Source organism: Amblyomma mixtum, chromosome 8 (genome assembly GCF_055824585.1).
Source record: "Amblyomma mixtum isolate Tamu chromosome 8, ASM5582458v1, whole genome shotgun sequence".
Lineage (NCBI taxonomy): Eukaryota > Metazoa > Arthropoda > Arachnida > Ixodida > Ixodidae > Amblyomma > Amblyomma mixtum.
In genome coordinates, this window is record NC_143019.1 from 120,160,326 (window position 1) to 120,737,041 (window position 576,716).

The 576,716-nt window shown below is 48.9% G+C and overlaps 11 protein-coding genes, 12 non-coding genes and 6 pseudogenes across 24 annotated transcripts; 21 read left to right on the forward strand and 8 right to left on the reverse strand.

Moving 5' to 3' along the window:
* Positions 1–6,784: 6,784 nt before the first annotated feature.
* LOC149334107 (uncharacterized) lies at positions 6,785–7,675 on the reverse strand. Its single transcript, XM_089555023.1, has one exon. The coding sequence runs from the start codon at positions 7,581–7,583 to the stop codon at positions 6,822–6,824; it is 762 nt and encodes a 253-aa protein (XP_089411149.1). The 5' UTR covers positions 7,584–7,675; the 3' UTR covers positions 6,785–6,821.
* Positions 7,676–24,706: 17,031 nt separating this feature from the next.
* On the reverse strand, positions 24,707–219,302 carry LOC149334108 (uncharacterized). The gene is made up of 6 exons (XM_089555021.1): positions 219,063–219,302; positions 33,996–34,294; positions 31,841–31,903; positions 31,493–31,567; positions 25,495–25,599; positions 24,707–25,424 (listed from the first exon to the last, which is right to left on the reverse strand). Exons 3-6 carry the CDS (start codon positions 31,899–31,901, stop codon positions 24,841–24,843), a joined length of 825 nt encoding a protein of 274 aa, XP_089411147.1. The 5' UTR covers positions 31,902–31,903; positions 33,996–34,294; positions 219,063–219,302; the 3' UTR covers positions 24,707–24,840.
* Positions 152,825–154,719, forward strand: LOC149334109 (uncharacterized; annotated as a pseudogene).
* LOC149334110 (uncharacterized) lies at positions 167,141–170,697 on the forward strand (annotated as a pseudogene).
* Positions 194,104–195,011, forward strand: LOC149334111 (uncharacterized). Its single transcript, XM_089557865.1, has one exon. It carries the CDS (start codon positions 194,157–194,159, stop codon positions 195,009–195,011), a length of 855 nt encoding a protein of 284 aa, XP_089413991.1. The 5' UTR covers positions 194,104–194,156.
* LOC149334112 (uncharacterized) lies at positions 207,264–208,310 on the forward strand (annotated as a pseudogene).
* Positions 209,020–209,802, forward strand: LOC149334113 (uncharacterized; annotated as a pseudogene).
* A 4,654-nt stretch (positions 219,303–223,956) lies between the features above and the next one.
* Positions 223,957–250,700, reverse strand: eIF5 (eukaryotic translation initiation factor 5). Of its 2 annotated transcripts, none has more exons than XM_089555026.1 (10): positions 250,558–250,700; positions 250,040–250,164; positions 234,232–234,373; positions 233,705–233,769; positions 231,475–232,075; positions 229,375–229,749; positions 227,274–227,507; positions 226,730–226,900; positions 226,177–226,323; positions 223,957–225,303 (listed from the first exon to the last, which is right to left on the reverse strand). In XM_089555026.1, exons 5-10 carry the CDS (start codon positions 231,547–231,549, stop codon positions 224,911–224,913), a joined length of 1,395 nt encoding a protein of 464 aa, XP_089411152.1. In that variant the 5' UTR covers positions 231,550–232,075; positions 233,705–233,769; positions 234,232–234,373; positions 250,040–250,164; positions 250,558–250,700; the 3' UTR covers positions 223,957–224,910. The 2 variants fall into 2 exon arrangements, with proteins under 2 accessions (XP_089411152.1, XP_089411153.1); XM_089555027.1 differs by lacking the exon at positions 250,558–250,700 and adding an exon at positions 250,385–250,551.
* Positions 250,701–250,961: 261 nt separating this feature from the next.
* LOC149334115 (cytoplasmic 60S subunit biogenesis factor ZNF622) lies at positions 250,962–262,135 on the forward strand. The gene is made up of 4 exons (XM_089555028.1): positions 250,962–251,399; positions 253,382–253,873; positions 257,254–257,459; positions 261,150–262,135. Exons 1-4 carry the CDS (start codon positions 250,977–250,979, stop codon positions 261,379–261,381), a joined length of 1,353 nt encoding a protein of 450 aa, XP_089411154.1. The 5' UTR covers positions 250,962–250,976; the 3' UTR covers positions 261,382–262,135.
* Positions 262,136–269,613: 7,478 nt separating this feature from the next.
* TRNAM-CAU (transfer RNA methionine (anticodon CAU)) lies at positions 269,614–269,686 on the forward strand. Its single transcript has one exon. It is a non-coding gene; the product is annotated as a tRNA-Met (tRNA).
* Positions 269,687–294,285: 24,599 nt separating this feature from the next.
* Positions 294,286–294,448, reverse strand: LOC149334117 (U1 spliceosomal RNA). Its single transcript, XR_016285373.1, has one exon. It is a non-coding gene; the product is annotated as a U1 spliceosomal RNA (small nuclear RNA).
* Positions 294,449–315,549: 21,101 nt separating this feature from the next.
* On the forward strand, positions 315,550–315,622 carry TRNAM-CAU (transfer RNA methionine (anticodon CAU)). Its single transcript has one exon. It is a non-coding gene; the product is annotated as a tRNA-Met (tRNA).
* A 6,716-nt stretch (positions 315,623–322,338) lies between these two features.
* On the forward strand, positions 322,339–324,168 carry LOC149334119 (uncharacterized). Its single transcript, XM_089557866.1, has one exon. It carries the CDS (start codon positions 322,339–322,341, stop codon positions 324,166–324,168), a length of 1,830 nt encoding a protein of 609 aa, XP_089413992.1.
* A 5,371-nt stretch (positions 324,169–329,539) lies between these two features.
* LOC149334120 (U1 spliceosomal RNA) lies at positions 329,540–329,702 on the reverse strand. Its single transcript, XR_016285391.1, has one exon. It is a non-coding gene; the product is annotated as a U1 spliceosomal RNA (small nuclear RNA).
* Positions 329,703–334,449: 4,747 nt separating this feature from the next.
* On the forward strand, positions 334,450–334,522 carry TRNAM-CAU (transfer RNA methionine (anticodon CAU)). The gene has a single exon. It is a non-coding gene; the product is annotated as a tRNA-Met (tRNA).
* A 16,841-nt stretch (positions 334,523–351,363) lies between these two features.
* LOC149334122 (U1 spliceosomal RNA) lies at positions 351,364–351,525 on the forward strand. The gene has a single exon (XR_016285384.1). It is a non-coding gene; the product is annotated as a U1 spliceosomal RNA (small nuclear RNA).
* A 9,719-nt stretch (positions 351,526–361,244) lies between these two features.
* Positions 361,245–361,317, forward strand: TRNAM-CAU (transfer RNA methionine (anticodon CAU)). The gene has a single exon. It is a non-coding gene; the product is annotated as a tRNA-Met (tRNA).
* A 5,044-nt stretch (positions 361,318–366,361) lies between these two features.
* Positions 366,362–367,707, forward strand: LOC149334124 (uncharacterized; annotated as a pseudogene).
* Positions 367,708–394,076: 26,369 nt separating this feature from the next.
* On the forward strand, positions 394,077–394,149 carry TRNAM-CAU (transfer RNA methionine (anticodon CAU)). Its single transcript has one exon. It is a non-coding gene; the product is annotated as a tRNA-Met (tRNA).
* A 2,551-nt stretch (positions 394,150–396,700) lies between these two features.
* LOC149334126 (uncharacterized) lies at positions 396,701–417,741 on the forward strand. The gene is made up of 5 exons (XM_089557868.1): positions 396,701–396,722; positions 397,855–397,967; positions 401,647–401,817; positions 409,844–409,933; positions 417,534–417,741. Exons 1-5 carry the CDS (start codon positions 396,701–396,703, stop codon positions 417,627–417,629), a joined length of 492 nt encoding a protein of 163 aa, XP_089413994.1. The 3' UTR covers positions 417,630–417,741.
* Positions 417,742–433,400: 15,659 nt separating this feature from the next.
* On the reverse strand, positions 433,401–433,564 carry LOC149334127 (U1 spliceosomal RNA). Its single transcript, XR_016285390.1, has one exon. It is a non-coding gene; the product is annotated as a U1 spliceosomal RNA (small nuclear RNA).
* Positions 433,565–448,941: 15,377 nt separating this feature from the next.
* TRNAM-CAU (transfer RNA methionine (anticodon CAU)) lies at positions 448,942–449,014 on the forward strand. Its single transcript has one exon. It is a non-coding gene; the product is annotated as a tRNA-Met (tRNA).
* A 2,370-nt stretch (positions 449,015–451,384) lies between these two features.
* Positions 451,385–456,077, reverse strand: LOC149334129 (uncharacterized; annotated as a pseudogene).
* A 2,013-nt stretch (positions 456,078–458,090) lies between these two features.
* On the forward strand, positions 458,091–458,163 carry TRNAM-CAU (transfer RNA methionine (anticodon CAU)). The gene has a single exon. It is a non-coding gene; the product is annotated as a tRNA-Met (tRNA).
* A 2,840-nt stretch (positions 458,164–461,003) lies between these two features.
* On the forward strand, positions 461,004–471,762 carry LOC149334131 (uncharacterized). The gene is made up of 5 exons (XM_089557869.1): positions 461,004–461,025; positions 462,146–462,258; positions 466,123–466,293; positions 468,293–468,382; positions 471,667–471,762. Exons 1-5 carry the CDS (start codon positions 461,004–461,006, stop codon positions 471,760–471,762), a joined length of 492 nt encoding a protein of 163 aa, XP_089413995.1.
* A 5,291-nt stretch (positions 471,763–477,053) lies between these two features.
* Positions 477,054–477,126, forward strand: TRNAM-CAU (transfer RNA methionine (anticodon CAU)). The gene has a single exon. It is a non-coding gene; the product is annotated as a tRNA-Met (tRNA).
* A 12,676-nt stretch (positions 477,127–489,802) lies between these two features.
* Positions 489,803–492,845, reverse strand: LOC149334133 (uncharacterized). Its single transcript, XM_089556198.1, has one exon. The coding sequence runs from the start codon at positions 492,617–492,619 to the stop codon at positions 489,905–489,907; it is 2,715 nt and encodes a 904-aa protein (XP_089412324.1). The 5' UTR covers positions 492,620–492,845; the 3' UTR covers positions 489,803–489,904.
* Positions 492,846–496,560: 3,715 nt separating this feature from the next.
* On the forward strand, positions 496,561–508,144 carry LOC149334134 (uncharacterized). The gene is made up of 4 exons (XM_089557870.1): positions 496,561–497,490; positions 500,880–500,948; positions 503,943–504,032; positions 508,049–508,144. The coding sequence occupies exons 1-4, from the start codon at positions 496,567–496,569 to the stop codon at positions 508,142–508,144; spliced, it is 1,179 nt and encodes a 392-aa protein (XP_089413996.1). The 5' UTR covers positions 496,561–496,566.
* A 57,065-nt stretch (positions 508,145–565,209) lies between these two features.
* Positions 565,210–575,122, forward strand: LOC149334135 (uncharacterized). Its single transcript, XM_089557871.1, has 4 exons — positions 565,210–566,142; positions 569,683–569,751; positions 573,371–573,460; positions 575,030–575,122. The coding sequence occupies exons 1-4, from the start codon at positions 565,213–565,215 to the stop codon at positions 575,120–575,122; spliced, it is 1,182 nt and encodes a 393-aa protein (XP_089413997.1). The 5' UTR covers positions 565,210–565,212.
* The last annotated feature ends 1,594 nt before the right edge of the window (positions 575,123–576,716 follow it).

The window sequence follows — 576,716 nt, forward strand, 5'->3', positions numbered from 1 at the left end:
ATATTTTAGAACATCGTCTGCCAAGTGTATTAAACAATGAACATTGTATGATACGCTGTGCCTTCCATATAGAGATCTGAATGATCTAACAAAGCATATTAGAAGCTCGTTTGCATAGCTGCAGTACTCATGGCACATAGTAGTGCTTGAGAGGATTGTAATAGCAACATGCAAAATGAGAAAGTGATTGTGTTTCTTGGCAAAATGCCCTGCAATAGAAATGGTCCAAAGTACAGAAGAAAACATCGCAACTATGTTCCCTTCCAGCGATCAATTTCCCTGAGGGAACGTCGCCTTCGAGAAAGTTCGTCGCATTGAAGTTTAGCCAGCCTTAATAACTTGTCAGAAATTCTTTCAATAGAAGACGAAGGCAAACGGCACTGCAAAGGACCTCTCATCCAGAGCAACAACAGTTTTTTTGTCACCCCAGTACACACTAGGTGCATGTAGTCCAGAGGGCAGTGAGATACTAAACCAATTGGCAATGCAAAAAGAGGTGTATCGGCTATGTGGTGTTCACTCTGAACTTTGTTAGCAAAATCCTCATCTGTTCTCAAAGGGGAATCGGTGTCAGGGAAAACTACTCTTCCTTCAACGTATTCTCCCTTCTGCTGACATTTTCCACAACCATAACAGCCAGAATGCAGTTTTGTGCCTAAAATAAAGGCTCCGGCAGGGGCATCGCATACAAATCCTTTAATGGTAACCACAAAGCAAGAATCACCAAAGCACAACCCTGTCTGTAGAAGCTCAAGCAGTTCATCAACCAGTGGGCCCAGGAATTAAGCTGTTCAAGGATGTAGGCTTATGGCTTCCATGGTGCCACGCAACCAATACGCTGCTGCCAGGTATGCTATCCACCCTGGCTAAAATTGGCCAGAACTGGCTTTGTGAGCTTTTGCTCAGTGGTAGGCCATCAATAAAAAACATGAAACCTAAGCTTTCGAGCAGCACAGACAAATCAGACTTCGTCAAAATGCAGTTAATGCTGTTAGAAATACCAAAATACTTGTAGGAACATCTTGAGAGCTCTGAACTTGACCCAAACGAGGTGTCTTAAAAAGTGTTCGGGCATCAGCTGCAAAGCCTGAAAAACATGCGTGCGTTTTCAGGACCTTGAATAGGGAGGACAATGCTGTTTGCGTAATATTATGCTCAGATGCCCAAACCCTGAGCTTAGCAGCTACTTGGTCTGATGAGCTTGCATCTATCTTGGCAGGCTGATCACTGCTGCTATCACTGCTGCTGTCGCTGTCACCTTTCTGGTGCATTAGAAAAAAAACCTGAACTTCCTTCTTCTGGTTTCCCTTGCTCAGGAGCAGAACTTGGTTCCTCTCTTCCATCCAGTGATCCTATCTCTACTTCGTTGTTGCCTCCAGAGGATCTCTCAGTAACTAATTCACAAGCCTTCCAAGTGCAGCAGTATAGTCTTCAGGTGCACATTCAGAAAAAGAACCCTGACTGATAGTGCCGCGCTCGTCGTCTTCCCTTCCCGTTTGGCAAAGCAATGGCTGAATGGCAGCATTAAGTCTACGGTACCTATGGGCCCGTGTTACGGCGTCGATACTCTTTCTTTTTCTTTCCATAGCTTTTATACCTTTAGGCAATCCGACTATATGAAAACAAAGATTTGCAGTCTCGCTCAAAATGAGCCTACACTCGTGCAGGTACGTGTGCCAAGCAGATCACTAGTGGATACTTCACAAGTTAATTTAAGGCGCCACTGTATTTAAAAAAAACGAGGAGGGGATCTGCGTTTATATGAGTGAAGCGCGATTTCACCTGGGCCTAGAAAAAACACGGGGAGAATTTGTGTGTGACATGAAGCGCGATTTCAACTTCATTAGTCTGTACGTGGGCCTCTGTCCAGTGAGAGCAAATCGATCTGACCAGTGCCTGGTTTGGGTTAGACAGCAATAATGTCGTCACGCACGTGCACAAAACTCGCGCCCTGCAGCGCGCATTCACGCGGCTAGGTCACGTCGCGCACACCGAAACCGGAATTGCACAGGGGACTTACCAATTGAAGCTGAACAATTTCATTGACTGACGAAGTGACGGAAACAAAAGCCATCTTAGAAGCGCGGACGTGCTTGCTGAAAAGCCCGCGCTTTCTTTGTCTGGTTTGGTTTGGTTTGGTTTATGGGGTTTAACGTCCCAAAGCGACTGAGGCTATGAGAGACGCCGTAGTGGAGGGCTCCGGAAATTTCGACCACCTGGGGTTCTTTAACGTGCACTGACATCGCACAGTACACGGGCCTCTGGAATTTCTCCTCCAAAGAAATTCTAGCCGCCGCGGCTGGGATGTCGAAATCTTAGAACAAAGAGCACCGGTGCAAAACTCCGAGAAGAGAGAAGGGTGGGGTGAGAGACCGAGTGAGAGGAGGTTATGGTCGAGTCCATGCACGGTGTAAGAATAATATACTTGCACCGTGAGTCCGTGTAGGATGGTCGAGTCAACGTTACTAGACTAGCTTCAGTTGTCAAACTCCGCGGCGCTGCGCGGAACCGCCACCGGCCCGCGCCTTCGTGTCGCTGCAGTCGCACCCAGCTTCACTTCTCAACTAACCGGTTAGGAGAACGGGCTGGACGAAGTACGCGGTGCAGCGTTGGCGTGTTTTGCGGGTGCTCGTTCACGGCGGATTTCAGCAAGCATGCCATCTACGGAGATTTAGTCTTCGCCGCATGTGTTAACATCAGCAAACGATGCCGACGTGCTGCGTTCCGGGCTGCAAAAGCGGCTACCAGAACGATGTTAACAGTTCGGAGAGCCATTTTTTCTGTGCCCCAAGCAATGAGACGCTTCGCTCGGCGTGGAACAGAGCGATTCCTCGTGCCGACCGGGAACTCTCTGCAAAATCCAAGGTGTGTGATTTGCATTTCCATGAGCAGGATATCTTGAAGAGTTATGTGCACGTTATAAACGGACAGACAGTTGAGGTGCCACGAGGCAAGTGGACGCTTGCCGAGGGTGCGGTGCCGAAATTATTCCCGAACCTTCCTTCGTACCTTTCGAAGCCGCCGGAAAAAAAACGAAAACGAAGGGAGCAAAACACTGCACAAGCAGGTCTCACGAGATCACCTTCAAGTGGCGGTCAATGTGAAGACGCAGAAGAAATGCAAATCGTTTGTAGCTCAGGTTCCGGTCTGGAAGCTTTGAAGGAAGTCACTTTAAGTGATATGGAAGGCGTTCGGTTACCGTCGTTGTGGCGGATGCTGAGTCTTGAGGACGCCAATGGCAAATATGTCGTGTTTTTCACTCTGAAAACAAAACAAAGGCTCCCGCAAATTGAAAAATGCGTTGCAGTGGGGACTGACAACAATGCCACGGCAAGTGCTCTCGGCAGTGTGGTCGTGGCATTCAAGAGCGTTAACATCCGCACATTGGATGACCTAGCGGCTCTAATAGAGAGAGTTGACGAGCTCAACGTCTGTCCGGGGCTAAGAGCACTGAAAGTTACAAGCTTTCCACGCAGGTGCAAGGTACTTTCTTCTGAAGCGATGTGCAAGCCATGCCAAAAGAAAATGAAAGAGCTGAAAATGCAGATGCTTCAGAAGCAAAAAAAGGCGTCGCAGACAGAGAAGGATAAAAAATCTTCAAAAAAAAGCACCAAGAGCCGCATCTGCAAGAGTTTCTTTCATGGCCGAGGTGGATAAACTAAAGAAGCAGCTAGCAGGCCAAGAATCTGCGGCGATTGAGGAGGCACTGACCTCACTACCACCAGTCCAGCAACTTGCATTTCGGACGTCACTGCAGCAGGTGAAAGCAAAGGGCCCTCGAGGTGTCCGATACACAAGGATGTGGGTAATGAACTGCCTCCTTCTTCGTATCGCAAGCCCAAAAGCTTACAACCTTCTGCGAAGCACGAAGCTGCTTCCCCTTCCAACGACCAGCCGCCTAAACCAAATTCTTTCTGGTGTACCTTGTGAGTATGGGTACAACGAGGTTGCGCTTGAGTCCATCAAGGCCTTTTTCAAAGATGTACAGGGTCGTCCACTCTAAGTACGAACACGGCGCAGCGTGGCCGCGCTCCGCGGGGCGCGAACGCATCCGGCGCGGCCGCGCATCGAAGCTCTGCGGCGCAGGCGCACACGGGCCTGGAGGCGGTGCTTCGCGTCGTCTGTTACAGCGTGGGTGCGCACAGTGCTTGCTCTGCGGTGAAGCGCACCTAACTTTCTGCATGATTACAGCGCTCGTGTGCACAGAGACAGCACTGCGGGAAAGCGCACTAACTGCAGCGTGTTGTCGCTGGTTGCGCGTACGACGACCCAGCGGCCTCTCGTCTCAGTGCCACGATGTCGGGGATATGCATGTATTGCTGCAAAATTGTCATTTCAGGTTTGAATTGATTGGGTTTATGGGATTTAACGTCCGAAATTGACAGACTACAAGGGACGTTATATTCGAGGGCCCCAGGTTATTGTCGACCACATCGGGGTTTTTAACGTGCGCTGACATCCCACAGCTCATGGGTATCCTTGCGTTACGTCTCCATTGAAACGGGACCACCGTTGCCGGAATCAAACTCTAGTGCCTCGCCTCTGTATTCGGGTGGTCTCCACTGATCCAGCTCGGCGAGCCACTTTGAGGTCTTAAACGCACTCTGAAAGTCGCGTCCGTAATGTATCAAAGCTTTATTTTCTACGCGCAGTGGTTAAGGCTTATGGGATGTTTTACAGCAGTAGCTGCTAAGTTGCGGGACAGAGATTGCGCCGGGCTTGCTTTTCTAGGTCCGAGTGGTCCTATAATCAGCCTAGCGCGAAAGAGTTCGCGGATGGCTTGATGGTGGTTCAAATTTTATTAAAGTACTTATTGGAATAGCCAGAACGTCTTATGAGTTTGAAAAGAAATAGGAATTACGTTTAAACCATCATGCAATTTTGGTTTACACCTCAATCATTTCTTAATTGAGCAGGCTGAGTGAGTGTTTTTTTTTTTTTGTCCGAAGCTCATGCCACCAGCCGCAGGACATTAAGCGTAGCGCTTAAACACTGATAATGGGTCTGGATTTCTTTCTTCATTTCTCGCCCGCCGGTGTCGCTTTCCTCGTCTCCGCTAGCGCTTTTCTGGCGACATTTTTTTTGTTTCGTACGTGGTGGAACGTAACGAAAATGAAAAAGGAACGAAGTAAATAATCACATGAAGAGGGCCAGCTACAAGTACGAATTTTATTGCACGAAGCACATGGGCTGTCGGCTGCGACTCACGAGGTGCTTGATGCCTACGATAGCGATAAAGGAAATGCAGCCGGCACTCTCCCTCTCGGGGAGTTAAAGAATTCCTGAAACTCAATACCTAGCGCCAGAGGCCCCGCTTTGGGAGACAATAGGAACGGAAGAAATAATATGAAGACCCATTCGAGGACAAGTCGGATAGAACTGAAGTCAAAGAAAGCTCAGCCGTATTCAAGATCGGCACATACAATTATTGCAAAACCGAAAATAGTCTGCAGCCAAAACGTTTCTTGGCATTTGATCGAGAAGCAAATTCGAAAGTAAATAATAACTCTACGTAACTTTAAGTACATTTAAGTAAATAATAAATAAAGTTTTTCGATTCCTCTGGGTTCCTTAATATAGTCAAACATTAAAAAGCTGATTTCGTTTATTGTTTTAATTGGTGGGCGTAGTTATATTGGAGGTCGCGCCCATTTTTTACCTCCTGCTCTGAATGTTTAAAATTTTACCCTAATACAGACACCGAATGTGCTGGTTGTCCTCTCCGGGCGTAGCAAGCATGGTGAAATGACAGAACACATTCAAATGTCGACATCGCGGCAACACAGTCATCATCGGAAACGACAGCCGACGGCACTTGCGACCCCCCACAGAACGTGTCACTGCACGGCCGTACAAAAAACAAGGACAAAAGAACAAAGATTTCATTGATTGTGAACGAAGGACGGGACCACTGACTGTCACTATAAGTGGCATGCTTCCGCGAGTTATCTGAGCTCAGTAGCGGGTGAGCTCGCCTCCAGAGTCTATCACAGCCTGCATTCTGTTCTGCAGGCTGCTCTATAGAGGGACCGGCAAATATCCGTGTTAGTTCTAAGCCGCTCCCATTCCTCTTTGACGGCAGTCCATAGCGCGTCCGCTGAGAGGACACGGAGCTCTCGGCGGGCCAAGGCGAACTTCACGTTGCCCCAGATGTTTTCTATTATATGTTGAGGTCCGGCGACTGTGGAGGCCATTCCAGTACTGCCACGTCGCGGAGCTCCAGAAACGCGGCCACCTTCTTTGACGTGTGGATGGGGGAATTATCATGCTGAAAAATGAAATCATTATCAGCGAATGGTCCTCCAGCAAGATATGGGAGCAGCACATCGTCCAGGATGACACAATAAGCATCTCCGTTCAACCGGCTGTCAATTCGAACCAGGGGTCCTAGACCTTCAGCTCTGATTGCTCCCCAAACGCTGACAGCAGAACGGCCGCTGGCTGCAACTCGCTGCATATACTCCGGCATATACCTACAAAAAATGAAAAACTTTTGTTGGGAAGGCTTACACAAGCAGTTGCAACTGCTAAGCTACAAGGAACCAGTATTGAATAATTTCATCCTTAAGCGTTGTCTGATGGGCAGCAGAAATATGCTGATATGAATAATTTGTTTTGCCAAACTTTAGTTGGGTTTTTTTCCTAATGTACGCGATTTGCGAAAAGCCGAAGAGTAGGCCAGTGCTAAAATTACACTTGGCCAGAATTAGCCTAAAAATGTAAAAATGCTCCTTAGTTTGATTATGCCGTTGGGCAGCCAATAACAGTGGACGAAATCTGAGTTCGCACTTTCTAGGATACGATAGCCTATGCAATTATCCTTACCGACAGTTCTCGGGCCGCCAGACTCGCTGCCTCTGGTCCCATCTTGTGGTGAATGCTGACTCGTCCGTAAACACCACCTTCGCCCAATGGTCCTCGGGCCATTGCTGATGCTGCCGGGCAAATTTGAGGCGTTTTTGCCGGTTGGACGCGCTCACAACTGGCTTCTGAGCCGCGGTTCTTGATTTTAACCCTGCCTCGTACAGACGACGCTTCACTGTAGTATTTGAAACACCTAGATGCCCGACGCAGTTCTTAATCTCGCCCGCACTCGCAGTAGGCTTGTCGACCGCTGCCGCAACAATGGCCATGTCGTCCTCCGCGGTGGTGACTCTGGGGCGGGCTTTCCGCGGAGCATCCTTGATTCGTTGCTCTTCCCTGTAGGCTTTAATTATACAGTTGATGGTCGAGAGTGGCCTATTTGTCAACTCGGATATTTTTTTTTGTGAGTACGATTGCAGACTTAAATCTACAATGCGTCTTCTGTCGCATTCCGGTACACGAGACATGGTTAACTTCCCGTGCGCGCAACTAAAAATGCGGTGACCCCACGCTGCCACACCGTTTTTATTGCAGAGGGGCATTGGAAACAAGCGACAAAGTATAAGAGAAGTCGCAAGGATGACTGAAAAAACTGATAGCGTGACGTTATGTCTGCCGATAAAAATATGCTGAGCCAGCAACGTCTGGTGGCTCGAGCTTTCGCACATCATTCGAGAATTGTTCGCTCGGGTAGACACGCCACCTAGCCAGACAATCATTTCAAGCAGCGTATCAGCCTCACTTGCTGATGAAAGATTGGAATGCTCAGCCTAGCATGGAACGACAGCCGATACACCTTGCAAATGACTGAAGTCGGACCTGTACTACTGTTGTACTGCATGCTTTTAATATTGTCACGTTGTAGTGACGGCCGTCCAGCGGTCAGTAGGACACCAACAAGACTTGAAAACGAAACTCTTTATTTTGGCTGACTTGCGCCCGCAAAAGAACTGAATCACTCGGCGGTGGCGTAAGCAACAAACGTGCTCGTCAGTCGTCGAACTACGAATGTCCGATGCTCGCGGCATCGCTCAATTTAAAGCCAGCAAGGAAACTTCCAGATAGCAGGACAAGATCGTCTACAGTAATCTGGAAAAACCTAGATGCAGCCTTTCATGGCTGCGATCAATCGAGATTAGACTGGTCGCTTCTCGCGTCACGAACAAAAATGATAACAGCCCTTTCCTGCAGCCTTGAGCGTGAACGAACAAACACTACAATGATACGTGGCATTACCCCCCATCCAAACAAGCATCGTCTCGATGCTTTAAAATGAAATTAAACACGGAGAATGCTTCGAGAACTTAGAGTCCCTTAGCGTTCCTAATTAGGTGTAAGGGCAGCGGTAAAAGCTTCGGCCGTGTCGTCGTCGTCGTCGTAGTAGTCGTCGTAAGGATCGTCGTCGTCGTAGGGGTCGTCGTCGTCGTAGGGGTCGTCGTCGTCGTAGGGGTCGTCGTCGTCGTAGGGGTCGTCGTCGTCGTAGGGGTCGTCGTCGTCGTAGGGGTCGTCGTCGTCGTAGGGGTCGTCGTCGTCGTAGGGGTCGTCGTCGTCGTAGGGGTCGTCGTCGTCGTAGGGGTCGTCGTCGTTGTAGGGGTCGTCGTCGTCGTAGGGGGCGTGGTCTTCTGTTTTCGTCGATGGAGGGTCTTAGTTCTTGCGCTCTGAAGCAACCTCACCTCCAGAGGCTGCTTTATTTAGTTTAACCTTCGGGGGCTGGGGAAGCGTCCACGCACTGCGTAGCCTCGGCTAGGAGATACTTAGCGCGGTGACGATGGCGACGGAGAACGCGAGAGGCGGCCCGCGGCGATGAGTATCCTTCCCGACGCAAAAAATCCTCGATTTCGGCTGGTCGCTGGCCAGGTCGGCGTCGTTGGGCGTCGTAAGGGCACCCTCGGATGCCCATTCTCCTGTATGGGCAGTACCGGAGAATGTGACCGGCTTCTCCGCAGTGGAAGCATTGTGGGCGGCGCTGGTCCGGTGTTCTCCACTCGACGCATTTCCTCGGCCGTGTACGACGCTCGTAGGACGGGCGAGTTGGGGCGAGAGGGCGGCGCTCCAGCGCAACTGGCTAAGGGCGAAATGGGCTTGGGTCGCGTCGTCGAGGTACAGGAGGGCGCACTGCTGCGGCATAAGTCATGGCTGGAGGCTCGAGAGGCTGCGTGGTAGACTGGAGTCAGATCTTCCGGCGAATAACTCAAAGGGCTGGCGCCACGACTTGCAGGGGTTGTCCGGTACCTGGAAGGCTACCCAGCACCTCCACCAGATGTCACGGTGTAGTGACGGCAGTCCAGCGGGCAGGAAGACAGCAGGAAAAACTTTCAAACGAAGATCTTTATTTTGGCTGACTTGCGCCCGCAAAAGAACTGAATCACTCGGCGGTGGCGTAAGCAACAAACGTGCTCGTCAGTCGTCGAACTACGAATGTCCGATGCTCGCGGCATCGCTCAATTTAAAGCCAGCAAGGAAACTTCCAGATAGCAGGACAAGATCGTCTACAGTAATCTGGAAAAACCTAGATGCAGCCTTTCATGGCTGCGATCAATCGAGATTAGACTGGTCGCTTCTCGCGTCACGAACAAAAATGATAACAGCCCTTTCCTGCAGCCTTGAGCGTGAACGAACAAACACTACAATGATACGTGGCAATATCACATTGACATCTACGGCACTGCATCTGCTCAAGGAAAAATTAATGAACCCCAAGCAGCTCTTAATACCACCCTTTGTTTGTTTATTTGTTTGTTTATTGGGGTTTAACGTCCCAAAGCGACTCTGGCTATGAGGGACGCCGAAAGTGAAGGGTTCCGGAAATTTCGACCACCTGCGGTTCTTTAGCGTGCACTGACATCGCACAGTACGCGAGGCTCTAGAATTTCGCCTCCATCGATATTCAACCACCGCGGCCGGGATCGAAACCGCGTCTTCCGGGTCAGCAACCGAGCGCCGTAACCACTGAGCCACCGTTGCGGGGACCACCGTTTTGTGCAAGACTATGGAATATGTGTTACTCCACTGTGTGCCGCAGAAGAGAGAACATAAACGACAGGACAGGGGCGGAACTTCTAACTTAAATGATGACGCATCAAGCCGGAGAAGCTTTCATAAGCAGTCGAAAAGCAAGTGACGGGCGTCTGACATAGCGAAAGTGGGAACAGTAAAATTTGGGAGATGCTTAAACTCCGCCTTAAAGGATATGACCTTGATTGCGGCGGTCCCGTTTCATGAAACGGACAGATCATGGTGCGCGCTTTCCATGTTCCGGAAGACTATATGCTGTGGGCGGCGTCGGCCGCTCACTTCGAGACAGTGAGCGCGCGCTCGCTTTGTTCATTTAGAATGTGTTCGGGAGCGCCACAATACGGCAGCGCAAAAGCATTGTTGGTTTGTTTCCATATTTCGTGGGCCTGCATTAAATGCTGGAAAAAAGGGCCACGTATATGTTGCAAAAAAAAATGTAACGGTCAATTGTTTCGGAACCTCCTCTACAGCTTAACGATACGCACAGACCCTAGAGTGAATAATAAAAATTTTGCATAGTTAATCTTAGGTAATTAACTGATTAAGTTGAATTCAAAAATACTCTGAGTAGTGGCACACGATGGGAAACACTATGTCCCTGGTGTCACCCAGCTCCGGTGCGCCGCTTTTTTTAGAGAATTGGTTAATTTACTTGAAACACCTCGAACATATTGCTATATTAGGATGAGACAGTTCAGCAATCAATAAAAACCGCACACCAGCAAGCCGAGCAACTGCGAAGTTTCTGAGAAAGCTGTATAGCTTTCCTTTGTAGCCGTATGGCTGCGCTCGGGTGGACGTCAGTGAGTACTCCCAATTATTACAAATCTACTCCACCTTGGGGGATTCCCCTAAACATTTGACCAAGCCGAGCAACTTGAGAAAGCTCGCAAATCTTGTGTAAGGCACATATACGTTGTTCTTGCATCTGAAGCGTCAAGCGTGGAAGACGATTTTGGCTCGATCGAGCAGCCGGCCGTCAAGTTATTGAATGAAGGCCCATTTCTCTCGTTTTTTACGAGACTATTTGTTGAGAAGCGCGCGGTAACGCAAGACCGAACAGCTGGGGAGCAGCCTTGGTAGAACTGACGTGCTCACTGACAGCTGACACAGTTATATGTGCTTCCGCCATCTCCAGCATCGGAAAAATGTGAGCAGTCGGGTGCACCAGCATCCTAATGTTTCTTGAAGTTTGCAAGCGTAGCCTCTCCGGTTGATCATAAATTTAGACCGAAAATATAGTCCACGTCGACAATGTTCACACGATGTCGATTTCAGAAACTTGCGGCGCTGGCCTGTCAAGTAATAAATCATGCAGCCTGCTTCTTTGCATATCCATGATCAAAAACCCTTTCGCACTCCATTTCGCTTTCAACGCAACCGTCAAGCTTTTTTAAGTTTCTCCAGCTTTGTCTCTTGACGTGATTTGAGGTGGAAAACAGCTTGAGAATCAGAAAGCGACAAACTCGCTGCTCGCCTAATTTCCAAGGCAATGAGCCCCGCGGACTTTGTCGTCTGCTCGACACGTCTCTCTGTGACATGTGACACGTTCTGTAGGTTGCGGTTTCGGTTGTGGTTCAGAGTTGCCAGATTATGTTCCCAAAAATCGTTCGGAGGGTAATAAAATGTTAACAATAACCGTGGGTATTTTCAATCTGTTTTGCTTAAATTTCAATATAAATTATCTAGTACACACGCAGTGTTGTTTCCCTGACCCTTTCTCTCAGAGTCGACCCAACGCCAATTTCAGGCGAGAACGCAACGATGGTGGCAGTGGTGGCAACGATGGTGCTAGCCAGTGCAAGCAGCTACTATAAAGCAGCCTAGCGACAGTTGTTGGTGATCCGAATGCAAGATGTATGAGCTGTAGTAAGCTGTAGTAACTGGCTCAGTTTTGTGCACCGTTGTGTTGAAACTACGTTTTCGTTGGTATCTCGGCGGCTTGAAATGTCATCGCTAGAAGTCTAGAACTGCTTTGCTGACCCAAAAGATACGGTTTAGATCCCGGCCGCTGTGGTCGAATTTCGATGGAGGCAAAATTCTAGAGACCCGTGTACTGTGCGATGTCAGTGCATGTTAAAAAACCCCACGTGGTCGAAATGTCCGCAGCCCTTCGGTGCGGCATCTCTCATAGCCTGAGTCACTTTGGGACGTAACTAAACTTTCATAAAAACAAAACAAAAAAATCACGCCCTCAGACATTAAAGAAAGTAACGGTAGCAGTTTTTTCAGAGGTGTGCTTTCACTTCAAACAGTCGCGTGCATACACTGGTTGTCAAGTACCTTGGAAAGTTGGGATTTCCGATCAATTCAATGCAGACAACTGAGTACACAAGAGAATAAGTCATGGCTTACGAGACTCCATGGCAGTACACCAAAATAGTAACTGTTAGATGGATGGCAGTTTTTCCTTTTTTCAATTCCTTGAACATTTGCACGTTTTCTTAATTTGTTCTTGAGTGAGATGTCTTAAAGAGGTTTCTGGAAGACGTCTTGCCAAATCTGAGACGTGTTGGTTTAGCTCAAGCTGAGTGAAGATGAGTGTAGCCGTTTCGAGTCGTTTTTAAGAGGTTTTGTGTTTCGTGGGTAGGAAGTCTCGCCGCCGCTGCAGCGGTCGCGAATCAGGAGTTGAATCCACCGCCACTTTCGTGGCGCCGCATTTCCGCGGAGACGCCGCGGATGTGTGAGTTTTAGATGTCGGCTGACTTTCACTGACATCCATATCCTCCACGGTGGATGTGGAGGATGCTTCTTGGTTGCGATGGCTCGTGGCCTTCGCATTCGTCTTTTTTGTTGGCACCCTGCTACAGCACCAGAGTCTCTTGGACCAGCAGTTGCTTTTTCAGAGGGGTGAGGCAACAGGTCCAGTTCAGCAGAGCTGTTCTGGATGTCGCCGAGGATGCCGCTGCTGAGGGGCCTGAGGGCCTCCGGCGAGGATCGCGTGGTCTTCTCGCGAAATTTTCAGCCCTGTGAACTGTGCCACCGACTTCTGTGGTGGGGACTTGGGTGTCGACGCCAGGTCCATCGGATCGACCTGTGTGCCAACAGAAACAGAACACGGCAGCGGTCCTCGCGTCCCCGCTTCGGAGTATGTCCCTTTCTGCTGGAAAGAGACGTTTTTTTGCCTCAAGGTAGGACAGGTTTTCTGTGGTCTTCAAAGTTATAATTTGTTTTTCTGTTTTCCAGACTGGGCACGACCTGGAGTACGCGCCATGTGCGCCGTTGCAGTTGATGCATTTCGGTGTGCGTTCGCATCTTTCCTCGGTATGTGCGTCTTCTGCGCATGACACAAGTGGGTTTACCCCGGCAAGCCAACATGCTGTGTCCAAAGCGCTGGCATTTGAAACATCGTCTCGGATTTGGTATGTATGGGCGGACTTTACAATGGAGGTATGCGGCGTGGATGGAATCAGGCAGAGTTGTGCTATTGAAAGTTAGGACAATGTGTTTTGTCTTGATTTCAGCATTGTTTCTCTGGATGGTTATTCGTCGGGCTGCTATTACTCCTTGTTCAGCTAGTTCTTCCATTTCAGCATCGGTACTCTGCAGGAGTTCATATTCGGATATGACACCCTTTGACTGGTTCAGGGTACGGTGTGCAGTTACCTGCACACTCATTTGACCAAAATTTTGTAATGACATCAGTTTGGTGCTCTGTCCTTTTGTGTCTATTTCTACAAGGAGATCTCCGGTTCGCTGCTTTTTTGCTTTGTAGTTTCTGCCTACACAGCTCTTTAGAGTGTTGGCGATCACAAATGAAGACAAGTTGGCTACAGGTTCATCTGTATTTGAGTGAACCATGAAAAACTTCGGAAACGTTTCCGGTTTCTGTGGCATCAATTTTTTCACAACGGTGCGACCCTTTTTTGGGGGCCGATCAGATTTTTTTGCAGATTTGTCCATACGGCATGTACTGACTAAGGGTTCCTAATATTCTGTCGCCTCTGATTCACCCTTATACACAGAGGAAGGTCCCGGGACAACCCGCCTGCTAGACAGACGAGGATCCCATTGGCCGAGGACTGACCACTTCCTCGACCGCCACCTTTCATGGTTTCTTCCCTCCACCTCTCAACCTATCGCCACGGTACGGATGACAGCTTCGGTATGGGGGCTAAGGGTCCGTGGTGGCACCAAGCACCAACACCTCGTTACACAAGGTGCCCCTGCGGGCTTTGTGGACAGACTCCATGATTGCACTATATTGGATAAAAGGATCAGCCGCTCAGTGGAAGCCCTTTGTGGCTAACCGAGTTGGAGAAATCCAAGAAAAGACAAGCCCAATCGACTGGAGACACTGCCCTGGAATCCACAACTCAGCAGATTTCCTAACTCGAGGAATTTCTCCAGACGCACTCAAAGGCTGTGAAAAATGGTGAAAAGGACCCAAGTGGCTTACGCAGTCACCGGCAACCTGGCCTGACACACCGGCTGATATCCCTATGGAGACAGTCGACGACGAAAGAAAACACGCAAAGTTAGCGGTCAGCCATGTTGCAGCACAAGCCCCGCCACCATTAATTGAAATCAAGTGCTTCAGTAATTTGAATCGCTTGCAACGAGTCACAGCTTGGGTGCGAAGGTTTGTGCACAACTGCGCTCGGAAAGAACGTATGGGGGGCCCGCTCAGCGCTGACGAAATCAGGCAGGCACAGCATTTCTTGCTCCAGGCAGTTCAAAGAGAAGCTTTTGGCGAAGCGAAAAGCCTAACAGAGAAGAGCAGTCAAGGACGTCCAGAACTGAGGAGTTTAAACGTGTTCCTGGATGACACTGGACTGCTGCGACTGAAGGGGCGTTTGCAACCCTCCAACCTCTACTGAGACCGCTCATCCGGTAGTTCTACCTGCTCGTCACCCTCTCGTCGACCTCCTGATCCAAAGCACTCATCAACGGCTGCTACATGCGGGATGCCTTGACACCTTGACTCAGCTGCGAGAGAGGTTTTGGATAATACGTGGGCGACAAGTCGTAAAGAAAATCCTGAGCCATTGTTTGACCTGCAGAAAAATGAGCCGCAAAAGTGCCACGGAGCCTGTAGCGCCACTGCCACGAGACAGGGTGTCAGAAGCAGGTCCATTTGCGGTCACAGGCCTTGACTTCGCAGGACCACTTTTAGCAAAGACGGAAGGCAAGATCAGAAAGTCGTATATTTTGCTTGTGACCTGCACAGTGACAAGAGCAGTACATCTAGAGATTGTGAGCGATCTCTCAACTGGCAGTTTCCTCATGGCGTTCAGTCGCTTCATAGCAAGACGCGGCACCTGCTGCACGCTGTATTCCGACAATGCTAAGACTTTCCACCCCGCTGTAGCGGAGCTGAAGAAACTTTGGACAACGGCTCGCCATCAAGAAGTACTCGACTATTTGTCCCAGCATGAGATTAAATGGAAATTCAATGTGGAAAGGGCAGCTTGGTGGGGAGGCTTTTGGGAGCGGATAGTGTGCTCGGTGAAAACTGCATTGAAGAAGGTGCTGGGGTGCAGCTACGCGAACTCCGAAAAGCTCTGCACCATTCTGGCGGATATCGAAGCCGTGATAAACTCTCGGCCCCTCATTGCGATCCCCTCTGACGCGGGAGAACCGGAGCCACTGACGCCGGCACACTTTCTTGTCGGAAAGCGCTTGACCGCTTTACCAATCTGCGGTGCACATCCCACGGCTGCCAGCTACAGCGTACTCATTTGTCGTTGGAGGCACAGACAACGCCTACATTACTACATTAGCTACATTATTCGATAGCAAGAGTGTACTATTCTTAACCGATTCACTCTAGGAAAGTACTATTCGCACACCACTAATATTCGTAACTGGTACAGTTTTAAACCGCTGGCCAATACAGCTAAAAAAAATGCACTCTTCTGGAACATTGACATTTCTTCTTAATCAAGTTCAAATGAATCTGTATTAGTTGCAGTAGCAGTTTTTCCCAACTGCGGTATCTCTGTATCAAGGCTCGCAACACCGCAGTGTTTTATGATTCATAATATTGTAGCTGTTACTAACTTGGCTTTGCAAAACCAGTAAGTAATAAATAATGTGATGTGGAAACATTTGGCTTGTCTTTGTCTACTTTCTTATAATTGAAACAGGAAGCAGAGAAGTATCACTAGGCTAAAATGGAATAAGAACAAAATTGTTTGCAGTGTTTTTTTTTGTTTCTGGCTTCTACTTTATGCTCATACTTATAGGTCTACAACTCCCGTTTCCAGGAATACGTAGATGTTGCAGAAGACTACACATTTCGCGATGGGGACACAATAAACCTTGTTGCCAAGGGCAATGGTGCTTCAAGCACGGATGAGGGAAGCTTGCTGCCCGAAACTGAATAAGTAAGGCTGAAACTATTGCATGTGAAGTTTGAGCCAGGAGGCTTACATTCGATTTCTCTATCTTTGTTCTCAGCACATATTATGAAACACAATTTCTGTTGGCTCCTGGATGCCGCCAGTCTAATCAGCAGCAGCATGCTTGTCAAGGGTATGAGCTCCCAGCTATTCCCTAAGACATCAAAGCAGATATTGAAAGCATAAAACTTGGAGAGTTATCAAGCTGTGCAAAAAGTCATATAGTCACCTGGATAACAACATATTTGCAACAGTTGATTTGCAAGTATTGGCTGGTCTTGTTGTGTGCCTGAATTCGAGCAGCTTCACCTGCATTGTGTTAGCAGGTATCCAGGACACCTGTACGAGGCAGCTGCTAAAGCCCTTGTGTTGAAGTATGTGGTCCTCAGAGATACGACTGGCAGTGGATACTAATTGATAAAGTCGTGCTTGCTAGTAGCAAACATTATTATCAATATTCATACACTGGCACCACAATGCACAAGATGTGTGGCTAAGATCTGTTCTCCAGATACTAATCATGTGTCTGAAACTGGAGAAAGACTGCCTTACTCAGAGCTGCACACTTTTAAAATACCAATGCACCCTCCATTACTTTTATGCAATCACCGCATGTTTTCATTGGACAGGGTTTTTAGATTTCTAACTAAAGTGGGTTTTTTACTACAAGGGATCCCTTATTCTAAATGATGCCAGGCTCTCCACATTAGTAAGAAGACTGAGCATAACTTCTAGTTGTCAGATGCCTCACCCTTCTTCCCCAGGCAAGGACTGTCGCTGAGGCATCTTCACCTTTTTGAAGTGTACATGTTCTTTTTTCCCAATTCTAGCACATCCCATTATACACCAGCAATGAATATATACAGCACTGTTGCTTTACCACCTTTTAAAAATTTTGTACTCAGCATATCTTATAACTAACACTCTTTTAACACCTTTTACAGATTCATGCCTAGCACTTTTAATAACCCTGTGTTTGGCACTCTTTGGCATAAGGTGGCCTTGTGGCAATAAACTCCACTATCAACAATGTCATCATTGATGAGAGGGCCCTGAAAGTGTAATAAATGAAACATCCTCCCAGTTAAAGACAGAATGAACGGGGTGTTTTCTGTTGGGTACATCTGAAAATTGCAACAGATAAAAGGATATTTTGTAGTAAAGTGATTTGTGGAAGACTGGGCAGGTAGCATGCAGGTTTGGGGGATACCCTAGTCACAACGCTGTTGCATTTTTCAGTTTTCACATGAAATATATCACGAACCGTCTAGCTATCAGTATTTCATTTATTTCTGTTTTGCCTGTTAGCTCATTTCTTTTATGCAATACAATATCTGGAATGCTTTTGCTCTCACGCAACTTCACTGCTGTGAACACAAATGCACTATACTGCCACATTAATGAGACTTCCATTAGCATCGAGCTTAGCCTTTGCCATTCTTGGGGGGCATCATTCTATTGCGTGTCTTCTACGAACAATGTAATTGTGACCATACAAACTGCAATGCACCAGTTAGGTCCTCTTCTGAGACTTGGCCTTAATCACCAGCATGCTTAATCGCCACCTAAGCGCAATTAATTTCACAAGGACAAAAGAGAGAGCCTGTCCATTGTCTCCTCGTCTGTTTTGTCCTTATGAAATTATTTGCGTCTAGGTGGTTTTTTCCAAGTTTCAAGATGCAAAACCAACTAGCCTGTCAACATGCCTTACTAAACATGTAATCGAGCATAACGCAAGAACGGCCAGAGAAGTGGGCAGAACAGTGACACGACACCACACACATAGCAGGTATCTGGCGGCTTCTGTTCTGCAGCGGAAGCAACCGCTGATCTATAGCTTCGGCAGCCCTGAGAAGAAAGCGGAAAGAGCTTGCAAGGGAGAAGAAGAGGACCGCGCGTGCGTTCATGAGGAGACATGAATTCCGTAGCCGCCACTGAGAAGCTCCTCACACCGCCGGGGGGTAAGGGTATTCTCCCTCGAGCGCCGCACTTTCACAAACATACACACATACACTTTACGCACGTGGTGAGCAGACTCGTCAAGGCTCATCCAGTCTTCATGCCGCTTGTGGTGCAAAATATCCATTGCTCGGGCGATGCTCCTATATCCGCCTCTGCCGCTAGGGCTATTCTACATGACGGTGGCGAAACATAACAGCAGCAAGTTTATGGTTGCACTAGCCTTGTCTTGAAAGAGCACATGACATACACGTTAGTTAGTTAGTTAGTTATATTGATTTTTATGGCGCAAAAGCAACTGAGGCTATGATGCGCCAAACACAAGGTTAGAGTTTTTGTTAATGGTGAAGCTTTTTAAAAATACTTAGAGTTTGTTTAAAACGTTGGCTTCCTTGAGAAACCTAAAAATACATGAAATGTCAACCAGTGCTTGATCACCTAAGAGTAGCATGGGGTGTAATGGGATGCTTTCCCTGTAAAATGTTGTGAAATATTTCTTTCTTAGTTCTTCTAGTTTTATGCATGAAATTAAAATGTGGTTCACTGTGAGTTCAGCACCACACATTTCACAGAGAGGTTTGTTTTGTTTGGCTAGCAGAAAGTTGTGCGTGAGGTGGGTGTGTCCAATGCGGAGCCGACATAAAATAACTTCGGTAAAACGTTCTTGATGTCTACATGATTGCCATTCCCCTAAAATTGGCTTCACAGAATGTAATTTGTTGTTTACGTGATCTTGCCATGCGGCCTGCCACTTATTTCTGAGTTTACTGCTGATAAACTTTAAGCAATCCCTGTGCGATATGTTCACTTGCTTTATTTGGCCATTCCGGGCTTGTGCAGCGCATACATCTGCTTTCTCATTACCTACGATTCCAACATGGCTAGGAACCCAGCAGAATTTAATGTTATGTTTTTGTTTTGTGATTTTAACAATGTTATGTATGATGTTACCTATTATGGGTTCAGCAGCATTTCTGGAGTGCAGTGCTTTGAGCATACTCACGGAATCGGTGTAAATGATGCTATTTTTGATATTCTCTCTTACTATTTTTTCCACAGCTACAAAGATGGCATAACACTCAGCAGTAAAAACCGATGCGCATTCTGGTAGTCGCATTATCTGTTTGTTTTTTCCTTGGATTATTGCACTTCCAACGTGACTTTCTGTTTTTGAGCCATCGGTATAATATTCAATGGAAGTGTCATACTTTTCTTGTAGTGCAAAGAATTCCTGTAATATGTACTCATTTGGCGTTTGCTTTTTATCTAAATGTGTCATTGTGAGGTCACATACTGAAGGCAGGCTGTACCATGGTGGTAAATATTCATTCCTTTGTGCAATATTCGGTAGGGCATCTAGTACTGTTAGCTCTTCACATTTATCTTCAAAGCGCAGCAGTAATGGTCTGATAGAATGTGGTTTGTTGATGAATAACCTTTTAGATGGGCACTTGGTGACAACTGGATGGCAGAGATGTTTCCGAAGAGAACGGATTTTTAAGACATATGAGCATGTAAGGGCAATTCTTCGATCCTCAAGAGCGGCTTCATTAGTTTCGACGTAAAGGCTGGCTACTGGTGATGTTCTGTATGCTCCAGATGATAGGCGCAGACCAAGATTATGAATGGGGTCTAATCTTTTTAAGTAGGATGCTCTTGCCGAACCATATATTATGCACCCGTAGTCCAGCTTGGAGCGCACCAGAGAGCGATATATTTGTAAAAGGCTTGCTCTATCGGACCCCCACCGCTTCCGTGAGAGCACTTTTAAGATATTGAGGGCTTGAGAAGCTTTCTTTTTAAGGTTGTTAATGTGTGGTAGAAATGTGAGTTTCTTGTCGAAAGTTACGCCTAAAATTTGTGTTCTTGTTTAATTGGTAGCGCAGTGTGATTCAAGTATAGATTGGGATCGACCTGTAGCCCTCGTCGCAATGAAAAAAGAACAGCTACTGTTTTTTGAGGAGAAAATTTAAGCCCATTTCTGTCTGCCCAAGCACCTAGTTTATTTAGTGTGATTTGTATTTGTCTCTCACAGGTTGATATGCTAGAGGACGTGCATGCTATTTGTAGGTCATCTACATAAACTGAATACGTTATGGACTTGGGTATTACTTTAGCTAAGGAATTCATTTTTACTATGAAGAGTGTCGTGCTTAGAATGCACCCCTGGGGTACGCCGTTCTCTTGGGTGAAAGTGATGGAGAGAGTTGCTCCTAGGCGGACTCGGAATGTGCGGTTAGCCAGGAAGTCGTTCAAGCAGTTCAACATCCTGCCGCGGATACCTAGCTCTGCTAGGTCACGGAGGATGCCGAACTTCCACGTAGTATCGTAGGCCTTCTCCAAGTCGAAGAAGACCCCAATACAGTGCTGCTTGTGGATGAACGCCTCCCGGATGGTGTTTTCTAGACGGACAAGGTGATCTGTGGTCGAGCATGCTTTTTTGAACCCACATTGGTGTGTATCTAATAGTTGCCGAGATTCAAGTATGAAGGTCAATCTAATGTTTATTACACTTTCGAAAGATTTAGCAATGCAGCTGGTGAGGGCTATTGGTCTGTAACTGCTAGGACTTGTTGGTGGTTTTCCGGGTTTGAGAAAAGGTATTATGACTGCTTTTTTCCACTCGTCAGGTATATTTCCAGTTATACAGATTTTATTAAAGAATTTTAACAGTGCCTCTACAGCAGCCTCGGAGAGATGTGCAAGCATAGCGTAATGCACGTTGTCTGGTCCCGGTGCTGTCTTTTTGCCAGAAGATAGTACCTTATTTAATTCTTGTAGTGTGAGAGGCTGGTTATAATCCTCATGAACACCTGCTCCAGATGGAAATTTTTGTTTTTCAGCTATTGCTTTGTGTTTCTGAAATGTGTTTGTGTAGTTGGATGAGCTTGAGATCTCAGCAAAATGCTCGCCCAGTATGTTGGCCTGTTCTTCTAAAGATGTTTGTGTCCCGGGTGCTGTCAAGAGAGGAAGTGTGAAAGGGGTATGGTCACCAGTAAATTTACGAACTTTTTCCCACATTTTCTTTGATGTTATTGAACTATTTATTGAGGATACATATTTCTTCCAAGAGGTTTTCTCTGCATTTCTTCGCACATACCGTGCTCTGGCTTTTGCCTTCTTAAAGGTGAGTAGGTTCTCTGCAGTGGGATATCGACGCAGAGCGCTCCAGGCTTTGTTTTGTTGTTTTTTTGCTAATGTGCATTCTTTTGTCCACCACACTTTGTGTTTCTTTTGTGCAAGTCCTGTTGTTTGTGGTATAGCGAGTGTTGCGGCCGATATTATGCATTCAGTAAACTTCTCATTAATTTCATCTGTGCTAAGGTCGTCACAAAATTCCTTTTCCAGAGTGGCACTTTTTGTAAAAAGTGACCAGTCGGCAAGCTGAATTTTCCAGCGCCATGGCCTTGTGGGGATGATTGGAGTGGACGATGAGAGCCTGATGACGGTAGGTAAGTGATCGCTGCCCATGGGGTCATTTAAAACATCCCATTTAAAATCGTTAAAAAGTAATGGTGATGCGAAAGCTAAATCGAGAGAGCTCATTTTTGCTGAGCTTGGACAGCAATATGTGGCTTTTCCCGTATTTAAAAGACAGACATTATTCGAAAGTATAAAATCTTCGATTGTTTGGCCTCTAGAGTCACAGCGTTCGCTTCCCCAAAACGGAGAGTGAGCGTTAAAATCGCCAACTACCAGAAATGGCTCCGGCAGTTCATCGATCAGGCCTTCTAGATCTTGGCATGTTAATGTGATGTGTGGGGGAAGATATACAGAACATATTGTTATGGTTTTGTAGCTGATGACGCTAACCGCAACCGCCTCAAGTTTCGTTTTCAGTTTGATTTCTTGAGTCGGGACGCCGCTTTGGATGATGATTGCGACGCCTCCCGAGAGTCTATTTGCATGTTCGCGATCACGCCTAAAAGTTGTATAATGTTTTAAGATATTTGAATGTTGTGGACCAAGATTGGTCTCCTGGAGACATAGGGCTAGAGGCATCACTGACCCTAGAATATGAGTTATATCACTGTAGTTCCTCAACATTCCTCTACAGTTCCATTGTATTATGAAAGCCATCTTAGTTTTGTGTTTGTACTGATTGAAAAGCTAGATCAAGTTGTTTATGGCCCCGTGACTCGGGGCCTGTCTTTTTTTGACCGATCCAGGGAGCTCCGCCGACCATCCGACGTGGACGGTGAGGGGCTGCCCGGGGTCGTGTCCATCGCCTCTGCAGAGGCACTGGACGACCGTGCAGGAGGCACATTGATTTTTGAGTTAGACCTCGACCTGTGGGAAGAGGTCTTTGGGCCTGCCGACCCGGGGGTCTGCGTCCCCTCCTTTGGGGTAGGCGGAGTAGCGTGAGCTACTCCACCAGACGGCGCGGATGGCCCCGCCCCAGGCTCACTACGTGTGACCTGGACAGGTGCCGAAGCCTGGTGTGGTGCGCCGCGCCCACGCACCACATCGGCGAAGTTTGTTTTTGCAGTGAAGGAGAATTTGTTTGTCTGAGCGTATTGCCTTCGTGCTTCTTTGAAAGAAATGTTTTGAGTAGTCTTGAGAGTAATAATTTCTTTTTCTTTTTTCTATGAAGGACAAGCTCTGGAGTAGGCAGCATGGTCGCCTTCACAGTTTGCACACCGTGGGTTAGCAACACATTCTTCGGATTGGTGGTCCTTCGAAGAGCATTTTGCGCAAGTTTTGCGGCCGCGACAACTCTGAGCCGTGGCCAAATCTCTGGCAGTTGAAACATCTGCGTGGGTTGGGAATATACGGGCAATGTGCTCATGTTGAATGTCAAGATCAGGTGTTTGGTGTCCACTTCTTTGCCATCCTTCCGGATCTTGATCCGGTGGACATCTATAACTTCTTGGTCAGTAAGTCCTTCGAGCATTTCCTTTTCAGAAAGGTGGACAAAATCTATTTCAGAGATGACGCCTCGTACAGTATTCAGAGACCGATGTGGGGTCACAGAGACAGGGATGTCCCCAATGGATACAATTGTTGCAACTTTTGAGTGTTGTATGCTGTCGCGCAGTTCAAGAAGTAAGTCGCCACTGGCCATTTTTGACACCTTGTAGCCAAGGCCTAAGGCATCTGTCAAGCGTTTTGAGACTTGGAATGGGGATATTATCCTTGCTTGCGTTTCTTCTGCTTTGCTATGGATGACGTGAAATTTTGGAAATGATACTTTTCTTTTTTGAAAAAAGTCGTCTGCTTCGGTCCGCCCTCTCTTGAGAGAGCGATCAAGTTTTGAAAGGGGGGGAGCCATAAAAAATTGAGGTTTTTCGGTCATGGTGCCAGCCACCCACCATGGAGCCCAACAGGGGGACGCGACAGGAACTTGAAAGCAAGTCCTGCCCACGCCAGCTGTACACCTTAACTATAACCTAATATGACTCAACTCAGGGTAGTTGGTCACACACGGTTAACCCTCGCCGCCAGGAAAGAAGGAAAAAACAAAGAAGAGAGGAGGATACAGGAAAGTTGTAAGAAAGGAAATAGGAAAGTGAAAGATAGAGGGGAGGACAGGAAAAGGCAACTGCCGATTTCCCCCGGTCGGGTCAGGCCGGAGGTGCTGTCTACAGGAAGCTGGGGCCAAAGTGGTGTGTTGCCTACGCCGAGGGGCCACCAGATACCAAACGGTCACAAACTTTCACCTGTCCAGATGCTGGGATTCTCAGGGGTGAAGTTTGGTTTGGTTTACGGGGTTTAACGTCCCAAAGCGACTCAGGCTATGAGAGACGCCGTAGTGAAGGGCTCCGGAAATTTCGACCACCTGGGGTTCTTTAACGTGCACTGACATCGCACAGTACACGGGCCTCGAATTTCTCCTCCAAAGAAATTCAGCCGCCGCGGCCGGGATCGAACCCGCGTCTTTCGGGCCAGCAGCCGAGCGCCGTAACCACTGAGCCACCGCGACGGGGTACAACATCATTGTATTAAAGGGACAATCTAATATCACAAAATGTATAAAAGTATTGCCATATCCCAGTAGATCTCACCAATTGTTTGTACAAACAAGGAGAGAACTTGCTTGTTTAGGTAGGAATTCATATTTAAAGTCTGTCACGAAAGTAGTGCCCAGCTGCCTTATAGGATGTGATTACAATATTGAAAACTGAATTTTGAAACCTTGTGTATCGATGCAATAATCAGGGTATTTATTCTTTAAAAAGGAGTTTCAAATGGCAAAATGGCAAAACAATTCAGTAGACTGTTTCTTAAAATAACTGTCATTGCAAGCATTGTGAAAGTTTGAAATGTGATTTTGCACGATGTAAATTGCGCTCATTATTTTCTTTTTGGATTTGAAAGTACTGCACTATCGTTTTCACTTCCACGGTTCTGTACATGAAATGTGTTACATAATGCCAATAAAGTTAGTGAACTGTCAGCAGCCCACTGGCAACATATAGGTTCACTGCAGTTCTTAACAGCTGGTCATTGTTACTGCGTGAACTTCTGTTCTGCTGTGATGAAGCCACACTGTTCTCTAAACACTAAAATAAGAAGTCATACAGTTGTTCATCTGTCAAGTTTATTTTGGGAGTTGGAAAACTTGCCGCGAATGTCCATTTTTTCCTTGTGCATTTTCCGCCGTTCCTCCCATGCAGCTTCTCGTTCTGCACGTTGCTTGGCCCGACGTTCTTCTTTTTCAGCGTCTTTTGCCGCCTTTCTGTTTGCCTTCTCTTAATGCAGAGCACGCATCTCCGCAAAAGAGCTGCATGTGTTGCATGCGCGTTGAGTTTTTACGGCTGGCCCCAGTTGTCCCTGGCTCCGCCTGCTCGGTGGTGCTGTCCTCCTTGCCCTCTGCCGTTGACGCTGGAGACCCGCACTCGGCTGTGCTGCTCTCGATGTCCGCAGTTGCTGCAGGTGTGGTTGATGACGGGTTTTGCCCTTTGTAGATGGCCCCCAATGCGTCCCTCTGTACCTCGGGCTCAATGCTGTTATCAATGCCCTGGATTTTTCTAATCTCATCGTCAAATGGGACATCACACGGTGATGCACCGGACTTGTTGTTGTTGTCATTTGCGTTCTTGCGCATTCGTATCACCGTTTTGTATCTGTTCTCACACTGTTCAGCTGTTTTTGTGATGCCAAGTACTTCTTCTAAATCTTTTGAAATTTGTTTGAACGCTTGTTTTCTGTTTTTGAATTTTTTAAATGGTCCAATTTGGGGAAAATACTTGTAATAATACTCCAGGAGCAACCTTGTTTGCCCTTCTGTCCACTCGGCAGCTGTAAGAAGAATACGCATGTGAGCCAGGTACCCAGTCAGAACTAATACTTAATTGGTACCAACACTCACCACCACCACCTCTTTTGAAACCTGATGGTCCTGGTGCATGCCGTTCTTCACTGTGGCCTGACGCTTGTGAACAGAGAGCGGTGCTTGTGCCTGCGGTACCATTTCCTGCAAAGTTAGTTAGTTAGTTATATTGATTTTTATGGCGCAAAAGCAACTGAGGCTATGCTGCGCCAACCTCAAGGTTAGAGTTTTTGTTAATGGTGAAGCTTTTTTAAAAATACTTAGAGTTTGTTTAAAACGTTGGCTTCCTTGAGAAACCTAAAAATACATGAAATGTCAACCAGTGCTCGATCACCTAAGAGTAGCATGGGGTGTAATGGGATGCTTTCCCTGTAAAATGTTGTGAAATATTTCTTTCTTAGTTCTTCTAATTTTATGCATGAAATTAAAATGTGGTTCACTGTGAGTTCAGCACCACACATTTCACAGAGAGGTTTGTTTTGTTTGGCTAGCAGAAAGTTGTGCGTGAGGTGGGTGTGTCCAATGCGGAGCCGACATAAAATAACTTCGGTAAAACGTTCTTGATGCCTACATGATTGCCATTCCCCTAAAATTGGTTTCACAGAATGTAATTTGTTGTTTACGTGATCTTGCCATGCGGCCTGCCACTTATTTCTGAGTTTACTGTTGATAAACTTTAAGCAATCCCTGTGCGGTATGCTCACTTGTTTTATTTGGCCATTCCGGGCTTGTGCAGCGCATACATCTGCTTTTTCATTACCTACGATTCCAACATGGCTAGGAACCCAGCAGAATTTAATGTTACGTTTTTGTTTTGTGATTTTAACAATGTTATGTATGATGTTACCTATTATGGGTTCAGCAGCATTTCTGGAGTGCAGTGCTTTGAGCATACTTAGGGAATCGGTGTAAATGATGCTATTTTTGATATTCTCTCTTACTATTTTTTCCACAGCCACAAAGATGGCATAACACTCAGCAGTAAAAACCGATGCGCATTCTGGTAGTCGCATTATCTGTTTGTTTTTTCCTTGGATTACTGCACTTCCAACGTGATTTTCTGTTTTTGAGCCATCGGTATAAAATTCAATGTAAGTGTCATACTTTTCTTGTAGTGCAAAGAATTCCTGTAATATGTACTCATTTGGCGTTTGCTTTTTATCTAAATGTGTCATTGTGAGGTCACATACTGAAGGCAGGCTGTACCATGGTGGTAAATATTCATTCCTTTGTGCAATATTCGGTAGGGCATCTAGTACTGTTAGCTCTTCACATTTGTCTTCAAAGCGCAATAGTAATGGTCTGATAGAATGTGGTTTGTTGATGAATAATCTTTTAGATGGGCACTTGGTGACAACTGGATGGCAGAGATGTTTCGGAAGAGAACGGATTTTTAAGACATATGAGCATGTAAGGGCGATTCTTCGATCCTCAAGAGCGGCTTCATTAGTTTCAACGTAAAGGCTAACTACTGGTGATGTCCTGTATGCTCCAGATGATAGGCGCAGACCAAGATTATGAATGGGGTCTAATCTTTTTAAGTAGGATGCTCTTGCCGAACCATATACTATGCACCCGTAGTCCAGCTTGGAGCGCACCAGAGAGCGATATATTTGTAAAAGGCTTGCTCTATCGGACCCCCACCGCTTCCGTGAGAGAACTTTTAAGATATTGAGGGCTTGAGAAGCTTTCTTTTTAAGGTTGTTAATATGTGGTAGAAATGTGAGTTTCTTGTCGAAAGTTACGCCTAAAAATTTGTGTTCTAGTTTAATTGGTAGCGCAGCGTGATTCAAGTATAGACTGGGATCGACCTGTAGGCCTCGTCGCAATGAAAAAAGAACAGCTACTGTTTTTTGAGGAGAAAATTTAAACCCATTTATGTCTGCCCAAGCACCTAGTTTATTTAGTGTGATTTGTATTTGTCTCTCACAGGTTGATATGCTAGAGGACGTGCATGCTATTTGTAGGTCATCTACATAGACTGAATACATTATGGACTTGGGTATTACTTTAGCTAAGGAATTCATTTTTACTATGAAGAGTGTCGTGCTTAGAATGCACCCCTGGGGTACGCCGTTCTCTTGGGTGAAAGTCATGGAGAGAGTTGCTCCTAGGCGGACTCGGAATGTGCGGTTAGCCAGGAAGTCGTTCAAGCAGTTCAACATCCTGCCGCGGATACCTAGCTCTGCTAGGTCACGGAGGATGCCGAACTTCCACGTAGTATCGTAGGCCTTCTCCAAGTCGAAGAAGACCCCAATACAGTGCTGCTTGTGGATGAACGCCTCCCGGATGGTGTTTTCTAGGCGGACAAGATGATCTGTGGTGGAGCATGTTTTCTTAAACCCACATTGGTGTTTATCTAGTAGTTGCCGAGATTCAAGTACGAAGGTCAGTCTAATGTTTATTACACTTTCGAAAGATTTAGCAATGCAGCTGGTGAGGGCTATTGGTCTGTAACTGCTAGGACTTGTTGGTGGTTTTCCGGGTTTGAGAAAAGGTATTATGACTGCTTTTTTCCACTCGTCAGGTATATTGCCAGTTATCCAGATTTTATTAAAGAATTTTAACAGTGCCTCTACAGCAGCCTCGGAGAGATGTGCAAGCATAGCGTAATGCACGTTGTCTGGTCCCGGTGCTGTCTTTTTGCCAGAAGATAGTACCTTATTTAATTCTTCTAGTGTGAGAGGCTGGTTATAATCCTCATGAACACCTGCTCCAGATGGGAATCTTTGTTTCTCAGCTATTGCTTTGTGTTTTTGAAATGTGTTTGTGTAGTTGGATGAGCTTGAGATCTCAGCAAAATGCTCGCCCAGTATGTTGGCCTGTTCTTCTAAAGATGTTTGTGTCCCGGGTGCTGTCAAGAGAGGAAGTGTGAAAGGGGTATGGTCACCAGTAAATTTACGCACTTTTTCCCACATTTTCTTTGATGTTATTGAACTATTTATTGAGGAGACATATTTCTGCCAAGAGGTTTTCTCTGCATTTCTTCGCACATACCGCGCTCTGGCTTTTGCCTTCTTAAAGGTGAGTAGGTTCTCTGCAGTGGGATATCGACGCAGAGCGCTCCAGGCTTTCTTTTGTTGTTTTTTTGCTAATGTGCATTCTTTTGTCCACCACACTTTGTGTTTCTTTTGTGCAAGTCCTGTTGTTTGTGGTATAGCGAGTGTTGCGGCTGATATTATGCATTCTGTAAACTTCTCATTAATTTCATCTGTGCTAAGGTCGTCACAAAATTCTTTTTCCAGAGTGGCGCTTTTTGTAAAAAGTGACCAGTCGGCGAGCTGAATTTTCCAGCGCCGTGGCCTTGTGGGGATGATTGGAGTGGACGATGAGAGCCTGATGATGGTAGGTAAGTGATCGCTGCCCATGGGGTCATTTAAAACATCCCATTTAAAATCGTTAAAAAGTAATGGTGATGCGAAAGCTAAATCGAGAGAGCTCATTTTTGCTGAGCTTGGACAGCAATATGTGGCTTTTCCCGTATTTAAAAGACAGACATTATTAGAAAGTATAAAATCTTCGATTGTTTGGCCTCTAGAGTCACAGCGTTCGCTTCCCCAAAACGGAGAGTGAGCGTTAAAATCGCCAACTACCAGAAATGGCTCCGGCAGTTCATCGATCAGGGCTTCTAGATCTTGGCATGTTAATGTGATGTGTGGGGGAAGATATACAGAACATATTGTAATGGTTTTGTAGCTGATGACGCTAACCGCAACCGCCTCAAGTTTCGTTTTCAGTTTGATTTCTTGAGTCGGGACGCCGCTTTGGATGATGATTGCGACGCCTCCCGAGAGTCTATTTGCATGTTCGCGATCACGCCTAAAAGTTGTATAATGTTTTAAGATATTTGAATGTTGTGGACCAAGATTGGTCTCCTGGAGACATAGGGCTAGAGGCATCACTGACCCTAGAATATGAGTTATATCACTGTAGTTCCTCAACATTCCTCTACAGTTCCATTGTATTATGAAAGCCATCTTAGTTTTGTGTTTGTACTGATTGAAAAGCTAGATCAAGTTGTTTATGGCCCTGTGACTCGGGGCCTGTCTCTTTTTGACCGATCCAGGGAGCTCCGCCGACCATCCGACGTGGACGGTGAGGGGCTGCCCGGGGTCGTGTCCATCGCCTCTGCAGAGGCACTGGACGACCGTGCAGGAGGCACATTGATTTTTGAGTTAGACCTCGACCTGTGGGAAGAGGTCTTTGGGCCCGCCGACCCGGGGGTCTGCGTCCCCTCCTTTGGGGTAGGCGGAGTAGCGTGAGCTACTCCACCAGACGGCGCGGATGGCCCCGCCCCAGGCTCACTACGTGTGACCTGGACAGGTGCCGAAGCCTGGTGTGGTGTGCCGCGCCCACGCACCACATCGGCGAAGTTTGTTTTTGCAGTGAAGGAGAATTTGTTTGTTTGAGAGTATTGCCTTCTTGCTTCTTTGAAAGAAATGTTTTGCGTAGTCTTGAGAGTAATGATTTCTTTTTCTTTCTTCCAGGACGGACAAGCCCTGGAGTAGGCAGCATGGTCGCCTTCACAATTTGCACACCGTGGGTTAGCAACACATTCTTCAGATTGGTGTTCTTTTGACGAGCATTTTGCGCAAGTTGTGCGGCCGCGACAACTCTGCGAGCCGTGGCCAAATCTCTGGCAGTTGAAACATCTGCGTGGGTTGGGAATATACGGTCTTACATTGATTTTCAGGTAGCCTACTTCAATGGATTCGGGTAATGTGCTCATGTTGAATGTCAAGATCAGGTGTTTGGTGTCCACTTCTTTGCCATCCTTCCGGATTTTGATCCGGTGGACATCTATAACTTCTTGGTCAGTAAGTCCTTCGAGCATTTCCTTTTCAGAAAGGTGGACAAAATCTATTTCAGAAATGACTCCTCGTACAGTATTCAGAGACCGATGTGGGGTCACAGAGACAGGGATGTCCCCAATGGATACAATTGTTGCAACTTTTGAGTGTTGTGTGCTGTCGCGCAGTTCAAGAAGTAAGTCGCCACTGGCCATTTTTGACACCTTGTAGCCAAGGCCTAAGGCATCTGTCAAGCGTTTTGAGACTTGGAATGGGGATATTATCCTTGCTTGCGTTTCTTCTGCTTTGCTATGGATGACGTGAAATTTTGGAAATGATACTTTTCTTTTTTGAAAAAAGTCGTCTGCTTCGGTCCGCCCTCTCTTGAGAGAGCGATCAAGTTTTGAAAGGGGGGGAGCCATAAAAAATTGAGGTTTTTCGGTCATGGTGCCAGCCACCCACCATGGAGCCCAACAGGGGGACGCGACAGGAACTTGAAAGCAAGTCCTGCCCACGCCAGCTGTACACCTTAACTATAACCTAATATGACTCAACTCAGGGTAGTTGGTCACACACGGTTAACCCTCGCCGCCAGGAAAAAGAGGAAAAAACGAAGAAGAGAGGAGGAGACAGGAGAGTTGTAAGAAAGGGAAAGGAAAGTGAAAGATAGAGGGGAGGATAGGAAAAGGCGACTGCCGATTTCCCCCGGTCGGGTCAGGCCGGAGGTGCCGTCTACAGGAAGCTGGGGCCAAAGTGGTGTGTTGCCTCCGCCGAGGGGCCTTAAGGGTCCAAACGCTCGGCATCGGCTCAACCACCAGGATCCCCTTTTCCCCGGACACGGCGATGCCACGCACGGCTAAGCGCGGATGCTCGGGTCCGTGGTGACGCATTGTTCACCATCATCCCCTTGCGGGGATGTCCCTGCGGATGCTCGGGTTAACCCCGTGGTGTCGCCACTCACCAACGTCTGCATGTTGCAGACGCCTCCCTGCGGGGGCCCTGCAAAGTGTGAGGCGGTGCGAAGATAAAACTTACAATACAATAATATAGTGGACTTTCATTTCCTCGCACAAAAAGAATTTGTTTGACCAGTTTTAACAACACAAAAGCTAAGCAAAATAGTCGCTGAACTATTTCCAGAAGCTCTTTGGTATCCTTCTGTCTGCTTGATGGCTGTAAAAGCAATACATGCGGGCCAGGTATACCACAAGAACTGATAAATATGTGTACTAGGTACCAACACTCACCATCTTTTTGTACACCTGATGGTCCAGGTGGCAATTCCAGATAGGCAGCCGTGCTTGTTGTCTTAGCTGTGTTTCCTGCATAACATATAATGGAGCAAAGAGAAAATAATTTGCAGTGTGATCTGATCACAGTAGTGCACTTTCACCTCTATACACAAAGCATTTAACTGTTTAATCAGTTCAGAAATAAGTGGAACACCGAAACAGCAGAAAAGCTACGTGCAGCACTAGCCAGTGTGTTATAACAAAGTGGAAATTTTAGGTTACTGACTCTGCCGAGAATGCTCTGCAGGAAGTTTACTAGAAACGGTGCGTCATGTCAAAGAATATTTTGGTAAAAACTCTTACCGTTTTCACTGTCTGGAATGCTGACTTGAGCCAGAGGACTGGGAGCACAAGCTGTGCGCATAACTGAAAGAGTCGCGAAACTCCCAATTACTGCATGGAACATGTTGATAACCTTAACTTTTCAGCAGCTTCAAAAGTTGCCAATAGGCAGAAATGAAGCCTTTCGCCGTTTAACTTCACTAGTTGCATCAGAAAGCACCCAAGTGCATTAATTTCTTACGTTTGCGACTTCCATGTTTATGTATTTTCTGTTTGGGTTTCCTTGGCATACTGGGAATTTTTCGGGTTTTTGTATCGCGCTTACTTTGTTTTTATGTCCCAAGAACAAACATTTGAACTGTAATTTAGGTCTTATTTTAGATTTTTCATGTAATTTCTGTACCCGTACTTCTTGGAACAGTCAATGACTGCTGAGTTAAGAAATTACCGAACCCAACTTTCCCGTCCAGGGCTTGGTGGTAGATAAAAGCGGAGACACATGGGCGCCGCAACTCGTAGCACTTCACATGCGCGTAGTTCTAATATCAGGGGAGCGGAGGTGCAGTAAAGAGAGCGCGCATGCGATTAGGAATTTGTTACTGATGCATTTCAATACTAGTCGTGCGAATATGCTAAAGTATTGTCAGCGCTCTGGATGCACGGAATTACTCGCGTCGCTCAGGCTACTGTTCCGTCACATGCAGCATTTAAGAGTAGATCAACACGCACAAAGTTACCTTCTGCTAGCGGTGAAGTGTTATCCTGAATCAGAGACAACAAAATCCGTTGGACCTCTCCCGTATCCATGTCTGAGAATCGCTGCTAGCGTCAAAAGGGCTAAAGGAGGCAATTCGTGGTGCTGCGGGAACAAAGGCATGCAAGCCACAATCGCGTATGTCCAGAACACGTGGTTGTTCACAGCGCGCTGGCCTCTCCTCGGTTTGCAACTGCCGCCACTGCGGGCAGGCGGAGAATGCTGGGAAGAGAAGTGCGGTCACGTGGTCGTGGCGCACTGCTCTAGACTCTCAGAGAGCGTTCCCGTGAGAGGGCAGTCACCCCCTTGCTCGGCGTGCTACTGTACTGCTCCGCACTGCTCGGCGCCTCTGCTCTCGTCCCCCCAACTGAATGCGCCATTAGAGCCATTTGCCCCGTTCCTGCTTAGGTAAACACTGACGCTGCCGTTCCCTGCTTGACAGGCAGTGGCTGGCTTCGTGGCATCGTCTAACTCCGAGGCTCCATGAGCTCCCTCGCAGTCACTTGACCAGAGCTTGCCTTGCGGCAAGTCACCACTCATTTCCGGGTCCTCAAATGACCTGGCCGGACACACACCGGGTGCGGTCGACAACTGCGCGGCGCTCTGCCCGGTCGGCCCAGCAGGCTCACCTGCGCTCTCTGCCTCGTATGAAAGGCTCTTGCCACCAGCAACGCTAAGGGGCACTTCATGCCCTATGGCCGACACAGTGTGTGTTTGCAGCAACGCCAGATTTTCACCTGTTACTAGCTCCGTGTCCGAGGTCACAATCTCAGTCATAGAGCCTGCAGGAATTCCACTGCTGTCCTGTTTGTTATTGGACACCTTGGTCTCGATTGGCCCTAGATCGTGAGAATTGGGCTGCTCCTGTTCTTTGCTAGCCGCCCGCGGTGGCGGAAAAGCTGTTATATTTCCGCGTCTTTCAGGAATCCTGTTTTCACTTCGTGAACCTTTTGCGGCCTTTCCTAACAAAGATGCGTTCCCGCATACCGGCTGATTGCTTTCAGCGTCCTCACTGCTGTTTCCCTGACCTGTGCCTGACAAGCATAATCCTTTGTCTTCCAGCACAGGCGGCCTCACCTCTCGGGACTCTGAGCAGTTATCCCTGGCTGAATCACTGGCTCTTCTAGACTCTTCAAGCTCAGCGAGCTCCAGCGCTAGCTGCTGGCGCTTTGCTTCTAATACCTCCAAGACGCACTTAACATCCTGAGGTTTTTCCTCGCACAGCGGCGCCTTTCCTCCATTCACTCTTGCAAGCTCAGCCTGAAAATAAGCTAACCGCGCCTTCGCCAATTCTACTCGGTACCTGACGTCGAGTGTGGGCCAGCATGGATAACTCTCCATACCGTCGTCTGTATCCCTCAACTGTCCTACCGGCTCGAACACATGCACAGGGACGCTAACAATGCGACGAAGGAAACTCACAGTTTCGATGCGTCAATCCGCATTGCCAGCTCCTTGGCGTCGCAGTCCAACGCCACTTTCACCGGACGCTGCGATGAGCTGTCGCACGCCGCTGGTCCTGTGCCCGCTGTCACTTGCTGCGACCCGCCGGTGACCGTCGAGTTCCCGACGCGCTGCTTTCCTTGACCGGATGCAGTCCCGCGTCGCTGGACTACTGCCGTGGTCCTTTCTCGAACGCTGCTGTTGCCTGATCGTCGCCTTTCTCCCTGCCTTCAATCTCCTTCCTGCACCGTCTTCCGATGGCCGCTGGATCCTGTCGACTGCGCCAGAAAAGTTTCACAGGTTCTTCTCCTTCCTTGCACCAGAGGTGCCCCGCCAGAGACAGTTGGTTTAACTCGAAGACTGAAGCTTGATCTCTGCACCAGGGGTGCCTCGTCAGAGACGCTCTCGTGATGAGTTGAGACGCAGGGGTAAGGCGAATACTTGAAGTTTATGTACAGCTATTTACATTGCATATACAAGTTTAGGCACTCGAGACGGCAAAGAGATACACAACAACAAAAAGGGGTGGAACTGGCTAACACTAGGGGAGGCCCCTACTCGGCATAGCCGAAGATGCATAGCATCTCACCTTAGCGCAGAACCTCGCTTCCGGCTCCGGGGCCCGGTTTTAAAGCCTTAAAGGCCCGGCCCACATTTGGTAGCTTCCAATCATGTTGCACTGCTCACATGATTGGTTTACCGAGAGCATGGTCAGCCCTCCAGCTTCCATAGGGCAAAACGCCCTTTCCACAAACACAAACGCACGGTGTTTTTCCACAAACACAAACGCAAGGACGTGTGGAGTCGAACATTCTCTCTGCCACAAAATAAAATAAAAACAAACACAAATATACATTCGTGCCAGCACGTGCGTGAATCGGTACCGTGGGGCGGGGGGAACACCCGTATTTCACGGCGCATTCGCGAGCGGCCGCGTTCCCACAAAGAAGACGCTTTGCTTTGAGCGCCCCAGCCGCGTTCCGATGACCCCGCGTACACTACCGATCCCTTACACATGTTATTCGAAAGAATAAAATCCTCGATGAGCTGACCCCTGGAATCAGTATGCTCACTTCCCCAGAATGAGGAGTGTGCGTTAAAATCCCCTATTATTACATATGGCTCTGGCAACTGTTCCAGAAGTTCTTCTAGGTCATACATGGCTATTGTGTTGTGTGGTGGTATGTACCCAGAGCATATTGTTATTGTTTTATGGCTAATGATGTTTACTGCGACTGCTTCTAAGTTCGTCTTTAATGATACCTCTCTTGCAGGGACATCGCTTTGCGTAATGATAGCGACGCCTCCTGAGAGTCGGCTAGCTTGTACTCGGTCTTTCCGTAAAATATTATATTTTTTAAGATGTTTGTGTGCTGTGGCCCAAGGTTCGTTTCTTGCAGGCACACAGCTGTAGGTGCCATTGTTTTGAGCATATCGGTTATGTCTGTGTAGTTTCTGTGTAGACCTCTACAGTTCCATTGTATTAGATACGCCATTGTGATAAGTTGGGGATTGGGGAAAGTTACTTATTCTCAGGAGCAGTGATTCGTGGTTTCCCTTTTTTCTCTAGGGAGTCTCGCCGCCGCTGCAGCGGTGGCGAACCAGGAGTTGTATCCATCGCCACTTTCGTGGCGCCGGATTTCCGTGGAGAATCCGCGGATGCGTGTGTTTTAGATGTCAGCGGACTTTCGCTGACATCCATCTCCTCCACGGTGGACGTGGAGGATGCTTCTTGTTTGTGATGGCCCGTGGCCTTCGCATTTGTCTTTTTTGTTGGCACCACTGAACCAGGCTCTGCTCCAGGGGGCAGAGTCTCTTGGGCCAGCAGTTGCCTTCTTAGAGGGGTGGGGCGACAGGTCCAGTTCAGCAGAGCTGTTCTGGGTGTCTGTCGCCGAGGGTGCCGCTGCTGAAAGTGGGGCCTGAGGGCCTCCGGCGAGGATCGCGTAGTCCTCTCGCGAAAGTTTCAGCCCTGCGAACTGTACCACCGACTTCTGTGGTGGGGACTTGGGTGTCGACACCAGGTCTACCGGATAGACCTGTGTGCCGACAGAAACTGAAGGCGGGGGCGGTCCCCGCGTCACCGCTTCAGAGTATGTCCATTTCTGTTGGAAAGAGACGCGTTTTTTTTGCCTCAAGGTAGGACAGGTTTTCTGTGGTCTTCAAAGTTATAATTTGTTTTTCTGTTTTCCAGACTGGGCACGACCTGGAGTACGCGCAATGTGCGCCGTTGCAGTTGATGCATTTTGGTGTGCGTTCGCATCTTTCTTCTGTATGTGCTTCTGCGCACATGACACCAGTGGGTTTGGCCCGGCAGGCCAACATGCTGTGTCCAAAGCGCTGGCACTTGCAACACCGTCTCGGATTCGGTATGTATGGGCGGACTTTACAATGGAGGTATGCGGCGTGGATGGAGTCAGGCAGAGTTGTTATTGAAAGTTAGTACAATATGTTTGGTCTTGATTTCAGCATTGTTTCTCCGGATGGCTATTCGTCGGGCTGCTATTACTCCCTGTTCGGCTATTTCTTCTTCCATTTCCACATCGGTACTCTGTAGGAGTTCATATTCAGATATGACGCCCTTTGAGTGGTTCAGGGTGCGGTGCGGGGTTACCTGTACGCTCATTTCTCCAAGATTCTGTAATGACATCAGTTTGGTGCTGTTTTTTTGTGTTTATTTCTACAAGGAGATCTCCGGTTCGTTGCTTTTTTGCTTTGTAATCTTTGCCTACACAACTTTTTAGGGTGTTGGCGATGACAAATGCAGATAGGTTGGCTACCGGTACATTAGTGTTTGAGTGAAGCATAAAAAACTTCGCAAACGTTTCTGGCTTCTGTGGACTCAGTTTCTTCACATCGGTGCGACCCCTTTTCGGGGGCCGATCAGATTTTTTTGCACATTTTTCCATACGGCATGTACTGACTAAGGGTTCCCAATACTTTGTCGCCTCTGATTCACCCTTATACACAGAGGAAGGTCCCGCCTGGTAGACAGACGAGGAGCCCATCGGCCGAGGATTGACCACTTCCTCGACCGCCACCGTTCAAGGTTTCTTCCCTTCACCTCTCGACCTATCGCCACGGTACGGATGACAGCTTCGGTATGGGGGCTAAGGGTCCGTGGTGGCGCCAAGCACCAACCCCTCGTTACACAAGGTGCCCCTGCGGGGCTGAGTAGGTCTATTTTTCACTTAAAAGCCAAGCAACCACTTTTGCACTCTACAAGGAGTTCTGATAGGTGGCGTAAGTACTACGTCGTAGAAAAAGAGTACCAAGAAATCTTGAAAGAGCTCGGCATCCAGCAACCGCCTAGTGGATCACTGTCTGCTAGCTTGGAATTTGCTGCTAGCAAGAGAACAGCCGGCAGCAGAGCATCCTCGGGCTCCATTTGCACCACACCACTCCTGCAACCGTCCGAAGCAATCCAATCTAGCCAAGCAAGCAACCGAGAAGCGAAGTGAGCGCCGATGGCGCTTGCACCAGTGGCAGCGGACTAGTTTCACTGCTACAGGCCAGCACCAAGAGGGCTTGCACCCGTAGTGACAATGGACCAGATTCACCGCAGCATGTCGCCACTGACAGGCCTTGCCCCACTGACAGCGGACCATCTTCATCGCAGGAAGTCTGCGTCGATGGGGCAGGTGCCAGTGGCAGTGCACTCAGAGCCACATCGCCACCAGAAGATCGGCGCGGACACTGGTCGATATAGTCAGTGTGAGCAGACCTGAGCGAGCCTGAAGATTCGTCGTTGAGGAGTGCAAGCAGCGACGATAGTTTTTCAAGTTGCGATACCACGCCCATTAGACAAGGAGACATTTGCTGCAAATGAAGTGTTGGGCCAGCCTCATGACAAGCATAGTTTGGCAGCGCAGCAATTTGTTCTGATAGCTATCAAGCATAATATGATACAAGCCTGCATGAATGATTTCAGCCGTCAACATGGGATGGTGGACCTTCCTAAAGACGGCACAATTCTCAGGCATAAAGGAAGGCAAGCCTAGATGTCAATGGCTCTTTTGTACATTTTGGCCTTTCCAAGGGCATTCAGCAGGCACTTTAGCATGGACCAGTACCTCAATGCATAAAAATTTATGCTAATATCGACAGGCTGCCACTTCACAAAAACAGGCAGACTGCTCTTTGGCCGAAATTCTGCCGCACAGCAAATATCAGATGGTTGAAGCATTTATGGACAGTACCTACTGCAGTAAAGGAAAGCCACTCTGTCTCAAGCAGTTCCTTGGCCCAGTTCTCAAAGATGTTAGCATCCAAAGTTGCAGGGGACTTATCACAAAACATGTTCCGGTAAGCATGTGCCTGACTGCGGTAACATGTGACAACCCCAGTGACGAGTTTTGTAAAAGCAATAGCAGGGCACACAGGTTATCATGCCTGTGAACAGTGCAGCCAGAAAGGGCAGTACATAGACAGCAGGCTCACGTTTCCGGACCTGAATGCCCCAGAATGTACTGATGCTTCATTTTGCAGCAAGGAAAACCAGTGGCATTGTACTGGTGTCTCACCATTTACAACCTTGGGCACCGATATCGTGACACGTTTTTCGAACGAATATATGCACCTTGTCTGCCTGGGGGTGATGTGGCGGCTGCTTCGAAACAGGGTCTGCCAGGGATACACCGCAAGACTGAGCCGAACTGAACGAAATGACCTCAGTGGTTGGCTTCGAGCAGCAGCTGCAGCCTTTCCAAGGACCTTTAAAAGAAAGCCATGGGGAACGGACGAACTTGACCGGTGGAAGGCAACGGAGTGCAGAACATTCCTTCTTTGCCTGGGGTCTGTAGTGCTCAAGTCTTCATGTTGCCCTCTGAGTACTTGCTTCCCCTGAGCATTATGTTGTCCTCAATCAGTTTGCCCAGGACCTGCTGAGGCATTTCATCCAAGAATTTGGAAAACTGTATGGATCAAAGCAGCTCGTCTGCAAAATGTACACACACTGTCTCACTTAGCTGAACAGTGCTTGGAGCATTGCACTAATGATAACTTCAGTGCCTCCCCTTTTCAGAATTACCTCAGAAGAGACAAGAAGATGCTGCCACTGTCGCAGCTCAGAAGCCACTGTCGCAGCTCAGCCGTAGAATGTCTGAAGTAAGGTACCATGCACATATTGTGCATTTCTATCCCTCTGTGGACACCTGGTCTTTGCGACAAGTTTCAGCCCCGTTTCACTGGTCCCTATTTGGTGCTGCACCAAACTTCTCCAGTTAACTACCGCATCACTCCTGTTGATCCTCCTCCGGACGGCCGTTACCGCAGGACTGAAATTGTAGACATTTACTTCATTCTCTTTCACCTGTAAATTCCCATCGTCATCACTTGGGGCTGTTCGCTTGGAACACGTCTCTGGCAGACGGTTAAGCCCCACCTCGATGGACACTTCCAAGTCGTACACGCAAAGCTCCTACGCGCACGGGCGTCTGCAAAACTGGTCTGTGCATGCGTGAGAAGGGCACCGATATTTGACAATGTCAGATATTTGCGCCCCGCGCGCCGGAAGTGGCTCTCCGGTTTCTGGCCGATGTGCACTAATGAGAGCGCAGTTCTCGCAACATCCAGTACGGCCTTTCACGCAGTTTGTTTTTTCTTACAGTGCCTCCGGCTGCGGCGATTGCCCAAAATCAAATAAATAACGAATGCCTCATGGCTGCCGTTGAGAAGCGGCACTCGCTATGGCTTGCGACCGATAGCCTCCACAAAAACAAACATGTGAAGGCAGCGCAGTGGAATGAAGTGGTGGCGGAAGTAATGCCGGGAGCACCATGCAAAGGTAGGCATACACTTTGCTCACGATGAGCACTTTAGTTGAAACGTGCTTGAAACTTCGCGTTTCACTGATGCAGAAACCTTGGATCTTGTCCAGAAACGGTAGAAATCTCTGTGCGACAAGTTCCGCCACCTGTATATGGCGCGTCAGTTGGGGCGGAGGAGTGGCACTGGCGGGGATGAAGTAGAGCCCAAGGAAGTTGTGGGGGCTCATTACGAGCAACTGCTGTTCTTAAGGGACACGATGGACACCAGGCCGTAAGTTCATGAATATTTTTATTGCCGCAACTAGCAGGTCGAGACAAGGAACACATGCAGTGCTGTGGTGGGAGCACTGCATGCGTGAAGCAAGCGCTATTGACGAGAATGTGTATCTATACAGATACTGTATAGGTGCCATCACAATATGAACATCAATGTTTTATTTTCTGTACAATATGCAACTATTCCACACATATAGTTCTTTGGGTCAGCACTATGCATATGTACAGTGGATGCCCCAATAAATGAAACTCGCTTATATGAAACTTGCGGATAAACGAAATTAAGTGAGGTTATTTGGTTGGTTTCGTATGTCTGCAGTAGAAAAATTGTTCGGGTAATTGAAACACTACTTCCTTGTTGTCCTCGGTTAAACAGCACAAAAGCTAAACATTTCGAATCCGCCAAGGCATGTTTGTGCTCTCACATGAAACGGTAGTCTCACAACCATGAAGAAATCCTTTGCAAGCCAATCCAGTAGTCATTTGTAAGCGCTTAGATTTCGTCGCTGTAGCTCTGCGTTAGGCCTACGCACGATCGGCGTCTCAGCATAATAGAAAGCGTTAGGAAACGGCCGCACAAAGCACTCTCGCTTGAAAAAAAAATGCATTTTGCAGGAGCTTGAGCGAAGCGGTCTATCTAAGACAGAGGTAGCGAAGAAGTTTGAAATCCCGAAGTCAACCCTGTCGCGGATCTTGAAGGACAAGGCCACGATTCAAGGTGCTGTCAAGAGTGGTACTTTTGCCTCGAACCGAATGCGGATGAGCACAACGCCGTATAAAGAGCTAGAAAAGGTTCTTTTTCTCTGGTTTAAGTGTGCGCGGAGTGCTAACTTCCCGATAAGCGGTACCATTTTGGAACAGAAAGCGCAGGAGATAGCCCTGCAAATGGGCGTTGAAAATTTCAGCGAGTGATGGATGGCTGAGCCGATTCAAAAAGCGCCAAGGCCTCATCTTCAAGACCATCTCAGGTGAGAGCGCTGCAGTGAACAGAGACGTCTCCACCGACTGGCAACAGGGGCAACTGCAGGAGATTTTAAGCAGCTATGAGCAGCGAGACATCTTTAATGTCGATGAGATGGTACTTTTTTATAAGGCGCTTCCGTCGAAGACTCTCGCCTACAAAGGCGAAGCCTGTACAGGTGGGAAGCGCAGTAAGGAGCGTATTACTGTGCTGGTGGGCGTGAACATGGCTGGTAGTACACAGTTAAAGCTGCTGGTGATCGGCAAGTCGAGGCACCCACATTGCGTTCGAGGTCTGCCTGTGACGTACAACGCGATTGGAAGAGCGTGGATGACGATGACCATCTTTCAAAACTGGCTGCGAGAGGAAGACGCGAAGTTCACCAAGCAGGGCAGGAAAGTTGTGTTCATCGTGGATAATTGCCCTGCCCATGGTCAGGTGGAAGGACTGAAGTCCATCAGGCTTGAATTTCTGCCTGCCAGTGCGACCGCTGTTATCCAGCCAATGGATCAAGGAGTAATCCAAAATGTCAAGGTTCACTACCGCCGCCAGCTGCTCCACTGCATGCTGCTTTGTGCTGACAGCGGGAAGGATTATGCCATAGACTTGTTGTCGGCCATACACATTTTGGCCCATGCCTGGGAACAAGTGAAAACACAGGAACCAGTTCCACATGATGAGACAAGTGCTGCCAATACTGAACCTGACACCATATTCAGCCAAGTACTGCGATCTGCCCCTTTCTCGCGACAGGACTACGAGGCAGTAGATGAAAATTTGAGCACATGTCATGAAGAAAGTCCCGAGGACATGATTGCCGAGGTGCAAGCTGAGGACCAATCCTCCTCCAGTGATGAGTGTGAGGACTTGTGCCCAGTGCGGTGCCGGACAGTGCTGCTAGAGATGCAGTCGCACTTTTGCAACACTACTTCGTACATGAAGGGTGCGCAGCCTTTCTTCAAAGCCTTTCAAGCATGCACAGTTACTTAGTGAAAAAACAACTCCAAAATGTGAAGCAAACCACCATTGGTTCTTTTTTTTCTTTGCGCCCACATCAATAAGGGCTGGTGCAGATTAATTAAAGTTGTACTTTGTGAAATATGTGTTTAAATGAAACTTCCAATAAATGGAACACTTTTTCAATCTCCTTCGAGTTCCGTTTAAGAGGACTCCACTGTAACTGAAACATATCAAACCTTGTTTCATACAACTTCCAGTTGGCAGGAAAGTCTTCCTGCAACCACGCAGTTTAACTGCAAACCTGTGAGACAAAGGATGAATAAGACTATTTTGGTTTGTCCATTAGAAAAATGATGAGAAGGGTGCCAAAGCATCAGCAAATTGGTCTGCGCATTAAGATACTGCAACTTTTCAATGAATAAGATCTTGAATGAAGCTACAGTGTCTGGCATCTTTCTTTCACTTCTAAAATGCTGAGAAGAATGTAAAAGCTGAAGAACTGCTGAATTGTAGAGATTTTTTCAAAGTGCCAATTCAGGCATCAAGGCTAAACATTCCGCGTTGAGGTGCTGTTGACCCCGAAACTAATGTCTGGCCCCTACATACCTTGAGGACAAGGTGCAGTGCTTGAAGCTTGGATACAAGCGAGGGAATATGATTTTCCCACTTCTGCCCCTTCAAGGGGTGGAGACACCAAATTTGTAGTTGGCGCGTTCTTTATTCCAAACACTTCGTATTGCTCCAGGAAGCATGACACACACTGCAAGATTTCTATATTCACAGTGAATAATTGAATATTACATTTTTAGGTAAATGAGTTTCGGTTTCTGAATGCAGTTTTTTTTTTTTTTTTTTATACAGAATACCCCTAAAGGCCCTCGAGAGGGTATTACATAGGGGGGGGGGCACAGGCAATTGAACAGATTAAAAAAAAAACCACAAATATAAAACAAACAACAAAAGCACAAATAAGACACATTGGATGAAATAAGTAAGCAAAAGAATCAATCAAAAGCACAAATAAGACACTTTGCATGACATATAAGTAAGCAAAAGAATCAAAAGAATGGCAGCGCGGCAAAGAACGAAGATTACTGCATTATTAAAATTATACAAACAGAACATTAATACAATGAATCTTTTTAGTAACAAACCCTGCAAAAAAGGAAGCCATGAACAAATAAAATAACAATGTATGCGAAGAGTTAAGCAGTAGTTATTGAAGATATAAGTTTAAAATATTTATCAGGATCAGTGGTGGTTGCGATATGTGAAGGCAGAGTGTTCCAGTCAGATATTGTGCGTGGTAGAATGAATGCGCATAGATAAATGTCCTGCACGTGAAACGTCTAACTTTAAAGGGATGATCGCGGCGGTCAAAAATCGAAGTAGGCAAAGAAAAAAAGTCGTTATGAAGTGATGGATGATGATAAAGTTTATGAAAAAGTGACAGTCGTGCAATTTTACGGCGGAGACATAAATCCTGGAGACCTGCGCGTTTCTTTAAGGCTGTGACGCTGGTGTTACGTGAATAATCGGAGTAAATAAAACGAACGGCGCGGTTCTGCAATGATTCAATGTTATTTATTAGGTAAGATTGGTAAGGGTCCCAAATAGCCGAGGCATATTCAATTTTAGGTCGAATTAGAGTGGTATAGGCATGAGCACGGAGGTGAGGAGGAGCATGCTTTAGGTTATGTTTTAAGAGACCTAATGACCGATTAGCAGATGCAAGCATAAGGTTAATATGGTGGTTCCATGCTAAGTCTGAATGAAGGTGAAGTCCTAAGTACTTATACGTGGTGACTAGCTCGAGTGAGCTATTATTTAAGAAGTATGCTGTTTGAATTCGAGACATTCGGTTAGTAAAAGACATCAATTTAGTTTTTGAATGATTAAGTTGCATAAGCCAGGTTGAGCACCATGCTGTTACTGAATCCAGGTCAGACTGAAGGGATTGGCAATCGGTGTTAGAATAAATTTTGCGATAAATTACACAATCATCAGCAAAAAGTCTGATATGGGAAGAAATGGAATCCGGTAAATCGTTGATAAATATTAGGAAAAGTAAGGGGCCAAGCACACTTCCTTGTGGGACGCCAGAGTGTACTTGGCTGAAAGACGAATTGTGGTTATTGACAGTTGTAAATTGAGACCTGGAAAACAGAAAATCTTTAACCCATGCAATGACAAGAGGGTTAATATTAAGCAGTGCTAGTTTCATTAATAACCGGTTGTGAGGTACTCTGTCGAAAGCTTTAGAAAAATCAAGAAATATGGAGTCTACTTGAATGCCAGCATCAATCGATGAATGTATGTCTTGAATGAATCCGGCAAGTTGCGTTTCGCAAGAGTAGCCTTTACGGAACCCATGTTGATATTTAAAGATAATGTTATGTTCTTCAAGATAGTTAATTACCTGCGAGTGAATTACGTGTTCAAGAAGTTTGCAAACAGTGCTAGTTAATGAAATGGGTCGGTAATTTAGTGGTGAGGAACGATCGCCAGACTTGAAAATTGGCACAACTTTACCTAGGCGCCAGTCCAGCGGAATCACGCCTGATGATAGAGATTGTGAAAAAATAGCGGACAAGATGCGATGAATACCATCAGATGAATTTTTGAGTATTTTGTTATTAAAGCCAAGGTGATCTGATGCTGATGTTGTTTTAAGCTTCCCTAGTAAGGATAAGATACCGGTCTCACTGATAAATATTTCGGACATTGATGTATTAGAAGTGCTGACAGAAACAGGAGGTAGAGGGAGATCTTCACGAGTAAAAACGGATGTGAATGCGTTATTGAAAAGTTCGGCGCATTCGGCCACTGGAACACTGCTGCCTTCCGCGTTAGTAAGAGTAATGTCAGGATGATTAGCGGGGTTTATTATCTGCCAGAACTTCCGTGGATTGTTTGTTAGCATTGCCGGTAGATCGTGTGTGAAGAAGTGCCTACGTGCAGATATCAACTCAGACTGATATTCCTTATCACATAATTTGTACCGTTACGCCTGGCGCGGATGGCCTCACAACCTTAGTGGATGAGGTCTACGCCAGCCTCACTACAAGGGTGCCCACTTTTGGAAGAGTGGTCCCAAACTCATGCTTGGGCTACTACAGCGCAGCAGCGTGCTATGCGCGCATGCTGTATATCCATCATGAAAACAAAAACGAATTAACCTTCGACGAGAAGGCATTCGTGCAGCGGATGATGGAAATGAAACTCCCGCTGCCTGAACCCATCTCTGACTTTGTGTCAGGGTTTGGAAATGTAAGGATCCCGGACGGAACCTTACTAGAGTTCGAGCTCCCGCCTGCCTTCCGCGTTAGTAAGAGTAATGTCAGGATGATTAGCGGGGTTTATTATCTGCCAGAACTTCCGTGGATTGTTTGTTAGCATTGCCGGTAGATCGTGTGTGAAGAAGTGCCTACGTGCAGATATCAACTCAGACTGATATTCCTTATCACATAATTTGTACCGTTACGCCTGGCGCGGATGGCCTCACAACCTTAGTGGATGAGGTCTACGCCAGCCTCACTACAAGGGCGCCCACTTTTGGAAGAGTGGTCCCAAACTCATGCTTGGGCTACTACAGCGCAGCAGCGTGCTATGCGCGCATGCTGTATATCCATCATGAAAACAAAAACGAATTAACCTTCGACGAGAAGGCATTCGTGCAGCGGATGATGGAAATGAAACTCCCGCTGCCTGAACCCATCTCTGACTTTGTGTCAGGGTTTGGAAATGTAAGGATCCCGGACGGAACCTTACTAGAGTTCGAGCTCCCGCCTGCCTTCCGCGTTAGTAAGAGTAATGTCAGGATGATTAGCGGGGTTTATTATCTGCCAGAACTTCCGTGGATTGTTTGTTAGCATTGCCGGTAGATCGTGTGTAAAGAAGTGCCTACGTGCAGATATCAACTCAGACTGATATTCCTTATCACATAATTTGTACCGTTACGCCTGGCGCGGATGGCCTCACAACCTTAGTGGATGAGGTCTACGCCAGCCTCACTACAAGGGCGCCCACTTTTGGAAGAGTGGTCCCAAACTCATGCTTGGGCTACTACAGCGCAGCAGCGTGCTATGCGCGCATGCTGTATATCCATCATGAAAACAAAAACGAATTAACCTTCGACGAAAAGGCATTCGTGCAGCGGATGATGGAAATGAAACTCCCGCTGCCTGAACCCATCTCTGACTTTGTGTCAGGGTTTGGAAATGTAAGGATCCCGGACGGAACCTTACTAGAGTTCGAGCTCCCGCCTACCTTCCGCGTTAGTAAGAGTAATGTCAGGATGATTAGCGGGGTTTATTATCTGCCAGAACTTCCGTGGATTGTTTGTTAGCATTGCCGGTAGATCGTGTGTGAAGAAGTGCCTACGTGCAGATATCAACTCAGACTGATATTCCTTATCACATAATTTGTACCGTTACGCCTGGCGCGGATGGCCTCACAACCTTAGTGGATGAGGTCTACGCCAGCCTCACTACAAGGGCGCCCACTTTTGGAAGAGTGGTCCCAAACTCATGCTTGGGCTACTACAGCGCAGCAGCGTGCTATGCGCGCATGCTGTATATCCATCATGAAAACAAAAACGAATTAACCTTCGACGAGAAGGCATTCGTGCAGCGGATGATGGAAATGAAACTCCCGCTGCCTGAACCCATCTCTGACTTTGTGTCAGGGTTTGGAAATGTAAGGATCCCGGACGGAACCTTACTAGAGTTCGAGCTCCCGCCTGCCTTCCGCGTTAGTAAGAGTAATGTCAGGATGATTAGCAGGGTTTATTATCTGCCAGAACTTCCGTGGATTGTTTGTTAGCACTGCCGGTAGATCGTGTGTGAAGTGCCTACGTGCAGATATCAACTCAGACTGATATTCCTTATCACATAATTTGTACCGTTACGCCTGGCGCGGATGGCCTCACAACCTTAGTGGATGAGGTCTACGCCAGCCTCACTACAAGGGCGCCCACTTTTGGAAGAGTGGTCCCAAACTCATGCTTGGGCTACTAATCCACGGAAGTTCTGGCAGATAATAAACCCCGCTAATCATCCTGACATTACTCTTACTAACGCGGAAGGCAGGCGGGAGATCGAACTCTAGTAAGGTTCCGTCCGGGATCCTTACATTTCCAAACCCTGACACAAAGTCAGAGATGGGTTCAGGCAGCGGGAGTTTCATTTCCATCATCCGCTGCACGAATGCCTTCTCGTCGAAGGTTAATTCGTTTTTGTTTTCATGATGGATATACAGCATGCGCGCATAGCACGCTGCTGCACTGTAGTAGCCCAAGCATGAGTTTGGGACCACTCTTCCAAAAGTGGGCGCCCTTGTAGTGATGCTGGCGTAGACCTCATCCACTAAGGTTGTGAGGCCATCCGCGCCAGGCGTAACGGTACAAATTATGTGATAAGGAATATCAGTCTGAGTTGATATCTGCACGTAGGCACTTCTTCACACACGATCTACCGGCAATGCTAACAAACAATCCACGGAAGTTCTGGCAGATAATAAACCCCGCTAATCATCCTGACATTACTCTTACTAACGCGGAAGGCAGGCGGGAGCTCGAACTCTAGTAAGGTTCCGTCCGGGATCCTTATATTTCCAAACCCTGACACAAAGTCAGAGATGGGTTCAGGCAGCGGGAGTTTCATTTCCATCATCCGCTGCACGAATGCCTTCTCGTCGAAGGTTAATTCGTTTTAGTTTTCATTATGGATATACAGCATGCGCGCATAGCACGCTGCTGCGCTGTAGTAGCCCAAGCATGAGTTTGGGACCACTCTTCCAAAAGTGGGCGCCCTTGTAGTGAGGCTGGCGTAGACCTCATCCACTAAGGTTGTGAGGCCATCCGCGCCAGGCGTAACGGTACAAATTATGTGATAAGGGATATCAGTCTGAGTTGATATCTGCACGTAGGCACTTCTTCACACACGATCTACCGGCAATGCTAACAAACAATCCACGGAAGTTCTGGCAGATAATAAACCCCGCTAATCATCCTGACATTACTCTTACTAACACGGAAGGCAGGCGGGAGCTCGAACTCTAGTAAGGTTCCGTCCGGGATCCTTACATTTCCAAACCCTGACACAAAGTCAGAGATGGGTTCAGGCAGCGGGAGTTTCATTTCCATCATCCGTTGCACGAATGCCTTCTCGTCGAAGGTTAATTCGTTTTTGTTTTCATGATGGATATACAGCATGCGCGCATAGCACGCTGCTGCGCTGTAGTAGCCCAAGCATGAGTTTGGGACCACTCTTCCAAAAGTGGGCGCCCTTGTAGTGAGGCTGGCGTAGACCTCATCCACTAAGGTTGTGAGGCCATCCGCGCCAGGCGTAACGGTACAAATTATGTGATAAGGAATATCAGTCTGAGTTGATATCTGCACGTAGGCACTTCTTCACACACGATCTACCGGCAATGCTAACAAACAATCCACGGAAGTTCTGGCAGATAATAAACCCCGCTAATCATCCTGACATTACTCTTACTAACGCGGAAGGCAGGCGGGAGCTCGAACTCTAGTAAGGTTCCGTCCGGGATCCTTACATTTCCAAACCCTGACACAAAGTCAGAGATAGGTTCAGGCAGCGGGAACCTTAGTGGATGAGGTCTACGCCAGCCTCACTACAAGGGCGCCCATTTTTGGAAGAGTGGTCCCAAACTCATGCTTGGGCTACTACAGTGCAGCAGCGTGCTATGCGCGCATGCTGTATATCCATCATGAAAACAAAAACGAATTAACCTTCGACGAGAAGGCATTCGTGCAGCGGATGATGGAAATGAAACTCCCGCTGCCTGAACCCATCTCTGACTTTGTGTCAGGGTTTGGAAATGTAAGGATCCCGGACGGAACCTTACTAGAGTTCGAGCTCCCGCCTGCCTTCCGCGTTAGTAAGAGTAATGTCAGGATGATTAGCGGGGTTTATTATCTGCCAGAACTTCCGTGGATTGTTTGTTAGCATTGCCGGTAGATCGTGTGTGAAGAAGTGCCTCCGTGCAGATATCAACTCAGACTGATATTCCTTATCACATAATTTGTACCGTTACGCCTGGCGCGGATGGCCTCACAACCTTAGTGGATGAGGTCTACGCCAGCCTCACTACAAGGGCGCCCACTTTTGGAAGAGTGGTCCCAAACTCATGCTTGGGCTACTACAGCGCAGCAGCGTGCTTTGCGCGCATGCTGTATATCCATCATGAAAACAAAAACGAATTAACCTTCGACGAGAAGGCATTCGTGCAGCGGATGATGGAAATGAAACTCCCGCTGCCTGAACCCATCTCTGACTTTGTGTCAGGGTTTGGAAATGTAAGGATCCCGGACGGAACCTTACTAGAGTTCGAGCTCCCGCCTGCCTTCCGCGTTAGTAAGAGTAATGTCAGGATGATTAGCGGGGTTTATTATCTGCCAGAACTTCCGTGGATTCTTTGTTAGCATTGCCGGTAGATCGTGTGTGAAGAAGTGCCTACGTGCAGATATCAACTCAGACTGATATTCCTTATCACATAATTTGTACCGTTACGCCTGGCGCGGATGGCCTCACAACCTTAGTGGATGAGGTCTACGCCAGCCTCACTACAAGGGCGCCCACTTTTGGAAGAGTGGTCCCAAACTCATGCTTGGGCTACTACAGCGCAGCAGCGTGCTATGCGCGCATGCTGTATATCCATCATGAAAACAAAAACGAATTAACCTTCGACGAGAAGGCATTCGTGCAGCGGATGATGGAAATGAAACTCCCGCTGCCTGAACCCATCTCTGACTTTGTGTCAGGGTTTGGAAATGTAAGGATCCCGGACGGAACCTTACTAGAGTTCGAGCTCCCGCCTGCCTTCCGCGTTAGTAAGAGTAATGTCAGGATGATTAGCGGGGTTTATTATCTGCCAGAACTTCCGTGGATTGTTTGTTAGCATTGCCGGTAGATCGTGTGTGAAGAAGTGCCTACGTGCAGATATCAACTCAGACTGATATTCCTTATCACATAATTTGTACCGTTACGCCTGGCGCGGATGGCCTCACAACCTTAGTGGATGAGGTCTACGCCAGCCTCACTACAAGGGCGCCCACTTTTGGAAGAGTGGTCCCAAACTCATGCTTGGGCTACTACAGCGCAGCAGCGTGCTATGCGCGCATGCTGTATATCCATCATGAAAACAAAAACGAATTAACCTTCGACGAGAAGGCATTCGTGCAGCGGATGATGGAAATGAAACTCCCGCTGCCTGAACCCATCTCTGACTTTGTGTCAGGGTTTGGAAATGTAAGGATCCCGGACGGAACCTTACTAGAGTTCGAGCTCCCGCCTGCCTTCCGCGTTAGTAAGAGTAATGTCAGGATGATTAGCGGGGTTTATTATCTGCCAGAACTTCCGTGGATTGTTTGTTAGCATTGCCGGTAGATCGTGTGTGAAGAAGTGCCTACGTGCAGATATCAACTCAGACTGATATTCCTTATCACATAATTTGTACCGTTACGCCTGGCGCGGATGGCCTCACAACCTTAGTGGATGAGGTCTACGCCAGCCTCACTACAAGGGCGCCCACTTTTGGAAGAGTGGTCCCAAACTCATGCTTGGGCTACTACAGCGCAGCAGCGTGCTATGCGCGCATGCTGTATATCCATCATGAAAACAAAAACGAATTAACCTTCGACGAGAAGGCATTCGTGCAGCGGATGATGGAAATGAAACTCCCGCTGCCTGAACCCATCTCTGACTTTGTGTCAGGGTTTGGAAATGTAAGGATCCCGGACGGAACCTTACTAGAGTTCGAGCTCCCGCCTGCCTTCCGCGTTAGTAAGAGTAATGTCAGGATGATTAGCGGGGTTTATTATCTGCCAGAACTTCCGTGGATTGTTTGTTAGCATTGCCGGTAGATCGTGTGTGAAGAAGTGCCTACGTGCAGATATCAACTCAGACTGATATTCCTTATCACATAATTTGTACCGTTACGCCTGGCGTGGATGGCCTCACAACCTTAGTGGATGAGGTCTACGCCAGCCTCACTACAAGGGCGCCCACTTTTGGAAGAGTGGTCCCAAACTCATGCTTGGGCTACTACAGCGCAGCAGCGTGCTATGCGCGCATGCTGTATATCCATCATGAAAACAAAAACGAATTAACCTTCGATGAGAAGGCATTCGTGCAGCGGATGATGGAAATGAAACTCCCGCTGCCTGAACCCATCTCTGACTTTGTGTCAGGGTTTGGAAATGTAAGGATCCCGGACGGAACCTTACTAGAGTTCGAGCTCCCGCCTGCCTTCCGCGTTAGTAAGAGTAATGTCAGGATGATTAGCGGGGTTTATTATCTGCCAGAACTTCCGTGGATTGTTTGTTAGCATTGCCGGTAGATCGTGTGTGAAGAAGTGCCTACGTGCAGATATCAACTCAGACTGATATTCCTTATCACATAATTTGTACCGTTACGCCTGGCGCGGATGGCCTCACAACCTTAGTGGATGAGGTCTACGCCAGCCTCACTACAAGGGCGCCCACTTTTGGAAGAGTGGTCCCAAACTCATGCTTGGGCTACTACAGCGCAGCAGCGTGCTATGCGCGCATGCTGTATATCCATCATGAAAACAAAAACGAATTAACCTTCGACGAGAAGGCATTCGTGCAGCGGATGATGGAAATGAAACTCCCGCTGCCTGAACCTATCTCTGACTTTGTGTCAGGGTTTGGAAATGTAAGGATCCCGGACGGAACCTTACTAGAGTTCGAGCTCCCGCCTGCCTTCCGCGTTAGTAAGAGTAATGTCAGGATGATTAGCGGGGTTTATTATCTGCCAGAACTTCCGTGGATTGTTTGTTAGCATTGCCGGTAGAACGTGTGTGAAGAAGTGCCTACGTGCAGATATCAACTCAGACTGATATTCCTTATCACATAATTTGTACCGTTACGCCTGGCGCGGATGGCCTCACAACCTTAGTGGATGAGGTCTACGCCAGCCTCACTACAAGGGCGCCCACTTTTGGAAGAGTGGTCCCAAACTCATGCTTGGGCTACTACAGTGCAGCAGCGTGCTATGCGCGCATGCTGTATATCCATCATGAAAACAAAAACGAATTAACCTTCGACGAGAAGGCATTCGTGCAGCGGATGATGGAAATGAAACTCCCGCTGCCTGAACCCATCTCTGACTTTGTGTCAGGGTTTGGAAATGTAAGGATCCCGGACGGAACCTTACTAGAGTTCGATCTCCCGCCTGCCTTCCGCGTTAGTAAGAGTAAAGTCAGGATGATTAGCGGGGTTTATTATCTGCCAGAACTTCCGTGGATTGTTTGTTAGCATTCCCGGTAGATCGTGTGTGAGGAAGTGCCTACGTGCAGATATCAACTCAGACTGATATTCCTTATGACATAATTTGTACCGTTACGCCTGGCGCGGATGGCCTCACAACCTTAGTGGATGAGGTCTACGCCAGCCTCACTACAAGGGCGCCCACTTTTGGAAGAGTGGTCCCAAATTCATGCTTGGGCTACTACAGCGCAGCAGCGTGCTATGCGCGCATGCTGTATATCCATCATGAAAACAAAAACGAATTAACCTTCGACGAGAAGGCATTCGTGCAGCGGATGATGGAAATGAAACTCCCGCTGCCTGAACCCATCTCTGACTTTGTGTCAGGGTTTGGAAATGTAAGGATCCCGGACGGAACCTTACTAGAGTTCGAGCTCCCGCCTGCCTTCCGCGTTAGTAAGAGTAATGTCAGGATGATTAGCGGGGTTTATTATCTGCCAGAACTTCCGTGGATTGTTTGTTAGCATTGCCGGTAGATCGTGTGTGAAGAAGTGCCTACGTGCAGATATCAACTCAGACTGATATTCCTTATCACATAATTTGTACCGTTACGCCTGGCGCGGATGGCCTCACAACCTTAGTGGATGAGGTCTACGCCAGCCTCACTACAAGGGCGCCCACTTTTGGAAGAGTGGTCCCAAACTCATGCTTGGGCTACTACAGCGCAGCAGCGTGCTATGCGCGCATGCTGTATATCCATCATGAAAACAAAAACGAATTAACCTTCGACGAGAAGGCATTCGTGCAGCGGATGATGGAAATGAAACTCCCGCTGCCTGAACCTATCTCTGACTTTGTGTCAGGGTTTGGAAATGTAAGGATCCCGGACGGAACCTTACTAGAGTTCGAGCTCCCGCCTGCCTTCCGCGTTAGTAAGAGTAATGTCAGGATGATTAGCGGGGTTTATTATCTGCCAGAACTTCCGTGGATTGTTTGTTAGCATTGCCGGTAGATCGTGTGTGAAGAAGTGCCTACGTGCAGATATCAACTCAGACTGATATTCCTTATCACATAATTTGTACCGTTACGCCTGGCGCGGATGGCCTCACAACCTTAGTGGATGAGGTCTACGCCAGCCTCACTACAAGGGCGCCCACTTTTGGAAGAGTGGTCCCAAACTCATGCTTGGGCTACTACAGTGCAGCAGCGTGCTATGCGCGCATGCTGTATATCCATCATGAAAACAAAAACGAATTAACCTTCGACGAGAAGGCATTCGTGCAGCGGATGATGGAAATGAAACTCCCGCTGCCTGAACCCATCTCTGACTTTGTGTCAGGGTTTGGAAATGTAAGGATCCCGGACGGAACCTTACTAGAGTTCGATCTCCCGCCTGCCTTCCGCGTTAGTAAGAGTAATGTCAGGATGATTAGCGGGGTTTATTATCTGCCAGAACTTCCGTGGATTGTTTGTTAGCATTGCCGGTAGATCGTGTGTGAAGAAGTGCCTACGTGCAGATATCAACTCAGACTGATATTCCTTATCACATAATTTGTACCGTTACGCCAGGCGCGGATGGCCTCACAACCTTAGTGGATGAGGTCTACGCCAGCCTCACTACAAGGGCGCCCATTTTTGGAAGAGTGGTCCCAAACTCATGCTTGGGCTACTACAGTGCAGCAGCGTGCTATGCGCGCATGCTGTATATCCATCATGAAAACAAAAACGAATTAACCTTCGACGAGAAGGCATTCGTGCAGCGGATGATGGAAATGAAACTCCCGCTGCCTGAACCCATCTCTGACTTTGTGTCAGGGTTTGGAAATGTAAGGATCCCGGACGGAACCTTACTAGAGTTCGAGCTCCCGCCTGCCTTCCGCGTTAGTAAGAGTAATGTCAGGATGATTAGCGGGGTTTATTATCTGCCAGAACTTCCGTGGATTGTTTGTTAGCATTGCCGGTAGATCGTGTGTGAAGAAGTGCCTCCGTGCAGATATCAACTCAGACTGATATTTCTTATCACATAATTTGTACCGTTACGCCTGGCGCGGATGGCCTCACAACCTTAGTGGATGAGGTCTACGCCAGCCTCACTACAAGGGCGCCCACTTTTGGAAGAGTGGTGCCAAACTCATGCTTGGGCTACTACAGCGCAGCAGCGTGCTTTGCGCGCATGCTATATATCCATCATGAAAACAAAAACGAATTAACCTTCGACGAGAAGGCATTCGTGCAGCGGATGATGGAAATGAAACTCCCGCTGCCTGAACCCATCTCTGACTTTGTGTCAGGGTTTGGAAATGTAAGGATCCCGGACGGAACCTTACTAGAGTTCGAGTTCCCGCCTGCCTTCCGCGTTAGTAAGAGTAATGTCAGGATGATTAGCGGGGTTTATTATCTGCCAGAACTTCCGTGGATTGTTTGTTAGCATTGCCGGTAGATCGTGTGTGAAGAAGTGCCTACGTGCAGATATCAACTCAGACTGATATTCCTTATCACATAATTTGTACCGTTACGCCTGGCGCGGATGGCCTCACAACCTTAGTGGATGAGGTCTACGCCAGCCTCACTACAAGGGCGCCCACTTTTGGAAGAGTGGTCCCAAACTCATGCTTGGGCTACTACAGCGCAGCAGCGTGCTATGCGCGCATGCTGTATATCCATCATGAAAACAAAAACGAATTAACCTTCGACGAGAAGGCATTCGTGCAGCGGATGATGGAAATGAAACTCCCGCTGCCTGAACCCATCTCTGACTTTGTGTCAGGGTTTGGAAATGTAAGGATCCCGGACGGAACCTTACTAGAGTTCGAGCTCCCGCCTGCCTTCCGCGTTAGTAAGAGTAATGTCAGGATGATTAGCGGGGTTTATTATCTGCCAGAACTTCCGTGGATTGTTTGTTAGCATTGCCGGTAGATCGTGTGTGAAGAAGTGCCTACGTGCAGATATCAACTCAGACTGATATTCCTTATCACATAATTTGTACCGTTACGCCTGGCGCGGATGGCCTCACAACCTTAGTGGATGAGGTCTACGCCAGCCTCACTACAAGGGCGCCCACTTTTGGAAGAGTGGTCCCAAACTCATGCTTGGGCTACTACAGCGCAGCAGCGTGCTATGCGCGCACGCTGTATATCCATCATGAAAACAAAAACGAATTAACCTTCGACGAGAAGGCATTCGTGCAGCGGATGATGGAAATGAAACTCCCGCTGCCTGAACCCATCTCTGACTTTGTGTCAGGGTTTGGAAATGTAAGGATCCCGGACGGAACCTTACTAGAGTTCGAGCTCCCGCCTGCCTTCCGCGTTAGTAAGAGTAATGTCAGGATGATTAGCGGGGTTTATTATCTGCCAGAACTTCCGTGGATTGTTTGTTAGCATTGCCGGTAGATCGTGTGAAGAAGTGCCTACGTGCAGATATCAACTCAGACTGATATTCCTTATCACATAATTTGTACCGTTACGCCTGGCGCGGATGGCCTCACAACCTTAGTGGATGAGGTCTACGCCAGCCTCACTACAAGGGCGCCCACTTTTGGAAGAGTGGTCCCAAACTCATGCTTGGGCTACTACAGCGCAGCAGCGTGCTATGCGCGCATGCTGTATATCCATCATGAAAACAAAAACGAATTAACCTTCGATGAGAAGGCATTCGTGCAGCGGATGATGGAAATGAAACTCCCGCTGCCTGAACCCATCTCTGACTTTGTGTCAGGGTTTGGAAATGTAAGGATCCCGGACGGAACCTTACTAGAGTTCGAGCTCCCGCCTGCCTTCCGCGTTAGTAAGAGTAATGTCAGGATGATTAGCGGGGTTTATTATCTGCCAGAACTTCCGTGGATTGTTTGTTAGCATTGCCGGTAGATCGTGTGTGAAGAAGTGCCTACGTGCAGATATAAAATCAGACTGATATTCCTTATCACACAATTTGTACCGTTACGCCTGGCGCGGATGGCCTCACAACCTTAGTGGATGAGGTCTACGCCAGCCTCACTACAAGGGCGCCCACTTTTGGAAGAGTGGTCCCAAACTCATGAATGGGCTACTACAGCGCAGCAGCGTGCTATGTGCGCATGCTGTATATCCATCATGAAAACAAAAACGAATTAACCTTCGACGAGAAGGCATTCGTGCAGCGGATGATGGAAATGAAACTCCCGCTGCCTGAACCCATCTCTGACTTTGTGTCAGGGTTTGGAAATGTAAGGATCCCGGACGGAACCTTACTAGAGTTGGAGCTCCCGCCTGCCTTCCGCGTTAGTAAGAGTAACGTCAGGATGATTAGCGGGGTTTATTATCTGCCAGAACTTCCGTGGATTGTTTGTTAGCATTGCCGGTAGATCGTGTGTGAGGAAGTGCCTACGTGCAGATATCAACTCAGACTGATATTCCTTATCACATAATTTGTACCGTTACGCCTGGCGCGGATGGCCTCACAACCTTAGTGGATGAGGTCTACGCCAGCCTCACTACAAGGGCGCCCACTTTTGGAAGAGTGGTCCCAAACTCATGCTTGGGCTACTACAGCGCAGCAGCGTGCTATGCGCGCATGCTGTATATCCATCATGAAAACAAAAACGAATTAACCTTCGATGAGAAGGCATTCGTGCAGCGGATGATGGAAATGAAACTCCCGCTGCCTGAACCCATCTCTGACTTTGTGTCAGGGTTTGGAAATGTAAGGATCCCGGACGGAACCTTACTAGAGTTCGAGCTCCCGCCTGCCTTCCGCGTTAGTAAGAGTAATGTCAGGATGATTAGCGGGGTTTATTATCTGCCAGAACTTCCGTGGATTGTTTGTTAGCATTGCCGGTAGATCGTGTGTGAAGAAGTGCCTACGTGCAGATATCAACTCAGACTGATATTCCTTATCACATAATTTGTACCGTTACGCCTGGCGCGGATGGCCTCACAACCTTAGTGGATGAGGTCTACGCCAGCCTCACTACAAGGGCGCCCACTTTTGGAAGAGTGGTCCCAAACTCATGCTTGGGCTACTACAGCGCAGCAGCGTGCTATGTGCGCATGCTGTATATCCATCATGAAAACAAAAACGAATTAACCTTCGACGAGAAGGCATTCGTGCAGCGGATGATGGAAATGAAACTCCCGCTGCCTGAACCCATCTCTGACTTTGTGTCAGGGTTTGGAAATGTAAGGATCCCGGACGGAACCTTACTAGAGTTCGAGCTCCCGCCTGCCTTCCGCGTTAGTAAGAGTAATGTCGGGATGATTAGCGGGGTTTATTATCTGCCAGAACTTCCGTGGATTGTTTGTTAGCATTGCCGGTAGATCGTGTGTGAAGAAGTGCCTACGTGCAGATATAAAATCAGACTGATATTCCTTATCACACAATTTGTACCGTTACGCCTGGCGCGGATGGCCTCACAACCTTAGTGGATGAGGTCTACGCCAGCCTCACTACAAGGGCGCCCACTTTTGGAAGAGTGGTCCCAAACTCATGAATGGGCTACTACAGCGCAGCAGCGTGCTATGTGCGCATGCTGTATATCCATCATGAAAACAAAAACGAATTAACCTTCGACGAGAAGGCATTCGTGCAGCGGATGATGGAAATGAAACTCCCGCTGCCTGAACCCATCTCTGACTTTGTGTCAGGGTTTGGAAATGTAAGGATCCCGGACGGAACCTTACTAGAGTTGGAGCTCCCGCCTGCCTTCTGCGTTAGTAAGAGTAACGTCAGGATGATTAGCGGGGTTTATTATCTGCCAGAACTTCCGTGGATTGTTTGTTAGCATTGCCGGTAGATCGTGTGTGAGGAAGTGCCTACGTGCAGATATCAACTCAGACTGATATTCCTTATCACATAATTTGTACCGTTACGCCTGGCGCGGATGGCCTCACAACCTTAGTGGATGAGGTCTACGCCAGCCTCACTACAAGGGCGCCCACTTTTGGAAGAGTGGTCCCAAACTCATGCTTGGGCTACTACAGCGCAGCAGCGTGCTATGCGTGCATGCTGTATATCCATCATGAAAACAAAAACGAATTAACCTTCGATGAGAAGGCATTCGTGCAGCGGATGATGGAAATGAAACTCCCGCTGCCTGAACCCATCTCTGACTTTGTGTCAGGGTTTGGAAATGTAAGGATCCCGGACGGAACCTTACTAGAGTTCGAGCTCCCGCCTGCCTTCCGCGTTAGTAAGAGTAATGTCAGGATGATTAGCGGGGTTTATTATCTGCCAGAACTTCCGTGGATTGTTTGTTAGCATTGCCGGTAGATCGTGTGTGAAGAAGTGCCTACGTGCAGATATCAACTCAGACTGATATTCCTTATCACATAATTTGTACCGTTACGCCTGGCGCGGATGGCCTCACAACCTTAGTGGATGAGGTCTACGCCAGCCTCACTACAAGGGCGCCCACTTTTGGAAGAGTGGTCCCAAACTCATGCTTGGGCTACTACAGCGCAGCAGCGTGCTATGTGCGCATGCTGTATATCCATCATGAAAACAAAAACGAATTAACCTTCGACGAGAAGGCATTCGTGCAGCGGATGATGGAAATGAAACTCCCGCTGCCTGAACCCATCTCTGACTTTGTGTCAGGGTTTGGAAATGTAAGGATCCCGGACGGAACCTTACTAGAGTTGGAGCTCCCGCCTGCCTTCCGCGTTAGTAAGAGTAAAGTTAGTTAGTTATATTGATTTTTATGGCGCAAAAGCAACTGAGGCTATGCTGCGCCAAACACAAGGTTAGAGTTTTTGTTAATGGTGAAGCTTTCTAAAAATACTTAGAGTTTGTTTAAAACGTTGGCTTCCTTGAGAAACCTAAAAATACATGAAATATCAACCAGTGCTCGATCACCTAAGAGTAGCATGGGGTGTAATGGGATGCTTTCCCTGTAAAATGTTGTGAAATATTTCTTTCTTAGTTCTTCTAGTTTTATGCATGAAATTAAAATGTGGTTCACTGTGAGTTCAGCACCACACATTTCACAGAGAGGTTTGTTTTGTTTGGCTAGCAGAAAGTTGTGCGTGAGGTGGGTGTGTCCAATGCGGAGCCGACATAAAATAACTTCGGTAAAACGTTCTTGATGCCTACATGATTGCCATTCCCCTAAAATTGGTTTCACAGAATTTAATTTGTTGTTTACGTGATCTTGCCATGCGGCCTGCCACTTATTTCTGAGTTTACTGTTGATAAACTTTAAGCAATCCCTGTGCGGTATGCTCACTTGTTTTATTTGGCCATTCCGGGCTTGTGCAGCGCATACATCTGCTTTCTCATTACCTACAATTCCAACATGGCTAGGAACCCAGCAGAATTTAATGTTGTGCTTTTGGTTTGTGATTTTAACTATGTTATGTATGATGTTTCCTATTATGGGTTCAGTAGCATTCCTGGAGTGCAGTGCTTTGAGCATACTGAGGGAATCGGTGTAAATGATGCTATTTTTGATGTTCTCTCTTACTATTTTTTCTACAGCTATGAAGATGGCATAACACTCAGCAGTAAAAACTGATGCGCATTCTGGTAGTCGCATTATCTGTTTATTTTTTTCTTGGATTACTGCACTTCCAACATGACTTTCTGTTTTTGAGCCATCGGTATAAAATTCAATGTAGGTGTCATACGTTTCTTGTAGTGCAAAGAATTCCTGTAATATGTACTCGTTTGGCGTTTGCTTTTTGTCTAAATGTGTCATTGTGAAGTCACATACTGAAGGCAGGCTGTACCATGGTGGCAAATATTCATTCCTTTGTGCAATATTCGGTAGGACATCTAGTACTGTTAGCTCTTCACATTTATCTTCAAAGCGCAGTAGTAATGGCCTGATAGAATGTGGTTTGTTGATGAATAATCTTTTAGATGGGCACTTGGTGACAACTGGATGGCAGAGATGTTTCGGAAGAGAACGGATTTTTAAGACGTATGTGCATGTTAGTGCGATTCTTCGGTCCTCAAGAGCGGGCTCATTAGTTTCAACGTATAGGCTGGCTACTGGTGATGTTCTGTATGCTCCAGATGATAGGCGGAGACCAAGATTATGAATGGGGTCTAATCTTTTCAAGTAGGATGCTCTTGCCGAGCCATATACTATGCACCCGTAGTCCAGCTTGGAGCGCACCAGAGAGCGATATATTTGTAAAAGGCTTGCTCTATCGGACCCCCACCGCTTCCGTGAGAGCACTTTTAAGACATTGAGGGCTTGAGAAGCTTTCTTTTTAAGGTTGTTAATGTGTGGTAGAAATGTGAGTTTCTTGTCGAAAGTTAGGCCTAAAAATTTGTGTTCTTGTTTAATTGGTAGCGCAGTGTGATTCAGGTATAGACTGGGATCGACCTGTAGGCCTCGTCGCAATGAGAAAAGAACAGCTACTGTTTTTTGAGGGGAAAATTTAAATCCATTTTTGTCTGCCCAAGAACCTAGTTTATTTAGTGTGATTTGTATTTGTCTCTCACAGGTTGATATGCTGGAGGACGTGCATGCTATTTGTAGGTCATCTACATAAACTGAATACATTATGGACTTGGGTATTTCTTTAGCTAAGGAATTCATTTTTATTATGAAGAGTGTCGTGCTTAGAATGCACCCCTGGGGTACGCCGTTCTCTTGGGTGAAAGTCATGGAGAGAGTTGCTCCTAGGCGGACTCGGAATGTGCGGTTAGACAGGAAGTCGTTCAAGCAGTTCAACATCCTGCCGCGGATACCTAGCTCTGCTAGGTCACGGAGGATGCCGAACTTCCACGTAGTATCGTAGGCCTTCTCCAAGTCGAAGAAGACCCCAATACAGTGCTGCTTGTGGATGAACGCCTCCCGGATGATGTTTTCCAGGCGGACAAGGTGATCTGTGGTGGAGCATGTTTTCTTAAACCCACATTGGTGTTTATCTAGTAGTTGCCGAGATTCCAGTACGAAGTTTAGTCTAATGTTTATTACACTTTCGAAAGATTTAGCAATGCAGCTGGTGAGGGCTATTGGTCTATAACTGCTAGGACTTGTTGGTGGTTTTCCGGGTTTGAGAAAAGGTATTATGACTGCTTTTTTCCACTCGTCAGGTATATGTCCAGTTATCCAGATTTTATTAAAGAATTTTAACAGTGCCTGTACAGCAGCCTCGGAGAGATGTGCAAGCATAGCGTAATGCACGTTGTCTGGTCCTGGTGCTGTCTTTTTTCCAGAAGATAATACTATTTTTAATTCCTGTAGTGTGAGAGGCTGGTTGTAATCCTCATGTATACCTGCTCCGGATGGGAATCTTTGTTTCTCAGCTATTGCTTTGTGCTTCTGAAATGTGTTTGTGTAGTTCGATGAGTTTGAGATCTCAGCAAAATGCTCGCCCAAAATGTTGGCCTGTTCTTCTAAAGATGTTTGTGTCCCGGGTGCTGTCAAGAGAGGAAGTGTAAAAGGGGTATGGTCACCAGTAAATTTACGAAGTTTTTCCCACATTTTCTTTGATGTTGTTGAGCTGTTTATTGAGGAGACATATTTCTGCCAAGAGGTTTTCTCAGCATTCCTTCGCACATACCGCGCTCTGGCTTTTGCCTTCTTAAAGGTAAGTAAGTTCTCTGCAGTGGGATATCGACGCAGAGCGCTCCAGGCTTTGTTTTGTTGTTTTTTTGCTAATGTGCATTCTTTTGTCCACCACACTTTGTGCTTCTTTTGTGCAAGTCCTGTTGTTTGTGGTATAGCGAGTGTTGCGGCCGATATTATGCATTCAGTAAACTTCTCATTAATTTCATCTGTGCTGAGGTGGTCACAAAATTCATTTTCTAGTGTGGCACTTTTTGTAAAAAGTGACCAGTCGGCGAGGTGAAGCTTCCAGCGCCGTGGCCTTGTAGGGATTATTTCCGGTGGGGATGTTAAAGTGATTAGTACAGGGAGGTGATCGCTGCCATATGGGTTGTCAATGACATCCCATTTAAAATCATTAAAAACAGAAGGTGAGCTAAAAGACAAATCTAAAAAGGTCATTTTCCCCGAGGCAGGGGAGCAGTAGGTGGCTTTTCCTGTATTTAAAAGACATACATTGTTTGTGAGGATAAAATCTTCGATTATTTGACCCCTAGAGTCACAGCGCTCACTTCCCCAAAAAGGGGAGTGAGCGTTAAAATCCCCGACTACTAAATATGGTTCTGGAAGTTCATCAATGAGGCCTTGTAGATCGTGGACTGTTATTGTGAGATGTGGAGGAATATATACAGAGCAGATTGTAATTGTTTTGTAGCTAACAATGCTGACTGCAACTGCCTCAAGTTTTGTTTTCAGCCTGATCTCTTGAGCAGGGACGCCGCTTTGTATGACAATCGCGACGCCTCCCGAGAGTCTATTTGCCTGCTCACGATCGCGTCTAAAAGTTTTATAATGCTTCAGGATGTTCATATGTTGTGGACCTAGATTGGTTTCCTGGAGACATAAGGCTACGGGTGACATTGACCCTAAAATATTTTTTATGTCATCGTAATTTCTCAATATTCCTCGGCAGTTCCACTGAACTATAAAAGCCATGTTTATGTTTGGGGTATGAACGATTGGGGGTTTACTTATGTTCTGGGGCCGTTATGGTGGCCCTGCCTTTTTTCCGCTCAAGAGAGCTGTTCCGCCGCTGCAAAGCGGGCGGATCGGGAGTTACCTCCATCACCTCACTGGAGGTGCTGGAAGACCGCGGGGAAGCCGCGGATGTGTTTGTGTCAGGCCTCCCCCGACGGGGGGAAGTCCTGCGGGATGTCGACCCATGGGCCGGCACTCCCTGGCTTGGAGTTGGCAGAACAGCTTTCGCTGTCCCTGCCTGGGGCGTGGGTGGCCCTGCTACAGGCGCAGTAGAACTGGCCGCGGCAGGTGCCGGAGTGCTGTGTGGTGCTACGCCCCTGCGCACCACATCAGCGAAGTTTGGTTTCGCTGTGAAGGAGAATGTGTTGTTAAGTGCAAAACGCCTTCTGGCTTCTTTGAATGAAATGTTTTCTTTGGTCTTAATGGTGATGATTTCCTTTTCCTTTTTCCAGGACGGACACGCCCTGGAGTACGCAGCGTGGTCTCCTTCACAATTAGCGCAGCGTAGAGCTGCGTCGCATTCCTCAGAATGGTGGTCCTTTGACGCGCATTTCGCGCAAGTTTTGCGGCCGCGGCAACTCTGTGATCCGTGGCCAAACCGTTGACAATTAAAGCACCTTCGGGGGTTAGGGATGTAGTGTCTTACATTTACTTTGAGGTATCCAACGTCGATGGTTTCGGGCAATGTGGATGTGTTAAAAGTCAGAACTAGGTGTTTGGTATCTATTTCTTTATTGTCCTTGCGGATTTTGATGCGGTATACATCTATGACATTTTGATCTGAGAGTCCTTCCAGCATTTCTTTCTCTGTGAGATGTAGAAAATCATTTTCTGAGATGACGCCACGGACAGTGTTGAGTGATCGGTGTGCAGTGATGGAGACAGGTGTGTCCCCAATAGACACTATGTTACAGAGTTTGGTGGTTTGGACATTTTCTCGGAGTTCCAGTAATAAATCGCCACTGGTCATTTTTGATACTTTGTAGCCGGGGCCCAAAGCTTCTGTTAAGCATTTCGATACCATGAATGGAGAAAGAATTCTGGCCTGTTTATCTTGAACTTCACTGTGGATGACATGGAATTTGGCAAATGTTGCTTTCTTTTTCGAAAAAAAGTTCTCTGCTTCGTTCCGCACTCTTTTTAGAGAGCGATCAAGTTTGGAAAGGGGGGGAGCCATAAAAAATTAATGTTTTTCGGTCATGGTGCCAGCCACCCACCATGGAGTCCAACAAGGGGACGCGACAGGAACTTGAAAGAAAGTCCTGCCCACGCCAGCTGTACACCTTAACTATAACCTAATATGACTCAACACAGGGTAGTTGGTCACACACGGTTAACCCTCGCCGCCAGGAAAAAGAGGAAAAAACCAAGAAGGGAGGAGGATACAGGAGAGTTGTAAGAAAGGAGATAGGAAAGTGAAAGATGGAGAGGAGAACAGGAAAAGGCGACTGCCGATTTCCCCCGGTCGGGTCAGGCCGGAGGTGCCGTCTACAGGAAGCTGGGGCCAAAGTGGTGTGTTGCCTCCGCCGAGGGGCCTTAAAGGTCCAAACGCTCGGCATCGGCTCAACCACCAGGATCCCCTTTTCCCCGGACACGGCGATGCCACGCACGGCTAAGCGCGGATGCTCGGGTCCGTGGTGATGCATTGTTCACCATCATCCCCTTGCGGGGATGTCCCTGCGGATGCTCGGGTTAACCCCGTGGTGTCGCCACTCACCAACGTCTGCATGCTGCAGACGCCTCCCTGCGGGGATAGTAAGAGTAAAGTCAGGATGATTAGCGGGGTTTATTATCTGCCAGAACTTCCGTGGATTGTTTGTTAGCATTCCCGGTAGATCGTGTGTGAGGAAGTGCCTACGTGCAGATATCAACTCAGACTGATATTCCTTATCACATAATTTGTACCGTTACGCCTGGCGCGGATGGCCTCACAACCTTAGTGGATGAGGTCTACGCCAGCCTCACTACAAGGGCGCCCACTTTTGGAAGAGTGGTCCCAAACTCATGCTTGGGCTACTACAGCGCAGCAGCGTGCTATGCGCGCATGCTGTATATCCATCATGAAAAAAAAAACGAATTAACCTTCGACGAGAAGGCATTCGTGCAGCGGATGATGGAAATGAAACTCCCGCTGCCTGAACCCATCTCTGACTTTGTGTCAGGGTTTGGAAATGTAAGGATCCCGGACGGAACCTTACTAGAGTTCGAGCTCCCGCCTGCCTTCCGCGTTAGTAAGAGTAATGTCAGGATGATTAGCGGGGTTTATTATCTGCCAGAACTTCCGTGGATTGTTTGTTAGCATTGCCGGTAGATCGTGTGTGAAGAAGTGCCTACGTGCAGATATCAACAGAGACTGATATTCCTTATCACATAATTTGTACCGTTACGCCTGGCGCGGATGGCCTCACAACCTTAGTGGATGAGGTCTACGCCAGCCTCACTACAAGGGCGCCCACTTTTGGAAGAGCGGTCCCAAACTCATGCTTGGGCTACTACAGCGCAGCAGCGTGCTATGCGCGCATGCTGTATATCCATCATGAAAACAAAAACGAATTAACCTTCGACGAGAAGGCATTCGTGCAGCGGATGATGGAAATGAAACTCCCGCTGCCTGAACCTATCTCTGACTTTGTGTCAGGGTTTGGAAATGTAAGGATCCCGGACGGAACCTTACTAGAGTTCGAGCTCCCGCCTGCCTTCCGCGTTAGTAAGAGTAATGTCAGGATGATTAGCGGGGTTTATTATCTGCCAGAACTTCCGTGGATTGTTTGTTAGCATTGCCGGTAGATCGTGTGTGAAGAAGTGCCTACGTGCAGATATCAACTCAGACTGATATTCCTTATCACATAATTTGTACCGTTACGCCTGGCGCGGATGGCCTCACAACCTTAGTGGATGAGGTCTACGCCAGCCTCACTACAAGGGCGCCCACTTTTGGAAGAGTGGTCCCAAACTCATGCTTGGGCTACTACAGTGCAGCAGCGTGCTATGCGCGCATGCTGTATATCCATCATGAAAACAAAAACGAATTAACCTTCGACGAGAAGGCATTCGTGCAGCGGATGATGGAAATGAAACTCCCGCTGCCTGAACCCATCTCTGACTTTGTGTCAGGGTTTGGAAATGTAAGGATCCCGGACGGAACCTTACTAGAGTTCGATCTCCCGCCTGCCTTCCGCGTTAGTAAGAGTAAAGTCAGGATGATTAGCGGGGTTTATTATCTGCCAGAACTTCCGTGGATTGTTTGTTATTCCCGGTAGATCGTGTGTGAGGAAGTGCCTACGTGCAGATATCAACTCAGACTGATATTCCTTATCACATAATTTGTACCGTTACGCCTGGCGCGGATGGCCTCACAACCTTAGTGGATGAGGTCTACGCCAGCCTCACTACAAGGGCGCCCACTTTTGGAAGAGTGGTCCCAAACTCATGCTTGGGCTACTACAGCGCAGCAGCGTGCTATGCGCGCATGCTGTATATCCATCATGAAAACAAAAACGAATTAACCTTCGACGAGAAGGCATTCGTGCAGCGGATGATGGAAATGAAACTCCCGCTGCCTGAACCCATCTCTGACTTTGTGTCAGGGTTTGGAAATGTAAGGATCCCGGACGGAACCTTACTAGAGTTTGAGCTCCCGCCTGCCTTCCGCGTTAGTAAGAGTAATGTCAGGATGATTAGCGGGGTTTATTATCTGCCAGAACTTCCGTGGATTGTTTGTTAGCATTGCCGGTAGATCGTGTGTGAAGAAGTGCCTACGTGCAGATATCAACTCAGACTGATATTCCTTATCACATAATTTGTACCGTTACGCCTGGCGCGGATGGCCTCACAACCTTAGTGGATGAGGTCTACGCCAGCCTCACTACAAGGGCGCCCACTTTTGGAAGAGTGGTCCCAAACTCATGCTTGGGCTACTACAGCGCAGCAGCGTGCTATGCGCGCATGCTGTATATCCATCATGAAAACAAAAACGAATTAACCTTCGACGAGAAGGCATTCGTGCAGCGGATGATGGAAATGAAACTCCCGCTGCCTGAACCCATCTCTGACTTTGTGTCAGGGTTTGGAAATGTAAGGATCCCGGACGGAACCTTACTAGAGTTCGAGCTCCCGCCTGCCTTCCGCGTTAGTAAGAGTAATGTCAGGATGATTAGCGGGGTTTATTATCTGCCAGAACTTCCGTGGATTGTTTGTTAGCATTGCCGGTAGATCGTGTGTGAAGAAGTGCCTACGTGCAGATATCAACTCAGACTGATATTCCTTATCACATAATTTGTACCGTTACGCCTAGCGCGGATGGCCTCACAACCTTAGTGGATGAGGTCTACGCCAGCCTCACTACAAGGGCGCCCACTTTTGGAAGAGTGGTCCCAAACTCATGCTTGGGCTACTACAGCGCAGCAGCGTGCTATGCGCGCATGCTGTATATCCATCATGAAAACAAAAACGAATTAACCTTCGACGAGAAGGCATTCGTGCAGCGGATGATGGAAATGAAACTCCCGCTGCCTGAACCCATCTCTGACTTTGTGTCAGGGTTTGGAAATGTAAGGATCCCGGACGGAACCTTACTAGAGTTCGAGCTCCCGCCTGCCTTCCGCGTTAGTAAGAGTAATGTCAGGATGATTAGCGGGGTTTATTATCTGCCAGAACTTCCGTGGATTGTTTGTTAGCATTGCCGGTAGATCGTGTGAAGAAGTGCCTACGTGCAGATATCAACTCAGACTGATATTCCTTATCACATAATTTGTACCGTTACGCCTGGCGCGGATGGCCTCACAACCTTAGTGGATGAGGTCTACGCCAGCCTCACTACAAGGGCGCCCACTTTTGGAAGAGTGGTCCCAAACTCATGCTTGGGCTACTACAGCGCAGCAGCGTGCTATGCGCGCATGCTGTATATCCATCATGAAAACAAAAACGAATTAACCTTCGATGAGAAGGCATTCGTGCAGCGGATGATGGAAATGAAACTCCCGCTGCCTGAACCCATCTCTGACTTTGTGTCAGGGTTTGGAAATGTAAGGATCCCGGACGGAACCTTACTAGAGTTCGAGCTCCCGCCTGCCTTCCGCGTTAGTAAGAGTAATGTCAGGATGATTAGCGGGGTTTATTATCTGCCAGAACTTCCGTGGATTGTTTGTTATTCCCGGTAGATCGTGTGTGAGGAAGTGCCTACGTGCAGATATCAACTCAGACTGATATTCCTTATCACATAATTTGTACCGTTACGCCTGGCGCGGATGGCCTCACAACCTTAGTGGATGAGGTCTACGCCAGCCTCACTACAAGGGCGCCCACTTTTGGAAGAGTGGTCCCAAACTCATGCTTGGGCTACTACAGCGCAGCAGCGTGCTATGCGCGCATGCTGTATATCCATCATGAAAACAAAAACGAATTAACCTTCGATGAGAAGGCATTCGTGCAGCGGATGATGGAAATGAAACTCCCGCTGCCTGAACCCATCTCTGACTTTGTGTCAGGGTTTGGAAATGTAAGGATCCCGGACGGAACCTTACTAGAGTTCGAGCTCCCGCCTGCCTTCCGCGTTAGTAAGAGTAATGTCAGGATGATTAGCGGGGTTTATTATCTGCCAGAACTTCCGTGGATTGTTTGTTAGCATTGCCGGTAGATCGTGTGTGAAGAAGTGCCTACGTGCAGATATCAACTCAGACTGATATTCCTTATCACATAATTTGTACCGTTACGCCTGGCGCGGATGGCCTCACAACCTTAGTGGATGAGGTCTACGCCAGCCTCACTACAAGGGCGCCCACTTTTGGAAGAGTGGTCCCAAACTCATGCTTGGGCTACTACAGCGCAGCAGCGTGCTATGTGCGCATGCTGTATATCCATCATGAAAACAAAAACGAATTAACCTTCGACGAGAAGGCATTCGTGCAGCGGATGATGGAAATGAAACTCCCGCTGCCTGAACCCATCTCTGACTTTGTGTCAGGGTTTGGAAATGTAAGGATCCCGGACGGAACCTTACTAGAGTTCGAGCTCCCGCCTGCCTTCCGCGTTAGTAAGAGTAATGTCGGGATGATTAGCGGGGTTTATTATCTGCCAGAACTTCCGTGGATTGTTTGTTAGCATTGCCGGTAGATCGTGTGTGAAGAAGTGCCTACGTGCAGATATAAAATCAGACTGATATTCCTTATCACACAATTTGTACCGTTACGCCTGGCGCGGATGGCCTCACAACCTTAGTGGATGAGGTCTACGCCAGCCTCACTACAAGGGCGCCCACTTTTGGAAGAGTGGTCCCAAACTCATGAATGGGCTACTACAGCGCAGCAGCGTGCTATGTGCGCATGCTGTATATCCATCATGAAAACAAAAACGAATTAACCTTCGACGAGAAGGCATTCGTGCAGCGGATGATGGAAATGAAACTCCCGCTGCCTGAACCCATCTCTGACTTTGTGTCAGGGTTTGGAAATGTAAGGATCCCGGACGGAACCTTACTAGAGTTGGAGCTCCCGCCTGCCTTCTGCGTTAGTAAGAGTAACGTCAGGATGATTAGCGGGGTTTATTATCTGCCAGAACTTCCGTGGATTGTTTGTTAGCATTGCCGGTAGATCGTGTGTGAGGAAGTGCCTACGTGCAGATATCAACTCAGACTGATATTCCTTATCACATAATTTGTACCGTTACGCCTGGCGCGGATGGCCTCACAACCTTAGTGGATGAGGTCTACGCCAGCCTCACTACAAGGGCGCCCACTTTTGGAAGAGTGGTCCCAAACTCATGCTTGGGCTACTACAGCGCAGCAGCGTGCTATGCGTGCATGCTGTATATCCATCATGAAAACAAAAACGAATTAACCTTCGATGAGAAGGCATTCGTGCAGCGGATGATGGAAATGAAACTCCCGCTGCCTGAACCCATCTCTGACTTTGTGTCAGGGTTTGGAAATGTAAGGATCCCGGACGGAACCTTACTAGAGTTCGAGCTCCCGCCTGCCTTCCGCGTTAGTAAGAGTAATGTCAGGATGATTAGCGGGGTTTATTATCTGCCAGAACTTCCGTGGATTGTTTGTTAGCATTGCCGGTAGATCGTGTGTGAAGAAGTGCCTACGTGCAGATATCAACTCAGACTGATATTCCTTATCACATAATTTGTACCGTTACGCCTGGCGCGGATGGCCTCACAACCTTAGTGGATGAGGTCTACGCCAGCCTCACTACAAGGGCGCCCACTTTTGGAAGAGTGGTCCCAAACTCATGCTTGGGCTACTACAGCGCAGCAGCGTGCTATGTGCGCATGCTGTATATCCATCATGAAAACAAAAACGAATTAACCTTCGACGAGAAGGCATTCGTGCAGCGGATGATGGAAATGAAACTCCCGCTGCCTGAACCCATCTCTGACTTTGTGTCAGGGTTTGGAAATGTAAGGATCCCGGACGGAACCTTACTAGACTTGGAGCTCCCGCCTGCCTTCCGCGTTAGTAAGAGTAAAGTCAGGATGATTAGCGGGGTTTATTATCTGCCAGAACTTCCGTGGATTGTTTGTTAGCATTCCCGGTAGATCGTGTGTGAGGAAGTGCCTACGTGCAGATATCAACTCAGACTGATATTCCTTATCACATAATTTGTACCGTTACACCTGGCGCGGATGGCCTCACAACCTTAGTGGATGAGGTCTACGCCAGCCTCACTACAAGGGCGCCCACTTTTGGAAGAGTGGTCCCAAACTCATGCTTGGGCTACTACAGCGCAGCAGCGTGCTATGCGCGCATGCTGTATATCCATCATGAAAAAAAAAACGAATTAACCTTCGACGAGAAGGCATTCGTGCAGCGGATGATGGAAATGAAACTCCCGCTGCCTGAACCCATCTCTGACTTTGTGTCAGGGTTTGGAAATGTAAGGATCCCGGACGGAACCTTACTAGAGTTCGAGCTCCCGCCTGCCTTCCGCGTTAGTAAGAGTAATGTCAGGATGATTAGCGGGGTTTATTATCTGCCAGAACTTCCGTGGATTGTTTGTTAGCATTGCCGGTAGATCGTGTGTGAAGAAGTGCCTACGTGCAGATATCAACAGAGACTGATATTCCTTATCACATAATTTGTACCGTTACGCCTGGCGCGGATGGCCTCACAACCTTAGTGGATGAGGTCTACGCCAGCCTCACTACAAGGGCGCCCACTTTTGGAAGAGCGGTCCCAAACTCATGCTTGGGCTACTACAGCGCAGCAGCGTGCTATGCGCGCATGCTGTATATCCATCATGAAAACAAAAACGAATTAACCTTCGACGAGAAGGCATTCGTGCAGCGGATGATGGAAATGAAACTCCCGCTGCCTGAACCTATCTCTGACTTTGTGTCAGGGTTTGGAAATGTAAGGATCCCGGACGGAACCTTACTAGAGTTCGAGCTCCCGCCTGCCTTCCGCGTTAGTAAGAGTAATGTCAGGATGATTAGCGGGGTTTATTATCTGCCAGAACTTCCGTGGATTGTTTGTTAGCATTGCCGGTAGATCGTGTGTGAAGAAGTGCCTACGTGCAGATATCAACAGAGACTGATATTCCTTATCACATAATTTGTACCGTTACGCCTGGCGCGGATGGCCTCACAACCTTAGTGGATGAGGTCTACGCCAGCCTCACTACAAGGGCGCCCACTTTTGGAAGAGTGGTCCCAAACTCATGCTTGGGCTACTACAGTGCAGCAGCGTGCTATGCGCGCATGCTGTATATCCATCATGAAAACAAAAACGAATTAACCTTCGACGAGAAGGCATTCGTGCAGCGGATGATGGAAATGAAACTCCCGCTGCCTGAACCCATCTCTGACTTTGTGTCAGGGTTTGGAAATGTAAGGATCCCGGACGGAACCTTACTAGAGTTCGATCTCCCGCCTGCCTTCCGCGTTAGTAAGAGTAAAGTCAGGATGATTAGCGGGGTTTATTATCTGCCAGAACTTCCGTGGATTGTTTGTTATTCCCGGTAGATCGTGTGTGAGGAAGTGCCTACGTGCAGATATCAACTCAGACTGATATTCCTTATCACATAATTTGTACCGTTACGCCTGGCGCGGATGGCCTCACAACCTTAGTGGATGAGGTCTACGCCAGCCTCACTACAAGGGCGCCCACTTTTGGAAGAGTGGTCCCAAACTCATGCTTGGGCTACTACAGCGCAGCAGCGTGCTATGCGCGCATGCTGTATATCCATCATGAAAACAAAAACGAATTAACCTTCGACGAGAAGGCATTCGTGCAGCGGATGATGGAAATGAAACTCCTCTGACTTTGTGTCAGGGTTTGGAAATGTAAGGATCCCGGACGGAACCTTACTAGAGTTTGAGCTCCCGCCTGCCTTCCGCGTTAGTAAGAGTAATGTCAGGATGATTAGCGGGGTTTATTATCTGCCAGAACTTCCGTGGATTGTTTGTTAGCATTGCCGGTAGATCGTGTGTGAAGAAGTGCCTACGTGCAGATATCAACTCAGACTGATATTCCTTATCACATAATTTGTACCGTTACGCCTGGCGCGGATGGCCTCACAACCTTAGTGGATGAGGTCTACGCCAGCCTCACTACAAGGGCGCCCACTTTTGGAAGAGTGGTCCCAAACTCATGCTTGGGCTACTACAGCGCAGCAGCGTGCTATGCGCGCATGCTGTATATCCATCATGAAAACAAAAACGAATTAACCTTCGACGAGAAGGCATTCGTGCAGCGGATGATGGAAATGAAACTCCCGCTGCCTGAACCCATCTCTGACTTTGTGTCAGGGTTTGGAAATGTAAGGATCCCGGACGGAACCTTACTAGAGTTCGAGCTCCCGCCTGCCTTCCGCGTTAGTAAGAGTAATGTCAGGATGATTAGCGGGGTTTATTATCTGCCAGAACTTCCGTGGATTGTTTGTTAGCATTGCCGGTAGATCGTGTGTGAAGAAGTGCCTACGTGCAGATATCAACTCAGACTGATATTCCTTATCACATAATTTGTACCGTTACGCCTGGCGTGGATGGCCTCACAACCTTAGTGGATGAGGTCTACGCCAGCCTCACTACAAGGGCGCCCACTTTTGGAAGAGCGGTCCCAAACTCATGCTTGGGCTACTACAGCGCAGCAGCGTGCTATGCGCGCATGCTGTATATCCATCATGAAAACAAAAACGAATTAACCTTCGATGAGAAGGCATTCGTGCAGCGGATGATGGAAATGAAACTCCCGCTGCCTGAACCCATCTCTGACTTTGTGTCAGGGTTTGGAAATGTAAGGATCCCGGACGGAACCTTACTAGAGTTCGAGCTCCCGCCTGCCTTCCGCGTTAGTAAGAGTAATGTCAGGATGATTAGCGGGGTTTATTATCTGCCAGAACTTCCGTGGATTGTTTGTTAGCATTGCCGGTAGATCGTGTGTGAAGAAGTGCCTACGTGCAGATATAAAATCAGACTGATATTCCTTATCACACAATTTGTACCGTTACGCCTGGCGCGGATGGCCTCACAACCTTAGTGGATGAGGTCTACGCCAGCCTCACTACAAGGGCGCCCACTTTTGGAAGAGTGGTCCCAAACTCATGAATGGGCTACTACAGCGCAGCAGCGTGCTATGTGCGCATGCTGTATATCCATCATGAAAACAAAAACGAATTAACCTTCGACGAGAAGGCATTCGTGCAGCGGATGATGGAAATGAAACTCCCGCTGCCTGAACCCATCTCTGACTTTGTGTCAGGGTTTGGAAATGTAAGGATCCCGGACGGAACCTTACTAGAGTTGGAGCTCCCGCCTGCCTTCCGCGTTAGTAAGAGTAACGTCAGGATGATTAGCGGGGTTTATTATCTGCCAGAACTTCCGTGGATTGTTTGTTAGCATTGCCGGTAGATCGTGTGTGAGGAAGTGCCTACGTGCAGATATCAACTCAGACTGATATTCCTTATCACATAATTTGTACCGTTACGCCTGGCGCGGATGGCCTCACAACCTTAGTGGATGAGGTCTACGCCAGCCTCACTACAAGGGCGCCCACTTTTGGAAGAGTGGTCCCAAACTCATGCTTGGGCTACTACAGCGCAGCAGCGTGCTATGCGTGCATGCTGTATATCCATCATGAAAACAAAAACGAATTAACCTTCGATGAGAAGGCATTCGTGCAGCGGATGATGGAAATGAAACTCTCGCTGCCTGAACCCATCTCTGACTTTGTGTCAGGGTTTGGAAATGTAAGGATCCCGGACGGAACCTTACTAGAGTTCGAGCTCCCGCCTGCCTTCCGCGTTAGTAAGAGTAATGTCAGGATGATTAGCGGGGTTTATTATCTGCCAGAACTTCCGTGGATTGTTTGTTAGCATTGCCGGTAGATCGTGTGTGAAGAAGTGCCTACGTGCAGATATCAACTCAGACTGATATTCCTTATCACATAATTTGTACCGTTACGCCTGGCGCGGATGGCCTCACAACCTTAGTGGATGAGGTCTACGCCAGCCTCACTACAAGGGCGCCCACTTTTGGAAGAGTGGTCCCAAACTCATGCTTGGGCTACTACAGCGCAGCAGCGTGCTATGTGCGCATGCTGTATATCCATCATGAAAACAAAAACGAATTAACCTTCGACGAGAAGGCATTCGTGCAGCGGATGATGGAAATGAAACTCCCGCTGCCTGAACCCATCTCTGACTTTGTGTCAGGGTTTGGAAATGTAAGGATCCCGGACGGAACCTTACTAGAGTTGGAGCTCCCGCCTGCCTTCCGCGTTAGTAAGAGTAAAGTCAGGATGATTAGCGGGGTTTATTATCTGCCAGAACTTCCGTGGATTGTTTGTTAGCATTCCCGGTAGATCGTGTGTGAGGAAGTGCCTACGTGCAGATATCAACTCAGACTGATATTCCTTATCACATAATTTGTACCGTTACGCCTGGCGCGGATGGCCTCACAACCTTAGTGGATGAGGTCTACGCCAGCCTCACTACAAGGGCGCCCACTTTTGGAAGAGTGGTCCCAAACTCATGCTTGGGCTACTACAGCGCAGCAGCGTGCTATGCGCGCATGCTGTATATCCATCATGAAAACAAAAACGAATTAACCTTCGACGAGAAGGCATTCGTGCAGCGGATGATGGAAATGAAACTCCCGCTGCCTGAACCCATCTCTGACTTTGTGTCAGGGTTTGGAAATGTAAGGATCCCGGACGGAACCTTACTAGAGTTCGAGCTCCCGCCTGCCTTCCGCGTTAGTAAGAGTAATGTCAGGATGATTAGCGGGGTTTATTATCTGCCAGAACTTCCGTGGATTGTTTGTTAGCATTGCCGGTAGATCGTGTGTGAAGAAGTGCCTACGTGCAGATATCAACTCAGACTGATATTCCTTATCACATAATTTGTACCGTTACGCCTGGCGCGGATGGCCTCACAACCTTAGTGGATGAGGTCTACGCCAGCCTCACTACAAGGGCGCCCACTTTTGGAAGAGTGGTCCCAAACTCATGCTTGGGCTACTACAGCGCAGCAGCGTGCTATGCGCGCATGCTGTATATCCATCATGAAAACAAAAACGAATTAACCTTCGACGAGAAGGCATTCGTGCAGCGGATGATGGAAATGAAACTCCCGCTGCCTGAACCTATCTCTGACTTTGTGTCAGGGTTTGGAAATGTAAGGATCCCGGACGGAACCTTACTAGAGTTCGAGCTCCCGCCTGCATTCCGCGTTAGTAAGAGTAATGTCAGGATGATTAGCGGGGTTTATTATCTGCCAGAACTTCCGTGGATTGTTTGTTAGCATTGCCGGTAGAACGTGTGTGAAGAAGTGCCTACGTGCAGATATCAACTCAGACTGATATTCCTTATCACATAATTTGTACCGTTACGCCTGGCGCGGATGGCCTCACAACCTTAGTGGATGAGGTCTACGCCAGCCTCACTACAAGGGCGCCCACTTTTGGAAGAGTGGTCCCAAACTCATGCTTGGGCTACTACAGCGCAGCAGCGTGCTATGCGCGCATGCTGTATATCCATCATGAAAACAAAAACGAATTAACCTTCGACGAGAAGGCATTCGTGCAGCGGATGATGGAAATGAAACTCCCGCTGCCTGAACCCATCTCTGACTTTGTGTCAGGGTTTGGAAATGTAAGGATCCCGGACGGAACCTTACTAGAGTTCGAGCTCCCGCCTGCCTTCCGCGTTAGTAAGAGTAATGTCAGGATGATTAGCGGGGTTTATTATCTGCCAGAACTTCCGTGGATTGTTTGTTAGCATTGCCGGTAGATCGTGTGTGAAGAAGTGCCTACGTGCAGATATCAACTCAGACTGATATTCCTTATCACATAATTTGTACCGTTACGCCTGGCGCGGATGGCCTCACAACCTTAGTGGATGAGGTCTACGCCAGCCTCACTACAAGGGCGCCCACTTTTGGAAGAGTGGTCCCAAACTCATGCTTGGGCTACTACAGCGCAGCAGCGTGCTATGCGCGCATGCTGTATATCCATCATGAAAACAAAAACGAATTAACCTTCGACGAGAAGGCATTCGTGCAGCGGATGATGGAAATGAAACTCCCGCTGCCTGAACCTATCTCTGACTTTGTGTCAGGGTTTGGAAATGTAAGGATCCCGGACGGAACCTTACTAGAGTTCGAGCTCCCGCCTGCCTTCCGCGTTAGTAAGAGTAATGTCAGGATGATTAGCGGGGTTTATTATCTGCCAGAACTTCCGTGGATTGTTTGTTAGCATTGCCGGTAGATCGTGTGTGAAGAAGTGCCTACGTGCAGATATCAACTCAGACTGATATTCCTTATCACATAATTTGTACCGTTACGCCTGGCGCGGATGGCCTCACAACCTTAGTGGATGAGGTCTACGCCAGCCTCACTACAAGGGCGCCCACTTTTGGAAGAGTGGTCCCAAACTCATGCTTGGGCTACTACAGTGCAGCAGCGTGCTATGCGCGCATGCTGTATATCCATCATGAAAACAAAAACGAATTAACCTTCGACGAGAAGGCATTCGTGCAGCGGATGATGGAAATGAAACTCCCGCTGCCTGAACCCATCTCTGACTTTGTGTCAGGGTTTGGAAATGTAAGGATCCCGGACGGAACCTTACTAGAGTTCGAGCTCCCACCTGCCTTCCGCGTTAGTAAGAGTAATGTCAGGATGATTAGCGGGGTTTATTATCTGCCAGAACTTCCGTGGATTGTTTGTTAGCATTGCCGGTAGATCGTGTGTGAAGAAGTGCCTCCGTGCAGATATCAACTCAGACTGATATTTCTTATCACATAATTTGTACCGTTACGCCTGGCGCGGATGGCCTCACAACCTTAGTGGATGAGGTCTACGCCAGCCTCACTACAAGGGCGCCCACTTTTGGAAGAGTGGTCCCAAACTCATGCTTGGGCTACTACAGCGCAGCAGCGTGCTTTGCGCGCATGCTATATATCCATCATGAAAACAAAAACGAATTAACCTTCGACGAGAAGGCATTCGTGCAGCGGATGATGGAAATGAAACTCCCGCTGCCTGAACCCATCTCTGACTTTGTGTCAGGGTTTGGAAATGTAAGGATCCCGGACGGAACCTTACTAGAGTTCGAGTTCCCGCCTGCCTTCCGCGTTAGTAAGAGTAATGTCAGGATGATTAGCGGGGTTTATTATCTGCCAGAACTTCCGTGGATTGTTTGTTAGCATTGCCGGTAGATCGTGTGTGAAGAAGTGCCTACGTGCAGATATCAACTCAGACTGATATTCCTTATCACATAATTTGTACCGTTACGCCTGGCGCGGATGGCCTCACAACCTTAGTGGATGAGGTCTACGCCAGCCTCACTACAAGGGCGCCCACTTTTGGAAGAGTGGTCCCAAACTCATGCTTGGGCTACTACAGCGCAGCAGCGTGCTATGCGCGCATGCTGTATATCCATCATGAAAACAAAAACGAATTAACCTTCGATGAGAAGGCATTCGTGCAGCGGATGATGGAAATGAAACTCCCGCTGCCTGAACCCATCTCTGACTTTGTGTCAGGGTTTGGAAATGTAAGGATCCCGGACGGAACCTTACTAGAGTTCGAGCTCCCGCCTGCCTTCCGCGTTAGTAAGAGTAATGTCAGGATGATTAGCGGGGTTTATTATCTGCCAGAACTTCCGTGGATTGTTTGTTAGCATTGCCGGTAGATCGTGTGTGAAGAAGTGCCTACGTGCAGATATAAAATCAGACTGATATTCCTTATCACACAACTTGTACCGTTACGCCTGGCGCGGATGGCCTCACAACCTTAGTGGATGAGGTCTACGCCAGCCTCACTACAAGGGCGCCCACTTTTGGAAGAGTGGTCCCAAACTCATGAATGGGCTACTACAGCGCAGCAGCGTGCTATGTGCGCATGCTGTATATCCATCATGAAAACAAAAACGAATTAACCTTCGACGAGAAGGCATTCGTGCAGCGGATGATGGAAATGAAACTCCCGCTGCCTGAACCCATCTCTGACTTTGTGTCAGGGTTTGGAAATGTAAGGATCCCGGACGGAACCTTACTAGAGTTGGAGCTCCCGCCTGCCTTCCGCGTTAGTAAGAGTAACGTCAGGATGATTAGCGGGGTTTATTATCTGCCAGAACTTCCGTGGATTGTTTGTTAGCATTGCCGGTAGATCGTGTGTGAGGAAGTGCCTACGTGCAGATATCAACTCAGACTGATATTCCTTATCACATAATTTGTACCGTTACGCCAGGCGCGGATGGCCTCACAACCTTAGTGGATGAGGTCTACGCCAGCCTCACTACAAGGGCGCCCATTTTTGGAAGAGTGGTCCCAAACTCATGCTTGGGCTACTACAGTGCAGCAGCGTGCTATGCGCGCATGCTGTATATCCATCATGAAAACAAAAACGAATTAACCTTCGACGAGAAGGCATTCGTGCAGCGGATGATGGAAATGAAACTCCCGCTGCCTGAACCCATCTCTGACTTTGTGTCAGGGTTTGGAAATGTAAGGATCCCGGACGGAACCTTACTAGAGTTCGAGCTCCCACCTGCCTTCCGCGTTAGTAAGAGTAATGTCAGGATGATTAGCGGGGTTTATTATCTGCCAGAACTTCCGTGGATAGTTTGTTAGCATTGCCGGTAGATCGTGTGTGAAGAAGTGCCTCCGTGCAGATATCAACTCAGACTGATATTTCTTATCACATAATTTGCACCGTTACGCCTGGCGCGGATGGCCTCACAACCTTAGTGGATGAGGTCTACGCCAGCCTCACTACAAGGGCGCCCACTTTTGGAAGAGTGGTCCCAAACTCATGCTTGGGCTACTACAGCGCAGCAGCGTGCTTTGCGCGCATGCTATATATCCATCATGAAAACAAAAACGAATTAACCTTCGACGAGAAGCCATTCGTGCAGCGGATGATGGAAATGAAACTCCCGCTGCCTGAACCCATCTCTGACTTTGTGTCAGGGTTTGGAAATGTAAGGATCCCGGACGGAACCTTACTAGAGTTCGAGTTCCCGCCTGCCTTCCGCGTTAGTAAGAGTAATGTCAGGATGATTAGCGGGGTTTATTATCTGCCAGAACTTCCGTGGATTGTTTGTTAGCATTGCCGGTAGATCGTGTGTGAAGAAGTGCCTACGTGCAGATATCAACTCAGACTGATATTCCTTATCACATAATTTGTACCGTTACGCCTGGCGCGGATGGCCTCACAACCTTAGTGGATGAGGTCTACGCCAGCCTCACTACAAGGGCGCCCACTTTTGGAAGAGTGGTCCCAAACTCATGCTTGGGCTACTACAGCGCAGCAGCGTGCTATGCGCGCATGCTGTATATCCATCATGAAAACAAAAACGAATTAACCTTCGACGAGAAGGCATTCGTGCAGCGGATGATGGAAATGAAACTCCCGCTGCCTGAACCCATCTCTGACTTTGTGTCAGGGTTTGGAAATGTAAGGATCCCGGACGGAACCTTACTAGAGTTCGAGCTCCCGCCTGCCTTCCGCGTTAGTAAGAGTAATGTCAGGATGATTAGCGGGGTTTATTATCTGCCAGAACTTCCGTGGATTGTTTGTTAGCATTGCCGGTAGATCGTGTGTGAAGAAGTGCCTACGTGCAGATATCAACTCAGACTGATATTCCTTATCACATAATTTGTACTGTTACGCCTGGCGCGGATGGCCTCACAACCTTAGTGGATGAGGTCTACGCCAGCCTCACTACAAGGGCGCCCACTTTTGGAAGAGTGGTCCCAAACTCATGCTTGGGCTACTACAGCGCAGCAGCGTGCTATGCGCGCATGCTGTATATCCATCATGAAAACAAAAACGAATTAACCTTCGACGAGAAGGCATTCGTGCAGCGGATGATGGAAATGAAACTCCCGCTGCCTGAACCCATCTCTGACTTTGTGTCAGGGTTTGGAAATGTAAGGATCCCGGACGGAACCTTACTAGAGTTCGATCTCCCGCCTGCCTTCCGCGTTAGTAAGAGTAAAGTCAGGATGATTAGCGGGGTTTATTATCTGCCAGAACTTCCGTGGATTGTTTGTTAGCATTCCCGGTAGATCGTGTGTGAGGAAGTGCCTACGTGCAGATATCAACTCAGACTGATATTCCTTATCACATAATTTGTACCGTTACGCCTGGCGCGGATGGCCTCACAACCTTAGTGGATGAGGTCTACGCCAGCCTCACTACAAGGGCGCCCACTTTTGGAAGAGTGGTCCCAAACTCATGCTTGGGCTACTACAGCGCAGCAGCGTGCTATGCGCGCATGCTGTATATCCATCATGAAAACAAAAACGAATTAACCTTCGACGAGAAGGCATTCGTGCAGCGGATGATGGAAATGAAACTCCCGCTGCCTGAACCCATCTCTGACTTTGTGTCAGGGTTTGGAAATGTAAGGATCCCGGACGGAACCTTACTAGAGTTCGAGCTCCCGCCTGCCTTCCGCGTTAGTAAGAGTAATGTCAGGATGATTAGCGGGGTTTATTATCTGCCAGAACTTCCGTGGATTGTTTGTTAGCATTGCCGGTAGATCGTGTGTGAAGAAGTGCCTACGTGCAGATATCAACTCAGACTGATATTCCTTATCACATAATTTGTACCGTTACGCCTGGCGCGGATGGCCTCACAACCTTAGTGGATGAGGTCTACGCCAGCCTCACTACAAGGGCGCCCACTTTTGGAAGAGTGGTCCCAAACTCATGCTTGGGCTACTACAGCGCAGCAGCGTGCTATGCGCGCATGCTGTATATCCATCATGAAAACAAAAACGAATTAACCTTCGACGAGAAGGCATTCGTGCAGCGGATGATGGAAATGAAACTCCCGCTGCCTGAACCCATCTCTGACTTTGTGTCAGGGTTTGGAAATGTAAGGATCCCGGACGGAACCTTACTAGAGTTCGAGCTCCCGCCTGCCTTCCGCGTTAGTAAGAGTAATGTCAGGATGATTAGCGGGGTTTATTATCTGCCAGAACTTCCGTGGATTGTTTGTTAGCATTGCCGGTAGATCGTGTGTGAAGAAGTGCCTACGTGCAGATATCAACTCAGACTGATATTCCTTATCACATAATTTGTACCGTTACGCCTGGCGCGGATGGCCTCACAACCTTAGTGGATGAGGTCTACGCCAGCCTCACTACAAGGGCGCCCACTTTTGGAAGAGTGGTCCCAAACTCATGCTTGGGCTACTACAGCGCAGCAGCGTGCTATGCGCGCATGCTGTATATCCATCATGAAAACAAAAACGAATTAACCTTCGACGAGAAGGCATTCGTGCAGCGGATGATGGAAATGAAACTCCCGCTGCCTGAACCCATCTCTGACTTTGTGTCAGGGTTTGGAAATGTAAGGATCCCGGACGGAACCTTACTAGAGTTCGAGCTCCCGCCTGCCTTCCGCGTTAGTAAGAGTAATGTCAGGATGATTAGCGGGGTTTATTATCTGCCAGAACTTCCGTGGATTGTTTGTTAGCATTGCCGGTAGATCGTGTGTGAAGAAGTGCCTACGTGCAGATATCAACTCAGACTGATATTCCTTATCACATAATTTGTACCGTTACGCCTGGCGCGGATGGCCTCACAACCTTAGTGGATGAGGTCTACGCCAGCCTCACTACAAGGGCGCCCACTTTTGGAAGAGTGGTCCCAAACTCATGCTTGGGCTACTACAGCGCAGCAGCGTGCTATGCGCGCATGCTGTATATCCATCATGAAAACAAAAACGAATTAACCTTCGACGAGAAGGCATTCGTGCAGCGGATGATGGAAATGAAACTCCCGCTGCCTGAACCTATCTCTGACTTTGTGTCAGGGTTTGGAAATGTAAGGATCCCGGACGGAACCTTACTAGAGTTCGAGCTCCCGCCTGCCTTCCGCGGTAGTAAGAGTAATGTCAGGATGATTAGCGGGGTTTATTATCTGCCAGAACTTCCGTGGATTGTTTGTTAGCATTGCCGGTAGATCGTGTGTGAAGAAGTGCCTACGTGCAGATATCAACTCAGACTGATATTCCTTATCACATAATTTGTACCGTTACGCCTGGCGCGGATGGCCTCACAACCTTAGTGGATGAGGTCTACGCCAGCCTCACTACAAGGGCGCCCACTTTTGGAAGAGTGGTCCCAAACTCATGCTTGGGCTACTACAGTGCAGCAGCGTGCTATGCGCGCATGCTGTATATCCATCATGAAAACAAAAACGAATTAACCTTCGACGAGAAGGCATTCGTGCAGCGGATGATGGAAATGAAACTCCCGCTGCCTGAACCCATCTCTGACTTTGTGTCAGGGTTTGGAAATGTAAGGATCCCGGACGGAACCTTACTAGAGTTCGAGCTCCCGCCTGCCTTCCGCGTTAGTAAGAGTAATGTCAGGATGATTAGCGGGGTTTATTATCTGCCAGAACTTCCGTGGATTGTTTGTTAGCATTGCCGGTAGATCGTGTGTGAAGAAGTGCCTACGTGCAGATATCAACTCAGACTGATATTCCTTATCACATAATTTGTACCGTTACGCCTGGCGCGGATGGCCTCACAACCTTAGTGGATGAGGTCTACGCCAGCCTCACTACAAGGGCGCCCACTTTTGGAAGAGTGGTCCCAAACTCATGCTTGGGCTACTACAGCGCAGCAGCGTGCTATGCGCGCATGCTGTATATCCATCATGAAAACAAAAACGAATTAACCTTCGACGAGAAGGCATTCGTGCAGCGTATGATGGAAATGAAACTCCCGCTGCCTGAACCCATCTCTGACTTTGTGTCAGGGTTTGGAAATGTAAGGATCCCGGACGGAACCTTACTAGAGTTCGAGCTCCCGCCTGCCTTCCGCGTTAGTAAGAGTAATGTCAGGATGATTAGCGGGGTTTATTATCAGCCAGAACTTCCGTGGATTGTTTGTTAGCATTGCCGGTAGATCGTGTGTGAAGAAGTGCCTACGTGCAGATATCAACTCAGACTGATATTCCTTATCACATAATTTGTACCGTTACGCCTGGCGCGGATGGCCTCACAACCTTAGTGGATGAGGTCTACGCCAGCCTCACTACAAGGGCGCCCACTTTTGGAAGAGTGGTCCCAAACTCCCGCTGCCTGAACCCATCTCTGACTTTGTGTCAGGGTTTGGAAATGTAAGGATCCCGGACGGAACCTTACTAGAGTTCGAGCTCCCGCCCCGAACCTACCAGTATGCAAAGCCAACGCACGGGTGGTTCGGCAAGTTCAGTGCGGAGACTCATTACCTCTACAAGTCTATCCCCTGCTTGACGGTGTACGCACACCGAATACGTGCGGACCTTGACATCAGCCATGGCAAAGGAGCCGCAGTCTGGGACATGCCAGAAACTATCCAACCAGCCAAGGACAAGAAGCATCCTTGCAATCCGACGCGGAACCTCCTTGGATACGACAAGGCCACAGTGTATCGCACAGACGCGATCACATTCATGCAAAGACTGGGTATTCGTGCTGACGAATTTCCAACAGAGAACGATACCATTCCGTTCTCGCCCAGATTGCTTCAGGCCATTGCTGTCCATCTTCAGGGCACCAATGTCTTCAAGCTTGTAGAGGCCGCCTACGACACTGTAGGTTCTCAGGCCCTGGTCCCATTTCAGAGATCCGTCTCTGGAATTACCATCACCGAGCCGTCCGAAAGGACGATGTTGACCGGCGACCTTGTCGCCCCTTCTGCACAGCTGGTAGACAGTAGGCTTTCAACAGCTTCCTCAGTGTATTTATACCGGCTGTTGAATGAGCCCATCTATCGCCGTGTCCTTCCAAAAGTGACGGCGCTTCGCGCGTCAACCATGCCAGCCGCGCCTTCTCCGGATGCAAAGAGTGAGGATATAGAAAAGTATCTCACTGACATGGCCAAGTTCAAAGCGAGCCTAGAATGTGTGGAAGCAGAAGCAGGACCCTCAGATCAACCATCCCGTGACATCAGAGTGGATTGGTGGTGTCCGTACACGTTTGGCAACTTTGAGCATGTGCCAGATGAGTGGTACGCCACAAGAAATCGTCTGCGAGAAGGTGAGATAAAGGGCTTAAACAATGAGTCCTTCACCACAGCGGCGTACAGCTTGAGTGTGCGGCTCAGCGCTGTAATAGGTCGTCTACGCCTAGGCTAAACTAAGTAGACTAGGGAGTGGAATCCCGAATAAAATCCACTGCTGGCCAAGGCATACTTATGTACCGTGGATAGTGACATCACCATCTAGGATGCTCAGCTATTCTACCTGGTCACGTGGGCCCAGAAATTTGCGATGCACCTACTGCCGCATTGTTAGCTTTCGCACACATGCGCTGACCAGCGCATGCAAACAAACAAGGGCATGGATACTTCCGGCAGCTTCGATTTTCACAAATCTGACTCCAAGGAGGTCATGGACTTTTTTTTTATGGACGCAGCGAGGACGACAATGAACTCCACTCAGAATCCTGACAACCATTTCAATTTGATCTGCTAGCCAGCAATGACGAGGAACAAAATGCCACGCAGTAGGCCGTCAGTGAAGTTCAACGGAGGGCTAACATCGACTGGCAAGTGGCAATGATTAATGTTTTCGAAAATAATGCTGTCAACGCAGGCATCATACTGGTCATGAACGTTGGGGTTTCCATTGCAACAACACATTATATTTCATCTTTTCTCTCGTTGTGCTGTGAGCGTCTGGCATGCACTCTCCTAGGTAGTATTGCTATGCGCTTTTATACTTATCTTGTACTCACACTGCCAGAACTTATAACCAAAACATACTCTTTGCACCAGCCACGAGCGATCAAAGCAATGCAACCTCGCGGTAATGTTCACTTCCGAGCATGTACATAGGCGAGAGGTTGCTTCGGCGACTGCGTGCCAACTGTGGAATTGGTGGAATTAATGGATTATCATTACCTCGCTGACATGTTTCTCTCGACCCGTTCGCCATGGTCTGCCTCCATTGGCCCAGGAACACACCTGTTCTGCAACACGATTGCGGCCCTACTTGGGTTTGAAGCGGCGCATTTCTCATTTGTGCACGAGGTGTCAGTGACTGACGAGTCATTGGCATCACGTCACATCGAGGCACTGGCACCACCTGCATCGAGCCAGTTGGTGCCATTCCTCCAGACACCTGCGGGCTCGCTGGAACCTGAACCATCAGCAGTGTCGTCACCAGCGCCTGCATAGCACAGAATTAGAAAGCAGCCAAGAGAGTGTGCTGCTGACGAAGCTGTAGTGGAGCATGTTGGCAGGCTCACAAATGTACTGCAAACCTGCGAGGCACAGGATGAATAAGACTATTTTGGTCTACGTCAGCCTCAATACAAGGGCGCCCACTTTTGGAAGAGTGGTCCCAAACTCATGCTTGGGCTACTACAGTGCAGCAGCGTGCTATGCGCGCATGCTGTATATCCATCATGAAAACAAAAACGAATTAACCTTCGACGAGAAGGCATTCGTGCAGCGGATGATGGAAATGAAACTCCCGCTGCCTGAACCCATCTCTGACTTTGTGTCAGGGTTTGGAAATGTAAGGATCCCGGACGGAACCTTACTAGAGTTCGAGCTCCCACCTGCCTTCCGCGTTAGTAAGAGTAATGTCAGGATGATTAGCGGGGTTTATTATCTGCCAGAACTTCCGTGGATTGTTTGTTAGCATTGCCGGTAGATCGTGTGTGAAGAAGTGCCTCCGTGCAGATATCAACTCAGACTGATATTTCTTATCACATAATTTGTACCGTTACGCCTGGCGCGGATGGCCTCACAACCTTAGTGGATGAGGTCTACGCCAGCCTCACTACAAGGGCGCCCACTTTTGGAAGAGTGGTCCCAAACTCATGCTTGGGCTACTACAGCGCAGCAGCGTGCTTTGCGCGCATGCTATATATCCATCATGAAAACAAAAACGAATTAACCTTCGACGAGAAGGCATTCGTGCAGCGGATGATGGAAATGAAACTCCCGCTGCCTGAACCCATCTCTGACTTTGTGTCGGTTTGGAAATGTAAGGATCCCGGACGGAACCTTACTAGAGTTCGAGTTCCCGCCTGCCTTCCGCGTTAGTAAGAGTAATGTCAGGATGATTAGCGGGGTTTATTATCTGCCAGAACTTCCGTGGATTGTTTGTTAGCATTGCCGGTAGATCGTGTGTGAAGAAGTGCCTACGTGCAGATATCAACTCAGACTGATATTCCTTATCACATAATTTGTACCGTTACGCCTGGCGCGGATGGCCTCACAACCTTAGTGGATGAGGTCTACGCCAGCCTCACTACAAGGGCGCCCACTTTTGGAAGAGTGGTCCCAAACTCATGCTTGGGCTACTACAGCGCAGCAGCGTGCTATGCGCGCATGCTGTATATCCATCATGAAAACAAAAACGAATTAACCTTCGACGAGAAGGCATTCGTGCAGCGGATGATGGAAATGAAACTCCCGCTGCCTGAACCCATCTCTGACTTTGTGTCAGGGTTTGGAAATGTAAGGATCCCGGACGGAACCTTACTAGAGTTCGAGCTCCCGCCTGCCTTCCGCGTTAGTAAGAGTAATGTCAGGATGATTAGCGGGGTTTATTATCTGCCAGAACTTCCGTGGATTGTTTGTTAGCATTGCCGGTAGATCGTGTGTGAAGAAGTGCCTACGTGCAGATATCAACTCAGACTGATATTCCTTATCACATAATTTGTACCGTTACGCCTGGCGCGGATGGCCTCACAACCTTAGTGGATGAGGTCTACGCCAGCCTCACTACAAGGGCGCCCACTTTTGGAAGAGTGGTCCCAAACTCATGCTTGGGCTACTACAGCGCAGCAGCGTGCTATGCGCGCATGCTGTATATCCATCATGAAAACAAAAACGAATTAACCTTCGACGAGAAGGCATTCGTGCAGCGGATGATGGAAATGAAACTCCCGCTGCCTGAACCCATCTCTGACTTTGTGTCAGGGTTTGGAAATGTAAGGATCCCGGACGGAACCTTACTAGAGTTCGAGCTCCCGCCTGCCTTCCGCGTTAGAAAGAGTAATGTCAGGATGATTAGCGGGGTTTATTATCTGCCAGAACTTCCGTGGATTGTTTGTTAGCATTGCCGGTAGATCGTGTGTGAAGAAGTGCCTACGTGCAGATATCAACTCAGACTGATATTCCTTATCACATAATTTGTACCGTTACGCCTGGCGCGGATGGCCTCACAACCTTAGTGGATGAGGTCTACGCCAGCCTCACTACAAGGGCGCCCACTTTTGGAAGAGTGGTCCCAAACTCATGCTTGGGCTACTACAGCGCAGCAGCGTGCTATGCGCGCATGCTGTATATCCATCATGAAAACAAAAACGAATTAACCTTCGATGAGAAGGCATTCGTGCAGCGGATGATGGAAATGAAACTCCCGCTGCCTGAACCCATCTCTGACTTTGTGTCAGGGTTTGGAAATGTAAGGATCCCGGACGGAACCTTACTAGAGTTCGAGCTCCCGCCTGCCTTCCGCGTTAGTAAGAGTAATGTCAGGATGATTAGCGGGGTTTATTATCTGCCAGAACTTCCGTGGATTGTTTGTTAGCATTGCCGGTAGATCGTGTGTGAAGAAGTGCCTACGTGCAGATATAAAATCAGACTGATATTCCTTATCACACAACTTGTACCGTTACGCCTGGCGCGGATGGCCTCACAACCTTAGTGGATGAGGTCTACGCCAGCCTCACTACAAGGGCGCCCACTTTTGGAAGAGTGGTCCCAAACTCATGAATGGGCTACTACAGCGCAGCAGCGTGCTATGTGCGCATGCTGTATATCCATCATGAAAACAAAAACGAATTAACCTTCGACGAGAAGGCATTCGTGCAGCGGATGATGGAAATGAAACTCCCGCTGCCTGAACCCATCTCTGACTTTGTGTCAGGGTTTGGAAATGTAAGGATCCCGGAGGGAACCTTACTAGAGTTGGAGCTCCCGCCTGCCTTCCGCGTTAGTAAGAGTAACGTCAGGATGATTAGCGGGGTTTATTATCTGCCAGAACTTCCGTGGATTGTTTGTTAGCATTGCCGGTAGATCGTGTGTGAGGAAGTGCCTACGTGCAGATATCAACTCAGACTGATATTCCTTATCACATAATTTGTACCGTTACGCCAGGCGCGGATGGCCTCACAACCTTAGTGGATGAGGTCTACGCCAGCCTCACTACAAGGGCGCCCATTTTTGGAAGAGTGGTCCCAAACTCATGCTTGGGCTACTACAGTGCAGCAGCGTGCTATGCGCGCATGCTGTATATCCATCATGAAAACAAAAACGAATTAACCTTCGACGAGAAGGCATTCGTGCAGCGGATGATGGAAATGAAACTCCCGCTGCCTGAACCCATCTCTGACTTTGTGTCAGGGTTTGGAAATGTAAGGATCCCGGACGGAACCTTACTAGAGTTCGAGCTCCCACCTGCCTTCCGCGTTAGTAAGAGTAATGTCAGGATGATTAGCGGGGTTTATTATCTGCCAGAACTTCCGTGGATTGTTTGTTAGCATTGCCGGTAGATCGTGTGTGAAGAAGTGCCTCCGTGCAGATATCAACTCAGACTGATATTTCTTATCACATAATTTGTACCGTTACGCCTGGCGCGGATGGCCTCACAACCTTAGTGGATGAGGTCTACGCCAGCCTCACTACAAGGGCGCCCACTTTTGGAAGAGTGGTCCCAAACTCATGCTTGGGCTACTACAGCGCAGCAGCGTGCTTTGCGCGCATGCTATATATCCATCATGAAAACAAAAACGAATTAACCTTCGACGAGAAGGCATTCGTGCAGCGGATGATGGAAATGAAACTCCCGCTGCCTGAACCCATCTCTGACTTTGTGTCAGGGTTTGGAAATGTAAGGATCCCGGACGGAACCTTACTAGAGTTCGAGTTCCCGCCTGCCTTCCGCGTTAGTAAGAGTAATGTCAGGATGATTAGCGGGGTTTATTATCTGCCAGAACTTCCGTGGATTGTTTGTTAGCATTGCCGGTAGATCGTGTGTGAAGAAGTGCCTACGTGCAGATATCAACTCAGACTGATATTCCTTATCACATAATTTGTACCGTTACGCCTGGCGCGGATGGCCTCACAACCTTAGTGGATGAGGTCTACGCCAGCCTCACTACAAGGGCGCCCACTTTTGGAAGAGTGGTCCCAAACTCATGCTTGGGCTACTACAGCGCAGCAGCGTGCTATGCGCGCATGCTGTATATCCATCATGAAAACAAAAACGAATTAACCTTCGACGAGAAGGCATTCGTGCAGCGGATGATGGAAATGAAACTCCCGCTGCCTGAACCCATCTCTGACTTTGTGTCAGGGTTTGGAAATGTAAGGATCCCGGACGGAACCTTACTAGAGTTCGAGCTCCCGCCTGCCTTCCGCGTTAGTAAGAGTAATGTCAGGATGATTAGCGGGGTTTATTATCTGCCAGAACTTCCGTGGATTGTTTGTTAGCATTGCCGGTAGATCGTGTGTGAAGAAGTGCCTACGTGCAGATATCAACTCAGACTGATATTCCTTATCACATAATTTGTACCGTTACGCCTGGCGCGGATGGCCTCACAACCTTAGTGGATGAGGTTTACGCCAGCCTCACTACAAGGGCGCCCACTTTTGGAAGAGTGGTCCCAAACTCATGCTTGGGCTACTACAGCGCAGCAGCGTGCTATGCGCGCATGCTGTATATCCATCATGAAAACAAAAACGAATTAACCTTCGACGAGAAGGCATTCGTGCAGCGGATGATGGAAATGAAACTCCCGCTGCCTGAACCCATCTCTGACTTTGTGTCAGGGTTTGGAAATGTAAGGATCCCGGACGGAACCTTACTAGAGTTCGAGCTCCCGCCTGCCTTCCGCGTTAGTAAGAGTAATGTCAGGATGATTAGCGGGGTTTATTATCTGCCAGAACTTCCGTGGATTGTTTGTTAGCATTGCCGGTAGATCGTGTGTGAAGAAGTGCCTACGTGCAGATATCAACTCAGACTGATATTCCTTATCACATAATTTGTACTGTTACGCCTGGCGCGGATGGCCTCACAACCTTAGTGGATGAGGTCTACGCCAGCCTCACTACAAGGGCGCCCACTTTTGGAAGAGTGGTCCCAAACTCATGCTTGGGCTACTACAGCGCAGCAGCGTGCTATGCGCGCATGCTGTATATCCATCATGAAAACAAAAACGAATTAACCTTCGATGAGAAGGCATTCGTGCAGCGGATGATGGAAATGAAACTCCCGCTGCCTGAACCCATCTCTGACTTTGTGTCAGGGTTTGGAAATGTAAGGATCCCGGACGGAACCTTACTAGAGTTCGAGCTCCCGCCTGCCTTCCGCGTTAGTAAGAGTAATGTCAGGATGATTAGCGGGGTTTATTATCTGCCAGAACTTCCGTGGATTGTTTGTTAGCATTGCCGGTAGATCGTGTGTGAAGAAGTGCCTACGTGCAGATATAAAATCAGACTGATATTCCTTATCACACAACTTGTACCGTTACGCCTGGCGCGGATGGCCTCACAACCTTAGTGGATGAGGTCTACGCCAGCCTCACTACAAGGGCGCCCACTTTTGGAAGAGTGGTCCCAAACTCATGAATGGGCTACTACAGCGCAGCAGCGTGCTATGTGCGCATGCTGTATATCCATCACGAAAACAAAAACGAATTAACCTTCGACGAGAAGGCATTCGTGCAGCGGATGATGGAAATGAAACTCCCGCTGCCTGAACCCATCTCTGACTTTGTGTCAGGGTTTGGAAATGTAAGGATCCCGGACGGAACCTTACTAGAGTTGGAGCTCCCGCCTGCCTTCCGCGTTAGTAAGAGTAACGTCAGGATGATTAGCGGGGTTTATTATCTGCCAGAACTTCCGTGGATTGTTTGTTAGCATTGCCGGTAGATCGTGTGTGAGGAAGTGCCTACGTGCAGATATCAACTCAGACTGATATTCCTTATCACATAATTTGTACCGTTACGCCTGGCGCGGATGGCCTCACAACCTTAGTGGATGAGGTCTACGCCAGCCTCACTACAAGGGCGCCCACTTTTGGAAGAGTGGTCCCAAACTCATGCTTGGGCTACTACAGCGCAGCAGCGTGCTATGCGTGCATGCTGTATATCCATCATGAAAACAAAAACGAATTAACCTTCGATGAGAAGGCATTCGTGCAGCGGATGATGGAAATGAAACTCCCGCTGCCTGAACCCATCTCTGACTTTGTGTCAGGGTTTGGAAATGTAAGGATCCCGGACGGAACCTTACTATAGTTCGAGCTCCCGCCTGCCTTCCGCGTTAGTAAGAGTAATGTCAGGATGATTAGCGGGGTTTATTATCTGCCAGAACTTCCGTGGATTGTTTGTTAGCATTGCCGGTAGATCGTGTGTGAAGAAGTGCCTACGTGAGGATATCAACTCAGACTGATATTCCTTATCACATAATTTGTACCGTTACGCCTGGCGCGGATGGCCTCACAACCTTAGTGGATGAGGTCTACGCCAGCCTCACTACAAGGGCGCCCACTTTTGGAAGAGTGGTCCCAAACTCATGCTTGGGCTACTACAGCGCAGCAGCGTGCTATGCGCGCATGCTGTATATCCATCATGAAAACAAAAACGAATTAACCTTCGACGAGAAGGCATTCGTGCAGCGGATGATGGAAATGAAACTCCCGCTGCCTGAACCCATCTCTGACTTTGTGTCAGGGTTTGGAAATGTAAGGATCCCGGACGGAACCTTACTAGAGTTCGAGCTCCCGCCTGCCTTCCGCGTTAGTAAGAGTAATGTCAGGATGATTAGCGGGGTTTATTATCTGCCAGAACTTCCGTGGATTGTTTGTTAGCATTGCCGGTAGATCGTGTGTGAAGAAGTGCCTACGTGCAGATATCAACTCAGACTGATATTCCTTATCACATAATTTGTACCGTTACGCCTGGCGCGGATGGCCTCACAACCTTAGTGGATGAGGTCTACGCCAGCCTCACTACAAGGGCGCCCACTTTTGGAAGAGTGGTCCCAAACTCATGCTTGGGCTACTACAGCGCAGCAGCGTGCTATGCGCGCATGCTGTATATCCATCATGAAAACAAAAACGAATTAACCTTCGACGAGAAGGCATTCGTGCAGCGGATGATGGAAATGAAACTCCCGCTGCCTGAACCCATCTCTGACTTTGTGTCAGGGTTTGGAAATGTAAGGATCCCGGACGGAACCTTACTAGAGTTCGAGCTCCCGCCTGCCTTCCGCGTTAGTAAGAGTAATGTCAGGATGATTAGCGGGGTTTATTATCTGCCAGAACTTCCGTGGATTGTTTGTTAGCATTGCCGGTAGATCGTGTGTGAAGAAGTGCCTACGTGCAGATATCAACTCAGACTGATATTCCTTATCACATAATTTGTATTGTTACGCCTGGCGCGGATGGCCTCACAACCTTAGTGGATGAGGTCTACGCCAGCCTCACTACAAGGGCGCCCACTTTTGGAAGAGTGGTCCCAAACTCATGCTTGGGCTACTACAGCGCAGCAGCGTGCTATGCGCGCATGCTGTATATCCATCATGAAAACAAAAACGAATTAACCTTCGATGAGAAGGCATTCGTGCAGCGGATGATGGAAATGAAACTCCCGCTGCCTGAACCCATCTCTGACTTTGTGTCAGGGTTTGGAAATGTAAGGATCCCGGACGGAACCTTACTAGAGTTCGAGCTCCCGCCTGCCTTCCGCGTTAGTAAGAGTAATGTCAGGATGATTAGCGGGGTTTATTATCTGCCAGAACTTCCGTGGATTGTTTGTTAGCATTGCCGGTAGATCGTGTGTGAAGAAGTGCCTACGTGCAGATATAAAATCAGACTGATATTCCTTATCACACAACTTGTACCGTTACGCCTGGCGCGGATGGCCTCACAACCTTAGTGGATGAGGTCTACGCCAGCCTCACTACAAGGGCGCCCACTTTTGGAAGAGTGGTCCCAAACTCATGAATGGGCTACTACAGCGCAGCAGCGTGCTATGTGCGCATGCTGTATATCCATCACGAAAACAAAAACGAATTAACCTTCGACGAGAAGGCATTCGTGCAGCGGATGATGGAAATGAAACTCCCGCTGCCTGAACCCATCTCTGACTTTGTGTCAGGGTTTGGAAATGTAAGGATCCCGGACGGAACCTTACTAGAGTTGGAGCTCCCGCCTGCCTTCCGCGTTAGTAAGAGTAACGTCAGGATGATTAGCGGGGTTTATTATCTGCCAGAACTTCCGTGGATTGTTTGTTAGCATTGCCGGTAGATCGTGTGTGAGGAAGTGCCTACGTGCAGATATCAACTCAGACTGATATTCCTTATCACATAATTTGTACCGTTACGCCTGGCGCGGATGGCCTCACAACCTTAGTGGATGAGGTCTACGCCAGCCTCACTACAAGGGCGCCCACTTTTGGAAGAGTGGTCCCAAACTCATGCTTGGGCTACTACAGCGCAGCAGCGTGCTATGCGTGCATGCTGTATATCCATCATGAAAACAAAAACGAATTAACCTTCGATGAGAAGGCATTCGTGCAGCGGATGATGGAAATGAAACTCCCGCTGCCTGAACCCATCTCTGACTTTGTGTCAGGGTTTGGAAATGTAAGGATCCCGGACGGAACCTTACTATAGTTCGAGCTCCCGCCTGCCTTCCGCGTTAGTAAGAGTAATGTCAGGATGATTAGCGGGGTTTATTATCTGCCAGAACTTCCGTGGATTGTTTGTTAGCATTGCCGGTAGATCGTGTGTGAAGAAGTGCCTACGTGAGGATATCAACTCAGACTGATATTCCTTATCACATAATTTGTACCGTTACGCCTGGCGCGGATGGCCTCACAACCTTAGTGGATGAGGTCTACGCCAGCCTCACTACAAGGGCGCCCACTTTTGGAAGAGTGGTCCCAAACTCATGCTTGGGCTACTACAGCGCAGCAGCGTGCTATGTGCGCATGCTGTATATCCATCATGAAAACAAAAACGAATTAACCTTCGACGAGAAGGCATTCGTGCAGCGGATGATGGAAATGAAACTCCCGCTGCCTGAACCCATCTCTGACTTTGTGTCAGGGTTTGGAAATGTAAGGATCCCGGACGGAACCTTACTAGAGTTGGAGCTCCCGCCTGCCTTCCGCGTTAGTAAGAGTAAAGTCAGGATGATTAGCGGGGTTTATTATCTGCCAGAACTTCCGTGGATTGTTTGTTAGCATTCCCGGTAGATTGTGTGTGAGGAAGTGCCTACGTGCAGATATCAACTCAGACTGATATTCCTTATCACATAATTTGTACCGTTACGCCTGGCGCGGATGGCCTCACAACCTTAGTGGATGAGGTCTACGCCAGCCTCACTACAAGGGCGCCCACTTTTGGAAGAGTGGTCCCAAACTCATGCTTGGGCTACTACAGCGCAGCAGCGTGCTATGCGCGCATGCTGTATATCCATCATGAAAACAAAAACGAATTAACCTTCGACGAGAAGGCATTCGTGCAGCGGATGATGGAAATGAAACTCCCGCTGCCTGAACCCATCTCTGACTTTGTGTCAGGGTTTGGAAATGTAAGGATCCCGGACGGAACCTTACTAGAGTTCGAGCTCCCGCCTGCCTTCCGCGTTAGTAAGAGTAATGTCAGGATGATTAGCGGGGTTTATTATCTGCCAGAACTTCCGTGGATTGTTTGTTAGCATTGCCGGTAGATCGTGTGTGAAGAAGTGCCTACGTGCAGATATCAACTCAGACTGATATTCCTTATCACATAATTTGTACCGTTACGCCTGGCGCGGATGGCCTCACAACCTTAGTGGATGAGGTCTACGCCAGCCTCACTACAAGGGCGCCCACTTTTGGAAGAGTGGTCCCAAACTCATGCTTGGGCTACTACAGCGCAGCAGCGTGCTATGCGCGCATGCTGTATATCCATCCTGAAAACAAAAACGAATTAACCTTCGACGAGAAGGCATTCGTGCAGCGGATGATGGAAATGAAACTCCCGCTGCCTGAACCTATCTCTGACTTTGTGTCAGGGTTTGGAAATGTAAGGATCCCGGACGGAACCTTACTAGAGTTCGAGCTCCCGCCTGCCTTCCGCGTTAGTAAGAGTAATGTCAGGATGATTAGCGGGGTTTATTATCTGCCAGAACTTCCGTGGATTGTTTGTTAGCATTGCCGGTAGATCGTGTGTGAAGAAGTGCCTACGTGCAGATATCAACTCAGACTGATATTCCTTATCACATAATTTGTACCGTTACGCCTGGCGCGGATGGCCTCACAACCTTAGTGGATGAGGTCTACGCCAGCCTCACTACAAGGGCGCCCACTTTTGGAAGAGTGGTCCCAAACTCATGCTTGGGCTACTACAGCGCAGCAGCGTGCTATGCGCGCATGCTGTATATCCATCATGAAAACAAAAACGAATTAACCTTCGACGAGAAGGCATTCGTGCAGCGGATGATGGAAATGAAACTCCCGCTGCCTGAACCCATCTCTGACTTTGTGTCAGGGTTTGGAAATGTAAGGATCCCGGACGGAACCTTACTAGAGTTCGAGCTCCCGCCTGCCTTCCGCGTTAGTAAGAGTAATGTCAGGATGATTAGCGGGGTTTATTATCTGCCAGAACTTCCGTGGATTGTTTGTTAGCATTGCCGGTAGATCGTGTGTGAAGAAGTGCCTACGTGCAGATATCAACTCAGACTGATATTCCTTATCACATAATTTGTACCGTTACGCCTGGCGCGGATGGCCTCACAACCTTAGTGGATGAGGTCTACGCCAGCCTCACTACAAGGGCGCCCACTTTTGGAAGAGTGGTCCCAAACTCATGCTTGGGCTACTACAGCGCAGCAGCGTGCTATGCGCGCATGCTGTATATCCATCATGAAAACAAAAACGAATTAACCTTCGACGAGAAGGCATTCGTGCAGCGGATGATGGAAATGAAACTCCCGCTGCCTGAACCCATCTCTGACTTTGTGTCAGGGTTTGGAAATGTAAGGATCCCGGACGGAACCTTACTAGAGTTCGAGCTCCCGCCTGCCTTCCGCGTTAGTAAGAGTAATGTCAGGATGATTAGCGGGGTTTATTATCTGCCAGAACTTCCGTGGATTGTTTGTTAGCATTGCCGGTAGATCGTGTGTGAAGAAGTGCCTACGTGCAGATATCAACTCAGACTGATATTCCTTATCACATAATTTGTACCGTTACGCCTGGCGCGGATGGCCTCACAACCTTAGTGGATGAGGTCTACGCCAGCCTCACTACAAGGGCGCCCACTTTTGGAAGAGTGGTCCCAAACTCATGCTTGGGCTACTACAGCGCAGCAGCGTGCTATGCGCGCATGCTGTATATCCATCATGAAAACAAAAACGAATTAACCTTCGACGAGAAGGCATTCGTGCAGCGGATGATGGAAATGAAACTCCCGCTGCCTGAACCTATCTCTGACTTTGTGTCAGGGTTTGGAAATGTAAGGATCCCGGACGGAACCTTACTAGAGTTCGAGCTCCCGCCTGCCTTCCGCGGTAGTAAGAGTAATGTCAGGATGATTAGCGGGGTTTATTATCTGCCAGAACTTCCGTGGATTGTTTGTTAGCATTGCCGGTAGATCGTGTGTGAAGAAGTGCCTACGTGCAGATATCAACTCAGACTGATATTCCTTATCACATAATTTGTACCGTTACGCCTGGCGCGGATGGCCTCACAACCTTAGTGGATGAGGTCTACGCCAGCCTCACTACAAGGGCGCCCACTTTTGGAAGAGTGGTCCCAAACTCATGCTTGGGCTACTACAGTGCAGCAGCGTGCTATGCGCGCATGCTGTATATCCATCATGAAAACAAAAACGAATTAACCTTCGACGAGAAGGCATTCGTGCAGCGGATGATGGAAATGAAACTCCCGCTGCCTGAACCCATCTCTGACTTTGTGTCAGGGTTTGGAAATGTAAGGATCCCGGACGGAACCTTACTAGAGTTCGAGCTCCCGCCTGCCTTCCGCGTTAGTAAGAGTAATGTCAGGATGATTAGCGGGGTTTATTATCTGCCAGAACTTCCGTGGATTGTTTGTTAGCATTGCCGGTAGATCGTGTGTGAAGAAGTGCCTATGTGCAGATATCAACTCAGACTGATATTCCTTATCACATAATTTGTACCGTTACGCCTGGCGCGGATGGCCTCACAACCTTAGTGGATGAGGTCTACGCCAGCCTCACTACAAGGGCGCCCACTTTTGGAAGAGTGGTCCCAAACTCATGCTTGGGCTACTACAGCGCAGCAGCGTGCTATGCGCGCATGCTGTATATCCATCATGAAAACAAAAACGAATTAACCTTCGACGAGAAGGCATTCGTGCAGCGTATGATGGAAATGAAACTCCCGCTGCCTGAACCCATCTCTGACTTTGTGTCAGGGTTTGGAAATGTAAGGATCCCGGACGGAACCTTACTAGAGTTCGAGCTCCCGCCTGCCTTCCGCGTTAGTAAGAGTAATGTCAGGATGATTAGCGGGGTTTATTATCAGCCAGAACTTCCGTGGATTGTTTGTTAGCATTGCCGGTAGATCGTGTGTGAAGAAGTGCCTACGTGCAGATATCAACTCAGACTGATATTCCTTATCACATAATTTGTACCGTTACGCCTGGCGCGGATGGCCTCACAACCTTAGTGGATGAGGTCTACGCCAGCCTCACTACAAGGGCGCCCACTTTTGGAAGAGTGGTCCCAAACTCCCGCTGCCTGAACCCATCTCTGACTTTGTGTCAGGGTTTGGAAATGTAAGGATCCCGGACGGAACCTTACTAGAGTTCGAGCTCCCGCCCCGAACCTACCAGTATGCAAAGCCAACGCACGGGTGGTTCGGCAAGTTCAGTGCGGAGACTCATTACCTCTACAAGTCTATCCCCTGCTTGACGGTGTACGCACACCGAATACGTGCGGACCTTGACATCAGCCATGGCAAAGGAGCCGCAGTCTGGGACATGCCAGAAACTATCCAACCAGCCAAGGACAAGAAGCATCCTTGCAATCCGACGCGGAACCTCCTTGGATACGACAAGGCCACAGTGTATCGCACAGACGCGATCACATTCATGCAAAGACTGGGTATTCGTGCTGACGAATTTCCAACAGAGAACGATACCATTCCGTTCTCGCCCAGATTGCTTCAGGCCATTGCTGTCCATCTTCAGGGCACCAATGTCTTCAAGCTTGTAGAGGCCGCCTACGACACTGTAGGTTCTCAGGCCCTGGTCCCATTTCAGAGATCCGTCTCTGGAATTACCATCACCGAGCCGTCCGAAAGGACGATGTTGACCGGCGACCTTGTCGCCCCTTCTGCACAGCTGGTAGACAGTAGGCTTTCAACAGCTTCCTCAGTGTATTTATACCGGCTGTTGAATGAGCCCATCTATCGCCGTGTCCTTCCAAAAGTGACGGCGCTTCGCGCGTCAACCATGCCAGCCGCGCCTTCTCCGGATGCAAAGAGTGAGGATATAGAAAAGTATCTCACTGACATGGCCAAGTTCAAAGCGAGCCTAGAATGTGTGGAAGCAGAAGCAGGACCCTCAGATCAACCATCCCGTGACATCAGAGTGGATTGGTGGTGTCCGTACACGTTTGGCAACTTTGAGCATGTGCCAGATGAGTGGTACGCCACAAGAAATCGTCTGCGAGAAGGTGAGATAAAGGGCTTAAACAATGAGTCCTTCACCACAGCGGCGTACAGCTTGAGTGTGCGGCTCAGCGCTGTAATAGGTCGTCTACGCCTAGGCTAAACTAAGTAGACTAGGGAGTGGAATCCCGAATAAAATCCACTGCTGGCCAAGGCATACTTATGTACCGTGGATAGTGACATCACCATCTAGGATGCTCAGCTATTCTACCTGGTCACGTGGGCCCAGAAATTTGCGATGCACCTACTGCCGCATTGTTAGCTTTCGCACACATGCGCTGACCAGCGCATGCAAACAAACAAGGGCATGGATACTTCCGGCAGCTTCGATTTTCACAAATCTGACTCCAAGGAGGTCATGGACTTTTTTTTTATGGACGCAGCGAGGACGACAATGAACTCCACTCAGAATCCTGACAACCATTTCAATTTGATCTGCTAGCCAGCAATGACGAGGAACAAAATGCCACGCAGTAGGCCGTCAGTGAAGTTCAACGGAGGGCTAACATCGACTGGCAAGTGGCAATGATTAATGTTTTCGAAAATAATGCTGTCAACGCAGGCATCATACTGGTCATGAACGTTGGGGTTTCCATTGCAACAACACATTATATTTCATCTTTTCTCTCGTTGTGCTGTGAGCGTCTGGCATGCACTCTCCTAGGTAGTATTGCTATGCGCTTTTATACTTATCTTGTACTCACACTGCCAGAACTTATAACCAAAACATACTCTTTGCACCAGCCACGAGCGATCAAAGCAATGCAACCTCGCGGTAATGTTCACTTCCGAGCATGTACATAGGCGAGAGGTTGCTTCGGCGACTGCGTGCCAACTGTGGAATTCGTGGAATTAATGGATTATCATTACCTCGCTGACATGTTTCTCTCGACCCGTTCGCCATGGTCTGCCTCCATTGGCCCAGGAACACACCTGTTCTGCAACACGATTGCGGCCCTACTTGGGTTTGAAGCGGCGCATTTCTCATTTGTGCACGAGGTGTCAGTGACTGACGAGTCATTGGCATCACGTCACATCGAGGCACTGGCACCACCTGCATCGAGCCAGTTGGTGCCATTCCTCCAGACACCTGCGGGCTCGCTGGAACCTGAACCATCAGCAGTGTCGTCACCAGCGCCTGCATAGCACAGAATTAGAAAGCAGCCAAGAGAGTGTGCTGCTGACGAAGCTGTAGTGGAGCATGTTGGCAGGCTCACAAATGTACTGCAAACCTGCGAGGCACAGGATGAATAAGACTATTTTGGTCTACGTCAGCCTCAATACAAGGGTGCCCACTTTTGGAAGAGTGGTCCCAAACTCATGCTTGGGCTACTACAGCGCAGCAGCGTGCTATGCGCGCATGCTGTATATCCATCATGAAAACAAAAACGAATTAACCTTCGGCGAGAAGGCATTCGTGCAGCGGATGATGGAAATGAAACTCCCGCTGCCTGAACCCATCTCTGACTTTGTGTCAGGGTTTGGAAATGTAAGGATCCCGGATGGAACCTTACCAGAGTTCGAGCTCCCGCCCCGAACCTACCAGTATGCAAAGCCAACGCACGGGTGGTTCGGCAAGTTCAGTGCGGAGACTCATTACCTCTACAAGTCTATCCCCTGCTTGGCGGTTTACGCACACCGAATATGTGCGGACCTTGACATCAGCCATGGCAAAGGAGCCGCAGTCTGGGACATGCCAGAAACTATCCAACTAGCCAAGGACAAGAAGCATCCTTGCAATCCGACGCGGAACCTCCTTGGATACGACAAGGCCACAGTGTATCGCATAGACGCGATCACATTCATGCAAACACTGGGTATTCGTGCTGACGAATTTCCAACAGAGAACGATACCATTCCGTTCTCGCCCAGATTGCTTCAGGCCATTGCTGTCCATCTTCAGGGCACCAATGTCTTCAAGCTTGTAGAGGCCGCCTACGACACTGTAGGTTCCCAGGCCCTGGTCCCATTTCAGAGATCCGTCTCTGGAATTACCATCACCGAGCCGTCCGAAAGGACGATGTTGACCGGCGACCTTGTCGCCCCTTCTGCACAGCTGGTAGACAGTAGGCTTTCAACAGCTTCCTCAGTGTATTTATACCGGCTGTTGAATGAGCCCATCTATCGCCGTGTCCTTCCAAAAGTGACGGCGCTTCGCGCGTCAACCATGCCAGCCGCGCCTTCTCCGGATGCAAAGAGTGAGGATATAGAAAAGTATCTCACTGACATGGCCAAGTTCAAAGCGAGCCTAGAATCTGTGGAAGCAGAAGCAGGACCCTCAGATCAACCATCCCGTGACATCAGAGTGGATTGGTGGTGTCCGTACACGTTTGGCAACTTTGAGCATGTGCCAGATGAGTGGTACGCCACAAGAAATCGTCGGCGAGAAGGTGAGATAAAGGGCTTAAACAAGGAGTCCTTCACCACAGCGGCGTACAGCTTGAGTGTGCGGCTCAGCGCTGTAATAGGTGGTCTACGCCTAGGCTAAACTAAGTAGACTAGGGAGTGGAATCCCGAATAAAATCCACGGCTGGCCAAGGCATACTTATGTACCGTGGATAGTGACATCACCATCTAGGATGCTCAGCTATTCTACCTGGTCACGTGGGCCCAGAAATTTGCGATGCACCTACTGCCGCATTGTTAGCTTTCGCACACATGTGCTGACCAGCGCATGCAAACAAACAACGGCATGGATAGTTCCGGCAGCTTCGATTTTCACAAATCTGACTCCAAGGAGGTCATGGACTTTTTTTTTATGGACGCAGCGAGGACGACAATGAACTCCACTCAGAATCCTGACAACCATTTCAAATTTGATCTGCTAGCCAGCAATGACGAGGAACAAAATGCCACGCAGTAGGCCGTCAGTGAAGTTCAACGGAGGGCTAACATCGACTGGCAAGTGGCAATGATTAATGTTTTCGAAAATAATGCTGTCAACGCAGGCATCATACTGGTCATGAACGTTGGGGGTTTCCATTGCAACAACACATTATATTTCATCTTTTCTCTCGTGCTGTGAGCGTCTGGCATGCACTCTCCTAGGTAGCATTGCTATGCGCTTTTATACTTATCTTGTACTTACACTGCCAGAACTTATAACCAAAACATACTCTTTGCACCAGCCACGAGCGATCAAAGCAATGCAACCTCGCGGTAATGTTCACTTCCGAGCATGTACATAGGCGAGTGGTTGCTTCGGCGACTGTGTGCCAACTGTGGAATTGGTGGAATTAATGGATTATCATTACCTCGCTGACATGTTTCTCTCGACCCGTTCGCCATGGTCTGCCTCCATTGGCCCAGGAACACACCTGTTCTGCAACACGATTGCGGCCCTACTTGGGTTTGAAGCGGCGCATTTCTCATTTGTGCACGAGGTGTCAGTGACTGACGAGTCATTGGCATCACGTCACATCGAGGCACTGGCACCACCTGCATCGAGCCAGTCGGTGCCATTCCTCCAGACACCTGCGGGCTCGCTGGAACCTGAACCATCAGCAGTGTCGTCACCAGCGCCTGCATAGCACAGAATTAGAAAGCAGCCAAGAGACTGTGCTGCTGACGACGCTTTAGTGGAGCATGTTGGCAGGCTAACAAATGTACTGCAAACCTGCGAGGCACAGGATGAATAAGACTATTTTGGTCTACGCCAGCCTCAATACAAGGGTGCCCACTTTTGGAAGAGTGGTCCCAAACTCATGCTTGGGCTACTACAGCGCAGCAGCGTGCTATGCGCGCATGCTGTATATCCATCATGAAAACAAAAACGAATTAACCTTCGACGAGAAGGCATTCGTGCAGCGGATGATGGAAATGAAACTCCCGCTGCCTGAACCCATCTCTGACTTTGTGTCAGGGTTTGGAAATGTAAGGATCCCGGACGGAACCTTACTAGAGTTCGAGCTCCCGCCTGCCTTCCGCATTAGTAAGAGTAATGTCAGGATGATTAGCGGGGTTTATTATCTGCCAGAACTTCCGTGGATTGTTTGTTAGCATTGCCGGTAGATCGTGTGTGAAGAAGTGCCTACGTGCAGATATCAACTCAGACTGATATTCCTTATCACATAATTTGTACCGTTACGCCTGGCGCGGATGGCCTCACAACCTTAGTGGATGAGGTCTACGCCAGCCTCACTACAAGGGCGCCCACTTTTGGAAGAGTGGTCCCAAACTCATGCTTGGGCTACTACAGCGCAGCAGCGTGCTATGTGCGCATGCTGTATATCCATCATGAAAACAAAAACGAATTAACCTTCGACGAGAAGGCATTCGTGCAGCGGATGATGGAAATGAAACTCCCGCTGCCTGAACCCATCTCTGACTTTGTGTCAGGGTTTGGAAATGTAAGGATCCCGGACGGAACCTTACTAGAGTTGGAGCTCCCGCCTGCCTTCCGCGTTAGTAAGAGTAAAGTCAGGATGATTAGCGGGGTTTATTATCTGCCAGAACTTCCGTGGATTGTTTGTTAGCATTGCCGGTAGATCGTGTGTGAGGAAGTGCCTACGTGCAGATATCAACTCAGACTGATATTCCTTATCACATAATTTGTACCGTTACGCCTGGCGCGGATGGCCTCACAACCTTAGTGGATGAGGTCTACGCCAGCCTCACTACAAGGGCGCCCACTTTTGGAAGAGTGGTCCCAAACTCATGCTTGGGCTACTACAGTGCAGCAGCGTGCTATGCGCGCATGCTGTATATCCATCATGAAAACAAAAACGAATTAACCTTCGTTGAGAAGGCATTCGTGCAGCGGATGATGGAAATGAAACTCCCGCTGCCTGAACCCATCTCTGACTTTGTGTCAGGGTTTGGAAATGTAAGGATCCCGGACGGAACCTTACTAGAGTTCGAGCTCCCGCCTGCCTTCCGCGTTAGTAAGAGTAATGTCAGGATGATTAGCGGGGTTTATTATCTGCCAGAACTTCCGTGGATTGTTTGTTAGCATTGCCGGTAGATCGTGTGTGAAGAAGTGCCTACGTGCAGATATCAACTCAGACTGATATTCCTTATCACATAATTTGTACCGTTACGCCTGGCGCGGATGGCCTCACAACCTTAGTGGATGAGGTCTACGCCAGCCTCACTACAAGGGCGCCCACTTTTGGAAGAGTGGTCCCAAACTCCCGCTGCCTGAACCCATCTCTGACTTTGTGTCAGGGTTTGGAAATGTAAGGATCCCGGACGGAACCTTACTAGAGTTCGAGCTCCCGCCCCGAACCTACCAGTATGCAAAGCCAACGCACGGGTGGTTCGGCAAGTTCAGTGCGGAGACTCATTACCTCTACAAGTCTATCCCCTGCTTGACGGTGTACGCACACCGAATACGTGCGGACCTTGACATCAGCCATGGCAAAGGAGCCGCAGTCTGGGACATGCCAGAAACTATCCAACCAGCCAAGGACAAGAAGCATCCTTGCAATCCGACGCGGAACCTCCTTGGATACGACAAGGCCACAGTGTATCGCACAGACGCGATCACATTCATGCAAACACTGGGTATTCGTGCTGACGAATTTCCAACAGAGAACGATACCATTCCGTTCTCGCCCAGATTGCTTCAGGCCATTGCTGTCCATCTTCAGGGCACCAATGTCTTCAAGCTTGTAGAGGCCGCCTACGACACTGTAGGTTCTCAGGCCCTGGTCCCATTTCAGAGATCCGTCTCTGGAATTACCATCACCGAGCCGTCCGAAAGGACGATGTTGACCGGCGACCTTGTCGCCCCTTCTGCACAGCTGGTAGACAGTAGGCTTTCAACAGCTTCCTCAGTGTATTTATACCGGCTGTTGAATGAGCCCATCTATCGCCGTGTCCTTCCAAAAGTGACGGCGCTTCGCGCGTCAACCATGCCAGCCGCGCCTTCTCCGGATGCAAAGAGTGAGGATATAGAAAAGTATCTCACTGACATGGCCAAGTTCAAAGCGAGCCTAGAATCTGTGGAAGCAGAAGCAGGACCCTCAGATCAACCATCCCGTGACATCAGAGTGGATTGGTGGTGTCCGTACACGTTTGGCAACTTTGAGCATGTGCCAGATGAGTGGTACGCCACAAGAAATCGTCTGCGAGAAGGTGAGATAAAGGGCTTAAACAATGAGTCCTTCACCACAGCGGCGTACAGCTTGAGTGTGCGGCTCAGCGCTGTAATAGGTCGTCTACGCCTAGGCTAAACTAAGTAGACTAGGGAGTGGAATCCCGAATAAAATCCACTGCTGGCCAAGGCATACTTATGTACCGTGGATAGTGACATCACCATCTAGGATGCTCAGCTATTCTACCTGGTCACGTGGGCCCAGAAATTTGCGATGCACCTACTGCCGCATTGTTAGCTTTCGCACACATGTGCTGACCAGCGCATGCAAACAAACAACGGCATGGATACTTCCGGCAGCTTCGATTTTCACAAATCTGACTCCAAGGAGGTCATGGACTTTTTTTTTATGGACGCAGCGAGGACGACAATGAACTCCACTCAGAATCCTGACAACCATTTCAATTTGATCCGCTAGCCAGCAATGACGAGGAACAAAATGCCACGCAGTAGGCCGTCAGTGAAGTTCAACGGAGGGCTAACATCGACTGGCAAGTGGCAATGATTAATGTTTTCGAAAATAATGCTGTCAACGCAGGCATCATACTGGTCATGAACGTTGGGGTTTCCATTGCAACAACACATTATATTTCATCTTTTCTCTCGTTGTGCTGTGAGCGTCTGGCATGCACTCTCCTAGGTAGTATTGCTATGCGCTTTTATACTTATCTTGTACTCACACTGCCAGAACTTATAACCAAAACATACTCTTTGCACCAGCCACGAGCGATCAAAGCAATGCAACCTCGCGGTAATGTTCACTTCCGAGCATGTACATAGGCGAGTGGTTGCTTCGGCGACTGCGTGCCAACTGTGGAATTGGTGGAATTAATGGAATTAATGGATTATCATTACCTCGCTGACATGTTTCTCTCGACCCGTTCGCCATGGTCTGCCTCCATTGGCCCAGGAACACACCTGTTCTGCAACACGATTGCGGCCCTACTTGGGTTTGAAGCGGCGCATTTCTCATTTGTGCACGAGGTGTCAGTGACTGACGAGTCATTGGCGTCACGTCACATCGAGGCACTGGCACCACCTGCATCGAGCCAGTCGGTGCCATTCCTCCAGACACCTGCGGGCTCGCTGGAACCTGAACCATCAGCAGTGTCGTCACCAGCGCCTGCATAGCACAGAATTAGAAAGCAGCCAAGAGACTGTGCTGCTGACGACGCTTTAGTGGAGCATGTTGGCAGGCTCACAAATGTACTGCAAACCTGCGAGGCACAGCATGAATAAGACTATTTTGGTCTACGCCAGCCTCAATACAAGGGTGCCCACTTTTGGAAGAGTGGTCCCAAACTCATGCTTGGGCTACTACAGCGCAGCAGCGTGCTATGCGCGCATGCTGTATATCCATCATGAAAACAAAAACGAATTAACCTTCGACGAGAAGGCATTCGTGCAGCGGATGATGGAAATGAAACTCCCGCTGCCTGAACCCATCTCTGACTTTGTGTCAGGGTTTGGAAATGTAAGGATCCCGGACGGAACCTTACTAGAGTTCGAGCTCCCGCCCCGAACCTACCAGTATGCAAAGCCAACGCACGGGTGGTTCGGCAAGTTCAGTGCGGAGACTCATTACCTCTACAAGTCTATCCCCTGCTTGGCGGTGTACGCACACCGAATATGTGCGGACCTTGACATCAGCCATGGCAAAGGAGCCGCAGTCTGGGACATGCCAGAAACTATCCAACCAGCCAAGGACAAGAAGCATCCTTGCAATCCGACGCGGAACCTCCTTGGATACGACAAGGCCACAGTGTATCGCACAGACGCGATCACATTCATGCAAACACTGGGTATTCGTGCTGACGAATTTCCAACAGAGAACGATACCATTCCGTTCTCGCCCAGATTGCTTCAGGCCATTGCTGTCCATCTTCAGGGCACCAATGTCTTCAAGCTTGTAGAGGCCGCCTACGACACTGTAGGTTCTCAGGCCCTGGTCCCATTTCAGAGATCCGTCTCTGGAATTACCATCACCGAGCCGTCCGAAAGGACGATGTTGACCGGCGACCTTGTCGCCCCTTCTGCACAGCTGGTAGACAGTAGGCTTTCAACAGCTTCCTCAGTGTATTTATACCGGCTGTTGAATGAGCCCATCTATCGCCGTGTCCTTCCAAAAGTGACGGCGCTTCGCGCGTCAACCATGCCAGCCGCGCCTTCTCCGGATGCAAAGAGTGAGGATATAGAAAAGTATCTCACTGACATGGCCAAGTTCAAAGCGAGTCTAGAATCTGTGGAAGCAGAAGCAGGACCCTCAGGTCAACCATCCCGTGACATCAGAGTGGATTGGTGGTGTCCGTACACGTTTGGCAACTTTGAGCATGTGCCAGATGAGTGGTACGCCACAAGAAATCGTCTGCGAGAAGGTGAGATAAAGGGCTTAAACAAGGAGTCCTTCACCACAGCGGCGTACAGCTTGAGTGTGCGGCTCAGCGCTGTAATAGGTGGTCTACGCCTAGGCTAAACTAAGTAGACTAGGGAGTGGAATCCCGAATAAAATCCACTGCTGGCCAAGGCATACTTATGTACCGTGGATAGTGACATCACCATCTAGGATGCTCAGCTATTCTACCTGGTCACGTGGGCCCAGAAATTTGCGATGCACCTACTGCCGCATTGTTAGCTTTCGCACACATGTGATGACCAGCGCATGCAAACAAACAACGGCATGGATAGTTCCGGCAGCTTCGATTTTCACAAATCTGACTCCAAGGAGGTCATGGACTTTTTTTTTATGGACGCAGCGAGGACGACAATGAACTCCACTCAGAATCCTGACAACCATTTCAAATTTGATCTGCTAGCCAGCAATGACGAGGAACAAAATGCCACGCAGTAGGCCGTCAGTGAAGTTCAACGGAGGGCTAACATCGACTGGCAAGTGGCAATGATTAATGTTTTCGAAAATAATGCTGTCAACGCAGGCATCATACTGGTCATGAACGTTGGGGTTTCCATTGCAACAACACATTATATTTCATCTTTTCTCTCGTTGTGCTGTGAGCGTCTGGCATGCACTCTCCTAGGTAGTATTGCTATGCGCTTTTATACTTATCTTGTACTTACACTGCCAGAACTTATAACCAAAACATACTCTTTGCACCAGCCATGAGCGATCAAAGCAATGCAACCTCGCGGTAATGTTCACTTCCGAGCATGTACATAGGCGAGTGGTTGCTTCGGTGACTGCGTGCCAACTGTGGAATTGGTGGAATTAATGGATTATCATTACCTCGCTGACATGTTTCTCTCGACCCGTTCGCCATGGTCTGCCTCCATTGGCCCAGGAACACACCTGTTCTGCAACACGATTGCGGCCCTACTTGGGTTTGAAGCGGCGCATTTCTCATTTGTGCACGAGGTGTCAGTGACTGACGAGTCATTGGCATCACGTCACATCGAGGCACTGGCACCACCTGCATCGAGCCAGTTGGTGCCATTCCTCCAGACACCTGCGGGCTCGCTGGAACCTGAACCATCAGCAGTGTCGTCACCAGCGCCTGCATAGCACAGAATTAGAAAGCAGCCAAGAGAGTGTGCTGCTGACGAAGCTGTAGTGGAGCATGTTGGCAGGCTCACAAATGTACTGCAAACCTGCGAGGCACAGGATGAATAAGACTATTTTGGTCTACGTCAGCCTCAATACAAGGGTGCCCACTTTTGGAAGAGTGGTCCCAAACTCATGCTTGGGCTACTACAGCGCAGCAGCGTGCTATGCGCGCATGCTGTATATCCATCATGAAAACAAAAACGAATTAACCTTCGGCGAGAAGGCATTCGTGCAGCGGATGATGGAAATGAAACTCCCGCTGCCTGAACCCATCTCTGACTTTGTGTCAGGGTTTGGAAATGTAAGGATCCCGGACGGAACCTTACCAGAGTTCGAGCTCCCGCCCCAAACCTACCAGTATGCAAAGCCAACGCACGGGTGGTTCGGCAAGTTCAGTGCGGAGACTCATTACCTCTACAAGTCTATCCCCTGCTTGGCGGTGTACGCACACCGAATATGTGCGGACCTTGACATCAGCCATGGCAAAGGAGCCGCAGTCTGGGACATGCCAGAAACTATCCAACCAGCCAAGGACAAGAAGCATCCTTGCAATCCGACGCGGAACCTCCTTGGATACGACAAGGCCACAGTGTATCGCACAGACGCGATCACATTCATGCAAACACTGGGTATTCGTGCTGACGAATTTCCAACAGAGAACGATACCATTCCGTTCTCGCCCAGATTGCTTCAGGCCATTGCTGTCCATCTTCAGGGCACCAATGTCTTCAAGCTTGTAGAGGCCGCCTACGACACTGTAGGTTCCCAGGCCCTGGTCCCATTTCAGAGATCCGTCTCTGGAATTACCATCACCGAGCCGTCCGAAAGGACGATGTTGACCGGCGACCTTGTCGCCCCTTCTGCACAGCTGGTAGACAGTAGGCTTTCAACAGCTTCCTCAGTGTATTTATACCGGCTGTTGAATGAGCCCATCTATCGCCGTGTCCTTCCAAAAGTGACGGCGCTTCGCGCGTCAACCATGCCAGCCGCGCCTTCTCCGGATGCAAAGAGTGAGGATATAGAAAAGTATCTCACTGACATGGCCAAGTTCAAAGCGAGCCTAGAATCTGTGGAAGCAGAAGCAGGACCCTCAGATCAACCATCCCGTGACATCAGAGTGGATTGGTGGTGTCCATACACGTTTGGCAACTTTGAGCATGTGCCAGATGAGTGGTACGCCACAAGAAATCGTCTGCGAGAAGGTGAGATAAAGGGCTTAAACAAGGAGTCCTTCACCACAGCGGCGTACAGCTTGAGTGTGCGGCTCAGCGCTGTAATAGGTGGTCTACGCCTAGGCTAAACTAAGTAGACTAGGGAGTGGAATCCCGAATAAAATCCACTGCTGGCCAAGGCATACTTATGTACCGTGGATAGTGACATCACCATCTAGGATGCTCAGCTATTCTACCTGGTCACGTGGGCCCAGAAATTTGCGATGCACCTACTGCCGCATTGTTAGCTTTCGCACACATGTGCTGACCAGCGCATGCAAACAAACAACGGCATGGATAGTTCCGGCAGCTTCGATTTTCACAAATCTGACTCCAAGGAGGTCATGGACTTTTTTTTTATGGACGCAGCGAGGACGACAATGAACTCCACTCAGAATCCTGACAACCATTTCAAATTTGATCTGCTAGCCAGCAATGACGAGGAACAAAATGCCACGCAGTAGGCCGTCAGTGAAGTTCAACGGAGGGCTAACATCGACTGGCAAGTGGCAATGATTAATGTTTTCGAAAATAATGCTGTCAACGCAGGCATCATACTGGTCATGAACGTTTGGGGTTTCCATTGCAACAACACATTATATTTCATCTTTTCTCTCGTGCTGTGAGCGTCTGGCATGCACTCTCCTAGGTAGCATTGCTATGCGCTTTTATACTTATCTTGTACTTACACTGCCAGAACTTATAACCAAAACATACTCTTTGCACCAGCCACGAGCGATCAAAGCAATGCAACCTCGCGGTAATGTTCACTTCCGAGCATGTACATAGGCGAGTGGTTGCTTCGGCGACTGCGTGCCAACTGTGGAATTGGTGGAATTAATGGAATTAATGGATTATCATTACCTCGCTGACATGTTTCTCTCGACCCGTTCGCCATGGTCTGCCTCCATTGGCCCAGGAACACACCTGTTCTGCAACACGATTGCGGCCCTACTTGGGTTTGAAGCGGCGCATTTCTCATTTGTGCACGAGGTGTCAGTGACTGACGAGTCATTGGCATCACGTCACATCGAGGCACTGGCACCACCTGCATCGAGCCAGTCGGTGCCATTCCTCCAGACACCTGCGGGCTCGCTGGAACCTGAACCATCAGCAGTGTCGTCACCAGCGCCTGCATAGCACAGAATTAGAAAGCAGCCAAGAGACTGTGCTGCTGACGACGCTTTAGTGGAGCATGTTGGCAGGCTAACAAATGTACTGCAAACCTGCGAGGCACAGGATGAATAAGACTATTTTGGTCTACGCCAGCCTCAATACAAGGGTGCCCACTTTTGGAAGAGTGGTCCCAAACTCATGCTTGGGCTACTACAGCGCAGCAGCGTGCTATGCGCGCATGCTGTATATCCATCATGAAAACAAAAACGAATTAACCTTCGACGAGAAGGCATTCGTGCAGCGGATGATGGAAATGAAACTCCCGCTGCCTGAACCCATCTCTGACTTTGTGTCAGGGTTTGGAAATGTAAGGATCCCGGACGGAACCTTACTAGAGTTCGAGCTCCCGCCTGCCTTCCGCATTAGTAAGAGTAATGTCAGGATGATTAGCGGGGTTTATTATCTGCCAGAACTTCCGTGGATTGTTTGTTAGCATTGCCGGTAGATCGTGTGTGAAGAAGTGCCTACGTGCAGATATCAACTCAGACTGATATTCCTTATCACATAATTTGTACCGTTACGCCTGGCGCGGATGGCCTCACAACCTTAGTGGATGAGGTCTACGCCAGCCTCACTACAAGGGCGCCCACTTTTGGAAGAGTGGTCCCAAACTCATGCTTGGGCTACTACAGCGCAGCAGCGTGCTATGCGCGCATGCTGTATATCCATCATGAAAACAAAAACGAATTAACCTTCGACGAGAAGGCATTCGTGCAACGGATGATGGAAATGAAACTCCCGCTGCCTGAACTCATCTCTGACTTTGTGTCAGGGTTTGGAAATGTAAGGATCCCGGACGGAACCTTACTAGAGTTCGAGCTCCCGCCTGCCTTCCGCGTTAGTAAGAGTAATGTCAGGATGATTAGCGGGGCTTATTATCTGCCAGAACTTCCGTGGATTGTTTGTTAGCATTGCCGGTAGATCGTGTGTGAAGAAGTGCCTACGTGCAGATATCAACTCAGACTGATATTCCTTATCACATAATTTGTACCGTTACGCCTGGCGCGGATGGCCTCACAACCTTAGTGGATGAGGTCTACGCCAGCCTCACTACAAGGGCGCCCACTTTTGGAAGAGTGGTCCCAAACTCATGCTTGGGCTACTACAGCGCAGCAGCGTGCTATGCGCGCATGCTGTATATCCATCATGAAAACAAAAACGAATTAACCTTCGACGAGAAGGCATTCGTGCAGCGGATGATGGAAATGAAACTCCCGCTGCCTGAACCCATCTCTGACTTTGTGTCAGGGTTTGGAAATGTAAGGATCCCGGACGGAACCTTACTAGAGTTCGAGCTCCCGCCTGCCTTCCGCGTTAGTAAGAGTAATGTCAGGATGATTAGCGGGGTTTATTATCTGCCAGAACTTCCGTGGATTGTTTGTTAGCATTGCCGGTAGATCGTGTGTGAAGAAGTGCCTACGTGCAGATATCAACTCAGACTGATATTCCTTATCACATAATTTGTACCGTTACGCCTGGCGCGGATGGCCTCACAACCTTAGTGGATGAGGTCTACGCCAGCCTCACTACAAGGGCGCCCACTTTTGGAAGAGTGGTCCCAAACTCCCGCTGCCTGAACCCATCTCTGACTTTGTGTCAGGGTTTGGAAATGTAAGGATCCCGGACGGAACCTTACTAGAGTTCGAGCTCCCGCCCCGAACCTACCAGTATGCAAAGCCAACGCACGGGTGGTTCGGCAAGTTCAGTGCGGAGACTCATTACCTCTACAAGTCTATCCCCTGCTTGACGGTGTACGCACACCGAATACGTGCGGACCTTGACATCAGCCATGGCAAAGGAGCCGCAGTCTGGGACATGCCAGAAACTATCCAACCAGCCAAGGACAAGAAGCATCCTTGCAATCCGACGCGGAACCTCCTTGGATACGACAAGGCCACAGTGTATCGCACAGACGCGATCACATTCATGCAAACACTGGGTATTCGTGCTGACGAATTTCCAACAGAGAACGATACCATTCCGTTCTCGCCCAGATTGCTTCAGGCCATTGCTGTCCATCTTCAGGGCACCAATGTCTTCAAGCTTGTAGAGGCCGCCTACGACACTGTAGGTTCTCAGGCCCTGGTCCCATTTCAGAGATCCGTCTCTGGAATTACCATCACCGAGCCGTCCGAAAGGACGATGTTGACCGGCGACCTTGTCGCCCCTTCTGCACAGCTGGTAGACAGTAGGCTTTCAACAGCTTCCTCAGTGTATTTATACCGGCTGTTGAATGAGCCCATCTATCGCCGTGTCCTTCCAAAAGTGACGGCGCTTCGCGCGTCAACCATGCCAGCCGCGCCTTCTCCGGATGCAAAGAGTGAGGATATAGAAAAGTATCTCACTGACATGGCCAAGTTCAAAGCGAGCCTAGAATCTGTGGAAGCAGAAGCAGGACCCTCAGATCAACCATCCCGTGACATCAGAGTGGATTGGTGGTGTCCGTACACGTTTGGCAACTTTGAGCATGTGCCAGATGAGTGGTACGCCACAAGAAATCGTCTGCGAGAAGGTGAGATAAAGGGCTTAAACAATGAGTCCTTCACCACAGCGGCGTACAGCTTGAGTGTGCGGCTCAGCGCTGTAATAGGTCGTCTACGCCTAGGCTAAACTAAGTAGACTAGGGAGTGGAATCCCGAATAAAATCCACTGCTGGCCAAGGCATACTTATGTACCGTGGATAGTGACATCACCATCTAGGATGCTCAGCTATTCTACCTGGTCACGTGGGCCCAGAAATTTGCGATGCACCTACTGCCGCATTGTTAGCTTTCGCACACATGTGCTGACCAGCGCATGCAAACAAACAACGGCATGGATACTTCCGGCAGCTTCGATTTTCACAAATCTGACTCCAAGGAGGTCATGGACTTTTTTTTTATGGACGCAGCGAGGACGACAATGAACTCCACTCAGAATCCTGACAACCATTTCAATTTGATCTGCTAGCCAGCAATGACGAGGAACAAAATGCCACGCAGTAGGCCGTCAGTGAAGTTCAACGGAGGGCTAACATCGACTGGCAAGTGGCAATGATTAATGTTTTCGAAAATAATGCTGTCAACGCAGGCATCATACTGGTCATGAACGTTGGGGTTTCCATTGCAACAACACATTATATTTCATCTTTTCTCTCGTTGTGCTGTGAGCGTCTGGCATGCACTCTCCTAGGTAGTATTGCTATGCGCTTTTATACTTATCTTGTACTCACACTGCCAGAACTTATAACCAAAACATACTCTTTGCACCAGCCACGAGCGATCAAAGCAATGCAACCTCGCGGTAATGTTCACTTCCGAGCATGTACATAGGCGAGTGGTTGCTTCGGCGACTGCGTGCCAACTGTGGAATTGGTGGAATTAATGGAATTAATGGATTATCATTACCTCGCTGACATGTTTCTCTCGACCCGTTCGCCATGGTCTGCCTCCATTGGCCCAGGAACACACCTGTTCTGCAACACGATTGCGGCCCTACTTGGGTTTGAAGCGGCGCATTTCTCATTTGTGCACGAGGTGTCAGTGACTGACGAGTCATTGGCGTCACGTCACATCGAGGCACTGGCACCACCTGCATCGAGCCAGTCGGTGCCATTCCTCCAGACACCTGCGGGCTCGCTGGAACCTGAACCATCAGCAGTGTCGTCACCAGCGCCTGCATAGCACAGAATTAGAAAGCAGCCAAGAGACTGTGCTGCTGACGACGCTTTAGTGGAGCATGTTGGCAGGCTCACAAATGTACTGCAAACCTGCGAGGCACAGCATGAATAAGACTATTTTGGTCTACGCCAGCCTCAATACAAGGGTGCCCACTTTTGGAAGAGTGGTCCCAAACTCATGCTTGGGCTACTACAGCGCAGCAGCGTGCTATGCGCGCATGCTGTATATCCATCATGAAAACAAAAACGAATTAACCTTCGACGAGAAGGCATTCGTGCAGCGGATGATGGAAATGAAACTCCCGCTGCCTGAACCCATCTCTGACTTTGTGTCAGGGTTTGGAAATGTAAGGATCCCGGACGGAACCTTACTAGAGTTCGAGCTCCCGCCCCGAACCTACCAGTATGCAAAGCCAACGCACGGGTGGTTCGGCAAGTTCAGTGCGGAGACTCATTACCTCTACAAGTCTATCCCCTGCTTGGCGGTGTACGCACACCGAATATGTGCGGACCTTGACATCAGCCATGGCAAAGGAGCCGCAGTCTGGGACATGCCAGAAACTATCCAACCAGCCAAGGACAAGAAGCATCCTTGCAATCCGACGCGGAACCTCCTTGGATACGACAAGGCCACAGTGTATCGCACAGACGCGATCACATTCATGCAAACACTGGGTATTCGTGCTGACGAATTTCCAACAGAGAACGATACCATTCCGTTCTCGCCCAGATTGCTTCAGGCCATTGCTGTCCATCTTCAGGGCACCAATGTCTTCAAGCTTGTAGAGGCCGCCTACGACACTGTAGGTTCTCAGGCCCTGGTCCCATTTCAGAGATCCGTCTCTGGAATTACCATCACCGAGCCGTCCGAAAGGACGATGTTGACCGGCGACCTTGTCGCCCCTTCTGCACAGCTGGTAGACAGTAGGCTTTCAACAGCTTCCTCAGTGTATTTATACCGGCTGTTGAATGAGCCCATCTATCGCCGTGTCCTTCCAAAAGTGACGGCGCTTCGCGCGTCAACCATGCCAGCCGCGCCTTCTCCGGATGCAAAGAGTGAGGATATAGAAAAGTATCTCACTGACATGGCCAAGTTCAAAGCGAGTCTAGAATCTGTGGAAGCAGAAGCAGGACCCTCAGGTCAACCATCCCGTGACATCAGAGTGGATTGGTGGTGTCCGTACACGTTTGGCAACTTTGAGCATGTGCCAGATGAGTGGTACGCCACAAGAAATCGTCTGCGAGAAGGTGAGATAAAGGGCTTAAACAAGGAGTCCTTCACCACAGCGGCGTACAGCTTGAGTGTGCGGCTCAGCGCTGTAATAGGTGGTCTACGCCTAGGCTAAACTAAGTAGACTAGGGAGTGGAATCCCGAATAAAATCCACTGCTGGCCAAGGCATACTTATGTACCGTGGATAGTGACATCACCATCTAGGATGCTCAGCTATTCTACCTGGTCACGTGGGCCCAGAAATTTGCGATGCACCTACTGCCGCATTGTTAGCTTTCGCACACATGTGATGACCAGCGCATGCAAACAAACAACGGCATGGATAGTTCCGGCAGCTTCGATTTTCACAAATCTGACTCCAAGGAGGTCATGGACTTTTTTTTTATGGACGCAGCGAGGACGACAATGAACTCCACTCAGAATCCTGACAACCATTTCAAATTTGATCTGCTAGCCAGCAATGACGAGGAACAAAATGCCACGCAGTAGGCCGTCAGTGAAGTTCAACGGAGGGCTAACATCGACTGGCAAGTGGCAATGATTAATGTTTTCGAAAATAATGCTGTCAACGCAGGCATCATACTGGTCATGAACGTTTGGGGTTTCCATTGCAACAACACATTATATTTCATCTTTTCTCTCGTGCTGTGAGCGTCTGGCATGCACTCTCCTAGGTAGTATTGCTATGCGCTTTTATACTTATCTTGTACTTACACTGCCAGAACTTATAACCAAAACATACTCTTTGCACCAGCCACGAGCGATCAAAGCAATGCAACCTCGCGGTAATGTTCACTTCCGAGCATGTACATAGGCGAGTGGTTGCTTCGGCGACTGCGTGCCAACTGTGGAATTGGTGGAATTAATGGAATTAATGGATTATCATTACCTCGCTGACATGTTTCTCTCGACCCGTTCGCCATGGTCTGCCTCCATTGGCCCAGGAACACACCTGTTCTGCAACACAATTGCGGCCCTACTTGGGTTTGAAGCGGCGCATTTCTCATTTGTGCACGAGGTGTCAGTGACTGACGAGTCATTGGCATCACGTCACATCGAGGCACTGGCACCACCTGCATCGAGCCAGTTGGTGCCATTCCTCCAGACACCTGCGGGCTCGCTGGAACCTGAACCATCAGTAGTGTCGTCACCAGCGCCTGCATAGCACAGAATTAGAAAGCAGCCAAGAGACTGTGCTGCTGACGACGCTTTAGTGGAGCATGTTGGCAGGCTAACAAATGTACTGCAAACCTGCGAGGCACAGGATGGATAAGACTATTTTGGTCTACGCCAGCCTCAATACAGGGGTGCCCACTTTTGGAAGAGTGGTCCCAAACTCATGAATGGGCTACTACAGCGCAGCAGCGTGCTATGTGCGCATGCTGTATATCCATCATGAAAACAAAAACGAATTAACCTTCGACGAGAAGGCATTCGTGCAGCGGATGATGGAAATGAAACTCCCGCTGCCTGAACCCATCTCTGACTTTGTGTCAGGGTTTGGAAATGTAAGGATCCCGGAGGGAACCTTACTAGAGTTGGAGCTCCCGCCTGCCTTCCGCGTTAGTAAGAGTAACGTCAGGATGATTAGCGGGGTTTATTATCTGCCAGAACTTCCGTGGATTGTTTGTTAGCATTGCCGGTAGATCGTGTGTGAGGAAGTGCCTACGTGCAGATATCAACTCAGACTGATATTCCTTATCACATAATTTGTACCGTTACGCCTGGCGCGGATGGCCTCACAACCTTAGTGGATGAGGTCTACGCCAGCCTCACTACAAGGGCGCCCACTTTTGGAAGAGTGGTCCCAAACTCATGCTTGGGCTACTACAGCGCAGCAGCGTGCTATGTGCGCATGCTGTATATCCATCATGAAAACAAAAACGAATTAAGGGGAGACACTGGTCTTAAAATGAAAATTTTTATTATTAGAGATATTGTAATGAAATTAGGTGTGCATATGTATTTCTTCCTCCTGTTTTCAAAAATGTAATTAGTTTCTGCCTATCTCAATTAGTTCTCAACTTATGGGAAAATAACTGAAGCCTAATTAGGTAATTTCTTACGGGTCATTAAGATACTTTCCCTCAATATTTTTTGGTTCTGATTGAAATGTAGCTGTAGCCAAAGATCTGCCATGTGGAGCTATGCTATTTATATTGTTATTAAGGTACATCATCATATAAAAATATTCAATTATGTCGATGCATCACAATTCTGGAATATAATTAGCTGGTATTATTGTCTGCAAAATTTGATATGTTCGACTTAGAAACATAGAAATAGCATAGCTCCACAGTTCAATTCTTTCTGAATTCAACGGTGTAAAATTTATTAAAATTGGACCACAAAAACATAATGAAAAGTTCCGTAAGGCTAGTGACATTGGCAAAAAACGTGAAGCTGAGAAAATCGCATTTAAAGTTTTGACACTGACTACAGAAAATTTTGTGAGGAATCTTCAACAACGGATTTTATTTAGATGTTCCCTATCTATTTCTCTACAAAGCAAAACAAAAAGCGTCTTATTCCATCCAAGGAAACATTAATAAAAAAAATGTCAAAGGTGTAAGCGTGATGAAGTTGTAAAAAAAATTTCTCATGAAGTTATCGGTAGATTTTTTTTAGAGACAATGGAGTGTAGGGCTGCGGTGTTGAGCTCTAAAGACAATATTTTGAACCCTGAAAACTGTTTTTTGAGAGACCCAGCAGTCCGGAGCCAAGGAGATCCGAGCCCCCACCATGGCAAGCAGTTAGGTGGTCCTGAGAAGGACCGTTGGGTGTGACGTTCAGCACGTCTGCTCTGTCTTCGAGAAGAACCACCTGGATGTTAGGCAGCACGCTGTCCTGTGCCTCTGCAGAACGTCTCTATAGCAGTCCAGGACTATAATCTTTAGTTGCTCCTGTTTTGTGCCGCCTTGTCAGAGTCTCTTTCATATCAGTGCTCTTTTGATGAGACCCATTTGCCTTGCGCAAACGCAGGGCGTCTTTCTCTAGGCTTCGCCGAACAAGGCAGCCACCAGCAGTGTAGCCCAGACTTGCAGTGATGGACTGATTGGTTGCCCTCCTTCCTTGGTTATAGATGGCAACAGCCTCAGCAGCGGCCCGCTTCACACTTTTCAATGAAGCATTCCCATTCTTGGAAGCTTGTGTCCAAATGAGAGAGTGTAGGCTTTCACTCGCATTCTGCGTCCTTCCCTCACTGCAGCGTGCCAACAAGTTCTCATCGCTGAGCCTTGCAAACACTGGCTCCAGAGCAGCCCCAACACAAGCCGGGAGGGCACTCTTGTGTGGAGGTGGAAGCTCACCATTGGCCAAGGCTCTATTAAACTTGCACCAAGAGTCAGCACCCTCAGGGCACTTGGAATGGTTTGGGACATCATCTGTAGACATCATGTGTAGGAGTATAGCGTCCACTGCCTTCTTCATGCCTGGAACATCATTGCTGTTGCTCCTCAGGGCATAGCCGTAGTAGTTTGTGATCTTCTTGATCTTGTCCTGTGTCAGCCGGCCTCTTCCACCAAGAGACTCACCTTGAGCCTTCTTTTTGTCAACCAGGTTCCGCAGAGCAGTCCCCATTCGCTTATGGACGTGGTTGATACAATCTTTCTTTTCAACCTTTATGAAGCCATACACTTCTGCTTCTGATAAAGCATGAAAAGTACGGCTGTCTCCATCAGAGAGGACGGTCGTGTAGCGCAGACCATGCTTAGCCAGAGACCTCTGAAACATGGTCAGCGCAGCCTCCACTTCCATGCGGCCAGAGTTGCAGTCAATGTTTCGCTGGCACTCGTGGGTGGCGAGCCAGTCACAGTACCCATCATCTTGTGGCTGTGGTCCCACGGCACATCCGAGGCAAAAGTTTGAATAAACAACGTGGTCGATCACCAGACCAGTGTAGAGCTCAACAATGCAGCCCACACTTATGTGGGAGCTACGACCTCGGGTCATCCAAGAGCCATCAAAAATAACGTCAATATTCCCAACTGGGTTCAAGAAATCTCTATATAGATCCTTGATGACTGCCACACTGGCAGCTTCGCTTGCAGTCGCTGTGCTCTCGCAGGCTTTCACGAAAGTTTTCAGGTGTCCCTGAAAGGTCTTGTGGTGCAGACCTCGGTGCGACAGGTTCATAGAGGCGCAAAAGTCGGCAAGGGCAGTCACGCCTTTGCCTATCGTCTGTATGCCCTTCATGGCCCTCATGTTTACTTCGAAGGGAGTAATGTTGGCAGTTCCACTTACTCGTGGGGAAGAAAACTGCTTCTTCTCGAAGTTGCAACTGCCGCAGACGAGCTGGAGCTTTACAGCTAAGCCGTACTCCTTGTCTGATGCCTTGCTCAAAGTCAGACTTGCAGTGCCGCAGGTTCCGCACTTCGATTGCGCGAAAAAGTTGTTCAAAACTTTCATATCCACAATCACAAACTCAGTACCAGCATCACCGGTCTGGCACTCCGCGCTGACACCAAGAAGTTCGAACTTGCGCTGGGTCGCTGACTTTTCCGACAGCGCGGACTTCGCGTGCGCCGATCGCTCAGCAAGCTGCGCCTGCTCCGCCGCTGAGTAGTACGCGGCATCAACACGAACTGTACCGTGATCCGGGATGCAGTTCGTGGTGGAACTTGGTCCCGCGGTGTCATCAGCTAGCAGCGTGGCTGACGTTCCCGGCAGATCGAGCGAGTCCGGCACCGGCTCCAACGCAGGTCCCGACGGCGCACATGTGGCCGACGCCTTCGGCTTTTTGTTCCACGCTCGCTTCTTACGGCTTCCAAAAGCTCGTTGCGTGCACGGTTTAAGTCGGCTGTCTCCCGTCATCTCGCTCGCATGGAAAAACTCCAGGCACAAAGCAGAAATGCGGCGCGAAGAGAAAAAACAAGCGCAAAAGCAGACGCGCACGAAGCGGCAGCCACGGCAGCGAACGCAAAAGAGAAAGAAAAAAAAAATGACGCGCCGGTCACGCGCCGGTCACGCCAGCCAATGGCAGGCGCGGAACGGCGCGCTTGAAAAGCGCGCCGTGCGCGAGCCAATCAGCGACCCGGAAACGGCCTTCGGAAAACCGGCCAGGGCAGCCGTTTGGCTTGAGCGACGCCATTTTGAGAAGTCGCGAATCGCGCACAAAGAAAACAGCTTCAAATCAAGCCCAAGATGGCGGCGATCGGCTGGCTGCTGCGTCCGTGGCGCGCGCGGGAAGTTCGAACAAATTTCGCCCTTTTGAGGGCATTTCGTGGCTGCCTTGGTATATTGAAAGCAGATTTTATCGCATTTCCCGGCCGAATTTAGCGTTAATAATTTGAGAATAGGTGCTCGAAAGGTTAAACTTTCCGAAAATGAGTTTTGCTCAAAATCGATTTTTTGACCATTTTTGACTGTTCTAAGACCCGCGTCTCCCCTTAACCTTCGACGAGAAGGCATTCGTGCAGCGGATGATGGAAATGAAACTCCCGCTGCCTGAACCCATCTCTGACTTTGTGTCAGGGTTTGGAAATGTAAGGATCCCGGACGGAACCTTACTAGAGTTGGAGCTCCCGCCTGCCTTCCGCGTTTATTTATTTATTTATTATTGATACCCTCAGGGCCAAAGGCATTTCAGAGGGGAGTGGTTACAAATTACAGAAAGTGAACAAAAACAAAAATTCAACATACAAGCGTCATGTTCCTGGATATACAATTCAGTAAAAGAAGTAAGCATAATATGTAAGTGCAAGGTAAGAGAACAAACAAAGGAAACTAAAATAAACAAAGGAAATGGAGAATGATAAGTACATTTGTTGTGAGCCTTAGTAAGTAAGTAAGTAAGTAAGAGCCTTAGTAAGAGTAAAGTCAGGATGATTAGCGGGGTTTATTATCTGCCAGAACTTCCGTGGATTGTTTGTTAGCATTCCCGGTAGATCGTGTGTGAGGAAGTGCCTACGTGCAGATATCAACTCAGACTGATATTCCTTATCACATAATTTGTACCGTTACGCCTGGCGCGGATGGCCTCACAACCTTAGTGGATGAGGTCTACGCCAGCCTCACTACAAGGGCGCCCACTTTTGGAAGAGTGGTCCCAAACTCATGCTTGGGCTACTACAGCGCAGCAGCGTGCTATGCGCGCATGCTGTATATCCATCATGAAAACAAAAACGAATTAACCTTCGACGAGAAGGCATTCGTGCAGCGGATGATGGAAATGAAACTCCCGCTGCCTGAACCCATCTCTGACTTTGTGTCAGGGTTTGGAAATGTAAGGATCCCGGACGGAACCTTACTAGAGTTGGAGCTCCCGCCTGCCTTCCGCGTTAGTAAGAGTAAAGTCAGGATGATTAGCGGGGTTTATTATCTGCCAGAACTTCCGTGGATTGTTTGTTAGCATTCCCGGTAGATCGTGTGTGAGGAAGTGCCTACGTGCAGATATCAACTCAGACTGATATTCCTTATCACATAATTTGTACCGTTACGCCTGGCGCGGATGGCCTCACAACCTTAGTGGATGAGGTCTACGCCAGCCTCACTACAAGGGCGCCCACTTTTGGAAGAGTGGTCCCAAACTCATGCTTGGGCTACTACAGCGCAGCAGCGTGCTATGCGCGCATGCTGTATATCCATCATGAAAACAAAAACGAATTAACCTTCGACGAGAAGGCATTCGTGCAGCGGATGATGGAAATGAAACTCCCGCTGCCTGAACCCATCTCTGACTTTGTGTCAGGGTTTGGAAATGTAAGGATCCCGGACGGAACCTTACTAGAGTTCGAGCTCCCGCCTGCCTTCCGCGTTAGTAAGAGTAATGTCAGGATGATTAGCGGGGTTTATTATCTGCCAGAACTTCCGTGGATTGTTTGTTAGCATTGCCGGTAGATCGTGTGTGAAGAAGTGCCTACGTGCAGATATCAACTCAGACTGATATTCCTTATCACATAATTTGTACCGTTACGCCTGGCGCGGATGGCCTCACAACCTTAGTGGATGAGGTCTACGCCAGCCTCACTACAAGGGCGCCCACTTTTGGAAGAGTGGTCCCAAACTCATGCTTGGGCTACTACAGCGCAGCAGCGTGCTATGCGCGCATGCTGTATATCCATCATGAAAACAAAAACGAATTAACCTTCGACGAGAAGGCATTCGTGCAGCGGATGATGGAAATGAAACTCCCGCTGCCTGAACCTATCTCTGACTTTGTGTCAGGGTTTGGAAATGTAAGGATCCCGGACGGAACCTTACTAGAGTTCGAGCTCCCGCCTGCCTTCCGCGTTAGTAAGAGTAATGTCAGGATGATTAGCGGGGTTTATTATCTGCCAGAAGTTCCGTGGATTGTTTGTTAGCATTGCCGGTAGATCGTGTGTGAAGAAGTGCCTACGTGCAGATATCAACTCAGACTGATATTCCTTATCACATAATTTGTACCGTTACGCCTGGCGCGGATGGCCTCACAACCTTAGTGGATGAGGTCTACGCCAGCCTCACTACAAGGGCGCCCACTTTTGGAAGAGTGGTCCCAAACTCATGCTTGGGCTACTACAGCGCAGCAGCGTGCTATGCGCGCATGCTGTATATCCATCATGAAAACAAAAACGAATTAACCTTCGACGAGAAGGCATTCGTGCAGCGGATGATGGAAATGAAACTCCCGCTGCCTGAACCCATCTCTGACTTTGTGTCAGGGTTTGGAAATGTAAGGATCCCGGACGGAACCTTACTAGAGTTCGAGCTCCCGCCTGCCTTCCGCGTTAGTAAGAGTAATGTCAGGATGATTAGCGGGGTTTATTATCTGCCAGAACTTCCGTGGATTGTTTGTTAGCACTGCCGGTAGATCGTGTGTGAAGAAGTGCCTACGTGCAGATATCAACTCAGACTGATATTCCTTATCACATAATTTGTACCGTTACGCCTGGCGCGGATGGCCTCACAACCTTAGTGGATGAGGTCTACGCCAGCCTCACTACAAGGGCGCCCACTTTTGGAAGAGTGGTCCCAAACTCATGCTTGGGCTACTACAGCGCAGCAGCGTGCTATGCGCGCATGCTGTATATCCATCATGAAAACAAAAACGAATTAACCTTCGACGAGAAGGCATTCGTGCAGCGGATGATGGAAATGAAACTCCCGCTGCCTGAACCCATGTCTGACTTTGTGTCAGGGTTTGGAAATGTAAGGATCCCGGACGGAACCTTACTAGAGTTCGAGCTCCCGCCTGCCTTCCGCGTTAGTAAGAGTAATGTCAGGATGATTAGCGGGGTTTATTATCTGCCAGAACTTCCGTGGATTGTTTGTTAGCATTGCCGGTAGATCGTGTGTGAAGAAGTGCCTACGTGCAGATATCAACTCAGACTGATATTCCTTATCACATAATTTGTACCGTTACGCCTGGCGCGGATGGCCTCACAACCTTAGTGGATGAGGTCTACGCCAGCCTCACTACAAGGGCGCCCACTTTTGGAAGAGTGGTCCCAAACTCATGCTTGGGCTACTACAGTGCAGCAGCGTGCTATGCGCGCATGCTGTATATCCATCATGAAAACAAAAACGAATTAACCTTCGACGAGAAGGCATTCGTGCAGCGGATGATGGAAATGAAACTCCCGCTGCCTGAACCCATCTCTGACTTTGTGTCAGGGTTTGGAAATGTAAGGATCCCGGACGGAACCTTACTAGAGTTCGAGCTCCCGCCTGCCTTCCGCGTTAGTAAGAGTAATGTCAGGATGATTAGCGGGGTTTATTATCTGCCAGAACTTCCGTGGATTGTTTGTTAGCATTGCCGGTAGATCGTGTGTGAAGAAGTGCCTACGTGCAGACTCAGACTGATATTCCTTATCACATAATTTGTACCGTTACGCCTGGCGCGGATGGCCTCACAACCTTAGTGGATGAGGTCTACGCCAGCCTCACTACAAGGGCGCCCACTTTTGGAAGAGTGGTCCCAAACTCATGCTTGGGCTACTACAGCGCAGCAGCGTGCTATGCGCGCATGCTGTATATCCATCATGAAAACAAAAACGAATTAACCTTCGACGAGAAGGCATTCGTGCAGCGGATGATGGAAATGAAACTCCCGCTGCCTGAACCTATCTCTGACTTTGTGTCAGGGTTTGGAAATGTAAGGATCCCGGACGGAACCTTACTAGAGTTCGAGCTCCCGCCTGCCTTCCGCGTTAGTAAGAGTAATGTCAGGATGATTAGCGGGGTTTATTATCTGCCAGAACTTCCGTGGATTGTTTGTTAGCATTGCCGGTAGATCGTGTGTGAAGAAGTGCCTACGTGCAGATATCAACTCAGACTGATATTCCTTATCACATAATTTGTACCGTTACGCCTGGCGCGGATGGCCTCACAACCTTAGTGGATGAGGTCTACGCCAGCCTCACTACAAGGGCGCCCACTTTTGGAAGAGTGGTCCCAAACTCATGCTTGGGCTACTACAGTGCAGCAGCGTGCTATGCGCGCATGCTGTATATCCATCATGAAAACAAAAACGAATTAACCTTCGACGAGAAGGCATTCGTGCAGCGGATGATGGAAATGAAACTCCCGCTGCCGGAACCCATCTCTGACTTTGTGTCAGGGTTTGGAAATGTAAGGATCCCGGACGGAACCTTACTAGAGTTCGAGCTCCCGCCTGCCTTCCGCGTTAGTAAGAGTAATGTCAGGATGATTAGCGGGGTTTATTATCTGCCAGAACTTCCGTGGATTGTTTGTTAGCATTGCCGGTAGATCGTGTGTGAAGAAGTGCCTACGTGCAGATATCAACTCAGACTGATATTCCTTATCACATAATTTGTACCGTTACGCCTGGCGCGGATGGCCTCACAACCTTAGTGGATGAGGTCTACGCCAGCCTCACTACAAGGGCGCCCACTTTTGGAAGAGTGGTCCCAAACTCATGCTTGGGCTACTACAGCGCAGCAGCGTGCTATGCGCGCATGCTGTATATCCATCATGAAAACAAAAACGAATTAACCTTCGACGAGAAGGCATTCGTGCAGCGGATGATGGAAATGAAACTCCCGCTGCCTGAACCCATCTCTGACTTTGTGTCAGGGTTTGGAAATGTAAGGATCCCGGACGGAACCTTACTAGAGTTCGAGCTCCCGCCCCGAACCTACCAGTATGCAAAGCCAACGCACGGGTGGTTCGGCAAGTTCAGTGCGGAGACTCATTACCTCTACAAGTCTATCCCCTGCTTGGCGGTGTACGCACACCGAATATGTGCGGACCTTGACATCAGCCATGGCAAAGGAGCCGCAGTCTGGGACATGCCAGAAACTATCCAACCAGCCAAGGACAAGAAGCATCCTTGCAATCCGACGCGGAACCTCCTTGGATACGACAAGGCCACAGTGTATCGCACAGACGCGATCACATTCATGCAAACACTGGGTATTCGTGCTGACGAATTTCCAACAGAGAACGATACCATTCCGTTCTCGCCCAGATTGCTTCAGGCCATTGCTGTCCATCTTCAGGGCACCAATGTCTTCAAGCTTGTAGAGGCCGCCTACGACACTGTACGTTCCCAGGCCCTGGTCCCATTTCAGAGATCCGTCTCTGGAATTACCATCACCGAGCCGTCCGAAAGGACGATGTTGACCGGCGACCTTGTCGCCCCTTCTGCACAGCTGGTAGACAGTAGGCTTTCAACAGCTTCCTCAGTGTATTTATACCGGCTGTTGAATGAGCCCATCTATCGCCGTGTCCTTCCAAAAGTGACGGCGCTTCGCGCGTCAACCATGCCAGCCGCGCCTTCTCCGGATGCAAAGAGTGAGGATATAGAAAAGTATCTCACTGACATGGCCAAGTTCAAAGCGAGCCTAGAATCTGTGGAAGCAGAAGCAGGACCCTCAGATCAACCATCCCGTGACATCAGAGTGGATTGGTGGTGTCCGTACACGTTTGGCAACTTTGAGCATGTGCCAGATGAGTGGTACGCCACAAGAAATCGTCTGCGAGAAGGTGAGATAAAGGGCTTAAACAAGGAGTCCTTCACCACAGCGGCGTACAGCTTGAGTGTGCGGCTCAGCGCTGTAATAGGTGGTCTACGCCTAGGCTAAACTAAGTAGACTAGGGAGTGGAATCCCGAATAAAATCCACTGCTGGCCAAGGCATACTTATGTACCGTGGATAGTGACATCACCATCTAGGATGCTCAGCTATTCTACCTGGTCACGTGGGCCCAGAAATTTGCGATGCACCTACTGCCGCATTGTTAGCTTTCGCACACATGTGCTGACCAGCGCATGCAAACAAACAACGGCATGGATAGTTCCGGCAGCTTCGATTTTCACAAATCTGACTCCAAGGAGGTCATGGACTTTTTTTTTATGGACGCAGCGAGGACGACAATGAACTCCACTCAGAATCCTGACAACCATTTCAAATTTGATCTGCTAGCCAGCAATGACGAGGAACAAAATGCCACGCAGTAGGCCGTCAGTGAAGTTCAACGGAGGGCTAACATCGACTGGCAAGTGGCAATGATTAATGTTTTCGAAAATAACGCTGTCAACGCAGGCATCATACTGGTCATGAACGTTTGGGGTTTCCATTGCAACAACACATTATATTTCATCTTTTCTCTCGTTGTGCTGTGAGCGTCTGGCATGCACTCTCCTAGGTAGTATTGCTATGCGCTTTTATACTTATCTTGTACTTACACTGCCAGAACTTATAACCAAAACATACTCTTTGCACCAGCCACGAGCGATCAAAGCAATGCAACCTCGCGGTAATGTTCACTTCCGAGCATGTACATAGGCGAGTGGTTGCTTCGGCGACTGCGTGCCAACTGTGGAATTGGTGGAATTAATGGAATTAATGGATTATCATTACCTCGCTGACATGTTTCTCTCGACCCGTTCGCCATGGTCTGCCTCCATTGGCCCAGGAACACACGTTCTGCAACACGATTGCGGCCCTACTTGGGTTTGAAGCGGCGCATTTCTCATTTGTGCACGAGGTGTCAGTGACTGACGAGTCATTGGCGTCACGTCACATCGAGGCACTGGCACCACCTGCATCGAGCCAGTCGGTGCCATTCCTCCAGACACCTGCGGGCTCGCTGGAACCTGAACCATCAGCAGTGTCGTCACCAGCGCCTGCATAGCACAGAATTAGAAAGCAGCCAAGAGACTGTGCTGCTGACGACGCTTTAGTGGAGCATGTTGGCAGGCTCACAAATGTACTGCAAACCTGCGAGGCACAGGATGAATAAGACTATTTTGGTCTACGCCAGCCTCAATACAAGGGCGCCCACTTTTGGAAGAGTGGTCCCAAACTCATGCTTGGGCTACTACAGCGCAGCAGCGTGCTATGCGCGCATGCTGTATATCCATCATGAAAACAAAAACGAATTAACCTTCGACGAGAAGGCATTAGTGCAGCGGATGATGGAAATGAAACTCCCGCTGCCTGAACCCATCTCTGACTTTGTGTCAGGGTTTGGAAATGTAAGGATCCCGGACGGAACCTTACCAGAGTTCGAGCTCCCGCCCCGAACCTACCAGTATGCAAAGCCAACGCACGGGTGGTTCGGCAAGTTCAGTGCGGAGACTCATTACCTCTACAAGTCTATCCCCTGCTTGGCGGTGTACGCACACCGAATATGTGCGGACCTTGACATCAGCCATGGCAAAGGAGCCGCAGTCTGGGACATGCCAGAAACTATCCAACCAGCCAAGGACAAGAAGCATCCTTGCAATCCGACGCGGAACCTCCTTGGATACGACAAGGCCACAGTGTATCGCACAGACGCGATCACATTCATGCAAACACTGGGTATTCGTGCTGACGAATTTCCAACAGAGAACGATACCATTCCGTTCTCGCCCAGATTGCTTCAGGCCATTGCTGTCCATCTTCAGGGCACCAATGTCTTCAAGCTTGTAGAGGCCGCCTACGACACTGTACGTTCCCAGGCCCTGGTCCCATTTCAGAGATCCGTCTCTGGAATTACCATCACCGAGCCGTCCGAAAGGACGATGTTGACCGGCGACCTTGTCGCCCCTTCTGCACAGCTGGTAGACAGTAGGCTTTCAACAGCTTCCTCAGTGTATTTATACCGGCTGTTGAATGAGCCCATCTATCGCCGTGTCCTTCCAAAAGTGACGGCGCTTCGCGCGTCAACCATGCCAGCCGCGCCTTCTCCGGATGCAAAGAGTGAGGATATAGAAAAGTATCTCACTGACATGGCCAAGTTCAAAGCGAGCCTAGAATCTGTGGAAGCAGAAGCAGGACCCTCAGATCAACCATCCCGTGACATCAGAGTGGATTGGTGGTGTCCGTACACGTTTGGCAACTTTGAGCATGTGCCAGATGAGTGGTACGCCACAAGAAATCGTCTGCGAGAAGGTGAGATAAAGGGCTTAAACAAGGAGTCCTTCACCACAGCGGCGTACAGCTTGAGTGTGCGGCTCAGCGCTGTAATAGGTGGTCTACGCCTAGGCTAAACTAAGTAGACTAGGGAGTGGAATCCCGAATAAAATCCACTGCTGGCCAAGGCATACTTATGTACCGTGGATAGTGACATCACCATCTAGGATGCTCAGCTATTCTACCTGGTCACGTGGGCCCAGAAATTTGCGATGCACCTACTGCCGCATTGTTAGCTTTCGCACACATGTGCTGACCAGCGCATGCAAACAAACAACGGCATGGATAGTTCCGGCAGCTTCGATTTTCACAAATCTGACTCCAAGGAGGTCATGGACTTTTTTTTTATGGACGCAGCGAGGACGACAATGAACTCCACTCAGAATCCTGACAACCATTTCAAATTTGATCTGCTAGCCAGCAATGACGAGGAACAAAATGCCACGCAGTAGGCCGTCAGTGAAGTTCAACGGAGGGCTAACATCGACTGGCAAGTGGCAATGATTAATGTTTTCGAAAATAATGCTGTCAACGCAGGCATCATACTGGTCATGAACGTTTGGGGTTTCCATTGCAACAACACATTATATTTCATCTTTTCTCTCGTGCTGTGAGCGTCTGGCATGCACTCTCCTAGGTAGTATTGCTATGCGCTTTTATACTTATCTTGTACTCACACTGCCAGAACTTATAACCAAAACATACTCTTTGCACCAGCCACGAGCGATCAAAGCAATGCAACCTCGCGGTAATGTTCACTTCCGAGCATGTACATAGGCGAGTGGTTGCTTCGGCGACTGCGTGCCAACTGTGGAATTGGTGGAATTAATGGATTATCATTACCTCGCTGACATGTTTCTCTCGACCCGTTCGCCATGGTCTGCCTCCATTGGCCCAGGAACACACCTGTTCTGCAACACGATTGCGGCCCTACTTGGGTTTGAAGCGGCGCATTTCTCATTTGTGCACGAGGTGTCAGTGACTGACGAGTCATTGGCATCACGTCACATCGAGGCACTGGCACCACCTGCATCGAGCCAGTCGGTGCCATTCCTCCAGACACCTGCGGGCTCGCTGGAACCTGAACCATCAGCAGTGTCGTCACCAGCGCCTGCATAGCACAGAATTAGAAAGCAGCCAAGAGACTGTGCTGCTGACGACGCTTTAGTGGAGCATGTTGGCAGGCTCACAAATGTACTGCAAACCTGCGAGGCACAGGATGAATAAGACTATTTTGGTCTACGCCAGCCTCAATACAAGGGTGCCCACTTTTGGAAGAGTGGTCCCAAACTCATGCTTGGGCTACTACAGCGCAGCAGCGTGCTATGCGCGCATGCTGTATATCCATCATGAAAACAAAAACGAATTAACCTTCGACGAGAAGGCATTCGTGCAGCGGATGATGGAAATGAAACTCCCGCTGCCTGAACCCATCTCTGACTTTGTGTCAGGGTTTGGAAATGTAAGGATCCCGGACGGAACCTTACTAGAGTTCGAGCTCCCGCCCCGAACCTACCAGTATGCAAAGCCAACGCACGGGTGGTTCGGCAAGTTCAGTGCGGAGACTCATTACCTCTACAAGTCTATCCCCTGCTTGGCGGTGTACGCACACCGAATATGTGCGGACCTTGACATCAGCCATGGGAGAGAAGCCGCAGTCTGGGACATGCCAGAAACTATCCAACCAGCCAAGGACAAGAAGCATCCTTGCAATCCGACGCGGAACCTCCTTGGATACGACAAGGCCACAGTGTATCGCACAGACGCGATCACATTCATGCAAACACTGGGTATTCGTGCTGACGAATTTTCAACAGAGAACGATACCATTCCGTTCTCGCCCAGATTGCTTCAGGCCATTGCTGTCCATCTTCAGGGCACCAATGTCTTCAAGCTTGTAGAGGCCGCCTACGACACTGTACGTTCCCAGGCCCTGGTCCCATTTCAGAGATCCGTCTCTGGAATTACCATCACCGAGCCGTCCGAAAGGACGATGTTGACCGGCGACCTTGTCGCCCCTTCTGCACAGCTGGTAGACAGTAGGCTTTCAACAGCTTCCTCAGTGTATTTATACCGGCTGTTGAATGAGCCCATCTATCGCCGTGTCCTTCCAAAAGTGACGGCGCTTCGCGCGTCAACCATGCCAGCCGCGCCTTCTCCGGATGCAGAGTGAGGATATAGAAAAGTATCTCACTGACATGGCCAAGTTCAAAGCGAGCCTAGAATCTGTGGAAGCAGAAGCAGGACCCTCAGATCAACCATCCCGTGACATCAGAGTGGATTGGTGGTGTCCGTACACGTTTGGCAACTTTGAGCATGTGCCAGATGAGTGGTACGCCACAAGAAATCGTCTGCGAGAAGGTGAGATAAAGGGCTTAAACAAGGAGTCCTTCACCACAGCGGCGTACAGCTTGAGTGTGCGGCTCAGCGCTGTAATAGGTGGTCTACGCCTAGGCTAAACTAAGTAGACTAGGGAGTGGAATCCCGAATAAAATCCACTGCTGGCCAAGGCATACTTATGTACCGTGGATAGTGACATCACCACCTAGGATGCTCAGCTATTCTACCTGGTCACGTGGGCCCAGAAATTTGCGATGCACCTACTGCCGCATTGTTAGCTTTCGCACACATGTGCTGACCAGCGCATGCAAACAAACAACGGCATGGATAGTTCCGGCAGCTTCGATTTTCACAAATCTGACTCCAAGGAGGTCATGGACTTTTTTTTTATGGACGCAGCGAGGACGACAATGAACTCCACTCAGAATCCTGACAACCATTTCAAATTTGATCTGCTAGCCAGCAATGACGAGGAACAAAATGCCACGCAGTAGGCCGTCAGTGAAGTTCAACGGAGGGCTAACATCGACTGGCAAGTGGCAATGATTAATGTTTTCGAAAATAATGCTGTCAACGCAGGCATCATACTGGTCATGAACGTTTGGGGTTTCCATTGCAACAACACATTATATTTCATCTTTTCTCTCGTGCTGTGAGCGTCTGGCATGCACTCTCCTAGGTAGTATTGCTATGCGCTTTTATACTTATCTTGTACTTACACTGCCAGAACTTATAACCAAAACATACTCTTTGCACCAGCCACGAGCGATCAAAGCAATGCAACCTCGCGGTAATGTTCACTTCCGAGCATGTACATAGGCGAGTGGTTGCTTCGGCGACTGCGTGCCAACTGTGGAATTAATGGAATTAATGGATTATCATTACCTCGCTGACATGTTTCTCTCGACCCGTTCGCCATGGTCTGCCTCCATTGGCCCAGGAACACACCTGTTCTGCAACACGATTGCGGCCCTACTTGGGTTTGAAGCGGCGCATTTCTCATTTGTGCACGAGGTGTCAGTGACTGACGAGTCATTGGCTTCACGTCACATCGAGGCACTGGCACCACCTGCATCGAGCCAGTCGGTGCCATTCCTCCAGACACCTGCGGGCTCGCTGGAACCTGAACCATCAGCAGTGTCGTCACCAGCGCCTGCATAGCACAGAATTAGAAAGCAGCCAAGAGACTGTGCTGCTGACGACGCTTTAGTGGAGCATGTTGGCAGGCTAACAAATGTACTGCAAACCTGCGAGGCACAGGATGAATAAGACTATTTTGGTCTACGCCAGCCTCAATACAAGGGTGCCCACTTTTGGAAGAGTGGTCCCAAACTCATGCTTGGGCTACTACAGCGCAGCAGCGTGCTATGCGCGCATGCTGTATATCCATCATGAAAACAAAAACGAATTAACCTTCGACGAGAAGGCATTCGTGCAGCGGATGATGGAAATGAAACTCCCGCTGCCTGAACCCATCTCTGACTTTGTGTCAGGGTTTGGAAATGTAAGGATCCCGGACGGAACCTTACTAGAGTTCGAGCTCCCGCCCCGAACCTACCAGTATGCAAAGCCAACGCACGGGTGGTTCGGCAAGTTCAGTGCGGAGACTCATTACCTCTACAAGTCTATCCCCTGCTTGGCGGTGTACGCACACCGAATATGTGCGGACCTTGACATCAGCCATGGCAAAGGAGCCGCAGTCTGGGACATGCCAGAAACTATCCAACCAGCCAAGGACAAGAAGCATCCTTGCAATCCGACGCGGAACCTCCTTGGATACGACAAGGCCACAGTGTATCGCACAGACGCGATCACATTCATGCAAACACTGGGTATTCGTGCTGACGAATTTCCAACAGAGAACGATACCATTCCGTTCTCGCCCAGATTGCTTCAGGCCATTGCTGTCCATCTTCAGGGCACCAATGTCTTCAAGCTTGTAGAGGCCGCCTACGACACTGTACGTTCCCAGGCCCTGGTCCCATTTCAGAGATCCGTCTCTGGAATTACCATCACCGAGCCGTCCGAAAGGACGATGTTGACCGGCGACCTTGTCGCCCCTTCTGCACAGCTGGTAGACAGTAGGCTTTCAACAGCTTCCTCAGTGTATTTATACCGGCTGTTGAATGAGCCCATCTATCGCCGTGTCCTTCCAAAAGTGACGGCGCTTCGCGCGTCAACCATGCCAGCCGCGCCTTCTCCGGATGCAAAGAGTGAGGATATAGAAAAGTATCTCACTGACATGGCCAAGTTCAAAGCGAGCCTAGAATCTGTGGAAGCAGAAGCAGGACCCTCAGATCAACCATCCCGTGACATCAGAGTGGATTGGTGGTGTCCGTACACGTTTGGCAACTTTGAGCATGTGCCAGATGAGTGGTACGCCACAAGAAATCGTCTGCGAGAAGGTGAGATAAAGGACTTAAACAAGGAGTCCTTCACCACAGCGGCGTACAGCTTGAGTGTGCGGCTCAGCGCTGTAATAGGTGGTCTACGCCTAGGCTAAACTAAGTAGACTAGGGAGTGGAATCCCGAATAAAATCCACTGCTGGCCAAGGCATACTTATGTACCGTGGATAGTGACATCACCATCTAGGATGCTCAGCTATTCTACCTGGTCACGTGGGCCGAGAAATTTGCGATGCACCTACTGCCGCATTGTTAGCTTTCGCACACATGTGCTGACCAGCGCATGCAAACAAACAACGGCATGGATAGTTCCGGCAGCTTCGATTTTCACAAATCTGACTCCAAGGAGGTCATGGACTTTTTTTTTATGGACGCAGCGAGGACGACAATGAACTCCACTCAGAATCCTGACAACCATTTCAAATTTGATCTGCTAGCCAGCAATGACGAGGAACAAAATGCCACGCAGTAGGCCATCAGTGAAGTTCAACGGAGGGCTAACATCGACTGGCAAGTGGCAATGATTAATGTTTTCGAAAATAATGCTGTCAACGCAGGCATCATACTGGTCATGAACGTTTGGGGTTTCCATTGCAACAACACATTATATTTCATCTTTTCTCTCGTTGTGCTGTGAGCGTCTGGCATGCACTCTCCTAGGTAGTATTGCTATGCGCTTTTATACTTATCTTGTACTTACACTGCCAGAACTTATAACCAAAACATACTCTTTGCACTAGCCACGAGCGATCAAAGCAATGCAACCTCGCGGTAATGTTCACTTCCGAGCATGTACATAGGCGAGTGGTTGCTTCGGCGACTGCGTGCCAACTGTGGAATTGGTGGAATTAATGGATTATCATTACCTCGCTGACATGTTTCTCTCGACCCGTTCGCCATGGTCTGCCTCCATTGGCCCAGGAACACACCTGTTCTGCAACACGATTGCGGCCCTACTTGGGTTTGAAGCGGCGCATTTCTCATTTGTGCACGAGGTGTCAGTGACTGACGAGTCATTGGCGTCACGTCACATCGAGGCACTGGCACCACCTGCATCGAGCCAGTCGGTGCCATTCCTCCAGACACCTGCGGGCTCGCTGGAACCTGAACCATCAGCAGTGTCGTCACCAGCGCCTGCATAGCACAGAATTAGAAAGCAGCCAAGAGACTGTGCTGCTGACGACGCTTTAGTGGAGCATGTTGGCAGGCTCACAAATGTACTGCAAACCTGCGAGGCACAGGATGAATAAGACTATTTTGGTCTACGCCAGCCTCAATACAAGGGCGCCCACTTTTGGAAGAGTGGTCCCAAACTCATGCTTGGGCTACTACAGCGCAGCAGCGAGCTATGCGCTCATGCTGTATATCCATCATGAAAACAAAAACGAATTAACCTTCGACGAGAAGGCATTCGTGCAGCGGATGATGGAAATGAAACTCCCGCTGCCTGAACCCATCTCTGACTTTGTGTCAGGGTTTGGAAATGTAAGGATCCCGGACGGAACCTTACCAGAGTTCGAGCTCCCGCCCCGAACCTACCAGTATGCAAAGCCAACGCACGGGTGGTTCGGCAAGTTCAGTGCGGAGACTCATTACCTCTACAAGTCTATCCCCTGCTTGGCGGTGTACGCACACCGAATATGTGCGGACCTTGACATCAGCCATGGCAAAGGAGCCGCAGTCTGGGACATGCCAGAAACTATCCAACCAGCCAAGGACAAGAAGCATCCTTGCAATCCGACGCGGAACCTCCTTGGATACGACAAGGCCACAGTGTATCGCACAGACGCGATCACATTCATGCAAACACTGGGTATTCGTGCTGACGAATTTCCAACAGAGAACGATACCATTCCGTTCTCGCCCAGATTGCTTCAGGCCATTGCTGTCCATCTTCAGGGCACCAATGTCTTCAAGCTTGTAGAGGCCGCCTACGACACTGTAGGTTCCCAGGCCCTGGTCCCATTTCAGAGATCCGTCTCTGGAATTACCATCACCGAGCCGTCCGAAAGGACGATGTTGACCGGCGACCTTGTCGCCCCTTCTGCACAGCTGGTAGACAGTAGGCTTTCAACAGCTTCCTCAGTGTATTTATACAGGCTGTTGAATGAGCCCATCTATCGCCGTGTCCTTCCAAAAGTGACGGCGCTTCGCGCGTCAACCATGCCAGCCGCGCCTTCTCCGGATGCAAAGAGTGAGGATATAGAAAAGTATCTCACTGACATGGCCAAGTTCAAAGCGAGCCTAGAATCTGTGGAAGCAGAAGCAGGACCCTCAGATCAACCATCCCGTGACATCAGAGTGGATTGGTGGTGTCCGTACACGTTTGGCAACTTTGAGCATGTGCCAGATGAGTGGTACGCCACAAGAAATCGTCTGCGAGAAGGTGAGTAAAGGGCTTAAACAATGAGTCCTTCACCACAGCGGCGTACAGCTTGAGTGTGCGGCTCAGCGCTGTAATAGGTCGTCTACGCCTAGGCTAAACTAAGTAGACTAGGGAGTGGAATCCCGAATAAAATCCACTGCTGGCCAAGGCATACTTATGTACCGTGGATAGTGACATCACCATCTAGGATGCTCAGCTATTCTACCTGGTCACGTGGGCCCAGAAATTTGCGATGCACCTACTGCCGCATTGTTAGCTTTCGCACACATGTGCTGACCAGCGCATGCAAACAAACAAGGGCATGGATACTTCCGGCAGCTTCGATTTTCACAAATCTGACTCCAAGGAGGTCATGGACTTTTTTTTTATGGACACAGCGAGGACGACAATGAACTCCACTCAGAATCCTGACAACCATTTCAATTTGATCTGCTAGCCAGCAATGACGAGGAACAAAATGCCACGCAGTAGGCCGTCAGTGAAGTTCAACGGAGGGCTAACATCGACTGGCAAGTGGCAATGATTAATGTTTTCGAAAATAATACTGTCAACGCAGGCATCATACTGGTCATGAACGTTGGGGTTTCCATTGCAACAACACATTATATTTCATCTTTTCTCTCGTTGTGCTGTGAGCGTCTGGCATGCACTCTCCTAGGTAGTATTGCTATGCGCTTTTATACTTATCTTGTACTTACACTGCCAGAACTTATAACCAAAACATACTCTTTGCACCAGCCACGAGCGATCAAAGCAATGCAACCTGGCGGTAATGTTCACTTCCGAGCATGTACATAGGCGAGTGGTTGCTTCGGCGACTGCGTGCCAACTGTGGAATTGGTGGAATTAATGGAATTAATGGATTATCATTACCTCGCTGACATGTTTCTCTCGACCCGTTCGCCATGGTCTGCCTCCATTGGCCCAGGAACACACGTTCTGCAACACGATTGCGGCCCTACTTGGGTTTGAAGCGGCGCATTTCTCATTTGTGCACGAGGTGTCAGTGACTGACGAGTCATTGGCGTCACGTCACATCGAGGCACTGGCACCACCTGCATCGAGCCAGTCGGTGCCATTCCTCCAGACACCTGCGGGCTCGCTGGAACCTGAACCATCAGCAGTGTCGTCACCAGCGCCTGCATAGCACAGAATTAGAAAGCAGCCAAGAGACTGTGCTGCTGACGACGCTTTAGTGGAGCATGTTGGCAGGCTCACAAATGTACTGCAAACCTGCGAGGCACAGGATGAATAAGACTATTTTGGTCTACGCCAGCCTCAATACAAGGGCGCCCACTTTTGGAAGAGTGGTCCCAAACTCATGCTTGGGCTACTACAGCGCAGCAGCGTGCTATGCGCGCATGCTGTATATCCATGATGAAAACAAAAACGAATTAACCTTCGACGAGAAGGCATTCGTGCAGCGGATGATGGAAATGAAACTCCCGCTGCCTGAACCCATCTCTGACTTTGTGTCAGGGTTTGGAAATGTAAGGATCCCGGACGGAACCTTACCAGAGTTCGAGCTCCCGCCCCGAACCTACCAGTATGCAAAGCCAACGCACGGGTGGTTCGGCAAGTTCAGTGCGGAGACTCATTACCTCTACAAGTCTATCCCCTGCTTGGCGGTGTACGCACACCGAATATGTGCGGACCTTGACATCAGCCATGGCAAAGGAGCCGCAGTCTGGGACATGCCAGAAACTATCCAACCAGCCAAGGACAAGAAGCATCCTTGCAATCCGACGCGGAACCTCCTTGGATACGACAAGGCCACAGTGTATCGCAGCGACGCGATCACATTCATGCAAACACTGGGTATTCGTGCTGACGAATTTCCAACAGAGAACGATACCATTCCGTTCTCGCCCAGATTGCTTCAGGCCATTGCTGTCCATCTTCAGGGCACCAATGTCTTCAAGCTTGTAGAGGCCGCCTACGACACTGTAGGTTCCCAGGCCCTGGTCCCATTTCAGAGATCCGTCTCTGGAATTACCATCACCGAGCCGTCCGAAAGGACGATGTTGACCGGCGACCTTGTCGCCCCTTCTGCACAGCTGGTAGACAGTAGGCTTTCAACAGCTTCCTCAGTGTATTTATACCGGCTGTTGAATGAGCCCATCTATCGCCGTGTCCTTCCAAAAGTGACGGCGCTTCACGCGTCAACCATGCCAGCCGCGCCTTCTCCGGATGCAAAGAGTGAGGATATAGAAAAGTATCTCACTGACATGGCCAAGTTCAAAGCGAGCCTAGAATCTGTGGAAGCAGAAGCAGGACCCTCAGATCAACCATCCCGTGACATCAGAGTGGATTGGTGGTGTCCGTACACGTTTGGCAACTTTGAGCATGTGCCAGATGAGTGGTACGCCACAAGAAATCGTCTGCGAGAAGGTGAGATAAAGGACTTAAACAAGGAGTCCTTCACCACAGCGGCGTACAGCTTGAGTGTGCGGCTCAGCGCTGTAATAGGTCGTCTACGCCTAGGCTAAACTAAGTAGACTAGGGAGTGGAATCCCGAATAAAATCCACTGCTGGCCAAGGCATACTTATGTACCGTGGATAGTGACATCACCATCTAGGATGCTCAGCTATGCTACCTGGTCACGTGGGCCCAGAAATTTGCGATGCACCTACTGCCGCATTGTTAGCTTTCGCACACATGTGCTGACCAGCGCATGCAAACAAACAACGGCATGGATAGTTCCGGCAGCTTCGATTTTCACAAATCTGACTCCAAGGAGGTCATGGACTTTTTTTTTATGGACGCAACGAGGACGACAATGAACTCCACTCAGAATCCTGACAACCATTTCAATTTGATCTGCTAGCCAGCAATGACGAGGAACAAAATGCCACGCAGTAGGCCGTCAGTGAAGTTCAACGGAGGGCTAACATCGACTGGCAAGTGGCAATGATTAATGTTTTCGAAAATAATGCTGTCAACGCAGGCATCATACTGGTCATGAACGTTTGGGGTTTCCATTGCAACAACACATTATATTTCATCTTTTCTCTCGTTGTGCTGTGAGCGTCTGGCATGCACTCTCCTAGGTAGTATTGCTATGCGCTTTTATACTTATCTTGTACTTACACTGCCAGAACTTATAACCAAAACATACTCTTTGCACCAGCCACGAGCGATCAAAGCAATGCAACCTGGCGGTAATGTTCACTTCCGAACATGTACATAGGCGAGTGGTTGCTTCGGCGACTGCGTGCCAACTGTGGAATTGGTGGAATTAATGGAATTAATGGATTATCATTACCTCGCTGACATGTTTCTCTCGACCCGTTCGCCATGGTCTGCCTCCATTGGCCCAGGAACACACGTTCTGCAACACGATTGCGGCCCTACTTGGGTTTGAAGCGGCGCATTTCTCATTTGTGCACGAGGTGTCAGTGACTGACGAGTCATTGGCGTCACGTCACATCGAGGCACTGGCACCACCTGCATCGAGCCAGTCGGTGCCATTCCTCCAGACACCTGCGGGCTCGCTGGAACCTGAACCATCAGCAGTGTCGTCACCAGCGCCTGCATAGCACAGAATTAGAAAGCAGCCAAGAGACTGTGCTGCTGACGACGCTTTAGTGGAGCATGTTGGCAGGCTCACAAATGTACTGCAAACCTGCGAGGCACAGGATGAATAAGACTATTTTGGTCTACGCCAGCCTCAATACAAGGGCGCCCACTTTTGGAAGAGTGGTCCCAAACTCATGCTTGGGCTACTACAGCGCAGCAGCGTGCTATGCGCGCATGCTGTATATCCATCATGAAAACAAAAACGAATTAACCTTCGACGAGAAGGCATTCGTGCAGCGGATGATGGAAATGAAACTCCCGCTGCCTGAACCCATCTCTGACTTTGTGTCAGGGTTTGGAAATGTAAGGATCCCGGACGGAACCTTACCAGAGTTCGAGCTCCCGCCCCGAACCTACCAGTATGCAAAGCCAACGCACGGGTGGTTCGGCAAGTTCAGTGCGGAGACTCATTACCTCTACAAGTCTATCCCCTGCTTGGCGGTGTACGCACACCGAATATGTGCGGACCTTGACATCAGCCATGGCAAAGGAGCCGCAGTCTGGGACATGCCAGAAACTATCCAACCAGCCAAGGACAAGAAGCATCCTTGCAATCCGACGCGGAACCTCCTTGGATACGACAAGGCCACAGTGTATCGCAGCGACGCGATCACATTCATGCAAACACTGGGTATTCGTGCTGACGAATTTCCAACAGAGAACGATACCATTCCGTTCTCGCCCAGATTGCTTCAGGCCATTGCTGTCCATCTTCAGGGCACCAATGTCTTCAAGCTTGTAGAGGCCGCCTACGACACTGTAGGTTCCCAGGCCCTGGTCCCATTTCAGAGATCCGTCTCTGGAATTACCATCACCGAGCCGTCCGAAAGGACGATGTTGACCGGCGACCTTGTCGCCCCTTCTGCACAGCTGGTAGACAGTAGGCTTTCAACAGCTTCCTCAGTGTATTTATACCGGCTGTTGAATGAGCCCATCTATCGCCGTGTCCTTCCAAAAGTGACGGCGCTTCGCGCGTCAACCATGCCAGCCGCGCCTTCTCCGGATGCAAAGAGTGAGGATATAGAAAAGTATCTCACTGACATGGCCAAGTTCAAAGCGAGCCTAGAATCTGTGGAAGCAGAAGCAGGACCCTCAGATCAACCATCCCGTGACATCAGAGTGGATTGGTGGTGTCCGTACACGTTTGGCAACTTTGAGCATGTGCCAGATGAGTGGTACGCCACAAGAAATCGTCTGCGAGAAGGTGAGATAAAGGGCTTAAACAAGGAGTCCTTCACCACAGCGGCGTACAGCTTGAGTGTGCGGCTCAGCGCTGTAATAGGTCGTCTACGCCTAGGCTAAACTAAGAAGACTAGGGAGTGGAATCCCGAATAAAATCCACTGCTGGCCAAGGCATACTTATGTACCGTGGATAGTGACATCACCATCTAGGATGCTCAGCTATTCTACCTGGTCACGTGGGCCCAGAAATTTGCGATGCACCTACTGCCGCATTGTTAGCTTTCGCACACATGTGCTGACCAGCGCATGCAAACAAACAACGGCATGGATAGTTCCGGCAGCTTCGATTTTCACAAATCTGACTCCAAGGAGGTCATGGACTTTTTTTTTATGGACGCAACGAGGACGACAATGAACTCCACTCAGAATCCTGACAACCATTTCAATTTGATCTGCTAGCCAGCAATGACGAGGAACAAAATGCCACGCAGTAGGCCGTCAGTGAAGTTCAACGGAGGGCTAACATCGACTGGCAAGTGGCAATGATTAATGTTTTCGAAAATAATGCTGTCAACGCAGGCATCATACTGGTCATGAACGTTTGGGGTTTCCATTGCAACAACACATTATATTTCATCTTTTCTCTCGTTGTGCTGTGAGCGTCTGGCATGCACTCTCCTAGGTAGTATTGCTATGCGCTTTTATACTTATCTTGTACTTACACTGCCAGAACTTATAACCAAAACATACTCTTTGCACCAGCCACGAGCGATCAAAGCAATGCAACCTGGCGGTAATGTTCACTTCCGAACATGTACATAGGCGAGTGGTTGCTTCGGCGACTGCGTGCCAACTGTGGAATTGGTGGAATTAATGGAATTAATGGATTATCATTACCTCGCTGACATGTTTCTCTCGACCCGTTCGCCATGGTCTGCCTCCATTGGCCCAGGAACACACCTGTTCTGCAACACGATTGCGGCCCTACTTGGGTTTGAAGCGGCGCATTTCTCATTTGTGCACGAGGTGTCAGTGACTGACGAGTCATTGGCATCACGTCACATCGAGGCACTGGCACCACCTGCATCGAGCCAGTTGGTGCCATTCCTCCAGACACCTGCGGGCTCGCTGGAACCTGAACCATCAGCAGTGTCGTCACCAGCGCCTGCATAGCACAGAATTAGAAAGCAGCCAAGAGACTGTGCTGCTGACGACGCTTTAGTGGAGCATGTTGGCAGGCTCCCAAATGTACTGTAAACCTGTGAGGCACAGGATGAATACGACTATTTTGGTTTGTCCATTGCAAAAATGATGTGGAGGGTGCCAAAGCAGCAGCAAATTGATCTGCGCGTTAAGATACTGCAACTTTTCAATGAATATGTTCTTGAATGAAGCTACAGTGTCTGGTATCTATCTTTCGCTCCTAAAATGCTGAGGAGAATCTAAAAGCTGAAGCCCTGCTGTTTTGTAGAGATTTTTTTCAACGTGCCAGTTCAGGCATCAAGGCTAAACATTCCGCGTTGAGGTTCTGTTGACCCCGGAACAAATGTCTGGCCCCTGACATACCTTGAGGACAAGGTGCAGTGCTTGAAGCTTGGATACAAGCGAGGGAATATGATTTTCCCACTTCTGCCCCTTAAAGGGGTGGAGACACCAAATTTGTGGTTGGCGTGTTCTTTATTCCAAACATTTCGTATTGCTCCAGGAAGCATGACACACACTGCAAGATTCCTATATTCACAGTTAATAATTGAGTATTACATTTTTAAGTAAACGAGTTTCGGTTTCTGAATGCAGTTGGACAGTGACGTTACCATCTAGGATGCTCAGCTATTCTACCTGGTCACGTGGGCCCAGAATTTTGCGATGCACCTACTGCCGCATTGTTTGCTTTCGAACACACGTGCTGACCAGCGCATGCAAACAAACAACGGCATGGATAGTTCCGGCAGCTCCGATTTTGACAAATCTGACTCCAAGGAAGATATGGACTTTTTTTATGGACGCAGCAGGACGACAATGAACGCGGCTCCACTGAGAATCCTGACAACCATTTCAAATTTGATCCGCTAGCCAGCGACGACGAGGAACAAAATGGAACGCTGTAGGCCGTCAATGAAGTTCAACGGAGGGCTAACATCGACTGGCAAGTGGCAATGATTAATGTTTTCGAAAATAATGCTGTCAATGCAGGCATCATACTGGTCATGAACGTTTCCATTGCAACAACACATTATATTTCCTCTTTTCTCTCGTTGTGCTGTGAGCGTCTGGCATGCACTCTCCTGGGTAGTATTGCTATGCGCTTTTATACTTATCTTGTACTTACACTGCCAGAACTTATAACCAAAACATATTCCTTGCACCGGCCACGAGCGATCAAAGCAATGCAACCTTGCGGTAATGTTTACTTCCGAGCATGTACATAGGCGAATGGTAGCGCGCATGCACGCGGATTTTAAATCCGAAGTTTTCTGGCTGTGTGACATAGTAGATTACGAGATACAGTGAAATGTATATTTATCGCAGGCGCACATGTGGTCGTTGTGGGCCAATGGAGACAGAGCACGAGCCTATATGCTGTGTAGAAGTTCCGAAGGTGGCCGCCCAAGTGCCCGAAGGGGCCCAGTGCATAACAAACCACCCTGGTTTTGAACCTGTATGCCTGAAAACCCATGCTTTGGTGGTGGCATACTAAACCTTGAGGGAAGGCAGGCCTTCTCTTGTCGATGAACCCGATATCGACACATATATATCAGGACTTATTTAAGGTCAGGGTGCGCGGAAGTACTGCCGGGAGCACCGTGCAAAGGTAGGCATACACACTGCTCATCATGAGCCCTTCATAGTTGGAACGTGCTTGAAGCTTCTCTCGTTTCACTCGTGCAGAAACCTTGGACCTTGTCCAGAAACGATGGAAATCTCTGCGCGCCAAGTTACACCGCCTGTACATGGCGCATCAGTTGGGGCGGAGGATCGGCGCTGGCACAGATGAAGTAGAGCCCACGGAAGTAGCGGAGGCTCATTACGAGCAACTGCTGTTCCTAAGGGACACGATGGACACCAGGCCGTAAGTTCATCAATATTTTTATTGCCGTAAGTAGTAGGTCGAGATAAGTGCCATGGCGGAAACACTGCATGCGTGAAGCAAGCGCTATTGCCGAGACACATCTGCAAAGCATTTGTACCATGCTGCGATTACATCAGAAGCGAATGTGTTCCTAATGCAGGACTTGTTGCAATAAAATGCGGCATGTTCTGTGGCAAAGCTGCAGCTGAGCGTACTGCTGTTGATTGCACCATGTTATGTTTGCGCCGCTGAACAGGCAGAATGCCGAGCCGCCGTGACCTAACGATAGGTGTACGAAAACCAGGCACTTTACACACATCCACAGTTCATTATCTTTCTTAATTGCTTAGTTTTAACAGGCAGCCGAAATATCCGAGATACATTTTGTGTTACTGGGCTTTTCAAGCAACTTGAATGGCACTGATGTCTTATTTCCGAGTGTTGGCAGTGTACTACATCGCAGCTGAAATTTGTACTGCTGCTGTTGGTGGAATTCTTCCTTTCAGTGCCTTTTTTTTTGGTACCTATGAGGAATTACTTGCAGCTTACTTTGTGCTTTTAACGACATAGCCGAGGCTCATGCCATTCTATTTAAAAGGATACCCGCTTACGCAGATTCCAGTGCATAGTCAGGAATGCAGAAAGCTGAAATAAATCCAAAGATGTCATTTTTAATTTGTAGCTATTTTGTGGTTTTGGCAATGAACATGCCAACCAATTGTACTGAAACAGTTCCCTCATGAAATGCACGTGACAGGCCTTGAGGATATGTTCAGCCAAACAGAAGTGCTCAAAATATGTCTGAAGCTCAATTAGTAATAAAGAGAATGTGACAAATAACAATCTGGAATGACACTTTATGTTGCAATGACCAAGTCACACTTGCAAGTGTAACAGTGTAGATCACGTTCAAAATTACAGAAAGCAACACGACCAGAAATAAGAACGATACTTTCAGCCTTACTTCTCTGTACACTTTAAATAGAAGGCCTTCTGAGTGAAATACTATTAAAATGAAGGGGCCGCACACACCAGTTCATTAAGACCAAGAAACATAGCACATGGCGCTGTAAAATGCAGGACATCTTGCATACTGCAAGAAAATAACACCGCTTTGCATCAGCTCGAGCAATTTAATATATCTAGTATGAGACTATGACACAAATACTGAACATACAGTGCGCACTCAAAGGCCTAAAGAAGGTTCCAAGTTTATGTATAGTCATCTAGGAAAACTGGGCCCTTTGTACAAAAGGAGCACCACTGTTTGCAATGTGCTTTGTATATTGTAGATAGAATGCCTTTTTTTTTATCATGTGCACTGTCACAGGTAAGATCTACACGAGATTCCATGGCACAAAACAAGATAAACACACAAGTGCTTGTTCCTTGTTTTGAGCTGTGGAATCGCTCGTGAATTACAGACTAGCCTGAACCCTCACCCTTCTAACCTAAGTATCACAGGCAATGTTTCGAGCGGTTCTCCATTATTCACTCACTCACTATTTAATCAATCAGAGAGGAATACCATGTTCTAGTGCACATTTCCTGCACCTATACAGATGATCTATAGACAAGCCGATGAGCTACATAATATGCTTAACGTGTGAGACACCTAAGTGCCTTCGCAATATCAACATCCATGTTTTAGTTTCCATACAATATGCAACTACTACACACATATAGTTCTTTGGGTTAGCACTATGCATACGTAACTGAACAGTACCAAACCTTGTTTCATATAACTTCCAGTTGGCAGGAAAGTCTTCCCACAACCAGGTAGTTTAAGTATGGCACCACTTTTGTTGCATTACTTGCATACCAAAACCTCAGAGGCCACCGCAAGCACTGTGTCACCTTTATGCTACTATTATCTGCGTGTTCATGGAGAGGTGAGCAGGTTACTACTGCATATCAAAACCAGTGAAACGATGAAACGGTGTGGTGCACGAAACAAAGAGTTTGGATAACATTACAATACAGGTCCCCTAACGAAAGTAACATATTGGGCACATAAGCAGGCAAATGTCTCAGAGCAGTAAAAATGCAAAAAGGCAAGGATACACAAGGCAGTATGCTCAAAAAATGGTATGCAACACGCAAGAGGGAACCGTATATGCGGACGCCACAGTATATACAGCTGCCATGAGCCTGAATAGGGTCAGTCTGTTCTGCAAAGAGCATTGTGTGGCCTCAGAATAATGAATGAATGTAATGAGGCTTGTTAGACATGTATCAATACATTCTTGCAAACAGTGACTTCAAACACAACTCTTCATGGTGCATATATATGTACACTCTTATATAGAGGACCTCAGCAAACTACAAGCAGCCCAGTCATCCAGGACAAAGCAGCTAGCCGGTGTACGGCAACAGTGCCCCAGAGCCATCGGAGGCCATCACTGAACTGGAGGAGTAGAGCCTGGACAGCTCATTGCAGGCGTCATTTGTGCACGAGGTGTCAGTGACTGACGAGTCATTGGCATCACGTCACATCGAGGCACTGGCACCACCTGCATCGAGCCAGTCGGTGCCATTCCCCCAGACACCTGCGGGCTCGCTGGAACCTGAACCATCAGCAATGTCGTCACCAGCGTCTGCATAGCACAGAATTAGAAAGCAGCCAAGAGACTGTGCTGCTGACGACGCTGTAGTGGAGCATGTTGGCAGGCTCCCAAATGTACTGCAAACCTGTGAGCCACAGGATGGATACGACTATTTTTGTCTGTCCATCGCAAAAATGTTGAGGAGGGTCCCAAAGCATCAGCAAATTGGTCTGCGCGTTAAGATACTGCAACTTTTCAATGAATACATTCTTGAATGAAGCTACAGTGTCTGGTGTCTTTCGGTTCTAAAATGGTGAGGAGAATGTAAAAGCTGAAGCCGTGCTGAATTGTATAGATTTTTTCAAAGTGCCAATTCAGGCATCAAGGCTAAACATTCCACATTGAGGTGCTGTTGACCCCGAAACTAATGTCTGGCCCCTACATACCTTCAGGACAAGGTGCATTGCTTGAAGCTTGGATACAAGCGAGGCCATATGGTTTTCCCACTTCTGTCCCTTAAAGGGGTGGAGACACCAAATTTGTAGTTGGCGTGTTCTTTATTCCAACATTTCGTATTGCTCCAGGAAGCATGACACACGCTCCAAGATTCCTATATTCACACTGAATAATTGAATATTACATTTTTAGGTAAACGAGCATTAGGTAAACTTATCTCGTACTGACGCTGCCAGAACTTATCACCAAAACATAGATTATTTTCGTTGGCCGCGAGCGATCAAAGCAACGCAACCTTTCGGCAATGTTTACTTCCGAGCGCGTACACAGGCGGGTGGTAGTGCGCATGCACGTGGGTTTTATTCCGAAGTTTTCTGGCTGTGTGACATGGTATACTACGAGGTACAGTGATATGTATATTTATTGCAGGTCCACCTGTGGTCGTTGTAGGTCAATGGAGACGGAACACGAGTCCATATGCTGTGTAGAAGTCCCTAAGGTGGCCGCCCAAGTGCCCGAGGGGGCCAAGTGTATAACGAACCACCCCGGGTTTGAACCTATATGCCTCAACATTCATGCTCTGGCGGTGGCTTACTATGCCTTGAGAGAAGACAGGCCTTCTCTTGTCGATGCCCCCGATATCCACACGTACGTATGAGGACTTATTTACGATCAGGGTGCCTGTGAAATGTGACACGTGCGGCACGGCTAATTAGCGAGTTTTAACACCGCTAGTGCCGGCAGTGATTCGACAGAAGCGAGTGACGAAGACGAGACAGCACCACTGTTGACACACAAGGGAAAAGTGCGTGACCATGTGTTGCGGACTGGAAGGTGTATGCGGATAATGTGCCTGATTTAACTCAATTTCCCTTCACTGTCATGAACGCAGGATCACAAGTAAGCGCTTACAATTTCAACTGTGAGCTGGATTATTTTCAGCTGTTTTTTACAGACGAGCTGATGGACAATATTGTGTGCGAAACCAACCGGTATGTGCGTGAAAATATTTCGAGTGCCGGTGAGCTTCCAAAGGACTCAATTTGGAAGGACTTGGAAGACGTGACCTTCACAGAATTCAAAACTTTTTTTGGAGTAATTATAAACATGGCCTTGAATCCGAAACCAGAACTGAAGGAGTATTTTAGCCAAGACATTGTAAACAAGATGCCTTTCTTTCTGCATGTTTTCTGCAAATCTTTTGGATGTTGCACATTGCCCCGTGCCATGATGCCTCTTCAGGTCGGCCGGCAACTCGTGGAAGCAAGATCAGGGACGTTGTACATTACATCGACGCAAAATGCAGAGAGCATTTCAGAGCCGGCCCCTAAATTTGCATCAATGTGAGCATCGTTGGATTCAAGGGCCATGTCTTGTTCAAATGCTATAATCCGCAAAAGCCAACCAAATGGGGCATGTGCGTTTACGGACTACTACGGCAGCCGCCCCGAGCTGCCCTTCACCTGCCGGATTGTTCTCCACCTCCTCCAGAAAGTGCAGCAAGCCACGCCGAGAAGTGGCTACCACCTCTACGCAGACAGATATTACAGTTCGCCAATGCTTGCCGAGGAGTTACTTCTACAGAGAGTACTATCGACTGGTACCGTGATGCAAAATCGCAAGCAAATGCCACAGCAGGTCAAGAAAACGCTGAAAAAGGGCGAAGTGGCAGCTTACAGAAAAGGACACTCCTACATGGTGCTTGTTTGGCGAGAAGACCGGTGGGTGGCGGCAGACCCCAGCGCAGCGGCCCGTCAGATGGTGGAACGAGCGGGCCAGGACGCTGAATTTCCGGAATGGCTCTTGAAAGTCGCCGCCCGCCACACCGGCGCCACCCCTGTTCCCCGCCTCCGAGGACAGCCTGGACCTTTGGTCCACCGCAATTTAAGAGTCAGATTGCGCCTGCTTCTCTGTTTGGGAGGCTTCTTAAGGAGGGGAGGATGTGGGATGCAAGAATATCCTTCATCGCCCCTGCGCCGGAGTCACGAGACGAGCACGTGCGCCACTAGGCAGGTGGAGAGAAGGCACTCCGGCCACTCTCCTCACTCCCAAAATTGACGTGACATCGCGACTACGTACTGGCCCCCATAGGGAGGGGGTGAATGCCTTACCTTGGGAGCAACCGGTTGCCCCAAGGGAGGAATGCCGGAGGCATTAAAAGGAGGAGCTCGCGGCAGGAACGCTCTCTCTTGTGACGGACCTAGAGCGAAGTAATGCAGCTTCTTGTAGAGGAAACAAACCGCTTTTCAGAACAGAAAAAGCCGGCGAAAATGGAAAGTGATCACGTTAGACGAGCTACGAGCTTTCTTGGGCATTCTGATGCTCATGAGAGTAAACCCGAGACATAGCTCTTCCTTTACTGGAGCAGCAATAACTTTTTAAATGCACCAGAAATTACAAAAGCCATGTCGTTCAAGAAGTTCCAACCTATCATGAATTTCCTGCATCTCAGTGACAACACAAAAGAAAAAAAAAAGAGGCAAAGATGGATATGACAGGCTGGCAACAGTGCGCCCTCTCATCGATGCTCTGAACAAATGTTTCAGAAAGAGTACACGCCATCTGCTCACCAAGCTATAGATGAAAGTATGATACCATTCAAAGGAAGATCATTTTTTAAACAATACCTGCCAATGACCCCCATCAAATGCAGCTACAAGGTGTGGTGCCGGGCCGATTCAGAAACCGGCTGCCTGATTGCATTTCAGGTGTATGAAGGAAAGAATGCGAAGCGTCCTGCCAGCCAAGCACTTGGAGTATGTCGTATTGCCTATGGCAGAAGGCGCTGAGCCTGGCCCACAGCTGTAGTTCGAAAATTTCTTCACTTCTACTCCCCTCATGTAGGACCTCGCAGAAAAAGGAATTCTTGCTGTTGGTACAGCCCGGACGAACAGGAATGATCTCCCTGATGAGTTGAAAATGGACAACAAATTTCAGAAAGAATATACCTGGCAGTTCAAAGGAAGCGTTGTTGCGCATCAGTGGCGTGACACTAAAAACGTGCACGCTTTATCGAATTTTCATCATCCAAAAGACAGAGAAGTAGTTATCCGCAAGCTTGCCAAAGGGTCTTCCGTTTCTGCTCAGTGTCCAAAGGCTATATCCAACTATAACACCTGGATGTGAGGAGTTGATAAATTCGACCAAAAGTGCAATGCATACCGAGCTGACAGGAGGTTGGAAAAGTCTTGGTACAGGATATTTTATTTCTTGCTCGATGCAGCCGTCATAAACGTGTTCATCCAAGTTAATGCCATGAACCCAATGACCTACTTATGGTTTCGATTGGTTCTTGGGCGCGAACTCATCAATGGCCAGGTATTCAAAACTACCGGCAAAAGGAAGCCACTCCAATGAACAAGGAGGGTAAGAAAATGGTCACAAAATGCTAGGTGTTCATGGTTAAACTGCGCGAAGGAAACAAGGACAGAGACAGAAACACACGTACACACTGAGTTTAACCATGAACGAAAAGAACCAACTAGCCCGCCAGAAGACTATTCTTGAATGCTAGGTGTATCACATTAAGTTCGGTTCTTGGGAACAGACCACAACCCTGTAAAAGCAGAAAATAGGCGCAGATGCCGTTGGTGTTCCATGAAAGGGAAAGAAGTGCGAACAAGTTTTTTGTGCAAGGCGTGCTCGGTCCGGCTTTGCGTTACATGTTCTGAAACACTTCATAAATGGCTAGCAAAACTAACCGAGTGTGGCACCCGTGTAGGCCAATGGGACAAATACGTCCCACATTTTTTTTCTTTAACTCTACATAATAAAATTGTGAAATCTGTTGAGAACTATTTCAGCACACCTCGTTTTCAAATGTGATAAGAAATTTGTGATAATTTTTGCAAAAAATATATGCTGTCCCTCAAAAGGTTAAAGCGCCTCTTTGGGTTCCATTTCCTGCTTGCTGGTAATGAAGAGTTCTTAACTGAAGCAGAGGCCCACATGCTGTGAACAATGCACCTAGAGGAGGAAATTAGACACACTCATGTATAAACAAGCGGCACTTTGCCTTTCTGCGGCTCCAGCTACCCGCAGCTGCATCACCACCACCTAGGTGTGACATATGACAAGTCCCTCTAATGGGACCCGCATGTCCAGCAGCTAAAAATCAAATTCTGCTCATACCACTCTTTCATATGCTTTCGTCTACCAGAAGAGGCAGCTATACATACTGATAATTATGACTGTATAGAGCACTTTGTGAAGACCTTTTGGGCAGTAGTCATCCTGCTCAAGGTATCTCACAAGCAAGGATAAACCTCTGCCCTAAGTCACACAAGCTAAAGCCTTGACAGCATGCTAGTCTTTCCAAGGACACCTCCACAGTGGGTGCCTTGGCAGATAGATGTCTCTATTAGTGTTGCTAACACAGGAACTGCTTTGTGCCCAGGCGCAGTTTGTGGCATATGAAACCAGCCATCCACTAGCAGCATACAGCATGACGAAAGTCTCCGATCTTTTTTCGCCGCAGTAAAAGGACGCCGTCACGTCATCACCATACTGGAAGTTTGCTGAATGGCAAAATCAGGACAACTCTGCCTGGCATTAAGAGCACACCCCTGGGCGAGCACTTAAAATACTTCACCTCTGAGCATATCATGAATGCCTTACTCACAGCCTTGGACCTCCCCCAACAGAGGTAGGTGCCACCATATTTTCAATAGTTTCTCTGACAGGTCACCGATTTGTTAAGTGCAGTGAAAAAGAGGCATGTTTGCATACCAGCCTCACATTTCGCTATCAGAAACTTGTATGCTGGCTTAGCTGGTATTCAGCTTTAACGCCATGTACAAGGAAAGGAATAATCAAACGACTCCCACAGAACACTGAATATTTTAGTGCCTTGGTGGAATTGACCCTCTACACAGTGCAAAAAAGTCACAGCACTACACTAGATGCACCAGAAGACCAGAGCTTAGACTGCCTGCATTAAAGCTTCAGTAAAAACAACCCCAAAAGCGATGTGGAAAACATCTGTTTGTATAATGAACTCATCAGCTAGAGTGCTCAGTGGTGCAGCAAAAAGATTTCCTATTATCCATGGACTGAATGGCAAAACATTGGGCCAGCCCAAGCAGAGGAATATGTTTTCATTAGTATCCTCGCGGCATGTAAGGATTATGACAAATTTATATTCTTGTTTATGTGCCACCTCTCGCAGACTCATCAGGTGTTCATCACTAGAGTGGTCAATGATCGGCCAGCCCAGCTAGGATGCAGGTGGGGCAAAGGCTGTCATCCACATCAACAGGGGGTCCAGACCCATACCCAGACCAGGCCGGCACCCAAGAGACACAGCATCACACAGCGGCGTCGACATACTGATGCTAGACTTCGATGACCTTGTTAGAGACATGTGACCACTGTCATTAAAGGTGCAGTGAAGAGGAACCTTAACAAGTCTTTTTGCTGCGGGAATTCAATCTACACGTTCCGAGCATTCTTAGAAACTTCGACTTATTGCCCTCTGTGGCCGATTTCCCTAATTAAATCAAATTAACGTCCAGCTCCCACTTTTTTTTTTTTAAATTCTCCCCGTACGGTGGACAGAGTCGACCAACGCGTGGAGTGCCTTTCAGCCAGTTCCGTGGAGGCTTGCCGCTCTGCCATCCGCGGAGTAATACATAGTAATACGCGGAGTGACTTTTGAAAATGGGCACGTTGTTGGCCGAACTCCGTTCAGCCATTTGCGTTTTTGTGTACCGATGAAATGGACATGAAGAATCTCATTGAGCTGGAAAGAGAGATCCTGCGGCGGACCGCAGACTTAGGCGCGATCTCATATGACAGCACGCCTTTGCACAATGTGGCCGAAGGCAGCTGCAGTGGCCATCCGTCCAGCCGTAGCACGGAAGAAGACTCCGACTCCGGTGGCTCCGAGGACGGCTGGCAACGAGTGGGCAACGTTGACTGGTGAGTGATATGAACCCTATTATGCAGCTGGCATGCATCGCGGACATCCGTTTTCTGCAAAGGTGCCAGTGTGACGGCTGTGCCGTCATGCCGACAGCCATAGAGAGCATCTGCTGCCGGGAATACCTAGCCGTCGTAAAGAAGCAGCTGGGTCAGCGCTGCATCACAGCGCGCCCCGAGTTTGAGAATCTTTGCTTGAACGAGGGGTGCTGAACCTCGCCTAGGCCGTTCAGAGAACTTTCTGAAATAACGGCCTTCATAGAACCAAGACTGCGGCCCAGCCGGTGCATGATACCAGCATCAAACGGTGCACATTGTGACGTGTCTCTCCAGTTATCACCGTTTTTGGGGAAATAAATTGCACAGTACAACAGTCTGCCCTAACACCGGAGGCAGTGAAAGAAGACTCCACACCATGGCCCTTCCATCACGTGCAACCGTGTTCGCAATGAACAAGGAAGCCACCACTGCCTGCCTGCCCCAGTACCTGCCAGCCAGGAATACAGAGCAGTTTCATGGAAGCTAAGGTAACGACAAGGACAATACCATGGATGGCAGCACTCACCAAAGGCAGCGGCAATCCACGAAGTCGATGGGGGCAGGAGACAATGGCAATAATATGGGAAAGGCCGCATCTAAATGCGATGCACTCAGCCTCCCCCACCACTAGTGGCATAAGCCAGAGAGGAGGTGTTTCGGTGTCAGAACACGCCCGAAATTTTCTGAGTGCTGCATTCCCCTCTTACCAGATGTACCATTGTCTAGGCCAACGAAAGAGATGGCTGGTATGGAAATCAGTACTACAAAAGATACATGGATGAGCAGGCATTTTAACTTCTTTGCGAAGTGAACGAAGTTTCATACCTCCAGAGCACAGGACGGTCGTGGAACTCATCTCCTGGAGAAAATAAGGCATTCCTCGGAGCTGCATTGCTCATGAGCTCCTTGGGTTATTCTCGAGTGAGAATGTATGGGAGCCGAGCAATGCATGTCGACGCCATAGCCGACTAAATAACTAGGAATCTGTTTTTTCTCATCTGATCGAAACTCAAGGTCATCAACAACCTCGCTGTTTCCGACGAAGATAAAGAAGCCGGATATGGAAGATAGGATATGGAAAATCCGCCCTCTTCTTGACATCATTAGAAACGCCCGCCTCACTCTGCCACGCTCACCAAACATCTGCGTTGACGAGCAAATTATTCCCTTTACCAGTAAGTGCCTAGTGAAGCAGTTCATTGCTGGAAAGCCCAACCAGACTGGTCTGAAGAACTTTATCTTGGCAAGCCCTCAAGGCCTTGTTTTAGATTCTGAAATCTTTCAGAGGAAAGGAAGCCTCTCACAAAAACATGGAATCAGTGCTGCCGTTGTGCTGAAGCTTCCAGGAACTTTACCGTGTGGAACGTCGCTGTATTTCAACCAACAGTTTACAGGAACGCATCTTCTTGAGCCATTGGCTGAAAAGAATCTCAGGGGGACAGGGACAATTATGAAATCATGGCTTCCGAAGGGGCTCAAGCTCGAAGGTGACCGGGAAATGCGTATGGAAGGTCGTGGAGCAATGTCTAAGTGTTTGGCACTGTCTCTTGCATATGCATCACGAACTGGTATGACAACAAACCGATAGTGTTGACCTCCACCCCCGTGGGTGTTGCGTGGGCGTTGCCGTGCTGTCGTGCCGGGAGGCCGTGAGAAAGAAGAGAGCCAGACAACCACTCTGCTCCAGGACCAAACACAAAAGTGATTTATTTCAAAACCCCCTAGCTGCGCTTCAGCTTAGAGGGCGCCACTATTAAGTTCATAGGTGGCGACCCCAACAGTGGGCATGGAGCCTGTGGATGAGTGCACATGATTTTCAAAGCAGCCACAAGAAAAGTTGCTGTCAAGAGACCAGCAGTTGTCGCAGAGTACAACACTTGCATGGGGGGTGCTGATCGCTATGACGGAATGCCGAGCTACTACCAAACTACAATGCGCACAAATAAGTGGACAATTTGGACCCTCATCTTCATGATGGATGTTGTCGGAGTTTTGAACTCGTGGCTGCACACAGAGAAAAAACATCATGCACTGCTGGACTTCAAGCTTGAACTAGCCCATTTTCTACTTGCCTCTGATAAGGGGTTTGCCCCAACTGAAAGTGACTGCGAAGAATTGCAACTGTGGAAGCCAGCAGTTGTGCCACTTCCATCCTCATCTGTGTGCAAACTGGGTGTGTCACACATGCCGCTGCTCGTGGACCAAAGGTCCGCAAGCAGGTGTCAGAACCCCGGCTACTGCGAAACGACAAAGTTCCGATGCTGCAAGTGTAACCTATTCTTGTGCTTGACAGCTGGACACAACTTCCTCAAAGAATTTCACATGAAATGAGACCAGAGGGGTCAATAAAAGTGTGTGTCTATGACATCATGTTTCATGTTTTGTTTTTTTTGACAACTTAGGCCCAGTATGTACTATACTGCACATCTGATAACTTATCAACGAAACGTCATAGAAAATGAAGAATGGCATCAGAATTATCTCTGCACTCTGATAAATCCAATTATTTAAAAAAATTAACTGGTTTTTACTATGTCATGCCTCGGGTCTCAGGAGGATTAAACTCCCTGAAGCCCTCCAGCTATTTCGATGCCATTCTCAAGGCTTCCAGTTCCAAGGTAGCTCCTGACCACCTGCCAGTGCAGAGAGGCAATCTTCAGTTGACCTTGACGAGGCAGGTGGCAGAGAGCTTCCGAGTGCACCAAAGATGCAGCTTTGCCCCATGTGGAAGAGTAGCTATGAGCGAGAATGACTTGGCAAACTGGCACGACGAGAAAGGCTGGAGAGCACATCAAAGGCCCACAAACACATCAGTAGCACACCAAATACATCACACACCGCTGAACATGAACAACACTGCCCTACAGTGATGGAGAAGCCGTACACTTTAGGTGGACTTCTGTTGGGCCAAGTTGAAACAACCACTGGTCATCGGCTTGCTGCATTCCTGCCCAGTCCAATTTTCTCCCCAATGATTTCCATTTTTCTCCGTTGCACTCTTACTCCGATTTTCCGTCGTTTCCTCTGCTGCTAATCCCAGATTCATTCCTAGTCTTGAAAATGACCACATCATCATCATCGGCCTGACTACACCCACTGCAGGGCAAAGGCCCCTCCCCTGTCTCTCCAATTAACCCTGTCCTTCGTCAGTTGCAGCCACCGTAGCCCCGCAAACTTCTCAATCTCATCCGCCCACCTAACTTTTTCCCATCCCCTGCTACGTTTGCCTTCTCTTGTAATCCACTCCGTTACCCTTGAGGACCAGCGGTTATCTTGCCTTCGCATTACATGCCCTGCCCGAGCCCATTTCTTCCTCTTGATTTCAACTAGGATGTCATTAACCCGAGCGTTTGTTCCCTCACCCACTCCACCCTCTTCCGATCTCTTAACGTTACACCTATCATTTTCCTTTCCATAGCTCACCTATTTTCCATTTCCATAGTTGAAAATGACAACGGCCACTCGGAAAATGACAAGATAGCGTTGTCGTCAGTTTCAAGCCTTTTCGTAAGCCTCCTCCTTTTTAGCCCCATAGGAGAGTTCTGTCACGGTACAAGTTTCAGAACGCATCGGTGGAACAGAAACACGGTTGGGACAACGCTAGTACTGTATTAGCTGTAGCGGTACATGGTTGCCGACACCACAGATTACACTGCCTTGGACCTCTGACCGGACAATGCATTGTGCTGCAATGTAAATGTGCTGTAGGGGGTAGAGAATGGGTACCGTACAAGCTAAATTTACGAGACGCGACGCGGACAAAGCCAACAGGCCGAGTACCAGCACATCAGGAGTGAACTATCTCTTTATTCTCCCTAGCGCGTGGCCTATAGTAGGATACAACTTAAAAAAACAGCAGTTGCTAACACTGGGCCGCGGTCCACGGCGTCTTGTATTACTCCGCTGGCCAATCGCAACAGTAAACAAAATTAGCTTTTTAATGCTCAACTATACCAAACAATCCACGTATCAAAATTCTAGAGCTTATAATTTTTTTTCTTGTGATAAGCTGCTTGTTTACGTAACAAGAAACTTTTAAGCAGCGGACTACTTTTTCATCGTGGAGGAATTCTGTGTGCGGAGGGTGAATGTGGGCGGAGCTTCACTGCAGACTTAGTAAGTTGTATACGACTACAGCAGCCAGCGCAGGTCGTGAGAAAGGCGGTGTAGCGCCGACACATGCACTAAATACTCTTTGTGACGGCAAAGCACTGGTGGTCCCTTGTGGATACGGTTGGGTGCCTCGAAAACAGGGACAACGCGTGGCAAGAAGTCCATCGGACAGTGCCTCAGTGACCGCCAGCATTATCTTTTGTCTGCTCATCATCCACGGGTACTAGAAGGGTAGGCAGGAGTTTGAGATTCTTAAAGGTAGCGTGGTCGGAGTCTGAGCAGGAAAGACGAGGTCAGAGACGAGGTTACGTAGAGGAAAGCAGGCAGGGACTTCAAACAAGGTATTTACGTCTTGTTAGAATTGAGACGTGGTGGTCGGAGACCTAGAAGATAGCCTGCCTCCTTTCTCAAGTTTTGTCACACTCACTGCTCACACAACATTACTGTCTGGGGGCCGCGGCATCCACCTCGCAGCCCAGTACTTGCCCTCTTGATCAGTCCATCGGGCAGCAGATCCACCACGCAGCAGGTTATCAGAACACCGACTTTGAAGCCAGCCGCCAGCAGCATCCCACTAGTCCGCGTAACTTATACCCCTGTCACACGGAACGATGAATGTCATTCACAACGAATGACATTACGAGCTAAGGGTGTTTTTTTTTTGCTGGTACATGGGCACAGTCAATGAGATTCATAGCTAACAACATTCGCCCATTGAATGAGTTTCCCGAACTGATACAAGTGCGACCTGTGTAATCTCAATGACTGTGGCTTGGTCAAATTTTACAAAATTCACAAGTGAAAATAAAATATAATCAAAGTAAACGCTTTTATTAATCGCTGTAATGAACTTTTAAATCATCATTTGATGTAAGACAGGGTATTCGAAGCGATTTGTGCAACTATACTCTTCTTCCCAGTGGCCGACGGCTACTGTAGACGGCCATGTTCGTATACCAGCCGTCCATCTTTCCTTGAGTAGCGTGGTCGCAGACTCCATTCGCCATCAGTGCTCACCATGGAAGACAACTCTGCAGCTTCGCCAGCCCAGCAGAACGCACATTGGACTGACAACGAAATGCGGGCACTTGTTAATGTGTGGCAAGACCACCTTAGCGATTTGCGACACGCGAAGCACAACATGCGCGTGTATATTGCCATCGGAGAGTGCCTGCGTGCGCAAGGTATTGATAAGACTGTGAAAGAGACAAAATCCAAGATTGAAAACCTTGGAAACAGATACCGGTTAGTGGCGCCTTTAATTTTATTTTGACTTACAGTGTGCTGCTCATTCACCGCAGGAGTGCTGTTTTGAGATGCGAGGGTGCACTTCCTGCATCGTCGCATGCTTTTTAGAGGAGTATACACCAAAAGACGCAAATGGTGTTTTTTTTTCGCAGGCCGAACCTCTGTGGGTATTGAGCAGCTCGTGCTAAAACGCCACGTTTTAAATCAGTATGCACTCCTTGTCGTCGGAGGTGAACAGTGCATCGGAGGAGGAGAAGGCACATTTGTCATCTCTGTTCTATGAATTCAACACGACATTCACAGACCGTCCTGGACTCATTACACTAGTAAGGCACAGAATAGACAAGGGTGACACACTGCCTTGGAAGTGCAATCCTAGACCAATTAGCTACGCTAAGCGAAAAGCACTAGACGGCACCTTAGACGAACTTATCTTCACTGGCGCTGTTGAGAGGTCTAACAGCCCTTGAGGCTTTCCGGTAGTCTTAGCTTCAAAGAAAGACGATATGTATCGACTTTGCGCGGACTACCGCAGACTGAGGTTACGAGAAAGGACGCGTACCGTCCACCAACCATTTCTTCCCTAGTGTCCAACCTAGGTGGGGCGAAGTACTTTACAACGCTCGATGCTAGCCACAGATACTTTCAGGTTGAAATGAATGAGCGTGGTAAGGAGAAAACTGCTTTCACTTGTCACAGAGGTCTCTTCCAATTTGAGAGAATATCTTTTGGCTTGGTAGGAGAACCCGCTACTTATCAGAGCCTAATGGATCGCATTCTGGGAGATGTGAAGTGGCAACATGCGCTCGCATATCTAGACGACATCATGGTGTACTCAAAAACGCTCGAGGAACACATGCGCCACTTGAGAGACATCCTAGAGAGGCTGAGGTCCGTGGGAATCACTTTGAACCCGAAGCTCGGAGCCACTGGCACCGGTCCAGCCATCGGTCCAGTGGTTGCCGCCCCGGGACGTGGCGAACTGGACCTATCAAGAGGGCCGGTGTTGTGCCTTGCGCGTAGACGGCGGAACAACGAACCACTCAGCCAGTGCGCGATTCCCGCCGCAGTGTCGTGTTCGTGTTGCGCGCGTGAACGAAGGGCCGACGACCCTCTCGACGTTCCCTTCCTCCTTTCCCCCCAGCCCTCTCCTGTCTGCACCGGCCAGTTGTGTCTGAACAGAGAGATGACTTCGGATCGTGCAGATGAGCGGTCACCAGCGCGCACCGCTTCAGTAGAGTTATAATAAATAGTTCCTGCATTCGCAAACACCGTTTCTTCGAGCCAACTGCGGACATAACAGCGACGACGAGGAAGCAGATCCGAGCCCAGCATTAAGCTACGCTGTACAACAATCATGGCTACGCTCACGCTTCCTGGAAGGATACCGGAGTTCAACGATTCTTCATGGACATCGTGGTTTGGACGTCTTCAATTCTAGTCTGAGGCAAACAACATCACGGAGAATGCCCAGAATAGGGCCCACCTGCTTACGCTGTGCGGGGAAGAGACGTACGGCATCGTTTGTGTTCTAGTCCAGCCAAGCACTCCAGCTGCCGCGGCCTACAACGACATCGTAGCTGCACTGCAGAAGCACTTCGACCCACGGCCATCCGAAGTCTACAGCCGGGCTCGCTTCCAACGACGTGACCAGCTGGAGGGAGAAACAGCAAGTGCCTACGCTGCGGCACTAAAGAAACTGGCTGCCGACTGCAACTTCGGGACACTGCCTGTGAGCACAGCAGCCACCGAACAGTCAGCCGGAGCAACGTCATCCCTGTCGCTAGCTAACCCCACGATGCTCCCCCTGGACATCATGCTGCGTGATCGATTTGTGTGTGGACTGCGTGACGAGTCCTTGCAACAGCGCCTGTTCGCGGAGAAGGACCTGACGTTTACGAAAGACTATGACATCTACTTGCGAACGGTAAGTGTGGGGCAGCAGCAGCAACAAATGCGGCGATTTATCAAGCCAGTGCACCAGACAAGCCATTCGAACAACCACAGCCACAACATGAAGGCAAGTTCGAAAGAACTTCCAAAGGTCCAGCGCTGTTGGCGCTGTGACGAATAGCATAATCCGCAGATGTGCCGCTTTCAAGCAACTACATGCAACTTTTGTCACAAGCGTGGGCACATCGAGAAAGCTTGTATAATAAAAAAGTAGGGTAAAAATCAGCCCAGTCACACAATCATAACGTAGACACTTCTGAAGTCACGGCACAAGTTGAGAAGCAAGGGTTTCAATCCCCTCCATCAGTGCTGTACAACCTAAAAGCCATTGCCAACATCAGCACGCGTCAGAAAATAATGGCCTGCTTGACCATCCACAATAAGCTGATCCAGTTCGAAGTCGACTCCGGAGCTGCATGCACCCTTATCAGCGAGGACACCTTGGAACAATGTGGCCGGAGCACGCACCCAGACTAAGAGACGACAACACGCACCTCAGGACATGGTTAGGTCAGAGCCTGCCGCTACTGGGTAGTGCCAACGTCGATGTTGTGTACAATGGGAAGAAATGCAAGCTGCCACTCGTGATTGTTAAAAGCAGTGGATCCAGCCTCCTGGGAAGGAACTGGTTTGACGCACTTGGGATCACCATCGGCGGCATCCACCAGACTGGAACGAAGTCAGTGGTGGAATGCCTTCAAGAGATTGAAGAAGCACAGCTTGTTGGGCCATTTGGTGCATGGTAAGTAGAAAACCAGCGGAAAACCAGCTCACCTAATTTGCCACCTCTCAGAGGGGCGAAGTGGTATAAGTTCCTACCAAGTACCTGATGGATTTTACTCAAACTCCGGATTATGACGCCGCCCTATCAGCAGGAAGAGGTCTGTTTATCGAATAACCTCTACCCCCACCAACCCTTTTAGCCATTCTGACTCCTCCGATAGACCGCTCCCTGATGTAAACAGTGTGGCGTCAAAAAGGTGTGCCCCGATGGGCAAAATCATCGACTTTCGGTTCTGAATCGGTTCTTCTGGTGCTGAGCGCTCCCCCACCACCTTTGTTCCCCGATTCGAAACGCCTCGCAGCCTTTCTTCTCCCGGTGTGAGCCTTCGCGGTACGGCGCATGTTTTGCCCATCGGACCAGAAACACGTGCGCTGATGACGTAGGCCGGGAAAAGTCTATTCCCTCGTGGTGTCAGACAGTGCTATCAGAACTCCGAGTGAAAGAGCCGTCCTGCAACCCGCGACACTCCTAGTCAACTACCCAGGTCAACCCTCCACATCTACTGGAGGGCCTACTGATTCTGGTCGCCAAAGAACCCCAACCATCAGTACTGATTCCACCAAGAAGATTGAGACGAAACTGCCATTATTTCCAGGCCTTTGGAAGAAAGTGAGCGGCGCTCCGCCAAATCCACCCCATGTTCCAGATGACTTTGAAGACAAACTTGGTCCCACAAGCGACAATCCATCTCTTCAACACAGAAGAGATCAATGTGATGTATGCTGAACGACCAAGCCTAAAACCAGAGCCTGAATTCCCCTCACATTGGTTCTCACTACACAGAACCAAACCTGAAGTGGTGATGTATGAGCTTCGTGATGGATTTGAGCACCTCTGCCGACAGATGCACGGGGGTCTGCTATACGGAAACCTTGATCCCGAGAGAGCGGCATTTTTCTTGTACTGGTATTTTCACACTGTCACTGCTGAGCTGCCTGCAACTTGGACGTCATTCGGACAGATCCTCGGAGAAGAGGGCACCGAGATCATTCCTCTTTCCTTGCTGAAGATAACATTGAAACCTCTTCAAATTCAACTTACCTCAACGACCGCCTCAGCTACTGAGCCTCCTTCATTTCTGGCAACGGCCACGGGTATCGCACTGAACTACCGACTTGTAAATGCAAAGGTACAAGGAGGCACAGCAAACTACATCGAGAAACTTAAAACCCACTTTAAGGACCTCCTCGGTTCTGACCCCTACAGAATGCCAGAAGATTATTTGGCACATTGGGCCCAGTACAGTGGCTGGATGAATCATAAGCCCCTCCGTATGCTGATTGCAGCGGCAGACATGTTCTTGCATTCCTGTGGAAACCATGTATGTGGAATACTCCGTACAGGAACTCTGATCTCGAGAGGGAAAGACTGTACAGTACTGGGAGATGTCCAAACAGCAGCCTCCGTGCTGGCATGCCTGCCCAAGGACGTCTATTATTGGATCTTCTGCACCCAGTTGTACAACGAGCTCAAAAAAGATGGTCAGGCCAGGTCAAGAACTGGGAGAGGAAGAAAGCTACTATCACTACCTCTCAGATCTGTATCTTTCTACTAGACCTCCTTGGTCTGCGTCCATAGGTCCCGGGACTCACCTCTTCTGCAACACTGTTGCCGCCCTCCTGGGAACCGAGGCTGCCCACCACGCAAAGTTCCGGTTTCATGGTCGCCAGGGGATTGGAGAACGCAACATGTGGCCAACAGATGTTGAAAGCCGCCATCCAGGATGACCAGGAAACTAATGAGCTCCCGGAACTCAGAGCACCTCCAAGAGATCGGAATCCCGATTCATGGCTCGACTACATGGAAACTCTCTTCTGGCAACCCAGCCCCGAGGTGTATGAGTGGGGCAAACAGAGTTATGACCTTGGCCTTGTGTACTCCTTGTGAACGTGTCCTTTCCGCTGGTTTTCCACTTGCCTTCAAGAGAAGTACAAGAGTTTTCTCCGATGACATCCCAGGACATGAGGGACCTCCTGTCGACCTGGAGTTGCTCAATGAGGGAAGCCCTAAATTCTTCAAAGCAAGGCCAGTACCTTTGCCTTAAGATCTGCAGTAGAAGCGGAACTTGATAAATTGCAAGAACAAGGCGTCATTGGACCAACACAACACTCCGAATGGGCAACACCACTCGTCGTAGTTCAGAAGAATAATGGCACCCTACGACTATGCGGAGACTTCCGGAGCACAGTGAGAGCCTTAATAAGAAAATCGAGTTAGCTCAGCAAGAACTAAATGTGTTGAAATCATCAGCATTTCTTGCTCCAGATCAAACCAAGGCTGTGGCAACAAAAACCAGGATTCGCAAGTGGTCACAGAAGACTACACAAGCAGCTCTCCAAATCAAGCATGCATGCGGTACAACAGGCTACGAATTTCTCAGGTCTTTGTCATAGCCGCTGCCTTCAAACAGGACGCTGATTCGAAGAATGCAGAGCATTTGTTTCCTGCCTGGCATCCTCACTGAGGTGATGAAAGTTTTAAAACGCAAGGCGGAAACAATTGAAGACATTGAGAAAGACTGCGTGCTTTTCATGGATGAAATGGAGATCAGCCAGGGCTTCGAACATGGTCCCTCCCTCGATTGCCATTTTGGAGGTATGACTATACCAAAATCAACTGTGAATGTCGCCAACCATGCCCTTGCGTTTATGGTTGGGGGTTTAAACACAAGATGGAAGCAAGTCATCGCTTACCACTTCACTGGTCGTTCAACTGACGGAAGGATTTTGAAGGAGCTAGTGTTTCATTTGAGCTCTGTTGCGAGGTTTCTTTGAGAGTGCTCGTTGTGACAAGTGACATGGGAGGAGCGAACAGGGCAGTGTGGCACCTCCTTGGACTTTCAAGCCACTCTGAAACTGTCTGCTTTGTTGCACAGCCCCCCTTCGATGGCAGGGAGCTATATTGCATGGCTGATCCTGCCCACATTTTGAAAAATATTCGTGGTCAGCTTCTTCGTGCAGGCAGTTTTACCCTGGCGGCAGAGACAGCAAAGGAGCATGGCATCCCAAGAACATTAGCATTGAACATGTTAAGATTGTTCTTGAATATGATAGCAACAAGGACCTCAAAATTGCTAATAAACTGTCGGACGTTCCCGTCAGCAACGGGCATTTCACAAAAATGAAAGTTAACATCACAGTGCAAATATTCCGTGAAGCACCTCCTGCCATTCGGCATCTAATCAAGCAAAACGCCTTGAAGCCGGAAGCAGAAGCAACTGCATGGTTTTTTGACCTTGTGACTAAGTGGTACAGTTTGATGCCATCACGACACCGCATCGTTGCTTTAAGCCATTTTGATCTCTCAAAGCACAAGGAAGCAGTTACAACCTTGGAGCTCGCATGTGCCACGTTGGCATGTGCCACGTTGAGATGGCATTGGAAGCCATCTCAAGCCAGTCTCTTGGTGTCAACAACTGTTGTCGACACCAAAGAACCGAGTTGTACATACCGCGCCAATAGTAGCAAAGACGGATTGCAGTGTACGTCTTGAAAACCCTGGCGTGGAAAGCTGTACATATTTCAGTCCGTAGATGGCGCAGGATCACGAGGAGCCATTTCCGTCCACTTGAATTGTAGTTGCGCCGGTAAAGGAGGTTAACCCGAATCTCATAGTGAGAAGCTTGACGGCGAAGGGCGCATGAACGGGTAATCTTCGAATGGTGGGAGAGGTAGTCAGTAAGAGAGGCGATCCATGGGTCCTTTCGTTGTTCGGTGAGCATGTCAGTGACGTCGAGCGTAAACACCACGGGGTCCAAGACGGAGAGGCTGGCAAGGTCGGCTGGAAGTGGTGAGCGAGACAAAGGGCCGGCGTCTGTGTGTTTTCGACCAGATCGGTAAACAACATGGATATCATATTCTTGGAGACGAAGAGCCCATCGTGCCAACCGGCCGGAGGAATCTGTGAGCGATGAAAGCCAGCAGAGGGCATGATGGTCAGTGACTACATCAAAAGGACAGCCGTAAAGGTAAGGTCAAAACTTTGTGAGTGCCCAGACAAGGGCCAAGCACTCCTTTTCCGTTACTCAGTAGTTAGTTTCGGCTTTCGTGAGAGTACGGCTGGCGTGAGCGACCACGCATTCGCCGAAGCCAGAGGGGCGCTGAGCAAGCATAGCGCCGAGGCCGACACCACTGGCGTCTGCGTGCACTTCGGTGGGCGCCTGGGGGTCAAAATGGCGCAGGATGGACGGGGCTGTGAGGAGGCGGCGCAAGGTATTGTAGGCGGCGTCGCATGCTGGTGACCACAGCGAAAAATCTGAGTTATTGCCAAGTAGCTGAGTCAGCGGGGCAACAATGGAAGGAAAGTTCCGTATAAAATGCCGAAAGTACGAGCACAGGCCCAAGAAGCTCCTGAGTTGCTTAACGGCAGTAGGTTTCGGGAAGGCAGTCACAGCGCGAAGTTTGGCGGGATCAGGGCGGATACCCTCCTTGGACACAACGTAGCCTAAAATAGTCAGCTCACGAGCAGCAAAACAACACTTCAAGTTGAGCTGCAGACCGGCGTTCGCAAGACAGGTCAAGACCTGCTTCAGGCGAGAGAGGTGGGTAGCAAAGTCCGGCGTGAACACCACGAAGTCGTCAAGGTAACAGAGGCACGTCTTCCACTTCAGGCCACGCAGAACAGTGTCCATCATATGCTCAAATGTAGCAGGAGCATTACAGAGACCAAAAGGTATGACGGTAATTACCGTCATGCCTTGGAGTTGGAACGTTCATTGACCAGAACGCGAAGCTCGCACCAGTGATGATTTTCGATGAAGACGAAATTCTAGAGGGCCGTGTACTATGCGATGTCAGTGCACGTTAAAGAACCCCAGGTGGTCGAAATTTCTGGAGCCCTTCACTACGGCGTCCCTCATAGCCCGAGTTGCTTTGGGACGTTAAACCCCCAAACCAAACCAACCGAACCAAATCGATGATTGTAAGCCCACAAGCCAGGACTGTTATTACAAGCCAGGCCCTTTGTGAGTAATGAGGGCCTGATTGTATAATGTGGGGAATTTTTGTTTTTAGTTTTCCTGATATGTAAATGTTCTTAATCATATGCTCTAAAACTGAAGCAAGATAGCATTGTTACAATGTAATCACTTGTTTGCTCTTTTGTAAAACATTATTTTTGTGCTCTATATATTAGATGCTGCAAGGATGGTGAAAAGGCTAAAACGCATGCTGGACAAGGAGGACAAACAAGAACAGGTACCAGCCGCACCTGTAGTTCTATGCACAAAGGTATGTAGCTGAATACTTGGGTCACACTGGAAGTAGTTGAGCGAAAGTTGTTCGATATTCTGTCTATATCGAGCTCTGCAGCTGTACTCATTCCCAAAGTGGTGTTTTTGTGAAAACCAGAGGCCGTTTTTTCTTTCAAGTGAGGTCAAAGGCTTCTTTGCACTGGCGCAGTCTTTGTAACGGTATGTACAGCTTAGGATCTCAGGAATTGTTGGCTTCGTTACTTTATAAATTAGGTCGAAGCATACGCTTGGAGATGTACGTAGTACCTGCACTACCTACTCAGATGTAGAAAAATATTAGAGCGCACTAAAGGGCAATATCAAACTATGCAAGACAAAATAGATTACTCCCAGGAAACGCGTTACACTGTGTTGATGCAGCTCAACATGTGCCATGGCAGGCAGGGCAAATTCGCAAGGGTCCTAACTGCCCTGCCGCCTCAGATGCAAAAAAAAAAAATGATGGTCGGTTTAGCTTGGCTAAGCACGGAACACTGTGCACTAGCATTGTTTCTTCACGCTCAAAGCCACAAGCACGCAGCTATAAAGCCGATTTAGCAGGGCTGAGCCAATTACATTAGATATGCTCGCACTGTGAAGCTACTGTTCTCACTTCATGCACCTCCCACCCACCCCGCTCCATACCTCCTGCACTCAGAAAGATTCATATGTTGCGGGGAGTCCTCCCACCACCACTTGCGCCATGGGGAAGAGGAAGAAGCCGTTCTGTGCGGCTGTGCATCAACATGCTCCTTGCTGGAAAGAGCGCATCGGCCGTTGGCCGAGGTCTTCCAACGTCTCAGGACACTACGGACTCGTACAAAGTTGTCCTTCCCCGATTGCCTACCGGTAATGTTGTCCTTAATACCGTTTTCCTGCATGCTGACCTTAAGGGTCGCCCGTACCGAGCACCTGACTTCCGTGACGCACTTGCACAGATATTGGATCTCAGGTAAATTTTGTGCACTGGTCAATACCAAATGAGCCACGTGTGGACGGTTACCTGCGAGAGCAGTTCTTCCAAAGAGAAGCTTGTTAACAAAGCGGAGTTTCCTGTCAAATGCGGTGCATGGTGTTTGACCCGGATGCTAAGAACGTCAAGGTTAAGCTCCTTTGGCTTCCCCGCTATATGGAGCACCGGAGGATTGTGGAAGCATTAGAGCCTTATGGCACGATTCAGTCTGTGGAGCGTGAAAAGTGGCGGTGCCCAGGGATGGAGAATATGGAAACGGCGAACCGTGAAATCTCCCTCACACTTAAGGATGGAGTGTCAGCAAGCACAATCCCACACACACTTAATGTTTATGGAGTGCAGGCATTAGTCCTTATCCCAGGGAGACCTCCACTGTGCCTCCGATGCAGCCGGGTTGGACATGTACGGCGCCAGTGTCGCACGCCTCGGTGCACCCAGTGCCGACGCTTTGGCCATACTGTGGAGAACTGCGTCTTGAGTTACGCTGAAGGGCTGCGTCAAGGCCAGTGGTCACGGGAAGATGACGTGGCATCAGAACACATCATGGATGTGTCTGAGGTTGTCGACGCGACCGGAGAACTAAGTCGTGAGCATCGAACAGATGGGGAACAGAAGACTTCAACACCTCCAATCAACACGGAATCTGAAGCGACTGGCCATCTAGCATCCGCGCCATCTGCGACTGGTCATCTAGCTCGCGTATGTCCTTCAAGTCCTGCATTGTGCGAGGAGGAAGGTGCAAGCAATACACAGAATATTTGCAACATTCATGTGGCGCTCTCAATGGGAGCCCATGAGGCGTGACAACTTGTTCCTTCCCTTAGAGGGTGGTGGAGTGGGCCTTGTTCACCTGTTCGTGCATCAACTTGTTTCCGGGTTTTTCTTTTTCAAATCGGCAAACCACCCGTTTCTGGTAGCTGTGCTCATTAGGCGGCTTAGTTTTCATTTGCCTTACTTATTCGCACCGACTGTGCAGGCCCGTGAGGGGACTTTATGGGGATTCCTTAAGGAGGTTGCTGACACTTTCAATTTCCTCACTGTGTGCTTCTCTTTAGATTACCTCTATAGCCTCTCGAGAAAACAGATGACCCAGGCTCTCACTGAGTCTTTGTTCCCTACACCATTGTATCGGCAGCCTTATCTGGGGTCTTTGGACATCAGTGTTCTAAAGCGTGTTAGGCGGATGTGCATTCAGGCAGCCGCTAAAACGTTCTTTTCCAAACTACACACAGCGTCGCTGCCTGTCAAGACATTTCTTAATGACAAGGAGATGTTTGTACCCTGGAATGTGAATTGCCGTCTGTGTAACGTGCCTGAGACAATTGATCATTGCTTCATCCTGTGCCGTGATGCCATGTTCTTTTGGGACATACTACAACGAACTCTTAAGAAGGACATTGAAATTACACCATACACTATTAGATTTCTGCCTGTTGGCAAAAACTCTGTTGCGCCTTATGATCTGTTTGTGTTGATGGGACTATTCAGTCTTTGGAAAAGCCGTATGATGGACAGACATGCCGAGCCACCAAGATCGTCCAAATCTGTGTTTCGTGAGCAGTGTGCTTTGGTGAGGAGTGTATGCTACACGCGAAGAACCTCCAAGCTGGCTGTGTGCCTCCCTGAAATTTGATGTTTTGATGGGGATGCAGTGTTCAGTTAGGGCTATGGTGGGCTCGTATTAAGCAGCCCGGTAACTTGAGACGCGAACCAGTTTGATTGAAGTTTTCCCCCTTTTTACGGAAGTTCTTCCATGCAATAAAGAAGAAAAAAAAATGCGCCATGGGGTAGACGCCACGACGTGCCTATGCCCCGGCAGGTGATGTTCCCGGCTTGTGCGACCCAAGTTGGCGGAGGTTGGGAGGTTGCCAATCGCAGCCCAGCCCACCTGCTTGGCCAGCCCTGGTTGCAAGAGGCTACACGCACGCAGTGGCAAACTCTGGGCTGGTAGGCCAGAAGCACTACACTGAAAGTTAAAAGGGGCACTAAAGGGAAATATCAAACTATGAAAAAGTGATTGCTCCCAGTGAATGTGTGAGATACTTTCTTTGGTTTTCACTAAACTGATTCAGCTCATTAAACTTTGTTAGTTAACGGTGCTCCTGTTTCCAGGCTGAAACAATATCACTGTGTGTGTACAGGTCGACATAGGTGGCGGCGTCCTTGTAGAAGAAAGTGTGCTCTAACAGCCAAATATGTGCCATGGTGGACCGGGAAAATTTGCAAGGGCGCTTTTGCGGCACGTCTTCCTGCCTGAGGAACTGCAGGGGCACTCCTCGTTTTGAGGGAAGACCACAAAAGGACAGAAAGACGGGCTCGACGTTGTCCAGCTCAATGCAGTCATAAGTGAGTACTTGCATTTCTGAAAAGTGATTGTTGTGATTCAGCACACCAAGAACAGAAACAGGACTTTTTTCTTCTACAAACTTTACCGGGCTACTGAGAGTAGAATGAGAAGTTCATATCCGCCCTGTGTTGATCACGTAATATGCTGCTTCAAGTTATATCATTTCGTTTGAGTTTTTGTTTTCTAATGGTTTCAGGGCTGCGTTGGCAGGGATTATGCGTTGGTGAAAAAAAAAAAATTTGTGTTTGGCACAACCTTTATTATTTAGCACGATGCTGGTTCACAACTCCCTCCTCGAAGACACACATAAGAACGAGCCGCTATATCACCAAGCTTGCAGTTGGTCATGGAAAACTCAATCCCTGCCAGGAATCTGTTCAAACACTTACGATCTGTTCATTGCAGCATTGCCTTAAGAGCTTATCATTATGAAAACAATGCTATTGTACCAATTTCATCGAGCTGAAATGCTTTCACAATAGGCAGTATGCCTTGAAAAATGTTTTCAGCCATTACGCAATCTTTTTGCAGTAATAACTTGTTGCGCTGCTGTTGGCCTTGCTCCTGCACGGCCTGCTGTTCTCACTGATGCAGTAAAGTCTGTGACGCATTGCCAGCAGAGTTAACGCTAACATTTTAATTCATTGGTTTGAAGCAGTACTGAGAGTATAGTTCATGCACACTGTGAGATATATGTGCACTTGAAAAATAACTGCTTGAAGCATTTTTCCACCAACCTTATTCATGCAGTCGCTCACAGTGGTAACCAAATACCCCAGCTGTATTTTTTGGTCATAATTGTATCTTCTGCTGTATTTCTTGCAGTGCTTTACAGTGTTGCGTTGATTCTTGAACTGATGTGCATTTGTCTTCATTTGTCTGTTTTTGCAGGCTACGTCTGTGCCAAGCACCTTTCAACAAATGTGGCATATATCAAAAACAGCCTGTCCTCTTTCCTGGCCAGGGACCTGAGGACTATTTAATCATAGTCTGTTTATTACCACCTGCAATAAAGGTAACATCTGACCTCGCGCCACTTTGCTTGTTCTTCTCTAATGTGCATTATGCACATTAGTCTTCATATACAGAAAACGTGGAGTTTTGTTGTTCCGAATGCAGACAGTGCAGTGAGTGGAAATGTTCTTTTTTTCTTAAGACGATAGATTTTTCCAAGGATAATCACTGCCTTCTATGCACCCGCAACTGGCTCTTTAGTGCAAGTCATTTGCAATTTTTTTATCAAGCTCCAGTCGTTACTAGGACATTTATATGCATGTGACTATGAGCTCCGCTGGTGCCCGTGTTAAAAACAAGCGACGACAGTTTTCGCTGAAGGAGAAGGTCAAAATTCTCCATGAACTGGATGCCGGAAAAAAGCAGGTGAACTTGTGCAACCGTTGCTACCATTTCAGAAGAGAGAAAAAATCGCCAAGCTTCATCGACTGTCCCAGCCTGATCCCGCGAGAAAACGTTTGCGGCTTGGTAATCATGAAAATGCGGACGAAGCTGTTCTCGCTTGGTTCAAGGAGGTTAGGCTTCAAAACATTCCGGTTTCTGGCCCGATGCTTCAAGAAAAAGCGCGTTCATTCGCCGCTGCCTTTGGAATCACCGCAAGTTCCGTCTGGCTTTTTCGGTTTCGACAAAGGTCTGGAATTACTTAGCAAGTGGTTTTCCAGTGAGGAGGCAGCTGCGGACAAAGAAGGCGCAATCTTCTGGTGCGACGACCGCTTTCAGGAGATCGCTAAGGGATACGCGGAGGAGGGCATTTACAATGCAGACGAAACCGCCTGCTTTTACCAGCTGCTGCCCAACAAAATGATGAATTTTAAGGAGCAAAAGTGCAGAGGCGGAAAGAAACCCCGTGTCCGGGTATCTGTCCTGTTTTGCTGCAACGCACTGGGAACAAAAAAACTGAAGCCCCTAGTCGTAGGGAAGCACGCCAGCCCTCGCTGCCTAAAGAATGTAGTGTTTTTGCCGTGTGAGTACAGGGCTAATAAGCGAGCCTCGATGATGCAAGAGTTGTTTTCCAGTTGGTTCGTCAAGCTAGACGACCAGATGAGGAGGGATGAGAAGAAAATACTCCTCACGACGACGCAGGATCGCCGCGCACGGACCATGCAAACGAAGCTGCCTCAAATTCAGATGTTTTGGCGTCGTTTGGCAAGATTCGCACGTTCATCGCACGCTGTGCCGAAGTGCCTGAATCTGTCCATAAGAAAGTCGACGACGTTGAAACATCTGTCTTGGGGAGCATGTGCCGCAGTCGCCAAAAGAAAATTAGATTTTTTAAATAAAGACACAAGAAGGTGTGTTTGTTGTGTTATTTGATGCAAGCGTGGCCCACGTGAGAGCCCTTTCTAAAGGTATGAAATTTTCTTTACACGCTGTATCTATTACCTTTTGTTTCCAATTATTTAGTTACTGCGATATTTCAGTATAACAAATAATTTGCGCGAGTCCCGCGAGCAAGCCGCGCAGCAAGTCCTGGGAAACTGCCTCACTGGTGGACAAGGTTCTGTTCGCAAGAAATACGTCTAAAGCAGCCATGGAAAACCGTGAAAAATCACAGAACTATTCAAACGACTCTCCCACAGAACACTGAATATTTTAGTGCCTTGGGGGAATTGCCCCTCTACATTGTGCAAAAAGTCACGGCAGTACATCACACAGCCAGGAGACCGGAGCTTAGACTGCATGCCTTACAGCCTGCTTGAACAACATCAACACCAAAAGCCATGTGGAAAACGTTTGCCCGTGGACATTCCCGAGGCCAAAAAAGGCAGGGTAGGTATGCAGCAATGTCAAGATCATGTTGACCGTTTTCTCAACTCCCGTGGGGTGGTGCATCAGGAGTATGCATCATAAGGCCAAACCACCACAGAGGAATACTACCAGGAGGTCCTTTGTCGCCTTCGCGATGCTGTGCGGCACACACGACCGGACCTGTGAGCAGCGAAAACTTGTCAGCTCTGTGACAACGTACCCACCCATTCTGCGCATCTGATTCAAACTTTCTTAGCCAAACCCAACCTTCCAGTGGTTCGTCAGGCCCTCTACTCCCCCGACATGGCTCCGTGTGACTTTCGACTATTTCCCAAGCTGAAAATGCTGCTGAAAGGAACCTGATTTGAGAAAAAGAAGACATCAAGGGGAATGCGATGCCCTGGCTGATCACCATTCCAAATGACTCCTTCCAGAAGTGTTACCAACAATGGCTAGAGCACTGGGAGAAGTGTGTGCATTACCAACTTTGAAAGGGATTACGGTTTTGCACCTGCAAATAAATAAGCGTATTTCTGCCGACCAAAGGTATGGTACTCTTTGAACACCCCTTGTATATGAGGAGAGTCTCAAAAACAAGTCTTGGGGCTACCTTACAAAAGTAGCACTTTAAGCAATGAGTAGGCCACCATGTGGGAATGAGGCTAAGGCAATGCAAGTGTCCCACATGTATTCATTAGCAAACAAAGTAGTCGCAGACCAATATTTCAGACGCCCAATTTTCCGGACCTGCCTGAAAATCCGGACCTTCCCATGGCACCGCCACGCGCTCCGTAGAGTATACGTATAACACCGACCACAATTTTGGACGTTTGAAATCCTTCTCGTTCGATTTCCCGGACTTTTTCTTTCGATTCGCGACTCAAGAGCTACCGAAAACGCAAACAACGCGGTGCCATTTTGCTTTTTTGGCCGCTGCCATTCTGGTATTCTGCAACCTCGAACCCACGTGTCATATCGTCCGTTGATCACCCCATCGGAACCTCGCATACCCGGTATAGCCTCGATAGCAGGCACCGCTTGCTGCACTGTCCCACCAGGGCCAACTCTGCCGTGCTGCCGTCCTGCACAGTCGTCAGTCACCGCGGTCACCATTCACGTGTGGTGTGTTGTGCTGTTTACATTGCCGCATCAACTATGGGCAGTTGCCGATGGCGCCGACACCGCCGTCCTAGTCCGCGTCCTCGACAAAACCATCGAAGTGGGGAAATTACCTTTGACTCTGGAAAAGAAGGCCGCCATTATCAGGCAAGTGGAAAGTGGCCGGTCGCAAGTGGACGTTCCAAAGCAACTTGCAATCTCTAAGCATACTATCTCGGATTACCTAAAAAACAAGGTAAAAGTTCTAGAAGCCGCCAAGAAGTCATCTGGATCCCGCAAAAAGAATGTCAGCCAAAGTGCCCACCCGAAGCCTGAGGAAGCCATTCCGGTGTGGCTGAAAGCCATGATCGCCAAACAGGTGCCGATGTACGGTGATGTTTTAAAGAAAAAGGCAGAAACCCTGGCGCTGCAGACGGATATTGAAGGCTGCAGGTTTAGCGATGGTTGGGTCCAAAATTTTAAGAGGAGACACGACCACAGCTTCAAAAAAATGTGCGGCGAGAGTGCCGAGGTTGACGAGGCGGCTGTTGAAAGCTATCAGTGTGGCAGCTGCAGACACTGCTCCAGCAGTTCGCGAAACCGGGCTGTTTTACAAGCTGTTACCAGAAAAAAACCCTTGCTTTCGCTAGCGACCCTTGCCATGGTGGCAAGCACAGCAAGGAATGGCTATCAGTCCGTGTCAGCTGTAACATGCTCAGCACCGAAAAGCTCCCGATGCTAGTGATTGGAAAATAAAAATCCAAAATGTTTTAAAGCATCGCGTGTTCCAGTGCTGTACGAAGCCAACAAGAAGGCTTGGATAACCGAGCTGATTTTCGAAGATTACATCGATGGAGAAAAAGTTTGAGCGCCAAGGACGCAAAGTTCATGCTGGTGGACAACTGCACTGCACATGGCCATGTCAAGGATCTGGAAGCCATGCAGCTGGAATTCCTGCCGCCGAGCATGACGTCCCTACTGCAGCCCATGGACCAAGGCGTTACCGGACACTCAGGCACCTCCATCAGTCACACGTGCCTAGTCGCATGGTGTTATGCGTGGTCAGCGACAAAACCTACAGTGTCGACTAGTCTGTACTCGGCATGCATTCCGACGTATGGAAGGCGGTGACCGAGGACACACTGCGGAATGGCTTCTGCCACGCGTGTTTCACGATCAGAGATGAAGTGCCATGACCGTCGGCGCCATGACCGTGCGAAACGACGCGTCACGTATTATTTGGCTCTTCGTGGCATTGTTTGAGTGCTCGTGTGGCGGACATGTATGAAGAACAGAAGTGTGTTTTGGAAGCAAGCGACAAGAATTGCGCCCTGTCAACATCAGTGAGTTTGAATGGGTAAAGCCATGAAGAAAGGCAGCGCTACGAGTGCGGCACGAACAGTCTGACTTTGTCGAAGGTGGGCAGAGAGTGTGGGCTGTCTATAACGCCCATGCTCTCCTGTAGCTCCTGGGACCTGTGCGAAGTGCGTTTCTCATCTCCGCGGGCAGCCGGAGGTGCTAATGTCAAAGCAACGCCCTTTGAATCGAATGTGCGCGCAATGAAGGCCATCCAAAGCATCGGCAAGGGGGCAACAGCCCTGAGCGACTTCTTCGCTGTAATGAACATCTCTCATCGTGGCTTGCACCACAAAGCGTATCAGGGCCCCATGAAGAAGATGGTGGGTGCCTGTAGTGTGATCGCTACCGAGTGCGAGGCCAGCAGCGTTGCTCGCATCAAGAAATTATGTGCAGAGCTCGCCAACGCGCCAGGAAATATCGGCGTTACCTATGATGGCAGCTGGCTTACTTGCGGACATAGCTCCCACACTTGTGTTGGGTGCATAACTGAAATGCATACTGGTCTGGTTATAGACCACGTTGTGTTATCAAACTTTTGCCTTGGCTGCACAAACGGACCAAAAGAAAACAAGCCAGGCCATGCAGCATGGCTCATCCAGCATGCTCCACTGAGCCAAAAAAGCTTTGACTGTAAAGCTGGCTGGTGCAAAGCTGGCTGGTGTAGTAGTAACGTCAACGCACCAAGACTCGCTGGAGGCATTCAGAGGACACATGAAAGAGCGGGAAGAAACGAGGAGTCTACAGATCAAAGTGCCCAAGGGTAGGAGAATGGACGTAAAGGTGGTAGGCATCGAGCAGGAGATCAGCGACGACGAACTTATAGACAGGATCATAAAGCAGAACGATCTCACCTGCACGGAAGAGGACATACAACTGAAGACAACATGACACGGCAAAGGCGGGAAGACAGTTATCCTCGCCCTTAGCAAAGCAGGCTATAATCAGGCGCGTGAAAAAACACACCTAAACATTGTGTGGTCAAGGTGTCCCATATACGACAGCGTCCGAGTCCTGCGATGCACCAGATGCCTGACCTTTTCCGACCACAACACCAAGACATGCAGGCTGCCCGAGAGGTGCGAGAATTGCTCAGGCCGAGGCCACGACAGAGAGTCATGTAACTCTGAGCCAAGCTGCATCGTCTGCATCAATGAAGGCTTGTCGACGGAGGAGGCCAGTCATCCATTGAACTCCTTTTTCTGCGACACGTATTTGAAAAAACTGAAGCAGGAGAAAGAACGAATCCTGCAAAGACTAACTTAATCGACCTAACACCATGGCTACCCTACCAGGTTTTGATGGAAGTCGGCACAGCGAACGCAACCTCATCAACCTGCAACAAATGTACATCAGAACAGACAAAGAGATGTCACTTCTGAGAACACTTTACAATTAATCCAAGTAAATCTCGCAAGAGCTTTTAAAGCGAACCAAGCTTTGAAAGATTTTCAGCAAGAAAATCTACATGACATTTCAGTAAATCAAGAACCTTATCATTTAAATAACGAAATAATTCCTTTTTCAATCAAAACTAAAATTATAGCAGGGAAAAATAACCCAAAGTGTGCAATAGTACTCCATAATGAGCAAGTTCAAGTTTTTCCTATATACGTGAACAGTAACTTAGTCACGGCAAAATTAACTAAAGGAGAAAGATCCATATTATTAATTAACACATATTGCCCGCCAAGTGAGGAGTTAACACCATTTCAGGAAGAAATAGATAAAACATTAGAGAAGTATTCTCAAGGACTGTCCGCAAACAATGACTCTGGTTTGAACGTGTGGGTAACTAAAAACATTTACGCCCGAAGCTTATGTGACTTTTTACACGCAACTGGGCTTCATGCATTTCTGTAACTTATTCTACCTTTCGTGACTAACACCACGTCTTATGCCGCGCAGCACACTCAGCGTCACAAATAAATAAATAAATAAGTATTCTCAAGAAGAAATTTTACTAGTTGGAGACTTTAATTCGAAGAATATAATTTGGGGTAGTAAAGAAACAGACGAAAGAGGTGACAACGTTTTTGAATTAACACTGAAACATAACTTAGTAATAGTTAATAATAAGGAATCACCTCCAACTTTCAAAACAAGTAGAGCTAAAGGGTGGATCGATTTAACTATAGCAAATCAGTCTTTGTTCTCAACAATCAATAAGTGGGAAGTTCTAAAAGAAGCTAACGAGAGCGACCATAGGTACATCCGAATTGAACTCTCCAACCAACTATAAAATATCACATTACATTACGAGGTTTTCAAAAGACCCCTTGATAAGTTAGGCTCGGAAAAATGGTTTAGCGAAGAACACGTGTTAGATGCGCCACAAGCATTGGAAGTGGCAGTAGAAAACATGTACAAAAAAATTAATGCATTACAGAACAAGTTTAAAAGTAAAATTAAACCTAGTAAACATAAACTAAATCCGTGGTGGAGTCTAGATTTAGAAATAGAAAGAAATAAAGTTAAAGCTTTAAGAAGGAGATATCAAAAATCGAAAGGCAGTATAAGAGACGTTTATAAAAAAGCCTATTATGACGGACACTTAATCAACAACAACATGCTTACTGAAGCAAAGAACAAAAGCTGGAATGACTTTTGCCAAACAGCAGGAAAAAATCCATTTACGTTACCTTATAAAATAGCTAGGAAGCAGTTAAAAGTACCCGTAGTGCTAGAAAGCCTAGTAAAAGAGAACGGGGAAAAAACGGAGTCAGTTAAAGAAACAGTTGAACACATTCTTGATGTGTTGTACCCCCAAGAGCCAGAGGGGTCACAAAATGAAAATATAAGCGAACTTGAGATAGAAGATGAAGGTACAGATCACAATCCACCTTTTATGGAAAAAGAGATCGCAAGTATCATCAAAACATTAAGAACTAATGTAGCCCCAGGTCCCGACGGGCTTAATACAGTTTTCATGCAGACATTGTATAAGCAACATACGAATTTCTTTAACAAATTATTTAATGCTTGCCTCAAAATTGGTTATTTCCCTAAGAAACGGAAGGAATCAAGAATAATTCTTATCCCAAAACAGGGGGCAAAAGAAAAGGACGGAGTAGGAAAATTTCGACCAATTGCCATAAATTCAGTAATGGGGAAAATCTTAGAAAAATTAACCCTTTGTGGGTTCACCTATAATTTCAGTAACATAGAGAAAAACACTACACATTTTTCGGGTCTAGGCATCTTCAGAAATGATATGGAAGAAATTTCAGAACAATAGCAGCAATAGTTTAATCAAAAAAAGTGGGACGCATGTGTCCCATTGGCACATGTTGTCCTTTTGAAAAAGTGGGACAACACTGTCCCATTGACTCACGCGAGTACCAAGCTGTGGTTAGTTCTGTCATTGTTGGTGGAAGGGGCCGAAGCAGGTTGCACACAGGGGTACATTACACACACCACACACAAACTTCGTGCGCGTTTCACTCCCGGAGGTGGCACACCACCTACATATTCGCCTGTTTGGCACTTTCCGTGGGTTGTGAACATTACCTGCAAACCTTACTTCGTCCGCAATTCCGACCATTTTTGTGTAATAAGAGGGCGCACCTTGGCCAGACGGTCATATCCCTCTTCTCCTCTCTTTTTTTCTTTCGTTGTGTCATTCACATGAAGCGAGATCATAATTTGCTGAAATCGTTTCAAGGACATCAGCTTTGAAATTTCTTCACAATGAAAGAGAGGGTCACGGCTCCAATACTGATACAGGTGGTGCCTTGGGCACACGCTCATCAACAGCAGTGCACCAAATAATGCTCGTAAATCTTCTTTTGTCAGAACTTGCCACTTCCTTGGGTACTTCTTTGCACAGAAGAGGTTCGTCTGCTCAACTATGAATTCAATCATTTCATCATCAAAATAGAGCGCGAATGCATCAACTGCGCGTGCTGGCGCCTTTGGGGAGGTTTGAGAATCCCATGTCTTTGGGCTTTCAACTGTATTTAGCGGTTAATTTGTAGTCCATGCACTGCCGACCTCCTCCTCTTCTGGCTCACTCTCTCCACCTTGATCCAGCAGGAGCGCATTCCGTTTCCTCCTGAAACTTTTTTTTGAAGGAGTAGACTGCCGTTGGCGTTTGCTCATTGATGGACCAGCTTCGATTTCGTCGTCTTCAAAGCTCGAATCCGACGGCGCTAGCTCAGGGACAAAGTCGTCCTCGCTGCTTTGGGCCTCGTCTTCGCTAGTCTCAGACTCGTCATGCAAGCTGAAGTAGAGCGCCAGCGCTTCATCCCGCGTAAGCGAGCCCCCTGCGAATTCGTAAACGATACGAAACTTAGGATTATCAACATCGACAGCTTACTTCGTTAGTCGTAGCATACTTTCAGCATTCTGTGTGCAAAAATTATGCCCCTGGAGCGCGCCCTTCACGTTCGCTTAGTGTTTTCGATCCCGTCAATCCGGCTCTGGCGCTCATAGAGACCTCTTTTTCGGGCACTCTGCGATTCTGACTACCTAATAAATCGTTTAGGGCATGCACCAAGTATTTCCCTTGAAGGCCAGAAAAGGAAAAACTTACCATTCATCTCGAAATCTTTTTGGGCGCGAAAAAGCGGGAGCAATTTTTCCGGCATGAATTTTCACAAAGGAAAAAGTTCAGCTTTGAATGCTGGTGGTGCCATCTACAGGAAAACCTAAAACTTAGTGGCACAAGCGTTGTCAAAGACTCAAGATAGATGGCGCGACAAGACTGTTGCCCAGAAATTCACCCGCTGCCGCGTACGGAGGTTTTTCGTGAGAGTAAAAAGCGGGACCCATCTGTCCCGTTATCCCATAAAGGGTTAAGTAAGAACAGGATATATCATTACCTTTTCCAAAACAAATTACTTTCAAGGAACCAATTTGGATTCGAACACAATACATCTACTACAGAGGCATTAAATGTAGTAAAGAAAAAAATTATCCAAGCTAAACTAGATAAACCTAAAGCTTTAGTAATATCTTTAGACATTAAAAATGCTTTTAATTCAATCAAACCCACTTTAGTAGTAAATAAACTGAAAGAATACAAATGCCCAACAAACCTAATCAAAATAGCAGATTCCATTCTCAAAGATAGGATAGTAATCTATGACGACACACACATTCAGGTAACCAAACACATTAAGAGCGGCTCACCTCAAGGGTCACCGCTAAGCCCTCTGTTCTGGAGTATTCTAGTCGCAGGTATTTTTAATTTAAAACTTCCACAGGGAACTCACCTGCAAGCCTTTGCAGACGACATAATATCAGTAGTAACATTCAAATCTAGAGTAGACGCAGAAAATAAGGCTGGAAATCTAACTTCTATTCATAACTGGGGAAAAAGTGCTGGATTAACTTTCAATCCTAACAAGTCAAAATATTTATTAATAGGGAGGGATTATGGCACACATCCTCCAAATCTCAAGATGAACAACTGCACTGTCAAAGCAGTAACGGAAATGAGAATCCTTGGCGTAGTCTTTGACAATAAACTTTCAGTTCTACCTCATCTTAAATATCTTAAAGAAAAAGTCCAAACAATAAGTAGTAATTTAGCCCGGTTTACAGGAAGGAATAAAGGAATGAAGGGAGCACAATTACAAAAAATTTACACACGAGCCACAGAAAGAATCATTGTTTATGCAGCACCAGTATGGTATAGTCCTAAGGTAATAATCAAAAATAGACTGAAAGCAATTCAAAGAATCCCTCTAATATTAACAACTAAGGCTTACAGAACCACAGCTAATATAGCATTAAATGTTCTAGCAAACATCCCTCCAATACATTTGAAGATTGAAAGTGAAGTAGAATTGTATAAAATAATAAAAGGAGAGCAACAGTTTAAATATGAAGGAAAAATTTATGCAGGGAAAAACACAGCTTCCAAATTTGACCTATGGGAATACCATCCAAGTATGAAACCTAGCCACGATTATACTGAAGAACTTAATCCTTTAGCAGATTTTCTAACATATACTGATAGGTCACAAAGTGACTCTGCAATAGGAGCAGCATATGTAGTGTATAACAGAATGGGAAATATAGTTAAGGGAAAACAATACTGTCTACCTAATTATGCGAACAACTTTGAGGCAGAGGTATTGGCTATTAGTAAGGCTTTGGAGTTTATAACTGAAAACTTAGAGTATAGGCATCAACTCTTCACGGATAGTCTTTCTTCACTTAAAGCGATAAAAACTGAAAATAATACAAATCCTTTCATTCACGAGATTAAACAAAAATTGAGAAAAATTAACACTGAAGTAGTAACCTAGTCATATGTTAAGGGACATAGTGGAAACGAGGGGAACGAAAAAGCGGATGAATTAGCAAAAGAAAGCAGCAAAAGAAGGAGAAGCAGTTCAAATCCAAATTACCAAACAGTTTGTAAAAACACAACTAAGAATTCAACTCTTAAATGAATGGAATGATTTATGGAATAAAGAAGGCAAAGATACGTACGCATATCAATGGATTAAAAATGTGAAACTCATTCCAGCTCATTTCCCAACAAGTCACTTCGTTTCTCAGGCGATCTCAGGGCATGGTCGCTTTCCCTTTTGGAATCAGTAGCAGAGAACAATGTAAGTGCGGAACGAATGCATTAGACTATGACCACTATTTAGATAACTGTAAACTAACTCTAACATTTAGGAATCAATTAAGTAAGAAATTAGGCCATAACATTGTTAATAGGAAACCAGAGATAATAAAAACTCGAGAAACAACGAATATATTGGCAGAAATGACAAAACAAATTATTGAAAATTCATATGAATAACATGGAATTGACCCCCGAGGTGAACAATGTAGCCGGGAGGCTCTTGGCGCAAAGGCTTCTAGGGGGTCAATACCAACACAAACAAACACACATTCAATGGAAGGCAGTACACAGGAATGTAACCTTTCACATTGCTGAGTTTTCTGACTTATTGTTCATTTATTCCTATTTTTACTTATATTTTGCAGTAGAAGGGTAACTTTGACTACATTACAACCGCAAGCCTGAAGACAAGCGGCATGAAGAATCTCAAAGAAAGAAGCAAACCAAGAAAAAAAAAAAGAGAATAATAAATAAACGCCCCTGATAGCCGGCACGTTCCCTTGGCTGTGGACGCTGGTGGTGATGGTCTCTTTCTTTTTTTCACTTTTCACTTTCTATTTATACTCTATCACCCATCCCCACACTACTACTCCCCCCACTCTTTTTCCTTTCTCCCCCGCGGTACATTAGTGGAGCGGGAGAGGTTGTCTTTTACAACCTCACTCTATACAGTAGACTCCCGTTAAGACGAACTCGCTTAAGATGAACCCTTGGTTAAGATGAACAGTGGTGGTCATTTGTTTGGTTTCCCATAGAGTCAATGCAAAAAAAATCTGCTTAAGATGTACACTGCACACGTGCTAATTGGTTAAGATGAACTTTCATGACCAGCCGTGCCCAAGCCATGCAGCTTTACTCGACCATTCGAGCAGTATTTCAGCGGAAGGAAAGAAAAAAAAAGCTAAAAAATTGAAAGCTTTTTTGCACCGCCGACGATCCATGCGACGCGGGGAGGCACAGAGACCTAACCACGTCTCCGTTGAAAGGGTGATTCTGTGAAAGCAGAACTGTCGCTGCTCCTCCCCTGTGAGGGCACTGAAGGATATCTTGGATAGTTAAGTGATATGCCTACGCTTGTAGCAAGCAGACGATTTTCTCGACAGACACAAAAAAAAAATAACAGACTGGGCAACACTCAACAGTGCCTGATGCACTGCACTAGTAGTGCAATAAATGCTTATGTTGCAATTATTTTTTTCCTAAAAGACTATTTCATGGCTTTGTTCACATATACGAAGTATTTGGACACACACTGCATGCTCGAACATCATTTTAAGAAGCACTCCTAATTAGATGAACTTCTGATAAGATGAACAGTCTTCATGGTCCCTTGGAGTTAGTCTTAAAGGGAGTCTACTGTATTCTGTAAAGTTGGCCAGATGGAGGTGGAAGCGGCCCTGTGCTTGTTTCGGCGCTCATTAGAGAAGCACAAGCTAAGGTATACCACCATGCTCTCGGATGGGGACAGCCGAACATTTCATGCACTTACGAAAGATGCAGTCTATGGATTCATCAAAGCTGAAAAAAAAAAGACTGCACAAACTAGGTACACAAGCGCATGGGAGCTGCCTTGTGCACTCTTGTGGACAAAAAAAAAAGCCCAAGGTGAACCACTTGGTGGTAAATGTAGGCTAGCACAAGACAGGATCAAAAAGATAACAAGCTATTATTGTTATGCCTTGCGAAGCCACGAGCATGACGTGCCAGGCATGCAGAAAGCAGTCCTGGCCACACTGCAGCACCTGTCGCCGACGGATGACAAACCGAAACACGACCTCTGCCCTGAAGGCCCAGAGTCTTGGTGTAAGTTCAACAGGGCTGTGGCTAAGGATGAGGAGCCCCCTCCACACAATAGCCTGCCTGACTTCGTGAGCAAGGCACTGAAGCCTGTGTTTAGGCGGCTCAGTGACGATGCCTTGGAGCGCTGCAGTGATGGCATCACGCAGAACTCCAATGACAGCTTAACCCTTTGAAGGTTTTTGCCGTATATGTACGGCGGCGGTTTTCTGTCCCGCAAGGTCTTTGCCGTACGGGTACGGTTTCGATCTTCCATTTGAAATTTTGCGCCAAAAGAACGATGCGTGCTCACTGGGAGGTGCTGCCACCTCTTAGGACTTACAAGAAGTGTTTGAATTTTGTGCTGCCTTCTTACGGAGATAAGCAGAACTTATGTCTAGCTTTAGCGCGGCGGCACAGACTGCGGCAACACCCCTTTTGTAGTTTTGGTTTCGCCACGTGATCGCAACGGAGTCGCACGAAATTTGAGTTTTCTTTTTGTCAGCACTATCTTGCAGGGGCTGCCGAAGTTGATTTCTATCTTTATTGGCGCTGCTCTTAGCTTGCTTATCACCGTTGCTTGCGAGGTATTCTCGCCCTCTGTGGCAACGCGCCTACGCGGTTTCGATTCCGCCGTGGGATCGCAACGGAGTCGCGCGAAACGTGTTTTCTCTTTGTGGGCACTGTTTTGCAGAGGGGGCGAAAGTTGATTTCTATCTTTATTGGTGCTGCTCTGAGCTTGCTTATCACCGTTGCTATTCTATTCTATTGAACATTTTCCAGTTGTGAGTGATGCTGTCACCAAAGTACTGTTCCTAATTTTTTTTTACTATTTATTCTCGATTATATACATTTTGGAGATTCAAGATCCGCAATAAAGTAATTTGACCACCTGGGAAAGTTTTCTTCAAAACAATTCGACCCTCAAAGGGTTAAATGCAATGGTTTGGGATCAGGTACCGAAGAATAAACACGCATCGCTACGCAGCATTGAAAGAGGAGTGGCTGAGGCTCCCAGCCGCTTCAACCAAAGCCTAATGCCGACTAGTGCACAAATTGCCGAGAAGCTTGGCTACAGTGCAGGAGCTTGCTTAGTGCGCTGCAGCCTTGAGAAGGACCGACGCAGGCTTGTTAAGTCCGAAAAGAAGCACTCTGAGAGTAGCGCTACCAAGACCAGGCTGACAATATGACACAAGCCTTCGAAATGACCCTGCGTACAGCCCTGGTCTGCTGTAGACCGGTTTCATTCAGAGATCGACCAGTTTTATTAGGTTACGTGAATAAATATGCGACTGTGTTTTAGCTCTAAACATTGTGTAATTTTATTTGTCTGAAGCAAGGCTATTTTATTACACAACTGGAGCAATTATTTAGCTTGCAGAGCTCTGAAACTGGCTTGTGAATTGGTAAATGTTGTTTCCCATGCTGATTCTGTGAGTAGTACATGGCTATAAGGCAAGCTTTAGCCACTTTTTTGAGAGAGTACTGTCAAGTATTTAATATCGCCTTTCTCTTGAAGAAAAGAGCTACGCAATGATGCTATTCACATTACTGTAGCTGCATTCTAGCAGAAGTTACAGTTGCCTAAAACTTTAAATTCGTTTTTCTCAGTTCGATGTTTTTGGACACTGCACTCAGCCTTACGGGGTTTTTATATATATTGTTGTTGAGTGGAATTGACAAATTTGGTATCACTGTAATCGCACTGAAAATATCTAGGGGCTCATGCTATTTATATTACCCTAGCTTTATATTTCAAATAGCCAATTAAGATGGGAATAAGAGAAAATTAAAAGTAGTCACAGTACCTGTTAGTCAGTCTGTTTAAAAATTGCTTCCAAATCAATAGAAATAGCATCACCCCCAAGAGCATGTCTTGGCATTGAGACCAGACATTTACTTTTTGTGTTTGGCAAGGCGAAATTGCCAGAAAAGTTCCATAAAAAGTACCCTTCAAAATTTTTTAGAACCATTAACACTTCCTGAACCGGTGCAGCTATGAAAGATCTAACTACATGTTGGAAATCAGCGTGAAAAGCTGATCAAGACTAAAGTTTCATTCAGATTACACCAAGAAAAAAAAAAAATTTTTAAACCAACTTCCCCCCTTAAATGTGGCTTCACCTTCACCTTTGTGGCTCAGTCCTCGTTTGCTTACCTGATCGCCATTTTGTTTCCAGAGTATTTTTTCTTGCCATTTTATTTTTTCATTACGCTTGATCTGTGTTTGCATGAGGAGTTTTTTTCTAAATGAGCCAAATCCACAAACTGAAAGTAACGCAACTGCAACTGTAGTGGCAAGCTAAGCCAGTCAACTTTAATTTAAAAAACAGATCAGAACAAAATGGGTCAAATCACACCAACTGAGCTAGCCCGCAGATCACGTTTCAAATCGAAAACGAGCCAAATCCTTCCACTGCGTGGATCGAAATGAGCCAAATCCGTTCAACCTATAGGAGACTGACCCGGAGACCACGTGTTTCAGCTAACATGGCAGCCTCCTTGTAGGCTCGTGCTGGCGGTGCTCATGCGTGATAGCGCGGACCGCGTGGTCTGTTTCGCGAGCTCCTTTGTTTTTTCAAGACTTTTGCTTTGACGGACTTAGTTCAGCATGGATTGCGACGGGTATGAAGAGGTCGGTGAACTTTCCCTGCCCAGACGACGAAACAAAAGTCGCCCTTCAAGACGCCGAGAAAGCAAGAATTTGCCGCTTCCGAAATGTAAGCACACAAAGAAGACTCTCAAGTGCGCGCTTCTGACAGAAACATTGGTGGAAAGCTTCAAGAAGACGTTTAGTGAACTGTGCAGTGTGAAGCAAAAGGCATTCATATTGATGCAGTACACATCTTCTGCAGTCAAACGCAGGAGAGGAAAACATGAGGAACATCGTCGAAGCCTCGCCGTTTCTTACATGGTACGGCTTGAAAATGGAAGAGAGGTTCCTGTTTGTCGTGATATGTTTTGTGCAGTGCTTGCCGTTAGCCACAGCACAGTTACCCGCTACGTTAAGCACAGGCACGAAAAAGGCGGATTGAAGGCAGATGCTCGTGGAGACGATCAGGAGCTCCAACGCTATGGTCGAAAGCGATCGGCTGTTGTGATGTTCATAAGGCGCCTTCGTACAAGAGAGTCGCACTACAACCGACAGAAGACTCGAAAACTGTATCTCCCGGCAGAGCTAAAGAGTATCCGAAATATATGGCGGATTTATAATGAACAGGCTACAGAAGATGTCCGAGTGAAATACGGTTTTTTTCTCCGAATTTTCCCCACGAACAAATCCTTGATATGCACCAGCTTGAGATACGGTGCATTTCTTCGCCCTTTTTGTCGCAATTATGTGATTTTAGCTGGCATCAAACGAAACTGCATTCCATCAACAGCGTCGTCTGCTAGGACATCCGGGGCACTTTAAGCCCGGGTGATGGGATCACAGGATCGCAGCTTCTACAGACGAAATGCCAGCAAAACTATTTAAAAGCCCTTTGGTATTCACAAGTAATAAAAAATAAACTTTAAAAATTTACAGTGTCTTGTTGTGAACACTACTGAAATATTTGTAAAAAAAAGCGCATTGGTAGGTTGCAGTTTTTCAAAGACGCAAAACCAAGGGCAATACCGCGGCCGTCGGCGCCATGACCGTGCGAAACGACGAGTCACGTATTATTTGGCTCTTCGTGGCATTGTTTGAGTGCTCATGTGGCGGACATGTATGAAGAACAGAAGTGTGTTTTGGAAGCAAACGACAAGAATTGCGCCCTATCAACATCAGTGAGTTTGAACGGGCAAAGCCATGAGAAAAGGCAGCGCTACGAGTGCGGCATGAGGAGTCTGACTTTGTCGAAGGTGGGCAGAGAGTATGGGCTGTCTATAACGCCCATGCTCTCCTATAGCTCCTGTGACCTGCACGAAGTGTGTCTCGTCTCCGCGGGTAGACGGAGGTGCTAATGTCAAAGCAACGCCTTTTGAAGTGAATGTGCGCGCAGTGAAGGCCATCCAAAGCATCGGCAAGGGGGCAACAGCCCTGAGCGACTTCTTCGCTGTAATGAACATGTCTCATCATGGCTTGCACCACAAAGCGTATCAGGGCCACATGAAGAAGATGGTGGGTGCCTGTAGTGTGATCGCTACCGAGTGCGAGGCCAGCAGCGTTGCTCGCATCAAGAAATTGTGTGCAGCGCTCGCCAACGCGCCCGGAAATATCGACGTTACCTATGACGGCAGCTGACTTACTTGCGGACATAGCTCCCACACTTGTGTTGGGTGCATAATTGAAATGCATACTGGTCTGGTTATAGACCATGTTGTGTTATCAAACTTTTGCCTTGGCTGCACAAACGGACCAAAAGAAAACAAGCCAGGCCATGCAGCATGGCTCATCCAGCATGCTCCACTGCGGCAAAAAAACTTTCACTATAAAGCTGGCTGGTGTAAAGCTGGATGGTGTAGTAGTAACGTCAACGCACCAAGACTCGCTGGAGGAATTCAGAGGACACATGAAAGAGCGGGAAGAAACGAGGAGTCTACAGATCAAAGTGCCCAAGGGTAGGAGAATGGACGTAAAGGTGGTAGGCATCGAGCAGGAGATCAGCGACGACGAACTTATAGACAGGATCATGAAGCAGAATGATCTCACCTGCACGGAAGAGGACATACAATTGAAGACAACATGGCACGGCAAAGGCGGGAAGACAGTTATCCTCGCTCTCAGCAAAGCAGGCTATAATCAGGCGCGTGAGAAAACACACCTAAACATTAGGTGGTCAAGGTGTCCCATGTACGACAGCGTCCGAGTCCTGCAATGCACCAGATGCCTGACCTTTTCCGACCACAACACCAAGACATGCAGGCTGCCCGAGAGGTGCGAGAATTGCTCAAGCCGAGGCCACGACACAGAGTCATGTAACTCTGAGCCAAGCTGCATCGTCTGCATCAATGAAGGCTTGTCGACGGAGGAGGCCAGTCATCCATTGAACTCCTTTTTCTGCGACACGTATTTGAAAAAACTGAAGCAGGAGAAAGAATGAATCCTGCAAAGACTAACTTAATCGACCTAACACCATGGCTACCCTACCAGGTTTTGATGGAAGTCGGAAAGGAAGGACGTGTCAGTCGGCACAGCGTGAAATCAGCAACGTGAAATCGCCTTCCAATACACGGTTCAGAGAACGAGCAAACGTAAGTATGGTCTCTTCATAAGGCGCTTGTGTTGTTATCACGGAAGCTGCTATCACAAAGTTCAAACGAGCCCGTGATTACACTGCAGCAGCCCAAACAAGTTGTCGGTGAATCGTATCGTGCAAAAACGTACTACCGCATTGGTACTAAAGCGACAGTGAAACAAACGACATGAAACTACAGTCTGTGGCATACATAATGTGAAGGAGTAGTAGTATAAAACAATGTCTTCGGCGATACTTTCACGGGATTAGCACCGGGCAGGTCGGCCACCACGAGTGAAAACATTTCTGGTCTTGTACGCTCGAGCAGCTGATCGCTCGACAGCGCCAATACCGTCGCTAGGCCTTTTCCGGTTGACTTCAAAGGTAAAGCTGACGGCACTTCGGAATTAACCACCGACACTCACTAGCCGCAACATTCTTTTATTGTTGTTGTTGCTCATTGCAGTAATTGTATACAAAGGAGAAAATACGCTTATATCGGCAGCAGCTGCAATGCGAGCACAGGCTGGGTCGCCTGCCGTCGGTAGCCGTGTACTCAGCTGAGCTCGAGAAGTATCGGAGCTCTCATTCATGTTTAACGTTTGACAGTGGATATCGTTTTTCATAAAATGTACAATTTAGGCATCGGTTTATCTAGCGGAAATTATTTTGCTTGAAAGAAGCAGCAGCCAATGTTTTCGTTGCCAGCGGCGGAGGCGCGCAAATTCGCAGTAGTAAAGAGTTACCCTATAGGCTCACTTATACAGTAACTCTACGGTAGTTGATTGGCCCGTCGGTCGTGCGGTGCACCGGCCGAACTTTGGACACCTCTCGTGCAGCAGATGTTCTACGGCACTGGAGACCGGTTCTCCGTTACGGCGTTTGCCGCTAGCGTGGACGTTAGTTTCAGACTACAGTATGATGCCAGCTCTTGTAGGCCGCGCACTGTGGCATGTGCTATATAGTAAATTGAGTTGCGCGCACGTCACCGACGCGCACCCTTTCATTGCTTTGCGGCAGCCACTATCGCCGCTCTCTCTCCCTCTCTTCCCCCCTTCCCTCACATTAAGCATGCCTATAAAAGGCATCCAGCTTTGGAAATAAATGAGGTTCAGCTCCCCTTGCTCACCAGCGTGGCTCCAGCACTTGGCGTGCCTCAGGGTGACCGTGGCGATGTAACAGCGGCGATGAAGCCGCGCAAGCCAAGTTCAATGATTTATGAGGAAGCAGTAGCAACCCTGAATGAGTATTATGACCCCAAAAGGAACGAAATCGCCGAAAGCTACAAATTTTTCAATCGGTGCCAGGCAGAAGGGGAACCAATCCATGCAGTTTTGGTGGAGATTCGCTAGATAGCGGATAACTGCAACTTCGGAAGCACTCTAAACCGGATGCTATGGGACCGCATTGTTTGCAGTGTACGGTCGAATGCACTGCAGAAACAACTCGTCAAAAAAGGATTTAACGTTGCAAGAAGCAGAGGCAATAGCAATGACAGCCGCAGAAACTGACGTGAAAAAAAATGAACACGGAGGACAAGCCGTTACTAAAAGTTCAGGCACGCGGGAAAAGAGCGCTGCAAGATGAACACAAGCGTTTCCAAAGCGAAAGGTGTGGCAGATGCGGTAGCGGGAAACACGATGATAACGAGTGTTCGTGGACCAAGTCTCGGTGCTACCGCTGTGGGCGGAAGGTCACCTTGCGCGGAAATGCCGAAGCCGTGCACCGAACGCAGAAGACACAACTCGAGTGGCGCGAACCAACACTTTGGCTGTCAGAGAAGATTCATCGATTGATGAAAAAGAGCGGCGCATATCTGGACACTAGTGTCTCAGAGAAAAAACTTTTCTGGAGCCACCTTGGGGGAGCTTGGAATTGGGAATGGAGGTAGATACCGGGTCACCAATTTGCGTCATCCCTCGGGAACTCTATGACAAGTACCGCAAGCAGTGGCCAAGTCTGGAAATATCTAACGTCAAGTTGTCCTGCTAAGTAGGCCGCCTCCTAGGAGAACTTCAGTTACCCGTCCACTACCAAGGCGCGTCTATGGTCTGTCCCGACTGTGCTCGATTGTGTAGGTCCGAGCCTGTGTCGGCGTGACTTGCTTAGTTTACTCAATATCGCAGGCGCTCGAATCTTGCAGGCAGCAGCACAGGACGTAATGACCGAAGATTGCAAAGGCAGCTACCGCACCAACAGCATTTTCGAGGACTACCAGGATGTCTTTTCTGCCGGCCTGGCTCTCTCATCAGGGGGACACCCGCCAGTCTGCACATAAAGGAGGGTGCCATCCCAAAATTCTGTAAGGCGTGGCCCCTTCTCTACGCTCTATGCGATGAAGTGATGCAGGAGTTGAACAGGCTAGTTTCTATTGGAGTGTTGTCACCAGTGAAGCATTCCGACTGGGCAACACCGGTTGTAGTAGTGTTAAAGAAGGACGGCACAGTTCGAATCTGTGGCGATTTTAAAACCACAATGAGCCCAGCCTGCACCACTGAGCAATATCCATTGCCTAGGATTGAGGACATGTTTGCCCGCTTAAGCAATGGTGACTGTTTTAGTACGCTGGACCTGGGTGATGCATGCAATCAAATACCACTTGACGAAGCTGCCAAGAAAGTCTGCGTGATTGACACACATAAAGGCCTTTTCTGTCTTAATAGGCTACTGTTCAGAATAGCATCTGCACCGGCAATTTTTCAGAGAAAGATGGATGAGGTGCTGGCAGGGATGCCAGATGTACAGACGACGTGCTGGTTTCTGAAAGAATGATAAAGGCGAGCAGTTAAGAAATGTCCTAAATGCTTCCGAGAGCAAAGAATGAAACTTAGATCTGAGAAGTGCGAACTGCACAGTCCGGCTGTACCTTATCTGGGGCACTGAATAGACCAAGATGGTCTTCACCCGACAGAAAAGAATGTCGAGGCCATTGTGGAAGCACCAAGCCCACGTAATGTCGCTGAACTGCGTGGATTTCTCGGAATGCTGACTTTTTACGCTAAGTTCCTGCCTAACATGTCGACCATTCTTTTCCTCGTTATATCAGCTGTTATAAAAGAATGCACGCTGGCACTGGAAACAGCCGCAGGAAGCCGCATTTAATGCGGCTAATTAACTCTTTCCGTACCATAAGGAAAATAACCATTTTCTGAAGGTTTCAGTACATTTCTTTTCCTGTAAAAACTATTGCAATTGTAGCGAACCACGACGGCCGCACCTGCTACCGCCAGGGCAGATCACTGACGACTCGCCGACAAAGACGAAGAGCTGCCGCACTGCACGAGATCGGTTCGGGTGAACTGGCCATCATCTGCGCTGCCCGCCGTTTTGCTGGTTCTCCACATTCGCCCGTCAAGTGATGCAGATGCGCTCTTCCTCTGCGCTCCGCTTCTGATCGGTGCCGAGCTGAAGGAGCGGGAGAGGACTTCCCCGGAATGAAGACAGCGAGCATCCTACACAAGTCCTCGGGGCTGACACGGTGGATGAGGGACGCCGGAAGCCTGACCTGTGCCTCCGCCTCGGACTGCGAGCTGTTCTCGACGATGCCAGCTAGCTCAGACGCCCTGGCACGCCATGACGCCGCGTAAAAGGGCGGCTCCGGCAGGAGCTGCGGCCGTCGCCACCACCACCCCTCAGCTTGGAAAGCCAAATTGTAGCCACACCGTAGCCGAATAACAGCAACAACACTCCGAACGCTGTGTTGTCGCCGTCGTCGCTTTGTCAGTTTTGTGCATCCTGGAACCTCGTACCACGTGTGCACGTGCTTTTTCTGGCATTATGCTTGCGTTTGTGAGGTACGAAGACCAATTTAAAGTTCTACTGCCGGTCCGGCTAATCAAAGGTTTTTCGCCGAGTAGTGATGAAGATTTCAACAGTGGGAAGAAGCTGCAAGCATTTTGGTCAATCGAGAGTGGAGAGGTAGAAGGATACTATCCAGCGTTCGTTCTTGCGCTCGGAGATACTCTAGATTCCTTGCAAAAAAAATAAAACTGATACGAGAACCACGGCCGCGCATCATTATGACTGAAGGAGAAGATAAAAAGGTGCCAAGTGAAAAGCGGCAGAGCTGGCCGCAGCGCAAAGAAGCTGTGAAGAGGCAGAAAGCTGCGTGCAGTAGCCTCCATACCGAAATCATCAAAGAGCACGACCAAAACAGGACTGCAGAGTTAGATCGCGTGAAGGATGCCTTGGTTCGGAAGGAAAAAAAAAAACCGGCGGCTGCAAAAGGAATTGCAGGCTGCCAATGACTTAAATCGGCAGTTTACTAGCACCCTGCTAGAGAAAATTGATGAAATAGCCAGCTGCGTTCAAAGTGGCCAGCACCGTGGGGAGGTCATCGCAGAATATATCATGCCTCCCTCTTTGGCCTCAGGCCCAAAACTTCCTCAAGAGATGTTGATGGCCATGACAAGTGCTACAGACACTGCAGATGGTGGCTCTGCGCTATACCATGGTTTCCTGCTGTGGGCAAACGAGCTATATGGCTGCACTGCGTCAATCTGTCTTGCTTGTGTCTACTTGCTATAAAGAAATGCTAAAAAATTGTGCAGTAGTAATAAGCTGCACCCAATGTCATGCATCTGCTTTTTCTCCTGCTCCAACTGACCCAAAACGCAAAATTTTGTGCTACAGAACTGCTACAAAATGCTAATCTGGCTGCTCCTAAATTGCTATAAAACAGCCTTTTTCCTGCTCCAAGAATTGCTCCAAGTCTGAGACTGGCTCGACCACCACTGCATCTGGCAACACTGTCTCCAGCACAGAGAGGGGATCCAGGGGTCAAGACCAGAAACACAAGAGCAGAGCACAGACCGAGGAACAAAGACGGCCAGTAGTAGGAAGGTTTGGGTAGTGGGAAGCTCAAATGTCTACAGAGTGAAACGAGCACTACTAAAAACGGTAAAGTACAATGAGCAGGTGCAGGCCGAGAGCATTACGGGTGGGTGTTTTAGAGGTGGCAGTACGGACCAAGGCTAAGCTCTGGGAAAACATGGAAGGTGAGAACCTCGTGGTTCTCCACGCAGGGCTCAACGATGTGTTGCAGGATAGAGGGAAGCACCTGGGAAAACAAATACAGACAAGGGTGGAAACACTCAGGCTGACCTCTGAGGCATTGCACATTGTTCTGAGCATAGTCCCGGATATCAGGGCACAGGGCCAATACATTGAGGACCAGGGCATGAGGGCCAACTCAGTAATCAGAGAGACGGGAAAGTCCAGACAGGTTTGGGTAATGGGAAGCTCAAATGTCTACAGAGTGAAACGAGCACTACTAAAAACGGTAAAGTACAATGAGCAGGTGCAGGCAGAGAGCATTCCGGGTGGGTGTTTTAGAGAGGTGGCAGAACGGCCCAAGGTTAAGCTTTGGGAAAACATGGAAGGTGAGAACTTCGTAGTTCTCCACGCAGGGGTCAACGATGTGTTGCAGGATAGAGGGAAGCACCTGGGAAAACAAATACAGACAGGGGTGGAAACACTCAGGGTGACCTCCGAGGCAGTGCACATTGTTCTGAGCATAGTCCCGGATGGGTCCGTGTAAGACGAGTAAAGGAACCTAGAGACACCAGCCCCCTAGTGTACCTAGCGCGTCAAAAGTAGGGCTTCTTGTTTGCCAGTTTAATAACCCTAGGGAACGTAACGCCTGACAGTCCCTAGGCAAAAAGGGCAGGTCTTCGCCTCGGTGGTATTTCTGCATTTAGCGATGGCCATTCGAGGCATTTTGGTCGGCGACAGCCAACTCAAGCGAATGTGCAGGTCTCGCCTGCGGTTACGGCCGTCGGTTGAGACGTGCACATTTAGCTTCCAGAGCTACGACGCCGTGCGGCCGGCAAGCGCTGTGCGCCGACTCAGTTTTAGTCGGTGTGACTTTGCCATGTTGTACGTCGGAGGGAATGACCTCATGTGCCCTAGTTCCACTCCGCAAGCGATTTGCGACCAGATCAAGGTACGTACTACGTGGTTGCTCAACGCTTCCAATTTCGGTTCATTTCTGTACGGAATTCACATATATTTCGCGTCACAGGCCCTTGTCCTGCTCCTGCTGCGCGACGTGGCACCTGTCGTGTTCGTGGCAAAGGTGCTGCCGCGATGTTTCGCCACGACGGACGCCGAGGCAAGCCGTCGCTTTTTTAACCGCAAGTTGACTGCTGCGCTTAAGCGGATGCGCCCGGATATTAGGGCACAGGGCCAATACATTGAGGACCAGGGCATGAAGGCCAACTCAGTAATCAGAGAGACGGGAAAGTCCCTCAGGTACGATGTGATGGATGTCAACCGGGTGCAGGCCGAGAGCATTCCGGGTGGGTGTTTTAGAGAGGTGGCGGAACAGGCCAAGGCTAAGCTGTGGGCGAACATGGAAGGTGAGAACCTCGTGGTTCTCCACGCAAGGGTCAACGATGTGTTGCAGGATAAAGGGAAGCACCTGGGAAAACAAATACAGACAGGGGTAGGAAAACTCAGGTTGACCTCCGAGGCAGTGCATATTGTTCTGAGCACAGTCCCGGATATCAGGGGACAGGGTAAATACATTGAGAACCAGGTCATGAGGGCCAACTAAGTAATCAGAGAGATGGGAAAGTCCCTCAGGTGCGATGTGATGGATGTCAACCGGGTGCAAGCCGAGAGCATTCCAATCGGGTGTTTTAGAGAGGTGGCAGAGCGGGCCAAGGCTAAGCTTTGGGAGAACATGGAAGGTGAGAACCTCGTGGTTCTCCACGCAGGCGTCAACGATGTGTTGCAGGATAAAGGGAAGCACCTGGAAAAACAAATACACACGGGTAGGAAAACTCAGGTTGAACTCCGAGGCAGTGCATATTGTTCTGAGCACAGTCCCGGATATCAGAGGACAGGGCCAATACATTGAGGACCAGGTCATGAGGGCCAACTAAGTAATCAGAGAGATGGGAAAGTCCTTCAGGTGCAATGTGATGGATGTCAACCGGGTGCAAGCCGAGAGCATTCCAGGCGGGTGTTTTAGAGAGGTGGCAGAGCGGGCCAAGGCTAAGCTTTGGGAGAACATGGAAGGTGAGAACCTCGTGGTTCTCCATGCAGGGGTCAACGATGTGTTGCAGGATAAAGGGAAGCACCTGGGAAAACAAATAGACAGGGGTAGGAAAACTCGGGTTGAACTCCGAGGCAGTGCATATTGTTCTGAGCACAGTCCCGGATATCAGGGGACAGGGTAAATACATTGAGGACCCGGTCATGAGGGCCAACTAAGTAATCAGAGAGATGGGAAAGTCCCTCAGGTACGATGTGATGGATGTCAACCGGTGCAGGCCGAGAGCATTACGGGTGGGTGTTTTAGAGAGGTGGCGGAACGGGCCAAGGCTAAGCTTTGGGAGAACATGGAAGGTGAGAACCTCGTGGTTCTCCACGCAAGGGTCAACGATGTGTTGCAGGATAAAGGGAAGCACCTGGGAAAACAAATAAAGACAAGGGTAGGAAAACTCAGGTTGACCTCCGAGGCAGAGCATATTGTTCTGAGCACAGTCCCGGATATCAGGGGACAGGGTAAATACATTGAGGACCAGGTCATGAGGGCCAACTAAGTAATCAGAGAGACGGGAAAGTCCCTCAGGTGCGATGTGATGGATGTCAACCGGGTGCAAGCCGAGAACATTCCGGGTGGGTGTTTTAGAGAGGTGGCGGAACGGGCCAAGGCTAAGCTTTGGGAGAACATGGAAGGTGAGAACCTCGTGGTTCTCCACGCAGGGGTCAACGATGTGTTGCAGGATAAAGGGAAGCACCTGGGAAAACAAATACAGACAGGGGTAGGTAAACTCAGGTTGACCTCCGAGGAAGTGCATATTGTTCTGAGCACAGTCCCGGATATCAGGGGACAGGGTAAATACATTGAGGACCAGGTCATGAGGGCCAACTAAGTAATCAGAGAGACGGGAAAGTCCCTCAGGTACGATGTGATGGATGTCAACCGGGTGCAAGCCGAGAACATTCCGGGTGGGTGTTTTAGAGAGGTGGCGGAACGGGCCAAGGCTAAGCTTTGGGAGAACATGGAAGGTGAGAACCTCGTGGTTCTCCACGCAGGGGTCAACGATGTGTTGCAGGATAAAGGGAAGCACCTGGGAAAACAAATACAGACAGGGGTAGGTAAACTCAGGTTGACCTCCGAGGAAGTGCATATTGTTCTGAGCACAGTCCCGGATATCAGGGGACAGGGTAAATACATTGAGGACCAGGTCATGAGGGCCAACTAAGTAATCAGAGAGACGGGAAAGTCCCTCAGGTACGATGTGATGGATGTCAACCGGGTGCAAGCCGAGAACATTCCGGGTGGGTGTTTTAGAGAGGTGGCGGAACGGGCCAAGGCTAAGCTTTGGGAGAACATGGAAGGTGAGAACCTCGTGGTTCTCCACGCAGGGGTCAACGATGTGTTGCAGGATAAAGGGAAGCACCTGGGAAAACAAATACAGACAGGGGTAGGTAAACTCAGGTTGACCTCCGAGGAAGTGCATATTGTTCTGAGCACAGTCCCGGATATCAGGGGACAGGGTAAATACATTGAGGACCAGGTCATGAGGGCCACCTAAGTAATCAGAGAGACGGGAAAGTCCCTCAGGTGCGATGTGATGGATGTCAACCGGGTGCAAGCCGAGAGCATTCCAGGCGGGTGTTTTAGAGAGGTGGCAGAGCGGGCCAAGGCTAAGCTTTGGGAGAACATGGAAGGTGAGAACCTCGTGGTTCTCCACGCAGGCGTCAACGATGTGTTGCAGGATAAAGGGAAGCACCTGGGAAAACAAATACAGACAGGGGTAGGTAAACTCAGGTTGACCTCCGAGGAAGTGCATATTGTTCTGAGCACAGTCCCGGATATCAGGGGACAGGGTAAATACATTGAGGACCAGGTCATGAGGGCCAACTAAGTAATCAGAGAGACGGGAAAGTCCCTCAGGTGCGATGTGATGGATGTCAACCGGGTGCAAGCCGAGAGCATTCCAGGTGGGTGTTTTAGAGAGGTGGCAGAGCGGGCCAAGGCTATGCTTTGGGAGAACATGGAAGGTGAGAACCTCGTGGTTCTCCACGCAGGGGTCAACGATGTGTTGCAGGATAAAGGGAAGCACCTGGGAAAACAAATACAGACAGGGGTAGGAAAACTCAGGTTGAACTCCGAGGCAGCGCATATTGTTCTGAGCACAGTCCCGGATGGGTCCGTGTAAGACGAGTAAAGGAACCTGGGGACACTAGCCCCCTAGTGTCCCTAGCACGTCAAAAGTAGGGCTTCTTGTTTGCCAGTTTAATAAACCTAGGAAACGTAACGCCTGACAGCCCCTAGGCAAAAAGGGCAGGTCTTCGCCTCGGTGGTATTTCTGCATTTAGCGATGGCCATTCGAGTCATTTTGGTCGGCGACAGCCAACTCAAGCGAATGTGCAGGTCTCGCCTGCGGTTACGGCCGTCGGTTAAAACGTGCAGATTTAGCTTCGGGAGCTACGACGCCGTGCGGCTGGCAAGCGCTGTGCGCAGACTCAATTTTAGTCGGTGTGACTTTGCCATGTTGTACGTCGGAGGGAATGACCTCATGTGCCCTAGTTCCACTTCGCAAGCGATTTGCGACAACATCAAGGTACGTACTACGTGGTTGCTCAACGCTTCGAATTTCGGTTCATTTCTGTACAAAATTCACATATATTTCGCGTCACAGGCCCTTGTACTGCTCCTGCTGCGTGACGTGGCACCTGTCTTGTTCGCGGCAAAGGTGCTGCCGCGATGTTTCGCCACGACGGACGCCGAGGCAAGCCGTCGCCTTTTTAACCGCAAGTTGACTGCTGCGCTTAAGCGGATGCGCCCGGATATTAGGGCACAGGGCCAATACATTGAGGACCAGGGCATCAAGGCCAACTCAGTAATCAGAGAGACGGGAAAGTCCCTCAGGTACGATGTGATGGATGTCAACCGGGTGCAGGCCGAGGGCATTCTGGGTGGGTGTTTTAGAGAGGTGGCGAAACGGGCCAAGGCTAAGCTTTGGGAGAACATGGAAGGTGAGAACCTCGTGGTTCTCCACGCAGGGGTCAACGATGTGTTGCAGGATAAAGGGAAGCACCTGGGAAAACAAATACAGACAGGGGTAGGAAAACTCAGGTTGAACTCCGAGGCAGTGCATATTGTTCTGAGCACAGTCCCGGATATCAGGGGACAGGGCCAATACATTGAGGACCAGGTCATGAGGGCCAACTAAGTAATCAGAGAGATGGGAAAGTCCCTCAGGTGCGATGTGATGGATGTCAACCGGGTGCAAGCCGAGAGCATTCCAGGTGGGTGTTTTAGAGAGGTGGCAGAGCGGGCCAAGGCTAAGTTTGGGAGAACACGAAAGGTGAGAACCTCGTGGATCTCCACGCAGGGGTCAACGATGTGTTGCAGGATAAAGGGAAGCACCTGGGAAAACAAATACAGACAGGGGTAGGAAAACTCAGGTTGACCTACGAGGCAGTGCATATTGTTCTGAGCACAGTCCCGGATATCAGGGGACAGGGTAAATACATTGAGGACCAGGTCATGAGGGCCAACTAAGTAATCAGAGAGATGGGAAAGTCGCTCAGGTGCAATGTGATGATTTCAAGTGGATGATTTACGGAGACAGGAACCGCAAACTCCTCCGCAAACTCAAAGAAACCGCAAACTCCTAACCGGGGTGCAGCGAGAGCGCTGTTAGGACGAGGGTGCGCCCTTCTCGCACTCTCTGCTTGGTGTGGATGTCCGCGTTTTTGTTTTGTTTGCTATTTCCCTCTTGGTGACTGTATACTAGATTGCAGTCTTGCAGGAACTGTCGTGCACATTCCACCTGTTTCCGCTTGTGCCTGTTTCAAGGCCTCGTACATTTCAGTTTTTCATGCATGCATTTCTTATTTTTCCATCTCAGGGTTGCGAGTGGACAAGCGGCGAGACAAGACTGATGCTGGGCTATTATGAACAGCACTTCCCTCAGATCGGACCTATGAAAAAATTCAAAAACAAAAAAGAAATGTTTGCTGCCATCGGAAGAAAGATTTCAGAAACATTAGGCATAATTCGGACAGGAGAACAGTGCTGCACCCGATACAAAATCATCCTGAAAAGAAAAAGTGCGACCAGCCAGTAGAACCCAAAATCCGCAAACTCTCCCTGTGACATTTCTTTTGAGGATGAGCTCGCGAAAATTAGATGGATGGATGATAGCTTAGACCCAGAAAAAATTAGACAGCTGCGGGATTATCTACAAAAAATTTAAACCAAGCAACACGCAAAGCACCCAAGGCAGCAGCACCCAAGGTAGTAGCACCGAAGACGCACTCCCTAACACTGATCAAGATGATGCTTGCTCCGCAGCGGGTGCATCTACAGCTGAAGGAAGACAAAAAAGAAAACTGCTGCACCAAGGGCAAACAGTGCCAGGATGCTAGAGATGAAAGCGTTTTTCGAGCAAATGGAAGCTTTAATCGAGAAAAAGGAGCAGAAAACTCCTCTTGTCAGAGAATGATGCTCCGCTTTGCGCTGCCATTTGACCATGCCAGTCTCGTTGGCGCGCTTTATGAGACTGAAGAAACTAACAATTTCTTCTTTTCAATTAAAAGATTGGCTTACCTGCTCGCCATCAGAGAATATGGCCTTTTGTACAGCCTGCAAAACAGAGGCACACATGCAAGACCTGAAGGCACACCGAAAAACCGAAAAGCATGCCAGAAGCATGAAGTTCGTATCGACGGTGCACGAACGAAGGCAATTGGATAGCTTCGTCATTTCGGAACCAAGGATTGCCAGCAGCAAGAATGAAGCTAAGATTGCAGAGCTGCGTTTGGCGGCGCATATCGCCGTCCACGAATCGCTTGTTACGGCGGACCACCTGACGCCGCTGATCAGTGACAGAGAACTCCCCTGTTGCGGTCTTGCTAAACATGGGGAGAACGAAGTGCACGGCACTCGTGAACAAGGTACTTGGACCAACTTTCAAGCAGATGCTCTTGGATGACTTGAGGGGCAGCAAGTTTTCCTTGATCTTGGACGAAAGTACAGACGTCTCTTCGACAAAAGAGCTTGCTGTTGTGGTAAGATTCCACTCCAGAGAGAGCAACGGAATCATAACTGCGTTCCTGGGATTGGTTCCTATTCTGGACGCATCGTCTGAAGGTCTTTTTTTCCCGCTTGAAAGGCTCCTCGACGAGAGCAACCTTTCTGTGAGTGACTGCATGAGTATAGGAACCAATGGGGCGAGTGTGATGCGCGGGCAGCACAATAGCTTGTACACAAGAATGAGGGAAGTGAATCCAAACCTCGTGTTAGTGAAATGCGCATGTCACTCCATTCACCTCGCTTGCAATGAGGCAGTGGATGTACTGCCCACACGGATCGACTACATTGTACGGGAAACATTTAACTCGTTTTCCCACTCCCCAAAGCGGCTATGCATAGATACCCAACAAATACAGCTAAAGCTGTAAAATATCTCATGTTTAGAATTATTTTGCTGTTATATCCTGAGAGTATTGCTCTGTGACGTCAGTAATATCATGTGACGGCTTTTTATTGCCCACATGTTTTAAATGCATAGTATGCTTTGATGTCTCAAATGCCTGTATTCTGTATCATTAAAAGAAGATTCTCATTCCTTTAGCCAATTTTTAAAACCAGTTAATTTGGATGGCACTGTAGTATGTGTTCTTTGCCTTTTTTTTTTAGATTATCGACTCAGAGCACTGTGCCAAGTGGCAGCACCAAACAGCTTCAAAGGAAGTCATGTCCCGACTCAGGTTGGCGCTGGAAGAAGAAGGTAAATCTGTGCTGCGCCAACATCGCTTCTATGTCTGTCTGTCCGACAGGGAAAGCCACTGCAGCCATGATGCTCGCAGAAGAAGGTAGTGGTAAACCTGTGCTGCGCCAACATTGCTTCTATGTCCGACAGGGAAAGCCACTGCAACCATGATATTGATGCTCGCTGTGCAGACTACAGACAGACAATAAACCCAGAAGTGTACAAGAAGATTTGTGAGCTGGCACAACAATGTGTGACATCTGTAAAAGCGGCTGAGAGCGGTTCGAGGTTTTTTGTTCGAGATGTTCTGTTTTCAAACAAGCAATGCCCCCCGACCACATGCAGGGACTTTTACCCCACAGAGACAGACATAAAGAACCATATCCAAAAGGCTCTTCGTAAGGATAGATTTAGTTCAGTTGATCAAGAGAATGTGGAAATGTACAGAGGCGTCCACTTCCAACCTGAACGCCGCTCCGTGCGGCCAGCGCGGCCGGCGCTCCGTGGTGCGCCTCTCGCGGGCGCCTGGGGAGGTATTGCGCGCAAGCGCAGTGACAGCTGTAGGCGGGGCCTACGCCGCGTCGTCTGCTTCAGCGCGGCGGCTCCGCCAAGCCACGCTTGCTATGCGGTGAAGCGAACTTTGCTCTTGCTATGCGCAATAAAACGACAGTCCGGCACGGTTGTGGAAAGCGCAGCAACCGCGCTTGGTTCTGTGTAGCGCGTGATATATCGGTGGCGTTTGCCCCTGTTCGTGTTTCCTTTCTTTCTCCCTTTCTTTCTTTCTTTCTTCCTTTCTTTCTTTCTTGCGATTAAGGCGCTCGTGTAAAACTTGGTCCATGTGTGAATGAGATGTCCAAGCTGTGCAGACACTTCTACAACTCAGCTGCTCAGCTCCTTGGTGGCGATCAGCCAGGCTATTCCCCGGACTCACATGACTGTTTTCATTGCCTCAAAGTTGGGCGCCGCAATGTGATGATTGTTGGGGATACAGTTGGGGATAAGAGTTAGCAGAGAATACCTTTAACTTGCAATTCGCTGAAGACATCGCCTTGCTCAGTAACTCAGGGGGCCTAGTTGCAAACCGTGATCGCTGACTCAGACCGGCACAGGAGAATGGTGGGTCTAAAAAATAATATGCGGAAAATAAAGTAATCTTGAACAGTTGCAGATGAAAATAGCGGTTTACGATAGGTATCGAGGCACTGGGTGTAGTAAGTGAATGCACCCACCAAAGGCAAGTAGCGTCCACACATCCGGACCATGAAACTGAAGTAACTAGACGTATAAGAATGAGCTGGAGTGCATTTGGCAGGCATTCTCAGATCATGAATGACAGTTTACCAGAACCCCTGAAAAGAAAAGCATGTAACAGCTGCATCTTATCGGCACTTACACATGAGGCAGAAAACTGGAGGATTACTAAAAGGGTTCAGCTCAAACGTAGGACGATGCAGAGAGCTGTGGAAAGGAAAATGATAGGTGTAACCTCAAGGGACAAGAAGAGAGCCCAGTGGGTCAGCGATAAACGTGAGTTAGCGACATCTTAGTTGAAACTGAGATGCAGAAATGAGCACGGGCAGAGTATGTAATCGGAAGGCAAGGTAACCGTTGGTAATTGAGGGTAGCGGACTGACTTCAAAGAGTAGGCAAGCGCAGCAAGGGGCGGCACGAAGTTGGGTGGGCGGATGTAAGAGGTTTGCGGGTTTACATGGCTGCAGCTAGCACAGGACCAGGTTAATTGGAGAAATATGGGAGAGGCCGTTGCCCTCCAGTAGGCATTGTCAGGCTGGTGATGATAATGATGCTACCCGCACCGCGTCCTTCATGCGCTAGAGATATAACTCGCCTAAGCACCGCCGTAAATTGCTGCTTATTTGCAAACATTTTCTTTGCAATATTAAAGCAAAGAGATCAAACAGCGTTGCAATCAAATTTTTAGTTCAGTTCATTCCGGATAAGCACTGCGCCCAAGTATCAGCGGGGAGAAACCTTTGAAACGTTGTAGCATGCCGCTGAGTACAGATTGCAACTGCGAAGGCGGTTATGACATAGCAGCAAATTAGACTGAGAATCGAATGCAGTCAGCTCGCCTTATGATTTCCAGCGGAGCAGAAGTCATTTACTTGAGCCATTAAAACAGGTTCCAATATCTGAGGGTGCTTGGTATCACCCCTACTATCATGACAGCACTGCTTCCTTTGGAAACGGGCACCAAATGATGAATCATTCCCTCATCCCTGCGCGACAGAGGGTCCGCGTATAAGTTATGCTTCATACCTCTTCTGGCTCGAAGCGTAAGCATGACGCTGAAAGTCCCCGCTTTGCTGCCTATAGTAGGAAACCATATATGCGTCGTCACCTGCAATTCGCAGTTGTATCAAACATTTTTATCGCGGCGCGATAACAGGGCTATATTTGTTCGGTAGTGCTTCATTCCCTTCTTCGCTCATGACTGAAGCACAATGCCGAGAGTACCAGAAGAAAAAAGAAGACAGATCGTAGATTTGTCTTTAAGGGGATATTCTCAGCGCGCTATTGCTGCTATGATGAACAATATGAACAATCATCTTGCAACGGTCAACCGCATCATTCAAGCGTACAGAGACGAAGGACGCATTGAGGATGCCCCTCGACAGCCCCGTCGCCGGGTGACTACCCGTGACCAAGACTTGCAGATTGTAGCAGCCGTGGCAGATCAGCCGACAAGTTCAGTCCAGCAAGTGCGGGCTGAGCTCGGACTCAGTGCATCGGCCACAACCGTTAAGCGACGCCTCTATGAGGCAGGACTCAGAAGCAGAACGGCCGCTAGAAAGCCACTCCTGCGAGCGGAAAACAAGGCTAAGTGGCTCCAGTTCGCTCAAGAGCATGCTGACTGGTCTGTGGACGACTGGAAACGTGTGGTATTCACCGACGAGAGCACATGCACGACACGATGGGATCAAACATCACGAGTATGGCGTCCCGTCAACATGCGGTACGTTTAGCCATGGTCGTAAGCTAGCGTGAGAGTAATCTGCATGTGAACTTTAGTCGCTACATTTTGCAGCATCAGTTAGCATTGATGTTACTTTGTTGTAGTTAGATGTTAGGTGTTGCAGTCGAGATCGAGAAGGAAGATGCAACTTTGTGCTTAGCTGCTATGATCGGAGGGCGGTAGTTGGCGAAAGATCTCCGTCATACAGTTAAAAATAAAACAAAGCTGTTTTAATGTGGTAGCATTATAGGTTACGTGCTCGGGAAAAAGTGGCGTCCGGCCGCGTCACGAAAATTCGATTGGTGAAAAGGTCGCTTGATCTAGTGCCTTCGTCACAAGATTCCTGATAGGTCAACAGAGGTCGCATGACATTCTGATGTCCGCGCACCGAAATTTCATTTCGACGAGAGAAGACATGTGGCCTTGTGACTTCGTCATAACCTGGCCGCAGTCATAGGTGGCGCCTGGCCGTGTTAGTATTCTAAGGCAGTTACCAACCTCCCACCGATTGGAAGCAACTTCCCCACCGTGGCAGGTAGTAATTGTCAACTGATAGAGAAAGGGATATTCCCTTGTGACATCATCATAACCTCCCAACAACCTGGCTAGTTGTAAATTTCTCACAGGGGTTTGAGCAATCTGCCTCTGGTGGCAGCTGACACGACCAATGTCTTCTTTTGCAGCATCCTTGGACCCGACATTGTAACGAAAGGCCAGTACCTCTTGTTGGGAGACCTTAGCCGAAATACGAGTAAAGGCGCGCGAGGGACCGCTGTTGCTATTGAGTTTATACTCCTAAAGATATGTTAAGCGGGATTCAAGTTTTCTTTCCTTGAACATTTCCCATGTTGCTCACATCTCTTAATTTAAATGAGTCTCATATAGCGCAAACAGGTTTCAAAATCGGCGGATCACTGACATACATCATTAACATATTCGCTCTTGAAGCTTACAGCTAAAGGTAGTCCTGAGTGACAATTTCCTGAGTGTCTTGGTACAGGTGAAATCAATACACTTCGGCCATAATGAGTTAGTGGCAGCAATAACGTTAAAATGTTACCTTGTTTAGTTATTGCAAGGTGCGGGCAATATCGAGAGTACCGATTATTGCTAGAAGTGAAATGGACGCTGCGAACAGCTCCACCAGTTTTCGTCCTTAATAAAAGGGAACGCATGCCTCCCCCCTGAATGTGTATATGAGCTTCCAAGATCAAGATGCGCGCCTGAAAGTCTTCGTCGACGGCACGCTGCGTACCTGCGAAACTATTCGTTGATGGCGACACCTGTGGCTCGTTGTTAGGTCATCCCAAGGTTACAAAACTCAGTTTTCAGGGAGCGTGGCCTCCCCTTCATGGAAACGCGGTTCTCTCGATAAAAATAGACATTCATTACAGTGCAAAAGCATTCATCCAGATACCTACCCTGAGCTAGAAAATTGGGTGGCTAGCGGCATAGTAGCGGCGTCGGTATCGAGGGGAGCGGAGAGAGCGCGCTCTCATCGCGTGGAATTCGAGATCAGCCCTGGAAACGGGCTCTTCGAAACACTGTTGCGGCTTTCTCACATCTAAATCAGTTTACCCATGTTAAACCTCTGCCAAGTTTTGCCGTCAATGTTCCTTAAACAAACCGCCAAACCTTTGACGCGACATAAACTATGAGTGGTTACAATGAGTTTTTTTTTTTTTTTAATTTCAGTGCTTATTCATAATGTGAGCACGGCAAGCAGACGGCAATCACCTATGCTTCTTTCCTTTCCGCAGGTACGATGCTCGATTCATCCAGAGGGTAGCCGCCAGTGGACGTAGTTCTGTGACAGTGTGGGGGGCAGTCACTAAAGATGGGCTCGGGCCTCTCGTGAGAATCAGGGGTTCACTCACGGCCGCGAGATACTGCTCCATTCTCGACGACGTGGCGTTGCCATTCCTTGTTGGCGAAGCTTTTCCGCAACAGGATTTTATTTTCCAACAAGACCGTTCTCCTGTCCACACGTCAGAGCTGACATCGTCGTTCCTGCAGGAGCGTGGAGTTGCCGGGTTGGAATGGCCACCGCAATCCCCGGACTTGAACATCATTGAAAACTTGTGGGGAAATATAAAAACATCGTTGTCCCCCCCGCAACCTGCAAGGCTTGTCCGCAGACAACCTATGGACCACAGTTCAAGAGCGTTGGGAAGAACTCAGGGCGAACGCTGAGCTGTGCGAAGCACTGTACGCCTCTCTCCCGAACAGGATGAGGGAGGTAATTGAGGCTAATGGTGACGCCACCCGTTTCTAGACAATGGCTAACGGCGCCCAAGACATCGCGTTTCCGCTGCCCAAGTAATGGTATTTGTTGTGTTCGAGAAAGAATATGTTATATTCTTTTGCAACTTCCCAGCTAACTGAAATCCCATTTCTAAACGTCCTTTCGTTTTTTTTTTCTAATTTTTAAACTTTCCGTTTTTCGTGCACATGTAGAATAGAACATGCCAATATTGTTCTGTGTCAAATTTTTCCAATTGTTCCCGTTGTAGAACGTTGCTAGAAGGTTCATGCCCACTTTGCACCAATCCCTATTACGCCACACAATCATCACATTGCGGCGCCCAACTTTGAGGTAATGAAAACAGTCAAGTCAGTCCGGGGAATAGCCTGGCTGATCGCCACCAAGGAGCTGAGCAGCTGAGTTGTCGAAGTGTCCGCACAGCTTGGACATCTCATTCACACATGGACCAAGTTTTACACGAGCGCCTTAATCGCAAGAAAGAAAGAAAGAAAGAAAGAAGTAAAGAAAGAAAGAGAGAAAGAAAGAAAGGAAGGAAGAAGGAAAGGGAGAAAGAAAGGAAACACGAACAGGGGCAAACGCCACCGATATATCACGCGCCACACAGAACCAAGCGCGGTTGCTGCGCTTTCCACAACCGTGCCGGACTGTCGTTTTATTGCGCATAGCAAGAGCAAAGTTCGCTTCACCGCATAGCAAGCGTGGCTTGACAGAGCCGCCGCGCTGAAGCAGACGACGCGGCGAAGGCCCCGCCTACAGCTGTCACTGCGCTTGCGCGAAATACTTCCCCAGGCGCCCCACGCACCAGGTTGGAAGTGGGCGCCTCTGTATATGAAGCAGCTGACAAAGAAAGCACCAGTGGAAAATGATTTGGAAGAGCAAAGGGAACCACAGGCCGAGCTACCTGACTGTGATACTTTGGAATGTGTGGCACAGGAATGTGAGGAGACTTTGCGTTCAGACTGAGTTCATGAGGGAGTTGATGCCGAGGTATAGCAATAATGTGGTATGTCTTGATGCTGCCTACAAAAGGTTGATTACACCCTTCCACTCTTTCTGATAGTGGTGAAGACTGCCTACGCTCTTGCAGGTGCCTTTATAGTGCAATTTGAAACTGCTGACTGCACTGAAGAGGCACTAAAAACCTTCAAGAATTGGAACCCAACTCTGAGTCCGACGAATTGGATGGTGAACTATAGCCAGGCAGAGATTACTGCACTTTCTGCTGCCTTCCCGAACAGCCGGCCAGTCCTGTGTGACTTTCACGGGGAGCAATCTTGGCGCAGGTGGATTTCAAAAATAGGAAATGAAGTGGAAGATATTGACGTTGTTAAGAAAATAGATGACGTAACAAAAGCAATTGAAACCTTGAAGGAGTCGCCACAATGGAAGAAAAATGAGAAGTTGCAAGCCTATGTAAGCCCTAAATGGCTTTCAGTAAAAGAAATGTGGGTGAAGGCGTACAGGTCCGACCACCCCTTCGACACAAACAACAGAACAGAATCAAAAAACAAAGAGCTCAAGACCTACTTAGCTAGACACAGCGGTCGCCGTAGCCTGTAAGGTTCTTTTGAGAGTCTTGGTTGAAAATTTTTTTTCCAGAAAAAGAGGTGCAATTCCTGCAGGCAAATCCGAGTTTTTCACCTTCTTGCCGCCTGTGTCATCATAATGTGCCCGAGTTCCTTCATGGGAGGCCCCCTGTTGTAGCAAAGCACATTACAGAATGGCTCACATGAGCATCTGATTACAGATCAGAGGATGTGAAAGTTGGCAGTGAAGAAGGAACTTTTCTCATTCGTTCCGTCAATCAGAGTAGGGGCTTTTATGAAGTACAGTCGCGAGCAAAAAATATTAGCACAGATCATTGGGGATCAGAATTTGTATATTTCACCACGCGGCGCTGCGGTATGCAGACCTGCCTAACGGGCCGTTTCCATGTTTGCAGCGTAGGGGGGGACGGCAGGAAGTAAGCTTTATCAAGCGTGCACCGCCCGAGCGTTGAAGTGCCGACCCTACGTGACTGTGCTTGCGGCATTTATTTTGGCTCGGTTATCATGAGCAAAGATGGCCTCTTTTTATTAACTTTTTTTTATGTCCGCGATGGTCTATCGAAAGGAACTCGCAGGAACAATAGATGATAGCGCTGCTTTTAGCCTGTAATTTTGCTGTCTGTGGCAGTCTGCTGAACCCCCTAATACCGTAGAATGGGAACGGCCCGGCACTCTCGTTATCAGCCTCTTCGCCACCCGCAGCGACACGCGTTGTCATTCCGGCGCTCCGGTGTTCCGTCATGTGTGCTAATCTTTTTTACCCGCGACTGTACCCCAAGCTGTACATGCTTCAACTTCATAAAGTCGAAATTACCACGCAAGCACTTTGCTGCTGTTTTTCTGCTTGCACTTCTCGCGTCTGCCTGAGGGATACAAGGAAGGGCCGAACATGATGGCCCATGCTGCCATAGGATGTTGACACAGAAGACATTGAAGCGCCAACTGATGCAGCCACTGAACAGCTTCATTTGCAGAAGGCATCTGAACAAAGTAGGCGCCATTTCAAATCGAAGATAAGGGCTGAAACCAAGCGCATAATGTCTTCCTTGCACTACATTCATGATGACACATGGTCTCCTCGATTTGGCTGCACTCTCTGCACTAGTTCAAGAGTGCTGCACTCTGGTGCTCGATTTGGCGAGTGCAGTGCACGCCACCTGCACTGCCGCACTTCATTTGACATCGTGCAAGCTTTTTCGTGCACGAGTTCCCTGCACGTTTGCACTTGCGCCGCTGTCAGTTCACTTCAGTGCACGAGGTCACAAGGTGCAGCAGTAGACGACATGAAGTTGTTTTTATTTTATCGATGACCAAGAAAGCGACGTGTTCCCCGTCGTAGACGAAAACGGTGTCCATGCGGCCGGGGAGCAAGGAGGATTGCTTTACAAGACGGAAGGTGAGCGTCACCATTTCAGCACATGTGATGGTGACAACAACAATCTCACGTGATTGGTAACTTTCTCCAGCGCGCAGTTCGCACTGCTGTTCTTACCACGATGGCTTGCTGATCCTGTTTTTTCTTTACTCTTTATTTTTTGTAGACGGCCTCCGCGTCAGCGTTCGTTTTGTGAACGAGGCCGACGGAGCTGGAGGTGCCCAGCTGCACGGAAGCCAAGGGACTACGGCCCTGGCAGCCGACATTAGAGGTGCGGCCCTGGCAGCCATTAATTCTCAGCTGGCGATGCCAGACCCAAGTCCGAACGCCAAGGCCCAGCCTGATGGGGAAAGGGAATTTTGGCCGAGGCCTAAGACGCTCTTTCTGATCGCAAGGTACAAGGAGTTCACCGAGTTGGGGAGCAAGAAAGGCGGCTTCAGGGTAGTCATGCATTACTAGCAAACAAAGTTGTATTTACCTAGGAGGAACATTTAATTTGTTTGGCCTCTTGCATGCACATGCATTACTCCAACATATACAGAACGAGAAAGCTCATGTGGACGAAGCTGGCGGCCCTTACAAATGCCGAGTTCGGCGGAAACGTGACTGCGCTTCAGGCAGAAAATAAGTGGAAATCACTAGAGCGAAGCTATAAAAACGCAAAAGCAAAAAACAACTCATCGGCCACTCTCGAGTATCATGCGAGTACTAGAGGTAAGTAAATTCAGTTCAATTTTGCGTTTCTTTTAGCTGGCGGAGGTGCTGGAAAAACAGCCCCACCCTTCACCAACTGTGCTGCTGACACAGGGTAGAGTCCTTACTGCCCCGCAAGCCCCTGAACAAGAAGACGCTGCCTCAGTTGTTATTTGTGAAGACATGAAGGGAAGTCATTCTCATGCATTTTACAGGGAAGAAATTGAGGAACCCAGCAGCGAGCCCCAAACAGAGCCACAGCTTCAGCCACGAAGAAAAAGGCGTCGCAGGGACACCCCTGTAGAAAGCCTGTTGAAGATAATTGTTGATGCGGAGGGTGCCCGGCAAAGACGACACGACGAAAGAATGGCCATGCTAAAGGAGCTGATAAGTGTCGTACGCTCGAATAAAGAGCAGACATCTAAACATGTCGGGCAAATGTTCCCTCAAACGAGCAAAGAGTTTTTCTAGCACTGATGCTGAGCAATCATTTGCCTTCGGCTCTCGGAGCACGCTGATGAGGTGATTCCGATATCTTCACCGTCGTTGCCTACATCGTCAAGGTGAGGGCTGTCTCCATGTTCGGCCATGAAATCTCTTTCGGCATTACACAAATTGTGAAGCTGCCCAGTACAATCTTGCAGCACCGGAGAAAATGCTCTTGGCATCAATCAGATACAGCTGCCTGAAGCGCTGTTTAACAAGCCCGAACATATTCTCTATAGCCACTCTTTGCCGCCTGTGGTACTTGTTAAGTGATTGAGTGAAAAACCTTTGTTGTCCAACAGAATGAGGCTACCTCACCCAGACCTCCCCTGTCCTATACCCTCAGTTGAGGGAGGAGGACCAAGAGAGATCCAGCCGCATGGGGTAGTCACGTCAGATGCTGGCCAGGATCTCTCGTATCCCGGCGGCCTCTTCAGCCAGTTGGACGGTGGTGAGCTGGAGCTCAGGGTCCGAGCTCCGGAGCAAGGTCTCCCAGGAGTCTCTAATGTTGTTTGCCCTGCCCGGGGATTAGCTACACTCCCATATTATGTGGTCGAGGGTCCCTCTCGCTCCGCACTTCTTGCATTTATCGTCCTCCATTTCTGGAATGATATGTTTGCTTAGAATTGGGTGTGGGTAGACACCTGTTTGTAGACGCCTCCACGCCACCGCCTGTTGATTGTTGAGTGTTATGCTAGGCGGGGGAAAGTACCTGCAATGTTGTCTGTAATATTCTGTAACTTCCCGACAGGAGATTAGTCGACCTTCTCTCCAGTGATCTGCGAGCGGTGGACCGTCATGTGCAGCTTGGTGGTAGAGATCTCGAGCCACCTCGTGGGCCGCCCCGTGGCCACGGACAGATGCGCGGGGGTCCAGATTATATTGATTGTTCTATTCAATGTCGCTTGTCTTAAAATTTTGGCAGCGAGGGGAGAGACTCTCCCTCTACTAAAATTTTGGACTGCAGCTTTGCTGTCGCTTATGACGTATTTAGCTTTGGAACCGACGCAAGCTAGTGCTATTGCGACCTTCTCCGCCGTCTCAGTGTTTGTCCCTAGGATAGTTGCGGCCGTGATGGAGCTACCCGCTCCGTTCACTACCGCGACGGTCGTGTACTGACTATGTCTATCGCCCGCTGCATCTATGTAGGCGACCTCCACCTGAGGCTTGTCACCGTAGATGCGGTCTATAACCTCTGCCCGTTTTTGTCTTCTTTCCTTGTTTATTTCTGGGTGCATGTTCTTGGGTAAGGGGGGAATCCTGAGATAGCTCCCAATCTCCATGTGGATATCCTCCCTCTGTCAAGCTCCCCTGTCTGTTTTGAGTCCAACTTTGGCTAGTGTGGCTCTTCCCGCATGTGTTATGCTGAGTCTCTCTAGCTCTGATGTCTGGACTGCTTCTGCGAGCTCTGTAAGCGTGTTGTGTATGTGCTAGGAGTTTTTCCGAGGATGTGCACATGGGCAGGCCTAGAGCTTTCTTGACGCACTTCCTTATGAGAGCATCGATTTTGTTCCTCTTTGCTGCTTTGAGATTTAGGTATGGCGTGGCATAGCTGACTCTACTTATTATGAAAGCTTGTATGAGCCTAAGTAGGTTTTTTTTCTTTAAGACCGCCTCTTTTGCTCAAGACATTTGATGAGATTGAGGGTCTGCATCACGTGGCTCTCAAGCTTTTTGATGGTTATCGTGTTTTTTCCATTTGACTGCATATGAAGGCCTAGGATTCTGATTGTGTCCACTTTGGGTACCTCCTTTCCTCCTACAGAAATCTGAATTTCCGGGGGTGGTTTGTTCCTCAGAGCCTTATCGTTATATATGAATATTTCAGATTTTTCGGGCGAGCATTGTAAGCCCCTTTCTTCTGCATACGTCGAAATTATATTGGCAGCTGCCTGTAGGGTTTGATTAATCTCTGCATCACTTCCTCGGTTGATCCATAGATTAATGTCGTCCGCATACAGGCTATATTCTAAGTTTGGGTTGCCAATTTTCTCAAGTTCGCCCGGGAGTTCTCTCATGGCCATGTTAAAGAGAATGGGTGATAGCACCGACCCTTGAGGGGTTCCCTTGCTTCCCAGCTTTATTTCCCCTGATTTAATCTCCTGGAAGCTTATGGTCGCAGTTCTATCTGTGAGGAAGTCTTTTACGTAGCAATAGGTTTTGTGGCCTACTCCGGCGTGGCTGAGTCCTTTCAATATTGCCTCATGTTTGACGTTATCAAATGCCTTTTTGAGATCGAGACCTAGGATAACCTTTGCATCCTTGGTTCTGGAGTCAATGATATGCTGTTTTAGTCGCAGCATGACGTCTTGTGTGCTGAGAAGGGAACGGAACCCCCCCATCTCATCTGGCCACTTCCTATTCTTTTCCATGTAATTAGATATTCTGGTTTGGACGACATGCTCCATTAGTTTCCCTACGCACGATGTGAGGGATACAGGTCGAAGGTTCCCTATCCGGGGCTGCTTCCCGGGCTTAGGTATTAGGACCACGGTGGCCGTTTCCCATTGCGGGGGAATCTCGCCCTTCTCCCAGCACTCCTGCATGTAATCTGTGAGGGCCTTTATGGAGTTATCGTCGAGGTTCCTTAACATTGTGTTCATAATCCCGTCTGGGCCAGGAGCCGATCTGGTTTTGAGTCTATTTCAGCCCTTACCTCGGCTACCGTAATGGGTGCATCCAGGGCCTCGTTCAGGGCTCCTTCATAATCGGGAAGCCGGCTTTTGTCTGCGTCTCCTATTTAGGTTTCAGCTAGTTTACACATGAAGCTTTCGTCATCGTATTCCCCACACGCGTGTCTAACTTTGGTCAGTCTAACTTTCACTTGCGTTTTGGATTTTTTTGGGGTCTGCGAGATGCCTACGAATGTTCCACGTCTGGGGGAGATTCATGCTCCTCTCCATTTCATTGCATTTGCTATTACAATTTTGTTCGCACAGTTTGAATGCGTAATCCTCTATTTCTTTATTATGCCGCGCCGATCTTCTTTTGAGATAGCGGTTGTTCCTGCCCCGTTTCTTTAGCCGGTGCTCCATGCCTTGTTTGGCTTCCCACATGTGTAGGAGTCGGCTGTCTGCCATCTCGGGGGCTTTCTCCCCGTCTAGCACTTTGGTTACCTTTCTGGCATCCTTCTTAACTGCTTCGCACCACTCTCCGATATTATTTATGACTGTCTCGTCTCCGTTTCCTCTGAGCTCCCTAAAGTGGTCCCACTCTGTGATCTTCGTAGGGGTTTGTTTCTTGCCTATTTGTTTGTTCTTGGTTCTTATCTCTGTTGCTATGACAGAGCGATCGCTGCCTAAGTTCTGTTCCGTGTTAATCCATTTCTCTGTTCCTTGTTTCTAACGAGGGTTAAATCCGGTGAAGTGTCCACGCTGACGCTATTTCCGGCTCGTGTGGGGTGCTCCGGATCTGTTAGTATCGTAAGTTCCAGGTTGTGTATATCCCCCCATAATTGTCTCCCTTTTGGGTCTTCTTTCGGGTACCCCCATTCCGGGTGATGGGCGTTGAAGTCGCCTACTATGAGTAGGGGTTGGCTTTCGGCTATTTTAAGTGCTTTGTTAATTATCGCCCTAAACCTAACCTTCCTCTGTTTGGGTGGGATGTATATGTTTAAGAGAAAAGTGTTTGATTCTCCCTTCTTTCCCGTTAAAATTTCCACGAAGACGTTTTCAATTACGTTGTCTTCTAGATCGTGCTCTATTGTTGCTACATTTCTCTTGACTAATGTTGATACCCTTGATTTGTCTCCCCTGTTGCTATGGAAAACCTGATAACCCTAGAGTTTAGCCGGACCGCCGGTCTCTAGCAGCGCAACTGCTAGCGGGGCTGTCTCGAGCATCAACAAGGCGCTTTGTAGCACCGGCCGCTTGCGTCGGCATCCGCGACAGTTCCACTGCCAAATTTGGGTACTACTAGGCGATCTGTCCATAGCTAAGCTTGGCGATGCTCTCCTCAACTTGAGCGAGCCGTGCATGTATGACGGCATTTTCCCCCCTTCTGCTGCTGAAGTGCCTCAGTTATTAAACGGATAAGGTTCTGCATTTGGTTCTGGATTTGGTTAGCAAAATCCTCTAGCGGAAAGAGCAGCAAGCGCCGTCGGCGCGTCACTCGCCCGCGAAAATTTGAATTTACACAACCGTGGAAGTGGTCGAGGGCAGCGCAGTGGACCCGCAAGAGTTCACCGTACCAGGCCAATGGTTCCAAAGCAAGGGAGAGAAATATGTTCCACTAGAGAAGAGCAAGAAAGAAACTGAGACAGAACAATACAGGCTCAAGTAAGCCGAGAGAAGATTGGCGGCCATGTCGGTCGAAAAACAAGAGACTAGAATACCAAAAGGAGCTGAGAAGATCACCATCCGCCCTAGCGGAAGACTTGACAAGCCCCTCAAACGCGGAATCGCATACCTGACCAACGTCATCACAGCGTCAGCGGGTATAAATACTAACGAAGTAGGCGAGGAAGACGTCATTCCCAACATGAAAAACATTCAATCCTCATCGCCACCACGAGCGGAGAGAGAAAACTGAAATACACCAGCATGAGCCGAATCAAGCTTGGAGAAGAAGACATCGCGGTTTTCGCCTACAAGGCCACGCCACGTAGGCGAATGGAGAATTCATGCAAGACATCATGAGAATGCTAAGACACAAGGCGAACCCCGAAATCATCAGGGTCAGAAGATTAGGAAAGGACTCCACGTCAATACTAATTCTTTTCAAAGAAAGCAGAGTACCAAGGACGGTCATCCTAAGATGGGCCCCACACAGATGCTACCTATACCGGAAGAAATATAAAGTCTGCATAGCCTGTGGCCGACTCGGTCACCGGATTGACGTATGTCCGGACCAAAAAACGTCAAATGCCGTGCCTGCGGGCAGGAGAACCTTCCCAAAAACCACTCTTGCACGCCGAAATACCAACTCTGCGGCAGAGACCACATACTCGGAGACAGCAAATGCAAGCCAATACACCCCACACCGTACGAAGTCAAGAAAAGATACTGGGAGAAGAAAGTGAGAGAAGAGGAGGCCGCGGTAGCAGCCAGCGACCGATCGCAACAGTCACAGGTGCACCAGAGCCGCCCGCGCACTAAACCAGGAGGCGAGGGGAGCGGCTATACAGCTCGAGACAACTCCTTTCCGAGGCTGGGAGGAGAACAACGACAAACTTCCCGGGAACGGAGCGCCTCCAGAGGATGAAGCAGATCCAGGGGACATTCGAGCTCGAGAGACCGGACTTCCAGCCGGGCCCGGGGAGGATCAACGGCCTGGGGCGGCGAAAGCAAAGGGGTGAGTTTCGCGAGCAAGGTCTCCCAGAGCGATGGCAACAACAAGAAAGATAAGGAAGATGAGGAAAGAGAAAGACTAACGAATATCGTTAAAAACATGAGTGATACAATCTCCAGTCTTAAGAGGGAGGTACAAAATCTAAAAACGGCCCTAACTACGGCAGAGGCTAAGCCAACGGCAGCTGTCAGCACTCCCCAAACAGGGACACCATCCCTGGTAGCAGCTAAAGCACGAACCTCACTAAATAATAGCCAGGAGAGCGAAAGTAACATGGTGGTCAAGGATGCCGTCCCGCCCCCATCCAAGCGCAGAATCAGGGAAGAGAGCAACTCAGACCTGACTGTGGATGAAAAGCTGAACAAACTAGAAGCCAAAATGGACAGAAATTTAAAATTTTCGCAAAGGAAAGGTATAGCAAACTTCTTAAACTTCTTTTTCCAAGAAGGAAAGCTTGATCCATTGTACCTGTAGGGCATCAACAGCCCCAGAAGAAGCGGTTACGCCGAGTCGCCCAGTATGCAATCGTCTCCGCATTTAGTGGTGGCTTCCGAGAAGAAGGGACTCTCTTTCAGCACGCGGGCATCGTGCGCAGAGCAGGGGAATCCTATGAATACATCAAGGAATTTGTTCTGGTCGTTGCAGATTCCCTGCAATATTATCGACGGCCACTTCTTCCTATTGATATAGGAAGCAGTGGAGCCTTCCTGTTTGCTAATCTCGACATGGCTGCCATCAATGCAGCCAACAGTGTTTCAGGGACCTTTCCTACCACTGTTAGAGAGAAAACGTGCCTTGCTACGGGCCAGCTTTGTACTGTCTGGCCAAGCCATCACTTCGGCGCTGATGTTCAGGAGAAAGTCCAGTACCCTCCGAAAGCACAACACAACAGAAAACTTGGTCAGGTCGAATCTGTCAGCCACAGAATTCATGCTGCTTTGATTCCCGACATAGCTGAGTGCAATCAAAATTGTCTCTTCGGCAGAAACTTGCCGCCGTCCACTCACAGCCTTTGGATACGAGGAAGAACGCCTGAAGCGCTCACACACGAAGTCACAAGTCTCTCGGGACAACCTGAATAGCTTTTTGAACTCAAAGCTGAAGTATCTGGACGTCACCTTTTCGAAGCAGCCACTGACGCGTTTGCGGTCTACATGTCACATGCCACAAGGGCAAATGCAGCTTCTAGCTCGGCATCCATCTTGTCGTCGTTCCTGTCGTCCTCTACAATTTCCATCACTAACAGAGCAATGTCAGCCACGTTTTTCCGCGACGCACACATTACGCGTACTTCACTCTCGGCGTCTTCAACTATTTCCATGGCTAACTGAACAACATCAGCCACGTTCGTCCACGATTAACTCACTAAAATCACTTGTTTAAGCACTGGTTTAATCGGCCAGTCGAAGGCTGCAAACAACAGCCAACAACAGCACACGGCTACCGCGGCAAGAGTTGGCGTAGCGTCGTGCGGCGCTCACAGCGGACCCAGCAGACGACAAGGCTTGCACTATACTGCACTTGTGCACTTGATTCGGCCGCGGCACGAAGAGCGCTAGTGTCGCCCTGCACTTGCACCGCAAGAACTGGCGCTGCACTCGCACGGCACTTTTGTTAGCTAGAGCAGAAAGTGCAGCCAAATCGAGGAGACCTACAGTGTTGCAGCAAGTATTTGGCACATTACATGAGGCAAGAATCCTCACTGAAGAAAATGTGAGCACAAGCAATGGAATTGCTGTCAGAGGCTCACCAGCAAAAGGGTGCTCTGGAGTTAAAGCGAAAAAATAAAAGGAGCTTCGGCACCACCAACAAACGGAGTTGAACTGAGGAAACTGCGATTGCACAAGGACCATATACCCCAGAAGCACTGGTCCTCGCGGGGAAGGGTGGACAGAAAGGCAGAAATTATGAGGGAAAGTTACAAATCACCTTTGTTGTGATATGTAAGCCTACGGGAAATGTTTGATGCTCTTGAGGAAAAATGCCAAAATAAATAAACCTCTATTTTGAATATGCACCCTTCATGGTTCCTACTTGCCAATGTTTCTACATTTTGCTAGACCTTGTGTCTAATATTCTTAGCTCCAGTTAAGTTTATGTGATATCTTTTGTCGGTTCAACCTGTTAGAATTTGTAAAATATGCACTGGGAGGCAGCAAGCCTTTTGGCTCGTGCACGTTCTCATTCTCTTTCATGCTCCTCTTAGTATGTCCACCTGCGCCTAGCTGTCACACCATGCATTGCTTGATCCCGTGATTTTTTTTCTCTTCACCTTTGTGCAACATTATTTGCTGTAAATAAGTGTGCAATATTCTTTGTCGGTGCGTACTGCTACAGTCTGTGAAAGATTGCGTGCTAACGGTCTGCATAGTCCTCGAAAGAATATGGAGAAACAACTTTTAGCTTAGAGTAATTACTCAGAGTAATGTCAGAGTAATTACTCTGACATTCACCCAAGCACAGCCATACGGCTACAAAGGAAAGCTATACAGCTTTCTTAGGAACTTTGTAGTGAAAGGAAAAAAAGTAAGGAGTAATTACTCCTCTCTTACAAATCGACTCCACCTTGGGGGTTTCCCCTAAATATTCGATCAGCTTTTTTGTTTTCTTCCTTTCCGTGCACTCCATTAACAGTGTTGCATGAAGTCAAATGCTGTTGTGCGTTGCAATTCACTGGCACTGCCACACATACCAGTATTCAATTTTCTTTTTTTTTTGCTTGTAATTGTGTGTTATAAATTGCTGTATTGTTTTGCTCTGCTGTACTTCGCGTTGCGCCGGGAGGAAAAATGAGAACGAGAGAGAGCAAGAACAGCGCGCGTCTCCGTTGCTAAGCAACGGCTAGGCATACGCAGAGCAGACCCAGACCCATGTGGCACGTATCGCAAATAACCTCTCCATCCATCCATCCACAAAACACGACCATTGCCTCCTGTAGAAAGACAATGACACAACTAACAAAGAATACGCTAGCTGTGTGCTTGCTACTTTCGCGTTTAGTCTCAACGCGCTACTTGCCTAGCTTGTCAACCTTGCGGCAGTTCTCGGGTGATGACAGCCGCCTGAGCATACCCGACAGCAACCGGAATTATTTGCGCTTACGCCTCAAGCACACTGTCAACGAACTAAGCTGCGACGACCAGGCGACACGCCATTCGTCGTAACACCTGCCAACCGAGTCACGGTGTCAGGCAACGCGCAGCGCAATGACAAAGGCAAACAGCGCGGGACACTTACCCACGTGAGCCAGGCAGGCACGTCGCCATGGACAATGGCTTACCACAGTTAGTTCAGTGTTGTCCGTTTCAGCTGCACCAAGTCCTAGACATAACGGACAAAGCTCCTCTTCAAACCTGCTGCGCTCGGACCGCTCCGGCCATGGCCAAGACACTCGGCCCTGCAACCTCAAAGACGTGAACCAGACAGGCCCATCCCTACCTGCCCGCAAACGCTCCTCCAGTCAGGCTACTTTGGCCATGTTTGGCGGCTTGGCATGACTACTTTGTTGACTTCGTACCGACCAGTACCGACTTCCCGCCAAACAGCGCCAGCTGCTGTCATCTCCGGTTTCGGTTTCGAAATCAAATGTCTTGATGTGAAAACTTTTGATGGCCTATTTTAAGTAGCATTTAAAAACACTTCAGCGACACGCGTGCAAACCGCTCCCTGGGCATCGCCTTATTGGCGCCCCACCCGCAAATGCGGTGGATTGACAGCCCTAGGTAGCACCGATGAGGTTGGAAAGGTCAGAGGTGATCGGATGCCTGGATGGTCGGATGATTCATACGCTGACATAGTACAAAAATTTATGCTACAAAGCGGAATAACTCAATGCTTAATCGTGATAAAATGCTTGAGGCAGCACGAGGATCAGCTTGCAGAATGCTTTCTCGTGTTAGGCACCGTTCGAAACTCACTCCACATCAGTACTCTCAGAGAAAATCGAACTCTCGCACAGAGGTGTCATTTAGCGGTCAGTTCTGTTATACTGCGTTTGGGTGGTACTTCCCATTGTCTGCGACGACGACGACGAATCTAAAGCAGCCAGCTTTCGCAGAAATGAGGCTGGTAGCACCATCCTACGCAAGAAAAGTGCGGGATGGGCGGTTGCACAATTGATTGCGCAAAGCGAAGACCATCAAACCGCGACACCTCGCTGTTCCATGTCGGGCGGCGCGCGTAGCAAACGTGGCAAGTGCGTCGGGGTGGTGGTGGTGGTGAAAACATTTATTAAATCATAGGGAGAGGTGTTGGGGGTCGTGACCTGAAGGGTCACGCCCTTACAACCACTAGGTGGGATGCCTAGACAGGTACCCCATTGGCGTTTGCCGCAGCCCGGGCGCGCTGCGTTAAGGCCCTTTGGGCCTCGAGGGTGCAGCAACCGGACAGGGTCGCCTCCCAGTCCTCTCGGGTGGGGTTTGGGGTAGGGGGTAGGGATGGGTTCTGCTGGCAGGCCCACACCATGTGGTAAGTGTCAGACACCTCCCCACAGTGTGAGCACCGCCCGTCGAATTGAGGATCGAAATGTTGCAGAGTTGCCGGGCACAACATCGTGTTGGTGAGCAGGCGCAGGAGTACCCGCTCGTTGACCTTCCCCAGTCCTTTGCACGGGGTGGGAAGAGTTTGGTGCGTGGATTTGTAATACTCGCATATTTCTTTAAAAGTATAAATCGGATTGAAGTCAGTGTCCTGGTCGGCGTCGGGTCCCGTGGGAAATGCCCGGAGAGAGAGCGCGCGGGCGGCGGCGTCGGCTGCCTCATTTCCCTGGACGCCTTGGTGACCTGGAGCCCAAACGAGAGATCGGTGCGCGGGATCCGAGTCTCGGCTACAATTTTGGTAAATGCGATAAGCTAGGGGAGTAACCCACCCTTGCGTGACGTTACGGCAAGCCCCTCGCGAGTCGGTGATTATGTATTTGGAGGAGGTGTGAGAGGCTGCCAAAGCGATGGCAACCTCTTCTGCGTGAATTGCTGACTGGGCCTTGAAAGTAAGGGCGTCTACTGTTTTACCCTCGTGGACAACCGCGGCCGTGTACCATCCCCTGGGGTCCGGGCCGGACGCGTCCACGTAGAAGACTCCTGGTTTGCTCCGAAAATGGCGGTCCAAGGCTTCCGCCCGCGCCAGGCGCCTGCCATTATGATCCTCTATGGACATATTGGTGGGGAGAGGCCGCACGTGGAGGGCGCGTCTCCAGTGTACGGGAAGGCGGCATCTCTCCTCTGTGAATTGAGTGTGCTGGATGTGAAGTCGGGCTAAAAGGCGGCGACCCGACCCTGTCTTTGTGAGACGAGTGTATTGGTTGTGGAGGTGGGCCTCCCGAAGCTCCCTAAAAGTGTTAACCATCCCCAGTGCCAAAAGGCGGCTGGTAGAGGTAGAGACCGGGAGGTCCAGCGCTCGTTTCATGATTTTGCGGAGGATGACCTCGAGGGCATCCTCCTCCTGTTTCCGCAGGTGGAGATAGGGAGTCGAATGCAAGATTCGACTGGTCACGAATGCGTTCGCCAGCCGCAAGGCGTCTTTGCATCGTAACCCACCGCGCTTGTTGGAAACCCGGCGGACCATGCGGCCCACCTGGTCCCCCACCTGCCGGAGCTTGGCGAGTGTTGTGTCTCATCTCCCAATATCTCGGTGGACACCTGAACCGCGCCGTAGGGGGAGGGAGGGAGATGGTAGTGAAAGAAGAGGGAACTTGAATAACACCTCGCGGGCTGTTCTGCCTTGTGAAAGAAGGGAGAAAGAGGTGCTTTAGTGGAGGTCTCCGAAATAATTTCGACTACCTCATCATAATCATCATCAGCCTGAATACGCCCAATGCAGGGCAAAGGCCTCTCCCATGTCTCTCCAATCAACCCTGTCCTTCGCCAGTTGCGGCCACCGTATTCCCGCAAATTCCTTAATCTCATCCGCCCACCTAACTTTCTGCCGCCCCCTGCTACGCTTGCCTTCTCTTGGAATCCACTCCGTTACCCTTAAGGACCAGCGGTTATCTTGCCTTCGCATTACGTGCTCTACCCAAGCCCATTTCTTCCTCTTTGATTTCGACTAGGATGTCATTAACCCGCGTTTGTTCTCTCACCCACTCCGCCCGCTTCCGATCTCTTAACGTTGCACCTATAATTTTTCTTTCCATAGCTCGCTGCGTTGTCCTTAACTTAAGCAGAACCCTCTTCGTTAGCCCATGCGATGTCAGTGCACTTTAAAGGTCCCCAGATAACGGCGCAATCGCGTGTGGTCCGGCTGACAAGTGGCCAGCCGAACAGCAAACGGTTCGGTAGTTTCGGATTCAGGTGCGCGCGCAACTGCACGTCCTGGAAAGCGGCCGCCAGCGCAAGCGAGCTGATTAAACGACTCACAGTTTGTGCCCTCAGCCCCGCCGCGGTGGCTCAGTGGTTACGGCGCTCAGCTGCTGACCCGAAAGACGCGGGTTCGATCCCGGCCGCGGCGGTTGAATTTCGATGAAGGCGAAATTCTAGAGGCCCGTGTACTGTGCGCCCAGGTGGTCGAAATTGTACGGAGCCCTTCACTACGGCGTCTCTCATAGCCTGAGTTGCTTTGGGACGTTAAACCCTATAAACTAAACCAAACCAGTTCGTGCCCTCGCCACTCGCACCTTTCGCATCCGCAGACGGCGACTCGGTCGCGGCGGTTGAATTTCGATGAAGGCGAAATTCTAGAGGCCCGTGTACTTTCATAGTGATGGTTCAACAGCGCAAACACACACAGACCAAGAAGGAGAGCAGACACACCCAGGTGGTCGAAATTTCCGGAGCCCTTCACTACGGCGTCTTTCATAGCCTCAGTTGCTTTGGGACGTTAAACCCCATAAACTAAACCAAACCAGTTCGTGCCCTCGCCACTCGCACTTTCGCAACCGCAGATGGCGACTCCGTCGCGGCGATCTTCCCAAGCCTGCCTTGTGCACACCCCCGCACATGCTGGTGGCATGGCGCAGCGGAGAGCGCAAAAATGCAAGTAAAAGGTATTTTTCCAAGATTCCTGGTGAAATGTTAAGGGTGCGCAAATCACGCGAGTAAATACGGTATTTGTTGTCTTCCTTGGCCCAGATTGGGCCAGGCAGGCCTACCTTTCAGACCTCCCGAACCCACCATCGAGAGGTTTGAAGACGCTCTTTCAACTGGTTTTTTAATGGTCACAGAAAACTTGGGTTGCTGAAAACTAAGCTTTCACCAACCCAAGTTTGACCATTAAAAAAACAGTTGAAAGAGCGTCTTCAAACCTCCCGAACCCGCCATCCTTTGCTGAATCTTCACGACCACCAAACGAGATGGCGCCACCGGCGCGATCGCTAACAGAACAGCTAGATTTCCTTCGCTGTCGCCGCAGACGATGCGAATATGCGACTTTTTTTGATTGATTCAGGCAAGTAACCCAAACAGATGTAGCATGAAACAATTCTGCCAACCAAATGCCATTTCTGTGCGAAATTTGAGCTCGAACAATGCGCTCATCTTGCTGGGAGAAGCATTCCACGGCGCGTGTTTATTTGCGCAACACGCGATAGAAGACCATGACACCGCCATGTAGGCCTAGGCATGCAAGTACGTATGGGGGGACACCGAGGAAAAAAAGAATTGAACCAACAATCAATTTTCTATATTTCTGTAATCTAGCTATTCTCCGATCTTCTATTCAGATCATTGTTTGGGTTCAATATGTGCAGTAGCAGGCAATTTTGGACACTTGGCTGTCTAGTGCGACGATATCTTAGCATTTAGGCACAGTGTGTGCAACAATCGAAGCACAATTGTCATGCCTTCAATGTTATTCCAAGTGCTGTAAAACTACCGAGGGCAATGAAAAAACTGCTTTATTTCAATCTTTATTCACTACACTATGCAGCCATGGGTTAAAAGTTGTTTCTGAGCATTTTTTTTTTTTTGCACTGGAACTAACAGATTTATAGAGAGCGATTCAGATTTGGAATTGGTATCAAATACCACCTCCCTGCAGTGTCAGGTGCAAACTTCATGGTGGCATATTAAGGCATTAATTACTTCAAAAACTTATTTCCGGCTGTCATGGCAAGCTTTCTGTTAGGCCGTACAAGTGCACACTAAACACCAGCTTAACATGACTGGCGTGAGCTCAACAATAATTCGAACTCCACAACTCATGTGAATAAACTTTATTTGCAACATGAAATTCTCCATACCACATGCACAAATTTACCTAGGGGACGAAAGAAGACTTTTTTTTCTTGCAATTGCACAAACAGCGTTGCAGCTTATTCTAAGCCGAGAACAGAAGTGGACGTGTCCACAATAAAAACCGAATATTCAGTCTTTATGCAAGAAACAGCATACAGGGGCGAAAAATTCAAAAAGGACGATGCAATGCAACAGCACCAATTCATTTTTCCTTTTGTCACGTGTCTTCCATTTCTCCCCAATTTTTTACAAGTCCATTTCCTACCTGCCATTGATATATGTCTGCAATGCCAAAGTTGCTAGATTTAGCATTAAACCCCGCATTTCCTTTTATATTAAATCCCCCCTTCCTTTGAATGTGTCTTCCGCCGCTTTTTCCCTAATCGTTGCAGACTTCACTTTTCTTCAAAGCAGGCGACCATACCTTTCAAACCGCCAAAATCATCCCGAGGGGAGGGGGAAAATGTTAGGAGAGCTGCTCAAGTTTTGTCTTGTCTTTACTCCCGCCTACAAGATAGAATGCAAAAAAAAAAAATAAGTTCTCCACAGAGTTCACAGACAGAGGGGTCTCGAGACAGAGTTAGGAAGGGAAGAAAAAAAGGAGCGGGGAAGAGGTACAAATACCAGCATGACAACCGGGAACGGAAGAAGAACAGCTGGCGAAAGAGTGCGCAGAAAAAGGAAAACGGGGCAGAAAAGGAATTTAAAAAAAGAAAAAAGGCCAACCCAGGCGGCGTGTTGTTGCAGCACCAGACAGATGGCGCCACCGACCAGGAGAAGGAAGCGGACGATGACAGCGCATGTGCATGCATACACGTGCACACACACAAGGCGCAGCAACAGGGCAAGGAGGCAGCGACACAAGCCAGAGCCGCATCGCTGCCGTCACGCGGAGCAGCAGCCGAACAGGTGGGCCCCTAGATGGCGTCGATGTCAATGTCGTCCTCGTCGGCCCCCTTGGCGGCCGCGGGTGCCGCCTTGCCGGCAGCGGCGGCCTTGGGCTGCTCCTTCACCTCCTGGATGCTGGTGCTGATGACGCGGTCCGAGTAGACGACCTCGACGTTCTCGTCCTGGGAGTCGTCCCCGTCGCCCTCGGAGGAGCTCTCCTCTTCCTCGGCCTCCTGGAGCCACTTGATGAAGGGACGGGCCCGCTCGTGGATCTCCTGGGCCACCTCGCGGCTCACGTACTTCTTGGAAACCCGCTTGGACCAGTCCAGCAGGACCTCCTCCTCCACGATGTCGTGGTCGTACAGCAGCTTCAGGATGTGCGGCACGCGCGGCAGCAGGGCTGCGCTGTGCTCCCTCACCACCTGCGTGGACACCAGACAAGAGATCCTCCGACATGGGAATGCCCAGAGGCTGGGGAAGTCCTGCCCAGATGACATCAGTGCACGTGCTACATCTTGGTTAATCCCCCCTGACATGATAGGATGAAATCACGGGGGGTGGCAAATCCAAGAGGATTAACCAGGGTGCCCCGAGATCTGTTGGCGCCACTAACAGGAGGGCCTCCTTTGAAGGACATCTGCTGCTTTGTTCTAGAGTTGTATCCCGGTACAGGTCCCTCGTCGCCTCCTACCCTCTTCCCTAAAATGCGGAGGAGGATACCTTTCTCTCCACTTTGGTGCCTTCCAACCACAGCAGCACACAATTTCGTACCATTTTCTTTGTACCGCTTGAGAGCTTGCTCATAAAGTGCAAAGAAAAAAAGTGCAAATGTAGTTGAACCATGTAGATTTGCGAAAGCGTAAGTTTGGCCTGAAAGGCTCCGAGCTTTGCTTTGCCGGGTTGTTACCATGTCTGGCGACGATATTAGACTCAAGTTCTGTTCGCGCCGCAGATAGAAGTTGAAGACAACGCTGTGCAATGCACGGCGCGAGAGTGCGTTGCAGTTTAACACAAGGCGTGATTGGCTGTGGCGATAGCATAGTGCTCTCATGCACTGACCAGCAAACCTGATCTGTTCACACCGCCACGGGTTCAAATCTCAGTTGTGGCAGTACTTATTTTATTTATTCATTTATGCAACGCTCTTGGCACAAGCTCACAACCACTGCAAGATTCTGCTCGCGTTTTTTTACCCATCGGAGTAGTGCTTTGCACTAAAAAAGCAGGAGAAGTGAGGACTGCGAGTCGGTCACGTGCGCAGTCCCCCCTCCCAATGGTGGGCGACCATCGCGTACCTGCTCGATGCCCCCGAGGAGGTATCGCTGTGCCCGGTGGTTGCCGTGGGTGAAGCGCAGCAGCAGAGCCCTCTGGGCGCCCACCTGGCTCAGAATGTTCTCATCAAAGAGCAGCTCGCACAGCACCAGCGGAGCCTTGTCCCGAACCTGCACGGAGGCGGAAGACTCTTCGTCTCAAACCCTGCCCTCCAAGAGGGCACACCTGGCAGCAGAACTCTGCACTGTTCTTTTGCTATGGTCCATTTGGCAGCACTTGCTTTTGAACTGTTATCACAATCGCCTTGTACACTCTTCGCATTGGTGCTAGCCATGCCTACACCCTGCCACCAATTGCAGTTCTCTGCTGGCTTCTTCACATGGCATCATCCACAAGTGCCCTGTGGAGCTTATGGCACATCAAGAGACGTGCCTCTGTCTAGTGCCCTTAGACATGCACCTCCACCTAAACCCTCCCCATCAACCAGGCACAATCAGCTGAGGCCGAAGCAGCATCCATCAATTATTGCTGCAGTGCAGACTGAACTTTTGAGGAAAAGATTCAAGCAGTGTGTACCTCGAGGCGCTCAGCCTCGCCGACCACCTCCTTGCCGTCCAGGTTGCCGGCCCCCTTGTGGGCCTTCACGTAGTTGTAGAAGATGTCCATGCGCTCCTGCTCCGTCTTCTCCAGGTCGTCGTCCAGCATGAGCCCCTTGGCGCCCGCCGTCAGGGCCTCCAGCCGACGAGCCTGGCAAAGGAGGTTTGCGCGTTTTCAGATACTTCCGCAAGGTGGAACATGCTGCCCACACTGGGCAGGAATAGAGGAAAAAAGGATCGCCCCATCCCCTATCACTAATCATGCAACTTCCCTCGCATCATCCTACATCAACATCATCCTAGTTATACAGTCCAACCTTGATATGGATATGAACCTCAATTTAACAAATTCGGGACGTAATACATCTTCTCATTTCCAAATCTCTGTCCCATTATAGCAGCATGGCAGCTGAATTTTTCACGCTGCCCACCTCAGTGTGGCCAATCATTTCCCAAGCCTGTCTGGACTGCACACTGGATGTGGCAGGCCACAGAGTAGCCTTCTCTGGAGGACAAGACCTCACCTTGGCGTCCTCGCTGGTGTCCTCGGCCCAGTCGTCATCCACATCGTCGCCCCAGTCGTCCTCCTGGGGGTCCGACTCCTGCTCCTCGCCACCGCCATTCTGCACCTTGGGGCCGTCCGTCGTCGAGCGACGCTCATCGCGAGACTTGCGCTTGCTCTTGCTCTTGGGGGCGGCGGCCGTCGCAGCCGCGGTGGCTGCTGCCACAGCTGCAGCCTGGGACCCCTTGGGGCCCTCCTGCACACAGTGAAAGCATGGCAGCGGTGAGTGACGCCGGTTCCACATGCCGCGACTAAAACAAAAACAGTCGGCCTAGTCAGTGACACCACAGTGCGGTTTTCGGTCGGTGCCTTCGCACACAATGCATACCCAGCGAATTCGGTCGGACATCAGAATGAACAGTTTTGCTTCCGCCGCTGCAACAGCTCCCACGGGATCCCACGTCACACACCGTCTCGGCGCTACTCATTGGTCAGTCGCCGAGCGAACACACAGGCGCTGCGACTGAATGCCAACCGGATGGAACTCGATCGCAAGCAGCTTGCGGCTAGACTGACGGCCCTCCCCAGTCGCAGACCGACAGAATTTGCAGCGTCGCAGGCAAAAATCGCATTCATGACAAACAGGCCTAAAGCAGCTGCCTAATAACCATCTGCTTGTGAAGTGTCTACGTCTGCATCTGCGTTTTCCCTCACTCCTGTATTGTCGATGCCTGAATCACGCGAAGAACCAAGCGGAGGCAATTGGCGTGCACTGCTCGTCAAGTACCTTTTCCCTGTGTCCTGTTGTGTTGTGTTGCTTTTGGATATGAGCTGTTGTAATGCCACTTTGTGTGATGCCACAAAAGACAAAGCTGTCGAAACTGCTGCATTTGTCGTGGAGAAGCCTCAATCCCGCTGCAGCACGGCGTACTCCCAACTGCGTTCCCTCGTTGCAATCATGAACGCTCCTTTCATGGTGGTTTCTGTTTTACTGTCATGAGATTTTCATGTAATTTGCGGCCAAATTTCATGTAACACAGCACAAGGAAATGAAAAGCTGGCGTGGCAAATTACTTACATCAAGATCAACCTCCGCAACACTTTTGATACACAGCTTTCACAAATACACATGCTTCAATGGCAGCGGCACTGGGGAACTGAGAAACCTTGCAATGTGGAGAAATTCGTCACATGAAGGTTTGTTACATCTGGGTATTTTAAGTGCAAACCAGAAACTCTGAAGCATGTGTGGCGGGGTCCAATTGACTAATCGTGGGCACGTGAATTAGCCAATCAGCTCTTCCCTCATTATGGTGCCGCTTGACGCTGTCACTAGGGCCTCCATGAGAAAAGAATCTGTCTCATCGAATACCCAAAGGTCGGCAAACAAATACTGCGTTGTTTTTCATTAAAAAAAATGTGTGCATGCAGCCAGCATCAAAGTGTTTATTTTCCCTCCCTAACACAGGATGAAAGGCGAGGTTTCACATATTTATACCAAGCTTTAAACTGAATTGCACTTTTTTTTCTTTCCAACTTTATGTTGTCCCGCTTTTGCTCGGGCTCATTTGCAGACTTGTTTGCGGAGAATTTACTTCCGTAATTTTAATACGAGTTGAATATAATGAACAAATTCTCTTCTGAACCTGAATTCGTTACGAGGATCGACAGCAATAGCGGAACAGTAAAATCGTAGCTCAAGTCACAACGGCAACAGAGCTGCTAATAATAAGCGTAACCGTGTAGCACTTAAATGCAGAGTAGTGCAAGCAACATCATAAGCGTCACAGTGTAGCACTTAAATGCAGAGTAGCGCAAGCAACATCACAAGTGTAACACTTAAATGCAGAGTAGTGCAAGCAGCATCATAAGCGTCACAGTAGCACTTAAATGCAGAGTAGTGCAAGCAACATCATAAGCGTAACAGTGCAACACTTAAATGCAGAGTAGTGCAAGCAGCATCATAAGCGTCACAGTGTAGCACTTAAATGCAGAGTAGTGCAAGCAACATCATAAGCGTAACAGTGCAACACTTAAATGCAGAGTAGTGCAAGCAACATCACAAGTGTAACAGTGTAACACTTAAATGCAGAGTAGCACAAGCAACATCAGATCAGCCATACCTGGGTGGGCGGCGGGTTTTTGAGGATGAACGTGTTGAGCTTGTGAGCAGAGTCGAGGGTGCCCGCGTGTCCACAGGCGCGGCACTTGGTGGTGATGATCCCCTTGCGCTGCAGCACACCCAGCACCGTCTCGGGGTTGTCACACGAGGCGCAGAGCACGTAGCGGCGGATGAAGCCGTCCAGGATGTCCTGCAGCTTGGACGCCTCGTGGGCCCCGTTCACAATGTACCGGTCGTTCTTGGCGTCCAGCTGTGTCTGGGCGCCCAGCTCGCAGCCAAAGTACTTGGTTGGGTAGGTGGGCGGCCGGTTCAGCGCCTTGGCCACCTCGGTCATGTTCACCAGCACCGTCTTGATGCCGTTGCCCTTGCCTTCCACCTGCCCCGAACAGAACCAGCCCCCTCCACATTAGCTTCCTCGCCTCATTACTGTGGTAGTGCCATATTTACTCGCATAATGATCACAGTTTTTTTTTTTCAAAAAAAAAACTCGCAAATTTAGGGGTACGATCATTACGTGGGGTAAATTTTTTGCAAAAAATTTTTGAGCACTGAAAACACAAACAATTTGCAGGCAGACAACCCTTGCCAAAAGGGTTGAGAATTGGGCGAGTTGGTACGAATTCATACTGCTGTGGCAACACCAGGACAGGAACGGAGACAGAGTGACGACAACACAAGTGCTCACTAACAACTGACAAAATTTATTAAAAGCACAAAATATATAGACAAAACCAATGGTTACATGCACAGTCATAGCACGGTTACAAAGGTTACAGGCAATAACACACGTTAAATCTCGACGAATATACCTGTTATCATAGTTTAGTGTTCTTTGAAGATACTCAACCTCGGCGTCAAGCAGTAGCAAGGATGGCAAACTCACGCATACATCTGCCGACTTCCGTATACGGAAGGCCTCCATAATCTCCCGGGAAGTCCTATCTTTATGTTTCCAGAGAACATGTCCCTGTCCTTGTGGTGCCACAGCAGTATGAACCCTTGCCCCATGGGCATGCTACCCGCGGTTAAGCCGCTAAACACGGTTATCGCGAACCGAGCTCGGCGATCTCAGCTTACGTCGTTAACAGAGAAGGTAGAGTGCGAAAAGCGCACGAGCTGGCCCGCTTCAAGATCGTACGTTCTTCATACTAAATCACGTTCCAAGAACAACGCATCAAAATAGGCAGCGCAGCAACAACATACAACAGCAACGTCCCGCAGCGCTCAAGCTATGCATTTTACCGCCATTATGCCGAAAAATGTCCGGTCCCTGCCACATCGTTGATGTACTTAGGTGACACGTTCGCAACGCTCGTAACACTGGATACCGCAATGGTGCCGACCGCGAGTGCAGCGGACGACGGCGCTCTATACTCCCTAATCGTCGCTAGGCCTAACTAGCTTCGCATTGAAGCTACACTGGATGGCACTTTTGAATTGACCAACACTACAATGAATGTTCTATTTATGGTGCTGCCTTACTTACAACCAAATTGTTTAATATTAAAAGAAATATATACGATTGATTTCAGCGACACCTTAGCAGCGGAGCCTGCGTGCAAGCCGATCGGATCAGTCGGGCTGCAATGACGGCAGCTGTTACGCGGCTGCGAACGTAAAACAAGCTTGTATCGCAGTTACTAGTCCTACCTGCAACTCTCCGCAAGCCAGCGATCCTCAAGGAGGATTCATTTTTGACGTTCCTGTACCCCAGGGCTTATTATTTATAGGAACAAGAAAGTTTAGCCGGATCACCGTGTCACTTCGTTCGTTGCAACGCAACCCAGGATGGTGGCGAGCCTTGCGACAATGGCGAACAGTGATTAGAGATTAAGTTTGGTATCTGTGATTAAGCATAATCGCATTTAGACTGCCCGCGTGACCGCAGGTCAACCAACAGGCGGCTGCCGCTGTAATGCTGACAGAGCAAGATTGTCATCTGCACGTGCCATCCGTCAGACAGGCGGCAAGTACGATCATCGTCGGCTAGATTCGACATGGTCAACAAATTGCAGCGACAAATTCTGGGTGCAATCATTATGCGAGTAAATACGGTAGTCTGTTTAACCACGCCAAAGAACACACAGGTGAAGCCACCCACCTTGGCAATGATCTTTGGCATCTTGTAGCGGTAGAACTGATCCGTGAGGCTGCGGTTGACGTTGACGCTCCCCATGGTGACGGTTGTAGAAGAATCCGACGGGACACCTCTCTCTCAACAAGTGGCAAAAGGAGAGGCAAAAGACGGCGCTCTCGAAAGGTCAGCAGCGCCGGTCTCAGAGGACACTCAATGGCGGGGCAGCAGCTTCCGCGCAGAGAGGGAGGCGACACGAGGGCGACGGGGACACCGACGAGAAGAGACGGTGCCAGCAGCTACACACCCCCGACAAAGAGGTGGGAGGAGAAACGAAGGGGCGAGGGTGGTGGGGAGACAGGGTGCACGACTGGGCAGACAGGGTTGCCGACACACGACGAGTCAGGGACGACTCGCGGCCACAGCTCCGAGGGCGACGTTTTCAGGCGAGACGGCAGCTTGAAACGGAATGAGCTGCCGGAGAGGGGCAGAGGACTAGACCAGCGACGGCGAACAAGAGGGAAGACAGCGTGAGAGGAGAACTTCTGACAGAGAGAGAGAGAGGAGAGAAAAGACAAGTCAGGACTGGAACGGCTGCAATCTTTGGCGGGGTTTATACGGGGGCAGTCTGGATGCGTCAGGACCATAAACGGTGGGCAGTCAGTCCAGCACAGCGGGAAAAATGAGTACCACGAAGAGGCCGGAACAATGGGAGGAAGAGAAAAAGAAAAGAGAAAGAACAATCAGCACCAAGAAAAAAGTATGAACATATTCTGTCAGTAGAAAAAGAAACGTGACTAATCATATGCTAACACTGACTTGACATGGCAGGCTATAGGTGTGTCGGGTTTAATGGCGCATAAGCAGCTAAGGCTACCATGCACCAAGCTCAAGGTCTTGGGTGATAATGAAATTGTTGAGATGCCTTATGTTTTTAGCTTTTTAAGAGAAGCTAGCTTTCTTCATAAACTACAAATTTTAACCTAGCGCTTCACTTGTTTTCGAAACACCTCAGTCATTTCCTTACTCCCAAGACAAAGGCTGAGGTACCTATTTCTTTAGTTGGGAACCTCGAGATCCTTGCCCAGCCAATGATGGCTGCCGAGGTTACCTGACCCTCTTTAAAGTTTTACCTTAAGCCATTTCTAAATTTTTGTCTCTCTATCTTTACTAGGTAGTACAAAATAACTTTTTAGGCCCTTTACACCACCGCTGATTTACACTTTTGTATAAAATCCTATACAAAGCAATTTTCGTGAAAGGAATGTGTTCATTATAAAGCTGAGTGAAGTACTTTTTTTCTTAGTTTCTCGAGTTTTGAGCATAACAGTAAAATAACGTTTAGTGTGAGCTCGTCTCCACATCTTTCACAAAGAGGTTTGTATCGGTTTCGTCATTACGAAGTTTTGTGTCAGGTGTGTGTGTCCTATGCGGAGAAATAAAATTACCTTCAAAAAACGTTCCTGGTGCATACCGGTCTCCCATTCCCCAAGGACAGGCTTTACAAAATGCACCATATTGTCTATTTCATCGTCCTAAGTTCTCTGCCATTTAGCCTTCAAGTTAGAATGTATTAACTTCACGCAGTCTCTCATGCACGCCAACTAGAGATTTGGCCAGCTATACATGGCAGACTATAAATCTGACACGAACACAGCAAATAAGCTTTCTTTAAGATGATTGCTGTTAGTTGATTTTTCCGATGAGCTGACTAGAAAAAACTGCTCACCTTTCCATATACTTAATTAGACCTAATTAGCAACAATATGGAGTGGCTAACGCCCCCAAGCATCATGACATCCACTAGGGTTTGTAATCTGGGCTCAAAAAACAAATGCAGATATCCTTCTGTCAGAGAAAAAGTTTGGGCACATCTGCTGAGCATGATAGGTAAACAGATTCACAAGGACTCATCGCATACATCTCAAGTGCTAGGCAGGCTTCCTACACCTAGCAATAACAAACAAGAGAAGCTTGCACATGTAAAATAGAATTCAGTTCATATTAACTTTTTGAAATTTATTTCCCAATCCTCACACAAAGCCACAGCTTCCCTTGGTACAGCCCAATACTCCATGTAGTGACATCAAATGGATATATGCAGCTATCATGCCCAGCATTCATGTTTTAGGCTCAAGCTCCACACCTTCACACAGGCAATTCTGCACACATTTTCATCCTTTAAAGTTATTTCATGGTGTTGAACTCGGGCCCAATGCCTTGAGCTGAAGTGACAACAAGAAAACTGAAAACTTACCTAATTATTCCGTGGTAGGATATGAAGGTTAACTGTTAATTGCATTACAAAGTGTGTTTGTTCTCCTGAAAAGAAAGAAAAATTCATAGGGTGAAATCCTACTGCCGAACAAGACAATGATGCAATCACCCGGATAGAGGCTCAGACGACAGAAGTACTATTATGCACGGAGTGCAGGAATGTGCTAAACAAGACCATGATGCAATCACCCAGAAAGAGGCTTAGACGATAGAAGTCCTATTATGCATGGGGTGCAAGAAATTGTTCAACAAGACAATGATGCAATTGCCCAGAAAAAGGCTTAGACGACAGAAGTACTATTATGTATGGGGTGCAGGAAACTGCTCAACAAGACAATGATGCAATTGCCCAGAAAAAGGCTTAGATGACAGAAGTACTATTATGTATGGGGTGCAGGAAACTGCTCAACAAGACAATGATGCAATTGCCCAGAAAAAGGCTTAGATGACAGAAGCACTACTATGCATGGGGTGCAGGAAGGTAGTGGAGGTCCTCCGGCTGCTCACCTGTCTTCTCGTTTAGCGTGAAGACGGCCAGTGGTGGTGGTCAGGGTCCCCCGGAAATGCATAAACCTGTCCGGCTCAAGGGTGCAGCTGCTAGGCTCTATCTGTTGCCGGTAGTTTGCTGGATTGCCTCGTCCCAAGAATTCTGCACAAGTTCAAGAGCACTGCTGGGTCTGGTCTCCAAACAGAGAAGAAAGAAATAAAGGCACCAACACGGAAAAACTTCTTTTCATCTGCTTGAAAACTGTGGCCATGTCCCCCCCCTCAAGTCCAAAAGTGCCAAGCCAGATGAATAAAATTTCATGCGGTGGCAAACACACTGAACTAGCTGCCTGGCAGCCAGCGACACTGCCCTCCAGGTGCTCTATTTTAACGTGACGGCTCTTCGGCAGAGGCCCCCACTCTTACAGAAAAGAAGCCTGCAAATGACGACAACCTAACTTAATGTCAGCCCCTGGAATACAGGTGATTAGACTGCAAAGAAAATGGCAATTGTGCAAAACTCTTTGAAAGCACAAATACTCCCATAAGGCTTCTACAGCTTGCTCAGTGCAATGCACTTTTGCCGCTGCTATCTTTGAGCCTACTGTAGTACATTAACATGAATTTGCCTCTTCAATTATTACCAAGCTCGAACACTACCGGCCATTACCCAGTACCGCCTTGATGTTCAAATACATTTTTGAAAACAAGCCTCCTCAACACATTTGCCCTAAACATTTCATTTTGGATTCTAAACAACACCTATTTGCACTCTAAACAGAGAGGAGTAAAAAGTGAGTAAAGCTGTCCTCTAGTGCACACCCTTTTACAAAAGGGAATACGCCATACAGGCACATCGAGTTTCGAGTGTGCAGCCGACAATGCTCTCAGTGCAAAATGCGGCACTGAAGTAGAAACAAAAGCCAAACAAAATTTAGTCACAGCATCTGTGCCAAACAAGTCCTACAATGCGCACAATGTACCACTCTCGAGGGCAACAGTTACCTGCAGAACAGAGTTCAGTGCACACCTAAAATAAAAAAGCAGACAGCACGCCCGATGCAGCACACCACGCAGAGGCCACGGTATGAATGGCTGGATCTCTCCTCCAGCATTGTGTTCCCTGCCCAAGGAACTGCCGTAACCTGACACACACTGCGAGCTATCCATTTGCAGCAGAGAATGGGGGGGGGGGGGGGGGGGGGGGGGCGTAGTCCCTTCTGGGGAGCTCACAATGAACGGAACTGCCTGCTACCTCCCATTGTTGCAACCTGAGACACCCAAGTACAACTGATCCAGGATGTTCATTCGTCTACCACCAAGGCATGGCACGCAGCGCATCTGGCTATCCATTGTGCTCTTCTTCTCGTGCAAGTGTTCCACCAGATCCCAGGTTAGGGAAGGTAACCGTTGAAGTGACTATGAGAACCGTCAGCGCAGCTCTGTCCAAAAAACTGTGGTAGACTACATCAGCACTAACCAGCCACCCACTAACTAACATGCTTAAAGTATGGCAGAAGCCAACAGCCACAGAAACCAAGGGGCACAGGGGAATTTTTCTTAACTAATTTATTTATTTTGTGGTGTTAATCAATTTAGAATATTACTGAATATGTTATTGCTTAAAGCTAATTGATTAGAAAAGCAGAAGAAAAAACAACCACGTGCCGCCGGTGGGATCCGAACCCACGACCTCCGAATTACGCGTCCGGTGCTCTACCTCTGAGCTACGGCGACAGCTGTCAAATCTTCTGCTTTCAGGGGTATATATGTTTACAAGTAACCTAAGCTTGAGAGTGTTCATCAGCGCCACCCACGTTCATAAGCGGCGGACGTAGAACGTCCTGAGTTACCGGAGGTGTGACGTAGAACGTCATCGAACGGAGAGGGTGGAAGCTGCGTGAGAACCCTCTTATGCTTCCTAAGGCGTCAAGGCTGTAGTGCATCAAGAGCCAGCATTCATTACGCACTCCAAAGAGAACTACACTACACTCTGAAGCCCCAATACGCCTATATGGGAGAAAAAAAAAAGTAAGCTGTCCTATAACACATTCCCTTTTATAAAAGAGTGCACTAGAGGACTGCTCTCTTTTCACTCCTTTCTTCTTAGAGTGCACAGAGTTCTCATACTTGCTGAGATGCTGAACAATAAATACAACAAATGCATCCCGTCAAGGCATGAAAAATACACGTTATGTCACGTTAAGTGCCAGCTGCATTTGCGTGCGAGAGGATGTGGGAGGTATTCAGGGGGCTCAGTTGAAGGTTTAGTTCACTGAAACAATGATAGCTGTATGGGTCACACGAAACAGGTCATGCGATCCTGCTATGGTGATGACATTTCATGTGGGCGGCAACCAGGAGATTCTCAAGGGGGGAGGGGAGGCGGTCCGGTTGTGGCAGCTGAAGCTACAAAACGCACAATGCCAGGATCCAGAAACAGTCATAATGTTTATCAAAAGTCCTGGGGTGCATCTGTGCACTCGATGCTTCAACTGTATCGTTTGCTGTTCCTGGGATACATGTGGTATAGTTTTCCCATTTTAAACAATATTAGAAGACAAACCTTCAGACACTTCAAAGGGTTCAAGCGCAAGCTCTACGAATCTGCCTTGGACTGCCGAAATGTGCCTGAACGGCAGCCACTGTTCTTGTCGCTGGGGGGCATCCTGTTACTACATATATTGATGTTGAAACCATGAGAACACATATTCAGCACCTCACATGAGTTCCGAGTCATCTTGAAGCTCTTCCAGTACTCAGACCCCATACTGCATTTGCAAAAGTAATTCAAGCTCATCGTGCCTACCTTCCTTCACAGTTCACCCATGCTTCAAGACCATGCTCACCGATATGGAGCCTCCACGAACCTCGGGTACACCTCTATTCCGGGAATTACTAAGAAATCTGGTTTATCATTGCCTGCTCTAAAACAAATGACATTGCAACATTTGCATTTTAACCGTACACCACATACATGTCTACACAGATGGCTCAGTGACTTCCAACAAGTTCTGCTGGGTCTGTGGTGATACCGGCTAGGTCTATTTTACTGAAGGTGAGGACTACCTATCTCACCTCTTCAACTGGTGCAGAACTAGCTGCCCTACGGGCTGCAGTTCAATTCATCAGTCAGGGATCTCCACATGACTGGACAGCTTTCACCGACTCTAAAGCAGCCCTTCAAGGCCTGCAAGCTGCACTATGCCGCGGGTCACACGAACAACTTGTTGCAGAAATCCGCAAGCTGTACCATGACGCCACATTAAAAGGACATGACAATTTTCCAGTGGCTGTCAGGCCAGGCAGAAATCATCAGGCAGATGAAGCTGCCCGTTCTGCCCACAATGAAGGAATCCCTGTCAATATCCCCTGTAACTGTTTTATATTATGTTGCTTATTGAAATTTATTTTCATGGGAGGTCCCGCCCGCGGTCTTGTACCATGGGACCTCTCGCTGTATAGAATTGTAACTTTTATTGTATTACTCAATAAACTTTCAACTTTCAACTTTCAACGAGAGCTGACGCAGCTTGTGGACTTCGTTCTTTGAGGCTGGAGCTCAGCTTTCAGCGTGGAACACGGGAGAGTTCTGCAACCATCGCCTCAGGGCATTGGACCCTGGACTGCGCCTCGGTCTTCCATGTCATACAGCGCATCGTGAAGCAACATTACTGTGCCGTCTATGGCTCGGCGCTGCTTTCACAGATCAATATGCTTTCCGGATCGCGATGGCCGACAGCCCTTCCTGTGTAAACTGCGTAAGTGAAGAGAATCAATCTCCTGTGTGAGTGCCCTGTCTTTGTGAACAAAAGACGTAAGCTGTGTTGTGTTCTGGACTGCCTTGATCCTCGCCCTTTCACAGAGGCCAAGGTCCTCAGTCCGTGGCCACAACAGTCGACTGTCATCAAGGCTTATAAGGCACTGTTTTGTTTTTTTGAGAGAGACTGCCTTGATTGACAGATTGTGACTGTTTCCCGTTCCTTCTCTCAACCCTCTTTTTAATCCCCTCATTCCCTTCCCAATGTGCAGGGTAGCCAACCGGAAACCTTTCTGGTTAACATCCCTGCCCTTCCCCTCCCTCTGTATCTATCTATCAATTTCATCATCATCAGCCTGACTACGCCCACTGCAGGGCAAAGGTCTCTCCCATGTCTCTCCAATCAACCCCGTCCTTCTCCAGTTGCGGCCACCGTATCCCCGCAAATTTCTTGATCTCCTCCGCCCACCTAACTTTCTGCCGCCCCCTGCTACGCTTCCCATCCCTTGGAATCCAGTCTGTTACCATCTCGCCTTCTCATTACATGCCCTGCCAATCCCGTTTCTTCCTCTTGATTACGACTGGGATGTCGTTAACCCGCGTTTGCTCTGACTCACTGAGCCCTATTCCGCCTCTTCCTGTGGAAAGCAGAAATGAAAGGCTTGCATTGGCCATAAAAGTCAGAGAGAGAGAGAGAGAGAGCTGCGAGTGACTGCGCTTTCGAGGCACCTGCCTTGTCACGAAGAAAGGAAGCTCTGAGAGCGTGCACGGAGAATTCGGCAATGAAAATCTGCCAAGCACGAGGACAATGCTCTTTCAAGGGGAAAGGACGCGTTTTTTTCAACAGACAGCAGGCCAGCAAATGCCAACATGGCAGAGCATTCACAGCGCAAGCCAATGACATTTCACTGCCGCACTGCTTGACAGGTTGCGGAGTAGACAACGGCAGAGCAAAAGGCCACCCAATACAGACACGTGTGCAAGTGAAGCAATTAACTCCCAGTGCTTGCATGCTATGCAGCTTTTTTCTTTCCCCCATCCATGACCGTGAACCGAAATTTGAGAAGAGCATCGCAATCAGGAGTGCAGTGTTATAGAGGCTGCGCACGAAGTGCAATGATTAGAGTAATAAACAGGACACTAAACTGAAAAAGCATTAGTACACTAAAACTCATCTTGCAAGCGTTAATGCATGGTTTAAGGCTTGAGCTGCTGCTAAGGCCAGCATTCCATCAGTGCATAGTGGTGTTCATCATAGACCTCATAACAAAACAAACAAGCAAACAAAAAATTCCATTCGATCCTGCAGAAATGGTGACTATTACGGTGCCACTCTGCAAAGCACCGCAAGAATAAAGTGACTAACAAGTCACTGTCAAGAAAAGAAAGTGGTAGGGCTTTAACGTAGTTAAACTGAGTAGACGTGTGAAAACGTGTTTAGCCTGGTTGGCTCACAGCTGGGTCGTCGGCACGTCTGGCAATAATAGACTCAGGTTAAGCTGATCTGATCTGTTCGTACCACAGATGGAAGTTTATGAAGACGAATGTGTGCAATGCAGAGCGCGAGAGTGCGTTGCAGTTGAACATGAGGCGTGGTTGGCTGCAGCGATAACATAGTGCTCTCGTGCAGTGGCCAGCGAAGCTGATGTGTTCGCGCCACCACGGGTTCGAAACCCAGTCATGGCAATATTTATTGCATTTCTGCACCCTCAAGGTCAATGACGCCACGAAATTCTCGGCTGGGTTTGACCCCGTGAAGTAGTGTTGTCACACTTAAAAAAAAGTGACTATGACGCTGACATCCTCTGTCAAAGCAGGCACCTTTCCAACTCCAGCCCTGCTGACTGCTAGTAGGCAACAACACACACACACCATATGGTAGCTTCCCGAGGCAAGATTTAAAAAGTGTAAATTTAAACTGCATCCACAACTGCAGACCAAATCACAATGGAGCGGAAGCACGCAGAGCAAGAAAGAACGCAGATGGAAGTGCAGCCTAAAACATATCATGCCATGGCGAACAGGACTCCAAATCTCGAGCACATAACACTTCAGTGGGAATTCAATGAATTCATACAAAAAACTTGAGGGGCACTTTGGCTCCCTGAAGTGCTGCAAGGCGAAAGCCTTCATGGCGCACTGTTTGGCATTGACTGCGAGACTGTTTGTGCTGTACTAGAGCTTTATTTGACTACACATTACAACTACACACTTTGACTGCTGACTGACTGCTTCTTCACCACAACTCTCTCTCTCTCTCTGCTTTGATGAGTTCAGTTGTATCCGTGGCTTTGTTCGCAGTAATGAGGAATGTAATGAGGTCACCCACGGACGCCTTCTGGCCCCTGTCGGAGCGGACGACAACTATTTTTTATTAGTTGCCGTGTGCTCCAAAAGGGGGCGTCAGGCATCTGTGGGTGACCTCATTACTGTGAATCCGCGCACTCCGACGTCATAACCATTTCGTCCAACAAAAACCTTACACCTCTGCTGACAACCTTCTGTCGACAACAATGAGGCATTAAAGGCTTTCCCCTTAAAACACGCGGGAAAGCCTGTACGCTCTAATGCGAGAGTCGTGTGATTTTTTTAATAATGCTATACTGAAAGTGCTGTGCGGCCAACGTGCTCTTGCAACAGCTGCTGAGCTACCCATTGTGCAAGAGCTGCAGCTGTGCAAACGAAAGAGCAATAACGAGGCCTCACAGCTTGCTTTTCTGCTTTGGAACTGCACTCACGGCCTTCTGGTCTGCGATCCCCAGATTCTCCTGCTTGGTTGACGCTAGGCTACAACAACCAGCCCAGCTAACAAAGCAGCTACCCTCTGCACATGAAAAATCAGGGGGCACTTTGTTGACGCTAAAGTGCGGTGAGGCGAAAGCCTTAAGCGTGGTGTTGCTGCTTGTGTCACTGATGTGTGGTTAAGATGTTAAGCTTCGCCTCTAAGAGCGGAACGCGACAGCGTCTTGCAACGCTGCCAGGGAGTCCATTGAACGCCATCGCCCGTTCGGCTCTATGCCTTGCTAGTCGGTAAATTGGGTTCTGAGGAAAGGGAATGTATCTGTCTCTCAGATCTCTGTAGACACCTAAACCTCGTCGTAACGGGAAGGGAGGAAGATGGGAATGAACGAAGACACCGTACTCACTAGACGCGCCTTTGTTCATTCCAAACCATTGAGCTGGCATGGTAGAGTGGTAGCGTGCTCGTCTCGCACTCCGGAGACCGGGGTTCGATTCCCGAGCTCGGCCAATTTCCTACTCGGTTTTATTTATTTATCTGGTCTCACTAGAAAGACAAATTAGGCTAATTGGTTAAGTAAGCAATTAACTAAACTCAGTCCCACTTACTTGGAGCATCATTATACGTTCCTTTAATTGGTTGCATGGTCACTAGCCAAAGTACAATTGGCCCCGTTTGAAATTCGCGCACTGTGACGTCACAACCGTTTCGACCAATTGAAAAGCGTGACATTTTTGTCGACAACCCCTGCTTACAACGATGAGGCATTAAAGGCTTCCGCCTTAATACCATGCAGTTCTACTGTTTTAACCATGAAATAATCAAATTCTGTCCTCGCGAGACGTACAATTCGGCTACCACCTCAGGAAGAGCGATGGCAATTGCAACAAGAAAAAAATTACACTACCTGTACAACTGCCTCAATTTTTTTTTTACAATAGGATCAGTTCTTTAAAGGACTATAGACACCTAACTTTATTGCGCGTTTTGTTCTGTCAAACAATGCTTTAGACCTTAGAATACAAGGATTATCAGGTGGTATCTGCCTACAAGCGCTAAATAATCTACAATTGAATTCCTTCCCTCATGCTGTTTCGGTTTCATCGGCCGAACCATGACGACTGTGACGTCAAGTTATGTTTCTGTCACATGATCCACTAGAAAAACTAATATAATCGCTGGTGTGTAGTTTAATCCACGACGACATTTAATCCAGCCCCTTCCACGACCCGGAATGATGGAAAATGACCTGTCAGCAATTATATAACAGATTTTTTTTTATGCGTCACGTGACCTAAACAACTGCGCGTCACAGCCACCGTTCGACTGATGAAATCGAAACCGAAACAGCTTCAAGAAGAAATTCAATTATAAATTATTTAGTGGTCGTACACGAATACCACAGTGTGCTCCATGTATAAGAATGTCTAACGCATCGCATGAAAGAAGAAAACACGCAAGCAAAAATTTGCTGTCTGTGCTTTTGCAATGAAGCTAGACACACTAGTACACCAGGCATATTTCAACGAAACTTCCTTTCGATCATGCAAGGTATGCACATGAAAAAATTAGAAACTAAATGCAGAACCATGCAAGACAGCAACTGCTATGTGCTGCCAAGACATTCATTCTGAAACCATTCAGAAAACCCCCGCTTACGCCCAAGTGAACTCCGCAAACTGGGTGAAACGAAGACAGCACAATGTGTGCAACAATTACGCCTCATCTGTATCTGAACAACAAAGGCCATCTCCACACAAACCACAGAATGATGTGGATAATGCTCCTACATGAAGCTCCAAACTGCACTATTATTCAACCAAAGCAGACACTACAATTGCACGTTAAAGGGAAGCTGGAGCCAAGATAGCCGGTAGTCGTTAAAGGTGCACTGAAGAGGAATCTGAACATGTCTTTTTGCCGTGGGAACTCGATTCTACACGTTCCGAGCTTTCTTAGAAACTGCGACTTATTGCCCTCGGTGGCCGATTTTCCTAATTAAATCGAATTAACATCCGGCTCCCGCCTTTTTTTTTTTTAATTCTGCCTCGTACGATGGGCGGAGTCGACCAACGCGTGGAGTGCCTTTCACCCAGTGCCGTGGCGGCTTGCCGCTCTGCCATCGGCGGAGTAATACGTAGTAGTCCGTAGTAGGAAATAGTCCGCGCCGATTTTTATTTCTGCGGGCTTATTTTGCGGCTATATTATCTGCGAATGAAACTATTTATTCATGGAAACCTAAAAAAGAAAATAAAGCGAAAGCAAAGCCTCCACGGAGCTGGCTGAAAGGCACTTCACGGGTGGGTCGACTCCGCCCATCGTACGAGGCAGAATTTAAAAAAAAAAGGCGGGAGCCGTACGTTAATTCGATTTAATTAGGGAAATCGGCCACACAGGGCAATAAGTTGCAGTTTCTAAGAATGCTAGGAACGTGTAGATCGAGTTCCCGCGGCAAAAAGACAAGTTCAGAATCCTCTTCAGTGCACCTTTAAGGGGGGACACTACCCTTAACAGTGAACTTTTGAACCACTCGCTCGATTTCATTGAAACTTGTGGGGCTAGTTCATATTACAGCTGGGACCACCTCTGCCAAATTTAATTATTTCTAGAATAAGTATGAATCACATTATGCAACCTTTGTGCCAATTATGACTATGCTTGCTTAGGAAAACTAAAATTTGAAAAATAAGTGTAATTTTTCGAATTTTCTGCGTTATGTGCCATTGGGAATGTCCAGAGCACACAACTGTGGAATTTTTTTCCTCAGTTCTCCTATATTTTGAAAGAATGATGCCATATAAAGAATGACATTGAATTTTCATTTTGCATAAATTTTTTAGTCATTTTTTAGTGTGAAAAAGGGGAATAAATAGACAAACTGAACGCACAGTTGTGTTCCTCATAAAATTTTGCTCCAGAAAACCTGCTACAATACCAATATTATCAAGTAATATTGGAATGATAGGTTTTCTAAGCCGACAGTTTACTGAAGAAACAGGAGATGAGAAAAATACACAATTGAAAATCATCCCATTTTATTTTAAAGCACTACAATATTCAAGACAAGCCCCCAGCTGGATAATAAAATTTGGCAGAGGTGGTCCCAGCAGTGATATTCGCAAGTTTCAATGAAATCGAGCAAGCGGTTCAAAGTTCACTCTTTAGGGCAGTTTCCGCCCTTAAGGTCAACTATGGTTCGGACTCCAAGAGAAACCAAGCGTAGCAGGTGGCGACAGGAGGTTAGGTGGGCAGATGAGATTAAGATACCTTGCGGGGATAGAGTGGTTGCAGCTGGCGAAGGACAGGCTTAAGGCCTTGACCCTGCAGTGAGCGTGGTCAGGCTGGTAGTGATGATTATGAAGTTTGTAAAAATAAAATCTGACACAGCAATCTGGCTTTGGCTCGTGAAAAGTGAATGCCCCGCATGAACTTGGCCCAAGCTATGCAGCAACTGCTGCAGCCTCACAACCCCGCACACTGGTTTCGTGACTGACCAGTGATTGGCCGTGACCAGGGCCAGAAATTGGCCTAAATGAGGCAGTTCCTTACTATGACCTCATAATGGGAATCAGAATGGTGACTGATAGGCTCACGAAGGAAGGGCTCACAGTCAGGTTGCCTTCAACTATGACTTTCCTTTGGACTTTTACATCAGGCGACAGAGCAGTAACGTTTAAGACTGATACAGAGAACATAAGATCGGCTGTGATGGCTTGACGACTGTGGGTTCCACCCTCAATGGAGTAAAATGTGAAAGTGCTTACGCACTGAGGCATCATACAATCCAGCAGCCACCTCAAAAAGGTAACATGATATGCCCATAAGGGGTTCTACGAGCGGCACCACTGTGAAGGGTTCTGAATTGATTTAGACCACCTGCAGATCTGTAACGTGTGCTGACATCCCATAGTAGACATGCACTTTTTAGTGTGCTAGCACTTACAGTGGCCATTCTCCCCGCATTTAGCTGCTGTGTCTGTCTGAGTGAAGCCTGTTTATTGTGCCAAGCTGGTCACCTGTCAAGTAGTGTGTGTGTGTCTAGGTGTATGTATGTGTACATGCACACACGCACACATGCCATGGTAGCTCAGTGGTTACGGCGCTCGGCTGCTGACCTGAAAGACGCGGGTTCGATCCCGGCCGCGGAAGCCGAATTTCAGTGGAGGCGAAATTCTGGAGGCCCGTGTGCTATGCGATGTCAGTGCACGTTAAAGAACCCTGGGTGGTCAAAATTTCCGCAGCCCTTCACTACGGCGTCCCTCATGGCCTTAGTCACTCTGAGACCTTAAATCCCATAAACCAAACCACACACACACATACACACACACACATACAAAGGTTTGGTTTGGTTTATGGGGTTTAAACCAAACCAAACCTTTTTTTTTTGTGTGTGTGTGAGAGAGAGAGAGAGAGAGAGGCCAACAGCCACCGAAACACAGAAGCATAGGGGAGTATTTCCTTCACGCACACATGCATGCACAAATCTAGCCACCTGTCTACTGCGTCAGGCAGAAGCTGAATTAATCGTGAGAGTAGACCTGGAAAGAGCAACCTGGGTCACAACCCAAGTCCCACCAATGACAGCTCCTGCCATAGAAGGGCAGTGGCACATCACTTGACAGCTGCACCACTGCGCCAGGAGTGGTAGGGAGACTCTCAGGGATTTATGAATGCAGAGAACAACCAACTCTGCATATACGGACACTAGCCATTATCGCTATGTGGACAACTGCCATCCATGAACACTGAATTTCAACACCAGAACCAAAGCGAAAAAGCGAAAACAGAACTGCTAGCGCACCTGATTCGCATTTGGCCCAACTATGCAAATCGACTAATTTTTTTACACCACCCTCGATCGGAACACGGCCACCATGGCCAGAATCAAACGTGCGACCTTGCAATCAGCAGCCACTATCACAAGCATCTGCAACAATGCATGCGCCAACTAAACTCAATGTTTCAGTGTTGCCCACCACAATGGCTATAAGGATAAGCGATCTGAATGAGATTTTTCGATCACAGCATAAGGCAACGGCCATGCCTATAGCTTGCTACAAATTTCAGCCATCACAACTTCAAGGCCTCTGCTGCACAGAAAGCCAGTCCACAGTGACACTTTAGGGGTACTAACACTATTAAAATGAACCCCCATTGAAATGCCACATCATGAACAAATGGTCTAACATGAACTACCAGTGAGAGCTTCCTTCTACAGACAAGAACACATTTACCTATTCTGAACAAGGCAAAACTACAGCAATGCACAATACATTCACTCCTGAGCAAATGCAGAAAAATACGCTCGCCCCTGAGCAAATGCAAGAATAATACGCCCGTCCCTAAGCAAATGCAGAAAAATACGCTCGCCCCTGAGCAAATGCAAGAATAATACGCCCGTCCCTAAGCAAATGCAGAAAAATACGCTCGCCCCTGAGCAAATGCAAGAATAATACGCCCGTCCCTGAGCAAATGCAGAAAAATACATTCGCCCCTGAGCAAATGCAGAAAAATACGATCGCCCCTGAGCAAACGCAAGAATAATACACTCGCCCCTGAGCAAAACATCATACAGCATTTGATAAGACAAACACCCACGATACTTGAGTTAAACAATACAACTGAGATCATCAATGAATGAATTAAGACTGACGTCCCCCCCACCAGCTCTATAAAAATTATGCCTAGCTAGAACATTAGGCTGTGGTGATACTTCTGAGCGTGTGCCAATTCTGCAGAGTGATCACTTCCACGCGGCATTGCAGGGGTCACACGAAACAAACTGAGACAACGGCAATCAACGACCCGTCCACTGTTTGCTCAACTTCAAACAGCACGACACACATGCTGTATCGTGCTTATCTGAACTCAAGAATGATGCCATGGTGCGGTCGACTCTGACAACTCCAGCTATGCGAGTCACCAGGATGTCGCCCATTTCGTGCTCACTATAAAGCACCTTCAACAGTTGGATAGAGTGAAATGTTTACCCTCCTCTCTCCTCTGTACCACTTCTTGCCATGATGATAAGGTGCATAAATTGCAACTGCCCAGAGAGAAAACTTCATATAACTTTAGTCCAATGTTTAGGGGAATCCCCCAAGGTGGAGTAGATTTGTAATAAGGGAGTAATTATACTCATTGACATCCACCCGAGCGCAGCCATTCGGCTACAGAGGAAAGCTATACAGCTTTCTCAGAAACTTCGCAGTTAAAGAAAAATTCATCCAGGTCCGGGGTTCGAACCCGGGACCACCGCTTCGCTGGAGCAGACCACCGCTTCACTAGAGCAGTCACTCTTCGGGTGGATGTCAATGAGTGATCCCTTATTCCATAGAGCATTGATCTTTGTAAAAATCAATCACTTGGCTTTTCCTTTCTACCAGTATAAAAGCTCTGCATTCATTGAGAAGCCTCTTTGTAATTAGAATGCGCTCATTTATCTATACACTCCTGCGGTCTTAAATACTTGTACATATCTGATTTTTTGAATAATACGTACGCTAGCTTCAACCAGCCCCCATCAATGTTTCTGCCCAACTGACCTCTCCCATATGGCAACTCCCATATGGCACCCTGATCTAAGAAGGAAACTTGTTCATCAGCCTTTGACTCGATGGAGAGTACAGCAAGCTGGCACGAACCAGAGACATGGAAAGCTCATCTCAATAAGAAGCTACAGTCTGCCTGCGTGTCGAGGGACGCGACACACGCAAAGCCAACACCTGGCGGATGTCACGGCACGACGTCACGAAAAACTGCCACGCAGCCGCACGTCAGCAATGACGCAACTGCAACGACAACAGCCTCGAAAAACGGCTGACGTTGACGACAATGCCGAGCCAGCTGCTTGAAGAGCCTGGCGAGCCAAAAATGCCTGCACAATACTGAGCTCGTCGATAAGATAACATCAAGAGTGGCTGGCAAGGCAACTGTTACTGCAGCCAGCCAACATAGCACGTGCACAAGCCTCTCTCTGGTTACTTCATAAGCTTGAAGACTTTTCAGAGGTAACACAATACTGCGAATGTGAAAACAGGCAACCATTCTGTCACAAACGAAGCCCCGCCACCCTAAAGAAAGGAGCTAGCAGACAAGGTACATACATGAGCTACACTCTTAAAAGTTACATGACAAAGATTTGTTACATGACAAAAATGACAGATTTGCATGCACGCTCATTTGTTTGTGTTCCCGCATTGTTGCGCACTCTTTGTCCCAGTGCGAGCCAACTAGCCTGGGACTGTGTGGTGCTCATGTACCTGACAAACCTTTAAAGGAATGTAAACACCAAATTTTTGCTCAGCGTTTTCTTCTTTCAAACAACGCGTTAGACATTAGCATTACACGGATCACTTCGTGGCATTCGCCTACCACCAGCTGAATAATTTATAACTGAATTTCTTCTTCATGCTGTTTCGGTTCCGCCAACCGAATGATGACTGTGAAGTGTAGCTGGTGTTCAGGTCACGCAACGCACGAAAAAAAAAAAAAAACGGTAATATAATGCCAGATAGGTTGTTTGTTGTGACTGTTGTAGTGAAATAAAACTACGTATGAGCGATTATAAAGCAGTTTTTGTCCGTGCTTCACGTGACCTAAACACCAACTACACGGCACAGCCATCTTTTGGTGCACGAAACCGAAACAGCATGAGAGTAAAAATCCAATTACAAATCATTCAGTGGCTGCACGCGAATACCATGCGGTGATCTGTGTATTCTAATGTCTAACGTATCATTTGAAAGATGAAAACACGCAGCTAAAATTAGGGGTCTGTAGTCCTTTGAATAAATTTTACAGCTGGCAGCCGCGTCCAGGATATCACAAAAAAGTGCAGGATAAGGGAAAGCCCTATCTTATCCTCAAGGATTTCTTCCAGGCCCCGAATCACTCAGGCCACGGGCAAACTAAGGCCCAAAACATGATTCAAAAGCAGCCAAAGAGATAGGGCACGAATCGGGCAGGCGAGTCATCAGCGAGAGCTGGCGGCCACACCGCGATAACGGAAAACACCCCCCCTCAACCAATGCGCCCAATTTTTTTTTTTTTTTTCCACCACCGCGGTTCGACATGCCAGGCTGAACTCCGTTGCCTCACACGGTCGGCGCGCAGTCATCGGTCAGCTGTTACGCGAACCGAAACGACGTCTTTCTCCGTGCGCGCCGTCTCCACGACCGAGGGAGACTGGGGGAAAAAAACCAAAAAAAAAAGAGGAAAAACTGCGCGCGGCCGTCACCCAGTCGACGCCAGGCGCGGACGAAAACAACTTCGGCCCCGATAAAAGCTGCCCCTTCCTCAGCCGACAGCGACCGATTAAAATGCGCACGGGAAGAGGAATCGAAGCCGCACGGTCCGTCGGCATGCGGGTGTCGCAAATAAAAAAAGAAAGGCGAGATCATAAAACAAAACAGGAAAAAAAAATTGAGGTGAACTGCCGCGAATAACAACCATCAGCCACGTAGCTAGCGCCCCGTTTGCAAACAAGGCTCCTCTTTTTCTTTTTGCCGACGCAGAAGATAAAAAAAAACACCAGTAGCAGAAATCGACGGGGCAGTCGAATACAGCCACGGAACGCTAAAAAGAAACCATTTCCTCGCACCACAGCCACCGACGGTGACGCCTGGCGAGGAGAAGGACCATTTCTTTTGTCGTTTTCCGTCCCCGTTCCGAAATCGACCCGACGGGATCGCCGGCGCCCGCGCAGACTTTTCGAGAACGACCCGCGTGTCACGGCGGCGCCGACCATCGCACGTTAGGCCTACACCCCCTGTCCGACGCCGCGAGAAGCTTCGTGAAGCCCCGTCGGTGCCCTCAAAGACGACAACGTGCTCGGCGCCCCGGAGAGGGCCCTGAACCGGCCGACGACGCGCCGATTTCGACACCGCGGTCCTCGCTCCGCCAGACGGGGCTCAAACCCCCCCTTTCGAGGATGCGAGACGGAGGGAGAAAGGAGGGGAGTGGGCGCGCGTTTCCACGTCGGGTCACAGTCGGCCGGGGCCCCTCGGGGATCCCTGCGGCAGCTAACGTCAGAAGACACGGCGGGGTCTCGCGCCAGAGACGAGGCGACGACGCCTAGGCCTAACGTATGTTGCGCACGCGCACACCGAGGCTCGTTTCGGGCGAGATACCGACGGCCGGGAAAGAGGGAACGACGGTAACAAACGCATAAGGAAACGAAAACCCTGCCACGAGAGCCCGCTCAGCTGCCGCGATCGCAGCCTGGCTGGCAAATAACTCGCACGGAGAAGAGGTCAGCTGCCCGAACGTGGCAGCATTGAAACAACTGGAACGAGGGGGAACAAGAAAAAAAAGAAATCGCCACTCACCGATCCACCAAAATAAAGACGTCATATAAAACTGTTGACCAGTGCTGTTGTGTGCTGAGAAACACGGTCGATGTTCAATCTCCGGAGAAATGGTGGCGACTGAGGTGGACTTCTTCCACCGACGTCTGTCGTAGAGGTGGTGGTGGTGACCGCACGGCACCGCAGGAACCAGCCAGAAGAGAAGAAGAAAGAGGAATCCACGTTAACGCACAGCGGCCGAAGAATGACACGAATGAGAGAAACAAGGAGGAAATCACACCCCTTCTACTGACATCCCATGTTCCCTTCGCTGGCATAACCCGAGACGGGAGACTGCGAGAGACACACACACACGCACTGCCGTACCTCGCACGGACACCAGCAGGCAGCGGTGTTGTGAAAACGGCAGGCTTGCGACGCTCAGCCCAGTGACTGGGAGGCGATGAAACGAAATCCGCACCGCGTAGCAAGCAAAAATAAACCGAAAGAAGAGCCGACGACTGAAAACGGGCCGCGATGGCACAGAGACGGTCACTTACCCGAATACTGCAAGTCTGCGCAGCGAGCGACGAACGACGCATCTGCAATGGAGCTCACGGTTCCCGGATGTGTCTCGTTTCGCCGACAAAAAGAAAGACAAGATCGCACGCGAAAAGTAAAATGATGCCATTGCACAGCTTCAAGTAACGACCCCTTAATATTAGTTTTTGTCAAACAAATTCAAATTTAAAATATGGTAGTAAATTAGAATAAATGTTGAAGCAGACGTGCGATATGAACATATGCTTGACAAGACACACTATCTAATAACAACCAACTCTACATCATCTTAACATTTTCGCGCATTAAAAAAACAACGTATTTTATTCTGAAAGCGTGAAGTTGGGTAACAAAACTGTTTAGAACTGTTTTCATCTTAGTTTGCACGAAAGGCGAGTCTAATCAGCAGAGTTTGTCAATGGCTCCAGCATGGTCTAGCCACACTGGAACGAACCTGCCAGAAGCAAACATGGCAGCTGCGTCGTTCGCGTGTTTGTCGTGCCGTGTAGTGTTCGCCAACGGCGACCTGCATCGGGGGCACTACAAAAGTGATTGGCATCGATACAACTTGAAACGGAAGGTCGCCTCGCTGCCGCCTGTCAGCGCCGAGGAGTTCCAGCAGCGCGTGCTCGCTCACAGGGAAGCCAATGTTGCCGCCGAGGCGCAGGCGGCCGGCACCTATTGCGACGCGTGCGGCAAGCGCTTCGGCACCCCGAAGGCCTTCGACAACCACGTCAACTCGAAGAAGCACCAGGAGGCCGTTGCCAAGGCTCAAACTTCACCCGCTGTCACGCCGACGAAGCAAGCAGACCCATCTTCCCCATCAGGAGACGTTGCCGCTGTAAGCGCAATGCGTTATCGTTGATTAACACTGTAGTCGGCTTGAAGGATGTTCCAAACGCCACTCGCCCCAGAAAGAAACCTGCCGTTGTCTGGCGTCATTAATCGATAGCGCTGGCGTGAGTCGTTAATGTGCGCTTGGAACGAGTGCGTTGTTTCTTTGCGGGTGTCTTTTTCAGCCATGTCGCTGATAAGATTGCTGTGCCATGCGCAAGTAACGTTTATGACGTGCGCGACGCTAACGAATGCTTTTCTCGTATTCACCGGTGGTTCACGCAAAAGGCGGTGCTTTTTCCTATCTTAGTCGCTTCCGCGTGCTAGCGCGTACCTTCAATAGAAAACAGAAGTAAACAAAGTAGTTTGACAGGGCAGAAATATCGAAGGACGGACAGGTAATCGTCGGGAGAATTCTAGCCTAGTGGTATGTTAACCAGGTGATTGCGCTGGGTTTACAGGCTCGTTGTATTGCAGCTCGGCGTTTTTCTGGTCTGCGTTAGTGTCGGCCGACATACGGTATGCATTCGGGACTCTGGAAGTGCAGTTCATTTAGTAGTGGTGTCTCACGTGTCAGTGACACAGAACAGTGGCTTGGAAGAAATAGGAAAGCCTCAGTGGAAAAAAAAAAAAAAAAAAGCTTTTGTGCTCACTTTCAAGGTGTTCCGAACACCTTAGCTTCCATTGGTTTTGATTGGGTGTTGCGCACTTTGTTGGGATGTCCTTTTACCTTACTTGTGTCTCAAAGGAGTGCTGATTTATGTCAATTGGCGCCGCATTCTACACCATATACACTCCTACCTAGATGGGACATAGGTATACAGGCCAGTGGAAGATGGGACAGTAGCAGATAGTGTGCACTTACAGAAATAGTCCCTCAGTGATGGTTGATATCAGCCAACTCATTGACAGTAGATATGTGCCTTAATGACATCCTAGTCGAAATCAAGAAGAAATGGTCAGGGCATGTAGTCTGAAGGCAAGATAACATGGTCATTAAGGCAAACGGACTGGATTTTAAGAGAAGACAAGTGTTGTGGGGGTGGGGAGGAGTAGAAAGTTGGGTGACTTGAGATTAGGACATCTGTGGGGACAAGATGGCCGCTCCTGGCTCAGGACCGGGTTAATTGGAGAGATATGGGAGAGGCCCTGTGCTAATCACTCTGCTGAACAGTATTAGCAGGTATCAACGATTGCTGCAAGAGTGGTTTATTTATTTACTGACAATACCCGCAGCTCCTGAAGGCATTACTGCAGGGGGAAAGAATACGTTGTGTGTGTGTGAGACAGATGTAAGAAAAAGAAGACGAATAATATAATGGCATAACAATGAAAAAAAAAGTAGGGAATGAATAAGCAAATTTATGAAATGCAACAAGAACAAAAATGCCACCGTGCAAGTTGTTAGACATCCGACAACAGAGCCTCAAGCAGCGTTTCACTCTGGCGTTCAGCAGTTTTCTAGGGTAGTTGATTCCCCTCCACCACAGTATGATAGGAAACACTGGAAAGTTTACAATGTCCTAGGTTTCTGCCAGGTGCAGAGTATTGATCAAGGCACTCCAAAATTGTGTCCAGTAGTGGCTAAAATAAGGTTTTCCTATTGTTTAAGAGAGTCAAAGGCACAGTACATTCATCTGCAGCCTTTCCTCATCATGACTTAACAAGGTGATGGTTCATAGCGCATCAAGAACTCGGGGGACAAACACAAGCGCTAACTTCCACTAAGGCTTTATTTGGTGCGCACAGAATTTATACATCGTTTTTTTCATGTATAAATTCTGTGTGCATCAAATAAAGCTTAGTGGAAGTAAGCGCTTGTGTTAGTCCCCCGAGTTCTTGCTGCGCTATGGAACATAACTCATCTTGACATCTCTGGTGGAGTCATAAATTGCAACCTGTTGTGCAGCAGCTCGAATAGTACTCCCTTGCACGTTTCCTTTTTATTTTATTTTTTGACCGCAGCCTTACTTGTTGATTTTCTTACAGGGGCCGAAATTTGAGAGAAGCGAAAGTGGTGGCAGCTGCAGCAGCATGGTTGCCCGCAAGAACGCCAAGAATGCATCCGAGCATGCTCCGCTCGCGCGCCGGATGCCGTGGACGAACAGGGCGCACCACACGCTCGGTGCCATCGATGCCGAGGACAACAGCGATGAGGACGACAGTGACTGGGAGAGCATCGAGGGTGACGTGGATGAAGAGGATGTCGAGGACGAGGAAGAGGCCATGGAGGACGACGCTGAGAGGGTGCCCCCCACCGAGTGCCTGTTCTGTGGGCAGCCGAGCGAGAGCGTGGAGGCCAACGTGGAGCACATGAGCCTGGCGCACTCCTTCTTCATCCCAGACACGGAGTACCTGGTGGACGTTGAGGGCCTGCTCACCTACCTCGGCTACAAGCTGGGTGTCGGAAAGCTCTGCCTGTGGTGCAGCAAGGAGCGGGCGCCCTACCAGACCGTGCAGGCTGCCCGGCAGCACATGCGGGTGAGTCCTCGCTCAACGCCTGCTGCTGGGGTTACTACAGATTACCGCAGCAGATTACTGGTAGTCCGTTAGAATAATGAAGCGGATTCCAGGAGAAGGCGAACATAGTGGGGTACTGCAGCAGATTACCGGTAGTCCGTTAGAATAATGGAGCAGATTCCTGGAGAAGGCGAACATAGTGGGGTACTGCAGCAGATTACCGGTAGTCCGTTAGAATAATGGAGCAGATTCCTGGAGAAGGCGAACATAGTGGGGGTACCGCAGCAGATTACTGGTAGGCCGTTAGAATAATGGAGCAGATTCCAGGAGAAGGCGAACATAGTGGGGGTACCGCAGCAGATTACCGGTAATCCGTTAGAATAATGGAGCAGATTCCAGGAGAAGGCGAACATAGTGGGGGTACCACAGCAGACTACCGGTATTACGTTAGAATAATGGAATGGATTCCAGAAGGTGAACATAGTGGGGGTACCGCAGCAGATTACCCGTAGTCCATTAGAATAGTGGAGCAGATTCCGGGGGAGAAGGTGAACATAGTGGGGATGGATGAGATAGGAGATTAGTGGTCACCATAGCTGGCACAGGATAGGGTTATTTAGAGGTGTACTGGAGAAGACTTGGTCTTCCAGTGACCGTAGTTAGGTTGATGACGGTGATGATGTGAAGGTGAAAAGCAGAAATGCTCTTTCTTGTACCGGGAATTCGGTGCACATCAAGGAAACCCAGGTAACTGGAAATAATCAGGAGCTCCCCACTGTAGGCCACCTCATGGGCTCAGGTATAGGTTTGTATGAAAGAAGTCCGTTCAGAAAAAACGGAGAAGCCCTCAAGGGGCAGGGAAGGAGAGCTGGATTTAGAATTCTCACCTCTTCATTATAACACTTCTAGAATCATTTTCCCATCAGAAACTGAGCGACTCTGACTTGAATAGGTTTCATCAACATTGTTGACCTGTCCACTTGGAGCTTTGCAACCTGAGTGTACGACAGGGTGACAGAGGCGGAAGGAAAAAATCAGCTGCTTAAGACACTCTTAACTAGTTCTTTTAAGATAAAGCCGTGGGTAATAACGCTGTGGGCATACATCCACATTGTTTTAAAGGTATGCCAAAACAAGAACCGTAACAGACAAATCGCAGGAACAGATTTGACGCAGCTTTAAAACAGCATTCTCAGGATTGTATTGTGCACTTGCTCACATACTCTTATTCCTTTTCACTTCAGATTGAAGCCCATCTTCTTTCCGCATGACAGGAAAGACTTTGCTCACATTCTGCTTTGCTCTCTGTGTCTGTTTGGGCTGTGCTTTTCCCACAGTGAAGAGTTTCACTCTGGAAAGGATTTTAACCAAAACCTGGCATTGCACAGAACTTTGTGCATGTCTTTGGAGCCTAATTACACAGGAAAGGCCTATCTGGACAGCACTTGTAGGGCAAACAGATGTCTCTTTATGGTGATAGTGGATCTGGCCGCCTGCGTGACGGTTCACTATCGACAGGTTCATGCACATGTATTGATTATACTCTCATTTGCTTGGCTCGTGCTTCACATATTTGCATTTTGGTAAAGTGTTATGCCCCCATCACATAAGCATATTTAGTGGCACTTTCACAGAGTGCGCTTCCCTTGCATGAATGACACTTTCAGTGCGCGCTGTTACGTGGCAAAAAGAATTTTCATTTGGAAATGATGGCAGTGACGATGGATGTTGTAGTACTCTGTGGAAATTTTTTTTCACTCAAATACTTTAAGAATACAATTTATTACGGATATAATACCCCAAGTTACTTTCCAGGGTTAATGTGAGCATCTGATAACATGTTGTAAACTACGAAGAGCACCATGATACAAGTGAAGAGGTCAATCCAGAATAAGCCTACAATGTAAACACTGCACACAGCGTAACCAGGGAGACTTTGTAGTGGACGGAAGAATGCAAGTGTGTCGCAGTAGGAATATGTTGCATGCGAGTCCATGCTTTCACTGCACTGATGCGGTACCTTCAATTGTATGCCTTTCCAGAATTTGCCTCTTCCCTTCAGGAGCGAGCCGCCACGGTGGCTCAGTGGTTACGGCGCTTGGCTGCTGACTCGAAAGACATGGGTTCGAACCCAGTCACGGTGGCAGAATTTCGATGAAGGAGAAATTCTAGAGGCCCGTGTGCTCTGCGATGTCAGTGCACGTTAAAGAACCCCAGGTGGTCGAAATTTCCGGAGTCCTTCACTGGAAGTCATTGAGTCAATATATGTGAAGAAAGGATAGAAAACTAAGTAATTCTTCTTGTTATAGTTAAAGCATGGCGCCATGTGAAAAGCAGCCCTACTACTGGGAATATTAAATGGTTAAAGAACCACCTCTGTTCGTGGTGGTTGTCTGCTGAATAGGGAGGCCTCATTTCCCGTGGTGACAAGTGGGGAATGTGCTTTTTGTTGCGAAAGCAAAACTACGCGACTAACCGAGCCATTTCGTGGAGCCGAGGAAAGGCCATACTGTGCGTGCGTGAGGAGCAGGGATGTCACACGGTGCACAGCTGGCGCGCCGCCGTCATCACTGCGCAGATGACTCAGAGGTGCCGCTGCCGCGCGCTCTCCATCGCCTCTCTCTCTCTCCTCGTTGGTTTTGCAATCCTCCAGGTTTAACCAGAGTTGAACCACTGCCAATTTCTTGAAAAATAGAAAGTGTATGCTGCTTTGTGAAGCCAAGAGCAGATATCCTTTTTAAAATGCACAGTTATGATTGCTTCTCTCCAGTTTGGTGTCGCATGCTGAACAGTGATGGCTGCCCTCAGTATATGCATACTCATGTGTCTTCATTAGTTACAGCAGTGCACTAGAGTCTAGCTTATATGCTTACAAAAGCAAAACACAAGGATAAACTTTGTGCTCTTGGCCGTCGACCTGTCCGCAGTAGTTTTCATCCTTTTTAAGGCGAGAGCCTTTAATGCCTCATTGTTGTCGACAGAAGGTTGTCAGCAGAGGTGTCACGCTTTTCGGTTGGTAGAAGTGGTTATGACGTCAGAGTGCGTGGATTCCCAGTAATGAGGTCATCCACGGATGCCTGACGCCCCCTTTTGGAGCAGAAGAGAACTAATAACAATAGTTGTCGTCCGCTCCGAAAGGGGGCAGAAGGCGTCCGTGGGTGACCACATTACATACCTCATTACTGCGAACAGAGCCATGGATACAACCGAACTCATCGAAGCAGAGAGAGAGTCATGCTAAAGAAGCAGTAAAAGTGTGTAGTTGTAATGTGTAGTCAAATAAAGCACAGCACAAACAGTCTCGCAGTCAGTGCCAAACAGTGCACCAGGAAAGGCTTTCACCTTGCAGCGCTATAGAGAGCCAAAGTGCCTCCTGAATTTTTTGTTGCCCTCTATCGCAGGACAAGGGCCACTGCAAGATGGCCCAGGACGGAGTGGATGGACTGATGGAGTACTCGGACTTCTATGACTACACGGCCAGCTACCCCGAGGGCGAGGGTGACGACGCCAGCCAGGAGGTGGACCTGGCGGCGGCGGTGCTCGACAGTGATGGCTGGCAGCTGGTGCTGCCCTCTGGGGCTGTCGCAGGACACCGTTCTCTAGCAAGGTCAGCACGCTTGTCAATTCTTTGCCAGCGTGTGTGCGTTACGTTGCATCATCTGCTACTTGCACCTGTGAAAGAAGAAGTCTTTTTTTTAAATTTCAACTGATCGGACACAGCGGGACATGCTGAGAGTGTTCTTTGCACGTGTGTCTAGATTTACAGCTTTGATTTTGACAAGCGAGAAACGGCAAGAGGCAGGACACAGTTTGCCCTGCTTCTCGTGGTTCTTTTGCTAAGATTTGTGTAAATTAGCTCGAGAGCAGACACGAAATTTCCTTAGTGCCATATTTTTTCTTTTGTCTATTAATGGATGTCTGAAAAAGTTAGATGCTGCATTTCCTGGTGCATGTATCCTTTGCATGTAATTCTATGATACTGAAAAGGCACTGCGTACAAAAAATGTCAACAGTGGGAAACTTTGATACGTGCATCCGAAGAGACAGAAGTAGTGCATGCACTACTTCTGTCTCTTCGGATGCAAAAGGACCAACGAGCAGGCAGGCAAAATATGTTGCGAGGTTATGGCGGAAGTAAAAAAAGGCTGCCTCAGATTGACAAAATTGGGCATTCTAATACAGTTGAATCCCGCCACAACGAAATCGGCGGGGCGTACGAAAAATTTCGCTGTCGCGGAATTTCGTTGTCGAGAAATTACAGACGAGTCGGCTGATCCCGGGCTGGCGTTGCATATGTCTCCTCGCCCAACGCCGCCTCTCCTCCTCCTCTTCTCTTCTTGCCCAACGCCGCCTCTCCTCCTCCTCTTCTCTTCTCGCCCAACGCCGCCTCTCCTCCTCCTCTTCTCTTCTCGCCCAACGCCGCCTCTGCTCCTCTTCTTCCCTTCTCGCCCAACGCCGCCTCTCCTCCTCCTATTCTCCGTTCCTTCTTTCACCACCTCCTCTACTTGCCTCCTCCCCTACATCGTTTCGAGCGCCGTCGGGCCTCATCGCATCTGCACCGCTGCGTGCTACCACGGCGCTCTCGCGGGCTTGCTGCCGCCGGCGGCGACATCCTAGGAATTCAGCAGAGCAGACGCGACGAGACCACGCTAAACGGTGCACACACAAAGGAAGAAATGGTGAAGCGGAGTGGGCTTCTTCCTGCACTCTCGCGTTTTCCTTTTTTTTTTTTTTTCTCCGACAGGACACGAAGCTCCGCCCACCGATGGCTCCGCCCACCGGTCCACACAGACTGCCTGAAACGCGCTCGGTGCCTAGCAGACGACGCGGCCACGGAGGACGCGGCCGAAGACGCTAGCAGATGGCATGCGCTGGCGCATTTTACACGCGCTTTCGAGGAGCCCCTCTTCGCTTGGAGGCCGGTAACGCTTACCAGCCAGCACCGCTAGCAAGTGATCATGACGCGCTTTCGTGCTTGACAGGAAACCGCGAGCACCATGACAGCGAGCTACATCAATCGAAGAAGCCCAGCAAAGAGCCAATGAGCGGGGCGTGACGCCACTTCAAAAATCACGTGGGCATCTGGAGAAAAAAAAAAAAAGCACACGAGGGTGTGCGCGAGGAGGATGTGCGATTGAGTGCGCGTACCCCCCCCCCCCCCCCCCTTCCCAACAGTCTGCGATGCAAAAAAATTAACGGCGGGAACGGGAAAGTCGCTCTTCAGCACTCAACTTCTGAAGAAAGACAAGACGGAGGGGCCACTCACCCGCGAAAATTCGCAAAAAAAATTCGTAGAAGCGAACACGTGCTCGCAAAGTACTTCGTTTTTGAGGAAATTTTAATACATTAAGTCCTATGGGGGTTTCACGGGGAATGCAAATTACTTCGTTGTGGCGAAAATTTCGTTGAAGCGGCGTTCGTTGTACCGGGATTCAACTGTATTGACGAAACAAGGATTTGTAATTTTAAAATGGCACCCACGCATGCAGCCCGGCTGAGTAGCGGCAAACTTGAACCGCCAGCGGTTCAGTAGTTTTGGATTCTGGGGCGACTCACGCCTCGGAGGTTACCGGAAGTTTGCTCTCGCAGCCGTTCGCACGGGAAGGCTCCCACCAACGTGGGCAAGGCGGGTAAACGGCCCGCAGTGGTTTTTTCTTTCCGGAACCAATTTAAAAGCGAATTAGCGACTTCTTTTTGCACGACCCACCTTTTGCAGCCGTAGACGCAAGCAACACTCAACACAGCCGCAGCAGTTTTTCTAAGCCTGCCCTGTATACGGGTGCGCCTGTGCAGCAGGAGTGCAAAGTATGGGAGTAGAAGTTCATTTTAAAGTGAATGTGGGTAATAAATTAGGGCTGTGCAAATTGCGCAGGTAAATACGGTATACCAGAGAGAATATAGAGTTATAGCATAGCGAGATCAGCTTCGGTGATCTGCCTCCGCGGGGCTCCACTGTGAGGGCAGCAGAATGCCATGGGGGGCGCCAGAGGGCGCCACGTTCTCATCAGCTGCGTGTGTGCTTGCCGTGTTGGGACCAATCAGCACATATGTACTGGAGTCCTGCGGAAGCGGATCGTGAATTGCGTTATGCTAAAACTCTCGATTGAGCATCGCACAATCCGCTATCACGAACCGGTTCCTCGAGACTCCAGCCCCACAGGACCTGACCTGCCCCTTTAGTAGGCGCATCTGGAATCCTGCGAAAGCGGTTCGCACTCTGCCCAATAGAGAGTTATAGCATAGCGCGATCCGGGGTCGCAGCTCGCCCTGAGGGCGCCAGATGACCGTCAGCACGTACGCAGTGGCAGTGCACGGTAGTGGATCGCGCTATGCTAGAAATCTCGATAATCTCTCTATTTTTAGCCTTGCCCGCGTTGCTACCGTGCACTGTGCCATCACTGTGCATATGCAGATCGCCTTGACGGCACCAGGTGCCTGCCAGCTGTCACACGCCTGTCACATGGCCATCTGTGCATGTGGAATGGTGGCACATGGTAGGCGCTGTGCTAAGTCTGTGATGTCATTCGCTCTTGGTGTTTCATCTGGTCTAGTCAGAGTCTGATGGAGACGCTGCATTGAAGCAACTGAACGATGGTTGTGACATGTAGTTGACCTTTAGTTTGCGTGAGGCACGAGAAAACCTGCAGTATAAAAGCTGGTGCATAGTTTTAATTCACTACAACACTTAAATCAGTGTGCTTCAAGAGCTTGAATAACAACAAGCGACATATCAGCCGCTGTATTTCCGTTTTTTTCATGCCTCGGGTGGCATAAGAGTCAAGTGCACGTCAACCCGCCGCGGAGGCTCAGTGGTTACGGCTCTCGGCTGCTGACCCGAAACACGCGGGTTCGATCCCGGCCGCAGCGGCTGGATTTCGATGAAGGCGAAATTCTAGAGGCTCGTGTGCTGTGTGATGTCGGTGCACGTTAAAGAACCCCAGGTGGTCGAAATTTCCAGAGCCCTTCACTACGGCGTCTCTCATAGCCTGAGTCGCTTTGGGACGTTAAACCCCAATAAACCAAGCTAAACCAATCAAATGCACGTCAAAGCCATCATTCACTTGATGTTCCATGTATATTAATGCCTGACATATCGCTTGATAGAAGAAAAATACGGAAACAAAAATTTGTTGTTTATAGGCCCTGAAAAAATCTGCCGAGCGATCATACGAAGTGTGGCGGCAAACTGTGTCTGTGTGGCACATCTGTGTAGCACATCTGTGTGGCACATCTGTGTGGCACATCTGTGTGGCTCATCTGTGTGGCTCATCTGTGTGGCACATCCGTGTACGTTCAGGTACTACCGGCAGAACCTCCCCGCCGAGGCGTCCAAGTCTCGAGACTCGGCCAAGCGCATCCTGAGCCAGTACCGGGCCCTGGGTTGGACGGGAGCCACATCGCGCGAAGTGGCCCAGCAGAAGGCACGCGACATCCGCTTCATCCAGACGGTGCGCGCCAAGAGGAACATGCAGCTCGGCTGCAAGGCCAACAAGCTGCAGAAGCACTTCCGGCAACAGGTGCTCTTCTGAACGACCTGTCGAGCAAGACGCCTGCACCAGAGACCTGCTGCCAACCCAAGGAGACAGGGCATTCCTGCAGACGAGCTTGTGAATGGACAACTGTTGGAACGCCACTGTGTGCTGGAACATTCTTTGATCCGGCGAATAGTTTTTGGTCGCAGAAAAGGCGTATATTTCAAACCGCCATGACGTGGCCAGAGACTGGTGGTGCTTGGCTTATGTCACTGTCTTCAGTATATGCGACTGCAAACACTGCTTGCTGTGGCCTGACTGTTTTCGAATAATTGTTATCCTGGCTGACTACTACAGTGCACTTGTGGGGAGAAGATGAACACTGGTCATTGCCGTGAAGACATAGTCCATCACCCCTTTGCAGCATTGCTGTTGAAACTGCAGCGAATGAGCACAGTTTTGCAAAGGAGTGCAACTGTTTGTCTAAATGAGGACCTTCGTAAATGGTGTTTGCAGCCGTGTTCACCTTAAATTGGCATGTTTGCAAGTGCGTTGTTTCGAGTTGCACCCCACCTATTCGTTGAAAGTTAGGAAGCAGCATTCAAGCACCTGTTCGTTTTTTTTTTTCCTGTGAGTGAATGTTTTGCTGCACAAAGCTGATGCTCGATTTTAATTGAGACAAATTGTTCACCCACAGTTTCTCTTGATTAGGTATTGTTTTCTGGGCCTTTGAGGCAGGTTCACGCAAGTGATATAATGAAAATGTACAGTTGGTTTGTTTGAAATTAAACTTGGTATTGTTTGCTTCTTATGCCTGCATTCTTCATGTGTATTCTGTTGGCCTTTGTTGGCTTATAAATGGTGTGCGCAAGGTTAGCCGTGTCTGCAAAAAATTGTTGGATAAGCAGTGAAGTTGTGCAGTATGAGCTTGCATCATGGACAGAAATTGTGTCAAGTCTTTCATGGAAAACTGCTGCAGATGTTAAAGGGACAGTGAGGAGAGCTCTATTAATATTTTTTTTATAGCAAAATCCGATAGTTCGGCATTTCATGGCTTTGTTGCCACTTGGCCGGCAGCGAAAGATGCATTTATTTCTAAGAAATTTGGATTCGAAGTTGAAAAGTTTTTCCCGCCGCTCTGATTCAAACTTGGGATTCTCTTATGACGACACAGGACTAAGTGACGTGAAACATGACGTGCACATGACGTGATGCAGACTCCGTGATTTCTGGCGGCCAGCAGTGCGGCCTAGCAGCAGCCGAAAAGAAAGGTACGACCGGCCGCATGTTGAAGGCATCTATCGGCTATTGCGGCCGTCGCTACCATCGCTTCATTTACGTTTGCACTGGCGTTTTGTCAGCGTTACGATGGATCCCGCTCTCGAAGTCGTCAACAAAGTTCTTGCAAATAGACACCTTTAGCATACCGTGTACCTTGTTACCGTTAGCGGAATACCGAGAGCCCGCCTACCGCCGCGGAGCAGGCGTTGATTGGTCCCGATGCTGCAGGCGTGCGCGTAGCTGCCGGGTGCGTGGCGCCGTCTGGCGACGTCAAGGAGATTTGCGCATTCATTGGCTGCGCCTCAGTGATTCGTGGCTTCTCGGGTCCTAGAGTTGCTAGAACCATTGGTTCTAGCAACACTGCTTTGTCCTATGACGTCATCACGCTTGTACTTGCGAGTTTGGCCTGTGGCGGCGATACCTGCATTTTGGTTTTTGCTCTTTTCTATGTTACAAGAGCTTTGTTGTCAGTATGAGTGGCGTTTTTGTAATCAGGAGCTGGTATTCTGTCGATACAAGCCAACTTAAATTTCTCCTCAGTGTCCCTTTAAAGGTAGTCTGAAAATGCTACTGTCGTTTTTCTTGCTATGTAGTTAAGCTGTCTCTTCACTAAAACGGGGCAAGGTGTTGGCACAAATTAAAGGGAAGGTGAAATGGTTTTTTGACAATTCGAGGTTATTTGAGAATTCGAATCTATGAAGCATCTTGGTAATGCGTGCAAAGTAGTTTTGCGCTAGCATTGAAAATGGCGACGTGATCCCCGATTAAAAAGACGATTTTCAGGCTTCTCCTCACTGCGCTGGATAACTGCGGGGAAACTCGTGACGTCAAAACTGGCGGAATTTCAGACGTCCACTGCCTTAGTCTACATGCTGCGTCTTCCGATGCGCCAAGCAATGTTTCGTGAGCTTCTCCTTTGACGGCATTCTTTTTCATCCTTGAAACAACCGCTTCTTCGCTGGAAACTTAGTGCCGCCGTATATGACGTCATGATTGGGGCCTCAGCCTGTCGCTGTGCACTGCAGAGAAGCCTGAACGCCGATGTCCCTTTAGTCGGCGATTAAATCACCATTTCAAATCCTAGCGCAAAAGATATCGCATGCTTTACCTGCAAGTTTCAAGCATTTGGCTCGGCTAAAATCATCGAATTCTAAAAACTCTTCACTTGCCCTTTAAATGATAAAGTGTGTACAGGACTTGCATGAAAATTGTGATGCATGCTAATAGCTAGGGGTTGGACTTTATGGTTTAAACAGGAAATGCCCTTTAAAAGTATGCTGAATTAATTTTACAAAACTCAGTTCTAGCGGGAAAAGGTCAGTATCCTTGGGAAGCAAGGCATAGCAAGGTAGCTTTCGAGGGCGTACAAGTTACTTTTAGAGTTGAAAATACACCTTGTAGCGAAGTCAGGGGCTTGACACTACCACAGAATTGTTGGATAAGCAGTGAAGTTGTGCAGTATGAGGTATTGCTCCACTAGCTTGCATCATCGTCATCATCAGCCTGGCTACGCCCACTGCAAGGCAAAGGCCTCTCCCATGTCTCTCCAGTTAACCCTGTCTTTTACCAGTTGCGGCCACCGTATCCCCGCAAACTTCTTAATCTCATCCGCCCACCTAACTTTGTGCCATCCTCTGCTACGTTTGCCTTCTCTTCGAATCCACTCCGTTACCCTTAAGGACCAGCGGCAAGGGCGTCCGCAGAATTTTTTGCAGGGGGGGGCCCCATTGGTTGTTGGCGCCGGAGGGGGGGGGGGGGGGCATGTTCGTAGCAAAAAGCCACTATTTGCGGTATGAATTTATTTATTTATATATAAATAAAAAATAAGTGAAATACACACATGAAATAAAAATTACAAACAGCAAATTAAAGTGTGGCTAGGAGAGATACATTGCAGTTTATCAACGAAGAAACAATTAAAATTAATAAAAAGTCCAAAAATATACTGTCACTTCGTGGAGAAGAGTGCTCAGTATTGCTGCATACGGGTTCTCGACTCACCCGGATTGATGACCAGCACACAGCACAATATGGTCACAAACACGCAACTACAGTCACTCAGTCAGTCTTCCTTGAACAGCAACTGTAGACTCCACGGATTTTTCTGGGCGAATTGCGTGATTACACGGGTGATAAATTCATTTCTGTGCTTCATTACACGCTCTCTGTGCACACTCGTCACACACATTGATTGGAAAAACGGTTGAACGCGCACGTTGAAAACAAAAGATGTCTATACATACAACGAAAACTTATTTACAAGATAAATGCACGCTCGCAGCTTCATACACCTCGCTCCATCTTGCTCGCGCATCCGCACAGTCGAGCAACCGCACGCACACTGCTCGCCGCTCGTAGTTTTCTCGTCCACTGTCTTGGTTGTTCTCAGCTTCGTTGACAAACGGCCACTAAAAACACCGAAGCACAAATACAGAGGCGCGCACACGTGCAAGGGCTTACTTCCGTGCGACTTCCAAGGGGAAGGGACACTCGCCACTCCGGTAGGAAAATTTGTTTTGTGTGTTTTTATGGGGTTCAGAGCCCCAAAACGACTCAGGTTATGAGGAACGGAGTAGTACAGAGCTCCGGATAATGTCGACCACCTGGGTCTCTTTACCGGGCACTGACCTCGCACAGTACACGGGCGCTGTTGTCATTTGAGGCCCAGCCAGAGGTGACAGGCGAGCCAGGCAGGCGCCATCGGGCTGCGTTGACCAAAGGCGCTGGTTTTCGGAGAAGACGCAAGGGACGCTGGTGTGGGGGCGCCTCTGGAGACTGCGTCGCCGTGAACAAAAGATGCTAATCTCCTTTGCCGAAGATTCTGATAGCGGCGCTTCTACCGCACTGCGCTCTCCCGTGGATCGGAGGCACAGCGAGCGGCGGCGGCGCCAACTGATCGCCCGCTTGCCCATGAGCAGCCCGACAAAGCGGGGGTGGACACGGCTGATTTGTCTTTCCCTCCTGAAGAATTCATCGGTGGCCGGCATAACGAAGGCGAAAACAAGATGCACTGTGCACTGTCTGCCTCCGTGTCGCTATCTGTCTAGAGATCAAAGAAACAGGCACCCATTTCAAGACGGCTTGAAACACATGCTCGCCGGTGCCGCTGTATGTCTGCAACAGGTCGGCCTTCAACAGAGCTAACGATGGCGTGGTTTGAAAACGGCATAAAGACGCGTGCCCGGACGCGGCATTTCGCAGATGTGACCCAAAGCGTGGAAGCGGAGCTGCTTTTACCCTTTTGGCTGAGCCCACCACGGCCCCTGGCGTGCGGCCATCACTCACGGTTCGAGGGAGTGATTTTCCAGGGGGGTGCAGCCGCCCCCCCTTGCCCCCCCCTCCGGACGCCCATGACCAGCGGTTATCTTGCCTTCGCATTACATGCCCTGCCCAAGACCACTTCCTCTTGATTTCGACTAGGATGTCATTAACCCGCGTTTGTTCCCTCACCCACTCCGTTGCTTCCTATCTGTTAACGTTACACCTATCATTTTTCTTTCCATAGCTCGCTGCATTGTCCTTAACTTAAGCTGAACCCTCTTTGTTAGTCCCCACGTTTCTGCCCCATAGGTGAGTACCGGTAGGATACAGCTGTTGTATACTTTTCTCTTGAGGGATATTGGCAAACTGCCATTCATGATCTGAGAGAACCTGCCATATGCGCTCCACTCCATTCTTATTCTTCTAGTTATTTCCCTCTCATGATCCCGATCTGTGGTCACTACCTGCCCTAAGTAGACATATTCTCTTACTACTTCCAGCACCTCGCTACCAATTGCGAACTGCTGTTCCTTTACCTGGTTGTTGAACGCTACTTTGGTTTTCTGCATGTTAATTTTTAGCCCCACCGTTCTGCTTTGCCTGTCTAACTCAATCATCGCTAGCTTGCATGCCTCTGCAGATCTGGAAGCACCACCTCCTGGCTGCCTTCTATCGCTGGTTGTTCACTACCATCACCTGCTTAAAGCAGTTAAGCAGGTTAATCAGCTGCCTGTAGGATACTGACACGAAACCATGCGTGGGTGTTACGAAAAAATGCTACTGCGACGATTGAGCACCAGTTCCATCGCTGCCATCAACACGCAGACCACGTGATGTCCCGCCCTTGTGCTCAACCATAGCCTCCTCTATTTTTTCTGTGCCTGGTCAAAGGCTGCTGAAGCGCCGTCTGACTCCGCCGTGTTTCTCCGCGGGGCGGCGCTGCCAGCCCAGGATGGATGGGCGTGCGCGTAGTTGCGGCCGGCTGCATGGGCTTCGGCGGCCGCGGAATAAATGTGGCCTTTGCCTACTCCACAAACGACCAACTCGTCCTAAGACATTACCAAAAGTATATAAAAGCAAACATTCGGCAACACAAAAACGACGTCCGCAACTATGCAAGAAAGCGCGCAGTCCTCTAACCGAACATTCCTAAGATACACAATCAACATCGACGAAACCAGCACACTCAGAGCCGGAACAAGTTAGCAAAAACGCGCCTAATCCTTGTGCACTGAAATGCGCAGCAACCCGGAATAAAGCGGCGCTAAAAACAGATTTCGAATTAGCTGAATGAAGCCCGGCCGGTGACAGAAGCAGACGGCCTGCACAAGGCGCCGAAGAAAAACAACAACACAAGCGCTTGTGATGACGACAAAATCAAGCGTTGAATGCGTCAAATACCTCATTGCTAAATAGGGGTTCAAGTTTGTTCTGACCAGAAAGTTTTCTTCGGACCCCATAGAGTCGTTTTTTGGCTGGTTAAGGCGGTCTGCAGGAAGCAATGATCAGACAGATGCTAGAGCGGTACTCGCTGGCGTAGAGAAGGCCGTAAAAACTGGGTTAGTGTCTGCTTCCCAACACAGCAACGTAATAGAAACGGAAAGGCAAGCACTTGGAGCACTGAACAGTGCACAGAAACTTGCAGTCACCCAGCGCGCGGACGACTTTCCACCGGAGGCGAAAAGTCTCCTTGAAGACCTTCTCAGGATCGACACAGAAAACGTTGCTGCCAGCGCCAGACACTGCAGCACTTGCGATGTTAGGAGGTTATTTGGCTCGCGTCGTTCAAGAAAAAATTGATTGCAGCAGCTCATCTGCGCCCATCTGCGCCTCATCTGCGCCCAGTGACAGTTTGATCCGTCTTCAGGACAGAGGAGGCCTCCTTTATCCTTCAACGCAGTTTTTGTATATTCTGTACGCCCTCAAGAGCTACGTCGAGGTGTTGCTCAACAAAAGACGGTTCTTATCAAAACCCTGCAAGCTGCAGTCAACAATGCAGTTGAGGCTCTTGCAGAACATGGAGCACTGAAATGTGAGCTTGCGTCCAATGACCACCACAGCCAGCTTCTGAAACTCATCTGCGGAAAGTTTTTCCGTCCTGTTTTTGCGAACTATGCCTTATCGGTGACGGACAGGAACGATGTTATGAAACCGCTGACATCAAAGCCTCTATCTAGAAAGATTTTGAAGTTGTGAAAACATTTTTGCATGTATGTTTTATTCTATATACGACAGTAAAATTTTTTCCATTCACTCATCGCTCACAAAAATGCTTCCTTAATGTTTCTGCTTATATATTGGGTCAGATACGACCTATGCTAAGAATACGTGTTTTGTACAAAGAGGCACAGTAACAATTACCGTCGATATAGCTGTAAACTTAGGCATTCATCTCGGTACTGGAGCAACGTTCGATATGTATGCCCGGCCGCCGATTTCATATTTTCCTTGATGAGCAGCTTTTACTAAAGTACATGTGCACATGGCTTAACAAAAACAATTTAGCACTTTAACGATCGTGTCCGCACATCAATCTTACTAAACGGAGAGTAGTATACACAGTAGCAGAATTGCGCGCCGTCTTTTACGCTGCGTGTAACTCCTGCCGCGTCGTCTGCTCCATCCTGGGCTGCGCGCGCCACTCGTCGGCAGCTTCGCGTACTAGCACGAACGGCGCCTAACAACGGCGTTTCCCGCGATTGAGCGGGCATGAAAAAAATAGAGGAGGCTATGGCTCAACCCAAGACGACAGCCCATCGATAACATGTCAACTTAGTTCTTAGAAGTTTGGTTTATTGGTTAATTGGGGTTTAACGTCCCAAAGCAACTCAGAAGAAAATGAAAATTTGCAGCAAGGCAAAGACAGCACTTGCAGAAGTTTTGTTTTATTGTTCTGGTGTGGGAAAGCAAGGTGAGTCAAAGTGGGTGACACTGCACAGAGTCTGCCTGCCAGTGCATGCACTCGGGTTAGGATCTAAAGGCTGTGTTAAGGCGGAGGCTTCGGCAATTTGGTACATCATATGTAAGTTTTACTTACATCTAAAGGCTGCTCATCCCTTGGCATCGGGGCACTTGGACAACTGCTCTATTTTTGAGAAGATGCCATAATTTCAACTTTGCTACACATTGGCGCACAAACTTTTGTGTATGTGTGCCAAACGAACAGCTTTCGGCCGTTTTCCTGGGCACAGTTCACGGGAAACGAGCTCTCGGATACATTTGATGCACAGAAGCTGGCAGCAGGCCCATCCTAGACTTACAGATGGCATAATTCTGAATGCACTGAACTGCTTCACCGCCAGCGCCCTTTCTACTGCTGTTCTAACGATTTGTGATTGTGCGGTGCTGCTCTCGTGCACAGTCCATCATGTTGTGACAGCTCGCGAAGTTTTCTCAGGGCGAAAGATGCGCTTCGAAACAAAGTAAGAGCTGTTGGTAGTTGATTGGTTGTTGGTAGTTGTTGGTTGATTAGGCAGCAATGTTTAAATCAGTTAAACTAGCAGGAACGACAGTAAACATACGTGTACGCATGCGTGTACGCCTGGTTTCTAAATCAAGCTGCAGCGGCTGCAGCTTTCAGCCATATGACAACAAGGTAGAAGCTTTGCCTATGCCGATGCACGCATTAATTGTGCGCTCTACTGTGTTAGGCAGTAATAAATCGCGATATCAAATGTAAATTGGAAACACCTTCGAATTCTTCTTAAAAAGGGTTAAATACATTTAACTCAGCGCTTGCCAACATCCGCCTCGGTAGCGCAGTAGGCAGCGCGTCAGTCTCATAATCTGAAGGTCGTGAGTTCGATCCTCACCCGGGGCAGGCGGAGGAATTTTTTTTTTTTTACCCTTTAAAATTACAATAAACGTGTCGTAGTAATAAATGTCTTAACATTTGTAAGAACCTCTGCTTACAAAGGGCCGGCACTAGTCTGCAGAGGGCAGTTTACCCATCCTGTTCAGTCCCCGACATCTATCCGTGTTGCTTCAGGCTGCTTTGATTATGCACCAGCATATCTTCCGCTTTAGCTGCACTACACTACAGTGGTAGCTGGCACGAGTCATCAAACTGCCCAAATATTTCAAATTTTTAATTTCATCGATTATATTATATATTATCCACACATTTTTCAGTAGCCAGTAGTGAACTTCGTTTTGTGGAAATGCTAATATTTGAAGAGAAAAAAAAAAGAGAAAAAAAGGAACATTTTTGCGCACAGCTCAATTTCGCAACTTTGCAATGACGTAAGAATCGAGATATTAAAGCCATGATGAATGTATTTTAATTGCTTGCTAAAAGTACAGGTGAGAAATAACATGACAGGCGTATTTCCCCCGTTGTGAGGAAGTTATCCTGGAAAAAAAAATTCGAAAATGGCACAATTAAGGATCAAGTGAGGCTATTTTCAGGAATTTCTTTCCCCGCAAATATTGAGCACGTCCTGAAATTTGCAGAATAGATAAGCGAGTGTATGCCGACTTTCACTGTTTTATAATTTAGGCGAATGCAAGAAACAGTGATGTAGTAGTACTTTTTCAAAAGTCAAAGAAAAAAACGTCCCATCCCCACTTTTTCTTAAAGGAAGCCTTATGTAACAAGACTCCAGAAGCAGGCAAAGAATATGGACTAACATGTTTCATAATATATTGTTTCCAACAATGTTACCATAACTCGAACCTATCGCTTCTCGAGCATTGACAGCGCCTAAATGTAGGGGCGAAAGCAGCAAACACCTTCCGCTGCTCTAAATTTCCCCCATATCCCAAGACTGAGTGCTCTTCCGTCAGAAGAGAGTGTACCTAATTACATTTATACAGACAAACACGTACGGAATTGCTCCATACCCAGCAAACCACAAACCTCCCATAGATGTCCAGATTAAGTCTGAACGTTTATGTATACCAAAGCAAAATCTCTCAGACGTCTTATCTACCAACCTTTTTTCGTGAAAAAGCTGGAGACTTACCCACGACATTATATCTGCCTTAACCTAGACTCCTCGTATATATTACTTGTCACGTCCTGGGTATGTAAGTGAGATATATAGTTTAAGAATTCCATATTTTTCAATCGTTCGATATTTCGTGTTGCCTTACTGCATTTAAAGTTGGAAATCGCTGTTGACTACAAATTGGAGGCATGACCAGCGCTGCCTGTGTTTTTGTGTTTCTTCGTGCTCGCTTCACGGCGACATTATCCTACCTAGAAAAAGAAAAATACAGGCAGTAGTAAAGACAAATCGGAATGCACACGCATCAGGTTTCTGACTCAACTGTACGCAGTTGGTTTGAGATGTCAGGATTCGCATTGTTATTTCATTACTATTCTTACATTCAATTTATACCCTGTGCTACAGCCTGTAAGCTATCTCAACCACACTCAAAAGTGATGACACACTAAAAAACTTTTTTTTTTGTTATTTAGCAGCCAGGACTACATAATAACCATTTTTTGTGATTAAGCATCTTTTATTCAACTTATCCAACTATTTAAAGTGCAAAAATTGGTTCAGTTCAATTTTCGGGTTATTTTTTCTCAAAAATGTGTTAAATCTGCTAATCGCGCTAGCAATGATAACTAACTATTGGAATGTTGAACTGAGGAAAGCTTAGGCATTTGTGTAACTGAATGTGTGACCTCAAATTTCTTGAGAATAAACTTCTTGAGTCCCGCTTTTTATCATCATGTCAGCACTGTAATCATGTCCATTGTAGGCCAAAAATTTCTCCAATTAACCCTGTGCCAGCGGCGGCCCCCTTATCCCAGCAAACTTCCGAACCTTATCTGCCCACCTGCCCTGATCCTCTCTGCTGTGCTTGCATTCTCTCTGAATCCAGCCCGTTACCCTACTGATAACTGGTTATCTTGCCTTCATGCTACATGCGCAGCCCATATGCCTGTTCTGTGCCGCGGACAGGCGACGGCGGGGAAAGCGCGGTGAATTGTCTACGCCGCCATCGCGTTGTAGTTCGTATCGTATTTTATCAATAATAGCAAAAACTGCGCATGTCGATTGCAGCTGTGAAAAAAGTAATATGCTACAATTTAAAAATTATTAACTTATTTTTCGTGCCACAGCAAGCCTGCTACTAAGTACAAAAAAGAGACGATACAAAATATGTGTCAGTTTCGCACACTCTGCACGAGGCTAGGCTCAGCCATGGCGGCAGTGGTCACGGCGTGTGCGATTTCTCATCGTGTTCCGTGGGAACATTGTGTTTGAAGAACCTCGACACAGAATTAATTATTTCCTTATTATTGCTGGCGAGATTGCTCAACAGTTCTTTCCTTGATGGAGCTGAAGGAAGACAGTTTGCTTGCTTTTACTACTCGGCGAAGTGGACCCGTCAGTAAGAATTAGGACTACAAGTCGTTTTCACCGGCTGGAATCGTAACCTTTCCTGGTGCGTACTCAGTCTCAGTTTACTCATTGAAGTGTATTTTATGCTATTTTTACGTTTGTAATGAAAAAATTCTAACGCATTTATCGGCACGTTATATTTTTACGCTCACTCGTTTGGCTGTTTTGCCAAACTCGCTGTGTATTTAAACAAAGGCTGGTGATGTATGCAACTGGCCTCTACTACCGAAATGTGGGCATGCGTTCGGATGGTGTGCCGAAGTGCGTGTGCAAGCACACTCCGCTCAGCACGACTGCCTTTTAGTGCCTCAAGGGCAACCTTTGACGCTTCATAGACTTGCGTCGGTAAAAGTGGCGTAAATTACTGGGTTTGTTTGTTGTGGTTGCTGTGCTATTTTCTTGTCACCTATAAAAGTGAACAATTATGCTTTCTTTTGCAGCAACCCTGACTTATTGGGCTCGGCAGAAGAGTATTGATGCCACCGCAGCTGTAAACCTGACGATTATGCTCAACGAGAAGATTCAGTGAAAGCGCCGAGCGCATTAAAACACTGACGCGCTCGGAAGTCATCTGCAGTATTTCGGGCTCCCGTGATGGCCATGTACTCGCTTACTCAACTGTATTTGAGCTAGCTGAAGTGATTGGACGTCCCGACGACTCCATAGGGAAGTCTGTGGCTGGGATGCAGTAGGTCTCCGTTCCATCTGGAATTGTAACAGGTGTCACTTGCATCTCGTATTGCAGCTGTTTCCAGTCGCAACTGGTTTAAGGAACAAATTTCCAGTTGCAACAACTGGAAATGTGTCCCTTAAAACTGTTGGACTGGAACCAGTTAGAAATTTTCACCTGGGTATCGATCTATGTATAGTCATGTTCTCTTTATATAGACGTCTAGACTACGTAGACTGGGCGTGGTTACATGCTCACAAATATCTGATAAATGTCAAGCGTGATGTCTGCAGTACGTACTTACAACGTGAACTTGACCCCAATTTTCATGTTGTAGGTACGTAGATTTTTCGTAAAGGGTACTAAAATGGATGTCTAATGGAGGTGTCAATGTCCAGCGTAAATATCTCGCTGATGTCTATGTGACGTTTTATGGTTTACTGGGTATATTGCTTCCTTCATTGTTTGTTTATGAAGGTCTGCCTTTGTTGGTTCACCGAGATTTCCGAGCACTTTTCCGATTCGAAAAAAGTAGCACTATGGACATACCCATCCTCTGGCGGAGTCTGGTCATTTTGAGTCGCCTCCTGTGAGTCGTGAGTCAAAGATAAAAAGTAAGAACGTTGTGTGGAGTTCAATGCCCCGAAGCTGCATGGGGGCTATCACGGTGCAGCGTGGGCTTCATATTTGTTTTTACAAACCGTGGTTCTGCATCTCGGGCGCGTGCGGCGGCGCAGTGGAGGGCTCGAGGTTAGTTAAAACAACCTGTGGCTGTTTAACGTGCAAAACAACTCGCCCAGTACACGAGTTTATTTTTATTTTACCATCAAAATGAGGCTGCACCAGTCAGGATTTGGTCTCGCGACCTCTGGTTCGGTGCCCAAAGACACTTGGCTGCTGCAGCAGGTAAACGGGGAAACGTGACAGAGGCAAAGGGGAAAAGCAGGATTTTCCTCCCTGAAATGGCTTGCTAGTATATGCAGGCTAGCGAACGTTAAATACCAAGATATAGACTTCTGGTAAGCAACAGCACGTGTTGATTTGTTAGATGTCCTTTCTCTGGAGTAATTCCTTTAATTACTTTAATCTTTGGCGGCCGCGGCGGCGGAATTTCTTTGGAGGAGAAATTCTAGAGGCCCGCGTACTGTGCGATGTCAGTGCACGTTGAAGAACCCCAGGTGGTCGAAATTTCCGGAGCCTTGACTACGGTGTCCGTCATAGCCTGAGTCGCTTTGGGACGTTAAAACCCCATAAACCAAACCAAACCAATATTTGGCGTGGGGCATTCGAACAAACAGCTGTTTATTAAAACAGCACTTTTGACACATCCTTCACATGCCGGCCTTCCTTTCAGGAATTTCGGTTGCAACACCAGTTTGAAACAAAGAAAGGTTTTGTGCACAGGTGGGCAACAAACTTTATAATTTTTTTTAGTAAATGGAGAAAAGATAGGGCTGTATATGCGAGAATTTTCTCACTTATTTGTTGACAAAGGAAGTGTCTCACCTATTCAATACAATGTGAAACGTGTGAACGTACAAGATCATTTCGCTTTTCATGATATTAGTGGTTTTCTGTCTGCAGACTTGGTTGGCAATCACTTATTCCTCACAGGTTAAGAGGTCAACATTTAATTTGCAGAGCGCCAGATTGGCTGTATGCTCCTTCAATTAATTTTGGCAGCAGTGAAATATTAAAGCACAAGTAAGCTAAACTGGGCTAGTCGGAGCAATTGCATCTTCGAAAAACGTAGCGCGAAACACAAGACACAGGTAAGGTGAAGACAGGCGCTCGTGAAGGCGCTCGTGTCCTGTCTTCACCTTACCTGTGTCTTGTGTTTCGCGCTACGTTTTTCGAAGATGAAATATTAAAGCACCGATAAGACATGGGCATTGACAAAAAAATGAACAGCCATTTCACTCTGAAAATGCTCAAAAGACGTTTGTCACCGTGAAACCTAAAAGAGACAGCGCAAAGGAGACGTCAATTCCCATATTTTCGAGCAATTCTTAAATTCTACACGCACAACGCAGGTTATTCCTTAAAAACTCTCCTTTTCCAATAGAAAAAAAGAAATTTCTGATCACACTTTTCTCAATGCCATGATAATACAACTCGGCCCCCTCCAAAACTGTTCTGATTACCTAGGTAGCCTGCCTACAAAAATATTTACTTCAACATGAATTAGATATGTAAGCTTTTAGAAATTACATTAGGATGACACGATCCGGTAAAAACACCAATCCTGGTAGTGCGCTTACTATAAAATGTATTTAAGAAAATATGAGAAAAATCAGAGGTATAGAACAAGACCTTTTGGAGGGAAAATCATCCAGAGAGGATGCTCCCACAGCATAGGAAGATTCACAGCGCAGGAAGATAGCTAGACACGCGAAAGAAAGACGCGCAGCACAAGCGCTGACTCGCAACTTAATTTGGATCGGAGAAACTCTCCTCATAAATATTTATTTCCAGAACGCTCATTAAACATAAAAGTAAAAGAAAATATTAATGTTCATCATACTCGACCCATTGGAAAAAGCTATGCGCCTACCAGAAAAAAAAGGAAAGAAAAAGTACGCTTTTGCTGCTGTGTGAGCGTTTTCGAAATTGGCTGTGAATTTCTCGCATGTTTCCGAATACGTGTGGCCAGCTTAATTGTTTTAAACGTTTAAAACTAGAGTACCTTTGCTAATATTGATTGCAGACTAAAATATTTATCCCATAAATCTACCAATTTTTTTCTCTTTCGCGCTAATTTGTGAAAAAAAAGCAGGAAGTTTGGAACTGCTATGCTATATGTTCGTTGTCCAGCATTAGAGAGTGAAGCCACGACTGCTTCGAAAAATAATTTAAGCGCTGATTAACTGATAAAAAAATGTACCATAAACTGTGTGGGGACGCCTTCGTCCCCTGCGTTGGCTTTCCCTCAACGCACTAGTTCCCTGTAGTTAGCTCCCCCGAAATGCGCTCTTCTCAGTTTGGTTACTTTAACTAACAGGGGAGGGCGCTCGCGTCGCAGCGACACCAGCGCCACGGATGGCTTTGCTGCGCGCTCGCGGGGACCAACGGGCTCTCTTCTGCTCGGCACCGGGATAGCTCGCGGACGTTTCGCGAGCCGCTCCGCTCTTCGCCGGCGGCGACCTCGTGTGTAAACATGTTCCCCTCAGCTCGTCCCGTCAGGCCTCGGAGATATTAGAGAGTTTTAGTATAGCGTCACCCTATCGCTTTGGGTCATAGGGGAATAGCGGGATGCTACTGCACATGCGCAGAACGCTATTGGCCCTTGGGTGTTTGGGTGAGCGGGCGACGCTAACGCTAAATCGGCGAAATAGCGTGCGCCCCTAAGCCGCTTTACGTTGGGACAACATGGCGGCGCCCGCCTATGCGGGCCCTCTCGCTTCATCACCGATTCGTCGTTGCCGCTACTCTGTGGCTCACGCTCACGTGGCTCACGCTCACATCAAACTAAATGTGCACGAGGCTTTCGCTTTGGCTGAAGTTGCCCGAACAACAAAATTTTAACGATAAAACACGCCGAATTTTCAGATTGCTTCCGTGTTTACTGAGCTGCTAGGCTTAGCGAGCACTCGTCGACTGACGTCAGAAAGCGCGGGAGGTTCGAACTACTGATCTCCACAAAAGGGTTTGCAATTTTTTACGAGACCTTCACGCGCGTGCGACCTGTCTATATTTATATTTATCATGTATATATGTAAATAGATTTATTGTCAGTGTACTCCTCCCCCTGTCCTTTCTACTATCCCCTCCCCTCTTTCTTTTCACTTCTACACACTGCCTGCTATCCTTTATTTCCGCTGCCCCAGCTCAGGTGCTTCCAGCAGCAATAGCAGATGCCGGGGTAGAAAAAATTCTTTTACCTTCCATATTCAATGCAAAATATTAAAAAAACCATTACTACCTCTACTCTTCCTGTGTGAATAGTCTTGGCTCGGATTGAACATGTCCGCATTATAAAAAAATATTTGCATCATTTTTCGCTTTTCCTAATTAGTAATTGGTAACTGAAACAGTTTGCGCATCGTTTTATTTACACAGTGAAAAAAGTACAGCATATATATTAACTTATTTGTTCTGAAAGCTTCTGTTTCCCGCCGTCATGGCGCTGCCTTCAAGCAACGCAAAGCGACCATCCGCGACCCTATTCTATAGAGAGAAAACGTGAACCCGTTCCCCTAACGCTAAGCGCATGCGGATAGGGTCACCCTATTCGCCACGACGCTATTCTAAAGCTCTCTATTCCCTCTGCCCTACCGTGGGCGAACATTCGCTCGTAACCGTGCTGGTGAGTCGGACATCCTCGATTCCTCACTGTATTTTGGTTGCTAGCTGGCGTTATTGTTGTTGCAGCAATAAATGTCTTGTTTGTGTCAGCCAGTGTGTCGTTCCTTTGTTCCCGTAGAGCAAGGCCCGCCGTGGTCGGCGTGCGCTCGGTAACGCTCGCGACCACGGGGTGGGGTCCGCGCGGCTTTGAACTTTGTCAGCCGCGCTTCAACGGGGAGAACGTGTCTATCTCCCCCATTTTCAACCCCACAACTGCCATACATTTCCAAAACACGGCGAAACCAGCAGGCGACGACGCGGCGAAAAGGACGCGATCCCTTGTGTATTTCTAACTGTGTCAAGTCAGCAAAACTTTATTCACACCGAGGGCACTTTCGCTCCCCATAAAGAAAAAAACAAAAAAAGTGTAGAGACATGAAGACGTCTCGTACCCTATGTAACCAACACACAGCTATGTAAAAATAAACTGAAAGCCATGAAGCCAGCCTGAGCTATCTGGGAGCTGTAAGGATACGACAGGTGTTAGGAAGTAACAATACGCGTACCATGGGGCCGCCGTTGTACACCGAGAGCGTATGCCTAATGAAGTGCATTTTAGTCCCCAAGCGTCCTCAAAGGACATTTAGAAACCTTAGCGCAGTAACGGTGACAGAAACTGCAGTAGTTTTTTAAGGCTCGAAGGGGGACCAGAACGCAAGACTCTCAGCAGTAGCGTCGCAGTAGCCGGATTTCCGCCTCGCCCTGGCTGTGACTAGCGTATTGGTCAGCCCCCGTGTGTGGAGAGCGGCATTCTGACAAGCAAATCTGGTAGACGTATAAACAAGTAAACACGTTATTTGCAAGAGAAAGCGACTTAGCACCTTCAGTCAGTCCCAGCATAAAGGGCGGTTCATCTAACTTGAACTACAGTGTTAAAAACAAACAGTAAAGTTCTCAAGAAGGAAGGAAGGAAGGAAAAACTTTATTTACACTAATGGTTTTTCCTGCGGTTTGGGGCATCTTCAGAGACGTCTTGGTTCTACCCCCAGGAGGATACATTACTTTCCGAGCATCCGACAAGACCGCGGAACTCGCGCCAGCACCTAAAGTTCTCAAGAATGAAACTGCCGCAGAGTTGCGAGAAGAAATGCGCCTTTTGCTACCGAACAGGCACTAACAGAGGCACTAATGCCCCAATATCGGACTTTGCGAAGAGAGGAGATTTGAAGCTTTGTCTATAGTATTTCTTCGAAGTGGCACCAGTGTAATGGTTCATACTTGGTAGAACACAACCTTGAGGATCCTGGCTGCTCCATGAAATGTTGAAGAGTGTTGCCATCGAAACAGAGGAATGTTCGTTCGTTCTCATGTTTTTAATGCGAAGGCCTTTAATGCCTCATCGTCATCGACAGGAGGTTGTCATCAGAGGTGTCACGCTTTTCAGTTGGTCGAAATGGTTATGACGTCAGAGTGCGCGGATTCGCAGTAATGAGGTCACCCACGGACGCCTGACGCCCCCTTTTGGAGCAGACGACAACTAATAAAATATTTGTCGTCCGCTCCGACAGGGGGCGTAAGGCGTCCGTGCGTGACCACTTCACATACCTCATTACTGCGAACAGAGCCATGGATACAACCGAACTCATCCAAGGAGAGAAGCAGTCAAAGTGTGCAGTTGTAATGTGTAGTCAAATAAAGCACTAGTACAGCACAAACAGTCTCGCAGTCAATGCCAAACAGTGCTCCAGGAAAGGCTTTCGCCTTGCAGCACTTCAGAGAGCCAAAGTGCCCCCTGAAATTTTAGGGACGGAGTGTTGTGCCGGCGATCTTACTTCCCGAAATCATATTTAAATTGGAGGCGAAACTGAAGGCAAGACAGAGACGAATCATCGTTCATAAGGTATAGTTATATGTGACAGAAATATTATGAAGATAACGCCATCTGGATAAAGCCAGCGTGAATCTAGAAGGTTTTGCTCGGCTGACGATGATGATGATGTCCTCAGGCATAATGGCACATCGGCTGACGCTTTGGCCATCGGTCACTGGAACGGCTTTTTTTATTGCCTATTTAGACAAATAAATAAAACGCAGACATCGGAGAAAAAAAACGCATCCTCACACACAAATTAAACAGATACATTTAATCATTCAACCCCGCAGCGGTGGCTCAATGGCTCTGTCGTTCGGCTGCTGATCTCAAGTTAGTGGGTTAGACCACGACCATGGCGGTCTTATTTCGATGGAGGCAGAATGAAGAAACGCGCCCCTGTGCTCTGCGACGTAAGCGCACGTTAAACAACCTCATGTGAATACGCGCCGACTGCGGGGGGACTGGAGGGCTCGAGCCCCCTCCCCCACCCCCCGCACCCCTTTCCCCCCCCGCCAAAAAAAAAGAAAAATCCGAGGGAGCTTGGCCCTCCTACAATTTTAGCGTGAAAGCACTCAAACGATCGTCAGAGCCGAGCAAAAATCTTTCTTGCGCATCTTGCTTGTGCAGAGATCGTTGCCATAGCAACTTTGACATCAAGCGGCAGAATTTGGTCCAGGTCGCCCCCGAAATTTGACTTTGGCCGATTTGGACGAAAACTGATGTCCAACCATAACTGACCGTGCTCGACACGCGTAATCCAAATCTGACCCGGGTCATTATCAAAAATTTGTCCTGGTCCACTGCCTAAAAAGTAGTTCACGGCTTTTTGATTTGCGCCATATGGTTGCTGCAACGTATCGTGTGACGTGACCGTTTACACCACCGCGCTGTCGCACGTAACACATCGGTTTAAGCGTAATTAAACCCCGGATAATTTTTTCTATGCTACCCGTGCAATACTTTTTGTGCTTTCACCTACTTTCGAGGAAGAGATAGGCCGAAACGTTTTTTTGCGGAGCTTCTATCAGCCGACAAGCTAGACCGCTGAGCTTTCTTCACTGGACACTGAGCAAACGTTATTGTCCTGTTCCGACGACAGCAGTGCGATTACCACCAAACTGTTTTTTTTTTGCGCCATCATAAAACATGATTCTAAGTCACTGCGTACAAGCATGCGTGTGGAATATCCAGCAGTAAAAGTGAATTACTGGGATAATTTAGCTGCGGTAAATGTTGACTCATTAGCAAAATACGACAGTGAAGCTCTCAGTATTGATGACGATGCTCATTACGTGCGATATGTCCATCCGAGGTCCTAACCCAGACGAATGTTGCGTGTATAATAAACGGCTGACAACAGCTGTGTGATGCTAGAGAACCCTTGCCATGCATTGCGCTGAGGAGTCCCTGTGTGGGATTAAAATATGTGGGATTAAAAGACACTAGAGAAAGGCTGCCTAGTGAAACTCCAACGCTGAAATCGTCGACTCGAGAGCCAGATGCGTGCTAATAGGCGCTGATGTCATGGAGACATAGGATAACACACTGAGTAAAGCTGAAATTTGGATGAGTTGGTAAGTATTTATGTTGTCTCAACAGCGCAACAAGAACAGCACGAAATGGAAACAACATGAGACAAGCGCTATCGCCAACAGAAACAATTTGTTCACCTCAAACACTTGAACTCATCTCAAAAATATGTTTGCACCGGAGTTCCCCAAGGTTCAGTTTTAGGCACTGCGTTAGTTTCCCTTTACGTTAACGACTTCCCCCTATGTTTGACAAATTCCAGGTGATGTACGCTGATGACGCCGCAGTAGTTTTTGCAGGCAGCACTGCAACTGAAATTCAGTCGAAGACAAACGAGTTTTGTCACATCTCCGCTTGTTTTAAAGCTAAAAAACTGACAATGAATGCTGTTAAAACGAATTATATGCTGCTTAGATCAAGACACAAGCATCTCGTAGATACTAATGTGCATACTTGCTTTGATAACGTTGCAATTGAGCAAGTTGAAGCCTTTAAATGCCTCGGTGCACCCTTAGACATCAACCTTAATTGACAAAAGCACATTGATACTTTGTGCTCTAAGCTTGCTTCAGCTTGCTTCCTATTTGAAACCCGGGGTTGCTGGACATATCTGTGTTAAAAATTATAAACTTTTCTCTTTTTCATTGCCATTTAAGATACTGCTACGCATCGGGGGCTACCACTTACAGGCTATATTGATCAAATTTTTTGAGCGCAGCTCTTTGGCGCCCGTTTCTGCGTTTCGTGGCATCGCCGTAGCCGTCGCCGTCGCGGTGGTGGTGGTGGTGAAAAACTTTAATATTCAAAGAGAGCTTGAGGGTTAAAAAACCCTGCTGCATGGTCGGTATTCTTAGTCCGGGACACCGCGCGACGAGGCCCCGTCTCGCGCCCGCTTGACCAGAGCCCTTTGGGACTCCAGCGTGGAGCAGTTGAGGAGGGCAGTCTCCCATGCCTCTCGGGTGGGGGTGGGGGAAGGGGGAAGGTGAGGATTCTGAGTACATGCCCACACCATGTGAAAGATATCGCAGATCTCTCCACAGTGCGGGCAGCGCCCATCTGTGTTCGGATCGAAGTGTTTTGCTATTGCAGGACAGAGAAGGGTTCCTGTCTGCAGGCGCCGCAGAGTTCGCTCCTCCGCCTTACTCAGCCCCTTGGCAGGTGCCGGGTAGAGACGGTGGCTGTAGCAATAATGAATTAGGATTTCGCGGAACCGCAGAAGTTGTCCGTAGCGGGAGCTTGGAAAGGAGAATGTAAAAGCGAAACTTCCTCCCCTCAGCAACCGGTGTGCCGGTATGGGGCGCAGCTGTGTATAGCAACCGTGACGTCACACGGTAGCGGTAGAACAAGCGCACGCGCGTCGGCGGTGGCAGCTACACCCCCGCTCATTCGCCAGCCGTCTCGTTGCAGTCGAGTAAGTGAGACACATGGCTCCGAAGCGGCCCGGTCATTCCGCGCCAAGCGGTTCGGAGAAGCGGCAGTGGGTTGACCACAAGGGTTTCGCCAAGCACACTTCAGAATTTCCAAAGTGTCTTCGGTATTTTTTTTTCGGTACAGCTGCGAAACCAATAGAGCGGACGCTCGTCTACCGAGCCGGAGTACCCGGGTTCGAACCCGACCGCGGCGGCCGCGTTTCGATGGAGGCGAAACGCAAGAGGCGCCCGTGTGCTGTGCGATGTCAGTGCACGTTAAATATCCTCAGGTGGTCGAAATTGGTTGGTTGGCCTCAATAAAATGGCACATACCCACTACGGGGGAGTGGTCGAAATTATTCCGGCTACGGCACTTCTTTCTCTCTTTCTTCTTTCACTCCCACCTTCCTCCCTTCCCTTACGGCGTGGTTCAAATGTCCGCCGAGATATGTGAGACAGATACTGCGCCATTTCCTTTCCTCAAAAACCATTTTACTTTACCATTTATGCTTGGAAAGCAGAGGTTAAAATTTGTAAATTCCTTTTTGAGGAAAGGAAATGAGCAGTATCTGTGTCACACACATCTCCGTGGACACCTGAACCAGAGGGAAGGCGCACTCTTGGAAGAGTGGTCCCCTCAATCGTGCTTTAAGCTACGTGGCGGTGGCAACCGATGTGCGCTGCATATACTTTTGCATTGACAACGTTGTGCCAGAAACGATGCTACCTGCCAGGGTGGCTGGGTGGGTGGGGACTTTAAAGGGACACTGAGGAAGGAAGGGAAAACTTTATTTTACTCTAGTCCTTTTTCCTGCGTTTTGGGGGCATCTTCAGAGACGTTTTCTCCTTGGGGGACACTGAGGAGAAATTAAAGTTGGCTTGTATCGACAGGATACCCGCTCCTGATTACAAAAACGCCACTCATACCGACAACAAAGCTCTTGTAACGTAGAAAAGAGCAAGAACCAAAATACAGGTATCGCCGCCACAGGCCAAACTCGCAAGTACAAGCGTGATGACGTCATAGGACAAAACAGTGTTGCTAGAACCAATGGTTCTAGCAACACTAGAACACGAGAAGCCACAAATCACTGAGGCGCAGCCAATGCATGCGCAAATCTCCTTGACGTCGCCAGATGGCGCCACGTGCACGGCAGCTACGCGCTCGCCTGAAGCATCGGGACCAATCAGCGCCTGCTCACCGGCGTGAGGCTGGCTCCCGGTATTCCGCTAGCGGTAACAAGGTACACGGTATGCTAAAGGTGTCTATTTGCCACAACTTCGTTGACGACTTCGAGAACGAGATCCATCGTAACGCTGGCAAAACGCCAGTGCAAACGTAAGCGAAGCGACTGTAGCGACGGCCGCAATAGCCGATAGATGCCTTCAACGTGCGGCCGGCGGTAGCTTTCTTTTCGGCTGCTGCTAGGCCGCACTGCTGGCTGTCAGAAATCACGGAGTCTGCGTCACGTCTTGTTGACGTCATGTTTCACGTCGCTCAGTCCTGTGTCGTCATAGGAGAATCCCAAGTTTGAATCAGAGCGGCGGGAAAAACTTTTTCAACTTCGAATCCAAATTTCTTAGAAATAAATGCATCTTTCGCTGCTGGCCAAGTGGCAACAAAGCCATGACATGCCGAACTATCGGATTTTGCTATAAAAAAATATATTAATAGTGCTCTCCTCACTGTCCCTTTAAAGTTGGCTTGTATCGACAGAATACCATCTCCTGATTACAAAAACGCCACTCATTCTGACAACAAAGCTCTTGTAACGTAGAAAAGAGCAAGAACCAAACTGCAGGTATCGCCGCCACATGCCAAACTCGCAAGTACAAGCGTGGTGACGTCATAGGACAAGACAGTGGCTGCATTTGTTTTTCAGTCCCGTACTGTCCGGGACTACTTGTGGACTCGAGTCCGGTATTTGTTTTTCTCGGGCAGCCCGAAAGCTCCGCCCACTTGACTGCATCGCCATAGCAACGCGTTCGTTTTTAGCCTATGGCAGTCCGCGGGCTGCTTGGGGCTACTGAGAAGGCAGCAGACGATAGCTGCGCGCCGCGCTGGCAGCCATATTAAGTTAGACTCTGTGTGCATTTTGAGTGCTTTTCGTGTTCCTGGAGGTCGATATCATGCGTTAGACCTTCACATGAGCTCCGTAGCTCCTCTCTGAGCCATCGCAAGACTTTTTGTTCTTGCATCTTCGATTATTTTCTTGAAATCCACCGCACACGGACACGCGTTCGGAGCTGCGAGCGCGTATTGTTTGCTCGTGTCGTCAAGAGGTTCTTGTTCGCTTTTTTTTGCCACATGCTGTCTGTACGCTTACCTGAAAGCATCGCAGGTGAACCACTCGTATACTGGACAGCTATAGAGCTTGTTGTCAACATTTTTGCGAAGGCTTTCGTCTATCTGCCTATCCGCAACGAGTTGGGCTACTTTGTGCGAACTTCCCCGCAAGCAGTAGCGGCGAGCATACCTCCGAAGCTGAGTCCTGTAATGCATCTACGCTAAGCTGACAGTACAGTCTTTAAATCGACTCAGCATCATGATCGAGCGCACGGCGTTGCATCGGCGTCGTGGTGGCCGTGGCTTGCGTCGTCTGCTAGCAGATGACAGCTAGCGTCCTTGTACGGTAACCAAGGGGGAGCCCGGCTCTAGCGCCGAGTTCGAAAGCAGCCTATGGCAGCAAGTAGGTCATGTGACCATGAGGCTGTTTCCTGTCAGAGCAGAAGCCGAGACCTGTCAGCAAGTAGTCCGAGACTGGAAAAACAAATGCGGCCAGTGTTGCTAGGACCAATGGTTCTTAGAACACTGGGACATGAGAAGGCACGAATCACTGAGGTGTAGCCAATGCATGCGCAAATCTCCTTGACATCGCCAGATGGCGCCACGTACCCGGCAGCTACGCGCGCGCCTGCAGCATCGGGACCAATCAGCGCCTGCTCCCCGGCGGTAGGCGGGCTCCCGGTATTCCGCAAACGGTAACAAGGTATACGGTATGCTAAAGGTGTCTATTTTCGAGAACTTTGTTGACTACTTCGAGAACGGGCTCCATCGTAACGCTGGCAAAACGCCGGTGCAAACGTAAACGAAGCGACGGTAGCGACGGACCCAATAGCCGATAGATGCCTTCAACGTGCGGCCGCCGGTGGCTTTCTTTTCGGCTGCGGCTAGGCCGCACTGCTGGCTGCCAGAAATCACGGAGTCTGTGTTACGTCATGTGTACGTCATGTGTACGTCATGTTTTACGTCACTTAGTCCTTTGTCGTCATAAGAGAGTCCCGAATCAAAGCGGCGGGAAAAACTTTTTCAACTTCGAATCCAAATTTCTTAGAAATAAATGCATCTTTCGCTGCCGGCCAAGTGGCAACAAAGCCGTGAAATGCCGAACTATCAGATTTTGCTATAAAAAATATTAATATAGCTCCCCTCACTGTATCTTTAATGCAGATATAAAGACAAGCGGGAATATCTTACCACTTATGCGGGAGAACATCCCGTTCCTCTCGCTCGTAACGGCTCCCACAGTTGTGACAACCTCGCGAAATACTTGCGCAGACCTCGTCCTTGAGAACCAGACATTGGTGCAGCAAGTCGAGCATGTATCCATCTATTTCTCCGTCCACAAAGCTTCCTTCATGACAACAAGAACTGTTAGTGGAGCGTTTCTTGAAGAAGGAATATGTGTGAAAAATAACAAGTTGTCTGTAATTGTACATTCTTGTCTTGCTCGAATTCTTTGCTTTAATCTATCGAAAAATTAGCTGAAGTTGAGCTTCGGTTAAACCTGGTAGGTTGCGTAAGCACAGCGCACAGCGCGCCCGTCTAGCAGCATACTGAGCTCGCCGTTTGGCAAGCCGCTATTCACGCTTTTCATCGGTCTCTTGGGCCCGTTGTGGTGGTGGTGAAAAACTTTAATCAAAGAGAGCTTGAGGGTAAAGAAAAAAACCCTGCTGCATGGTCGGTATCCTTAGTCCGGGACACCGCACGACGAGGCCCCGTCTCGCGCCCGCTTGACCAGAGCCCTTTGGGACTCCAGTGTGGAGCAGTTGAGGAGGGCAGTCTCCCATGCCTCTCGGGTGGGGGAGGGGGGAAGGTGAGGATTCTGAGTACATGCCCACACCATGTGAAAGATATCGCAGATCTCTCCACAGTGCGGGCAGCGCCCATCTGTGTTCGGATCGAAGTGTTTTGCTATTGCTACCTGGCTGCTGCAAGTCCGGGTAGCATTTGTTGTTGTGACTGAGAGAAGGATGAAAAAGAAATTGCACGGGCCTGCTACTGGCTCGAGCCAAGCCACCACCGCTGCCACATGCTGATAGAGGAGAGGTAAGAGATCAGAGGAAAGAGAAAAAGGAAAGAAAAGACGCGCGTCGCAGCAACAACTGCGTCCGCCGGAGCGAACGCTGCTGAAAAAATCAGATAAGCGGCCGAAGCCGCGCTCGCCGAAGCGAGGACAGATACAGATACTTGTTGTTGTTGTTGTTGTTGTGACTGAGAGAAGGATGAAGAGGAAATTGCACGGGCCTGCTACTGGCTCTAGCCAAGCCACCACCGCTGCCACGTGCAGATAGAGGAGCGTTAAAAGATCAGAGGAAAGAGAAAAAGGAAAGAAAAGACGCGCGTCGCAGCAACAACTGCGTCCGCCGGAGCGGACGCTACTCAAAAAAAAGCGGCCGAAGCCGCGCTCGCCGAAGCGAGAACAGATACTCCTCGTAGCAAGCGAACGTGCTTTATACCGATTTTCCCCCCTCTCCCCCACACCTGGCGAGGGAGCAGCGCAACAGCGCCTCCACGCGGTAGCGACGGCAGCTGCAGCGCGGCGTGCCTACATGACTGCCACACTGAGGAAAGGGAGAGAGTGCCAGAACCCTGGAGACGCGCCCTCCGGGTCCGACCCCTTCCCCGCAACATGCCCAGAGAAGACCATAGCAGTCGTCGCCAGGCGGGCGCGGAAGCGTTGGCGCGATACCATGGTAACCAAGAACACGTGTATTACGTGGACGTTGCCGGCCCACACCACGGGGGGTGGTACTCAGCCACAGTCGTACACAACACAAACACAGTTAACGGGTTCACTTTCAAAGCCTACAGCGCAACACACGCGGAGGAGATTGCCATTGCTCTGGCTCTCACGAATCCCAAGTCAAAACACATCATCACCGACTCGCGAGGGGCCTTTCGGAACTACGAGTTGGGCTGGGCTCCCCCGCTTGCCTGGCGCATACTGGAATATAGCTGTCGATGCGAAGATCTAACTCCACGCAACCTGATTTGGGCCCCCGGTCACCAGGGACTCCAGGGAAACGAACAGGCCGATCAGGCCGCCCGCGCACTCTCTCCTCGGGCTATCTCCCTGTCCTTGGAAGGGTACTCCCAATCAGACAATCTGGCCCTTACACCAGGGTCACCAGGGTTGTTCGCCCGCGAGGTGAACTACGACTCCTAGATGTCCCAGCACCCCGGCTCTTGAAGACAGTGCAGACCCAGCTCGATATCATTCCACCGGACGACTTCTGCCTGCGCGTCCACCAGACAAAGAATACTTTCACCATGGCAACCACACATTTCCCAACAGTCGAGACTCTCAAGACGCTGACCTCTCTCACCATCGAAGGCAAAACATATCCCTACGCGGCATACGTAGCACCACCACCGGGGGCTACCAGAGGAGTCATCACGAACGCCTATGACGACGAGACGCGGACGCAACTGTACCACGACCTGGTGAAAAGAAATCCTGAATACACCATTCTAGCAGCACGACGCATGGGAAAGACACACTCCATCCTGATCACCTTCGACGAAACCACAGTACCTCACTCCATCAAATACATGGGAGCCATCCACCGCTGCACCCCATACCGTGGCAGTCCGGATGCCTGTACTAACTGCAGACAGCCGGGTCACCGCCACGACGTATTCCCGAGTCCCAAGACAAATATCTGCCCCCGTTGTGGAACACAACACTCCCAAGAAGACACACTTTGCACGCCCAAGTGCATTCTGTGCGAGGGCCCACACCTGACAGGCACGGGATCCTGCCAGGGACGCAACATCAACCAGCCACGGAAACTGCCAAACCACCCACAAACGCAGCAGCACGACTTGGTCCTATCCAGAGAAAATTTTCCCCATTTGTCATCCGGACTCCCACAGCCCAACCAAAACAAACCAGCTTGGTCAGTGCCGTTGAAACAAGTCTGGGACACCTCCGCCTCTTCACACAGGCACATGACATCCTTGCCTGCAGAACCCAGTCTACAACAAGCCCTGGCAAAATCTCAGGAGGAGGCAGCAGCGGCTAAAGCAGAAGCTACAGTAGCCCGAGCAGAAGCCGCCGCCTTGCGTCAACACATCGCCAAGCTGGAAGCCCAGATAAGTGCTCTTGCCGCTGGTTCTACCCTTCCGCCTGCTCCCACTCCTACCACATCCCAAACTCCTCCTCCCAACCCGCCTACCGCCGATACCTCGTCCTCCCACTCCGAGCCTAATTCCTCTCCTGATTTGCTAGCAATGGAGGCTGACACTGATCCCTTTACAAATTCACCTCCGTGCACAACGCCCTCTCCCTCCACACCCATCTCACTAAACAACATACCAACCCTGCTTGAATCATTTGCAGCTCGCTTTGAGGCAAAACTGCAGGAAGCTATAACTCGCATCAACGAGGAATACACACCCATCAAAGACGCAGTAATCCGCATAACACAAGACAACGCTATTCTTAACCACCGATTCGATGTGCTAACTCAAGGATTCTGTGAACTCCGTAACGATCTTGAGTCCCGACTCCCAAAGCGTGACCCCACACCAAACAGACGCAAGAAGCCCAAAGCACCGGAGGAACAGACCAACCATATCCCTACCATAGTTCAGGGCTCCCAACCCCCCGTTACAGCTCCCTCCTCTATAGATTGTCATGATGGCAGTTCCACTCCGTAATCTTACACTCTGGCAGTGGAACTGCCGGGGATTTGGTCACAAGCGTCACGTAATCCACCAACTGCTGTCCTGCGCTGCAGGACCCGACATCCTTGCCCTGCAGGAACCCTCAAACCCACTCACCCTACCCGGCTATGCTCCTGTTCTGCCCACATCCCCCACACCCCCTCGGGTAGCATTTCTGGTTCGTCGTTCAATCACCACCATCTCCCATTCCATAGTGATTGAAGACATTGATCACCTTTATATTGAGCTTGTGCCGCAACACACTCGAGCGAACAGTGTCTTCATCCTAAATGTTTATAGCCACCCTAAGTGCCTTCAAGGTAACTTCGAACGCCTCTTTACGCTCGCGAAGCGCATAGCCAACAAGTGCCCCTTACTCGTCGTGGGAGACTTTAACGCCCCACATACAGCCTGGGGTTACCCACACGACACACTGAAAGGACGTCGGGTATGGTTAGCAGCCCAACAAGCCGGTCTCTCCCTTCTCACAGACCCCACCTCTCCTACACGCACGGGAAACAGTGTCTGTAAAGACACTACGCCAGACCTCACGTTCGCACATCGCCTCCCTCACGCCACATGGTGCAACACACAAGAGAATCTTGGTAGTGACCATTTCATCATCGAGATTCTCTTACACATTCAACTACATCGCAGGCCTCTCAGAGGCTCCACTCTTACAAAGTGGGACTCTTTCCGCTCATGTAGAACAGCACGCACTTTCGTCCCCATCACGGACATCACCGCATGGACCGAGCAGCTAAAAAGCGATGTCCGATCCGTAACTTGTACTCTACCCGAAGGCTGCCCAAGCGACACAATTGACTCCCGCCTCCTACATTTATGGGAGGCTAAAACAGGCCTAGAGCGCCGCTGGCAAAGGCAGCGATGGAACCGGACACTTAAGCGTCGCCTCGCCCGCCTTAACAAAGAGATAGAAACACACGCAGCGAAACTTTCACGTCAGAACTGGGAATCTATCTGCAACAAGCTTGATGGAAATATGAGTGTGCCTCAGACCTGGAACCTTTTTCGGCACTTAATAGACTCCACTCACTCTAAGACTGGCCAGAGACACGCCCTCACCAAACTCATACATACTTCAGATATACCTCCACCAGACCTCCTCCAAGACCTTCGAAATCAATACTTCCCCACATACCCTCCTGCACACCACCCTGGTTATGCAGGCCCCCCTAACGACCAGCTTGACCAACCCATTACAGAAGCAGAGGTCCAGGCTGAACTCCAGACGCTTAACACCTCCTCAGCCCCCGGCCCAGACGGGGTACATAACAAGGCTCTCAGGAATCTCGACGCACAATCCATTGCTGCACTTACAGAATACTTTAATGAGTGCTGGCGACTGGGAACCCTCCCACCACAATGGAAAGAGGCAAGAGTCATTTTCATACCCAAACCTGGCAAACCTCTGCTTACTTCTAACCTCAGACCCATCTCCCTCACATCTTCTGTTGGCAAACTCATGGAGCATGTACTCCAGCGCAGGCTTTGCCAATACCTAGAAAGCAACAATCTCATGCCCACTAGCATGTTTGGATTTCGACCAGGGCTTTCCACACAGGACGTCTTCTTGCAGCTAAAACATCACATTCTCGAGTCACAGACGTCCGACACTAAAGCTATCCTGGGGGTGGATCTCACTAAGGCATTTGATAACGTTACACACTCAGCTATCCTAGAAAACCTTACGACCCTGGGAGTCGGCGCCAGGATGTACAACTACATCCGAGACTTCCTCAGCCACCGCACAGCCACGCTTACCTTCGGCGACCACAGCCTACCAGGCATCATGCTGGGAGCACGAGGTACGCCCCAGGGAGCCGTCCTCTCCCCTATTTTATTCAACATAGCACTTCTTCACTTACCACAACAGCTAGCTCAAATTCCCGACATCCATTTCAGCCTCTACGCCGACGACATCACTGTCTGGGCAAACCATGGCAGCGATGCCGAAATAGAAGAACACATACAATTGGCACTAACCACCATCGACGCATATGTACAGGAGCGTGGCCTGACCTGCTCCCCTTCAAAATCGGAGCTTTTCCTCTACTGGCCCAAGCAACACGATTCAGCCAATGCACCCATCTCCCTCGCCCTAGGTACCCATCCCATCCCACTAGTACACAAAATCCGCGTGCTAGGACTGGTTCTCCACTCCCACGGTGCGCACGGAGAAGTCATAAAGACACTTCAAACACACGCTCAACACACCACTCGACTGATTCGCCGCATAGCGAACCGCAGGGCTGGCCTACGCGAGCGAAACACGACTCGCCTCACCCAGGCTTACATCATAAGCCGCACAACATATGCCCTTCCATACTTACCCCTCAAACAGAAGGAGAGAGACCGGGTTAATGCGCTCCTACGTAGTTGCACGAGAACGGCTCTACGTCTTCCCCCCAGCACATTAAACGACCGACTTCTCAGACTAGGTGTACACAACACCTTTGAGGAGCTAAAAGAAGCTACCTTTATGGCACAACTATCCCGTCTATCCAGCTCAGAGGCTGGTCGTACTTTATTGTCCCAGTTGAGCCTGACCCCAATTACAGAGCCTACCGAGGGGGTCCCCCTTTCTGCTACCCTCCGCTCTAACCTCAACGTAACCCCCATCCCCAAGAACATGCACCCTGAGCGAGACAGGGAACGCAGAGTAGCAAGGGCTCGGGCCCTTCACAAACAGTATAGCGAGGACCATGAGGTGGTCTACGTGGACGCAGCGGAATATACGACAGGCTCCCGTATGGCCCTGGCGGTAGCCGACAATAATGCAAAGCTTCTAACCTCCAGCTCAATCATTACCAAATTCGACCACAGAGGCAGAAGAGGCAGCCATCGCGCTTGCTCTCATTTCTACATCTGCCACAAAAATTATCTCCGATTCCAAATCTGCAATTTTAAATTATGCGAAGGGCTACATATCCAGCACCGCTGCTCGTTTACTACGTTTCTGGCAGCCCCGGCGCCTCATCACCCTCATCTGGACGCCAGCACATGCTGGCCTCTCTGGCAACGAGGAGGCTCATTCCCTAGCCCGAGGTCTCACATTCCGGGCAGGAGTCGAGCCCCCTCTACGAGCCTCGGAGCGCCTGCTCTCCTTCCGTGATATTCTCTCGTACTACCGAGACAAACGAAGGGAATACGCACCCCCAGCTCCATCCCTCACCATACCGCAGGCTGCACATTGGCGACAACTACAAACCCGAACTGCTCCATACCCAATACTGCTGCATGCCCGATACTCAGACCAATTCCCGTCATCATGCAAACTTTGCGGCAAACCAGGAGACTTCTTACACACCCTCCTCACATGCCCCACCTTCCCTCATCCCCCATCACCAACCGCGGCGGAGTCTTACTGGGAGTCTCTTCTGACCAGCTCGTCCGCTCAAGACCAGCGCCGGATCATCTCCAGCGCTCACAGTAGGATTGCGCTCCAGGGGCTATCCTTCGCGTTGTAAAGGTGCCTCCTCCTCACATTGAGGAGGCATCCAAGTGTCATGTAGGGGGCTTCGCCCCCACGATTTACATCATTGGCAATAAAAGTTTCCACCACCACCACCACCCCCGCTTGCCTGGCGCATACTGGAATATAGCTGTCGATGCGAAGATCTAACTCCACGCAACCTGATTTGGGCCCCCGGTCACCAGGGACTCCAGGGAAACGAACAGGCCGATCAGGCCGCCCGCGCACTCTCTCCTCGGGCTATCTCCCTGTCCTTGGAAGGGTACTCCCAATCAGACAATCTGGCCCTTACATTCAAACAAATCACCGATTACTACAAGGAGGAAAACCGGCGCTACCCGGCCCCTTGTAAGGGTCTGGATCGCGCTGACGAGTGCCTCCTCATCAAAATTCTTACTAACACTGTACTGTGCCCGGCGGTGCTCAAACATTTCAAGAGAGAGAGAGAGAGAAAAACTTTATTTCTACAGGAATTCGGGGCACGACCCTGGGTCCCCGCACGACCCCACTGCACTCAAGTGTTTATGTTCCGAAGGTCCATAACACTGGCAGCACGGCCGGTGGCGATGGTCTACACGGCCGGGTCCTCCGAGCGCAGCAGGGTCTCCCAGTCCTCCCAAGTCTTGAGGTTCTCTAGGTCCCGCGGGGGAGGGTCCGCCGGGCAGAGGGAAAGGATGTGGAGAGAAGAAGCGAAGGGTTCTGGGCATAGGGCGCAAGCAGGAGTGGGGAAGGAGGGATGATAGTGGGCTAGGGTAAGGGGCGAGGGGAGAGTATGTTTGTAATCTGCGCCAGTGTTGCGTGTCTTATCTAGGAAGGGGTTGGGCGGGGGGTAGAGCTGGCGTGAGGCTCTGTATGCCTGGGTCAGCTCACTGAATGAGTGCATGCGATCCTTCGTGAATCCCCGATCCGAGGCCACCTGAGCCCGGTTTAATGAACCTCGGGCTAAAAGGTTGGCGACCTCGTTTCCGGTATTGCCGGAGTGCTCAGGCACCCATATCAGCTCCACTTGGCGGGGCGGGGGTGCATCGGGCGAGTACAGTATGTCAAAAGCAGGGACATGAACTCGGCCTCGAGCAAAATTTAGAATCGCAGTTTTAGAGTCATTTAAAATATACCGGGCTTCCGTGCGGGTGATAGCAAGTGCAATGGCGGCTTCCTCTGCAGCCTCTGGGGAGGTGCCTGGAGGGAGAGGTAGTGTGAGGAGGGTGGATGAAGAGGAGTCCACCGCAGCTGCTGTCGCTTCATCACCCGTGCAGGCAGCGTCCACCCATACGGCGTCCGGCTCGGGGCCGTACGCTCGATGGAACATTTCAACACATCCGTTGATGGCGCGTGCCAGTTCTGTGGGGAGGTGGCTGACACCTTCCACATGGTTTGGGCGTGTCAATCAAACCCATCTACCCCCCCCCCCCCCCCAGCCCCAACCCCCCCAGAGAGGACTGGGAGGCGGCCCTGCTCGGCTGTCAAGACCTAAGGAGCCAAAATGCCTTGGTTCAACGGACGCGGGCGGCGTTGCTTGCCAATGGGGCACCGGAATAGGGGCTCCACCTAGTATTGTAAGGGAAAGGGCCAATAGGGTTCTACCCCAATCACCTTTCTGTAAAAATTTAATTGCCCATAGATGTTTTTTACCACCACCACTACCGTCGCGACCACCCGACGGCTTGAAGCGGGGGGCCCATCTGCGGTCGCTCTAAAGGTCAAACGTGCCTACCGCCGTGGCCACGCGAAGAGGCTGAGGAAGTAACATAATCGTCAGCATTTTTTTTGTCTCTCTTCAGCAATATATTTATCAACGCTAGGTCTGTGTTGGTAGCTATTTCTTATTTTAGAGGTTTCACGTGGTTGGGGGGACGCGCGCACGCAGTCCCCCACTACCAAAAATTGCATGCCCCATCTGCCTCTATTGAGGAAGTGGCAGGGGTCAACGCGGGCGCAGTGCAATGCCCACGCCTCGCCCTGGAGGCTCCTCCATCCTGACCAAGGACGCCTCGGCACCAGGTAAGTATGCCGCACGGATGCCTGGACCGAAGATGCCGTGCACTGTGGCCCTCGCAAAGTTGCCAGTGAGCGCGGCATTGTAAAGAAATAATGTGCCTAACAGAAAAACCATAAAAAGCTAATTTAGAGTTATTATATGTGACTAGGACCTTAACTAGTAATTTGCATTTCCTCGGAAATGAGGGCGCTCGATATTCTTCGTAAAACTCGGCATCTTATGTTTCCATTGCTTCGGTCGTTGTGGCAGCACGTGCCATCGATTCCATAATTCTTTTTCTTCGCAGTGAAGAGCATTGCGTGTAATAACATACTCCAACGAGTTCAGTGCCCCCTTGTTCGAAAGACTGCAGATTTTGCCTTTTTTTTGTTGTATGAAATGAAAATCGCGGTGGTTGCGCCTGTGTGTGTGTCTCTTGCTTGCGGTGAACACCCTTATGGCCCAGGTCACTGACTCGGTCCTTAAAGCCGTGCAGCCCTGGGTCAGCACCCAAATTCAGAACGCCACTAGCTCCGATTCCCCTCACCTCAAACGTAAGACAGCCTCCCGCCAGGCAGCGAAGGAACACGGTTCAGGCTCGGCAGCTGTTGGGTCGGTGCGGCCCCTCGCTGGGGTTGCGCTGGCTCCCGCCCAGAGCTAGACCGCTCCCCCGTAAATAAATAGAACAAGATGGCTAGCACATCTAATAGGAATGATAAAAACCTTGAAAAATTCCAAATCATCCAATGGAACTGCAGGAGTTTCAGGGCTTGGAAAAAACGGTCACACCTCCAGCTCTACCTGCAGTCCCTAGGTGACATGCCGGCACTCGTTGCCCTGCAGGAGCCCGGCATAGACGCTAAATTATCAGGCTACAGCACCTTTCAGGGGGGCCCCTCTACGTGCATCCTGGTGAATAAGGCTTACACCGGGGTTCAGGTCGACTTAGACTTGAGTACCGAGCAAGAATATACAATGGTCCGGGTACTGCCTCTCAGACGCCGCGACCCGTCAATACATATCCTCAACATATACTGCCCTCCGCATAAGCCGCGCGTAACTTTTAATGAAATCTTCCTTCGCGCGATAAAAATGGCAGCCAAAGAGCCTCTAGTGATCGTTGGAGACTTCAATGCTCCCAGCCTTCATTGGGGCTACCACTTCGAACAGGCAAGAGGCCGTAAGCTGGCGGAGCTCATCTCCACCCTCAGCCTCACGTTGCTCACAGACCCGGCGTATCCCACCCGAGTGGGGAATTCGGTAACCCGCGACACGTGTCCAGACCTTTCTCTTGTTAAAAATGCTAGAGCGGCTGTTTGGGAGAACTTGGGAGATTCTCTAGGCAGCGATCACCTCCTTCTCCGGATTACACTCATGGCGAAGGCAGCGCGCAAAAAATGGGGTCAGGCCAAGCTGACCGATTGGCACAAATTCCGAAATAACACTATCCCTCCCGTCCTATTTTCCGGCGGCTACACGGAGTGGGCTAACCACATATACAACATTCAGAAACAACACGTCACAACACTAGAAACCACCGAAGAGATCCCCGCAGTGGACACCCACCTCCTGCATTTGTGGGAGGCGCGCCGGAGCTTAACTAAACGGTGGAAAAAGCAGAAAACTAATCGCAAATTACGCGACCGCATAGTCAAACTCACAGAGCAAGCTGCAGCCTATGCTGCCGAACTCTCAGATTCAAATTGGATAGCACGCTGCGACGCCGCAGCTCATCAGATGAGCTCGAAGGGGACGTGGCGTCTCTTTCGCAGTCTAATCGACCCCTCTCAAACGAGAGGGGAGACGCAAAAGCAGCTCCGGCAGGCTCTGCAAGGGTATCAAGGTACGACGGCGCAACTTGCGGACACTCTGTGCGACAGATATCTTTGCCGTACGGAGGACCCGCCTGAGCCTAAGTACATGTACTCTGGCAGGCCTAATGAAACACTTGATGCCCCTTTTGAGTTGCACGACCTTAAGGCGGCCTTAGCAAAAATGCGCCGGGGTACGGCTCCGGGACGGGATCACATAACAGTGAACCTGTTGGCGAACCTACCGGACTCAGCCTACCTCCATTTATTAGAATACATCAACCAGATCTGGGACGGGCGTCCACTCCCTCCCGAGTGGAAAACGTCACTTGTGACGTTTATCCCTAAAACAGGTAAGGCCGTGAATACGGACAACCTGAGGCCCATATCACTGACCTCATGTGCGGGCAAGCTTATGGAGACGATGGTTCGGGATCGCCTCTCTCCATACCTGGAGAGTAAGGGCTTCTTTGCAGTCACCATGTTCGGGTTTCGCCCCCACATGTCTGCACAGGATGTCCTTCTCCAGCTGCACAGGGATGTAATACAACCCACAACTATGCAACACAATGACAAAGCCATCCTCGCCCTTGATCTGAAAGGGGCTTTCGACAATGTTAAACACGGAAGCATCCTGGCCAACTTGAGTTCTACCGATTGTGGGGCTAGGGCCTACGCGTATGTAAGAGATTTCTTGACTAATCGCCAGGCCTTTCTTCGGATTGAGGGCGAGGAATACGGCCCTTACATGATGGGAACACGGGGTACCCCTCAGGGAGCGGTGTTATCACCACTCCTGTTCAACATAGCTATGATGCGCCTCCCAAGCCAACTGGCCCGGGTGGAAGGCATTCAACACGCGTTATATGCAGACGACATTACAATTTGGACCACTGAGGAGAGCCTTGGGGACATGGAGGCCCGCCTTCAGCAGGCCGCTTCCATAGTCGATGCGTATGGTATTGACTGTGGGCTCCAATGTGCTCCAGCGAAATCAGAGCTTTTGCATGTCAGAGCGAACCCAAAGGATAGGACAGCAATTCACATCTCTCTGTCAGGAGGTCCTGTTAGAGAGGTGGAGGAGCTCCGTATTCTGGGCCTTTTCATTCACCACAGACTTAGACCGGACTCCACCATTCTGAAACTCAAGAGAGTAGGCGAACAGGTAGGGCGCATGATCCGCCGCGTTTCCAACAAGCGGAGCGGTCTGCGGGGCAGGGACGCGCTTCGGCTCGTCTATGCCTTCGTGACTAGCCGGATCCTCTACGCCGTGCCATATCTCCGCACTACTAAGCAAGACGAGGCGCGAATAGACGCCGTCATCCGCAAGGCAACTAAGCGAGCCCTGGATCTCCCGGTGGCTACCTCTAATGCCAAACTCAAGGCATTGGGGGTGCTAAACTCCTACCAGGAGCTGCGGGAGGCCCACCTCGTGAACCAATACACGCGGCTCATGCAGACGGCCCCTGGGCGCCGCCTGCTAAACCGCTTACACATCCAACACGACTTCACTCCAGAGGAGGCGGAGCGTATCCCAGTACTGTGGCGCCATATGCTCTGGGTCTCCCCGCTCCCCCGTAACATGGACACCGACATGCACGTAAACAGGCGACAAGCGCGGGCTCGGGCTCTTGAGAGACAACACGGCTCCCGACCTGGTGTATATTATGTAGACGTAGCAGGCCCATCGCCCACGGGATTTTACACGGCCGCTGTCGTTCACCAGGAAATGCACGTTGATGGACTCTCTTTTCGAGCCCCGAATTCAATGCGAGCCGAGGAAGTAGCGATAGCGCTTGCTGCCGCCCACGCCAATTCGAGAATCATCATTACGGACTCCCGAAAAGCATGTGATCATTACTTGGCAGGGGAGATCTCCCCCTTAGCTGCTTGTATTCTAAGACGGACTGCCACTGATCCAACACCCAAAAGAATCATTTGGGCTCCTGGCCACCAGGGCTTACGAGGTAATGAGGCCGCTGACGCGGCTGCCCGAGCGCTTACTCACCGGGCTCCTCATCCCAGTTCTTCTGGCTCGGAGACTAACCAGCCGCTGCTGCGATTCAAGGAAATTATAACGCATTATAGCGACATCCACCGCCTTTTCCCGGCCCCTGCAAAGGGGCTGAGTAAGACGGAGGAGCGAACTTTAAGGCGCCTGCAGACAGGTACTCTACTCTGTCCTGCAATCTTAAAGCATTACGATCCTAACACGGATGGGCGATGCCCACACTGTGGGGAGACCTGTGATATCTTCCACATGGTGTGGGCATGTACTCAAAATCCCTACCTCCCCCCTTCCCCTACCCCTTCCAGAGAGGCATGGGAGACTGCCCTTCTCAACTGCTCCTCGCTTGAGTCCCAAAGGGCTCTGGTGAAACGGGCTAGAGACGGGGCATTGTCATGCGGTGTCCCGGACTAGGGACGCCGACCATGTAGCGGGGCCACTCTGTGGCTCCCAAACTCTATTTCAGTAATTAAAAGTTTTCACCACCACCACCACCAACGCTTTACCACGTTACATGGGCCTGTCAGAAAATGCAGGCAGCGCCGATAAACAACACACCAACACCGGAGCAGTGGGAGGCTGCGCTGTCCAGCTCGAAGCCTGAAGAGCAGCTCAAGCTGATCGACAGGGCTTGCAAGACTGCAAAGGCCGCTGGGGCCCTGGACTGAGGGCTCCACCTACTCTTCGATAAAGAACACTTGTTGTACAATAAAGTTTTTCATTCATTCATTCATTCTTGCTTGCACGGTTCAAACTCGCTTGCATAATAAAGTTTTCCATCCATCTTGCTTCGTCCTGTCCGTTGTGGGCGCAAAACTTTTTCATAAGTTGTAAATAACATAATACGAAATAAATACCCTCTTTCAAACCACATTTTCATGTTGCCTAATGGAAATACCAGGCATGCAAGCAATATAAATTTTAATTACCCTGTAATCAGAAACGCCTACGGACAGCACATAATTGAGTATAATGGAGTGAAAGTATGGAATAGCGTGCCACTGCAAACTAAAAGGGCTAGGAACTTTCTCTTCTGCATTAAATGTTTCTTCTTTTCTAAGGTTGAAGGGCACGTTTGGTGATCATTTACACATGTTTGCTTGAGCATTCATTATCATTGCTGATCGTGTACAACCGAACTTTGTGTGCATTCTGTCAACGCGTAATATGGGCCTCTACTAGATTCGGCTGTTGGCCCAGCAGATTTTTGAAAATGCTCTCTGTATTCACTTTGAAAGATAAATAATTTGATAAATAAAAAATAATATTAGTTGATGGTCAGCGCTTGTCTGTTGTTTCCGTTCCATCCCGTCCTTGATGCGCTGTTGAGGCTCTAGGAAAACACTTTGTTGTCATACAATGATCTTATTTTATTTTGTTTTATGGAGGTTTAACGTCCCAAAGCGACTGAGGTTATGAGGGACGCCGTAGTGAAGGGCTCCGGAAATTTCGTCCACCTAGGGTTCTTTTAACGTGCACTGACATCGCACAGCACACGGGTCTCTAGAATTTGGCCTCCATCGAAATTATATTTTTGTGCAAGATACAGTTCTCGCAATAGCATGTTGAATTTCGGCGATATAATACCCAGGAATTCTGGACAGAAGCATTCAAACAGTTTATTAACTCCCGGCCGCGGCGGCTAGAATTTCTTTGGAGGAGAAATTCTAGAGGCCCGTGTACTGTGCGATGTCAGTGCACGTTAAAGAACCCCAGGTGGTCGAAATTTCCGCAGCCCTCCACTACGGCGTCTCTCATAGCCTTAGTCGCTTTGGGACGTTAAACCCCATAAACAAACAAACAGTTTATTAACGCATTTTTTTATATTGCCACGTATCAATGTAGTGTCCGTTCGTTCGCTCTCAGGCCGTAGGAAAGGGGTGTTATCATTTTTGTTCGTGACGCGACAAGCGGTCGGACTAATCTCGATTGATCGCAACCATAAAGAGCTGCGTCTACGTTTTTCCAGATTAGTCTAGATGATCTCGACCTGTTATCTGGAAGTTTCCTTGCCGGCTTTAAATTGAGCGATGCCGCGATCGGCAGGTATTTGTTGTTCGACGACTGACGAGCACGTTTGTTGCTTACGCTGTCGCCGAGTGATTAAGTTCCTTTGCGGGCACAAGTCAGCCCAAATACAGAGCTTCGTTTGCAAGCCTTGCTGCTCTATTCCTGACCGCTGGACTGCCGTCACTACAACGTGACAATATTGTAATATTTCGCTACAACAATGAATATATTCGCAGATTATTACCGTTTTTCCTTTCCTCAAAAACGTACCCCCCCCAGACAACACCAAACATCCGTAGGACGTCCCAAAAATGTACGCATGTCCCACATTCCTAACAGGATGTTCCTGGAACATCCGTATGAAGTCCGCACTGGGATTATCCCGGAAACAGTCGCGGCTCGAACGTTATACGGACATGACGTCCGTATAAAAGCCGCGGTGGGATCATCCCGAAAACAGTCGTAGATCGGATGTTATAAGGAAGTGTTTATATTCAGAGGGTCTGAATCGTGCAGATGGACATACAATTCTCATGAGCGCTCGAGTGGCACGCTCCACTGTCCTTTTCCGACGTCTTTGGCTAGCGGGCTTGATGCAGCTGTTTGGAACAAGTAAATAATAATCCATGCGATGTATAAGCGCAAGGTGTCACAAAGTAATACACAACCCAGGACTTATTTTTTGAAAGAGCCAAAAAAAAAAAACGGTTAAAAGCAGGACGAAAGTAAGCAATTCCAAAAGGGCCATTAGCTGAATACAGAAACTCTAAACTTTGAAACTTTGGAATTAGGGTAGGGCGACCTAATTACTGAACCTGGCTCAAATAGTCTAATCCCCGTTTTGTTATAGCTATCCAGGGTGTGCTTACACAATCTTCTCCTCCAAGCTCACAACATTGATTGTAAAACATTTTATTCGCCGGGAAGAGCTTGGCTTAAGAGGTCGCGTTAAGTGGTCGAGAGTACATAGCCCTCGACGACTTTGTCAGCCCACTCCACCGCCAAAACTTGCGTTCTGGGGTCAGAGCTAGCCAGCACGGTCTCCCACCTCTCGAGAGAAGGAGCTGTAACTAGATCACCCGGAGGTGGCTCTATTTTTCAGTCCCACAGGATGAAGCTCACAATATAATCAACCACCTTGACGCCAACTGTATTCCCGCCTTCCGACCATAACAGCCACTGACGACGACAGTGACACCACAGCAAAAACTGACTACCTGTTCGGGTTCTTAGAGCAGCGATTATAAAAATTAATAACACACATCCTTTCTTGCAGTTCTTTTTTGTTTTATTTAGGATCACAGTTTTATTTTTGTCTTAGGTGCATGTTGCATAAAAAAGGCTCTTTGCTCATTAGCTAAATGGCACCACCATCGTCATCGCACTACTGAAACAATGGAGGAAGACAATGCAAGTTATATCGGCCATTCCCCCGCCGTGGGTATGTGCCATTCAGCCTGAGGACATCATCATCATCATCATTTGATTAGCTTGGTGGTTTGAGGCGTGTATTAGCCAATTTTACGTTCTTCGGACCAAAATTTCAGGTAATTATTGACCTTCCTACTGCATGTTAGTTGCGTAACGAGTGTATTTTTTTTTACGTATTCAGCAAGGTTCCAGCGGCGGGAAACACGGATGGCACATGCGGCAAGTGAAAGTAAGTGGCAGTAGGTAGTCCTTGCCTGGTGTGTGAGCCATGTAGCGTGACTTCTACTTTTGACTTCTACTCCCCCTTCTTTCATTGGCACATGTAGCGTTGATAGGTGATAGTCAATACAAGCACATCCACAATCACTTTCCTCCCGGAGAACATGCACCATACATTAGGTTTCAGAGCGGCGCCAAAACCAATGACATAAGGAAACTGATAGCCGCTGCACCACAGAACATCACGCACTTCGTCATTCACTGCGGGACTAATGACCTGAAACACAGCAGTGCGGAACAGACCATTGAGGCCATGAATACACTGGTACACGAGGTCCATGCCAACAGACCAAACACGAAACTGCACTTGACAACCGTGCTTCCTAGGGTAGTCAACTTGCACCACAGACACATGCCACAATTCCGCCAACTCGCAGCTCACGCACAGGACTCGTTTAAGCTCAACAATTTTTTGCTGGACATGGAACATTACCAAAAAGACGTTGAAATCATCCACCACGCTCAGATCCATCATGACCCCGAGGCACTCCTGGCCAGAGATGGACTTCACCCTAACTTTTTTGGCGTCCAAGTAATGGCAGACAACATAAAGTACCGGCTGAGAAACACATTTAGGCGGACGCTACAGACCACTCATGCTCCCTCTCCCACTCTGGCCAACACTCAACAACAGACCACCCACAAAAGAGACAACACCCCTGAACGAACACAGCCTGCCCCCGCTAGGACCCAGGACACCTCCACACAGTTCACTCCAGAGACTCGCGACGCTGGCACACAGACGGTAACCGTGGATCCCACACCAGCGGAACAGCACGTAGGAATCACACCGAAAGTAGCCACTAAACAACAAAGCGACCACTTCACACAGACACCTAAGCGATTAGTGACGCACACTAGCACCCAGATTGTCACCGACGCGGACCTCGACACCGATACCACCCCCAAACAGAAGTCCCCTAAACACACAACACCCGTCAAGAGGTCCACTCGGCACAAGCGCAGATGACTCACATCTGGCAGCACCAATCGCCCCGAACCCAAAAGACGAAATTTCCTGGTCGCCAGAAAAATAGCCACTAAACAAACTAACTACCGATTCCACCTACACACTTACAAATCCTACTCGCAGAGCAGGACAATACCCAAAGGACTTCGAGTTAATGTTAGGTGCTCCCTCGGTGCGCTCAGGCCTGAACTCCTCGCTCGATGGGAAAAGGTTTCAAATGACGCATCCCTTTCATTCATAGCTATTTTAAAAGAACATTGTCAAGAGCAGTTAAATTCCCTCGATGATCAACTTAGTAAGATAGAACTAAATTCGGGCGAAAGCCAGGCACTAGCAGATTTTGTAGCCAGAAAGGAACGCAAGCTGCGCGATAAACAGCAGCATAAACAAATTAGAGATAAATTTCCGCTAGATACGAATACATCTGTACAGTTTAACAACCGCCCTCCAATTTCGATACAGACAAAAGATGCGTATTTTCCGCCGCAGGACACTGACAGCAACATTGTCGATATTTCCAATTCCCTAAGTGATGGCGACAAACGGATTCTGAAGCATGGCCTTACATTTTGTCCAACTAACAATAATTTTAACGAGTATGAACTTCACAGAGACCTCACAGAATTTGCGCGAAGATTGCGAATTAAGGAATTCTTTGCCGAAAAAGCAAACACCCCAATTACTAACCTAGCTCTTTCCTGTAACACGTGGTCAACACGTGCTCACCCTACTGCAGTAACCAGCCTTAATCCCATCCCTCTCAAAGCCGAAAGCACGTGGACGCCGGAAGCGCAGCAGAGTCCCGAATTAGACTTGTACATTAAATCTGTCTCGAAAGAAATTATAGACCAAACAAAGCAAGCTCGAAAACGCAGAAACGTTACCCCAACGGAACAGGCTACTCTGAACCACTTAGCTTCTAGAACCGATATAGTCATTAAACCTGCAGACAAAGGAGGTAGCATAGTTATCCTGCCAGCCGAAAAATACAAAAAAGAAGCTTTTAGGCAACTTAACAACCCTTGTCATTATAGGAAATTAGATTCAGATCCCACTTCAGAGTTCTGCAAATTGATTCTGAACAAACTGGCAAACTTACTATCAAGAGAACTAATCACGCAGTCCGATTACCACTTTTTAAATCCGCTAAACAAACAGGCAGGACGCTTTTACCTACTTCCCAAAATTCATAAGGTTTCCGCAGAAGACTTGTTTACCGCAGATATCCCCGGCAGACCTATCGTTTCAAACAATAACACGCCCACAGAGAACTTATCAATTTTCCTGAACAACTATCTTGCAGATATTCCCACCCACCTCCCTTCCTTTGTCGAGGATACACCGCACTTTCTCCGCATAATAGAGTCTCTGAATGACGCTTCCATTATCCCAGCAGATAGCATACTTGTCACACTTGACGTCGCCGCTTTGTACACAAATATTCCCATTAATGAAGGTATCGACGCACTCTTAAAAATTCTAACTCAAAGTCCTCACCCGCACGAAACTGAAGTGTACCTCACGCTACTTGAATTGGTACTAACACTCAACTACTTTGAATTCAATTCTTCTTACTACCTTCAAGTATTTGGAACAAGCATGGGCACTCCCTTCGCACCCACCTACGCGAACATTTTTATGGGGCTACTAGAATCTAAACTTCTAAATTCATTTCTAAAAAAACCACTCATATACCTGCGGTACATAGACGATATTTTCATGATATGGGAGCACGGGGCTGAGACCCTGAAGGCATTCGTCACACATTTCAATTCATTCCACCCCAGCATTAAATTCACCTTCAACTCCTCGAAAACGCAAGTCAATTTCCTTGACACCACTGTCCATTTAGAAAATAGCAAGCTCAAAACCACACTTTACAGGAAGCCTACTGACCGACAACAATACTTAGATTTCACTAGCCATCATCCAAGACACTGCAAACAAGGTATATTCGTAGGACAGGCAACGAGACTAAGAAGAATATGTAGCGACGACGATGACTACCTGAAACACCTCCACTCGCTAAAAAACACACTAATCACCAGAAACCATCCACAGACAACCCTTAATAATGCGTTCCAACGAGCAACCACTTTGAAACGAGATGTAGTTCTTAAAAAACGAACAAAAGCTAACAGTCAACGACCTCCTGCACTTATAACGAAATACTCAAACGCGCTTCCAAACATAAACAATATCCTGCGGAAATACCACCCCATTTTAAGTGGTAACGACCGTCTCAAGAAAATATTTCCCGACGCACCAAGGGTAACATACAGACGCAACACAAACCTGAGGGACATCCTGGTGCATGCTAGGCTCGGTAAGAAACCACCACCGACAGTAACTTCATGCTCTCGACCCAGATGCAAGACATGCAAACATTTACAAAGGGACACTACGATTAAAAGTACGGCAAGCGATTTCAGTTTCGATATAAAGACCAGTTTTGACTGCACATCGTCCAATATTATCTACATGCTCCAGTGCTCCTACTGCCAGAAACAATATATCGGAGAAACCGGACAAACAATGAGTGCCAGATTAAACGGGCACCGGGCTGACACAACACGGAATGAACAGAAGCCAGTGTCGACCCATTTTAATCAACGCCATCACAAATTCGACGAACTCAAATTGTTCATTCTTCAGTCAGGCTTCAAATCGACTAGGGACAGAAAATACAGAGAAGCATTCCTAATCCACAAATTTAAAACACTGCAACCAACAGGGATCAACATGTCCAGAGGAAACCTGGAATCTCTCAGGTACATTCCAGGTTCAGCATAATTTTAAATTAACAAATGTCTTGCACGTGGTCAGACTATTTCCTAGAACCTCACATAAGTATATTGTCGCTCCTTGCACCCTTCCCAAGTCATATCTTCCACCCCATTTCCGGCCTTGTCACCCTCTTCCTTTGTTCACCTTTTTTTTTTTTTTTTTCTCTCTTTTTTTTTTCTTTTTCTCCTAATCCCCTGCTACCAGTTCTCGGAAACCTGTTACCCCCTCTGCCCCCACTTTTTGGCTTTCTCTGAACACGAGCCATTCCCCCCCCCCCCCTGCCTAGTCCTTCCTGGGAAATGCCCCCCTTCCTTTCTCCTTCCAGTGCCAGCCCCCCCCCCCCCCCCTTTTTTTTTTTTTTTTTTTTTTCCTTGTTATCATGTCCCTGTACCACACTGACTAATCCTTTTATCTGAGTTTTGCAGGTTCACCCAGCGCTTCCCCCCGCCCTCCCGTCGCAGCCCCTTCAAAGCCTTTTGTTCATTGCATACCACCCGGATATAGGTTGTTGCACTATTGTAGCCTAGCGAATGATGATTCACCTCCCTCCCCTTCCTGACACGCATCCCCTCCCACACCACTTTCCTTCCCCACCCCCGGGGCCTTCCTCCTCGGAGCGAAGGCCCTATATAATCCCTGCCGATGATGAACGCTTTGCCCAGACGAAGACAAGTCCCCTTGTCGAAACGTTGGCTCTAGCAAACTGAGGTTTTCCCCTCCCTTGTTCATTTTGTGATCGCCAAGGACCATCTACCGCACCCTCTCTCTACCATCATCTTCTACTTTTGAAGTAATTTTAGCGGCAGTATTAAAGTTCAGTGTCACCGATGCTGGCTCAACATGAGCAGAAGCTTGCTGGGGGCCAGTATATTAATCTGGTGACAGCATAATGGCTACGGTGCCGAGGAGTACTGCTTACAGGCGTGCACGCCGAGAGGCACGTCGTGATATTGAGCTAATAGCGTCGGCTGCTGGCGATGGTGTTGCATACGACCCTTCTTAATCTGATCCGTGTGCTGCTGCAAAGCTGCAAGAGCAACTAGATCCTAGTTCGTCGCATGTTCCGTGCCTTCAACATTCGACTAAATATGCGCCTAAAGCTCCTGTTTTAATTTTGAATTGGTTTATGGGTTTATTCGGGTTGAACGTCCCAAAGCAACTCAGGCTCTGAGGGACGCCGTAGTGAAGGGCTCCGGAAGTTTCGACCACCTGGGGTTTTCTAATGGGCACTGACATCGCGCAGTACACGGGCCTCTAGAATTTCACCGCCAACGAAATTCGGCCGCCGCGACGTGGATCGAACCCTCATCTTTCGGGACAGCAGCCGAGCACCGTAACCACTGAGCCGGGGCGGGGCTGTTTTAATTTTGTATTCTGTTTATAACTGTTGCATGCGCACAGATTTCCTTTTATTGGTTTGTAACCTAGATATATATAGTACTGAAGAGAACTATTGCAATTTCATTTGAACTATATGTGTTGTTTGGGCCTTTTGCATCCAAAAAATGAGGTCATGCATGTTTTTACACATGAATTTTTTGGCTGGCGAGGGCCAAATCTGCCCCTGTGTCATATGGAGGGCTCATAATGGAGGGAATATGCATGTTTAATTGTACCACCTAGGGATATCTCACAACAGCATGCCAGGTGCCTTCAATATGATAAAAACTGACTATAACAATAGAGTTCCCCACTGTTAACTTGAGAAATCCTGATTTTATTTTCTTGGTCTGATTTCAAACCTAATTCTGTTTTGATCTAGAGAAATCAAATGACTGTGCAAGATGGAGACACTGCAAGAGAAAAGACATCTCGCATTCTGCGAAGTATTCTAACATCTGAACTGGCTTCTAGCTACAGCTGGTATGGTGCCAAGGGAAGAACAGGCTCTATATGCAGCTGAATATATGCAAAATCATGCGCAGTAAGTATTATTTTGAGGAAGCTATTTCAAATCTTAAAGTAGCAAAGATATAAAATTTTAAACTCAAATAAGTGATCCGATTTGTGTCCTGGGCACAAAGGGTTTTACTATTCCAAATTCTCTGATTTCACTGTTTCCACATGCCAAAAATCATTGACAGAGTAGCTGTTAGCCAATGCTGACATCTATCATCTATATATAGACTGATTGGCAGTCACTAGCAAAACATGGGGTAAATCCTAACCATGCCATCACATGATGCCATAATGGACTCCAGCACTGGCATTGACCTGACAGAGGCCAAAAGTACTCATATAAAACAGTTTAACTGTTCACTCTGTGCACTAGATATTTAAGCTCATTTCCATGATTAATAGGCTTCTATGTCTTATTAAAAGCAGAAAAATGAACACCCCAAAACACTATGTCTGTATCCCTTTAAGACTTTGAATATAAATCAGATCAAAGAATCAATATCTACATTAAGTGTTTATAATTGAATTTGTAGGTCTTGCATCAATACCAGTGATATTTGCTTTGAAAAAAAAAGCCAAATTTTCATTGTTTATTTTCAATTTGCACATTCACGCACTTCACAACTAGCCACATGGATTTTTGTTGTCATCTGGTCCATTGGCTCATTGCTGCAGTGCGATAAATGTTACCACAGGTTAGAACAAGCTAGAATTACAGCTTTCATAGTCTGCATTTGGGATTGTTTTCACACTGCCTGCACAGAAGGCATGGTCCAGCAATGGAATTGGTAATAAGATGTGTAGAAATATGCCATCCTTCGTTACTCAAGCCCATGCCCTTTGCCTGCTGGTTCAAAATGAAGAAGATGCGGTAAAATTTGGCTACAAAAATTTTTAGAGGCGAGATATATTTTTCTATAAAAATACATAACATCTACCGTCTCATTTGTACATATATAGGTTGCCTAACCGACCAGCAGACCTCAACTCAGGCACAGCAAACTATGCTGTAAGAAATCGAAAAGGCAGCCATGTCATGGTTTCGGCATGCAACTGAACGGGTAATGCGCAAGAAAACTGGCGAACAAAGTTGTGCTCCTGAGCAAAACTGAATGGTGAGTGTGTTGCTAGTGTGTTACATTTTTTTGTTGATATTAACATCTTGGGTCGAGGATTTTTCATTCCAAACTGCTGATATTTTTCCTGTAACACTGTGCTAAGAGGTGATTGATTTTGAGAGAGCACAGAATTTAGTAGATTATTTCAATAGATACTGTGAAAACCTCTGCATATCAGCCTGTGTAGTTAGGTAGAATCATGAAATGTATCTTTAAGTTAACTTGGGTATTCTTAGCCTGCTAAGTCCTCACGCACCTCTCTTTACTTGGCCGTCTGTTTGTGGTGGTTTTACTCCTGGAAGTATGTACATTTACTTGTGCAAAGATTAATTCCTTGCCGCAAGTACCATATTGTCACGTTGTAGCGACAGCAATCCAGCAGTGCCAACATCATGTGAAGGTGCTGCAATTTGTATATTGTGCTGCAAGTTTTTTTTTTTCAAATGCAGTCAGTGATTGAAAAAAAAAGTGAACTGAAAGAAGTGTCTATATGTTATGGGTCTTTTTTGTCTTCCTTGCAGCAAGGCAGCCTATTTCAGCATTGGCCCAGGTGGCAGGATTTCTGCTTTACATGTATACATGACCCTTCTTTTCGATGACACTATAGCAGAACCGAAAAGAAGACTGCCTAGAATGGGAAGCCAAGCAATATCTTGAAAACGTGTCACTTTATTGATACCTAGCAGTTGTAGTGTACTTAAGTGTCTAGAAATGCGATGCTTTGTGCTTGAACAATTTTTTTTCTCTAACCAAGCTGGGCATTTTGTTGCCCATCTGAAATTTGCTTGTATCGAGCCATACTCGCTGTTTTGGTCTCTAGTCCCACTATGCTTGTGTAAATTTGTTCTTGACTGCTAGTACTAGAGTTATTTTTCACCCCCATAGTGCGTTTGTATTGCTGTTCGAGCAAAAAAGAGAGGATATGTGGATTTTAATGACTTTTATTGTCTATGTAAGAGTTGACCATAGTTCCTGTGGCTTGTAGCAGTCTTATAACTTGTTAATGTTTATATCATACTATATGCAGCGTGTTTTAGATTTTTTTCTTCTAGCCATGCTAGTTGCTTAAAGCTCATCTACTCCTTATCCACACTTATACGTGCGTTTTATTTCTAGTCTTGTGCTTTCTGAAATGTGAAATAAGACAGTCATATAATATTTATGCCTCACAGTATGCCGCTACTGTTTGTTTTAATGTCATGCCCTTTGCAGTGCAATTAATATTTTTTGTTCTGACCAAGATAATCATGCCGAAGCCTGTTTAGACGTTCCGTGACATATGTATATACCTGCTGTTTTAGCCGTATAGTTATTTTGAGTTGGGCCAGCCAACTCTGCATCTGGGGTTACCTTGGCTACTTATTGTATTGGAATCCTACTGTTTCAAGTTTGAAAACGTGATAATTTTGGCTTATACTAACCAGACAAGCTAAACAAAATTAATGAAGCCTATTACACACATTGCGAAGGAAGGCCTATGTGCACACCATCCATGACCTTGCTCTCAATAACGAGAAATGCCTGAGAGGAGCTGTTAAAGCTGTGTTAGTACTTCCTTTATGTGAGTTGTTCTGTTTCATGTGCTGTTATTAAAAAATAAAATTCAGCCGTGAATCAACATTCGGCCTGATCATCACCATGCCCCATATATTTGAATAAAACTATTTTAGCCAAAGCTTCGTATTTTAAATCCCTGTGCAGCATAATCCAGGCCTGTGTTCTAACTTTGTGTCGTTTTTACTATAGCATCATTCTCGGCCATATGTAATTGGCCGAAATGCCAGAAGCGGAAGCTGCTTCTGTTGCGGCTATAAGGCACTGCTTCTGCTTCTGGTATTTTGGTCAGTCATGCGTGACCAGTAGTGACACTTTTGAAAAGGACACGAGGTTATATTGGGTCCTGGCGAAAGAAAAATAAAAATAGCAACGTCCAATTGCAGTCCTGCGAAGGTCCTAAAAATGCACTCGTCAGACATCCGAAGGACTTCTTTCGGCGTTTCACTTCGGATGTTTTCAGGATTTTTTCGGGACATCCGCGGGATGTGCGTAAAGTCCTGCTGCGTACTTCCCAAGGACGTCCTTAGGATGTTGGTGTGTTGTCTGGGCCATTAGTTTTCTGCGGCAGTCTTAACCCCCCGATGCGAGCGATGGACAACACTAAGAGAGAGAGAGATAGACAAACTTTATTGTCCACCGATATAGGAGGCACCTCTACCTTCCCAACTCAGGTACGCAGACACGGGAGGGAGTAGGGGACTCCGCGCCTAGAGGCCTGTGTGGCGAACCGCTTGGTTCTTCGAGGCCTCGGTCGCCAGGCGGATGGCTTCAAGTTAGTCTTCGGGTTTCGAGCTTCGAAGCAGAGACTCCCAGGCTTCCTCATCACGAATGTTTACGGCAGCTTGAGGTGAGTAGGGGCATTGCCAGATTATGCGCCCAGAGAGGGACACTAAACGACAAGCTCTGACAGAAATATTTTGCTACGCATTGCAAGAATGGGCCATTATCTTCAGTATTTCCATAGAAGTTCATTTCAATTCCACTATTCAGAGTTGATGTACAAGAATTCTGGACGTGTCCAATTCGTATGTAAGGACACAAGGCTTGACATTTTATGTTGTCTATCATGCCACGCTTTCTGGAGCTCAGGAATGTTGTATGGAAACGTTTACGCTCCCTGACAACTTATTTCATTGCCCATTAAGGTGTAGCTGGTTCGAAATAGAATGGAACATTATGAAACAGCTAGTTGCTTCCATTAGAGAATGAAGTCAATGAGAATACTGTTATCATGGAAGGATTTGTACAAACAACTGTGAGCAAGTATACTCTGGGGTGGTGAAATTAGCTGCATTGAATGCCTTTGATCACATTAATGCCACACTGCAGGGAAGCATGCAAGCTGCACCGCTTGGACATATTTGATTTTTCTTAGTCAAGGCAAGCGCTGTTTTCATTGCTAAATATAGGGCAGCATACGGCCGTGAGCTAGGTGCTGTTTTTGAGGAGACGCCGACCTGTATGAGCAGAAGGGTTGGAACGAATGGAGAACGACTCGAACTGACCGCCGCTTCACCGTTCGATTAGCCTTATGTTTTGGAAACTGGCGGGATGTTTCCCGATACCAACGTGAGCGCTGACAGACGTGGGAAATGGCTTCGGCTAACACTTGATGCTCTGGCTGTGCGGAAAAATTAGCTCATACGTTCAGTTCAAATAGCTTGCCCGCTAAATGTTGCAGCCCGCGAAGCGCCCGTCTTAGACCAAGAGTTCGTAAAACGGTAGGATGAGTGCACTGAAGTCCTTTATTCCATAAGTCAGGATCACTCTCCCAGTAAGGGCCCGCTCCAGCGTGCATGTTTCAGTTTTATCCCCAGCGCTAGGGCTTCACTGAACAAGCGCCATGCATGACACTGTCTATGTCGCACTGAATCCATCATGCCTTATTTACGCCCATAACTTATCGCTTAATTCCATGCGGCAACTCGGCTGCTGGGAAATTCTCTGCCGGCAGCTTTGCATTAAGAAACATAATACGATCGACGTGTACGTAATGTTTAGCCTCGCAGGAGAGGCAGAAAACTCTCTCCAGTGAGCTCATATGTGTACGCATGCGTGTGCGCCACCAGATGAGTATTCCCTGGTCGCCTTTGAAAGAAGCTGCAGTGTCTGGTGTAAGCAGCAGACACTGCATGACGCATCTGTGTTGCATTGTGTTAGGTAATGAAGAATCAGCGAAAAATAAATTAAGCACGGTTTAACCAAGGTTATACCAAAATGGCGAGCGATTGCTCTGATATGCTAGGCATACTAGAAAACAGCCGACAAACGGACGCCACGTAGAAAAGAGCACACAAGGACTCCTTCCAATGTCTATGCAGACAGTTACGATTCCTCATATTCCATTGAGAATAAGGCAAGCACAGCTACGCGGCGTTTATATACCTGCCATACGCTGACACTCATCATGTGACCTGCCAGTAGTGCCAACTCGACGAAACTCATTTAAGGTGAAATATCAAAGGTGTAAAGGTCAGCCACCATGGTAGACATAAGGCACCATGGTGCACCTTTGGTAGACACGGACACAGTGAGCTTTTAATTTGGTTAAACTTATTATACTGAGAAAGCATTCCCAAATCACCAACGCCAAATTTTGGCAATGGCCTTGGCCAAATTCGGAGGTCGCCATCGTGTCGGGCACGCTCAATTATGGTTGGACATCGATTTTGGGCCAAATCGGCCAAGGTCAAATTTGGGGTGTGGCCGGGGCCTAACTTGGAAATCGCCATTGTGTCGCGCACGGTTATACATCAATTTTGGTCCAAATCGGCCAAGGTCAAATATCGGGGGTGGCTGAGGCCTAATTTGGAAATCGCCATTGTGTCGCGCACGTTTAGTTATGATTGGACACAGTTCTGGGCCAAATCGGCCAAGGTCAAATTTCGGGGTTGGCCGGGGCCTGATTTAGAAATCGCCATCGTGTCGGGCACGTTCAGTTATGGCTTGACATCGATTTTGGTCCAAATCGGCCAAGGTCAAATTTCGGGGGTGGCTCGTGCCTAATTTGGAAATCGCCATCGTGTCGTGCACGTTTAGTTATGGTTGGACATCAATTTTGGCCCAAATCGGCAAAGGTCAAATTTCGGGGGTGGCCCGGGCCTAATTTGGAAACCTCCACCGTGTCGGGCACGCTCAGTTATGGATTTACATCGATTTTGGTTTAAATCGTCCAAGGTCAAATTTCGGGGTAGCCTGGGACTAAGGCTTTCCAATGTCACACCAAGGTCAACAACGTGGAGGCGTTCGCATGTGGACGGACGCACTCCACATCGGCTCCGTGTCTTTTCGAAGATTCCGACCCAGCACCGACCCTGTGAGAAGAAGGAAGATGGACCTCTTCTTTCTCGTCTGCTACTAGCACCTTTCTAGAGCAATAAAAGTCTTTCCTACCTACCTACCTACCTACCACACCAAGGTCAAACTTATGCACATCCTGGAGACCAATATCTATTAGAGCTATCACTCTGAAAAAAGATTGCAGAACACTTTCTATTTGTGTTTGAGAAGTCATAAATGCATTCAGCAAAAACCGGTTTTCATCCGCCTCGGTAGCGCGGTCTTGGAGTATGCAAATATTGGTGACGTCTTGCTCAAAGGCATAAGGCTGTGCTATAAGAACTCCTATACAAGGGTTATTGTTAATCAGGAGCTAACGAAACCAATACCACTAGAAGCATCTGTTCGTCAAGGATGTCCACTGTCTCCATTGTTGTTTGCCCTATATCTGGAACCCCTCTGTCTCAGTATAATTAACAGCGTAGCTATCCGCGGTTTCTCTCTGGCTCGATGTGAAGTTAAAGTTTTAGCCTATGCTGATGATGTCGCCCTCTTTTGTTCTGACAAAAAGAGTGTACTTGAGGCTCTAAACTTGACTAAACAGTTCTGTGATGTATCAGGCGCGGCTCTTAATTTAGAGAAATCCAAAGGCTTTTGGTTGGGTTATTGGGGAACTAGGCCAAGCCAGTTCGGTGGCATATGCTGGGACAGTAGCCCTCTTGAGTACCTAGGCGTTCCGCTGCACCAAGTTCGCAACAGTACAGCCTACTGGGATTCACAAATTGTAACTCTACGGCGACAAACACAGGCTTGGATGGGTAGGGAACTCTCAGTGTTTGCGAGGGCACAGGTCTGTAACATATTTTTGTTTGCAAAGCTCGCGTATGTCCTTCAAGTCCTGCATTGTGCGAGGAGGAAGGTGCAAGCAATACACAGAATATTTGCAACATTCGTTTGGCGCTCTCAATGGGAGCCCATGAGGCGTGACAACTTGTTCCTTCCCTTAGAGGGTGGTGGAGTGGGTCTTGTTCACCTGTTCGTGCATCAACTTGTTTCCCGTTTTTTCTTTTTAAAATCGGCAAACCACCCATTTCTGGTAGCTGTGCTCATTAGGCGGCTTAGTTTTCATTTGCCTTACTTATTCGCACCGACTGTGCAGGCTCGTGAGGGGACTTTGTGGGGATTCCTCAAGGAGGTTGCTGACACTTTCAATTTCCTCACTGTGCGCTTCTCTTTAGATTACCTGTATAGCCTCTCGAGAAAACAGATGACCCAGGCTCTCACTGAGTCTTTGTTCCCTACACCATTGTATCGGCAGCCTTATCTGGGGTCTTTGGACATCAGTGTTCTAAAGCGTGTTAGGCGGATGTGTATTCAGGCAGCCGCTAAAACGTTCTTTTTCAAACTACACACAGCGACGCTGCCTGTCAAGACATTTCTTAATGACAAGAGGATGTTTGTACCTTGGAATGTGAATTGCCGTCTGTGTAACGTGCCTGAGACAATTGATCATTGTTTTATCCTGTGCCGTGATGCCATGTTTTTTTGGGACATACTACAACGAACTCTCAAGAAGGACATTGGAATTACACCGTACACTATTAGATTTCTGCCTGTTGACAAAAACTCTGTTGTGCCTTATGATCTGTTTATGCTGATGGGACTATTCAGTCTTTGGAAAAGCCGTATGATGGACAGACATGCTGAGCCACCAAGATCGTCCAAATCTGTGTTTCGAGAACAGTGTGCTTTGGTGAGGAGTGTATATGCTGCACGCGAAGAACCTCCAAGCTGGCTGCCGTGCCTAGATGCATGTGTGTGCCTCCCTGGATTTTGATGTTTTTATGGGGCTGCAGTGCTGAGTTAGGGCAATGGCGGGCTCCTATTAATCAGCCCGGCAACTTGAGACGCGATCCAGTCTGATCGAAGTTTTCCTCCTTTCTACGGATGTTCTTCCATGCAATAAAGAAAAAAAAAAAATCCGCCTCGGTAGCGCAGTAGGCAGCGCGTCAGTCTCATAATCTGAAGGTCGTGAGTTCGATCCTCACCCGGGGCAGGCGGAGCGGTTATTTTTTTCAACTTGAAATATAATTGCGTCTTTTTTTTCCCGCTAAGTAGGGATTTCATACAAATATTGTCCTCTCTCTGTACAAACCTGTTCTTTGAAAGTTAGGACCGGCACGAATCAATTTTTTGGGGCAGTAGCAAAATGGTGGTTTGAGCTAGTTGGTACATCTTCAAAATTTCACCAGCGCTGCGACTAGGAACAAGAACAGCGAAGGAAGGACAAGGACAAGCACTACTAACAACTGAAAGTTTATTTGAAAAAACACAGATTATTAAAGATATTACTAAGTACTGGAGCCACTTTTGAGCCAATGCACACCCCTGTTATTTGAACATATAGCCTGCCTTCCCATTGAACAATTGTGGATTTGAGATAAAATGACACATGCTCCAAAAACGAGCCCACAGAAACGCCACACTTTGAAATGAATGCTTCTTCATCATTATCCTCTACTATACATTTCTTAACACACTGGAGGAGCCTATCATGTGGCAATGAATAGAATAAATCCTGCACATCAATACTAAACATATCACACGCACCAGGATTATTTAGTTTCAGATATTGCACAACCGCCACGGAATTAGATACAAGAAACGGGTCTTCTACAGTCAGTGAACACAAATTACTTTGCAAAAAACTTGAAACAGCATGTTGCCAAGTTCCCCGTTCAGTAACAATGCAACGGAAGGGGATGTCAGTTTTGTGAGTTTTGGCAGCAAAAAACACTTCTAAAAAGTTGCCTCTCGCCTTCTTAATGGATGCTTGCAGGCCAACTAAATTCATATCACCTACCAGCCTTAACGCCTCGTTTTTTGCTTAAGGGCACTGGTACGCACAGGCTTAAAGTGTACGCACAGTGTACCCTTGAAGTTGAGCGCCCATCCAGTCGACATTTGCGCCTGTTCATTTTCATGGCGCTGCTTTAATTATGCACTAATCAGCTCTCAAAATTGTTGCTGCAGTAATCGAAGCTTCTCTATTGGCAGCAAAATATATTGGTTCAAATGCGCCGCTGTGGCAGTGTCCCCTTGCAGAATTCGCATTCATATGTACACTGCAGTTAGCTCGGTGGTTGCACACCTGACCATGGTAATAACGCCATCCGGTTACGGTACATTAACACTCCCATTGAAGGCTTACAGACATAAAATTTTGGGGTTTCCTTTTTTTTTTGCCTTGAAAGAGACCTATGGGCTCAGTAATGATATGAGCTCGAAACACCAGTGCGTAGCGTTAATAATTGATTACAAACGATTTTTACCGGCAGACTCCGTCTCGATATGCGCCAGCACTGAAGTGCAACCTGACTTCAGAGTCGACTGGCAAAAGTGGACTAACACATTCGACGTCGCTGTCTAGTCCTGGTGTATCTGAGAACAGCCAGTAGGTTCGGTGGCTCCACAATAATTAGTAAATCAATCAATCAATCAATCAATCAATCAATCAATCAATCAATCAATCAATCAATCAATCAATCAATCAATCAATCAATCAATCAATCAATCAATCAATCAATCAATCAATCAATCAATCAATCAATCAATCAATCAATCAATCAATTCATACTGTCAGCCTGTGCAGGCTATTACAGGAGTAGAAAACTGAATAAATGCACATCCAAAGGAAAAAAATCTCTGCCTCTCCCGTAACCGAGAGTAGAGTAAGCATGAAATGTTTACGGGCTTAACACGAAGCGTACGCGGACACGACGAGACGCAGGCCTGACAAGAATGTATATGCAGCGCGTTCGAAACTGTCTACAGTGCGTAGAGGCGAAAGCGTTTTCCGCACCACTTTGACTATATGTGACACTGGTCACGTCACCACTGGATGACGTCACACATAATTGATGACGAAGTAATGACAGATTACTAATTAGTGACTAATTACTGATTAATGACTAAATACTAACTAACTGCTAATTAATTACGCTTAAGCTTCGCCTTTAGGTGGTGGTGGTGAAAACATTTATTCAGAAGGGAGAAGGAACCCCAGTGGCGGTGGCCGCCGCCCGGGCGAGCCAGACTAAGGCTTGTTGGGCCTGTAAGTCGTGGCAGCCGAGCAGGATCGCCTCCCAGTCCTCCCGGGTTGGGATGGAGATGGGGTGAATGGCCGGGTTGGAGGGGCAGGCCCACACCATGCGATAGGTGTCCGAAGACACGGCACTACAGTGCGGGCAGTTGCCGCTAAAGGAGGGGTCGAAATGTTTTAGTGCTGCCGGGCACAGCAATGTATTGGTGAAGAGGCGGAGAAGGCGCCGCTCATCCGCCTTCTTGAGGCCTTTACATGGGCTAGGGTAAAGGCGATGGCTATTTTTGTAGTAGGTTGTGATATATTTGAACGTATAGACCAGATTAAAATCGTATTCCTGATCAGGTGGGGAGGAGAAAACAGCCCGGTGAGAGAGCGCGCGGGCGGCTACGTCTGCTGTATCGTTTCCTGCCAACCCCTGATGAGTAGGGGCCCATATAAAGTAACGGTGTGCGAGGTCCGTATCCAGTATGCAATTTTGGTAGATTCTATAGGAGAGGAAGGGAGTGCAGCCTTGTTCGACGTTCCGACAGGCCCATCGCGAGTCAGCGATTATGTATTTTGAATCGGAATGTGATGCCGCGAGAGCAATCGCGACCTCTTCTGCTTGTGTTGCACTGCGGGCTCTGAAAGTGAGGGACCAGGTGGGCCGCATGGTCCGCCGGGTTTCCAACAAACGCGGAGGGTTACGAAGGAAGGATGCCTTGCAGCTGGCAAACGCCTTCGTAACTAGTCGAATTCTCTATTCGACTCCTTATCTCCACCTACGGAAACAAGAGGAGGACGGCCTTGAGGTCATCTTTCGCAAAATTGTTAAACGTGCCCTTGACCTCCCCATCACTACTTCAAACAGCCGGCTTATGGCTCTTGGGGTGGTGAATACTTTCCGGGAGCTCCGGGAGGAGCACCTTACAAACCAGTACACGCGCTTGTCGCTAACGGAGTCGGGTCGCCGCCTTCTTGCTCGACTCCATATCCAACACATCCCTCCAATGGAAGACAGGTTTCGCATCCCGGAACTGTGGAGACGTGCCCTCCACGTGCGGCCTCTTCCAGCAAGCATGTCACATGAAGACCATAATGGTCGGCACCTGGCACGAGCGGAAGCGCTAGCCCGATATTATAACAACAAAACAGGTGTATCATACGTGGACGCCTCCGGCCCTCACCACGGGGGATGGTACACGGCCGCGGTAGTTCACAACAGCAACACAGTTAACGGCCTAACTTTCAGAGCCCGCAGTGCAACACAAGCAGAAGAGGTCGCGATCGCTCTCGCGGCCTCACATTCCAATTCAAAATACATAATCACCGACTCGCGAGGGGCCTGTCGGAACATCGAACAAGGCTGCACTCCCTTCCTAGCCTATCGAATATACCAAAATTGCATACGGGATACGGACCCCGCACACCGTTACCTCATATGGGCCCCTGCTCATCAGGGGTTGGCAGGAAACGAGGCAGCAGACGCAGCCGCCCGCGCGCTCTCTCACCGGGCTGTTTTCTCCTCCCCATCCGATCAGGAACCCGATTTTAATCCGGTATATACATTCAAAGATATTACAACATATTATCAAAATTGTCATCGCCTTTACCCTAGCCCATGTAAAGGCCTGAAGAAGGCGGATGAGCGGCTCCTTCTCCGCCTTCTCACCAATACATTGCTGTGCCCGGCAGCGCTAAAACATTTTGACCCCTCCTTTAGCGGCAGCTGCCCACACTGTAGTGCAGTGTCTTCTGACACCTATCACATGGTGTGGGCCTGCCCCTCCAACCCCGCTATTACCCCCATCCCTAACCCAACCCGGGAGGACTGGGAGGCGACCCTGCTCGGCAGCCACGACTTACAGGCCCAACAAGCCTTAGTCGGGCGCGCCCGGGGGGCGGCAACCGCCACTGGGGTCCCATACTAGGGACCTCCACCTAGTGTTTGTAAGGATCGGTCCCTTACGGGCTGATCCAAACATACCTCCTGTTCATTCGTAATAAATGTTTTCACCACCACCACCCGGGTTGAAGAAGCCGTTCAGCCGTGACCTCGCCTGCTCCGTTGCCTAAGCTCGTCTCCTCGCGCCGCTTGCGCCACGCCCCGCGTCTCTTCTTTTTCCTCTCCTTCCGTCTCTTTCCTAAGAGAGCGTTAGGCCGCCGCTAGTGCTGAAGGGCGCTGGTGGCGCATCACAACTTGCTTCCTATTTGAAACCCGGGGTTGCTGGACATATCTGTGTTAAAAATTATAAACTTTTCTCTTTTTCATTGCCATTTAAGATACTGCTGCGCATCGGGGGCTACCACATACAGGCTATATTGATCAAATTTTTTGAGCGCAACTCTTTGGCGCCCGTTTCTGCGTTTCGTGGCATCGCCGTTGCCGTCGCGGTTGTCCGTTGTAACCAGCAGTGGACACCCTTTAAACAATGGTGGTGGTGGTGTAAAACATTTATTTATACTATATACAGAGGTATTGCTTGGACCGTGCCTGAAGGGCCCGGCCCTCACAATCACTAGGAGGGATACCTAGTCCGGGACCCCTGTGGCCACCGCGGCGGCCCGGGCTCTTGTCACCAGGGCCCGTTGGTCCTGGAGAGTTGAGCAGCCGAGCAGGGCAGCCTCCCAGTCCTCTCGGGTGGGGTGGGGTGGGAAAGCAGGATTGGCAGGGCATGCCCACACCATGTGATACGTGTCCGCAAACACTTCCCCACAGTGTGGACACTCGCCCGAAAAAGCCGAATTGAAATGTTTGAGCACTGCCGGGCACAGTACCGTGTTGGTGTAGAGGCGAAGTAGCCAACGCTCCTCTGCCTTATTGAGGCCTTTACAGGGGGGTGGGTATCGGCCGTGAGCGTTTTGATAAAGGAGAGAGATCTCCCGAAAAGTAATAGCCGGATTAAAATCAGTAGCCGGACCAGGCGGCGAAAGAGGCGATGCCCGGTGGTTAAGCGCGCGGGCGGTAGTGTCCGCTACCTTATTTCCCTCTATCCCCGCATGTGCCGGGGCCCAGATGATGGTGTGCGCCGGGTTGGGAAATCCCGGTACTCACATCTGTGTAAAATTTGGAAAGCACGATCTGGAATTTGGCCCTGTTCAAAATTGCGGCAAGCTTCTCTTGAGTCGGTGATAATGACTCGGGACGCTGGATCCGCAGCTGCAAGTGCGATAGCAACTTCCTCCGCGAATGTAATGTTGGAGCGGGAGCTTGGAAAGGAGAATGTAAAAGCGAAACTTCCTCCCCTCCTTAGCAACCGGTGTGCCCGTAGGGGGCGCAGCTGTGTATAGAAACCGTGACGTCACATGGTAGCGGTAGAACAAGCGCACGCGCGTCGGCGTTGGCAGCTACACCAACGCTCCTTCGCCAGCCGTCTCGTTGCAGTCGAGTAAGTGAGACACATGGCTCCGAAGCGGCCCGGTGATTCCGCGCCAAGCGGTTCGGAGAATCGGCAGTGGGTTGACCACAAGGGTTTCGCCAAGCACACTTCAGAATTTCCAAAGTGTCTTCGGTATTTTTTTTTCGGTACAGCTGCGAAACCAATAGAGTGGACGCTCGTCTACCGAGCCGGAGTACCCGGGTTTGAACCCGACCGCGGCGGCCGCGTTTCGATGGAGGCGAAACGCAAGAGGCGCCCGTGTGCTGTGCGATGTCAGTGCACGTTAAAGATCCTCAGGTGGTCGAAATTGGTTGGTTGGCCTCAAGTAAAATGGCACATACCCACTACGGGGGAGTGGTCGAAATTATTCCGGCTACGGCACTTCTTTCTCTCTTTCTTCTTTCACTCCCACCTTCCTCCCTTCCCTTACGGCGCGGTTCAAATGTCCGCCGAGATATGTGAGACAGATACTGCGCCATTTCCTTTCCTCAAAAACCATTTTACTTTACAATTTATGCCTGGAAAGCAGAGGTTAAAATTTGTAAATTCTTTTTTGAGGAAAGGAAATGAGCAGTATCTGTGTCACACACATCTCCGTGGACACCTGAACCAGAGGGAAGGCGCACTCTTGGAAGAGTGGTCCCCTCAATCGTGCTTTAAGCTACGTGGCGGTGGCAACCGATGTGCGCTGCATACTTTTGCATTGACAACGTTGTGCCAGAAACGATGCTACCTGCCAGGGTGGCTGGGTGGGTGGGGACTTTAAAGGGACACTGAGGAAGGAAGGGAAAACTTTATTTTACTCTAGTCCTTTTTCCTGCGTTTTGGGGGCATCTTCAGAGACGTTTTCTCCTTGAGGGACACTGAGGAGAAATTAAAGTTGGCTTGTATCGACAGAATACCAGCTCCTGATTACAAAAAGGCCACTCATACCGACAACAAAGCTCTTGTAACGTAGAAAAGAGCAAGAACCAAAATACAGGTATCGCCGCCACAGGCCAAACTCGCAAGTACAAGCGTGATGACGTCACAGGACAAAACAATGTTGCTAAAACCAATGGTTCTAGCAACACTAGAACACGAGAAGCCACAAATCACTGAGGCGCAGCCAATGCATGCGCAAATCTCCTTGACGTCGCCAGACGGCGCCACGTACCCGGCAGCTACGCGCGCGCCTGCAGCATCGGGACCAATCAGCGCCTGCTCCCCGGCGGTAGGCGAGCTCCCGGTATTCCGCAAACGGTAACAAGGTACACGGTATGCTAAAGGTGTCTATTTTCGAGAACTGTCTATTTTCGAGCCGTTGTCATGGAGGTAACGGTTGAAGGCCGCACCATCAGCGCGGAAGAGCAAAACTCAAGCGACTGGACACCGGTGCTGTATAAAGCCTACGCCTCCCGACCAGCCAGTTCGCCGAAACCTTACCGCTCCGACAACGCTACCTCAGACGCAGCTCACCCGAACGCCAACAACGCGTCGCGCCACGCAGCAGCCGTAACCGGCAGCGGCAAGACGCCGACCCGTCTACCACCTGCGACTAAGGAGGCTCGCCTCGCAGTACAGCGGAGCAAGCAGCTGCCACCACTCCCACCTAACGCTATTCGAGTAGACGTTCGCCCGCGAGGTGAACTACGACTCCCAGATGTCCCAGCACCCCGGCTCTTGAAGACAGTGCAGACCCAGCTCGATATCATTCCACCGGACGACTTCTGCCTGCGCGTCCACCAGACAAACAATACTTTCACCATGGCAACCACACATTTCCCAACAGTCGAGACTCTCAAGACGCTGACCTCTCTCACCATCGAAGGCAAAACATATCCCTACGCGGCATACGTAGCACCACCACCGGGGGCTACCAGAGGAGTCATCACGAACGCCTATGACGACGAGACGCGGACGCAACTGTACCACGACCTGGTGAAAAGAAATCCTGAATACACCATTCTAGCAGCACGACGCATGGGAAAGACACACTCCATCCTGATCACCTTCGACGAAACCACAGTACCTCACTCCATCAAATACATGGGAGCCATCCACCGCTGCACCCCATACCGTGGCAGTCCGGATGCCTGTACTAACTGCAGACAGCCGGGTCACCGCCACGACGTATGCCCGAGTCCCAAGACAAATATCTGCCCCCGTTGTGGAACACAACACTCCCAAGAAGACACACTTTGCACGCCCAAGTGCATTCTGTGCGAGGGCCCACACCTGACAGGCACGGGATCCTGCAAGGGACGCAACATCCACCAGCCACGGAAACAGCCAAACCACCCACAAACGCAGCAGCACGACTTGGTCCTATCCAGAGAAAATTTTCCCCATTTGTCATCCGGACTCCTACAGCCCAACCAAAACAAACCAGCTTGGTCAGTGCCGTTGAAACAAGTCTGGGGCACCTCCGCCTCTTCACACAGGCACACGACATCCTTGCATGCACAACCCAGTCTACAACAAGCCCTGGCAAAATCTCAGGAGGAGGCAGCAGCGGCTAAGGCAGAAGCTACAGCAGCCCGAGCAGAAGCCGCTGCCTTGCGTCAACACATCGCCAAGCTGGAAGCCCAGATAAGTGCTCTTGCCGCTGGTTCTACCCTTCCACCTGCTCCCGCTCCTACCACATCCCAAACTCCTCCTCCCAACCCGCCTACCGCCGATACCTCGTCCTCCCACTCCGAGCCTAATTCCTCTCCTGATTTGCTAGCAATGGAGGCTGACACTGATCCCTTTACAAATTCACCTCCGTGCACAACGCCCTCTCCCTCCACACCCATCTCACTAAACAACATACCAACCCTGCTTCAATCATTTGCAGCTCGCTTTGAGGCAAAACTGCAGGAAGCTATAACTCGCATCAACGAGGAATACACACCCATCAAAGACGCAGTAATCCGCATAACACAAGACAACGCTATTCTTAACCACCGATTCGATGTGCTAACTCAAGGATTCTCTGAATGCTGTAACGATCTTGAGTCCCGACTCCCAAAGCGTGACCCCACACCAAACAGACGCAAGAAGCCCAAAGCACCGGAGGAACAGACCAACCATATCCCTACCATAGTTCAGGGCTCCCAACCCCCCGTTACAGCTCCCTCCTCTATAGATTATCATGATGGCAGTTACACTCCGTAATCTTACACTCTGGCAGTGGAACTGCCGGGGATTTGGTCACAAGCGTCACGTAATCCACCAACTGCTGTCCTGCGCTGCAGGACCCGACATCCTTGCCCTGCAGGAACCCTCAAACCCACTCACCCTACCCGGCTATGCTCCTGTTCTGCCCACATCCCTCCACCCCCTCGGGTAGCATTTCTGGTTCGTCGTTCAATCACCACCATCTCCCATTCCATAGTGATTGAAGACATTGATCACCTTTTTATTGAGCTTGTGCCGCGACACACTCGAGCGAACAGTGTCTTCATCCTAAATGTTTATAGCCACCCTAAGTGCCTTCAAGGTAACTTCGAACGCCTCTCTACCATCGCGAAGCGCATAGCCAACAAGTGCCCCTTACTCGTCGTGGGAGACTTTAACGCCCCACATACAGCCTGGGGTTACCCACACGACACACCGAAAGGACGTCGGGTATGGTTAGCCGCGCAACAAGCCGGTCTCTCCCTTCTCACAGACCCCACCTCTCCTACACGCACGGGAAACAGTGTCTGTAAAGACACTACGCCAGACCTCACGTTCGCACATCGCCTCCCTCACGCCACATGGTGCAACACACAAGAGAATCTTGGTAGTGACCATTTCATCATCGAGATTCTCTTACACATTCAACTACATCGCAGGCCTCTCAGAGGCTCCACTCTTACAAAGTGGGACTCTTTCCGCTCATGTAGAACAGCACGCACTTTCGTTCCCATCACGGACATCACCGCATGGACCGAGCAGCTAAAAAGCGATGTCCGATCCGTAACTTGCACTCTACCCGAAGACTGCCCAAGCGACACAATTGACTCCCGCCTCCTACATTTATGGGAGGCTAAAACAGGCCTAGAGCGCCGCTGGCAAAGGCAGCGATGGAACCGGACACTTAAGCGTCGCCTCGCCCGCCTTAACAAAGAGATAGAAACACACGCAGCGAATCTTTCACGTCAGAACTGGGAATCTATCTGCAACAAGCTTGATGGCAATATGAGTGTGCCTCAGACCTGGAACCTTTTTCGGCACTTAATAGACTCCACTCACTCTATGACTGGCCAGAGACACGCCCTCACCCAAACTCATACATACTTCAGATATACCTCCACCAGACCTCCTCCAAGACATTCGAAATCAATACTTCCCCACATACCCTCCTGCACACCACCCTGATTATGCAGGCCCCCCTAACGACCAGCTTGATCAACCCATTACAGAAGCAGAGGCCCAGGCTGAACTCCAGACGCTTAACACGTCCTCAGCCCCCGGCCCAGACGGGGTACATAACAAGGCTCTCAGGAATCTCGACGCACAATCCATTGCTGTACTTACAGAATACTTTAATGAGTGCTGGCGACTGGGCACCCTCCCACCACAATGGAAAGAGGCAAGAGTCATTTTCATACCCAAACCTGGCAAACCTCTGCTTACTTCTAACCTCAGACCCATCTCCCTCACATCTTCTGTTGGCAAACTCGTGGAGCATGTACTCCAGCGCAGGCTTTGCCAATACCTAGAAAGCAACAATCTCATGCCCACTAGCATGTTTGGATTTCGACCAGGGCTTTCCACACAGGACGTCTTCTGGCAGCTAAAACATCACATTCTCGACTCACAGACCTCCGACACTAAAGCTATCCTGGGGGTGGATCTCACTAAGGCATTTGATAACGTTACACACTCAGCTATCCTAGAAAACCTTACGACCCTGGGAGTCGGCGCCAGGATGTACAACTACATCCGAGACTTCCTCAGCCACCGCACAGCCACGCTTACCTTCGGCGACCACAGCCTACCAGGGATCACGCTGGGAGCACGAGGTACGCCCCAGGGAGCCGTCCTCTCCCCTATTTTATTCAACATAGCACTTCTTCACTTACCCCAACAGCTAGCTCAAATTCCCGACATCCATTTCAGCCTCTACGCCGACGACATCACTGTCTGGGCAAACCATGGCAGCGATGCCGAAATAGAAGAACACATACAATTGGCACTAACCACCATCGACGCATATGTACAGGAGCGTGGCCTGACCTGCTCCCCTTCAAAATCGGAGCTTTTCCTCTACCGGCCCAAGCAACACGATTCAGCCAATGCACCCATCTCCCTCGCCCTAGGTACCCATCCCATCATACTAGTACACAAAGTCCGCGTGCTAGGACTGGTTCTCCACTCCCACGGTGCGCACGGAGAAGTCATAAAGACACTTCAAACACACGCTCAACACACCACTCGACTGATTCGCCGCATAGCGAACCGCAGGGCTGGCCTACGCGAGCGAAACACGACTCGCCTCACCCAGGCTTACATCATAAGCCGCACAACATATGCCCTTCCATACTTACCCCTCAAACAGAAGGAGAGAGACCGGGTTAATGCGCTCCTACGTAGTTGCACGAGAACGGCTCTACGTCTTCCCCCCAGCACATCCAACGACCGACTTCTCAGACTAGGTGCACACAACACCTTTGAGGAGCTAAAAGAAGCTACCTTTATGGCACAACTATCCCGTCTATCCAGCTCAGAGGCTGGTCGTACTTTATTGTCCCAGTTGAGCCTGACCCCAATTACAGAGCCTACCGAGGGGGTCCCCCTTTCTGCTACCCTCCGCTCTAACCTCAACGTAACCCCCATCCCCAAGAACATGCACCCTGAGCGAGACAGGGAACGCAGAGTAGCAAGTGCTCGGGCCCTTCACAAACAGTATAGCGAGGACCATGAGGTGGTCTACGTGGACGCAGCGGAATATACGACAGGCTCCCGTATGGCCCTGGCGGTAGCCGACAATAATGCAAAGCTTCTAACCTCCAGCTCAATCATTACCAAATTCGACCACAGAGGCAGAAGAGGCAGCCATCGCGCTTGCTCTCATTTCTACATCTGCCACAAAAATTATCTCCGATTCCAAATCTGCAATTTTAAATTATGCGAAGGGCTACATATCCAGCACCGCTGCTCGTTTACTACGTTTCTGGCAGCCCCGGCGCCTCATCACCCTCATCTGGACGCCAGCACATGCTGGCCTCCCTGGCAACGAGGAGGCTCATTCCCTAGCCCGAGGTCTCACATTCCGGGCAGGAGTCGAGCCCCCTCTACGAGCCTCGGAGCGCCTGCTCTCCTTCCGTGATATTCTCTCGTACTACCGAGACAAACGAAGGGAATACGCACCCCCAGCTCCATCCCTCACCATACCGCAGGCTGCACATTGGCGACAACTACAAACCCGAACTGCTCCATACCCAATACTGCTGCATGCCCGATACTCAGACCAATTCCCGTCATCATACAAACTTTGCGGCAAACCAGGAGACTTCTTACACACCCTCCTCACATGCCCCACCTTCCCTCATCCCCCATCACCAACCGCGGCGGAGTCTTACTGGGAGTCTCTTCTGACCAGCTCGTCCGCTCAAGACCAGCGCCGGATCATCTCCAGCGCTCACAGTAGGATTGCGCTCCAGGGGCTATCCTTCGCGTTGTAAAGGTGCCTCCTCCTCACATTGAGGAGGCATCCAAGTGTCATGTAGGGGGCTTCGCCCCCACGATTTACATCATTGGCAATAAAAGTTTCCACCACCACCACCACCCCCGCTTGCCTGGCGCATACTGGAATATAGCTGTCGATGCGAAGATCTAACTCCACGCAACCTGATTTGGGCCCCCGGTCACCAGGGACTCCAGGGAAACGAACAGGCCGATCAGGCCGCCCGCGCACTCTCTCCTCGGGCTATCTCCCTGTCCTTGGAAGGGTACTCCCAATCAGACAATCTGGCCCTTACATTCAAACAAATCACCGATTACTACAAGGAGGAAAACCGGCGCTACCCGGCCCCTTGTAAGGGTCTGGATCGCGCTGACGAGTGCCTCCTCATCAAAATTCTTACTAACACTGTACTGTGCCCGGCGGTGCTCAAAAATTTCAAGAGAGAGAGAGAGAGAAAAACTTTATTTCTACAGGAATTCGGGGCACGACCCTGGGTCCCCGCACGACCCCACTGCACTCAAGTGTTTATGTTCCGAAGGTCCATAACACTGGCAGCACGGCCGGTGGCGATGGTCTACACGGCCGGGTCCTCCGAGCGCAGCAGGGTCTCCCAGTCCTCCCAAGTCTTGAGGTTCTCTAGGTCCCGCGGGGGAGGGTCCGCCGGGCAGAGGGAAAGGATGTGGAGAGAAGAAGCGAAGGGTTCTGGGCATAGGGCGCAAGCAGGAGTGGGGAAGGAGGGATGATAGTTGGCTAGGGTAAGGGGCGAGGGGAGAGTATGTTTGTAATCTGCGCCAGTGTTGCGTGTCTTATCTAGGAAGGGGTTGGGCGGGGGGTAGAGCTGGCGTGAGGCTCTGTATGCCTGGGTCAGCTCACTGAATGAGTGCATGCGATCCTTCGTGAATCCCCGATCCGAGGCCACCTGAGCCCGGTTTAATGAACCTCGGGCTAAAAGGTTGGCGACCTCGTTTCCGGTATTGCCGGAGTGCGCAGGCACCCATATCAGCTCCACTTGGCGGGGCGGGGGTGCATCGGGCGAGTACAGTATGTCAAAAGCAGGGACATGAACTCGGCCTCGAGCAAAATTTAGAATCGCAGTTTTAGAGTCATTTAAAATATACCGGGCTTCCGTGCGGGTGATAGCAAGTGCAATGGCGGCTTCCTCTGCAGCCTCTGGGGAGGTGCCTGGAGGGAGAGGTAGTGTGAGGAGGGTGGATGAAGAGGAGTCCACCGCAGCTGCTGTCGCTTCATCACCCGTGCAGGCAGCGTCCACCCATACGGCGTCCGGGTCGGGGCCGTACGCTCGATGGAACATTTCAACACATCCGTTGATGGCGCGTGCCAGTTCTGTGGGGAGGTGGCTGACACCTTCCACATGGTTTGGGCGTGTCAATCAAACCCATCTACCCCCCCCCCCCCCCCCCCCCCCCCCAGCCCCAACCCCCCCAGAGAGGACTGGGAGGCGGCCCTGCTCGGCTGTCAAGACCTAAGGAGCCAAAATGCCTTGGTTCAACGGACGCGGGCGGCGTTGCTTGCCAATGGGGCACCGGAATAGGGGCTCCACCTAGTATTGTAAGGGAAAGGGCCAATAGGGTTCTACCCCAATCACCTTTCTGTAAAAATTTAATTGCCCATAAATGTTTTTTACCACCACCACTACCGTCGCGACCACCCGACGGCTTGAAGCGGGGGGCCCATCTGCGGTCGCTCTAAAGGTCAAACGTGCCTACCGCCGTGGCCACGCGAAGAGGCTGAGGAAGTAACATAATCGTCAGCATTTTTTTTTGTCTCTCTTCAGCACCGTCTTCAGCAATATATTTATCAACGCTAGGTCTGTGTTGGTAGCTATTTCTTATTTTAGAGGTTTCACGTGGTTGGGGGGACGCGCGCACGCAGTCCCCCACTACCAAAAATTGCATGCCCCATCTGCCTCTACTGAGGATGTGGCAGGGGTCAACGCGGGCGCAGTGCAATGCCCACGCCTCGCCCTGGAGGCTCCTCCATCCTGACCAAGGACGCCTCGGCACCAGGTAAGTATGCTGCATAGATGCCTGGACCGAAGATGCCGTGCACTGTGGCCCTCGCAAAGTTGCCAGTGAGCGCGGCATTGTAAAGAAATAATGTGCCTAACAGAAAAACCATAAAAAGCTAATTTAGAGTTATTATATGTGACTAGGACCTTAACTAATAATTTGCATTTCCTCGGAAATGAGGGCGCTCGATATTCTTCGTAAAACTCGGTATCTTATGTTTCCATTCCTTCGGTGGTTGTAGCAGCACGTGCCATCGATTCCATAATTTTTTTCTTCGCAGTAAAGAGCATTGCGTATAATAACATGCTCCAACGAGTATCAGTTCAGTGCCCCCTTGTTCGAAAGACTGCAGATTTTGCCTTTTCCTTTGTTGTATGAAATGAAAATCGCGATGGTTGCGCCTGTGTGTGTGTCTCTTGCTTGCGCGGTTCAAACTCGCTTGCATAATAAAGTTTTCCATCCATCTTGCTTCGTCCTGTCCGTTGTGGGCGCAAAACTTTTTCATAAGTTGTAAATAACATAATACGAAATAAATACCCTCTTTCAAACAACATTTTTGTGTTGCCTAATGGGAATACCAGGCATGCAAGCAATATAAATTTTAATTAGCCTGTAATCCGAAACGCCTACGGAAAGCGCATAATTAAGTATAATGGAGTGAAAGTATGGAATAGCGTGCCACTGCAAACTAAAATGGCTAGGAACTTTCTCTTCTGCATTAAACGTTTCTACTTTTCTAAGGTTGAAGGGCACGTTTGGTGATCATTTACACATGTTTGCTTGAGCATTCATTATCATTGTTGATCATGTACAACCGAACTTTGTGTGCATTCTGTCAACGCATAATATGGGCCTCTACTAGATTCGTCTGTTGGCCCATCAGATTTTTGCATATGCTCTCTGTATTCACTTTGAAAGATGAATAATTTGATAAATAAAAAATAATATCAGTTGATGGTCAGCGCTTGTCTGTTTCCGTTCCACCCCATCCTTGATGCGCTGTTGAGGCTCTAGGAAAGCACTTTGTTGCCATACAATGATTTTGTTTTATGGAGGTTTATGGAGGTTTAACGTCCCAAAGTGACTGAGGTTATGAGGGACGCCGTAGTGAAGGGCTCCGGAAATTTCGTCCACCTAGGGTTCTTTTAACGTGCACTGACATCGCACAGCACACGGGTCTCTAGAATTTGGCCTCCATCGAAATTATATTTTTGTGCAAGATACAGTTCTCGCAATAGCATGTTGAATTTCGGCGATATAATACCCAGGAATTCTGGACAGAAGCATTCAAACAGTTTATTAACGCAATTTTTTTATATTGCCACGTATCAATGTAGTGTCCGTTCGTTCGCTCTCAGGCCGTAGGAAAGGGGTGTTATCATTTTTGTTCGTGACGCGACAAGCGGTCGGACTAATCTCGATTGATCGCTGCCATAAAGAGCTGCGTCTACGTTTTTCCAGATTACTGTAGATGATCTTGACCAGTTATCTCGAAGTTTCCTTGCCGGCTTTAAATTGAGCGATGCCGCGATCGGCAGGTATTTGTTGTTCGACGACTGACGAGCACGTTTGTTGCTTACGCTGTCGCCGAGTGATTCAGTTCCTTTGCGGGCGCAAGTCAGCCCAAATACAGAGCTTCGTTTGCAACCCTTGCTGCTCTATTCCTGACCGCTGGACTGCCGTCACTACAACGTGACAATATTGTAATATTTCGCTACAACAATGAATATATCCGCAGATTATTAACGTTTTTCCTCTCCTCAAAAACATACCCCATTAGTTTTCTGCGGCAGTCTTAACCCCCCGATGCGAGCGATGGACAACACTAAGAGAGAGAGAGAGACAAACTTTATTGTCCACCGATATAGGAGGCACCTTTACCTTCCCAACTCAGGTACGCAGACTCGGGAGGGACTCCGCGCCTAGAGGCGTGTGTGGCGAACCGCTTGGTTCTTCGAGGCCTCGGTCGCCAGGCGGATGGCTTCAAGTTAGTCTTCGGGTTTCGAGCTTCGAAGCAGAGACTCCCAGGCTTCCTCATCATGAATGTTTACGGCAGCTTGAGGTGAGTAGGGGCATTGCCAGATTATGCGCCCAGAGAGGGACACTAAACGACAAGCTCTAACAGAAATATTTTGCTACGCATTGCAAGAATGGGCCATTATCTTCAGTATTTCCATAGAAGTTCATTTCAATTCCACTATTCAGAATTGATGTACAAGAATTCTGGACGTGTCCAATTCGTATGTAAGGACACAAGGCTTGACATTTTATGTTGTCTATCATGCCACGCTTTCTGGAGCTCAGGAATGTTGTACGGAAACGTTTACGCTCCCTGACAACTTATTTCATTGCCCATTAAGGTGTAGCTGGTTCGAAATAGAATGGAACATTATGAAACAGCTAGTTGCTTCCATTAGAGAATGAAGTCCATGAGAATACTGTTATCATGGAAGGATTTGTACAAACAACTGTGAGCAAGTATACTCTGGGGAGGTGAAATTAGCTGCATTGAATGCCTTTGATCACAATATTGCCACACTGCAAGGAAGCATGCAAGCTGCACCGCTTGGACATATTTGATTTTTCTTAGTCAAGGCAAGCGCGGTTTTCATTGCTAAATATAGGGCAGCATACGGCCGTTAGCTAGGTGCCGTTTTTGAGGAGACGCGGACCTGTATGAGCAGAAGGGTTGGAACGAATGGAGAACGACTCGAACTGACCGCCGCTTCACCGTTCGATTAGCCCGATGTTTTGGAAACTGGCGGGATGTTTCCCGATACCAACGTGAGCGCTGACAGACGTGGGAAATGGCTTCGGCTAACACTTGATGCTCTGGCTGTGCGGAAAAATTAGCTCATACGTTCAGTTTAAATAGCTTGCCCGCTAAATGTTGCAGCCCGCGAAGCGCCCGTCTTAGACCAAGAGTTCGTAAAACGGTAGGATGAGTGCACTGAAGTCCTTTATTCCATAAGTCAGGATCACTCTCCCAGTAAGGGCCCGCTCCAGCGTGCATGTTTCAGTTTTATCCCCAGCGCTAGGGCCACACTGAACAAGCGCCATGCATGACACTGTCTATGTCGCACTGAATCCATCATGCCTTATTTACGTCCATAACTTATCGCTTAATTCCATGCGGCAGCTCGGCTGCTGGCAAATTCTCTGCCGGGAGCGTTGCATTAAGAAAGATAGTACGATCGACGTGTACCTAATGTTTAGACTCGCAGGAGAGGCAGAAAACTCTCTCCAGTGAGCTCATATGTGTACGCATGCGTGTGCGCCACCAGATGAGTATTCCCTGGTCGCCTTTGAAAGAAGCTGCAGTGTCTGGTGCAAGCAGCAGACACTGCATGACGCATCTGTGTTGTATTGTGTTAGGTAATGAAGAATCAGCGAAAAATAAATTAAGCATGGTTTAACCAAGGTTATACCAAAATGGCGAGCGATTGCTCTGATATGCTAGGCATACTAGAAAACAGCCGACAAACGGACGCCACGTAGAAAAGAGCACACAAGGACTCCTTCCAATGTCTATGCAGACGGTTACGATTCCTCATATTCCATTGAGAATAAGGCAAGCACACCTACGCGGCGTTTATATACGTGCCACACGCTTACACTCATCATGTGACCTGCCAGTAGTGCCAACTCGACGAAACTCATTTAAGGTGAAATATCAAAGGTGTAAAGGTCAGCCACCATGGTAGACATAAGGCACCATGGTGCACCTTTGGTAGACACGGACACAATAAGGTTTTAATTTGGTTAAACTTATTATACTGAGAAAGCATTCCCAAATCACCAACGCCAAATTTTGGCAATGGCCTTGGCCAAATTTGGAGGTCGCCATCCTGTCGGGCACGCTCAATTATGGTTGGACATCGATTTTGGGCCAAATCGGCCAAAGTCAAATTTGGGGTGTGGCCGGGGCCTAACTTGGAAATCGCCATTGTGTCGCGCACAGTTATACATCGCTTTTGGTCCAAATTGGCTAAGGTCAAATATCGGGGGTGGCCGAGGCCTAATTTGGAAATCGCCATTGTGTCGCGCACGTTTAGTTATGATTGGACACAGTTTTGGGCCAAATCGGCCAAAGTCAAATTTCGGGGTTGGCCGGGGCCTGATTTAGAAATCGCCATCGTGTCGGGCACGTTCAGTTATGGCTTGACATCGATTTTGGTCCAAATCGGCCAAGGTCAAATTTCGGGGGTGGCTCGTGCCTAATTTGGAAATCGCCATCGTGTCGTGCACGTTTAGTTATGGTTGGACATCAATTTTGGCCCAAATCGGCAAAGGTCAAATTTCGGGGGTGGCCCGGGCCTAATTTGGAAACCGCCACCGTGTCGGGCACGCTCAGTTATGGATTTACATCGATTTTGGTTCAAATCGTCCAAGGTCAAATTTCGGGGTAGCCTGGGACTAAGGCTTTCCAATGTCACACCAAGGTCAACGACGTGGAGGCGTTCGCATGTGGACGGACGCACTCCACATCGGCTCCGTGTCTTTTCGAAGATTCCGACCCAGCACCGACCCTGTGAGAAGAAGGAAGATGGACCTCTTCTTTCTCGTCTGCTACTAGCACCTTTCTAGAGCAATAAAAGTCTTTCCTACCTACCTACCACACCAAGGTCAAACTTATGCACATCCTGGAGACCAATATCTATTAGAGCTATCACTCTAAAAAAGATTGCAGAACACTTTCTATTTGTGTTTGAGAAGTCATAAATGCATTCGGCAAAAAGCCGGTTTCCATCCGCCTCGGTAGCGCAGTAGGCAGCGCGTCAGTCTCATAATCTGAAGGTCGTGAGTTCGATCCTCACCCGGGGCAGGCGGAGCGGTTATTATTTTCAACTTGAAATATAATTGCGTCTTTTTTTTCCCGCTAAGTAGGCATTTCATACAGATATTGTCCTCTCTCTGTACAAACCTGTTCTTTGAAAGTTAGGACCGGCACGAATAAATTTTTTGGGGCAGTAGCAAAATGGTGGTTTGAGCTAGTTGGTACATCTTCAAAATTTCACCAGCGCTGCGACTAGGAACAAGAACAGCGAAGGAAGACAAGGACAAGCGCTACTAACAACTGAAAGTTTATTTGAAAAAACACAGATTATTAAAGATATTACTAAGTACTGGAGCCACTTTTGAGCCAATGCACACCCCTGTTATTTGAACATATAGCCTGCCTTCCCATTGAACAATTGTGGATTTGAGATAAAATGACACAAGCTCCAAAAACGAGCCCACAGAAACGCCACACTTTGAAAAAAATGCTTCTTCATCATTATCCTCTACTATACATTTCTTAACACACTGGAGGAGCCTATCATGTGGCAATGAATACAATAAATCCTGCACATCAATACTAAACATATCACACGCACCAGGATTATTTAGTTTCAGATATTGCACAACCGCCACGGAATTATATACAAGAAACGGGTCTTCTACAGTCAGTGAACACAAATTACTTTGCAAAAAACTTGAAACAGCATGTTGCCAGGTTCCCCGTTCAGTAACAATGCAACGGAAGGGGATGTCAGTTTTGTGAGTTTTGGCAGCAAAAAACACTTCTAAAAAGTTGCCTCTCGCCTTCTTAATGGATGCTTGCAGGCCAACTAAATTCATATCACCTACCAGCCTTAACGCCTCGTTTTTTGCTTAAGGGCACTGGTACGCACAGGCTTAAAGTGTACGCACTGTGTACCCTTGAAGTTGAGCGCCCATCCAGTCGACATCTGCGCCTGTTCATTTTCATCGCGCTGCTTTAATTATGCACTAATCAGCTCTCAAAATTGTTGCTGCAGTAATCGAAGCTTCTCTATTGGCAGCAAAATATATTGGTTCAAATGCGCCGCTGTGGCAGTGTCCCCTTGCAGAATTCGCATTCATATGTTCACTGCAGTTAGCTCGGTGGTTGCACACCGCACCATGGTAATAACGCCATCCGGTTACGGTACATTAACACTCCCATTGAAGGCTTACAGACATAAAATTTTGGGGTGTCCTTTTTTTTTGCCTTGAAAGAGACCTATGGGCTCAGTAATGATATGAGCTCGAAACACCAGTGCGTAGCGTTAATAATTGATTACAAACGATTTTTACCGGCAGATTCCGTCTCGATATGCGCCAGCACTGAAGTGCAACCTGACTTCAGAGTCGACTGGCAAAAGTGGACTAACACATTCGACGTCGCTGTCTAGTCCTGGTGTATCTGAGAACAGCCAGTAAGTTCGGTGGCTCCACAATAATTAGTACATCAATCAATCAATCAATCAATCAATCAATCAATCAATCAATCAATCAATCAATCAATCAATCAATCAATCAATCAATCAATCAATCAATCAATCAATCAATCAATCAATCAATCAATCAATCAATCAATCAATCAATCAATTCATACTGTCAGCCTGTGCAGGCTATTACAGGAGTAGAAAACTGAATAAATGCACATCCAAAGGAAAAAAATCTCTGCCTCTCCCGTAACCGAGAGTAGAGTAAGCATGAAATGTTTACGGGCTTAACACGAAGCGTACGCGGACACGACGAGACGCAGGCCTGACAAGAATGTATATGCAGCGCGTTCGAAACTGTCTACAGTGCGTAGAGGCGAAAGCGTTTTCCGCACCACTTTGACTATATGTGACACTGGTCACGTCACCACTGGATGACGTCACACATAATTGATGACGAAGTAATGACAGATTACTAATTAGTGACTAATTACTGATTAATGACTAAATACTAACTAACTGCTAATTAATTACGCTTAAGCTTCGTCCTTAGGTGGTGGTGGTGAAAACAATTATTCAGAAGGGACAGGAACCCCAGTGGCGGTGGCCGCCGCCCGGGCGAGCCAGACTAAGGCTTGTTGGGCCTGTAAGTCGTGGCAGCCGAGCAGGATCGCCTCCCAGTCCTCCCGGGTTGGGATGGAGATGGGGTGAATGGCCGGGTTGGAGGGGCAGGCCCACACCATGCGATAGGTGTCCGAAGACACGGCACTACAGTGCGGGCAGTTGCCGCTAAAGGAGGGGTCGAAATGTTTTAGTGCTGCCGGGCACAGCAATGTATTGGTGAAGAGGCGGAGAAGGCGCCGCTCATCCGCCTTCTTGAGGCCTTTACATGGGCTAGGGTAAAGGCGATGGCTATTTTTGTAGTAGGTTGTGATATCTTTGAACGTATAGACCAGATTAAAATCGTATTCCTGATCAGGTGGGGAGGAGAAAACAGCCCGGTGAGAGAGCGCGCGGGCGGCTACGTCTGCTGTATCGTTTCCTGCCAACCCCTGATGAGTAGGGGCCCATATAAAGTAACGGTGTGCGAGGTCCGTATCCAGTATGCAATTTTGGTAGACTCTATAGGAGAGGAAGGGAGTGCAGCCTTGTTCGACGTTCCGACAGGCTGTTGACGCTGCCACCAGTTGTTGGCGCTGATGGGTCGGTTCGGCGTCGTTGCTAGCTCGCTGCTGCTGCTGCTCGCTTGACGGAACCGTGGTCAAGCTTCGACACCCGTTCCCACCACCACCAGGACAGGAGTGCCGCCAAGTCGAAGAGTTAAGTGATGGGAGGAAGATTACAAGAGGGTTTATTTACATCTTTTTACATCATGGTTAGAAGTGAGACTCTAGTGAGTTCTGAGAGGCTTGAAGAGAGCTCAAAATGAGGCGAAGTGAGCTGATCTGCCGCATTCGTTCTCGACATTTATAGCCTTCTCGTTCCCCAAAGTCCCTAGGTTGAGGACGCCCACGCCGGGGTGGGAGGGGCCCAGATCACAAACAACACAAACTTGTGCGCACAAACACACCACTGCACTTAGGGCCACGCCCACGTCACATGTTGAGTCTGAGGGAGAGAAGGTTGTCGTCGAGGTAGCGTTGACTGGTAGGTGATGGCCTCCGGCCAGTCGAAGGTTTCTGCGGGTCACCTACATCTGCTGATAATCAAAGACACCCGCCGCTCGAGGCCGGACGCAAGGTCACGAAAACGCCGAAAGTGGTTCCTCGTGCTTGGGTCGGAGATGATGCCCGCCAGCTTGTCGCGGTGCTTGGCACACCAAAGAGCAACCGGAGACGAGGCCCTTTGTTCCCTGGCACGGTCACGGCAAATGGGGAAGATAACGTTCGTCTCCCCGAGGCGGCGGCGGCGTTCTACACGTGCAGGCACTTTGTGAAGAGGGTCTGGTTTTGGTCCTGCACTCCAACCGGGCAAACTCCGTAATTGAAGTCAGCTGGCACCTGGGTCCTCTCCGCGCGTGCGGTCCAAGGCGGCAGGCCCGAAAGTAATCACGCTGAAGTTGCTCGCAGCTATGCACAGTAGAAACAGGTGTGCTGGCGGCCACCCGGCGAGACTTGTTGACGTCGATCTTAATAGCTCCTCCGCGGCCCGGAAAATCTCGAATGGCCAGCGTTCCCCACCGCTGGGCAGGAAGAGATGGGCTCGCGTCCACGTTGATATCTTGGCTTGCAACATCAACTCCCAAGGCAAACCCAAAACACCAAACCACCAACAAAGGAAAGCACAGATGGGACGTTCCAAACAACAAAGCACCGCTCCACGCGCAAGCGCTTGGAATTCACTCAAGACCCACCAGGCTTCCTTTTAATTCCAAACAAAATCCTGCTCCAGAATACTGATCCCTCAATTTTGCCCGAATTTAGGGTCAAAGCGAGCGTCCGCGTCACATCTGAGGTCGCCAAAGACAGACTGCCACGTTGTACGATAAGCGGTGGTCTGTCAAAGCCTACAAATTTAGAATAGAAACTCGATTCCTTATCAATCAAGCTCTGATCCCCAATACCGCCAGAATATCGAAAGTCTGCTTAAAATTTGGCCCACGCTCAGTTTAATCCTCTGGCACTTCTCAAAGAACCTTGATCGCTCGAGACTGATATTTAACTCTTCCAGTTAAACTCACAAAGATGCGACTGCGCATCAAAATCGGTACTCATTCCAAAGGCTTCTCTTAAACTCACTGTGTCAGGCGCCATAACCTATACACAAGCTGCTACAAGCGTTCTCCACAAAATTCTTCAGCCACTTCATTTGGTCAATCTCCGAATACCGCAATCGGATAACTATGACCACGCGCCAGTAAACACGAGTAAGCAAATGAGCCCAAATACACGTACTTTGCCTTTCGCAAGGCATTAGCTACACTGCCGTTAATGTAGCAACAACTGCCAGGTATCTCAACCAAGTCTGGCACGTCTGAGTCTACTATCGATACAACAGAAACCTGTGCCAACCTTCAAACACAGCAAAACTTGAATGCTCTGAACGGTTTCAACTATGCAGACAGCACATAGTCTTCTCAGGAATCTTCGCTACACTCCTTTAAGTGCCCTTATTTGTCGGTAGCACGGCAAACTGCCACTAATTTTTAATTCAGAATTTAATCTTTCTCAATTTTAAGAGAAAACACAGTAACGTCCAATCACTCTAAATCTTTAGCTCAAAACAAAGTAGCCTTTCCCTTTATGATTTCGCACACTCAAAAAAGAAAGGAACAAAAAACCAGCTACTTCGAAGGGCTACGCGGGGGTGAAAGCCGACTCACCTCCGCCGTGTCGAAGTGATTAGCCCTTCAGACGCGCCCTCTGGGGTCGCGCTTTGACTGATGACACTGCTGTCATTTCGTTACAAAAGGCCACTGAAAAAAGCCATCTACGACTCCCTCTGTCGTCTCCGCGCCCCCTCGATACACTCAGAAGGCCTTGGTAGGGCATGCAAAGTTGAGAACCGGCTCTTGGCGACGCACAGTGACCAGCGCGAGAAGCTGTTCTTTGTTCTCGCCCCCAGCACGAAGCTCGGCCACCCTTTCGCCCTGCGCGCTTCCCGGAATCCAGTGCCGAAAGTGAAGGACACATCTTTCTTTTCAATTGCGCGCGGTGGACATGCCTGCGTGCGGGGTCTCTGTTTCTCAATCCCTGTGCTCGCATGCTCTTGGGCCGCTTTGCCTTTTCCCTTGCCGCCTTCTTGTCAGGTACGGGTTGTCTGGGTTTTCCCGCAGGCCGATGCCCTTTGAAAAACCTCCCTCCTGCTCTGCTTGGAAGATGCGGTCTTCCCTTTCTGTTACTGCGGTCCGGTTTCAAACAATCCACGCGTGTCGCCTGACCAGTAACTTTAGCTGCAAGCTTGCGAGCTATAATGCGGGAAGGCTTTTCTTTCCCTTCTGCCGCATTTTCATCTGTGCTAACACTAGCACCTGTCCGCACACGTGAATTTAGGGCCTGACATTTCATCCGTTTCCTTTTTGTCCTCGCCCTCTTTCTTTTTCGCTTTGGACTTTGCGCGTGCACCGCATGAGCCAAGACTGTTTCCTCCAGCCCTTGACATGCACCGCGTGATCCTTCCTTAGTCACAAAATTGACCTCTTTGCCTTCGCAACAGATGGTCATCTCCACAGAGCTGACAGACGGACCTTCAGCTGCCCCGGAAATGAGCAGTTCGCTCCCCTGAAGGTAGTCCTCTGCAGCTGGCTTACCGCTCTCAGTGCTTTCCTCTGAAACGCACTGCTCATCTATAATCGGGCTCTCGTCCTTTGTCTCAGCATGGCGTTCAATACTGCGTTCTAACCCGACAGCAGCTTCACACTCTTGATACGCCAGCTTCGCCGAGGTAGCCATAACCCTGGCTTGGTCACTGGCACCGCAGTGACGCCTCAAATCGGAGTTGCAACGATTCACAATTCCTAAAGGGCTCCCCTTTGTTTCCCTTTTGAAACCTCTGCCTTTGGGGAAATTATCCCTTTCACACCCGTGCCGGTTAGTCGCCTGTACAGGCCCCTTTCTAGCGTCCGCGCGCTTAACCAAATCGGCCACGGTTCCTACTCTCACTGCACAGCCTCTCTTCGGAGCTCTCTCTTTTCTAAACCGCGGGTGCCGGTTAGACTCCGTTTCTCGGCCCTTATTCGCAGGTTTGCGACTACCTGACTTGGCGACGGTCTGTTTAGCTAGCTTGGGAAGTCTCTCTTGGCTCGGCTTTGTCCGACGCCATCCATGCCCTCTCCACTCGTTTTCTGAACGAGCTCTCGCGGAGTTACACTTAGCTAACTCGGAGACGGTCTCTGTAGCCTCTCTATTTTGGCCGTGCTCTGTCGTGTGCCATCCATGCCGGTTTTGCACCATTTCGCAATCCTGTATTATGGCGTCATGTCTCTCTAACTCGGCGATGGACTGGAACATTGAAGGCCATATCTGGACGGAGATAGCGTCACTCATTGCTACTTCGTTCCCATTAAGACCACTGAGCATTGCGAGCCGCCTTTTCTCAGCCTCGAGTTTAAGCTCTTCTAGCTCCGCTGCTAGCTTCTCCATACGCTCCTGGTGCAGTGCCTCTCGTTCCTCTCTTTCCGCTTCCTCAGCTCTTTTACGCTCCTGTTCTTTTGCCCACCTGTCCGTATTATCCCAAGCAATTTCAAAATCATCTTCTTCTTCCTTTTCAAAACATTTGATTGCCCGGATAATATCCGCATCTTTCGCTCTTTCCTCCACATCCACACTTAACTCATCGCACAAGAACAACAGTTCTGTCCTCGACAACCTCGTCAGGTCCACGGTCGCTGCTTTTAAATATTGGTTTTGCTCGCTCATGGTGATTCTGTGCAACTACCTCTGTGCTACAGACATACAAACACCGATCAACCAGCAGTTCAAATTATTAACCCAGAATTTGAAGCCTGGAGGATCCAAAGCAAAAACCAAACACTCACCCGCAGATGCAGCACCATGTCACCAGGTTCATCACACCGCTGCCAACCAGTTGTTGGCGCTGCCACCAGTTGTTGGCGCTGATGGGTCGGTTCGGCGTCGTTGCTAGCTCGCTGCTGCTGCTGCTCGCTTGACGGAACCGTGGTCAAGCTTCGACACCCGTTCCCACCACCACCAGGACAGGAGTGCCGCCAAGTCGAAGAGTTAAGTGATTGGAGGAAGATTACAAGAGGGTTTATTTACATCTTTTTACATCATGGTTAGAAGTGAGACTCTAGTGAGTTCTGAGAGGCTTGAAGAGAGCTCAAAATGAGGCGAAGTGAGCTGATCTGCCGCATTTGTTCTCGACATTTATAGCCTTCTCGTTCCCCAAAGTCCCTAGGTTGAGGACGCCCACGCCGGGGTGGGAGGGGCCCAGATCGCAAACAACACAAACTTGTGCGCACAAACACACCACTGCACTTAGGGCCACGCCCACGTCACATGTTGAGTCTGAGGGAGAGAAGGTTGTCGTCGAGGTAGCGTTGACTGGTAGGTGATGGCCTCCGGCCAGTCGAAGGTTTCTGCGGGTCACCTACATCTGCTGATAATCAAAGACACCCGCCGCTCGAGGCCGGACGCAAGGTCACGAAAACGCCGAAAGTGGTTCCTCGTGCTTGGGTCGGAGATGATGCCCGCCAGCTTGTCGCGGTGCTTGGCACACCAAAGAGCAACCGGAGACGAGGCCCTTTGTTCCCTGGCACGGTCACGGCAAATGGGGAAGATAACGTTCGTCTCCCCGAGGCGGCGGCGGCGTTCTACACGTGCAGGCACTTTGTGAAGAGGGTCTGGTTTTGGTCCTGCACTCCAACCGGGCAAACTCCGTAATTGAAGTCAGCTGGCACCTGGGTCCTCTCCGCGCGTGCGGTCCAAGGCGGCAGGCCCGAAAGTAATCACGCTGAAGTTGCTCGCAGCTATGCACAGTAGAAACAGGTGTGCTGGCGGCCACCCGGCGAGACTTGTTGACGTCGATCTTAATAAGGCCCATCGCGAGTCAGCGATTATGTATTTTGAATCGGAATGTGATGCCGCGAGAGCAATCGCGACCTCTTCTGCTTGTGTTGCACTGCGGGCTCTGAAAGTGAGGGACCAGGTGGGCCGCATGGTCCGCCGGGTTTCCAACAAACGCGGAGGGTTAGGAAGGAAGGATGCCTTGCAGCTGGCAAACACCTTCGTAACTAGTCGAATACTCTATTCTACTCCTTATCTCCACCTAGGGAAACAAGAGGAGGACGGCCTTGGGGTCATCTTTCGCAAAATTGTTAAACGTGCCCTTGACCTCCCCATCACTACTTCAAACAGCCGGCTTATGGCTCTTGGGGTGGTGAATACTTTCCGGGAGCTCCGGGAGGCGCACCTTACAAACCAGTACACGCGCTTGTCGCTAACGGAGTCGGGTCGCCGCCTTCTTGCTCGACTCCATATCCAACACACCCCTCCAATGGAAGACAGGTTTCGCATCCCGGAACTGTGGAGACGTGCCCACCACGTGCGGCCTCTTCCAGCAAACATGTCACATGAAGACCATACTGGTCGCCCCCTGGCACGAGCGGAAGCGCTAGCCCGATATTATGGCAACAAAACAGGTGTATCATACGTGGACGCCTCCGGCCCTCACCACGGGGGATGGTACACGACCGCGGTAGTTCACAACAGCAACACAGTTAACGGCCTAACTTTCAGAGCCCGCAGTGCAACACAAGCAGAAGAGGTCGCGATCGCTCTCGCGGCCTCACATTCCAATTCAAAATACATAATCACCGACTCGCGAGGGGCCTGTCGGAACGTCGAACAAGGCTGCACTCCCTTCCTAGCCTATCGAATATACCAAAATTGCATACGGGATACGGACCCCGCACACCGTTACCTCATATGGGCCCCTGCTCATCAGGGGTTGGCAGGAAACGAGGCAGCAGACGCAGCCGCCCGCGCGCTCTCTCACCGGGCTGTTTTCTCCTCCCCATCCGATCAGGAACCCGATTTTAATCCGGTCTGTGCATTCAAAGATATTACAACATATTATCAAAATTGTCATCGCCTTTACCCTAGCCCATGTAAAGGCCTGAAGAAGGCGGATGAGCGGCTCCTTCTCCGCCTTCTCACCAATACATTGCTGTGCCCGGCAGCGCTAAAACATTTTGACCCCTCCTTTAGCGGCAGCTGCCCACACTGTAGTGCAGTGTCTTCTGACACCTATCACATGGTGTGGGCCTGCCCCTCCAACCCCGCTATTCCCCCATCCCCAACCCAACCCGGGAGGACTGGAAGGCGACCCTGCTCGGCTGCCACGACTCAACAAGCCTTAGTCGGGCGCGCCCGGGCGGCGGCAACCGCCACTGGGGTCCCATACTAGGGACCTCCACCTAGTGTTTGTAAGGATCGGTCCTTTACGGGCTGATCCAAACATACCTCCTGTTCATTCGTAATAAATGTTTTCACCACCACCACCCGGGTTCAAGAAGCCGTTCAGCCGTGACCTCGCCTGCTCCGTTGCCTAAGCTCGTCTCCTCGCGCCGCTTGCGCCACGCCCCGCGTCTCTCTTTTTCCTCTCCTTCCGTCTCTTTCCTAAGAGAGCGTCAGGCCGCCGCTAGTGCTGAAGGGCGCTGGCGGCGCATCACAGCTAGGGTGCCTTGATGCGCGCGCGCCCTCCGCGCGCATCGAGGCACCCTAATCACAGTTTGTTTCCTATTTGAAACCCTGGGTTGCTACACATATCTGTGTTAAAAATTATAAACTTTTCTCTTTTTCATTGCCATTTAAGATACTGCTGCGCATCGGGGGCTACCACATACAGGCTATATTGATCAAATTTTTTGAGCGCAACTCTTTGTCGCCCGTTTCTGCGTTTCGTGGCATCGCCGTTGCCGTCGCGGTTGTCCGTTGTAACCAGCAGTGGACACCCTTTAAACAATGGTGGTGGTGGTGTAAAACATTTTTTTGTACTATATACAGAGGTATTGCTTGGACCGTGCCTGAAGGGCCCGGCCCTCACAATCACTACACGGGATCCCTAGTCGGGGCCCCTGTGGCCACCGGGGCGGCCCGGGCTCTTGTCACCAGGGCTCGTTGGTCCTGGAGAGTTGAGCAGCCGAGCAGGGCAGCCTCCCAGTCCTCTCGGGTGGGGTGGGGGTGGGGTGGGAAAGCAGGATTGGCAGGGCATGCCCACACCATGTGATACGTGTCCGCAAACACTTCCCCACAGTGTGGACACTCGCCCGAAAAAGCCGAATTGAAATGTTTGAGCACTGCCGGGCACAGTACCGTGTTGGTGTAGAGGCGAAGTAGCCAACGCTCCTCTGCCTTATTGAGGCCTTTACAGGGGGGTGGGTATCGGCCGTGAGCGTTTTGATACAGGAGAGAGATCTCCCGAAAAGTAATAGCCGGATTAAAATCAGTAGCCGGATCAGGCGGCGAAAGAGGCGATGCCCGGTGGTTAAGCCCTGTAGTGCCGGAGCCCACATTTCGCTGGCTGGCCTCTTTGGAAACAAGCGCTGCGCGCCCGCCGTCGCTCAAAGCAGGCCCAGACTCTCTCGGACATGTCGCGGCGTGCAGCGTGACTCATCCCGCCAGCGCGGCGCCGACACGGACACTTCCTCCTTCCCTCCTCTCCGTCGGTGCGAACTCCTCCGACACTGGCCGGCTCTCGACCATTGTCTAATTTGAACGGTGGCCAGTGATTGGAGGATTTGAACGGCTGGCTGCCGTAACCGTTACCAGCGGCTATAAAAACGGAGCCGCGCTGAACCCGAGCAGCAGACGGGCAGCAGAAGAGCCATCACGCCGGAGCTACGCTCGCCGCCGGGGCCGCCCTTCTTCTGTGTGCCTGCCCGTGGTGCTCTTGACCCTTGTATCATGTAAAAGCCCTTGTACATACTGTACGTAAACGTCCTTTTACTCACCGTCGCCTCGACCGTTTCCTGGCTCGGACTACCAAGTCCCAACAGTGGTGGCAGCGGTGGGATGCCAAGTTCCAACAGTGGATGGCAGCTGCGGGATCGACCGGCGTCAGCTACCTCGGCGCGGTGAGTGCCTGATGTTTTCCCCTCAATTCGCCAGAATGCTCTAGCACAGGTGATTGTAGTTTAGAGTAGGGCTGTGTATTGCACTGGAGAAAGCTTTGCTGTTTCGAGCCAAGTCGGAGCGCTTTGAAACGAAAGCTGGTGCAGAGGGAGTAAACGAGGCGTTGTTGGAAAGAATTACTTGCGCGTGTCATGCTAGTAGCGCTATAGTAGTGAACGGCAAGGGAATTCTAAGAAAAGGGCAAACTACAAGAGGCTATTGTGCGCGATGGAGAACATCAAAGTGAAGGAACTCATCGAAATTTGTGAAGAGTTGGGCATTGATTTGGGCCCCGCAAAACGAAAGCATGCTATTCTCGAGATCATGCGAAAGGAGAATGTAACGGCTGAGGAAGCCAATGAAGCCTGGGAAGAGATCACAGAACGCCGTGAGCACGAAGAGGCTGAAAAGCAGAAGCAGCTTGAGCGCGAACAGGCAGAACGTGAACGCGAGGAGGCAGAAAAACAGAAGCAGCTTGAGCTCGAAGAGGCAGAAAAACGGAAGCAGCTTGAGATAAAACGGCATGCTCGCGCTAAGAAACTGATGGACCTGGAGCTTGAAGCACACGAGATCTTTTATGAGAGAGATAGAACATTGTCCGCTCTGCATGAGACCAACGGTCAGCAGCTGAGAGACAGGCCGCAGCCCTTTGTGATCGCCGAAGATATGGCGAAATATCTTGCGGAGTTCGAGCGCGTCTGCGAGAGAAAGCGCGTTGAGCGGAATGGTTGGGCACAGAAGTTGGTAGCCCTGCTTTCCAGCGAAGCGTATGACGTTGTCAAGCGCCTGTTGGACGACGGCTTGGAGGACTACGATGAGCTGAAAAGCTTCTTACTGGCGAGATATAACGTGTCACCGCTGGACCTTCGCCAAAGGTACCTGCGAGAGAATAGCACCCCATCGTTTAACGATTTTCCCTACCAGTTTAAAGCCGGCATTTTAGAATGGCTCGAAAATGCGGAAGGTTCGGAAGATCGGGACACAGAGGTAGAGTGCGTCGCTGTAGAGCAGCCCTGCCAGTGCGGCACAGAGGAACGTAGTCCGTACTTGGCAGATGTAACTGCTGCTGTAACAGTGAGAATTGCCTCGCATTCGCGAACTGAGGGAACCTCTCTACCATCGGATAAGGTAGTCACAGCATCGGACGGTGAAATCACAGAGGTCGCGCCCATTGAAATTGTGGCGGAGTTACCGGAAAGCGAATCTCCTAGCGTGTCCAAAGCAGGAGAAGTTGCCGAACAGGGCAGAGAGGACGTCCGTCTGGACATTAGTGAAAACGCTTGCGCCGACGCAAGCGAAGTAGATGAGGATGACACACCGCATTCTGCATCGCATTCAACAGAAATGCAGAAACCTGAGACTTCCGATCAACGGATGCGGACGCATATAGAGTTTGCGGACGCTGAGTTGTGCGTTAGTGTCTCTGGCGAGGAATGCGAAACGAGTCCCGTGCTTTCGCACTGCTCTGAGCTTTGCGACGTTCCAGAAAGCAGCTGCAGTAGCGGGAACACCACGACTGAGTGCAGAGCCGACCCTCATCCGAAATTGCCTGAAACCCGTCAGGAGCATGACGAGAGCTGTATGCCAGTACTCATGTCAGGAGAAAGCACTGGTTCGTCCGCGCCTGTAGAACCTAAGGTGCTGGACGACAGTGGAGCACAGGACCTTCCAGACAATATGGGGGCTGTAGATGCCGTTCCATCCGAGATAGATGAGGGCAAATGTGCACTCGTAAAGGCTGGCAAGGAAGAACGCAGTTTGGTGGAGGCTAGTAAAGACGCCAAAGACAGGCCTGATCTAGGTAGCACATATGAATCGGCTGACAATCAGAGTGATATTGTCAGAGAACAGGAACCTAGGCGACAGAAGCAGCACGTGCTTCCTCAGGAGAAAATGAAAGGAAAGCACAACAAAGAAAGCTGCAACCGGAAGGAAAGTAACAGCCGGTTCCGAAAAGTGAGCTATCACCACAAGGCGATAGACAAACAGTGCTGCCGTCGAAAGGAGAGGAAAGGGAAGCTCAAGAGAGAGAGCTGTCACCGAAAGACGATGGAAGGCAGGCAAAAGAAAGAGTGGTGCCGCCGAAAGATCAAAGGCAGGCAGAAGAAAGACGGGCGCCGCCGAAAAGAGAGAAAGGGCAAACGCGGGAAAACGGGTTTCCACCATCGGAAGCGCCAGCGTCGCCGGCGAAATGACTTCAGTAAAGTCAGTCACGTTGTCAGCCCTGTAACTAGCGTCAGAACCAGAGCTAAAGAAATGTGCGATGCATCACTATCGCGCAAAGCGAAGCGCATAAGTGTGCCGAGGCTCATGGATCTGGGCAGCAGGATAAACTGCAGAAAGAAATCGTTCAGGCATTCGCGCGGTAAACAGTATCAAGGCAGGAAACCGCGATACAAGAGAGCGCTGCTCAAGAAGCTCAGAATTAAGGAGCGGGACAAGTGTGAATCTTGCCGCCAGCACAGAGATAGCAAGACGCGCAAAGGCGCGTGCTCTCATGCAGGCTCTCGCTTTCCACTGCAGTCACGGGAGAAACCGTGCTCCCACAGAAAGCGGCACGCGCGCGCGAGGAGAACGCGAGTACGGCTCAAAGAGCGAAAGATTGTGCGAGGCCGCAGTGACAGGAGCAAGAAAATTGGCAAGAAGAAACCGTCTAAGCGCTCGGCCAAGCGGGGTTATCGCGAAAGCCGCGCGTCAGGATAACTCTATTCGGTAGGCGTGAAATCGAAAGGCCGTGTAGATGCGAACCTGAAATCGCGCGGAGAGGCAAAAGGGTGCGCGAGAAATTGAAGACTCGTGGGTCTCACTTGCCACCACGAACAAAGAGAAAGAAAGAACGGTCGCACCGGAAGCGTTGCGCACTCGCAACTGAACGCCGCAACTGGCGCGCGAAGCGCAAAGAACGGGATAAGTCGTCAGTGAGAGAAAACAAATCATTCTCGTACTGTACCGCCCGTAGAAACTGGAAAGACAAGTACAGAGAGAACGAAAAGCGCGTCTACCGCGAAAGAGGCAGAGACGTTAGCTACCACGGTAGGAGAGAGAGAGAGAGAAAAGCGCAGCTACAGCGAAAGAGGCAGAGTCATTAGTTTCCGCTGTAGCGGGTGTCGTTTACCGTCCGTTAGAAGCGAGGAAAACGCGAACGTAGACGCACTAAGCCGTGTGTTCTAAGCAAGGCTGGCTTCGCCTCCTCGTGACCTACGTTTTGTCTCTTCGCGAACAGCTGTTAAGTTCGCTCGCAGATCGGGGAAAAATTGATATCCTCATTTGTGGCCTCAGCTGAGTGGTTTCCTGGCCGAGTGATCTCCAGAGAGCGAATTTATTTTGCATTTATTTCATTCCGAGTGTTTCATGTGTTTGACACTTTGTTTGAGTTAATTACTTTGGAGTTCTTGTATCCCACATGTGTCTCTTGTAGAAGAGGGAACAAAAAGGGGACCGAAATATAGCCAGAGGAGTTTTTATGACCTTTAAGTCTGGTGTATTGACGGGTGACAGAGGGCACTTGCTCGTGTTGGGTGTTGCCTGTTGTCGGTCGGTTCTTGGCAACATGCAGAACGATCAACGACCGATGCTGAGAAGCAAGCTCTTCCGAAGGACCGAGTGAAGCTGGTCCCGGCACCTGGACGACAAAGCTGCGGAGCAGTGATCCTGTCCTGACGAGCGGGACCCGTTCTCGGAAAGGAGCCTGGAGCTACCTGCGGCTGAACACCGGACGAGAACTTGGAGGAGCCTGGCGTACGAGCGCGCCCCGCATCCGAGCCACGCGGAAGTAGCTCGTCTTCGTGGCGCATTGTCTGGCGGCGGTGGTGCTGTAGTGCCGGAGCCCACATTTCGCTGGCTGGCCTCTTTGGAAACAAGCGCTGCGCGCCCGCCGTCGCTCAAAGCAGGCCCAGACTCTCTCGGACATGTCGCGGCGTGCAGCGTGACTCATCCCGCCAGCGCGGCGCCGACACGGACCCTTCCTCCTCTCCTCCTCTCCGTCGGTGCAAACTCCTCCGACGCTCGTCGGCTCTCGACCATTGGTCTAATTTGAACGGTGGCCAGTGATTGGAGGATTTGAACGGCTGGCTGCCGTAACCGTTACCAGCGGCTATAAAAACGGAGCCGCGCTGAACCCGAGCAGCAGACGGGCAGCAGAAGAGCCATCACGCTGGAGCTACGCTCGCCGCCGGGGCCGCCCTTCTTCTGTGTGCCTGCCCGTGGTGCTCTTGACCCTTGTATCATGTAAAAGCCCTTGTACATACTGTACATAAACGTCCTTTTACTCACCGTCGCCTCGACCGTTTCCTGGCTCGGACTACCAAGTCCCAACAGTGGTGGCAGCGGTGGGATGCCAAGTTCCAACAACGCGCGGGCGGTAGTGTCCGCTACCTTATTTCCCTCTATCCCCGCATGTGCCGGGGCCCAGATGATGGTGCGCCGGGTTGGGAAATCCCGGTACTCACATCTGTGTAAAATTTGGAAAGCACGATCTGGAATTTGGCCCTGTTCAAAATTGCGGCAAGCTTCTCTTGAGTCGGTGATAATGACTCGGGACGCTGGATCCGCAGCTGCAAGTGCGATAGCAACTTCCTCCGCGAATGTAATGTTAGAGCGGGAGCATGGAAAGGAGAATGTAAAAGCGAAACTTCCTCCCCTCCTTAGCAACCGGTGTGCCCGTAGGGGGCGCAGCTGTGTATAGAAACCGTGACGTCACACGGTAGCGGTAGAACAAGCGCACGCGCGTCGGCGTTGGCAGCTACACCAACGCTCCTTCGCCAGCCGTCTCGTTGCAGTCGAGTAAGTGAGACACATGGCTCCGAAGCGGCCCGGTGATTCCGCGCCAAGCGGTTCGGAGAAGCGGCAGTGGGTTGACCACAAGGGTTTCGCCAAGCACACATGTGTAAATGATCACCAAACGTGCCCTTCAACCTTAGAAAAGTAGAAACGTTTAATGCAGAAGAGAAAGTTCCTAGCCATTTTAGTTTGCAGTGGCACGCTATTCCATACTTTCACTCCATTATACTTAATTATGCGCTGTCCGTAGGCGTTTCGGATTACAGGGTAATTAAAATTTATATTGCTTGCATGCCTTGTATTTCAATTCAATTCAATTCAATTTTATTCTCCAGTTATACACTGGAACGTTCTCCGGGCTAAAAGGACCGACTGGGCCTTGACTGAGTCCCGGAGACGTTTACAGAGCAGCGACAGGCAGTACATACGGAGAACTACTATACAATACAAAAATTAAACAGAGTATACACATATAAAAAGTACATACATATATACAAAGCACACAAAAGAGGACACTTGTATTGCCATTAGGCAACACAAAAATGTTGTTTGAAAGAGGGTATTTATTTCGTATTATGTTATTTACAACTTATGAAAAAGTTTTGCGCCCACAACGGACAGGACGAAGCAAGATGGATGGAAAACTTTATTATGCAAGCGAGTTTGAACCGTGCAAGCAAGAGACACACACACAGGCGCAACCATCGCGATTTTCATTTCATACAACAAAGGAAAAGGCAAAATCTGCAATCTTTCGAACAAAGGGGCACTGAACTCGTTGGAGTACGTTGTTATACGCAATGCTCTTTACTGCGAAGAAAAAACTTATGGAATCGATGGCACGTGCTGCTACAACCACCGAAGGAATGGAAACATAAGATGCCGAGTTTTACGAAGAATATCAAGTGCCCTCATTTCCGAGGAAATGCAAATTACTAGTTAAGGTCCTAGTCACATATAATAACTCTAAATTAGCTCTTTATGGTTTTTCTGTTAGGCACATTATTTCTTTACAATGCCGCGCTCACTGGCAACTTTGCGAGGGCCACGGTGCACGGCATCTTCAGGCCAGGCATATCTCGGGCATACTTACCTGGTGCCGAGGCGTCCTTGGTCAGGATGGAGGAGCCTCCAGGGCGAGGCTTGGGCATTGCACTGCGCCCGCGTTGACCCCTGCCACTTCCTCAATAGAGGCAGATGGGGCATGCAATTTTTGGTAGTGGGGGACTGCGTGCGCGCGTCCCCCGACCACATGAAACCTCTAAAATCAGAAATAGCTATCAACACAGTCCTAGCGTTGATAAATGTAGTGCTGAAGACGGTTACTTAAGTATGGTGGTAATTTGTGGGCTGATGTGAAATGAAATTTTAACAATTTTACGCTTTGTATTACATTCGGTACACTCGGCTAGAAGAGAGACAAAAAAGAATTGCCGACGATTATGTTACTTCCTCAGCCTCTTCGCGTGGCCACGGCGGTAGGCACGTTTGACTTTTAGAGCGACCGCAGATGGGCCCCCCGCTTCAACCCGTCGGGTGGTCGCGACGATAGTGGTGGTGGTGAAAAACATTTATGGGCAATTAAATTTTTACAGAAAGGTGGTTGGGGTAGGACCCTATTGGCCCTTTCCCTTACAATACTAGGTGGAGCCCCTATTCCGGTGCCCCATTGGCAAGCAACGCCGCCCGCGTCCGTTGAACAAAGGCATTTTGGCTCTTTAGGTCTTGACAGCCGAGCAGGGCCGCCTCCCAGTCCTCTCTGGTGGAGTTGGGGTTGGGGGGGGGGGGTAGATGGGTTTGATTGACACGCCCAAACCATGAGGAAGGTGTCAGCCACCTCCTCACAGAACTCGCACGCGCCATCAACGGATGTGTTGAAATGTTCAATCGAGCGTACGGCCCCGAGCCGGACGCCGTATGGGTGGACGCTGCCTGCACGGGTGATGAAGCGACAGCAGCTACGGTGGACTCCTCTTCATCCACCCTCCTCACACTACCTCTCCCTCCAGACACGTACCCAGAGGCTGCAGAGGAAGCCGCCATTGCACTTGCTATCACCCGCAGGGAAGCCCGGTATATTTTAAGTGACTCTAAAACTGCGATTCTAAATTTTGCTCGAGGCCGAGTTCATGTCCCTGCTTTTGACATACTGGACTCGCCCGATGCACCCCCGCCCCGCCAAGTGGAGCTGATATGGGTGCCTGCGCACTCCGGGAATCCCGGAAACGAGGCCGCCAACCTTTTAGCCCGAGGTTCTTTAAACCGGGCTCAGGTGGCCTCGGATCGGGGATTCACGAAGGATCGCATGCACTCATTCAGTGAGCTGACCCAGGCATACAGAACCTCACGCCAGCTCTACCCCCCGCCCCACCCCTCCCTAGATAACAGACACGCAACACTCTGGCGCAGATTACAAACACATACTCTCCCCTCGCCCCTTACCCTAACCCACTATCATCCCTCCTTCCCCACTCCTGCTTGCGCCCTATGCCCAGAACCCTTCGCTTCTTCCCTCCACATCCTTTCCCTCTGCCCGGCGGACCATCCCCCGCGGGACCTAGAGAACCTGAAGACCTGGGAGGACTGGGAGACCCTGCTGCGCTCGGAGGACCCGGCCGTGTAGACCATCGCCACCGGCCGTGCTGCCAGTGTTATGGACCTTCGGAACATAAACACTTGAGTGCAGTGGGGTCGTGCGGGGACCCTGGGGCGTGCCCCGAATTCCTGTAGAAATAAAGTTTTTCTCTCTCTCTCTCTCTTGAAATGTTTGAGCACCGCCGGGCACAGTACAGTGTTAGTAAGAATTTTGATGAGGAGGCACTCGTCAGAGCGATCCAGACCCTTACAAGGGGCCGGGTAGCGCCGGTTTTCCTCCTTGTAGTAATCGGTGATTTGTTTGATTTTAAGGGCCAGATTGTCTGATTGCTAGTACCCTTCCAAGGACAGGGAGATAGCCCGAGGAGAGAGTGCGCGGGCGGTCTGATCGGCCTGTTCATTTCCCTGGAGTCCCTGGTGACCGCGGGCCCAAATCAGGTTGCGTGGAATTAGATCTTCGCATCGACAGCTATATTCCAGTATGCGCCAGGCAAGCGGGGGAGCCCAGCCCAACTCGTAGTTCCGAAAGGCCCCTCGCGAGTCGGTGATGATGTGTTTTGACTTGGGATTCGTGAGAGCCAGAGCAATGGCAATCTCCTCCGCGTGTGTTGCGCTGTAGGCTTTGAAAGTGAGCCCGTTAACTGTGTTTGTGTTGTGTACGACTGTAGCCGAGTACCACCCCCCGTGGTGTGGGCCGGCAACGTCCACGTAATACACGTGTTCTTGGTTACCATGGTATCGCGCCAAAGCTTCCGCGCGCGCCTGGCGACGACCGCTATGGTCTTCTCTGGGCATGTTGCGGGGAAGGGGTCGGACCCGGAGGGCGCGTCTCCAGGGTTCTGGCACTCTCTCCCTTTCCTCAGTGTGGTAGTCATGTAGGCACGCCGCGCTGCAGCTGCCGTCGCTACCGCGTGGAGGCGCTGTTGCGCTGCTCCCTCGCCAGGTGTGAGGGAGAGGGGGAAGAATGGGTATAAAGCACGTTCGCTTGCTTGAGTATCTGTCCTCGCTTCGGCGAGCGCGGCTTTTGGCTAAGATCGCGGCCGTCAGGCTGCCGGTCTTGGGAGAAGCAAGAGCCACCCGAAGCGGAGCGGACCCCTGGACCCCGCCACCCCGCCCCCAGGAGGAGGCGCCCCCCCCCCCCCCCCCCCCCCCCCCCCCCGGAGGATCGCCGTCCCGGCGCCGTGCTGCCCGCCGGCTGCCCGGGAGCCCCTTCCTGGTCTGGTCCTGCTGTTCCAGGCCCCCCCCCCCCCCCTGCTGCCACCATGCCATTTTCCGGTCCTGCTGGTCCGGAGTTCCGGGCGCCTCCACCCAAGGCGCACTGCTTCACGTTCACGTTGAACGCGGACGCCACGGCCGACGACATTGTCGACGGCGTTGAAAGTATCGTCGGCCCGAAAGGGCTCGAAAGCCTCCAACATCAAGGAGGGTTCAAGTTCTGTATCGCCGTGACCACGGCTGCGGCGGCACAGAAGCTCCTAGCGGAGGGATCGTTCCCAGTGAACGGGACCTCTGTCCCAGTCTCTTGCGTGGGCCCCTCCGTGGTCCACGTAACTGTATTCCGGGTGCCGCTGTTCGTCGGGGACGCGGCACTGGCCTCGGCACTGAGCCCCTATGGCAAGGTGCTCGAGATCTCCCATCCAACGCTGAAGGGGCGACGCCACGTGACCAACGGCCAGCGCCTCGTGAGGATGGAGATGAAGCAGCCGGTTCCTAACTTCATGTACGTGCAGGGTCACCGCGTTATGTTCGATTATAGGGGCGTCCGGAAGGTCTGCTCACGCTGTGGCCAGGACGGTCATGTTGGCGCGGCCTGCCGCACGCCGAGGTGCGCCCGCTGCGACGAGTTCGGGCACGAGACTGCCGGATGCGAGGCGGCGTGCCGACGCTGCTCCGGAGCCCACGCCACGGCCGACTGCCTGCGGCCGCGCTCCTACGCGGCGGCGGCCGCTTCAGGGGGCCCCCAGAAAAAGCCGGCATCGGCAGCGGCGCAACCGCCGCAGGTCTCGGTTCCTGTCCTTGCGACTGCGCCCCCTGCGGAGACCGCGCCTTCGCAGGACGACGACACGCCCGCCACTCACGTGTCGGAAACCCCTGCCGGCACGGAGCCTGCAGCTTCATCGCAGGAGGAGCCGGAGAACACCGCGGACTCGGCTTCGTCGGACTCTCTCGCGTTCCCGTACCTCGGCGAACTCCCGCCGATCCCCCTGGCGAGCTTATCAGAGTCGTCCTCCTCTGGCGAGGACGACCTCTCCACCACAGCGGACGAGAGCAGCGGAGCGCCCTCACGCGACGCGACGCTCCGCCTCACCGGGGACGTCACCTGTGAACAACCCGGAGTGACCGACCCGCTGAGCGCCGGCGGCCCGCCTCGAGGTCCACGGCGCCGACGACCACCGGAGGCCGCGGATGGGAAAGCCCAGGACTCCACTGACCGCAACCCGTGCACGACACCTTCCGACCCCGACTCGCAGGGTGCGGTAAGAGAGGCCACCGATTTTCTACCCTCCCCGGAACCCATGGACTTGAGTAGAGTCTCGGGGAAGCACGCCTTGTCGCAGTCGGCTGACTCGGACGGCTCGACCGATCCGACTGTCCCCAAAAAGCTAGCGCGCGCGGGCGTGTCCGCCAATGGCGGGGCCTCCTAAACTTATCGGCAGAATGTCGGCGCCCTGCTTCTTCATCATGGCGACGGTGCATCTCCTCTCCCTGAACGTTCAGGGATTCCGGTCGCTGGATACGCAGAGGGAGGTGATGCACTTCGCTCGCGCGCAGGGCGTCGACATTCTCTTCCTTCAGGAGTGTAACTTCCGCACCGTGCTCGAGGCTACAAACTTTAAGAATCGCTTCCTCGTGCCTGCATTCTTTTCGCTTACCGACACAGCGTCATGCGGTGTCGGTGTAGTATTCCTCAATAGTTCCCTCCGATCAGGCCCACATTGCACGTACGGCGTCGACGGTCGCACTTTGGCCGTCGACTTTTCCCTTAATGGTAGGCGGGTGAGGGCACTGGTTGTATACGCGCCGGCGCGACGAAGCGATTCTTCGTCGTTTTTCGAGTCGCTGGATTGTTACATGCTGGACTCCTACCCCACTTTTATAGTGGGTGACTTTAATTGTGTACTCGACCCCTCACGTGATGTACGCGGCCCAGGTCAGGGTCGGCCTTTCGCCGGCGCGCGCTCCCTGCGTGACCTATGCGCGCAGTTCCGTCTTTCCGACGCGTGGGTCTTGTCGCATGGCGACAACTTCGGAGCCACATGGGAGAGAGGGAGGTCGGCCAGTCGGCTCGACAAGTTTTTGCTCCCGCCCGTTCTTGCGCCATATGTAGCTTCATGCGAGGTGCTCGCGTTTCCCGCGGGCACTCCGCGCATCACCGACCATCGACCGCTGTCAGTAGTGCTGGATTTCGGCGGGTGCGCCCCACGAGCAGACTTGTGGCGAATGGATGCCAGCCTACTGACAGATTGGTCGAGTCTCACGCCGTTGCAGCGTGCGCTGGGTGCCCCGGGCGCGCGCGCTAACTTATCAGTGCCGTGGGACGAGCGGAAGGGCGAGTGGCGCGCACTCCTTATCGCGGAAGGCCGCCAGCGAAGAGCGCGCATCACCCGCGAACTTAACCAGACGCTGGCTCGCATCCGCATAGTAAAGAGAGGCGCGCCGCTTACGTTTGCTATGCGCGACTACTATAATTTATTGAAGGCTCGTTACGAGACGCTGTTGCGGCAGTCGTCGCGCGCTGCCAGCCGAGCCCTCGTTCAGGGTAGGCCCGCAGCCAATGCATCGGTTTTGCGGCAAGTACGCGCAGGCGCCCTCGATGAGGATGCGCCCGCATTCATTGCGGAGATCGCGCTGCCCAACGGGGCCACGAGCAGCAGCATCGCGGAGATACGCGAGGTCCTTACACGTCACGTGTCCGAACTTTTCACATCCAGTGTTGAGCGAGTGGGCGACCCCGCGTTCCGCGACGCACTCCGCGATTTTTGCCAGGGTCTCCCCGCAGTCGAGGACGAGCTCTCGCAGCAGCTCTGCGCGCCGGCGACGCCAGATGAGCTCCGCGCCACAGTAGCGGGAATGAATGCCGCCTCGGCCCCCGGACCTGACGGTATCCCCGTCAGCTTCTACGCGAAGCTATACGACGTGTTAGAGGGTCCTCTGCTCGAAATGGTCAACAGCTTTCTGACGGACGGAGCTCGACCAGAGTCATTCAGACAGAGCCGAGTCACGCTCATCCTGAAGCTGGGCGGGTGCCCATCTGACCCGCAGGCGTGGCGTCCGATCACTCTGCTCAACGCAGACTACAAGATCGTGGCGTCACTGCTGGCGAACAGGCTGAGCGCGATTCTGCCCTCGGTGGTCAGCCCAGCGCAAACGTGTAGCGTGCCCGGCCGTTCGGTGTTTTCCGCTCTCGCACTTACTCGTGACTTGTTCACATTCACCTCGAGAGCGGGGATCTCGGGCTGCTTTGTCTCGCTTGACCAGTCGAAAGCTTTTGACCGTATCGAGCACCGGTACCTGCTGGGTGTGCTCGAGGCTTTTGGCTTTCCAGCAGCCTTCGTAGCCAGAGTCGGGCTCCTCTACTCGGGGCTTACGGCCCGCCTGTCCGTCAACGGAGCGATCAGCGCTCCTTTTTGTATTTCCAGAGGCATTAGGCAGGGCTGCCCTTTGTCGCCCATGTTTTTTGTTCTTTGTCTCGACCCACTGCTGCGTCGCATCGCCGCGAGTCCGTCCGTGCGCGGTTTCCCGCTGCCAGTCCACGGCCAGGTGAAGGTCTCGGCATACGCCGACGACGTGTCCCTGTTCTTGCGGGACGAGGACAGCTACGTAGCGTTTGTGCGGCTGTTTGAAGTGTACAGCGAGCTGTCCGGCGCCCTGCTGAACAGGGGCAAGAGTAGAGCGCTGCGCTTTGGCGCGTTCTCCTCAGACCTGTTGCGCGACGTGCAGTGGGTTTCGGCCGTGAAGGTTTTAGGGGTTTATTTCCTCGCGTCCGGTGAGCCAGCTCGCGAGACGTGGACCCGGCTGAGAGAGACCGCCGAGAAACGGTTGTCAGTGGCGGCGCGATTCCGTCTCTCCCTCACGGAGCGCGCATTTATCATCCGCGCGTCGGTGTGCGCCCCACTAGCCTCTGTAGCCCCACTGTACTACGTCGCACGCGTCGCCCACCCACCCCGCACCTTCACGCGCCGTCTGACCACTTTATGTGGCTCGTTCTTTTGGGCAGGCAAGTCGGAGTCTGTAGCGCGCGCGCTCCTCCGGCTTCCTACTAATATGGGGGGATTCAGCATTCCCCACCTGCCCACATTCTGCAACGTGCTCGCTTTGCGGGCAACCAGCGACATGGCTAACCAGGCCGGCTACCCGGGCAGGGCGCTGCTGTCATACCTGCTCGGTACGTCGCGCACGCTTTTCTTTCCCGAGCAGAATGTCGGCCCGACAGCCTTCCAGCAGCCTCGGTTTTTTCAGCGAGTCTGCCAGACGCTCAGGTCCCTCACCGCAGCGCTGCCAGAGGTGGAGCTTTTCTCAACCCCCGCCTCTCGGGTATGCGAGCTCCTGGCCATACAAGAAGCCCCACAGGAGAAATTGGCGCTTAGCAGAGAGGTGCGATGGCGGGACCTGACGTCGTCATCCCTTCCCGCAGACGTGCGAGACTTTGGCTGGCTGCGGGGCTGGCGGGCCCTGCGTACGGCAGACCGCCTGGCGGCTTGGGGCGTGGCCCCCTCCGGCCGATGTCCGCAGTGTGGCCTTGTCGAAACCTTGCCGCATGCACTCTTTGAGTGTTCTGTTGCCAGGACATTTTGGGTCCTGATGTCGAGAATGTTCCCTGGGCCCCAACTCGAGGTTTCGCGACCCATTCACACGCATACTTCTTTGCGTCGGGGCATTCGTGCTGTGGCGCCAGAGAGGTGTGGCGGCTCTGCAGGGACGACCACAGAGAGCCATGTACCCCATTTTACAGCGGGTACGTGCACGCATGTTGGCCCAAGCCTGCGTGGACCTCGTGTCGCTGGAGGAGCACCAGTTCCTTCGGCGCTGGTCCACCCGTTTCATCGTCGCAGGCAGGGGCCGTGTGTCGGTACGGCTCCTGCCGTATTAAATGTGGCGTGCCCGTGTGGTGCGCGTTCTGTTCGCGCGTTCTGTACGCGCATTGTGTTCGCGCATGGTGTTCGCGCGTTGTGTTCGCGCGTTGTGTTCGCGCGTTGTGTTCGCGCGTTGTGTTTGCGCGTTGTGTTTGCGCGTTGTGTTTGCGCGTTGTGTTTGCGCGTTGTGTTCGCGCGTTATGTTCGTGCGCGAGGTTTGTGCACGTGATTTGTGCGCGTGATTTGTGCGCGACGTTTTGTGCGCGATATTTGTGCACAGAGTTTGTGCGCGTTGTTAGCGCTTTAGTTTGTGCGCGTCACTTGTGCGCGATGATTGTGCGCGGGCTTTTGTGCGCGGTTTTTAAATCCAGCGTGCTTCCCCCGCGTGTTCGGACTCTTGAACTTTCTTAGGCATGTTGTGTTCTTGGACACTTAAGTTCCCCGCGTGTGTATGTTTGCACCGGGCGACGTCAGTCGCTGTAATGTACCTTTGTTTTGCAGAGGGACGGACGTCCCTTTTTGTTTAAGGGTCCAATAAACTTCTCTTCAATCTCTTCTGTCGGGTGGATCGCCTTGGCATAAATTGCGTGGGCTGTGTTGTAGACAGCGATGCTCCCGAATTTTCCTGGGCTTGCGTGGGCTGTGTTGGAGACTGTGACGCTTCCGCGTTTTCCTGGGAAAGGTCTTCGCTATCAGAGTCATCTTCCGTTAACTCGCTTTGGAATGGCTCACGTGTGGCCAGAAGATGTTGTCGGTTGCGTCGAAGCATTCTGTTGTCCTCTGTAAGCACGCGATAGGACCTTGGAGCCACCAGGCCCATGACTCGAGCCTTGCAGTCCCATGCATCCCCTCGTACTCTTACAACTGCATCTTTCTTGAGTTCGGGCAGGTTTTTTCCTTTGGAGGGCATTTGCTGGCGTGGTTGGCGCCGGGACGTCTGTTGACTGGAGCATGACACGAAGTCTGGTAGCCGAGTGCGTAATTTTCTGCCTTGAAGAAGCTCTCCAGGGGAGCGGCCTTCGGCTAGTGGAGTCGAGCGATAACCGAGAAGGCCCAACCAGAAGTCCTCGTTGAGTTCGTCAGTCTTCTTTGGCGTTGGTCGTGGCCACTAGGCCACGACCAACGCCAAATTTTGGCAATGGCTTTGGCCAAATTCGTCGCCATCGTGTCGGGCACGCTCAATTATTTATTAGACATCGATTTTGGGCCAAATCGGCCAAGGCCAAATTTGGGGTGTGGCCGGGGCCTAACTTGGAAATCGCCATTGTGTCGCGCACGTTCGGTTATGGTTAGACATCGATTTTGGTCCAAATCGGCGAAGGTCAAATATCGGAGGTGGCCGAGGCCTAATTTGGAAATCGCCATTGTGTCGCGCACGTTTAGTTATGGTTGGACACAATTTTGTGCCAAATCGGCCAAGGTCATATGTCGGGGGTGGCCGAGGCCTAACTTGGAAATCGCCATCGTGTCGGGCACGCTCAATTATGGTTGGACATCGATTTTGGGCCAAATCGGCCAAGGTCAAATTTGGGGTGTGGGCGAGGCCTAACTTGGAAATCGCCATTGTGTCGCGCACGTTCGGTTATGGTTAGACATCAATTTTGGTCCAAATCGGCCAAGGTCAAATATCGGGGGTGGCCGAGGCCTAATTTGGAAATCGCCATTGTGTCGCGCACGTTCGGTTATGGTTAGACATCAATTTTGGTCCAAATCGTCCAAGGTCAAATATCGGAGGTGGCCGAGGCCTAACTTGGAAATCGCCATTGTGTCGCGCCCGTTTGGTTATGGTTGGACATCGATTTTGGGCCAAATCGGCCAAGATCAAATTTCGGGGGTGGCCGGGGCCTGATTTGGAAATCGCCATCGTGTCGGGCACGTTCAGTTATGGCTTGAAATCGATGATGGTCCAAATCGTCCAAGGTCAATTTTCGGGGGTGGCTCGTGCCTAATTTGGAAATCGCCACCGTGTCGTGCACGTGTAGTCATGGTTGGACATCAATTTTGGCCCGAATCGGCAAAGGTCAAATTTCGGCGGTGGCCCGGGCCTAATTTGTAAACCGCCACCGTGTCGGGTACGCTCAGTTATGGCTTGACATCGATTTTGGTTCAAATCGTCCAAGGTCAAATTTCGGGGTAGCCTGAGACTAAGGCTTTTCAATGTCACACCAAGGTCAAACTTATGCACATCCTGGAGACCAATATCTATTAGAGCTATCACTCTAAAAAAGATTGCAGAACACTTTCTATTTGTGTTTGAGAAGTCATAAATGCATTCAGCAAAAAACCGGTTTTCATCCGCCTCGGTAGCGCAGTAGGCAGCGCGTCAGTCTCATAATCTGAAGGTCGTGAGTTCGATCCTCACCCGGGACAGGCGGAGTGATTTCTTTTAATGCGCCTTTTTTTCCGCTAAGTAAGCATTTCATACAAATATTGCCCTCTCTCTGTACAAACCTGTTCTTTGAAAGTTAGGGCCGGCAAGGTTCAGTTTTATGGGGCAGTGTACCCTTGAAGTTTAGCGCCCCTCCTGTCGACATCTGCGTCTGTTCATTCTCATCGCGCTGCTTTAATTATGCACCAATCAGCTCTCAAAACTGTTGCTGCAGTATGTGAAGTTTCTCGATTGGCAGCAAAATATGTTGTCTGAAATAGGCCGCCGTGGCAAAGTCACCTTGCCGAATTCGCATTCATATGTTCAGGGTAGTTAGCTCGGTGGTTGCCTTCGTCGGGCGCGCCCGGGCGGCGGCTACCGCCACTGGGGTCCCAAACTGGGGTCGGTCCCTTACGGGCTGATCCAAACACCTCCTGTCCCTTCCGAATAAATGTTTTCACCACCACCACCTACCTGACCATGGTAATAACGCCATCCGGTTACGGTACATTAACACACCCATTGAAAGCTTGCAGACAAAATTTTGGGGTGTCCGTTTTTTTTGCCTTGAGAGAGGCCTACGGGCTTAGTAATGATATGAGCTCGAAACACCAGTGCGTAGCGTTAATAACAGATTACAAACAATTTTTACCGTCAGATTCCGTCTCGATGTGCGCCGGCACTGAATTGAAACGACTTCAGAGTCGACTGGCAAACGTGCACTAACACATTCGACGTCGCCGTCTAGTCGTGTATCTGAGAACAGCCACTAGGTTCGGTGGCGTCACAATATTTGGAGCATTCATTCATTCATTCATTCATACTGTCAGCCTTTGCTGGCTACTACACGAGTGGAAAACTGAAAAATTATGAGGAACTTTAGCGGCTAAAGTGGTGAAAGGCGAAAGCCTGAGTGCTGCATTCTGCTACGCGTCTGTTCACTTCACATTCTGTTGGTGCATTAATTAACTGCCAATTAATGACGCTTAATAATCCCGCCGCGGTGGCTCAGTGGTTACGGCGCTCGGCTGCTGACCCGAAAGACGCGGGTTCGATCCCGGCCGCGGCGGCTGAATTTCGATGGATGCAAAATTCTAGAGGCCCGTGTACTGTGCGATGTCAGTGCACGTTAAAGAACCCCAGGTGGTCGAAATTTCTAGAGCCCTTCACTACGGCGTCCCTCATAGCCTGAGTTGCTTTGGGACGTTAAACCACAATAAACCAATAAACCAAACCGACGCTTAATGTTTGCCTTTAGGAGTGGAACGCGACAGCGTGTTGTAGCGCTGCCAGGGGGTTCACGCAACGCCATCACCCGTTCGGAGGTAGGTAGGTAGGTAGGTAGGTAAAAACTTTATTGATGAACCAAGTACGGGAAGGAAGTAGGGGTGGTGGTGGTGAAAAACTTTAATATGCAAAGAGAGTTTGAGGGTCAAAAAACACTGCTACATGGTCGGTATCCTTAGTCCGGGACACCGCACGACGAGGCCCCGTCTCGCGCCCGCTTTACTAGAGCCCTTTGGGACTCCAGTGTGTAGCAGTTGAGGAGGGCAGTCTCCCATGCCTCTCGGGTGGGGGTGGGGGAAGGGGGAAGGTGAGGATTCTGAGTACATGCCCACACCATGTGAAAGATATCGCAGGTCTCTCCACAGTGCGGGTGGTGGTGGTGGTGAAAACATTTATTCAGAACGGAGAGGAGGTGTTTGGATCAGCCCGTAAGGGACCGATCCTTACAAACACTAGGTGGAGGTCCCTAGTTTGGGACCCCAGTGGCGGTAGCCGCCGCCCGGGCGCGCCCGACTAAGGCTTGTTGGGCCTGTAAGTCGTGGCAGCCGAGCAGGGTCGCCTCCCAGTCCTCCCGGGTTGGGTTGGGGATAGGGGGAATGGCCGGGTTGGAAGGGCAGGCCCACACCATGTGATAGGTGTCCGAAGACACCGCACTACAGTGCGGGCAGTTGCCGCTAAAGGAGGGATCGAAATGTTTTAGGGCTGCCAGGCACAGCAATGTACTGGTGAAGAGGCGGAGAAGGAGCCGCTCATCGGGCAGCGCCCATCTGTGTTCGGATCGAAGTGTTTTGCTATGGGAGGACAGAGAAGAGTTCCTGTCTGCAGGCGCCGCAGAGTTCGCTCCTCCGCCTTACTCAGCCCCTTGGCAGGTACTGGGTAGAGACGGTGGCTGTCGCAATAATGAATTAGGATTTCGCGGATCCGCAGAAGCGGTTTATGAGCTTCTGAGCCAGGAGAGCTAGGATGAGGAGCTCGGTGTGTGAGCGCTCGGGCGGCCGCATCAGCGGCCTCATTGCCTCGTAGACCCTAGTGGCCAGGAGCCCAGATCACTTTTGTGCGAGTTGGATCGGCCGGAGCGCGTCTTAGAATTTGGGAGGCAAGAGGGGATATTTCGCCTGCAAGATAATGTTCACAGGCCCGGCGAGAGTCTGTGATAACTGTTCTCGATTTCGGATCGGCGGCAGCGAGAGCTATTGCGCCTTCCTCCGCTCGTGTTGAATTTGGGGCCCGAAAAGATAGCCCATCGACATTCATTCCCCGGTGGACTACGGCAGCCGTGAAGAATCCCGTGGGCGACGGCCCTGTGATGTCCACGTAGTAGACGCCCTCTTTATAGCCATATTGCCTCTCAAGCGTGCGAACCCGCGCTTGCCGTCTGCCTTCATGTGAAGCCATGTCCATGTTACGCGGGAGCGGAGCGACCAAGAGCATGTGGCGCCACAGCACCGGGCTGTTCTCCGTACCCTCTGGTATGCATGTTTGTTGGATGTGTAAGCGGTGTAGCAGGCGGCGCCCAGGAACCGTCTGCGATAGCCGCGCATATTGGTTCACGAGGTGGGCCTCCTCCAACTCCTGATAGGAGTTTACCACTCCCAACGCCTTTCATGTGCTGCCTACCGATGAGTTGCGAAATGGCAGCGCCGAGCTCACCTTGCTGGAAGGCCGTCTTGAGGGGGCACGTACTGCGTGGCCGCAGCACGGCCAGTTTGGCGTTGGAGGTAGCCACCGGGAGGTCCAGTGCTCGCTTTGTTGCCTTCCTGATGATGGCGTCAATGCGCTCGTCTTGCTGTTTGGTGGTGCGTAGGTACGGCACGGCGTAGAGGATCCGGCTGGTCACGAAGGCATGGGCGAGCCGTAGCGCGTCCCTGCCCCGCAGGGGAGGTTTGGTTGAGCGATGCGTTGCTCTTTGAACGCAACGGTTTTTGGGGAAAGGAAATGGAGTTGTAATTCTCTGTCATCTCGGTCGACACCTGAACCGCACTGTACAGGAAGTTAGGAAGTGGAGTGAAATAAGAAAGAGAAAGAGGGGCCGTAATGAAGAAAATGAAAATTGTATTTCAGGAAAGGAAATTACGCAGTTACTGTCACACATATATCGGTGGACACCAGCCGAAAATTGTATTTGAGGAAAAGAGATTGCGCACTAACTGTCTCACATATTTCGGTGGACACCCGTCAAAAATTCGCGCGTAGTGACGTCACGACCATTTTGGCCAGTCTGAAACGCGGGCAAATTTGCTAACACGTCTTGGTCACAACAGTATGGGCCATTAAAGGCTTTCGCCTCAATAAATGCACATTCAAAACGAGGTACATTTCACAACTATGACATCCGACGCAAAACACTAGAGAAAGTACTGGGCATAAAGGCACAAAATCAAACAGTAAATCAGAAAACGTACGTCCAGAACAGAGCTATTATATTGGCGTATTACGGTTCAATTATGAATTCAGGCATTCTAGAAAGGCATCGAGGGAATCATTTTGATAATGGAATCAGGCAGCATGTTCCATTCTTAAAAATAGCTTGAGTTAAAAAGATTTACTTGAAACAATTCTTACGAGAACGCAACACAGGAATATGCATGCTCTGGCGACGTCTTGATGTCTCGTTAGTGTATATTCCAAAATAGTGTGATGTATTAGGGCGGAAGCCTTTATTGCCTCGTCGTTGTAAGCAGGAGACAGAAATGTCACGCTTTTCAGTTGGTCGAAATGGTCGTGACGTCACAGTGCGCGAATTTCAAACGCGGCGCGATTCCTGCTTTGGCTAGTAACCATGCAACCAATTAAAGGGATGGTATAGTGATGCTCCAAATAAGTGGGACTGTGTTTAGTTAATTAGGCAATTAACCTAATGAACCTTTCTTGTCAGACCAGATAAATAAATAAAACAGAATAGGATATTGGTCGTGTTGGGGAATCGAACCAGGGTCTCCGGAGTGCGAGATGAGCACGGTAACCACTCCGCCATGCCAGCTCGATGGTTTGGAATGATCAAAAGGTGGTGGTGTAAAAAAAATATTATGCAATGTACAAGAGAGGTATTGCTTGGACCATGCCTGAATGGCCCGGCCCTCACAATCACTAGGATAGTCCGGGACCTCAGTGGCCTCCGCGGCGGCCCGGGCTCTTGTACTAGGGCTCGTTGGTAATGGAGAGTTGAGCAGCCGAGCAGGGCAGCCTCCCAGTCCTCTCGGGTGGGGTGGGGGTGGGGCGGGAGAGCAGGATTGGCAGGGCATGCCCACACCATGTGATACGTGTCCGCAAACACTTCCCCAGTGTGGACGCTCGCCCGTAAAGGCCGAATCGAAATGTTTGAGCACTGCCGGGCACAGTACCGTGTTGGTGTAGAGGCAAAGAAGCCAACGCTCTTCTGCCTTCTTGAGGCCTTTACAGGGGGGTGGGTATCGGCCGTGAGCGGTTTGATACAGGAGAGAGATCTCCCGAAAAGTGGTTTTTGCGGACAGGGTCGTTCGAGTGCGGACGTGCGTCGCATGGGATCCGCAGATTTCAACCCCCACGGACTATCTCGACCCACTGGGCCACCAACTTTTGGTTGGATTTGAAAGACCTCACAAGCTGGATCACCCGGACACCGGTTTCAAGACGGTAGGACCATTTTTGGCAGTTTTACCGGACTTTGAAGCCCCGCGTGGCTCGGGAGACTATTTGGCGGGAAACCCTCGCTGCTAAGCCTCCTTAGGCTTAGCACGACTACGGGCGTTCGCGGGCAGCCAGGCCCGCTCAGCGACAGCGATGCAGCCTGGAACCGCCTCCCGTACCGCAGAATGCCCAGATTTTCAGCCATCAACGAGAAGAATAGCCCAGAATTTGTTAGATGCACAAGAGATGGACGACGCCTACCTCGACATCTCCGACTCCGAGATTTCGGCAGGCGGGGGAATCGAGGACTCCGCCATGCAGGAGCAGCAAGACACCCAAAAAGAAGACGAGGCAAATTGGGAATTGGCCCTGACCAAACGCCAAAAAAAGCGACAGAGAAAAAACGGACGTAACGCCGCCGCAAACGCCGCAATTTCCCCGGCCGCTCAAGGTGACCTCGGAGGGGAATCCCCGGCCTCTACGCCGACAGCTGGCGCGCCAGCTGCCGTCTCACTGAAAAAAGACGGGAAAGGAACGCAACGGCAGCCCAGGCGAAGGTTGCCCCCGCTCCCCAGGGACGATTTCAAGATTATTTTGCGACCGAAGGGACTTGTCGTCAAGTCGCTCCAGCAATTCCAAGTAGCCCGGGCCGTAGCCGCGGCATGCAACAACAAGTTCGAAGGAAGATCACCAGGCTCCGTACAGGATCCAATATTATAATCGTGAGCACGCCGAATGAAGAGGCCGCCCAGGTCGCGAGACGCATCACTAGCCTCAAGATCGAAGGACGCTCATACGACGTGAATGCTTACGTGGCCGCACCGGAAGACACCCGGCGTGGCGTGATACACGGAGTTGACCCCGGAGCGACACCGGAGGAACTGAAAGCCGATTTGTGGACGCGCACGCAGGGTGTTACCATCCACAGCGCTCGAAGACTAGGCAAGACCAAGACAGCTGTCATCACTTTTGACGGACCCATCACACCGAAACATGTCATCTACTGCGGAGCCGAGTACAAGTGCTATCCGTACCGGCCAACAAGACAAATCTGCTACGTTTGCTGCCAACCAGGTCACCGCTCCGACGTGTGCCCCACACCGGACGCCAAGGCTTGCAAACAGTGCGGGATGCAAAACCCGCCAAAAGACCACCAGTGTACCCCGAGATGCCTGATCTGCGGAGGCGACCACGCTACCGGATCGAGGGAGTGTCAAGACCGACTAAAGAAAGCCAGGGAGCCGCGAGGCAAGGCCAACAGCGGCAACAACGGCGGCGGACGCGAGAGCAGACGCCGCAGCCGGAACGACCGTGGCGAGAAACCGAGGTGGTTCAGCTCGGATGGGGAGTCCTCCCAGAGCCGCTCGAGATCCCGGGCGTCACGGAGCTGTTCGCGGAGCCGGTCACGGTCCTTTCCGCCCCTGCCACCCCCGGCCATCAAGGGAGGGAGCCAGCAGCACAGCAGAAGCAGACCCGAAAGAGCGGCGGCGGCAAGGTGAGCTGGGGAGCCGAAAACCCCTGGTTTGCTCCGCACTCGGGAGGGATAACTAACAAACAGAAAAACAGAACACAAACACAAACAGCAACCGCGAACAACCTAGACAGGAGGACGCGGAGAAAACAGCGCTGAGACGACGCGAATTAGAACTATCACGCGCTAGGCAGACAGAGCTAGAGCGCCAAATAGCAGAGCTCACGAAGGCAGTACGAGACCTTAAGTCGAACAGCCCTCCGCAGCCACAAACATTAGCAATCCAAGCCCCGTCGCAAACAGGCAACGAGGATCTCACTAAATTTACAGCAGAAATCCAGCAAATGATGCAGCAGATGATGCAGCAAGTGCAACTACAAGTCACAGAACTCCGGAGTAGCATCCGCAAGCAGAAATTCGCCGATAACATTAGAGAAAAGGCCTACCACCACCCCGCGCTGGCAGCCCTCGCCAACTCGGCCACAAACAACACTGAAGCTTAAATATGGCCAACAAAACCTTAGGCAACCAAGAAACCCTAGACATATGGCAATGGAACTGCAGAGGCTACCGCAAGAAGCAGGGCCTCCTCCAACAACACATTCATACACAACAAGCACCGTCCGACATCATAGAGCTTCAAGAGACGGGCACTACGCCAACACTCGCAGGATATACGTGCTACGAGACTCAAAAGAAAGGAAGAACGGCAACCTAGTCAGTAAGGCGCTGATCGCCATAAACCATGACAAGATTGCCGACACCGACGTAGAACACGTGATACTAGAAATTATACCAAAGAAGAAAATAAAGAGGGGCAGCATCTTCATTGTGAACGCATACAGTCCTCCAAAACAGAGGAAAGCAAAATTTGACGAACTTTTCCATGGCGCACGCAAACTAGCAAAAAACAACACGCTAATCATACTAGGAGACTTCAATGCCATGGACAAAAGCTGGGGATACCAAACAGCTAACCGAAAAGGTAAAGCACTAGCAGCGGCAGCAGAAAACACTGACTGCAACCTCCTCACAGACTCAGACACTCCAACCAGAATTGGAAACAGCGTCAGTACCGACACCTGCCCCGACCTCACATTCATACGGGGAGCGGAACAGGCAGTGTGGGAGAACCTGTTAGAAAATCTGGGCAGTGACCACTACATACTTAAAACGCAAGTAACCTCAGACAGGCTAAAGCGCCAGCTGGGATCGGCAAAAATTACGGATTGGAGCGCTTTTCGAGAGGCATGCGACGGGAATCTCGCCGCGAACGGGATCCAATCGATAGAAGAGTGGGGAAACATGCTGAAAGAAAAAAGCGCAAGTACACTAAAGAAATCGCGCGAACGACGCAGACACCGGAGGTGGACGCCAGGCTGCTCAAGCTATGGGAAGCTAGACGCGGGCTCACCAAGAGGTGGAAGAAACAAAAGTACAACAGAAAACTAAAACTTAAGATCGCAGAAGTCACAGCGAAAGCAGAGGAGTACGCGGCGCAATTGGCAAGGCAAAACTGGCAACAATTCAGTGACTCCCTCAACGGAACTTTGAGCACATCGAGGACGTGGCATATACTCAAGGCTCTCATAGATCCAACAAAAACCAAGGCAGAAAACAACAAAGCCATCTACCGGTTAATCCACCAGTTCGAGGGCCCAGATTCAGCACTCCTGGAAAAAGTACGCGTTAAGTGCTTTGGGGACACACACCCAGCAGCTTAAGCAGAGCGCTATCGGGGAAGTGAAAACGACACCCTGGACAGACCCATCACGCGAGAAGAGGTCTACGCAGCGATTCGAAACACAACCAGAAACACGGCCGCGGGTGCAGACAAGATCAATAACGCACTCATCCGCAACCTCAGTGATGAGCTAGTCGCAGAATTAACCGAGAGGCCATACCATGTTGAATACGCCGGTTCTCGTCCGATCAGAATTAACCGACTTTCTCACCAAACACTGGGAAGCGGAGACCGTCCCCGAGGAGTGGAAGCATGCGGAGGTTGTCATGATTCCTAAACCGGGCAAGAAACTACAAATTGAGAACCTCAGACCGATCTCGCTCACATCGTGCCTAGGAAAACTACGAACGAGTGGTGACGCTGAGACTACAACAGTGCATGGAGGACAAGGAACTGTATCCCCACAGCATGTTCGGTTTCAGAGCAAAACTATCGACCCAAGATGTACTACTTCAAATCAAAGAAGAAGTACTTGGGAACGTCCCCAAGAGCGGAGAAAACATAATAATGGTATTGGACATCAAGGGGGCTTTTGACAATGTAAGTCACGAGGCTATCCTTACGGGCATGAACGACCTGAATTGCGGGAGGAGAATCTACGGCTACGTCAAAGCCTTCCTCTCAAACAGAACGGCAACGATTGGCCTGGGGGAGCTCAGATCAGACAAATTCCTTACTCCAAATAAAGGAACACCTCAAGGATCGGTCATCTCCCCTACGCTCTTCAACCTAGCCATGATTGGCTTGGCAAAACAGTTAGAAGCAATCGACGGCATACACCATGCCATGTATGCCGACGAGATCACCATCTGGGTCAACACAGGCTCGCTCGGAGAGAAAGAAGAGAAATTACAAAGGGCAGCCACCTGCGTAGAGAACTACGTTAGAGCAAGAGGGCTAGCATGCTCCACCGAGAAATCAGAGCTCCTAAGAGTTTGGAGAGGAAAACAAAATCGCACAGTCGCCACTAGCGACGACTTAAAGTTGAACGTCTACCTCGAGGGGAAATCGATACCGGAAAAAACACTCATCAGATTCTTGGGGATGTGGATACAGTCAAACCAACGCTGCACTCACACCCTCGCCCTACTCAAAGCATCCACTCTACAAGTGGCCCGCATGATCACGCGCATCTCACACAGACGTCATGGCATGCGAGAGGAGGACACACTCAAGTTGGTCAGAAGCCTAGTAGTCAGCCGAGTGACATACAGCCTCCCCTACTACAATCCCATCAAGAGTGAGGTACAACAGGCGGACGTGATTCTACGCAAAGCCTACAAAACCACACTCCACCTTCCTCACAGCACTTCAACTGAAAAGCTCCTAGCCCTAGGACTACACAACACTTTCGATGAATTGAGAGAGGCACAACTAGTCTCTCAACTGCGCAGACTACAACAGAGCCCATCTGGCAGGGAGCTCCTAAGGAAACTGGGCCGCGCCGATGAAATTCAAGAGATACAGAGGACAGAAACAATCCCGGACGAATATTGCAACACACTAAAAGTAAAGCCAATACCCAGGAACATGGATCCTAGCCTACACAAAGCATGCAGAGAGGCAAGGGCTGAATACCTACAAAAGACATTAGCACCCCAAGAAACGACGGTATACGTGGACGCAGCCACATACACCAGAACAGCGGGGCAGCACAACAGCAATGCGGTAACAACGGTGATTGACTCGACCCTACGCGAGATCACCAGTGCATCACTACAAGACTGTACGATAGTCGAGGCTGAGGAAGCGGCCGTCGCTCTAGCGGCAGCGGAGGGCTATCGATCTAAACGGTCTCTAAAAATCCTTACAGACTCACAAACAGCATGCCGCAACTACCTATGCGGCAGAATAGGGCACAGAGCGCTCCGCATACTCCGCTCTGGGGGCCACATAACACAACGACAAACAAACGAAGAACCAATCAGGCATACGATAGTATGGACGCCGGGACACGCGGAAGTAACAGGGAACCAAGAGGCCGACAGGATAGCTCGAGGGTACACTTATTACCGAGCATCCAACGTAGGCGACCTCGAGGGGAACGAACCTGTACCCCAAGATTATTCGGCGATTCTAAATTATTACAAAGGCTGCAGAAAGCGGTATCCACCACCGGACAACTCCCTTAGCAGAGAGGACTCTGTCGCGTGGAGGCAGCTACAGACGGGCTCCTACCCGAACCTACACGTACTCAACAAAATGTATCCAACACAATTCAATGACAAATGCCCTTGGTGCCAAGAACCCCCCACGCTGTACCACATAACGTGGGCATGCCAGAGAATAAGCGTGGCACCAGTGATAACAAACCCGAGTGCGGAACAATGGGAGGGAGTGCTCTCCAGCGATCGCCGGGTCGACCAAGAAGGTCTCATTCGGCGAACAAAACTGGCAGCAGCATCCAGCGGAGCCCTGGACTAAGGGCAACCGACCTTTGAGCAAGATGGACGAAGCCATCTCAATACCGCCGAATACAACCGAATCTAGAGCTAATAAAGTTTTCATTCACTCACTCCCGAAAAGTAACAGCCGGATTAAAATCAGTAACCGGATCAGGCGGCGAGAGAGGCGATGCCCGGTGGTTAAGAGCGCGGGCGGTAGCGTCCGCTACATTATTTCCCTCTATCCCCGCATGTGCTGGGGCCCAGATGATGGTGCGCCGGGTTGGGAAATCCCGGTACTCACATCTGTGTAAAATTTGGAAGGCACGATCTGAAATTTTTCCCTGTTCAAAATTGCGGCAAGCTCCCCTTGAGTCGGTGATAATGACTCGGGACCCTGGATCCGCGGCTGCAAGTGCGATAGCAACTTCCTCCGCGAATGTAATGTTGGGGGCACGGAAGGTGAGGCCCTGAACTGGGTTGTTTTGGTGGACAACGGCAGCCGTGTACCAACCCCCATGGTGTGGACCAGCCGCGTCCGTGTAAGATACCCCTGGTCGAGCACCATACTGCTCGGAAATGGCCTCCGCTCGCGCGAGGCGACGGCCATCATGGACATCCATTGTCATGTTATTGGGGAGGTGGTGAACCTGCAGTGCGAAGCGCCAGGCCTCGGGCATGGATATCCGCTTCTCCTCTTGGGTTGTGTAATTGATGTGGAGGCGGGTCAGTAGGCGGCTACCCGCACGTGTTTTGCTTAGCCGCAACTATTGATTGCTGAAATGAGCCTCGCGCAGCTCCCCAAAGGTGTTCGTCCTTCCCAGGCCGAGGAGACGTTGGTTGGAATTTGCAATTGGGAGCTCGAGAGCTCCCTTATAGATTTTGCGGAGAATCACTTCGAGAGCGTTCTCATCGCATTTGCGCAGGTGGAGGTACGGTGCCGAATAAAGGATTCGGCTGGTTACGAATGCACTGGCGAGCCACAGGGCGTCTTTGCATCGCAACCCCCCTCGTTTGTTTGATACCCGGCGGACCATACGGCCCACCTGATCCCCCACTTTGCGGAGCTTCTTCAGCGTGGTGCCAGTCTTGCGGTTCCTTTGTATGTAGAGTCCCAATACTCTGATTTCATCGTGTTCAGGTATCGGGCCACTAAGCAGGGAGAGGGCAATTTTGGTTCTGCAACTTGGATTGGGACGTATGTGAACGAATTCCGATTTGCTCGTGGAGCACTCAAGGCCGCAGCGGTGTGCATAATCGTCCCCAATAGCCGCCGCGTGCTGCAGGCTGGCCTCGATTTCTCCAACCGAACCGTGTGCTGTCGCGACTCCGCCGCCTGACCTTTGAGAGTGTTCCGGGACGCGAGCCGAGCGTTCAGCAGGTGCACATCGGCTCTGCCGATTCTCGGCTGGAGCCGCGGGTTTTTTCCACCCTGGGCCAGCAAGACCTGCACCACCGTGCGCCGGAAGTCACAGGGGATTAGCGGATAACTTTTTGTCCGAGGTGAGATCCCCTATTACAAATCCTGGCAAAGCGAAGTTTCTACCACGCTGGGCGGCATCGCTAGGCCTAACAGCGGCGCCAACGCCCCGTGGCGGAGCCCCTACTCTGCGATAATTTGGCCTTCCAAGAAGCCACCAGCCAGGGATATGTCCCGGAAGCGATGACGTGGACCACCGTTCACCCCAGAGCGTGGGTGAGACAACAGCGGCAAGCTTCAAGAGCGCCGCGCTCGCTGCCGCGGTAGCTCGCCGAGCGCAGGGCCATGCCCTAAAAGCGGCGTCCATCGACGCGGTCTCCCCTTCCGCTCCCACCGCCGGCGCCAGCTCCGACCACGGCGGCCTCGTTTCGATGGAGGCGGAACGCAAAATGGATGGATGGATGGAAAACTTCATCACGCAAGCGAGTTTGGACCGTGCAAGGTCTCAGGGCCACCGCACAGCCCTCACATTACGCGTATGTGTCCAGGCCACGTAGGGCCATGGCACTGGCACCCCGGTTCACACAGCGAAGTTGCGTGTCCGGGTCCTGCGACGCAAGGAGGGCCTCCCATTCCTCCCATGTACCGATGGCGGGCTGTCCCTGCGGGGGAGGATGGGCAGGGCAGCTGAAGAGGATGTGGTCCAGGGTGACGTGCGATTCTCCGCAGAGTGTGCACTCTGGGAAACATGGAGGAAGTATGATAGAAGCTGAGGGGTAGAAAGAGTTCGGGTCTTTTGTCGCCTCCAGAAGATTTGTTGAGAGTGGGATAGGCGGGGGTGGGGAGGGGGGTAGAGTCGACGGGCAAGGCGTGCTTGTTGAGTCAGTTCTCAGAACGTGTGTGCCCTGTTGAGACGCGGGTTCTCAGATGTCGTCGGGACGCGGGTCCGCTGTCGCCGACCGGCCGGATCAATGAAGAGACGGGGGGTTGATAAGGAGCACCGTGAAAAAAAAGGTATATGTATTCACATATTTACAAGCAGCGAGAATATCTAAAGAGAATTTTATTGGACCCCATGGTTACACGATAAGGAACCACAGTCCCTCAAAAAATACAAGAGTACAGTTCGCGACTAGTGTCGCTCGATTACGGAAAAGCGATCACTCAAGACACGACGGCGACTCCTGTCGCCCTGCAAACAAAAGTCATTCACTGCACGTAATAATCTCCACAGTGTCCATAATGTCCGGATGCCGCGGGGGAAGCACGCTCCCTAACTAAATAAGAAACGCGCAACACCGCGCACTGCACACACTCAATAAGGCAGGAGCCGTACGGTCACGCGGCCCCTGTCGACGGCGATGAAGCGAGTGCTCCAACGGCGAAGGAACTCTTCCTCGGGGAGCATCACTCGGTCCAGGCACGCCTGTTGGAAGAGGCGCGCCCGAACCCGCTGGAGCAGGGGGAACATGGCTCGCTGCGGTCTGCCCTGTAGAGACGCGACGCCACGCTGGCGCCACGATACACGGCACGATGTAACACAACTGGAAATGACACAGACAAAGGAGACGGGAGCCCTTAAATAGAGTCGGCACAGACTCCCGCCCCTCTTCGTCCAATCAGGAGAGTCCTGGTGGTTGATTGGCCTGCAAGGCTTGGAGGCCGTCCTTGGGGAGCGTCTATGTAGCTCACCGGCCGAACGCGCAACACTCTCCACAAAGACGACGCGCAGGCTCGTTGAGACGCAGGCCTGGACGCCATCCTTGGGAGCATTCCGGTGTTAGAAATTCACGTTCACAACAGCCCGCTCCCTCGAGAAATCCCGGCTGGGGTCGCCATTTTCCCGGCAAATAAGTCCTCGGGCTATGTTATCGGCGGCTTCATTTCCAGGATTGCCAGGTGGTGGTGAAAAACATTTATAATGCAATAAATATTTACAGAGAGGTGATTGGGGTAGGCCCTATTGGCCCTTTCCCCTAACAATACTAGGTGGAGCCCCAGAGTGAGCCGGCACCCACACGAGCTCAATACGCCTTTCGGAATTTAGGGTGCACATTCTCAATATCTGCACGCGGGGGGATGGACGCGTCCGCGGGCGAAGTTAAGAATGGCTGTTTTTATGCGAAGCATGCTAGCCGCACAACTGAGCTCTTCCTTGCTGCGCCGCGCGCGGCCGCGTAGCTACCACTTGGCCTACATCGGCGCACCACGTGATATGACGTCACAACAGCTGTGATTTGGATTGGAAAACGTTTATTGTCAGCACTGAGCCCTAGTGGGCATTATACTAGGTGGCTTCGAGCCCATGGCTCTTGGCGACCTTGTGAGCCCACTCAGTGGCCCGGACTTGCGTCAACGGGTCTGAGCTGGCCAGTATAGCCTCCCACCGCTCTAGAGAAGGGACTGGTAGTAGGTCCGCCGGTGGCGGCGCCTTTTTGCAGCTCCATAAAATGTGGTCATATCCGGCTATCTCGCCGCATTGTTTGCAAGTAGCGTTGTATTGTGTTGGATACATGTGTGCTAGTCTCGACGGGCCAAAGAAGGCTCGCGTCTGGAGCCGACGCCACGTTACCTCCTGGCTTATGTCGAGCTTTTTGTCTGGTGGCGGATAGATCCTCCTTTCCAGTTTAAACTGATTGGTGTATTCGTGAAATGATATGAATGCATCTCTCGTGAAATTTGGGGACTCATCCCGGCTCACTGCTCGGCTGACATAACCTCGAGCTATACTGTGAGCCAACTCGTTTCCCCTGTTACCCGAGTGTCCCGGCACCCATATTAGTTCCACCTCTCTTTGGTCCCAGTCTTTATCTCTTAGGATTCGTTCTGCCTCCTGGGAGATCATACCCCGCGCAAAATTGTTGATAGCCACCTTGGAGTCGCTAATTATGGTGACTGCTTTGGTGCTGGCCATTGCCATGGCGATAGCCGCCTCCTCCGCTGTCCCTGAGTTTTTTGTTTTGACCGAACCGGCCGTTAATGTTTCACCCGAGTCGTTCACGGCCACGACCACAAAGGAGTCGCCTCCTTCGTATTCCGCCGCGTCTACATAGGTTGTGTATTCCGAGCCTTCAAGCTTGGCTTCAAGGGCCTTTGCTCTGGCTCTCCTCCTGCCTTCGTGAAAAGCAGGGTGCATGTTTTTTGGAAGTGGTTTAATAGTGAGTAATTTTCTAACTTTGGTCTGTAATTTTGCCTGCGCGTTTCTTTCCGGAATTCTATCATGTAATCCTAGGTTGCTCAGGATCTTTCTCCCCGGGGGTGAGGTCGCAAGCCTCCTTAATTGCGCAAATATATGTGCCTCGCATAGTTGCGTGGTGGTGTTGTAGATCCCCAGTTTAAGAAGTCTTTCCGTAGGAGTGCAGTGGGGCAGCCCCAGTGCTGCTTTATATGCCTGCCTTATGATCCCATCTATTTTGTTCTGTTCCGCCAGCCCTAGCTTGAGGTAGGGAACGGCGTAAACTATTCTGCTTATCACGACAGCCTGAACCATTCGGCAGAGATCTTTCTCTTTGACTCCCCGTCTTTTGTTAGCTATTCGCCTTATGAGCCTGGTTGTCATGTTAATTGTGGACTTAAGCCTGTTTATTGTCTCTGTGTTCTTTCTATTGTCCTGTATTATAAGTCCTAGGACCCTGATTTTGTCAACTCTGGCTACCGGAGTCTCATTTACCAGTACGTGAATGTCTCCTGCGTTGGTATCGCGTTTCCTAGTCCCCTGGATCACCAGAAGTTCGGATTTGCTTGGCGATCATTTCAGTCCTGCCCATTCCGCGTAATCCTGGACAATATCGATCGCGTGTTGGAGATTTTGTTCTATTTCCCCATCGTTTCCTGTATGCGTCCATATTGTTATGTCATCCGCATATAGCGTATGGTTTATACCTTCGACAGCCTTCAATAGCGGCGGTAGGTTCTTCAACGCCAGGTTCAATAAGAAAGGAGAGAGCACTGAGCCCTGCGGAGTTCCCTTGTCTCCCAGCTTAATAGTTTCTGACTGGATGTCTCCTAGATTTATTTCTGCGGTTCTGCCGGTTAGAAAGTCCCTGACGTAATCGTAGGTCCGCTTTCCAGGGGCAATCTCCACCAGATTAGTTAGTATGACCTCGTGTTTGACGTTATCGAAGGCTTTATGTAGGTCTAGGCCCAGTATAGTTTTGGCGCCCCCTTTGTTCGGCGGGTCTATGATGTCTGCTTTGACCTGGAGCATGACATCCTGCGTGGACAACTTGCTCCTGAAGCCTAGCATCGTTTCAGGAAATACCTCCCTTTCCTCTGCGTATTCCTGGAGTCTGTTTAATATGACATGTTCCATCAGCTTCCCCAGGCAGGACGTTAGCGATATCGGCCTGAGGTTTCCCACTTCAAGTTTCTTCCCGGGTTTTGGAATAAAGATTACTTTGGCATGTTTCCATTGTGAAGGTAGACTACCTCGTTTCCATATCTCATTTAGGTAATCTTTGACTGCCGTGACCGAGACTAGATCTAGGTTCCTTAGCATTTTGTTGGTTACCCCATCTGCCCCCGCTGCCGACGTGGTTCTTAGTTGACTCATTGCTCTCCATACCTCCGCTATCGAGCTGTCCTCATCTAGCTGTGTGTTCTCTGCTCCTTGGTAAGCTGGAGACGAACCCCCTTTGTCTGTGTTAAGGTACCTGCTCTTCAGTTCCTCTATTAGGTCCGCGGCTGTTCCCTGGTATTTGTGAATCAATCGTTTAAGCTGCCCTTGTGCCGCCGACTTTGTTTGTCCTGGGTCTAGTAAGTGGCGAAGAAGATGCCACGTGTTCTTGCATCCTAGCTTTCCATTCATTTCATCGCAAATTTGTCCCCAGTGTTGACGCTGAAGCTCGTTTGTGTAGTCTTCTATCTGTTTTTCGAGTGTCGATATTCTCTTCTTTAGCCTTCTATTGTGTTTCTGTTTTTTCCACCTCTTCAAGAGGCTCTCTTGGGCTTCCCACATGTGGGCCAGCCTCGAGTCTGTGATGTCATGTTCGGTGGTTGGGGTCTGTCTAGTGTGACTGTTTACGTTTCTTTTGAGTGTCTCAACCCATTGATTTAGATCCGATATCTCCCTCGGAGCGGTTCTGTACCGGACTTTTCGGAGGGTGTACCAGTCTGTCAGCTTCGTTTCGCGCAGCTTCCCCTTCATCGGCCTGGTTTGTGTTTCAATCTCTATGATGTAGTGATCGCTACCCAAGGTGTGTCCTGTGTTTGACCATCTTTCACCCTCGAGGTCTTTGCCTAGCGTCAAGTCTGGGGACGCGTCTACGCTGACGCTATTGCCTATCCTTGTGGGGTCTTGAGGGTTGTTTAGTAGCGTGAGCCATAAGTTTTGGATTTCTGTCCATAGTTTGTTTCCCTTAGGGGAGGCCGTCCGATATTCCCATGCCGGATGCGGGGCGTTGAAGTCCCTCGTGATTACTAATCCCTTCTTATAAGATAGTCTAATGGCTTTACGTAATAGGTCCGCCAGCCCTGTGCCCCGGTTTTTCGGTGAGTTGTATATATTCAGAATAAAGAGACTGTTGTCCCCTTTTCTGTTTGGGATTATTTCTAACATCACGTAGTCCTCGCTTGTGTTTTCGAGTGCGTGTTGCGTTGCCGTTAGATTTCTTTGCACTAGCGTGGCCGTGAACGACTTGGGTTTGTGGATTGGATTGGATTGGAGTAAACTTTATTTGTGCCTGCAGTTGGACGCTCGCGCGCCCCGACGAGGGCCTACGTCGTCTACGAGGCTGCCGTTACTCGGCGCGGGTCTCCGCTCGCCGTTGCCGGCTCGCTGGATCCTTGCCTTTCGAGCGCCCCGAGGACCTGCTGGACGGCCCATAGCTGTTGGTCATGGTCGTTGCTCTTCGCGGCTGCCTCCAGCCGCGGCGGGATTGTTCCTGATCTTGCTTGCTTTGGATTTTTTATGCAGTCCCACAGGATGTGCGTGTGATCTGCCGGCTCCCTCCGGCAGACTCTACACGTATCGGTCGGGTAGGTCTCGGGGTACATGCGATGCATCAGTATCGGGCTCGGTAGCGATCCGGTCTGGAGCTGTCTCAGTAGTACCGCCTCCGCTCGACTCAGCCTCGGGTGCGGGGGTGGGAGAGTCCTGCGAGCCAGGCGGTAGGCCTTCGTGATTTCGCTGTAGTCGGTCATGCGGTCCTTGGCTCCGAACCACGTCGGACGGTGTGTTGCCGGGGCGCGGTTGGTTAGCGCTCGCGCCGCTGCATGTGCCGTCTCATTGTGGTTCGCACTGCGTTCCGACACGTCGCCCGCGTGCGCCGGAAACCACTTGATTCTTACTCTTCTGTCTTGCAGTTTAGTCGCTCGTAGTACGCGCTCGGCCTCCCTGCAGACTTGGCCTTTGGCGAAGTTTCGCACCGCCTGTCTCGAGTCACTCAGCACCGTGTAGCAGTCTGCGTCGGCAATGGCCAGGGCGATGGCCACCTCCTCCGCTTGTTCCGCTCCGGCGTCTCTCACGCTCGCTGCCGTCCTCGTGGCGCCGGTCGACGCCTGTATGACGACCGCTGCGAAGGCGTTCCGTTGGTATTCGGCCGCGTCCACGTACCGCGCGTGCTCGTCGTTGGCGTGCAGGTCGATGAGAGCCTTGGCCCTCGCCGCTCTTCTTTCCTTGTTATACTCGGGGTTCATGTTCTTGGGTATGGGGTCGATTCTGGTCTGGCGTCGGACCTCTTCGGGGACGGGGAGCTTCGTCTGCGCGTCGTTCGAGTGTCCTATTCCCAGGTCGTCCAGTATCTTCCTCCCGGCTTTGGTCGTGGACAGCCGCTCCAGTTGAGAGGTCCGTTGCGCTTCGGCTATTTCTTCGAGCGTGTTGTGGATCCCGAGTTGTAAGAGGCGGGTCGTGCTCGTGGACTCGAACAGGCCCAGCGCCGCCTTGTACGCTCTCCTGATGATTACGTTAATTTTGTTGCGTTCGTGTTGCAGCCATCTATGGTAGGCTGCAACGTACGCGACGTGGCTGATGATGAAGGATTGGACGAGCCTGATTAGGCTCTCCTCTCTCATGCCAGCCTTCCGGGAAGTGACTCTTTTGAGGAGTCGCATAGCGTTGGCCGCTTTTGCCGTGAGACGGGCGATGGTTTCGCCGTTTCTTCCATGCTTTTCGATGACCATGCCTAGGATCCTGATTTTGCTGACCTCGGGGATCACGTTGCCGGATTTGGTTACGATTCTGATTTTTTCGCATTCGCGTTGTCTGGTCTTGCATCTGCCATTGTTGGTTGGTGGGAGTATGAGGAGCTCCGATTTGCTCGGCGAACATATCAAGCCGGTGCCTTCCAGGTGGTCTTCTATCGCGTCGACGGCTGCTTGCAGAGCGCCCTCGATGTGGGCGTCACTGCCGCCGGTCACCCACAGTGTGATATCGTCCGCGTAGATGGTGTGCCTGACGTCTTCGATGTCCGCGAGCTTCTCGGCCACTCCGATCATTACCAGGTTGAACAGCATCGGCGAAATGACCGATCCCTGCGGTGTGCCGGTGCTCCCGAGCTTCTTCTCTTGCGTTTGTAGGTCGCCTGCTCGTAGCTGGGCGGTCCTGTCCGTGAGGAAGTCCTTGATGTAGTTGTAGGATCTTTCGCCCATGTTGAGCTTAGAGACTTGGGACAGAATCGCCGAGTGTTTCACATTATCAAAGGCGCTCTTTAGGTCGAGACCCAGGATTGCCTTGTTGTCGCGGGCGCTGCCGCCATTGTCTATGATTTGGTATTTGAGCTGCAGCATCGCGTCCTGCGTGCTGAGGTGCTGTCTAAAGCCGATCACCGTGGCCGGATACAGCCCCTCTCGTTCCAGGTAGTCTTGCCACCTGTTGAGCAGGACGTGCTCCAGCACCTTGCCCACGCAGGACGTGAGCGAGATGGGCCGAAGGCTGTCCGTGTCCGGTGGCTTCCCCGGCTTGGGTATCAGGATAGTCTTGGCTGTCTTCCACTGCTTTGGTAGCGCGGCCACTCTCCAGCACTTGTTGAAGTATTTTGCGAGGTTCTCAATCGAGCCGTCGTCGAGGTTCTTGAGCGCCTTGTTCGTGACGAGGTCCGGGCCAGCTGCCGACCGGCTGTTGAGGGCGTGCAGGGCCGCGTGGACCTCCTCGACGTCGATGTCACGATCGAGCTTCGCGTTGGGTAGGCCGCCGTACGGCGCGTGTTGTTCGGTGGGCGTAGTGGGCAGGTATTTGTCATTGATGCGCCTGGTGACTGCATCAGCACCCAGTACCGAGACAGCCCGATGTATGAGCTTGGCGAGTCTATCCCTTTGGTGCGACTTGGTCTTGGTTTCGTCGAGCAGGTGCCGCAGCAGGTTCCACGTCTTCCCGCTATGCATCTGCCCGTCTGCCGCGTTGCAGATCTCGTTCCACTGTTGCGTGCATAGAGCGCGGCAGTGCTCCTCGATCGCTCGGTTGACCTCCGCCACCTTCTTTCTGAGTCTGCGGTTGAGCCGTTGGTTCTTCCAGCGACTGAGTATCGACTGCTTGGCTTCGATGAGATGCGCCAGCCGGCTGTCTACTTTATCAATCGCAGCGTCCGTTTCAATTTCTTTGGTCGCGTCGCGTACGCTCTTGGTGATTTCGGCCGTCCACGTCTCTATGTCTTCGATCTCGCCGTCAGCGTCTGTCTTCTGGCTTCTGGCGTCTCGGAAGGCATCCCAGTCTACCCATCTGTGTGTTTTGATGCTGGTGTCGTTGTGTTCCGGTATGCTGATTTCCACGATGGTGTGGTCGCTGCCGAGGTCGGTTCCCGTGTTTCGCCAGGTGATCGCGCCCCGGACGTCGTTCTTGACGAACGTGAGGTCCGGAGTGGTGTCCCGGGACACAGAGTTACCGATTCTCGTCGGGTGCGTCGGGTCCGTGATGAGGGTGAAGTCGAGTTCCATGGCGTCTTGGTACAGGTCGCGGCCCTTTGCTGTGTACTTGGTGTAGCCCCAGGCTGGGTTCATCGCGTTGAAGTCGCCGCAGACGATTAGCGTGTTGCGGCCTGCCGCGGTGCTAGCTCTGTGTAGTATTGTTTTGAATCTCTGTTTTCTCTGCGATGGGTTGCTGTATATGTTGAGCAGAAAAATGCTTCCTTTTCTCTTCTTGCCCGGGATGATTTCGGTGAGTGTGTGCTCGATCTTGATATTGCTTTGCAGCTCGTGCTCAACGAACGTGATTCCTTTCCTGACCAGGGTGCACAGGCCTCTCCCTTCGGGCTGGCCCTTGTGCACTCTGTAGCCGGGCAGGGACGGTGCGTCGGTGAGCGTTTCTTGTAATAGGATCACGTCTGGTTTGCGCGCGGCATGTGCGATGTGCTGTTGGATGACTGCCTTCTTCCTTCCGAGGCCGCGACAGTTCCACTGCCACGCTGTTACGGCTGCTGCTGTTGTTGCGTTGGCAGCCATGGTTGCGTTGGTGTGTACGCGGTTCCCTAGTTGGGTGGGTGTTGCGCGAAGAGGGGCGCAAACGTCGGGTGGCTCACTATCGGCTGTAGGGTTCTTTCGATGTAGGCGAATCTGTTCGTGTTCTCGGCTTGGTAGATCTCCATTGTTTGTTTCATTGCTGTCACTGCTGCGATGTTCGCCGTGATTAATTGTTCGAGTTTGGTGAACGTCGCTTCGAATTTGGCCTCGGGGTTGTCGATTCGATTGTTCTCTGTTTGCTTGCGCGTGGCCTCGACGGCTCGCTTCTTAGGTGCCGGTTCCTCTACGGCTGTCTCCTGGGTGTTCATGGTTGTTTCGTCGGTCGTGCTTGTGCTTGGCGTGAGTCGCTGTGGAGGCTCGTTGTTGCATTGCAGCAACTTACGGATCTCGGCGATCTCTCTCGTGAGGCTGTTGATGGTTTGTGCTCTTTTTGCACTTCTAGCGGGGTGTACGCGGCGTAGCCATTTAATTTGACCATGCCGCTTGCCTCCTGCAGCGTGATTACGTCCGGTGTGGTTATGTTTTTTTGAATGTATGCCTGCAGGTTCCATCTTTTGGACTGGAAGCCTCTGCAGTTCCACTGCCAGATTCTAATTTGTTGGCGAGGGGCCATGATGTCCTATAGAGGCTGCTGCTGCGGTTGCAGCGAGGGGAGGGTGTTGCCGGCAACAGGGGGAAGCCTGGCTTCTATGTTTGCTAGTTGTTCTAGAATTTGCTGGAAGCAACCCATGGTTCGTTCCCTGAACATGACGAATTCCGCCGTCAGATTGTCAGCACGTTCGGCTATTTTGTCTACCCTAGCGGTAAGGGCATCAATTCTAGCGTCTTGAGCGTCAACCCGCTTCAATAGTGTGTTCATGTCCGACCTAACCTTGATGTGGGGTTTAGCCGATGCGTCCTCGTTAGGACTTTCTGCCGCCTTTTTGGGAGTACTGTCGTTTGTGTTTCCCTCTCTGGGTAGAGGTCTTTTCAAGGGGACTCTGGTGTCTGTGTCCATTGTGTTTTGAATGTCTCCCCCTTCATATGTGTCACGCGGGGGCGCCTGACTCGCGTTTTGTGATTGTTGCAAAGGTGGTTTTTCGACCACCTTCGGCTGTTTTGTGTTAGCGTTAATGAGTTTCCTCAGCTCCGCCATCTCCTTCTTTATGGTGTCTAGCTCTCTGTCTCTCTTAGCGAGCTGCTCTACCAGTTCCTTCTCCCGAGCGGTTTCCCAAGAAAAGGCCTTATCTGGCCAGCTCACCTTTTTGCCCGCGCCTCTGTCCTTGCTTGAGCCTCTTCCTCTGCTCGAGCTGCTCTCTCTGTCAGGACCCGAGCTGGCACCTCCGGTCCCCGGTAATGGTGGGAAGGAGCTCGATCTGCTTCTCCCCCGGTGGCCTTGGCGGGTGCCGCTGTGGTCCCTGGTCTTCCAAGAACGACCTGGGGCAACTTGACTCCGGACACCAACAACAGCTGTGAAACCTGGGGCTCAACTCGCGCGATCGCTTGCAGACGCGCAGCCTCCACCGGCGGCCTAACTCCCGCTCCTTCCGCTAGGGGCGCTAACGTCACAACAGCTGTGAAAGCTGGGGCTCAACTCGTGCGCTCGCTTGCGGACGCGCAGCCTCCGCCGGCGGTATGCTTCGCATCCTAGGCTTAACCATAAGCTAAGCCAGACCATTTTTTTATGCGAAGCATACTAGCCGCACAACCGAGCTCTTCCTTGCTGCGCCGCGCACGGCCGCGTAGCTACCACTTGATCTTCATCGGCGCACCACGTGATATGACGTCACAACAGCTGTGAAAGCTGGGGCCTCGTGCGCTCGATTGCGGACGCGCAGCCTCCGCCGGCGGCCTAACTCCCGCTCCTACCGCTAGGAGATACTGACGTCACGCAATTGTATAAAAGGCGACGCACTCGTTGAGTCAGTTAAGCGTCGTCTGGTTGTATCTGTCCTCGCTTCGGTGAGCGCGGCTTCGGCCGCTTATCTGTTTTTATGCGAAGCATATTACTAGAGCTACACTACAGCCCGTCGAGCGCGGCGGTGGAGCTACCATTGACCTTTAGCGTGACCACGTGACACCACGTGACAACGTGGCGTCACAGCAGAGGAGAGATGGGCTGCCGGCTCGCGCGGTAGGCCGCGGCGGTGGAGGCTCCACATCAGAGGCGCTGCAGCTGACCACGTGACGCTACAGCAGCGGTATAAAGCTGAGCTTGCCTCGCTCTCCGGGCACTTGCGAGGCGGCCAGGTGTTGGGATGCCGCCTAGAAGCAGGGCTCATTTGAACGAGAAGCGAAAGCTTCAGCGTGCCACAGAGACCGATGAAGAGCGGGATGAACGTCTGGCTAAGCGGCGTGCTCAATATGCGGCTCGGCGACAACGTTCCACAAAAGGAAAGCCATGTATTACCAAGCCTAGCCATCAATATGCTTCGCATATGACTAGGCTTAACCTTAGCTAAGCCTCAGCCATTTTTTTTCAGCAGCGTCCGCTCCGGCGGACGCAGTTGTTGCTGCGACGCGCGTCTTTTCTTTCCTTTTTCTCTTTTCCCTTAACTCTCCTCTATCTGGTGGTGGTGTAAAACATTTATGGGCAATTAAATTTTTTTTACCCTATTGGCCCTTTCCCCGCACAGTACTAGGTGCAGCGCCTATTCCGGGGCCCCATTGGCAAGCAACGCCGCCCGCGTCTGTTGAACCAAGGCCTTTTGGCTCTTTAGGTCTTGACAGCCGAGCAGGGCCGCCTCCCAGTCATCTCTGGTGGGGATGGGGTTGGGGGGGATAGATGGGTTAGATTGACACGCCCAAACCATGTGGAAGGTGTCAGCCACCTCCCCACAGAACTGGCACGCGCCATCAAAGGATGTATTGAAATGTTTAAGCACCGCCGGGCACAGTACAGTGTTAGTGAGAATTTTGATGAGGAGGCGCTCGTCAGCGCGATCCAGACCCTTACAAGGGGCCGGGTAGCGCCGGTGCTCCTCCTTGTAGTAATCGGTGATTTGTTTGAATGTAATGGCCAGATTGTCTCATTGGGAGTACCCTTCCAAGGACAGGGAGATAGCCCGGGGAGAGAGTGCGCGGACGGCCTGATCGGCCTGTTCGTTTCCCTGGAGTCCCTGGCGACCGGGGGCCCAAATCAGGTTGCGTGGAGTTGGATCTTCAGATCGACAGCTATATTCCAGTATGCGCCAGGCAAGCGGGGGAGCCCAGCCCAACTCGTAGTTCCGACAGGCCCCTCGAGAGTCGGTGATGATGTGTTTTGACTTGGGATTCGTGAGAGCCAGAGCAATGGCAATCTCCTCCGCGTGTGTTGCGCTGTAGGCTTTCAAAGTGAGCCCGTTAACTGTGTTTGTGTTGTATACGACTGCGGCCGTGTACCACCCCCCGTGGTGTGGGCCGGCAACGTCTACGTAACACACATGTTCTTGGTTACCATAGTATCGCGCCAACGCTTCCGCGCGCGCCTTCCGACGACCGCTATGGTCTTCTCTGGACATTTTGCGGGGAAGGGGTCGGACCCGGAGGGCGCGTCTCCAGGGTTCTGGCACTCTCTCCCTTTCCTCAATGTGGTAGTCGTGTTTGATGTGTAGCCGGTCCAAGAGGCGGCGACCGGACGTGGTCTGTGCAAGACGCGTGTATGGAGATGGAGATATGTGCTGCATAAGTTCTCTGTCTCTTCAGCCGGGCTCGGTTGGCGTAAGCCTGTAAAGCAAGCCAAAGGCTGGCTGAGGTTGGGTTCCTAAGCGCATGGGTGAACTCTCACCCGAGGCGGCCCTATTAAAATAGGGCCAATCTGTACTCCCTAAAGGGTGTACGGAGCCTCGGGGCTGGCGGTGCTCGATGTGTGATGAGCCGCAGCCCCACCCAAAACGTTAGCAGCCTCGTCTCAGGGCTGGATTGACTGGGGTGTTGTGTCTATCACAGCACCACTGCCTGCTGTCGGCTGTCAACCGGAGGGTTGGCTACCTGGCCACAGTTGAAAGGCTGTGGCTGGGGTTGTGGAGTACTAGGGTTGCTCCCAGGCCGGCTAACACCGGGAGGGATAGCGTCCTCCTGTTACCTAGCGGGGTGTGATGGCACCGGCGATGAAAGTCCTGAGGCGTAACGCTGGGAGTAGTTGCGTACTCCTGTAATCCAGTCAAATAGGAGGCGATGCTAATGCATCCCAGGACCTTGATCCTGGGAAGGGTCTGTGGTGATCCTATCCCAGGACTTAAAGCGAGAGAGTTCATACGCTGCGGCAGTCTAGGGATAGGCTGCTGCGGCTAAGTCTCCAGCAGATTCGCTGCAGGGAAATCCCCGCTGACTAAAGTCATCAGGGGTAGGGGCGTCCCTGTGTAACCCGTGCCTAAAGATCACTCGGGAGCGCTGCTGGGGTCTGTCCTCGTTCCCCCTCCGGGAAACCAGGGCCATCTCTGGGAAACGCTGAGGCCTTCGGGCGTCTCAGTAGGCTAAGAGAGCGAGGGCAAAGCGAAAGCAGAACTGGCGCTTGCGTCCTTTGAGCGTCTGTGAGTAGTACCGTCGTGAGACCGTACGTGTGTGGGATGAAGGCCACACTCGCACTGCGGGTACGTAGGCTGTAGGTCCTGCTTGCAGGGCCGGCGTCAAATCCAAGACGCTTAATAAAAGTTGGTAGACTCGGGCTCCCGCTTGCAGTGCGGCGCGAAGGGATTACCCGAAGTCGAGGGTGCTTCGGCGTCTGGCAGGGGTGCACATCACAGAGGTGCACCACGGGGCGTAACGACCCCGCCTTTCCGAAGTTCGTGGGTTGGACCCACACACGACCATCGGGGTGGCAGTAGTTCGTCAGTCCGCCACGCTCGATGGGAGGGCTTTCGAGCCCGAGGACGACCAAACCTAAATTGGTACAAGAGCAGTCTCTGGTGAGGGGGCGCACCAAGCACTTTGTGCAAGAGACTTGCACTTGGGAAGTGGCCTGGCCCTGGCCTAGTCTGAGTATGGCCGGGGGAGGCTGTTTTGGCAGGCCGAAAACTTCTTGGAGACCGAAGCGTGGCCTTGTGGTAGAGCATCCGCCTCGCATTCGGGAGGTGCTGGGTTCGATCCCCAGTGCCGCCGGGTACCCACCGGTTTCTTTAATGGGCACAAGATTTCCCCTGGCCTGGTGCTCGGCTCTTCTAGGGTGAAATGCTTGGAAAAAGGGTTAGACCAAACAGTTACCTTGACGGATGAGTGATAAGTTCCCCCGCCAAGCAACCATAAGTCCGCCTCGTGCGGCATAAGCCCAATTTGTGGCCCTTTTCCCAAGCATTTCACCCTAGAAGAGCCGAGCACCAGGACAGGCGAAATCCTGTACGCATTAAAGAAACCGGTGGGTACCCGGCGGCACTGTGGATCGAACCCAGCACCTCCCAAATGCGAGGCGGATGCTCTGTGCGCTGTTTTTCAACCATGAACCTATATCAACTCGCCCAACGTAACGTTCTACTAAATGACTAAGTGGGCTTCTCGAAGCTCCCGGAATGTGTTCACCACGCCCAAGGCCAGAAGTCTCTGGTTGGACGTGGTGACCGGGAGATCGAACACCCGCTTGATGACTTTCCGCAGGATGACCCCCAGTTGGTCATCATCGTGTTTGCGCAGGTGCAAGTATGGAGTTGAGTAGAGGATTCTACTCGTTACGAAAGCATGGGCAAGCCGCAGTGCATCCTTGCTTCGTAATCCGCCCCGCTTGTTGGAGACCCGGCGGACCATTCGGCCCACCTGGTCTCCCACCGTGCGAAGTTTGGCTAGGGTGGTGTCGACTCTGCGTTGGTGGTGTATGAAGAGGCCAAGGACGCGGATCTCCTTGGCCTCCCGGATCGGTCCCAAGGGGAGACTGATGCGAAGCGGAGTTGTGTTCCGAGAGGAGCGACGTAAGTGCACAAATTCTGATTTAGCTGGGGCGCACTGGAGTCCGCAGTAGGCCCCGTAGTCGTTGACTAGGGTCGCCGCTGCTTGCAGGCAGGACTCCATGTGGCCCAGGTTACCTTGCGTGGCCCAGATTGTAATGTCATCCGCATAAAGAGCGTGATGTATGGCGTTCAGAGAAGACAATTTGGAGGGAAGACGAAGCATTGCCAAATTGAAGAGCAGGGGAGACAGGACCGCGCCTTGAGGTGTTCCCCTCGAGCCGATGGTGTATGGGCCGTGTTCCGCATCTTGTATGCGTATATAGGCTTGACGGTCTGTAAGAAATTGACTTATGTAATGGAATGTTTTGTGGCCACAGTTGGTGTTACTGAGGTGGTCCAGGATTACTTGATGTTTGACGTTGTCGAATGCGCCTTTAAGATCCAAGGCCAGGACCACCTTGTCGTTGTGGGGACATTCGACAGGATCTAAAATGTCGTGGTGGAGCTGCAGAAGTATATCCTGCGCTGACTTGTGAGGACGAAAACCGAACATGGTGTCCGCGAAAATGTGCTGTGTTTCGAGATAATCGGAGAGTCTGTCGGGGACCATCGTCTCCATCAGCTTGCGGACACAAGACGTGAGGGAGATGGGGCGAAGGTTCTCCACATCAATATGTTTGCCGGCCTTCGGGATGAAGGTCACGAGAGCCGATTTCCAATCGAGAGGGAGAGGAGTCTCTCCGTCCCAAATGCTATTGATGTATTTGAGGAGCGCGGCGTAGGCTGCGTCGGGAAGGTTGGCCAAAAGCTTGACCGTAACCTTGTCGCGCCCAGGTGCAGTGCCCCGCTTCATCTTGCTTAAGTCCGCCCGGAGGTCGTGGAGCTGGAACGGCTTGTCCAGCTGCGTGTTCTCTTCACCTGCATAAGAGTACGCCGCCTGCCGGGGGTTCTTAGTGGTGCACAGGTATCGATCCCTGAGCGTGTGCGCTAGCTGTGTTGTCGTTCCTGTAAAGTTGTGCAATGCCCTATGTAAGTGGCGTTGGGTTTCCGTGCGCGTTTGTATTGGATCGATGAGAGCGCAGAATAGGCGCCACGTGTTGCGGCCAGACATCTGGCGCGCAGCCGCGTTGCACCGGTCCACCCAGTTAGTGTCGGCTAGCTGAGTAGCATATTCCGCTGCCTGTTGTGTGAGTTCGAGGATGCGTTTCTTTAGGCGTCTGTTATGTTTCTGTTTCTTCCATCGTTTGGCGAGGCTGCGGCGGGCCTCCCAAAGGTGGAGCAAGTGGTTGTCCACGTCCGTTTGTGTTTCTGTGAGCTCTATCTGCTTTTCGTGTTGCGTGAGTGTAGACGTGAGCGATTTGGACCATGCGTCGTATCCCGACTGAAGGGGATCTACGATAGGTAGAGATGTGCGGAAAGTCATCCAGTCCGGGACACGAGCTTGTGTTAGTGGGCGTTTCAGGGGACGCATGCAAATGGTTGTGTTGATTATACAGTGATCACTACCCAGAGTGTCCTCTGTATTCAGCCAGTCGGCATGGCGTATGTTGCGTGTAAATGTGAGGTCCGGGCAAGTATCTCGTTGAATCGAATTGCCGACACGTGTTGGGTTGGCGGGGTCAGTGTTTAAAGTAAGTCCAAGTGTGGAAAGAAGTTCCGCAAGCTTCCTCCCACGTCTGTCCTCCCGGCGGTACCCCCATAGCCTGCTCGTGGCGTTGAAGTCGCCGACGATCAGAAGGGGATCCCTTCCCGCTGCCTGCATTGCTTGGGTGAAAATTTCATTGAACGTGACGTTCTTAAGTTTAGGTGGGCAGTAAATGTTTAGAATGTGTACAGGTGGGTCAGACCGCTTTAGGGGCAGCACTGACACCATCGTGTATGGGAAAGGCAGTGTTGTGGGGAGCGTGACCTCCTGCGCAGTATACAGCTTGTGAACAAGTATACATGTCTGCGGGTTGTGTTGAAATGTAGTGTAGTTTGTGAGTTTGGCACCGGCGCCGGGTTCCTGAAGGGCAACCACGGCGACGAGAAACTCAAAGGTCTCACGTGGCTGCGGTGGTGGCTCGGCTGGAGCCAGTAGGCAGGCCCGTGCAATTTCCTTTTCATCCGTCTCTCAGTCACAACAACACAACAACAACGAGTCAGTTGAGCAGCGAGATGTCGGCCAGGGAGAGGGCTGCTCGCCAGACCGCAAAGCGCAAGTTACAAAGAACCACGGGAACGGGAGAAGGACGAGAAGTACGGTTTGCCAAGCGACGTGCACAGTATGCAGCTAGACGGCAGCGTTCGACAACTGATGCCGAGGTGAAGGATGAAGCTTCGAGTACTTCTACTCGGTTCTAGCGGCGAAATGCTACCAAACGGAAAATGCGTGCTGAAGAAACTCCTGAACAGCGGGAACAGCGCCTTGTAAAGGAGCGTGCTTACCGGAAGAAGCAACGTGAGAAACGAAAGGAGCAGCGCGCAGAAAAAATGGTTTTACTGCAGACTCAAGAATGTCTCACCGATGCCGAGATAGAACAACGCGAGACAGAACGTCGTGAAAAACATGCAAGAAGAGTGCAGGAGTTTGAGTACTATCTTCGCATCCTAGGCTTAACCATAAGCTAAGCCAGGCCATTTTTTAATCGGTAACTATATAAGCGGCATTGGTTTCGGCAATGGCTATTGCTATAGCTGCTTCCTCTGCTTCTTCCGGGGTACAAGGGGGGTCTATGAAATGGGTAAGTGGGGGGGCTGCTGGATGGTAAGCCACAGCTACTGAACGGTCTGGACCACACGCGGCGTCCACCCAGCGCACATCCTCTGAAGTGCCATATTCTTTATGGAGAGCTTGCGCTCGCGCGACACGGCGGGATTGATGGTATGCAGGGTGGAGCGAAACGCAAAAGGCGCCCGAGTGCTGTGGATGTCAGTGCGCGTTCAAGATACCCAGGTGGTCGAAATTATTCCTGAGATCTTCACTATTGCACCTCTTTCTCTCTTTTTTCTTTCACTCCCACCTTCCTCCCTTCCCTTACGGCGCGGTTGGGGTAACCACCGAGATAAGTGAGGAAGACACTGCTCCATTTCCTTTCCTCAAAAACTAATTCACCAATTTAGAACTGCCTCAATTTGTAGATGCACACCATCATCACCTAAAAGCGCGACTGAGGTGACCACTGACACAGTGAGGCAGTTATGCGCCTTTCCTTTCCTCGCAACCAACGGAGGGTTTAGACTGCGAATAAGAAAACACTGGGAACTAGGCTATCTATTTGCTACGTGCAAGCGCGCCTTGGGGTCCGAAGCGCTGACAGACGTGGGAAACGCTCAGAGGAAAACGTGACGCTCTGGTGGCACAGAAAATTAGCACGCACGTTCAGCTTCAATAACCTGTCCGCTAAGTGGCGCAGCTCGCGGAGCGCCCATCCTAGACCTAGAGTTGGTAGATGATGATGAAAACTTTATTTATAACAAGGGAGTTTTGGACACGTCGGTCCTTGGGCCCCCGCACGGCCCCACTGCACTCAAACGTTCATGTCCCGGAGGCTCATGACGCTGGCAGCCCGGCCGGTGGCGATGGCTTGCTTGGCCGGGTCCTCGGAGCGCAGTAGGGTCTCCCAAGCCTCCCATGAGGTAGAGTTGGTAGAAAGGTGGATCTCTGAGTGCACTGAGGATCATATGAAGAACTGAAGAACTCCGTATGTCAGGGCCCTTCCTGACTCTCGCAGCAGGGGCCCGCTCAAGCGTGCCTGTTTTAGTTTCACCCGCGCCCCTAAGGCCACACTTTACAAGCGGCTTGGAGCTACACATCTTGCGTGGAATCTATCATGTCTTATTATACATCTAAACTTATCGCTTGATGCAGCAACTAAGTTTTTCTTTCCCGAGGAACGTTGCATTTCGAAACAGAGTAGGAGCTGCGTGTACCTAAATGTTTAGGCTCGCAGGAACGAGAGACACCTGTCTTCAGTTGGCTAATATGGGTGCGCAAGCGTGTGCGCCACCACATATGTCTGACATCTCGCCTCTGAAAGAAGCTTCAGTTTCTGCTGCTTGCAGGTTTGTGGTAATGGTTGCAGAAGGTTACCTGTGCCAAAGCTCGCATGGTTGGTTGGTTACGACTTTAACAGACTCACCTCAGTCGACAAGGTGAGGGTAGATGAAGGGGAGGGGGGTAAACAGGATGGCGACGGGCCCTCGGGCAGCTCTAGATGACCGGGCACTGTTGGGCCGCGCCAAACTTAAAGACCAGCCCACGATGCGAAGCTGTAGCTCCGGATGTGAGCTGCGCAGAGCAGCCTCCCACCGCTGCTGTGATTCCATCCCTTGGAAGAGAGGTTTCATTTTTATTTTTTCGGGGGGGGGGGGGGGGTCAAGTTTTATAGGTGTGTTGAGAATCCGCTGTAGTGCTTGAGCATAAGTTACAGGTTGGAGATTTTTTCCCTTCTATGTATGATTAAGAGGAGGAAAAGTGGTGGCATGGTGGCGGTTTGTAATCAGCGCCGTACCACTTGCTCGGTTTTGTTCAGGGAAGGGTGAGGATAGGGGTCGATGTGGTGGGAGTTTTTATAATGCAGAGTGATTTCGTGACAGGTGAGGAGGCGATCCCTCGAACTTCAGAACGAGGGCCATCCACTGCCCAGTCGACGAGAGCTCGGGCTTGCTCGTGGGCGGCCGTGTTGCCCGGGTGTCCGCAGTGCGCTGGAACCCACAGAAGGGTGATGTGGCGATTGGGAGGGAGGGTGGGGGGCAAATTGGAGGATCTTAGCGGCTGGGGTGTGAATTTTTCGCTTTGAAAATTGCATATGGCTGTCTTTGAATCGGAGAAAATGTATTCGAAGAGGAGGGGGTAACCGCAAGAGCCATTGCCGCCTCTTCCGCTTCGATGGACTGGGTCGAGTTCCGAATTGTGCACAGGTAACTGATTTATGAGGATTGTCCGTTAGAGCTATAGCGAATGCGGACTGCTGAGGATATTCAGCGCGGTCCACATAGACGGCAGGTGTGGATGGGGGTAACGCTTGCGAAAGGCCTTAGCTCCGGCAACGCGTCTTTCGTGATTGCACTCCGGGTGAGTTGTTTTCGGGGGTTGTGAGATGTAAAATTGCGCTGATGGTTTCGGGAGAGGGGGGTGGGGACACAGAGCAGTGATTTGACCAGGGAGGCGAATTTGTAGTCGATTTAATAGCTGCTGCCCGGTTATCACACGAGAGAGTCGGTGGTATTGGCTCATTAATTGTTCATTGACTAGCTCTTGTAAGGTATTGTGTACCCCAAAATGAAAGGAATGAGAGGCGGACACACGCCGCCTCATTTAGGCCTTCTGCCTGTGTAGTATTACCTATTTCCTCCCCAACCTCTACCTCTCCCGCTCAGAGTCCGAGCAGGTGCAGAGTGTAATCAGAACGGACTACCAAACGGCCCTTCTCCTTACCAAAACCAAAGCTCTCACGACGTGTGGGCTTTATTGTGTTAGTTAATTAAGAATCACAGAAAAAACGTGCTTAAAACAGCTTCTCTTAGTATTCGGTTGTGCATGAATGCGCAATGCTGAAAGCGCGCTCATGCACATCCGCCTCGGTAGCGCAGTAAAATATCGTAGTTGTCATTGTATTCATTCATGCAATAAAGAAAAAAAAAGCCTCGGTAGCGCAGTAGGCAGCGCGTCAGTCTCATAATCTGAAGGTCGTGAGTTCGATCCTCACCCGGGGCAGGCGGAGCAATTTTTTTTACTTACGATATAAACGTGATTTATTCCCTAAGTACACATTTTATAGCAATTTGTCCATTCGCATTATACAAACCTGTTATGTCAAAGTTAGGGCCAGCGCGAATCAGCGCCATGGGGCAGTTGGGGCAGTCTACCCGTAAGGTTTAGCACCCATCCTGCCGACGTCTGCGTCGGTTCATTTTTCTTCACGCTGCTTTGATTATGCAACAGCCAGCAGTGAAATATGTTGCTCCAGTTTTCGAAGTTCCTCTATTCGGCGACAAAATAGATTAACCAAACGAGTCGCTGTGGCAAGGTCCCCTTGCCGAATTCGCATTCATATGTTCACGGTAGCTAACTCGGTGGTTGCACAACTGACCATGGTAATAATGACATCTGGTTACGGTACATTAACACACCTATTGAAGGCTTATAGACAAAATGTTTTGATGTGTTCGTTTTTTTTCACCTTGAAATAGTCCTATGAACCGATAGTAGTGATGAGAATGATATCGAACATGAGTTCATAACTTTAGTAATTATTTACAAACGATTTTGCACCTTCAGTTTCGCTCTCGATATGCGCCAGCACTGAAGTGTACCCTGACGACCGTGCAACCTGGACTACCCCATTCCAGATGACATGTGCGCCGCCGGCAAGGACTGATGTTTATATAAGCAACCACTGGGTTCGGCGACTTTTCGGACTCCTCGACGGAAATGCCGAGTGACTCCTCGGAGAACATTCAAAATCATATTACACTATGTCTCACTCAATGCCTGCGGCAGAAACTTGCTACAAGGCATCTCATTACACCCATGAAACACACCATATAATTTGTTTGCGTTCCAAATTTTGTGTCGGTTACCTTTTCAATGAGTGTAAGCTTTCCAGAACCACGCTGGGCACTGTGTCAGTACACCTTCATCATGTTCACGATTAGCTCTACAATTTAACCATTCCTGTACTGCGCAAGTCGGTCATCGTTAGCCCGCTAACGATAGACGCGAACGCCAATTTTGAAAGCTTCTGCGCCGTTCTTGAACATGCTGTCCGATAAGCCTTGAAGATAGAAACTTGCAGTCTAATTTTCTTGTGAGTTTCAATTTCTCCGCGTGCTGGTGGCAGTGGTGGACAAACTTTTATTTAGCAACCCTTTTATTTAGCAGGTGGTAGACGGTAATTGCAGAGCATTGCAGATGATTACGAAAGAAGGACGGCAATGGTTATAAACAATTTCATAGAATTGCGAACGAAGATAACTACCTCCTTAACGAGAAAGCATATACATAAACAGAGGAAAATACCGTAGCCACTCCGGAAAATGGCAGTCAATAAAAAAATTCACAGGCCACATATGCATAGCATGAAAGAATAAAAATTTTATGCGAAGCAAGCAAAAGGTAAGAAATATTCGTTATCAAAACATAATGCAAAGAATAATTTCAAAACCAAATAAAATAACGCCGCATACAATCAACAAAAAAGGCCCTAAAAACTCTTAAATATAAAATTTTTTTTGACGTTAATCCCGAATCATGGGTTTTAATCTATAGGTTACATTAAAATTGTTCAGCCTTATTCTGTTTAGCAGAGTTGGAAAGTTATAACACAAGGATTGATTGATATAGTAGTCTTTTGATGTTGGGTAAACCGAATTTCTCTGTGTCTTGAGTACTGCCAGCGGGGTTTTTCTTACGGTGTGAAACTAAAATGAAGAGGTACGTGACCGGGGAGTTTTAGGTTAGATTTATAGCATAACAGAAGCCTGTAAGAATATAGACCAACGAAGCTAACGAAGCGGAAGATATCGCTCTACACTGTCACTCCTATTATCCTATTATGACCTGGGGGACCGCCCCGCATCCACAAGTAGCGCATAGGCAGCGTCTGCTCCAAGTAGGTCCCGCTCTTGCGAACAGTTGTTAAAGACACAGGTATTTCTAGCAAGAATCAAAATCAATGCCTACTACGCTACGTGTCAACTGGAATTTGGCAAATAAACTGAGTTACATGTGAACAGGAACCATGCGTTAACAACGGAAAAAGATTGCGGCTGCGAATGAATACGTAGCGGAGCCAAACTCCCAGCAAAGCGCAGATGATCGCTGGTTGAGTGGCAACAATTAACCACCTTTATTTTTTGAGGACGCCAATGTTTAGAAGAATAACCCGCGTGGCACTTGGTAGATAATTAAGAAGTATACATGCGCGAAGACAAGAGGTAAGGCAATCTATTAAACTGAAGCCAGAACCAAAACCCGTAGTACAACAGAATGCCTCACGTGAGCAAAAATCAATATCAGCCCATTCGTGGTTTGACATCACCAGATATAATCCATCAGGGAGGTTCACGCATGACCTCGAACAGTAGTGCAGAGAGCCAAAACATGCTGGTAGAGGAATGTCACCGATACCATACCCTTGTATATTGCTATGGCGCACGAATATCCCAGTTTTTTATTCTTCTTGACCACTTGCGGTCATCTCTGTGTGCGCTCCAAAGAGGACGACGAAGAAAACGATTCGCCGACCAGCTGCACCTGAGCCACGATGAGGAACATCAGCCACAAAGGTATTTCGCGTAATTTGTGACACGTCTACTCTGCTGTCGCTAGCACTCAGCGTTGCTTGTCAACACTAGGGCTGTAACGACATTTTTGGGTTCGAAATCCCCTCGGCAGCGCTGTATCATATCCAGATGAGATGGTCAGAGGCCGTTGCAAGGTGGGCGCGTTGATATAAGGTCGGCGTTAGACAACTGCATTACGATTAATCGGCTCCCAGTAGATTACACCGCAAGAGTTAATAAACTCTCCTCAAAGAGCATTAACATTTTTTTATAAAACTTGAGAACGTTCTGCCTCTCTGCCACTCGGTCCACCACCACTGCCCCACGTGAGGGCATTCTGATGATCTGTCCATGCTTCATGCTGATATCCGAGTATGGCAGGTTAAAAAAATTCTAAGCGCTGATGGTCAAAGGTTCAAAATGGCGGCGTCGGCTGCAAAGAAGGTGTGCAGTCGCCCATGTTTCAAAACATGTTGTGCCTATTTTTTATGTTGCGTCGTAACGGCAATAACGCTTTCCATCTAGACTCAAACTGTGCACGTTTGCGGCTGACTACACGTTCTTGCACATTCCCCTTAGTCTCGAAGAGACAGAGCCTGCACCGGCGCATTGAGTTTACAATCTTTTTCTGGCTTAACCTGAAGATTCTGGGTTAGGACAACGCGTGAAATTTTCTGTTACAACTGTACCTGCTTATAAGCAGTTCCTCGAGATTTTCTGCAGCGTCGTTGCGCGGAGCAGCCAGCGAAAAATCTGTGACTGTAGTCTAGGATTTGACACTCTTGCCATGGATTGTCAGTTTCTTTGACAATCACTGTGCACGCATTGACGTTACAGAAATGTGCAACCAATCAGAAGAGTTTTCTATAGCCAGGCAGTCAGTGAGTACGCGGTTCTCGCTGGCGCTGGAGACTGTTCCCAGCCACGTCTACATCCTTTTGTCAGTGGAATACTGGATAGTTACATATACATAAAAAAGTGCTGCCGAACGCAGGACAAAAACGTAGACGCACAAGGTGCTGACCGCACTCTATGCCTTTTCATTTTTTTTTTCGTGTGTTCGATAGCGCTGTTTTCATTTTTTGGAATAACAATGGAAAACTACCGCCTTGCCCAATCTGCCGTTGTCCTTCAGTTGCATACTGGATGCTGCCTCCGACGATGGGCATCCGGAGGAGACCCGTCTTCAGCATTGGCTTGCACGACTACGGACACAGGCCCCACGGAGTGCTGGACCTCCTTGAGATTGTAAGCGCTGTTGCCAAACACGGGCGCAGTCGCGATGGTAGCTTAAATGGATGCCTGTTTATTGGAGACTTCTGTAGTCATTGGAATATCGCTTGCTGCAGAGAGGGGCCTCTCGGGAGCTAAGATAAGAAAAGCGTTACTTAGGATACTCTACAACATAGAAGCCACTGGTCGACATTAAGCTTTGCACAGTCAAGCTGGTTTCGATGCAGTTCTCTAGCTTACTTTCTATACTTTCGAAACATCAAAAATATGGTTCCAGCGCATAGGTTTATCTGTCCTACGAGCAAAATACGATACGCTTGAGTTTTTCGTAGCCAGTCAGGTTAATCTGTTAATCAGGGCAACGACCTGTATTGTAGTATGAACCATTAGCCCTTTACATAGTGCTCCCAAGCTTACATGTAAAGGCAAAAAAACGCCGTTTTAATCAGTGGGTTGCAGGACGCTAAAGGTTCCATTTCATATTTATTTGAGTCTCAAAACAAACAAAAAGTGGGAATAAAATCAGTTTAGGACAGTCCACTGGTTAGTTATATCTTTGGACAACGTGAAGTAAGAAAGCCTGTGACGACTTCTGCTGCAATTTGGAACACAAGGGCGCTCTGGGGCAGTCTAGGAAGGGAACTACGATTGAATACGAGTCAGAACCGAGCTGCAGTCGAAAACAGGAAGGGCCATGGTCTTCTTGTAGTGCGCAATGGGAACGTTCTGCAATGCAATGCTTGAGATGTACTGGAAATATTGTGTTATAACATTGAACTGAAAATTCAGAACATTTACATCATTTAACCGGGACTGGTGTTGTGTTATGGCTATGATCTAAACATTATAACGACATTCAGAATAGCATTCGCGCAGTGTTTTGTTTGAGCGTTAAACTAACATATACTGCAGAACACATACCGTTAGCCGTTATTTTTTAGCATTACCACGATTTTCTATGCAAGCAGATACTGCAGAACATATAGCGTTAGACGTTATTTTTTAACATTACCACAATGTTCTATGCAACACAATAATGTTACTTCAACTTACACAACAATTTTGTAACATTTTTCTAATGGCCGATGCTGCCTGGTATCATAAACGAAGCTCGGTTTGTTGAGTAAATCTTTCAGCCAGAGGACCTGTCTTAGTGTTGGTCCGTTCCATACATAGCAAGCAACGCTGCCAACTCTAGCGCGCCAGTTCGAACATGCAAAGTCCGCGCCCCAAAAGTACGAGGTCTGTTAGAAAAGTATCCGACTTTATTTTTTTTTACGAACACCTGATGGATTTGAAACAAGCACGCTTGCACCAGGCTACCTTGAGGCTTCGTGCGCATGCACAAATTTTTTCTCGCCTGCCGATAGCGTCAGTCACTGGCACGCAGCGTTTTGTTGAGGCAGTGCGCAGTGCTCTCTTCGGTTTTTTGTTGCAAGGAAAATGGCGGAGCGACTGGAGCAGCGCTACTGCATCAAATTTTGCCAGAAACTAGGCGACAGCCAAGTGGAAACCATTCGGAATATTCAGACGGCTTTCGCTGACAATGCTATGAGCAGGACACAGATTAAGCAGTGGTACAATTGGTTTAAAGACGGCCGCACATCGGTGCACAGAGAGCCACGCTCCGGTCGGCCATCAACATGCCGAAATGACCAGGTCATTGCCGAAGTGAACGCTGTGGTGACGCGGGACCATCGTGTGACTATACGAGAAATTGTGGAAGAGGTGGACATCACCAATTTACTGAACATTCCATTATCACCGAAAATTTGGCCATGGAGAAAGATGCGGCGAAATTCGCGCCGAAGCTGCTCACGGTGGAGCAAAAGCAGCTTTGTGTTGAAGTCTCACAGGATATGCTGGATTCCACAAACAGTGACCCCGACTTCATCAACACCATAACCGCTGGTGACGAGTCTTGGGTGTACAGGTACGACCCGGAAACGAAATCCCAGTCGTCACAATGGCAGCATTCCACGTCACCAAGACCAAAGAAGGCCCGCCAAGTGCGCCGCAACGTCAGAGTGATGCTGACTGCTTTCTTTGACTCCCTCTGTGTGGCACACCACGCGTACGCACCCAACAAAGTAAACATTGACTAAAAGAATACTACAGGGATGTCCTCCGTCGCCTGCGTGGTGCTGTGCGGCGCAAGAGGCCGAAGTTGAGGTCAACAGGAAATTGGCACATTCATCACGACAATGCTCCTGCACATTCCTCGCACTAAATTCACACTTTTTTCGCGAAAAACCAGACTGCTGTAGTTCAACAGACTACTTACTCTCCTGATATGGCCTCCTGTGACTTCTGGCTGTTTCCCAAAATAAGAGGCCATTGGAAGGAGCGCGATTTCAGACAAGAGAGGACATTATGGCTGCAACGACAGCTGAGCTAAACGCCATTCCGAAAAGGGCCTTTTCGGAATACTTCCAACAATGGCAGCACCACTGGAAGAACTATGTGGAGTCCCATGGAGCCTACTTTGAAGATGATTAGGTTTCCAAAGCTCCAGTTATGCCAGTTTTTTTTCTTCGCAAAAGGTCGGATAGTTTTCTAACAGACCTCGTAGTTCGCCCTACAACCAAAGCGAACACAAACATATTTCGTTGCGACGTATCAAGTGCCGTGCATGGTAATCTCCTTGACTTCGGTTTACCTCTTGCCACATTTTCGTTCTCCAGCTCATCAAGACTTCGAGAAGTAAGAAGGATTTTGGCAGTCTGATACACGGCAGGTAGGGCGAATCGCCCGTCGTTCATCCGCGCCTAAAAAGTAGTTCACACTCAGTGAAAATTATAGCCGGAGTGTTCAAGTCCACAGCGCCTCAAAGCTTCGACCGTAATTTTTCAGCGCTACCACTTCGTTTTATACCGCTCTTTGTTTTCGTCCAAACACTCACCGAGGACTATAGAAGGACGAATGATACCTGGCGGAGTAATATAGTTTCGCGGGCTTACTGCTTCGCATCCTCCGCTGCGTTGCCTGCTACGTATGAAACGGAGTATAGTACCAATGCCTCCTGGGTTTCTAGCAAAGCTACGAAGTGAAAGAAACCCCATTCATTTTTGCCATCACCGGTCGCGCAGAAGGGAAGCAGCAGCTTTGCCGCAACTCACGCTCCACCCTTATTTTTAAGCACATGTCTCACATTGCTCGGACGGATCTCAGCATGATTGTCTTTAGGTAGCACTTTTATACGAAGGCTTTCCGACGGTGGTGTCACTTACCACGGAGACATTCCTTTAGAGAGCCAACGTGTAATGTCTAGAAATTTCAACGTACTGCTGAGACAAGTGAGTGAACTCGTAGCGTTCCCACTCGTACATATAACCTGGGCGTTAGAACCAAATGTGGTACATAAGTAGACATCTTCCCTTGCCACTGCAAGCGCCTCGCTACCGTTCCTAAACTGCTGTTTCCTTCCGAGACTGTTGAACGTAACTTTGCTTTACTCCATAATAATTTTCAGACCCATCGTTCCACTCTGCCTGTCTAAATTGTTATTCATGCGTAATTATGGGACGGTTAGCTCCCAAACCGACTCAGTTGCTCATAACTGAAGAAAGGAGGATACCAACTGTTAAAGCACAGGACACTACCCATGGGCCCGCACAATGCAATGCGGTACGCTCCTGCTGGCTAATGATGCTGTGTCCACGTGCAACCCAGTTATGCACCCCTGCACTCGCAGGCGGGCGGCATGGTGCTGTGGGTGTTGATGACCCCGTGGCCACGCCCTGCGACCCGCTCCGTGCGCCTCCTGTCGGCGGCGGCGTTCACCTTCACCCTGGGCACCTTCCACATCGTGGTCTCCAGCCTGCTGAGCGCCGCCTGCGCCTACTACCTGCCGCGTACTTTCTACGTACGGCATCACGGTCGCGTTTCTTTTTCCAACCTCGGCGTGGCCATTATTTCTCGCTGAGCTGTTGTCCGTGCCTGACACGGTGGCTTCCACCGCGCTGTACGCTAGGTGCACATGGAAGCCCGGCCAGCAACACTGCGACTCCGAGGTTTGAAAGATCCATAGGAACTGAGTAGCTAGTTTGGTGCGTTGAAAACAACTTAAAAAAAGCTGGTAAATTCGCGTTATAGGAATGGCATATTTTCAAGGTGTAGCGCGTGGTTGAAGCACGCGATGGCAGAAATCAGTAAGTAGGATGTGTGGTTAACTGTACCAAGCATTTATTTATTTATTTATTCAAAATACCCCCAAAGGCCCTCATTTGAGGGTATTACATGAGGGGGGGGGGGAGTAAGTACAAAGCATTGTTATAAGGTTAAAAATATTGCACTAAAATAAAATAGAAATCACAAAATATTAATCATATATAGGCATTCACAGAAACGGTCGCAACAATGCACATAACAGCAAAATTTGAGCATAAATAATAGCACCGCTAGAAAAAGAAAAAGACGACACTGGAAAAGGTGCGCTGAAGTACAAAACAAAGATTATAAAATAAAAAGAAGACAAGGCAGAAGAAAAGAACGCTAAAAAAAATACCTTTTTAGTTGTTGAAACATGAGTGCATAAGATGTTGGAATTTATTTAGATCAGATTCTGTGGCAATTTCTGATGGCAAAGCGTTCCATTCGGTTATTGTGCGTGGTAAAAAAGAATAGGCATAATGGAATGACTGGAATGATCGCGACGTGGAAAGATAACTGGCGGTGGCTGAAAGAATTCATCATGAAGGGAAGGGTGGTGATAAAGCTTGTGGAATAGTGATAGACGGGAAATTTTTCGGCGCAGTGCTAAGTTATCTAACTCGGCTTTAGTCTTCAATGAGGTGACGCTGGTGTAACATGAATAATCAGAAAAGATGAATCGCGCAGCACGGTTTTGCAGGGCTTCGATGTTACTGATGATATAATTCTGATGAGGATCCCAAATGGCAGACGCGTATTCGAGTTTCGGACCGATTAATGTGGTGTACGCTAGTTTTTTTACATGTGTCGCGGCCTCTTCTAAATTATGTTTGAGAAGTCCGAAAGTACGGTTAGCGGAGGCAAGAATGAGATTAATATGATGATTCCATGATAAGTCGGATTGAAGGTTAATGCCAAGATACTTGTAACTTGTGGTGAATTCTACACTATTGTTATCAAGAAAGTAGGCGGTACGAATACGTGGCTTGTTGGTGAAAGACATGAGCTTAGTTTTGGAAAGATTTAAAGGCATTAACCAATTAGAACACCATGTGCTTATCGCTTCAAGATCAGACTGCAGTGGCTGGCTGTCAGTGTTACAGGTTATACGTCGATAAAGCACACAATCGTCAGCAAATAGTCTGATTCTGGACGTCACGCAATTGGGTAAGTCATTAATATAGATGAGGAAAAGTAAAGGTCCCAGTACACTGCCTTGTGGAACTCCAGACGTAACATTAGCGTAACATGAGTTAGAGTTGTTAACTGATGTGAACTGAATTCTAGATGAGAGAAAATCTGCTATCCATGCAATAATATTAGGGTGAATGTTCAGTTGGGAAAGTTTAAGCAACAACCTTTGGTGTGGAACGCGATCAAATGCTTTAGAAAAATCTAAAAATATTGCGTCAACTTGAAAACCAGCGTCAATCAGTGCATGAATATCGTTAATAAAACCGGCAAGTTGGGTGTCGCGTGAGTAGCCCTTGCGAAAACCGTGCTGATGATCGAAGATAATGTTATTATCTTCAAGGTAGTTGATGACCTGAGTATGTATAATATGCTCGAGTAATTTACAAACTGTACTTGTTAAGGAGATGGGACGATAGTTAAGCGGAGAAGCACGATCACCTGATTTGAAAATGGGTATTATCTTAGCTATGCGCCAGTCGTTAGGAATGGTGCCAGTTGATAGCGACTGGGAAAATAATGCGGTTAACATGGAACAAATGCTATGTGATGTATTCCTTAAAATTTTATTATTGAAGCCCATATGATCAGCGCTAGAAGATGTTTTGAGATTGTTTAGTAGAGATAAAACACCAGGCTCACTGATGACTATCTCGTCCATAGTTAGTTCCACTAGTGCGCTTAATGTAGGCAAGGAAGGTGAAGGATGTCTTCATCTGTGAACACAGTTACAAACGCATCGTTAAGAAGTTGAGCGCACTCTGAATCAGGGATGGGAATACCAACAGAATCTGTAAGAGTGATGTCAGGTCGAATTGCTGGGTTTACCACACGGCAAAAACGGCGAACGAATTTACGAAGGAGTCGTGACGAAGCAAAACGTTTTTAGAGAACTTGCTGCTTAGAAGTCGCACAAAAATAGTACGAGGAATGATGATGCCATTAAAGAGAAGTTACAGCCATTTCACAATAAAATTCAGGGGCACTTTGGCTGTCTAAAGTGCGTAGAGTGCGTAGAGAGAGAGTTTTCGCACCACTTTGACTGCCTCTCTGGCACTGGTGACGCCACCACCGGGTGACGTCACACATAATTAGTGACTAATTACTGAGTAACGACGATTTACTAAATAATGGCTAATTAGTGATTACTGACTAAATACAATTAAGTGCTAATGAATGACGCTTAAGCGTCGCCTGTAGGAGTGGAACGCGACAGCGTGTTCTTGCGCTGCCAGGGAGTCCACGGAACGCCACCACCCGTTCGGCGCGATGCCTTGCCGCGTGGAGCTGACGGCATCGACAACAAAACGTCATCATCATCATCCTCGGTGAAGTCACCACCCGGGAACAAGACTACGCCCCCACCGCCACCGCCCAGCGGCAGGGACGCTGGCCACTTCCCGGCGCTCAAGACAAATGGCGCTGCCGGCGCCCGGGCATCAGCGTCTCAACACGGCAAACAACAGGTGAGCAGCTGGGCTGAGATCGCCTCCTCCTCCTCCCATTCCCCCTCCTCCCCAGTTACCGTCTCCGCACTCGATGCGGAATACAAAAAACAGATCGACGTGCTCCGGGCACAGAATGAGCTTTTGCTCAACAAAATTCAAAATTTAGAATCAAAATTGGCGTCCGCCGCTCCGAGCCCGCAGAATTCGGACGCAATGGAGAGCGACGCGGAGATCTCGCCTGCCCTCGTGACAGCCATCTCCGCGATGGAGGAGCGCTTAACATCTAAATTACGATCTATGATCGAGACCGCCATGGACCAAATTTTGACCAAGGTCAAATCTGCCATCCCCGCGGTAGTATCAAAACACATATTGGACAACCCCCGCCTCCTCCGTCGGACGGGGCCCATTAGGGACGTATCCCGTCCTTCAAAATTCAACCGTCTGATTATTGATTCGGACAATGAGGACAGCTGCCCCGCTCCTTCCGTCATCACCCCCTTGATGGCGCAAGTAGCTGGCTCTGAGGCAGCCAATCCCTCCTCCTCCCCCCCCAAGAATTTTAAATCATGGCGAGACACCTTAATCAAAGGAGTTCCGCCATATCCAATTCGGCCGTGTCAACTTCAATAACACAGTGGAACTGTAGAGGCTTTAAGGACCGCACTAAGCGGGCCAATTTCCGCCTCTACCTTGAAACTTTCGAGTCCTTACCAGCCGTGGTTGCCCTCCAAGAGCCAGGCCTGGGCGCCACAATTTCAAATTACACGACGTTCCAACAGGACCCCGCGTCTTGTCTTCTCGTTCACAAAGACTACACAGCCAACCTAGTGGATCTCGACCTCCAACTAGAGTACTCTTATGTAATGGTGACCCTCCTACCAGTCCGCCGCAGGGACCCACCGTTGCATATACTCAACGTGTACTGCTCTCCCAAACTAAAGCGAGTGACTTTTGCGGACCTCTTTAGCCGCGCGCTAAGAGTAGCGGGCCGCGATCCCCTGCTGATTGTGGGCGACTTTAACGCTCCCAGTCAGCAGTGGGGGTATCGCAAGGAGGAGTCGCGCGGGCGTAAGCTGGCGGAGCTTGCGTCCACGTTGGGCCTCACCCTCCACACGGACCCTGTCCACCCAACCCGGCTAGGAAATTCCGTGACACGGGATACGTGTCCGGACTTAGCCTTCACTCGCAACATACGACACGCAGACTGGCTCAACACCGAGGAGACCCTCGGTAGCGACCACTGCATCATTAACACTACACTACGCACACGCCCCCTCAAGCGTCCAAGAACACAAGCCCATATCCCAGATTGGACGAAATTCAGGCAAAATTTTAACTCACTTGATAATACACCCATTTCCGCGCAAGGCTACACAGCATGGTCCCAACAGCTGCTGGCACACCTTTCCTCGCATGAAACACACATCCAGCTCTCAGAGGCGGTCACGGACGTGGATAACCACCTTCTACACCTCTGGGAAGCCCGTCGCAGCCTCGTCCGCCGTTGGCGACGGCAGAAACACAATAGAAAGCTTAAAGCTCGAATTGCCGAGCTTACCCAGAAAGCGGCAGAGTACGCGGCCCAACTCGCCGACTCCAACTGGGTAGATAGATGCAACACGGCCGCGCGGCAAATGTCCAGCCGAAACACGTGGCGTCTCTTTCGAGCCCTAATCGACCCAACCCAAACACGATCCGAAACACAAAAACATTTGCAGCGAGCACTGCACGCTTTTCCTGGCAACACGACTCAACTGGCACAGAAACTTCGGGACCAGTATCTGTGTACAGCCCAAGACCCCCGTGGATCTGCGTACTCTTATGCAGGCAGAGAGAACACGGAGCTGGATCAACCTTTCCAGCTCCATGATCTGCGGGCGGCTCTCGCCAAAATGAAACGGGGCACTGCGCCAGGACGGGATAAGGTCACCGTCAAGCTTTTGACGAACCTTCCCGACTTGGCATACCAGTCCCTCCTGGAATACGTAAATGCGATTTGGCGCGGGGACACCCCCCTGCCAATCGAATGGAAAACGGCTTTGGTCACATTTATTCCTAAAGCTGGCAAACCAATTGACACAGATAACCTCCGCCCCATCTCTCTCACCTCATGTGTGGGCAAACTAATGGAGACGATGGTGCGGGATCGGTTATCTACATATCTTGAACACAAACAAGTCTTTGCGAGCACCATGTTCGGATTCCGCCCACACAGATCCGCACAGGATGTCCTCCTGCAACTCAATCGGGAAGTCCTTGACCCCCTCGAATGCCCCCATAATGACCGGGTAGTACTCGCCTTGGATCTTAAAGGGGCATTTGACAATGTAACACATGAGATCATACTCACTAACCTAAGTCACACCGACTGTGGCCTCAACACATTCCAATACATAAGCCAATTTTTAATGGATCGTCAATCCTACATTCGAATTCAAGATAGAGACCATGGTCCTTACCTACTCGGCACGCGGGGAACCCCTCAAGGCGCGGTACTTTCCCCGCTGCTCTTCAATCTGGCCATGATGCACCTGCCGGCCCAGCTGAGTGGTGTCGCCGGCGTGCAGCACGCCCTGTACGCTGATGACATCACTCTGTGGGCCACGCAGGGCAGCACAGGAGACATTGAAACCAGCCTGCAAACAGCGGCGACGATAGTAGACCGCTACGCCCGCCGCTGCGGTCTTCAATGTTCCCCTCAAAAATCGGAATTTGTGCGCCTCCGCCCCTCACAGAAGTGCACAACTAAAATATCTCTCTCTCTCTTGAGAGTGGTCCCATACGCGAAAGTGATGAGATACGGGTACTCGGACTCTACATCCACAAACACAGGCGGTCAGACACTACATTGGCCAAACTCCGTAAGGTGGGGGACCAGGTGGGCCGCATGGTCCGCCGGGTTTCCAACAAACGCGGTGGGTTACGAAGTAAGGATGCCTTGCGGCTGGCAAACGCCTTCGTAACTAGTCGAATTCTCTATTCGACTCCTTATCTCCACCTACGGAAACAAGAGGAGGACGCCCTTGAGGTCATCCTTCGCAAAATTGTTAAACGTGCCCTTGACCTCCCTATCACTACTTCAAACAGCCGGCTTATGGCTCTTGGGGTGGTGAATACTTTCCGGGAGCTCCGGGAGGCGCACCTTACAAACCAGTACACGCGCTTGTCGCTAACGGAGTCGGGTCGCCGCCTTCTTGCTCGACTCCATATCCAACACACCCCTCCAATGGAAGACAGGTTTCGCATCCCGGAACTGTGGAGACGTGCCCTCCACGTGCGGCCTCTTCCAGCAAACATGTCACATGAAGACCATAATGGTCGGCGCCTGGCACGAGCGGAAGCGCTAGCCCGATATTATGGCAACAAAACAGGTGTATACTACGTGGACGCCTCCGGCCCTCACCATGGGGGATGGTACACGGCCGCGGTAGTTCACAACAGCAACACAGTTAACGGCCTAACTTTTAGAGCTCGCAGTGCAACACAAGCAGAAGAGGTCGCGATTGCTCTCGCGGCCTCACATTCCAATTCAAAATACATAATCACCGACTCGCGAGGGGCCTGTCGGAACGTCGAACAAGGCTGCACTCCCTTCCTAGCCTATCGAATATATCAAAATTGCATACGGGATACGGACCCCGCACACCGTTACCTCATATGGGCCCCTGCTCATCAGGGGTTGGCAGGAAACGAGGCAGCAGACGCAGCCGCCCGCGCGCTCTCTCACCGGGCTGTTTTCTCCTCCCCATCCGATCAGGAACCCGATTTTAATCCGGTCTATACATTCAAAGATATTACAACATATTATCAAAATTGTCATCGCCTTTACCCTAGCCCATGTAAAGGCCTGAAGAAAGCGGATGAGCGGCTCCTTCTCCGCCTTCTCACCAATACTTTGCTGTGCCCGGCAGCGCTAAAACATTTTGACCCCTCCTTTAGCGGCAGCTGCCCACACTGTAATGCAGTGTCTTCTGACACCTATCACATGGTGTGGGCCTGCCCCTCCAACCCCGCTATTCCCCCCATCCCCAACCCAACCCGGGAGGACTGGGAGGCGACCCTGCTCGGCTGCCACGACTTACAGGCCCAACAAGCCTTAGTCGGGCGCGCCCGGGCGGCGGCAACCGCCACTGGGGTCCCATACTAGGGACCTCCACCTAGTGTTTGTAAGGATCGGTCCCTTACGGGCTGATCCAAACATACCTCCAGTTCATTCGAAATAAATGTTTTCACCACCACCCCCCTTTGAACGCAACGCTTTTTGAGGAAAGGAAATGGTGCCGTAATTCTCGGTCATTTCGGTGGACACCCGAACCGCACCTTGGAGGAAGGGAAGAAGTGGGAGTGAAAGAAGAAAGAGAAAGTGGGGCCGTAATGAAAAAAATGAAAATTGTATTTGAGGGAAGGAAAAGGGAGAGAGAAAGAGAGACTGTCGGCGAGGCGACGGAGAGCGCGCGGCGGCGGCTCCGGTGGCGGCCCCGGCGCGCCAGTTGTGCGCCTGGTGACGTCACTCGCTTCTCGCGCATGCGCAGCTTGGGCTTTCCAGAGCTCCGCGAAATGGCTCAGCGACCAGCGTAGTGTTGCTTTCGGAACAAAAGAAAAGAACCAGCAATCGGGCCAAGCCGGAATCAAGCATGGCAAGCAGCATTATGTTGACCAACTGCGCCTGCTGAATTCATTTAAGTTCTAGCAATAACCCTGAATGGCACACTAAAAAAAGACACTTAAAAGGTACGCTATAATGAACATAAGAACAAAAAATGTGAGCTCATGAAGCAAGGATGATTTTGCGTGTTAGAGAATTTAATTGTGACGTAGCCAAAGACGCTTAAGCGACTCGGGACTTGCCTTTGACAAGTGCAACGTGTGATGTGCGTTGCAGGATAGATATTTACGTAAACGTACCATCAGCCGAGAACGGTCAAGAAGTTCTTTTTCTATTCGGCAGCAGCTTCGTGTGCAATCGAAATCGATCCTGGGTCCTTCGTTATGACGTAGCATATAGCTTACGGTTTCGCTGTGGCACGTAAAAATTTATTTATTATTCAAAGATATGCCTACTTTTACATCCGTACGCGTATATTTGTTCTCATGCAGTATATCGTCTTCAATGTGACCGCCGCCTGCTGCTACGTGCTCAGCTCTAGCCTGGTCGCACGGGATATGCAGAGATTTTCTGCCCCGAGCGTGAGTATACCTGGCCACATTCCAGCTCGTGTGCGCCTACACTCTTAATGCCCGCTGAGAGGCATCGGTTCGAAGTGTAGAAGGTCGACCCGATCGTGCTTTGAAGGGTGGCTGAAGTTCGCGCAAGACTCCACGAAACCCAATCAGGCTACAGCTACACTAGTCATATGCAAACACACTAGCAAGGCTCACTGAGTGAACGTCAAATGCGCTCCGCCACCATAAAACGAGTGCGTCACATAAGGGTAGCACCCTGTCGCCGCCTCCACCTGAAGCTCTCAAAGTCAGGTGTGGTTATGAGATGAGGAGATGTGCAGGGCGCAGTTGTCACAGGATAGGGCTAACGGCTGATGAATTGGAAAGGTGTGTGCGCTGCGGTGTACACAAATGGGTTGACAGATACGACGATAAGGATACGCATCACCATTAAATATGGTGACGCTTACGACTCGAAGTCAGTAGACTGCGTTGCGTCGGCGAAGCGGAGATTGTTCCAACACCGAAGTGCGCCTTCCTCATCCGTCGGCCGGAAGCAACGGTGACATAAAACCACTGTACCGAAGCGAATGTCGCAAGCGAACAGCCGCCACTACACATGTACAGATGGTTTCGCGCAGAATGGAGTCAGGGTCGGGCATCGTACTGCTCTCGGCTTCCTATCACGGGTTACTGCAGCGGTTCGTTGTTTATTTGAAGCAGCTGCGTGGTTTAACTGATTACATTATACTTTACATTAAACTTCACATTATACTTATACTTTACATTATACTCACTGCAGATGCCGTAATCAGGGTAGAATGACACTCGTGTCGCAACGCGACTACGGATTAGAGCTAAGCTAATCTGCGCTCACCGTGTCGAAGCGAGGTGCCTAGGAAAGTGACATTCTAGTTTTACTGTGATAACAGTAGCAATGGCAGTAGGGTAATATTCCGGCCTCGCCTGTCTGAAGCCTCGCCGAGGGAAACCTCGACCCTCTAGAAGCGCCAGCCACCTACTCATCGCAGAAATTCCCCACAGAAGCGCCACCCACCACCTAATCCACCTTCCACAAGGCTTCCACCACAGCAGCTGAACGAAAAAATTGGCTGTGGTTTAACTCTGGTTAACCCTAGTTGAATTGCGAAGCCTCCAGTTTCGAGTCTTCTTACACGTTATTCCTCCGTTTCCTCGGCACGTTTTCTACGCAGCGTCTCATTCCGACGCTCTCGAAAACTCAAACCAGTCTCTTCCGCAGTTGAAGAGTCACTCCGGGACGTGGACTACTTCTTCTAGCCGCATCTTCGTTACGACGCTTCTCGAGTCATGCGGCGCGTTCTTCTGCCGTCTCTTGAGCGCGTTGTCTCTTCCTCGCTTCGTTCTTTCGTTGTTGCCTCTCTTTCGCGCTCTCCATAACGACTAGAACCCACTGAGACGAAGCGCATATATATATACCTCCCTCAAGGCGACACCTCCTCTCCCTCTACCCCAGTGGAGCACATCTGGTGGAGCGAGCGGCGACGGCGGCGCCATCTGTTGGAGCGCGGCTGCGGCGTTGCTAGGCAACGGCGGCTCAAGGTCATTCGTGGGTCACGGCATTCGGCTGAACTGCGACCACGCGACGAGCCGAGCTGGCTGGCGTAGTGTTGCTTTCGCAACAAAAGAGATATGAAGTTGAATTCAAAGAGGCTGTGGCAAAGCCAGTTGCGTCCAGAAGCACCGCTCGACAGCCACGTCCACACCTCACCCTCTAGGAATAAAAGTTCACACCTACCCACGGTCATTTCCGACCCACCACCCCACCACACCTCCACAGGCCAGATGCGCCAGCCACCCACCTATACTCGCTAGCCTTAACCCTCCACAAAAACTGCGTCGCGTGCATGATGCCTGTGCTTAGAGTAAAAGGATTCATTAGAATAATCATCGAGGGCCACTCTGAAGTGCTATCTCAGTTTTCTTGCATCAGGTAATTTCTCTAACATTTTTAAAATTCGGCAGTATTACAGCGCCCAATATTACAAAAAGTGTCCGGCGTTTGGCATGTGATGTCTCGATGGAGAGCAGAGAAACTGGAGAGAAGAAAACACCCCTTTGCAATTTCAGGAGGAGCGAACGAGAGTGCAGGAGGAGAGAGACGAGCGACAGTGAGAGCGAGTCGGTGGTAGCGACGGGTGGTGAGAGACAAACCGCGGTGGCCACTGAGAGTCGAAGGGTGGGGGGGAATGCGAAGGGTACGGCGTGGCGCACTGTCATTGATGGACTGGATCACGCCTCCCGTCAAGGGAGAACACTAATGTGAACGCATGCTCTGCGCATAAATCGCATCGATCGTCTGCGACTGTTCTGTTCACTGCTATAATTTCACACTAAATATGATTCTTTTGCTTTTTTACGCGATCTTTTTCGTACGTAATGGTGCTTCGAAGGGGCGCGAGACGAAAGAAATGGGAAGAAATTTCGGAACGATCTGACCTCTCATGCGACAATTCTGCGAACAGAGTTGAATTTATCCTCGATGATTAGTTTGATGCTTGTAGTATTATGAACGCTTTTACTCTTAGCCAACTTGCACACACTGGACAGTGTTTATGTAGTGGTGAAGGCGGGCGGAGGTGGGACGAGGGCGGCGTTGGGAGGGTTGAGGTGACGAAGTGGCTGGAGCGTCGTGCTTGTGAAGAATAGCTGGCTTTCTCATCGCGTGTTTTGATTTGGTTGCCATTTTTTTCATCCTGCTGTGCAGTGGGCTTCTAGTCGGTCTAAGCTTTGTGGATGGTGGACGTATAGTTGGTTGGTGGTGGAAGCCACTTTGGTTTGGGTGGTTGGGTGACGGATGGTGCCTCTGAAGGGCGAAGCTGAGTGTGGGTATGGTGGAGTGGTGGTTCAAGGCTAGCGGTGTTTCGGCGAGCAGCTCTCTACACTGTTAGCAAAAAACACCCAAAAGGGAGTGAATGGCTTGTCCTCTAACGCACACCCAAAATGAGTTTTTTTTACTCTATATGTATGGTGTTTTTTATCTACTCATTTATATAAGGAAGTTATTTTGGAGTATAAGGAGTAAATTTTTTACTACCTACAAAAATGGAGCCTGAAAATAGCGTCATATTTATTTATCCTCATTCAGGCTCATTCTTACAGCAGTTACAGCGGCGGAAACGGGCAGGAGCTCTGCGGGCCGCCGGCAACCCAACTTGGGAATCTGCGCTGCTCTAATGTAACTCCGCGTCACGCATTCTATTCGCCGTCTGCAAACCGAGCGGCGGCCTAGGCGGCATGAGTCGTCTGCTTGTCGTCTCCTTTCGCTGTACGAGCTCGTTTGGCTGACAACGTTCGTAGATAAAGGCATGTAACATTATAATAAGTAGTTAAAAACTAAAAAGGAGTCGCTGCGTAATTTTCGCGGTCATGCACCACGCTATATTGGACTCAAAACCAGAGCAGAAAAGATGAAAATACACCTGATGGTAGTTTGGAATGGCAGCGTTTGGTTTCATATTCACTTCATTAAGGCTTGGATTTTCAATATGACTGAGGAAAAATGTAGCCTCATGAGCTTAATCAAGAGCTCAGCGTTGACACCATGTCCTATCACAGTTCCATGTTCATGCAACACATAATCTACTGCAGCACATTGCGAGAACCACACTGAAAAAAGCCCGTGAGAATTAGGCCTAAGCGAGGGCTGTAGGGGGGTAGCGACACTAACAAAGGAAAGTCAGGTATGGTTAGAGCACTGGAGGCTTCACAGGAGCAATTCAATTATGTAGCGTACCGTAGCGGAAAAAGGCGACAAGCCGATCTCTTGTACCGCGGCAGGCGCCCGTGAAGGAGCAGAAGTGAGCAGAGATCCAACGACGATGGTAACCAAGTGGTCTTCACTCACCGCCATTATCAGACGACTGACCAGAAGCAGACGAGACGCTAGGTGGCGAGGCAGACTGCACAAAATGGTGTTTTTTTAACTCCATTTCGGCACTGCATGGTGGAGTATTTGGCACAATTAACTCCCTTTATGGACTAAAGTAAATGCAGGTAAATCCTCATTTTTGCTCCATTATTACCTCATGGGAGTAAAATGGAGGACAGTCCACCTTTTTACTCCACACTCATGGAGTAAATGTTTTCACGAATGGAGTAAAAAGGGTGGCCGCCACCATTTGTACTCCATTTTGGGTATATTTTGTTAACAGTATAGCTAGAGAGTGCGGTAGGGATGTGGCAAGTGTGTGCGGAGACTGCGAGCGGAGACTGCTCGCTTGGGCTGGAGGCTCCATTTTAACAGATGTCAGAATTCCTGGGACTCTCTACAAGAAAGACTACAGCCAGGACAAGGGGCAATATTAGCATTGGACATGCGCTAAGCATTCGACAACAGTAGCCACAATTACATAATCGAGGCCCTGACATACTAACAGCGGGATGCGGGTCTGCAAATATGTACAGGCGTTCCTAGGCAAGCGCACGGCAGATATCAACGCATGACAGATTACGACACTGACCATTCAGCTCCCTAACAGGAAGACTCCACAGGAAGCGTTATTAACCCCTCCATATTATTCAACATCTAGACGGCTGTGCTGTCGCTGGAACAGGGGAAAGTGTAGGGACTGCGTCACGCCATGCGCGCATATGATGTCACCTTATCGGTCAACTGAGGGCCGATGGTTGAAGCTCAAGATATACTACAAGAAGTGGCAAGCGTGGTCATGGGGACAGTAGGGGAAATGCGACTAAGCTGTTGACCGAACAAATCTGAACTGCTGCTGGTAAGGCACAAAAAAGGAGGCCCAGAGATGTAAACTAGGATAGGGGATGATCAAGTTACGAGGGTACAGCGTCACCGGATTCTGGGGATACTCATACAACCTAACGTAGATGAAAATCACACCATGACCACTCCATAGAACCGGATCGACCAATTAGTCAGTCGTATAAAACTGGTGATGACTAGCAATCATTGCAATCATCTGCGCGCTGTACCCGCCATGATGAATTATTACAAACTCGCCCAGCTGTCCATCCTTCAAAGAAAAGTAAACCTTGAAATTTATTCAGGCATTGATATAATTATCAAGGTTTCCTTTTCTCGGTATGCTAAATAAAGGCCGAGTGATCTAATATTTACAATACCGTAATCTGGCCTTGGCCAGATTAAACAAGCAAACATGGTTTTACGGAAGGGAGCGAAATCGGCACTAGGCGTTCCAACGTGCATGAGCAGGCGTAAGCTATCGCAACTGGGCGTGCAAAATACGACGAATATTATGGAACCACGAACAATCGGACAATTTATACGACTCAGAACAACTTGCAGAGGATGTAAACTCCTCAGCTCTTGGGGCTACAGTGTTGAAAAATTTGTGGAGGTGGCACTGACCCCCGGGGGTAACGGTACAACTTGATCTCAGACCCTCCCGAGAAGCGTGCACTCGGGCTTACATCGGTGCAGAACTGCGAGAGACAAATACCTTAAAAATACGTTCGGGGAAGGGCAGACGCTACACACGGACGCAGCCAGGGGTCTAAAAACAGCTGAGGGCACGTCGGTATCTGCGACCCTAGACCTAAGCATACACAAACGGGGGTAAGGGCTATGGCCAGAGAAACAGGAACAATAGAGGGGTTAGCCATAGCAAAGACCATCAGGCTAGCTGCGATAGACGAGAGCATCGCCCCTAAATGCACAGAGTCGCAGTCGGCATACAGATATTCCTTAAAATTAAATGGCTTCAAAGGAGGTAGGGAAAGGACATAAGAATACCGCTGCCTCAACCTCAGAACTTTTTTTTTTACCCTTTTTATTGGTCCTCTCAGAAAAGGTAAAAAAAAAATACCTCAATATCTCAGAACCTCTGTCGTTTGGGGAGCAGGGCATGGGGGCATACCGGGACATGAGTGCGCTAATTCATATGCCTGAGAAGAACTGTTCGGGGTGTAGGCGGCACCCTTATACTACCCCATCGTCAGAGAAGCGGAAATGCTAGTAAAGTACATACTCATCATAAATTATTACCGTGCAACTAGAATGAAATACGTGCCTCTGCACGGAAACTTAAACCTGCTGGAGAGCGGTGTTTCGAGACAGCTCCAGACAGGACCGTCCGCATCGCATCGCCGGTTAACCGTGCGTCATTTACCAGCAAATCCACGCAATGTGAGGAGGAGGCGGCTGGTGTATTCACTTACATTTCCGGAGTGCCAATCGCCCAAATCTGTACCCCCTAATCTGAACCCTGATCTGTCCCATTGAGAGCAGGCCCTGAGGACCACTTTTCCGGGAAGGCAGCGTAGGCTGATCGACCGGGTGCTCGAGGAAGCTGCCAGAGGAGGACTCCAGGATGTTAGGAGCCATACAAAGAATCCCTAGACTCCCTTTCCTTTTCTTGTCGTCCTTTTAATGACGTTGCCTCCTCTGCTCCTCGTCGATGGCCACGACAACTGCTTTGTCCCTGTAGAAAAATCTCGTATCATTTCATGTATATCGTATAAATTCCAATGTATTATGTTACTTTTACGTGTTGTAAATGCGTCTCGTATGAGGTCATATTGGCAGCATATGGGTTGCATATATAGGTAAATGAATGTGCCTCATGTGAACACATACGTGCTTCATACAAAATCATGTGCGTCACAAATGTGCCTCGTATGAACTGATATGGCAGCATACGAGTTATATGTGTCAAGAAATGTGCCTCGTATAAATACATATGCGAGGCGTGTTCATTAAATATTGCTGCTGACTCACTTATATTTACTGCCGGATGCAGGTGTAATAACACATGTCTCTGTAGCTTACATACTGATTTGCAAATGCCAACTAGTAATGGTCGTCTTTTTACTGGTGCTAAAGCGGAGCAAGGTGTGATAACGGATTCAGTGAAATAGAGAGCAGTAATCGAGTTCCTTTATTTGAAAGGCCGCACTCCAAGACGGACGTTAGATGAGATGAAAGAGGTTTATGGGGAGGATTCCCCATCACATGAATCAGTCAGGAAGTGGCATTGTTCATTCAAATGTGGTTTGACTTCCGGGGAAACTGCTTCATTTGCGGCCGACAACACTCCGCTATCGATGAACGCACCATCCATGAAGAGGAGGTTGCCATTTTAGAAGATCGCCGCGTAACCATTCGAGATCTAGTCCAAACAGTAAAGATTAATTAGGGCGGGGTTTGTGGAAAAATCAGTCAAGACTATCTTCATATATGTATGAAATCAGCTCGCTGGTTTTCCCGGTTGCTCACAGCTTTCCAGAAGCAGGAAAGAGCCGAATGTTGCCAGGATCTTTCGACGATGTGCCATAGAGACCAGGAGGACTTTTTCAATGAACTAATCATGCAGAATAAATGCTGGGTCCCTACCTATTTTCTGTAGACAAAAGTACATTCGGTGCAATGGAAGCATCCGGAGTGGCCGCCTCCAAAGAAGGCACGTTCCCAATCATTCTTTGGCAAGGTCATGCTCGAAGTTTTTGAACGAGTGCGGAGTAGTCCCGATAGATATCCTAGCACATGGTACCACGATTACCACACCAATCACACACGGGCCTCGCCTTACGAATGATCTTTGTTCTGTGCAACCCTTTCGTTGCGAATGGTCACTTTATCCTTTTGCCTGCGCAGATCACCGGGCTCATCACAGGAGGCCTACATGGTCTTCACTTCGTCTACACCTTCTTTAAGGTCTACGTCGATAGAAGAGACCACGGCTGGTTTTGAGACACATCGGACTCCGGACTTGAAAAGCATGAATGACGAAATTCTGAAAAAACAACAAAAACGTCACCGCTCGCCCGTTTGCGGTGTGCTCTTCTATTTCTCGTCATCGTCTTGTTTGGCGTGTAAGTTGTGTAAAGTTCGGGTGACGCGGTTTTATGTTCAGGCGGTGAGGAGTACAGACAAATGTAGAGGAGCGTCTGCATGCCTGAACAGGTCGAGAGTACAGAGTTTGCAAAGAATCGGAGCATATCTCTTTAGAGTCCGTCTTGTATTACCTCGAACTAGCAAGTGCACATTTGCGGCTGCAGCGGTGGTTGGGATTAGTTCAGTTTTGTCTTTGAATTTGCGCGATCGGTGTGTGATGGACTGTGCCGATATTAGATGCAACTTACTATAGTGCAATAAAGAAGTTCAAATTAAGAATGCGCTGAATACCTATCTTATTTCTTCTAAAGTGCTAATAAGGTGGTGTCGTCTGGTACTCACCTGTGATAAAATGAGTACGAATATTGCCCTGGTCTGGTGGTCTCCATGCGTACGGTGAAATTATTGGAAAATGGGTGTCTGACACCACCTTGAGTAAAGAAAATGGGCCACAATGGGCTTAACAGCACAAGGCGATTTCGGTCAACCCAGAATCTTTGCTCTGTTTACTAGGGGAGTTTAGACACATCAAAAGCGTTACCACTTCTATTGCTCAGCGTTAATCATCATGCATTTCTGAAGTGTGAATGTTCCCATGAATGTAGGCCAAAGAGATCCCAGAATTAGGTCCAAATGCTTTTCGTCGAGTTTATCCATGTTTTACAAGAGTAAGATGTTGGGCTAGTTGGACAAAGCATTCATCTATTTAGCGCAAACAGGACAGGAGACAGAAGGAAAGAAAGAAAAAAACGGCGCTACTTGCAACTGATTTATTGAAGGCAGAACCGCGGCATATATATCCATATCCATAATTGGCATATACATCCAATTTTCTATGACAATTAGTGTGAAAACTATCTGCTGGCTAGTTTCCTGGTGCTTGTTAGGCTGCGCCTGCGCAGGTTTGTGGATATATATGCTGTGCTTCTACATTCAATGGATCAGTTGCAACTAGCGCCGTGTTTGTCTTTCCTTCTGTGTCCTGTCGTGTTTGCTTTAAAAAATGAATGCTTTCTCCAAGCTCTATCCTACGGGTCTCTACCTACGGGCATTACCTATTCCCTCTCCAACCTCTACCTCTCCCCCTCCGAGACCGAGCAGGTGAAGAATGCAATCACATCGGACTACCAAATGGCTTTTCTCCTTACCAAAACCAAAGCTCTCATGACGTGTAGGTTTTGTTCTGTTATTTAATGAAGAGTCACAGGAAAAAAAGTTTTTAAAACAGCTTCTCTTTGTGTTTGGTTCTGCATAAATGCACTTTACTGGCAACGTCGACATCCGCCTCGTTTCCGCAGTAATAAAAAAAAAGCCTCGTTTCCGCAGTAGGCAGCGCGTCAGTTTCATAATCTGAAGGTCGTGAGTTCGATCCTCACCCGGGGCAGGCGGGTCGTTTTTTTTTACTTACAATATAAACGAGATTTCTTTCGTAAGGACACTTTTCATAGCAAGTTGTCCGTTCGCACTATACAAACCTGTTATTTCAGAGTTAGGGCCAGCGCAAATCAGGTCTATAGTGCAGTGCGCCCGTAAGGCTTAGCACCCATCCTGTAGACGTCTGCGTCCGTTCATTTTTCTTCACGCTGTTTTGATTATATGCGGCCAAGTTCCTCTATTCGGTGGCAAAATAGATTAGCCAAACGAGTCGCTGTGGCAATGTCACCTTGCCGAACAAGGTGCTTCGGCCTAATTTGAGCCAAAAATTTTAGAAAGAAGCCATACAGAATGCAAGAGTAAAACTGCAGCAACGTTGCAAAAACAAATGCATGCTTGTTTTTTAGCCTAAATGACACCAGTAGAGCCAGTAAAGGCCCGACTGCCGCATTTCTCGATGAAAAACGTTTGACTGGGTTGTCTTCAGTGTTCGTCCAAAGAAGTGACGCCAGTGCAATGGTCCTTGTTGCACCGCAGGCTTAGGTCTCATGCGCACCAAAACCTGGTGCTCCATCGAGTGCTGAAGAATGTTTGTAGGCAACGTAGGAGTCGGAAATTTTCGTACGTTCTGATCTTTTTAGGAACGAAATGCTTTTAATTCGAATTTCGGGTAACCTGAGTCGAATATCTTACCGAAATTACGGTTAAAGGGAAGCCGGTACAAAAGGTGAAAGAAGCGAATCGCCGTTCAAAAGGCAGTCATAAGGGAGTAATTACTCATTGACGTCCACCCGAGCGCAGCCATACGGCTGCAAAGGAAAGCTACACAGCTTTCTCAGAAATTTCGTAGTTGGAAAAAAATTCGTCCTGGTCATGGGTGCGAACCCGGGACCACCGCTTCACCGGAGCTATCCAATTCGGCCATGTCAACTTCAATAACACAGTGGAACTGTAGAGGCTTTAAGGACCGCACTAAGCGGGCCAATTTCCGCCTCTACCTTGAAACTTTCGAGTCCTTACCAGCCGTGGTTGCCCTCCAAGAGCCAGGCCTGGGCGCCACAATTTCAAATTACACGACGTTCCAACAGGATCCCGCGTCTTGTCTTCTCGTTCACAAAGACTACACAGCCAACCTAGTGGATCTCGACCTCCAAGTAGAGTACTCGTATGTAATGGTGACCCTCCTACCAGTCCGCCCCAGGGACCCACCGTTGCATATACTCAACGTGTACTGCTCTCCCAAACTAAAGCGAGTGACTTTTGCGGACCTCTTTAGCCGCGCGCTAAGAGTAGCGGGCCGCGATCCCCTGCTGATTGTGGGCGACTTTAACGTTCCCAGTCAGCAGTGGGGGTATCGCAAGGAGGAGTCGCGCGGGCGTAAGCTGGCGGAGCTTGCGTCCACGTTGGGCCTCACCCTCCACACAGACCCTGTCCACCCAACCCGGCTAGGAAATTCCGTGACACGGGATACGTGTCCGGACTTAACCTTCACTCGCAACATACGACACGCAGACTGGCTCAACACCGAGGAGACCCTCGGTAGCGACCACTTCATCATTAACACTACACTACGCACACACCCCCTCAAGCGTCCCAGAACACAAGCCCATATCCCAGATTGGAAGAAATTCAGGCAAAATTTTAACTCACTTGATAATACACCCATTTCCGCGCAAGGCTACACAGCATGGTCCCAACAGCTGCTGGCACACCTTTCCTCGCATGAAACACACATCCAGCTCTCAGAGGCGGTCACGGACCTGGATAACCACCTTCTACACCTCTGGGAAGCCCGTCGCAGCCTCGTCCGCCGTTGGCGACGCCAGAAACACAATAGAAAGCTTAAAGCTCGAATTGCCGAGCTTACCCAGAAAGCGGCAGAGTACGCGGCCCAACTCGCCGACTCCAACTGGGTAGATAGATGCAACACGGCCGCGCGAGAAATGTCCAGCCGAAACACGTGGCGTCTCTTTCGAGCCCTAATCGACCCAACACAAACACGAACCGAAACACAAAAACATTTGCACCGAGCCCTGCACGCTTTTTCTGGCAACACGACTCAACTGGCACAGAAACTTCGGGACCAGTATCTGTGTACAGCCCAAGACCCCCGTGGATCTGCGTACTCTTATGCAGGCAGAGAGAACACGGAGCTGGATCAACCTTTCCAGCTCCATGATCTGCGGGCGGCTCTCGCCAAAATGAAACGGGGCACTGCGCCAGGACGGGATAAGGTCACCGTCAAGCTTTTGACGAACCTGCCCGACTTGGCATACCAGTCCCTCCTGGAATACGTCAATGCGATTTGGCGCGGGGACACCCCCTGCCAATCGAATGGAAAACGGCTTTGGTCACTTTTATTCCTAAAGCTGGCAAACCAATTGACACAGATAACCTCCGCCCCATCTCTCTCACCTCATGTGTGGGCAAACTAATGGAGACGATGGTGCGGGATCGGTTATCTACATATCTTGAAAACAAACAAGTCTTTGCGAGCACCATGTTCGGATTCCGCCCACACAGATCCGCACAGGATGTCCTCTTGCAACTCAATCGGGAAGTCCTTGACCCCCTCGAATGCCCCCATAATGACCGGGTAGTACTCGCCTTGGATCTTAAAGGGGCATTTGACAATGTAACACATGAGATCATACTCACTAACCTAAGTCACACCGACTGTGGCCTCAATACATTCCAATACATAAGCCAATTTTTAATAGATCGTCAATCCTACATTCGAATTCAAGATAGAGACCATGGTCCTTACCTACTCTGCACGCGGGGAACCCCTCAAGGCGCGGTACTTTCCCCGCTGCTCTTCAATCTGGCCATGATGCACCTGCCGGCCCAGCTGAGTGGTGTCGCCGGCGTGCAGCACGCCCTGTACGCCGATGACATCACTCTGTGGGCCACGCAGGGCAGCACAGGAGACATTGAAACCAGCCTGCAAACAGCGGCGACGATAGTAGACCGCTACGCCCGCCGCTGCGGTCTTCAATGTTCCCCTCAAAAATCGGAATTTGTGCACCTCCGCCCCTCACAGAAGTGCACAACTAAAATATCTCTCTCTCTTGAGAGTGGTCCCATACGCGAAAGTGATGAGATACGGGTACTCGGACTCTACATCCACAAACACAGGCGGCCAGACACTACATTGGCCAAACTCCGTAAGGTGGGGGACCAGGTGGGCCGCATGGTCCGCCGGGTTTCCAACAAACGCGGAGGGTTACGAAGTAAGGATGCCTTGCGGCTGGCAAACGCCTTTGTAACCAGTCGAATTCTCTATTCGACTCCTTATCTCCACCTACGGAAACAAGAGGAGGACGCCCTTGAGGTCATCCTTCGCAAAATTGTTAAACGTGCCCTTGACCTCCCCATCACTACTTCAAACAGCCACCTTATGGCTCTTGGGGTGGTGAATACTTTCCGGGAACTCCGGGAGGCACACCTTACAAACCAGTACACGCGCTTGTCGCTAACGGAGTCGGATCGCCGCCTTCTTGCTCGACTCCATATCCAACACATCCCTCCAATGGAAGACAGGTTTCGCATCCCGGAACTGTGGAGACGTGCCCTCCACGTGCGGCCTCTTCCAGCCAACATGTCACATGAAGACCATAATGGTCGGCGCCTGGCACGAGCGGAGGCGCTAGCCCGATATTATATCAACAAAACAGGTGTATACTACGTGGACGCCTCCGGCCCTCACCACGTGGGATGGTACACGGCCGCGGTAGTTCACAACAGCAACACAGTTAACGGCCTAACTTTCAGAGCCCGCAGTGCAACACAAGCAGAAGAGGTCGCGATTGCTCTCGCGGCCTCACATTCCAATTCAAAATACATAATCACCGACTCGCGAGGGGCCTGTCGGAACGTCGAACAAGGCTGCACTCCCTTCCTAGCCTATCGAATATACCAAAATTGCATACGGGATACGGACCCCGCACACCGTTACCTCATATGGGCCCCTGCTCATCAGGGGTTGGCAGGAAACGAGGCAGCAGACGCAGCCGCCCGCGCGCTCTCTCACCGGGCTGTTTTCTCCTCCCCGTCCGATCAGGAACCCGATTTTAATCCGGTCTATACATTCAAAGATATTACAACATATTATCAAAATTGTCATCGCCTTTACCCTAGCCCATGTAAAGGCCTTAAGAAGGCGGATGAGCGGCTCCTTCTCCGCCTTCTCACCAATACATTGCTGTGCCCGGCAGCGCTAAAACATTTTTGACCCCTCCTTTAGCGGCAGCTGCCCACACTGTAGTGCAGTGTCTTCTGACACCTATCACATGGTGTGGGCCTGCCCCTCCAACCCCGCTATTCCCACCATCCCCAACCCAACCCGGGAGGACTGGGAGGCGACCCTGCTCGGCTGCCACGACTTACAGGCCCAACAAGCCTTAGTCGGGCGCGCCCGGACGGCGGCAACCGCCACTGGGGTCCCATACTAGGGACTTCCACCTAGTGTTTGTAAGGATCGGTCCCTTACGGGCTGATCCAAACATACCTCCTGCTCATTCGTAATAAATGTTTTCACCACCACCACCACCACCGGAGCAGTCGCTCTACCGATTGAGCTAACCGGGACGGCAAGGCAAAAGCAATGGAGCGGGAGCTTGGAAAGGAGATAGTAAAAGCGAAACCTCCTCCCCTCCTTAGCAAACGGCGCGCTGGTGGGGGGTGCAGCTGTGCATAGCAACCATGGCGTCACACAGCAGCGGTAGAACGAGCGTGCGCGCGACGGCGGTGGCAGGTACATCGCCGCTCCTTCGCCAGACGTCTCGTTGCAGTCGAGGGTGGTGGTGATGAAAAACATTTATGGGCCATTAACTTTTTTTACAGAAGGGTGATTGGGGTAGGACCACGGTTCTTAAAGCGTGGGTAGGACCCTATTGGCCCTTTCCCTTACAATACTAGGTGGAGCCCCTATTCCGGTGCCCCATTGGCAAGCAACGCCGCCCGCGTCCGTTGAACCAAGGCCTTTTGGCTCTTTAGGTCTTGGCAGCCGAGCAGGGCCGCCTCCCAGTCCTCTCTGGTGGGGTTGAGATGCATGACTCCGAAGCGGCCCGGTGATTCCGCGGCAAGCGGTTCAGGGAAGCGGCAGTGGGTTGACGACAAGGGTTTCGCCATGGATGGATGGATGGAAAACTTTATTAAGCGAGTGAGTTTGGACCGTACAAGGTCTCAGGGCCACCGCACAAGCACACTTTAGAATTTCCAAAGTGTCTGCGGTATTTTTTTGAGGAAAGGAAATGCGCAGTATCTGTCTCCAACAGCTGCGAAACCAATAGAGCGGGGCCTTGGAAAGCAGAGGGTAAAATTTGTAAATCGGTTTTTGAGGAAAGGAAATGCCAGTATCTGTCTCACACATCTCGGAGGACACCTGAACCTGAGGGAAGGCGCATAACTGCCCTCTTGGAACTGTGGACACCTCAGTCGTGCTTTAAGCTACGTGGTGGTAGTGACAGATGTGCGCCGCATTCTTTTGCATTGACAACGTGCTGCCAGAAACGCTGCCACCTGCCAGGGTGGCAGAGTGGGTGGGGGGAGGGAGAGAGAAAAACTTTATTTAAAGAGGAATTTGGGGCACGCCCCAGGGTCCCCGCACGACCCCACTCCATTCAAGTGTTTATGTTCCTAAGGTCCATAACACTGGCAGCCCGGCCGGTGGCGATGGTCTGCACGGCCGGGCACTCCGAGCGCAGCAGGGTCTCCCAGTCCTCCCAGGTCTTGAGGTTCTCTAGGTCCCGCGGGGGAGGGTCCGCCGGGCAGAGGGAAATGATGTGGAGGGAAGAAGCGAAGGGTTCTGGGCATAGCGTGCATGCCGGAGTGGGGAAGGAGGGATGATAGTGTGCTAGGGTAAGGGGTGAGGGGAGAGAGTGTCTGCAGTCTGCGCCAGAGTGGTGCTTGTTTATTATCTAGGGAGGAGTGGGGTGGGGGGTAGAACTGGCGTGAGGCTCTGTAGGATTGCGTCAGCTCGCTGAATGAGTGCATGCGCTCCTTCGTGAATCCCCGATCCGAGGCCACCCGAGCCCGGCTTTAAGAACCTCGGGCTAAAAGGTTGGCGGCCTCGTTTCCGGGATTCCCGGAGTGCGCGGGCACCCATATCAGCTCCACTTGGCGGGGAGGGGGTGCATCGGGCGAGTCCAGCATGCTAAAAGCAGGGACATGGACTCGGCCTCGAGCAAAATTTAGAATCGCAGTTCTAGAATCACTTAAAATGTACCGGGCTTCCGTGCGGGTGATAGCAAGGGCAATGGCGGCTTCCTCTGCAGCCTCTGGGGACGTGTCTGGAGGGAGAGGTAGTGTGAGGAGGGCGGATATAGAGGAGTCCACCACAGCTGCTGTCGCTTCATCACCCGTGCAGGCAGCGTCCACCCATACGGCGTCCGGCTCGGGGCCGTACGCTCGATGGAGTGCCTTCGCACGGGCTCTGCGGCGCTGCTCATGGTGGGACGGGTGCATATTCCTCGGGAGCGGCCTGATGAGGAGCTCCCGATGAAGCGGTCGTGGGATGGCGAGGAGGGTTGTTTCGTTGGCCGGTATTTTGATTCCGAGGGAGTCCAGGAAATATCGACCTGTGTAGGTTTCTGTGAGCCTGATGTATTGGGCCTGTCGGTGGGCCTCCACCAGTTCCCCGATCGTGTTGTGGAGGCCCAAGCATAGTAATCTGTCTGTGGGTGTGTTGAGGGGAAGATGAAGTGCTACTTTGAATGCCTTGCGAACCAAAGCATCCAAAGCGTTTATGTCATGTTTGGATAGTTGTAAGTATGGGGTAGTGTACAGCACACGGCTGAGGACAAAGGCATGAATAAGGCGACATAGGTCACGCTCCTTCATGCCTCTATGACGTCCCGAAACCCTGCGGATGAGGTGTGATATCGCGCCTACAACCTGCTTGAGTTTCTTGAGGGTGGTGGTGTTTTTGCCATCGTTCTGGATGTGCAGGCCCAATACACGGAGGGTGCCAACCTCAGGTACCGGGTCACCAATCAGTTCAATGGCAATGGGGGGCGGGGGCAGCAGTGGTTCTTAGGCCGGATGAGGAAGAGTTCGGACTTCCCTGGGGAGCAAGACAGTCCGATGGTCCGTGCGTAATTTTGGGTGAGGGTGGCTGCTTCCTGTAAGGTGTTCTCTATGCCGCCGTCACTGCCGTGGGTGGTCCACAGGGTGATATCGTCGGCATAAAGAGTGTGCTCGGGTAATGGGGATGGGCGAGGGGGATGAGGGTAATGTTAAACAAAAAGGGGGAAAGGACGGATCCTTGAGGGGTGCCGATACTCTGAAGAGTGTAGGAGGGAGAAGACAGAGGGCCGAAGCGTATCTCAGCCGTGCGGTCAGTGAGGAAAGCCTGAATGTAGGCGTACGTGCGCACACCCACATTCAATGGGGATAGAGCAGTCATGATCGCCGGATGTTCAATGCGATCAAAAGCTTTGGGAAGATCCAAAGCTAAGACTGCCTTGGTGTGACCAGGAAGAAGCGGGTCGAAAATGTCGTGTGTGAGTTGCAGCATGGCGTCCTGTGCCGGTAGATGGGGGTGAAGTCCCAGCATGCTATGCTGGTAAAGATTGTTGTCCGCCATGTGAGTTGTGAGTCTCGCTAACACAACATGCTCGAGGAGCTTCCCGAGGCATGAGGTTAGCGAAATCGGGCGAAGGTTTTGGATGGTAAGTGGTTTGTTTGTTTTGGGTATGAATATTACCTTCGCGTGGCGCCAGGACTGCGGGAGGCTACCCTTCCTCCAGCACTGGTTGAAGTATTTCGTAATCTGGGTGATCGATCGGTCGTCCAGATTACGGAGCATGGAGTTTGTGATTTGGTCTGCACCAGGTGCGGAGTTGGCGCGGAGAATCAGCAGGGCCGCTCTGACTTCCGTCTCCGTGATGTCGGTGTCGAGTATGGGATTTGCTTGTCCTGTGTAGTGAGGTAAAGAAAACAAGTTGTCTGTAATTGTACATACATGTCTTGCTCGAATTCTTTGCCTCAATCTATCGAAAAGCTGAAACAGCTGCGCTCAAATTTCGCATTAGGAAGCAACGTAATCGTCGGCAATTTTTTGTCTCTCTCTTCTAGCCTAGTGCCCCGAATGTGACACAAAGCGTAAAAATGTCAAAAAATTTCATTTCTGTTGAGTGACCGCTAGGGTGCCGAGTAGTACAGGCGCACCCCACATCGGCTCGGCACAAAGACAGCGGAATTCGCCAACCGCCAGCACCACTGGCCCAAATTTCACCATCCACTGATCTACGAATGTGAGTGCCGCACGCCATCAATTTTTGGCCCGACTACGCCATTTTTCGGGCATCCACGGCCCTTTCTTTATGACCTCTTCGCCTGAGCTAGGCCTCGCTCCGCTAGGAGCTAGGCCTACTGCGTCGGACGCTTCCGCCACCAACACCATCATGGAGGTGCAGGTGCAGGGAGAGGTTCTTAACCCCCACGACTACGACCCAAGGAACTGGACGCACATTCTTAGTGTGCCTGCCCGCTCTAAGGACGTCCTTTCACCATCCCGAAGCCAGGAGGCCGCAGCCTCTGCTACCGGTGCCCCCAAGTCTGCGCGCCTTGATAAGTCAGCGCACCTGCAAGCAACGCGCACAGCTGGGCAGCGTTCGCGGCAGCAGCCGCCGCTTCCTGCTGCAGACTACAAGGTCGTGTTCAGATCATGAGGCGGGCTGCAGCTGGACCTGCTTCCACCCCGACAACTACGGGAAGCGATCCTCCAAGCGGCGTCCCAGCTACACGAACCAACGCGTACCCAAATTGGGGTACACCCCGTAAACAATACGTGCACCGTAAGCACGCCCATAAAAGCTGACGCGCTTGCCCTGGTTAGCGTAACAAGCATCAAAAACCAAGGCAAGGACTTCGCCGTCGCTGCTTACATAGCCCCGCGGGATGGAGCGGTACGCGGAGTCATCTCCAATGCTTATTGGAATGAGACCCCGACAGAGCTCCTGCAAGACCTGATCACCGGCAGCCCAGACGCCCTCATCGTGGACGCCCGCCGAATGGGCTCCACGCGTTCCATCCTAATCACTTTCCGAGCTGGACCTGTCCCACGCGCCGTTCTTTATGGAGGAGCCCTCCACAGGTGCACACCGTATCGAGGGCATATAAACGCCTGCACGAACTTCCGCGTCGCTGGTCACCGGGCGGATGTGTGTGTCCACCCAAGATCCCATAAGTGCCCGCGCTGTGGGCAGTCCCACCCAAAGGAAGTTGTGCCCTCGTGCACCCCCAGCTGCATTCTCTGCGGAGGCCCTCATATGACCGGAACGGGGAACTGCAAGGGACGGGGCCGCAAACTAGCGTCCCCGAAGAGCGCTCTCTCTCCTCCGGATACATCGCGGCTTTCCCGCTGCGATCAACCAGGCACAGTCAGCAGACACAGCTCGACGGCTTCCCCGTCGCCTTCTACAAGCCGACAGAATGGCAGCAAGAACGCCTCGCGTCTCACCTCGGCAGAGCGCGTTTCCGGCAAAACCACCCGTCAACCCCCACCACCCCAGTCCTCCCAGGCAGACCCGAGAGACCAGGAACTCAAGGCCTTGCGTGACGAGGTAAGCCGCCTTTCCTCCCGCCTAAGCATACCCGCCCCCTCCATGCCCCCTCAACCCGCACCCCCTGTCATTAATTCGAGCTCATCATCCACAGACACTTCGAGCACCCCTCCTGCAAAGAAACAGCGCACCACAGACGCCGCACCCCTCCCGTGCCCCCAGAAATAGACGCTAAATTAGCAGCACTCGAAGCAAAATTTGACCATAAACTAAAAGAACTAGACGCCCGCCTCGAGGCCAGATTCAATCACCTTGCCGCCACCCTCACCGAAAAACTTGAGCAGCGCATGGACGCTATGCTTACCAAGATGATGGAGCTCTTGGAACATAATCTTACCCATCGCTTCACCCAACTTCAAACCCCCTCCACTCCCCCCATCCTACCTCCGCAAGCACAAAACACCTTTCCTGAGCCACACATACCAATTGACACCCGTCTTACTACCCTCCTCAATCCCCCCACCATCCAATATGGCGGGGGGGAACACTAATTATCTCCCCATTATAACTTGAAATTGCCGCGGCTTCCGGGCAAAGCGCGCACCTCTGCAACTTCTCCTTCCCGCCATCACACCCACGCCCCACAGACTTCTTCTCCAGGAGACTGCACACCAGGCAACCCTCCCCAGCTACACATCTACACACTCGGATACCAATAACACACCCAGGGCGTCCACTCTCATCCACCGCAGCCTCACCTACAAAACTCATCACATTACGTCTGAGACGTCCTGCGTGATCACAGAACTTATACATCACACACATTCACTTCCTTCTATATTTATAGCAAACATATACCACCCCCCGTCCCTGCCGATGGCCCCGCTAGAATCACTTCTGCGAAAGCTACACCATCTAGCAGGAAAACATCCCCTACTCACCGGTGGGGACTTGAACAGTCAGCATACTGACTGGGATACACAACCACGACACATCGAGGTCTCAGGCTCTGGCTGCTCCTGCAGAACCTCCAACTCACTGTTCACAACACGTTTCAGACGCCTACGCGGATCGGCAACAGTGTCAGCATGGACACCAGTCCGGACCTGACGAGAGACGCTGTATCCGCGGCGTCACCTGGAACAGAACACAACATACACTGGGCAGTGATCATTACATTATACAAATAACTGTCCCATACAAACCACCCCGTCACGCAAATACGACACACAAACTCATTAACTGCGATGCCTTTCGCGCTGCACGCACCGCCCTCCCAGACACTCCCATCGCAGACATCGATGCATGGGCGCAGTCACTCAAGCATGACGTTCACCACAACACGCGACACATTGAAACTACAACCGAAACACCTACCCTTGACACACGCCTAGCCCACCTCTGGGAGGCTTATCAAAGCATCCTGGAACGCTGGAAAGGCAACAAACACAACAGAACGCTTAAAAAGCGGCTGGCTGCGCTGCAGACACAAATACAACAGCACTCTGAGGAGCTCTGAAGATCCAACTGGGGACGGATATGTGACGGCATCGCCGGAAACCTGTCCAGCAAACATGCATAGCAGCTCCTCCGACACCTCATTGACTCCACACGCACCAAATCAACAGCACAGCACCACGTGACACGCCTCACACATGAACACATTGACGATCCCGACACCCTTTTAGACACACTTCAAACCATGTACTCATCTCCAGGCGGCCCCACACCTCTACCTCACTACACAGGACAAGCAAATCCCACACTCGACACCGACATCACGGAGACGGAAGTCAGAGCGGCCCTCCTGATTCTCCGCGCCCACTCCGCACGTGGTGCAGACGAAATCACAAACTCCATGCTCCGTAATCTGGATGACCGATCGATCACCAACATTACGAAATACTTCAGCCAGTGCTGGAGGGAGGGTAACCTCCCGCAGTCCTGGCGCCACGCGAAGGTAATATTTATACCAAAACCGAACAAACCACTCGTCATTCAAAACCTTCGCCCGATATCGCTAACCTCATGCTTCGGGAAGCTCTTCGAGCATGTTGTGTTAGCGAGACTCACAAGTCACATAGCGGACAACAATCTCTACCCGCATAGCATGGTGGGATTCCGCCCTCATCTATCCGCACAGGACGCCATGCTGCAACTCACACACGACCTTTTTGACCCGCTTCTTCCACGTCACACCAAGGCAGTCTTAGCTTTGGATCTCTCCAAAGCTTTTGATCGCATTGAACATCAGGCGATCATGACTGCTCTATCCCCATTGAATGTGGGGGTGCGCACGTACGCCTACATTCAAGCATTCCTGACTAACAGCACGGCTGAGATACACTTCGGCCCTCTGTATTCGCCCTCCTATACACTTCAGAGTATCGGCACCCCTCAAGGGTCCGTCCTTTCCCCCTTTCTCTTTAACATTACCCTCATACCCCTCGCCCGGAAATTGGCAACTATTCCCCACCTCAAGCACACTCTTTATGCCGACGATATCACCCTGTGGACCACCCACGGCAGTGACGGCGACATAGAGAACACCTTACAGGAAGCAGCCACCCTCACCCAAAATTACGCACGGACCATCCGACTGTCTTGCTCCCCAGAGAAGTCCTAACTGCCCCTCATCCGGCCAAAGAACCACCGCTGTCCCCACTCCCCCATTGCCATTGAATTGAATGGTTACCCGGTACCTGAGGTTGGCACCCTCCGTGTATTGGGCCTGCACATCCAGAACGATGGCAAAAACACCACTACCCTCAAGAAACTCAAGCAGGTTGCAGGCGCGATATCGCACCTCATCCGCAGGGTTTCGGGGCATCATAGAGGCATGAAGGAGCGCGACCTATGTCGCCTCATTCATGCCTTTGTCTTCAGCCGTGTACTGTACAGTACCCCGTACTTACAACTATCCAAACATTACATAAACGCTTTGGATGCTCTGATTCGCAAGGCATTCAAGGTAGCACTTCATCTTCCCCTCAACACACCCACAGACAGATTACTAGGCCTGGGCCCCCACAACACGATCGGGGAACTGGTGGAGGCGCACCGACAGGCCCAATACATCAGGCTCACAAAAACTTCCACAGGTCGGTATATCCTGGACTCCCTGGGAATCAGAATACCGGCCAACGACCCAACCCTTCTCGCCATCCCACGACCGCTTCATCGGGAGCTCCTCATCAGGCCGCTCCCCTAGGAATATGCACCCGTCCCACCATGAGCAGCGCCGCAGAGCCCGTGCGAAGGCACTCCATCGAGCGTACGGCCCCGAGCCGGACGCCGTATGGGTGGACGCTGCCTGCACGGGTGATGAAGCGACAACAGCTGCGGTGGACTCTTCATCCACCCTCCTCACACTACCTCTCCCTCCAGACACGTCCCCAGAGGCTGCAGAGGAAGCCGCCATTGCACTTGCTATCACCCGCACGGAAGCCCGGTATATTTTAAGTGACTCTAAAACTGCGATTCTAAATTTTGCTCGTGGCCGAGTTCATGTCCCTGCTTTTGACATACTGGACTCGCCCGATGCACCCCCGCCCCGCCAAGTGGAGCTGATATGACATAGACATAGACATAGATCTTTATTTCAGACAAGAAGGTCTCGGATACATATGGGTGCCTGCGCACTCCGGCAATCCCGGAAACGAGGCCGCTAACCTTTTAGCCCGAGGTTTTTTAAACCGGGCTCAGGTGGCCTCGGATCGGGGATTCACGAAGGATCGCATGCACTCATTCAGTGAGCTGACCCAGGCATACAGAGTCTCACGCCAGCTCTACCCCCCCCCTCCCTAGATAACAGGCACGCAACACTCTGGCGGAGATTACAGACACATACTCTCCCCTCGCCCCTTACCCTAACCCACTATCATCCCTCCTTCCCCACTCCTGCTTGCGCCCTTTGCCCAGAACCCTTCGCTTCTTCCCTCCACATCCTTTCCCTCTGCCCGGCGGACCCTCCCCCGCGGGACCTAGAGAACCTCAAGACCTGGGAGGACTGGGAGACCCTGCTGCACTCGGAGGAGCCGGCCGTGCAGACCATCGCCACCGGCCGTGCTGCCAGTGTTATGGACCTTAGGAACATAAACACTTGAATGGAGTGGGGTCGTGCGGGGACCCTGGGGAGTGCCCCGAATTCCTTTTGAAATAAAGTTTTATGCGAAGCATACTACTTTAGCTACCACTTCAGCCCTTCACCGTATTTATGCGCCTCCAAATCACGTGATACATGACGTCACACCACGTGACACGATGACGTCACGACAGTGGAGAAACGGGGGCCCACGTCGCGCCGTCGCTGTGGTTGTGCGCCTCCAAATCACGTGACACGACGTCACACCACATGACACGATGACGTCACGACAACGACGTCACACCACGTGACACGATGAGGTCACGACAGTGGAGAAAACGGGGGCCTACCTCGCGCCGTCGCTGTGGTTGTGCGCCTCCAAATCACGTGATACATGACGTCACACCACGTGACTTGAAGACGTCACGACAGTGGAGAAACGGGGGCCCACCTCGCGCCGTCGCTGTGCCTCCAAATTACGCGACACGATGATGCTTCGCATTCTCCAGGCTTAACCAAGTTAAGCCTCAGCCATTTTTTCTCTCAAGTAACGGTCTTCAGCAATATATTTATCAACGTTAGGACTGTGTTGCCGATTTCGGTATGCACGTGATATGTGAGAAGTTCGCAGCCATTTCTGTTTTTAGAGGCTTCATGTGGTTGGGGGACGCGCGCACGCAGTCCCCCCACTACCAAAAATTGCATGCCCCATCTGCCTCTATTGAGGAAGTGGCAGGGGTCAACGCGGGCTCAGTGCAATGCCCACGCCTCGCCCTGGAGGCTCCTCCATCGTGACCAAGGACGCCTCGGCACCAGGTAAGTATGCCCCATAGCTGCTCGGACCGAAGATTCCATGCACTGTGGCCCTCGCAAAACTACCAGTGAGCGCGGCATTGTAAACCAATAATGTGCCCAAGAGAAAAACTATGAAGCGCCAATTCAGAGTTATTATGTGTCACTATGATTGTAACTAGTAATTTGCATTTCCTCGAAAATGTGGGCACTTGATATTCTTCGTAAAACTCGGTATCTTATGTTTCCATTCCTTCGGTGGTTGTAGCAGCACGTGCCATCGATTCCATAAGTTTTTTCTTCGCAGTAAAGAGCATTGCGTATAATAACATACTCCAACGAGTATGAGTTCAGTGCCCCCTTGTTCGAAAGATTGCAGATTTTGCCTTTTCCTTTGTAGTATGAAATGAAAATCGCGATGGCTGCGCCTGTGTGTGTGTCTCTTGCTTGCACGGTCCAAACTCGCTTGCATAAGGAGGAAGGAAGGAAGGAAAAACTTTATTTTACTCTAGTCCTTTTTCCTGCGGTTTGGGAGCATCTTCAGAGACGTTTTCTCCTTGATTTTACCCCCAGGAGCCTTCTCTGTCGAAGTCGTCCGCCTCTAATCAGTGGTCGGTTGCCCTCAGTCCAGGGCTCCGCTGGCCACTGCCGCCCGTTGAGCTCGCTGTACCAGACCTTGTTGGTCTTCGCAGCGGTCGCTGGACAGCAGAGTCTCCCACTGCTCCGCACTCGGGTTTTGTATTTTGGGGACCACGTCTATGTTTTGGCAGGCCCATGTGATGTGGTATAGTGTAGGTTTTCCGTCGCACCAGGGACATTTGTCCGCGTATATGGTAGGGTGCATTTTGTTTAGTATATGTAGGTTTGGGAAAGAGCCTGTTTGTAATTGTCTCCAAGTGACAGCTTCCTCTCTGCTGAGAGATTTGTGCGGTGGGGGATAATAAAGTTTTCCATCCATCTTGCTTCGTCCTATCCGTTGTGTGCGCAGAACTTTCTCATAAGTTGTAAATAACATAATACGAAATAAATACCCTCTTTCAAACCACATTTTCATGTTGCCTAATGGAAATACCAGGCATGCTAGCCATATAAATTTTAATTACCCTGTAATCCGAAACGCCTACGGACAGCACTTAATTGAGTATAATGGAGTGAAAGTATGGAATAGCGTGCCACTGCAAGCTAAAACGGCTAGGAACTTTCTCTTCTGCATTAAACGTTTCTACTTTTCTAAGGTTGAAGGGCACGTTTGGTGATCATTTACACATGTTTGCTTGAGCATTGATTATCATTGCTGATCGTGTACAACCGAACTTTGTGTCCATTCTGTCAACGCGTAATATGGGCCTCTACTAGATTCGGCTGTTGGCCCAGCAGATTTTTGCAAATGTTCTCTGTATTCACTTTGAAAGATAAATAATTTGATAAATAAAAAATAATATCAGTTGATGGTCAACGCTTGTCTGTTGTTTCCGTTCCATCCCGTCCTTGATGCGCTGTTGAGGCTCTAGGAAAACACTTTTTTGTCATGCAATGATTTTATTTTATTTTGTTTTAAGGTGGTTTAACGTCCCAAAGTGACTGAGGTTATGAGGGACGCCGTAGTGAAGGGCTCCGGAAATTTCGTGTACCTAGGGTTCTTTTCATGTGCACTGACATCGCATAGCACACGGGTCTCTAGAATTTTGCCTCCATCGAAATTATGTTTTTGTGCAAGATACAGTTCCCGCAATAGCATGCTGAATTTCGGCGATATAATACCCAGGAATTCTGGACAGAAGCATTCAAACAGTTTATTAACGCATTTTTTTATATTGCCACGTATCATTGTACTGTAAGTTCGTTCGCTATCAGGCCGTAGGAAAGGGGCCATTTTTTGTTCGTGACGCGAGAAGCGACCGGACTAATGTCGATTGATCACAGCCATGAAGAGCTGCATCTACGTGTTTCTAGATTAGTCTACATGATTTCGGCCAGTTATCTCGAAGTTTCCTTGCCGGATTTAAATTGAACGATGCCACGCGCAACGGGCATTCGTAGTTCGACGACCGACGAGCACGTTTGTTGCTTACGCCACCGCCGAGTGATTCAGTTCTTTTGCGGGCGCAAGTCAGCCCAAATAAAGAGCTTCGTTTCCAAGACTGGTTGTGTCGTCCTGACCGCTGGACTGCCGTCACTACAACGTGACAATATTGTAAGATTTCGCTATAACAATGAATATATCCGCAGATTATTAACATTTTCCCTATCCTCAAAAACGTACCCCTTTAGTTTTCAGCGGCAGTCTTAATCCCCCGATGCGAGCGATGAACAACACTAAGAGAGAGAGAGAGAGAGAGAGAGAGAGACTTTATTGTACACCGATATAGGAGGCACCCCTACCTTCCCAACTCAGGTACGCAGACTCGGGAGGGAGTAGGGGGCTCCGCGCCTAGAGGACTGTGTGGCGAACCGCTCGGTATACTAGGCACTATAGCTCGGTTCTTCGAGGCCTCGGTCGCCAGGCGGATGGCGTCAAGTTGGTCTTCGGGTTTCGAGCTTCGAAGCAGGGACTCCCAGGCTTCCTCATCCCGAATGTTTACGGCAGCCCTAGGTGAGTAGGGGCATTGCAGATTATGCGCCCAGAGAGGGACACTAAACGACAAACTCTAAATGAAAGATTTTGCTACGCAATGGAAAAATGGGCCATTACCTTCAGTATTTCCATAACAGTTCCTTTTAATTCCAATATTCAGAATTGATGAACAAGAATTCTGGACGTGTTCACTTCGTATGCAAGGACATAAGACATGATATTTCATGTTGTCTATCATGCAACGCTTTCGGCAGCTCCGGAATGTGGTACGCAAATGTTTACGCTCCCTGACAACTTATTTAATTGCCCAATAATGTGTAGCTGGTTCGAATGGCGATGGAACATGATGAAACAGCTGGTTGCTTCTGTCGTAGAATGAGAATACTCTTACCATGGACGGATTTGCACAAACAGCTGTGGGTAAGTGTATTCTTGGTTGGCGAAATTAGCTGCATTAAGTGCCTTTGATCACATTATTGCCACACTGCTGGAGAGCACGTAAGCTGCACCGCTTGGGCATACTTGATTTTCCTTAGTCAAGGCAAGTGTTGTTTTCATTTCTAAATATAGGGCAGCGTACGGCCGTGAGCTAGGCGCTGTTTTTGCGGAGACGCGGACCTGTATGAGCAGAAGGGTTGGAACGAATGGAGAACGGCTCAAACTAACCGCCGCTTCACCGTTCGAATAGCCCGATGTTTTGGAAATGGGTGGGATGTTTCTCGGTACCAACGTGAGCGCTGAGAGACGTAGGAAATGGCTTCGATTGACACTTGATGCTTTGGCGGTGCGGAAAAATGAGCTCATACGTTCAGTTTAAATAACTTGCCCGCTAAATGTTGCAGCCCGCGGAGTGCCCGTCTTAGACCAATAGTTCGTAGAACGGTAGGAATTTGAGTGTACGGAAGGCCTATATTCTATAATTCAGGATCAGTCTCCCAGTAAGCGCCCGCTCCAGCGTGCATGTTTGAAAGTTATCTGCGGCGCAAGAGCCACACTGTATACGCGGCATGCATGGCGCTGTCCACCTCGCATCGAATCCACCATGTCTTATTTACGCCCATAACTTATCGCTTAACTTCATGCGGCAGATCGGCGGCTGGGAAATTTTATCCCGAGAACGCTGCATTTGGAAAGATAGTACGATCTACGTGTACCTAAATGTTTAGACTTGCGGAAGAAGTAGAAAACTCTCTCCAGTATGCTCATATGTGCACTGACACGACCAATTCTGTGAACAACAACATTTAATGAAGGATTAACTGGATTACATGACTGTCTCGACGAGTGCGTCGTCGCGGCCTGAACGCTCCCCTTAAAACTCTCTCGCTGTCGCGCGCCTCCCCGCGGAGACGATGCCAGGGTGAGGACGCTTGCTCTTGCTTCCTCCGCTTGGCGATAGATCGTGCGCGTTTCTGTACCAACACAAGCTAACAGCACGTATGCGTGTGCGCCACCAGATGTTTATTCAGAGGTCGCCTCTCAAAGAAGCTGCAGTGTCAGCTGCTTGCAGCAGACACTGCATGACGCGTGAGGCGTGGCCCGTATTGTGTTAGGTAAATCCACTGATCTCCACTAGGGGAGCTGGATGCCGCATCGGGCACCCGAAAGTGAAGCCACCGGAAGTAAGCGCCCTTGTCTCGGAAATCAGCCTTTGGCAGTGCATGAAATCGGACCTCAGCACGGTTTTTCAGTTCCAGTTTTGTTTTCCTACTTAGCATTTCGTCCTTTTGTCGTTCTCGTCTTTATACATGACAATGCCTACCTGTTGAGCCGTCAACTGAGCGAGGAGACCAGCGAAGTCTTCGGGAAAGACGTCTAAAAAATAAGGGTCCATTGCATCGCAATGGGACGACACTAGCAGGCGACAGGACGTCGCTACACGCTTGCATGTATGGAGCCTCGTCTACTCGGCTCGGTGTCGTCTCGTTTGGCTAGCTTCGCCAACTCTGCTCTTTACTGTGATGCTTGTTCCTACGCTCCAGCCCAAGTTATGCTATCAATGGGGGATAAATATAAGAAAGAATAGGTTGAAACGTTCACCAGGCAGCTGACTTTGCAGCGACCATTTTACCGAATTATGTTCAGACCGAACCGGAGCGAGGGCTAGGCTACTATCTTGCAAGGTGTCGACGGTGTTCGGTTGGTTCACATTAGCGCCTCCAAAAGGTATGGTACTGCTTTTTCGACGGAGAGTGTCATGTACTATTTCGTATTGTAGCAAGTTAAGCCCGAATGGGCTTTAATTCGTGGTGCTTGGTGCAGTTGACTTCTAACAGCACTTCTCACGCGCACTGCAGCATTCGTCTTTCTTGTCAGTCGTTCCTCTCGCGCTGTGCCTTTTCTTTGCTGCACGAAAATTCGGTTTTATGATGACCTAGCCTCATCGTCATTCCACTACTTCTCCTTCACGCTCGGAAGACAATAACCAGAAAAGAACATAGTGTTTAATGCACGTACTCCTTTGCCGCGGCAGGGCGAGACCTGCATGCCTGTTTTCTTCGGTTTCTATGAAGTTACAGGGCTCTGCACACAATGCTCACATTTCTCGCGTTAAGCTTGCTTGTTTCTTTCATGTAACAGCAGACATTACATGAGAACAACGCAAAAAACTAAGAACGAAAGGGCGAAAGACGCGACTTTTTGCATTGAAATACACAGCAGACATCCGATTTCCGGGACAAGCGGTCCAACTTCCGGTGGCTTCACTAGCGCTCGTCTCGGAAAGCGGGAATGCGGCATCCAGCCATGTAATGGAGATCAGTGGGTAAATCAGCTAAAAATAAATTAAGCTTGATTTAACCACGGTTATACCAAAATGTCGAGCGATAGCTCTGGCATGGCTAGGCATACTAGAAAACAGCCAACAAACGGGCGCCATGCAGAAAGGAGGAGGAGCAAAACTTTTATTTCTATTTAAAGTGAGAGGTCGATGAGGCGAGCCGGAAGGGCCCGCCCCTTACAAACACTAGGAGGGGTCCCTAGTCCGGGATCCCTGCAGCTTCCGCAGCGGCCCGGGCTCTAGCTACCAATGCCTGTTGGGCATGGAGTTCGGAGCAGCCGCGCAGAGCAGCTTCCCAGTCCTCTCGAGTGGGGTGGAGGTGGGGTGGGTAGGCCGGATTGGAAGCGCATGCCCACACCATGTTGTAGGTGTCCGAAAACTCCTCCTCAAGTGCGGGCACGCGCCCGAGAAAGAAGAATTGAAGTGCTTAAGTACTGCCGGGCACATTACAGTATTGGTATAGAGGCGAAGAAGCCAGCGCTCCTCCCCTACGGTGAGGCCTTTACAGGGAGGGGGATAGAGACCGTGAAAGTTTTGATAAAGAGAAGTGATCTCCCTAAAGGTGGTGGCCGGTTTGAAATTGAATGCCGGATCTGGCTGCGGATGAGGCGATGCCCGATGAGTGAGCGAACGTGAGTGAGGGGAACGAGGCAGCGTCGGCTGCCTCGTTCCCCTCAAGACCCGCATGAGCCGGAGCCCACACGATGGTACGATGGGTCGGAAACACTGTGTATTCGCATGCTTGGAGGATTTTGAAAGCACGGTCTGGAATATACCCTTGCTCATTATTGCGGCTGGTGCCCCTGGAGTACGTTATAATGACTCGGGACTCTGGATCTGCGGCGGCCAGTGCAATGGCGATCTCTTCCGCAAATGTAATGTTTGGGGCACGGAAAGTAAGGCCCTGAACTGTAGTGTTTTGGTGGATGACGGCCGCCGTGTACCAACCCCCATGGTGTGGGCCGGCCGCATCCACATAGAAGACACCTGGCTTATGTCCATATTGTTGAGAAATAGCCTCCGCCCGCGCGAGAGGGCGACCGTCATGGGTGTCTGCAGTCATGTTCTTCAGAAGAGGTCGCACCTGGAGTGCAAAGCGCCAGGCTTCAGGGATGCGGACCCGTTCTTCTGTGTGTGTTGCGTAGGATATGTGTAAGCGGGTCAGAAGGCGGCTGCCCGCAGGTGTTTTGCTCAGGCGCAAGTATTGATTGTTAATATGAGTTTCTCGTAACTCCCCAAAGGTGTTGGTCATCCCCAGACCGAGGAGACGCTTCTTGGACATCGTTATAGAGAGGTCGAGCGCTTTCTTATAAATCTTGCGGAGAACTACTTCTAAGGCGTTCTCATCGCATTTGCGTAGGTGGAGGTAGGGAGCCGAATATAAAATCCGGCTGGTTACGAATGCATTCGCCAGCCGCTGGGCATCTTTGCATCGTAGTCCGCCCCCTTTTATTGGATACCCGGCGGAGCATCCGACCCACCTGTTCCCCCACCTTACGTAGCTTGTTTAGGGTAATGTCTATCTCGCGCCTATGATGAATGAAAAGCCCCAGTACCCGGATCTCCTCGTGTTCGGGTATCGGTCCGCTAAGTAGGGAAAGGGCAATTTTGGTTGTGCACATTGAGTTAGGGCGTATGTGCACAAATTCCGATTTGCTCGGGGAGCATTCAAGACCACAGCGACGAGCGTATTCGTCCACAATAGCTGCCGCTTGTTGCAGGATGGTCTCGATGTCTCCAACCGGTTATTCTGTTGCCCAGAGGGTGATGTCGACCGCATACAGAGCGAGCTGTAGACCGGCAAACTCTGCAAACTGGGTAGGGAGCTGCATCATGGCCAGATTAAATAGTAATGGCGAGAGGACAGCTCCCTGTGGGGTCCCTCGTGTGCCAAGTTGATATGGGCCATGTTCTGTGTTTTGTAGCGGGATGCAGGATTGGCGATCTGTAAGGAATTGTTTGATATTGTCACGTTTTAGTGACGGCAGTCCAGCGGTCAGGAAGACACCAGAAATACTTGCAAACGAAGCTCTTTATTAGGGCTGACTTGCGCCCGGAAAAGCACTGAATCACTCGGCGGCGGCGTAAGCAACAAGCGTGCTCGTCAATCGTCGATCTGCGAATGCCCGCCGCTTGCGGCATCGCTCAATTTAAAGCCGGCAAGGAAACTTCCAGATAACAGGTCAAGATCATCTACAGTAATCTGGAAAAACCTAGATGCAGCCTTTTATGGCTGCGATCAATCGAGATTAGTGTGGTCGCTTCTCGCGTCACGAACAAAAGTGATAACAACCCTTTCCTGCAGCCTTGAGCGTGAACGAACAAACACTACAATGATACGTGGCATTACCCCCCTCCCAAAGAAGCATCGTCTCGATGCTTTAAAATGAAAATAAACACGGAAAATGAAACTTCGAGTCCTTTAGCGTTCATAATATGGCTTCAGGCGTACGACATGTACGACTTCCGGGCGTGGGCGGCGTCGCTGAGATGCTGTCGTGGCGACGGGGATGACTTCATAGTCGAGGTCACCGATGCGACGGAGAACCCTGTACGGGCCAAAGTAGCGTCGCAGCAACTTTTCGCTCAATCCACGGCGGCGAACTGGCGTTCATATCCAAACCCGATCACCTGGCTTGTAATGCGTGTCTCGGCGGCGCAGATTGTAGCGTCGGGCGTCGGTGTGCTGCTGGTCTTGAATGCGAAGCCGCGCAAGTCTTCGGGCTTCCTCGGCGCGATGAAGGTAGGCGGCGACGTCGAGGTTGTCTTCGTCGGAAACGTGCGGGAGCATTGCGTCGAGTGTTGTCGTGGGCTTCCTGCCGTATACCAGCTGGAATAGGGTAAACCTGGTTGTCTCCTGGACGGCAGTATTATAAGCGAAGATCACGTAGGGCAGAATGGAGTCCCACGTCTTGTGTTCGGCGTCGATGTACATGGAGAGCATGTCTGCGATGATCTTGTTCAGACGCTCTGTGAGTCCGTTGGTTTGTGGATGATAGGCAGTGGTCCTCCAATGGCTTGTCTGGCTGTAGTTTAAAATGGCTTGCGTCAGCTCCGCTGTAAACGCCGTTCCTCTGTCTGTGATGAGCACTTCCGGGGCGCCGTGTCGCAGGAGAATTTGTTCGACAAAAAATTTTGCGACTTCTGTTGCGGTACCACTAGGCAACGCTTTTGCTTCGGCGTAGCGGGTCATGTAGTCGGTGGCCACGATGATCCACTTGTTTCCTGATGAAGAGGTCGGAAAGGGGCCGAGGAGGTCCATCCCTATTTGCTGAAAGGGCTTACTTGGCGGTGGTATGGGGTTCAGGAGTCCGGCTGGTCTAGTCGGAGGCGTTTTGCGTCGCTGACACTCACGGCACGTTTTCACGTAATGGGAAACGTCGGTAGCTAGCCGTGGCCAATAGTACTTCTCCTGGATGCGGTGCAACGTGCGAGCAATCCCGAGATGTCCTGCAGTCGGCTCATCATGACATGCCTGCATAATTTCTTGCCTGAGATTTTTGGGCACGACAAGAAGATGCACTGTCCTGTTCGGCGCGAAGTTCTTCTTCAGGAGGACATTATTGTGAAGGACGAAGGACGACAGTTGCCGCTTGAACCCTCGGGGAGGCGATGCGGTCTTGCCTTTCAGATAATCAACTAAGCTTTGCAAGTCAGGATCCGAGTGCTGCTGCTGCGCGAAACTGCTGGCGCTTACCGGTCCTAAGAAAGCGTCGTCGTCTTCCTCTTCGGGTGCTGCGTCGACAGGAGCTCGTGACAAGCAGTCTGCATCGGAATGCTTGCGGCCAGATTTGTAGACTACAGTTATGTCGAATTCTTGAAGACGCAGGCTCGAACGAGCAAGGCGGCCGGAGGCATCTTTCAAATTGGCCAGCCAGCACAGAGCATGGTGATCGCTCACAACCTTGAATGGTCGTCCGTATAGGTAAGGGCGAAATTTGGACGTGGCCCAAATAATGGCGAGACATTCTTTCTCTGTCGTCGAATAGTTGGCTTCGGCTCTCGACAGTGAACGGCTAGCGTACGCGATAACTTTCTCCTGTCTGCCATTTTTCTGAACGAGGACCGCTCCTAAGCCCACCCCGCTTGCATCGGTATGAACTTCGGTTTCGGCGTTTTCATCAAAGTGCCCGAGCACAGGAGGGGACTGTAAGCGGCGCTTCAGCTCGTTGAAAGCTTCCTCTTGTGGCCTTTCCCATTTAAAAGGCACGTCAGCCTTGGTAAGTTGAGTCAAAGGTTCAGCGATGCGCGAAAAGTTCTTGACGAATCGTCGGTAATAAGCGCACAATCCAAGGAATCTGCGTATAGCCTTCTTGTCATTAGGCTGTGGAAACTCTGCGATCGCAGCCGTTTTCTGGGGGTCTGGGAGAACTCCATCCTTGCTTACGACGTGACCAAGGAACAGCAGCTCCTCGTAGGCGAAGTGGCACTTCTCTGGTTTCAGTGTCAGGCCTGAAGACTTGATCGTTTCCAGCACTATCCGAAGCCTGCTGAGGTGGTCTTCAAAGCTTGAGGAGAATACAACAACGTCATCTAAGTAGACTAGGCAAATCTGCCACTTCAAGCCTGCGAGCACCGTATCCATTACTCGCTGGAACGTCGCTGGGGCAGAGCAGAGGCCAAATGGCATCACCTTGGACTCGAAGAGCCCGTCTGGCGTGATGAACGCAGTCTTCTCGCGATCTCTTTCGCCGACTTGAATTTGCCAGTAGCCGCTCTTCAGGTCCATCGATGAGAAGTACTTAGCGTTGCACAGCCGGTCCAGTGTATCGTCGATGCGGGGGAGGGGGTAGACATCCTTCTTCGTAATGTTGTTCAGGCGGCGGTAATCGACGCAAAAGCGAAGGGTGCCGTCTTTCTTTTTCACTAGGACGACCGGTGCTGCCCAGGGGCTCCTCGATGGCTGTATGACGTCGTCACGAAGCATTTCCTCAACTTGCTTGCGGATAGCTTGGCGTTCTAGCGGCGATACGCGGTAGGGACTCTGTCGCAGTGGTCGTGCGTGTTCGTCTGTGACAATGCGGTGCTTGGAAAGCCGGGTTCGTGGCACATTCGATGCTGATGAGAAGCAATCGGTGTACCTTTGAAGAAGACTGCGTATTTGGTCTTGTCTGCTCCGGGGTAATGCCGGGTTGATGTCGAACGTGGATTGATGGCCTTGGTCAGATGGTTCTGCGGGTAGGTCGGGTAGGGCAAATACGTCTCTGATGTCTGCCAGCTCGTCGAGGAAAGCGATCGTCGTACCTTTGTTTAGATGCCGGTATTCTTCCGTGAAGTTGGTTAGCAACACCTGGGCTTGGCCATTTCGGATTTCGGCGACTCCCCTCGCGACGCCCAATCCTCGATCCAGGAGTAACTGGGTGTTCCCCTCGATAACGCCTTCGGTATTTTCGATGTCTCCAGTACCTATGCCGACGAGAACACTTGATCGGGGCGGCACGCTCAATGCTTCATCGAGGACGTTTAAGGTAACGTGATGAGTCGCGCCCGTCGCAACAGGTATGGCTTTTTCCGTGGAAAGCTTGATCGACTTAGATCGAAGGTCGATGATCGCCCGATGTTCGTTCAGAAAGTCCATTCCCAAAATCACGTCTCTCGAGCATTGCTGTAGGATCAGGAAGGCTGTCGCATAGGTTCTCCCATTTACAGTAACTCTCGCGGTGCAGCGTCCTGACGGCGTAATCAGGTTGCCACCTGCGGTGCGGATCAGCGGGCCATCCCAGGTTGTTGTTACCTTCCTGAGTCGGACAGCGAGTGGGCCACTCATGACAGAGTAGTCAGCTCCCGTGTCCACCAAGACAGTAACCGCGTGACCGTCGACCGTAACTTCAAGGTCACTTGTTCGCGTTCTCGCATTGTACGTTGTCTTCGGTGTCCGATCTCGGCTTCGTCGAGTAGTGAGGCTGCGGTGGGCGTACTGCGACGTTACTTGACTGGGCAGCGGTAAAAGCTTCAAGTCTGGCCGCGTCGTCGTCGTCGTCGTCGGTGTCGTCGTCGTCGGTGTCGTCGTCGTCGGTGTCGTCGTCGGTGGTGTCGTCGTCGGTGGTGTCGTCGTCGGTGGTGTCGTCGTCGGTGGTGTCGTCGTCGTCGGTGGTGTCGTCGTCGTCGGTGGTGTCGTCGTCGTCGGTGTTGTCGTCGTAGTTGACGCATGGTCTTGAGTACTCGTCGATGGAGGATCTTTGTCATTGCGCTTGGAAGCAACCTCACCTCCAGAGGCTGCTTTATTTAGTTTAACCTACGGGGGCTGGGGGAGCGTCCACGCAAGGCGTAACCTCGGCTAGGATATACAAAGCGCGGGGACGATGGCGACGGGGAACGTGATAGGCGGCTCGGCGATGAGTATTCTTCCCGACGTAAAAACTCCTCGATTTCGGCTGGTCGCTGGCCGGGTCGGGGTCGTGGAGCGTCGTAAGAGAACCCTCGGATGCCCATTCTTCTGTATGGGCAGTGCCGGAGGACGTGACCGGCTTCGTCACAGTGGAAGCATAGTGGGCGGCGCTGGTCAGGAGTTCTCCACTCGTCGCATTTCCTCGGCTGCGCGCGTCGCTCGTAGGATGGGCGGGTTGGGGCGAGTGGGCGGCGGTCCAACGCAGCTGGCTGAGGGCGATAGAGGCTTGGGTCCCGTCGTCGAGGTGCAGGACGGCGCACAGCTGCGGCGTAAGTCATGGCTGGGGGCTGCAGAGGCTGCGTGGGTGTCGGCGTCACACCCAAGGCCTGTTGAACCTCGTCCCGGATGACGTCAGTGAGCGATGAAAGTTGCGGCTGCGTTCCCGTTGGCAGCAATCGTCGGAGCTCCTCTCGCACAACTTCACGTATAACCTCCCGCAGGTTATCGTTGTTAACGGTATCCATGCAGCTTGGTGACAAAAAGCGCTGCTGGCGGTCATACTGACGGGCTCGGGCGTCAAGAGTTTTCTCCATTGTCGATGCCTATTCTACGAATTCCGCGACGGTTTTCGGTGGGTTGCGAACGAGGCCGGCAAATAGTTGCTCTTTAACTCCTCGCATAAGCAACTTCACCTTCTCTTCTTCCTTCATGCTCGCGTCGGCACGCCGGAAGAGACGCTTCATTTCCTCAGTGTACACAGCAACGGTCTCGTTTGGGTGTTGTATGCGAGACTGTAGCAGCTGCTGGGCTCTCTCCTTTCGCACGACGTTCGTGAAGGTCTTCAGAAGCTGCTCCTTGAAGGTTTCCCAGTTCGTGAGGTTAGCTTCCTCATTCTCAAACCAGACTTTTGCTGGTCCCTCCAAGGCGAAGAAGACGTACCTAAGTTTCGTGGCATCGTCCCAGTTGTTGAAGATAGCCACACGGTCGAACTGCTCCAGCCATTCTTCGGGGTCGGCGCCAGGCGAAGCGTCGAAGGTTGGTGGCACCCGGGGCTGGTGAAGAATGATTGGAGTCGTCGTCTGGGGCAAGCTCATGGTAGACGTTGCGGCTGGCTTCCGCTTCCGGGTAGGGTCCGGCAGATTCCCGAACTTTGGTGCGTCCCCTTGCAGGCGTCGGCTAGAGCGGTGGACTGGACTCAGGTCCTGCGGTTGATGACTCAGAGGGCTGGCGTCACGGCTTGTAGGGGGTGTCCGGTACATGGAAGGCTACCCCGCACCTCCACCAGATGTCACGTTGTAGTGACGGCAGTCCAGCGGTCAGGAAGACACCAGAAATACTTGCAAACGAAGCTCTTTATTAGGGCTGACTTGCGCCCGGGAAAGCACTGAATCACTCGGCGGCGGCGTAAGCAACAAGCGTGCTCGTCAATCGTCGATCTACGAATGCCCGCCGCTTGCGGCATCACTCAATTTAAAGCCGGCAAGGAAACTTCCAGATAACAGGTCAAGATCATCTACAGTAATCTGGAAAAACCTAGATGCAGCCTTTCATGGCTGCGATCAATCGAGATTAGTGTGGTCGCTTCTCGCGTCACGAACAAAAGTGATAACAACCCTTTCCTGCAGCCTTGAGCGTGAACGAACAAACACTACAATGATACGTGGCAATATAATTGAAAGTATTGCGCCCACAGTCTGTTTGCGGCAAGTGGGATAGGATGATCTCGTGGGTCACATTGTCGAAAGCCCCCCGCAAGTCAAGTGCGACGACTACTTTATCATTGCTGGAATGCTCGACGGGGTCGAGAATCTACTTGTGAAGTTGCAACAGGACATCTTGTGCGGACCGGTGTGGGCGGAAACAGTACATGGTGTCAGCGAAAATGTTTTGCTGTTCCAGGAAAGCCGACAATCTTTCGCGGACAATAGTCTCCATCAGCTTCCCCACACACGAAGTGAGGGAGATGGGCCGGAGGTTGTCAGTGTTAATGGCTTTACCTGGCTTGGGAATGAAAGTTACTAGTGCCGTTTTCCAATCTATGGGAAGTGGTGTGCCTCCAATCCAGATAGAGTTGAAGTAAACGAGGAGAGTTTCATAAACGGTAGTCTGGGAGGTTGGCAATAAGCTTTACAGACAACTTGTCCCTGCCCGGTGCTGTACCTCGCTTTATTTTAGCCAGGGCTGCTTTAAGTCATGGAGCTGGAACGGTTGATCCAAATCCGCGTTCTCGGAACCTGCATACGAGTACGCCTGGCCACGGTGATCCTGGTGTATGCTCAAATATTTGTCGCGCAGCGCATCGGCCAGTTTGGCTGTGTCTCCACTGAAGCTATGTATAGCCCGTTGAAGGTGTTTTTGTGTCTCAGTACGGGTTTGTGCCGGGTCGATAAGGGCGCGGAGGAGGCGCCACGACTCCGACTCGACATTTGCCAAGCTGCAGTGTTGCATCGGTGCACTCAATTGGAGTCGGCGAGTTGGGCCGCGTAGTGAGCCGCCTGTTGGGTGATTTCTGCGATGCGAATTTTAAGTTTCCGATTGTGTTTTTGACGACGCCAGTGGCAGACTAGGCTGTGTCGTGCCTCCCAGAGGTGGAGGAGGTGGTTATCCACCGCCGGGCTCGCCTCTGAGCACACAAGGAGTCCTTCTGATGGCTAGACAGACGGTTATGACTCCTAGTATTCCATTGGGAATAAGGCGAGCACAGCTACGCGGTGTTTATATACGTGCCTTACGCTGACGTCACGTCATGTGACCTGCCAATAGTGCCACCTCACCGAAACCCATTAAGGTGAAATGTCCAAGGTATAAAGCTCAGGCTCCATGTTAGATATGCGGCACCATGATGTACCTTTGGTAGACATGGACATCGTAGGATTTTAATTTGGTTAAACTTATTATAGTGCAAAAGCATTCCAAAATCACCAAGGCCAAATTTTGGCGACGTCCAGGACCAAATTTGGAGGTCGCCATCCTGTCGGGCACGCTCAATTATGGTTGGACATCGATTTTGGTTCAAATCGGCCAAGGTCAAATTTCGGGGTTGGTCCGGGCCTAATTTGGAAATCGCTATCGTGTCGGGCACATTCAATTATGGTTGAACATCGATGTTGGTTGAAATTGGTCAAGGTCAAATTTCGGAGGTGGCCCGGGCCTAATTTGGAAATCGCCATTATGTCGGGCACGCTCAATTATGGTTGAACGTCGATTTTGGTTCAAATCGGTAAGGTCAAATTTCGGGGGTGGCCCGGGCCTAAATTAGAAATCGCCATCGTGTCGGGCACGCTCAATTAAGGTTGGACATCGATTTTGGTTCAAATCGGCCAAGGTCAAATTTCGGGGTTGCCCGGGCCTAATTTGGAAATCGCTATCGTGTCGGGCACATTCAATTATGATTGAACATCGATTTTGGTTCAAATCGGTCAAGGTAAAATTTCGGGGGTGGCCCGGGCCTAATTTGGAAATCGCCATTATTTCGGGCACGCTCAATTATGGTTGAATGTCGATTTTGGTTCAAATCGGTAAGGTCAAATTTCGGGGGTGGCCCGGGCCTAAATTAGAAATCGCCATCGTGTCGGGCGCGCTCAATTAAGGTTGGACATCGATTTTGGTTCAAATCGGCGAAGGCAAAATTTCGGGGGGGGGGGGGGGGCTAATTTGGAATTTCAGAACACCATGTATTTGGTTTGACAAGCCATAAATCCACTTTGCTGAAAACCGGTTTCCATCCGCCTCGGTAGCGCAGTAGGCAGCGCGTCAGTCTCATAATCTGAAGGTCGTGAGTTCGATCCTCACCCGGGGCAGGCGGATTGATTTTTTTCCTCTTGATATAAATGCGTCTGTTTTTTTTTTCGCTAAGCAAGCATTTCATACAAATATACCCCTCGCACTGTGCAAACCTGTTCTGTAAAAGTTGGGGCCGGCACGAATCAGTTTTATGGGGCAATGTAGCCTTAAAGTTTAGCGCCCATCCTTTCCACATCTGCGTGTGTTCATTCTCATCGCGCTGCTTTAATTATGCACCAATCAGCTCTCAAAACTGTTGGTGCAGTATTCGAAGTTTCTCGATTGGCAGCAAAATAAATTGGCTCAAATGGGCCGCCGTGGCAAAGTCCCCTTGCCGAATGCGCATTCATATGTTCAGGGTTGTTAGCTCGGTGGTTGCCTATCTGGCCATGGTAATAACGCCATCCGGTTACGGTACTAACACACCCATTGAAAGCTTACGGACAAAATTTTGGGGTACCCGTTTTTTGTTTTTTTTTGCCTTGAGAGAGGCCTACGGGCTTTGTAATGATATGAGCTCGAAACACCAATGCGTAGCGTTAATAATAGATTACAGACAATTTTTACCGACAGTTTCCGTCTCGATATGCGCCAGCACTGAATTGAAACGACTTCAGAGTCGACTGGCAAACGTGGACTAACACATTCGACGTCGCCGTCTAGTCCTTGTGTATCTGAGAACAGCCACTAGGTTCGGTGGCGTCACAATAATTAGAGCAATCATTCATTCCTTCATTCATACTGGCAGACTTTGCTGGCTATTACAGGAGTAGAAAACTGAAAAATTACGAGGAACTTTAGCGGCTAAAGTGGTGAAAGGCGAAAGCCTGAGTGCTGCATTTTGCTACGCGACTGTTCACTTCACCTTCTGTTGGTGCATTAATTAACTGCCAATTAATGACGCTTAATAATCCCGCCGCGGTGGCTCAGTGGTTACGGTGCTCGGCTGCTGACCCGAAAGACGCGGGTTCGATCCCGGCCGCGGCGACTGAGTTTCGATGAAGGCGAAATTCTAGAGGCCCGTGTGCTCTGCGATGTCAGTGCACGTTAAAGAACCCCAGGTGGTCGAAATTTCCGGAGCCCTTCACTACGGCGTCCCTCATAGCCTGAGTTGCTTTGGGACGTTAAACCCCAATAAACGAATAAACCAAACCGACGCTTAATGTTTATCTTTAGGAGTGGAACGCGACAGCGTGTTGTAGCGCTGCCAGGGGGTTCACGGAACGCCACCACCCGTTCGGAGCGATGCGTTGTCCTTTGAACGCAACGCTTTTTGAGGAAAGGAAATAGAGTTGTAATTCTCTGTCATCTCGGTGAACACCCGAACCGCACTGTACGACTGTACAGGAAGTTAGGAAGTGGAGTGAAACAAGAAAGAGAAAGAGGGGCCGTAATGAAGAAAATGAAAATTGTATTTGAGGAAAGGGAATTGCGCAGTAACTGTCTCACATATTTCGGTGGACACCCGTCAAAAATTCGCGCGTCGTGACGTCACGACCTTTTGACCAGTCTGAAACGCGGGCAAGTTTGCTAACACGCCTTGGTCACAACAGTATGGGCCGCTAAAGGCTTTCGCCTTAATAAATGCACATCTAAAACGAGGTACATTTCACAACTATGACATCCGACGCAAAGCACTAGAGAAAGTACTGGACATAAAGGAACAAATTCAAACAGTAAATCAGAAAACGTACGTCCAGAGCAGAGCTATTATATTTGCGTATTACGGTCCAGGTATGAATTCAGGCATTCTAGAAAGGCATCGAGGGAATCATTTTAATAATGGAATCAGGGAGCATATTCCATTCTTTAAAATTTCAGTTGAAAAGATTCACTTGAAACAATCCTTACGAGAACGCAGCACAGGAATATGCATGCTATGGCGATTTCTTGATGCCTCGTTAGGGTATATTGCAAAATAGTGTGATGTATTACGGCGGAAACCTTAAATACCTCATCGTTGTAAGCAGTCACGCTTTTCAGTTGGTCGAAATGTTCGTGACGTCACATTGTGCGAATTTCAAACGGGGCGCGATTTCTACTTTGGCTAGTAACCATGCAACCAATTAAAGGGATGGTATAGGGATGCTCCAAGGAAGTGGGACTGTGTTTAGTTAATTAGGCAATCAACCAATTAACCTTTCTAGTCAGACCAGATAAATAAATAAAACACAATTGGATAGTGGTCGAGTTGGGGAATCGAACCAGGGTCTCCGGAGTGCGAGACGAGCACGGTAACCACTCCGCCATGCCAGTTTTTTTTTTCGATGGTTTGGAATGAACAAAGGGTGGTGGTGGTGTAAAACATTTATTATGCTATGTACAAGAGAGATATTGCTTGGACCGTGCCTGAAGGGCCCGGCCCTCATAATCACTACGAGGGATCCCTAGTCCGGGACCCCTGTGGCCTCCGCGGCGGCCCGGGCTCTTGTCACCAGGGCTCGTTGGTCCTGGAGAGTTGAGCAGCCAAGCAGGGCAGCCTCCCAGTCCTCTCGGGTGGGGTGGGAAAGCAGGATTGGCAGGGCATGCCCACACCATGTGATACGTGTCCGCAAACACTTCCCCAGTGTGGACGCTCGCCCGTAAAGGCCGAATTGAAATGCTTAAGCACTGCCGGGCACAGTACCGTGTTGGTGTAGAGGCGAAGAAGCCAACGCTCCTCTGCCTTCTTGAGGCCTTTACAGGGAGGTGGGTATCGGCCTTGAGCGGTTTGATACAGGAGAGAGATCTCCCGAAAAGTAACAGCCGGATTAAAATCAGTAACCGGATCAGGCGGCGAGAGAGGCGATGCCCGGTGGTTAAGCGCGCGGGCGGTAGCGTCTGCTACATTATTTCCCTCTATCCCCGCATGTGCTGGGGCCAAGATGATGGTGCGCCGGGTTGGGAAATCCCGGTACCCACATCTGTGTAAAATTAGGAAGGCACGATCTGAAATTTTTCCCTGTTCAAAATTGCGGCAAGCTCCCCTTGAGTCGGTGATAATGACTCGGGACCCTGGATCCGCGGCTGCAAGTGCGATAGCAACTTCCTCTGCGAATATAATGTTGGGGGCACGGAAGGTGAGACCCTGAACTGGGTTGTTTTGGTGGACAACGGCAGCCGTGTACCAACCCCCATGGTGTGGACCAGCCGCGTCCGTGTAAAATACCCCTGGTCGAGCACCATACTGCTCGGAAATGGCCTCCGCTCGCGCGAGGCGACGGCCATCATGGACATCCTTTGTCATGTTATTGGGGAGGGGGCGAACCTGCAGCGCCTGCAGTGCGAAGCGCCAGGCCTCGGGCATGGATATCCGCTTCTCCTATTGAGTTGTGTAATTGATGTGGAGGCGGGTCAGTAGGCGGCTACCCGTACGTGTTTTGCTTAACCGCAACTATTGATTGCTGAGATGAGCCTCGCGCAGCTCCCCAAAAGTGTTCGTCCTTCCCAGGCCGAGGAGACGTTGGTTGGAATTTGCAATTGGGAGCTCGAGAGCTCCCTTATAGATTTTGCGGAGAATCACTTGGAGAGCGTTCTCATCGCATTTGCGCAGGTGGAGGTACGGTGCCGAATACAGGATTCGGCTGATTACGAATGCATTGGCCAGCCGCAGGATGTCTTTGCATCGCAACCCCCTCCCCCCCCCCCCCGTTTGTTTGATACCCGGCGGACCATACGGCGCACCTGATCCCCCACTTTGCGGAGCTTCTTCAGCGTGGTGCCAGTCTTGCGGTTCCTTTGTATGTAGAGTCCCAATACTTTGATTTCATCGTGTTCAGGTATCGGGCCACTAAGCAGGGAGAGGGCAATTTTTGTTCTGCAACTTGGATTGGGACGTATGTGAACGAATTCCGATTTGCCCGGGGAGCACTCAAGGCCGCAGCGGTGTGCATAATCGTCCACAATAGCCGCCGCTTGCTGCAGGCTGGCCTCGATTTCTCCAACCGAACCGTGTGCTGTCGCGACTCCGGCGCCTGACCTTTGAGAGTGTTCCGGGACGCGAGCCGAGCGTTCAGCAGGTGCACATCGGCTCTGCAGATTCTCGGCTGGCGCCGCGGGTTTTTTCCACCCTGGGCCAGCAAGGCCTGCACCACCGTGCGCCGGAAGTCACAGGGGATTAGCGGATAACTTTTTGTCCTAAGTGAGATCCCCTATTACGAATCCTGGCAAAGCGAAGTTTCTACCACGCTGGGCGGCATCGCTAGGCTTAACAGCGGCGCCAACGCCCCGTGGCGGAGCCCCTACTCTGCGATAATATGGCCTTCCAACAAGCCACCAGCCAGGGACATGACCCGTAAGCGATGACGTGGACCACCGTGCACCCCTAGAACGTGGGTGAGACAACAGCGGCAAGCTTCAAGAGCGCCGCGCTCGCTGCCGCGGTAGCTCGCCGAACGCAGGGCCATGCCCTAAAAGCGGCGTCCGTCGACGCGGCCTCCCCTGCCGCTCCCACCGCCGGCGCCAGCTCCGACCACGGCGGCCTCGTTTCGATGGAGACGAAACGCAAAATAGATGGATGGATGGAAAACTTTATTACGCAAGCGAGTTTGGACCGTGCAAGGTCTCAGGGCCACCGCACAGCCCTCACATTACGCGTATGTGTCCAGGCCACGTAGGGCCATGGCACTGGCACCCCGGTTCACACAGCGAAGTTGCGTGTCCGGGTCCTGCGACGCAAGGAGGGCCTCCCATTCCTCCCATGTACCGATGGCGGGCTGTCCCTGCGGGGGAGGATCGGCAGGGCAGCCGAAGAGGATGTGGTCCAGGGTGGTGTGCGATTCTCCGCAGAGAGTGCACTCTGGGGAAACATGGCGGAAGTATGATAGAAGCTGAGGGGTAGGAAGAGTTCGGTTCTGGAGTCGCCTCCAGAGGATTTGTTGAGAGTGGGATAGGCTGGGGTGGGGAGGGGGGTAGAGTCGACGGGCAAGGCGTGCTTGTTGAGTCAGTTCTGAGAACGTGTGTGCCCTGTTGAGACGCGGGTTCTCAGATGTCGTCGGGACGCGGGTCCGCTGTCGCCGACCGGCCGGAGCAATGAAGAGACGGGGGAGGGGGGTTGATAAGGAGCAGCGTGAAAAAAAGGTATATGTATTCACATATTTACAAGCAGCGAGAAGCACGATACATGACACGATGTAACACAACTGGAAATGACATAGACATGTTGTTGTTGTTGTTGTGACTGAGAGAAGGATGAAGAGGAAATTGCACGGGCCTGCTACTGGCTCTAGCCAAGCCACCACCGCTGCCACGTGCAGATAGACGAGAGTTAAAAGATCAGAGGAAAGAGAAAGAGGAAAGAAAAGACGCGCGTCGCAGCAACAACTGCGTCCGCCGGAGCGGACGCTGCTCAAAAAGAAGCGGCCGAAGCCGCGCTCGCCGAAGCGAGAACAGTTACTCCACATTTTCCTGACATGACATAGACATAGGAGACGGGAGCCCTTAAATATATACATAGGAGACGGGAGCCCTTAAATAGAGTCGGCACAGACTCCCGCCCCTCTTCGTCCAATCAGGAGCGTCCTGGTGGTTGATTGGCCTGCAAGGCTTGGACGCCGTCCTTGGGGAGCGTCTATGTAGCTCACCGGCCGAACGCGCAACATTCTCCACAAAGACGACGCGCAGGCTCGTTGAGACGCAGGCCTGGACGCCATCCTTGGGAGCATCCCGGCACAACAGCCCGCTCCCTCGAGAAATCCCGGCTGGTGTCGCCATTTGCCCGGAAAATAAGTCCTCGGGCTATGTTATCGGCGGCCTCATTTCCAGGATTGCCAGAGTGAGCCGGCACCCACACGAGCTCAATACGCCTTTCGGAATTTAGGGTGCACATTCTCAATATCTGCCACGCGGGGGGATGGACGCGTCCGCGGGCGAAGCTAAGAATGGCTGTTTTTGAATCGCTTAGTATATAAGCCGCATTGGTTTGGGCAATGGCTATTGCTATAGCTGCTTCCTCTGCTTCTTCCGGGGTACAAGGTGGGTCTATGAAATGGGTAAATGGGGGGGGGGGGCTGCTGGATGATAAGCCACAGCTACTGAACGGTCTGTACCACACGCGGCGTCCACCCAGCGCACATCCTCTGAAGTGCCATATTCTTTATGGAGAGCTTGGGCTCGCGCGACTCGGCGGGATTGACGGTATTCAGGGTGGAGCGAAACGCAAAAGGCGCCCGAGTGCTGTGGATGTCAGTGCGCGTTCAAGATACCCAGGTGGTCGAAATTATTCCTGAGATCTTCACTATTGCACCTCTTTCTCTCTTTTTTCTTTCACTCCCACCTTCCTCCCTTCCCTTAGGGCGCGGTTGGGGTATCCACCGAGATAAGTGAGGAAGACACTGCTCTATTTTCTTTCCTCAAAAAATTATTTACCAATTTAGAACTGCCTCAATTTGTAGATGCACACCATCATCACCTAAAAGGGCGACTGAGGTGACCACTGACACAGTGAGGCAGTTATGCGCCTTTCCTTTCCTCGCAACCAACGGAGGGTTTAGACTGCGAATAAGAAAATGGCTGTGGCTTAGCTTGGTTAAGCCCGGTAATTGCGAAAGCAGTATCAGTAGCTACGCAATGGTTCAGCTGGTAGTGTAGCTGGTGGTGGTGCTTGTGGTTAGACTTGTGGTGATGCATCGGTTATACAATCCAATCCAATCCGATCCAATCCAATCCAATCCAATATGCTAATTTGGTAGCTACCGGTCTCGCTACGCGACGGGCTGAAAGTGCAACTAGTATTGCTTTCACAATAAAAACACTGGGAACTAGGCTATCTATTTGCTACGTGCAAGCGCGCCTTGGGGTCCTAAGCGCTGCTGACAGAAGTGGGAAACGGCTCAGAGGAAAACGTGGCGCTCTGGTGGCACAGAAAATTAGCGCGCACGTTCAGCTTCAATAACCTCCCCGCTAAGTGGCGCAGCTCGCGGAGCGCCCATCCCAGACCTAGAGTTGGTAGAAAGGTGGATCTCTGAGTGCACTGAGGATCATATGAAGAACTGAAGAACTCCGTATGTCAGAGCCTCTCCTGACTCTCGCAGCAGGGGCCCGCTCAAGCGTGCCTGCTTTAGTTTCATCCTCACCGCTAAGACCACACTGTACAAGCGGCATGGAGCTACACAATCTATCATGTCCTATTATACACCTATAACTTATCGCCTGATGCAGCAACTAAGTTTTTCTTTCCCGAGGAACATTGCATTTCGAAACAGAGTAGGAGCTACGTGTACCTAAATGTTTAGGCTCGCAGGAACGAGAGAAAACTGTCTTCAATTGGCTAATATGGGTGCGCAAGCATGTGCGCCACTACTTCTGTACTGACATCTCGCCTCTGAAAGAAGCTTCAGTTTCTGCTACTTGCAGGTTTATGGTAGTGGTTGCAGAAGGTTACCTGTGCCAAAGCTCGCATGGTTGGTTGGTTACGAATTTAACAGACTCACCTCAGTTGATCAGGTGAGGGTAGATGAAGGGGAGAGGGGTAAACAGGATGGCGACGGGCCCTCAGGCAGCTCTAGATGACCGGGCACTGTTGGGCCGCGCCAAACTTCAAGGGCCAGGCCACGATGCGAAGCTGTAGCTCCGGATGTGAGCTGCGCAGAGAAGCCTCCCATCGCTGCTGTCAGTCCAACCCTTGGAAGGGAGGTTTCGTTATTTTTTCAGGGGGGGGGGGGGGGGGGGGGCAAGTTTAATAGGTGTGTTGAGAATCCGCTGTAGTGCTTGAGCATAAGTGACAGGTTGGAGATTTTTTCCCCTCTATGTATTAGGGAGAGGAGGAAAAGCGGTGGCATGGTGGCGGTTTGTAATCAGCGCCGTACCACTTGCTAGGTTTTGTTCCCGGAAGGGTGAGGGTAGGGGTCGAGGTGGTGGGAGTTTTTATAATGCATAGTGATTTCGCGACAGGTGAGGAGGCACTTCAGGACGAGGGTGGGCCGTCCACTGCCCGGTTGACGAGGGCTCGGGCTTGCTCGTGGGCGGCCGTGTTGCCCGGGTGTCCGCAGTGCGCTGGAACCTAGAGGAGGGTGATGTGACGGTTGGGAGGGGGGGGGGGGGTCGAAATTGGAGGAACTTAGCGGCCCGGGCGTGAATTTTTCGGTTTGCAAATTACATATGGTTGTCTTTGAATCGGAGAAAATGCATTCGAAGAAGAATGAGTATCCGCAAAGGCTATTTCCGCCTTTTTCGCTTCGAGTTCCGAATGGTGGCACAGGTAACTAATTTATGAGCATTGTCCGTCACAGCAATAGCGAATGCAGGCTGCTGAGGATATTCAGCACTGTACACATAGACGGCGGGTGTGGATGTGGTGTAACTCTTGCGAAGGGCCTTAGCTCCGGCAACGCGTCTCTCGTGATTGTACACCGGGTGAGTGATTTTCAGAAGTTGCGGGATGTAAATTTGAGCTGATGGTTTCGGGGGAGGGGGGGGGGTAATGATACAGAGCAGTGATTTGACCAGGGAGGCGAATTTGTGGTCGATTTAGTAGTTGCTGCCCGGTTATCAACCGTGAGAGTCGGTGGCATTGGCTCATTAATCGTGCGTTGACAAGCTCTTGTAAAGTATTCTGTACCCCACTGGCCGCGGCGATCGTCGGCGGTGAAGGCCTCCAAGGCACTGCTCCGCTTCTTGCGCACTTCTGGCCTGCACGACAGGTTGTGATTTCAACGAACACTGACGTTTTAGAGTGACTTCAATTTTCTGTTACTCCCCTTTCTATTTCCTTTTTTTTATCCCCTCACTCCTTTCCCCCTGTGTAGGGTAGCAAACCGATTATTTTTCCGGTTCAACCTCCCTGCCTTTCCTCTTATTCTTCCTCCTCCTGTTCCTCCTCCAAAATGAAGGGAATGAGAGGCGGACACGCACCGCCTCATGCAGGCCTTCTGCCTATGCAGCATTACCTGTTCTCTCCCCAACCTCTACCTCTCCCCCTCAGAGACCGAGCAGGTGCAGAGTGTAATCAGAAAGGACTACCAAACGGCCCTTCTCCTTACCAAAACCTACGCTCTCATGAGGGGTGGGCTTTATTGTGTTATTTAATGAAGAATCACAGAAAAAAAGTACTTAAAACAGCCTCTCTTTTTGTTCGGTTGTGCATAAATGCAGTTTACTGAGCGGTCACTGACATCCGCCTCGGTAGCGCAGTAGGCAGCGCGTCAGTCTCATAATCTGAAGGTCGTGAGTTCGATCCTCACCCGGGGCAGGCGGAGCGCTTTTTTTTACTCACAATATAAACGAGATTTCTTTCGTAAGTACACATTCCATAGCAATTTGTCTATTTTCACTATACAAGCCTGTTATTTCAAACTTAGGGCCAGTGCGAATCAGCTCCATGGGGCAGTGTACCGTAAGGTTCAGCACCCATCCAGTCGACATTTGCGTCTGTTCATTTTTCTTAACGCTGCTTTGATTATATGCGGCAACCAGCACTGGGATCTGTTGCTGCAGTTTTCGAAGTTCCTCTATTCGGCGACAAAATAGATTAGCCAAACGAGTCGCTGTGGCAATGTCCCCTTGCCGAATTCGCATTCATATGTTCACGGTAGCCCGCCGCGGTGGCTCAGTGATTACGGCGCTCGTCTGCTGACCCGAAAGACGCGGGTTCGATCCCGGCCACGGCGGCTGAATTTCGATGAAGGCGAAAATCTAGAGGCCCGTGTGCTGTGCGATGTCAGTGCACGTTAAAGAGCCCCAGGTGGTCGAAATTTCCGGAGCCCTTCACTACGGCGTCTCTCATAGCCTGAGTCACTTTGGGGCCCCAATAACCCAAACGAAATGTTCACGGTAGTTAGCTCGGTGGCTGCGCACCTGACCATGGTAATAATGACATCTGGTTACGGTACACACCCATTGAAGGCTTACAGACACAATGTTTTGGTGTGTCCGTTTTTCTGCCTTGAAATAGGCCTATGAGCCTAGTAACGATGAAAATGATCTCGAAGCACAAACGCATAACTTTAGTAATTATTTACAAACGATTTTGCACCTTCAGTTTCGCTCTCGATATGCGCCAACACTGAAGTGTATCCTGACGACCAGGCAACCTGGACTACCCCATTCCAGATGACATGTGCGCCGCCGGCAAGGACTGGTGTTTATATAAGCAACCACTCGGTTCGACGACTCCTCGGACTCCTCGACGGAAATGCCGAGTGACTCCTCGGACAACATTCAAAATCATATTACACTATGTCTCACTCAATGCCTGCGACATAAACTTGCTAGAAAGCATCTCCTTCCACCCATGAAACAAACCATATAACTTCTGGAGTAGCATGCCAGGCCTATAACCAGGCAGACCTCTCCATTATCCATTAAAGTCTCTTCCCTTCCCTTCCATATAACTTGTTTGCGTTCCAAATTTTCTGTCCGTTACCTTTTCAATGAATGTAAGCTTTCCGGAAGCACGCTGGTCACTTTGTTAGTACACCTTCATCATGTTAACGATGAGCTGTACGCTCTTAACCATTCCTGTACCGCGCCCGTTTGCCATCGTTAGCCCGTTAACGATAGACGCGAACGCCAATTTCGAAAGCTTCTGCGCCGTCCTTGAACATGCTGTCCGATATGCATTGAAGATAGAAACCTGCAGTCTAATTTTCTCGTCAGCTTGAATTTCACCGCGTCGGGGGGTAGTGGTGAAAAAACTTTTATTTAACAACCCTTTTATTTAGCAGGTGGTAGACGGTGGTTGCAGAGCATTGCAGATGATCACGAAAGAAGGACGGCAATGGTTATAGAGCACTTCATAAAATTGCGAATGAAGATAACTACCTCCTCAACAAAAAAGTATTGCATAGACAAAAGAAAATACCGTAGCCACTCCGGAAAATGTCAGTAAATAAAAAAATTCACAGGCCACATGCATATCATGAAAAAATTAAAATATTATGCGAAGCGAGCAAAAGGTAAGAAATATTTGGTATGAAAACATAATGCAAATAATAATTTGGAAAACAAAATAAAATAATGCCGCCTGAAATCCACAGAAAAGGTCTACAATAAATCTCAAAGACAAAACTTTTCTCTACATTAATCTAGAATTATGGGTTTTGATTTATAGGTTATATTAAAAATTTTCAGGCTTATCTTGTTTAGCAGAGTTGGAAAGTTAGGATACAAGGAGTGATTGATACAGTGGGCTGTTGGTGTTGGGTAAACCAAATTTCGCTGTGTCTTGAGTGCTGTCAGCGAGTGTTTTCTTATGGTGTGAAACTAAAATGAAGAGGTGACCGCGGAGTTTTAAGTTAGATTTATAGCAGAATAGAAGCCTGTCAGAATATAGAGCAACTAAGCGAACGAAGCGGCAGATACCGCTCAATAGTGTCACTCCTATTATCCTATTATGACCTGTGTGACCGCCCTGCATCCACAAGTAGCGCATAGGCGGCGCCTGCTCCTCTTGCAAACAGTCGTTAAAGACACAGGTATTTCTAGCAAGAATGAAAATAAATACTTACTACGCTACGCGTCAACTGGAGTTCGAAAAATAAATTGAGTCACGTGTGAACAAGCATCGTGCGTTAACCACGGAAAACGAATGTGGCTGCGAATGAATACGTAGCGGGGGCGAATGCCGAGCAAAGCGCAGATGGTCATTGGTGGAGTGGTAAGGATTAACCACCTTTATTTTACAAGGACGCCAATATTTAGAAGAATAACCCACGTTACACTTGGTAGAAAATTAAGAAGTATACATACGCGAAAGCAACACGCAAGACAATCTACTAAACTGAAACCAGAACCAAAACCGGCAGTACAACAGAATGCTTGGCGTAAGAAAAAATCAATACCAGCCCATTCGTGGTTTGACATCACCAGACATAATCGATCAGGGAGGTTCACGCATCACCTCGAACAGTTGTGCAGAGAGCCAAAACATGCTGGTCGAGGAATGTCACCGATACCATACCCTTGAATATTGCTATGGCGTACGAATATGCCAGTTTTTTTTTCTTCTTGACCACTTGCGGTCATCACTGCGTGCGCTCCAAAGAGGACGACGAAGAAAACGATTCGCCGACCAGCTGCTCTTGAGCCACGATGAGGAACATCAGCCACAAAGGTATTTCGCCAATTTGTGGCACGTCTCCTCTGCTATCGCTAGCAATCAGCGTTGCTCGCCAAAACTAGGGCTGTAACGTCATTTTGGGTTGGAAATCACCTCTGCAGCTCTGTATCACACACAGATGTGATGGTTAGAGGCCGTTACACGGTGGGCGCGTTCAAAAAGGTCGGCGTTAGACAACTGCATTGCGATTAATTGCCTCCCGGTAGATTACACCGAAAGAGCTAACAACCTGTCCTCAAAGAACATAATATGTTTTTTTATAAAACTTGAGAACGTTCTGCCTCTCTCCCACTCGGTCCGCCACCACTGCCCCACGTGAGGACATTCTGATGATCTGTCCATGCTTCATGCTGATATCCGAGTATGCCATGTTTACAAAATGCTAAGCGCAGATGGTCAAAGGTTCAAAATGGCGGCGTCGGCTGCAAAGAAGGTGTGCAGTCACCCATGTTTTAAAACATGCTGTGCCTATTTTTTTATGTTGCGTCGTAACGGCCATAACGCTTCCCATCTAAGCTCAAACTGTGGACGTTTGCGGTTGACTACACGTTCTTGCACATGCCACTTATTCTCGAAGAGACAGAGCCTGCAGCGGCGCATTGAGTTTACATCCTTTTCCTCTGGGTTAACTTGAAGATTCTGGGTTAGGACAACGCGTGACATTTTCTGTTACGACCGTGCCTACTTGTAAGAGGTTCCTCGAGATTTTCGACAGTGTCGTTGTGCGGAGCAGTCAGCGAAAAATCTGACTGGTCTAGGCTCTTGCCACGGATTATCAGGTGCTTTTACATCACTGTGAACGCATTGACGTCACAGAAATGTGCAACCAATAAGAAGAGTTTTCTATAGCCAGGCAGTCGGCGAGTACGCGGTTCTCGCTGGCGCTGGAGACTGTTCCCAGCCACGTCTACGTCCTTTTGTCAGTGGAATACTGGATAGTTACATATACATAAAAAAGTGCTGCCGAACGCAGGACAAAAACGTAGACCCACATGGTGCTGACAGCACTGTATGTCTTTTCGTTTTTTTTTCGTGTGTTCGATAGCGCTGTTTTTATTTTTTTACAATAACTATGAAAAACTACCTCGTCGCCAAATCTGCCGTTGTCCTTCAGTTGCGTACTGGATGCTGCCTCCGACGATGGGTATCCGGAGGCGACCCGTCTTCAGCATTGGCTTGCACGACTACGGACACAGGCCCCACGGAGTGCTGGACCTCCTTGAGATTGTAAGCGCTGTTGCCAAACACGGGCGTAGTCTCGATGGTAGCTTAAATCAACGCCTGTTGACGTGTGTAGTCATTGGAATTTTTTGTTCGCTGCAGAGAGGGACCCCTCGGGCGCTAAGATAAGAAAAGCGTTACCTACGATACTCTGCGCCATAGAAGCCACTGGTCTACATTAAGCTCTGCGGAGTTAATCTCTTGCATACTTTCTGTACTTTCGAAAATCAAAAATATGGTTCCAGCGCATATTTTTATCTGTCCTGCGAGCAAAATACGATACGCTTGTGTTTTTCGTAGCCAGGCAAGTTAATCTGTTATTGTCCCCGCAGGGCAACGACCTATCTTAAAATATGAACCATTAGCCCATTACATAGTGCTCCCATGCTTGTATGAAAACGTAAAAAACAAACGGCGTATTTATCAATGGGTTGTAGGACCCTAAAGATTCCATTTCATATTTATTTTAGTCTTCAAAAAAAAAAGGGCAACAAAATCAGTCTAGGACAGTCCACTGGTTAGTTATATCTTTGGACTTCTTTTGCTGCAGAGAGGGGCCTCTCGGGAGCTAAGATAAGAAAAGCGTTACCTACGATACTCTACAACGTAGAAGCCACTAGTCGACATTAAGCTCTGCAGAGTTAAGCTGGTTGCAATGCAGTTCTCTTGCATATTTTCTGTACTTTCGAGAAATCAAAAATATGGTTCCAACGCATAGGTTTATCGGTCCTACGAGCAAAATACGATACGCTTGAATGTTTCGTAGCCAGGCAGGTTAAACATGTTAATCAGGACAACGACCTGTATTGTAGTATGAACCATTAGCCCATTACATATTGCTCCCAAGCTTATATGAAAACGTAAAAAAACGCCGTATTAATCAATGGGTTGTAGGACGCTAAAGGTTCCATTTCATATTTATTTGAGTCTCAAAACAAACAAAAAATGGGAATAAAATCAGTTTAGGACAGTCCACTGGTTAGTTATATCTTTGGACAACGTGAAGTAAGAAAGCCTGTGACGACTTCTGCTGCAATTTGGAACACAAGGGCGCTCTGGGGCCGTCTAGGAAGGGAACTATGATTGAATATGAGTCAGAACCGAGCTGCTGTCGAGAATAGGAAAGGCCATGGTCTTCAGGTAGTGCGCAGTGGGAATGTTCTGCAATGAAATGCTTGAGATCTACTGGAAATATTGTTTTATAACATTGAACTGAAAATTCAGAACATTTACACCATTTAACCGGGACTGGTGTTGTGTTATGGCTATGATCTAAACATTATAACGACATTCAGAATAGCATTCGCACAGTGTTTTGTTTGAGCGTTAAACTAACAGATACTGCAGAACACAGAGCGTTAGACGTTATTTTTTAACATTGCCACAATGGTCTATGCAGCACATAATGTTACTTCAACTTACACAACAATTTTATAACATTTTTCCAATGATGCTGTCTGGCATCATGAACGAAGCTTGGTTCATTGAGTAAATGTTTCAGCCGGAGGACCTGTCTTGGTGATAGCAAGCTATACTCCGTTCCATACATAGCAAGCAACGCTGCCAACTCTAGCGCGCCTGTTCGAACATGCAAAGTCCGCGCCCCAAAAGTAATTCGCCCTACAATCAAAGTGAACACGAACATATTTTGTTGCGACGTGAACACAAGCATATTTCGTTGCGACGTGAACGCAACCATATTTCATTGCGACGTATGAAGTGCCGTGAATGGTAATCTCCTGGACTTCACTTTACCTCTTGCCACATTTTAAGGCGGAAGCCTTTAATGTCTCATCGTTGTAAGCAGCAGTTGTCGACAGAAAATGTCACGCTTTTCAATTGGTGGAAACGGTCGTGACGTCACAGTGCGCGAATTTCAAACGGGGCCAATTGTACTTTGCCTAGTAACCATGCAACCAATTGAAGGGATCGTATAGTGATGCTCCAATTAAGTGGGACTGAGCTTAGTTAATTGCTTAATTACCCAATTAGCCTAATTAGCTGTACTAGTCAGGCCATATAAATAAATAAAACCGATTAAGAAATTGGTCGAGCTCAGGAATCGAACCCCGGTCTTCGGCGTGAGAGACGAGCATGCTATCCACTCGGCCATGCCAGCTCGATGGTTTGGAATGAACAAAGGCGCGTCTAGTGAATACGGTGTCTTCACTCACTCTCATCCTCCTCCATTCTCTTCCCGCGAGGTTTAGGTGTGCACCGACAAATGAGACACAGATACATTTCCTTTCCTCAAAAACCAATTTACTGACGAGCGAGGCGTAGAACCGAATGGGCGATGGCGTTCTATGGACTCCTTGGCAGCGTTGCAAGACGCTGTCGCGTTCCACTCTTAGGGGTATCAGTGACCACACTTTAGGTCAAAAAAGTGCCCCCCTGAATTTTGTGAGACAGTTACTGCGTAATTTCCTTTCCTCAAATAAAATTTTCATTTTCTTCATTACGGCTCCTCTTTATCTATCTTCTTTCACTCCCACTTCCTCCCTTCCTCTAAGGTGCGGTTCAGGTGTCCACCGAGATGAAAGAGAATTACTGCGCCATTTCCTTTCCTCAAAAAGCGTTGCGTTCAAAGCTCGCGCTGAACGGGTGGTGTTCCGTGGACTCCCTGGCAGCGCTACAACGCGCTGTCGCGTTCCACTCCTAAAGGCAAAGCTTAAGCGTAATTAATTTAGCAGTTAATTAGTATTCAGGCATTAACCAGTAATTAATCATTAATTAGTGATTTGTCATCACTTAGTAATTAGTACTCAATTATATGTGACGCCACCGGTGCCACAGAAACAGCGAAGGTGGTGCGGAAAACGCTTCCGCCTCTACCCACTTTAGACAGCCAAAGTGCCCCCTGAATTTTTCGTCCTCCAGCTCATCAAGACTTCAAGAAGTAAGAATGATTTTGGCAGTCTGATACACGGCAGGTAGAGCGAATCGCCCGTCGTTCATCCGCGCCTAAAAAGTAGTTCGCACTCAGTGAAAATTATAGCCGGAGTGTTCAAGTCCACAGCGCCTCACAGCTTCGACCATAATTTTTCAGCGCTACCACTTCGTTTTATACCGCTCTTTGTTTTCGTCCAAACACTCACCGAGGATTATAGAAGGACGAATGATACCTGGCGGAGTATAATGGTTTCGCGGGCTCGCTGCTTCGCAGCCTCCGCTGCGTTACCTGCTATGTATGAAACGGAGTGTAGTCTTTTGGGTTTCTAACAAAACTACGAAGTGAAAGAAACCCCCATTCGTTTTTGCCATCACCGGTCGCGCAGAAGGGAAGCAACAGCTTTGCCGCAACTCACACTCCGCCCTTAAGCACATGTCTCATATGGCTCGGATGGATCTCAGCATGACTGTCTTTAGGCAGCACTTCTATACGAAGGCTCTTCGACGGTGGTGTCACTTACCGCAGAGATATTACTTTAGAGAGCCAATGTGTAATGTCTGAAAATTTCAAAGTACTGCTGAGACGAGTGAACTCGTAGCGTTCCCACTCGTCCATATAACGTGGGCATTGGAACCAAATTTGGTACACAAGCAGACATATACCCTTGCCACTGCCAGCGCCTTGCTACCGTTCCTAAACTGCTGTTTCCTTCCGAGATTGTTTAACATAACTTTGCTTTTCTTCATCATTTTCAGACCCATCGTCCCGCTCTGCCTGTATAAATTGTTAATCATGCGTAATTATGGGACGGTTAGCTCCCAAACCGACTCAGTTGTTGATAACTGAAGAAAGGAGGATACCAACTGTTAAAGCACATGATACTTCCCATGGGCCCACAAAATGCAATGCGGTACGCTCCTGCTGGCTAATGATGCTGTGTCCACGTGCAACCAAGTTATGCACCCCTGCACTCGCAGGCGGGCGGCATGGTGCTGTGGGTGTTGATGACCCCGTATCCACGCCCCGCGACCCGCTCCGTGCGCCTCCTGTCGGCGGCGGCGTTCACCTTCACCCTGGGCACCTTCCACATCGTGGTCTCCAGCCTGCTGAGCGCCGCCTGCGCCTACTACCTGCCGCGCACTTTCTACGTACGGCATCACGGTCGCGTTTCTTGGGGCAGATAGACCTTTCAAATCTCGGCGTGGCCATTATTTCTCGCTGAGCTGTTGTCCGTGCCTGACACGGTGGCTTCCACCGCGCTGTACGCTAGGTGCACATGGAAGCCCGGCCAGCAACACTGCGACTCCGAGGTTTGAAAGATCCATAGGAACTGAGTAGCTAGTTTGGTGCGTTGAAAACAACGAAAAAAAGCGGGTAAATTCGCTTTATAGGAATGGCATATTTACAAGGTGTAGCGCGTGGTTGAAGCACGCGATGGCAGAAAGCAGTAAGTATAGGATGTGTGATTAACTGTACAAAATATGTATTGCAAGCATTTACGAAGGAGTCGTGACGAAGCAAAGCGTTTTTAGAGAACTTGCTGCTCAGAAGTCGCACAAAAATAGTACGACGCATGATGATGCCATTAAAGAGAAGTTACAGCCATTTCACAATAAAATTCAGGGGCACTTTGGCTGTCTAAAGTGCGTAGAGGCGAAAGAGTTTTCTCACCACTTTGACTGCCTCTCTGGCACTGGTGACGCCACCACCGGATGACGTCACACATAATTAGTGACTAATTACTGAGTAACGACGATTTACTAAATAATGGCTAATTAGTGATTACTGACTAAATAGAATTAAGTGCTAATGAATGACGCTTAAGCGTCGCCTGTAGGAGTGGAACGCGACAGCGTGTTCTTGCCCTGCCAGGGAGTCCACGGAACGCCACCACCCGTTCAGCGCGATGCCATGCCCTTTGAACGCAACGCTTTTTGAGGAAAGGAAATGGTGCCGTAATTCTCTGTCATCTCGGTGGACACCCGAACCGCACCTTAGAGGAAGGGAAGAAGTGGGAGTGAAAGAAGAAAGAGAAAGAGGGGCCGTAATGAAAAAAATGAAAATTGTATTTGAGGGAAGGAAGAGGGAGAGAGAGAGACTGTCGGCGAGGCGATGGAGAGCGCGCGGCGGCGGCTCCGGTGGCGGCCCCGGCGGCGTATTCGCCAACTGCAGCCTGTACAGCCACAAGGCTTGAAACCGCGGTGAATTGATCACGGTGACTGAACATTGTCACAACGGCTTACCTAAAAGGGATAATAAATCCTCTTAAACGGCGTTATATGGCACTAAGCATCACGATTTGCGACCTAAAAGGGAAAGAATGGAAAAAAATGAAATTTAAAAAACAATAAAATGACAGTACAGAGAGCGGAGTCGAACGGCCGACCTTCCATGCGCAACACGTGCCTCTAATCCACTGCGCCACAGCGGCGATGTCAAGCCGTCGTTCTGAATGAATATTTATAACCAGCCTTAATGTGGCTGCTACCTGCCGGTGGGCGGCGCTGTCATCGCTGGTTGTACCGGCTGCATTTGGCGAACACGCGCCCCGGCGCGCCAGTTGTGCGCCTGGTGACGTCACTCGCTTCTCGCGCATGCGCAGCTTGGCCTTTCCAGAGCTCCGTGAAAGTGTTGCTTTCGGAACAAAAGAAAAGCACAAGCAATCGGGTCAAGCCGGAATCAAGCACGGCAAGCAGCATTATGTTGACCAACTGCGCCTGCTGAATTCATTTAAGTTGTAGCTATAACCCTGAATGGCACACAAAAAAAGGCACTTAAAAGGTCCACTATAACAAACACAAGAACAAAAATTGTAAGTTCATGAAGCAAGGATGATTTTGCGCGTTAGAGAATTTAATTGTGACGTAGCCAAAGACGCTTAAGCGACTCGGGACTTGCCTTTGACAAGTGCAACGTGTGATGTGCGTTGCAGGTTAGATATTTACGTAAACGTACCATCAGCCGAGAACGGTCAACATGTTCTTTTTATAATCGGCAGCAGCTTCGTGTGCAATCGAAATCGATCCTGGGTCCTTCTTTATGACGTGGCATATAGCTTACGGTTTCGCTGTGGCAGGTAAAAATTTATTAATTATTCAAAGATATGCCTACTTTTACATCCGTACGCGTATATTTGTTCTCATGCAGTATATCGTCTTCAATGTGACCGCCGCCTGCTGCTACGTGCTCAGCTCTAGCCTGGTCGCACGGGACATGCAGAGATTTTCTGCCCCGAGCGTGAGTATACCTGGCCACATTCCAGCTCGTGTGCGCCTACACTCTTAATGCCCGCTGAGAGGCATCGGTTCGAAGTGTAGAAGGTCGACCCGATCATGCTTTGAAGGGTGGCTGAAGTTCGCGCAAGACTCCACGAAACCCAATCAGGCTACAGCTACACTAGTCATATGCAAACACACTAGCAAGGCTCACTGAGTGAACATCAAATGCGCTCCGCCACCATAAAACGAGTGCGTCACATAAGGGTAGCACCCTTTCGCCGCCTCCACCTGAAGCTCTCAGTCTGGTGTGGTTATTGGATGAGGAGATGTGCAGGGTGCAGTTGTCACAAGATAGGGCTAACGGCTGATGAATTGGAAAGGTGTGTGCGCTGCGGTGTGCACTAATGGGTTGACAGATACGACGATAAGGATACGCATCACCATTAAATATGGTGACGTGCACGACTCGAAGTCAGTAGACTACGTTGCGTCGGCGAAGCGGAGATTGTTCCAACACTGAAGTGCGCCTTCCTCATCCGTCGGCCCGAAGCGATGTGAATCTAAAACCACTGTACCGAAGCGAATGTCGCAAGCGGACAGGTGCCACTGCACATGCGTCGCGCACAAGGGGGTCGGGGTAGGGTATCGTACTGTGTTGAAGCTCTCGGCTTCCTATCACCGGTTACTGCAGCGGCTAGTTGTCTATATGAAGCAGCTGCGCGGTTTAATTGCTTACATTATACTTTGGGAACTGACCGCAGACGCCGTAATCAGAATAGAATGCCGCGCGTGTGGAAACGCGACTACGGATTAGAGCTAAGCTAATCTGCGCTCACCGTGCCGAAGCGAGGTGCCTAGGAAAGTGACATTCTAGTTTTACTGTGATAACAGTAGCAATGGCAGTAGGTGAAAATCCCGGCGTCTTCTGTCCGAAGCCTCGCCGATGGAAACCTCGACCCTCTAGAAGTGCCAGCCACCTGCTCATCGCAGAAATTCTCCTCAGGAGCGCCACCCACCACCACGCCACCTATCTCCACCTTCCACAAGGCCTCATGCATTGGAAGCCTACGGTCCAGCTGAACGAATAAGCGATGGTGAAATCAAATTCAAAGAGACTGGGCAAAGCCAGTTGCGTTCAGAAGCACCGCTTTCAGCTATCTCCACACCGAACCCCCTTAGGAAGGGAACTTCACACCTACGCACTGTCATCCCCGACCCACCTCCCCACCACACCTCCACAGACTAGATGCGCCAGCCTTAACCCTCCACTACAATTGTGTCACGTGCGTGATGCCTCTGCTTTGAGTAAAAACATTCATTAGAATAATCATCGAGGGTAACTCTTAGATGCTATCGCAGCTTTCTTGCACCAGATAATTACTGTCAGATTTTTTTTTAATTCGGTTGTATTAGAGTGCCCAGTATTACAAAAAGTGTCCGGCGTTTGATGCCTCGATGGAGAGCAGGCAAACTGGAGAGAAAAAAAAGCCCCTCTGCAATTTCAGGAGGAGCGAGTGAGAGTGCAGGAGGAAAGAGACGAGAGGGAGGGAGAGCGAGTAGGTGGAAGCGACGGGTGGTGCGAGACAAACCGCGATGGCCACTGAGAGTCGAAGGAGGGGGGAGGAGGGAATGTGAAGTGTACGGTGCGGCGCACTGTGATTGGTGGATTGGATCAGGCGAATGAAGAAGAAAGGGTTCAGTGCGTTACACGCCTATTGATGGACGGTATCCTATTGAGCTACACGCCTATTGAGCTGTCTCCAAACAGGATCGTCCGCATCGCATCGCCGGTTAACCGTGCATCATTTACCAACAAGTGCACGCAGTTTGATAAGGAGGTGGCTGGTGTATTCACTAACATTTGTGGAGTGCCAATCGCCCAAATCTGTACCGCCTAATCCGAACCGTGACCGATCCTATTGGAAGGCGGCTCTGAGGGCCACTTTTCCGGGAAGGCAGCTTAGGCTGATCGACCGGGTGCTCGAGGAAGCTGCCAGTAGAGGACTCCAGGATGTTAGGAGCCATACAATGTATCCCTGGGCTCCCTTTTCTTTTCTTGTCGTCCTTTTTAATAACGTTGCCTCCTCGGCTCCTTGTCGATGGCCACGACAACTGCTTTGTCCCCATCGAAAAATCTCGTATCATTTCATGTGTGTCTCGTATAAATTCCAATGTTTAATGTAACTTTTACGTTTCATAAATGTGTCTCGTATGAGGTCATATTGGCAGCATATGAGTTGGGTATGACTATGAATGTGCCTCATGTGAACACATACGTGCTTCATACAAAATCATGTGCGTCACAAATGTGCCTCGTATGAACTGATATGGCAGCATACGAGTTATATGTGTCAAGAAATGTGCCTCGTATAAACACATATGCGAAGCGTGTTCATTAAATATTGCTGGTGACTCACTTATATTTACCGCCAGCTGCAGGAACTCTGCAAGTGTAATAAGACACGTCTCTATAGGTTACATAGTGATTTGCAAATGCCAACTAGTAATGGCCTTCTTTTTACTGGTGCTAAAGTAAAGAAAGGTGTGATAATGGATGCAGTGAAATAGAGAGCAGTAATCGAGTTCCTTTATTTGAAAGGACGCACTCCAAGACGGACGTTAGGTGAGATGAAAAAGGTTTATGGCGAGGATTCCCCATTACATGAATCAGTCAGGAAGCGACACTGTTCATTCAAATGTGGTCTGACTTCCGGAGAAATTGCTTCATTTGCGGGCGACACCACTCCGCTATCGATGAACGCACCATCCATGAAGTGGAGGTTGCCATTTTAGAAGATCACCGCGTAACCATTCGATATCTAGTCCAAACAGTAAAGATTAATTAGGGCGGGGTTTGTGGAAAAATCAGTCAAGACTATCTTCATATATGTATGGAATCAGCTCGCTGGTTTTCCCAGTTGCTCACAGCTTTCCAGAAGCAGGAACGAGCCGAATGATCCCAGGATCCTTCGACAATGTGCTATAGAGACCAGGAGGACTGTTTCAACGAACTAATCATGCAGAATAAATGCTGGGTCCCTACCTATTTTCTGTAGACAAAATACATTCGATGCAATGGAAGCATCCGGAGTGACCGCCTCCAAAGAAGGCACGTTCCCAATCATTCTCTGGCAAGGTCATGCTCAAAGTTTTGGGACGAGTACGGAGTAGTCCCGATGGATATCCTAGCACATGGTACCATGATTAACACACCAATCATACACGAGCCTCGCATTACGAATGATCTTTCTTCTGTGCAACCCTTTCGCTGCTAATGGTCACATTATCATTTTGCCTGCGCAGATCACCGGGCTCATCACAGGAGGCCTACATGGCCTTCACTTCGTCTACACCTTCTTTAAGGTCTACGTCGATAGAAGAGACCACGGCTGGTTTTGAAACACATCGGACTCCCGACTTGAAAAGCATGAATGACGAAATTCTGAAAAAGAAAACAACAACAAAAACGTCACCACTCGCCCGTTTACGGTGTGCACGTCTATTTCTCATCATCGTCTTGTTTGGCGTGTAAGTTGTGTAAAGTTCGGGTGACGCGGTTTTATGTTCAGGCGGTGAGGAGTACAGACAAATGTAGAGGAGCGTCTGCATGCCTGAACAGGTCGAGAGTACAGAGTTTGCAAAGAATCCGAGCATATCTCTTTAGAGTCCATCGTCATGTATTACCTCGAACTATCAAGTGCGCATTTGCTGCTGCAGCGGTAGTTAGGGTTAGTTTAGTTTTGTCTTTAAACTTGCGCGATCGATATGTAATAGACTGTGCCGATGTTAGATTTATTTATTAATTTATTTACAATACCCCTAAGGGCCCTCGTGCGAGGGTATTACATAGGGGGGGGGGATACAAGCACAAAAATATGGCACAGACATTTGAAACAAAATACACGTAAAAATGAATTAAAACTAGTAATGTACACAAATAACACAGCAAACAACTCGGAATAAAATAATCAGTAAATTCACATAATACAACAAAAATACCAAATCTGTTAGTCCATGGTTTGCTTTAACGATTGCTGAAACGATTGTAGGTTAACCTCAGTAGCTATGTGGGATGGTAAGTTATTCCAATCTATTATAGTGCGAGGAATGAATGATTTCGCGTAGCGCAATGAACGGCATGTGATGCGTTTTATTTTGTTATCGTGGTCGCGGCGAGGAAAGACTGCAGGGTGTGGCAAAAAGAAGTCGTCGTGGAGGGTGGGATGGTGATACAGTTTGTGAAGTAAGGTGAGGCGAGCGAAATGGCGTCGACATGATAGCGGTTCGAACTCGGCACGCTGTTTTAATGCTGTGACAGTGGTGAAGCGTGAATAATCTGAAAAGATGAAGCGAACAGCACGGTTTTGCAGGGATTCAAGGTTGTTAATGATGTAAGCTTGTTGAGGGTCCCATATGGCAGAAGCATACTCAACTTTCGGGCGGATTAGCGTGATGTAAGCAAGTTTTTTTAAGTGTGAAGGCGCGTGTTTGAGATTATGCCTAAGAAGGCCGAGTGCGCGATTTGCTAATGATAAGATTGTGTTAATATGGTAATGCCAAGCTAGGTCAGACTGAAAGTGTGCTCCTAGGTACTTGTAAGGTGCTGTAAGTTCAACTCTATCGTTATTGAGGAAGTAGGCTGTAGCAATTCGAGTGGAACGGTTAGTAAACGACATTAACTTTGTTTTAGATGCATTTAGAGACATTAACCAGGAAGAACACCAAGCCGTTACAGCGTCAAGATCAGCTTGAATTGAATGGCTGTCGGTTTCATTTGTAATATTGCGATATATTACACAATCATCCGCGAATAACCTAATTTGAGACGATACACACTTGGGTAGATCGTTAATAAAAATTAAAAAAAAGCAGAGGGCCAAATACACTTCCTTGGGGGACTCCAGATGTTACGGGGACAGAAGACGAGTTAAAGCCGTTGACAGAGGTGAATTGTTTTCTGTTATCGAGGAATTGTTTTATCCATGAAATAACGTTGAGATGGAGATTTAAGTTTGTCAATTTGGTTAGGAGCCTGTGATGAGGAACGCGATCAAAAGCTCTAGAATAGTTTAAAAATACCGCGTCAACCTGTAAGCCAGCGTCTACTGCGGAAAATATGTCGTTAGTAAATCCAGCGAGTTGTGTGTCACATGAAAAACCCCGGCGAAAACCGTGCTGGTATTTGAAAATGATATCGTGCTCCTCTAGATAATTAATTACTTGAGTATGAATTATGTGTTCCAGGAGTTTACAGATGTTGCTGGTTAATGAGATAGGGCGATAGTTAAGTGGAATGGTGCGGTCTCCGGATTTGAAAATGGGTGTTACTTACGTTTTACGCCAGTTGTCAGGAATTGTACCAGATGATAATGACTGTGAAAACAGTGATGTCAATACTTGATAGAGGTTTAGAGAGGCATTCTTTAGTATTTTGTTATTAAATCCAAGGTGGTCAGAGCTAGTAGTAACTTTGATTTTATTCAAAAGGGCAAGAATGCCTGATTCACTAATAATAATTTCTGGCATGGAAGTGACGGAAGATGGCTGTAACATGGGCGAGGAAGTGGTGTCTTCATGGGTGAACACTGAGACGAATGCGTCGTTAAGAAGCTGTGCACACTCAGTTTCAGTTACTGGATCACCGTCAGGATTAGTTAGTACGGTTTCGGGGTGGGTACTCGGATTGATGACGCGCCAGAATCTATGAGAGTTATTGGTTAACATGGTGGACAGGTCGTGACTGAAGAAATGATGAGTTGTTTTAAGCAGTGACTGATATTCGTGATCGCAAGGCCTGTACTTGGTCCATGATGATGGAAGACCTGTTTTGACTGCTTGGCAGTACAAGCGTTTTTTCTTATTATTAAGACGACGAAGGCGATTTGTGAACCATGGTGCATTTTTATGATATTTGATGGTGATGACTGGCGAAAACTTGTCAACAAGATTAGTCAATGTGTCTTTAAGTGATTTCCAATTTGTTTCGACTGAGCGAGATGAAGAGTGAGCTAGGAAGTCCTCCGAAAATGATTGCAGTGCAGAGTTAATCCCATCGAAATTAGCGCGGTTGTAGCAATGAATTCGCTTAGTGGATGTTTTCTTTTTACCGAATGGACGAGTGATGTACCCGGTGATGATGTCATGATCGGATAGGCCTTGTAAATGCAAGATATCGGAACAAACCTCACGGTTATTTGTTAGGACGAGATCAAGAATATTTGCCGTTGTGGTGGAGCGGCGGGTAGGATCAGTGATAAGTTGAACAAGCGAAAAATCTAAGCAGGTATGAAGGAACATGTGAGCTTCCTGGTCACGGGGGTTAACCGTAAGATTAGGCCAATCAATGTTTGGGAAGTTAAAATCACCAAATACAAGGAAAATGGAGTTAGGAAAACGCACGTATAAGTCACTCAATAATCTATGAAATTCACCTGAAAATGTGGCAGTCATATCTGGCGGTCGGTAGAAGGCAGCAATAACAACATCAGCAATACCGATTTTGCACCGTATCCAAACACATTCAAGAAAAGTACTGACAGTGATCGGGACAGCAGATATTTGTTTCTTTGTAGCAATAAGGACGCCACCCCCTTTTCTATTTTTCCTATCACAACGAAAAAAGAAAAATTCGGATTCACTGAGAAGAATGTTAGCATCCGGAATAGAATCGTCCAACCAAGTTTCAGTTAATATCAGAAGTGAAGCGCACGTTGAATCGACGAGGGAAGAAAGGGCAACAGATTTTGAAAGTACACTTCGGATATTAGTGAAAAGGAAACTACTGCTATTCTCTGAATTAAGACGAGTGTTCAATGAGGATGATGAAGACGCTGGAAAAGGTGAGGCGGCCGTTGAAAAGGTGAGGCGTCAGTCGGTCATGGAAAGACTAACCGGCACCGCTCAGCCACTGGCGACATCCCACAGATACGTATCCTTATTGATATGCAATTTATCGAAAGCCAAGCGCGCGCGGTCACCATCTTTTTTAATCGTTTTCGAGAACTGCAGCAGCTGGCGGCGTTTGTTACGGACAGCAAGCGAATAATCACGTCCGATGCCAAAATCTGTTTCCTTTAGCTTGCGGCCGTTACTTAGAATGGCTTCAATTTCTTTATCGTTGATGAACTTCGCTGTAATTGGCCGTGCCTTCTCGGTCGAGAAACGGCCCACACGATGTTAGATGCAACTTACTATAGTACAATAAAGAAGTTCAAGTTAAAAATGCTCTGAATAGCTATCTTATCTCTTCCAAGGTACTACTAAGAAGGTGTCGTCTGGTACCCACCGGTGATTAAATGAGTACGAGTATTGTCCTGGTCTGGTGGTCTTCATGCGTAGGGTGAAATTATTGGAAAATGAGTCGCTGACCCCACCTTGAGTATAAGGGAGTAATTACTCATTGGCATCCACCCAAGCGCAGCCATACGGCTACAAAGGAAAGCTATACAGCTTTCTCAGAAACTTCGTGGTTAAAGAAAAATTCGTCCTGGTCCGAGGCTCGAACCCAGGACCACCGCTTCATCGGAGCAGTCGCTCTACCAACTGAGCTAACCGGGACGACAAGCTTATGGTAGGGCGAGAGCGAATTGATCAATAACTCGAAGTGGGAACAGTGTTGGCCAAATGTTTAGGGGAATCCCCCAAGGTGGAGTAAATTTGTAATAAGGGAGTAATTACTCATTGGCATTCACCCAAGCGCAGCCAAAGCTGTATAGCTTTCCTTTGTAGCCGTATGGCTGCGCTTGGGTGGATGCCAATGAGTAATTACTCCCTTATTACAAATTTGCTCCACCTTGGGGGATTCCCCTAAACATTTGATCCACCTTGAGTAATAACAGGGGACACAATGGGCTTAAAAGCACAAGGCGTATTTCGGTCAAACCAGAATCTTTGATCTGTTGACTAGGAGAGTTTAGACTGATCAAATGCGTCAACAGTTCGGTTTCTCAGCGTTAATCATAATGCATTTCTGAAGTATGGGTGTTCCCATGAACGTAGGCAAAAAAGATTGCAGCCATAGGTCCAAATGCTTTTTGTCTAATTCATGCTTTACAAGAGTAAGATGTTGGGCTAGTTAGTTTTCTGACAAAGCATTCATCTTTTTAGCGCAAACAGGACAGGAGAGAGAAGGAAAAAGAAACACACGGTGCTATTTGCAACTGATTTATTGAAGATAGAACCACGGCATATATATCCATATCCATAATTGACATATATATCCAATTTTATATCGCAATTAGTGTGAAAACTTTCTGTTGTCTAGTTTCCTGGTACTTGTTAGGCTGCGCCTGCGCAGGTTTGTGGGTATATATGCTGTGCTTCTACCTTCAATGGATTAGTTGTAACTAGCGCCGTGTTTGTCTTTCCTTCTGTGTCCTGTCGTGTCTGCTTTAAAAAAATGAATGGTTTCTCCAAGCTCTATCCTACGGGTCTCTACCTACGGGCATTACTGTGCCCGCGCTGCCTACTGCCCCAACCTCTACCTCTTCCCCTCAAAGACCGAGCAGGTGAAGAATGCAATCACATCGGACTACCAAATGGCATTTCTCTTTACCAGAACCAAAGCTCTCATGAGGCGTAGGCTTTATTGTGTTAGTTAATGAAGAATCACAGCAAAAAAGTACTTAAAACAGCTTCTCTTTTTGTTCGGTTGTGCATAAATGCACTTTACTGAGCGGTCACTGATATCCGCCTCGGTAGCGCAGTAGGCAGCGCGTCAGTCTCATAATCTGAAGGTCGTGAGTTCGATCCTCACCCGGGGCAGGCGGGGTGATTTTTTTTACTCACAATATAAACGAGATTTCTTTCGTAAGTACACATTCCATAGCAATTTGTCTATTCGCACTATACAAAGCCTGTTATTTCAAAGTTAGGGCCAGTGCGAATCAGCTCCATGGGGCAGTGTACCGTAAGGTTCAGCACCCATCCAGTCGACATCTGCGTCTGTTCATTTTTCTTCACGCTGCTTTGATTATATGCGGCAACCAGCACTGGGATCTGTTGCTGCAGTTTTCGAAGTTCCTCTATTCGGCGACAAAATAGATTAGCCAAACGAGTCGCTGTGGGAATGTCCCCTTGCCGAACAAGGTGCTTGAGCCTAATTTGAACCAAGAATGTTACAAAGAAGCCGTACAGATTGCAACAGTGAAACTGCAGCACCGTTGCAGACACAAGTGCATGCTTGTTTCACAGCCGAAATGACACCAGTAGAGCCAGTAAAGGCCAGACGGTCGCATTTTCCGCAGAAAAACGTTCGGCTTGGTTGTCCTCAGCGTTCGTTCAAAGAAGTGACGCCAGTGCAATGGTCGTTGTTGCACCGCAGGCTTAGGTCTCATGCGCACCAAAACCTGGTGCTCCATCGAGTTCTGAAGAATGTTTGAAGCGAAACGTAGGAGTTGGAAATTTTTGTATGTTCTGATCTAATTGGAAACGAAAAGCTTTTAATTCAAATTTCCGGTAACCTGAGTCGAATATCTTACCGAAATTATGGTCAAATGGAAGCCGGTACAAAAGGCGAAAGATAAGCGAATTTCGGTTCAAGAGGCAGTCGTATACCATAAAATATTAACAAAGTACCCCCAGCTATATGCGAACCCAAACCATTGTGAACCTATAGCTTTCTGAAGTGACGCATTAAACAATTGGCTGTCGTAGCTATTTTTTATTTACCGTTTACTTAGACAAATCTATAGAACACAAACATCGAAAAAAAAGGAAAACGCTCGTCGTTTGTTCGATGTCACGCACGTTAAAGAACTGTGGCCAGATTCGTCTCCGTCCCTGCCTCCGTATAGAAGATAGAGAAAGGTAAGGGGGCCGAGTACTGATCTTTGAGGAACCTCAGAACGAAGTGGTACAGTAGAGCAATCAGCGTCATTAATGCTGAAAAATTCAACACTAGAAGAAGGAAATCCACAAATCCAGCTAAGAACTGCAGGCTAAATGTTCAGCGCACTTAGCTTATGTAACAGCAGTGAGTTATTAACTTTATCGAATGCTTTATCAAAGTCAGGAAATAGGAAGTCACACGAAAAAGAGGAGTCCAAGTAGGAGTTCACGTCGTAAGTGAAGGAAAGCAGTTGAATGTCTCAAGAGAAAAACTTTCGGAAGCCATACTCTGTTAGAGAGAAGAAACTGTTATCCTGCATGAAACTAACAAGATGTGTAAATATATCTACCGTTATTTTGCATGCTATTGATCTCAAAGATATCGGTCAGTGGTTAGATTCTGTTTATCTCCGGCTGTATAAGCTGGTATGACTACAGCAGTCTTACTGCATTCAGTAGTGCACCATGATGATACATCTGTGAGAATATGCATTTCATGATAGAACTACAGTACTGTAACAAAAGAACTATAGCGCAACCAAGACGAAGACAAGAAAGGACCACACAGGACTTAGTGCTAGTCCTGTGTGGTCCTTTCTTGTCTTCGTCTTGGTTGCTCTAGAGTTCTTTTGTTACAACATGCACCATTTAGCCCAGCAAGAAGTTCTTCCAAATACGGTATACTCCTTAGCATTTCGTATAAATTTGCCATTTATACCATAAATTCCTCTAGGAGATGTTAGTTTCAAATCGGTAATCCATATGATGCCTTTGAAGTCGAAGACGGTGGCATTCATTGCAAAACGATCGCACAGTTGGAGTTAGGGACATTAGATAACATTGGATGAAGAAGGAAACGACTTAACGAAAGTATCCTTTAGTCGAGGGCATCTCAAAGGAGATGCCCTCGACCTGCATGACAAGCTCAGCGGGAACCCAGCTACCTGTAGTGACAGAAGAGGGTGGCCGTTTGGTGCCTTGCTTTCGCTGGTTCAGGCCACAGCAAAAGTCGAAGTTAACAAGAAAAACAAGCTTTACCCAGGGTTTATAGGAAGGTGGTTGTAGTCATTTAGTGCACGTGGCATGATCGAATAAAAAGTGTTGGCGTGGCAGGGATTCACGTGAGCTTTGTGCTGGGGATCACGAAGTCCCAAACGATACGTTGGCGCTGATATAAAGTGGCTGACGGAGCAAGTTTATGTTGCTTTGCTGCGCGTTTTTTTCACTTCAACATACTTCGCCTTTCCTGTCGTGAAGGGCGCGGCTGGAAACAGCGACAACGCTGTCGGCGACTCCCCCTCGCCCGTGTGAATGTGCCGGTCCGTAGCAGAACATATGCTGCCCCCTGACTTTATCGGTCAGTCTGCTGTAGGGCCTGGGGGGGGGGGGGGGGGGGGCGGGGGGGGGCTAAGCACCACCGGCAAAATTTCGGGGGAGGGGAGGCTTTAGCTCTGCAGTCCCCCTCCACCCGGCGCCTATGGCCACTCCGGCAATGCATTTCATGCTTTCACGTATCATCTTTGCCAAAAGTAACCGAGCAGCCCGGCCGGTGGCAGGAGCAGGCTTGGGCGCTGCTATCTTCGGCGCTGGCCGCTGCTCCCCGGCTGCGAGTGTAAACTGGCTGAGTAATCCTGCGCCCTTGCTCAATATGACAGCAGTGCAAAGGCGCGAAATTGCTCGCCGCACATACTATCTGCTTACTCCTTATCATCCAAGGAAGGAGGGCGACAGCGCGGGCTTACGTCAACCAGTTTACACTCGCAGCCGGGGACCAGGGGCCAGCGCCGGGGCCGCAGCTTCGCCGCTCCTCTGAGAGCCTGCTCCCGCTGCCGTCGCTGCTGCTCGGTTACGTTTGGTCAAGACTGTCCACTCAGAGAATAGTTGGACCGAATTGTTTTTAGAGCGTAGCTCTTTTGCGCCCGTTTCTGCGTTTCGCGGCCACGCCGTCGCCGTTGTATGTCGCCGTCGCCGTTCTTCGTTGTAACTATAGCAGTGTACGCCTGAGTCGCACTTTAAGCTGCGAAACCAATGGAGCGGAAGCTTGGAAAGCAGAAGGGAAAATAATTGGTAACTGGGTTTTTGAGGAAAGGGAATGGCACAGTATCTGTCTCACATATCTCGGCGGACACCTGAACCGCGTCGAAAGGGAAGGGAGGAAGGTGGGAGTGAAAGAAAGGACGGCGCGAAACTGCCCTCTTAGAACAGTGGACACCTCAACCCTGCTTTAAGGTTAGTGGCTGTAGTGACAGGTGTGCGCGGCATGCGTCGGCATTGACAACGTTGTGCCAGAAACGCGGCGCTGAAGCCATAGGTCATCGGCGTTCATTGTGTTCATTGCCGTTGGCGTTGACCACGTTTTACACTCCGATCATTGTAAGGAAAGGAAGTGCGCATAACTGGCTCCCTGGGTCAGTGGGCGCCAGAATCACGCTCATTTGTACGTATGGGGGTGATGAGAGAGAGATGTGGGCTGTATGTGTTAGCGCTGACAACAGTGAGCAAACTCTCGCTATCAACCATTAACTGACACCTGCCAGGTTGGCAGGATGGGTGGGGACTTTAATGTACATATGAAGACAAACACACAGGAATTCCTTACCACTCATGTGAGAGAACATCCCGTTTCTCTCGCTCGTAACGCATCCCACTGTTGTGACAATCTCGCGAAATACTTGCATTGACCTCGTCTTTGAGAACCAGGCTTTGGTGCAGCAAGTCGAGCATATATCCGCCTATTTCTCTGATCACAAAGATTACTTCACGAAAATCAAGACCTATTAGTGGAGTGTTTCTTGAAGAAGGAATAGGTGTGAAAAATAAGTTGTCTCTAATTGTACACACATGACTTGCTCGAATTCTTTACCTCAGTCTATAGAAAAGCTGAAAAGCAGTGAGCTACGCTCAAATTTGGCAATAGGAAGTAACGTAATCGTCGGCAATTTTTTATAGTGTGCGTACCAGCAGACAGCCCCTAAAGCGATATAGGCGCCTTACATTGGATTCTCACCAAACATTACGGTCAAATTCCTACCGTAAAGGTGCGATTCTTCAAACAGCGTTTAGAGCCGCCAAGTTCTCCTAAAACGCATACAGCAGCAAAACTCTTATATTAGGATACTGCCACTAATATAAGTCAGGACTCAGTAGCAAAAACGCAGCTGAAGCACTCTGTGCTGATTACGCTGCTTACAAGTCGAAGTGTTGCCCATCTCTTACATTAGGGACATCAACGCAGACTATTCGTTCATAAAAAGTTGCGTGTTTAATAAACGACTGATAGCTGCTCTGTGGTCCTGAATAAATCGTCCTTTTCTCGTGCCTGGGAGAACGAGAGGCGAACAATGGGAGCCCGCCGTCGAGGCTAGTACGGCCTTTCGCCGCCACGCGCCGCCACCGGAGTAGGATCACTGCCGCGCCGTCGCTCATAGAAACGCAGACCGTTCGCAGCTGTTCTGTCGTTGAGTTTTTGGCTGCATTCATGTTGTTTCAAGTACAATCAAAACTTTTTTAAAAGGGAGCTCGGAAGCACTTGTCGCTAAGGGTAACTGGACCATTTTAGTCGTTTCTTTCGCGGCTACTGCTGTGCAATGCGCTCGCGCGTCGTCTGCTGCGCTGATATGACAGTGCGCGCCTGCTTAAATCCACTGCGTGGAAAATTGTTCTCTCACCTTTAAGTTCGCTTGTCTGAGGGTCGTTATTTGAAAGCAGTGCTTGACAGCAGCTAATACTGAAAGCTTGGGCTCTGGAAGAGCTCCGTTGCGTGCTGTTGTTTACTCATATAAGTAGCACGTAAAGACGTTAGACTGCTTCCAAAGCGGTACCTGATCCCACGTTTCCTCCGTAAAGTTTTCGAGAGTTACCATTGTCGCCACCGAAGCCAGAGTTGGCGCTAGAAAATGTGGAGCTTTGCCATGTGGTTTCATCAATTGATCTGCCGCGCACCTCCTGCAAGACTGCATGGTGTCTCGAGTCGCATCGTTGACGCTCAACTTGAGCGTGTATGGTACGCGCGAAAAATGCGCCCTGATGTCAGTGCCACCAGCTATGTAACGTGAGACACTGCATCATCTGCCTGCACATAACGCTGCGCAGATATAGAGGTTCACATATTCAATAACAGTGCGTTGTGAGTCAACACTTACTCAAACTCGAAAAAAAAAGTATTTATTGTGGAGGCTAACTTGTACACGGCAGTAAAACGTACGTCATCCTCAGAGCCTCGCGTACTTTCGCGAAAGGGGCTTTTTTGCGAAATGTTTAACTACGTCATGCTTGTCACTGACATTGAATGCGTAGTTGCAGGGAAGCGGCCTCAGGAAACGAACCGATATAAGGTTCACGAGCTCGCTGATGCCATCGCTCTTGCACTTCAGCAATTTTGAAGCGCAAAGAGCTGGTACAGCGTGCTCTACTAATGTAGTGAGAGGCTTTTTCAAGGTCTGATCGTCCTGCACGGCGCGGTCAGCAAAAGCTCTTAATGTATCGAGAAGAGAAGTTGATCTGACGGGTAGAGCAGCCCACCCCGGTCTTGGCTGCGGGTGAACTGAAGGAGTGGCTGGTTGCTAAAACCGGCTTCGTACACAAAGTAAGGCAGTTCTCGCAATCCATGTGCTCGCCAACAACTCGCGCAATATAACCGCCCACATAAGCGATAGCCTAGGTCTGAATCGACGGCAGGTTCTGTGGCAAAATTGTGGTAGTAAGCCTCTGAAGCACCAATCTTGCTCTCGACAGCTTCGGCGCTGCTTGCACAGTCGTCGTCAGGGGAGACTTTGGAGCTGAAGTAGAAGTTGGTTGCGCAGAAGAAAGGACGTCAGCGGGTAGGAGTCTTGACATCGAAGCACACTCTTTGTGGGCAATATTGGATGCTGAATTAGACGCAGCGATCCCGGTATTCAGTAGCTTTTCGAGACCTGACATTGCAGCCAGAACATCCAACATGCTGTTACACCCGGATGACATTCGCAAACTACCAAACAGGGATTCAATTGGATCGCTGTTGAATTTTCTGGTGAGGAAGAAAAAAAAAACTTCTCTTCAGTCAGCAGATATTTGACACACGCCACTGTGGAATAGGTAGTGATCAGAATTGTCTGATAGGTTTCGTCTGTGAAAAATTCACGGGTATGCTCAGATCTTTTTTTTTTTAGCCCTTCTAAATACATAAGTAAAGTGATTCCAAGCCATTCAAGCCACGGATCAGAACTGTCGTCGAATTGGCGAGCATCCGGAAAATGTTGGTGTATGGGCTGCGTCGTGTTGCTGATATCGTGAAGCACGAACCACCAATAAACGTTCTTCATGAACGTAATGGTTGGCCCTGCAGCTGAAAATGACACGGCAGAAGTGCGCCCAGCCTGATTCTTGAAAAAGAAACAAGAATCGTACTGCGCGCGGCCGATCAGCAGTAGCCGAGCGCCCGCCGCGCGCGACGTATTCTACTCACACAGCGCCGCCTTGCGGCAGCCGCGAGCGGCGGCGGAGCCGGCGCCCGACGGCCTGGGGAGAGCGTTCGCACAGGCACAGAAAGTATAAAGGAGGCGCTGTCCCGAGTTGTCCCTGCCGAATGTTATGTGTCCCGAAAACATGTAGAACGAAGAGACAATACGGCATAGCCGTCAAGCAAAAATACAGCGCCGAATCGATCGGATACGAAGCCAGGTTCGTGGTAATAGTCAGTGGTGTCATGTAGACATCGGGAAAACACATTGTTGACACATTAGGCAATGACACTTTTATATCAGTTATTTCTCGCGGGAGCATGGCCTTCAATTCCGTTGACATTCGCTTTCCACGGGAGTACATAGGTCTGAGTTTTCATGCAATGTTGTATTCAACATTTCCGGAAATTCCCGCGTGCTGTGGGGAAGTTCTGGCACTTCCAGACAACAGCGCAGCTTTTCCATCGCTGCCTGCCTCACCAGCTGCCGTGAAAGCGGTTACTTCTGCGCAGATGTTTTCGCGCCCTACACCCGAAGTGCAGTGCCTGAGAATGCACAGGCCATTCAAGACAGGAGATAGGACATGAATGCCTAAACAATCTGGGTAAGCTACTTTGATTGAATACGCAGAGATTGATACAGTTCTGCTGCTTGTGTTGCTCGGAGGGACATACAGGATTATGGGCCATTCCTCCAATAGCCTTTCTCCCATTTCCGTGGAAGGCAAGTAATTATCCCACGGGATGTGCTGACGAAACAGGGAGCAGTATTTGCCAATGCAATATTGATACTGACGGCCGGGCATTATGGCGCGGGCATGTTCTTTGATGGAGACACCGTGTGATCCAGGTTAGGCACGCTTGATTTTAGTGTGCCAATGCTGAAGGAACGCTTATGTTGAACAGCTGCAATTGATCATGGAAAAATATGATAACATTTACACTTGTTTTTAAATGCAAAACTTTTTTTTGCGTCATTCAGAGAGTGAGCTTAAACCCTCGCTTCGCATAAATGCACGGCGTCGCAAATGAGACGCGATGGTAAGACGCATGCCTTTCGATACATAACAAGCCGCTGTGCAGTAAAATTCCTTTGGAATGGGCTCAGACACTCGCGAGTGGGCCGCGTACTGCCGAGCCTTCAATTGAAGTCTCAAGGAGCTTCTCAGCCGGCCATAGCATTAGCTCGCACCGTACCGAAAGCCTTCATCATTTTTTGAGCACTTCAGTGCGCAGCTTAGCAAAGTGCGAAAAGGCTGAGGACTACAAGAGCAATTAATTCAATTTTAGAATAATTTTCAGATATCCTAAGATAGACGCATGTTAACCTACTGCCGTGACATTAGACGTCTGAGGTGCGGTCAGGTTGCTTTTCCTTGTAATACCCCTTATGTAATACCCCCAAAGTGGGGTCTTTAAGGTAATAAAGTAAAGTGAAGTAAACAAATGTTAGGAGTAGGTATCTCGACAGTATCTATACATTTTTTAGGCGTTCAAAAGTAACAACTGAAAACTAAACATTTCGACAGAACTACCTGTCTGATTGGGTTTAATAAATTATAATAAACTCTGGCACGTCTCCAAGAAAATATTTTTGAATTTGAAGCCCAAAGTTTTGAAGCCGCCGGGTGGGCTCTTTTTTCAGGGGTGACTGGGGGCTGCGGCAAATATTCATGGTGGGGTAGCAAGGGGCCGAAAGAAGGAAAGCACCACCATGCATAGTTAAAGACGCGAACCTCAGCCCCCAGTAATCCTTGAAGTAGCAGCCTAGCAGACTTCGAAACGTTGTGTTTAAAAAGATTTGGTTGGAAACGTATCAGAGTTTAGCAGTGTATGCTGACAATCTCGCGCCATACAGAACAGCCAGGAAGGAGTACCCAACATCGCATAAATCGCTCATTAAGTTAGAAGAGAACACCCTTAGGAGACTACAAAGCAACACATACCCAACGCCAGCTAAGTTGCGCCAGTGGTACCCTACACTATACTCTCCGCAGTGCCCACACTGTGGAGAGGTAGCTAACCCCTACCACATGGTGTGGGCATGCCAATTTAATCCCCTAGTGGACCTCATTCCAAACCCCTCAGAGGAGCAGTGGGAGGCTATTCTGCTCAGCGATGATCCTGACCGTCAGCACTGGCGGGCGGGGAGGGCCTGCGCAGCAGCAATAACCAGTGGACTACCGGACTAGGCTGCCCACCCACATGTTCTACGAATATTCAGAAAATAAAGATGTTTTCAATCAATCAATCAATCAATCAATCAATCAATCAATCAATCAATCAATCAATCAATCAATCAATCAATCAATCAATCAATCAATGTCAGAGTTTCTTGTTAAAAAACAAACAAACATTCATGTTCAGCGGGTCCGCATCGTGTGGTAGAATAGACGATATGCGAAATTGCTTGGCGGTCTGGCAACACCGCGCCCACAACTTCCGGTTTATATCTTGGCTCGGTCGAGCTCGTCGAGCTGGTGCATCGTTTGCTATGCGTACTTTCTTCTTGCGAGTGGAATTTCAACAGGCAAGCTTCAGCTGCTGCGTTGTTTTCACAGCTGATCTTTGACCAAATGTAGGTGCTTTCAATAAGCGCTAGCTTACTCCTACCGCGTCCTCAGCTTCGCTTGAAGTCTGGCGCTCATGATCGCAATAATCGGCACTCGAAAGTGGGTTGGAAAGTCGAACCGTGACCGTGTGCTGTTGTCGTTTTAATGCTCGCATTAAAGCACCAGTTAAAGCATCACGCATTATCAAGGCTATTTTATTCCCAGGTCGACGCGAATTCATCTGGTAGGGTAGCGAGCAGTTTTTTTGCGGTGAGTGCGCACGTGTGTTGACAAACTTCTGTGACAGTGCGAACTTTCGTTCACGCCGACGCCAGGAGCTTCGTGCATTGCAGTATAATCACACAAGACCTTCGACCAGCTGTGTAATTCGATTCCTTTACTGTAATGAGCAATGCGCATCCGCGGTTTTCAACGTCACCGTTTCAGAGCCCGGCGTCGGTTGATTTTCGCCACAATTCGTTGAAACCTCGTCCTGCTTAAGACGCAGTCAGTCGACATTAACAAGAGGAAAGTAGGCATGCACATATAATTCAAAATATTGTAAGCAAAGACGCAGCTGTTTTTTTTTTCAGACAAGCACTGAGCCACCGCGGCGGCTTGATTAGAGTAAGATGCTACAGCTGTAGGTGCATGCACGGATTCGATACGCTGGTCAAGCTGTGTGTGCAGGGGCGAAATTAGCATGTTCAGTTGCTTCCGAAACTTAATTAGCTTACTCCCAAACTTGGACAAATGGCGTTGTTGCGAAGCAAGCTGTTGGAGCTTGCCACAACGATTTTTTTTATTTTTTTATTTATTTAGTAGATACTGCAGACCCTTTTCAGGGTCCAAGCAGGACAGGCATATATTCTTAAAACTCAAAAGATACAGAACACAATGAAAAGAAATATACATAAAAATGAGGAGACAAATATTGCAAACTATTACGATGTCATAACATGGTTCCAATCGGATATTGTCCGCGGAAAAAACGAATACTTAAAACAGTCAGTTTTCGCAAAATACGGTGTCAATGAGTGAATGTGATGATGTCGGGTATAACGTGTGGTTAAAGGGGATATGTACTGTGAAGGATCCAAAGCAAACTTATGGTTAAGTAAAGAATAAAGAAACTCAAGGCGATATTTTCCTCTTCGCGTTTCAAGTGTTTCAATATTGTTAGCCGCCATGAGGTCAGTGGGGGAGTCGGTGATTTTAAATTTGGAATAGATAAACCTAACAGCTTTTCTTTGAACCCTTTCTAATTTATATATGTTAAGTTTAGTGAATGGGTCCCAAACAACCGAAGCATACTCAAGCTTTGGCCTCATGTAAGTGTTATACGTTAGCAGTTTTACGTGAGAAGGTGAATTTCTTAGTTTATGCCTCAGAAAACACAGCTTTTTAAATGCAGAGGAGCATATGTTATCTATATGTGAGTTCCAGGAAAGACTGCTTGTGATTGTTACACCTAGATATTTGTAGCTATTAACCTGCTTTAGTGTTGATGATCCGAGTGTATACACGTGGTTAATTGGGTTCTTTTTATGTGTTATTTGCATCGAAACTGTTTTTTCAGTGTTAAGAACCATGGAAAACTCGCTGCACCAATCAAGAACATTTCGAAGACACTGGTCAAGTTCGTTTTGATCGTTAGTACACGTAATTTGACGGAAAACGACACAATCATCAGCAAACAAGCGAATATGAGTTCCTGGAGTAACCACATTAACAATATCATTGATGTAAATCTGAAAAAGCAAGGGCCCCAAGACGCTTCCTTGGGGCACCCCAGAGGTGACTGGGAGACAACTGGAGCTGCACCCATCGACTGAAACAAATTGCACTCTATTCGTGAGGTAATCTTGAATCCACGATATTAAAATGTCTGGAAGATTAATGTTTTTTAGTTTTTGAATGAGTTTTCCGTGGTGAACTTTATCAAATGCTTTGCTGAAATCCATAAATATGGTGTCTATTTGACCATTCATATCCAGTGTTTTAGCAAAAGTGTGTACTATTGTAACTAATTGTGTTATTGTAGAATAGCCCTTTCTAAACCCATGCTGAAAGTCGCTTAATATGGAGTGTTCTTCAAGAAATTTGTTAATATGTTTAGCAATAATATGTTCGAGCATTTTACAGCATGCGGAAGTTAAAGAAATAGGACGGTAATTTTGTAGTAATGTGCAGTCACCTTTTTTAAAGATGGGAACAACTCGAGCAGTCTTCCATTCAACCGGAAGTTTTGATGACAGCAGAGATTTTTTAAACAACACAAAAAGAAACTTCGCAATTATTTCGGCATAGCGTCGCAAAAATACATTTGATAAATTATCAGGACCAGAAGAAGTTTTAGGTTTCAGTTCTAAAAGCAAAGCAAATACACCAGGGAGGCTAACAAAGTCAACCTCCGATACAGGAAAATATGATGCGCTTTGTACAATTTGTACACCTGCTTCAGAGAATACGCTGTGAAAAAAAGAATTAAAATAGCGTGCAATGTCAATCGGATCAGTCAAAGTATCTCCCTCCGCTTTTATTTTTGAGATATGTTTCTTGCTGTCACTCAGGAAGTTCCAAAATTTACTTGGGTCATTTTTAACAAAACTGGGTAACGTTGTGTTAAAGTACAAGTCTTTTGACTCACGAACCGCACGTTCAAGATTATTTTTAAGCGTTTCAATCTGACTTAACTGGTGGTTTTTTTTCTTAGATCTTTTTAGTTTTCGCTTCAGTTGAATAATCTTCCGCGTCATCCAAGGTGTGCGTTTGTGAACTTTTTTGCGTTTATTCGGAACGAAGGCATTTAGACAATATTGACACATTTCGACGAATCGCTCCCACAGCTTGCAGACATCATCATTATCATCGAAGCTCGGTAAACAAGTTTCCATATGTTCAATCACTGCGGCATCATCAGCCCTAGAATAATCCTTGAAACAACGTACATGACTGGCTTTTTTGTGGTAAGGGGACTTAACTAAATCTATCGATACGCTTACGAGGTGATGGTCTGAAATGCCTGTTTCGACCGATACAGTATGCATAGAATATTGACGGCTAGCAAAAACTAAGTCTAGTATAGAGGAAGATGTACCTTGTACACGAGTAGGTTGATTTACAATTTGAGCTAAATCATGAGTAAGCATGACATCAAACAGAACGTCTGCACTGCTCCCAGACTTAGCACCGCCTTGTAAGCGGTCCCAGCACACATCTGGCAGATTGAAGTCACCTATTAACAGTATTTTCTTATTTTGGAAATCAGACAGGTGATGTTGTAGCTTAATAAGATAGTCGGGTGTGGCATCTGGTGGCCTGTAGCAACCATACAGGATGAAAGAATGACCCCAGCAAGAAATTTTTATGCAAAGGCATTCAAGGTCAGGAACATCATATACAAGGTCGCATTCTACAGAGTCTTTTAAGAGAATGGCTACGCCACCACCCCTTGAGGTCCTGTCTTTGCGAACGACTTTATAATGAGGAGGAAAAACCAGGTCATCTGCTAAGTCGTCATGTAACCAAGTTTCCGTCAGGACTGATATGTGTGGGTCGAACTCCAGCAGTTTAAGTTCAAGCGAGTCTTTCCTGTTTGCAACGCTGCGTGCGTTAATGTTAACTATTCTCAAGCTTTTTATACTAGATTGGCCCGTGTTACTATGGCAAGACAAGCTATCTGTCTTAGTGAAGAAAGAAGCTGAGGTAAATGAACCACTCACTTTATCGGTGAGCGGTTTCGCAACTGCGTACAACTTCGCGTCACGGGCCGACTTGCGCCGATCCCGTCGTTTTTTTGAACCCTCACTTTATCATTTTTTTCGCAGTCCCAAACGTAAGGAATATTATTGATATATAACTTATCAAACACCAAGGAAACCCTTTCTTTTTTATCTCGGTTCGGCTTCGCGCTATCCCATAGTTTCTTTCTTAGTTCACGAACGTTCTTTGAAAAGTCTTCGCCGATTGAATAATCTTTTCCCTTTAGTTTCTTTCCGTTCTTGAGTACCACAGTTTTATGCCTACTGTCTAAAAGCTTTAGGATTACAGGACGTGTTTTGTCAATTGCCGGTTTACCTAACCTATGTATCCGCTCAATAGGGATAGGATCGAGTCCTAAAATATCATGAAAAATATCTTTGTTTACGGTTTCTTCAAGCAATTCATTTGTTTCCTCTTCAGTTTCTGGGATGCCATATATGATCAAATTTGACCTCCTACTATAATTTTCAAGCTGCTCAAGCCTTGCTTCAAGCCTTTCAATCGTTGTACTCATACAACTAACCTGTTCTTGGCAGGACGTTACTCGGCTCTCAAGCCTGGACAGGGCATCTAATTTGTTCTCTATGTTCGGTAATCTGTTCTCTTTCATATCTTTTATGTCGACTGCAATATCATTAAGTTGTTGTAAAATTCGGGTCATGTCAGGGCCTGGGTTCGATTCAATGTCACCGGCCAGCAATAATAATTTCCTCAGACACAATGTGAACACCTGTAGCAAGCAACAAAGCCGAGGGCACGGCAGCACCAACAGGAATAGATCATTAGAACGAAAACATTTTTCATACTTTTTGCTCACCTGCACAAGGAAGACAAACGGATTAGTGCTCCGCATTCTGTCGATGCTGCCATGCCCAGTGGTTGCAAAACGAGCGTGAGTCCCATTTATAGCTTGAGTGCACTGTGATGCCCCCTGCAGTCCAGGTTCCTGGCAATCAGAACGTGTTGCCGAAGAATGATGATACGGATGCCAAGATTCCAATGCTGGTGGGCGTATTTCTTGATCGATGTCTTGATGCGTTGAAAGATGGACATGCGCAGAGAGGTTCAGCACGCTGATGTCCGGACAGCCACCGTTGAAACATCCAAGAAGGCCACATAGCTGCACAAGGAAGACAAACGGATTAGTGCTCCGCATTCTGTCGATGCTGCCATGCCCAGTGGTTGCAAAACGAGCGTGAGTCCCATTTATAGCTTGAGTGCACTGTGATGCCCCCTGCAGTCCAGGTTCCTGGCAATCAGAACGTGTTGCCGAAGAATGATGATACGGATGCCAAGATTCCAATGCTGGTGGGCGTATTTCTTGATCGATGTCTTGATGCGTTGAAAGATGGACATGCGCAGAGAGGTTCAGCACGCTGATGTCCGGACAGCCAACGTTGAAACATCCAAGAAGGCCACATAGCTGCACAAGGAAGACAAACGGATTAGTGCTCCGCATTCTGTCGATGCTGCCATGCCCAGTGGTTGCAAAACGAGCGTGAGTCCCATTTATAGCTTGAGTGCACTGTGATGCCCCCTGCAGTCCAGGTTCCTGGCAATCAGAACGTGTTGCCGAAGAATGATGATACGGATGCCAAGATTCCAATGCTGGTGGGCGTATTTCTTGATCGATGTCTTGATGCGTTGAAAGATGGACATGCGCAGAGAGGTTCAGCACGCTGATGTCCGGACAGCCAACGTTGAAACATCCAAGAAGGCCACATAGCTGCACAAGGAAGACAAACGGATTAGTGCTCCGCATTCTGTCGATGCTGCCATGCCCAGTGGTTGCAAAACGAGCGTGAGTCCCATTTATAGCTTGAGTGCACTGTGATGCCCCCTGCAGTCCAGGTTCCTGGCAATCAGAACGTGTTGCCGAAGAATGATGATACGGATGCCAAGATTCCAATGCTGGTGGGCGTATTTCTTGATCGATGTCTTGATGCGTTGAAAGATGGACATGCGCAGAGAGGTTCAGCACGCTGATGTCCGGACAGCCACCGTTGAAACATCCAAGAAGGCCACATAGCTGCACAAGGAAGACAAACGGATTAGTGCTCCGCATTCTGTCGATGCTGCCATGCCCAGTGGTTGCAAAACGAGCGTGAGTCCCATTTATAGCTTGAGTGCACTGTGATGCCCCCTGCAGTCCAGGTTCCTGGCAATCAGAACGTGTTGCCGAAGAATGATGATACGGATGCCAAGATTCCAATGCTGGTGGGCGTATTTCTTGATCGATGTCTTGATGCGTTGAAAGATGGACATGCGCAGAGAGGTTCAGCACGCTGATGTCCGGACAGCCAACGTTGAAACATCCAAGAAGGCCACATAGCTGCACAAGGAAGACAAACGGATTAGTGCTCCGCATTCTGTCGATGCTGCCATGCCCAGTGGTTGCAAAACGAGCGTGAGTCCCATTTATAGCTTGAGTGCACTGTGATGCCCCCTGCAGTCCAGGTTCCTGGCAATCAGAACGTGTTGCCGAAGAATGATGATACGGATGCCAAGATTCCAATGCTGGTGGGCGTATTTCTTGATCGATGTCTTGATGCGTTGAAAGATGGACATGCGCAGAGAGGTTCAGCACGCTGATGTCCGGACAGCCAACGTTGAAACATCCAAGAAGGCCACATAGCTGCACAAGGAAGACAAACGGATTAGTGCTCCGCATTCTGTCGATGCTGCCATGCCCAGTGGTTGCAAAACGAGCGTGAGTCCCATTTATAGCTTGAGTGCACTGTGATGCCCCCTGCAGTCCAGGTTCCTGGCAATCAGAACGTGTTGCCGAAGAATGATGATACGGATGCCAAGATTCCAATGCTGGTGGGCGTATTTCTTGATCGATGTCTTGATGCGTTGAAAGATGGACATGCGCAGAGAGGTTCAGCACGCTGATGTCCGGACAGCCACCGTTGAAACATCCAAGAAGGCCACATAGCTGCACAAGGAAGACAAACGGATTAGTGCTCCGCATTCTGTCGATGCTGCCATGCCCAGTCGATAATAAAATCTGATGGCCTGAAGCGTTTTCAGAACACTGTTGCACGTACTTTCTAGCTTAGAAATGCGTCCCTCCTTCATAATAAAGTAGCTATATTATTCGCTTCTTTTTTTTTAGATTTTCGTCGCTGCAGATATCGAAGGTATAGGAATCCTCAAGAAATAAAGCATTCGCACCTCAGTTTTTATACGTAGGGTGTATTGCTTCCCAAAGACTCCGTAACGCGCATAACATATGCGTATGGTCCAGAGAGTGTGCTCGCCCTTCTAAAACTAAATGAACACGGGAAAAACTTAACTGAACACGTAGCAAACTAAGCAGTAATCGGCATATGGTTCTTCGAGTGAACTTATTTCGCCACGGTACGAGCGACTGGCCCGCTCAAAAAAATTACCTTCTCTATTACGTTGTTCAAGTATGCGTCTATATATATTCACGCCCGATCGGAGAGTTGATAAATCACGAAATCGGCTTCTAATTCTGATCAGAGACAACAAAGGCTGTGGTCATTATCTTAATTTAAACGCCAATTACCTAGAGATATTTGTCAAAAATCAGCGGAGAAAGCGAAAGCTGCGCACTGATCCGCGTGCTGACACATGATACCTCGCATGGCGTTTTGTGTTATTAAAACGTTGGGACGGAGTAAAAAAAAATAGAAAAGCGAAAAGCTGGAACGCACCTAGTTCTGGCACGCATCGTAGTTTCTTTTCACAGTGGAGAGGGTAGCCCAACACTGCATCGGCATTTTACTTTTCAAACGAAGCGCAGCCGTTTTAACCCAACGCTGGGCAGCGGTTTCGTTTTCTGTACCGTACCAACATGGAGGACTTAGTTCTCGGAGCGCCGAGAGATGGCGCTGCGCATTTCGCATATCGTCTATTTCGCACGTGAATAACAGGGTTAAAGGCTTTGGAATACCTAATAAGACCGGCGCAAACCACTACACTTGTCGGCTTCAGTGTGAATTGTTTCCATCGAAATGCATAATTAAGCTGAAGCCGAGTACCCCATTCCCTCTTCGCGTAATTTATTATTCACATCGTTTGCGTGCACCGAGCTCACTCGGGGTGGAAATAGGGACGCACGTAGGCTGGACCATGGGCTGGCCTGCCCTTGTGTCTGCCATTGACCCACGTATATTATACGGAGCACGTGTTTGACATTAACGAACCGACCGCGCTGCTCCCATCTCAACCGCGAGACGCGGCTGCACCGGACGCAGAAGGCACGGCACACTCCAAAGCTGCTGCAGACGTTTCAAAGGCGGCAATAATAAGTTTGGCTGCCCTCGTAAGATGAAAGGTAAGAGTGAAAGACCTCCCTGGGAGCACCAGTTCGATAGACCGAGTGAAGCGATAACAATTTATTCGAGAGACGGTGAAATACGCGCTCATTCTTGAGAAGGAATGAAAGGCGGATTTAATCGACACGCATGATAGCGCAGATGTAGAAATGAAGCCAGAGAGCGGAAGAGGGAAAGGGGAGCAGGGGGTAACGTAGTGATGGTACTACTAATCCAACCTGGTGGTATGCTGCGTATCTTAAAACCTCCAATTTTCGTTTTAACCTCTAGTGTCCGCAAAATGCCCCTTTGACGCTTCCCCCAGGGTTTAGTCGTTATGATTGGCATTTATGGCACTTTACGAGTGCATTGTTAAACTTCTCCAATAAGTAAATCGGCGGCACATGCGTAGTTCATAACAATAGAAAAACGTATCGATGTGCGACAAAAGAAAACATTACCAGTTCGCACCTCATTTCCGCAACCCGGTGAACGTTTCGTTCAACGCCCTCCCTTGTTTTGGCGGCCGTTTGTTTTCTATTTTTTAAATGTTCTTTCGTCCTCAGTTCTTAGGTGATGATGCAGCGGAATAGCAGCGTGTTTAGAATTTTATAGGCAGGATGTCGCGAGCCTTGGTTTTTTTTAAATGTAATCAAAGTTTCTAGCGCACGTGCCAAGCACAAGGGCTCACTTCGTGCTAATGCTCCTCTTTCCCGTTTCTTCACAATCCCTCTCCCTTTCTTGTGTGACCGCGGGGCTATGACTGCCCGTTGGGCGCATCACGTGGTTTGGGAGAGCCGTTTTTATGAGAAGTTTGTCATTTGAGCGCGAGAGAGAAGCAAAGCCAGCGCTTTCCCTAATTAGCGTGCGAGAAACTGTTCTATATCAAAAGAAACAAATAAAATCACTGGATGTAGAAAGAAGGTTTCTGGCAAATATATGAAAGGAGGCAACATCAATGACGCGTCGCTGAAAAGATCTTCATGACTAGCCATTCGTAAACTTGGATAGGTCCAGTGCAGATCCCAATGGCGGTCTTCCAGCGTAAGTAGATTCTTATTGACATTGCGCGCGGGAAGGCTCTTGTGTAGGCACCGGCAAAAATGGTCATCCTTGGTGCTACTTTTGCAAAGGACTGAGTATCCGGGTGAGCGACACATCATTAAAAACAGGACAGAAGGAGGAAAATATGCATACAGCCTTACAGCATACAGGACAATGTGCATACAGCAGGCAGTTTATGACAACATAATAAATTACACAAACTTCAGTCCTTTCACGAATAATCAGTATAGCGGAAAAGTAATTTCCAACTCAAACGCCAATTTATGAGGTGTTCTCATTGCTTCTTGAAGTAGAAATGTTATAGCGCTAACAAAGACACGGACAAGAGAGACGAAACACACGCACAAGCGCTGAGTTTGTCTTGATCTACATTAATAGGTCTACTTGTTCTGCTACTTGATAAAAAACAACAACAGCGCTGGATTTCGACCAGTTTAGTATTCAAGAAATACCACTTTTAGACCTGTACATACTTTCAAGCTGCCGATAGAGTGAGCTTAAAGAAAGATGAAATTCTCAGAAGAAACGGGACACAAAGTGTCAACATGTGTTCGATGTTTTTTTTTATTTCTTTCCTGTTGCATATAGTGTGCTCTATAGAAAAACAAACAAGCTGACCTTAATTTTGTTTAGCGCATGCTGCTATTTTCTTGCTGTTTGTATCTGGGCGCTTACTAATGCGGACAGACTCCTGTGATGCCTTTGTAAAAAATATGCAAGTTTTCGGCTGTAAGAAGCTAGAGCGGCTTTTTATGCGAGTCAGGAATCGCTGTTGTCTGACTTCCTTCCTAAGCAGTCCCTAGAAATGAGTTTTCTGCCATACTCAACTGCATTGTGGTGCAACTATCTGCTCTGGATAGATTTAATGCAACAGTTCGACAGCATTAAATTTTTGTTCTGATTGCGATTTACATTATGGTACAGTTCTTTTGACTACACGTGAACTCGCGGCCATTTTGCACTTAGATATTGTGGGGTGTAGGTTAAGGAGATCTCCTCGCTTAATGCCGAGTTCTGAAAGCGCAGGCGAAATTTCTAAAAAGAAACCTAGCTTCGAGGAGCGCTTCTTCTCTTCACTTGTGCTGTCTTTTTCCTCAACCTGCGCGTTAAAAATTGGTTAATGTTATGCGTTCGCAGCTCTTTTGGTTGAAAACATTTTCTTCCAATGCTTTTCGCAGGCACAAGCAAAACGACGGCTTGTGTGATCGCCTTCAAGTATCCGCTTCGGAAGCCAGAACCGCAGGGCGGACCGACGGCAGGTTGCTTTATGGTGCAGCGTTTCTCCCTTTGCTCACGGCTCTGCAGATTGTTAGGCTGCCTTTACATTAAGAACTTGAACGAAAGAAATCTGCCCTTGGCAAAAGCAACTTGGAAGTCTCCGTACACCTTGTACTCGGCAGCTTGGATATTGTTTTCCTTGTCTTTCCAAGGCGTCGTGCAACACGAGAAAATCGCCCGCTTGTATTCGACGAAGACGTTCACCAAGGCCCTCGTGTTAACGGTCCGCCAATTCGCGCTGGTCAACGCCGTCGTCAACATCCTGTGCGCTACGGTCCGCTCCAAAAGCCTCCTGGAGTTCTTCAAAAAAGCAGCGCATTTCGAGCAGTCGTCCGGCTTCCCTCGTCCACGCGCTGCGGAGCGACGCCGATGCTTTTTCGCATTTCAGAGGATCGCCTTGTTGCTTGTGGCCTTAGCCGCTGTAAGTGTCCTCCTGATGGGACTCTTCGAGACGCCCCTAGTCAGCGTCAGGAAAAAGTGGAACGTCGCGGTAAAAATAACCAGTTTGGTGGCCGATTTTGTGTTCATCTTTTACGAGTCCGTCATGTACCTGGTTCTGAGCTCCACGTCCGAAGTCCTGGTGTATTACGTCCAGGCCCAGCTGGGCTCTTTCGAAGAATGCCAGCGAGGGCTGAGACGGGCGCAGTCCAAAGCCCAGGCGGCCTTGGCGCTGGAAGCGATACGCAACAACCTGTGCAAGATCAAGGAGCTGAAGACGTCCCTAAACGATATCTGGAACCCGGCCATCCTGACGTCTTCCGTCTGTCTCCTGTGGGCGCAGTGCATAAGCCTCTACTGCCTATTCGTCGACAGAGCGGCCCGCTTGGACGTGTGGCTGGGATTTGTTTACAGCTGGTACTGTTCCTTGAGGTTTCTCGAGCTCGCGGTCATCAGCCAGGACTTGCGAATGGAAGTAAGTACTATAATTCGCAGCGGCTCTAAATGATACTTGCCAGCAGGATTGCACATTGCGAGATGGTTTTTTTTCTTAATGTTGCCTCTTTCTTGGTCGTAGTAGACAACGCTGAGCTGTATCTTTGCCCGTTTAGGGCCATGAAAACTTACAGGGAAATGTAAGCATATATGCTAAGACGCCTTTTGTTTTGGCAAAGGTAAGAAAATAAGGGCTGAATGAGCCGGATGAAAGTAATCATCTGGTGCCGTCGACATAGGTTATCAAGAGTGTTGAAAAATACCCTTGCGCAGGAAAAAAATATCTGTGCGTTAACCACAGATGTGGACGAGATTTGTCCGTAATGTACGCAATGCCATCATTTTCGCTTTCCCAGAAAAAGCCAAGGACGGCAATGATGAACACACTTAAATGTTCTCAAATTGTGAGGCCACACAGTTAATATTTTGTGTTATTACTTGGTGAAGCATTCCTTGACGTGGTGTCTTTTATCCCGGGTGTTTAAGGTAGATTGTGCCATGATTTAGATAAAGACAGCATGATCTGGAACGAATCCACTAGTGGAGAGTTGTAGGAACTCATTTTTGAACCGGGTTTGCCTATTTCTAAAATGTGCCTAACTTTCTAAATGAGAATAAAAAAATGAAACACCTATACTTAAATTAAGAGAAAAACTAACTGTAAAAGTTAAGCGCATGTGGAGGAATGCCCCCTTTGTTTGATATCTTTCAAGTAGCTTTGGAATCACTCCAGCTTTATAAAAATGCCGACTATTACAGGGATGGCTCCCCGGTGAGCTCGGACACCTCGCTTTGTTAAAATTATAATGCTCTAGCAGGAGTGCGACCCCACCGTCGTCGTTTTATGGCGTACCATAGAAGGTTATTACAGTGCATTGGTGTCACTATGAGAAGTAAACCGCTTATGCGCGCTTCAAGGTAAAAAACAAAGAACCACGCAACAGTTACTTCGAAGGAAGCAGCTGAGATACCATTTCTCATTCTTCTCTGCAACTTTTGCGCTAAATATTTTTGCGCTTAAGTTTACGACTAAGATGTTGACTAATTTTTCTCTACTAATTGAGAAATCAAGCGCATTTAAAAACATTATGACCTGCTCAAGATGATTGCCTACAATTTTGCCTTAGGAAAATCTTCTTAGAGCGCGTTGTTGCTTTCTGAACACTGATAACACTTAGATGAAACGTCCTTTCTTCTGAATGGTTTGAAATTTCCTGCTTTGCAAGCCATCTTTCAGCTGCTGGATCATTAGGAAGTCGCTGGATATTTTCCGGCTGTAATTGGGCCGGCAGACTCGGGGGCTGACATGTTTTCCAACACGAGCCGTTTTAAATGCGCAAGGGCGCTACACGCCAACTCACCTCGTCATTCTGAATGTTACATAAACACTGGGCCTCACCTGATTCATCTGCCTGTCCTTTCTAAGTGACCAAATTGAGGATGATAGGACAGCCGGGAGCAACATCAGACGGAACAAAATTTGGGCATTGATTTCATGATTATACTATAATTATGCTTTAAAAGAGCAAGTTGTTCCTTTTTATAACAAGTTTTCCTCCCTGCGTATTATATCCAGAAGTCATTGTCAAATTTAGCGGAGGAAATAAATTGAAAATTCGCGTATCTGTGCAAAAATTTAGTTTCCCCTGATATTGCTCACGACTGTACGTGGATGCACAGGGGAGCTTGTCTATAAAACAAGGTGTTGCAAGTTGAGATTCAGTTTAGGGGATATTTTCCGGGCAGACTTCGCGGATTCCACGGAATTGTTAAGCATGTCTGTTTTCGCAAAATTATTATTTTTGCCTCGTAGACTACAACCATAATTATCCTGCAAACGATTTCCACCTTTTCACCTTTTTGGACTGCAATGATGTTTTTAAAAATAAAAAAGAAAATTGCTTTTTTTTCTTCTTGTATATAACAGAAAGCATGACGGTTTAATACGATTTTTTCAAAATTTAACCGAAAAATGACACCAATGTATTGTTTATGCTCTTACCTAATGCATGTATATTTTCATTTAGATTATGGTAAACGATCCAGGTCTTCACTCATTGAACGTGCTCTGGCAGAATTGTTCACGTTGGAATTGCGATATTTTTTAACAGTTCATGCGTGAAGGGTTTAAACATTTCAGCTCAGAGTAAAGAGGCGGGGCGAAACAGTTCCTAATCACAGCGCCCTTTGATTAGCGTTCATTGTCGCCAAAAGGAAGTGTTAAGACAACGCACGTTCAGCTACTTCATCAACTGGAAGTAATTTTAACCTGGTTAAAAAAAAATGCTTGATTACTTTCAAACGCTGCAGAGAGGACACAAGCATCAAAAGAAGCGCATTGAGCTGAAGAAAGGGAAATTAAGTGAAAAATAAACAAACGGCAATCCCCATTATTGCACGAACCATCCGTTTGTAACGAGCTGCGGGATTGAGCGGAATTATGGTCATTGTATCGAGTGCTGCAACACGTGCGGTCCTGTTCATAACGAACTTTCTGACAGCGTGGCTTCATGTTATACACGGGTTAGGGGCGGAGCAAACACAAGACGTATATGAAGAAAACAATCAGTGTTTCCACAGAAAAAAAAACAAACATTTGCAGCGAAGAGAGGCTAAGGGAGCGTTACTTTAGCGTGCCACTTATAGCCGCTATTACATGTGGGCAGGTGTCCTGGATTAGCGAATGCCCTTCTATGCATTCAGAAGAATTTTTGGCTTTTGTGTTGGCACACTCTATAGAAAGCCGTCCTTCCCTAGAATGCGGACAAAGCCAAAGGAATGCCTCGCTCTTGCGGAGACAGCCGCGGGTGCTGTAGACGGTGCTTCCGAGAAATTGCTAAGCAGTGGTATCTGTATTCGCTGTATGATGCGTTACTAGCATAGTGTATCATATGTTCTACGGCTTTCAGGTTTATGGGAATTTAACGTCCCAGAACAGCTCAGGCCATGAGGGACGCCTCAGTTAAGGGCTGCGGCAATTTCGGCCACCTGGGGTTCTTTTACATGCACTGACATCGCACAGTACACGGGTCTCTAGCGTTCTGCCTCCATTAAAATTCGACCGCCGCGGCCGGGATCGAACGCGTGTCTTTCGGGTCAGCAGCCGAGTGCCATGGCCATTGAGCCACCGCTGCGTCTGTATCCAATGTTCAATGTATAAAACGCATGTAACATCGATAGGCTCTACAGAAACCGCGGCGTGGGGCATGTTGTGTAGTTTTTTGCATCGTAGTTCGTTATAAACGCTGCCTTGAATCCATGTTAAATCCTGCAAAGCATATGAAATTTCGCGTCACCTGGTTCCGGTAACATGTCGAGTTTTTTTCCCTACAACTACGGCATTATGGTACAACAGAATCTATATTTCAGGCCCAGAAAATTAAAGAGGCAACAAAGGATGTTACCATGGCTGAAGCTACAGACGGCTACTTGCGGCAAGTAAGTCTACAATTTTATATGCTCGTGCTCATTATTCGACTTTTACACCACCGTTCGTTTGTAATAAGCAGCCTCAGAAGGCATTGCTTCTCATGAAAAAAACCTAGTTGGTGAAAAATAAGTGAGAAATCCATTTGGTGGATGAAAACAAATGATAAAATCAGCTGAAATATAAAAATTGCATGAAGCAGGTGAATGCATCACTACACTTATAAAGTGCTATTCGATGCCGCCAAACTCAGAAATGGCTGGACGGAGAGAGAAGACAACGTTTCCGCTCACCAATCTAGGATTACGCCGTGTATACGGCATGAGCCGTCAAGATGAGCTTTAACGCCAACGATGCCGAAAGAAGCTAGGGGTTAAGGTGTCAAAGCGGGATAGAAGGCAATTAGAAAAGAACTACAGAAAGGTGGGCAAGTTGGTTATTACTATCCATGGTAAAACCGCGCGGAAAAAACACGAGGACGGAACAAACACGACAACACGAGCGCTGACTTTCAACTGACGATTTATTGAAAGTCAGTTGAAAGAAGTTGAAAGATGTTGAAAGAAGTTGAAAGTCAGCGCTCGTGTTGTCGTGTTTGTTCCGTCCTCGTGTTTTTTCCGCGCTGGTTTACCATGGATAGAAAAGAACTTTGTTGAGCCAGCGCAAAAAGAAAACGGACGAGTAGTAGAAGGGCGACGTGGACGGAAGCGCTTCCGTCCACGTCGCCCTTCTACTACTCGTCCGTTTTCTTTTTGCGCTGGTTCATAAAGATCATGAAACACCAACTAGCCCAACAGCATGTGCTACTCAAGTTCGATGAGGCTAGGGCTGCGTTGCAGTTTGATAAGTACAGTGCCAGCGATGTGTCCTTCTACAGCTTCTGTTGGGCAGTGGCAGAGGCTCCATGTGCCACTTAAAGACGAAAGCGTTTTTACCGGAAGTAAAAGAACCTACATTTGCAAACTGATCGGGGCAGGTTCGCACATCACTGCAAACATTGGCTAAGTGTGGTATGAGCGGCGTTGTTACCGCATGCACTTTCCTATCATCACGCGAAGAGCCACAAATGTATAAGTATGAAACACTAAATGCTGACAATACAAAATACGCGGCGCAACAGCTAGTGCTTCATCGTGTTGCATGCTTTTTAAGTGTTGCGTAGCGCAAAAATGTTTTGTCTGAATAGGTCATCAATAGGCAGTTAGCCTTAGGCACGGGTTGTCACTTAGCTCCAGCAGGCCGTTTTAGTAGGCAGATATCTCTAGCGTTTCTAGTGGTGCTGGGTGCTCCGACGATCAGCGTGGCCGTTTAGGATGCAGACACCTACGCCATCCGGGGGTAACGGGTCATTGTTGCCTGTGGCGAAGTTATGAAGAGCAGCATTTTTGCCTGGATTGACTGCGTGTCTTTACATAAGTGCTGGGAGGCGCAGAAGCTCATTTTAGGTTAAAATGTACGATAACAGTGTCCGTACCATAGGTATGCGCAATCTGAGTGCAAAAACTGCCTTTCGAGAGGAGAAAACGGATGCCTTCATTCTGATTTGTGATGGTGATATGAAGGCACCTACAAAGGCGGCCACAGTTTCTAGGCACGACTGCGTATAGTTACTGGCACCTTGGCAAGCAGGGCTACCACCAAGGCCACACATCTGATTTGAGCTTGTGGACATTGGCCTCAGCATGAAGCAACGCTGAATTTTCTGGATAAAAAAGGCCATTGTATTTGTCTTTCTGCCGGAGAGCTCTTTAGGGTAAAAAAAAAAAGACAACAAGAAGTTCTACAGAGTAAGTGCGTAGTCTCTTTGCTTTGCACGTTTCGAGACGCGAGTCACGGAGAGCATCTATGTAGTCGTACACTCTCCAGCTTTACTGATATTACAAAGAGCTCTCTCACAATTACGTAGCTGCACTTCTGTGCCCTGATGGTGGTGCATGCCAACACGCTGGGCTGGCTTCAGACTTCTCATTTTCTCAGCGTGCAAAGCGGCGTATGGTGAGCAGCCGTCCTTCAGCCTCCCCTTTTCGTGGACTTCTTATGTCTCTTTCCTGTCATGTTATCTCTGCCTGCTGAACACATGGGCCAAAGCCTGTGCGTCTTCTATTGCGCTTTTATCGGCGCTAGGAGTCTGCGCCTGCTTTGTGTTCTTGTATGTCGTACGTACCTGTTGCGATAGTAGGCTTTCATACTGCCTAGCTCAACTTAATGCATTAATTCATAAAAGCGGTTTCTTCTTGTTTGTGTATTCTCTCTACAAACCTTTCACCGTGGCTCTGCTCTTACGACAGCTTCGAGGCTAGGGCTACAAGCGCCAGACACTATAGGCCGAGTGATATGTGATTTTCTGCTGACGAAGTGTTCATCATACATTTTTTCGAATTAAAACGAATAAGAATAAAAATTAAGAACACGCGACATACATCTGTTCTTTCGAGGGCATAAAAGTCCTTATTTCCTACGGTTTAATTCCAAAGAGGTGGGCCCCCTGAGGGAATGTGGGATTTCCGGCTGCTGCCGTGAAAAAAAGTGAAATGGGGTCAAATTATATTTGTTTTTGTTTGATCAAAAAGAGAAAAACTCCGAGGGAAAAAATCTTTGATGAGCAGCTTGAGGCGACGGCTGCTTCTCTCTCTGATAGAAAAAGGGCCCAGTTCACCATAATAAGATACACGAAAGGAAACAAACACAAAGAAAAAGAAAACGCACAGCAGAATACCGCACGGATTTACAAAATGGCGAGACAATGTTATGTGACAGCACAAAGAAAAAGTATGGTGGAGAAATATTGCGAAAAAGGCATTAGAAGTAGCGACTGTCCTGCGCCCAATCCGGTGTACTTATTTTACTGGCGCATTCGGTCTGGTGAACTCTGTGGCTTCACCAATTCTAGCAGGATAAAAGGACGGATGGGGCAGCAGGAAATGTTTTTTTTAGTTTGATAGTAACGCTTTGTTTTCCTTTTCCGCCTTTTGTAACCGGGCTAATCAGCACTGCTAAAATTTCAGGTCCAATACCTGCACGACAGCATCGATCCAGGAGGCATGTGCCTTAATGGAGCCGGCTTTTTCCGCCTTGATAGGCCCCTTCTTGTGTCGGTAAGTGTTTTCATAATGCAACAGTCAACTCAACGTGAAGCTTGTGCTTAAGGAACACCCCCTCTTCCTTCCCCTCCCCCCATTTAAAATAGCAAAATTCCACACTAGGACCTTCAGAAATTGTGTCAGCTGATATCGACGCATAAGAAAATAATTGTTTGCTAGTTTAAGTGAAACAGCAATTTGCGTGGACCTGTGAAGTGTAAAATTTGTACACAGTTTTATTTCGTGAACACTCAAGGTTCGCTTTCTAGAATGCGTTCATTGCTATCTTAGGTCAACAGCTGGCAGGTGATGGTGCTGCTACAGGCAAAAGCAAGTAGCTTGTTATATAAACAACCAGTGCAGATCAAATCTGACACTGGTTTAATATTGTAACGGTAGGTATGACCATAGTCTCGGAGAACGCAGTGCGAGACATTACGGTGCGAGGCATTCGCGCTCGGGTGTTCAGCAATAAGATTTTATCTGTCCTCGGAAGGGTTGCCAACCAATTGGCTAGATATCCTACCTTTCTTTAATTATGCGCTGCGTGATTATATTGGCAAGTATATCACTAAATAGTAAAAACGATGGGTGCACATTGCCCGGTAGGCGTGTCTGCGGGTGGATCACACTGTACGATGTTGTAGAAAACACGTCACGGCCAACACCTGACGTACAGTATTTAGGCGAGGCTTTGTGAGAGGGGCTGAAGTATACAAGATTCTTCGACAACTGACGTGAAACCTGTTTTCTCTCCGCCATTATGCACTGTTCGAAAATTGAAAAGCGCATTTGACGATTGTCGAATACATCAACGTGCTTAGGGTAAGCCCTAAGGTGTAGTAGATTTGATGGTTTATGGGAACTTAACGTCCCGAAGCAACTGAGTGTATGAGGGACTCCGTAGTGAAGGGCTCCGGAAATTTCGACCAACTGAGGTTCTTTAGCGTGCATTGACACCGCAGAGTACACGGACCACTAGCATTTCGCCTCCATCGAAATGCGATCGCCACGGCCGGGATCGAACCTGCGTCTTTCGGGTCAGCAGCCGAGCGACATAACCATGAACTGATCCACCACAGCGGCTTGTAGTAGATTTGAAATAAGGCACCAATTACTCGTCATCATCAATGCGAGCATAGTCATACATTACCGGACCAATGCGAATTTTCTTCAGCTACGAAGTTTCCTTGAAAACTTTTTCTTTTCCTGCCGTACGGCTGCTCTGATTAGACGATGGTAAATAATCACCCTTTTATTGCCCTCTATAAATAACTACACCGAGTAATACAACACCTGCAACGCCATTCTGTTGGCTTTCGCGAGGTGGATAAAATAAGGCCAAACAATATAAGTTTTAAAAAGTTTTGATTTTCTGAATGAACTCAGCACCGAATAAAAACTATAAGTGCCAGTAAAAGTTAAACGTAGAAAATTCTAATTTTCAGAGAAAGTGGTGCGATTTTTGTTTGTCCCTGCACTTACCGCGTTGGCTCGCAAAAATAATGAAACTGAGGCGGAAACAGCACGATGGCTTATAATGTTTAATGCAGCTAGAGGTATATTTCACTGCAACTCTTGGACGAAGGAACAAAAGAAAGATAAAGGAAAAAAGAACCAAAACGCAACATGAATGGCGGTTCTTCCTTAATCGGGTGCCGACTATTAGACATTTTGAAGATTTCCTTATAGAATTAGAAGCAGGTTTAATATGTAAAGTTAAGTACTGGTCCACTTCATGGCTTCGAATACATGGTGCATGGTTGAATGCTACTGGGTTCGAAAACACTTATTTGTGGCAATTCAAAAGCGCGATGTCAGCGCGAAAACAGTGAATAGACTCCCAATATAGTTGTGGGACATCCCAGTTATAGAGACTGATACTTTGAGGATACCAAGTACAGATGATTAATTCGTTTCCATTCTGCAAGGAAGAAAATATGGGAATCATTCCTGCATCACAAGTTCTATGCGATAGATTGAGCGCGCATGAACATCGAAGCAAGAAGAGCGAGGGAAGAAATCAATATAAAACAGCACGGTTTATTAGTATGCAATGAACATCTACTCGTAACTATGAGTGAGGACATATGCTGAATAAGACGTTTTTACGGGCTAGTTGGTTCATATCGTTACGGGACGGCAAGCCGATGAAGACAGAACGACATGACAGACAGCTATGGCCCGATTTAATGGCGGAGGGCCTAACGACAGCGTTTTGTGCCGCGCCACGGCCCACTTTTTCGTCTTCCAGTCCGTGACATTACCCGGGGCCACCGAGCGATAGTCCCGGTCTTGCGAACTAGAACGACAGTGACGATGAAACGTAAAATGTGTCGATGGTGTGACAGGAGGGATGAACACAGAAGAGAAGAAGATGTACAGGCGCGGACAAAAGTAAACGGAGCACGCAACTGTCTTCGAATATTTTTCACGCGTCACCTAATCGAAATTTCCAGCAGTGGTGCGCGCATGCTGGTAGCGGAGGTTGGTGGGCTTTCTTGTAGACAAACAACGCTTCTTCATTACCAATGGAGAAAGCGTTATTGCACTTCGAACGCAATAACGTGCTCCGTTTACTTATGGCCGCGCCTGTACGGCTTGCCGTCACGATGAAACAGATTAGGGAATGATCGGATGAGCACTGGTCCATACAGCTTCCGTATGGCAAACAGGTCACCTTGAGCCGACAGCCGAAGAGCATGGACACACCAAACGGCATGAACAGAGGGACTGCGCCCTCACGTGTCTTGGATCGGTCGGGTCGCTTAGGGTCCGGTCAGCAGGATCAGTTCGTCGTGTCTTTTGGTCGTGGCGGGGAGGGGGCTGGAGCGAACGGCGTGGTCAGTTCTGGTCATGTGGGCTGGGGCACAGTCGGGCGGTGGGGACCACGAACACAAGGCCGACGACCACGGCAGACGCAGCACGCCGGAGCTCCAGGAGTATGGCGATGGCGATGATTTCCCCGCACCTCACACCAAATGTTACTTGACTGCAAGCCGATGTAAAGAGAACGCCATGACAGACGGCTATGGCCCGATTTAATGGCGGTGGGCCAAATGCGACCCTTTGTTGTTGTTGCCTCTGAAGCGATGGCACATACCCAAGGTGGGTGATTGGCCAGGTTTTGGTGCAGATCCAAACAGGATAAAAATTCATCCAGAGTTATCTCAAGCGGCTCATTAACAAAAATTGAGGAATCTGGGAAAGCGAATAGCGAATTTTGAAAGATTTTTCAGGAGATTGATTGCTCCGTGCAGCGCAGCTGCCCAATTTGGGGTCTTCTAGTCCGTGAAAATGTCTTTGAAAGAGTGACACAACATTTCGCTTTAGTCATTAGAGCTGGAAGTTGCGCCCCTGTCCTGTCGTTTATGTGCCCTCTCTGTCTACATGAATTAGGCTCATTCTTAAAAAAAAGAAAAACAGGTGGGGGGCACGCCCGTCTTTTTTTTTGAACGAGCTTTATGATACATCATAGCTTTGACGGCGCTTGGAAGTTAATGCTGAAGTAAAAGGAAACTTTTTCCTAAATGCTAATCACGGTTTTGACTAAATGTTGGTCGGATTCGCGAAGCGGGGTTTCTTAACTACATCAATGTGGGGACCAGGAACATTTTTTGAAAACCGTTTGCGTTTCGTCTCGCGAGACCAGTGTCTAATCTGTTTGTGTGCAATAGCCGTTCCTTTCAAGCCACCTTATCCTCATTACTTTGTTTTCCTGCTTTGCGCCTTCGTTTCGCAGCAAAAGTAGGGGAAATGGTAATTATTTCCCGACTTGAATTTCATTCCACCTTGAGGGATTTCCCTTGGACGCTAGTGACTTGATGCTCACGAGTGCATTTATGCCGGCTAGTCGTTGCATTACGGGAATTGTATTTAGCGCAGAAAGATAGCAACGGAAGGAACCAACTTGACAGGACAGTGCTCTCTGCCGTGTGAAGTTCGTTCCTTCCTGTGTTGGCTTTCTGCGCTAAAAAAACAACTCACGAGTACCTTTGTCTAATGAAACTTAAACGTTGTTTTCTGTCTAGATCGCAGGCACAGTGATAACTTACACTGTAATCGTTGTTCAGACCAGAGAACAACTCGTCCAAGAGGCGTCTGGCAACGTCACAACCTGCGCATAGAATGTCAAGCACAGTTGATGGTGAGTATCAGCAGTAAGCCACAGGTTCTGTTGCCTGTGCGGTATTTGGCACTTATGGTGCCGCATCTCACTGCTGAATATAATCAATACATATTGCCTAATTGACCACTATAACGTAAATCGTTATGCATGCTAAGCTCATCTTATCTGCCAGGTCGTGTCCTAAATAAGAAAAAAATCTGTCGCCATATTCGCGCATACTTGACTCACGCATGAAATAGCAAGTTGCTATGTCGAATAAGCCCTTTCAACAACATGACATTGAACAGCCGGTATTACTTTACCTTATCTCTTACAGACGAGGTGACAGCGAGAGTCTTTCAATCTATCGAAGAGGCAGAAAACATAGGAATTCGAAGTGAGATGTGGAAACTCAGGATACAATAAAGCTCTTGAAATGAACGTGTTCCGTGCTGAACACCACACATAAACAACGGCAACCTGCAAGCAAATCCAGTCTAAAATGGACGGTATTTTCCAGCGATGTGCATTACAGCACATTGTTCTGAGTTTATATGTCTTGTTTTCTGAGACCAAATAAAGTTACAGCACAACTGCTGGGACTGCTCTGAAAAGCAGAGTTTTGGCACTATTTGTCGCCAAAATAAATGGGCCGAAGCATGCCCTCCACTTTCCACTGAGCGCAATAAATTAGTTCGACTGGTTCTCTCCCAAACCGAACGCAGCTCAAAAATCGCGAACACACTATACATTTATCACGCTAACTCTTGATATGAAAAGCAGTGTTGAAAGCGCAAACATTGACAAATGAAGGCCATCCCACTTCGTTGTTCTCCTAAGGGACTCAGGGTTGCATTCCCGCCTATAATCTAAGTTTTCTGTGCGCGCCCTCTGTCCCTGTGACATAGTGGTCGATGGACACTTGACAGACTCATTTCCTTGCCGCTCTTTTTCCTTTTTTCCCCTTTGTTCCCCTCCCCAAGTGTAGGGTAGCCAACTGGGCATCGCCTGGTTAACCTCCCTGCCTTTCCGTCCTTTTCTCTCTCTCTCTCTCTCTCTCTCTCTCTCTCTCTCTCTCTCTCTCTCTCTCGCTCTCTCTCTCTCTCGACCGTACAGTCTTCTACACACCTGTTTACAGCTCGAACTGCGCGCCGGGGACACTGGCGTCATTTATGAGCGGCCTAGGGCTCGAAATAAGCCCTTATCGTGCATGCACATAGTGTTGCCTTGGATAGTGTTTAAATCCTCGTGCCTTTGAAAGTTGTGTCGGGTCTGTCTGGCAGCGGCGATCGTCTTAATTGCACAGGCGAGAGTGCCGCTAGAGCGATCTAGACAAGTGTATGGACGACTGTAGACGTCCACTCTCATTACTCCAGGAATCTTTCTGGTCCTTGCAGGCCACCGAAGCACGCGGGTTTGACTTGATTGAAGGGAGGCCTTGTGCGTCTTGTCCGAGAGTGCCTGTGCTTGCGAAGTAATATGAAAGAAGACCCCAGGCAGCTGAAGGGAGCTGTTAACGCCACCACGTCATACCCTCAAGCCGGAACTTAAGTGTCCCTGAAATTTTTTTCCCCTGACGGATACACTGAAATAATGGAAGTCTGCGGAGGAGTTCATTTTTTTTTCGTGTGTATCAGAAAACAAGCAAACTACCTAATTCGGATAGAGCGGTAGGGGAATTTCGCTCACCGTTAGTTTATAATAGCGCATTCAAGCGGCCAAAATGCGTCCCAAAATCTAGCTTTTTGTAGGCATGTGGTTATAGATAGTCCCTTGAATTTCCTCTCGAGGAGCTAGAATGTTTGCGTTTTTCTGTTAGTATTACAGTTCTCTTTTATTTAAATGCGATATTTATTGCTTTCCGGGCAGTGTTGGGCCGCGGCGAACTTCAAGGCCCAACCCTCGATGCGAAGCGGCGATATTATTGTAGTTTGAAGAAATGGTCAACGAGACGACGAACACGTCGCTTCGGCACTCTGCTGTTGCTGGCGATCGTGCCGAACCACTGGCGTCCATACGAGCACAGCTCACCGACAACCGACGATGACTCCCGCCTCGACGAGAAACGACGAACGCAGTGAGCAGCCAGCGGGCGGGGACAGAAAAACTTTATTGCTTTATTGGTTGCAAGTGAGTTTCAGACCCCGTTGGGTCTCTGTCCCACTGCGCGGTCCCGCACTGCGCCAGATTGGTTATGTCGGGACATGACGTCGGCCACTCGTGTCGCCGCAGCAAGCTGCGATGTCGGGTCTGCAGATGTAAGCAGGACCTCCCAGTCCTCCCATGTACCGATGGCGGCACATACTATATAATGGCACATACCCCCACGTGGGTATGTGCCATTATAAAGAGGATGAAGAAGAAGAAGAATCTCGCACAACGCAGATTGGTTGGCAAAGCCTTTTATTTAAGACTGCGGTGCAGTGTTTGTTACAGAGCTGTTTCTTCAAGAGGCCCTCTTCCCTCTGCCGCACCTCAGGGTGAGGAAAACGCCTCTTCCTATTCTTTCTGATTTCAGTGTTCCGTGTCTCAAGCGACGAAATGGCAAGCATGCCCTTCTCCAGGCGGCATTGTGTCAACTGTGATGCGCTGTTCACCTCTCGATTTCCGTAAAATGTAAAGAGCCGCTGGTGCATCTTGCGTCCAAACTTTAAGGATTCGTTTTACGGTCCCATTAGAGCACTGCCTCAGTTTTTCTGACTATCCACAATGTGTGTGAAGCGTTATGTTTATAAGGGAGAGAGTAATAACTTCCTATATTTACGTTTAATGTACAAGGTTGATAGACTACTCAATTATTCTTAGCGTTTATCTTCAACAGAAAGTGCTAAATACAATGTGGCCTTTGTAATGTGGCCGGCCAAGGCGTTGACTTTTTCAAAATGCTAGTTTCCTTCCGGATAGGGGAACAGAAAACTTTCACCTGTATTTTGATTACCTGCAATTCCATAGCAGCGAGATTAAGGCCATCAGGAGGGCAGCGTCAGGCGTAGCTTTCTTCAGGAACACTGCTTTGGTCTCGAGTATGCCTCGATGCAAGGTTTCTTCGCAATGATACACTGCATTTAGGCACATAAGTTATGGACTAATGGCGTGATCAATGCACAACGACGCCAACTGCTGCTTTAGGCGTTCGTATGTGGCGCAGTACACCACGATAATCAAAACGAAAATGATGACAGAAGGCAGAAATGAGTGAATTCAAGTGAATTAACCAGAGGAAACTTCTGTCCCTGCACGGCGCATTACGCACTTATGGTAACTGCGACTTCACATGTCATGTATGATACACTTGCGTTTCTTTAGTTCTCGTGCTTGGCTCTGTGAGCAGTAAACGCATTGTTTCCGGGTTTTGATTTCATTGTAGCTCCGAAACGCGCACCTTTATATTCGAAAGGTGGGAGCGTGACTTAGTTTGCTTTGAGAAGCTTTGGTTCCTGTTCTATACATTAACAAAATGTATAATAGCTGCCCACTGCTGGTGGCCTTCTCCTGCGCTTACATTTTACCATGTACAGGTGCCGTCAAAAGTAAATAGAAGGCAATATTCACGAAAAAATTTAATCATTGGCTCCCCAATTCATGCATCCTTGAATACATACGTGCAGCCTAATTGTGATTTTGCGAATTGCACTGTGCACCAACAAGCATGGACCATTATGCTTTAGATTTAAAGAAATTAAATTTTTCTGACAAAGTCGCCTTTCATTTACTTTTGACGGCGAGTGTACCTGATGACTGAAGCGGTGGAATCATATTTTAAGGCTACCTTCAAAGGAACGTACAGTCTATCACGATTTCAAGGTTATCAGATTCGTTCCACCAGAAACGAATGAAGAAATATTTCCTTGCCTGACGGTGACTTAAACCGCAACAGACATGACAGTGCAAGACAGACGAACCCTTCTGCTAGTTAAGCCCACGTATTCCCTGCAGCGTTCTTACGAAAATAAACTGTTACTGCAGTTTAATCTGAGGAGCTCAAGCCTGAAGTAATCCTCTTCAAATTGCGTTAGACTATCGATACTTCTATGTCCATTTTCTTTGACAGCCCCTATCTAGTGAGATGATAAAAGTAGATGTGGGAAGATGAGAGGCAGTAGCTTATGAAAGAGATTTCAGACTGCGGGGAAAAGTCGCTCGCTGTTGTCTTGGGAATTACGAGTAAAAGGAGCAGGTTAGACAGGGATAGGAAACATCTTCCTCATTCCCGCTGGCGACGCCAAGGTGGCAGCGAAGATGTGCCTGCGATACGAACACAAACACGCAGACGGTGTAAGCTTGTCGAGGTGCTTATTAATCCCAAGTGATAGCGAACGAGATGTCTAGAGGGGGGATATGCTTATGCAGGTTAGTTATGAGGTGCCAAGCTGTCGGTATCGCGAATTTCAACAAGGCACTCCATATTACCTGGGAAGGAAAGAAAGGGGGAGGGGGAGGGGGACAATCCTGCGATGCATGCAATGCGGCAAGGCACATGCCGCTGGAATTCTCGGGATTTTAAGGCGAAAGCCTTATGCTCGAAAGGCTCATGCTCGCGGTGTCCATCCGTGTACTGGAATCGTGCTAACTGTGGCCTCTCCTCCGCCCAGCGGCGCAACCTCCTTCCCTCCTTAGCAACCGGCGCGTCGGTGGGGGGCGCAGCTGTGCATAGCAACCGTGACGTCACACAGTAGCTGTAGAACGAGCGCGCGCGCGTCGGCGGTGGCAGCTACACCGCCGCGCCTTCGCCAGACGTCTCGTTGCAGTCGAGTAAGTGAGGCGCATGGCTCCGAAGCGGCCCAGTGATTCCGCGTAAAGTGGTTCGGGAAGCAGCAGTGGGTTGACCACAAGGCTTTCGCCAAGCACACTTTAGAATTTCCAAAGTGTCTCCGGTAATTTTTTTCAGACTTAACGCTTTTCGCTCAGTGGTCTTTACGCAAGGAGCTGCACTTCACGGCGGAATTCTGGTGTTCCGGCTAGGTGCTCTGCGTAGTGGTAGAACCTAGTCGCTTATTTCCGCCATACGTCAGGCTGGGCGACAGCGTCGTATATATGCCTTCGTATAGTTCTTACCGGGAAGCGACGTTTAGTCTCTGAAATCTTTCGGCTGGTTCTTGTGCTATCTGCCCGGTTGTTGGCTTCGTTCTGGGAGGATCAGTACGGGAACGTAGTGCACTTTTTGTCTCAGAGCGTTATTTCATATATTCAGAGTTGCCTCACGATCATCTGTGGCATACTAAGATTGAACACCCGGGAGAATGTCTGGATAGGACGTGCTTCTGAGGGATTAACGTTGTCAGTGCTGGCGGCAAAGCAAATAAGTGACGGCGCACACACACACAGACTGCACACTCCTGCAGCCACAAGCCACTGGCTCAGAAAAAAATAAATAAAATTCGCGTCGAATACAGGACGACCACTGTGGGTTACAACTTTGCTGCGAAAGCAATATTGTCACCCCGTAGTTATGACAGAAGCGCAGCTTTCTCCCATGTAAGCAACACCGCTGCTGTTCTCATTGTTATACTCAAGCAGTAGTCCGTGAATTCCGCAAAACCCCTCTGCTTTTGCCATAGTTATGATCGATGTCGTTTTGGTTTTTTTCGCCGATCGTGAAAAAAAAAACATTTTCTCGATTGCTTTCAAATTTCTCTTTATGAGCTAAGAACGACAATCGCTGTGTACTCCTTGCCGTTCTTAGGAGACGCCACATACAGTGTTCATCACGATGATCGGCAGTGCGTCGACGCCGTACGCACTGTCTATATCAGGTAAGTGAAGCAGAAGTCCTACATTGGCTGCATGCGTATCTGCCTCACATACGCAGCAAGGATTGATGGCAGCCTTGTTAAGCCACCGGCGGAAACGGAATAGCTATTCTCTTATAAACCATAATGTTCGCCTTTAGATATTGCTTCGAAAGGCTGATGTGATCTCGACGTGTTCAAAATGGCTATCACTTGTTTCATTTGGTTTCATTCCCTTTCAGACTCGAGCTACAACCAGCTTTTGGAGGGTAAGCAGGAGCGGTTGAGCTTTTTTCTAAGCAGCACTCTTTTTTTTTTAGTGTTGCTGTTCCCACCGCAGCCCATAGCTTATCAATTCTTTCTGAAGCACTGATGTATGCTGAGTACTAAAGATCAGATCAGTACTCGTTAAAATGCATTGGCACAGAAGAGATAACCAGCATGCTTCTATGTACGACATATTTTTTTTGATAGATAGGGTCAAGCCTTTCTCAAAATGAGCTTCAGACGAGCGGTATCTCACTCTGTTTTCCTTGTATTTCAGCCAATAAGCTGGAGTAAGTATACTGCCAGAATGCTTAACATCGTAGCATCAGCAGTGCAAGACAAAGAAAGTACGGTTATTAGGCGATAGAGCATTCTTGGTTTTTAGGGCCGAAGAGTAACTGTATATTTCACTAGAGATTCTTTTAGCAAATCTTTCTTGACTGCTAAAGCGAAGAAGAAGCCGTTTCACATGTATAGCTTTGGCGGACATCAATTTACAGTACACAATTGTCCCTTTTGCCTTGACGTTCTCCAGTGACAGCATCAAAGCAGCCTTGAGTAATGTGTCCTTTTTGTGTGGCAAGCGTAATGTCAATGAAACTCTCGTAAAAGCAACCATGCAAGTAACATGTTCTCATAACATGCGATTTAGGTAGAAGCAAAGGGGAAAGGTGCATAAAATAGCTTTTCGTAACCTCGGGCACGGTAGTTGGTCCTTTTAGCGATCCGTATCTCGAGTTGGATATGCTTCACCTTTGCTTTGCAACAATGCACTACTTGCAAAATTGAGGGTTCATGAAAAGAATTTCGACGCTTTATTGTGTACAGCCAAACGGAATCAGAAAAATAGGAAATGGTGGAGCTTTTGAGTCACGCTACTGCCGTACGGTAATGAGAAAATGGCAGCTTCTGCTAGTTAAGGAGTTCTCAAATCCACAAAGCTGCTCACATCTGTGTTTGTAGTCGCCGGCCTTATGAGGTAGAAGTACTATGGTGCCCTACCCCATCAGGACTGGACGCAGAAAATCGCACCGTGAAAGAGATATTCTCGAGATATGAGAAGGCCACATATTTGATAAATTTTGGAAGATTCCAGTTCAGGGTTTCACAGGCTACGTAGCTCTTATAAACTATGGTCATCGTTGCTTGTACTCTAGTGTGTAATTCATTATTCTTTGAAGTACATTTCCAGGGATAGTCTACATTAGCAATGGGGTCATTTGAAACACTCGCACGTGCAGACCTTAGAGTCCGCTTAAGGGAACCAATTTTTCCGTGCATTGATTCGCATCTCTTGCAATCAACCGTGGAGCATACATGAAGAGAGTCTAAATGCATAATTCAAACAACCACGCAGGGTCTCTGAACTCAAGGTGAAGGTGAGGGGCATCATCTACTTCTTGTTCTTGGTCCTGGCTGCTGGATTCCTCGCCTTCATCTTCGCTGGAACGATGGGGATTGGTGAGAAGGAATTAGCTGTTCTAGTAAAGACGAGAACGCTACCTATGGAGTCGTCTCCAGTCCTGTACGAAACTTTCCTAACATCAAAGCAGTGGGATTCTTAATGTTCAGCAAAAGGGGACCCCGGTATGCGCCGTTCATGCCAATTACAAATAAGATCCCGTTCGTCTCGTGATAGCACTGGACAGCAGTTTTTGGCAGCCAACTGTGGGGTTTGCAATGAATCTACTGTAACGTACAGGTATGCCCTAATACAGTGTCACAAGTGAAATGTTGCAATGCTTGGCAGGAATTCATGCCACTCTCTACCCCGTCATTCTGGAATCCTCGCCGCAAAATGTGGAGGTTAAATGCCGTCTCTGCCAAAAGTAGCCAGGCAGTGTGGTTTGTTTCTTATACGCCCAATAGATCACTTATGGCGTTCCGTATGCTCCAAATCTGTGTAAAGTAAAGGTATTCCTTTGTCTCACTTTTCGAAACCTTTTGGTTTTAAGGGATGCTGTGCTCCACTATACGGCTGAGCGGTCACTTGTGCTGGCCTGCTGTGTAATATCATTGTGCGTTAAAGAGCCTAAGGTGCTGGAAAGTAATGTTTCGTCTCTATTACGACCTCTCATAAATCAGGCGCAGCTTCAGTGCAACTTTCATTCATTCATTCATTCATTCATTCATTCATTCATTCATTCATTCATTCATTCATTCATTCATTCATTCATTCATTCATTCATTCATTCATTCATTCATTCATTATTTTTTTCCCACTATACAGTGAAAAAACGAGCCAAGGAAAAAACCGTTCAAGCACGGCTTGAGATATCCTTGGCCCCACTTATCAGGCAATGGCAGCAGCGAGAACAGCACACAAAAAAAAACCAATGTTCTAGGATGCTGCTAGCTCACTCAGTATAAAGCAAAATATACAACAATAAAAATGGAACCATAGCAAGTGGTACAAAACATTCAACTTATCAAAACAAACTACATCACTCCGCACCAATTGAGAGCATATCACGTGGTACACAATAGAGTAAGATTCAGCGGATGAACATGGTGATGAGATCAGAAAGTTGAAGTTTAGAAATGTCGATACCTTGATTTATATAGTCATTTAACATACGTGGTAACAGATCACGCAGAATTTGTCGACCGTAATTAGTCCGGCAGGTAGGTATTTACTTACGCCTGATAAGGGTTTCGCTGGTTATCTAAGCGTGTAAGTAGTACAATATTGTCGTTTGGGGCCATGCAGATAACAAATCTGGTGAGGGCGGCAACGTGGAGGTCATTGGGAGCAAAGGAATCAGCAGGGATGCATCTGCGTCCGCTGGAAGCAAACAGCAAAGACGAGCTACACCGATCACTCGGGCGTCTTCCAGGCCAGCGACAGTTTGTAAGTGAATGCACTGTTTCTATTAAGTCTACGAAACAAAGAAGGTTTGAACCTTCTTTAAGGTTAGAGCTGGCAGCGCGAAGAAATAGCCTCTGGGTCGGGCTCTAAACGAAAACCACCGTCTAACAACTGATGCTACAGTGTAGTTAGGGGCGCTCAGGAAATGCACATTCTGCTTATGAGCCCGCTGTGTCCTTAGAGCGACGCTATGGTCAAGGGGTGCTAAAAGTCTTATAAGGCTTAAGCCTGCAATAAACAATCAGCGTGGGTTTGTGCATCTTTGACTGCCGGCCTCGGTCTGGACAGCTTTGCGTTTTCTGGCACTCGCGACAAAGAAAAGTTTTATGAGGCCGCCCTCACTCGATGGAAAATCTATTCGGGAGGGACTTGAATCCGCCTTGTGCGTCCAATCCCAATGCGAACCTTTTTATTTAAGGTGGGGTCGAATACTCATATCTTCGGCATCACGTCTAACATTTTTGGACAAAAATTTTGAAATTTTGAAAATTGTAAAATTGTGTCATTGCAATGGAAATACTGAAGACAGCAGTCCATCTTTCTAATATGTAGCAACATCTTACTTTTAAAGTGTTTCTATCGATCGTGTGGAACAGTTAAGACTGCCATAGGAAAGCAATGGGGAACGCTTTTGACGGTAGTCAGGACGTTAATAGAAAAAAAAAATAGTCGGCTGATATGCTCATATGTTGATTGCTATAGGGAAATTTTAAATTATCTGAAAAATTGTCTTTATAAATGGTTTCCCGCTCAAAAATGCTTTTGTCTAGATTTGTTGGGAATGTCCCAAAGAAGCCGACCACCCGGCTTGGGAAAGCTTGTATCCATTGTATCACCGGCGGGTATTCGGCGGCACTGGGGATCGAACCCCCCACCTTCCGCATGCGAGACGGCACTTTTGGCAAAGCAATGTTCTATGAAGCCACCGCGGACGTCGTGGACAGGCCTATGCAATCCTGCCGTCATAAGAGACGCAGTCTCAAGCTGCAGTATAGTTGGCCGGCCGCTAAAACTGACGGCGACGCGTACCATCCAGCACGAAGGGGTTCGAAAAAAGCAGTAAGTTTCCACACTCTGTAATGAAGGCAGAAAATGGTGCCCGGTTCTATGCTCAGACTGTAGCGTGTTCATAAATGTTACCGCTTTGGAAGAAAAGTCGTCTCAGAAATATGAACGATTTGATTTGATTTATTGGGGTTTAACGTCCCAAAGCGACTCAGGCTATGAGGGACGCCGTAGTGAAGGGCTCCGGAAATTTCGACCACCTGGCGTTCTTTAACGTGCACTGACATCGCACAGTACATGGGCCTCTAGAATTTCGCCTCCATCGAAATTCAGCCGTCGTGGCCGGGACCGAACCCCTATCTTTCGGGTAAGCAGCCTAGCGCCGTAACCACTGAGTCATCGCGGCGGGTCAGAAATATGAACGAGATAATGTGTTGTACATCATCAGTCCAAGAGAAGGTAAGCGTAGCAGAGGGCGGCAGAAAGTTAGGTGGGTGAAGGGGAGTAAGAAGTTTTCGGGGATAGGATGGCCGCAGTTGCCAAAGCTTAGACAAGGACCGTGTTAATGGAGAGACATGGGAGAGACTCTTGCCCTGCTGTGGGCGTAGTAAGGCTGTTGTAGAAGACGCAGAAGTGTGTAGGTTACCGTGCGGAATGTTTATCACGAGTGTTTATTGTTTTCCACGAAATCATTCATCTGAACTCAATTTACTCAAACATCACCTTGGTCGACATCCAGAGATATTGTCACGTTGTAGCGACGGCAGTCCAGCGGTCAGGAAGTTACCAACGAGACTTGGAAGCGGAGCTCTTTATTTGGGCTGACCTGCGCCCGCAAAACTGAATCACTCGGCGGCGGCGTAAGCAACAAACGTGCTCGTCAGTCGTCAAACTACGAATGCCCGCCGCTCGCGGCATCGCTCAATTTAAAGCCAGCAAGGAAACTTCGAGATAATCGGTCACTATCATCTACAGTAATCTAGAAAAACGTAGATGCAGCTCTTCATGGCTGTGATCAATCGAGATCAGTCCGGTCGCTTCTCGCGTCACAAACAAAAATGATAACACCCTTTCCTGCGGCCTTGAGCGCGAACGAACGGACACTGCAATGATACGTGGCATTACCCCCCTCTCAAAGAAGCCTCGATGCTTTAACCCTTTGTGGGACAGCGGGACTCATATGTCCCACTTTTTTTTTGGTGATGTTTTGCTTTTTGAGCTGAAAACCGATAAATTAATTTCGCTTAAATTTTCACTGCAACTTCCTGGATGTCCAAGGAAGCTGTTTTAATAGCAATGTGGTATTCAGTGGCGCACTTACCACACAGGTGTGCGTCTCAAGCGAACTGTTCTACTTGCGCGCGGTGCATGCTATTTTCAGCAGATTTTGGCACTCTGTCCAGCCGGTTGATTATGAACGACAAGTTTCAAAAGTTTTCTTTTTACTGACTAGTTCCTAAATGTGCTTTATACATCATTTTCGTTTGTCCTGTGTGTACTGTTTGCAAAAAAAGTTTTGCATAGTCAAATTCAGCATTCCTCATCCATATATTTAGGGAAGCATATCCAGTCTAAAGCTCTTTTGCCGCTCATCGGTTGATGGGAGTTTCATTCTCTTTCATGCACGGAAGTCTCTGTCCATACAGGAAGTAGTTGAGCTGGTATTTAGACTCCTGGACGACTTACGTGGTAATGAAATACATGCCGACAGGGCGGAGAATCAGGATGATGCAAATCCATCGTTAGCGACTCATATGTCCCACTTTTTTCGTGGTTACACTGACTTTTGTGGTTAAAACCGCTCGAATCAATTTCGTTTTTGCTTTTACTGCCATCTCGTGGACGTTCAAAGAAGCTGTCTTGATGGCTCTTTACAAGAGCGCCGAGCGGAGGCAGCACATACCTGTGCCTCAAGCGAACCGATCCCCTTGCGTGCGTTGCGTGCGGTTTTCAGTAGATTTTGGCGCGCTTTTCAGCCGGTATTCGCCATGAAGGGTAGATTTCAACCTTTCTTTTTACTGACGAAATCTGCAAATAATGCCCTTTTGTGCTATGCCCTTTTGTGCTATGTTCATTCTTTGAAAGTGACTGAGTGCTTGACATAGATCGATATTTTTAGATTTTTTATCATAGAAAGTAGGCTTTTGTATTTTCCATACTTTGTTGTTGGTATGCGCACCCTTCTGTACAAAATAAAATTACTTTTTTTCTTGAGCGACTGTGCTTCAGAGGTCAGCGGGACACATATGTCCGACTTTCTCAAACGCACTCATGGTGCGGTGGGACTCCTGTGTCCCACTTTTATCTCGAAAACGGCTAACTCTAGAGAACTCAAAATTTGCATATTTCATAAAAAGCTGATAAGAAAAAGAATCCCCCCCTGAACAGGCGGTGTGCATTGCTCACAACTTTATGTCTCATAAAGGGTTAAAATGAAAATAAACACGGAGAATGTAATCTTCGATTCCTTTAGCGTTCATAATAGGGCTTAAGGCGTACAACATGAACGACCTCCGGGCGTGTGCGTCGTCGCTGAGATGCTGTCGTGCCGTCGGGGATGACTTCATAGTCTAGGTCACCAATGCAGCGGAGAACCCTATACGGGCCAAAGTAGCGTCGCAGCAACTTTTCGCTCAATCCACTTCGTGTCCATATCCAAACACGATCACCTGGCTTGTAATGCGTGTCTCGTCGGCGCAGATTGTAGCGTCGGGTGTCGGTGTGCTGCTGGTCTTTAATGCAAAGCCGAGCAAGTCTTCGGGCTTCCTCGGCGCGATGAAGGTAGGCGGCGACGTCGAGGTTGTCTTCGTCGGAAACGTGCGGGAGCATTGCGTCGAGTGTTGCCGTAGGCTTCCTGCCGTATACCAGCTGGAATGGGGTAAACCTGATGTTCTCCTGGACGGCAGTGTTATAGGCGAAGATCACGTAGGGCAGAATGGTGCCCCACGTCTTGTGTTCGGCGTCGATGTACATGGAGAGCATGTCTGCAATGGTTTTGTTCAGACGCTCTGTGAGTACGTTGGTTTGCGGATGATAGGCAGTTGTCCTCCGATGGCTTGTCTGGCTGTAGTTTAAAATGGCTTGCGTCAGCTCCGCTGTAAACGCCGTTCCTCTGTCTGTGATGAGCACTTCGGGGGCGCCGTGTCGCAGGAGAATTTGTTCGACAAAAAATTTTGCGACTTCTGTTGCGGTACCACTAGGCAACGCTTTTGCTTCGGCGTAGTGGGCCTTGTAGTCGGTGGCCACGATGATCCACTTGTTACCCGATGATGAAGTCGGAAAGGGGCCGAGGAGGTTCATCCCAATTTGCTGAAAGGGCTTAGTTGGAGGTGGTACGGGGTTCAGGAGTCCGGCTGGTCTAGTCGGAGGCGTTTTGCGTCGCTGACACTCACGGGACGTTTTCACGCAATGGGAAACGTCGGCAGCTACCCGCAGCCAATAGTACTCCTGGATGCGGTGCAGCGTCCTGACGGCGTAATAAGGTTACCACCTGCGGTGCGGATCAGCGGGCCATCCCAAGATGTTGTCACTTTCCTGAGTCGGACAACGAATGGCCCGCTCATGATGGAGTAGTCAGCTCCTGTGTCGACCAAGGCAGTAACCGCGTGGCCGTCGACCGTTACGTCAAGGTCACTTGTTCGCGTTTTCGTATTACACGTCGTCTTCGGTGTGCAATCTCGGCTTCGTCGAGTAGTGAGGCTGCGATGGGCCTACTCCGACGTTACTTATTTGGGCGGTGGTAAAAGCTTCAAGTCTGGCCGCGTCGTCGTCGTCGGTGTTGTCGTCGTAGTTGAGGCATGGTCTTGCGTTTTCGTCGATGGAGGATCTTTGTTCTTTTGCTCAGAAGCAATCTCACCTCCAGGGGCTGCTTTATTCAGTTTAACCTTCGGGGGCTGGGGGAGCGTCCACGCACGGCGTAGCCTCGGCTAGGAGATACGAAGCGCGGTGACGATGGCGACGAGAACGTGGTAGGCGGCTCGGCGATGAGCATTCTTCCCGACGCAAAAACTCCTCGATTTCGGCTGGTCGCTGGCCGGGTCGGGGTCGTGGGGCGTGGTAAGAAAACCCTCGCATGCCCATTCTCCTGTATGGGTAGTACCGGAGAATGTGACCGGCTTCGCCGCACTGGAAGCATAGTGGGCGGCGCTGGTCGGGTGTTCTCCACTCGTCGCATTTCCACGGCTCTGTGCGACGCTCGCAGGACGGGCGGGTTGGGCGAGAGGGCGGTGGTCCAGCGCAGCTAGCTGAGGGCGATAGGGGCTTGGGTCCCATCGTCGAGGTGCAGGACGGTGCACTGCTGCGGCGTAAGTCATGGCTGGGGCTCCATTGGCTGCACGGTGGCCCGCGTCACACCCAAGGCCTGTTGAACTTCCCCGCATGACGTCAGTGAGCGATGTAAGCTGCGGCTGCGTTCCCGTTGGCAGCAATCGTCGGAGCTCTTCTCGCACAAGACGTATAACCTCCCGCAGGTCATTGTTGTTAGCGGTGTCAAGGCAGCTTGCTGAGAAAACACGCTGCTGGCGGTCATACTGGCGGGCTCGGGCATAAAGAGTTTTTTCCATCGTGGATGCCTCTTCTACGAATTCCGCGCCGGTTTTCGGTGGGTTGCGGACGAGGCCGGCAAAAGAGTTTGCTCTTTAACTCCTCGCATAAGCAACTTCACCTTCTCTTCTTCCTTCCTATTCGTGTCGGCACGCCGGAAGAGACGCTTCATCTCCTCAGTATACACTGCAACGGTCTCGTTTGGGTGTTGTATGCAAGACTGCAGCAGCTGCCGGGTTCTCTCCTTTCTCACGACGTTTGTGAAAGTCTTGAGAAGCCGCTCGTTGAAGGTTTCCCAGTTCGCAAGGCTGGCTTCCTCATTCTCAAACTAGAGTTTTGCTGGTCCCTCCAGGGCAAAGAATTGCTGGTCCCTCCAGCGGAAATAAGACGTACCTAAATTTCATGGCATCCTCCCCGTTGTTAAAGACAGCCACACGGTCAAACGGTTCCAGCCATTCTTCCGGGTCGGCGCCAGGCGAAGCGTCGAAGGTTGGTGGCACCCGGGGCTCCTGCAGAATGATTGGAGTCGTCGTCTGGGGCAAGCTCATGGTGGACGTTGCCACTTGCTTTCGCTTCCGGGTGGGGTCCGGCAGAGTCCCAAACTCAGGTGCGTCCCCTAACAGACGTCGGCTTGCGCAGTGGACTGGACTCAGGTCCTGCGGTGGATGACTCGAGGGCTGGCGTCACGACTTGTAGGGAGTGTCAGCACCTTCACCAGATGTCACATTGTAGTGACGGCAGTCCAGCGGTCTGGAAGTCACCAACGAGACTTGGAAACGAAGCTCTTTATTTGGGCTGACTTGCGCCCGCAAAAGAAGTGAGTCACTCGGCGGCGGCGGAAGCAACAAACGTGCTCGTCAGTCGTCGAACTACGAATGCCTGCCGCTCGCGGCATCGCTCAATTTAATGCCAGCAAGGAAACTTCGAGATAATCGGTCAAGATCATCTACAGTAATCTAGAAAAACGTAGATGCAGCTCTTCATGGCTGTGATCAATCGAAATTAGTCCGGTTGCTTCTCGCGTCACAAAAAAAAAATGATAACAGCCTCTCCTGCGGCCTTGAGCGCGAACGAACGGACACTGCAGTGATACGTGGCAATATGCACAGAAGCAGCGAAACGGCAGGTCAGTGTCGCGGCATTCAAGGCAATCCAATCAGCCTTCCTGAGTATCAAAATACGCACCGTATAAAAGCGAACTTTGTGTCACTATTAGAGGGCTGCTTCACAGTCACCTCGCGGGATGCCCACAAACATTGGTCTTAGCCGACACTGTTCTAGCCACAGCTATGCCAACTGGTTTATATTGTTTCGCTGGCCAGCACGAGTTCTATTGCCGGAACAGACCCCGAGGACTGCTGTTTTCTGTTCACTGCTGCTGCGGATTTACCTTAGAAGTGAAGTGGCGTCTCGCAAACTGAGCTCCCAGCAAAACTGGCCCTAAAACACGGCCAGGCTTGCTGCACAAGCGCGCGGACATGCAACCTGCGTTACAGAGGGTTACTCATCCCCACTTGACGAAATTGGTAATGTATACAGGCAGGGAACACGAATATTCGCTTAATGTGGAAGGAAACAATATAACTTGTTCCGGTAGCCGCGGTGGTCGAATTTCTATGGAGGCGAAATTCTAGAGGCTCGTGCACTACGCGATGCCAGTCCACGTTAAAGAATCCCAGGTGGCCGAATTTTCCGGAGCCCTCCATTACGGCGTCCCTCATAGCCCGAGTCACTTTGGGACGTTAAAATCCCGCAAACCCAAACCCTTGTTTTGTAGCTTTTCAGAGTCTGCTTGAAAAGCAGAGCGCAAAATGGCCGATGTGTGCCTCCTAGAAACTCACGAGAGCGTGCTATGCAGTGCAGTGGCAGTACTTACCAACAATCACCGGCGGTGATGACTTTCAACTTCAAACAATTTTTAGTCGCCCAAAACAAGAAAGGCTGTGACAAAATCGCTTAGCCGACTTAGTCATATTAGCTACCTATTGAGTAGCATTTAGCAGTTTTGGACCACCTCTAGTAAGGAATCTAAGGCTGACTATGATGCAAATCACACTTTTGTTTTTGTAACATATGATTTATTTTTATGAAATTTATTGTTCTGTCCGAGTTCACACATTGTAAAGCAAGCAAAAACGTTTTATACTGCGCACGATTATCAAGTATGCTTTTTGAAAAAAAAAATGCAAAAGCTGTAGTTGGGCTAAGTGAATACAAATCAGTGTTTTGGCTGGCGTCTGTTGAGCAGCAAAAATTTTGGAAGTAAAAAAAAGGTTTTTGCAATTTTTTACCACATAGTTTTTCACTCAGCTGAAAAATTCCCAGGGCTATCACGTGATCGGAAAATTATGATGGCGTCAAAAGGTCACATGAACTCTCTTGATTAATTAGTGATTTTTTCGTGACACCGCTCATCGGCGCTGTTTTGGGGTGACGACAAGTCTAGTGCTGTCGAATTATTATGTATTAAGCACTTGTCTCCACCGTCTTGAAGTTGGCCAATGCCTACGGAAACTTGCAGGGTCATGCGCTCTGAAAGACCAAATCGCGGCTTGTTGTTTCTTCGGCACAATGAGCTTGACACACTCGGTGCCATTTCCAGATACTACACCTCGAAGGGAAGTGTGCAAGACATCAGCGACAGTATCACCCGGTCCGGACGGCTACCGGGTGGCGGCAGAGCTTATCAACGCTTCGCTGGATTGGAACCATGCTCCCTGCGACGATTTTTATCAATTTGTGTGCAGTAGGGTGAGAGGAGCTGGCGCCGTTTCGAACGTGAGTTACTACTTGCACTGCCTCTCGCATCGATCGCGCAAACTAATTCTTCGCTGCCGGAAGGGTTTGGTTTGGTTTGGTTTATTGGGAGTTTAACGTCCCAAAGCGACTCAGGCTATGAGGGACGCCGTAGTGAAGGGCTCCGGAAATTTCGACCGCCTAGGGTTCTTTAACGTGCACTGACATCGCGCAGTACACGGGCCTCTAGAATTTCGCCTTCATCGAAATTGGGCCACCGCGGCAGGGATCGAACCCGCGTCTATCAGGTGCGCAGCCGAGCGCTGTAACCACTGAGCCACCACGGTGAGGTAGCCCGAAGGATTTCAATGTGGAGAATAATGTCAAAGCGTTGCCACTTTATTCCTATTTTATTCTAATTGTATTGAAATTTTATTCATATTTTATTTCAATTCCGTACTGAATATAACTGGCTGAAATTTCATATCGTCCCACCTTTTATGACGTCACACTGTTCGGACGAATCGCGAGTTATGTGACGCAGCCACTACTTGTGTGTCGCCAGGTTGTTTTGTGTGGTTGAGCAAACTAATGGTTTCGAATCAATGATCGCTCTTCTGTAATACTGAATTCACCAAATGAGTTGTGCTGGCCAATACGAAGGGAAAAAAAATCCAAAATGCCCCGACTTGTACTCGAGCTCACGCCGGCGTGAACGCAGCGGCATGCTGGACTGACGCTTCACACCCATCGGGAATTTTCCACGAGAGCGAAAGCAGCATTTAAACTCATGTATCGCACCTGCTAGAAATGACTTGACCAGAGTGAATAGCGCTACGTAAAAAAATAACTAACTTTCCAAAAAAAAAAGCCGTAGTATGCCTCTTTTAGAAAAACACAGAATGATTAGAGCCCAAAAATTGTCCATATGCACACTTCCATGTCTCTAAAAAAAAAGCTATTTAGCGCTAACTAAATATTCTTCTCGATATAGCACAACATAAACGCCTCACAGCAACGTATCTGTTCCGCTATCAATCATCTTCGTGCGTTCATTTTTCGCGCACAGAGTACTGCCAAGAGGGAATTCAGAGTATTTTACTAACTGTTCTATACCATCTTGCTCGCTGCCTATTGACGTAACAAATGTAACAAAACAAGACATAGTAAATTTATTCACGCCATGACAAAAAATTATTTTTTGTATGAATAAGTTTTTTCACCCGCCAAGAGTCCATATTTTTTTTTTCAGAGATAATGCTATCTCATGCCCTTTTTACGCCAGGTTCGTTTGTTTGCTTATCAGTCTCTGGTGCATTTCCCCACACATGCTTGTCGCCATCGTGATTGCGACCTTGGGATAATTTTTTTATTCTTAACCTTTTTTACTTTCTTGAGGGTGGCCTCAACTGGCAAAGGACAGGGTTAATTGGAGAGACATAGGAGAGGCCTTTTCCCTGTAATATGCTTAGTCAGGCTGGTGATAAGGATGCATAAGATATGCACTTTACGGCTACGGAGCAATTTCTTTATAACAGCATTGTTATTTTTAATTTCTGTATGTTTATTCATTTTTTCTATACTGTCAGCCGCCTTTTGGTGGCCAAGGCAGGAGTGGGGATACAACTGCACAGTGCTTTGCCAACAGCAAAAAACGAAAAAAAGAAAAAAAAGGCCTGCAGGTAGGCAACAAAATTTGTGCCCAACAACTCAAATATTAGACGTGTATCAAACACTTTACATTAAAATACAAAGCAACACGCGACAAGGGCAACACTCCAGAATCGAACCAAATACCCTAACTTGACCGGCTGGGGTTGATTGCAGATAAAAATGTTTCGGCTGACGATCAGGTGACCACTTCGCTAGGTAGTGCATTCCAATCAGTTATCGTTCTTGGAAAGAACGACAGCTTGTATGCTTGTATGCAGTGCATTTGGGAACTACAATTGATTTATCGTGTTTGTGCCGAGTTTGTCGTGTTCTGTTATACTGCATATAAGTGTGAAAGTCTATTCTGGTGTGATTATTGACGATGTCGAATAACATTTTCAAGCGATGCATTTTGCGACATATCCGCCTATCCGCCTATGCATATCCGCCTTATTATTTGATAATGGGTTCCTGTGTTGTATTCGCATTCTCTTTTAATTAGATTCATTAAGATATTGTTGGTGCGATAATTGATGCATGCAGATTGCGTTTTCACTGCTGGTGGGTGGCCGGAGCCCCGTCAATCTGCAATGAAGCAGCTTTTTCTCTGGCCACCTTTTAGGAAGAAAGCTCTAATCCTCCCGTACAGCTGAAGGTCATGTGGCTATGAAATTTGACCTTCAAACCAGGAGGAGCGGAGGCTTGGCCTTGAGTTCGTGAACGTTACTCGCCACGCCTCTCCACAGCTGCGCGCGTTGAGCCGGCGGCGCACGCTCACCTCGAAACTATCGAATCACGTGACTCGCTGCACCTCGCCACAGCTGCGAATGTGGAGCCGACGGTGCTCTCGCAACTTCCGAAATTCGCATGACGCTCATTTCGCTGTATAACAGCGTGTGTCATGTACTTACCTTAACGGAGCTTTCGCCCGTCTTACTAGGTTCAGCCAGGTTAAACCACAGCTAAGTTTTTCGCCTTGCCAAGCCACGATATGAAGTCGTTTGATTGAACGCAACATAGATGGCACTGTGCAAAAGAGGGTCACTCTTCGCATTTATGGCGTCGATCGTGTGCCGGTAATGACTGCGTAGAGACACAGGTGGCGACACATACCACACTGACGCAGAAGGCAAGGTGGTAATTAAATATCAACGTTGCATGTCACCCCTCGCACCCCGTACGATAATCCTGTGAGTACACTCGCGCGGTGGTTGTTTTGCACAAGGGTTGATGGATATTGGTTTGAAACGCAAGAAGACGTTTCCAAACATAACATATTTACCGGAAACGGCCGGTTAATATGGTAGAGATGCTGCGCAAAACACACACAGAACCTGGTCGACTACACTCAGCAGAGTGCAATTAGCTGGCTGAGTCTATGAGCCCTCATAGTTTGTATGAGCCCTTTTACGCTGCTACTGCTAATAATTTCAGGCTACCATCATACTGCTGACCACCCAATATTTTCTTTCTCAACTGTTCGCGAAAAACGGTTCAGGTGCGCCTTTGGGTGCAAGAAAGAATTATTTGAAAAGCAGTGCCCGATAAGTGTCAGCGATGAAGTCCTCCAGTAGTTGTTACCGCTAGACAGTTCCACAAAACCTGTTGCTGACTAGACGTCTTTCAATATGGCATGACCATGTCCAGCATTCTTACACAATAATTGTGAGTATTCGGATATTGTAAACTACTGTTATATAAATATTTAAGGTAATGATCCATTCTTCCGATGTGTAAAAAATATACTTTTTAAAGTTTTTCCATCGTTCGCACTGGGCACCTATGACTGCCTTAGAAAATTATTAGGAAACCTTATTCACGATAACAAAGACCTTAATAGGAAAAAAATGCAAGCCTGCCGACAGAGAATTTGCGGATGTATTGATTATTTTAGTGAAATCTTAAAATGTATATGAAAAAATTGAGCTCACAAACTCTTGATTCAAGATTTTTATCGTGGCTAGTTGGGTTTCCTTTAGAAGTATGCTTTTGTCCAGAAATCCTGGATATGAACTTTACTTTGAGAAACGCAAATGATTTCGACGCTATATATAAACAAAAAGTTTATCTCGTCTTTTGTTGGACGTTACATTTATTTCCCAATTGTTTTTGCCCGTGTCACAGCGCTTACTCAATGCGGCGTTCTACACCCCTACAGACAAAACGACCGGCTGCACTGGTAAAAAAATACCCGTTGAAAATACTCGACCGGATTTTCAACAAAACCGTTTCGGGATCGGACACACACTGGAAAGTAATTTCTTTGTCGGGTCATAAAAATCTGTGCCCAGAAACTTCTCTTTTCAGACTTTTGAATCTAACACCGGTTCGTCTATGCGCGGTCTAAAACACGCCTGTTTCTTCCATCAGCTAGCTTCGGAGACACGCAGTGCCATCATAGACATGCTAGCCACCATCGATGTCCCGCCCAGCGGTCAAAAAGCCACGGAGAAGGCGGCCGGATTGTTCTGGGCTTGCATCCGGCATGGGTCCGACGCCGAGAGCTCCGAGGTGAGGAACTCTTTATATGAGCGAAAATTTTTACCGCGATTGAATTCCTTCAAATATATATGTGCTGCCAGATTTGGAAGAAGAGGAGTGTGCAATCACATTAACGTAGTTTTGGTATAATTTAGATTCATTTGCCAGTCTGAACACCACGTTTCTAATGCGTTGTCTGAGCACAACGCTTGATGGTTAGTGTCGGTTGTAATTTTACTGTAAATAATGCAATCATCGGCAAACAGTCTTTCTCGGGAGAACATGCAGTTAGGCGAGTCATTATTATAGAATAGAAAAAGCAAAGCACCAAGATCATCGGCGAACAGTCTTCCCCGGGAGGGCATGCAGTTAGGCGAGTCATTATTATAGAATAGAAAAAGTAAAGCACCAATATCATCGGCGAAGGGTCTTACTCGGGAGGTCATGCAGTTAGGAAAATCATTAATATAGATTACTGTTCCCACTTCGAATTATTGATCAATTCGCTGTCACCCGACTCTATGCTAGCCGTCCCGGTTAGCTCAGTTGGTAGAGCGACTGGTCCGGTGGAGCGGTGGTTCCGGTTTCGAACCCCGGACCGGGAGGAATTTTTCTTTAACTGCTCAGTTTCTGAGGAAGGTGCATAGCTCTCCTCTGCAGCCGTATGGTTTGCCCTTGGGTGGATGACATTGAGTAATTGCTCACTTATTACAAAAAGCAAAGAATCAAGCATGCTTCCTTGAGGAATGCTGGACGTAACTGGAATAAAAAAGCAGTTGTAGTTATTATTATTCGTGAACTAGATACGGAATGACAAGAAATATTTTATATAGGCAATGATTTGTGCGTGAAAGTTTGGATGCTTTAGCTTCTATATTAACCTGGGGTGAGGAAAGTGGTTAAAATCTTCTTACAAATAATCTTACAAGGTGGCATCGACGTCGTTTCCAGCATCAGACAATGAAATTTACAATTAGTAAATAGTAAACACAGCTAGCTGCCCATCGCATGAATATCTCTCGCGAAAGCCATGCTGATATTTGAAGATTATGTTATGTCTAAGTATGTTGGGATTTGCAAATGTATGACATGTTATAGTAGTTTGCAGACAGTACTAGTTAACGAAATGGGACGGTAGTTAAGTGCTGATGAGTGGTCGCCAGATTTAAAAATTGGTATGACTTTGGGTGTCCGCAAATAAATAGGAATTAGGCCTGATGAAAATGATTGCATAAAAGGAGCGGCCAAGATTCCCGAAATGCTCTGTGACCTATTTTAAGCAACTTGTTGAGACCAACGTGATCAGATGCAGATGATGCCTCGGCAGTGACGTCATACCGGACTCGCTAACAATTATCTGAATCATGGCTTGAATCATATGCTTGCGCGTGAAGAAAAGTTGCATAATTGTTATAAATAAAACATCCGTGTCATGTTGGTGTTTCGTTCGTGCAGGTAATCGAAGCAAGCAAGCGGCAAGCGATAAAAGCGATAAGCAAGCGATAAAACCACGCAATATTTAAAGCTTGAATGGAGGAGGATATCGCACCCTACGTGAGATCCACAGCATCTTCTCAGCTACAGCTAAACCACATCTCTCTTACCTCGTCCTATGATTACCTGACATTGGACGGCTTATAGAGGGTATTTAAAATTATTCAATACAGATTTTTCTTTAGAAAGCCTTTTTCTTTTTCTTTTGAAGGTACTATAGTTTGATTCAATGCAAAGTAGGACGTTATTCATCTGATAGACTGCAATGAAAAGCTAATAACTAAAATTAACTGAATATTTTTCTTTTATTTTTAGATTTAGGGCGCTAGGTATATTGAAAAATTGAAGGCATTCGACATAGAAGGTGAAGCTAGTGTACAAAATTTCTAAATCAGCACCCTGCTTTGAGATATTCCTTCAATTTTTCAATATAATTTTGTTCCTTAAAGCTAGGAATCAAAGGTTGATCAGTTTATTTTAGTTAATGAGTTAATTACTCATATTTTCGTTGCGCTTCATTATGCAAATAATGTCCGCCATGTTGTATAATCAACTTTCACAGGCTGCACACATGTATTTTTCTCGTCTTTTCTAAGAAAAAGCTGTATATAATTATTTGAAACACCCTGTATGAAGTACTTGGCTGCGCGGTCGCAGATTCAGGCTTGGACACATTAAATGAGACCGACTCCAGGAAGCTGTCCATTGTTATTTCCCCATAACGAGCTAAAACGTTTGCGATATAACACGGAGCATTTTAGGCTTTGAGCAAAAACGTTCTACCCGTTTAACAGGACGCTTGAAAGCTTGAAAATTGGGAAAGAGGGAATAGGAATGTTTTCCTGACAATTAATACAGTGGCGCCATGCTTTTCTTGTTCACCATGGATAAGCTAACGCTTGCGTAGATGGGAATCCAAAGCTAAGTTTTTGCATACGAACTGAATGTATGCGCGCCTCTGCTGCCTCACGCGCAGGTGGAATCGCTGAAAGGCTTCCTCTCCAAGCTTGGCCTCGACATATCCAACATGTCCTCAGACCCCAACTTTGACCTCCCGGAACGGATCACGCAGCTGTCTCTCGAATACGGCTTCCCAACTTTCGTGAAGTTTGGCTACTTCACGAGTCCAGGAGCCTCTAAAAAAGTCTTGGACGTAAGCTGTCTTGTGTGTTGTGATATATTGATAGAGGGAGGGGCTGGTTCAAAATAAGGCATTCAATCTTCGAGTGGCATGAATCTTCCGGTGCGACTAAAAAATAGTTATCTCGGATGCAAGTGATAGTTCCAAACGACTTTGAAGGTTATAAAAGAGATGTACGTTCATGAGTGGGCATTGTAGAACAATAAAAAGTGGGCACCTTTCGGTAGGAAGAGCACATCAAAATCACCTAAATATAACCAAAAAACATTTTCATGCACTACTACGCACTGTTGAAGGAAGTTAACGTGGACTGAATCAACAATCTAGTTTATAATGACAGTTTTGTTAAAAACTGATTAGTTTTGAATTGAATATGAAGCTTGCAGCCGCTAACATAACATTGGGAGAAACTTCACCACTGGCTGCTGTCGCAGGCAGAATTGGCTTAAGCCACCTGGAGACCAGGTACTCTAGTGTCAATATCGAAATGCATTCTTTAAACGCAGTAGTGACAGCAGGGCTCTGGGCGACAATGGGAAGTATTGAAACGACATCCTATTTCGGTGGCGCTCCCATGGCCTTTGTAGTTGAAGTGCCTAACTGATCCTAAACAAGATGGTTTACATGCCTTGTTTACAGGCTAGTCTCTGATGTTCGAGAAACTGCGGGGTTTTCTTGTTATTAGGTAGTTCATTTATCTTACCGAGGTAGGTTATACTTTGTTACGCTAGCCTGGCATAATGTTAGATGGACTGTAGCGGTATAAATGGGTTGTGTTAGGCTGAAGTCAAGTTATTTGAGGCCACGAATCGGTTGACAAAGATATGCGAAGGATATATATAAGCTCGTTAGCTGGGATGGGATTAATTAATGGAATGGGATTAATTAATGTAATTAATGGGGATGGAATTAATGCCGAGACTATTGAGGATGTGTTGTCCTGTGGTAGCCCGTGTTAACTGGAGATAGTGGGTCTGTCTGCGGGCCTCCACAAGCTCCCCAACAATATTGTTGAGAGCCAGCTGTAGTTGTGGTTGGTGTAGTTACTAGCCATTTATTCGGAAACATTTAGGTCGAAAAACTCTCAATGAATTCTGGAACTGCCCCGCTGCCGCAGATGAGCATCAGCAATGAAGACAAAGAGAGGATGTTCAACCAGCACGGCAATAACAGCCGCTCCAATTTGCTCCAGGCATACGCAAGCGATTTGAAGATTTATGATTCGAAACTGGAGTCTGCGGCTCTCGCCGAGCGCATCATCAGCGCGGAGGTCATCGGTGGGTAGACAGCGATGCCACTGGCGACACGCTGTCGCAATGATTAACTTATTTTCAGGAAACAAGCTGATGCAACTGTTAGTAAAACCTGCAAACTTGATTAGGAATAAGAAGATGGTGAAGCATTGGCAACTAGACGGGCGCTGGCTGCGAATGTCAGTGATTTTGAATGGTAACGATGCAAAAGTATTTTTCTCAGAGTTGTTCTAAGGGTTCTGTTTCTCTTGGGCTGTTTAAGTGCAGCTGAGTATTATACATAAATTTATGGTTTAGACACACGCAACTTGTGGAAGGTTTCCTGTGCCATCTATGTTTTAAGACTGGCGACAAAAATATTTATCCTGTGGTCTTATTTTGTGGTCACCACCTAAGTCTCTAGCGCTCTTTTCGTTGTGATAAGTGTGAGGCGATATTGTGATCGTGTGGTGACGGCAGACAAGCAAAATTATTGAGGAGCAAACTTGCATCGAATTCGGAAACTTCTGCCATGGTGACGTTTCGTATGGGACCACTTCGTAGATGCCCTTTCCTCTACGTCGAATGACTGTATTGGTCGAAGCAACGACGTGCACGTTCACAAACCAAAGCAAAAACCTTCACAAAGCAAAGACCTCAGTGGACTTCGAGCAGGCGAAGCGAGTGGACGTCTTCGAGCATGTACCCCTGTTTCGTCACTGCGTCGAGGAAACCATGGAGCGCACGTTGGAACAGTGCTACGACGTGAAGCTTTGCAATAAACTGTGTAAATCACCCACCGAGACATTTCACAGCATGGGGTAATGATGCAATGTCCAGATCGCAAGGGTTCCTATGGCACAAAGCATTTACAAATGGCCGTGAAGACGTTTGTAAATGCTTTCTGCCATTAGAACACGCGACCTGGAAATCGCATCGTTCCCACATGCTGTCTTGATCACGTCCATTAACTCGGTAAGTGATTTACTCAGTTCATTGCAAAGGTTCACCGCGTAGTGCTGTTCCAGAATTCGCTCCATGGTTTCCTCGACGCAGCGACGAAACATGGGTACACGCTCGAAGACGTCCACTCGCTTCGCCTGCTCGCAGCCAACTAAGCTCGTCACATTATGAAGCTGAAGGCTCGCCTTCCTTCCCCCAAAAGCGCTTTCCCAATCTAGTGCATGCGCACGTCACGCCGCGACTTGTCTCATTACTTTGAGGACAGACCCTGTACATAATGTGGTGGCCTCATCTAAACTTCGTGTTCGACATCTGCGAGTGTCCTTTGAATCTACGAAGCTCTCTCCAATGACTTCGAGGATGACCTACCGAAAGTTATCATTCTTGGTGGTAGACATCGCTTCTTCAGGACGCTGACGGAAAACATGTACTCTCCCGGTAAAAACTTTACGGGACGCGACTGTGTGAAAAAGTTTTTTTTTCGGCGGCGTCATGTGATTCAGACGGCTAAAATGTTTCAAGGTATGAGAGGACAGGCAGGATATTTCCTCTGGTAGCAATCCTGTGCGTCTAAGTCGCGATGTAGAGGCCACGCGTGCCGTAAAATTATGAACGCGATAGTACCGGTCGTTCGTGTTGGGGAACCAGGGTGCGCAGGCTCTTTTTTGAAGCCAACGCTTAGGTAGCAATTTCAGCCACTGTCTTCGGCGCATTTTTCTATAGACAAGCAAAAAGTTCCTCTTACACCTCACATCCAAAAGGTCATCTTGTCCTCCTGGGATATGTTAGGATCAGTGCATCCAATAAGACTGTTATTCTAAGCATAAAATTTCAGGGTCTCTCAGTGTGCTGAATTCGTGGCAGAAAAAACTCAGCTCTTCGTTTCTGAGCAAGGCCGCTGAACGTCTTCAGCAGGCTCGTATTCAATCCGTGCTAAGCAGTTATGCTACTGGACGTTGCTACCGGACGACTAAAAGCGGTGAAGTCATATCTACGTTTTGTCTCGTCATCCAATCAGTTCAAGGTAGAGATATGCTGATACTGTTTCAAGCATTCTTCAATGTCACCTTGTCAGAGCGCATAGAAAGTTGGCGGCTAAGATTACAACTTCCAAGATATGGCGAGGAGATGGTCCAGAACCTCCGTCAGATTTCAAGTAATGGTGACAATAGGCTGGCCAGAACGCATCGCAGCCGGCTTGCGTTGAACATGAACACTCTTTATTCGGGCCAGGTTCTGGCCTCAAGCACAAATGTACTTGGAGGTAGGGTTGGTAGGGTTATCAACATCTGCAGTCTGCGGCTGTCGAGGTAAGAATGGCCATTGGTTACTGCTGCACACAATTTCAAGACAACGTGCATTTCTCAATATAAGGCGCTTAAAACATCGCAAATATAACTGAATATCGAGAAAATTCTGAAAATTATCTGAACAGTTAAAGCGGGCTGGGTGCGCCTTTAGTAGCAAAGTGATAACGTAGTCCTTTAGGGGTGATGGACTAACGAGGAAAAAAAATGTTCCACGCCGTAAACATTTAAACATTTCTCCCTTTTCATTCTTCCAGTCCAGCAGGCCATCCGGGAAATCCAGCGAACCACACTCGTCAACCCTTGGACAGCTGTTGGAGAACTTGGAATTTTCACGACAGGTAAAGTTTCACGAGGTTAGTTGAACGTTTTTATGTACATTCTGTTGTACAAAAGCAGAGTACGCGTTCAGTCTTCGCTCTATCCACTCTTCGCTGGTATATGAAACGTGGATGCTTCTATATTTGAAACTGGTGCAGGTAATAAAATCTACTGTATTTTTGTATGTTCTCCTAGCAACACTGGTTTTGTTTGTGGCTTTATGGACCACACACCGCGACCCCAGGTAGGTAATCACACATGCTGAAGGTAGAAAACCGCGATTTCGAACAGGACACAAGTAATGCTGCGGAAGGGATGAGTGCTGCTGGCAACTTTTGGTTATTAAATTTGACACGCCGCAGCGAAAAGACAGCCCTTGCGCACAACGTCACAACTACTCTTGTGGAGTAACTGAGCTTTCCTTTTAACATAGATTTGGTTTTGGTTGCAACAGCAGAATCTTGGCTATGACGTGACATTTGTCTTCAAGTCACGTAAGACAAAAATTGGCGATGTAATCTCGGCTTCGTGCTTAAGTTCACGCCAGCTTTTAGACCAGCCTGCCCCAGAGAGCTGGAATTGAAGTGAAACATTAGGGGGTTGTAATGTCGTATTTTTTTTCTCAGATGACTCCAGGACACCATTCACGTGGTAACCACTAATGTAATGTTGCAAGAAAAGGCAAAATAGAAAAAGAAAAATCCAATTCCAAATTGTTTAAAGGACACTAAAGGAAGATGATGAAAATAATCACGGCGACTACTTTGTCACGTGGCGGTGACGGCAGTTCTAGGCAGTGACGAAGACAACGAAAGAAGGCTTCCAAAAGAAACAGTTTGTTGGGCTCATCTGCATGCTCCCTCAGTGAACTGAATGACCCGGCGAAAGCAACAAGCGTGCTCGGCGGTCGTCGAACTTAATGTCCGCCGCTCTCGACAGTGCTCAATTTAAAGCTGATAGCGAACTTTCTTGGTAAGGCGTGCAAAGTTACCAGAACATTCTGGAACAACGTAGAATCGGCTCCGCCTGGATGCGATCAATCCAGATAAATCTGGTCGTGTGTTGCATCACAAACAAAGCGGTAAAGCGGCGTGCCGGCAGCATCGAAGAATGAACGAAGAATCTCTACAAAGATTCGCGTCAGTACTCCCTTCTTAAAGAAGCATCGACTTGATGGTGTTAAACAAATGAGGTGACTAAGAACAAATAAAACGGACTGCGCCCAAAAAACACCGCGGGTGGAAGCACAGTGTCCTATGGCGCGCATAATATGGCTTTAGACGGACGGCATGGACAACTTCTGGGATGAAGTTATTTCCTCAGCGACGACTTCATAGTTCAGTTCACCTAGTCGACGAAGAACATCGTACGGGCTGGAATAGCGGCGTAAAGTTTTTCACTCAATTCCCGGCGGCGAATGGGCGTCCAAAACGAGACTCGGTCTCTTGGCTTCTGTTCCGCGTTGCGTCTGGCTACGGTCCACTGCTGGTCTTTGATGCTTAATCGGGCAAGTCTTCGGGCTTCTTTTGCGCGTTGAAGGTAGGCTGTGACGTTGACGTTATCTTCCTCGGTAACATTGGGCAACATGGCATCTAGCGTGGTCATGGCCTCCCTGCCATGGACGAGCCTAAAAGGGGCCGTCTGGGTGGCTCCTGCAATGCGGCGTTGTAGGCGAAGACTATCTAAGGCAGGATGACGTCCCAACTCTTGTTGGTTTGGTTGGTTTATGGGGTTTAACGTCCCAAAGCGACTAAGGCTACGAGAGACGCCGTAGTGAGGGGCTCCGGAAATTTCGACCACCTGGGGTTCTGTAACGTGCACTGACATCGCACAGTACACGGGCCTCTAGAATTTCTCCTCCAAAGAAATTCAACCGCCGCCGCCGGGATCGAACCCACGTCTTTTGGGTCAGCAGCCGAGCATCATAACCACTGAGCCACCGCGGCGGCCCCAAGTCTTGTGTTCGGCATCAAAATACATGGCGAGCATGTCAGCGATGGTTTCGTTCAGGCGTTCCGTCTGTCCGTTGGTCTGCGGACGGTAGAAATCTGCTGCATGTGTGCGAAGAGAAACTACGTGAAGTTATTGAGGGCAACCGCTGACTGCAGAGCGAACTGCTGATCGCGCTCTTCCACATCTACCCATCGGCGACGGCATCGCGAGCATGTCGTGTTCGGTGCATTCTGCGCTGTCGTAAAGTGAAGACGTAAGCTTCAACGAACCCTCAAAAGCATGCCGGCAGCAGTTACGCTCCAAAGTTTCTAATTCAATTTTCAAGCGCTTTGCTCATCAAATGGCGCTCTGTGCTGTCGTTCTGGTGTTTGTGGACTAAATGCGCAGTATTATTGCAGATGAACCTTGGATTCACTCTGGTGTGGTCGTTGTGATACCTACTTTCGTGAATTGCTTCCTATGGGTTGTTAGCGGTAAAGAATCAGAGTATGCTGCGCCGACATTTAGTATACCGCCTGCTGGCTATACGAGTAGCTGCCGGCAGGGAAGGGAGGCATAATCTTGACGAACACATAACAGCTGGTTGAATATTTTTTTCGTGTAAGCACATTTACCATTAAAACAGTTTACCTGCATGTCACTTTTCTATGCTAAAGGTTCACCGTAGAGGAAGGCCTCACGCACTGCACACATGATGACCTGTGCTGGAAACTAGTTTTTATTGTAATGAGTCAAAGCAGGGATATTGGACCGTGCATGTAGTACTTCTACGATATTATTCAGCATTTCTCAAAGCCTGTCCGCTCTTCCACTGCTCCGAAAACAGATGATTACGCGCTAGCGCTGCGCTTCGCACGTTGACAACGTGCATTTATACGCATGCCTACATGAGCGCGTAGTAAAAAAGAAATAAAAAAAGAAACCGACTCTTTGGAATTTCAGAACAGCTACAGCCTGCCCAAAGCATCAACGGCCGAAGTGAGAACGAAACCACTTCACGTGCAGCCTAGCAGGCACAACAGAGCATTAGAATGCATTGAGAACTTATGGTTCTGAACATGCTGCGTACAACGACGTCCAAACGCAGCCTGATTGCACAGAATGCGAGGCGAAAGTTTGTGCTCGTGTTTGCGTCTGGCCTTTTGCTTTCTCGTCTGTTTAGCGCTGCTTCAGTCTTCGCTCGCGACACTACTGTCCTCATATTTCGACGGTAATTGTACACTGACGACGAAATAGCGTTCCACGATAAAGCGTAGTAATATGTCACAGCCACAGCTCTGCTAATCCATGAGCGGTGGCGCCACGTGCACTGCGCTTTTACGCGCTTTTCTGGCTTGTGAAAGGTTCGTTTTCGGAATAAAAAAAAAGATAAATGTGCTATCACGTGACGCTAATCTACCAGCCTATAGCCATAGACTTCGCCTTTAGTTTCTCTTTAGCAAGAGTGCATGCATTCCTCGCGGGGCTTTGTCATTGTCTTGCGCACAGTGAGGAAGAACGACGCAACAACCATAATTATATGCCTGTATCATAGCACGTGGCCCTTCAAGGACCAGCACATGTGACAAAAGTTTTAAACGCGTCTTTTCTAGATCGCTGGGTATGGCTCATCACGCACTACACGGAGTCCGCTTTCAAAGCATCAGACAGCGTGTATCTTTGGGACAACGCCACGGCCCTCGTGATGCTGCTCATGGACGACGCTCGGCTGACACGCGACGATTCTCGGCTGCTGATGGCTTTTAGCCTACTTCAGAAGCTGCTGCCTCTTGCCAACGGACGGAAGATGAACTCGGTGGCTGACAGTAAGCTTGAAAGCGTAACTGATTTCTGCTATGACGCCGTCACCACTGTCATGTCATTGGCTGTTTCACACCGTTACTTCAGCACAGGTGCGTATTGCGGTTTGCTCTTCGGTAGAGATCTCCACTCTGGAACGTTGAATGTTTGTTTAGCGTGGACTAACTCTATTATGGTGGCACGTCTACACCCGTTGTTTTGTGTTTTTATGGGTTAGTTTGCTAGGCGTATGCTTGTTTGTTCAGATTTATTATCTGTAAAAGTCTGAACGCCTGCTAGACAATAGTGCTGCCGAAAGATACTAGCTTATCTTCAGAACTTCGCTGGATTAATTTTGATTAGTTGGTGGATTAGTATCATCTCATACTATAATACAATACAACGTACTCGAACATTATAGAAAGTGATGGCTGGTGCATACCATATAAGGACAATGGAACCGGTTCTAATCAAAGTTTTGGCATGAATATTATTAGAAGAATATTATGCACTCATGGCAGGTACCATAGTAGGCAACCTAAGCGTTATCGCATTTTCTTCTTTATTGAAGTGGTTAAGAAGAGCCCCCCACTTTTTGTTACATTATGTGTATTTTCCTTTTTTATTTATGAGATGCATTGTGAATTTCTGCTTATAGTAATAATAATGGTTATTGTCAGCAATAAGTGCACTTCAGTACGAACAGCCTGATCTAGCCCTTTAGTTGGCTCGTATGACCGTGCCTCACTGCAACGTGCAATATTAGATGTATTCGATGTATCTATTGTATTGGGTGCATTATTAATTGTAATTCGAGTGCTGTTGCTGTCTGTATAGTTTTTCATTTGTTTCTGTTCAACGGTTACCTTCTCCTGTATATTTTTGTCGTTCCCTGCGTGTAACACCCTCTCACGAGGGCCCTTAGAGGTATTGTAAATAAATAACTATACGCGCGCATTTTGTGTTGATGTGGTCGGAAGGCGAAACGAAGTAATTCCACAATGCGCCCCCACCAAGCGTTAGCACTTTAATGCAGAGTTTCACCCGTGGGTGAATTCCGGCCAACGATGCCGTTACCGGGGCACTTGAATTTAAAAGACTCCTGTTAAATTGCACTGATGTGTGGCCATATAAGGGCTAAAATATGGTAACCATCTCTTTACCAGCAGTTGATTGGAATTCGTGCTCTCGATAGTCTGTCTTTTAGGCGCTCAACTGCAGTGGTAAGCAATTCATGTGTGATGTTACCAGGGATCAATTTAGCTCGTAAGGAGCAAAATTTTGCCGGCTCTTGCGCAGTTAGAGCGGTCATCTCGTTCGCTGGCTATCCGCGATGGTGCGCGCTTCGGCGGGAGCTCAGCATTACAGCGTTCTTAGAACGCATCTCGGTAGAAAAAATAGTTGCGTCTAAAGAAGGAAACTGCAGCTAACACCCCTCGTGTGAAAATATCTTTTCAGTATGTGGTCCCAAATAAAAACGTCTGGCATCGGACACAGAGCACTTAACCTAGAACCCCGCCGCGGTGGCTTAGTGGTTACGGCGCTCGGCTGTTGACCCGAAAGACGCGGGTTCGATACCGGCCGCGGCGGCCAAATTTCGATGAAGGCGAAACTCTAGAGGCCCGTGTGCTGTGCGATGTCAGTGCACGTTAAAGAACCCCACGCGGTCGAAATTTCCGGAGCCCTACACTACGGCGTCCCTCATAGCCAGAGTTGCTTCGGGACGTTAAACCCCAATAAACCAAACCATAAAACTTAACCTAGAACGTCTTTATCTATATTTAAAATTTCCCGTGTGCTAAACAGATGCCTGAGCCGGTAAAGCCCTCACGCATGATGGCTGTCGTAACGGTGTGCGTATGCGACATGGCTAAGGAAGTTAACCTCAGTTTGGACTGCGATCTATGGTGAGTACAGCATTCTGAAGTTCGGGACATCAAGCCGAGCATCTTTCGGACGTTTTAATAATTTGTAGGTTGTCTGGCTTAAAGGTGCACTAAAAAAGATCTAATCTCGTCATTTTACGGGGGAACTCGATCTACATGTTCCGAGCATTCTTGCGAACTTCGAATTATTGTCCTATGGGGCCGATTTTCCACATTTAAATCGGATTAAATGTCCCGGCTCCCGCCTTTTCTCAACTAACCGCTGACGGCAGCAGCAGTCAACCAGCCTTTCTGCCAGTTCCGTGGCAGATTGCCGCTCTGCCATCGGCGGAGTGATACGTAGCGATCGGCGAAAGCAACGAGTCCACGGGTATTTTTATTTCCGTGAACATAATTGCAACTATGTTGTTTCTGACTGGACCTAATTATTCACGGAAACCTAAAAAAAAATAAAAGTAAAAGCGATGCCGCCACGCGACCGCCTGAATGGCACTCCATGTTTTAGTTGAGTCCTACTACCTTCAGCGGTGAGTTAAAGAAAGGCAGGAGCAGGGACGTTTAATCCGACTTAAATTAGGGAAATCGGCCATACGGGACAAAATTCGCAGTTTCTTAGAATGCTGCGAACGTGTAGATGAGTTCCCGCGGTAAAAAGACGAGCTCAGGTTCCTCTTTAGTGAACATTTAACGACCCAAAATAGACACAGGGCAACAAGGGATTCGTCGTGTATGTAGGCATAAGATTAATTTCAACCAAGGGGGCTCATTAATGCGCGCTTATATAGCAGAGGCACCATGAGTTGTGAAACCGAAACTACTTGTTGCCTTGCATCATGAAGGGAAATGGTTAACGGTGACGGCGCTGTATCTCTCTTTCTCTAGTCCTCCCGCCTAGTGCACGGACATCCATCGAACTAATAAACAGTAATGTGACAAGGGCAATGAAGAAGAAGATTAACGAGACAGACTGGATAAAGGGCGATGCATGGCGCCTAATGTATGACAAGGCCAAGTACATACGCATTATCTCAGGCTTTCCTGATGGCCTCAGCAGCGAGCCTCTTGTGGAAGCCTTCTACGGTGAGTTTTACCCTTGTCGTTACCATCAGTGTCCTTTTGTGTTGGCGTAGATATAGACCCATTCCACATGCCGCTTTAGGAATACATGTACCTACAGAATGATTTATTCAAAGATAGGTTTTGTGATTAACTACCCTCTCAGTTGTGGAGAGAGGGCTGGTAGATTGGTTTAATTATAGCAAAAACTAACTACAAGTTACGCTAGAGCCTCAGGGTGCTTAGCCAACCGACGAAGGCAAGTCCTCTTGTCGAAACGCTGGCTAAGCACTTTTAGGCTCTAATGTCTCGTGGTAAATTAGTATGTGCTACCCTCTCTATTAGACGTGATACTGAAACTGCTAATATGTTAGCGTAAACGTAAAGACTGCCAAGCGTTTACTAAGCGTCGTTGTAGACATATAGCTTGTCCGATTTTGTAATTGTTCCCTTTGCTTGTGATTGTGTGTGGTGGTCACGACTTTCTGCTACTTTATTATTTTCCCTTTCAGCAGTTTTATTAGCTTTGGGGCTAGGCTGCTGACCCCAAGTTCGTGGGTCGCTTAACGCTGATTTCGATTTCGGCAAAGTACAAAAGCCTATCTCGCGATGTTGGTGCGCAGAAGGGAATCCCAGGCAATGGAAGTTAAAGCGTTTTAGCACGGGCGTACGTCTGGTACGAACCATATGGCAACGCACTGCGTTCCTACCGTTGTCGTCCTTGCCTAGCCGCTAGTGCCCTAGGGACCTAGTTATCGTAGATACCGTAGATAGCGTATTTACCCTCCAGATATCTAAACAATCTGTTCTCCGGAGCCCTCCTGTTTGGCCTTGTCCACACTATACATACGGGCTTGGGATGTTAAACTCACAAATCGCTACCACGCCAGAGTTTAGATGCGCTTCGACGGGGTACGAACCGTTATTGCTCAACAACCCTGCACGTTTGGCTAGCTTCTCCAAGTGGCGCCAAATGCAGGGCGCGTTGTTCGAAGGCTCCGGCCCAGCAGTCCTTGCAGGAAAGACGAGCGGCGTTCCATCGGGAGGACGTCAAATGAAAGGAAATTAGGCAAATAAGGATTAAGAGGTGGGCACAGCGAGGAGGGCCAGAAGACAAAAATGGGGGATGAGTGGTTTGCGGGAAGATGGCCAAGGGGTGAAAATACTGGTCTAGGGATGGGGAACGAAGTGAGGGTACCCATGTCGCGGGTAGCACAAAACAAGGAAACGCCTTGCGAGAAAGGGGATTAAGTGACTTTCTTCGCTGCTATGTTGAAGGAGTCCAACGCGTACAAAGAGGATGCGCAAGAGTATTTGATTACTTTGTAGCTTTGGGGAGGGTGGGAGGTGACGTTTAACTGGCAAAAGGGCAAGCGACGTCGAGGACAGCAGGGAACGAGATGGAATTGCGTGCTCGATAAATTGCCGATATAGTGTGACTATGACAGGTGGAAGGGAGGAGCAATGGGAGGTGTTTGGAGTGATGGAGTGGAACGGCGCGTTAATCGTGATAGCCAAGAATTGCTTACCTTCGTTGTAAAAGAAATTACTCTCCACTGACATGGGCGAAATGGCACACATGACTATAGCCTTTTTAGAGCCCCGATATGCAGTCGGATCTCTGTAGTATGCACAGATATCTGGGTGACAAGACACGCGGACGTTCCGTCTGCGCCCGCTATAGATATGCGCAAAGTCACTGTTTGCTGTGTTGACATCTCCTCGTGGACACTCTTGGCTGCTTGGCTGTGCTCTGAAAACTATGACCATTATCTTATTATTACTGCTAAGGTTACTGGAGACCACATTTACCCTTCAGGATATGAAAGTTCCTATTAAGGGTGTCCTTGAAAGACTCCTTCCTGGCTGCAACCGCAGCCTTTCATACTGCTGTTTCTCTGAACCCCAACAGTGCATTGCCCGACATCTTCGAAGGGAAAGCGTCCGCTCAGTGCGATACGTGCCACTATTTTGTTTTGCCACATGCTGCCCATCAAGGGATCGGCCCTCTATCACTACATCTACAACAGACCATGGAACCTTTCTTCAGTCGTGGTTCAATTTTATACGATTGAATGGCGTGCCTGTGTGATCTACGTAATCATTTGTTATGTTCGCCAGAACTTTTTTCCTGATGCATAAAACGCATTTCCTAACTCTCCAAACTGGAGGAGGGAGCGTATTGCTCATAGCTATACATGTGACTGAATCTTTCTTTTGTGCTTCTGTACTGTTGTCTCAGCTGCCACGATTAATAGTGCGAAAGCACTATTCCGATGCGCAACCCCGAGCAAGATCTTGCAATCGTTACGGCTTTTTGCCAAAACCATAACATAAATAAATATTGCCGCCACTGGGTTCCGAACTCACGGCGGCGGAAGCAGGCCAGCTTCGCTGGCCAGTGCAGGCAAGCACTATGCTATCGCCGCAGGTGTTCACGCCTCCTGTTAAACCGCAACACTCTCGTGCTGAGCACTGCACATCTTTGTCGTCTTCAACTTCCATCTGCGGCGCGAACAAATCAAATCAGCTTAACCTCTATAAGAGTTTAACCTGAATATGATATCTTCGCCAGACGTGTCGATGACGCAGAAAAACAAAACGATGAGCCATCCAGGCTAAACACATTTCGTCGCACATCTACTCGGTTTAAATACGTTAAAACCCTACCATTTTTTCCTGCTGAACTATTGTCTTAGCTGAGGCGATAATTCTGCAGGTTTGAGCTGGAAGTCTTATTTCCCCATAAATATTGGCATGAAACTTAAACGCTCATGAACTCACTTTTCATCGACTATGGTGCAGAGGGATTCCCAGACGTTGGCTCCAGTTTCTTCGGTCCTTACTTGGAGTCGCACCGTCTGGTGACAATTCGCAACTTCAGGAGCGACATCGACACCAGGTTCAGTGCTACCGAAGTCAACGCTCACTACGTTGGGGACAAAAATACGGTGCTAATCCGTGCCGGTGTCCTGCAGCCGCCATTCTTCATTAACAACGCTCCTGCTGCGATAAACTACGGCGGTTATGGACAGGTATGTTTTGCGGGTTGGACACAGTCTTGTTAGCATCGAAAACACCGGAAAGGGCCAAAGAGGGTGGGGAAGGAGACGTGTGGATGGTAACTGTTTTATTTGTTTTTCTTATTTTGTGGATGGTAACTGTTTGGTATATTTGTTGTTGGCGCATGATGGCCTTAGCTGCCTATGTGTCATTAAACCCAACACAACACAACAAACGTAACTGTTTACACGGAAACAGTTTGTACGGGAGAAGAAAGAAACCATAGAATGGTTGCAGAGTTTCTAAATTACTTTGCACTCGGCCCGGTGACCCATGCGCAGCATCGTGGCGTTAAGCCTTTCGTACCATATAATTAATTTGAGATGCTCGTTATTAATTACCAGTTTTTCTGTCTAGGCTTAGGGAAGACGTTGGGGTGAAGGGTTAACTTTTGAGCAGCTGCTCGGATTTCACTGAAATTTTCGGGTTTGACGCATACCCAGAAATTCCGGAGAAGTGCATTTGTGAAGAGGAAGCTGTTAATGAACGCACTTTTTTCTTATCTCAGAAGATTGCACAATAACAATCAATAAAGCCGCAGGTCTCTCCAGGTATCCCATCGGTGGGCTTGCATATCGTGGGATTAAATTTTTTTTCGGAGCTCAAAAAAGTTCCCCATGGGTTTTTTAAGGCAGTCTTGACTACTTGATGCAAATATTGGACAAACTTTAAGAGAGAGACTTTGCAACGCATCAGAAGAATGTGCCATTACCTTCACTATTTTCATAACAGCACCTAACAATATTACATAGTTGCCCCACAATTAAAAGTGACGTGCTAGAATCGTGGACTTGGCTTTGTTATACCCGAAAATATAATCAAAATTGTGAAAGTTGTCTGTTAAGTGGTATAACTGTTGTGCTTGCGAAAACGTGCTAATGTCAAAGTTTATGACATATTTCATGTTTAAAATCAATTGATAATTCACTTTTCACGATACTTAAATAAAAAAAAGCCTCATTCCAACCTAAGGGGAAGGAGACTTGCGTGTTGGGCCGTATTTTTTCTATTCGGACCACTGAAAACTCATTTTGCTTTTGTTTTCTTTGTTAATGTAACTCAAATAGAAATTTGAGTTCCTTTTCTTCACATAATTTTCTTAAATACCCTTGTTTAGGGAACAAAAGAGGACGCGAACTTTGAAAGCTGCAGCATGCTACAGCTGGCATGAAATTCGATAGGCAAGAATGGCAGCAATATGGGGAGGAACACCATTAGTCGCTGCTCGAAAAAAAATGGCGTGGTAAAAACGGTAATGCATGCACGTGGACGCGAAAGAAGGGGAGTGTATGACCGATTGGATGGGGTATGCATGTTGTGGGTGCGCAGATGTATGGCTTTCGTCTGAATGGCCAAAAAATTGCTTTTAAGAAATAAGAAACGACTGGCATTGCGACGGCGAGCAGAAAAGCTAGTCAAGCTCGATTTCTGTTTTAGAGATAAACGTACTACAAGTGCGAGAATGAGTGAATCTGGTGATCCTGTTTTACACAGTTTTGACTGCAATGGTAAATATGCTGTCATGCTGCCGGTTGTCGCCGCACAAGCCCACTTGTGGCTTCGGCGCTTCCGTTTCTTTGTATGTTCAGATTATGCTGAATAAAGATTATTATTATTATTATTATTATTATTATTATTATTATTATTATTATTATTATTATTATTATTATTATTATTATTATTATTATTATTATGTGGGTTGAAAGAGGTCGCTGCATATTCCAGTTTAATTCTAATAAGTGACATGTACTTACATTACTCGTCTGACATGTTGCGGGTCGCCCAGAATGTGTGGTTTTCGGAATCCTACTGTTATATTAGCCGATAATACTGCTTTAGTCACATGCAAAAGTAAAGGTAAATAATGAGATAAGGTGATGCCTCATTGTTTACATCAGTGACCAAGGTCAACTAGGAGATAAGAATCTGTGTGTTGAAAAACAAAAAGGTTGCAGGGGCGGTGAAAAGGCATGCAATTACATTCGATTCCAGTATCCACAGTTATTGCTAGTTTTCCATGCGGCCACCATGTGGAGTTTTATGGCCGTAGAAGTTCGTCAAAGAAAGATAAATGCCGCAGTCTTCACCACACAAGCGAATATGACTAGACACATGCCGAGGTAAGTTGTTAATGTAAATCAGAAGAAACAAATGATGCATAACGCAGCTTCACAAAGCGGCCAGTTCTAACTTGCGCACAATTTTGATCAAGCATAGCCTACTAATGATCCTTATACCAAGGTTGCGCGCAGTTGTATTGTTGTCCTTTGTACTTGCGGTATTCCGAATTCGCCAGGAAAGCTCCTTAATACTGGAAGTACGAACATTCTGTGCGTGTGCCGGCAAGGTACTGCACCTGTGTCCGCGGTAAGTGCGAGCATATCCGAATAGATGTGGTTTTCACGGGAAAAAAATGGATTCCGTAGAACAAGAGGAGCTAAACGCAACTTGGCAAAATCGAATGACATATTTACAGCCGCTGACATCATTGTTTTTGCAAAAACTTTGAAGGTACTTCGCATTTTTACTTTCCAAAAGTACACACGGCTATCTCTTGAGGTTATATTTAAAAAGGGAGGTAGAGCTTGAAAACAGCATTTTTTTTTTCATTTTTTCTTCAGCACTCGTTAGTTCGGTCGCCAAGTGCAATAGGACGACAGAATTAAAAAGAATAGTTTTCACGTAGGTTGCTACGTTAAAAAGCTGAACACGCAGATGTAACATTATTTCAGGCGACTTCCCTGCACAGTCAGCATATGCGTGCCCAGCTGTGTAAATCAAGGCGCACCATTGACACAACGCGTCCATCGGTGTGCCAAGGCAACTTTTCCCAATGAAAGGGCTTTCACTAAATTTAAGAGCGAATATAAATTTGACGAGCTCCACCATAAGGAACATTAAGACGGAGATGCCTTATCTGTAGCTCGTACACGCGCGAACAGGTTAAGGTTATTTCTGTATTAAATTTGAGAAAATGCCTTCTGTTATTATAAAACAAGAAGAAGGCAAGTTAGAAAATCGATAAAACTAAACTGTGGTCGTCACACATAATTATTGAGTGATCAATAAACGTAGAAAGTTTGTTCCCTCTAATATTGCTCGCGACTATGCATCTCTGAATGAAAGGCCATTCAGGTGCATGATTCGATTTCCGTAAACTGCATTACGAAATGAAGGGCAACCGACCATGTCGCTACGCCCAAAGTGAATAGCCCCACATAAGACTGTAAAATAGCCCTAAACTGATTGCACCCAGTGTCACCCAGACTTCGCGCACTTTTACGTGGGAAGCTCCCAGACACCCTTAGAGCGTGTGGGGGTAGCAGTCTCGGACTCTAAGGAGCTGTCCTCGACTCAGCGTGGCAAGCTCAGCGGAGACCAGCTACCAAGTGACAAGAGGTTTTTGGGCGTTCGGTGCCCAGCTTTCGCTGGTCGCAAGCCAGAGAATGGGTCGGAGCCAAAGGTTCACAAACAATAACAAAGTTTATACAGCAATTGAGACGATACAGAGGATTTCACAATCACTCGTACAAACGCATACCAAGTGATTAACAAACAATGCAATTCGTGCAAAGTTAAACTCGAGAGAGAATGCAATACAGAGGCTATATTGCACCTAAAGTGCACTAACACAAGAGAGAGAGGTAAACAAGCAAAACACAATTTATTCACCGGGCACTGCGGCAGACCGACGACCAGAGTTCCATGACGATGCCGTCCCGCAGACTGGCGAACGTTGCCTCGTTGGTCCGATGCTGGCCGAGTGGTGTTTCCCCGGGAGTCGAACGGGCGCGCTTCGATGAAGCTTAAACGGCGGTCCGGACTGACTGATAGCGGTCAACGTCCTTCTTTATAGGCTCGCTCTCCCGTCTGTTTGTTGTTCGCGCCCGAGTAGGCGCGCACATACACGCAGCATTGGCAGTGCTGTCTCCCTTTCCTCTTCTCACCGGCCGCGCGTCCCCATTGGTCAGAGGTCGGGGGTCGCATCTCGAAGTTTCGAGCGTGCTCTTGAGTGGCGCCGACGCCGACGGGCGAGGGGGACGTGTCTTAGTGCACGCAAGGCTACGCCCTTTCCCCCGTCAGCCGTAGAACCGACTCGCATGTTCGAGAATCTTCGGCGGGGATGACTCATTTCCTCGGCGCACGCCGCGGCGGTGGAGAGAGAGGTACGCGCTCGGCGGGGGCTTTCCCTCTCGCCCGTCGGGCTCGCGCCGGCGAGACGCCGTGCGCGCGGCGGTTTTTCTTTGTTTGTTCCTAAAATGCGCCGAATTTTGTGACACCCAGAAACTGTGGTGTAAGCCACATGAGCATTGCTTACATCGGATTTAACATCTTTACAAGCGGAACACCCGTTTGTCTCCTTACTTTTTTGCTGTTTTCCACTCTTCAATCCTGTCCTGAAACACAGCGAGCTGACCACGCGGAAAGCCTTGAAGGATAACACTGTTTAGCTTTGTTTTGAGTACGCCTATGAAGCCACTGGCTGTTTTTATGAACCGATATGCAATCGAGAGGTAGTTGTTCAATGTTCTTGAACTTGCGTGCCGTCGCCGTTACATGCAACTTTGCTTCAAACCAGTGCCAAGATGAATCAACTTTCTGATTTAGCAATTCATGTGCTGGAGCTCGTTAAACTGACATTAGCTCTTATAGTGAATTACAGCCCTGTCATCGACCATAGTTGCCTCACAATAAAAATGGAGGCGTTGTGTTTGTGTTGTGCATTAATTCCAGCACAGAGAGACACGCATTTGTAGACTAGTGAGAAAGTCATCTGAAATAATGGCGAGTCTCCTAGAGCAGATTTTGACGTGGTAACGCACGTGGAAAACTATTTTTTCCTTTGGCAAATGTACGCTTTATTAATTTGAAGATAAAATTTTGTATATTGAAAATAGCAAGCAATATTGTCTGCTCATAGCTCTGTCTTTATGCTAAAGTCCTGCTTGGGTACATCATGTCTATTTGTTGGGAGCAATTCTGCGGCTTTCCTTCAAAGTTACTTAACTAAAAATAAACATTTCTCAGCTGTTTAGCGATTTGTTTAACTTGCTGCTCTATAGTACACTCTCAAGTTGCCGTCAGAGTTCTACTGAACTCAGTTTTTTTGTGTCGGAAATTACGCAATTGCCGAAACGCTTGCAGGCAGCACTAGGTTGTCTACAGATTCAGAGTATCGTCATGCTACCGGAGTTTAGGAGCTTTGCGCACGTTCTTTGGAGTACCAGAAGCAAAATCACAATAGCGTTCGCGTACACATTTGGTCTAAGTTTTATTAAAGGTTCTGCGCTTGATCGAAAGAATGCTAAAGTTTCAGCTAAGCATTTTATAAACCTCATACAAAACCATACCGCTCTCAAGTACCGATGAAGTGCGAAAATATTGCGACTCTCATTAGCCAGACCTATAAAAGCCACGCGAAGAAGCAAAGTTGTTCTTGTTGGAACTTTTTAGCAAGCTTACTGTAAAAACATGCTTCCAAATGATTTTCTTTAATCCTGCCGTTGTGCCTATCAAAATGCTACCACGTGCATTTAGTTATAATTCCGAATAATCTTAACTATAAATCTTTTTAGCGGTAAATATCCTGTACTGACACTGAACAACATATGTTCCGCATGAAAATTGAGAAAGTATAGAATTTTTCGAAATTTTGGAATCGCAGAAGATTTACACGCCAAATTAAAAAAAATTACCTGTTTAGAAGCACGAATCGTTCCGGACGGTTGTCGGGAAACCGCTTAAAAGAGAAATAAAAATTTCAGCCTCAAGTTCTTACTTTATCTGGTCCCATTTAGCACGCATAACATTTGAAGCATGTTTGCATATTCTTCGCGCAGAAGTTGCAGGAGCCAAAAAAAAAAAGAGGCTTTGCATGGCTTCCCACACAAAGGTTTTTATTTCAAACAAAAAATGTTTACGTTGCGCAAAATTTTATTCTTCTTGCTGCGGGGATCCAAGCTTGAGATCTTGTGGAACTGCAGTAGCGACGTTTTCCACTTCGTATGGCATACACATTTTTCCCATAATAGTATAACGTTTCTTGCAACAGTAAGTTCATTCCTGTTTCGACACATTTGCCCATCTTATATGAAAGTGCAAGAAAACAAAAGAGGTAATTGGACACCGATTACCGTGTTTATCTTAATACACCAATATAAATGATTCCTTTGTTGACCTATCTTAATGTAACCTGGCAGGACCGAGACAGCCCAACATCGCTCATGTTAATCTGTTCGGGCTGAGCAGGGTAGAAAACAGTGAAATCGGAGACACTTCCCACTTTATAATCGGCGAGCCGCATTCACCTATATCTCGCTTGGCTGTAAACTGCATCTTCTTTTTTTGCTACATAGCCGCATTTTCTCTACTCCTGTGAGGTTAGCGTAACCCGGTTACCGACGTCTGCAGGTAATCGCCCATGAATTTTCGCACGCCTACGACGTCAACGGCTTCACTAGGGACTACACGTATCACTCGGTCGACTTGAACGGAACGGAGACAATGTTGCTTCACACAGAAAAGGTTCTGTGCCTTCGGTCATCGTACCAAAAGGTGAGCGTTCCACCTAGACTCTGTGACCGCACGAGTGTTATGTGTTTGACCTAACGGTATTCTGAAACCGAGCGCAGTTCTCCAGCAAGGCGTTTAGCCTCATCGTCAGCACAACGAAGGACTATTGCTTCCCTATAACAGAGAAATGAATGTGAAGTCGACTCTGGTCTCACATCCAATTGAGCGGCCCTGTTCCGTCCTGCCACGTGGTTGCAGTATACCAGGTGTTGCAGGGAAGGCTTTAAGTAATCCTCAAAAATAGTTTTTTTAGGTTAATATATTGCAATAGTAATAGCAAGGGTAACGGAGTGGATTCGAAGAGAAGGAAGGCAAGCGTAGCAGGGGACGGCAGAAAGTTAAGTGGGCGGATGAGATATTGAGAAGTTTGCGGATATACAGTGGCCGCAACTGGCGAAGGACAGGGTTAATTGGAGAGACATGGGAGGGGCCTTTGCCCTGCAGTGGGCGTAGTCAGACTGATGATGATGATGATTACCCTCGGAGCTGTAGCTAGACAAAATGTAGCTTTTTTTACTAGTTCCGTGCACTGGAAGGGTTGCTTTGCCTGCATGCTTTTCGAAAGCGCATGCATTTCGGTACTATGAAGCCAAATTTTGTCGAGCCACAAGGCCGAGGATAACCGCGTTTTCGGAATTCTGAAAACAATAATGGCCATTACTAACGACCACCTGCCAATCACTAATTGCAACCAGTTGCCCAGCTGTGGTAGTTAAAAAGTTAATTATCACAAATTGGTTAACCAGCTTACTGCATAAGACAGTTCACTGGCTCTGTGGTGTCCGCCAACACTGGTAATACTATGGCGCAAAAGCCATACCTTTACCCCTAAAAGCCTATTTGTGAAAATTAAGTTTCCCTGAAACACCTGATTTAGACAGCGTTTTCATGAGGGCAGCTCTAAAGAGGAAAATAATGCTTTCTGTAATACCTCTGTATAATTGTTTGCGATGATGTAGGTAAACCAAGTGAACGCTATCCGCCTATTCTCTAGCGCAGTATGCTTGACGCGATTTGTGAACGTCTTTTTCGCATGAAGAGAGCAGCAAGCGTGGTGTCGTGGCCCAACTTGGCAGCCCTCTACAGCGACAGCTTCCATGCGCACCCAAGACGAGCATCCGTTCTTTAAAGTAGAGCTGACGCGACAAATCGGAAAAAGAATGGCGATGTCAACAGGAAAGTAATTTGTTATTAAGATAGGGCTTTGCCACCTAGCTCACTTCTTTCCTCTTCTATTCGCCTTACTCCAAAAAACTTACAGTGGGGAACAGGCAGCTGTGAGATCATTCCAGAGTCCAGAGTTCCAGAGTCGAATGTGAGCATTCAGTATACGTAATGCTTAGTCTTCGAAACTGAGGTGTATTCTCATTGCAAAAATAGTAGCTTGATGCAGTTAGCAATGAGAGGAGGTTTTTATGAGTGGCATCGGAGGTCTTGAGATTAGCGAATAGAGGAGGTTGAAACCTCGGCTAATACATTCGCAACTGCTGAAATGGCTTAAAGAGGGAGCTTGTTTCCGTTGCCAACCATTGGTATTCCGTATTTAGCAATTAATGTCTACCACAGGGCTAGGGTAGCATACTGTGCCCCGTAAAAGAAGTGCGTTTGTACGTCGTCCGTACAAACGAAATGCGCGGCTGTTCCAGAGTTTCTTTCCCATCGTACAGAAGTGACAGAAGTGACCAAGTCTTGTGGATGTGTGTGTGTGTATCCGGATCTCGTGTGCGTGCTGTCCTTTTCACGCAGTGACCAACCTTAACCCCGACACCCCATCGCCAATGGTTTGTAACACAACTGGTTAACAATCGAGCATTTTGACAGGTGCCCATTATGTTTTTAAACGAAGATAATATGGCAATACCCTCATTCTGTGAAGTCTTAAGTTAATATTTCGGAAATTTATTATTCCTTCCACCTCGTACATCAAGTTCGGAAAAAGCGGCGCAAAGACGCCTCCCGAACGCTCTGTGAGTGACTTTGTAGAGGGTAAGAGTAGATCGCCTAGGCACGATAGTAGTATGTCTTACTATGAGTGTTCTAGAGGCCCGTGTGCTGTGCGATGTCAGTGCACGTTAAAGAACCCCAGGTGGTCGAAATTTCCGGAGCCCTTCGCTACGGCGTCCCTCATAGCCTGAGTCGCTATGGGACATTTAACCCCCATAAGCCTTATAACGAGTGTTCAGCATTTACCTGTGAAGGAAGCATTATGGAAGAGACCCAAGGGGCAAGGGACTAAAAAGTTACGGAGAGCACTTAAGGTTACTTAGGTGCTTTGAATGTAAATGCACTGCCTCATCGCGAGCTCTGTTGCGAAGTTCACTAAAGATCCTTCCTTTTTAATGGCATTCCTATTACTGGCATACACTCGGAGCGAAAGCATACATTAAGTTTACCTTCATTCACCAAGAAGCTGCGCGGTTTTGTGGTGCGTGTTCACCTCGTAATCACAAGCTCCTTGGATTATGCGCTTGGTTATGCACCTTCGCAATAAATTTTTATTTTTCTTTGCTGTATACGTCACATACGTTATTGTTTATTGCTGACGTCATGCGATACCATGGTAACGTCACGGGGAGGTTTTCGGATCACTGCTGCTGGACAACACCACGTGGTACATTGCCGATGCGCCATATAATGGTTTCGCATTAAATATGCATGGCTCCTCTCCTGTTTCGCGACTTACTCAGCACAGCGTAGGCGTACTCATTTACGCTTTATTCGCGCTTGCCAACAGTCTTAGGCAAGATGTCTTCTCGCTGTATTTGTGCACAGGTGGGAATATGTCCACTAGGGGCAAGTAGTGACCGCTGACCAGGATCATGAGGGGGAAATAACTAGAGAATATGAATGAGATGGAGCGCATATGGCAAGTTCTCTCAGACCATGAATAGCAGCTTACCAATACCCTCCAAGAGAAATGTATACAATAGCTGTATCTTACCGGTACTCACCTATGGGGCAGAAACGTAAAGGCTAACGAAGAGGGTTCAGCTTAGGCTAAGGACAACGCAGCGAGCTATGGAAAGAAAAATGATAGGTGTAACGTTAAGAGACCGGAAGCGGGTGGAGTGGGTGAGGAAACAAATGCGTGTTAATGACATCCTAGTCGAAATCAAGATGAAGAAATGGGCTTGGACAGGGCATGCATTGCGAAGACGAGAGAACCGCTGGTACTTAAGGGTACCGCAGTGGATTCCAAGAGAAGGCAAGCGTAGCAGGGGGTGGCAGGAAGTTAGATGGGCGTATGAGATTAAGAAATTTGCAGTAATACGGTGGCCGCAACTGGCGAAGAACACGGTTAGTTGGAGAGACATGCAGAGGCCTTTTCCCTGCAGTCGGCGTAGTTGTGCTGATGATAATGATGATGATTGGTTTCTGGGGAGCGAAGACCTCCTGAATTTTTTCCCAGATGCGCAGAGCTGCTGCGTTCAATAAATCATCATTGAATTGCGAATGAAATTCAGAATCGAAGCTGACCGGTATTTCTTACCCGGGCTCATCATTGCGCCACCTGTCCTCGATGTTACGAGGCGTCAAGTGGGTCCTGAAAGCAGGCTTTAGTAGCAGCGAAATACGAGGGGGATGGCAGAGCATAAAACCGGCGTAAATTTAAAGAAACGGTGCATAGACGACTGGCGCCGTTAAACATGCCTACTGGCTCTTCTGAGCGATCTCATTTGCACGTGCAGGCGGAATCGGGGTCCCGGGCCAGGACGCTGGACCACGCCACAGACTCCGAAGGCTTCGCCGACTTCGTGGGAATGTTGGTGGCGTACGCCGCCTACCGGAAGCTGCCGCTTCGGGATCGCATCTGGCGCTTGCGAAGCACCGGTCTGACTTCCGAGCAGGCTTTCTTTGTCTCTTCTTGCCTCAAGTATTGCAGCGCAGAACCAGGGATCAAACGTACAGACGAACGCTACTGGCACACCCGTTCACGCTGTATTGTGCCCCTGCAAAATATGCCGGAGTTCGCTAAGGCATTCTCCTGCAAAACGGGAGACTACATGAACCCAGAGACCAGATGCCACTACTGGTAGAGCCGAGGTGCAGGAAACAGTTCATCAGTGGAGGGACACATTTCCTAGTGATCGGCGATAATATTTAAAATCCTAGAACGGGTCTTCAATCTCGTACTCATCTGATATCTTGTTTGCTGCCGTTTAGTAACAGTGTTAAACAGTGTATCCATATAATCTGTATTAATATACTGGAATATAGACCGAGAAGCTTAATAAACAATGATCGATCTACAGTGATGAAACTGCTCAACACCCTACAGCTGGGAAATTACTGATTGTGCCGGCTGTGTGGAGCGTTTGTGGAAATCTATGCCCGCATAGCACCCGGTCTTCTCTGCCGTATGGAGGCGCTCCTGTCACGGGATGTCTCGTGAGAGTGAGCTTTGCTTTGGAACAACTTCCTGCAGTTTATTCTGCGTGCCAGTCGGTTTCTCCGTTTGCCACGTTCTGCTCCTGTGCGAATGCTGCGCCCTCAGAAAGCCCGCATGATCATAGAATTGCGTGTTGTTCGAAGGCCTTACAACACAAGCGCCACATTCGGGAAGCTGGTAAGGTGTATGTGGTTTCCTTTGATCGTATGCACTCTTGTAAGAACGTCCAGTCAGGCATGAGGCTAGGCAACGGTAAGAAGTACACCAAACGCACGAGTACATTTCGGGAAAGGGATGACAATCATTCGAAGCGATAAGAACAAACAAAAACATACGTTTCGAACAACTCAAGTTCATTATTTCTTATCTGTAGGTTTTTCTTTTCTACCTAGCTGGCCCGACAGACGTGTGTGCCTTTGGATAACCTATTTCGTTTTTCTCGAGCGCGACCGAAGGAGCATTGATGTAATTATTAAAGAAATACAAAAGGCTTCAAGATATCCCCGGACTTTAAGCGTGCTAAACTTGGGCAACACATGTGTTCGGTTTAAAATTCCTTGCATGCTGGCTTGTGCGAGCAACGGCGAATGTATTCAGCTAAATGACCTTCGCCAATTACTGAAGCAACTGCCCTGCTATGCTTTTGCAGGCGTTCCTTAGTACAACGCCCAGTCTATCCGATGTAGCATTTGCCACAAGGCAGTAGTATGCGGTACTCCACGCCTCCTCACGGTCACCTTGTTGTCTGGCGTGCTTTATTCTGCAGACAGCGTCCTGTTGGCGACCTTTACAGGGTGGCAAATGTACGCCAACTTTTATAATGAGCCGTCCTTCTCCTGATTTACTTGAAAAGCAAAAAGAATAGGCAAATGGCTGCACATTTCGGTTTTTGGTCACGAAGAAAGCGAAGAAATTGAAGGAGACGCTTAAAGGGAAGCTGAAATGGTTTCTTGAGAATTCGAGGTTATTCAAGAATTCGAATCTTTAAAGCTTCTAGATAAAGCATGAAAAACATTTTTTCACTAGCATTCAAAATGGTGTCATAATCATCGATTAAAACCGCGATGATGTTTAGGCAGCTTCTCACTACGTTGGAGGAGTGTGTGGAAACTGGGCAGTGACGTCATTGTTGCCGAAATTTCAGATGTCCGCTGCTTCCACCTGCATGCTGCTGTGTGTCGTCAGATGGCGCCAAACAATGCATCGTGAGCTTCACCTTCGATGGCGTCGGTTTTCTTCCATGGAATAACTGTTTCTTCGCTGGAAACGTAGTGCCGTCATACGTGCAGTCATTATCGGGGCCTCTGCCCGTCGCTGTGCACTTGAGAGAAGCCTGAACGCCAATGACGAATTTACTTGGCGATTACGCCACCATTTCAAATGCTACAGCAAAACGATTTCGGCAAACTTAAATTCATCGAATTCTAAAACCGCTTCAGTAGCCCTTTAAGCTCCGCGTTAAGGGTATGGCGCAATAGCGTAATCAGTTAATTCTCGCTTAGGGAGTATTCACTGACGCCACAACGGCTGTCATTTTGTTGTTTGTGGAGTGCTGCGAAAAGGTGCGGACGTTTATAATAGAATTATCGCATCCTGCACCGGCCTGGACTGGTGAAGCTACACGCTGGACAACAAAATGGCTACCGTGACGTCAAATGAATGCCCCTTATAAGCAGAATTGGTCATTCTCGACATTCATAGATCCCTGGGAGCCCTTGTGCCACTCTTGGCGCAGTGATGCAGCTGTTGAGCGATAAGCCACTGCCCTGCGATGGCAGGTTGATCTTCCCGAGTGATCAAATATTAACTGCCAATGTCACGGTGGGTAGTTTGCTCACTGTCCGGTGGTCTTGTTGTTATGATGCCGCAAAGTCACGTGAACTGGGCAGCCCACCTACCTGCAATAGGTTGCTTCTCTGGAGATTTTTCGTGCATTTTTCGCTCACTGTCAACGACGCCGGCGAGCAACTTTGCCATTTACTTCCACGTGAGATTTTCCCTGCAATAGATGGCGTCGGTGTTGTCGTTATTCTTTTGGGGGAATAGCTCTCAAGAAAATGATCTCCAGGGTGCCGCTACCAGTTGCACCTATACAGAGCATGTTGGCGGTTTTACAAGCGATCTAATTGGATGAGTGGAGCAATCACTCTGGCTTACTAGCCGCACAAGAGGAAGAAATGCGCTTGAGCAGGGCGTGTAATGCGAACGCAAGGTAACCGATTGTCCTTAAGAATAACAGAGTAGATTTAAACGAAAAAGGAGCATAGGAGAGGTTGACAAAAAGTTATGTGGGCGGATGAGATTAAGAAGTTTGGGGGGATAGGGAGGCACAGGACAGGGTTATTTGGACAGAGATGGGAGAGGCCTTTGTCCTGCAGCTGACGTAATCGGGCTGATGATGGTGATGCTGTTCTTTTGCCGTCACAGTGGCTTGTCAAGTTGGTGGAAGTACACAAAAAGAAAGCGTCGTAGGCTGCAGGGTATGACAACGCAATGGCTCATATTTCAAGCGCACATCAGTTATCCTTCTGTTGCACTCGGCTGAATAGAAATAGGTTATCTGAAGGCAAACGTGTCCGTCGAGTCAGCCAAGTGACAAAAATGAAAAAAAAAAACGCACATGTGAAAGAACGAACGCGAGTTATCGGAAACGTAAAACTTTGTTTTTGTTTTTTGTTATTATCCTCTTCCCGAAACGTAATCGTGCGCTAGGGGCCGCCAGAGCCGCGTATTGTGTATAAAAGTCAACTTTTTGTGGTATAAAATTTTAAGTCCAGCACCCGTGGTGGCTACTCTCTTTGTCCGGGGGTTTTGTTTTGCGCTGGAAAGAAGAGTCATTGTGTTACAAACCTCCAATTATCCCAGCTGTCTACGCTTAGGGCATGGCAACTCTGAAAGGGGACTCACCATTGTCCGTGTCAACGGCCGGGAAGTGCCGTAAGCGAAGGCTGTCAAAACTCTGGATGCAGTAGTCGCAATCCACAGGTGTTGCTCGTGGTGAAGGCTCGCCGGTGGCTCGGGTATACTCTAACATCCGGAGGCGCTCACCACTAAGGGGTTGCAGATTTTGGTTTTATATATATTTTTTGTAAATTTGGCTCACAGTTTTCGCTGTTTGGTTTCTGAAAAGAGCGATTGCCCATAGTTTTTCGCGTGTCTAACTCGCTTGTTATTTACCCACAGTGAGGAACTTGCTCAGCTAAGGCGTAAAGCATGACGACTCGGGAGCGCCGTGGTAATAGTGTTGAGCCGTGGTAATAGTAGTTATGCAAAAAACAGCGCGAACAAACGGGGACGAAAAGAAGAATACACAGGAACAAGCGCTGACTCTCAACTAATGTTTAATCACAAGAAACACGCTTATAAAAGGAAACAGAAAACAAAAAACACCAAAACCAGAACGCAGGTGCTACTAAGTGATATCCAGATATGCAACCTCACAGTCACGATGGAGCAGGGATGGTTTGCTGACACACAATCTTGTTTCTTTGCCATATTATACGCCTCGATGATTTCCCTAGTCAATTGATCAGGGTGTTTGTACAAAACGTCAGTACAATGCAAGGACGGAAAACAGGATTGACACTCTCGGCAATGATCAACTAGATTAGTGGAGTGATTAGATTCTAATGAATTGAGATGTTCTCCGAGACCGGTGTTAATACAACGTGCCGTTTGCCCAATGTATATCTGACCACAGGACAGGGGCATTTTATAAACTAATCCTTTGGATCACGGCACAAATATTTTATCGTGCTTAACACCACAAGACGCTACAGATTTCTTGGGATTGCGGGACTTATTTTCTACCGCTGAACAATATTTATGGAGGTTATTAGGGGCCGAAAAAACCACATCAACTTCATGCCTATGGGCCACATGGTTTTGGGTTTTGGGTTTTTGGAGTTTTTTGTTTTCTGTTTCCTTTTATAAGCGTGTTTCCTGTGATTAAACTTTAGTTGAGAGTCAGCGCTTGTTACTCTGTATTCTTCCTTTCGTCCCCGTTTGTTCGCGCTGTTTTTTGCATAATGTATCACCAACTCGCCCGCTTAGCTATCCTGTTGTAATAGTAGTATAAACTGTGACTAAAGGCTTGTGATGTTCTTCATGACTGCCTGGGCGAAAACTGGAGTGTATTGTGCATCCCTGTGTCTTGTTAGGACTAATTATGTGTTCTGCGCCACTTGTTGTGAAATGCGCGAAGCTGATGTTTCGAGTAATCCACCCTCGTGGAACCCAGAATCACACAACTCTAGTGTTGAAATGTGCCTCACATGCTTTTTTGTTTTGAGGCTGCACACAAATCATTCTTAATGTGAACGACTACTGAATTTTAAGGACCATAATTTTCATAGCACAAAATAATCCTTTGTCTTCAATACACCCGATTTGGCAACGGTTTCATCAGAAGCGTAGCATAAAATTTGTTATTTCCGCATACGTTCGTTTTTTCGTATTTTGATGCAGAAAACAGCGATTATTTTGCGCGTTAGCCGCTGCATACAGGGAGGAGAAGTGATGAAAGAAAAACCAACTCTGGGGCGTATTCTGTAACAATTTTCCATTCCATTTGGTAGTCTGCAATTGGTCACTGCTCCCATCACGTAGGGCATCAGCACCACCGCCCTGTCAAGGAGGGGCGAACATCCTTTTAATGTATTGCAATGCTCGGCTAAGTTTCTGAAAGGCCGGCTTGACAGGGCGGTGGTGCTGTTCAGGCACCGAGATAAAGTGACCCGAGAGCTCGCAGAAGCCTATCACATAAGGAAAGAAGGAGACTCATGCGTTAGTAGTACAACCTTGATTCTGCATGATAAGGAATTCACGTTTATTGACACGTTTGCTGATTGACCATTTCCAGGGGATTTCCGCTTGGCGTGCAGAACAGCGATATTTAAGAGATGTTTTTCGAATAAAACTCATTTGATAGTTGGCGCCTTGCTGTGTGTCTTTTCTTCTTCGTCGTCTCTGCGCTCTGCCTCGTAGCAATGAGTGACCGTCTCAGTGACTAACCTCAAGGTTCCATCAAAAGTTATCGTTCGTGGAACAGGCAGCTGCATTTCAAGTGGTTGTCTGCAATGGTTTGTTACTCTTCGTATTATGCTTACTAATCTGCACTATGATCGATTTACTCTCGTGCGGGGTCACAACTTCGCATGAGAGTAAACCATCGTACGCCAGCCTGCTGTTACTCTCAGTGCAATGGCGCTCCTGTCGCCTGCACCTTCGATGATTTTTAAGCGGGCGAAGACATGATTGTGGTGGACACTGGCGCAATTAATTAAATGTGCTTGGCCGACGCTTTCTTTGCTCAGCAGGCGCTACACTCGTGCAAATTCCGACCCTTATAGAGGGAGTGCATAGCGTGGCAATGATGCGCTGTCCTATAGGTCTTCACTAACACACGCAGCGCAATTCCGAGCGGGTATTAAAAGGTACCTGTTATTCTTCTGGGGTATGTAAACTCGTATCTACGTTGATACGAGTTGTAAGCTCGTATAGACGATGAAAGGCATTGGGTAATGTTTCTATACTTGTTTGCAGTCATGCTTCGTTCAATATGTGTGACAGGCTATAATACTTATCGAATAAGTATATACTCTCCAGGCTTCAATTGGGAAGTAAGTAAGTGTAGGAGGGTTGCTGTTTAGTTTTTCGGAGAAGATGCTTGGAACGAAGACTGGTCGAAAATGCCGATAAGGCGCTGCTTGCATATAGCGTTTCCTTCCTGCATTGTCACTCAGACAGCCAGATGGACGTGAAATTACCTTCACGTAGCCAGGAGGTGAGAGGCCGAAAGCATTCGATGGGTCCAACATAAATAGCATGCACATGGAACGCTGCCCACGGGCGTACTGCCTGAAACCATTCTCATATCTCTGCACACATATTTGATAGACAGATTGGAATAGCGTTTACGCCAACCGGAGTAATGCGGGAGACTGGAAGATAGCGACATCGTCTGTCTCAGTTTTGATGCTTCCAAACGCAAATGTTCCAACAAAGTAGCATTTCCTTAAAACTCAATGACAGTGAAAGACACACTGCATTTAATTTTTTTTTTGTCTTTCTCGAAATCACCGAAATCACGAAATCACTTGACGGTTGTATGGTGTTGTTCATTTGAACGTTGTTTTTTCCCGCGAAACGGCTCCACTAACACTCGGCTGTGACAATGCCTAAAAAAATATGTTTATTTAAAAGTTACAATTCAATTATTTAAAAAAGTCTATAATAATTATTTTAGTTGCGATGTTTCCCACAATCATTGTACAGCAAACGAAAACAAAAAAAATCAAATATGCTTATAATAAGAGAAATAAAAAATTACGATTCATATGTTACAATTTTGAACAGTAGGAAGTAAAAGATTAAACAAAATGAGCATTTTGTGGCCGTCATATTTTGCTTAGGTAACTTGTAGGGATATGTCTTGTGAATATGTATTCTGCACATTCAATGGAACGCCAGGTGCGAAGATCTGAAAAAGTTGTTTTGTGTGCATTCATTCAACATAAACTGCGCACATCTTAATGTCGGCGCTTCGCAGACACGTTGCTTTGATTGATCTTTAAAAATGTGGACTAATTATATACTTCCCGTTTATAGCAAGAACGAGCCGTAAACGGTAGGATGAAACTACATTTGCCACAAATTTACATTATTTGGCGTTGTATCATTTTCTACGCCGAAGTTCACTGTGCTGCATCGTGTTTTTTGAATCTCGAACCTCAGAAAATAAGGTCAAAGGCTCTCAAATTTTAAACACAGTGACGGCAGGACGCACGAATGGTCGCTTGCGGCGTAACTAGTTTTCATCGAACGGCATAATAAGCTGGAGCTAAGGCACCAATTTCCGCCTTACCCCATTTATTATTCATTTGTATTGTGCTGTGAGCACCTTGCTCAGACTCGCGGCAATACGCCAGTGCTTTGGTTTATCCGCAGGCATGTGTGCCCTATTGACTGTTATTGACCCGCGCATATAAAGTGATCTACATTACTGCATAGACTGCATCGTTCTCTGCTCCACAACAACGCGCGGCTTGACTGGGCAGACGAGGCACGGCACGCTGCCAGGTCCAGCGGACACTTCGAACGCAGCACTCAGGAGCTTGGCTGCCGTCTAAGGTGAAATGAAAGGTAGGCATGCGCGAATCCTATTTGCAGTGGGAATGCCCAACCAAGTGCCGGAAAGATGATTCACTTCAGGGCCCTTCGAGAGAGATGGAGTGAATGCCTAAATTGATCGACATGAAGTACAGCGTTGATGACGCCGGAAAGCTGTTGAGTAGGGGCGCAGTGTTAATATACGCAGGACTCAATCTCGCAAGCTTAAGATCACACATTTCTTACACGCTTGAATCTTTTAATCTATGCGAAAAGCTACCTCGCTCTTTCTTTGAGCCGTGCATGAGTAGCATGAATGGCCGTCCTGAGATCACGACATCATTTTTCTTAGCCAAAGTAAAAATTTTAGAGAACAGTGTGACGTAAACACGAAGGTTAGCGGAAGGCCATCGGCCACAAGCATTAATTGCGGCAGTGGAATAGAGGAAGAAGCTACTTGGAACGCTGGTCTCCAGCGCGTTGGGCGAGATAATTAGCTGCAATTTACCCAAGCCCCAGCTCTACAGCTTGGTATTAGTAACTTTTTCTGTTTAACCTTTGCCCGTCCACAGCTGCAGTTTGCTTAACCGGAATGCTCACCCTATAATAAGTATTTAAGCGCCAATTAGAATCTGCGCAAAACAGGGGCGCCAATATTTATCAGGCTCAGACTAAACCCAAGCATTACATTAATTAAAAAGTACATTTCCCTTCAGTCATTGGACGTTTAGTGACCAATCACCGTTATAGATCTCGTTCAAAAATGCGTACATTGCCCGATATCATGTTCATTTCGCTTGAAGTTCCTTCACGCCTATCATCGCTATTAAAAATGTTCAGCAGAGACACTTAATGCTTCGTGAAACTCTCTGAAAAAAAAAATGCACACCACCTTTCCCTAACGCGGCGTCCGTTTCGTGGAACAATCGTCGTATTGATTTCTATTTCCTGCTCTGCACACTTGTTTCTTTCGTCCCGTGGGCTTGCGGGAAAATAGTGCACAACAGGATTAGGTTGGAAGTTCTAGGGCCAGGCCTATATTTTGTACTTTGGATACACACAACTACTTTTTTAGAAAATCTCTAGCCCTGGCTTTTTCCATATCGAATGAAAACACGGTTCCGCATGCAGCAGCAAGGACTTCATTCGTATTAATTTCCCTGTTTACCGCTTTTCTGCCACTTTCCACTTTTTCGGAAGCGTGGAGCATTGACAGCCCGTCGAGGCAGTCGAGCTAACAAGCTAGGTGAGGGAACAGACAAGAAGTACAAAATACACTTGCCCAATCTTAAAATGATACGATGGAGGTTCTACCTATGTGAACTCTTAGTACTTAGCTTTTTTAATTGTACCGGAATGCAGCAGACATGATTAAGCTGACCTTAACACTGCTGTTATGCATTTGCTGCTCTCTTAACGAAAGTGCTTTTACCACATGCTTTACCCAGGCACAAGTACAAAGCCACCATTTGTGATCGCCTTCAGATATGCGCTTCGGAGGCCAAAACCTGAGAGCACGACGACGCCAGGCTGCTTCATGGTGCGCCGTTTCTCCCGCTGCGCACGGCTGTGCCGGTTATTAGGCTGTCTTCATGTCAAGAATCTCAATGAAAGAAACCTGGCAGTGGCAAGGGCAACGTTAAATATACCGTATATATTGTATTCCGCAGCTTGGCTGCTGTTCTCCTTATCCTTCCAAGGAGTCTTGCTGGGAGAAAAGGTCACCCACTTGCTTTCCACGAAGACGTTCACCAAATTTCTCGTGCTAACAGTTCGGCTGTTTGCTATTGGCAACGGCCTCGTCAATTTCACGTGCATTACAGTGCGCTCCAAGAGCCTCCTGGAGTTCTTCGAAAAGGCGGCACTTTTCGAGCAGTCGACCGGCTTCTCTTGTTCAATTTTGCGAGGTGAGGCCAGACGCCGGTGCTTCTTCGCATTTCAAAAGATCGCCTTGTTGGCCGTTGCCCTAGCTGCCACAAGCGTCCTCCTCATGGGGCTCTTCCCGGCACCGTTAGTCAGCGTCAGGAAGGAGTGGAACGTCACAGTCAAAATGATCAGTTTGCTGCCCGATTTTGTGTTCATCTTTTACGAGTCCCTCATGTACCTCGTTCTGAGTTCCACGGCACAAGTGCTCGTCCATTACATCCGGGCTCAGGTGCGTTCTTTCGACGAGTGCCAAAGAGGCTTGAGTCGCGCGCAGTCCAAAGCCCAGGCGGCCCTGGCGGTCGAAGCGGTACGCAGCAACCTGTGCAAGATCAAGGAGCTGAAGACGTGCATCAACGACATCTGGAACCCGGCCATCCTGACGTCGTCGGCCTGTCTCCTGTGGGCGCAGTGCATAAGCCTCTACTGCCTGTTCGTCGACAGAGCGGCCCGCTTGGACGTGTGGCTGGGATTCATTTACAGCTGCTACTGCTTCCTAAGGTTCCTTGAGCTCGCGGTCATCAGCCAGGACTTGCGAATGGAGGTAAGTACCGTGACTCACAGCGACTCTAAACGATACTCACAAGCAGGATTGCTGCATGCAAAATGTGTTTCATTACATAATCTTTCGTTCTCCTTAGATGGTCGGGGTAGATGGTCTCCTTAGATGGTCGTGAACTCAAATAATTACGCCGTGCAATTGAAAATTGGTGGTGGATATACTAACAATCAGTAACATTGCCATGAATGTGTTCATCTTTATTTCTGTACTCATTTTGTGTCGACAATACTATCAAAACTAAGACTTGGAAAAGAATCTTTCATGAGCCATGTTAGGGAAAACATGGAGTCTGCTGCCAAGAAAGCGGAGGTGTGTAGTAATATCTAGCAAAACATCTTTGAAATGAGCTGTGTATAAACACTAAAAGAACGAAATGTGTTCGGAAAGTGCCGCACTGTTTTTTCTTTTGCACCTTAGCACTTTGAAAGATAAAATATTGTGGAGCAATGCAGGCTGCCGTTGCAAACCACATAGTACCTGTGGTGAGAACAAACTATGGACGCCAAATGGTAACATTCCAACTTCCCTCACTCCTGAATTAATTGCTGCAAATATTGACATAGCAAACATTAGCTACTCTGATCTCCTCGACTACTTTATTTCTGAAGCTACATTTTGCTAGTATTCATATTTTAAACATCTGTTCCATATATTGGTTGCTCTTGTAGTTATAATCTTTATAACAGCTTTTTATTGTTGCATTTATTGTTATTGCTTCAACCCGTATTAATTTTCTACACACGCTAGTGATTGTGTATTTGTCTGTTGGCTTTTTTTCCCTCATAAGTGCCGCCTGATGCCACTGCCCACTTGTTGTCGAGGGGGTGGGAGCCTTGTCAAGCGATAACCACTTTTATTCCCATCCCCTACAACTCTGCATGGTGATGGAATTAAATTATTATTATTATTATTATTATTATTATTATTATTATTATTATTATTATTATTATTATTATTATTATTATTATTATTATTATTATTATTATTATTATTATTATTATTATTATTATTATTATTATAACTTAAGCTCTCCCCAGTGAACCCTTCGCTGAAAACTAACGAAACCTTCGAACCGCGGATGCTGTCCATTTAGCATTCTAATAAGTTTGATTTTAAAATGAAGCTTTGCTCACTATGTGGCGACCAAGTGTTTTATGTTTCATGGATGATGTGGGCACCACGGTACAATTCACTAAAACCTTCGTCTACGAGGCATACGTCACTGTGCCGTAACAAATTTGCGAGTGGAAACTATAACATACGTATTTTGCAAACAGTTATTGTATTAATAAACAATTCGTGTTTTCACGCATTGCGCGTATTGCAGGAGAGGAAATTCAGCTGAAAAAATAGTTTATCTTTTTCTTGTTCACGCTGGAAATGCGGTCTTTTTTGAAGGAAAGCTCAAATGGATTTTTGAGAATTCGAGGTTATTCAAGAAGTCGAATGTATGAAGCTCCTAGGTAAAGCTTGCCAAGCAGTTTGCGTTAGCATTTAGAATGGAGGCGCCATCGCCGATTAAAACCGCGACGGTGTCGAGGTGTCTCCTCACTGCTATAGAGAAGTTCAAGAAAACTCATAGTGACGTCACTGGTGAAATTTCACATGTCCACTGCCGTCGCTCGCAAGGTGCCATGCGGCGTCCGATGCCGCCAAACATTGCTTCGTGTGCTTCACTTTCGGCTGCGATGGTATTCTTTTTTTAAACGACAGTTTCTTTGCTGGAAACGTACAGCTACCGTACTTGATGCCATCGCTACGGCCTCTGCCCGTCGCTGCGGACTGCAGAGAAGCCTGAAGGCCAAAACGGTTTTAATCGGCGATTACATCGCAATGTAAAATGCTAGCTCGTAAACACTTCGCATGTTTTACCTGCAAGTTTCACGCATTCTATTCCTTTAAACTCGTTGAAATCTAAAACCTCTTCAGACACCCTTGAATGAATCGGTTGAATGAATCGGCATGAATCGGTTTAACCTTTTAACTTTATAGTCAGACTGTGGACATGACCATCTCTGGAAACAAGCGAAGCGGTTGGACTAAGTTACCAGGAATTTTCGACAGCGCTCAGTCAGTGCCGCTAAGCCTAGTGGCCTATCACAATCTGCTGAACATCCACTCGGACATTTTCTTCCTTACGTCATGGATGGCGTCTGTGACACAGTTCTTTAATGTTCAAAACCAACTGCCACGCGGTGGCAGCCAATGGAACTGGGAGCGCTTGTCTGAAATTTGTTGCTTGGAACCCGCGACCAGCTACTTTTTCTGCGTAGTATCACTGGAGGGTAAAAAATATATGATCGATTAAAAGCACCGGGGAGCAGATATACGTAAGAAAGAGGAGCATAAGAGGAAATATGCCAAAGTTAGAAGAAAAATAAGGAACGAGAAAACCCACTCAACACACGCATCGTCCATCTGTATAGAGCTACCTGACTCAAGGGAATATAGCTTCTCTATATTCATTCTTTCAGCTGTTAACCTTTGCTGACAGCCTATTACACGCGAGGTTATGGTGAAACAAGCAGAATACACCAATGAGTAAAACCTACAAATAACTTCGCATGTAAACCGTCTAGAGTGAGCCGACAGGAAGTGAGAACAATTTTTAAACACAGCAGTCAGTGTCAAAGAGAGAACAGTGTGGCTGCTAATAGAGGTGAGTAGTACCCTGGCTTGAGGAGGGGCAGAGTTTGTTTTCTTTGTATTCTCTAGTGAGCATCTATCAGAAGAATTCTGGACGCGCGATACTGCATGCTGTTTAGAAATTCACATTCTTCTAAATACGGAAATGCCAGAGAAACGCTTCTCGATAGGTGAAGCAGCACTGGGTGCTGCGGACAGTGCTTCCTGCCGATCGAAGAGAATTGCAAGGAAGCCGGATGCAGAGTCGATGCAAAGCAATGGTTTAAGTTTTCCCACTGCTGTGCTACAGACGTAATGAATCTGATGTCCTACTCTATATAAACAGTGGACATCACATCGATAACTTCTAGAGAACCCGTAGGGTATGACGTGGTCTGTTTGATGCATCATAGCGAGTACAATTGTACTAGTTTCAATTGATGTCAAGGCTCTCAAAAGGCGCCAGTTCTCTGACAATGATTTTACCCAACCATTCTGGACAAAACAATTTTTTGAGCGGCAAACCGTTTATGAACGCAATTTCTTCATATAAAGCAAGATTTCACTATAACAATCAATATATCCTCAGATCACCTGACGGCAGTGTTGTATTTTTTTCTCTATTAACGTTTTTGCTATCGTCAGAAGCGTGCCCGATTGGCTTTCTACGGCAGTCTTAACTTTTCAATGGGATCGATGGAAACACTTTAAAAGAAAGATTTTTATACATGTCAGAAGAATGGACCATCACTTTCAATATTACCGTACCAGTTTCTTGCAATTTTCCAGTTGTCGAAAATTTTGCCGAAAATGTTCAACATGTTCCTGGAAATTTCCCGCTGAGTTTATTTTCTGCCTTTGCTGCTGCATTGCTATTAAAGGGAGTGCCTATTTCAGACGGAGAAAATAAAAGAAGGAGCGAAAACAGTGGCCATGGCTGAAGCAACGGACGGCTACTTGCAGCAAGTAAGTTAATTTTTTAAACTACGATTGCTCTGCTCTTATGCCACCGAATTGAAACGTTTTTTTTTTTCGTAGACAAATATACAGCGCGTCCTTCCTTATCAAGAAAACTGAAGTTTTTGAAAGGTTGTGAGGAGAAAGATTGTGAGGGTAAAACATGATAATCAGCCCAATTTTGCTACAACCGCTCCATCAGCAAAGCAATTGTTGCACTACCTGCATAACTTGAGCCGCCGCTAGAATGATTTGAAAGCAGCTATTAGCACACTGCAAAGAGGTCAGAGTTGCGTTTGTAGTGGACGAGGTGCTGATTGTCTGGGATAAGTTTTAACGCGATAGCCTAAGGCTCCCGTTCCGCAGGAAGTCCGATGTCCTTGTCGGCGTTGTAAGCGAAAAATGGGGCAGGATGTTCTGGCGCATGTGGCCACCCTATCGCAGATGGTAATGACCAACCTTGGGCACAAAATTTCGCTCAGCCTCACACAACCCGCCATAGTCATTCGCAACACTGACGTCTCGGACAATCTTGTGAACGGAAGAGCATAACTGTGAACGGCGACAATAACTGCGAGCACTGCTCTTCAGTTTGAGCAACTGTTGGTGCAGCGCCACCTCGTCAGGGCGGACAGCGGGAGGAGGGCCGTGTGAGCTAAGAAACTGGTGATTGTGTGGAGTGAAAAAGCGTCGTGCGAATCGCTGCGTGAGTATATATAATCTCTGGATTCTAACCAGATGAGGCACCGATTAACGCTATCGCAAGTGAGTTTAAAGCTTATCAAGATGTCCAATGTCTTTTAAATATGTGAATAGAAAAGTCATTGCAAGTCTCTGTTGCCTAAGGCAGGCTAAGGGACGTAAAACTTTGTCCTGCACGTCACCTTCATGCATTCTTCATGCAGTGAACTTCGTCAGCCCATTTGACGGACTATGCACTCCATCACTCCATAGGTTACATCAATTCTCGCCATTGCATCCTTAGTACCCATTTCATGGCCGCATTTTATCTTCGTTTTTTTTTACCTCTTCCACTCTGCTCTCCTTCTGTCTTTATCTCCCAAATTCCCCTCCCTACGCAGAGTAGCATGCAAGCGATTTTTAAACGACGGCTAAATTCTCTGCTCTTCATTAAAGAGTCTCTCTCTCTCTAACGCCATCGCGTCCTATCTCCAAAGGCGCAGCTTAAGTGTCCCTCCAATTTTTTTTACAGCGCCGTTGTAGAGCCTCAGCGTATGACTTAAAGTCGAGAATATTGTTACCTCCCATGAAAATGGTTTATAGACAGTCTATACACTTCTTATAGACTCCTTGCCATCGCATAGATATCTGTCTTTGTCTATTAATAATCTGTAGACTGTCAATGATTAAAAGCCTACTAAAAATGTATGGCCATAAATCTATAGATTGTCTATAGGCTGTCTATAGTATGTGTTGCTTATACACTGTTCTCTAGAATTTGTCTGTAGAGAGTCTATAGGAGGTATTCACATGACGTCATCCGCAAGGGGCGCTAGCGGCCGGCGCGGCATTCGCCATGTTGGTGGTCGCGCGCGCGGCCGCCGCAGCCAGCGGCAGCGTTTGAATAGCTGGTGATGGGTGAAATGTGAGTGTATTTCGCGTCTCGCCGCACGTAATTTCTGTCCGACCCGTGCCGCCGCGTGACTGAGTGAATATTCCGTGAACTGTGCGAAGCAGAAAAGAGCGGGCACGCTCAGAAGGTTCTACTTTGTGAAAAGGTCGACCCCCCGTAGGAATGCGGAGGCACCGGCATGGTGTGCGACGTATACAAGACTGCTGCCGCGCGTTGAATTCACCGGTATCGAGGCCCACCTTGTGCACGGCTTAAGTTTGCTGGCAGGCCAAGGAATTAAAGGATATAAACCTATGAGAGGGTGCAATTACTTGACAAGCGGGTGAGTCCAAGAGTCGTGCTGTGGGTGCCGACGTCCGCGGTGCCGACGGCCGAAGTGCCGTTTTTGAAGAGGTGAGTAATTCGAAGGGTCTGTTCACTTAGCTGTAGCTTAACTTGTCATCTCTACCTGCTGAAAGTGGCGTGTTACAACTGAATCTAGCGGAATGGCTGCACACTGCGTAGCTGCGAAAACGGTCTTGTGCATACGAAGCAGCGCTATGTAGCTATACAATCAAAACTGCAAAACATTCTCGCTGTGTCTGCCGTTCGTGCTGCGAGCGCATGGCAGTATTTGTTTGGCCGTTCTGTCGGGTAAATAAGGCAGCTATGACGCTTTGCCTTTCTGCTGAAAGACCGTACGTCTGAGAAGCGTCAGCAGTTCGCGGACTACAGCTAGGCGCTTGAATTATCAATTTCTGCGGTGGCAGTTCTGGAATTTCGGTAATTAATCATGCTGTTTATCCACGATGTGCCCTGCATGACTAGCTGACAGTTATCAACTGATATTAAAAGCTGCAAGTCGTGTACGTTCTTGCGTGCAGCGCAGCCAGCCAGTTTTGCTGCCGAGTTGAGGCAGCTCGGTTATATTACGGCGCAGAAGAATTCTGCTGCAAACTTCATGCACAATACGCGCTCCACAAAGATAAGTGGTCGCTGACGTATTCAACAACGTACAAATATGTTACGGATCATTAACAGTTCAGGCCGGGTACCTCACGGCGCACCGTGACACTGCGCGAGCTGGCCTGAAACGACCGCAAACATGGCGCGCCTGCCGCGACGACGCTCGCGCCGTCTGGTAGCGCGGCCTCAGTGAATACCTCCTATAGACTTTATAAACAGAAGTCTATAGGCAGTCTATAAACTGTATAAAAATTTTTGTAAGGGACGAGAAAAAGTAATCTGCAGAGCATGTATTAACAGAATGACCGGGGTACGTACGAAGAGTTTCACAATCACTCGACAATCGCGGCACAAGCGCCGTCGTCACCGCTACACTTCTTCGCCAAAATGTTGTAAACCACTCGCCCTTTTGGTGTCAAAAAAAGAAGCAATCACTCAAGATGGTAGTCAAAATAGGCTTTTCTCCCCTGATTTCTGCCCTTCGAAGAGGAAAAAATAAATTGAGTTGAATTACCAATTTTTTTAATGGGTGCAGGAAGAACCTCGATAAACAGGAGAAACAGGAATGTGGTCTAGGAGCTATCTTACAGCAATCTTTCCTGCTCTCATGAAGCTGCAGTGCAGACACAGGAGCTGCGATTTGGTCAAATATTAACAGCGAATGCGCGAATAAGAACAAAATACTTTACTATATTATTTAGTAGGTTTGGGTAGCAGGTATAAATGCTTCATTAACGTAACAGCGGAAAATGCACCATTAGAAAGGTCACATATCAGAGCACAGACTCAAAAATAACGCTCGCAACACAAAGCTCTTCATACTTTTGAAACAAGAAGGCCAAGGTACACGAAAACAGATGTAGCTAAGTATGGTGAATAAATGCAGCCGCAATGCATCCTAACGAACGCCTAATTCCCGCACAAACCTGTGCACTCGTTTTGCTCTTTAAATTCAGTCATCCTCAACACGCGAGGTAGCCAAGATTGCCGAAGTTACAAGAGGCACGGTATTTAACCCGATTGCGACGGTTCCTCTCTTGCGCGTTTGTCGTTATTAGACTAACGAGAAACTTACCTTCCGAACTGCAGGTCCAATACCTGCACGACACCATCGATCCCGGAACCATGTGCCTGAACGGAGCCGGCTTTTTCGGCCTTCATAGGCCCCTTCTTGTGTCGGTAAGCGATTTTATGAAGGCACAGTCAACTCAAAACAGAAAAGGCTTGGGCAGGTTGGTAATTCATTGCAACACATTAATCACAGCGCGGGAACAACGCAGCACAAAGACGAGACGGGACAAGCACTTGTCCCGTCTCGTCTTTGTCCTGCGTTTTGATTACTGTGTTACAGTCAACTCAATACGCAATAACAGGTGAAGGGAAATGTTCGAACTTTATGCTGATTGTGATAAAAATAGAGCCTTTTCTAATATCGTGAATGAATGCACCATAAATCATTATAAATTTTCTAACCGTACACTGACCACAACTTAATAACTGTGCTGCAGACAAAGGCACGGTTCAGTTCGCGTTACTCAATGACGATCGCCATCATTGCACACTTGTATTAAATAGCTCCTGTAGATTCGCGTTCGCGAAGTCTTTTCCTCGATGGCTGAAAGATGATGCTTTGGGTGTGTTTGTATACGCTTTTATATTCTCAGTTTAACTCACATGACCATCAAATATGACTTTTGCTTAGTCTGCTGTCTCACCTTTATCCATAATAGTAAAACAAATTTCTTTACCTCCACTGCAGCCCTATAATATAATCAGATTTCATAACCGGCCCACTGATTCTTGCATGCTATCTGCGGGGCTGGTTTCTAACAAACACGAAAGTTTTACGGTTGTAGGTGAACTCACTAGGGGCTTCCGGTTGTTTTTCTTCTAATATGTAGTTAATTATATTTGTCGTAATAGGAATGACTACATTATAATTTCGTACTCATTAACACAAAAAAGGGTAACACACCCATATGCTTTTCTGGAATCAATGGTATTTGGCTTAATTTATGCATGTCTAAACGAGCCCCTCATTTCCATAGCCTTCTCTGCTCAAATTCTTGTAGCAACCATATTTTCCAGAAGGTATTGGAACAGATAAACAGTTTCAGGTTTCGGCTGATGGAAATTTTTGAGATAAAAAAATGTAAGCCTAAAAAAACTGCCTCTTGGCGCGTATTCAGCCGTAAATTGCACATTTAGGCGGTCGTCGTAGAAATATGAAATATACCACATTGCATATAGTACGATCCAATAGAATTAATTCAAAATTTATTCGATAAACTTTTGTTTTAAACAAGAAGATGATCTGAAAGTTGACCTGATGTTCAAGCTCAGTGCGGAAGTTCAAGTAAATTTTGTCCTTGAGTGATGAGTTTTCCTTTTAATACTGCTGGGATCTGCTAAGTTACGTCGCTGAAAACAACAATGTTATCCCCGAGAACTTTCGAGAAAACATTTAACATGTTACCAACCTGCGAGACAAAGTGTGCAATCAATTTAAATTTAATTTATTGTTATTTAGTGTGATAAGATGGCCCTGAATTGTATATCACTGCTTCCTCATACCCTCGTCTGTCTGTTTAAAGACGTAGTCTTACAGCGATAATGGGAGAAAAAAAGTGCACATTTTCCCTTGCTTGAATTTCTTTCTGCAATTGGGGAATTCCTCTTGATCGCTAGCTACCTGATCCTCAGGAACACGCTTGCGTAATGAAAATTTAACTTTTGACTTCTTTCTAGATCGCAGGTACAGTGATAACTTACACTGTAATAGTGGTTCAGACCAGACAACAACTGCAAGAGGCGTACGGGAACGCCACATCATGTGGATAGTATGCCAGAGGCAATCATCAGTGAGTACCAGCTGTGAACCGTAGGCTCGGTATTCTTTGCGATATTTTGCGCTAATGGTGAAATATCTAATCCGAGAAAGTAAATGACGTATCTTGCCTATTTGACCACTCTAAATACAATCGCTATACATGTTAATGCGCGGTATTTACCATGTTCTGTCTCTGAACCACACTTTAACAGCACCGATTCTAACTTTAAAAATTTTACTCCCTGTGAAAATGCTGTGTTAATGATCTCGATGACGAAAAGAAAATCGCTGCAATGCTTGCAAAAGCTTCACTAATACATGAAATTGGGAGTTGTCAGGTTCGTTCATAACTTATGGAAACTGAACAGAAAGTATTACTTTACCTTCCCTATTGCAGAGAAGAAGTCGCCGACAGAGGATGCGCTGCTATAATCAGAATTCTGACTTTCAGGATCTACGAAGAAGAACGAGGCCTGAGCCTCCTGAATCTGAAGCCAGATGTGAAAATTGAGCTCTCAATAAAGTGTACGAAACGAGCATCGTCTTTGCATTACGCCCCACCAAAACGGTGCCAATCTGTTAAGTGCTACGCAACGTATGCAGTCCAAAATCGGAAGCGTTTTTCTATAGTAAATAGAGGACAGGAAGGCACTTGGCGCCTTTTTTGGCTGGCTACTCACTTTTTCTCACATAGGGACTTTGCGAAGCCTTACTCCAGAAAGTGAAACTAGGCGAAAGAGGAAAAGAGCCCAAGGAAAAGAAACGCTTGGCGGTCATTCCTTACATCCACAAACGGTCGCACAATGCCAAAAGGGTTGCAGCCAGGTATGATGTGAACGTTCGGTTTCCTGCCCCATGTAAGTTGGCTAAAATATGCCCGATGGTAAACCGGAAGAATCCGGTGACCTGCTCAGTAAACATCCGAGTCAGTACACCAAACGTCAGTCCGGTGTGGTTTACCAAATTCTCCTCACGTGCGGTGAAGTATACATTGGCCAGACCAAACACTGTTTCAATGAGAGAGCAAGCAAACTTTTCCTCGACGTAAAAACCAAGTCTGGGAGCCACATGGCAGTTCGTTGCAACCAACCCCGCCACGGTTGTCGACCTATGTTATCGGACACTAAATTTCATTCGACGGCAAGGAGCAAAATAGAAAGAGAAGTCATTAAAGGTTTTTTGATTGAAAAGGATGGGGAGGCGTGCATCAGCAGCCCTCCTGTGTGCCTACAGGAGAAAGAAAGTGCCTTTTTGGACCGGGCGCCGCGATTCTTGCGTTTTAAACACATCTAGGCATCCTCGGAAACGGTTTCTCCTCGCACCTCACCTCTTTGTCCTTTACTTGCTTTCAGTCGTTTTGGCGCGTTGTTTGTTGGCTTTATGCGGATCGTTACTCGTCTGTCTTTCAAAGGCTTTTAATAGTTTTTAACGTCTTAATCGTTTGGCCGGTGGTGGTTCCTTTGTGTTATTTTTCTTTATTCTCTCTTTTGTTCGATTTTAACCTTTTGCCGTGTTATTTGCTGACGTCAGTTTTTTTCATTTTCGCTTTTAGCCTACTGACTGCGCCTATTGCCTAGCAAGTTTTCATTTTTTCGTACTCTGATT

Coding starts and splice junctions, on each gene's coding strand:
- LOC149334131 (XM_089557869.1), top strand. CDS start 461,004: ATGAGGAACATCAGCCACAAAG. Junction 462,259..466,122: donor TGCTGGACCTCCTTGAGATT/GTAAGCGCTGTT, acceptor CTGCACTCGCAG/GCGGGCGGCATGGTGCTGTG. Junction 466,294..468,292: donor ACCTGCCGCGCACTTTCTAC/GTACGGCATCAC, acceptor GTTCTCATGCAG/TATATCGTCTTCAATGTGAC.
- LOC149334108 (XM_089555021.1), bottom strand. CDS start 31,901: ATGCGCACAGCTTGTGCTCCCAGTCCTCTGGCTCAAGTCAGCATTCCA. Junction 31,568..31,840: donor CATTCCAGACAGTGAAAACG/GTAAGAGTTTTT, acceptor TATGTTATGCAG/GAAACACAGCTAAGACAACA. Junction 25,600..31,492: donor ATCAGGTGTACAAAAAGATG/GTGAGTGTTGGT, acceptor CTAACTTTGCAG/GAAATGGTACCGCAGGCACA.
- LOC149334126 (XM_089557868.1), top strand. CDS start 396,701: ATGAGGAACATCAGCCACAAAG. Junction 397,968..401,646: donor TGCTGGACCTCCTTGAGATT/GTAAGCGCTGTT, acceptor CTGCACTCGCAG/GCGGGCGGCATGGTGCTGTG. Junction 409,934..417,533: donor AGAGATTTTCTGCCCCGAGC/GTGAGTATACCT, acceptor TTGCCTGCGCAG/ATCACCGGGCTCATCACAGG.
- eIF5 (XM_089555026.1), bottom strand. CDS start 231,549: ATGGGGAGCGTCAACGTCAACCGCAGCCTCACGGATCAGTTCTACCGC. Junction 227,508..229,374: donor AAAACCCGCCGCCCACCCAG/GTATGGCTGATC, acceptor CACTGTGTGCAG/GAGGGCCCCAAGGGGTCCCA. Junction 226,324..226,729: donor GCGAGGCTGAGCGCCTCGAG/GTACACACTGCT, acceptor GCCTCCGTGCAG/GTTCGGGACAAGGCTCCGCT.
- LOC149334135 (XM_089557871.1), top strand. CDS start 565,213: ATGGTGCGCCGTTTCTCCCGCTGCGCACGGCTGTGCCGGTTATTAGGC. Junction 566,143..569,682: donor GCCAGGACTTGCGAATGGAG/GTAAGTACCGTG, acceptor TGCCTATTTCAG/ACGGAGAAAATAAAAGAAGG. Junction 573,461..575,029: donor ATAGGCCCCTTCTTGTGTCG/GTAAGCGATTTT, acceptor ACTTCTTTCTAG/ATCGCAGGTACAGTGATAAC.
- LOC149334115 (XM_089555028.1), top strand. CDS start 250,977: ATGGCTCCAGCATGGTCTAGCCACACTGGAACGAACCTGCCAGAAGCA. Junction 251,400..253,381: donor CATCAGGAGACGTTGCCGCT/GTAAGCGCAATG, acceptor ATTTTCTTACAG/GGGCCGAAATTTGAGAGAAG. Junction 257,460..261,149: donor GGACACCGTTCTCTAGCAAG/GTCAGCACGCTT, acceptor GTGTACGTTCAG/GTACTACCGGCAGAACCTCC.
- LOC149334134 (XM_089557870.1), top strand. CDS start 496,567: ATGGTGCAGCGTTTCTCCCTTTGCTCACGGCTCTGCAGATTGTTAGGC. Junction 500,949..503,942: donor CAGACGGCTACTTGCGGCAA/GTAAGTCTACAA, acceptor CTAAAATTTCAG/GTCCAATACCTGCACGACAG. Junction 504,033..508,048: donor ATAGGCCCCTTCTTGTGTCG/GTAAGTGTTTTC, acceptor TTTTCTGTCTAG/ATCGCAGGCACAGTGATAAC.
- LOC149334107 (XM_089555023.1), bottom strand. CDS start 7,583: ATGATTGTCTGGCTAGGTGGCGTGTCTACCCGAGCGAACAATTCTCGA.
- LOC149334111 (XM_089557865.1), top strand. CDS start 194,157: ATGGCCATTCGAGGCATTTTGGTCGGCGACAGCCAACTCAAGCGAATG.
- LOC149334133 (XM_089556198.1), bottom strand. CDS start 492,619: ATGCGGAGCACTAATCCGTTTGTCTTCCTTGTGCAGCTATGTGGCCTT.
- LOC149334119 (XM_089557866.1), top strand. CDS start 322,339: ATGGAGGTAACGGTTGAAGGCCGCACCATCAGCGCGGAAGAGCAAAAC.